Below are 576,716 nucleotides of genomic sequence, written 5' to 3' on the forward strand. Positions count from 1 at the left end.
TATCACTCAGACAGAAAATGAATTCCTAACATCTAGTGGACAATGAAAATATTTGGGATGACTGCAGTCTACAATAAACCTTCCCAAATGGCTGTGTATATTGCTGGCTACTGAAGTAGCTTCGACTTATTTCTGTTTGGAGGTAAAGATTTTCAGTCTGAGTTTATAAATGGCTCAACATGTCACTAGACAAACAGAAATGAAAGAATTGTCTATGGGTTTTTCTTTTTTCCTCAGTTTTACTGAGTGTACTGAAACAGGAAAGCTACCCCAATGCTAAGGAGCTTTTTCGTCAGGCTTTTTTTCAGCAGGCTTTTTTCCTGTGCTCGCTCTCTTTCCAAAGGACCTTCTGCAGTTGAGTTACTGTCTTCCCTTTCCCTTTTCCTGCATAGCTATTCCCCCTGCCATACGCAAACAACTCATTGGGGGCATACTGAGGTGCCAGAGAATTCTGGCATGTGTTTATCTGGAAGTATGAGACTTTAAGGTTAGCAGAAGTACTCAGGTGTTTAAAGTCATGTCTGAGCTGAAGGACCTTGCTGCACTGGCTCTCTGCCCAAAAGCACCCTCATGATAACCCGCTCCCTTCCCCCACCCAGAGCCCTGGGACCTCTGGATGCAAGTTTTCTCACAAGTGACCTAGATGGGCATCTCACAGGTACGAGCCCCGTGGCCAGCCACCCCTGCCACAGGCTCCCACGCTCCTTCCCTGGGCATGAGCCACTGCAAGCGCAGGGACGTCTGAGCGTGTTTCTTGCCCTTCTTGCCTTGCCTGTGCCGCAGCTTTATCAACAGCCACTCCACAGCTTTATAAATGGCTTAAAAAGTATATGAGAATGGAAAATGGAAAATCTGACTTTTGCAGCAGATAATGTTTCTACGGAGTATTCAACATTTTATACTGCAGAATAAAACAGGAGAATCAATCTTATATGGCAAATAGGTTTAGCCTGCAGTCTGGGCAGTTATATTTTTAACTCCATTTAATGAGGTTAATGGCTTTTGCTCAGTTTAAAGACAGAGGTTCTATAATCTTTGTTCCGGATCCTACAAATCCATGAGTTTATGGTACTCTATATTGCTTCTGTTGTTTTCTTCAGTGCTAAAAAAGCAATCTATCCCTATATATCAACACTTCCTTATTTTTTTTGTTTACTCTATATGATCTTCAACAAAAAAAATGTAAGATTGCAAAAGAAAAGGGATCTAGTTTTTTTCAGTACACTATAAACCCGAAGAGCCAGTTTGGAGATGGGTGGTGAGGCCACTATCTTGGATCAAACTCAATAGGTAATATTCTCATTGTAAGACAAGTCTTTGATACAGCTATCCCACTTTTTTATTCTTTTTAAGTAATCCTTGCTGTTTGCTTATATCATACATTTACTTATTCTCTTAAACTGTGGCTCTGATTTCCAGTTAGCAGAAATGATACTGACCACAGCAGCCCATCAGTCTGTGTTGCTACAGATCACCCTGAACTCCGCCTTGGCCTCTCATTTTCATCACTGAATATTTTGTGCACATACTTAGACAAACACATCATCCCAAATTGGGTTTTTCTACAGATAAGCAGCTGGTCACATTGTTCACTACTCACTGGTGGAAAGCAATGTTTAGTTTGATGTAATTACTTCAACCATTGACCATACTGCCTGATGAGAACCCTTGTGTTTTGTGCCATCCCAGAAGGCATATTCCTCCTTCGCTGCGCAAGCATTTTAAGAACCTCTGGGAGCTGTGCTGTCAGTCTGCCTGCTGATCTATGCCTAGGAAGTGTTGCTTGAGCAGATTTTGTCAGCACTGATTTACTTGCTTTGTTTGTTTGTATTGGGTTTTAATAATAGTATTAAAAGTCTTTGCTCCTGATGTATTTGACATTGTGCCATTGGTCCATTAGGATCTGGCTGAGTGTTGTGCATTATTTTTAATTTGCATTCACAGTATGCTCTGTAATAACTCTTTCTGAATTCTAGCAATGGATGCTGTGAATTTGTATTAGCAACAACGCTGATTTCCACAATGTGTAGCAAAATTCTTTTTGAAAGAATACTTACCACTTCATGTCCTTTAGCACAGGAGACCAGACTTTCCAAACAACAATAGGAATTTTTCTTAGAAAATTGTTCCTGGGATAATTGTAATAGGAAGGATTTCAAATTGAATGGAAATCATTGACACAAGCTGCTGCAGATGCCAAAAGTTTACATTGGTTCAAAAAGCAATTAGATAAAATTATGGAAGGAAAATCTAGCAAACACACAGATTATCTCTGGTTCAAAGAGTTCCTGAGCCACTGACTGCTGGAAGCTGAGAAAGGATCCTGGGGAAGGATCACTGCATGCTTCTTCCCTAGGGATCTGCCATGAGGTACTGCCTGAGGAGCATATTCTTCCAGTCTGACCCAATACAGCCTTTCCTACGGTGTCATGTTAAGAAGTCACACTGAGAGCATTTAGGAAGAAGAGAGCATGGAGAAAAATCTCTGCCTCTAGGTTAATAGTTTGTAAGTCATGGGGGTTCCTGCGTTAAAATCCTCCTTTACACCTTATTAGAATTAAGATTTTGTTCTCCCCATTGCTTGCTCAGGAAGAGCAGACATTAGATTGCAGTACAATCATGAGCATTTCAAGGCCTGTAGAGCCCTTAATTGGATGAAATTCTTGTGCAGAGGCTGGCAAGAAAAGCACTGAGTTTCAGTAAAATTACTGGTCTCACACTGGTTTATGTTAAAAAGTATATTTTAGACAGTGAATGTTTATTTGCCATGGGGCAGGATCAAGATTGCTAAAGGGGAGAAGATGGTTACCCAGTTAAACTAAATAGAGGAATTTGGTGAGGCAGATGCAATACATCACTCTGGCACATAAATACCACAGCCACAACAGTGCAAATCATACTCATTTTGTGCACAAGAGGCAAGTCCTACAGTAAATGTGACATCTTATAAGATGCTGAACATCTTCAGGATCTGTCCATGTGTCCCAATTCTTCTCATCTTGACTTTCTGTAAAGAGTGACCTGTGCCTTACAGACTGAGCCATCTCTGGTGGTTCATGTCTCAAAAGTGCGGTTGTGAAACAATGAAATAATTACTTTTTCTCGGTTTGAAATACAGGTTTTTCTTTTTTTGTTTCGCTTTGTTTTGTTTTGTTTTGATAAAACCATTCACTTACATTGATGATTACGCTGGGAATACCCAAATACTAGTCTGACAGCTACACCTCACTGTGGGGACTCTTACACTTTCCTGGTATGTGGGAATCCAGCTTCACAGAATATCTTTGGTACCTTTGCCACCTTCCTAATTGTACCAGTCATCTCCCCTCCTATTTGCAATAGCTAATATTCTTGTGACAGTCATCACTTAGATGAGAATGCAGGATTAGTAGAGTATTTAATGAACTTTAATTGCTTCTTAATATGATTTAGCTGCTGGAAATAAGGCAGCTAAACTAGCATCATATGACTAGGCAGCCCTACAGGCACCACTACGAGACCTCTTTTGAGATGCAATCCCATCAGCCTGGGGGTAGCCGCCATTCCAGGATGGTAGCCAAGGTGGTACTTTACTTTTCCAAATTAGCGACTAAGTAGAGATGCAGGAACTGAGTGGCAAAGGCATCGTGACACCACTTGGCTGATTAGTGACATCTTCCTTCTGTGCAAGGCAGATTATCAGTTCCCGCTGACTCAGGGAACTAACGGGAATCAGAAGCCAGAAGATGCTGCCCCTCATGGATCCTGCTGCCAAGACCCAGCAGCTTCCAGCTGTCCGGGTGGGTGGAAGTCCCGGTGTATGCTATCCGGTCTCCTCCTGTGTGGCATCTTTGGCACCTGTACCCTCATTACGGATCTTAGGTTACCTGACACCATCTCTGCAGATGTGGCAACACAATGCAAGAGACAAAGTTGGGCTTGAAATGCAGGATTCCTAAATTGTAATTCTGATTTACCATTGATTCCTATCTTGCCTTTTAGTTAGGTCACTTAACCTCTGTAGTAAGCTGCTGTGTCAGTAAATTAAGGCTGATAACACCTAGAGGTATTGTGACAATCAATCAATAAATGTTCGTAAAGTTGTTTGTAAACATCGAGCACTAAGTGCCAAGTCTCATTTATACAGACACCATTTATAATCTTCCCTTTTTCTTTGCAGGAACTTTAACGTGACACAAAGATTAACCTTTTGATCTAGGGGGAAAAAAATCCAGTGATATTGTAGACTGATATTGGCAGCAGAAGTCATGCTTGAAATACAATGTCCTCACTGACATCACTAAATTTCTCATGGATTAGCTGACAGCGATACTGTGGAACTCATGGGAAAATTGAATAGCGGAGGGAAATAATAGAGCGAAAACAGAAATATTTCTGGACCGTAATTCTTAGTCTTCTTTCATTTACAGCTACAGAACACTTTCAGGCTTTCTAAAATGATTGATTTATTCTGTGTTTTATAGTCTTTTATGGATATTGTGAAACAGTTTGATAATAACCACTAACATAAATAAGAATTTGCTTTTTTTCATGAGGTTTTTCTGAAGTCTTCCTGAGGATTGGATAGAAATTTCTAGCATCTGCTAAGAAGTGAACACATACTTAATGTCAATCATGTTTATGGGATAGGCCTGAAGCTGCAGTAAAATTTTTGCAAAATATAATTTGTTGAAGAAGTTCTTAACTTACGACAATCTCAAAACAGCAAGCCTCTTCAGGACTTGAGAAGCCTTAACACTGGTTTTTGTTCCTCTGTTCTGACCAGCACCTCAAAGCCAGGAGCACTGAGCCGTGCTCGCCGAGGGGCTGCGCACTGAGGCTGCACCACGCCGCAGCACACCACCGCCTCCGCCGCGGCCGCCCACCCCGGCGGCCCTCCGCAGCGCCCGCGCCAGCACCGAGGTAGCGAGCCATGGCGCCTTTCACCAGCACCCTGACAAATGCCCCGAAAGATAATTTGGTATTTCCTGGCACACCGCGTGTTCCCTTTGCAGCATCACAGCTGGGGTTGCACGGTTCCTCTGACAGACCAGAGGCATCCTGCCTCTTACTGTAGTATCTAATCACTTATCAGTCGCATAGCCAAGTCCCTCATTATTTCATTTTTATAGCAACTATAAATGTTCTTGAGGCTTTGAGTTCTTTGTTCTTGAGTTCTTGTTTTTGAGGCTTTCAAACCACTGTTTCAGCAACACAGTGAAAGCGGCAATGCAGATGCTCAGGGGGATGCTTATAGATAGCAGAAAAGGGAAGGATATGAAAGAACTTGAAAGAAACAGGAAGATGTCAGTCTGCTCACGACTGAAGACTGCTTGAACTCGCACCATCTCTCTTACCCCTTCACTTCGCGAAGGGTCAGACGACGGAGACTTGCCATCCATAAGGCTTCTCGCAGCAATGGCTGGCCTTGGCCTTGTGGAAACACCACGATCGCAAAGAACGCGCTTAAGCAAAATATGCACATTTGTTACACAAACCTTTATTTACCAAAAACATATCTAGCACATTTAAGAAAGCAGGTTGCATCTTGTTTTAAAATAAGATGAAAAGATACCAAAGCAGCAGCAACCTCAATTTATCAGTCACTGGGGTGAGGGCAGAGCAGGTGGGCATCTCCACCCCGGCTCCTTGCTGTGCAACTTCTCTACGTTTACACCGCCCGGCCCCTGCGTTGTACCTTGCCACACTCCCTGCTACCCGAGCTTGCTGCCCCATGATCTCCCAACGCACGTCCCTCTCTTTGCCCCTCTCAGTCAAAGTTTCGTCTGTATTTTAACCCCTCCCCTCACACAGGAGCCTTCCAGTCGGACTTGCTACTGGGAAACAGTCCGTCAGCAGAGGCTGCCCAGGGCCCGGTCCTCACGCCGCGGCCAGCTCGCCGGGCTGCCCCGGCCCCGCGGCCCGGCTCCCCTCCCCTCACCGCACGGCGCCGCCATGCCGCGCGCCGCCGCCCCCGAGCGGGAGCGGGAAAAACACGGCGGAGCCCCCCCACCCCCCGCGACATGGCCGCCAGCGCCCGGGCACCTGCCGCGCCGCCCGCCTGAGGGGAAAGTTTGGCGGGAGCCCTGGCAGCCCTTCGCCCGGCCCGACCCGGCCCGAGTAACTCAGCCCCCGGCGGGCGGGGGGGGGCCGATGGCGGCGGGGGGAGCCGATGGAGGCGGCGCAGGGCCGCGGCCGCCGGAGCGGGTGAGGGGCGGGGCCGGGCGGAGAGACCCTGTGGCTGCCATGGCCACCGCCCCCCTCCCTCCCCGCAGCCTCCCTTAAATACTATGGGGCGGCCGTAGCTGCGGCGGGCGCCGCTGCCGAGCGCACGATGCGGGCTGTCGTCGGCTTGGCCGCGGCGCTGGGCAGCCTGCTGCTGGGCGGCTGCCTCCTGCGGCCGGGCGGCGAGCAGTCCCTCCGCGCCAGGTACAGCCTAGAGCGGCGGCGGCGGGGCCGGAGCGGGACGTGGTGGCACCCGGCAGCCGCCGCCCCTTCGCCGGCGGCACCGCGGCGCAGCCCGGCCGGCCTGATTTGATTTTATCTTATTTTATTTTTTCCGTCTCGGTGTTTGCCCGGGGGCCGCGCAGGGGATGAATGATTCATGGGGAAGGAACCGGGGCTGCTCGCGTGCGGTGATGTTTAATCACTGGTTCTGACAACTTTGTTTTCCCGTCTCGTCTGCTAGGAGCTGGGAGAAGGATGCCGAAGTAGCTACCGTCACCCCGAGAGCGGTGCGAGCGCTCGGGGCGGCCCTGGCGCCTCTGCCCCTGCCCGAGAACAGGTACAGGCAGTCCGTGTTTTACGTAGTACTAGCCTTGTTTCTATTACAAAAGGTCTACAAAAGCAAAAAATGCCTTAGTCTCATTTTTTTTCCTGATAATCGGAGACAAAGTGAAAATTCACTTTTCACTAGTTGAGAAAATGAAAATTCACCTTTCAATACTTGTAAAAAAATATTTGCTTGTAGGCCTCTGTAATGACAGCTGTCACTCTGGTTGGTTTTGTGCCCAGCAAAATGTTGCATATGGTAGTTTTGTTAATATATGTTGCAAAAAGTGCTGAATAATGTTTTTCAGGTATCTTTTATCTTCTTTTCCAGGAAGGTGGATCTGGGGCTGGGTAATACTACCCTTTTTATAATGTGTATTTACTTCAAAATACAGATTTTGCCTTTAATATACATAGGCTTAAGGCAAGAGATTTGAAGCCTTTTATATATTACTTAACATCTTATTCCTTGAGAGCTCTTTTGTCTGACCCCTTGCCTTGCCCTTTTACATTGTAGATCTTTGCCTAAAAGCTTATTTTATACTGTGATGTTTAAAATAGAAATTGTTGGTAAAATTAATTGTGAAACAAGTTGCCTTATGTGTAGGTTTTTATATTAACAATTCTGATGCTCTTGAGTCTCCTCACACGGTAGGAGAACTAATAGTGCAGGAGAGGGTATTATCTACACACAAGGTACTAGCATATGAATACTTTTGCTGTTCTTTTTGACTTTATATGGTCTCATTAACATTGTGGCTCCAATGATTAGTGTGTGTTAGTAAATATTATGGTTAAAAAGTATATAAAAAAACAGAATTTCTTTAACTGGCCATCTTGAAGTCAATGGTGACAATGCTAGCTGACCTTACTGAGGGCAACATTTCACCTAATCTGCCTGAAATTTGAGGTAGAAACGACATAGTCTTTTCCTGAGTGAATACAAGTGACAATAGTACTAATAACCATTGTAAAGTGTCCTTACAGTAGGTTTTTTATGCTTTTCCATGGGAGACTTTTGTGTTCCCTGCCTCAAAATTTAGTACTTACATTTTTCATAGGTTTATAACATCTTTCAAAATTAGATGGAAACAAAATAAGCAGTAGCATTTGCAGGCTTTCTTCTAACTCCTGTTATGTTCTTCTAACTTGCTTCACTCTCCTGTGGATTTTTTTTGTTTTACCTTTCTGCTTTTTTCCTTTTCCCACTTCCTACAGTTTAGTAGTTTTGCAGTAGGTACTCTGTTCTGCTTTGTTTTTTGTAGCTGTCACGCTGTTCTCCTTCTGACTCTGTTTTGTGTTATGTCTGTGGTTCTCCCCACCCCCCCTCCTGGCCCCTCTTCTCGTACTCTTCCTTTTTCCTGCCGGTTTCTGGGCTGCAGTCTCCTGCCACTCAGCAGTGTGTGCTAAACCGTGGAGTCAAATTGACTAGAAATGCTGGCAGAGAGCACTTCAGAGAACAGGAGTCTAGTCACTTCCCATCTGCTATTAGCACAGTTACAACTGGAGCAAAGAAAGAGGAAACAAGACAAACTGAAGAGGGTTGAAAATCCATGGCATGTATGGGTCAGTCTTTAAGCTCTCTAAGGCAAGTGAATATGAAATTTCAGAGATGTGTTTTTGGTTAAACTACTTAAAGGATTTTGGCACCAATTTGGAAATATTTTTCATCAATCTGAAACTGTCAATGGCTAAGTCACTGCAGAACTGTAACAAGTACATTGTTCATCAAAAAAGATTTAATTTCACTCCAGCTCCTATAACCTAAACTTTGGAGAGGTGATTTGTTGGCTGAGTCCAAGAGGAGATGTAATCTTTCTCACCTGAGTGACTGTGCTCAATAAGCTGGCCTGATGGGAATTTATGGTGCATGTTTGGCATATGAGGAAGGAAAGGGAGAGCTGCTGGACTGACCAGGAGCTTCAACTCAATCCAGAGAGCAGCTGGATTGGGCAGCGAGCCATGCTGGAGGGATTTGATCCAGACAGCAGCTGGACTGGGCCTGGCTGAGGGCCATGCTGGAGAGATTTGATCCAGAGAGCATCTGGATGAATTCAAGAGGTACAGACCAACCCCTCAGTGATGGAGACAGATGATCTGGGCAATAGGAAGTAGATTCCAGTTTTCATTGGGGTTTTGCTGCTTTATCCATAAGTGCAGCAAAAGGACAGAAGAGCCCTTAGTTGGAATGGGTCCTTAGTTGGGATAGGTTGTATAGGGATTAATGAATTTATGAATCAGATCCAGTTTTGTTAGTATGTTGATGAATAAAAACAGAAACAGTCAGATGGTGCAGACTTCCTGATGTGTCGTTCTCCTGATGTATTGTAAGTGTTTGACCAGCACGGCAGTGTTGCTGACAGCAGTGTCCATTCCTGTATAAGGGCAAGAATGTGTGCATGGGTGTTAAGTTAGATTCTGAGGTCTCTTCATCAGTTTGACACATTTCTTTGGCAAGCCAAGATTTTCCTGCTGACTTGGAGGAAGGATTCAGGAAAGGGAGAAAAAAATCAAAAAACCTGCAGTTTCTTGCCATATGTGCTTCTCTTTCTGAATGCCAGTCAGAATTAGTAGCCTAAACAATCTTCAGAATCATGAGCTAATCTTTCCCCTTACTGTGCTTTCCTGGGCTGTGGGATGCTTATCTGTAAAGCGTCTCTTGAAGAAACCCTAAGGTCCTGTTATTCTGTTGCCTCTCAGTATTAAAGGCTAATCTCTTCTTTTACTTTGAATAATTCTTTTAAAAGGGTAAAATTTACGTAGGTAGGAGATTGGTTCAGACTGTCATAGATATTTATGCAGTGATTATGCACAACTATAATTAGATGGTGATTAGGCATCTAAAGTTCTTTGAAGACCTGCATCTTAGTCAATAACCTTGAAGATGCCATTTGTTCATTACAGGACATTTCTTGGTGCTTTTCCATGTTAAATTTTAGAAATCTCAAACAATATGGCTGCCTCTTTAGACTTACATTTTTTTTGTCTTGGGTTTATTGGGTTTATTGGGCTTATTTCACAGTTTAATATGTCCATTAATAAAGTTTCTTGCTATCAAAAAGACTGTTGTTAGTAAGATTTCTCTAATATTCACTTAATATATTAATCTGACCAGCATCGTTTACTCTGCGATACCATTGCTCTCTGTCAAATCCTCATCTCCATTTGTTGTATAGTACTCTTGTTTTTTAAGCTATAGCTCCAAGTAGAGTTTAAACTGGCATAAGCCAACAATGAAACTGAAGGAGTAATCCTGTCCTTGCCCCACCTTGAGACGTTTGGTCCTCCCTCCCCACCTGTGTTTGTGCAGCATATGTGTTTGTGTAATCACAGCATTAATAGCAGAATAGAGCTCAATACTGCTAGTGCTCATTAGAGGATGGTGGTAATAAGCAGAGTGTTTAGGTAGTCTTTCTTCTATCATGTGGCCCAGAGTGTGCTATGTAAAACCTGGGCAGAAATTTTAGCTCCTTTTGTACTGCCCAGGAAAGCATGGCGGATGAATAAAATGAACGCCAGCCAGGAAGCTGAAAATAGTTTTCTCAAGCACAATTTATATACACTGTAAATGCAGAGTTACACCAGTGAAAACAAGGCAGCAATCCCCCGAGGAACTGACCACCACTATTCTGTTATTCTGTTTGTGCCATCAATTTAAGACCTCCTCTTACTGATTTCTTAACTTACTCTCTGTCTTCGCTGGTTCAAGACAAACACAGCATAGAAATTGTTGGAGTAATTGAACAGTGAGAGGAAGTGATTGAGGAGCTATGAGTAAACAAGTTAAATTAATACAATGTTTCACAGTTTTGGTTTCTCTGATTTCTCTCTCAGCAGCAGATCTTTATGTAGGCTTAGGGAATAAACAACTATACTTAATTAACTATGCTACAGAGACCTGTACATTCTGCCTGCTGTCAAAATATTGCATTCTGGCAGGCAGAAAGGGCAGAAGAGATAGGCTATTACCAAGATTATGAACAGTAGCTTAGTATATTGCACAAATAATTGCTACAGTTTAGATTAGTCAGCACTGGTGGCCACTTCACTAATTTTACTGCTGTCTTAGTATCTTTTCCCTTCATTCCCCAGTGATGCGTGCAGACACATTCTAGGAGTGCGTTTCTAACACATGCCTCATGTATTAGTTATGTCTAAATGAATAGGTGTTCAGCTGAAAGCTGCTGCCAGGACACATTTATGTTCTGACGGTAGTGAAATGTTTCCCAACCTCTTTCTGTTTACTTGGTCCATGTGAAACTGCTCTGTCATTCTGCCTATCAGGTTCTACTGTAACATCATTTCAGTGCAAGTAAGTACCTTATTATATTCTTTTCACTTTACCCACCATAAGATTTGGAATATTGCTTGCCACATTATATGTCACCTGCTTTATGGATTTTATAATAAAGTATCTGATGTTATGTATAACTCTGGTGAATATACCAGAAGGACTACAAAACAATTTTTAAATAAGCTGCATTTGGAACACCAAATTTAGCATTCCTTAGATAAACAAAACTTCCATGGGAACTTGAAAAAGGATAGTAGGATTTGTCTCTTTCACAGTTCTATGATTAATGTTACAAGAAAAGTTCCCACACCTATTGTTTGATAAAACCATTTTAAAGCTCATTTCACAAAGCATTTAGCTTGTATACTGCCTTATTAGTCAAAGCATTGGGAACCTTGAAAACATCAATATATTCTTATAATCTGATTCATTTAAATTGATGTCAAAGGTAGCAGTTAAGACTACTCTTCCTAGGGAAGTATGGATTACAGTTTTTTAATAACTCTAGTATTCAACTAATACAGTATGAGATTCCCATACAAATGAGTGTCTCCAACAGAAAAGTTAAGACAGAAGGTATTCACAACCTGAATGGTATTGTTCAGTACCAAATCTGGTAGAAAGATATAAGTTCAAATGAAGTTTAGCATGCAGAAGTCATCCTGTCTAACTGGAGATGCTTAGCTGGAACAGCATTCAGAGGTTTTATGCTGCTTCAAGGGAAAAAAAATAAGAAGATGTAGGAAAAAAATGGAACAACTAGTTCTGTCAGGCAGAGAATGGATAAGGCGAGGAGTATGATTTTCCTATAATGTTAAGTATAGGCTTAATTCCATTTGAAATTAGGGGTAAAATTCTTGTTGCTTTCAGAACTGCTAAACAGCAGTCCAGTTCTGATCTCTTTTGAAAATCTTGCCGCACATTCTTTCAGTTGTTTCCAGCTCTTTTTGTGGGAGTCCTCCTGGAGGGAAGCCTTTCAGGCCATTAAGGGCCTTGGCCTTTCAGTGCTGGACGTATTTTGTTGCAGTGTAATTCACTGTACTGTATTTCCTTCCCCCCCCCTTTTTTTTAACTACCAACCATCACTTTTTCAACCCTTTTACATTTGTCCTTTTTTCTGCTCTGATCACTTCTTTATTTTGGGCTTGTTGTTATTTTTAAAGAGCTTCCTTTTGCTGTCCCCATTCCACTGCTCCTCCATGCTTCCTTGTTAGCTGTTAAATATCTATTCAGCCTTGGTGATTCCCCTCTATAGCCTCAGGTTTGAATGCTGCAGGTGCAGAAAAGGAAAATTTGGGCAATGAACTTTACATGTAGTTTCTGCATCCTGGAAAATTTGGGCAATGGCATTCACATGTAGTTTCTGCATCCTGGAACAACCTGCCTCTCCAGCCCAGTCACTAGAGCATGATTACAAATAGGGTGAGGGTTTCTCCCTATTTCTGCTTTTCTTTCATTCATTCTAACCATCCTCCTGAGGGAAGACAGATATTTCTTGAATTGGAAGTACAGCCTCGTTCTTATAGGATAGATTTGCTGTGGTCAATTCTTTTCAAGTTTATTATATTGTGGCCATAGATTCCTTCAGGACTTAGGCCCTGTCCATAGTCTATAAAACTGAACAGAAGTGTGTGCAATCCATATCTTAAAGATTTTATTATTTAAGGAGCAGTTGTTATCTGTATTCTGTGGGCAAGACATAGACTAACAAAATGCTGATAAGCAGGATACGTCATCTTTATCTAATATGGATTTGTCGGTTAAAGTACAGATGTTGCTAGTTCCTGAAATTATCATAGTTAGGAAGTGGTCCTCAAGCTGTTTGTACATGAAAAACTTTTTTTAGATTTTGGCCAGTAAAGATGTCTTTGAGAACATCTGCAACTCCAAAGGGATCATAATGTCCATGTTTCATCAAATCTGAGTTCAAACCAAAAAGATATGACATGATTTTTCATTTCAAGTTAGCATCTAGCTTAAAAATTTGCAAGATTAGGTGGATGTAGCCTGATATATGCATAGTTAGACATGTTATCTGGTTTCATTGGAAACATTTGTTTAGTGCAATTCTAAATATTGAGCAAAGACTGTCATCCACTAGGGCAGATAAATTCATTTAGTGGTAAATGTTGCCTACCATGACTGTTCTAAGTGATCAAGAATCTATTGGAGTTGGATGTGTGCACAACTCTGCTATGAATAATGGAGCAGAAGTCTGAAACGCCCATTGCACACCCTTTTTTTATCTGAATGCAGGAATCTTCCACTCATATGAAGCAGAGGCTGCTTTGACAGGGCCAAAGGGAACTGAGAAATTTAACTTTTATTAAAATAAGTCATTGTTTTGCATGTCTTAGAAGTAAATTGTTTTATCTGTATCTTTTCGTACCACATAAAGAGCTTTGAGTAAATTTTATTTGAAAAAAAACACAGAAGAAATGTTTTGGTGATCAACTGTGAGTTTACATTACATGGAAAAAGTATTTGGATTAAGAATCATGTCTGGTTTTCCCCTTATATGTGTTATTTCAAACAACCTATATGAATCATGGAAAGAGAAAAAAAGACTCATTCCTTTCTTTCCCCCCTTTTGATGGCTATAAAAGTGATAGGCAGGATGATGACAAAACTGAACTGTTTATTCTGATTTATTTTTCTCACTCTTTGTTTTTTTTTTATCCTACGTCTTCCTTTTTGGATTTTTCGAGTCTTGAAATGGAATTATGTGGATAAAAAATTATTTATTAAAAACAAAGTAATTTCCTTCTGTTAGTTTCAGTTCTGTGAACTTAAAAGGCTAAAGATCTTTTGAATAAAGCTTATATTTGGTTGAGAGAATTTTATTCACTGCCTCCACTGATGTCAGGACATAAATTAATAGGAAACTGTGCAAGCCTTATGGTGTTTCTCTGCATAGAGCTGAGTCTTCCTTGCGAAAACATGCTAGTTCTCAGATGATGCCTGCAAATGCACCTAGCAGAGATCTACTCAAGCCTGAAAGCTGACTTCCGACTTGGTCTTCCTGGCAGGCTGCTTGTGTTGCAGAAATTCTCCTCTGGCCAGCTGGGGTTCAGAAGTGGTCAGGCCACTTTGAGTAGACCTCAGACAGGCATCCAGTGTCTTGAGTTTAGTTGTAGTGAAACACCATTTGCAGCAGTAACATGCACTTGGCTTATGATATTGATAGTTCTCTTTTTTTAAGGTAATGTTTATAGCCTAAGCTTAGCCTATAGCCATTTCTCCTGCTTCAGGGTGCAGCTGCAGAAGAAGGATCATTTTCAACTTACTGAGTTAGAGAAGAAGAGAAGGGAAACATGAGTCAGTGCTAACTAGATTTGTCGGGGAGCAGATACTGGCTCCTTTTATGAAAAGAAGGGTCCCAGCTGGTACTTTGGTGTGTGTGGAACCTTTCAGACCAAGCTACAGTAAACCTGTGTATGTAAACTTTGTAGGCAGAATATTTACTGCCCCTTAAAATGTAAGATCCACTGAGTTATGCGTTTGATGCTCTGAACTGTGTGCTTGGAGAACTTTCTGTCACTCTGGAAAAGAATTAGGTAAGAAGCTGTATCCAAAATCAGCAGTGGTGCTCTTGGCACATGCTAACAGCTGTTACTATCTGTTAAAGTCACTATGAACTGAAAGAACTGAGGTTTATGCTGTGTCATCTTAGCATTGCCCTCAGCAAGGGGTCTGCAGATGGCAGCATGCATATGCTGGTGTAGGGGCATTCAGTGTATGCAGGGGAGAACTTTCTGATGGTGGAAAGAGAGGGAGAGCTGATCCCTCCTTCACAGCCCACTGCCTGGGTGAATTGCTCCTATGGAGGTCCTGTTTCTGCAGGAAATTTGTGGGAGATAGAAAGAGAGGGAAAGGCCCTTTATTCTTCTCGTATCACAGCTAAAAAAAAGCCAGTCAGTTTAGTACCAAAATAAACTAACATTTATATTGCTCTTTCTTCTTTAATCAGGCTTCTTTGCATTTGAATTATTTGTGACTGAAACTGGCATCTTGCCCAAATAAGAGCTGCAGAATCAGCTTGTTGGAAATCTTCTTGAAAAGTGGTCTCAGTGTTTTGAGATGTGAAGCCAATGTGATTTTTTGGTCCTTGTTAGTAAAAGGAATGGTAACACTGATGCAGGAGCAAAGTAGGTACTTTTCCATCATATTCAAAGCACTAAGACCCTTAGCCTTTAGAGTAGGAGTACCTCTGCAGAGAGCTGGGTTAGCTTTTGTGTCCTTCTGCGAACAGCACGGGGCTGTTCACTGCTGCAGCTCACACCCAGGAGTGAATGTCTGTGTCTTTTATATTGCTAATTATGGTTTGAGTAGCTAGGCTTCAAGGTCCATAAGAAGCAAATGGAATAAAACCCTGCTATCTCAGTTATTTACTAATTTACAGCTCAATCTTTTCCAGGGCTGCTAGAGCAAGAGCACCGCACGGGAGTCTGGTGAAAATAAGATGGCAGGAATTAAAGATCATTGTCTGGCACATGCCTTGGTTCCCTTTACAAATATTTATTCTCACTGTGTAAGTAAAGAATAAACAAGGGAAGGAGTATTAAGCTCAAGTCACTAATCTAGTGACTTGAGTTTAATACTCCATCCCATGTTTTTTCTTAAACTAAGGTTCAAGAATGAAGTTCCACTTCACCTGCTGTGACTCATGTTTCCTTACGTTTTAGATTGGCTCTGAATATTGCATTTCATCAAAAACTTTAGAAAAAAATATCTACTGAAATACTCAAATGACAAATATTTTAAATATCCTCAAAATGTAATGTTCAGGAGGCTTTTCATTTTATTTTTTTGAATTACATTTCTGCTTTACATAGTAGTCAACATAATATAATTCACAGTGTGAAATGGGATTGTTTTAAAGGGTCAAATATGTTACATTCACTAGCAGCAAACTCCCCTTTTCACAAGAGCTTCAAAATAGAAGTGATTAAGATTTCCTTGGTAATGTTTTCAGCTAAAACCAACAGCTATTAATCTCGTTGTCATAGAAAATTAAATGTGGTAGTGTTGTCAGAATGTGTTTTAAAGTTTATTGTCTTCCCCCCTGCCCTTTTTTTTAATCAGAACAACTGCTAATAAAAATGGAATTTGCCAGGTTGAACAGGCTTCAAAATGCAAGGCAATTCAGGACAATATTTTGTCGTCATCTATCAAGAAAAAAAGGTAGGTGTTTGCTTTGCTTTCTCCTCTGTATATTTTAAATTGAACACTGAAAGGTTGTCCTTCTTTTACACATAATTCTCACTGATATTAATGTGGAACTCTACAACAGGAAACTGAAATTGGTTGAACAATGTTTCCTTTTTTCACATGTTAGGTTTGTTCTAGGTTCTTTTTTTTCCTCACAATGTAAGTCAACAAGTTTTCTCAATCCCAGTTAACAGTCTTTCATTACAAGATCTTTAAAAAGAAGTAAAACAGAATATGTGAGGTATAATTTCATTCTTGAGAGTCTTGTTTTCTGATCAGTGAACACTCTTGCTGTAAGCAACCATAGTTAATGGGCTCATTTCAGCATTTATACTAGAATAAGTATGTAAATGTACTAGTGTCAAAATTTGCTGATTAACTGCACTCCTTATAAGAATAACTAGTCTATGGGAAACTAATTATTCAGTTGTTGATACATCTTAGAAACATCCAAAATCCATTTCATCTTTCAACTTACCTTTCCTATCATGGAAAAAAATCTCAGATATCAATCCTGCTCGAATTCCTAGCTGTTTTCAGATGTGGAATTCCAGACAAGCAGTCCCTTGCTTTTTAAGTATAAAATCTCCTGGTGCATATGGATGCACCAATAGAGGAAACATTGTTATTAGTCCTAGTGGGAAGCCTGTCTTATTTACAATGTCTTTAAAATTGGGTTATATACACTTAAATATATATGTATTTTATTTATAAAGAGAAAAGAAATGGAATGAGAAACAAAACCTCCACTAAAAGTAGCTATGTGGAGGTTTCTTTGTTTTCCTCCTCTCCTCCCCCAAGTCAAAGGACTGGAGAAGTAACTCAAAGCCAGCATTAAGTCATGATTTTAAAACTTTATCTGTCTTTTCTTCTCTCTCCCCACCTTCATATTGCAATTTAAGATCTTTCACATATTTAAGTCACTGTATTCCCAACAGTCTTTAATCTTTTGATTCTTTAAAATACAAAAATGTTTTCCTTCTTTTCCCACATTACACTTTTTAACTTTTCTTAAGGAGCATTTTTTCCCAGCTCCCTCTCCAGTTCTTTTAATATCAGATTTCTTTCTTTTTCCCCTTCTGTCCTTCATTCTCACTAACTTCACTCTACTTTACTTCTTATTAGCTGTATTATTGCCTTCTTTTCTGTTTCTCTTTTAGAATTTCTTTACTAATACACTATTTTAAAAGTTTTTATGCTTTTGAAGCGTGGAAGACCTCTATGCTACTGTAGTACTAGAGAGAGCTGAAGTAGAGATTGGCAAACAGAGGTTAAAGAATACAGTTAACTGAAATATTGAATGATTAATACTGAGAGAGGGACAACTGACCAATGTATTCCCTCTAAAACCTGGTTATGGCAATACCAACATTACCTGTGTTTTACAAAGTAGTATAGGCTGCAGGAATACAAACTTACTTTTCACATCTAGAATATTTTGGGGCTGAGAATGTAGGAGAATTTTGAGAAAGTGTCGGACTTCTACCTTGTGGCGCAAAAAAAAGGGGGGGGGGGGAGTGGGGTGGGGAGAGAGAGAGAGTTGGTGTTCCAATAAATGAAACAGAGGTGAACTGGGCAGGTAGGAAGAGAAACTGCCATTTGGGGTGTAGAGAAGGGTGGGGTATTGCTTTGTTCCAGGAATATTGCAACTCTCTGCCCTCACTGAGACGAACCACTGGAAAGGGATCTTTTTTGCATTTTGAACGTGTTGCCGACAGGCATGGTATATAAATGCTTTATGTTGCAGTTGTAGAAGACTTTGGGGGATATTCTAGACTTTCTGGCCTCCTAAGGTGGTGAAGATCAAAAAAAATTAACTAGTTTAAAGCTTGTCAGATGACTTAATAGAAAAAATGCTATGCAAGTGTGAAGTATTATTATATCAGGTATGTGCTGGTGGTGATTAAGTGCTGGAAATGCTGAGCTGTGCTGGCAGATTTCCATTCGGGAGTGAGCCTTCCACACACTCTCCTTAGGGCTTTAAAAACTAAAAGTTGTTTTGACAGTACTGAAGTGTCCGAAGGCATTCTCTTGCATGCCCTTCTCTTGTATTTCCTGCTTTTGCTTTTTTTTTTTTTTTTTTGGGGGGGGGGCATTTGTTTGTTTCTTAAAGATTTCCTGCCAAGATCTTCCTTTCTTACTCCTGCTTCTCAGTTTTCCTCCTAATTCAAACAGCTCTGTTATTTAATTTTTTTTTCAATTAGATGTTTAAGTTCAGAAATTAACCGGTGAAGTGGCATCCGTCTCTGTTCTGATGTTTCACCTATTGTCTCTCTACTATCTCAACACCTCTGTCCTTGCTGTTGTCCTTTGGATGCCTGCTAAAACCTAAAGATGCTTGTACTTTGTCAGTGCCTCAACCATGCATGATAATTTCACCTTAGCCATTCCAGTTAGTGTAGAAGGTTATTGTGTACCTGACAAAAATCATTGGCAAAAAGCCTTCAAGGCATTATTTGCCATCTAGGCTCATACAATATAAGTGAGTTTCCTAGGACAGCAAGTCATTAGAATAGTTTGTATGCAGTTGACAGACAAAAACAGGACAGAACATGTTTTATTCGTTGTTCTCAGCACTGTAATTATTGTCTTGTCCACAAATTGTTATAGTTCAATTTACCTGAGCCTTTTTCTCTTAATAATAAAATCCTTTTACCAGCAGTAACTATAAACTCCTCGATTTCCATAGAAATAATACATATTGTCCCAGCTCTCTAAAATGAAACAAAGGAGAAAAGGACTGTCTAGGTTACAGCAGAGCCTTGAAATGAGATCCTGATGGCCATCCTGAACTGATTGCATTGGAGGAATGAGTCTCTGAGGGTCCTTTAAAGCAGGAAATGCCAAAATAAGCTTTCGGAGCAAAAAACAAAGCTTTCTGGGCTGTAAGCCCAGCTGCAGCAAATCCCAGAGCTTCATTTTTAGTCTTAAAAGAATTAATTTATGGGAATATTATCTATGTTCAAAGAGAGTTCACTTCATGGTACTGAATTCAATGGAAGCCTTAAAACCCACATGGGCAGATGTGGTGACTGCCTTGCAGTGCTGTGGGAGCTGCAGGAGCTACAGCAGTCAGGAGCCCCTGTCCCGCAGGAAACCCTGCTGGGACAGCTTTGCCACATCAGGCACTGTGCCAGTGGCTGGCAAAGATGAGTTATGTCGATCCATGCAGCTTTGTAAGTCACATGATGAACAAAACTGTGTGTAAAAGACAAGCATAGCTGTTGCTCTGTATTGTAATGACTTCTAAGTGATGTTTTATTTGGGGAGAACTGGTGGGCACTTAGAAACCTCCAAGCCAGTCTTTCAGTAGCCTGAGGTAGAAAGGCAGCAATATTGTTGCATTGTAGTAAGTATTTTTACTCCAGGTACAAATATACCACTTCTATTTGTTAAGAAGCTTCTGTTGCAGTTTAGACAGTGAGTGCCTGTGGTTTCTCATGGGGCCTTAGTTCTAGCATTATAAATGACGCTTTGATTTTTCTCAGTACCAAACGTACGCAAAGTTAGAAGGAACCTTTGGGTTGTTGAGTGCTTTGCTGTTACAAGCTACTGAAAACTTGTTATATTCCTTTTTATCAATTCTCATGCTCCATTTAAAAACAATTGAAGATTCTTGCCTTCCCATCTCTTGTTGGAAGGCTGTTCAAAAACACACTTCTAAGTTCCAGCTTAAATAAACACATGGTCATTTGTCTTTGGGCCAACAATAAACCCTTTTGCTACTATAACACAAGGTAGGTATTTTTGAAGATACTAATGCCACATAATTTGTAATCATGATATCCATATCATATTGTCTTCCCTTCCCCCCAATCCTCCTTGTAAGTTAGAGTCAGTGCTTTTAAAATAAATAAAAGCATAAATAGGAGAGGTATTAGCATAGAACCTATAAAGGAAGAAATGTCACCAATCCTTTGGCTTACAGGTTCTTCAATATTTCACATGTGGATGAATTTAAACCTTTTGAAAGGGTTTAAAAGGAGCAAAACGCTCTTTGATTACATGTACTCCAGTGGTACTTAGGCCTGTTCGATATAGAACAGATTGATTGTTTTATTTAATAGAAAATTTGCAGAAAAACATAGGTCTGTAAATATTGATCGATGTCTTAGATGGTTGAACTGAGCTTTGAGGAGTTTATAAAGTAGATAAAAGAAAAGGCAGAAAAAGTATAATATTTCATTTTGGCTTGCAAGAGCCATATCTCAAAACACTATTGAAGTTTAAAATGCCAAGTGTATTTTGTATTATTTTGGACTTCCGCACTGGAAATAATTTCTGAAGGGTCCAACAATTTCAGGATAGATATAGTCTAATATCTAAGTTTGAAAATAGCGTACTTTTTGGAAGTTTCTAAAAAGAAGAGTTCATTTGGACATCACTATGAAAAAAGCATGTTTAATAGGTCAAGCTAATTAAATGAGGATAGTACTGTTACAAATTATAGAAATAAAATGGGTCATGGAGTTCTAAAAGCAATCTATTATATATGCACTATGCACATTATTATTAATATATGCATCATTTGAACGTTTTTAAAGACTATTTCTGAATAGCTATGTGCATACTGTAGCATTTGATGTTGTTGCCTTTTTTTAGATATTCAGAAGATTATTTTCTTCATATAGTCACAAAACTACAAAACTGCACCTGGATGAAGAGACCAGAAGAGTGTAAAAAATTCAGGTAATTTTAATTGTCTCATCTAGAAAAGTTTTTTAGCCCAGGTTTGTCTAACAAGCAATAAATTGAGATCATACCTATTGAAAAGATACTTTTGTATTTCTTTCAGACTACATATATAGTTATGCATTTCTCTTATTCTTTTGATGTTGGGGTTCTTTTTGTTTATTTGTAATGAACTGTGTAAACTACATGCTGCTCACGTGATTTCCACTGGGAGCAGCGGAAATCTATGTATTACTACACAAATGAAGTAATTTCATCTATCTCCACTGTAATGAATAGTTAACTAACTTGCTAGAATGGATTAAAAATATTCAAAACAAAACATACAGTATTAAAGCCATCTAGTTGTGTGCTTTTATTTATCTGAATTTGCACCCTGATAACAGACTTTGTATCTGTAACAGAAATGCTATATTTCATACCCCAAGACTATTGTTTCTGTTACATAAATGCCTAAGGCACTCATTAGGCTCGGTTATGCATGTCATGACCCCTGCTCAGATAAGCACATGATTACACCGGTCCCTGTCAAGATCGCACATATGTTCAAGATTGTACATAAACAGACGCTCAGTAGGGTCTGTGATCCCTGTAAAGCTTCCACTCTCATTTGGAAATGCATCATGTTGGATTTAGAGAACAGCTTCGTGGTGCCAAACCTAGTTTCTCCAGAGGGGAAACACTCTCTTGAATTACATTGTTACATGGAACAGAATTAAAGATTCTGTCAAGATCATTAAAAATAAATAAAATGACCTACCTTCCAGCTCTTTGGAATTAACTAGCTTTGAAAGCTTAATATCCACATGCTTAGTGTGATAGTAATAGAAGGCATAATGGGGTGAAGTGAATTCTTACTGACCAGTGGTGTTTCCCAAAGCTGAGGCAGTATAATGCATAAAGTCCGAGAAACTTTCAATAAACTCTGACTGGCTTTAGCTGTGCACAGGATTATCAGAATATGATAAGGAGCTGCAGAAGCAGACCATTCTGTTTCAGAATAGATATTTGTGGGGGGGTCTTTTGTGCTGTATGTTGTTTTTTTTTTTTTTTTTTTTTTTTTTTTTTTGCTTTTTTTGTGCAGAGCTGATAGGCAGTAAAGCTGCTCTCATCTGCTGTTTGCCCAAATACAATTAAGATTTTTGTTTTCCAATCTTTTTTTAACCCCTCTTCTTCTGAATGGGCCAGCCACCACTTACCAGCAATTTGGCACTTCTGCTGTGCTAGATGTATGAGGTAGTATCAGAGTCACTTCTTCCTATTCCAGCTTGGCTTCTTCCTCATTTATTACTTTCACAGTTTCCCTTCCTCTGTGCCATTGTCCAGGCCTTTGGGAATCCAACATTGTATCTTCCATCTAAATCTTCATATGAGACTCTCAGTCTTTAAGTACAACATGCTCAGTATTCCTCTTGCTGCCTTTTTGCCTTCTGGCAAGGGAGGTATGGGTGATAAGTGCTCAAGGTGGGTTATACCACCAACAACCAGACTGGAAATATTCAACAGTGTAAAATGTGGGGTGCACTAAGCCTTCTAGAAAATGTGGGCTATACATCCACTATAAGGAGAAAGTGAGCTTGCTAGCTTTAAGTTAGGTCAGCTACTAGACATAACAAACCTTTTGTAACCCATGATTCAGCTCTGGACAAGCTTGGTTAATTCTTCAATATTCAAGGGCTCTGCTGTTATGGTCTCAATGCTTTTGGCATCAAAACTAGCTAGAGTACAACTGTACAACTAATTCATATATGTACCAACCCATGCTGCAATTGCAGTTCTGAGGGCAGTGCTGTGTATTTGTCTGTTCCTATGAAAGTTGACCTGCTTGGATATTGTCCAAAAGTTCTGTTGATGTGATTGAGGACCTGTACTTTGGTTTAAGGCCTTACAGATGATTATCGCACAAAAGATGTATATATTTGCATAAGTCTTTTCTTTGTTTTTTCCTTCCTCTCAAACTGCTCTTCTCTCTGTTATTTTCCAGAAACAAGATGTTAAAATTTTACAGATATCCCTGCACCTAGACCACACTGGAGACTTTCAAGGTTTCCAGTCTCTTAGCAGTTGGTCAATAGAGGCTTTTTAAAAAGGAAAAAAAAGAAAAGAGAGAAAAAGATATTCCGTATAAAATTTACGAACTAAACCTTTATATACTCCATGCTTACTGCACTTTCAGTTTTTTTTTTTTTTATCAGACTTCAAGCACGAGCCTGGAACTAGCTCTGCAAGGACACTGCAGCTTAGGAATGATGCATTGACAGAGCTTTGTGTGGAACAGAGATTCTAGAAATGTGATCAAGAGAGGTAACCCTTTATTTTCCTCATCTGCTTAGACATCTGCTTAGAAATTTCCACTCCCCATGCACAGTTACTTCTTGTCTCCCTGTCTCTGGTACTGCCCCATCTTTCATTCCCTCCTTTTCCCTTTCCTTCAACCAATTAATAAACTTCAGGCAGTACATTTCTCCTTTTGTTTTTTCTAATTTTGTCTAGTATCAGTAACGCATAATAATGGTGTAATAGAAATATTATTCAGTTCTAAAAATTTCATTAAGTAGGTAGATAAACATACCCATTTTGCAGAGGAGGAAATTAACCTCAGAGAGGCTGTGCAGCAGAATTAAGTAATACAGCTAGCCGTTATCAGGAGAGCTAGAATCTGCCTATGTCACATTATCACCTGCCAGTGTCACCAGAAGTCTGCCTGATGACTAGAGTGCAGAGAAGCTGCTTGTCTTCTTTCCTTGTTTGCCCATCTCTTGAATGGAGTGAACACTTAAGTGCTTCTCAGATGTGGTGTCAACTGTATGACATCTCTGTATTAACCTGAAGTTCTGAAGAGCAGTGAGACATACATATTTATAAGGAATTTAATGTCTTATGTCTCAGGGCATAAACTGACCTCTAATTAATAAGGTTCAAAAGAAGATTCCCCAGAGATAGCAAATTTCTCAAATAAGCTTTCTTGTCATTTCCTTTGCAGCTTTGTTGTTTGCTATTATCATACTGGTAGTGGACTAAATGAATCTGTACTCTGTAACTCCTATGTTCCTAGAAGACAGAACTGTGTACCAGTGAGTACACATCTTTTCTTCCTCTAAGTCTAACTCCTAGCAGATCCAGGCCAAATAAAAGGATATGGATTATAAGTGCAATGCCGAAAATGCTTGTCTTCGTATTTGGCAAAAGGGTTACGGCTGACAACACTGGTTGGCACAAGCCATAGTGGTCCCACTGCGCAAAAAGCAGAATGTGGGATTCCAGGGTGACCCTCCACCACCTGGCTCAGCTTTACCATGCAGCCATGCAAACTGTGTCCATCTGCTGTCAGAGAGTTCCCCTTTTCCCTTTCCAAGTTCCTTTATCTAAAACTGCTGTGCTGTGCCTGCTCACATGTACTAGGCTACACTGTTATCTGGCAGTGGTCAGTGCTTCTTGACAGCAACACTGTGTTCACCCATGCATTTCTCAAAATCAGGAACAATCAAGTACAAGCCATGATACTCTTTAATACCTCCTATATCCATAGACACTTTTTTGTGATGGATTTTTGTCCTGCTTTGCCAGGGAAACAGTCACCTGTACCATCACTTTATTTAGTGTCCTTAATGTTGGCATTAGTGCTGCTGGATTTGGATTGCCCTCGGAGGAGCACGTGCAAGCAGTTGGTTCATTGCTCTTGAAGTCTAGTGAAGATTCAGAATGCTTTGCATAAATGTTTGCCAGCCATTCCTTAGGGATTATCTGATTTCACAGCAGACACTAGCAGGGTGGTATAAGTATACCAGAAGCTCTAGCAGTGCTGAAAATTCACTGGAAGAAATGCAATCCTAGAAAGAATGAATTAGGGAAAGTCTTTTCTAACATTTAGTGCTATCAACTCATACAGAATATGATTTAAGTATGTTCTATTCAGATATTTTCTTTTGCAAAAATCAGCTTTCTTTCTTTCATTCTTTTTTTCTTTTCATGTTCTTTACAAGCTTATGCCAGCCTAGAATTGCCACATGACCCCTTGGTTTTAAAGCTCACCTGAATTCTTCCCTTTATGGATTTACATCAGCTCCAATTTGTTTTGGACAAAGCAAGTCCTCAGATTTCTTGGATATAAGAGAGGATTGGTGCAAACTTGGAAAGAGGTGCAATAATGCTGCACTACCTTGAAGTATCATTCTTAAAGCTCTAGAAGAAACTGTAGGATAGCTTTCTCTGCAAAGGCTCTTTTAGCTACAGTTGGTAGTCTCAGGTTCCCTAGGTTACGTGAATATTAATTATTATATTAGCATTCATCAAAGCCTTTCAACTTAAAAGAGATGTTTCATTAATGCAACAAATTAGAGCCCAACTGGATACAAGCTGTAGTTGTTTTCTGTACTTCCACCTCTCTGCTTTATAGACTTCTAAGTTTGATTTAGTCTCATTTGTGCTATAGACCTGCAGTGGCAAATAATCTGAAGTTTTTCCAAATAGCTGTAACTCTTGTTTCTGCTGGAAGCTAGCAAATAGTTAAAACAGCCCTCAAAATGGCTGGAGAAGGGCTATGGCGAATGGTGGTTTAGAGGAGGCTCTGGACATTGTTTTCCTGGGCTATCTTGCTGAGCTTGGAGGCTGGTGTTGAGATACAGCAGTTCTGCAGGAGTGGTATTGTGCTGTGATAACCCTGTATGAACTGTGGATACTGGGCTCCCTCCTTAAGGAAATACCATTCCTGACAAACCTTATCTGCATCTGGTGGTGAGGGGAAAGGAAATACCTAGCTGTAAAATACACTTTTAAAAATGCTAATGTTACACTTTTCTTATTTTTGGGGAGGGTGGTGGTAAATGTTAATACTTAAAAAAACAAATTGAGGTCTGGGAAAGAATAGTTAAGAGATCAACCTGTTTTCATAGTCCTATAATTTCGCCTCCTGCTTTTTATTCCCCGACCTCTGTTACCTTCTCCCACTTTAATACCTCTTCTGAAAAATATGTGCTAAACATTCTTACAGATTATAAAATCCTATTCCTCCTTGAAGGGATTAATTTGAAGTATATTATATACCACAGCATATATAACAGTATTGCTTAACACATCTGTGTATTTCAATAAAACACAACTGAAACACAAATAAAATATCTTGCAAGGTCAGTTTATGCTTACATAAGCTCACACTAGCACATAATCAATAGCTTTCCTAACACTAAACAGATCAATAATTCCACTGTACTCTGAAATCTTCCATTTCAGCATACAAAGAAATACACAAAACTGAGATTACATTATGGTTTCAGAGTACATTTGCTGCGTGTTTAATAAACCATATGTAAAATCTGAAATACAGATTCAGAGACATACTTCCATTTCAGAAGAGAAAAGGGCTGAGTGGAGAGAGTGAGTGACTGGTGTTAGTTAGAAGAAACAGATGAATCTTTTAATTGCTTGCAGACTTTATATTTTCCTAAAAGTTGGAAAATTCTTATAATGGGAAATTAAATAGGATCAGATTGAGCTAGTTATGTTTTCGTGGTAGACTTTAAGTGCTTTGAAAATTTTATTATACTTCTTACATATTTAGCCTTATTTCAGATCCAACCTTGTTGATTTTCATTGTCTTAGATATTTATGATGTTACTTCATTTTTGTTCAAGGACTGTCTGCATAGCAGAGATTCTTCAACAGATGCTGTTTCAGATGTGAGATTTAAGCACTCTTTTCTCAAAGTTTGGAATATGTCGCAATATTGCACTGTTAGAAAGCATTGATTTCCCAGTATTGACTGGGCTTGACAAAAAGCCTGGAGAAATGAATAACATTGTCTAGAGCCCTAGTGCAGTACAATAAGATAATTTCTTGCTCACTGAAAAATGTTACAGGACACACAGGAGTGGACATAAATTAAGAGTAGTCTTACTATTTGTAGTTGCACCCTTTAAATTTTGGTATTATATAGTGGACTTTTTTGTATGTCGTTCTCTGAACTGTCATGATAGTTTATGATAATATGCAGCTTCAAAATCTTTGTATTCACATGTACAGTACAATAGCTCACATGATCTGAAAACTTACCCAAGCTAGGTGAACTACTAAAACAAATTATTATACAAACATAGACTTTCTCTGGTCATTAGTAAGCCAGATATTAGTCACTTGGAATACTTTGCCTTTTATTCAAATGATACTACGAACCATATTTTCAGACACACTAAGCATATGGCTGTCACTTAAACTGCTTACAATAGCTAGTTTTGAATATTTACTATTTTTACTTTGTGTTTGGTTATATATGGTGTTTCAATTCACTGTTTGATAACTAAAGATCAACAAAGGGATCTGACTGTGCAAGCACTACTGGTGTGGATAACGTGCAAATATTTTGTAATAGGAATATTATGCTATGTTTCTGCAAACAAACATTCATTTGTTTGTTGCTTACTACAGACCTTTATAAAAGGTGAACTGAACAGAATTGATACTTTGTAAAAATACAGAGATAGAAGGGATCTCAAGACTATCTAGTCTCTGGACTCCCTGTGAAATCCATCTTTCTCAGACAGACTCAAATCTGTCTAGGCCATTCCTGAAAGATATTTGGCTAAATGTCTAATAAAAATCTCTAGTGAATGAAATTCTGCAACTTCCCTAGGCAATCTATTTCAGTGTGCTTCTTAATATTAGATCTAAACTTTCTTTAGTGCAAATTAAAATGATTTCTTCTTGCCTTCCCCCCAGTGGCCTTAGAGGACAATTGAACATCTATTCTTTAGAAAAATTTTGCATATTATAGTACTTGCACTTCTGCATTGTCTGTCACTATCCACTTTTCCCCTCCTACCTCAATTTAGTGCAAAGTATATTCATAGGAAATATTTCACACTTCTGTTCCTAGCAATGAAAAATGCCCTCTGGCTCCAGCTCTACAGAAATTTGTGTCACACGCTGAAGAGTAGTCCACACAAAAGCAGCCCTATTAAATTCACAGAGTTGAACTTGATAGGTCAGATTCTGCTGGCTCTGGTCCCCTACCTGGTTTTGTATTATCTTTATGATTTTTTGAAAAGCATCTTGTCTGTTAAAAGCAGCCTTTTAAAAATAAACAAGGTAGCAGATCTTTCATTTTAAAATATGAGATTTTTAGAAAATAAATAAATGCAGAAAATACAGCTGCTTGAAGACCAGGTTAACTGTGTTGGCCCAGTGATCCAGTTCTAGATTGGAACAGACAAAGTTCCAGTGGTAAATTGCTGTCTGTCACAAAGTATGAGGCTGTGTAAAATTTTTGTGCAGAAGAAGGGGCCTTTTCACACCAAGTATTTAACTCAATAAAATACTAAAAAGTTGTAGAACAAAACAAGTTTAGCTAAGCATCTTCTTTAATGAAAGAAGGTAATCTGAATGAAAACTATCCTACTTGCTGCAGAAGGATAAAGCAAAGGTCCTTTTGCTGCCTGTAGCTGTAATGTGGAGGAGTCAGGAATCTTTAAACTCTGCAGCAGCTCTTTCCATAAACACAAATTTCACTCTTACTAAATATTATAGATTATTCAAATCCCACTTGAGATAAGAACTGTGCTGGCTTTTGGATCAGCCAAGGAGCTCTGTTAGCCCTTGGCTAACCACTGACTGCTTTAACCGTTACAGCTGATTCCCATTCAGTTGTTGGAAGGAAGATGCTAAGAAGTCTGCGCTCTCCTCAGGATGTGTGTACGCTGTGTATGGTCAGCAGGCATGAGCAGCCTGTGCCCAAGCTCTGAACCAACTGAAAGGCCTGTGTCTATACTGGTGCAGAACCTGGATGAGCTAATTAACTTTACTGCTAGGAAGGATATAATAGTTCAGGCTGAGCTTCATGGCTACACAGCTACTATGGAAACTCCGAAGAAACTACCCCAGCATGTTTAGATCCTGCAGATACTTACACATCTGGCTACTGCTAAATTAAAGAGTGTAGATTTTTCATGTAAAGGTGTTACATCATGCAAAGGGTTTTGAAAACAGGTATAGTCAAGGCAACAGTTCTGTATTATTACCCAAGGGTCAATCTATACAATTAGTCCAATATTTGAAAACATCATTATTCCTTTTGGTTGTCTCAGTGTTTGGATAACCTGCTTGAGAAAAAAGGATTTTCTTAAGTTCTCAGCACCTGCAAACCTGAAGAAATTATTTGGATACCGTGTGGGCTCTGAGTTCCATCCTAGTTGGTCTCAGTAGAGAGCTGGGGCCATGGTAGTTGTTCCAAGAAGGAAGAAATTCAGCAAAAGCATCTGCTGGTCAACAAAGTACTTTCCCCGGTCAACAATGACTATTTGTTGTCTTCAATATGAATAAAGATTCTTAGGCAAATGCAACATACTACTACAGTTAGTTTATTGATTAGAGTTATCATGACTGTACTCATTCAGTGTTATGAAGTTTATATTACCAGTCCTAATGGAATAGCCTTATTATACTGATATATACTGATTTTATTCCTTCTTTTTTTATAAGTCAAACTTCCAGATAATGCAATTGGCTCCCTTTTGCTTGTCTTGGTACAAGAAATATCTGTGTTTGATGTTATTCCTGGAGTTCAAAAAGAGCTCTGAAATCTCAGTCCACTTCCAGCTCTTTGCAGGAGAAATGCTGCAGGAAGGCGTGCCTCCCCAGATAAGAAATTCGTAGTGCCAACCTGCAGCCTAAAGGAGGTACCTGCCAAACTGTGGGTCCTCCAAATATTTGGTCCTTTGATTCCACATTCATACCGGACTTTTAATGGTGTAGCTGGATCTTAAAAATGCTTTGTTCTAGATTAACCCCGATGCCTAGCAGCTCTGTTAATAATTGGAACTGAAACCTTCTCTACATAAAGTATTTAAATGTTCTTACACATATCTGAGCTGGATGATCAGCCTGTGTAGCAACACTGCATCTTCCAAGAGCTGCCCCATATCTCAACATTTTGTCCTGGTCAGAACTTCACAGACAGCATGGATCACTTTCCATCCCTTCAAGGGAGATTCAGAGTTTGACTTTAAGGTACTGACATTTGGTGCTGTTATGATTCTGACCCTTATCTCTTATTTCACCATCTAGTTAGGAAATGTTTTATGTTGGAGCTTTTACCAGTTTCTCTCTTCCCAAATGGCATAATACACAAATTAAAATACTGGCTTGGCTTTGCAACACTTTACATATCATACTTGTTAAAAGAATCGGTTTTTACAATACATATCTCAGGCTTATGAAGCATATACTCTTTTAGGTGTCATTGCCTAATGATAGAGACCATATATGTGATGGTTGTGGAAGTAATTACTTGAACCACCCAGTCTCTACCCATTTCTCATCACTTGCTGTCAGTTGTAGAGGTACCTTGTGTCACAGCTTGTATGAACAAGTTGCTGAACGTTTTTCTAGTGGGTTTTGCAGCTTGCAGGTTATACATATTATAGCTCAAGCTTTGTACATTGATGCTTGGGCACCAAGGAGTTCTGTGTCATGATTTGATGCAAATGAGAGATTGCTACTGGTATGCGTTAGCCTTTAGCATATATGTTATTAAATAACATAAGAATATACATCATTAATCAATATGTATTTCCTTATTCCCACTGCATTTTTGAGTTAACGTGTCTTTGTTTTACTGCCTCAGCAGATCCATAATATTAATTAAAATTATTACTTATGAGTTCTATCTGTTTTTCTTCAGACCATTTCTGCTTTTATTGAAGCACTCATTCCTGTGGAAAGAGTAATAAAAAGAAAGAATGCATCGTCTGTATTAATTAATGTTACCTATTATCAGTTTCCTTTTTCAGATTCTGATAGCCATCAGACACTTCTGTTTGTTTTGTGAAAACTGGGCAAGAATATTGTGGAGTTATTCCTTTCTACTCTGCATGTCCTGAAACCCCAAGGATTTCAGAATTACAATTTTTATGATTCCTAATCTGCATGTGATTGTCAGGGGGCAGGAATGGCCGGCTGCTCCCTAAGGTGCAGGGAACTGGGATCCCCGTGCAGTGACCTGGCTGGCAGCCACTGCCCCATTGCCCACCAGGGTGCCAGGGCAGCCCCAAGTCTGGACATCGGGCATGGGGCACCGCCAGGGACAGGGATGGGCTAGGGCCAGGCTGGGTGGTTGGGGCCATGGTTGGGGCAGGGGCTGTGGCCAGGCAGGGGCAGAGTTGTGGTAGGGTTGGAGCACTGCTGCTGCATCCCGGAGCAGTGACTGAGGGCCCTGTGCTGGGCTGAAATGGGGGCTGCAGCCAGGTAGGGTGCGAGAGGCTCCAGGGAGGTGGGCAGGGACAGACAGACAGATGGATGGCTGTTAACGCCCTCAGGGCAGAGTCCTAATAGAGATCTCTGAATTCACTTACTTCTGTTGCTACAGTACATGATTAAGGTTAAAAAAATGGTTAAAGCAAAAAGTTACCAAGAAGAAGAGTAAATACACTCTAGTCAGGAGTGGTTCAAGAACATCCAGTGTCCTCCCAGACTTACTCATTTGAGTTTCCTGCCTCATTACTTGATTTGTATTTTTCTGTATATTTAAAATAGGATACCATATGCATAGAGCAATTGTTTTCATCATTTATGTACCTGTTGAGCCATGTGAGTGTACTCTCAGGTCCATCCCCACCTGTGTACGTAGTGTCTCCTATGGTCCAGGCACCCGTTATGGCTGAGCGCAAGGCAATGGGAATCGTGTACAGGGATCAGAGTGGAATATGGCTTGGGCAAATAGAGCCATGCTGTTTACTCTTTCATGAGTAATATTTTCTGTTATCATTTCCTGATAACTTGCCTAGTAAGATTATTTAAAATCTATTCCACCCCAGAATTCACTCATTCCCAGTATTCCTCATGCATCTGGAAACTTTACCTGGGAGTCCGTGAGGAGTTCCTGAGCTCAGTATTCAAAACAGGTTAACGTGTACCAGTAAGCCATTTGACAATTCAAATGGTACTCTTTCTTTTGGTCTTTTGTGTATGAATCAAGCCAACTGCCTAACAAACTTCCCCCCTCCCCCCGCCCCACTTTGACTGTTATTTGTACATATAGTATGATGTGCAAAAGAAAAGTTAGGCTTGGAATCATCACAGATCTATTAGTTATCTTCCCTGTCTTCCAGAAAACATAATCCTTTGGATCCTTCCGTGTGCCAGAACAGGCATCATCTCCACCAGAAACAAAACATTCCTTTAGTAGAATATTAGCTAAGTGTAAATCGTTGATAAAGTTGAAAGGAACAGCTTATCTTTCCTGTGTTTTACTCTGTTAAAGTCAGCTTACTTTCAGGCAGAATTTAGCTTGTATTGTTTAACTTGTTCCAGTGGCTTGTTTTATCTTACTTACTGAAAAAGTCTGAAATAAAGCTTTCCTTTTCCTCTGGCTGCTTCTATAAACATATTTTTTTTCTTCACAATTAATCCTTCTGAGTTAGGAAAGGAACAATCATCTATTCTCTGCTGTGTTATCTTTTCAAAATTCCAAGCAACTCTGTAATTGGTGAATTTTCTTCTCTAAACAGTTAATATTTCTTTTAATGTCTCACCTAATGAGACAGGTATGTCCTGTCAAATGATAAATAATGACTGGCCATGAATGTTTTAGCCTCAGGTCTGAAAACTGGATCCAGTAGTAGCAGAGAGAGCATTGTTCCTTAAAGCAAAATGCATTGTAGGGCTTCAGGTTTGATTTCAAAGGGCTCATGGAGCTTTTCATTGCATTTCAGTGTTTCTTAATAATATAGGCTATTTACATACATAATATTTACATAAAGTTTGGTGGTAACATGACTTTACTCCTACATAATGTTTAAATGAGGGAACCTCTTGCCCTCCATCTATTTAAGGACTTCAGCTGGGTATTTTGGGTAGCTGCTAGGCTATCTATCTGCTACAGAGAGGGTATCTGTCTTCTTTACTTGCAAATTGTCATATAATTTACTTAACATCTGTGATATTGTGTACAACAAAACTGTACTGGACAGTTGCAGAAACAAATTTTAATTAATTGACTTGCAACCATCTAGCTGTTCAGTAGGCTAAACTCTATACCCTGTATTTCTCATCCTCCATTCCTTTTGTCTTCTTAGTTCTTTTTTTCTTCAGCCGTTTGGTTTCTTACGGTCACTTGTTCTGTGTTAAATGAAATCCTTTTGTTAATTCTTTGGGGACTGAATCGTGTTTTCTGTGTAAAGTCTAACACTGGTTTTAGTTGAAGACTCTCAGCGTTTTCTATGATAATCTTCATCTTAACAATTGATAATAACGTTAAGATTGATTCTGACTTTATCTGGATGGAAAAGGGAGAATGAGAGAGAAAAATAGGATAAGAGAAGTGGTTCTTGGACTGATTATTTTCTCAACCATTTTTGTTAAGTTGGACTTGCTCTATAAAGCAAGTCAAGGGAAACACAATTATGGAGGGTTCATATAGCCTTTTGGTACTTAGTTAATTAGAACTGGTTTTCATTCTCTTAGTTCTCTAACATCTCTTTTCTACTCATTTCCCTGTCCTTGAGCAAGTTTTGTTTGTTTGTTTGTTTTGCAGGTCAGAATTAGCTTCCTGCTGTGATGCAGTTCACAATTTTATTGCTTCTCAAAACAATACCCCCCTGGGAAGTAACATGAGCTATGAGGTGGACAATAAAAAGACCATCCTTATCACGGAGGACATTTTTAGGATGCTGCCTGTGGTAGGAACTATATCTTTACCTTTAGTTATACTTGCAGTATCATAAATATTTTGGGATAGAAATAGAGCTGCTTTGTTTGATTGCCACTGGAAGGACCTCTTCACTCCCTATATATGCTGCATTTACCTAGCAGAACTTTTTTTTAGCTTTCCTCTGCAGCAGGGGAGGAATGGACATGGCATAGTAGTTCAGAATATATAGGTGACATTGCTACAGAACACAATTTGCAGCCTCTCTTGGTAGCCAACCATGTTTCTTAAGGGTTTTTTTTAGTCTAAGACATGAAGCCTATGGACTGAATCCTCTGAGAACATTTGCCTTGCTTTTCTCATTCCTGTTTTCAAAGATATTTCAGTCTTTAAGGAATATTTCATATTCCACTTATTCTCATGCCATTTCCAATGCAGGCTTGGGCATACTACTTGTGAAAACTATTTTGAGGATAGACCTGCTACTGATGTGGAACACCTTTGCGTCCAGAAAAACAGGCTGAATGAAGGGATCAGATTTTGAAGCTAGGGACTTTAACAAATGTGACAAGGCAATGTGTATCTTGCAAGGGATCTCTGTTACCCTCTCTGGTATTCTTGATCTGTGAGATCCCAAATACTGTAAGTCTAATCCTTTCTTACACTGCTGTAAATCACAGAGAACCTCCATTGCAGTACAGGAGGTTACAGTGCTTTCATACCAACACTGAACGAAAGATAAAAGTATTTTTTACCCACGCGGAATTAAAGATAAAACTTGTACTTTTTGGGTGCATATATACTTGTTAAGCTAGGCAGAGTTTTCTGGGTCATGTGTTCTCCTATAATAATGAAACAAACTGTCTTTCTAGAATTGAACAAAATATTTTATCGTATTGTCTTGAGATGTATTGCTGGACATGATATTTGCCACTTCCCCACTTGCTTTTTTCCTTGTCCATGACAATAGTGCCTTTCCTGTTTCTCTTTGGGCAGCTGATGGGAAAAGAAGGAAAGATACAGCTCTATTTAAGAAAGTTTTGATTCAGTTTTACAAATGGGTTTAATTTCTGCACTTGACGTAGCGTAACTTTGCCCTCACTGTTGAAGGTCAGTGCTCCTACAGCAGGAGAGACTGAATGAGAAGTATATCTGTTCCTGAGACCCTTGGATAACAGCCAGCTATATTAATGTCAACTGAAATAGCCAGCAATTTACATTAATATGCCAAGCTGTGATCTCTGCTGATTCACAAGTGGATACACTTAGCTCTTACTCAGCTCCCCTGCGGCAGGACAGTAACCTCTAACAAGAGTAGTAGTGGAGAAGGCAAGCAGCCAGAAATAGTAACTGCTTCAGCTATCAGTCAAATTCACTTACGAATTTAAGTTAGAACACATAACTATCCATTGCAGCATCTTTCAGGTTTCCCTAAATTCATTACTTTACCTAAAATATAATTGAATGATTGCAAATTAGTAAGCATTTACAAAGTTAGCATCCATCAGCTGACACAGTCAACAGGGCAACTCCCAGTCTGTTACAATGCAGAATTAAAGTATCCAGGAAGAGCTAGTCCGTGAATACTGTGAGGAATCAATCCAATACAAGATCATTTTCATGTTAAGCAAGTTTAAAATGTATTCATCCAGTTTAACAGTCCAATGTTATTCCTTCAAAGTAGTGAAGACAGGGATAGCCATTCTTAGTCTGTTGACGACTATTTTTGGCTCTTGGCTACGCAGGCCTGGCAACCCTGGCTGCTAAATGGTGGGTGCTTTCACTAGGATGTACTGGATTAAACCTGCAAGCACAAATGGATTGCACAAATCATCAAATCATGCTTTGGATTCCTTGCCACTAGAAGTTAAAAACAAACAAACAATCATCAGAAGAATTATAAAACTTTGGCTGTATCATTTTTATTTGTTTGCAGTCCTCTCCTCTTTCAGTCTATCGCTTCAAGAACTGTGCAGTGGTTGGAAATGGAGGCATTCTCAAAAATTCCAGTTGTGGAGCTGAAATCGATCGTTCTGACTTTGTGTTTAGGTAAGAGCTGCTTGATCTTACTGGAGAATGTTGAACGTTTCTAAAAGCTTGGAAGGATTGGAAGCATGCCAGTGCTGGTTTGTACCAATGAGCGAAAAAGATCTTGACATAGTTCCTCCTTTCAAAGGGAGAAAGCCTTTCTGCTTTATAGATTTTCAAAACTAGATTTGTGAAAACATGTGAAATATCACATGTTTACATTTACGCTTGGGTTACCAAAGGGTTTACTTAGCCTTAGGTTGGCTCATTAATGTAGTTACTATTAGCACCTTCTGTTCACCATCTAAAAATCAGGCTTCTAGTTTAAGTAATTGTTTCAGCTCCCCCTATAGACTGTTGAGAAAATAGAGAGTGATTCAGCCCACCTCTCTCAGTACATGATTCTCAGAATCTAGATTCTACAGAACAAACTGAGTAACCAAGTGAAGGTTCTTTTCTCAGTGATGTCCAACCATACAGTCTTCTGAATTTTGTATCCTTTCCTTTTTTTTTTTTTTTTTTTTTGACTAATATTTGGGCTTTCCAAATTAAAAAGTCTTTCCAATTAGATAATTGACCTTAATAAAAATGAGGAATCTACATACTAGATCTAAGTGACTCACTTTAAAAAGAAATACCTTCTTTACCGTATAACAAGCTATTGTTTCCCCTAATTGGGCAAGTTATGTTAACCTCATGAAACAGCCATCAACATTGCTCTGCCAGCTGAGGGACTGGTATCAATCACACTGCTTTTAAATAGCAAATAGTAGAAGACTTTCTGGAAAATGCATTGTTTAGGCAAGAAGGGCAATATTTTCTAGAAGATAACAGAGAATTCACAGATGGACTCCTTATGGGATTTCAACTTGCATCTGATTTGTGAGAGCTCATTTATGAAACTGAGCTCTCTGTGCTATATTTTAACCATCTGCACAGCAGATTAAATATTTTTACCAGAAATGTTGTAAGCCTTATTTAATATTTGTAAAGTGCTTGGAGATCTCTGGAGCTGACGTGAAAATGTCATTCCGCAAAAGAAGAATTTGCAAGTAATAACTGCGAGGCATTTCTGATGGACTTCTATTAAAATAAGTGTTTCTCAATTTCAGGTGTAACCTCCCTCCAACCACAGGAAGCATTAGCAAAGATGTTGGCAATAAAACAAACCTTGTGACTGTTAATCCAAGTATCATAGCTCAGAAGTAAGTAGTCCTGCAATTCTGTTTCTGTGCAATATTATATAATTGTTTGACATGATTTAGATTTTTTTAAAAATCCTTTGGGATATTAGCACAGAGAGTGGTGCAGAGAGATTACTTCATTAGTAAGGCTTAGTTCCCACATAAAAGATGTACAAGTCTAAAAGGAAATCTATTACACACAGCCTTTTTATAACAAAAAGGAGGCAACAATATCCAGATTAGCAGGTGCCTCTGCTGGTACCAGTTCACACCTTATGAAAGAGTAAAATCGATCACTGCAAGTCCAGCCCTCTTCCCCCTACAAAATCCCTACGACCCCCAACAACAACAACAACAACAAAAGGACTTATAATCATAAATCAGGAAAACTTGGAAAAGTGTGTCCAATTCAACCAGTGGGACTATAAACACATGTTCTTAGTATTCTGGAAAAGGGTAAGTCCTGAATGGAGGCCCAATTTCTGTAATTCATTTTATCAGTCTGAACCAAAGCTGCTCACCCACTTTTTTTCTCAGCAAAGTTTTCTTTTCACCTTCTTGATGAAAAGAAAATCTACTAAAGCTAGGCTGACTAATCTGGCATCTTCAGCAGTCTGGAGCTGCAGCTTATCTATGAAAAGGACTGCTATGGGATATTATTTACTGCTTATTGATCTAACTGCATATTGTTGTTTGACATATCTGTATTTGTCAAATAGACAACACCGGGCAAAGTTCTTATAGCTCAAAAGCAAGAAGAAACAGTGCAGTAAGCACAGAAATGACTAACAGGTGTTTGTTATTGATTCAAGGAGACAGCTTGAATTTTTGCAGTGAGTACTGACTGCTTTGATGCTTACCCAGCCCTTTTTGACTTAAATGGAGATGAATTGTTGCTTCTCCTCAAAATAGAATTAGCTCATTGACGTTAATGGGGCTGTACAAGAATATGAGAAAGGAAAACTTGGTCCAGTGACTCAGCTTCATTGGTGACTATTGAACTGATGCATGATTTCTCTGGGTTTGATCATGGTGTCCTGTCACACCTACACTTACTTTTAAGTCAAATTATACTATACTGGCATTAATAGGTGTTATAGTGAAGAAAGTAGGAGCTAAGCCTGTGTGAGGATGAAATGAGATTGTGTGAGGACTTTGGAATTTGAGCATTTTAATTATTTAAATATTCAGAGGAAACTGTAAACGCTCTGAAGGAGAGGGACGTGATTTGGCACCATTTAACAGAGCTGAGTTTGTTTTCTCAAAAGACCTTTTTCTGATTTTAATCAGTTTAATTTCTAATTCTGCATTTAGGCTTAGTCTGATAGTACGATTGTTAAGGTTATGTTAGCTTTTGAAACATACCTGACAAGGCATACAATGCAGAGGAAAGAAGCATGGTTCTTACGTGTCCTAATGGAGCTGGACTACTCTGCACCTATAAGTAATGAAGCTCTAAGGGAAAGCAAGATGAAGCTGAGTCATTAAAGCTTCTAGCTAAGAAAGGAGAGCAGAGGTCTGAAATTTGCTCTGAAGGCTCTTTGTGCATTTTACACTGAGCAGAAATAGAGATAATTCTGGGAGGCCAGAAGTTCACCATTCAGTCACCCTCCCCAGCTATAGCCTCAGGCCTTGTGTGCTTGCTTTGTCTGTTGACTGGCATGCTCGGAGCAGGGGCCCAGGCGCACCAGGAGGGGCTGAAAGGCTCTCATTTAGTCTGTGTCAGAGTCTAGTGGCAATGGCACTTCTCTGGGAAGCAGAAGCTGTAAGTTTAAACCCTTCAGACTGAGAAGGGAGGTGGACCCATGTTTTTCACTCCTTGCCTAAGTTGTGCAAGAGGCAGCTGGTAACTCCTCCATTAGTGAGGATTTAGAATGGCAATAGCAGTGGTTGCTGTCCACTTTCTCGAACTGAATGTTGCATGAGAAGAGGATTTGAATCTGCTCAGTTTGCAAGAAGAGATGAAACCACATCTTCCAGTTTCTGCTGCAACTGTTGGGCTACTTTGTGAAAAGTAGGATCTGATAGCCCTTTAAAAAAAGGCAAATATATCCTGCTCAGACAGACAACTACCAACAAAAAGGGACTAAGTGCTTTGAATCCCAAAGTGGATGTAAGCACCGTATGTTCAGATGATTCAGACACCTAGGGTCTGTATAGGAAATGTGCTGAGTGACACTGTTGTGTCTTATATTGCTTCTTGAATAACGCTTGGAAATTCACTAGTTAGTATTGAGAATCACTGAATTATACAACAGAGAGAAATGAGCCTTTTTGTTGACTGCTGGGAAACTGAAGTATCTCAGAATAAGAAATATTTTCTTTGTGAAGTCGGGCCTCTAAGTCTTGAGGGAACATCCACATGTTCCCTTTGAAGGCAAGGGAAATAAATAGGTGTGTCAGGATTTTAAGCTATTTAACAAGTCTATCAAAACCAGCTAAGCTTTTGCAAAACTTGGACACATGCTGACTTTTTGCTCTCCAAGACTGCTCGCGTGCAGGAGCAAGTACTCCTATTTCCACACAAGGCAGACATCCAGGATTTGAAGATGTGTTATCATATACGTATTCATGTAAGAAATAGTTTTCAAAAACACACACAATACATACCATAGTGCATGTATTTTTATATTGAGAAAGTATGAATACGATTTTTTTGCATTCTCCTTTGAAGCTTAAGTTGTTCGTCTCTGAAAACAGGTCCTGCTCTCATTAACAGTGGATTTGATCTCCTCTAATACCTCCTATGTTACCAACTCAATTCTATAATGTGTATTGTTATTATACAGTAAAGTCAGATTTTCATATCAGCACATGGAAATATGAAAACATATAACAGGTTGATATACAGTTGCAATATAGACAGGCTGAACTGGTGCGATTGAGCTGAATTCACAAATCACGTGGATGTAAAGTCATGCTGTTTGGTCTGTAGTATACTTATGTCAATAGTACATTTCATTCACTCTTTTCCTAAAATATTGTATTTGCCAGATACAACAAACTCAATGAAAAGAAGACAGAATTTTTGGAGAACGTTGCGGTCTATGGAGATGCTTTCCTTTTATTGCCAGCATTTTCTTTCAGAAGCAACACCGCTACTTCTTTTAAAGTATATCAAACACTTAAAGAATTCAAAGCAACACAGAGGGCAATATTTTTTCACCCTACTTACCTGAAAAGTCTTGCCCAGTTCTGGAGAACTAAGGGTGTGAAAGCCTATCGATTGTCATCTGGTTTTATGATCACTAGTGCTGCTCTTGAGCTGTGTGAAAATGTGAAGCTATATGGCTTCTGGCCTTTCTCAAAATCCACAGAGAAGATGCCAATTAGCCACCACTATTATGACAACCAACTGCCTAAACCAGGTTTCCATGCAATGCCCAAAGAATACAACCAGATCCTTCAGCTTCATGGCAAAGGCATTTTGAAGTTGCAGTTTGGTAAATGTAGATCAAAATAAAAAGGTAGGTCACATTCTTCCCACATAAAATGTCTTCAAGTAATGTGTTAAGACAAAACTTCTTTTTTTGCAAACACTCTGGGTCTATTCTTCCTTACAGAGATATTTCTTCCCTAGAATCACTGAAAGTTGTGTCCATAAGTAAGTGAAAGATGGAGTTTATTGAAGAAATGTGAAGTATCACAGAGCTGAGAAATGTTCTCTAATTGTTAACTTTAGACAGAGGGCATAGCTAAACACATGTTATTGCCATAGTTCATTATCAGTTAACAGTGTCTCCTCATCTCAGGCATATTTCTCTCCCAATCTGTGTTTGGTTTGGTATCAGTTCCCATGAAACAGCTTCTTCTGTGAACTGTTTTATTTAAGCTGATCACAGATTGTGATCTACAAAAGTGCCTAATCCTGGCACAGCTGTAGCTTTTCCAGGTGTATATAGAGGCCAAAGTAAGGATTCAGATTGCCCTGTGAAGGAGTAACTTGTATATGCAGCCTTGTTCCCTCTCGTTAGCAAAGGATAAGGTTAGAACAGCTCACTCTTGCAGCTTGGGAATTCACAACGGCTTGCAGACAGCAATGAGGAAGCTGCTGTAGACTGCAGCAGATTTTGCTGTGGACTTTACCCTGAGGCATCCTTGAATCTGGTCAAATACAGAATGAAGTGTCATTCCCTCTCCCTCGTCCTTTCACACTCTCCCATCTCCCTTGTAGCTCTACCTTCTGTGTATTGCCTCAGTGTAGTGCAGTCTGGCTCCTGACCTTGAGCCAACTCACTCGGTACAGATCCCAGATGACTTTGAAAGGATTGGTTTGCATATTTTCCAGCCTGACTTGCCTTGTTGGCAAAATAAGACCTGTTTGTATAGGTAGTTATTCATCGTCTAAGGTAACTCAGAAATTCCCAGTTCAGAATACTGTCTTCAGATTTGCCTTCCAGAACTCTGTGTTTCCAGGGGGTGCAAATTAATGTAACAAGAAGTGAATTGTATCATACTACTACTCTTGTATAATGCTTGAATTGGACTGATGTAATTCTGTATTTCTCAAGTTAAATATATAAAAATAGCATCAGCTTGCTCAAGCCCAAAATTTTGAGTTCAAAAGCTAAGAAGGATTTTTCTTCTAGTTAGGTTATGAAGTGAATTTGAAAATAGCCTTTGATGGTATTAGAAAACATGCTGTCAAAGATACATTTCATAGTTGATTCATAATCAGAAACTGCAAATTTATAAACTATAAGATTGCTAATGGCAAGAAGGTACAATTTATTCCGTTTCAGGTTTTTTTTAAGAAATAGAAAAGGAAACTCCTTGCAAGTATTATTAGAGTAATAGAAGGCAAGACTGGAAGAGACTTAGAGGCCGTTTAGTGAATCCATTCCCCTAGTCTATGGCAGGAAATGACATAGAAGAAGGTGTATGTGTATATCGTTTCATGTGGCTGACTTAGGCTTTTTTTTGCCTGTAAAAGATTGTAGCACATTGGAAAGGTTAAGAAATACATAATGCATTTCTTACTAGTAACTTAGATGCTAAGCTGTTTGCATCCTGCAGTTTCCCTTGTATTTATTCTTCCTGTAATATTAATCCCTGGAGCTGTACTGTGTAATTTTTATTTTAGTAACTACACTAGCTAAGAAAGTGAAAGACAATCATTTATGAATTTTTTTATCCAGAAAGAAGCAGATAGAAGCCAAAAAAATGTTTAAGCATCTGTATGGGTTAATTAAATGCTGTCCATGCTTGGCGGACTGAAAATCACTTCTGCGGCCAAATTTGCAAAATAAGCTGTAAAGAAAAAACAAGTAGAAAGAGAACTTGTGCTGCCCTAACACTTTTTTTCCTCACCATGTTAATCACTTATTTTTAAGAAATTAGCACTTTAAAAACAAAGAAATGAAATGCTTTCAATGTGAGCTACCATTCTACTACTATTATTAACTATTAAAGATAATTGGAATTCTATCATAGATATATTTCAGTGAAGATGACCTTTTCTAAAAATTTAATAATCTCATTTTTCTTTTTAGTTTCTCATTTCTAGTTTTCTCTCTGCTCCCTCTCTCCTGTTATGTGGGTAGTTGAGAAAAATTCCTTATACCACTGGGTGCCCACAAAAGTCTCAGGCAAATCTTTCTTCACGCATCACTGGCACATCTAAATAAGATGTGAATGAAGCTGATCTGCTGCAAGCACCTATCTGCTGCAGGCAGGTAACAGGCACTGGACCACCACAGGGAGAACATCCCTGCCTCCCAATGAATCATTTTGGCAGTGTTGCTGATAAACTCCATCCATGCTGTTGAAGAGGTGACCTTTGCTCAGAAGTGGGCAAGGTCAGAAGTGGGAGTCCCACAGAACTGGTTCTGCACAGTGTAAGAAACCTATCTATCTGCCTTAATATCCACTCATGCACTGTTATGGTTGTGCTCAACAGAGACACACATCTCTCAAAGTAGATGTTTACCTGTCACAAAGTGTGAGAAAATGAGACATCAGCAAAATCTTGAAATGTAGTAAATATAGTAATGATCTATAGTAATTTTTTTTTGTATTAAATTGTAGAATCATTTCTGCGATGGTCCTGCAGCTGAAGGAAGTCTTGTTTGCTCATTGGTTTAACCTGATAAGCCTGAAAGTCATGTCATTAGCTTCAAGTAAACATAGGCTCAAGGAGGAGAAGTGGCCTGATTCTTATTTAAAAATAGATGGAAAAAAATAATTAGAAAAATTGTCAGATGATAAATTAATCAGACTGGCAAAAATCTGGTTGCCCTGAAGACTGGTTGAAATGCAAATATTGTCTGCCAAGAAAGTAGCAGGTTTTATGCCTGCTAGAAGGAGACAGCAGGGAAGATGAGGATGCATTGCTTTGGCATCCAGCACAGCAGCCCAAAGCAGCTGCTCGGAGAAGGGAGCAGACAGAAACAAAACTGAGATTGTCTAAGGTGGAGGCAGAGAGTATTGCTCAGTCATCAGAGTGCAAAGCACTGAAGGAGGAGAGGTTGAGAAGAGAGATGCTGGTAGTTAGTGAGTAGGAATTGCTGAACCTTAGCCTGAGTGCAAGTGTATGTTACCTGGAGAGTGAAAATTGGATCTGAGCTTTTAAACTCCAACCATGTGGACGAAAGGCATCTATGTCTGACAGAAGAGAAGCAGTGCAGCCCTCCAGCCAAGGTGGAGCTAGCTGGGAGGCACTGTGTGGAACAGGTGGCTGGCTATTTACTTGCTCAGGAATTACTGTCAGAGAGAATCGTGTTGTTGCAAACTCTGTTAGTGTATGCACATTTTTTTTTTATGTTGAAAATTGCTGGTAAAGCAAGTAAGTTATTTATAGCAATAGGGTACTTACATGAGCTTAAATTCTCCTAGAATTCTCTTATACTTGTGGCATCCAACAGCCAAGTTTCAGTCTGTTCTTGGCTTGGACCAATATATTATCCAGCCTGAAATTATTAGATGTATCCAAAGCTGAAAAATAGGTCTTCTGCTTACACATGCAGTATAGCTCTTAAGTAAACACTTCTCTTTGCTCATGTGTTCAGCCACAGAACTATGTTTTGGTGTTCAGAATAGTGTTAAAGACAAAACAAGTGGACATAAGTTGCACAGAAAAATGGATATTAAATTTTAGATCAAATGAAAAATATTTACAGTTTTAGGGGGCTGTTTCTTAATTTTTTTTCCCAAGAAAGAATTAGGCAGCTGAAGAAATAGAAGCATTTCACTCCCTAAATCTTTTAAAACATGATTATTATAATCTAATATAATAGATCAGATTAGATTATATAGTCTACTATATAGAACTGTATAGTATATTATACTATAATATATAGTATAATATATTTATATTCAGATTCGCAGTGGATGTGTTCATCTAGATGCTGGTTAGACCCAGCCTTGTTTAGCTTAGGAAAACTGAAGAGGATGGTGCAGGTGGGGTAAGTATGAGCATTTGTGGGGTATTCAAATGAAGGAGTCTTCCCTTACAAAGAACGGATACTCGAGCTAGATCAGTCACCAACAATCCTGCCCACCCTGGAGAATTTTGTGTGGCTATAATACTGTGTAAGAAATGTCACAGACAGACTGCAATCTGAAATAAGGCTAAAAAAAGCAGATGCAGATGCTGAGATGCATACACAGAGGACTCAGCTACTGTTTTATTTCAAATATAACAAGCAGTTTTCCTAGTATGCAAGAAATATCAGTAACATGTTTTATTGTTTTAATTACAGGGTGATGATCCTAAGGACAGAATTTGTGTACATCTCAGCAGTTTGGTGTTGGATTTGATCTGATGTGATTTTGTGAGCATTAAACTGCATTATTACAATAGAGGAATATTTTACATTTGGGAAGAAAATGAAATGATTTTTGACATAGTGATTGCTACATTTCTGAATTTTGACATCGATTTTTTAATGCAAAATAACATATATTTGGGAAATTTTGAAACTCCTGACTATTGGTTTAATCATAGCAAAGCACAATCTCAGGATGGTGGCAATATGTGACATTAATCATGTTTTGTGTCTTAAATTATAATCATTACAATATTTTGACATAAGATCTCTATTTTTGTTAATACCTGTAATACAGGCAATAGTCACTTATGTGGTAGCTGTGTAAACTGGCAGTGAACATTTTCAATTAAGAACTTGATTGTATAAACATTAAGGTTTGCCTACATGAGAAAGGTGATGAAAAGAGCTATAGAGGAGTAATTAATTCAAAGCTAAATCATTTTTAATTTGTCTTAGGGTGCATAGATGAACAAATTCCCCAGGTTAGTGATAGTGAAATAGTTTATGTGCTTTAAGTTTATGGCCAATAGATAATGGGTCATATGGGATTTAATGGGATCACTCATGTGAATGATGTTAATTTTGTGAACGAGTGCTTGAAGGACCAAGGTTTATTTTTAAACCCCTCTTACTGCTTGTATTCCTATCTAAGGTCCGGCTGAGCTCCAGATGAGAACAATAAGCTAGTGCTTATTGTGCTGCAGTTCCCAGAGTCCCAGTAGGGCATGACTTTGCACACATCCCTCCCATCCCAGATCCGTATCTCAACCTGGACCAGGTATAAGCTGGACCAGGCACTAGATAAATGAACTGTCATCCCTATAATTTTTTCTGCTTCTCATCTGACAAAACACCTATCAATATGTGACTACAGATAAGGAAACCGCATTAAGCATTATTAGAAGAGAGTTCCTTTTATAATCAGCTCAACTCCTCTCCTGTATGAGGACATATGACAAAAGAACCTATGATCACTGAAATTCCGTGCAATTCTAGTGTTTAAAGTTTCCATATTGTCCTAGAATACCTGTGGAGCAACATACTGGAACAAAAGACAATGAAATATCAGCCTCAGTGGAAATAATCACATTAACATTTATGGCAGATAGGACAAGCAGTTTTTCCTCTAACTATGGCTGCATGTATATTATTGCACATATGTTTTACTGCAGAACACCCTTCAAAATTATAATAAGCAGTTTCTGTTATAAAAAGAATTTCAGTGGTTTTTTTTGAGGGTGTTGAATGATCAGTTCAAAAATAGACTGTCCTTTTTATCCTTCTTGTATAGTCAGATAAAATATAAGGTATTTTGCTTACCAAAAAGTCATTTTACCACTGTAGCACTAAATTTCCATTCAACTGAAATTTAAAGAGCATTCAATATTCCTGTCATTGAGGATAGCTTGTTGAAAAAAAAATCCTAATTAAATGAATTGGACTTTATAAAATAGATTTTTAAACTGATACTTTATAAGAGCATTTCTATATTTGAAATATTTGTAATATTTGAAAGTTTATCCTATAGCAGTTTTATAGTCATATAAATAATCCTAAAAATTCTACAGTCAGTCATTATGGTTCTGGGTCTGTTACTTGAGACACATTCAGCATTTTGATCCATTTCCAAGATAATATCAGAATCCAATACTACTACTACTAATACCCAAGAAAAACAGTCCATAAATCCCGCAATTATGCATTAGCAATAAAGTCAATTTGTTGCAAAATAAGATTTAAAAAAAATATTTGATGTTTTGGATGATTGGACGCTATCACTAAGAGAACATGGGCCTCTCAGCATCGATAGAGCTTTTAATAGAAACAAAGACCTCATTGTTGAGTCCAGAGGTACATCTGCCTTATCAACTGGTAACTGAGAGAGGTGAGCTCAAGGATTTGGTTTGCCATGATCTGTTATGCTTCCAGCACCACATGCCCATGTTTGTCTTCACCAGCAGCGAAGCTTGTGCCAGTTCCTGGCCCAGGCAAGGGGTGGTGCTTATGTGCAGGGCTGGCTGCTGGAAGACCTTGCACCCATGCTGCCAGGGGAGTGGTGAGGAGGATGGCCTGCAGCATGATGTCATGTCAGCCCTGGTTCCACCAGGAGGGAGAGGATGTTGTACATGTGAGTGCCTACTGCCACATGCCAATTATAAATCAAAGACAAATTGCACCAGGAAGAGCCCCTGCTGCACAATAAGTCACTTATGTAGACTGTCTCTGAGTGTTTGTAGGTGGAAGGTGCGTGAAGTGATGTATTTGTCCCTCGGGTGATGCAAACTTAGAATCCTGGGTTGAGGAGAAGCACCTCATGCTTCATCCAGACTAAGACACAACTGTGTTCAGATAGGACTATAACTCATTCCATCTTTAGACTAATATAGTGCAATGAGATAGTTGTGACTGTGTAGGATTTCTTCCTTCTCATTGTTTTCTTAAGCGATTGGCACATCATTACCTCAGTAGGCTTATGACATAAAGATCTCTGTAAATATTTTCCATTCCTTCCCCCAGCCATTTATTTTCTTCTGTCTTGGCTAGCTCCACCTTCTCAAGCTCAGGTACATGATTTTCATTTTTAATGCCACACAATTTTCACTTCATTTATATGTGAACAGTTTGGGAAGTAAAGGCTGATGATTTGCCCACTACAAGGTAAATTAATCTGTCCAGGAAGTTTCCAGTTGCCTTCCTGACTCAGTCAAACTGGAATTGTTTTCATGTTGTCCCTTGAAGGTAAGTCCCAGAGACCTGAACTGTCTCTATAATACTCGTTTAAGTGGTGCTCGACAGTGCTCCTAGGCACTGGCGTGTGCTTGTCTATGTTGTTAAACTATTAGGAGGCTTCTGGCAGGCATTGCACCCATGTCCTCCCCCCCCCCCCCCGAGAGAGTTTGGGATTAACCTCTCCAGGCACCATTCCCATTAAGCAGTTTTGAAGTCAAAACTACCATTCTGTTTTGGAGGCAAGGAGAGGTTTGCTAACATAGATGAATTAGCTGGCCTGAGTCCCTGAGAATATTTTTTTCACATTTAATTTATTAGTGTAGACTTTGTGTTAGTTAAGAGGTCCATTTTACTTGAGATTTTCTGATTGATACTTGTCACAGAACAGCATACAGTATTCCTATATGGTGTAAGAAGCACCAGTCACAGTTTTATTTTGGGTTAGTAGTACAGATACTGTAATTGCAACTGGACTGTTTTAAATTAGACCCTAGACCATTCTTTTTAGAGCCTCAGACTCTTCCTGTGCTTTGCATAGCAGTAGAAACAGTGCCCAACATGTCAAGACCACTCAGCCATGTAGCCAGAATACCACATGCTGCACAAACACATACCATGCAGACTATTGCCTTTGGACTAGATACATGGTTTGCCTCCGGTTAATTTGCCTCTCCAATTATCTGTCTCCAATAAATTCATAGATATTTTAGAGACTGAGAAGATCTTGCATTGTGTTTAGAACAATCACAAGTGTTTTGCACATACTTGGAGGTCATGCAAAGGGTATTGTTCATTGCTCAGATTAGATTTGATGAACTATTCAGCATTTGTACAGTGATAGAACTTGGTCTTGTGTAAGTAGCAGATGCAGAAAGGAGCAAATGAAATTCACTTGCAGTAGATAACAACTTTTTGCAAAGGGGATTGATAGTTAGCACCTTATTGCATTATCTCAGTGAGTAAACATGTAGTGTGCACCATGTCACACCATGAAGAGCTGAAGTTACTGCATGTCTGGACTGTTTCTGTGCAGTTATGTTGTTTATAACAAACATATATTAGTATCAAGAAAGTTTATTGGAATATGTTTTAGAGAGATTTGGCTGAAAAGAAGAAACCTCTTCTAGTTTCCTAGATAATAAGGGGCCTTAACTAAAAGAGTTTGATATGTCAGTCACAAATGAGAGCAAATGGAAAGCTCTGTGACATGAACAGACACTCTGACTTTTTAAGGCTGTGATAAAGCTCTCCATGGTTAATGTGGAGCACAGGACAGACAAGAAAGGCAGGGATAAATTGTTAACCTTTCCTACCCTTTCCTACGAATACTTTTAATTCCTCATAGTATAAAAATATACTCTCTTAGACTTTATGTTAAAAACCTGTTTTTAATGTAGCTTTCTCAGTTCGTGCTCCAGCCGTGGAGTTATGTGATGTCAGTTGTATCCACTTCACTTTGCAGGAGTGCAGATCTTGTACTTGGTTTTATTATAATTACTGATGCTGTGTGCTTGGTGACTTGTTCTTGTTAATTTGTGCTGGGCTGGGCATGATAATAGCATTTCTATGTGACAGGGTACAGTGCTGAATTACAGTCACTGTGGAGAAGTGTATTTTCTTGGATAGCTGAATAAATTATTTCTGGTTTATTTTACATCTCTGCCAGGTTAATGACGAATAAATGAATTTTGTACCAGGGCCTTGAAATGTTTGTAATGCTTTTGCAAGACCAAGCCAAGTGCTTTTTTGATTAAGTATTCTTGACCAAAGGTTGGGAAGAGCTTTTTAGTTCCCCTTACTTAATGTGAAGAATAATCATTTTTAGGGTTTGTAGGCCTCCAGTGCTGTCATGCAGGATGGAGTGGATGCTGAGATTAAACAGTTTTCTAAAGATAGAAGCACTGACAATGTGCTAGTAGTTCCACTGTACCTTTGCAGAGGCTGACAGTGTCCTTGCAGATGACTGGTTCACCGCACAGTTAGATTAAAGCCTTCTTGTCTGCTTTTATTCCTTTTTCTCCTCTGAATCTTTAATGTTGCATTTTCCTTTAGGATCCACTGCTGTCCAGAGTTGGCTACTTCTGCTCCTAGTGTGGGGCATTATGTAGTTCTGTTTAGTGTCTGTTAGTGATTTTGTGTGACTATGAATCAAACACTGCCATGCTTGCGGTGTAGCAAAGCACACTGAAAATTGATGGCAGCATGGTGGGATGCTCACATTATCTGAGATGCTTAACTTGGGATGCAGCTTCACAGTGAGTTAAGCTGTAAGGGCTGGTCACACAGTATAGTACCGTTCTTGCCCTCCACCCTTTCTTCTGTGCCTTCTGTGGCCCTTGTCCGATCGCACCCTGATCCATTTGGGCGCACGGGGACACACAGCAGCAAACTAATATGGCGGCAAAATGAGGGAGTTGGCCTGTGCCAACAGAGCCTGGGGAATTTCAAAGTCACAGCAGAGGAGAGGCTGAGACCATGGCAGTGTAGGGACACAGCAGGAACCCTTTGCTGTCAGGTGGCTGTTGAGCAGGCTCAGCCGTCCCCTGAAGCCTCACTCATGCCAGGAAGGTAACATTACTGGGGCCTCCATGGGCAATGAGGTGACAGGTTCTCAGGAGCATGGTTCTCAGCATGGGAGCTGTTTTTGCGCTGATGTGCAGGAGCCCATCTCTCCAAAGTAGTGACAGAAGGTGCTTAAGCACACTAGGTTCCGGCACTACTTGATTGTTGATCCCCTTTCTCTCTTTTCCCTTAAAGTCATTTGAACAAGATGTCCACCATCATCAGATTCAGAAATGACAACCATAAATAAAGACTTCGACTGGAAATACTCATTCACTGATAGTAAACTTGCATAAACTTGCAAGTTATTCAGCATGCCTATGCTTTCAGTCTCTGCTAATCCCAGAATCCTAAACAAAATCTGCAGAGAACAGAGCTGCACAAGCTCTGGCGGTTTTGAGAGCAGTTAATCTCATTTTGATTCTCTGTCCATCATACACTAGTGATATGATCTAGGTGGCCTAGCACCTTCTTTGGGCTTCCCAAACTAATAGAAAAAAATAACTGTTGTTACATGTTATTTGATTTTATTGATGCAGATAATTGGATCTGTTGATTGGTCTGAGTTAATTAATCACTTAAACCTTGACTCTTCAAGAACTCTTGGTGGAACTATGGCAATCTAGGTTTAAAAAACATATTTGACTTGGAGATCTTTCTCTGTTCTATCACTTATTCTGATGTGAAAAGTATGTGGAGTAAGAACCTCGATGCCTGTTCAGTAGTGCTTCCAGGGACTTCTCAGGTCTGTAAGGTGTGTCCACTTGTGTTCACAAGTGTGTGTAAGAATAAGCCTAGGGAATATTCTGTAGGGTGCTTTATTCAGAAACAGTTTTATTTTCAAACATTTGATACCCACTTGTTGAGTACTGTAATATTCTGAAGCAGTAGATTTCTTACGTGTGAGTTTGTTAGTTAAATATATTAGCTTGAAACATCCAGGTGATCCTTCATCTTCCAGTACTTCAGCTTCAGCTGGTCTCTTTTGTCTACAGAGCTTCTAGCCAAGAGTGTCAACAAAGGGATGTATATTTATCATATAAAACCTGGCTCTCTTGATTTCAAATATTTAATTTTAGGTAGGACAGTCATCCTTCCCTCAACTTCTCGACAGCTGAGTTTCAAAGGCTACTGATCTCTCAGGATATTATGGAGAAATCCTGTGAGTCTTTCAGCTACAGAGCAGAATAAGTCAGGAAATTTATATTTATTAAACTTTGTTTAAGATTTAGTGAGGTACATATTAAGTATTTCTTAATTGGCTGTAAATTATAATGATGCTCGAGTATGAAAAGATCTGCAGCATGCCCTAATACAAAGGAACTATTACTGTATTTAGTGGTCTCCTTTCATGAAGTAACATTTCAAAATTCCTTCCTATTCTGTGAATTCAGACACAGTTGAAATTAGTATGGGTTACTAGGTTACCATACATCAGCTGAGTTAGGGTACCAATCTGTCAGTATGTTCTTAATGTGTAGCAGATTCAGGGAATATGGCAAGAGTTCAAGCGAACAGATTGCATCAGCTTGAATTTGTTATAGACCAGGGTCAGTTAATGTGTTCATACATTAACTAAACTTATTACTGTGATGCATGATCATTTACGAAGCTGATATCACTCTGTGTGTGAGCAGAAGCTGCCTTTCAGTGGCAAGTGATGGCAAATTCTGGCTTTAAGGATGAACATAGTCCAGCTGTGCTTCTTTATTGCAAGTACCAGAACTACAAGAACTACTTTTTAATCCTGAGGTTAAATACCAGAAGGAATAATATCCTCCCACTGCTATCAAATAAACAGTCAAATCTGTCGTTTGTATTAAGTACTGATGTAGCTTTGGAAATACATGTATGCCACGTAAGTGTTTGTTGCCACACAATAGTATCATTTTGTCTTTTCTTTTTTCATCCATTTTTTCTCCAGTTAGGGAGAAAGCTCAGAAAACTGAATAATGGAAGTATTTAATGATTTAATACCATTAATTCATGGTATCCTGGCAAGAGGATAATCAGAATGAATAATGCTAATGACTGTGACAGGATATTCTCTTCTAAGACAAGATTACTAGTTTTAAATTCTTAATTATTCACTTTAGTCTCTGATAAGAAGAGATTCTTCACAGCAAGTCTATAGTTCAACAGCCTGCTAGACTTCTCAACTCTTGGCTAAGCTGTCTGTTGATTCCCTAAAAAATGCCTCTTTCTACTTCTTATTATTATAATTTCTGTTAATTCTTATGTTACAGAAACATTTTAAAAATCTTATGAAATTGGAGTACAAAAGCAGAAATTTATGCACAATTTATATGCACATTTTATATAGTAGCTTCTTATGTAGCTTTTATATTAAGATTCTTACTGTTCCTTTCATCGAGTATCTAATTAAAATTATTTAAAAATATTAATTGTATTTTATTCTATCAGGGTAAGCTGAGAGGAAAGTTACATAATGTCACCTTAAAAAAAAAACAAGTGATACAACCCGAAGTCTAATTTTAAGGATATCTTAATGACTTCTAGAAGGAAATTTTCACTAGGCATTTGAACGCTTCCTTCTTAGATTTACCTCTCTAAGGCAGTTCTAAGCAGCCACCTCTGTTTCTGTTTTAGCTCATGAAACACAAGTAAGGAGATAGATAGGTAAATAGAGAGGTTCCTGACACGGCATATCCGAAGTGCATGTTTTTTTCATTTCAGAGATTGTTCCATGTGTCAGAATGTGATTTCAAAAAGTTTCCACAATAGCTTTTGTCCAGAGGGTTCATTGTCTCTTAAAATCTGTGTTATTTGCATTCATTTCTGTTCTGTCCTTTTTGATATAAATGTCCAAGCAGAGCTTAATCATCCTTGGAACTGGTAGAGTTGTATTCCACCCGCACCAACCTCTGTCTGAAGCTGCTAGCATAGGCTCTGCAACTGTTACTTACAAAAAGGTTCTCTTAAATTCTGTCAGCACTGAACCTGTTTATGTTTTCAGATATAGACTTGATATTCTCTGTTTTCACATGATTAGGATGTGTGCAGTGTATCATAGAAGTGTCTTTTTGCAGGAATTAGGAGGAGGCATGGGGTGCCCCTCAACAGTGTGTGTGCTTTTATTATAGAAAATGAATATAACATTGTGTCAGTGAGTCATCTGTTAGCTGATTTAATTTATACTTTGTTTTCATGTTTTTAAGTGCCTAATGATTTTTTGTCAAGGAGGCAATGGTTTCACAGTTATAAGGCATACTTAGAATTCTGCACTTGCTACCTGTTCTGTAATAGAATATTTTTGCAATTTCTGTTTGGAAATAAAGACTTATTAGACATAGTTGTGAACTTTTTTCTTTTTGAATTTCTGAAATATAACAATTAAAAATATACCTTTTGAGGTATAGCAATGCAAAATATGCATTAAATTGAATCATCTACAGCAGTGTTATCAACTATTGGTATATATATGGACACTTCATTAAAAATGTATGAGGAAAAAACAAGTTGGGTATTTTTTATGGTGGTGTATTTATAAATATGTATTCCTTAAATAAGGCCTTCATATCATTTACCATCTTTTCCATTTGTGTGTGGCAACACAGCTAACTGTCTTTTTTGTTATTTCTAATGACTTGGAATAATTTTGTTTCTTATTTCAGCATACAGATTAAAGAAAAGCAAGCAAGAAAAGGAACAAAACAATCATCAAACAAAAATTGTTATAGTTTTTCTTTAAATACAGCTATGAAGTTTGAAAAAAGTCTCTGACAGTAACTAACATTTTGAAAACAGTGAGTAACTGAAAATGTGAAAAACATTGGGTATGAAAGTTTTTCACACATGATACTGACCATGACTACATGTAGTAGACATATCTAGTAGACCTTTAGGCATGTTTTAGTGGCTTGCTTGCTTGTTTTTTCTTACTGTAGATTTTGGTTGTATTATACACATACACACAGATACCTGACATAGATTGATTTTGAATAGACAAGTTTCAGAGAAAACATTTTGGCTCGGTGGATTTACCTTTTACTTTTGGGCAAGAGAAGACCATATAGTTTCCGTGCTATTTACCATGTCTTCTCCAAAGAGAAGCTGATTGTCTCATCAAACCAAGTCAAATATGTACATGCAGTTGTTTGTTAGTTCTGTGTGGACTATTATCCTTTAGGGCCCTCTAGGGCCTGAACTCAATTGCCAAATTTTATTGCAGTCAAAACAGAGGACTAGGAGGGAAAGGTTTTACTTGATCTCATAGACCACCAAATGCCTTCTACCCAAAGACGAAGGTAGGGGTGACTGTGACTACTTTCCTTCCCATAATGTGTCAGTGTTTCATAGATGATCAAAACCAAAGGGTTTATTTTGCTATGCAAACATATGGAATTGCATATGTGAGTAATACAGACACAAATATGTCCTCATGACCTGTGTTGTTTCTAAAGCAGAAATGCATTTGTGCCGTGAAAGGAGTGTACTTTAGGATAAGCTTTGCTAGCTCAAATATTTAGCTGATGAGACATCTTTTAACATGAGATATTTGACACAAAATTATGAGGTGTCAGACACTAGTTTGGCAATAGAGAACCATGAGGGGCATGCTATTAGCTGCACTGGTGTCAGATCAGTGCCAAATATTTGGAAATAAGAATGGCAACTGCTCAGCTATGTAGACTTGTCTTTGAAAACAGTCAGTTACTGTGAATGAAAACTGATGGACTGTTAACTTGGGCTGTGGAGGACAAGAGATATCTTAGTCTCCTCAGAAACAATTTAAATTCTCTGAGCAAGTTTCCCTACAGACTTTTCTATATCCTTGGAATCTATAAAACTACTTTTCTGACTTAAAGAGGTTTCTGCCCTTGCTCCTTGTTCAAATTCACCTTCAGCTAAACAGCATCCTTCTGTTTGCTATTGCTTGGACTTCAGTTGGAAAGAAGACCCCTGCCTGGTGATTAAGAGAGTGCAAGTGATAGGGTTGCTTGGTCTGCCTGCAAACTAAGTGAGAGCTGTCCCAGACAAAACATTGCCTCTTTCTCATCCCCTGCTGAGCAGGGGAGCAGTCTGAAACAAGTTGGCAGGGCAAGAGGAGAAAGGGAGGGAAATGGCTATACCTCTGCTTTCATCTCTCAGTCACAGTGCCTCCAGATCACAGCAAGCAGCCACTGGACACTCTGACCGTGAGACATCTGCCAGGGAGAAGGCACTTCTGTTAGCAAAGCACTTGCTCACTGGGCTTAGGAGAATTTATGAAGAATTTTTGCTGGGAGTTGCAAGATTGGCCAAGACTAGCTTAGGTTTTTCTCCTTCCCCAAAATATTGTTAGGCAGGAAGTGACATATGAAGTTGTTGCAGTAAAAGAGCGCTTAGCAGTCCATTAGGTTAGGCATAGGGCAAGAATGGACGAAGTCTAGTTCTCAAGCTGAAAGCTACGGCAATGGGCTGGTGGAATTTAGGTCATGGCTACCTCACAGCCAGCAACTGGGAAAATGTGCATATAGGCTGAAGAGGACACCGAGCATTTCAAAAAGAGAGCTGAGATGGTTGTGTTTTTCTCAAGGATCCCAGTATGCCTATGCTCTAGTATCCAAGTAGGTCTGTTTCTTGAGATGCGTGTGAATCTGTATTTTTTTGAGGTGTAAACTATGGCTTGCCTCTTCCATCCTGTATCAAATGTCTGTGTCATCCTTAATCTGTGGCCAGAGTTAATTAATAGTGAAGAAGAGTGTTAAGGTCTCACTCAGAGCCTGCACAGACTGATAGATGGAACTTTCTGGTTAATGGAGATACCATAATGAAAGCATTAGCTCATAAGTATATAAATGTGGCTGAAACTCTTTTATCATGTGAGTGAAAGTAGAGAGAGCCCAGCAAGGACTGAATTTAAGCAGCTGTCTGTTTTCTGCAGCACAGGGAAGCAAAGATGGATTAGTCCAGAAGCTTACATCCTGCCACTGTCACTGGAGGAAGAAATGCTGGATGAGCTGGGAAAAAGATAGAAGCATTAAAAGTGGAATAACTTTCATCATCTAAATTACTTTATCAGGTATTCTGAGAAACTTTAAGGGCAAAGATAATCTGACTGAATTCTAAAAGCTGCTTGCAAGGGCATTAGCTGTTTTCATTTAGCTTTTAATCTCCTTTATAAAAAATATAGTTGCTCTTGTACTATGTGTTGAGTTTCATCTGAGTAAAAAGCTCAGTACTGGTTCCTCTGTTTGAACTCCATCTCTAAAACTGATATTTCACCCTGAACAATATACATTACAGAAACACTGCTGTGAGCCTAGACATGAACATGTGAGTGGACTGCAGTCCAGTGCTGTCTCTCCAGTCAAACAGAGCCTTGTCACAGCTTCAGCAGCAGGGCTGTTACAGACTTCTAAGACCGTTTTCAGAGAGGTAAAATTATCTGAGATCAGAATCATCAGTAGTGGAGGAAGGAACTGAACTGGGTGATATGCTGCCTTGGTGAGTGACCTAAAACTGCAGTATGCTATGAAAGAGGACCATACAACTCTTACTCTAGCTGGATTTTAAATGAGTCAATTCCAGTTTTCCAAAATACAGATTTGTTAGATTCTCAGTAAAAGGTTCAAAGCTGATTCCGGAGAATTTAAAAATGTTCCCTAAGGCACTGGATTAGGAGTATAAGAGACAAGATTTAAGATAGTCTGAGTATACTTTTTATGATACATAGTGGAGAAATATTACAAAGGAACCTCAATGGAGGGGTGGGATTATTCATACGAAGTGGTACAGGAAGAGATCTGAAATGGAAGATTAAGGTAATCTGGCATTGAACACACTGTAATGTGCTAAATTGTTCTTCATCAAATACTGGTGTAAAATAACTTCCTTTAGAAAAGCTAGAAAATCTGAATTACTGGATGGGCTAGAATGGGAGGCCCATCAAGCAGCTCTGACACTACTGGCTGGACTTGGGCACATCACTTTTTGCTGTAAAGCTGAGTTAGGCAGTGGAAGGAAAAGCCTGGGGAAGTCTCAGTGGAAGTCTCTGGGGTGATGATTTGTAAGCTAAACTCCATGTTCCATAGTGACAGGCTGCTACTTCATGGTCAGAGTAAGTACTTCATATTATGAATGTCTACATCATAAACACCTACACTTATTAGATAAGTTTCATCATTCCTATCCTACACAGAATGTTTTTTGATGGTGCCTTAATCATAGAACTCTGAACTCTGTTGGCCATATTCACTATGCTATAATATGGATAATAATTTCCAGGATGAAATCTCTTTTTCTGAATATATTTAACATCTTTCATAAGAGTCTAAAATAGAAACTCTAAGAACATTAACTTAGAGCACTTTTCAAGTTCATCTTACTTGCAGTCCATTAGAGTGAAGTGACAACTGAGTTGTGACATGAAGTAATTACACTGATTGTGTTGTATATGCTCTGCATGAGCTAAATGATTTGCTGAGGATATTAATTTCAAAAGCCAGACAGCGAGAGATCAGCTGAGATGAAAGATCACAGCAAGGTGACTTCAGGCCAGGGAAAAAAAGAGAACAGGGGGATGTGTCCCAGAGCAGGAGTTCAGTGCTGTGCAGTCTAGCATTGAGCTGCAGTCGAACCATTTTGACCCTAAAGGTGGTCTTGATATGACTACATACAAATGTTGAAATCAAACTCATCACCATAGGTTCCCTTTATAGTCTATGGAAAGAAATGGAGCATAATTCATGTGACCTATTTTAAGCATCTACTGTAGGATGAGATGAATCATACCCTAGACTCCAGTCTTTATAAAAAGAGAGCTTACGGTGAATGGCTTGGCTATAACCTCTATGGTCACATGTTCCGTCCTGAGATCCAAAGTGTTAGTGAAGTGCAGATACTGATACAAGTCCAGACTGAGCTGTAATTACCCTATTTATAGGAAGTAGTAATGATTCTATGCTAACAAGAACTTCCATGCTCAAGCTGTTCCACACAGCTTAATTTCATTGTCATTTGCCAGAGGAAGTGACAAACCACTTTGCATTGACTAAGGTGCTGGTTTGTTCAGGAAACAGTGTTTTGCCATGTCCAAAACAAAACAACATCAGAAAGCCTGTAATCACCATGGCCATCATTGAGAGTGATTCAAACTCTACAAGGCAAAACACAAGGCAGTTCCTGAGCTGAAGCCCATGGAGCCCATGGAGCCTGAGCTGAAGCCCTCCCTGGAGCCCATGACCCAACTATCTCTGGCTCCCTTGTGTTTTTGGCCACTGGGGCTCAACTTGTCCCAACATGGGAGACTGGCCAAGGGCATCTGCTCTCTGAAATGCCAACTGAGTTAGGTTAACTGAGCCTTCTTCAGCAGTCAGAGGACAGAAACAGGCCCTTCATCCATCAGGTTGCTAACATGTCTGTGCTGACAGCAAAGAGCAAACTTGAAAAGGAGCTGAAATAGCAGAAAGGATTGCCTTTCTCACTGATTAACGTGATGTTCTTGCACAGCACCACTACCTGTATTGATAGTCCAGCCTCTCGGCAGCATGGGCTCCTCAAACCTCTGCCATTCCTTCACTGCACTGAGAAACACTGCTGACCAATTTCTGGCCCTGAGAAGTCTTTTCTCTCTTTCCTTTCCAAATGAGGCAGGCCTTTGCAGTCCAAAGGAACTGATATTTTTGCAGGAATCTTTTGTTTTTAATATCAATGCAGTAAAAGCAATGAGCAGTCTCTTGAACTGTCTCTGGCCATGCACTTAGTCCTCTGTTATTCCCTCTTCAAAATGGGAAAGACAGCACTTGATCCTCTCCCAATGGTGTTATGAGAGTAAACACACTACAACCTGAAATCTGTTTATGTTCTCTGTGATGGAGACTGTGGAGGAACTGCTGCAGATGAACAGCTTTTCCTCTCTAAAAATCCCAGTTTGTCTCTTACTGCTGTGGTCATTTCACACTTGATCTGTGTTTTGGTTGGACTGTGACATAAACCATCCATACACAGTTTACATGTATAGTACCATTATTATGAAACTTGAACTGAAAAAAAGGGAAAATAAATCAAAAGAACAAGGAGAAAAATTAATATTTTTGATCAGCCTTTCTCCTGTACTTCTTTACTATTTAATTTAAACCAGAGTTGGTCTTTTTTCCTCCTGCAGTAATCATCCAACTCCAAGAAGTGAAAATATACTTGCAAAACTAATAAATGAGAATCTGTTTTCAAAGATATTTATTTATGCACTGGCACTTCAGGGCGTTTAGAGGGTAATCTCAAACTGTGAGCACTGCACAGTGTAAATTTAGAAGCAATTTTTCTAAATGTCAAGCATTTATTACATGAAAAAAACATTTGGAGTGTGGAGCAGGTCCCCAGTGATATATGATGCATTTGGGGAAGGACTTCTTGGATGAACAGAAATAATATTTGAGAGATGAAAAGCAAATCCTCAATTTGAAATTGATTTGTGTACATGGAAAGGAAAGGAAATTAAACAAAGGTAGAAGGCCAACCAAGTGCTTTGCTTTGTCTCAGTTATAAACCTAATATAAGATAGCAGTTTTCTGAGCTTTTTATATCCAAGCTTATACTAGTCTTTTCTAGGATGTATGGCACATCTACCTCCTCTGCTCAGACTACTAGTATTTCTTTCTCACCCCCTTAATGGCTCTAGTGGACTCAGGTCAGACTGCAAGCTAATAAATCCTGAAGAATTTATTCATGGAGGCTTTTATCCACATAATATCTTACCTTAGTGTTAACATATCTCAAAGTACAAAGTAGCAAAGTGCAACTCTCTTAATTGGAGGCTGATAATATGGAAAATAAAGGATAGCTCTGTTGTGAGAAACCTGTGATGCCTGTTGTTTTGCTTAGAAGTACCAGCCACCTTGGAAGCTGGGACTGCAGCAATGTGACAGCCATCATGAGCAAAGAATGGACAGAAAAAATCTAGGATATCTTAAATCATGAAACTGTTGATGAGATGCCTGCCCACTGGGTGCTGTAGGATATTGAATTTACCTGGAGCTGCTGCCTCACCATGATGCACAGGACTCTGGGGTGTGTTGTAGAGGTCCTGTCTCAGGAGAAGAATACTTCTGGGAGGCATTCCTTGCCTCTCCCTATGCCATAGCTGGCTGCCGTGTTATCCACCATGTGTCCTCTAAGTACAGCCCATATGACCAGTCTCTATTGTCTCTTACACTTTTGGAGAGAGTCTTGTGCCAAGCCTTGATACCTCTAGAGCTTCTTCCAAAAGTGATGCAAAAGATTTGGATGGTGTTATGGCCTACAGAGAGAGTCCTGCATCCCCAGCTAAACAAGTTGAGGAAAGGATGCTGGGTGTAAATCCTGTCCTCAACCACAGAGTGGACCATGAAAAACACTATCATGAGTTCTCCTAAATATTTCTTGCTAGCTGGGCATACCATGGGCAGTAACACGGTGCTGCTGTCAAGAACCAGCTGTACATGTAGCTGTCAGGCTCATTAATTTGAGGTGGCACTACTCAGTGATTCATGTGAAGCCTGGCCAGAGTAAGCTCAATTTCCATCTCTTCCCTTTGTTGCTGGAAACTTTCCAGTCACTGGAGGTTAGAATGTGAGATGCAGCTGTGAAATGCAGATGTTCAGTTAGACCTTAGTTTTCCAAGGATGCACATGCCAACCTGATACAATGTAGAGGCAGCCCTACTTCAAGTGGGGGCAGGAGCAGAAGGTCTCCTGAGGCCAGTTTCAACCTCAGTTATTCCAGGATTTATATGTAAAGGTTATTATGTGGCCCTGCAAATACAGATTTTTGTACTTACATTTAGTGTTGGGAATATGGACATTTAAGCATGTGTGAGAGCATCTAGAGAGGGGCTTGAAACCCATGAAACTTACTGGGCATAGGCTGTGCCTATATAATCTATACAGTAGCAAGACTGATGTGTTCTGTCCCCTACTTTTCCTGAGAGGGAACAATTTAGTTCAGCAAAAAACAAAGCCTGAATTCTCTGTGTCCAGGAAAAATTGTATGGTGTAGAGAAAAGAACAGGACAGAGTGCACAGAGTTCAATTTGAAAAAAAAAAATGCATATAAACAAAATACATAAACATTTTTGTATGAAAACCTGAAAACTAAGGAGGCTGCACTAGAAAACTTTTCCTTAAATGAGGCTTATGACACAGAAGGCATCTGAAAGGAGGAAGAGAATCATTTCCCCCTGAAACACCAGGATACAAATCACAAGGGGTGGACAGAGTAAGTCATGCCAGTGCAGGACACTAAAAATATGCTAATAGTGGGAGACTTAAATTACTGCCACAGAGACCAGTTAAATGGTGGAGACACTAAGCTTTCCGTCACAGTCCATCAGTCTTAAGTCTGTCTTGAAGCAAGCAGCAGTAGAGCCCACTCCTCTGGAGTTAATCCTTAGCAGCAATAGGCTTTGTCCAAGGTACAAATGATGGAAAAGTCACTACCAGCTACTGCCTGCCCTGCCTACCTCCCTGGAGCCTCCCTCCCTGCCTGCCCCAGCTTGGGGCCATCAGTCACTGCCCTGCCACAGCCTCAGCCCCTAGACCCACACCCTGACCGTGCCTCCAGCCCATGGGCACCCGCCTGGTCTGCCCTCGGCCTGTTCCTGTCCCCGATGCTGGGGCTTCCCCAGTGCCTCACTTCTTGGGGTGAGGGGATGGACCCTGGCTGCGAGGCCTGGCCCTGCCGCTCGCCCTGGGGAGCTCCCGCTGCTGCCAGCCCCAGCTGCCACCTGCCTGCATGGCGTCCTGACGGCTGTTGGGTGACAGCAGGCGACAAGGTTGTGGATGGAGGTTATACGTTTTATTAGTCTGGCTAATATGGTTGGGAAAATAAATGGACAAGCTTTTGCCTGAAAGTTCTTTTTCATATCTGGAATTGATTGTATGAAGTTCAAAACAGTTGCCCCAAATTCAGCTAGATACATAGGAATCATGTTATCTAAAGGAAAATGTGGTTAAGTACTTATGGATTAAAGGAGAAAAGTTATAAGAACATATCCTATAAAGGAAGGAGATGAGTAATTTATCACATGTGCGTAAAGTGGAGATGTTAGCAGTGAGGAGGAGGGAACAGTTGCATGTACTGAAATTCAATATCCTACCAGGAAGGAGAAGTGTCCTGGAAATACACTTGATCAAGAAGGGAGCTTTTTTCAAATGTGGACAGCAGTTCAAAAAAAATGAACAGTTGAAGCTAAAAGAAAATAATAAGCAACAAGCAGACCTTTTAAGGTACCATTTTAAACACTGAGAAGAAATGCCTATTATCTTGCAGAAAATCCTCTTAAAAAGCAAAAATAAGTAAATAAATAAATAAAAAAGAATAAAAATGGAAGGAAAAGAGCAATATGTTGATAGAAAATGTTACACCCAAATGAGAAAAACAGAAAAGGACATAATTCTGACAAATGAAAGTAAAGCTCCACTAAGATGAGTCACATACTGGTTTGAGAAGGAATCTGCTAATAAAAAACACTTTTTCAAACACATCCAAAGTAGGAAGCCATCCAGAAATCCAGTGCAGCTTCAGAGTAGACAACCAAGAGGCAGGAGGGTTACTCAGCACAGATAAAACCAAAGGAAAACAGTTACATGCATATGGCTCATTAAGAATAAGGTCAGGGAGCCCCATGTGACAGATGAGGAATAATCTCAAACTGAAGAGGTTTTAGAACAAATCAATACATCGACTAGTAAGAAAAGGATGTAATGGCAACCATGAAATGCTTCTAAAGTAACTCAGCACAAAATTGCTAATTTGCTAGTTGCAATTCATTTGGTGTCAGAGGAATACTCAACGGCAAATATGACTTCAGACTCTAAAGAAAGCTCCAGGGGTGATGCTGAAATCTATAGGCCAAGAAATCTAATATTTTTACCTGCCAATACCAGAAGAAACAGTAAGGATAGATATACTGGGTATGATGCCACAAGCACTGTTTCCTAGGGAATTCGAGCCTCATGAATCTGTCAGAATTGTCCATTGACTTCAATAAGCTTTGAGGGTAACGGTGGTGCAAACAGAAGGTTTTGTCAGATGCTTTGAAAAACCATCATTGCAGAGTCCTAAGGAATGCAAAGGGAAGGTGTGCCCTATGGAGGTTAGGAAGCAGGAAACAGAAGACAGAAATAATGAACAGCCTTCACTGTGGAAGGACGTTGTCACTGGGCTCTCACAAGTGTTTGTACACAGCAGGGTGCTATTCAGTATATTCTTCAGTGGCATAGAAGAGAATGAATAGGAAGCTGACAAAGTTTTCTGTTGATATGGAGTTATTCAAGATAGTCTGTATGAACACTGAATTCGAAGTTGCAGGAGGGTATTGCAATCCTGAATGACTGCGCAGTCAAAGAGTAGATGAAAATATAATGTCAAGGACTGCAAAATGTGGGGAAAAAATAACAGCAGGTGTGTAGCTGAAGCTTTGAATTAGCTATTAGCACTTAGGAAATAGGTCTTTGAGTCACTGTGGATAACTTTCTGAAAACATCAGCCCATTACTGACTGGTGATCAAAGAAGGTAGCTGGGATGTTGTTACTTTGAAAGTAACTGAGAACAAAACAGGAGTTCTCATTATGTCACTTGCTGATGCACACATATCTTAAAGGCTACATGATCTCTCAGTCACCATGTTTTAAATAGATTAGAGTAGAACTAAAAAAGGTACAGAGAAGACTGATGAGAATTGTTAGGATTATAGAATGGCTTCTGGATGAGAAGAGACCAAAAAAGTTGGGAACATGCAGAGATGCTTCGGGGGAGATAGTATAGAATCTGTCAAATGAGGGATGACATGGAAAGGATGAATGCAGAATAATTTGTTTCATAACACAAAAACTACTGGAAAATCAATAAAATGATCAGACAATGAGGATAAAGTAACCAAAAGAAAGTGTTTTCTCTGAAAACACTATGAAATTTTGAAACACAGGATATTAGCCAAAAATACAAAAGTGTTCAAAAATAAATCAGACAATCATGAATCATCTGAATGGATCTACTGGCTCACAAAGTCCCTGAATTTTTGTTTGCTGGAAACTGCAAGGATATTCCAGGGATTGGAGCCTTATTTCTTACACCCTTTCCCTCAACAAGCACTAGAGGAGACTAGATTGGTCGGATCCATTATGGCCATTCTAAAGTTGTTTTAGAGCTCTGGCCTTTACCTGCCCTCCCATTTGCCATGTCCTCACTTTCTCTGGATCCTTTTCATGACCCAGTAGTGTAATTCAATAATGAAACTAAGCTTTTCGACAGAGGTGATCCTTCCCTTCTACTCAGCTCTGGTGAGACCACATCTGGAGTGCTGCTGTGTCCTGTGCTGGAGCCCCCAGGATGAGAGAGACATAAACGTACTGGAGTGAGTCCAGCCAAAGGGCCATGAAGATGATTAAGGGATAGAAGCATCTGTCCTATGAGGACAGATTGAGAGAGTCAGGACTGTTCAGCCTGGAGAAGAGAAGGCTCAGGAGGATGTTATTAATGCGTATATACCTGATGGGAGGAGTAAAGAAGATGGAGTCATTGGTGCCTAGTGGCAGGAGAAAAGGCAACAGGCACAAACTGAAACTTGGGAGATTCTGTTTAAGCATAAGGCAAAACTGAAGGTGGTCAGACACTGAAACAGGCTGCCCATAGAGGATCTGGACTCTTCACTTGGAAATATTCAAAACCTGACTGGACATGGTCATGAGCAACTTGGGCAACCTGCTCTAGTTAACTCTGCTTGAGCGGTGGGGTGGGGGGGGGGTTGGACTGTAGAGGTCCCTTCCAACCTCAGCAAGTCTGTGATTTGATGAAAAATGCTACAGTCAATATCAATAGTGAACATATGCAAACTGGTTTAGACTAATCCACTTTCATGCCAAAAGCTGCTCATGCTACTGTCTATAATACTGGAAGAGTAATATCTCGTGGTCTGCTTGACTAATTACAGACCTGGATACTAAGAAAATTCCTAGCTCTTCCACTGAAACAAACAGCCATGGAAGATGTTGATCATCTTTTCCTCTTGTCTGTAGAACAATATGTACTGGAGTTTTATCCTTATCCCCTCCAGCACATTGTAGATGTCACAGCAACCTAGTTCTGGTATTTGCCAAAGACTGAACAGAGGTGAAATGCCGGGAGTCGACTGCAAGCTAGAGGTTCCACATACCAATGAATCAGCAAGAAAATATTAGGTATTTTTATTTAAGGGAACACTACAGCTATGACTCACCACTAGAGGGGTGTCTGGGATTCTTTTGGATTCCAGGATTAGTTGCACTGAACTTGAGAGATAATCATTTGTCAAGTGGGAAAATTTATTAGAGCTAAGCCATTCTAACAAAGCTAAAAGTATAGCAAAGCTAGAAATGCAACAGAACTGAATATATATATATACATATATATGTATCAGAGCTCTACAGTTCAATCACAGGTGCATGGTAAGCAACCACTCTTGCCCCTTGCAGGCCATCCCTCTGGTATAGTTTTCTCTGGTTTCTCCTCACCAGCCATTGACATCAGGGAAATCGCTGCTGACAAGTGGGTCCTCAGGTCTGCAGGCCAGCTGACTGTGGGTCCAAGTCCACACGCAGGTATGTGACTTACTCCCTTTTATAGCCAGTCAGAACAGTGCCAGCCCACAGTTACACAAAAGCCGCAGGGCTCTAGTCAGTGGCAGTGAGCACATCAGCAGGTGACCTGGTGCTCTGGATGTGCAGTACTTCAGCCAGTGAAATCATTCCATATCATTCACTTTACCACATATAATAAAGCTTGTTGTACAAAAGAACAGCACTTTCATAGGCTGTACACTTCTTGAACTTGCATAAAGTCTACAGAATGTCTTATGTTGGAACATCCAAACTTAAAACCCTGCTCCAAATTAGGCAGAAGATGGACTTTGAATTTGGATTCTTCTCAACTCTCACACACAGCTTCCATCCAACTGCAGAGACACAGTCAACCATCTGAATCTCTGCTAAGTGCAGAAATTTATCCTCTACTTCATCCTGACTGTGCTTTTATTTAATGTTTACCAAACCTGAAACATCTTCTTGGACTTCAGAATTGCAGCTAGTAGCAAAGAATAACTGCTGAGCTTTCTTCCAGTTGTGGCTATGCCATCCTGTACCATGCACTGCAGAAAAGGACCATCAGACAGGACCAATGCTCTTTATAGACACTCTTCCCCTTGCAGTTCATGCTATCCACCACAGGGAGACAGCTGTAATACATGTCTGAAGAAGTGGTGGACGGAAAATGTCAGGCTGGTGAATTTTTATGAAAACCGCTACATAGCGCTGTGCAGAGATTCAGTGCTGGTGGATTTCCCCTTCTTGCAGCAATAAGCCTGGTTGTTGTGGTCTGAAGACCTGGAGCAGATTTCCCTTCTGCTCATTTTGTGAGGGCTTGACTTGAGATCCAAGGATTTTGAAAGTACCTGAAATCAGTAGGTGCTTTAAAAGTACACAGTGCTAAGTGACCTGACACTGGACCTCTGACACAAGTTTATGCTTTTGAGCTTAATTGCTCATGGTGTTTCATGGCCCCATGTGTGAAACGGGGCTGATAATATCCCACATCTCACAGGGCTGTTTTGAAGAGTGATAAAAAGCAGCAATGAATACACTAGAGGCAATTAAAAATTCAGAACTTTTAAAGCAGATAAATAAGCCCGAGGAACATACATGGCAGAGGTCTGAAAATACTCAAGTAGTGAATGGCAGTTCCTGAACTGCTCTCTGGCATGGGCCATGAATTTGCACTGAAAATCTGTAGCCTTATGCACAAGCACAAAAGGATCAAATGAAGCCTGAAGATGTATTTTTATTTCTGGCACTTCCTAACTCAGCATGTGTGACTGCACTCAAGCAAATGTCTAGTTCACTGATATCCTTACTTCTCTTCCCCTCCCCTGTGGAAGGATTTAGAAATAAAATCTCTGAAGCACTTAGCTGCCTTTAGGGCACGAGCCATTCAGTTGCCCGTGCCCCCTCCATGTGTGGGAATTCGTATCCGCTGGGCATCTCCCATTCCATCAGTTGACATATGTGAATCCAGCTGTGGTCTCCACGAAGCGTGTGTCCCTGGGGACTGCCTGTGACAAGGACATCAACCACAATTTTTCCCATGCTCGGTGGATGACCAGAATGACTTAGAGTTGCTGTCTCTGGTCTAGGGGGGATTTTTAAATTCTCTAGTGGGAGAATGTACCAATCCCACACTGGCTGACTCCTGCTGTGTGTGGGATCTTGCTGCTGCAAATAGGACTTTGAGCCTGAGCCCTTTATATGCTCTAATTACAAACAGAAATGGGCAACTATGTCCCTCCCCGTGGTGTGGGGCGCTTTGGTCAGATCCCATTTTGGAGCTTTCACATCCAGCTAGTTTGAGCAGTTTCCTACAAATGGGTTTCTGAATATCTCCTCTTTGGGTGCATTTGTGGCTTTGCACGAGGATTCCCAATGCCTGACGGCGGCTTGGTGCCGAAGGGTACAGCATTGCAACAGGAAGCACAGCAATGCTACACACTGCCAACAACTCAGGCTTACAGCTTTCTACCCAGCAGCCCGTCAGGTCTCATCCATGGTGTCCCAAGTTCTTTTTCACAGCTAAAGCAAACTTTCGGGACCTCAGAGCAATCTTGTGGCTGTTTGTTTTAGCTTCTTCTTCAATGCTTTTTGAAAACTTATGGATATTGCCACCAAATACAGTATTCCAGCAGTGAAAGCACCAGTCATCTGTAGAGGTAATAGCCCTGTAGAGGCATAGAGTTAATTGCTATTACATAGGGAGGAAGAAAGAAATCAAGAGCCTTTGGTTAGGCCAGAGCTACAACTGTTGTTTGTGAGCCAAAAATACATTTGATTTCAAAATACCTTTCTTTTTCTCCCTCCCTTCCATCCCCCCCAAAAAAAGGAATCTCATAAGATCAGGGTAGAGCAATTTGCTGTGATCAAATGATCTTTAGATCTTTAATATTACTGTTCTGCATTGTATATCACTTATATTAGCACCCTTCACAGAATGAGCTCAGAATACTTTGCATCTGTTAAGTCTTCCAACATCTCTCTCAGGGCTGTGTAGTGCAGCTTTCCAGATGGAGAAACAGAGGCAGAACAGCCCTGTGTGAGACTGGCTAGTGGAACTCAGGCTTTCTGTGAAGCTGAAGGTAATGCTTCTTTCCTGGTAATAGTAAAATAGTCTACATAAATTTAACAACACTTCAATAAGTACGTTTGCTATATGATAGTGGAACTGAAGGATGGAAGAACTGGGCAGCACAAGAAAAGCACTAGTTACATATCTCCCCGGGGGCTGGAATGTGGAGGCCCTGCTAATGGTATCCATATTATGCAAATTATTTAAAAGAAAGAAAAGGAACGCAAAGCAAGCTTCTGGTTATATGAAGTTAAAAAAAAAAAAAAAAAAAAGAGGAGCCTTCAGATTAGATTATTTGAGGATTACTACTACTAACTGTGAGTACAGCTCATGCATTTTGGAGATAGTCACTGTGTAAGACATTCCATGGTGTGACAGAAGTAACTCAGGAGAAATTCTCTATCAGTTTTGCCTCATTAACTGAAAAGTATGTGATGTCAAAAGCTCTTATTAGAAATCAACATCTACAGAGAAAAGCAGCGTTGCCTTAGCGGCGACGTCCATTACTTCCCCTGCAGGGACCTGGTGATTTTTGTTTGCGACAGCCACGCAGTGAGGGAGGAAAGCAAAGCTTTCAGAGCGGCTGCGTAGCCAACACCAGCGGCTTCACAGTGCTGGTTAGAGGGGAGAACAAGCACACAGCCTCCGCTGGTGGCTGCTGTAGTTTTAGGATGTGAAATACAGTTTGGAAGTTAGTTGCTGGCTCAGCACTAAGCAGCTTACAGCAGTTATATATGAGCATAAGCCTGGTGCGCCTAGATCAAACAGTGAGAAGTTTACACAGCCCTCATCCGCTCGCCTTCCTGCCGTGAGAATAGCCAGCCAGCACAGGCTTTGCAATGGTTTCCTGCAATCTTCCTATCCCCTTGGCAACTGGGTTTTATTCTTATGCATTTATTTATTCTCAGGATTGAAAGCTCAACCACATACTTTTCTATGCTGTGAGTAACCCTGAACACAAAAGAGCCAGGAATAACTCCTTTGCTTTCCTGACAGTGGCTGGTACAGTCACTTGTTTTCACCTTGCTGCTGAAGGAATCAACAACAGAGAAAAGCAATGAGACAGGTACCTGGAGGCGGAGGGAGAAGCAGCGTCTGAAGCAGAATATCACAATTCAGGTGACTTCCAGCAACGGACCCATGTTTCAGAATGCGCTCTGTGCCGCAGCATGGAGCCACTGATGGTCTCCGCTGTCCCCAGGCAAAGCTGGCTCTCCTCACCCCTGTACTGCTGGGTGCCAGTGTCTAACTCTCCTACAGTGCTTCAGTTGCAAGACAAGACATTAAATGTTGGCTTAATCCTTTCAGTACCCAGAGCCACAAAAGGACTTCAGAGTCTAAAGGTGCAATGGGCATGATGTAAACCTTATCCCTGCTCCTGAAAGGCTGCAGTTACCCATGTCTCATAACAGTGTTCAAAATTAGATATTGCACCCACCTAGAGCTCTCGCCATCATAGCAAGTATCTCCCGTGCTGCTCATTTGCGCCTTTCCAGCTATTGAGCAGGTAGTAGAAAACCCAGTTTCAGTAGCTTTCACAGCATGAGAGAGTCCAAGTTCACTCTCCCATTTTTTTCAATTAGTGCATCCTATTTGCTATCACCGGGGGACCAAGTTGACTCTACACCACCACTTTGCAGCAAACAGTGACTGAGGCATGTGTCCAGGCATGCTTGAGTCACTGTGGATCTTTTGCATGAAAGTCACCAGAATAAATACCACCAGCTGTAGGACTTTTCTCTCAGCTGTGCACCCTCAGCACCAAAAGGGACATCCACAGGTCCCAGCCTATCAAATTTTGTATCCTTCCCTGAACATCTCCCCAAGCACAATAGAATGGGGAAGAGAATAGCCCCATCTGGCCTGTCAGAGTCTTCTGAGAGACAGAAGCAAGAGTTTGAAGTCCTCTGTAAAAACTTACTAGAAAGATTAGAGTAGGGACAGGAACACCCCATGTGTTTTGAAAGTTAGCCATTTCTGCTCCTAAGTACAGCATCAGCATTCCTCTCTAGGAGAGTTCAAAGTCGTAAACTCCAGTTACACCTGGGCACCTATCTCAAGGATTTTGGACATCTGTATCTCAAAGTTTCAGCACATCCTATATGCTCTGACAAACTAAAGTGCTCCTCTTCAACACCATGGCTACTGCACAAATTATAACTGGGTGCTGTAAATTACAGCTTGGAAAAAAAAAGTAGAATCCTACTGCCCCCTTTACACCAGTCTCTGCACTGCATCTGTGTAATCATGCACTGAAGCAAATGGAAGAACTGAAACAAAAAAAGCCCTATATTTTGCTAGGTGATTTTTCCATACAGATCAATTCAACTCCTTGTGAAAATGTCTGAATAACACTAAACTACTACCCTTACCTTGAATAACCAATGAATGCAAGTCATACTTACTGAACGACTCCAATCCCCATTTAATCATCCCCTCAAAACCACATCTGACAAAAGGCTTATGGGAAGTAGACTTTATGGAAGTGACACAGAAGAATAACCACTTCTGCACCATAAGAGCTGAACTGAGGTTTCAACCATATTGGAGTTTAAGTATTTTGCTCTGTGAAAGAAGAGTCAGACACAAAGCATTACAGCTTTCTTGTTTTAAAGATGCTTAATAGTGGAAGCAAGTCATGCTTTCCCCCTCCAGGGCAAATTCTTCTCCACATACTTTCTCTTTAAATTTTATTTCTCCTAACCCCAACTCCACCCAAAGCTTTTATTTTAGTTTTAGTAATGCAGACAAGTCCTTGGGAACTAGTCTTTCCTGGAAACTGAACTCCACGCATAAGGTCTGCTGTCTACATCACAAATATGCTGTCTCAGATAAGCATGTCTCTTGCATGAAACCTATTCAGATATTTAACCACTATGTTTTACACAGCCAAGTTAAGATATTTTGACCATGTTTAGCTCTTAACCTAGTTTCAATATGCTAATCAGTTAATCTTTTTTTTAACTATTTTATTTTCTTCAACTAATAAGACATTATGCCTCTGCTAGTTACAATCCATTTTAATTGGCTCTAAAACCTAAGTAGTAAATGGGTAAACAACATCTGGTCTGTCTAGTTATACTCAAAAACCCAAGAACATCCCATGTACCTGTACTGAAGTTGTCAGCTATATAGTAGTTTAAAATTATGGCTTTGCAGAAAGCCAAATAAATTAAAACACATTAAGAGCCATTTTCCAAAGATTTATTTGAAGTAGCGAGAGGTTGCTCATACTGTGCTGGAAAAAGCAGTTTTATTGGATTCAGATACTTAAAAACAGTATTGCAGCACAAGATATTGCTATTTGTAAACTAGACTCCATTGTAAACTCTAATCCTTCAGGGAGAGTCAGTTTGCAAGATCTAAGACCTATTTCCTAGCATAATAATCTTGCGCTCATGGAAAAACTGCAGAAAGGCACTTGAAAGCTGTTTCTTCCTTAAAGACATGGACTTTTTAAATCTTGCTGGTAAGAAGTTCTCTGGCATTATTCATTCATCATCACTTCATTTTTACTCCAAGTCATCATGATGCTGGGAAGTTTCATTAATAACCTGTTGAAAGAGGCATTTGCATTAAGTTTAAATAACAAAGTTGCTATCTGGAATTAGAATAATTAGTAACTCAGAAGTGTGAACAAATGGGTATCAACTGTTATTTATGAGTGAGAAGTTCTAATTGGTTAGTGGTGTGCAGAAACAGTTCTTAAACTAAGTCAATAAAGCTTAATGGATATCTTGCCCCAAATAAATACCTCCTCTATTTATTGCCTCATTTTTCCTCTGATGTTTTGAGAAATAATCTTTAAACTCAGATGACGTAGAAAATTTTCAATACTGTTTAAAAGGTAACCAGACACTATTTTTAACTGTCATATAATTTTTGTGATCATTTTCATAGATGTCTAACAGCTATGGCTGGCATTTCAGCCACACAGCTCCAACTGCTGGATGCTGCTCTGCTCAACACCTACTGGCATACAGGCTGCACAGTCTGGTATACAAAGTTACAGTATAAGGTAACCGGTTGTGCCAGAAATAAGACTCAAGTTACCAACCTGTCCATCTCTAGTTTCGACGGTCTTAATTAGAAGTGTCCTCTTTGAGTGAGTGTCAACCATTGGCTGAGACTCAATGTTGGTTTCTGTAGAAGAAAGTCTATTGTTACTAAGAGTCTAGATGAAGAGCCTCCTCAGAAAAAAAAAAAGTGATGATTAACAGCTTTTAGCATCCACTTTCCAAATCCCAATTTAGTATATCAGGAAGTTTCCTGCTCTTTAAAGATTCAACTAGTCTTCCCTATTTTCTCCCTAGACCCCCTTCAAGATGCTTGAAGAGACATATAAGAAAAACACACTTGCTTTGTACTACTATTTACAAATATTTGTGCCCAGGAAACAAAGTATCTCCTCCCATCCAAGGTTAAATAATTTGAAATACTGTAGTTATAGTTAATAACATTCACACACAACTGCATTTATAGAAGTTCAAATACCAGAGTGAAAGAGAACTACCAGAATCCTTTTGCTAATGTCAGAACAGCTGCCTGAACTGAAGTAACTAGAATTGCTTACCTCTCAGGTTCAGAGAAGCAAAGGTTGGAATAGGCATATTAATCCTGAAGGAAAAAGGAATGGATGAAGTCAGCCATGGCTATAGTTCTTTAAGGAATTGCCATTTGGAAAAGTGAATCTACATGCAATTTTTACCTGCTCTCTTCTCCCTCCAGCAGTTTTCTGTAGGTGGCAATCTCAATATCAAGAGCCATCTTTACATTCAGCAGGTCCTGGTATTCACGAAGATGGCGAGCCATTTCTTCCTTCATGTTTTGAATCTCATCCTGCAGACGGCCAATAGTGTCTTGGTAGTTAGCAGCTTCAACAGCAAAATTCTCCTCCATTTCACGCATTTGGCGCTCCAGAGATTCATTCTGGAAGAGAGCAACCAAGTGAAGTGCCACTGCAATTCAGACACCTTCTCCCCCGTCCAAGGCCCTTGAATATTTACGCAGCTTCCATTTTTTATGAAGTGTTAGTGTTCTTTTTGAAAGCACCCAGAAATTACTCAAATTCATCACCTCCCTAAGACTTTCCTTGCAAAGTCAAGGTGCTTTGTTTTGCTGTCTGATCAGAAGCGTGCTGCCTATTCATTCTATCAGGTGGTGAGACAATTCAAGACATGCAGTCCTCACATGCACTATACATAAGCATGCAGACAATCCTCAGTGATTGGATTTGTAGGTGTACTATACACTGTTAAATCTATTTCAGGTCAGCCTTTAAAGGCAGCCAGACTCTAGGAACAGCAAGATCTACATCTCCTTTCTGCTTCCTCCCCACCACCAGTGTGTAATACTTCAACTGTATCTGACAGACAAGCCATAAACACCTCCAGAAAGTGTTACATAAACTGATTAGCAGAGAATGAACCCATTACTTATTGTTTGTACCTTATCTAGGACTTATCCCAGCACAGTAGTACACAGACTAATGGACCCTGTAACATCCTTTTCAAGCAGGATCGATATGTTGCTGGTCTTGCATGGCAGATCAGCTCCTCTCATCTATGTCAGCACTTGAACTACTCAAGTGCTTTAAGCTGCAAAGAGAGATGGCTCTAACAACCGCTGCCTTTTACTTACACTTCCTTTAAGAGCATCAACTTCGCAGGTGAGAGATTGAATCTGTCTGCGGTATTCATTAGCTTCTTGTTTGGCCTGGCGCAGGGCATCGTTGTTCCTATTAGCAGCTTCAGAGAGATCTGCAAACTGCAGAAATCCCCAGTTTGGTTAGCATAATACTTCAATAAACAGCATAACAAACTTTTGAGACAGTGCAAACCATTACAAGGAAGTACTAACATCTGAAACAATTAAACATTAATATTACACTTAAAATAACTTTTTATTCCTGTGTCATTGTTAAAGTAGAATTCATAGTTTAACCTTTAATATTGTTTTCCCACCCTGAATGTTTCCTGTACTTTCATCATGTTTTCACTTATTTGTTCATTCCTTTCTCTAACACCTCATCCCAACAGATGCTTTTAGCTACAACATGAAAGATTTCAAGTAAGAGCCCATTACTTTAAAGCTGTGCCATAGTAACACTAGTTACTATGTGCATACACTAATGTTTACAGCTGTGATCCTCCCAGACTAAGTTTAACTTTGTTCCATGGCTACATTAGTGCCAGGTACAGAGACAGAGTGAACACTGGCTATCACAGCAAAACTACTGTCTACAGTTTGAATGTCTACTGAATCTGAGCAATCCTACAACAGATCTTACTTACTTTGGACTTGTACCATTCTTCAGCTTCCTGAAGATTCTTAGCAGCAACGCTTTCATACTGTTGGCGAACGTCACGCAGGGCAGCAGTAAGATCAGGCTTAGAAACATCCATATCAATTTGAATGTGCTGTTCCTGAAGTTGGGCCTGCAGTTCTCGGATTTCCTTACAGAAAAGTGGACGATCAGCATTATCATTACAATATACAGGATGCAGATAGATCAGCACCCTGGGTGATGATTCTTAAAGAGCTCACTTCCTTACTGGACAGTCAGTACCTGATCACAAATCTCCATATTCAGCTTACCTCATCATGAAGCTTCTTCAAGAACACAATCTCCTCTTGCAGGGACTCAACTTTGCGCTCAAGATCAAGACGGGCCAAGGAGGCATTGTCAACATCCTAATCAGAAATAAAAAAATTGATTAGCAATATTACAAAATTGATAGAGAAATCTGTTACATCAATTTCAGTAGTGTACAAACTGATGCTACTGCTAAGCTTCACAGCAAGCTGATTTGAAGTCAATTACCTGTGAAAAATATTTACCTTTGCCACCTTTTCCTTTCTACCCCAACCTCAGAGACCAGTATATGCACCTATGCTGTGGTTTTAGGGAATATATGCCATGATATAGATTATTTCAATGTCACTAAGGTATTGCAGGACATGACCAACAGTATACAGATCATGGTGGGTATAAATCCTGCCCAAAGGTAAAGTACATACTTTGGTCACAAGCTACTGCTGAGCTCTTAGCTTGACTATACAGAAAGTATCAAGTTACAACTTGGAATTTTTCCATTTGCAGACTTCAATTTTTTCTAGTAGGATTAGAAGCACCACCCATGTGCCCACATGCCTAACAGTGGGCTTAAGTTCTTGTTCATCTTTTATCAATTCCTCAGCAATCATCCACATAGCCCCTTGGGTCCACAGACCACAGCTTGAAATACCGTTAAAGCTAACAAGGTGTGTGTTTACACACACACACACGTATATATGAACTGCAGAATTTACTACTCCAGGTAGTTTGACAGATCTCTTACGGAAAAGTATGAGCATAAGACTAAATTTAGTCAGTCACCACTGCCTACACCCTCACATTAACTGGCAAAGACTCCACCATTTGCTGGACTGAGATAGTCTTAATCAACAACAAAAATTCATTTAAGGCACAAGAGAAGATAGGCCATGAATGCTGCACAACAGCAGCTTGAATTAGTTCAAAACATAACCTAAGACTGAACATTGATTGGTAATTTGTTGTACTTTAAACTTGCAGGCAAAAACAATCTGCAAAGAGGATGAATACACCTCCCCTCTGGTTACACATGCAGCTGCATTATGTTTACATTGTATTAAGTTAAGTATCCAGTTTCCACAGCTTGCTTTTAAGCCATTTAGGATTTGCCCAAAGCACAGGTGTTCTTAATCATCAGTTCTCCCTACAGCACCTTTGAAATAGAAACTTTAGACTTAGAACAGCATTCTAGGTGTTCTTCTCCCAGATTACTCCTACTCTGAGCCAAAGGTCTTGTTCCAGACAAGTTCTCCAGTGCTCTTTCTCTAGAAGAACATCCTTCTGATGTGCTATTTTATATCCTTCCTATCAAGGATAGTTGTACACATAGTTCTCATCTTGGTTCTGTTTCTCAATTCAGAGAATTCCCTAATTTGTTGTTCCAAGAAAACCTGATGATCATTCTGGAAGAAAGTTACACAACTACAATCTAACATGCTTATGTGATTAGATATCCAAAGAATTTACAATGCGTATTACAGAAATCTGAATATTGAGGACTGATTTTTCAGAACTCCTCAGCAGCTACACAATTTTTCGCAGCTTGGGATAGCATCAGTGGAAAGCATCTTAAATTGAGGAACTGAATATATAGTGTATTTATTACACACATTATCATCAAGTTAGCAATACAGTGATTCTTCCCTCCCTATTTCCTAGATGTATGGAGAACCATGCAAATGAATGAGCTACATATATCCTGAGTGAACAAGGTTCAAGTCATGTAGACACATGCAAACAGACATTGATTTTATTTTTTCTACAAAGTTTGTTTACAAGATTGAACATGCTTATTTCAGACAAACCTCATGTTAGTCAGAAATAAGCCTGTAAATCTTGTCATAGGCTCAGGATCTATTCCTTACTGCCAGAGTAGCTGGCAAAGCTGCAGTAAATAACTTTCCTCATTCAGATGCCTCTTCTGTCCCAAAGAAAAAAAAATCATTGAACCTTAGGTTTATTTTATCTTGTCTTATCCCTCAGGATGTGAGCAGGACTACACAAGTCTCTTGTTCAAGAAGAGATTTAAGTCAAATTAAAATTCAATACATCTGAGTTAAACAGTATCTCTAAAGCAGGCCCCTTTTGGAAATAAAATTTCCAGTTCAAATACTTGTTTACTTCATTTTAAAGTACTAAACTGTAGCTGCTCCGCCAAGTCAGTTACTTTACTGTTCTGATGTAGCATCAAGCTACCTTCTGAAACATTCTGAATACATGTGTACATAACTATTGCAAGAATATAATGTTTTTAATAAAAGCAGTTCCCCTTTTTACAGTGGCAAGAAAAAGAGGATGTTCAACTTTGCATGAATAACTTCACTTACCAAAAGGACAACACTTGTATTAAATATATTTAGTTTTCAAAACCTGCATGCTTAATCTACTCTATAAGATGGGTATTACTATTGTTCAAATTAAACATATTAGAACACACTAGTTGCTCATACATGAATTTAGTGTAATATTTCCACAAAGACTTGCAATTTTTACCCATATGCTATACCTTAGAGGTTAAACTGACATAGTTCAAACTGAACTGCACATACAGATCTGCTAGAGGCTGAGGTTCTGAATAACTCATCTTAAAGCATAGGTATTAACTGGATAATAAGTTTTGCGGAATATGTACAAAACCAAGTTCCTTTAAAAGCCTCGAGTCTAAGTTGAGTTTAATCAGTTTGAAATAGAGGAAGTTATACCTTGAAATAGAGCAATTAAGTATACAAGATCTTTCAAGCCAGTTTTAAGCCAAAGGATCCTTCAGCTGAATTCAGCTAGAAAACAGCTAGATTAGACTCTCTAAAGCAAAGGTCAAACATTTCTGCAGAGAACTTTTGAGTTTAGCATTCAAAAAAAAAAAAAAAAATCAGAAGCTTAAATAGTTTGAATTCTTTCTTCAAGCTTCTGTTCCCAAAATACTAAGGGAGACTAAATTCCCAGACTCTAAATGAAGAGTTGGTGTCTTAGTTTTCACATGTTATCTCCTTAAGATACCTGCTCTCATTTAGAGAATATAAACATACTGCAGTTGAATCCCTTGTTCAAAAAAAAAAAAAAAAAAAAAAATTGACAATCAAGTGATGACTTCCTGAATGGTGACATCTACTAATGTCTGTGAGCCGCTTTATGACCAAGTCAGATCTGAGCCCAGCTGCCTAGAGATAAGAGGCAGACACTTTCAGCTGGGAAGAATTCTAGCAATGCTGTTTCGCACCAGCAGGTTAGGGAAGAGATCTTGTTTTGAGAAGGCACATTCCTAAATATCTCCTAGTCCAAACATGGCTTAAGCCAAGCCAAAAGCTGTTTTTGCACAAATAAAAAACTGAGTTTAGGACTTTTTCAACACTGTTTGAAGAGTTGGTTCTGGTTATCATGTAGCTTTTACCTGATCTGGACAACATCAAAACTTCCTAGAGACTAAACTCTAAAGCAACTGTTTTCCGGTGTTAACATTTGTTTACATATGATAAAATTTTACATTCTTAACTGACACCAAGAAGAGAAAAACTTGACTGCTGTGACCTCACCAAGGGAGGAATGGTCTGCTTCTCATCAATAGATAACACCAATACAAAAGAGTTGTACTTTGAAACTTTTCTAGTAGCATATTGAAGTGATTCATTAATAAAAAGTTCTGTTTTGTGTAAGGCTGGAACCATACACAACCGACTTTCTGCTAGTAATATGCTTACAACATTACACATTTAGTAAGAATGCAGCCCACTGCACCCTCCCCTTGGACACAAAGAGTCCTATTATTTCAATCTGCTGCCACCACGCTTGCCATAATGCCTGTATCTGCATTCCACGGTGAATCCCATAGAAACCATTAATACCCTTCAGCCAAGCGAACAGATGGCTCCCTTTCACTTTTATTGGATCAGAAAGTGATTCCACATCGGAGCCCTTTTGTAAAACAGGCTAGACTTGGATAAAGCAAGACAATAGTTTTTGCCCTCCCCCTTAGACAGCGACGTGGGCCTAAAGAAAACAGGGAGAGCGCGCATGAGAGCCGGCGGAATTCCTTTGTGCAGGGGAAGCAGAACTCCGAGTCCCGCTCGCCCACCCGGCCGCCGCCTCAGCACTTTGTCTCGCGCCGCGTTCCAGGACTTGCGCGGCTGCAAACGCGCGCCGAAGCCTGCTGCGCTCGGGGCGCGCGCACCGCGGGCTCCCCGGGGCTCGCCGGCGGCGGCCGCGGCGCGGCCCCCGCCCCCGGGGCGCCCGGCGCTGCCGCTAGGCGGCCCCCGCGCGGGCGCTGACCAACCTGTCGGAAGGACTGCAGGGTGTTCTCGGCCTCCTCCCGCTGCAGCATCTCCTCCTGCAACCTGCGAGCGGAGAGAGCCCCGTGAGGAGGGCGCAGCGCGGCCGCCCCCACCTCCCCCCCCACCCCGCCGGGGAGCCCCCCGGCCCGCTCCGCCGCCTCGGCCCGAGGGGAGGCGGCCGCCCCCTTCCCCCCGCCCCACACTCACTTCTCCCGCAGCCGCATGATGTCGTCGGCGAGGTTGTCCCGCTCCACCTCCACCCGGGCCTTGTCGTTGGTGAGCTGGTCGACCTGCCGGCGCAGCTCCCGCATCTCCTCCTCGTAGAGGTCGCCCAGGCGGGACGTGCCCTTGCCCTTGAGCTGCTCCAGCTCGGCCAGCAGGATCTTGTTCTGCTGCTCCAGGAAGCGCACCTTGTCAATGTAGTTGGCGAAGCGGTCGTTGAGCTCCTGCAGCTCCACCTTCTCGTTGGTGCGGTTCGCCTTGAACTCCGTGTTGATTGCGTCCGCCAGCGAGAAGTCCACCGCGTCGTGGAGCCGCATGGGCGGCATGCTGCTCCGCAGCCGCACCGACGTCGCCTTCGTGGCATACATGCCGCCGGGCGAGGCGGACACGTAGCGGGCGCTGCTGGGGCGCAGGGCGCTGCCCAGCGAGTAGCGGGTGCTGGAGGTGATGTAGCGGGTGCCGGTGCTGGGGCGGCTGCCCCCGCCGAACATCCGGCGGTACGAGGAGTTCTTGGTGGTGATGCTCATGGCGACGGCGGCGCGGGCTTTGTAATCCGGGAGCGGAGCAGGGCTACGCGGCTGCAGGCGGCGAGCGAAGAAGAGCGGCCGCTGCCGCCCCGGGCCCTACTTATGGGGCGCCGCGCCCCCTGCCGGGCCCGCCCCGCCCCGCCCGCCGCCAATGGCCGCGCTGCCCGCCGCCGCCGCCTCGCTTCGCCTCGCCCCGCGGGGCGGGGGCGGCAGGGGGAGCGGGAGCGGGAGCGGGAGCGGGAGCGAGGGCGGGGGGTTTCCAGCCGGCCCGGCCCGGCCCGGCCCGTCGCGGACACAAAGGCGGCCGCGAGGCGTGACTCAGGGCCCCGCGGGAAGGGGCGGCCGCGATGCGGCGGCAGCCGAGGGCCGCCGGGGAGGGGAAAAAGAGAAAGAGGGGCCGGGCGCGGGGGAGGGCGGCCGGGTGCCTCCCCGCAGGCAGCCCGGGACATCCCTGCCCCGCTCGCGGCGGGGCCCCGCGGGCCGCCAGGCCTCCCCGCGCCGCCGGTGGCTGCGGGGCGGCGGCCGTTGAGGCGGGAGCGGCCGTTGAGGCGGTGGAGGGGGAGAGGGGCGGTGGCCGTTGCGGCGGGAGCGGCCGTTGAGGCCGGGGGGCGGGGCGGGGGGGGAGGCCGGTGCGGCCCCGCCGGGGCTCCCCCGCCTCGGCCCCGCTGCCCGCGAGGGAAGAGGCGGCGGCCCCGGCACGGCGCTGCGCGCCCGCCGAGGTCCCTCGGTTGGGGAGCAGGGGCGTTGGGCTCACCCTTGAGACCTGTACGCGCCTGCACAGGCAGCGCAGTGGCTTGAAAGCGGGGGTGCCCGCTTTAATGATGCACCACAGACAGAATGCTTCAAATAACGCAGGGTGGCTATTTTTAAAAACTACAAGTACCAACTCTCTATCTGTTGAGGAACTTCTTTGTTTTCTTTCTTGCTTAGCCCTCTGAAAGGGAATGTGATCAAACGGCTGCCAAATGTCCAAAATAAACAGGCAGGGAAATAAAATGCCTGTATTTTCTCATTAACTGCCTTCTATCGCAGCAATTGCAGGTTTCCGCCAGTGTTGGCTCTACATCTGTGTTGAAAACACATTTTCAGGCTACATGTTTTTTCCCTTTATCTTACTGTACATAGGTAAGTAAAGAGGCAGACTTAATTCTGTTGTTATTTTAACAATGGACTCGGGCAGTAAGTAATTTTTTAGTGTAGGTAGTACATTACTGGAGCAGCTGCAATCAAGATCTTGCTCCTGCTTTTGGGTGCAGTCCTTCTCATAGCTAGGATAGTGGCAGGTTTGAATTTAACCAAGGTTTGATTCTGCAAGTGTTGTACCCAATAGATGTTGGTATTGATTTCAGAAGGCAGAAGATCAGAATCTTCGGAAAGCACCCAGTAAAATGACTGTTCATTAGTCATGATCTGGAAGGATCTTCTGTCTGTGGCTTCGAATGCCAGACAAAAATCTAAGGGTTTCAAGAGCGATTTCACTATCAAAATGTGGCTACTAGAGGTAGAGAATAATGATGTAGGAAGTATAGGGCAATAGCAATGGCATGAAATTTGGCAGAGAATAACTTCTTACTGCTCCACAGCAGTAAAAAAAAAAAAAAAAAAAAAAAAAAAAAACTCCATGAGATTGATCTCTGTATGAATGTATCAGTCTAAGGGCAATGACAGAATCCCTGTCATTTAGAGACTTTGAAACTTGCCTGGCCAAAGCACAAAAGCATATATTCTAGGGAACTATCCTGCATTGACATGTTGGCTAAGTGAGGTCTTACTCTTCTTTGCTGAGGAAAGTGATCAATACTGTATAGAGATATCTATAATGTGTTACTTCAGCATCTTTGGGATGCAAAACTACCATTAATTTTTAATTCTTTTTAACTTGTGATCCTGCAGAAGCAAATATGCTCATTGGAAATTCTAATAAACCTGAAAATGATCATTGGACACAGAGGAAGGTAATTTTTACATCCCAGTAGGTAATCCCACATCCAGGTAAAGTCAGCCTGCATATGTCAGATATTGTACCTTATGTGGGAGAATCAGAGTCCAAATGTTTGGTTAAGGATTTTTTTTTCTTTCTGGGCAAAGCAGATTGTGCTTTAGTTTGATTCTGAATGGCAACCAGAAGTACAGGAATGTAGTTTGTATCTAAATGTAGGTCCTTAAGGTTTTAATTTGCTTTGTTCACTGAAGCTTAATCAAGCAAACAAAGCTGACAAGGTTGAGCTACTGAAGTGCTTGCAGCATGAGTCCTGGACTACAGCTCATTTCATTCACTCCTTGAATAGGAGGCCGAGGTCACACAGCATTCCTGGGGCTGACTGTACCGCCATCCCAGCCTGGCCTCTGCTGGGCTCTCCAGTCCTCTGAGAGCTCTTTATTTAAGCCATCAAGTTTGAGCTATAAGCCTTTGTGAATCCTGGCACAAAAGTACATGCTCCTTGTATGAGCAGGCAAAAAAAGTAAAGCAGCACATACCAAACAGCCTCCTAGATTAAAGATGCTTTACTTAGGAGTGCTGGCAGTTTTAACAGATTGTTATTTTTTTAAAGGTGCAGTCTGCCCAAACGACCCTCTGTTTTTCCTAACAGAAGACAACTTATTTGTACTCCTTAACATCTCTTTATGGCACATTCATGCAAGAGTCATCCTTCAATTAGAAACTGCTTTGCCCCTAAAATTCAGGGAGGTGTTTGTTTCAGCAAATAAATTTAACTCCCCTTCCCCATGTTTCAAATGCAATTTCCGTATGTTTATGTCACTTCTACCATACGTACTCTTGGCCATTTGCTTCATTGCTGTTTCTCACTATGAAATTTTCCTAGAAATGTTATGATACTGTCAATTACCAGGATTACAATAAACCTGTAAGTGCCTTTTGCTGGCTGGCACTTACACAGATACACAAGTGGAGGAAGTTCCAAATTTCTTGCAAGACTGTAATAAATGTAACCCATATTTGCATCCCAAACCCCAAAGAGGAACAAGAACTACTGTTGTCTTGAAATGCAGAAAGATATCCACAGTACAGGTCAGGAAATACTGTATGTAAGTGTAACCATACAAATCTTGCAGAGTGTAGTTGTTTTAATTGAAACCACAATAATCTGCCTGATTTTAAGCAAAGTACTATGGGATTTTCAAAGAGCATGACTAGTCAAGATCCTGACTACTTCTGTGTAAAGGATACACAGCTAATAGCACATAACTAAACACTGTGCTGAGGATTATTTATGAACTAGTAAAGGATCATCTGCACTGTTTCCTGCGATGCTTTCATTTGTAATTTCAGTGCTCTGACAGGCCAGCTGCTTGTTCAACTTGCTGTGTCACTCTCACCTGCATCTCTGTAGAGGCAGATCAGAGCTAAGCCACTGGCACACTTAAAAGAAAGAGGTATTTTTAATGTAAACCTTTCAGTTCACACTGCTAATTTATTTTGGTATTTTTTGCCTTTTCACTGGGGAATTGATGCATTGGTTCACAGCCAAGAATAAAATAAGGAATAAGACTGATTAAGTGTAACAAAAAATATTGGATTGCTGTGTAATTCCCATTAACAGTGAATAATGAGTGTGAATAGGGGGAAGACACAGACACCTAAACTGCTTTGGTATCTGTTGTACTAAAATTGGGAAAGTCTTCATGCAACTCAGAATTTTTCTGACTTTCTTGCACACTTATATGTAGATCTGAATACATCTCCAAAGATAATGGTATTCATATTTTTTGGTCTGCTATTTTATTTAAGCAGTAGGAAATTAGAGTAAGTTAGCCCAGATACTGAATGTGCTTTCCCATTATTACAGATTTCTGCCAAACAGATTTGAATACTTTCATTAATCAAATTTGCACTCTTTAATAAAGTTTCTTCTTTAAAATATGAAATGCTCCTTTTTTCATGACATACAAGATGACCCACAAATATTAAGCATCCAGGAAAAATATCCTGCTATGCAAATACAATCACTTTTGTTGTCAGTACCATAAAGCAATCTTAAATCCTTTTCAGAAAACGTACTGGAATGCATTGGGCTGTGGAGGCATTTCTTCACATTTCCTGTGGCCGCATGAATATTGAGTAAACTCCAAGCAAAATGGACCAATTTGCACATGAGGATATGAAAGACTCTTAGATTGCTACCCTGAATGTCCTACAGCAAGCTGAATAGGGGATCACCATAATACGCAGGCACACCAAGTGCTGGAACCTATTATTTGTATGAATTCTTTAAATCAGCAGTGGCAGGTACCCCATTATAATTGGGAGCTAAGTGTGACTAGGAGTCCCCAAGATGGGATATGTTCACTGTAGCCTCAAGTTAGCATTTTGTACAAGTTAGCTGAGGTTAACTTCCTCAGAGTCCGGGGAAGAACTGTTTTTTCTGGACCCAGGAGGTAGTTCTCCCTGCAATTGCCTGAGAGCACCGCTTTGGGTGTCTGAACAGCACAAGGCTGCAGAACATGTAAATGCTCGGACACTTAAGCCTTGAGTGAATAATCCCCTTGACTAACTAAGAACTTAAGAAAGAAACTGACAAATTCTTTTGTGAAATTTATTTTTTAAATTATATTGCCTGGAGTAGTTGCCATTGTTACAAAACCTACTTAAGTGGTGTGACTAGCTACTGATTTTTTCAAGGAAATGACTAGGTTATATACTCAAAACTAACCAAATCTCTCTGCAATATTATATTTTAATGTAATTATAAGTATATGAAACTGCTGGGGCTTTCATCACTAGGGAAGTGTTTTTGAATGTGACTCATGCCACCCGGTTGCATGACTTACATTTGCAAAAGTACTATTGTTGTGCATAAAGTTCCCCTCTACTATGGTTTCTAGTTGCCAGAACATTTTCAGTATCCACCCACTCCTCTTTTACCAAACTGGATAATCATTTTCCAAGCTAGTAGAACATATTGCTGGGCCTTATAGTTGTCTCAAACAGTATGCACCATTTTAGCAAAACAAAGGTGAGAAATAGAAGTTTTCCAGCTCTGTCATAGTTACAGCATTAATTTAATCCAGTCATTGGAAAAAAGAAAAAAAAAAGAAAAAGGAAGACAACCTGTGTACTCTCACCCGGCACACTTCATAGCAGGACCCTTTAATGTCAACAATATGTTTAGCAATGACTGGAACAGATTTTCCAAACTGACGAGAGGTTTGGCATGTTTTGAGCCTAGATGATCAACCTGGAACTCTTTAAGCAGAACTAATTATTAGAAAGTGCCAAAGTACCTCAGTCATGAATTGAGAGTCCAAAAATAGAATAATTTGACATTTCAGCTGTTGTCCTTCCTAGCTGCATGAAGGTTGCATTCTGACAAAGATGAATCAAGTAAAACTCTCAGTTGAAGAGCAAAAAAACAAGAGAAAGGCACAAAGATTTTAAATGCACCTGAGAGTGGTGATGCTGTTAATTTGATCTGAGTAACTTCTATAGGTCTGAAAGTCATTTTTGCTTTGAATAACTGGATTTTTAGAAGAGATTTATTGGGTAGGATTAAGAAGTTGGCCATGTAGAGGCATGTATAGAAGAAAATACAGCACAAACTTGCAAAATTATGGCAGTGAAAAGGGTGATAGAAGTGATAGAATGAGGAAGATATCAGAATAAATTACCATGGCATAAATGGGGCCGTGTTATACAACTTGTTAAGAGGGAAGAAAAGGTACTAAAAATTAAGTCAGTAGTGGGAAGATTTAAATACTGGAATCACATGGACTGTACGGAAAAATAAGGAATGTGACTGTGAAAGCTGCATTTTGTTTGAGCAACAGAGTATTGATATGAGAGTATTGAAATGGAGGCAAGAGATACAAGACATGAAGTGTTTTTAGGTGAAAGGGATTTTTCCTAAATCCTAGAGTAAATGGCAAAATTAGGATTCAATAACTGCTTGGACATATTTTGAAAATGTATATAAGTAATGTACCAGAGCACAGAAGAGAAAGGTTTGAGGAAAAAAGTTGAGTTTCATTTTATGCATCTACAAGTTGAAGAAAAAGCCAAGACATCCAGGAGAAAATACGTGGAAAAGATTATTGACACTGTTACTTGTGGTTCACTCTCAAATAGTGATGTAAAGCTGAATAAGCTACAGACTGCTAAGAAGAAAAATGTTTTGCGAATAGTCCATTCTGTCAGCACACCCTCAGTGCTTACTAGCAGGTCTTCTCACTTGAAATTCACTGATTTGGTAGAATTAACATCTACTAACTATTTTGCTATGGTGCAAGGCTTGCCTAGCTCGTCACAAGTGAATCAAGGAAGGAATAAGCAGAAATTCTTTCAGCACTGTTGACATTTCATCCCTGATACTTACTCTTGGAATTTGTCCATGTATCATAGAATCATAAAATCAGTAAGTTTGGAAGGGACCTCTGGAGATCATCTAGTCCAACCCCCCTGCTCAGCACGGTCACCTAGAGCATGGTAGACAGGGTTGCATCCAGGCGGGCCTTGAAGATCTCCAGAGAAGGAGACTCCACAACCTCTCTGGGCAACCTGTCCCAGTGCTCCGTCACTCTCACAGGGAAGAAATTCCCCCTCACGGTCAGGCAGAACTTCCTGTGCTTCAATTTCTGCCCATTGCCTCTTGTCCTGTCACATGGGACAACTGAAAAGAGTTTTGTCCCCGTCCCCCTGGCACCCTCCCTTCAGGTACTTGTACACATTGATAAGTCCCCCTGAGTCTTCTCTTCCCCAGGCTGAAGAGGCCCAGCTCTCACAGCCGTTCCTCACAGGGCAGGTGCTCTCTAGCCCTCTGATCATCTTCGTAGCCCTACGCTGGACTCTCTCCAGTAGCTCCACGTCTCTCTTGTACTGGGGAGCCCAGAACTGGACACAGAACTCGAGATGAGGCCTCCCAAGGGCTGAGTAGAGGGGCAGGATCACCTCCCTCGATCTGCTGGCAGCACTCTTCCTAATGCACCCCAGGATACCATTGGCTTTCTTGGCCACAAGGGTACATTGCTGGCTCATGGTCAACTTGTCATCCACCAGCACTCCCAGGTCCTTCTCTGCAGAGCTGCTCTCCAGAAGGTCAGCCTCCTGCCTGTACTGGTGCATAGAGTTATTCCCTGCTAAGTGCAGGACTCTGCCCTTGCCCTTGTTGAACCTCATGAGGTTCCTCTCTGCCCAGCTCTCCAGGCTGTCCAGGTCTCTCTGAATTGGCAGCACAGCCCTCAGCTGTATCAGCCACTCCTCCCAGCTTGGTATCATCAGCCAACTTGCTGAGGAGGCACTCCGTCCCCTCATCCAGGTCACTGATGAAGAAGTTGAACAGTACTTAGCCCTGGGGGACTTCACTAGCCACAGGCCTCCAACTAGACAATATGTGGGTCTTCTCTCTATCCTCTACTGCACTGCTGACCTTGCCATCTTCTGTATATCAAGAACATTGCATAGTTCCTATCCCTGCAGTAAGCTCTTTGTATAGGTAGAAGTCAATAGCTTAGATGAACAAACATTTGTCACTTTATAAGGGGAAGCTGTCAGTATCAATCTGCCTGTGCTTGCTGTTTTAAATTTGATACTGCAAACTTTTTCAAAGATACTGAGTCACCCATACATCCATCCTGTCTATTGGAATAAAGCTACAAGAAATGATTCCAGTATGCCATTAGTGAACTCTGTCAGTAGACATTTACTGCTTCTTTTTGGACAATATTTTTCATAAGCAAACTGCTTAAAGGGCTCCTCTAGCCAAAAACAATTAAATTTGGGGAGTGATTTCATTCTCTCTACCCTAATTCCATCATTTACACAAACCATAAATAGTATACTGTTTTCTTTCCATGATATACCAGGAAATGATGATGTTCTTTCTGAGGAAGAGGTAGGACACAGTAGTGGAATTATAAATTACGTGCCACAATTGTTCAGTTCTTCCTTTGAGATGCCCAGGACAAGAAGAACAGTACTAGCTGAGGGCCAAGTTTTCTACAGGTTCCTCAGTCCAAGTTTATGTGCCAAATCCTTGGTTCTGATGAACCTCATAAACTGAGTGTATATTGTGTTAGGCACTCTGGGACTATTTGGCAACTTACAGAAAGGAAGAGGAGGTGGCTCGCACACCCCCTAGAAGACTGAGCTGCTAAGATGCAGAGCTGCTTATACAGGCCTGCTTTATGCCTAATTTTCAAGCATGAATATACTGTGTCCAGCTCTTTATCACAGGTGGAATTGAGAAGGGAAGATGTTCCAGATTCAAATTGATAGTATGATAAAAATATTATGGGGTAAAGGGTCTGGAGGGGAAAATTTATTAAATCCATGTAGAGCAGAGGATGCATATGGCTGGAGAAGGAAAACAGCCAATATCTGGAAAAGCCAGCTAGTCCATATTTTTTCAGGTGAAAAGGTATCCTTCTTACAAACACAACCTCACTATCTAGCTGCCATTTTCTCTGAGGATTTGGCTCTTGTATACAGTAACTGGAGAGAGTTTATGATGGTATAGGATGAGAAGAGGAAGGACCTGGCTCCTATTCAGGAAATTTGTAACTGCTCTATAGTTACGTTGGTTCTTAGGCTTTTGCCAATGTTTGTGGCTGCTTCTTCAACATGGAGTGGGCATTTCCTATTGCCTCCCCAGCATGCAAGTTACCACGTCTGAAGCACATCAGGGTGAAAAAACTTCCTGGCTAATGAAGCGACCTCCTAGATAACAAAGCACATACAGGTCAGATGACAGGATCTTTCAAAGCTGGGGGAACAGATTACTCTGAATATGGTAATAATACCTTTGGTCTGCATTTGTATTCCTAATATATCAATTTCTGTGGTATCAAGAGGAGCTTTGAGATAGAACTGCAAATCTCAAGGACATAATACCGTAATACTATTGTACTGTAATATGTATGATGCTTAGATGGTACTGGCAATGGGATTTATGCACATTGCAGATTAATTAATTACTTGAGTTTAATTCTGTTTGTTTTCTGATTTTTTAACAATTGTGTCTTATACCATGTGAGATGAGTGGTACATCTGACTTGGCTCTGTTACTGTGATGAAGTCATCCTCAGCTGCCATGCAGGGTTCCTGATAAACAATTTCAATATTTTCCTGTGGTATTTCTCTTATGAGTTATGTAAAATATGTTATTTGCTGGAGTCTTAAATCTGCCCAACTCCCAACAGCTGGATATTGGCATGGCCAACACTATTGGCACATGTCGTGTGCAAAAATTTTCTCCTTTAGAAAGAACTATTTTATACTTTCTTGATCCATTTAAGTTAAATCTACTGGGGATATTCTCTCCTGACTGTCTCAGCAAAAATAACATTTTAAATTCACAGCCCTTTTTCTAAAAAGGTTTGTTCTAACTTTAGGAAAACCCAAAGCTTTTTGTTCTCAATTGATGCAGTACTTAATACTGGGAGGAGGAAGTGGAGAGCCAAACAGACAGAGCAGCCAAAAATTACACTTTTTTTTAGTTTGGATCTTTTGTAGAATAACTTTTCAATTTATCCCTCGCTTCAGCTTATCCTTACACAATCCTACAACGTCTTTAAATCACTGTTTTCTAGAAGATTTTCTAGAGGACTTTATGGTAGGAAAAGGTTATTTCCCAGCCCAGGCTTTGATATATTGATATGCTTGAGAGATATTTGTAGACACATTCGAAATGAGAAAGCACATTTATATGGCGGTCATTCCTATAAATGTAGTTCATAAGTGATACCAAATAGCTTTAAACTAGCTTAAAAGTAACCAGTTTGCAAAGTGCCAGCAATATAATCAGAGTAGAAGGCACCTCAATATTGTACGGGCACCAAGTGCTCAGCTTCTTGGGCAGATTTTATAGTCCTTAATGTGTGCAATTGTGGTTAATCTAATTTCAAGATCGCTCAGTAAGTCCACAGTTGCACCTCTGCTGTGGCTGCATTAAAGACTTTCTTTCTGTTTGGAGGAAACACCCTAGCACTGAAAGCCTACTGCCATGGTGACCAGCACGAGATATCTCATTTCCTGTGCCAGCCACAGTCTTAGTCAAAGATTAAATTCATCACATGGACTGAATAGGAAAATGAATTTTGGACTAAACTCCTTAAAAGATAAGTCCATGCTAAACATAGGCTTTCAGTGATACTAGATGGGCTTGTGAGCAAAAGGCATGACTACTGCCAACATATAGTTACAAGCCTTTTTCAGTTTGTCGCTATCTATGCTATATACTGTAAATATAATGTGGGGAGGCTGGAGATTAAAACCTCTGCCATAAGCAAAAAGTTATGAGATACATCCAGGCTTGCTGTCTGCGCTGTCCTTTTCCCTTTCATCTCCTGTCCTCCTGAGAGATCAGCAAACACCATGCCATTTCCTCTTGCCCCCGCAAGGGAGCTGGGATCTCCCACACATTACCTCATCCTGCTGGAGTGACTTGCACTGATCCCCCACCCTTTTACGAACTTTCTACGTGCCTGCTGTCACTAGTTTCCTGTGACCCTTGAAGCAACGGATTCAAAACACATTCATTGCAATGGAAGGGAGTCTTTCAGCTGGCTTCAGTGGGCTAAGGCCTTATAGAGCTCAGAATTGGTTTTGTTCAGTCCAGTGGAGGATTTATATTTATGTTATTGCTTACCATCTTTTTTTATCCTTTATTTTTGGTCAAACACTGGAATGTGTAAGCACAACAAGAAAGTCTGTAACATTATGTAAATGTGTGCTCCTCATCCAGCCAGCATTACCATTGCAGGCCAAACATAACAAACAGCCTAGATTTACTGAAAGCATACCATAAAAGAGAAGATTTAATTAGAGAAACAATGTCTTTTTATTCCTAATTGCCTACAGAGTATACACATAGCTCTAGAACCTGAAAATAAAATCCTGAAATGGAAAGCTCAATGTATTTTGAAAAGAGAAAAGTTAAAAATGTTTGTTTTGACGACAAATAATTTCAGTTACAAAAACTTCCCCTGTACAGAGTTCTTAGAAACGGGTAGGGAGAGGCTAGCAAATCCAGTCTGTTGTGGGTTTCATTTCTAGTCTTACAGATGCATGGGATTATAAGTAAAAACTGTAAGCTTTGTTAGCTTCACTGGCATGGCCCAGAAGGTTCCCAGAAATGCCACTTCAGTGGTGGAGAACTAACTTTGCTTTGCATCACTTCAGCAGAAACTTAGTTTGACAAATTTCCCCCTGAAACATTAAATCCAATACTGCTCAATTTTGAAAACTGCAAGCAGCTTTCAGTTTTAAGTAATAACATACTGGGGCAGTGGTTATGGAAACAATAATTTATGCTAGACATGCACAGTGTGAAATATTTTCAATTCACTGATCACATAGCAAGGGTATGACATGCAGATAGCTCACATTCTTTCCTAGCCATAGTGATTTCTGACCCAGAGCATGAGCTTCTTTTCTGGACAGTAGAGAAGTCTGTATACTGATCTACATTAAGGTATTCAGTAGGTTATACTGGACATTTGTACAGAACAAGTTTCATTTGCTTTCAGTTATCAACGTCAGTATTTGCTTATATTAAAATTTTGGGTGCTCACTTTAAATGCACTTTTATACATTCGCTATATTGGCAGAATTTTGGCAGAAGGTTTTTTCTTCTTTTAGTTTTTGAATATAGAGGCAATGCTCACAAACATTTCATAGTAACAGCTTCCACTACGAGCTTCCACTACATAGCTTTACTTTGAGGAGTTACGTTCAAAGGAAGCTTGAAGCAATTTACTGCTACAGTATTGCATCACCAATAAAATCCTGTGACAAACACTGCTGAATGGCAATGTTCTGCTCGTGGACAGATGCAGACAGGCCTTGCTGGCCTGTTAGTCCCTGTTTTGATGCAGATAGGACAGGAGAGAAGGATTTGGGGGAGAAGATCTAAGTGTAACTGCAGAAGGGCTGAGATGCCTATAAAATGCTTTGTGTGAATTGTATGCATTTGGTGCTAGTGTGACTTAGACACAAGAGTGACAATCTTTTCTTCTCACTTTGAGGACAACAGTGTACACAGTGTAGTCACAGTCTGTAAAAATTACAGACTTTACCTTTCCCTTGCAAAATCTTCAGGCAATAGTTTTTGCATGTTTATCTGATGTTATTTTGCAGCATTGATTTTTGTAGCATTTTTAACAATTCTGAAGCATTTTAAGAGAGAACACTGCAGTGGTTTCTTTTGTGTGTTCCTCTTACCACATTCATCTATTTCACTGAATGTGTTCCTTGGTTACCAGGGCAACAGTTTTCAGATCTAACATGATTATCTGTATCATACCAATCATCAGAGCTGTGGGCAAACTTTGGAAACTTCTAAATTGAGGAAATGTTGCCAGTTGCTAAGAAGCAGGAGTTTTCAAAAACTGTCTGAATGAAAATGCTGACATTGTATGCTTCTGCCTATGACTTTAGAAATGTCATTTAAATGATGAAGTTGCTTAAAATCTATTTTACTATAAATACATATAAAAGTCAAGAAAATAGCTATTTTATGAATACATGATTATAATTCTGTAAATGTGCCCATTTAGAATAAACTAAGCTTTTATAAAAGCATATCAATTTTTATTTAAAGTAATTAAATTTATTTAAATTCAAATATTTTTTATTTAAGTTATATTATTGGGGCACAGCTGGTATGTGAAACAGTTCACAACTGTGTTCTAAAAAATATTAAGTTGTTCAGAGCTATAGAATCTGAAGGACAGAAGGCCAGATCAGAATGGTCTTAGAAGAAAATTCTTCCCTTGAAATCTGAAGTAATTTTACATATATGTTTACTAAGAGTAGAAGGAGACCAAAAAATGGACATTGGACTTGGACGCTGTTATGAGTCTCATCTGTGAATCAAGTGAAATGCTAACTGAGATTTATAAGAATTCTACCCATCCTATATGCACAGGGTGGAGAAAGGAGGAGCTGTAATAATATCCAAATTTCAATATGTCAGGGGGATCCAGTTGGGAAATGTCGCAGGCATGTGGCTGCTCCCCTGTCAAAAAATCAAGGGTGAGCAACTGTTCAGGCTGTCCCGTGGCAGCGGTAACGCTTTCTTCTGTAACTATGAGTTATCAAGTTTTTCTAAGTATAGATAGCCACTTTCACAGGGCACACTCTCTCTGTTGAATCGTGCATCTTTTCTGCAGGAAAAGTATGAGTGATCACTGATCTCAGCACTTTTTAGCTATTGTCCGAATCTCTGAAATAAGCAGCACACCTAAAATATAATAATGTAAGGCTTGGTCCAAAGTGTATGGCTATTATTGCGCTGACTTTACATTTATAAAGGGAAGCTCTAAGAGTAATTGTTTCCAGATTCCCTGTTTTCATTCTGAACCTTTTCAGTGTTATCAATTTATAATGAAAACCACATTAGGGTAGCTGCAGTGATACAGAATTATAAAACTGACCACTGAGAAGTTATTAAAAATGAGCACTAGGGAAATGTTGGTGTTTCCCATTCTCTGCAGAAAGAAATCAATAAAATCCCAAACTAGCTTATGAACTTTCTGTTTCTAGAGCAGAGGCGTGTTGATCAGACTCCCCAGCTCACTAGGCTGTTGGAGAAGGTAGGTGGACAATTTCCCCTGAGCAGGAGAATTTCCCTCCAATGTCATCAACAAGGCAAAGAGGTCTCCGCTGCTTCCTCCACCAGTCTCTGACTTTCCCAAGGAGCATGGCAAGAATACTTTGGAGGCAGAGAAGGAAAGACAGGGATTGGCTATGCCTCCCTTTCTGATATAAGGAAACATTTTTCCCCTGCAGCTTTAATTGTTCCAGGTTCTGGGTAGCTCCGCATACGTGAACTGCTACTGGCTATCTACAGCTACCACTCATCACAGTATCTAGCTTTGTTGTGATGTGACACTGTAATACAAGGAGCTCAAATTTATTCATCAGTTTTACTACCTTCAGTAGATACGCATTTAGCTGCCTTTTTCTTTGCTTTCACCTTGTATCTGTATGTTGAAGAGCTCCCACTTCAGTGTATCTTAGCTAGCAACAACCTTGTCCATCATAGCCATCTTCATCATCTTGAACCATCTTCTTCCAGTCTTCCTCACTGTTCTTGTACCATTCTCCAACCAGCATATCCTCTCTGTTCTGTTCTTTCACGTGATTCAGCCCCCTTTGCCAGTTGTCCCTCAGCAATCCGTGCGGAAGACTACCTGTTTCACCGCTTGCCATTGTGTGCACTGCTCTCCTCTCTGGCACCGCTCTGCACTTCCTTTCACAAATTCTAGAAGTAGATTAGGACGACTTTTTTTAGTCACATGCTTATTATCGTGGCTATCAGATAAAGCAACAACCCAAGACTCTGTGGAGGAAAATCCGTAAGTATGATAGAACTATTATAAAAAGACCTGTCAAGGTCCAATATTTTTAACTTGAATTTTCTTTCTACTATTACTGTTTTCCGTAGCCTGTGAATCCATATTCTGGTGAACTTTGTTGACAGCAGAAATCTATCTTTTTTTACTCTCCACTTTTAATTACAAATTTTTCCTTCACCAAAAGGTAGGTAGCAGGTATGAGGATCTCCACCAAAAGAAGTACAAGTTGCTGTCAAAGGTTGTATGAGCTGGGTTCTAAGGAAAAATAAACATTCCTCAAATCCACCTGACTGATTTCTAGGCAGCTCCCCCAAAACACAATTAATTTAGGAAATTATTAGAGAAACAGGTTCAGATTTTTTTCTTAACGGTTTTATCTTCATACTTTAGGATCTAAATCTGCACACAGAGGCACAGGGGAGTATCTTTACTCTTGAGAGCTAGATAAACCAGGTAGCAGTGTGCAGGACATTTAGTCTTTGGATTCTATGTATCTATGTAAATATATGCCTCTGACATTTGTTATAAATTAACTGCTTTTCAGTGGAACAAGGTCTTTGAGTCATCTCTTCCTTTTTTATTTTGCAAAAGCAATTTTGTAGTGTTAAGACAATTTAGAACAGTTTCATCAGTTACTTCCTTCCTTCCTGTTCTACCAGTGCTGCGGGCTTTGAAATGGCTTTTCAGAAATATCTTTGCACACTAAAATCACCACAGCAAAACCAGAAGTGCTCGGGCCTGTAACGCTGTCGGGCGCCACCAGCACGGCCGTCGGGGCCCGCCCGGGCGCTTCGCCTTCGCCTGGGCCCTCTGAGGAGCAGCGAGGCCAGGGCAGCGGCAGTGGTGCCAGCGCTGAGGCGGGCGGCGGCCGCCACGAGCCCCGCGGCCTCTCGGGGGCGGCGGGACCAGCCAGCACGGCGGGGTCCCGCCCCGGGGGGGCTAAGCCCCGTAGGCCACTCGCAGGGAGCTCGGGAGGGGGAGGAGGAGGAGGAAGGAGAGGAGGAAGAGGGCCGGCAGGTGGGAACGAAAGAGCGGCGGAACGGGCGGCGCGGCACGCGGGGAGGCACCGGGAGGGGCGGGCCGAGGCGCCGGCGGCCGCAGCATGGCGCCGCTCCGGGTGCTCGAGCTCTACAGCGGCATCGGGGGGATGCACCAAGCCCTGAAAGGTACCGGCCAGCGCCTCCCTCAGCGCTCGCTGCCGCCGCAGCAGCCCGGCCTCAGCCCTCGGGAGTCGGAACACCCTGCGGCGCCCTGACCCGGCGGGCCGGAGGCGCCATCTTCTCGGCAGGACCCCGGCTCCGGGGCGTTGCGGAAGGCGCCATCTTCTCGCTGGGCGGGCTAAGATGGGCCCTCGCCCGCGGCCCGCCCGCGCGTGCCGCCCCTTCCCCGTCTTGCACAAGCACCGTGTGGGAAGAAGCTTGGGGTTGGTAGGGGAAACTCGTTACCCTTTCCCCAGGCACGGAGGGGCACGAAGGTGGTGGTACCGCGGTGGAGTTGGTGTTGAAGGCAGTGTCGCAGGCCTGGTCTGGGGTCGGGGGCACCCCAGAAACGGCGGGTCGCGGGCCATGCCAAAGGGTGATTGGCAGCTGGCTTATGGCTAGCGATGTGTTTGGGTTAGCAGTCTGCAGCTGTAAAGTACGTGCATCCCCAAAGGACATGCGGCCTGCTGGGCAGCAGCAATGGAGCATCATTGCACCAGAATTAGGGATCCGCAGGCCTGCCTCGAGCCGTGGGGCTGGTCCCTGCAAGGCCGGGGTTGTGCTGCTGGATGCCCCCGGGTACAGATGGGGCGGAGGCCCTGCAGGCGCACGGCGTGATGGTTGGCCAGATTGGCCCGTTTCCCCAAGGCGTTCGTGCAAACTTGGTGGCACAATGTTAGGCGAACAGTTCATACGTGATGTAACGGAAGCTTGGAAGCATACGCTTAGTTTATATCATTTCCTGAAAATTAAAACTGAATATGGAATTTGAACAGATTAAGTGAATTCGTGCTAGATTTTTTTTTTTTTGATCTGGTGCTGGGAACCCTAGAGCTGAATTTGCTGAGTTGTTAAACTGTGGACTGGGTTATCTACATGGTTTTCCAAAACTACAGTATTTCCAAATACTTCAGCCTTTTTTAGCTTTGGCAGTCCTTATATTGCATGACAGAGAACATTTTCTTGAAACATCAAGTCAAAACTCTTGTTATTTTTCAAGCGAACTGTGTATTATTGAGAGATTATGCGTATAGAGTAGAATCCGTTTGTTGTCGTTCATTTAAAGCATGCTCTCTATTTGCAGTGTGGCATTCTTTCTGCTATATATTTTAATATGTGTAATATACATAATGTGAACATATATATGATGTATAGTAACACACTATATATACACAGATATATATGTATATGTAACAATATACAACATACCAAAATAGATACCTAAATGATAATTGAAAATAATCCTAACCACCTGTTTTAGGAAAGCATTTTCCTTATTTCTAGAGCTATTAGAATATTAAGAGCAAAATATATCTTTGTACAGAATTGTAGATTTGGAGTCTTTATGGAATGAGAAGAGAATGTTATACATTGTGTATAGTGTATATAACTGTGAATTTTGTTTTCTAGCAGTCTTGCTGCTAATGTAATGAGCTATTTTATATATGATTTCCAGAGAAAGTGAACTGATGCCTCCACCATAGTTCTGCATGCAGCTGTTTGTCATGCGTTAGTGTTTGTATGTATGGAACAGAACATTGCCAAATATTATCTGGCTCTGTTCTTAAGATAGTAATAGACATCTTTTGAGTGTTTTGCAGTAATTAAGAAATTCTGATGTCTCATGTGATACCCTGTGGCTATCAATCTCTAGCTAAAAGAAATCATACTGACTATACTGTTTACGATAGAGGAGAACAAAATAGTTAAAAGGTTGAAGCATAATTTGAATGTGGCCAGAGGAGATTATCAGAATATTGAAAACTTGTATCAGAAAGATGCACTGTTTGAATGATGCCACAATGAATAGCTGCTGTGCATGAGAAGGCTTGTGTGCACCTTTTATATCTTGTATAGTATGAAGGGTGAAGGAGCATCTAAAACACTCATATTGCTTCCCAGAAAGATTTATTTCCAAAACTTTCTGTTCTGAAGTTGTCAAACAGTTGTATAACTGTCACTGCATGTTGTAATTTACCTTTCTGTTCTTCTGGGCTTATATTTGAATGAAGAGATTGCAGTAAATATTAATAGTAAGGATGAGATTCTTTTGTATTACTGTACCAGACAAGTCAGGTGTAGGGACTGTTTATAGGAGACTTATATTCTTATTTGCATAAATAACCCTGGATAGTACTAAAATGTTAAATATCAATTAAAACTTGTGTATCAAATTGGTACAACACTGTATCACAGTTGACTAAACGTTTTTTGAATTCAGCTGTTTATTCTTCTGGGAACTGTGTGATAAGAAGCACAATAGGTATTGTGTTGCCTTATTTCCATGACACTAAAAAGTGCAAAATTTTCAACCTCTAAATGAGAATATTATTTTGAATGTTGTAAAAACTAATAACTAGGCAATTGGAACAAAAAGAGTTCTATGTTACTTGCACTGAATTAAATATTTAATGGCACGTCATTGTATAACACTGTTTTTGAGATAAATTGTGTTCAGGAATACTGATACAGCCAGGAGTTTTGATCCCTCCTTTTTTTTTTTTTTTTAAAGTCTTTTAGTCATCTGGATTCAGTTTTCATAGCAAGTTTATAAAGAAGCAAAGTGAAGACAAGGGGAATTTAAATGTTTATTTTCATGTGGTAATCAAATGGGAAAAATAAGTGTTTCTTTGTAAGTACTTTTTGTATGTAATAGGGTTTCTTACATGTTTTAGGCCTGTATATATCATGATACCATGGTGTTTGAAAATGTGTGTGATGCAGTTTTTTGGATGTCATTTAGGAAATGGCAGATTGTTTGGCACCTTCCATTTAAATTAAATATAGAAACATTGTAGAGATTTGAGAGAGTTTTCAAGAGAATTTCCAATTTCATCAGTGCTTTCGTAAGCCAGTTGCATGAGAGATGAAAGTTATATGTTGTACTTCATTCTGTTAATGTGATTTCTAATAAATGTATACGTCCAAGAAAAGATAATACAAAAATTTAGAAGAGAGAGTATAGACTCCTTCCGTGGCAGCCTTCCAGAAAATGTATTTATTCTATGAAAGGGATTCTACAGTTCTGGCAAGCTAAGTGTCAGGGTTTGTTCCTGTCCCCATTAACACCCAAGTTATGTTTAGCAGAGCTCATCCAACTTTGTATTTTTCTTTGAAATTGTCAGTGTTTACAGTTGACTGTAGGTATTTTCCAGGAATTCTGATGCTGTCTTTTCTGACTTGGTATCCTTTTTGGCTGTGAGCTTTCATAAAATTAATTTCAGGATTGCATGTATTTGAATTTGCAGGATGAGGAAGTTTCTGGTTTTGGCAGTTATCATTAAAGTAGAATGGTTTGTCATCAAGGAGTATATAATTGTTTTTGAGATTGTAATCTTACAAGACTAAGGTTTATATTTAAGTCTCCACTAAGAGATGACTGAATTACAGAAAATTCACAGAGGTTTATATCCCAGCCTTATCTGTTAATGGTCTGGGGAGGGTGTTCATGCATTGTTGAATCAAGTTCTTTCTGACTATGAAAAGAGAGTTTTTTCTAAAAGTAGATATTAATTCAAAACTCAAAAAGAAAAAAAAAACTAAGGGATTGTATAGCTGGATGCTGATTACCTGTAGACAGTTAAGCATGTGCAGATCTTCTAGTTTTAGAATTTGAGTCCTTTTTAATGATAAATATTAACAAAAAAGACATGTAACAAAATTTAATTTAGAAAGTTGAGTTTGATTAACTTCAGAAGAGGAATCCTGACAAACCTCCAATTAAGATGCAGAAGTTTCAACTTTTAGATTTGTAGTTTGTTCTTTTACTCTGTATTCCATGTTCAGGGATGACTTTGTTTATGTGTATGCATATTTGTAAAAATAAGCAGGTGAATATTTCTGTTAGGTCAGAAAGTCTGTTCACATTCATGTACTTGAAGGATTGAGGCAGGTAAGAGGTGAGAGTGTCTTTTCCCTTCTTCCCACACTACACTCCAAATATTGGAAGATACATAAAGATAGATCTTTCGATCATATGTGTCTAAACCTACAAGATTACATAGAGTTTGCCTGTGTAAAGTACAGAGCATCTACACTGAAAACTGCCTTTTTTTTTTTTTTTTAAGAAAATTATGACTACAAATTCATTTCCATAGCAACTTTCTAGCAAATAAACAGTCTGCTCTTCCTCATCCCAAACCAAAACAAACTTAACGTGGCCTATTAATTTAGGCAGTTTTCCCATGAAAAAATATATTCCAGGTCTCTGCCGTAAGCATTTATAGTCTGCCAGGTCGCAAAACCAAAACATTTCCTGCATCTTCTCTCCTCCCCCCACCGCAGAAGAAACACTCAACCTCCTTTGTGCATAAAATATGAATGGACGGCTTTTTTAAAAGTGTTGTGATTTAGCAGTGATAAAGTTAATGATAGTTTTCCTGCTTAATTGTTATATTTAAATTGTAAAGAGTGAGAGTTTGAGTCTTTTGTAGCCTGTCTTCTCTATTTGCTACTCATTTTATTTGGTCATCTCATTGAATTGTGCGTCATAGTAAACGGATGTGTGTACTAACAATGAGCACAGCTTTATTCAGTCGGAGGGAGAACTGGCAAGCAGCTATTAAAGTTCAGCACAATGCAGAATGGAAGTATTGCTTATTTGAGTAATTTTTTAAAGCTAAATTCATTATTATATAATACTTTTAAAATTTAAATTTACATAGTTTATACTACTGAACATGCACAAATCATGTACGAAGACAGCAGGGAAAAAAGTTGCTAAGTATCCTGCAGGAAGCAGGTATCGAGTTTACTGATAATAATGTTGACTGTAGTCATGGACAGCCTAATTCCTGCAGCCAAGAGCTGACAACTCAAATGAAATCTTTGCTGCCTTTTTTAAAAGGAAACAGAACTGGCACAATATGTGACTAACCTTCCCTTTTCTACCTGTTTCTATATACCTGTTAGAACAGATAATTGTTTTGGCTGTGATTTCCCAATGCACTGAGATCTGCCAAGCTGTGCCCTTGTTGAAATGCATTGCACTACATGTGCTGTGCTGACATTGATGATTCTAGTACAAAAGTACAGTGGTGAATATAAACAGATCTATGTTAATTTTAAGGTCTGGTAGAAGCACATGACGAGGGAATCAATGCTTTTGAAGTGGAAAAGGACAAATATACTAGTATCAGAAATTTTATTTTCAAGGTTTCAAGATGATGCTCTTTTGGTTTGCTTTTTTTAAAACTGGAAGCAAGCACGTGCATCCCGTCTTTTTGTTGCAGATGTTGCACCTTCAGACCATTACAGTAGTGTCCCTTTCACTCAAGTAAGTACTGCATGGCTAAAATGGCTTGCAAGCGTCCTATGTACAACAGAGTAGAGAATTGGGGGCCAAGGTTTGATTGCTGCCTGTTTATGCAATTTAAACAAGTTACAGTTTCTGCTGTGTGGCTCCTAGAGTTTTTAAGACTCAAGTGCAAAATCATTACCTTTCTAGTAGAATGATACACGTTTGAATTCACCTGATACCGACCAAGAGAGCATTATGATTTAATCTACCTAAAAATAGGCTGTCAGACCTCCCTCAGTAATTTCCTTGTCATGTTTATAACTTCCTTTTGAGCACTAGTATGTCTTTTAGAAATATGTTGTCTTGGTTCAGAAACTTTTGTGATGCGAAATATTTCAAATCAAGTATCTCAGCAACTAATTAATTTCAATTGAAAACTATATGTTTTCTTTAGTCTGCCTAAAATAAAATTGTTTCATACATTGGTGTAGTTCTCTTAGTGTCATGTTTTGAAAATTGGACTTACTCATTTTCCAAATGTCTACAGAGCTGTGTTTGTTTTTTGCATTAAAGTTGTAATAAGTTGTTTGGGGGAGTACCTTTAGCAACTTGCTAAGTCAGAAGTTTGGGGGCATTTACATATTTCTGAGTTGTTTTTATGCTAATTTGGGGGGAAAGTTAAAGATAGACAATTCTGTTTTTGTAGATTCTGCTTTTACTCTTGCTTATGGTCTATTCTTACAGTTATTTTTAAATGATGAAGAAATGTAATTGCTATTGCAAGATTGAGTATCACAGGTAACATCAAAACTATATGAGATGTGCTCTTTACATACCTTTCTGTTTCAGAGTGTGTGAAATTTGCCCAAGCTTTTCTCTGTTAGGTTTTGTGGGCCAGATTTGCTTGTCTGCTCCAGCTCCCTCAGGCTCTTCTAGGGTATTCCAAAAATATGCTTGGTCAGCTTTTAGGGGGAGTCTGTTTTGTAACAGGAGCTCCCAAGGGACTCACAGCTGTTATCTCAAAAGGAGGAGAAGCATAGAAAAAATACCAGGTCTGTGAATTAGGAGGAGAGGATGTTGGATGGAAGAGTTCAGAAAAAGTTATTGTCTCTTTGCCATGCGTGTTAACAGTATAGGTTTAGTGGTTTAGGTTGAAAATTGTGTTGCAAGTGGTTTCAATAATTTATTAGTTATCTATTTCAGTATTTCCAGGCATCTGGGCCTATGAAAGTCCTTGGATGTAAAACTGATCTTTCTTTTTTTCTTGTGTTTATGGAGGGAGAGATTGGAGTGATGGTAGTGAAATGGATGGACATCAGAATCAAGAACTGTGAGGGAAAGCGCAGTGTCTGCCTTTCCAATTATAATTTTTAAACTATATGTTACTTTAGATACTTGTTTGAAATTCTTGATTTTTTAATTCTTTTTCTAGAGTGCCTGGAACACATATATGGTAGGGATCTGCCTGTCAGAGCTGTATGTCTTAAAAACTTAAAGAATAAATTAAAATGACAGTCTCTTAAGCAGTACCTAAAATTTGTTATTTAAGTGTTACAGGTTTGTTTTAGAAAGAAGAAAGGAAAGTAGAGATTCTTGAATATGCTTGTGAATGTAGATAGTTGACCTGCTAAAGTGACATTCTTTTCACACTAGATGTCAGTGTTAACATACCTGTCCTGTAATCTCAGGTGTAGACACCTGTGTTCAATAACTTCAGTTATTCGGTTAGAACTTATGGTCAAAATGTCAAGACAGTAACTTGTGTGTTTATGACATTTATGTAGACCTTTAATTGGTGGTCATCTGTAAAGTTTTTTCGTGTTGAACTTGTATTCTTTTTGCCCTTTATTGCACCAAGTAAACACAGGAGAACTTAAGTTTATCTTTGCTAAAATACCTTTCAGATACTCAAATTTCTCTTTCATCTTTGAAGAAAGATTTGTAAGATGTCTAATAAGGTCCTTTGATAGTGTGTCACTTGTACCTGTTACGAGACTACTCAAAGGCAGATGGCTATTTGTCTTGGTTTTTTTTTGACTTACAAAAATTGCTTGTATTTAAACTGAGATTTTTTTTAATGGTGATGCTAATGTAGACATCCTATTACAGAAGCTGGCTTTGTCTAGCATAGGAAGTATATTCACTGTTTTCTGCCTGTGGTTATAACAGTGACCACGGTCTGTCTTTCTGAAAAAAGCCTCAGTGAAGGTACTATGGTTAGTAATAATAAAGTGTGGTGCCATGAGCAATAAATTAAATGACATTATTTTTATGTTTTATGGTTCTATAGTATCTATTTTTATGTTACAGTATAAACTAATCATTGCTTACATTCTTTTTAGCATTTTTTTTCTGTTAGGATTTTAGCTGTTAGTAGATTTGTTACTCTTTTTCATTAATGCACCCAAGAAATCCAAGAAATCAGAAATGCTTTCTTTGAGGTCAAAAGATAGGAGCTGCCAGATGTTGTCCTTGAGAGTACTTAGTAATTTTGGGAACCTGAACCCCAAGCAAGCAGTGTTTAGGTCCAGGGCCCAAGTTCTACTGGAATGTAAGCACAAACTTTTTTCAGGTCATTTCTGAAAGTTTTAGTGCAACAGCATGTGTACTCAGAACTCAAATTTATTAGTGCTGTTTTCTTACAGTGAGAAGTAGTATGCTTCTAAAATAACATGTTTGGTTTCTATGGAATAAGTTTTCATTAGTGGTTTGAGAATCTCAGTCAGTTGCTGTTGGGCTGAGCAGGTTGGCTCAGGCCACATTTCTGTAGCTAGGAAAAACTGTTGTCACAGAGACCAAGTATGTGCAGGTGGGAATAGACCCTGTTTAGAGTTTGTGTGTGACAGTAACTACAAATTGAGACATGCACAGTTAGCTTCCCTTTTTGGATTTATAAGGAAGAGAAGTATTGACCGTACAATTAGTAAGGTGTTACGTATTTCATTCAAAGTTTTAAAGGCAGCACAGCAGGGTTTGATCATGTTATTTCCATTTTATTTTTTGAGTATAGCTGTAATAGAACTAATTTTTCTAGAGTGGTATAGCAAAGCTACAGTTTTCAAATTCCTCTTTTAATTTTAGATAGCTGCATGTCTGCAGAAGTTGTTGCTGCTGTTGATGTGAACACTCTTGCCAATGAGGTTTATAAACACAATTTTCCCGGCACACCACTATGGGCAAAAACAATTGAGGTGAGAAATGAATGTTTTTTCTCCTCTAGTCTGGCATCTCTAGAAGTAAATTGTCTCTTCAGCTACTTACCACATTGGTAACAAGGAGAAACAAATTTCTGTGTTAGAAAGATCAAAAGCCTTGCAGTAACTTTGATATCTTGCGCTATGGCTGCTTGTTGAAGTAGAGGCATACTCACACTGGGATCTTCTCCTTAAAATCCTGAATACTGTATCAGGAAAGGTTATGTGAATGTCAAGAATGCTTACCAGCTCTAAAGGAATGACAAAAATCATATTTTTAGTTAAAAAAATATTTTCATGTATTTTAAAAGAATTTAATTAAATCAGTAGGAGGCATACCTTCCATCTCCAGTTATAGTTGAGCTCTGTAAAACACAAGAAAATACACTGGATAGGGCAGTCTTGCATTTTTTGTGGACTTGAAAGATCAAATGTTTTAGTAATTCTGTCCCTTTTCTGAGTTATTTGAAAAAGAACTTGGTAAAATTGGCCCTTATTTTAATAACTAATTAGAGTGGCAATCTAGACATGGTTTTCCTTGGTGTAGTTAGAAGTTACTGCACGCTTTATAATCTCCTTCTAGTTTTACAACATGACAGTAAAAGATACTGAATTTGTTTTAAGACATCAGCTTAAGTAAGAATTAAGTAGGTGGCTAAAGGTTAACTGCTTATTCAGCACTCAGTAATAACAGACTAACTAAGGATAGCTTACAGCTTTATATGGGAAAAGAAGACCTGTATGTCATTATAGTAGATAAGAACAGATTGTAGTCCGTAAGACCTTTAAATGTATTGGAAAAAAAAAAGCAGCTTTTGTCTTGTTTCTGCAGATAGTTATGTTACATTTTGCTATATAGATATAGCTAAAATACCTAAATATATAAAGCAGTGATTTCTTTGTCTAGCTCATAGTTACTTGATCATTAGCTTTCTCCTCTCCTGTTAGCCCATTAATATGTTGACCTTCTGGTGTTGCTTAAACCTCAATATAGAGGAACTTTTATCTCTATAATTAGTTTGTATGACAGACCTTATTCTTTCATTTTTTAATAGAAATCTTTTGCATTGCCTTATGGGATTTTTACTCTAATGACTACATAAAGTATTCATGGAACATTAGTAGTGAACTCCTAAGAGTTAAAATCCATCTAAGGTTAACTGATACATATGCCATAACGTACACCATATACATAATTTTCTGTGTGTTCTGTACTATATTCATTGTGAATTACAAGTCATGGATTATTATATAAATGTTTCTGATATCTCAAAACTCCTACTAAGCAAACAGTTTTAATCCATTCCTTTAAAATACAGGTAGGTGTATATGTGTGTTGAGTTTTTTTCCTTTTTCCAGTGAGAAATAAGCTTTACTGTAAACTTAGGAAAAATACCCTGAGTTTATTTCTTATGCGATGCATTTTTCTGAAATTCATCTGCAACCTCAATAGACTGCTGTGATAAAAGTCCTATTCCTTTTTACCAAAGCTCATAGTTAAATTACCACTACTCTGCCTCACAAATCAGTTCACATAAAACCTGCACCCAAAGACTGCAAAACAAAAACTGTATCTTCATCCATATTGAAAGAGAATTCATTTGAAGGACTGTTTTTTAAGGTTTTCTGAAATAAATTTTATATTTTCACTTATGTAGATTGGAAGTACTTTTCAGGTGTGTAAATGCTTAATCTCTCAATTGCTTTGCTGTAGGTGGGGTAGAAATAGGATACGATGTTGAGCATAACTGCTTGGTTGTTGGATTCATAGAGGGACAAATTGGACCAAAAACACTGGTTGAAAGTGTGCGCCATGGCATTATTTGGTACAGTAGCCTAGGAGCTGTGATGCTATTTCAAGGCTTACTTGAATTTACATGGTCAGGGTGGGAAAGTCTCCTTAGCTTTCATGAGGATCTCCTCAGCAAAGCCCTTTTATTGAGTCTTTGATCAAAGACACACAATTCGTATCCGTATAAAAATTTATTATGCTTTTTTCAGGTCACGTTACCACTTTTTCTGTTCAGATATTTTGTCATTTGATAAAATCTAATATTTTTTTCACCTGTTTTTGATATTTTAATTTTTGAGGTATAAAGACTTAATGCCTGAATAATGACACTTTATTTGGCAGAAGAATGGGGAGATATAACTAGTCAACATTTTGATGTGATCTATTAAAAGAACCACAAACTAATGTCTCTCTTCTGAAAGAGTGTTTAGGTTAAAAAACAAAACAAAACAAAACTCAAGATGATGTATGTATACTGAAATGACCAGTGGTTTTGATCGTTGTGAAAGCAGTTAATGCATATTTGCATTCTGTGGTTTGCCAAGCATCAGGGAAGAATGAAGTTATTAGGTCAAATGAAAGATTAGGAAGCTTTTTACTAGATGGGTCATGTAATGGAAGTAATGGGATAGTTTGATCAGAAGGAAGAATTAGTATAATATAATTTACAACCCCCACATTTCTTTTTTCCTCTCCCTTATTCAGGGCATAACATTGAAAGAATTTGACAGATTATCTTTTGATATGGTTTTGATGAGTCCTCCCTGTCAGCCATTTACAAGGTAAGTTTTATATATATATTTATATATATATACATACACACACACACACACACACACACACACACATATATATGTCTGTAAAACCATGCAGCGTATTTGGAAAAAAGTGCTGTTACAAAACATGTACTGTTAGAGTGGAAATATTTTCAAGAGTGAAACTATGTGGTTCATTTCTGTATCTTTGTCTTTTCAGGTAACAGTGTTGTGGCCCTACTGACATAAGGTTTAGTGAAGTGGAAGAAATGCAACAATTTGAATTTTAATTACTAATTGTTCTTTTTTAATGCATATTTTAAGTCAATTAAAATGAAATAAGCTTATTACAGCTTCTAATTTGTATTTAGTGTTGTTTCTCTACCAGTGAAATTCAGAGATTTTGCCCTTTATGTGTGTTTTCTTTCCCTTTAATTATCAGTCTGATCTTTCACTGAGGTAACCCCAGAGGGAAAATTGGAATTCCTCAGTTTTATGTGTGACTAAAAATAGAGTGTGTTCTTATTTGTACACTGAAATTGCACGTGTGTACAAATAGGTAATTCTGAAGAATATTCCTGTTTTAGCCTAGATTAAGAGGATCAGAGTCTGGATATACACATAGGTTGCTTTCTAAATTTTCTATGTATTGTGAATTTGAAATAATTTTGGGGATGATAGAGATGTCTTTGCTCATTAAGAACTGAACTTACTGGGTTCTTATTTCCCAGATATAGTTTCAGGGTCATATGTTTTGGCAGCAGTGATTCCTAATAGATCAGTGGAGGAAGGATTCTATTAACCATGTTCATGCAGAGTAGCAGCGTTTCATGAAAAGTTCTGTAGATGCTGATGGAACTGCTTGTGTAAAAAAGTGTAAATCAAAGGAATACTGTAAGATCTTAAATCCCTCTGAAGTGATACTGATCTTTAAAAATGTGTTTGTGTGAACGTATGATGTATATAGGAGTCCTCCTTTCAAATTTTTTTTTCTTGAGGAGAAAACTGAGAAGAAAACGGTGCTCAAGTAATCAATTTAGAGAGATGTCAACATTCTTCTATTAAGACTTTATTCTTTTTAATTGCTGATAAAAAATTAAGTTAGAGGAACACAGGCCTGAAGTAACTAAGCCACGTGAGCTGCCCAGCTTAGTATTATGAATTTGGTCACATAAGCAAAGTTATTCACAAAGGGATATATCCTGAAAGATATCAGGGGCAAATCCTGAGAAATCATCGAATATAATCAATGTAAAATAGCTGGGTATTCCCAGGGTATTGAGTGAGTTTTCGTGCACATTCAGACCATCAAGAGTTTTGCTAGATAAGATTAGAATAATAAACAGTTTGCAGACTGAGGAGTGAGTTTCATTACTGAATGCTGTCAATTCTAACCTTGTTTTGAGCTGATGAATTTTAGGGCAGACTTTAATTCCTTAGAGTGCTTCTTAGGACGCTGCTGCTATGAGCAGGTCTTTGTGTCTGGACATGATGCCTGTGCAGAAGGGCTTTCAAAACTTTACTTCAAAGTGAAAAGCATCAGCATTCTGTAGAAAAATGAAAGGCAGATGACAGTCTACTCCAAATAATACACAGGAATTTCTTCATTTTTTCTCAGAATTGGTCTGCAGGGTGATGTTTCTGATCCACGAACAAAGAGTTTTCTCTATATCCTTGATATTCTCCCAAGGTAAAAATTAACTTCTCTGCTAGTAATATGGTGTTAATCATTTATTTGCACATGATCATATGTAACTTATAAATAGTTATCTTTTACTAACACCATTATCATGTAATTATTGTATTAGTCTTCCTTGTGTGGTTTTCTTTTTTATTGTATATCTATTTAAACTGTGACTAAATGAAAAAAGATTGGAAATTTTTTATTTTTGATTATATTCACTTCAACATAAAACATCCACTGACTTTATTTAGAATCAGGAGTTTCTGCTAATGAGCATCATGGAAACATGAAAATAGCTAGAAATATTAGGTAATTTTTTTTATTCAATATTTAGTCATTTTTTGAATAGGTAACATTTGAAAGGATTTGATTAAATCTCTTGTTGGCTCCAAAATGCAATACATCTTCCTTCCCTTCTTTCTGAGTCTCTAGTCTGTCTCTTTTTGGAACTGCTTCTAGGTATCTTGGGGCAGACTGTGTGTTTGCTGTTTGTAGTACAATCTCATGAGTAGTAATACTACAAATTTCAAATAGGACTGGACTGTCTAAACAGTGCTCTTCTCTTTGTATTCATCTAGCATTTTTCTCTGCTGGAAGTCCCAGTTCATAAAATACCCATTATTAGTGGTATTCATGCAGTCCCTTTTGAAACAGTAAATCCAAACAAAGTGTTCATTGCTGACCTAAATTGTTCTTATTGAGAGTGTTAAAAATCAGCTGGAAGTAATGTTTGCGGTCTCTTTGGGAAGGGATACAAAACACTGTGAGCACCCTTTCTTGGGGATTGAAGCAAGCAATTGCTCGTTGAGATTGTCTTGCTGAAATCTCTGTTTCTGGATTGAGGTGTCCGTTGGGCACCAGTTGGCGTCAGTCTGGGAATTTGCGTCATTTACAGTCCACGAGACATTTCCATTCTAGCAGTCCCACTCATGCTGGAGACTGAAATGGCTGCTATCAATATATTCCTTTGTCAGTTAATCTTACTCTCGAAGTTGGAGGAGGAGGAAGAAGAGAGGTCTTGCTGCCTCCTGTGTGTGGGTTTTTTTTCCCCCCTACAAGTTCTTGCACAGAAAGAAACCAGTACCATCAACAGACTTCCTCTCAAACTGCTGTTACTACTAAGAGAAGAGGGTCTTCACCCTCCTTCCAGAAACAGCTTTGCTGCAGCCAGCAGCATTAGTTGTTCACCCTCCTTTCCCTTGTCATTAAGAGATGGAGAAAATAGACGCATGTGAGTGATTTGGCTGAGATCACCCAAGAAATCTGTAGCAGAGAACACAAGAATTTGTGTTGACTAGATTCTGTAGCCAAATGAATTAGACAAATTATAGATAAAAAGAAAGATTATTATTACTTTCTCTTTTTTGTTAGAGACAGAAAGATAGGGAGATAGGTAGCTTTCCAAAAATTGCAAAGGATATTTTTGTTTGAACAAGGAATATAACCTTCTGACCGACCTTTCAGAATGTTAAAAAAAACCCAGCACATCGTCTGTAAGTTAATCATTTGTCAGAATATTAGCATCTTCCTTATCCTTAAGGGAATCCTGACCTCAATATTCCTCTCCATTAAGCTGAGTCATGGTTAAGAGAATGGCTGTTTGGGGGACACTGTTGTGTTTCCACTAATGTGGAAATGGTGCTTCCTGGTTACTGCAGGCTTGGCTGGATAAAGGGCCGAAGCTTTCCGTTCTCAAAACCAAAGCTTTAGACAGTGTGGGGCACATGTTCTTCATCATGACGATGCAAAGGAGCTGGGCTCGTCTGTGACACTATCTCAGCACGCCATGAGGCACTCCTGACGTGCCTTATCTCCCTTGGGCAGGTTGTTTCTGTGAAGAAGCAGGTTCTGTAAGCAGTCTGTAATAAGTTCAAGATGGTGGTTTCTGCAGTTTCCCAGTTCAATGGATTTATGTTTTACTAAGATAGTGTTTGTGTATGTTTTGGAAATGACATCCTTGTCAGACATTGACTATGGAGTATTTCAGACCAAAAAAGGGAAATTCTGAATATAGAAGCTAACAGTTCATGTTCTAAATTGGAACAGTCTGCATACAATTTGTGGAAACTATAAAATAATTTCCCATCCCTTGGTTGTTCCTCCTAAGTTCAGCCTTTCATAAGGAAAGGTAGCTTAAATGAGGCTCAAAGATAGCCTAAGAAGGCTAACATTAAAGGCAAGGCAAGGACAAGTTCAGGGCCTGCAAATGCTTGGGAAGTCCTTTGATGCCTCCAAGCAGGGAATATAAAGTCTGGTGCCCAAGTCATAACCCAGTGAAATCTAATGCTAAAACATCGAAGTCTGCCAATTTTACAGACATAATATTAAAACCTGCCAAGTACTTAACACACTTCTTTGTGCAGTAATTATTTGCCTTGTTACCTGTTGATTCTATACCGGTTCTTACATTTCAACTTATGTTCTTGATTTGTTGCTTTAGAAATAAGCTTCATGGCAGGGGAAGGTAATATTGTTTGGGGGTAACCATATAACAGATATATTCCCCTTTCTTCTACGGGGAATCTGACTGCTTCTTCCTTTCCCGGTTCACTATTATTTTTAATATTTTTACATTTTATTTAATATCTTGTACGTTTCCCAATTTCTTGTGAAACACTTTAGTTCTTTAATTCTTCTTGTGATTTTTTTAATTGATGGAAATAAGAACATAATGCAAATCACAACAGAATTTATTTTATCATTACAAGTTTGAAGTCACTTACTGACTTAAATACTGACTTAAAGTCAAGTAATGCTTCTTTTTGGTAACATTAGTGTTCTGCTTCCATACACTGTTTTTAGACCCCATATGTGGCGCACAGACTGTGTCTATGTTAGACTTACTAGACTATTCATTTGCAGTTTGAGCTCTGAAAATGTAGTATTTCTTAAAACAATTAAATGAATACTGGTTCTAATATTACATTACTAAGGTTGATGTCATGTTTTGACATTGATTTCAGATTTATGTGCAGAAAAAAAACCAAAAAGTTTTCTGTTCCATGGATGAATGATGATATTTTCCTCCTGACAGTTTTCTTGCCTATTACAAACTCAGTCTTTTGAATGATAATATGCTTTAGGAAATGAACAGTGGTAAACATTTTCAAAAATACATGCATGTGGTAGCGATGGGGTATTAATTACTCTATCTGAACAAAAACAGTTTGATTTTTTTGTTTTTTGTTTCCTTGAATTACCAACAGTCTACATTTCTAATTCAGTTGGGTGTTACTTGATCTTGACAGCCTTTAAAGTTGAGGTATGTTTGTTAAGAATGCCATTTGCAACTAACATGGCATGGAAATATTTTGATCTTTTTTTTACCACTAAACAAATATGTCTGGCAACATACAATGTAGTTTACACCTAGCTCCACTGGTCTATTTTTATTCTTGTAGACTCCAGAAGCTTCCAAAATACATACTCTTAGAAAATGTTAAAGGATTTGAATCTTCTTCTGCAAGGTAAAGTCTAACTTATGCATGTTTTAGTTTTTAATAAAGGACATTTTCTAAAAGATAAAAGCAAGATTTTTATTTTCTAGAACTTAATTTAAGAAGGTATAGGGTGAGATGGGAACAAATAGCAGCTGTGGTTAAGTCCCTTAGATTCTCTTGAGATTTGCTTTGCTGGCCAATGTTTGAAACAATCTGTAGCTCACAAAACACACTAGACAGAATTTTTGCTTTCCCTTATGACACTTTTTAAAGCCAGGTACAGGTCACAGCTCTTAATTTTTATAAAGTTGTTGTTTGCTAGAGTCTGCATAGACTAGTAAAGACAAGTCTCACTAGGCAGGCTTTCATTTCAGTGGATTTTCCCATGTTTATAGAGTACAGTCCTTTCACTTTTATTATCAAAGCTACCAATTTTTGTCATCCTTTGATTTATCACTCTTAAGAGGCTTGGCTGATGCCAAATACATGAACAGAGAGAAGTAGTGAACCACCTGTAGCAGTTTTAATCTTACTTTATAGTTCACGGTGTAGAGAGTATCTTGCTCTCTGGTTATTTTCCTTGCTCACATGCTGTAAGTACTGTTCTAGAGAGGGGTTATTTTTTGAAGGAATGTTTCCTCCAAAGTAGTTACGGGATACCTGTGAATGTGTGTTAGTTGTCCTTGGCTACAGTAAAACCATATGAACGTAGAAAGCTATCTCCTCAAATGCAGAAATGGATGACTTCATATGTGTAATTCTCTGGTTCTTTCAGTGAATCTGATGAACATCTTAGTGCTTACGGTATTGCATTTCATGTATTTTTATATAGGATGAAAAAGGGCCTAAAGGGTGTATAAGTGTTTATCAGAGGAGTAATTGCTTTTTGATTCTTCTCACTGCCAGAAATGAACTTTTGCAAACACTAGAAACATGCGGATTTAAATATCAAGAATTTCTCTTGTCTCCAACCTGTGTGAGTACTAATAACATTTTAACTTTTCAAACTGTACTGAGCCTACGGACATTTGGAAATGATTTACTGTATTGGAAAACAGAACGATGTCCAGTACTCATTCTTCTGAATAAGAGCCATCTGGCACGACTTCTGATATTGCCATTATCATGCTGCTGTTACTATTGAGGTCCCAATCCTGTATTGCTTTGCAACTATTGTTGTTTTTTAAGTAGGCATGAATTTATACTATGACCAGGACAGAAGTTTTCCCATCAGGAGCCTCATGACTTCAGAATTGCTGATGCGCATGATTTTTCTAATACAGAAGACTTGACTGTGTTATCTGTGGGAGGAGGGGTTCTGTTTGCATTCTTCCCAGGCAACTGCAAAAAGAATTAAGGCAGAGTTCAGATTGTGTAAGACTAAATGGAATTGATGGAGTGCTGTATCTGTTTGAGAGAACCTTACAAAGAGTAGATTGAAAATCAGTTGTGGTACACTAGTTTCAGTGTTAGATATCTTGTATAGTTCCATATTTAATATGGCAATGAAGCACCTTCTTGCTTTTTTGTTGAAAGTGGTTAGTGTCTGTCCGAAGAATTTGTGATAATTATGTCATTTTTCTTCTTACCTCACATAAAAAGTTTGTTTCTATTCTGTTCGTTTACGGAGAAAGTCAAAACTACGAAGAAGAAAATATTTGCCTGTTTGTTTGCTTGAGGAATCTTAGTCACAGAAGTTATGTTCATGAGTTCACTAAAAGTGGTTAGATATTGTCAATTAATTTTGATAGCTTCAAAATGGAAATATATATTAGTGTGACAGTTTTATTACTGTAAATAATAGTATATAACTTTTATGATGATATATGTTACTTCTTTTTATCACATGGACTAAAGGCTTGTGGATTTTGCTTACAGCTTGGCATTCCTAACTCTAGACTGCGATATTTTCTAATTGCAAAGTTTCACCCAACGCTGTTTTCCTTTCAAGTTCATGGTGAGGTGAGTCTAATTTCTATTAATTGATTTTGCTTTGTTTTATGAAGATTGAGGGTTAAATTTTCGGTCTAGTGGGGTGGGGAAGAATGGCCAGAGGGATAAAGGGTATTAACAGAAAAGTTATAAACTTCCCCCCCGCTTTTTTTTGTCCTGGATGCTGAGTTTTCTAAGGACTGAAATGCCTGCCAGTGGCTTAGATGGCTTAAAGCAATTTGGAGAAGTTTTTGGAGGCTGTTAGCAGGCTAGAAAACAATGCATTTTGCTACCTTTTCCACAACCTTGGAAATGTCTTTTTGTAAGAATGGTTATTTACAGTCATTGAAATCATCAGCAAATCTTGATTACAAATTCTTTTGAAATCTTCAAAAAAGTAATAGAGTTGCTTATTTTATTCTGAGCATCTCTGAAAGAATTCTTATTGCAGATTCTGCAGTTGAATTTTTTTATTGCAATATCAAATGCAGTTCTTAAATTTTTCTCACAATTTGTTACTGCTTAGATATTGACAAGGTTCCCAGATCAAGATCTAAAAGACTTAATAAAGGATAAAGTTGCTGACAAACTAGATGAAGCTAATTATTCCGTGCTTTCTAAAGAGAAGAATTTGGATCGAAGCACTGGTCCTGATTGCAGCAGCAAGAAGAACTTACCAAAAGGGGCCTTTCTTTTTAAACTTGAAACAACAGAAGAAATGGAAAGGAAGCATAGTCAGGACAATGATTCCTCTATTCAGATGCTAAAAGATTTCCTGGAAGAGGATAACGAAGAAATGAATCAGTATTTCTTACCACCAAAGTCCTTATTACGTTATGCTTTTTTGTTAGACATTGTTAAACCTACCTGCCGGAGGTCCACATGCTTCACAAAAGGGTAAGTTACAGAGAAAATCTATTGCTGAATCCTATTCTGAAACTTGTGTTTTTACTTGCATACTTTAAAAACAAGGCCATCATCAAAAAGACAGACCTCTCTGGAGAAAAAAAAAATGCTCTAATGTAGCGTGCTTCCTCATGCAGTAGAATGCCAGCATGAGAATCTGTCTGGCAGAACATCATATGCCCACTCCAAAAAAGCATTCACAAAAGACAGTGCCATTTGTTGTTGACCTTCACAGAAGCTTAATTACCCCTGCGGAAATATGGTTCCAGTAGACTGGTATAGTACTGATTCATTAATGAATTTCTTTATATTGGTCACTGAAATTATAAAGTGTTACGTATGACAGATCCATTCCTCATTAAAATTGTCTTCACTGTGCATTTTATTGATTTCTTGGATTTTTCAGCTTTGTAGGTCAGAAGAGCTGTTGATAGGCCATCTTTCATAAAACCAGTTAGATGTCTGCATTGCAAATCATATATTTGTTGGAGCAAAACATCCAGTGCTTTTATGTCTCATAGTTTTCTCATTTGTACATTGGAATTATAAGGCTGACTATTTGAGATTGTTGAATGTCCTGAAATCCCACTGATCAAGGGTCAGGAACTGTTCAGCTAAATGCATTTGTATTGCAAAATGCCAGTTGGAGCGCAGAAGTTTGTGGGAAATTTTAATACTAATGAACTTTTCAAATAGACAGGTTTTTGGAATTCTCAAGAAGTTTCGACAAAATAGCTTTTAGTTGATGACTTAAAGTTAATTTCAACAGGTTGTTTTCTTTTATTAGTAGAAATTAAAATGGCAGATGGCATAGACAATTCCTGTAGACTTTGTGATTTCAACTTTTTGATGATATAAAGCCTGAGAAAAAAACAAAATCTCAATATTTCTGGAGCGGGAAAGCCCTTCCCCCAGCTCTGATTAGTATAAACCTTTTCTACCTTTGCTGTTTTGAGTGGTGGTGGAGTCAGCATCATGTAGGATCTGTTTCTTAAGTAGAATAGTCAAATAAAACATTAGGCCAGAATGATTCCTTATGTATCTCATGTATTTTTCATACATGTTATCAAAAATAAATTGTCCACTTGTGTTTCCAGTAGAATACATCATGGTATTTTGTGGTCATGTTTATTGAATTCACACTGAAGGAGACTCCTGAGTTGGATATATAAAGTCTTTGTATATAGTGGTGGGAAATCTGGTCTTGAACATGACTGTTACCCGTATGCTGATTTAAAAGGAATCAGGCCAGATACTTGAGGTAATTCTTGTTGGCTCAGAATGTAAGAATTTGAGTTATTGTCTTTGTTCCCTTTTTTATGAGCCTTTTGGAAGGAAGATTGCTGGTCAGAGGGCTGGAGCACCTGCCCTACGAGGAACGGCTGTGAGAGCTGGGCCTCTTCAGCCTGGGGGAGAGAGGCCTGAGGGGGGGGATCTTATCAATGTGTACAAGTACCTGAAGGGAGGGTGCCAGGGGGACAGGGACAAAACTCTTTTCAGTTGTCCCATGTGACAGGACAAGAGGCAGTGGGCAGAAATTGAAGCACAGGAAGTTCTGCCTGAGCGTGAGGGGGAATTTCTTCCCTGTGAGAGTGACGGAGCACTGGACCAGGTTGCCTAGAGAGGTTGTGGAGTCTCCTTCTCTGGAGATCTTCAAGGCCCGCCTGGATGCAACCCTGTTTACCATGCTCTAGGTGACCCTGCTGAGCGGGGAGGTTGGACTAAATGATCTCCAGAGGTCCCTTCCAATGTTACTGATTCTATGATTGCCAAAATGGTCCTCAAAGTGGTCATATCATTAACAGCTCTGCATTATAGACTGATTACAATTACATTTCAGGCTTCATCCAAGTCAGCAACCAAGAATAAGTTGCTGCTGGATCTATACTAGGAATTGTTTTTATCTGTCTGAGGCAAATTTAGGAGACAGGACCCTGAATGGAGCAGAGCAGTATTCAGAGTAGTACAGAGAATCCCTTTGCTGAGATGCCTGTATAGTGCCTTGCTTAGGAGTCATGCTGACCACCAGCACTGAAAATGAGGAAAAGTGTTTTAATATTATGAACCGGTAAGGTTCATGTGCTAGGGTTAATCTGGGTATGTTGCATCCATTGCTATTGCTATGTCAGGAACCTCAAGCACTTACAGTATATGACCCTTCTGCTTTCCCCCTGTACCGTGCCAGTATGTCTTCTGAAGATTGAAATGCTTTGGTGCAGCATAGGGCAAAATGCGGTGGCCTGTGATTTGTGGACGATCAAGCAGGTGATCTTGTGATCCCTTCTGATCTTAGATGCAAAGACAATTTGAACACAGTTGCTGAGTTACTTGAGAGTAAAAATGCCACAGTTCCTCTTAGGAGCATCATTTGTGGTGGCTGAAGTTGTGAGAAAGGCAACTGGCCATTTTAACAAACAGAGCAAATAACAAGTGTTTCTTTAAATATGATTATACTGAATCTGCTTGTAAATTCTTGAGTTGCTGTTGACCAGAGAAACAGTATCTTCTAAAACAGTGTAAAATCAATTACAGAAACTATAGGGTTGTGGAAATCATCTTTTTATTAGCCATAATACAGGACACAGTGTACCTAGAAATAACATATTATGTATGTGAAACAAATAATTTTTTAAAAACCCTGCAGAAACAAACAAACAAAAAAATCTTGAGTGAGGTAAAAATTTAAAAGATTATAATTTCTTTCTTTATTATAACTGGTAATTAAACATCCAAAAATCAATAGATCATTTCTCACTTTGACAAAATTTCCCATATTTCATTATGTTCTGAATCTGTTAGGAATGTTAATTTTTTCTGAAGTCAGCAGTTGCAATAATAATTAATTAAAATCCGTCTAACACTGGATACCTACCCATATTTATGTTAGAGAAAAAACAAAAAAGCAACCCACCCCCACTATTTATAAATAATGATCTTCATTTTTAACTGTTACATTATCTTTCTACACCAACTGGAATTTTTTGTGGGCAGTTCCATATTCTAGTGCCAGTTATTTAGAGTGGAACATTTTATATAACATGGAGCCCATGGAAAAGATCTTTTTTTATCCAGTAAAGAGAACAAAATAGTAGTTTGAAATTTATCCTCATTTACTTATTTTGTCTCAGATACAGTAGCTGATCTTATATTTCAGATTAATGTAAGAAGAATATTAAAATTCCTCACTGCCATATGTGCTACATTGTAAAACCAGGTACTAGGGAATTTTCAGAATACATCTAACCAATTAAATATTATGCATTTACAACACAGTTCAATTTCATGTGTTTTTTAATCTGTATTAGTGTATAAGCCCTTTTGTTTTGATGCTAAATAAGATTTGCATATGCTTTGTTTTAAAAATGTGAGTTGGTCTCACTGATATTGAAAGAAATACTCATCAGCTTTTCTCACTGGAGAAGAAATTCTCAAGCTTGCGTCCTGGTGGGTCATTGCATCGATGGTAAAGGAAGAATATTCATTTCTTCATTGTGGGGTTAGAAATGCTTGAAAGAAAAACTGTTCTAAATGTGTTGGTGTAGAATGAGCCCTAAATGAAGTAAAAGACCTTTAACAGTTGTCTACAGATACGAAGAGATACATATACAGGGAATAGTATCTGTTAATGGTAGTTGCAAACCACTGCCATTTCATGCAGATGATGTTCTGAAGTTCTTCCACTGTGCAAAAACTATCCATTTCCCTGTCTCAGTCTCTTTCAGTTGAGGACATTCATACACTATTGTTGTTTAAATCAGCAGAACATGTTTCTGAAAGCCCAGCAAGGACATAATTATATTTAAATGGTAGCCTTGCAGAGACTGTAGAGTAAACATGTAGTTATGTAATCAACCACACGGGATTTAAAAAAGCTATCATATGGTTTTATAATGTCAATTTACTTACTATTTAGTCAAATTTTTTTTCTTGCTAGCTGCTCTGCACAGAAGCCTGACCATCTCCCCTCTCTTCCTTTTTTGGAAAATTCACAAACAACCAAAAGTTAGATCTGACTGAATTGCTTTGTTCCTAATGGAATGATATAAAACTTCTAGGCTCGTGCTGTATGGTCCTGTCCTCCTTTTAAGTATGGAGAGTCAGTTTGAACACCTAAAACCATTTTGCCTTTAGCAGTATAAAATTGATGAGTATAATGTAGACGGCCCTTTCGATGATGCTTTGCTTGATTTCCTTGGCCAGTTGCCTTGTATAAGGCATTAGCATGGATAAACCCTTGTGCGCTGATTGCAGCCTCATCCCCAGGGATTATGTTCAAAGACAGAATTGCACTCCAGGGTTAGCGTTGTTAATAACAAGGACTTTTGTTTCATCCATGCAGGAAACTATTTGTTAATCACAGCAAATGAATGTCATTAAGCTCCCTGCATCTTTGCAGTTGTCAGAATTTTGAAGTCCAATGAAAATTTTCACTTAAGATTTTTATTGTTGTTATTAAGGTATGGACACTATGTAGAAGGCACAGGCTCAGTTCTTCAGACAGCGCTAGATGTACAGGTAAGAATGTCTAGACTAACACGTGAGAATGATTTGTTTCATCTGTGCTCTGCTTTGCTATTCTGAATTTATTACAACAAAAATGCTTTTAAAGCTACATTTTATGGCAGCTGAGTTCCCCAAAAACAGTTTATTTAAATCAAGGTTATACATGTCTATCTAGGGAGAATACATGTCTATCTAGGGAGAGTACAAGTTGCGATTATTTTATTAGCCATAGGCTCACGCAGAGATTTCACAGGGGTACGTGAAAATGTTAAAATGGACTAATCCTATGGATAACTTACATTACCGTGTTGCAATTCTCTGATTTTTTTTTGTACACAGATGATTTAGCAAGCATGTCAAATGTTTGATAGAAAATACCTTTTATATTCAAACATTTTAAAAGTGGTCTTTGGGCATTGGGAAACGTAGAAATAAATAAATATATGACTAAATCATTATTTAAAGATACTTTCCACAAAGTATATTTTGTACACAAGCATATCCTCATGCACTTGTGTCATTCACTAGTATTACACATTTTCTATACATTTTTAACCATATGAGGAATGCAACATTGGAATTCAGAATAATCTCAAGGCGAATATATTAAAACAGCTGCATCCATACAGTCTAATTTTTTTAGGTGGTCAGGCTATTCAGTCATTTTTCTTATTCTGTCATTAACAAATGTTTATAGCCCTTTGATTGCCTCATTGAGTATTGTTATGGCTTGTAACTGAAGGAAGAAATGATGGACTCCCACATGGCAGCATTGGTTTCTTTCTTGAAAATGTATGTGTTAAGATGTTGGCTGAAGAAAATTTAACACCAATCGTAATGTCAAACAAAACATGCTATTGTCTTTGGCACTGTGATAATCAAAGAGATAAGCTGTTGTGATGTGAGTGTTACACCATAATTTTTCATGTTCTGCTTGCATTAGTGTTATCTGTATGCTATTTTGGATATTCTTCATAGCTTGAATCAGTGTTTAAATGCATTGAGATGATACCAGAAGAAGAGAAGCTTATGAAACTGTCTACATTAAAACTGAGGTACTTTACCCCAAGAGAAATAGCAAATCTTCATGGATTCCCTCCAGAATTTGGTATGTGCTTGCAAAATGTCTATTTCTATTTCATTTTTATGAAATGCTGAGTTATTTTTTCGATCAGGAGTAGCCCATGCTATTTGTTCTGTATTTTTTTTCATACCACTTTATTTTAACGATCAGTTCTTATTAATTGGCTAACATTTCTCTGAATTTCCATTAGTTTTCTCACAGTTTATAAAACTAATCTCTATAGCTATGTTTATTTTTGTAAATTGGAAAAAAGAGTTTTGGAACGAGAAATGCTGTCTTAGTGAATGGCAGTGAAGGAAAGCCTTTGTTTTAAAATTAAACCTATTTACGCGTCAGACAGGAGTACTAACAACTGTAATAAGTCAACATATCTTACCAATTTTGGAGGTCTGTTATTGGTTTTCAGTGTCTGAATTGCCTACTTTTTCTCTTCTACACATTTGCAGCTGCTGTCAGAGAGGGAATTTTACAAGATACAGATACTTCTTTGTTCAGGAGTAGCCAAACTCTTCAGTTAATGATCTGTTAAGGCCTCTCTGTTTTTTTTAGGAAAGGCAATACTGGCTGTTGGTTTAATAAGGTGAGGTACCTCATTTTCTAACTATTTTTGTGAAGAACAGAGTCAAGGAGCAAGACTGTGCAATACCATTACATTGCATACAGGTCTAGTGAATTCATTTCGGACTGAATTCTAGTTGAATTCCTCTTGCCCTTCTATAAATAAAGGCAGATGAGAAAACGTAGCTGTTGTTACCTGCTAAGGAACCTGGCCTGCTGCCATCCCATCAGCTCAATTGATTGTCTCTCAGCAGTAGCAGCCTCCATAGAATCAGATGTCAGTGACCTTGAGTAATATGTTACTTTGTCCTTTGAATTACTCTATGACTTAGAGTTTTAAAGAGGGCTAATAGTTTGTATTTATTTTCCTTTTGCAATTTTGTTTTCTAATTTACATTCAAAATTATTACGTTTAAAGAACAGTATCAAGATTGCTAAGTGAAACACTGAGAGTGACGAAAACTAAACTTGCTTGTATAACAGTATTTGTAGTGTGTGCTATGCTGACTTACATCCCTATATGCAGTTATTTTTATAGCCTGCCTTCTTTAATAGACTGATTTTTGCAGACAGCCTTTGTCTCAGCACAGCTGTCTTCCATATTGACTTAGGCTAACGAAAAGAAGCCTAACAACCTAAACAGGGCTGCATATTGAATTACTCTTAAGTGTGTGGTTCAATATGCACCTTCTGTGTTACAAAAACAGGTTTATCATGCTGTTAAGCTGCCTTTTGAACATAGAATTGTCTTTTTTTTTTTTAATATGGTGTTCTAATAGCTGGTGTTTCCCAAACATTAAATCTGTCTTTACAGTACCATTGAGGAATGTAGTAAGGCTAATGCTGTTTATATTTTACAGAGGGAGAACTGAGACAAGGAGAGATTTTTGTTTGGAAGATACCATTAATTTAGGGCGACCAGCTTGTAAAGCCTGACCGTTACTATTTTATAGTGTTTGGAATAATAGAACGCTTCCTCTGCTCAGAGCTCATCTTCAGAGACATCTGTGAGCTTCAATACTTATTTGAAAAAGTCTCACAATAAGTCAAGCTTCTAAATATGAGGAGCTTCCAGATAGTTATCATCTATGAAACGCTCATTTAACAAAGTTGTATTTTATCACCTAGGAGCTGTGGAGTAGTAGGACAGATTCCAGCTCTGAAAGGGCAGTGCCCTTCTGCCTTCGTAGTGAGTCCTTCTTCACAATTCTTGCAGTTCCCTTCTTTGCTATACCACACTTCCCAGCTTCCTTAGCAAATGAAACAAGCCTTTCTCATCCAGCAGTTTTCTCTGTCGTATACTCCTGATTCATATGCAGAATAAGTGTTTCCCAGTACAGAGTCACAAGTCTGACATTTTTCCTCTGTGTTTCAATCAAGAAGTTTCCCAGTGTGTACTTGCAAAGAATATTACTCGCCTCTAGGTGATAAGAATCTCTTGGGAATGTAGTTACTGTAATCTAAGTTTTTCCTGAGTATTTGCAAGATGTTTTTTTTTTTTCCAAAGGCTTCTAATTTGATACATTTACAGCTACAGCAAAGAGTGTATTCCTGACAGCATTTCTCCTGTGTTAAATTTCAAGTCATTGTTGTGAAATGTGGAGTTTTCAAAGGAAAATGTGCTATAATTTCTCTACTCTTATATTCTGTACTGACAGCACTATTTGAGTTGAAATTTTTAATAAATCCTTAAGATGTACCCAATGTGAATGTTGGCCCCCAAAAAATAAAGAATGAGAAAACTGTAAGCTAAAAATAAGCCTTAAGTGAAGAGAATGTCAGGAAGCTTTGATAGCAGGTGTTGTTCCTAGCTGTAGCGACAATTAACAAAAGAAATGCAGTTGTGTTTAAATGGATCTATATTATAACCCCTTTCTACACAAGAGATCCAGTTAGTCATTGTTCTTTCTTAGCATTAACAGATTTGCTTCTGCTTTTAACATCTGAGTGTAGAAATAGTAATGGCACTTTAGGTCAATGAAATACTGCAGTCATTTGCCTTAGTCATTATCATGGGTCCCACAGCAATATTTTTAAAGGTGATCACATGATTCTTGCAGCTATGACTTGTTTTCATGAGAGTGACATCAGGAAGCTGTTCCTTTTCCATTTTTTCTATTAGCAGTGTGTATGCATGTTACTGAGAAACAAACAGCAGCCTAGTGGAAAGCCAGCACTTTTTGGTAGAGGATATTGCTAAGATTGCAACTCTAAGTTGCATGTATGACCTAAATGATATGGATAGAGTGTAGAACTGTGCAGCAACTACCCGCGTACTATGAGTTGTTAAATCAGTCCTCCTGATGTAGCCTACTCTTGAGCCAAGAAGAGAGGAGGTGCAAGATAATGTTAACAGACAAATGGAGGGGGCTTGGCATAAAGGAAGCAGTGAGTCCTGAAAATAAATCCAGGCTTACAGCTGCCAAGAGGCAGTAGGAGCAACTCGAATTTTCACTGTTTAGGTATGCTTATTGGGCTATAAGTGTGTATGTGTTTGTGTATAAATGTACATTCATTTTTATATATTCTTTTAAGATTTCTAAATTCAGAGCCTTATGCAGTGACTTAAGTGAAAATTGAGGTAGTTTGGAACAATTACTTAAATTCCCACACAAAGAGAGAAGAATGGGAGTCCAAATTTGAGTGCCAGGAAGCTGAGCAGAATGGTTGGATCTGGCAGAAGATGTGTTTACCAAAGTAGTCCATATTCAAGGCATTAATAACTGGCAGAGAAGGGTGGAACAACTCCTCCCAGACACCTCCTCTTCAGCTTCCCACCCTTGGCTCAGCTGCTCAGAGCCATGTTCTCTACTGAGCCCTCTTTGGAAGAGGGTTTCACTGGAGTATTCAAGGCCTGCCTGGATGCAGCCTTGTCTAACATGCTGTAGGTGACCCTGCTGAGTGGAGAGGTTGGGCTAGATGATCTCCAGAGGTCCCTTCCAACCTTACTGATTCGATGATGGTGCTGTGAAAACTTCAGAACATGTATATCACTTTTGCACACACATCATGTGTCTGCATCAAAGATGATCTGGGTGCTGATGACCTCAAAGTTAGGTGTTTCTTAGACTATGATCGAATCATTGAATTTGATCAAGTTTCAGCAGCTTAACAAATGACATGGAGGGTTGAATCACTGCTGCTGTTCATCTTTCACTCAAGTTAAAGCAAATGCACTTTAGCACACAGCTAGAGTGAGCTAAGAGTACGAGCCAGGACAGTTATAGTTGACCATATGGTTGTTGGTAATTTAGTTCTCAGCACCTCTCTCACCTTTGATTGTGCACTCAATACACAGTGCACAACCTCTACAACACCTGAACCAGTTTAATTTTTTCTGAGCCTCCTTTCTTTCTGCCAATCCTTGCTCTACTAATGTGAAGGATGTTTTTTATGCTATCTGTATTTCTGAGTGCATTCCGCAGGGTCAACGTTGAGTTACATGGAAAGTTGTTCAGCTGCTTGATCACTTACTGCAGTAAGCCTTGTTCACAGCCCAGTTTGTACTGGTGGTGTATTGTGCTGTCAGACTGGCTTGATTTACCTTAACTGCTGAAAGAAGCTCAAATCAGAAGTAAAATACAAATGTTAATGAGAGAAGCAGTTTAGTACATTTGGAGAATCTGTGTGTTTTATTTCTGCCATGGCCACCTTCCTCTTGGATGTTCTGCTGATGGTCTGTAGAGCAGCGATTGTTTCCCTTCCTGAGATGATTGCCATTTACCAGGAGGGTTGGACTTTTTGAGCTATATGAAGAGAAGCTAGATTAGCATTAGTTACAGAGTAAGGCAATGTTTTAAAGCTACTTGTTGAATCTTAGAAATGGCTGTATTGTTAATGGAAGAATGAGCCCAAATCCAGGGAATTGGTTGGGAATTATTTTTGTGACTTTGAGAATTTTAGGTGAGTGTCCATAAACTGCAGTCTGTGATAACTATTTTAAGAATTGTTCATTAAAAATAGCAGTAGACCAAAAGCTAGGAACAAGCCCAGACTAACGGCATTGAACTGTGTTTTTCTTTTAGGCTTCCCTGACAAAGTAACAATAAAGCAACGCTACCGTCTTCTGGGAAACAGCCTCAATGTACACGTGGTAGCAAAATTGATCTCCTTTCTACTTGGATAATTTATAATCTGAAGAGTGTGACTGATGACAGAAAATACTTCTGTCTTTATGAGAAAGCTGATAGTGGCTGAACAAAAATCATAGCTTACAAAAATATCTGTCAAGTATTTTACTGAACAGTTCTCATGTATTTTTAATATTGTGTTTATGGTGGATTTGCACTGTACGTATGTTTTACTTAAATGGATGTTTACAGGAATTAATTGCTTTTTTAAGTCTTTTTATTTTGAAAAATGAAAAATAAGGACATTTACACATCTCTCAATGAAAATGGGTAAATCTTTTGTATTTTATCTTAAACTGTTTTCTCAGTGCACTATTAAAAAGCCTGTAAATGTCAAAGATGTTTTAATTAAGTGCAGAGACCAAGTTCTAAATGTAAAATGTCATCTTCATCTGTAAATGTAAGTGATCCATTAAAAGATTTACTGTATTCAAATTCATATTTTTATTTTGTATATGATTTTTAAGGAGACACAATATTGTTTTTTGTTTGTCTGATTCTCTCTAGATACTTGTAGGTTTCTGGAACCCAACTGTGTCTGGAGGAATTCATTTCGGGGCAACTGAATAAAAATATTTGAAGGTTATCACAATTCTGGCAATAACTTGGCTGTTTCTGTTCTCACTTAAATTATGCAGGATGTGATCATTGGTCCTTACCAAAGGCCTACACAATACAAGACATAAAAAAGGATTTTAAAACTCCGTGTCTGGCCAAGGAAGGGTTTCTGTGCCATAAGAACTGGAAAAAAATATATGGTTATTTTCTAAGACTTCTTCACAGAACTTGATACTACTGCTAGGGTAAGGAGTGAATGCTGGGATGAGGCCACTACCTGTGGCCACCCAGAGTGCTACATGTGTACACTATCTCATAGAATTGGACTAAAAAATCTGTTTATCATCAGGTCTTGTAAATAGCAGCAGAAAAAAATTACGGAAAAATGAAATGCCTTTGGAAGAAGAATGTGTTTAGTTTGTTGCTTTTGATACAGATAACGCCATACTGGTATCTAGAGAAAAGCCAGGTTGAGAGGAGAAGACGAGATTCTTAGTAAACAAGCAATAGAGAACAGTTATGTCACATGACTGAAGGATTTCTTAGATTGATCATAGTTCTTGTGCACCAGAACAGCAAGTTGTCAAAGTCACCAACCTGGAACAAGATTGATTTTTCTGTGGGGAAGACATAGTCACAGTTACGGTGTATTGTGTCCAGGCTTGATAGTGCAGTAGATACTGAAGACTAGTATCTGCTGAGCCTCGTACTGTCTACTGAGAAACAGAGGTGCTGTAGAGATACTGCAGCTATTCTTCTCTGCTATAGTCCTCCTGAAAGAGGAAATGAATGTGGTAGGTACCACCTTGTGCAGTGCTTTATCTTATACTGACTTCTTCTTTATTTCTTCTTCAGTTTAATGTGCATGCTGCTTCTGGACTATTAAACAAGGAAAAGCTTGGGCCTGAGCTACTTCAGCCTGTTCTTCAGGAGCATTTTGGCCACTAGATATGTTCCATTTACAAAAGAGAAATGGAAATAGATTCTCCTGAAGAGAGACTAGGCTTTTTTTTATCTTGAAGAAAGATGAGTTTGAGTTCTGAACCTCTTCTTTACACATTTTTTGTAGCAGTTTAATAGCAGAAAGGAGTAACAATTTTAGCTTATGCCTACTATTAAACTTTGCAAAGAGCAAGTGCGTTTTACACTACGTTATGACTGTAGTTTGTTCTCTGTTTACCTGATGGTTAATTTAAGTTTGTCAGCAGATCAATAACCGGTGACTGCATAGTCTTGTTCTTGGAGATACATGCTAATGCAAGGATCTCTTCCTCCCATTAGTGATCTAAACAGTCAAACTCCAACAAAGGAAAACATAGTTTAATGTACAAAATTCTTTAGTGTTTAAATGATATTTTAGTGGTGTGTATGCTATTCTTAAGCAATCTGTATTAGAGTATAATTTGAAAATTACCTACCTCCATGTAAAACTATGATATAGCAATGCAATCTGTTACATGTTTGCAGTGTTTTTTTTAATGTAATACGTGCTGCATCCAGTTCTGGGCTCCCCAGTGCAAGAGAGACATGGGGCTACTGGAGAGAGTCCAGTGTAGGGCTACGAAGATGATCAGAGGGCTGGAGCATCTGCCTATGAGGAACGGCTGCGAGAGCTGGGCCTCTTCAGCCTGGGGAGGAGAAGGCTGAGGGGGCATCTTATCAGTGTGTACAAGTACCTGAAGGGAGGGTGCCAGGGGGACGGGGACAAACTCTTTTCCGTTGTCCCATGTGACAGGACAAGAGGCAATGGGCAGAAAGTGAAGCACAGGAAGTTCTGCCTGAGCGTGAGGGGGAATTTCTTCCCTGTGAGAGTGACGGAGCACTGGACCAGGTTGCCCAAAGAGATTGTGGAGTCTCCTTCTCTGGAGATCTTCAAGGCCTGCCTGGATGCAACCCTGTTTACCATGCTCTAGGTGACCGTGCTCAGCAGGGGGGTTGGACTAGATGATCTCCAGAGGTCCCTTCCAACCTTACTGATTCTGTGATTCTATTACTGTGAACACTGACATTTGTTTACTCATCAGTTTCCAAAGCAGATAATATTTTGAAAGATTCAGATTTGTAAATACATCTTTGTGTATTTTACTCCTACTAGTCCTGAAAAAACAGTGCAGCTAAATTGAGTGAACTGCTTCTTATCCCATCTATTTGTCATTAACAGACTTGTTTACTGAGCTCTGTTGAATTGCACCTGCTTGACCTTGCTTGATGATCATGTTGCTTCTCTTTTTTTATACAGTCTCCTAATAATAAGTGCTCTGCAGCCTACATCTGTATAGTACTTTGAAACTTCAACTAAGCATTTTAATAGCAGTGAAATGTGATTACAAGAGCAGCTGAAAGGTAAATGAGTGAAATCTGGCAGACAGCTCTGGAATTGGGAAGATATATCTAGAATCTGATTTTTGCTTTCACAACTCTGTTATTCTGCATGTGAAATATATTTTCTTGTCTGAGTGAGGTGATATGACTGAATTCCCTCAAGCTTAACAATCCCCACTGAGGAAAGAGATGGCATATTTAGGGGTGTCATATTTATGCAGTTACTTGTAGAGAGTGGCAATTGCCTTAGAGAATGTTTTACCTACATAAGCTTGTTTTTATCTGAGTTAATCCATGATTTCCCTATACTCATGAAGAAATGTATGTAACAATGAAGTTATTGAAATAGCTTTTGTTTGAAGCTGTGATTTTGAATCTTCTTTGGTAGATGAACTTAATATTTTCCAGTAGAGGTACATCCTTCTATGTAGTGAACGTAAGGATCCTACTAGTAAGCTTTTTTGTCTCACTTTTTGTTCAGTCCGTAGAAGGAGTGTAAAGATTTCCATGAATATGTTTAGTACAAGCTGAGAAACATTGTTTTGTAGTAATGCTGTCATATGTCTAAATTTTAGTCATGGATATGTCCATTGTGTTCTCTGAAGAGAAATCTCCATAGTAACAGTTGAATTGAAATCTAAACAGGTCCGATATTTTGATGACTGTATTCTGTTTTAGCAGTTGTAGCAAATTTCTAAAACAAATAGAAAATTCAACAAATACTTGTTACATCTCAGTGATGAACTATTACTTCTCAGCTTACCCTGTGTTTTTCTTTCTTTTTACTTGCTGCTCACACTGAAGTTTAATGTTCCGTTGGCTTTCTGTGTAAATACTGAATTATATTTATTTTGTGAATTTTTATAAATTGAATCCATTAGAAACTTAGTATATTTTGCCTCTTAGATACTTAAAATCACGTAAGTGCTCTTTGGGTTTTTTTGTGTGGTGTTTAAATAATATATTAATAAACATATATAAGTAGTGTATAAAGTAGAAGTGGTCAAGGAAATATCCTAGGAAAAATATTGTTGGATTGTAAGAGACTGGACATATAGCCAAAAATGAATTCCAGTGAGTGTCCTAATTTCTGCCTGTGCAGACATGGATGTTCTGGTGTTACAAATGTCATTAAAGAAAACATGCTCATTTAGTAGCAGCTTGTTTGAATAAATATCCAAGCAATATCCAAAAGAGCATGGAAAACTAAACAATTAATAGCAATAGCTTGTCAATTTAAGTGTTATTGTGAAAACCATGAAGAGATTTGTGTTATTTTTGTGTTTATTTGATTGCTTGAGTTGAGAAAAAGAAATATAGAACATTAGATCATCAGACAACCATGATCTTTTTGACAGTGGGAGGAAGTACATGTCCTAGTATATGGACAAAAGATCTTTTCACAGAGCTCTGATGAAGCAAGCAGCAGAGTTGGAGGGGCTAAATTTACTGAAATACAACACTTCTAGTGAGACAGGGCTGTTGGAAGGTATTTCAGGGATTCTCTGAGTGACTGCTTGGACTGGGTACCCTTCACAGAGGGTGTTACTAAAACTCAGAAAACTGCCACAAAGAAGTCTCTTGAGAGCTCCTCCACTTGGGAGCTGCTCTCTGTCTAAACATAGTCCTAGGTCTTGAAATCCCATCGTGATTGAAAGCATGATTGTTTTGTGCCTTGGTCCATGCACTGGGCTGATGGAGCTCTACCACAATTTTAAATTAAGGTACAACCTGACGTTTGGAAGCAAAACACATTGATGTTCAAACATATGTTCTCAACTGAAGAGTAATAAATGGGTTTGATTAATTTGTATGTTTGCCCTGCATATGCTTTAAAAATACTTAATCCTATTTTGTTTCTAAATGTTATGCTTAATAAAAACGGGATTCTACTCATAATTAGTCTTTCTGCATTGCATCCCAACTGTCTGTCTAACTTATGATATAGCGTTATTCATTATGTATACGTTGTAAAGTGAGGCATGGGGAAGAGTTTAGAAGAAGACTGGATGAGTTCATAATACTCATATTATGAAGGAATAAAAAAGGAATAAAAATCCTTTGAGGAGTACTGAATAGGTAGAGTTCTGGCTGAAGAAGTCCACAAGCTGCAGGTAGATGGAGGCCAAGGAAATGCTTAGGAGAGATAATGTATGTGCTTGCCTTTTGTGTACCCTTCCTTTCCTAATCATCTGTTTTGGCTGCTGTTCCAGACAGGGTATTGACCTAGACAGATCTTCTAACCCAGTATGACTGCTCTTACTTTCTTACATTTATATTGTGACAGAACGCCGATATTTGTGATCACAGTATCGATACGTAGCAAATGATCCATGCACTTGCAGTGTACAACTTGGATACAAGCTTTTCAATAAAGTGCATAGAACAAATTTGAGAGAGGTTGTGCAGCCAGGTCCATTCATAGCTTTAGGGTTATTAGTGGAGAAGGGCGACTATGCGGATGGCAATCTCTAAAAATAACTCCAGCAAACATTAAAACAATTTGAAAATGCTGAAAGGACTGGAATAATCAATAGGAAAGAATGAAGCCAATGTAGCTGACTGGAAACTTTATCATGAACCTAATTTCAAAAAAGAATGAAACAGAATAGAAAATAGGCATCAAACTGATGGTTTGTAAAAGCAGCACACATAGGAAGTAAAATCAGAAAGAGCAACCAAAATGAAAGACTTTAGCTAAAGAAAAAGAGCTTATAAATGCCTCTACTCTGGCAAAGAAATCAAGAGTGAACTAGGATGATAGATAAATTCCGACTAACTAAACCAAAAGCCGTCTCTTTATTATTTACAATTAAAAAATGAAAACCAAGATTTTCTGGCCAATTAGTTTAACTTCATCATCAGATAAATTATTAACTTCATTGCCTAGTAGCTGTGTTGAAGGAGCAAAATCTTAAGCAGGTACAAGAAGGCAGAATTCTGAGAAGTAAAAGAAATCCATAAAGAGAGACATGGGAAATAGAGCTTTGCTGGTGGTACAGCTTCTGAGGAAGGTACTGCTGCCGTAAAACATTTCTAGGCACAGAAGGAGAAACTGGTGACAAATGATTAGAGGTGAAGGACGGAAAAAGGAACAAGCTGGAGGGAGATGTTAGAAAAAGCTGCCTGTTCCACACCATATTTCATTTTGAAATTGTTAAACATTCAAGAAGGGACTTTAATACTCCCATTTGATGTTAAGTGGAATTACTTAAGTGCCTGAACCTGACAAAAACATCTAAAGCTACTTCCGACCTTTGATGTCTTTTGGCACCTATCTCTTCACCAGACAGCTAACCATTCCAATGTTATGTTTTTCAGAGAATCACCCTTATTTCAGCTGAGGTAAACTGTGTAGTGTGATTCTCCATATATAACCTAATTTCAGCTTAGTGTTCAGTCCTCTCAGAACTGTAGGGAACACACTGAAAGTAGTGAATTCAATATTAAGAATTGTTATACCAGCAATTTGCACGTTTCGACCACATAGGTAACCATACTTCTTTATGTGACTGTGGTGTGTCACTTTTGAACACTGGAATATTATTCAAAAGAGTGAAGATGGAAATACTGGGAGGTGCAACCTCAACCAGGGGGAAATTCAGGTAAATATGCGCTACTTGGGAATAAGCTAGCAACATGACTGAGTCTTTAATTATTTGCATGTATTTGAATCATAACATTGAATAGCAGAGATCTTTTTTACATATATAAGACAAAGTAAAGGGTTGTGTGTTAGTTTTACCCTTAAAAATTAGCCAGATTTGGAATCCACACCAACAGCTGCAGTTCTCCCATTAAAAAAGAAAGCAATGTCATAGGCTTGTGTTTTGCAATGTCATAGACTTGTGTTTTGTCTGTGCCCGAGTTGACTTTCTAGGTGCAATCAATGCATATTGAATTCTGGTCATATCTGAGTTCAACTATAGGTCTACCACAACGATGTCTGGCACTGTATTGCTAGAGATGTAGAGACCACCATTTTATTTCACATGGCCCCATACAGAATCATAAGATAGTGGTAAATTGCAGTCACTGCGGGTGCTGGATGAACTTCAACCAGAATTGGATGGAGACAAATGCTCCGTTACTTCCTGCCAAATCTGTGTACAAGCTATTCTCTTCAGGGGTGTTTCCTCAGCTATAATGTTGGTGAGGTGATGGAATGATCTGTCTCAGAAGGAAGTGTTCGTGCCAGCTCTCCTTGTTAGAACGAACAACTGCTATTCTTATGCCAAATATTTATAGGGTTTCCATTCTGTTCCTCCAAAAATGATGTCTTAATCCGATGTATTTCAGTAAAATTAAAAGGTGTGCACTACTTTTCTCCCAAAATGGCTTATAGATTTCACAGCTTGTCTATCCTGAGGTGCATTCACTAGGAATACAGTGGTAAGTTAAGTAAAATCTAAAAGGTCTAATAAAATAGAAAATACTGTTCCGTACAAGATTTAGTTAGATACCTAGAGCTCTCTTCCATCCTATAACCACTGCAAAGTCAAATTCACTTGGCCTTCAGGTCAATTGTTTTCTAAGCTTTAAAACTTGCATGGAGAGAAGGATGAAAGACTTCTTTCTTCTTCCTCCTTTGTTTAGCATCATTCTCCTCAATCTCTGTTGCTGGAGTGAGTTAGCTGGGAAGAAGTGCTACATTCAAAGACTTAAAGACAGCAGAGAGGGTCAACACATACTCAGTATGAAGAAGAAATGAATATAAAAAAAAAGAAGGATTTTTGGGGGATGTCGCAACCAAAGTCTGGGCTGAAAATTGCCAAAGTGAGGGACTTTGTGAAACTCAATCTTTAAAGTATACATATGTTCAACTAGTTTGCTGGGAGCTGCAGGTATAGTTAGCTCATAGTTTCTTCAAGTTGACAGCAGCACAGTTATAAAAACTGAATAGACTGACAAAAAGTAAAACTAACCTAGACAGGTATCAATACAGACATGAAGAATACTAATGGACATGGACCATCAAGTATGTGCAGATGCAGAAGGTGTCCCATTTACCAGAGACATCAGTAATTCATCTGTGCTCTCCTGCTCTGGAACAGAGATTTCGGAACAGAAAGGAGAATGTGATAAATTAAAAAAAAAAAAAAAAAAAAAAAAGTGTAGGCACAGATCATTCGTGTGAAATACCAAAGCTTATTTGGATTGAATGGAATGAAAGTTTTCACCAATTGAGTGTCCAACTCTATTTTCTTGTAAAAAACATCTGCTACAATGGTGAAGGACAGCAGATGGGGTTTCCTGCTCATACTCCTCTCCAGTCCGTCAGCATTACTTGGTGGACTCAGTCTCCTGGAGGGCACAGTGTGCTGCAGAGGTGGTGAAAATTGCTGTCAGAGAACTTTGCTTGCTGCTACAGCAACAGTGGATGGAGGCAAGTGGGAAGGAGTACCCTGTGGCTTCTGAGGAACCTTCACCCCTGCCCTTCCAGATCTCTGGACAGCAGCACTAACTGTTGAGTTATCTGCATCACAGTCTGCCTGAGCACAAGGAGCACTGTCAGCAGACTGTCACTGTACTGAATTATGAGATAGGTTTTAAAAACATAGATAATAAAGTAATAGAAGCTAGTTCCTCATGCAAGCAAGAGAAAACAGTGGTGGTGGTGGCATGCCATTGTGCATCCGATCAGTTCTTAGGTTGCAGGAAGGTTTTGACTTCATGGATAGCATTTCTGTCTGTGAAAGCTGTAGAGTTAGTTCAACCTCCCACCTTCAAGGCATGTCCCAGATATCTGCGGGTAAAACTTCCTTGCCAGATGAAAAGTGGAAAACCACAAGTGCAAACTGGAGCAGAAAGGAAGACTGGGTAAGGATAGCAAATGCAGAAGGCTCAGCTACCTCTGCAATAGGCTGTGTATTACAAGATCAGTGAATGGTGTTACCTTCCAGCAATAGCAGCTACAACTGTTTCTGCTCTGCTCCTCTCAGTAGAGTTCTGAAATGTGAGCAACCAGAATGAGTTACCTACTAAATAGAAAGTAAAGAAACAAATGGTGGTGGGAGCGGATGTTCATGTAGCTCCTAGCATGAAAGAGGACAAGAAGATACACAAAGCACCTGTAAGGGAGGAAAGGAAAGCACAGCGAGACCTTTTGTCCGGGGAACATGAGAACTCTGGCAAAAGCAAAAGATGGGGTAGCAAGAATTGTCACGTAAAGCTGACTTTCTTGGTAGAGGGTGAGAGTGCAGAGACCCTAACACATAGCAGTGGGCTCAAGAGAGTGAACATGGAGTCTGTGGTCCAGTGGAAAAATTAGGAACTGTGGTGAGTGTGGAAGAAAGAGAAGGTCAAGGATAATGGGTGAGTGGAGAATTCCTGATGAAGGATGGGGCATAGATCTTCCCACGGCTGCCTGCAGCAAAAGACAGCCCTAGGCACAAGTAGCCCAGGGGCTGGTGGACCCTTATGAGTGGGGCTGCTAGCAGCCTGCCGTCTCTTCAACACCAGTGTAAGTTGTTTCTGGGGGAGGCCACAGCCTGGAGCCCTGCTCCCTTACTTCACACAGAGGCTGCATAGGAAGCGCTCTGCCAGGCACGGCACCGCGGGGCAGCACGTGAAGGAGCAGTGGCCATGACGGGAAATTGGAAGTGTCCTGATACGGGCTCTTCCTTTGGGAAGGTGGAGGGGTGCTGCTGATGGGTAGAGGAAAACGGGATCGAGACCCAAATGTTGGTTCTCAGAACACATGAATTTGCATTTTTCAATTGACTTGGAGCCTTAGGCTAATTCTCGGTTGGTCTTCTTCGTTGTCTGTGGTTAGCCCTGAGTTTGGGAGCCCTAGTGCGTGCAGTGAATACGGCCTACCCCTGCCAAACAGTACGCAGCCCCCTTGGTGGGTGATCGTCTCCTCAGCATCTGGCGACTGAGTCATTCTCAAGCCAGAGCAACCATATTTGGTTAAAATTGTATTTGGCTGTTGCAGCTCATGGGATGCTGTGTGGTAATGCTAACTTGTTTGTGTCATCTGCCCAATGAATTACTGGCTGGAAGCTTCTCCTTCAATGCAAATATTCCTTGCCAACCACTGCAGTTTTTACACATAGTATTTTTCAGTAATAATCTAAGTCTTTTATTGCTGCCAAGTAACTGTTCCCTTCCGCCGCGTGGCGTGGGGCCGCAGGCGTAGCGAGCCATCCCCGCAGTGGCCAGCTGCAGATTACCAGGTGCCATGCGACAGGGGAGTGCTCTGCTCTACAAATGATTAAATACAAGTAGATTTTGATTAATTATCTTTCAAAGCTCTTGAAACAATGAGGGGGAAAGAACAATCAGTTTAATGTCTATTTGCATACTCCAAGTCTTTAAGATACCTGAGATAAAGTTCACCCATACAAGGCGAGCCAGCGGAATGGGCACCCTGGGAGCAGAGAGCTGCGCGAGAGCAAAGGGCACCCGGGCTCTCAAAAGCACTGCTCAGCCCCGGAGGTTTTACTTCAAACTCGGGGCCGTGGGTGGAGAGCAATGCTTTGGCCTGCTTCTGTTCCAGGGCTTTTAATTGCATTAATATTACTGTCTGGATTGAGCTGTGAATCGAACCACTACAAAAAAGAGAGGCAGAAAAGAGATACCTATGATGAACAGTAAGTACTGTTGCTAGCCTCAATTGCAAACAGATTTGCTCTATGGTGGGTTTTAAGTGCTACTAATGGGAACAGAATGGTTTAAATGCATATTTTTTTCCCGTACTCCTTGACAGATACATATAGCAAAATGATCTCCTTTTTTTTTTTTCTTTTTTTTTTTCTTCCCCCCCCCCGCCCCCAATATTTACAACAGGCCTCGTTTGTCCTCTGAGAAGGGAAACTTAGTGTTCCTTACTGGCTCCAGCAAAAATATTGAATTTAGAACTGGACCACTGGGGAAAATAAAAATTAACGAAGAAGACCTTGCAGAGTTTTTTAGTCAGGTTAGTTATTTTCGCTTAATTTGTTTTCATTTTCAGTCTTGTATGTAACAGTTTAATTTTCTTTAAAAATTGTCTTAGCAGCTTGGCAAATTTGATGTGACTTTTATGATAGTTACTTTATGTTATCTGTTAGCACTCTAATATGAACGTAAGCTAGTAAAGACTCATAAAGTGATCGTATTACATAAAGTAATTAAAAGATTAAACTGTGTATGCAGCAGAACTCTGTGTTTAAGTGGACTTTATAATAGTAAAGTTCATCAAGAATCAAACTTTTTTAATCTTTTCAGAAAACAAAGCTTATTTTATGCCATCTCACTCTATTCTTTTAAATTCAGGTGAGAGAAAATATTGTTGATATTCGAGAACTTAAAAAAGGCATCGGTGCCTCCCAGAACGTGTCCCGTCAGGTTGCTTTGCTGGCTTCCGAGGTGAGTCTCGTGTTGCGCTCCCCGAGGTCTGATCTTTCCATTCCTCCAGTTAACGTATTGACCTGATTCATTTCCATACCTCCGGACTCCGGTTCGGGGAACTGGAGCCCAGTCTCTGTCTGCTCACGTGCGTGGCCTGATTCAGTGTCTCTGGAGACAAAGGAAATATTCCTGTAATCTGCTTCGTTCCCACATACCCAGATCGTTCTGTTGTTCGCTGTCCGCATCTCTATGGACTATATGCTCAAATATTTATGGAAGTGAAATCCCACTAAGTTCAGGAAATGGACTACGTATATTCTTGTGTGTGTTACGTAGATATTCCCTTCCATAGGTGAAATGGGCTAGAGAAATTAGCAGTGTAAAGGAAGGACCTGTGTGGCAGTTCAGTCTGCTCTCTGCTGCTGAAGATATTTGTGCAGCAGAGGCCTCTGAAAGCCTCTGCCTGACGTGGTCGCCCTGCTACGGTGCTGCCACAGTTTCCTTGCAGCCGAACAGACCTCCCTTTAGGGAAGTTGTCCTAAGAGGTATCCATCACTTTTACTGATTTGGTTTCAGCTTGCTATTTGTACTTACGACCCACCGAGATACAGTGAATATTTTTTTCTTGGCTTTCCGTGTGCTTGTCTTGAACAGCAGGCTTTGTGTGCCCAAGCGCACCTGAGCAATCCTGTTGGAATATTCACATTAAAGTTAAGCACTTGGATACATCTTCACAAGACTGTCTTTGTTTTTGTAGACAAATTCAGACATATTTAAGCTGTGATTTTCCAAAGACCCTAACATATTGAAATCCCAGTCAATGGGGACTGATTTGAACCCAGTTGGCGCCTGGTTTGACATACCAGGAATTATATTTTCTGGAAAGAAAATACTTTGTCAGCCTACTGGCAACCAGCATCCCAGCACCCAGGCAGGCCAGCACATATCTCTATGGTCACTATAATGCCAAACACAATGTAATTTGCCTTTCTGTTGCAGGTTGTGAATCTTGACATCAAACTTCAAAGCTTAGAGCAGGTGAGTAACTGGGAAACAAACTAAAGCTCAAAAAATAAAAACCCAACCCCAAGTAAATAAAGTAAGGTTACAATGATTAAATAGGTAAATGATTTCTTCCCCTCTCATGCATTACTCGGAAAACTTTTTTTTAGTACTAGGAGGTAAAAAAAGGCCAAGATTTGTAGAGGAGGTGAAATGCCTTCCTACAAAATATAAACTGTGTAGGAGCCTGCATTCCTTAAAGGAAAAACACTTGCAGACTCAAGAACAGACAGATACTACGGAAAAACAAACTCTGCCTTCACTGATCTGTCAAGATGAAGACTTGAGAATTAAAACTAGATTTTTTTATTGTACTAGAAATAGCTCATTTTCAGCTGTCAGCTGCTTCTCCACTGAGCTCGTGACAAAGGCACAGCTACAGCTGCCAGTACAGGAAATCAAGAAGACAGGATAATCCTGCAGCTAGAACCACAAATGCTCTGCCATTGAGGAACTGTCTCTATTAATGGTTACTCCTTACAGAGCTTTCCTCTTTACGGTGTTTGCCGTTGGCCATCCTGTGTAGACCAAATCGTATTAGTTCATAATAGTCATTATTTTGTGCAGATATGAGCAAAACAGGTCAAAACAGGCAAACTAACCTGGCTAAAAAGAAAATGAAGCAGAAAAAAACAGCAAAAAAAGAAAAATTAAAAAAAAGAAAAAAAAGAAAAAAGGTTTGTCTTGGAAATCAATGCTAGTGAAACCCCATATAACCTCAGAGAACCTCATTTACTATTCTTTGCCTGGGTTTCAGACTATCCAAAGGAAAGCGTGCAGCAGCAACCCCTGTCAGAACTCAGGGACCTGCATAAACTTGCTAGATGGTTTCTTTTGCCTCTGTCCCACTAACTGGCAGGTGAGTCTTTAGCTTCCTTTAATATACAATATGTGTTTTGACTGTAAGCTTAATCCTGGTTTGGTGCAATTGTGGCAAAGTGTATAAGATTGCTCAGGACCAAGCTAGCCATATTGAACAGCAAAGCAGCAGTATCAGATTCATCATTTGGTTTAAGTGCAGAACATCTGCTTCCCAAAAATATCAATATATCCAAAAACCCAAGCTCAAATCAATGGCCAGATCCTGCACTGTTAAACGTGGGTATTCCATGAAGTCAGTGACACTGTAGCAGTTTCCACAACAGAAAATTTGTCTTTCCTTTTTGGTGAGCAGAGTGAACTGAACTGCATACCTTGCTGTTGATCTTATGTGAAGATATAGAGAGAATGGGTGAAAGGCAGGCTATTTATTCAAGAAATAAAACAAATGTGGGTGTAAGTAATCAACCCCATTCTGAGTTTTTGAAATTCAAAGACTCCATGTCTGGAGCATGCATTTGGAGACTAAAAACTTTCTCTCAAATGCTCTCAACTTGAATTTTTTCCCAGCAAAATTTGAGTCAAAATTGCTGTGCTTTCAGTTTTAATAAAACAGCATCTTCTATTAAAAAAAGTTTGCCAGAAAGTTTTATGAGCCCTAGGAGTTGGAAAGTAAAGGGGATGATATTCTATGATATCCATATGCTTTCTACAAACATCTGAAATATTTTATCCCTCATTTGACTGATACCTCGGGTCAAAACCACAGCTGAACAATAGAGTTTTGTTTTAATGTTTTGTAAGGGAAACTGTGTTGATATCAGCCCATGGTTTATATATCTTTGGAAATGATATTAAACATTAGCTTCATGGTTTGCTTCATTTCTCAGTTATTTGGAAAATAAACTGGTTTTCCATTTCATCTTAGGGCCTGCTCTGTTCAGTGGACGTTAATGAATGCCAGATTTATGCTGGAACAGCATTAGGCTGCCAGAATGGAGCTACATGTGTGAACACACCAGGCAGCTATAGGTAACTTTTCAAAACTATACTCAAAAATCCTGTCTAAAATACTCTGCTGTATTTGTACCAACTATTGCATCTGCAGTACAAGTTTTAGGCAATATGTTTATCTAATATTTAGGCACTGTGATCCCTTTTAGTGTGAAAGAATACAAAATTTTTAATACCTTGTACACCCAACCCCACTGCAGAACAGAATGCTCTCTGAAACATTTGCCTCTGAGAGGCAACACAAAAAAGAGCAGAAAGAACTAGATTTATTAGATATCCATGCTGAGAAAGGAGGCTGCAAATTGAAGCCTGGCCCAGCTGACCTGGATCTCCGCCGCAGTGGAAAGCTACCGTGCCGGCGTTGTAGACAAGGAGGTAGGATGCAGCGTGCTGGCCTCTAACCAGCGCACCCTGCTCTGCTGCCCGAAGCAGCAGGGTTCCTCTCTCCGTTACCACCTACCCCTTGAGACAGACAGACAGGAGCGAGGAGGCGGTGGACATGAGCAGGAGCGGAGCTTTGTCCCTGGCAAAGGCTTTCAGCTGCTGGAAGCCTACTGCAGAAATGGGCACCCTTGCTCCGTGGCATTCCCAGCGCACCATGCCATGGAGAAGGTATTCCCACAGGCTGCGAATGCCTTCACTCCCTCCCAAAATGCAGGTGCTGCTGAGACTGTGGCAGAGCAAACAATACCCCATGCTGTCCGGGAGAAAGGCGAAACGCTGCCTGCAGCTGGCTGGCGATGGGGGGTGCTTGGGGTGCCTGTGCGCGGGCCCCCATGGACACGCGGTCCCTGGCTAAGCCCGTCCTGAGTGCAGTCCCTGTTCAGCTCCTTGGGGGACACATTCTTGTTTATAGGGCATGCTGGCCTGAACGTTCGGCATCTTATTTTCCATAGTGGCAAATAATCTGGTAAATAAATAACTTTCTGATATAGCACAAAGCTTCCCCTGTGCAGTGGGAACAAGCAGGCTGGGTAGCATGCCACAGCTTTCTGCAAAGCGTTTTGTCCTCAGCTTCAGCATGAAAATCTTAGCCCCCACAAATATTTGCTTGGCATAACACTCGCTTATAAAGCTTTGTCAGTTCTTGTAAGAGCCTTGCAAGAGGGAAATTCTCATACAGTGTTCCTCACATTTCAGCATTAACACAGAGCTTACTGAGATGTTTCTTAGTGCATGATGCTTCTTGTCAGCTTTTCTTTGATTTTAAAGGAGGTTTCTAGCATGATTGCAGCTGTAGCCAACAGAGACATTTGTCAAGGAAACTACGGACAAAGCAACCTATCTTGTTGTTTCTTACTGTGTTCCGTAATGTGGCATATAGGTACGTGACTAAGTTAAGGTCTGAGAAAGCAAAACTTTCACACAAGTATTGCCAGCATGTTAGTATAGTCGTGATTCCTCAGAATCTGTTCCTAAATGTAATTCTTCCTCTCCTCAGCACTTGCTGAATCAGTACCCACTGAAAAGTAAGTCCTCTTTACAATTCATCCAAATCTCAGTATTCTTGCTTTCGCATTATGCCTTTGGGATTATTGTTCAATCCTTTCCCCAACTGCCCTTGTGCCTTCAGGGTATATTTGCTTATTTCTCAGTGCTCCCTAGATGCTAAATCCTTGCCCAGTACAGTGTAACATGGCTTTTTCCAGTGCTCATGAGAACGTTGCTGCTGATCCTTCCAGGGCTATGGACTCCAAGCCACCCCACTCCTGCTCTTGGTATAGTTACATATATTAGTGCGGACTGCACGTGAGGAAAATGGTGCTTTTTAACTTCCTAGGCATAACTGAAGGTCAGAGGCAGCAGTGAATCATGTAGACAGTCAAACGGATGATATTGCAGTCTTCGCTCCGTGTATGCCTTAAGCTCTAACTCAGGAAAGCAGTGAGGTATAAGGAAAAAGAGTAGGTATTTAAATGCTTTCCAGAATCAGGAGCTTAACAGGACATTGCATCATTTGGACGAAAGCTTGCGAAAGTCCCTGTGGTCATCAGACTTCTGTGTCATACTCAGAATAACGGGGCCCTCACCGTGACACAACATCAGCAGTGGAAGAGAACCTGGGCAGTGCTAAGCCGCAGCTGCAATTTGGCCAGAGCTCCTTGGGGCACAGCTTGCCTTATGAAGCTGCTGTCTAAGCAATTTCAAGTGGGTTAGATTAATCTTTGCCAGACTAGGTGGGAAAGAGTGGCATTTTCCTCCTCCTTAGGAACCATTTGGTTGCCTTGGTCTGTCCTCGGGAGTTGAATGTGAAGCTTTGAAGTGTACTTTGAACATACAAAGGTGATCTGGTTCCCTGACCTGTTGTCACTGCGCTCATCCAGGTTGAACTGCTGCATCTGGGAGACAGTTTCAGTACATCTGCAGACTCTCATAATAATGAACACGCTATTTCCCAGTTCTGCAGTCCACAGTTAAGCATTAAACTATTGCAGTTTTTTTCAAGCCCAAGTTCATGAGGTTTGCTTGCCATGTGAGCAGTGTTTAGTAGACTGCAATTGGCTTATTGAACTGACTTTTCAACTGTACATGTGACAGCTAGCTGGAATACCAATGGCTTATTAATAAACTGCTCCAAGGTCTAGATCAGCTACACTGGAATACTCTGGTTCAAATTCTACAGATAAATACTTTTACAGAGTAATTTTGTTCAGTCAGCTTAACAGCAGTTCAGTAGGGGTGTGTAATTACCGCATGTCTCTGTAAAGAGCAAATACTTCAGCACATGCTTGCTTCCAGGTAAATATCTCACTTTCACTTTAATGCCAAGCTAGCTAACTGATAGGAGGCTTCCATAGGGTTTTCAATACGCTGGTATGTTTGAGAGAGCCTTAGATTCAGTCTATGTACAAATAAAAGGCCAGAGAAAAGGGAAATGTTGCTTGATGGCTCAGAGGCTTCCCATTTCAATCCCACCGTGTATGTACAGCGCTGTGAAGAAGATGTGCTCCAAAGATAACAACACATCTCAGCTGGCAGCCTGCAGCCAGGTCCCTCCTGCAGGATGCATCCCTTCAGCCCACGAGTTTGTTCTCCCTACCTCCCCAGCCCCAAACGCCTCCTCTCCCCTGCCAGGCTCATCCACTTGCAGAGGCGGGAGTGCGAGGGCGCCCCGGTCCCACGGCAGGCAGCAGAGCCTGCCCAGCTGCACGTGCGGAGGAGGAAGGGACCCCGGTGTGCCACGTCCCAGGTGAACACCCTGCCGCAGCAAAGCTGCTGGAGGAGGGAAGGACAACGCCACTGTCTCCTTTGGTGGCTACTGTAGTCTGCACAGGGCCCTGCTTTGGCAGGGTGTACTGGGAAGAGCAACTGGCTTGAGTCACTCTATAGGGATGGGTGGGGATGTTCCTAGGTTATGGATGTTGAATAATCTCAGATATGAGTTCAGCACCAGTCCTACTGATGCCAAGGTGTTTCTGTGTGTCGCTAGAGGCAGCTTGTGTCATATGAGGCTCATAAACTAAAATACAGAGTACTCAACGCTGCGCACGAGTCCCGTGTGATTCCTCAGTCTCTGCTGAACAGAGCCTTGCCCCTGTGCGTCATTATCAACGGCGATGTCAGTACTGCTAATCACACAGGGATTTTACGAAGATCAGCACATAAATAAAGAGCAGACAGTACTATGTCAGAATGGGACCTGTGCTATGCATGTAGACAACATTTCGATTTTCCTGTCTGCTTTCACCACTAGCTGCTCCTGTACTCCAGAGACCTATGGGCCGCACTGTGCCTCGAAATTTGATGACTGCCAGGGAGGATCTGAGACACTCTGTGAGCATGGCATCTGCTTAGATGCAGAGAGGGATCAGCCTAACAAGGTAAGGAATGATGTATATGGCTCATCATACAGCACAGCGAGGAGACACAATGAATAATGGTGAGCACCACAAAGCTGTATAGCGCACATGTTGCTGGAAGACAGCAAGAAGTGCCACCCTATAAAATAATCTAATCTCTCTGTTGTCCAAAGGACAGCAGAACGAACTGAAAATGCCTTATGTCTTGTTAGAGGTATTGTCACAGCATCAGATGTACAGTTACACCCGCAGGGGGCTTTGCAATGTTCTTCCGTTATTCAGAGTCTTATTAGAAACATAATATTCTTTGCGTTCATTATTTGAGGATTTCGGTACTAAGTTGCTACAATGTTTTTATTACCCTAAATGATTTAAAAGGACAAACGTCATGGACTAAGGAACATTATTACTAGTGGCCTGGGAGCCACCAACACTGCACAGCTGCTGTGAGGCTGCTGCTTGCGTTTGGTGCTTTGCACTCTGACTCAGTTCAGGCCTGGGCGTCCCAGGTATCTGCACTGGGTGGATGCTAGTGCGCTCTTGAAAGGCCCTCTGGAGCAAGCTAGCCAACTCTTCTGGGGAGAAAATCTGGGTAGAGGGTATTTACTCCAAGGAGACGTGTGAAGATGCCAGGTTTGGCTCTTTCCACTCCCAAACTACCCTGGCAGCCCCTGTGCTCCTCAATGCCTCTACATGCCCATGCCCCAGCCCAGGCACGCCACACAGGCTCTTGGTGCTATGATATAAAGCCATTCCTTTGATCAATTTGTTAAAGTTGTCACAATTCATCCCTTCCTGTTTTCTTCCCATTTTTGTGGGGAAAGCTCTTCAAAAAGGTTCAGTGTTGATTCTGCTCCTGTGACAGTTGATAACAAAACTCCCATTGGCTTTAATTAGAGCAAAGTTAGATAAATGCTGAAATCTGGCCATTAGTGAAGTTCATGAGAGATAAAATTGTTGTTCTCAAAGAAAATGTAGATTTGTAATTTATCAGCTCTGCACATTACACAGATTACTGAACAATTTGCTTAAAAGAAAACAGTCAGATTGATTTCTGGTTGTTTACATTGATCTCTTTACCCTGTATACAAAGCAAGTTGATAATTTTAAAATTATTTTTAGGTATAGTTTATAAGTGCTTCATTTTTCTCTGGAAGATTTGGGGTAAATTACAGATTTCTTTTATGAATGTAATGAATCAGCCTATTGTTCCCACCAGAATCTAAATAGTTTAACTCAGAGGAAGAAATACACAGAGAAAAATGCCTGAGAAAACAACTTAAAAACAGAATGTGCAAATCATGTAGTGCTCTGAAAGTTTTCCTGCAATTAGCTATCATTCAGAAGACATTAAAAAAAAAAGCTTTCTCTGGCTTTTTTCTTGGTCGTTCTTCTGACCACCTTAAACACGTAATGTGATGTTTGCCACGGCAGCCCAAGTACCGCTGTGTCTGCGACGCGGGCTGGATGTCGCCTCCAGGCAGCCCTGCCTGCAGCGCCGATGTGGACGAATGCAGCCTCCCGAAGCGCCCGTGCTCGCAGAACCCGCCCGTGCCGTGCCACAACACAGCCGGCTCCTACACGTGTGGGCCCTGCCCCGCAGGTAGCGCGTCCTTCCACGTCCTCGCTCGGCGCGGGTGGCAGCAGGCAGTCCTGCCTGCGTTTCCTAAGCACAGACTCCAGATTCGTGTGGAGCAGCTGAATAAGATGCTTTGGTCTGTACTAGAGAATAAATATCTACAGGCTGCGTCTTACCTAATGTGGGCAGTGGGGTCTAGCACGTGACTTATCCCATCCCAAGGTGAGCATCTCAACAAGCCCAGTGAATTGCATTCTTACAATTGCAAATTGCAAATTGCAATTGCAAAACATTGCCTTTTTTCTTTCCACTGACTTTAATGGCATCTTAGGATGACTAGATTGGAGTAGGTAGGATGAATCCTGCCCACTATGTTTAGGGCTGCCTCCATGCCTGTATGCACCCTGCCCTAAGGCATAACTAACACTTTCATAGACCCTTCAAGCCTTAAAATCTATGACTAATCTTTCTGAGTCAGGTAGGTAGTGTGTATAAAAGGTGATATGAAGATGTGAAGTATTTAGCCAGGGTTAGAATGAGCCTTTGCTGGAAACTGTACATGCATGTGCTAAATCAGCCTAATCTTTACGTGTAGATGTGTTTGGTCCTGGAATATCCAGATTACAGTTAAAATAAGGGGTTCTCACACATACCTCCTCCCTATTGTGTTTGTAACCTGTTTTGTAGGCCAGCTTTAATTTGCATCAGTTAGGAGAGGAACAGTTCTTACACACTTGTGTTATTAAAAAGTAGTATCTTTCTTATGCTAAGAAAGATATGGTCAATGAAGAAAAGGAAAGGACAGGCATTTTCCATGTTAATGTCTCTCTTGTGCTTCTTTTTAGGCTGGCAAGGAAATGGCTACAGTTGCCAAGACATTGATGAATGTGAAAGTAATAATGGAGGCTGCTCAACAGCACCGATGGTTCAGTGTATCAACACAATGGGATCCTTCCACTGCGGTCTCTGTCCACCAGGTAAAATCATGGGGATATGTTGGTAAAATCATGGACTGGCTTAAAAGATGTAGATTCAGCACATTTGAGCCTTTTCATGGTATAGTTAAGAAGATGTAGTTTGGTTTTACATAAAAAAATCTCATAGGCTCAAAGCAATACTGTAATACAGCACTCAGAGTCACTCTCCGAATGCTGCTAAGGAAGCAGCACTTCCACTGCAGTGCAGATAGAACAGTGGAAGTAGCAATTTATGTCTACATAATTTGTGGTTTATTGATTAAAATGCTTTACGAGATGCATGCAATCAATGGTAAAAGTGCTAGCAAGAAAAAGTGTTTCTAGTTGACCTCCTCTACTTCAACGGCAATTGACCGCAGCTCGTGACAGTGCTGAGCACCGAAGGGCTGTCACGGTGCCAGACATGTGGCCCCAGCGGAGCTGCGGGGAGGACGTGGGCCAGGCCCTGAGGAGCGGTGCCACAGCGGCAGGGTGCTGGCGAACCCCGCGGCAGGGGCTCGAGAGCTGCCGGCAGCCCCGGCCACTGCGGCCGCCCTGCCGAGCCCATGCGGGTGGTCGCCGGAGCCCAGGGCAGGCAGCACGCTGCAGCTGACACCTGGGCTCCTGCGGTCTCACCCTGACCTTGCCTGCGTTTGGTAGTATCAACGTATTTTATATGCACACACACACAGAAGCGCATAGACTACATATATATATATATTATATATATATATATATATATATATAAAATATACTGCTTTTCTAAAATGGAGTAAAGATTCAATCAAGACCAGAATCTACTGCAGTGTAGGAACCACAATAAATATGCCGTGTTTTACTCCAGTGGTTATCCTGACTTTTTAACTGTAGAAGACTCGGAGTGTTTTGCTGTTGATCTGGGAGAACGTGGTTTGTTACAGACTAACTAAGATTTTACTCTGAGCAGGTTATGAGGGAGATGGACAAACATGTACCCAAGTTGACATCTGCTCAATAAATAACGGAGGGTGCCATCCTTTGGCAGCTTGTACCCCTGGTCCAGGTATGGTGCCTTTTGAAGGACTGTGAGTAATACCAGTGTGAATTTTGAAGAGGGTTTGATTAGGCTGTACCCACTTTGTAGCACCATATTTATATTGCAGCCCCTTCTCCACAGTCAGTTTTGCCTTATCCAAGGAAAGGTGCAGGCAGGTCAGCTAAAACCAGCACTGGCAGCAACATATTTACCATCTGCAGTTCCACCATCAGGGAACTGCAGATTTCCTATTATGGATGTGGAGATTTTCACCATTTCCCTTCTATGCAGTTTTCCAGTTTCAGCTGAATTTACCATTTTTCTCTGTTCCACAAATATCTTCTGCTTCCATTGTGAAGCTTGTGATGGACTTCCAAGTGATGGACTGCTTCCATCACTTCCTGCCAAGCTGACCTTGGGCTCTCTGTTACCCAAAGCAATTCTAGTGATCTTTTCATGATCAAACTGGACACTGACTGGGGAAAGTACCAAAAGAAAAAATAACTTAAAATTATATAAAGGCTCTGCTTGAAAATGTGAAGGACTTCTTCTGACAAGGTTGGCACTGTTATTATAACAAGGACTGAAATAGTTACTGTATCCTTTTTGTCTCATCTCGCAAGGGGCAATGCCATTTTGTTCCTGCACGCCTGGGTACACTGGGAGTGGATATGGACCAAATGGGTGCTCCCCTCTCAGTGACATCTGTCAGCTGCAAAACCCTTGTGCCAATGGGCAGTGTTTGGTAAGTGCTGGACCCTTCATAGTTGGAGACAACATGATGTGGATATAGCCACTAACACCAAGGAGCCTGGTGGGACTGAAATCTGAGCGCAGACACATCAGAGATAATGAGGCAAGGTCAGTGGGGAGCGAGAAATCAACCGACACACCTGGGGAAATTAGAGGAGTTTCTGGGCACACAAGGCATTTCTTCGTGCCTGGAGTAGAGGCAGCAACCTTAGGCACTAATGAGCAGTCTGCCACTACTGAGCTGGCTACCGCCAGGCTCCCAGGGCAGTGGCAGGATGCTGGCAGGGAGGGCTGATGAATGGCCATCCTTGGTGGGACAGGGAAGAAATTCACCAGCTGGGATCATGGAGGAGTTACCCATAGTAATAAAACCAACATGTCTGATGACCCCTCGATCTAGTACAATTACATATTTCTGTTCTTGTTTTAATCTTTCTGTTCCTCTGTTCATCTTCTGAGAATCCCCCTTGAATCTCAGGCTGTGTGCACGGACACAGAGGGGTGGCTTCATGTGAACCGGTGGTATTCCACTGGTGGCTGAGCATTTCCATCCTTCACTGAATGGGAATGTGAATTCATTCTCATTCATAGTGACCATTTAGTTTGTCCACGTAGACTCTACGAAGGCTTTGTCTCCCTGAACTGGTGTGCTGTGTCCAGGGAAGTCCACACTGCTGACCTGGGAATTTTGATAATTCTGTTGTGGAGGATGTTTATTAGGATGGCTTTGGAGATACATTAGCAAATGTTGAACTTGTTGTTCCAGTAGAGTCTGATCCTGTTTGTCCACATTTGCTTGCATGTATCCTCCTTTTGATGATGCTGGAAGGCAGGGGGAAAATGCATTTATGATACATTATCTCCCTCTTCTCCCACTTTCTGTGTTGATGGAGATGATCTCCTCATCCCCACTCCACCCCTCACCACCACCCCTCATCGTCTTCTCCATAAGTACCTACTGTCTTTTCTCTCAAATACTGAAGAAGCCTTCTATGTGCAGATCTCATCCACTTTTTCTAACTCTATCAGTTGGTCTAATAAAAGATTTGCTTCCCGTAAATGTTTCCCTACACACAACCTTAGACCATCATGACTACAACACTACTCCTTAAAGATAATGAGGTACATACTCCAATAATGGGACTACAGAAGTATATAATTAAATAGAGGAACACAAAAACTATATTTGTCCAGTATAATGACAGATGAAATGTAATGTTAATTAAATATCAAGCAACCCAGATCAGAAGGAACCTTTTTATCTTCTAAAGAACCATTCTATCCATAAACTAAATATACAGAAAAAAGACTTTTCTATTACTGTAAAAATGTCTGTTCAAGACACAGAGGCTATGAACACAGAATGGGAAAGGAAATAGTAGGGAATATAGTACATTGATTTTACAGCATCGAAGGTGGGATTGGTAGCACATATCTTGGAATACCATATTCTGTGTTTCCTGTAAAAAATAAGAAATATAAGGAAACTGGACATTAGACATTAAAATAATTAGAGATACAGAAAGACTTGCTTATAAGGAGAAGTAGTGAAGGTTGAGACAAAAGAAAATGTAAGGAAGGAAAAAGAGAAATACAGAATAAGTAATAACAAGAGAAGGCAATGAAAATGTTCCTGTTTAATATCTCTCAAGGTGAAAAGACAAGTACCAGCCAATGTAACTGAAATGTAGACTTCCCAGAGAACAGGCTTCGAATGATTTATAAACCACTGTTGTCTTGGCTTGTTATTTATAAGGTTTAGATAATCAGATTGATTTGTTTCTAGGGTGATAATTTCAAAGCCAAGCAAACAGTTTTAGGAATGGCTAAATAAATACAGATTCTGACTTTTTAAAAAGTCATTTGAAGTGGCTCTGCAGAGAAATAATAGGAGAAGCAAAACGCTACATTATCTGGTTAAGTTTGGGGTTTATTACCAATTACCATCAAGACCATTAAATGCCAAATGATTTATTTCTTTGCTCTGAAATCTCCACATAAAGCAAGCGTAAACATCACTCTTTCTGATTCCTTTTGACAACCCACGTTCGCTGAGTTTATTGCATTTGTTTATACCTGCAGGCAACGATCTCCGGCTATTTCTGCGTGTGCAACGGGGGCTGGACGGGCCCCAACTGCACGGAGAATATCGACGAGTGCGCCAGCAACCCCTGCCAGAACGGGGGGAGCTGCACCGACGGGGTCGGCGGGTACTCGTGCGAGTGCACCGGCGCCTGGACGGGGCCGCAGTGCCAGCACGCCCAGCACGGTACGGCGGGGAGCCCTCTGCGCGGGGACGGGCGCCCGGCTCCCGCGAGCCCGTGCTCCGCGTGGGTCCGCCCCGGGTCCGCCCCGAGGACGGGGGGTAGCGGAGCGCAGGGCCCGACCCGAAGCCCCCCGAGGCAGAGCTCGGCCGAAGCGCCCTTGCCGAGCGGTGCAGCACGACCCCGAGGCCGGCTGCAGGCCTCCTGGCCTTGGCTGGACCCCAGACATCCTACGATCAGACTTCCGCTCTCAAGAACCCTGACAAATACCAAACCCTGAACGTGTCAACACTAAGCCAAATGGGAGCGATGATTTGATAAGACAGCAGATTTACAGGAGAATATAATATTGTTTCTGTTTCGTGCAAACTGTTCCTCTTGTTCATTGCAAAGCTAAGAGGTCCTGACATCTTCAGTCGACGTGAAAAGCCAGAAAAGGTTGCAAACAGAAATGTTATGAAAGAAATGTTACCTGTGAAGCTGGAGGACTTGGAGTCTTATAAAGTGACTGCAGGGTCCTGCCTTTAGCATTGTTTCTCAACATCTTTCTTTATTTACCTTCTTTTTTTTTCCCCCATAAATTTTAATTAAACAAGGTCAAGATAGCATTCCAGCGGGTGTCCCTGTGGCATCCATCTGTCAGATGGCTCTTATTTACTGCAGCTTGCTGTGAAGAAAGCAGATTATTAATTTGGCACAGAACAGAGAATGTAAACCTTTCATTGAGCCACTATGAAATCTGTCCTGCTTTATAGCTGTTGCAGGTTCCTTCCTATTTCTTTTGATTTTTAATCAATAATTTCTATTATTAAGCATATATATGTGGAAAAAGCAATTTTTTAGCTATTCATAAGAGAAAGGATAGAAAGCCGGTTTCTGTCCAGTGAGAAATTTTAATGTATCAATCTTTGTTTTAGTTCCTAATTGAGAGGGAAAAATAAATTTTATGACATGATAGTTCTGAATCTGATTCAGAGATGGTGAGGTATTTCAGGTGGACATTTCAAACAAAATTTTATTTTTTACCACTCCCCGAGCCAATATATTTCATTTCAGATTGCTGAGGAGAACCGAGTATTTCATTAGCATCAGTTGAGCGTTAAACTGCAGCAGCTTGTTTTATGTCTGTGCTCTTCATTGTATTTTGGGCGCTTTACAGCCATATTTTTCCCTAGCAGTTTAGGATTCCCACTCCACAGCTCCCATTCATCAAATGGCTCAGTGAGAGAAGAGACCAGGGTATAGCAGAAGCAATGTTATCAGGCCCATAAATCTGATCCTAAAGGATAAATAGGACTATGAAACATCTGAAGAATAACTGCTATGAGCTACTTTTCTCTGAAAGAGTAATTTTATTCTTTTTTCCTTTGGTGTCACTCCACTTTAGAGGAAACCGTAAAAAGAGTCCTTTACAGAAGTATCTTTCACCCTTATTTAAAATGTTCAGCAAGCCAAAGCTATGTTAGAAAGTTTGGTTTTATTTCAGTCTATATAGTGATAGCCCAAATTAATTAATTTAATTTAATCTCTCTTCCTGCAGTTTGTGGAGGATACCTTTCGGGCTCCAGAGGGACCTTCAGTTACCCTAACAACCCAAGCAGCCAGCGGTACGATAATAGCGTCAGCTGTGCTTGGGTTATTCAAACTAATCCCAACAAGGTAAAATAGAGCTCAGGTTAAAGAAAACCTCACTCTGCGGGACCCCTCAGCTCAGCTCATTGGAGCAAACACAGCCGTCCTCATGCCACATACTCCAATATCACGATCCAAGCCCCTTGGAATAAACAGCTGTGCAAAAAGAGTCAGTTTTAGGTTCTTATGAGCCTTCAGATTCCCAAGCCTAAGACTTTGCCTGGGTCCTGTCTTCAAGGGTTTTTTTTGCTTGTTTGCTTGTTTTTGGCAGAACGTTAGAATTTATTTATTCCTACAATCACTGCCTCCGAAAATAAGACCTTAAGAAAACATCCCAAGTGACTGGAGGTTTCTAATATATTTATGAGAGTTGACATCACCTACTGCAATCTATAGATTGCTTTACACAGCTCTTACACAGCTTTAAACTGTGAAGGGCTGCATGAGAAATGCTCTGCAGTTGGTTCATGGGCTAAGTGACCCCTAGAACAATTTTCCGTTTCTGATTGCTGAGTCCCTGAATTTGGAATGATGAATTCATACAGTCAATGGCTCTGTGCAATCAAAAGCACTTGAGTTTTTTTAAGGATTAATTTTTAAATGTTATACTCAAATGTATATTCTGATGCTGATTTGCAATTAACATTTCTACTTGGGTTATAACTAACAACTGTAAAACATGTTATTCACCCTCTAGCATGGGACTTCTTGCTTGGGATCTAATTGTTTGATCTATTTTTGACTCTGCAAGGGAATGAATTAAGTAGTTCTATAAACCTCTAGTGGTTTATACTGCTTAATATACTGAATATGTACTGTATAAACTGCTGGTGGTTTACACAGCATTATATGCATGTGACAGATCCTCTGCTTTAAGTCTGAGAGCCATCAGGGTCTTCAGCAGAGCTGCATTTAAACACATCAGTGGGGGATCTGAACTCATGTAAAGCTGTGTATGCCACTATTTGTCTAGAGAATTCTGTTCACAGAATTGATATGCACAAAAACATTTCATTTTTAATTCCCACAACAATATTTCAACCACAGAAATGGTGAGAAATTTTAACTATCTCATGTGAGAAAACACCATGGGAAACCAAGAATAAAATATTTTATTCTCCGTTTCAAGCCTTTCACACTGTAGTATATAGCACACACAGGCAAATGGTAATAATTATTAGTTTATAGGAAGAATGTTCTTCCTAGACAAGTCCCCTGTCGAAATTCTTTCCTACTTGCTTGTGTTTTGACCTTTGAAATTCTGTAATATCTTCTTCTATCCTGGATCTTTTCAAGCAATGGCTCCAAAGTTTGTGGATGCCCTCAACTATATGAACAAGTATACCTGCTTCATGCAAAATTACTGCGTAACGGGTATCTCAGCAGATGGAAAAGACTGGTTTCATATTTTGCCACTTCCTTTTAGATTCTGCATATTAGTTTCCCATTCTTCCAACTGGAGGCAAGTAATGATTGCAACTCCGACTTCCTTCAAATCCATGATGGGGCATCAGCATCAGCACACATGCTGGGGAAATACTGCGGTTCCTCGCCTCCCGCAGAGCTTTCCAGTTCCCACCACTCCCTCTATTTTTGGTTCTATTCAGACCACACCATTACAGCTGGAGGTTTCACTGTTCACTGGGAATCTCGGGATCCTGGTAAGTTTGATGTACTCTCAGGTTATTTAGCACATTCACTCTTACGGAACAAAATGAATGATTTATTTTTCTCATTGGGAAAAATCAGTAGCCGTAGGGCAGTATTTTACTAATGAGTAAGGTTGAAATGTTATGTTATTTTTAAGATGTTAAAAATCCAGCTTTAGGCCTCTGCATGAATACTTTTCTGCTGATATCTTACCTTAGCTTTTAAGGCTGCTTTATGCTTCCCGTGAGGAATCCCCAAAAGTGCATGCATTCCTGGAGATACTGTTCTTTTAATTAATCCTTTTTCCTCCCAGAAGTATCTAGTATTTTGAGCAGGCAAGTTACCTTCTTTTTTTTGCCTTTTACAGTTTACAAGAGGCTCAAGAGGGTACACTATGCTTTCAAACATGATAGTATCAGATTACTTTAAATGATCTGTGAGATTTTTAGTACGATTTACTGTAGTTCAATGCCATAATTCTTGACAGCATCACATATGTGTTTCTCCCAGAAGGCTTGACAGAACATTTCTTGAGACAAACCCCAAATCATCTTGTGCACTATGAAATTCACTTCACGGCACAGTGTTTCTCTAGAAACAAAAATGTGCATGATCTGAGCTCCACCTTGAAGGAACCATAGTGAAAGAAGTACAGAAAACTCAGAGGTGGAACAGTTTCTTAATTTCCACACACTTGGAAGTGCTCTTTTAAAGTTTTTCTTTTTTTCTCTCTTTCAATTGACATTATAAGATGGGTGATTACAGGTTGATGAATGACGATACTGAAAATTGAAAGCAGATCTTCTGAAAGACAAAAAACAGAGAAGGAAAGGTATAGATGTGACTAAACAAGCTATGCCTTAGATATAATACACAAGTCACCCTTAATATTACCCAACTGTTCATGGAGAGAGATTTTCTCTTACTCTAAGTACATAAAATAGCCTTTCCTGCAATTAAAAGTGTGTGTGTATATATATACACATATTTTAAATGAGAAAGGTCTTATGCTAGGGCAAAACATGGAGACTATGTTTATAAAGTATAGAAATTCTGATTAATTTTGTAGATCTAATCCAAAACACCAGGCATTCCATTTCTAAATTAAATGGTGTTGATCATTCTCCTAATGATATTTCCATTATAACTGTGAAGGAATATTTCTTTTGCTGTGCAGATTATGAAATATTTGGGGATCTACTTTTATTACCTGAGTTGTAGAATTAATTACAAAATTTAAATAAAGAAGTAACTTGTTTGTTTGATTGTGTTTTCTGAATTTACTCTAGTTCCTGAAGTGGTACCTAATTTTGACACTATAGGACAGTTCAACTTTTGACTTGACATGCAACATTAAAAACTGTTGTGTGGTATTTCTTTTCTTTTAGAATGTGGTGGTGAACTGACAGGTACTTATGGCTCGATAAGCTCTCCAGGATACCCAGGTAACTATCCTACTAATAGAGACTGTTTCTGGACCATCTCAACCAGTCCCGGCCTCCTCATCACATTTGCCTTTGGCACGCTAAGCCTAGAACACCATGAAAACTGCAGCTATGACCATCTAGAGGTAAAGCTTCCTTGTGAATTATGACAACACTTTATGGCAATCTTACTGCAGAACAAGATATTTCAAAACTTTTCTCTATGTACAGAAGAGGAATGTTTGAAAATTAAATCCTGGGTCAAATGTTCATTTTTACTTACTTAGCCTAGTCAAGGAGATACTGACGGAGTCACTGATTTATCATTCCATTTAGATTCGAGATGGGCTCCTTCCACAAGACCCAGTCCTCGGTAAATACTGTAGCACGGGGTCTCCCCCCCCACTCCAAACCACTGGCCCGTACGCATGGATTCACTTTCACTCTGATGACTCAGTTACCGATAAAGGCTTCCACATCGTCTATACAACATCACCTGGTAAGTTAAATTCAGCATTAAGCTTTGGACTGTGACATTCCCACGATATAGCCAACAGGACATGAATGGATGTGATAAGCACCCACAATTTAGTAATACAGGAACCTCTTTGATTTGCAGCCCTTGTACAGAAGCAGCCTAAGCTGAAAGCCTTATGATACTTGTGAATATCTCAACTAATTTTCTTTTTTTCTTAATATAGCAGATACAAATTGTGGAGGAAATTACACAGATAGTGAAGGAGTTATCATGTCCCCGTTCTGGCCTAACCCTTACATTAACAACCGACAGTGTATCTACATTATCAGACAACCAGAGGATGAAAAAGTATACCTCAACTTCACCCATATGGAGCTGGAGAGTCACACTGGTTGTTCATCGAATTATATTGAGGTGACTTTTCATAAGCAACTGAGATGAAAGGTTGATTACATATGTGTACAAAACTATGCTGCATAATTTCTGTCTTGCTGCAAGAATAGACATTAATCAAGGAAGTAAATATACCAGTTCAGTAGGGTCCAAAAGGCACAGGGTCTGAAAGAGCAGAACATCAGAAAATCAGTCTAGCATTACACCAATCCTCAGTCAGCTGTACATGATACTAAACCTTTGGTGAATGCATACCCAATGCAAGCAAAATATAACTAATTCCTCAGCCACTATGTAGCATTTTCTGGAGTCATGCTGTTATGCTCAAGATCTTGTTAATGGGCAAAAAGGAAGCACAACTTATATACGTGCACATATACATACACACACACACAAGAATTTATTGTTAGAATAATTGAAAAGAGTCTAGGAATCATTATTATCTAGGTCCAATTAATACAGAAAAAGAAAAAAAAATAGTAGTGCAGTCAGAATACTTCTATACAGAAAAAGTAATAGTAAAAATACGGTTAGAATCGTAACGCACCTCTTAGCCTCTCTCTTTCCTGGAGCTGTGCTCGCCCTTCTGCTGCGGCTCTGGCCCCCGCCGTCAGTCCCTGGGGCTCCTGCAGAGCCCAGCACCAGGAGGCCTCAGCCCCGGCGTCCTTCCCGGGGAGGAATACGGTGTTGATGTTGTCTAGCATCCACCTGAGGGCTTTGTTACGTGTTTGCTAACACACTTTTTACCCCTCGCTCTTTCTTCACTGGTCTTCAGCTCCGTTTTGCACTTGGATTTAGCGAATACGGTGCCTTTCAGGCGTGCTGGATGCCACTTCGTTGTTCTCTTTGCTCCCCCTAAAACCAGCCCCGTGCAGCTCCCGCTCTGCACTTCCTCACCTGGCGCCGGGCGAGCTACGTGGGGCTCCCGGCCGGGGGGGACGACGACACGGGTGGCTGTGGGTCTCAGTGCAGAGCCCGTGCCCCTCCGCTACAGCCCCACGGCCGTTCTGCCCCGCACGCGCCCCGGGCCCCTCTGGCCGCGCCGCTTCGTGCCGCGTTCTGCACAGAGTAGCCGCCGGCTGCAGAACTGTGGTTGCCCCACGCGCAGATAAGCAGGAGTCAAACAGGAGCCTTAGACACCTGGGCAATTAGAGGAATTGCTACCACAGCTAAAGCAAGTAAAGAAGAGCTGTGGCAGGTCAAGAAAAGTTCAAACAGAGCATGTGTGACCAGCCTCGGTCCCGAGGCCTTGCAAATTCGGTGCAGAGTTTAGGCTTATGGCCTGTTAGTAGCAAGGGCAATACTGCATTGCAGGGCTACGCAGCTACAGTGGTAATGCGGGTTTTGCTTTGCTTTGTTTTTAATCTTTTTTGACCAAACTCGGAATAGGTTCCTGTGAGCTCAGCTTAGTTAATCTGTTTTTAACAGATTTGTTATTGTGTTAACATCGTTCCCTTCCCTCGTCCTCTAATTCAGAGACTTTGGTTGGAATGAAGTGTAATTAATTTCTGCCGTGAGAGGGGAAGTGTGTTTAATGAAAACAGACAGCTTTTGTTTGTCTGGCCTGGTACTCCTCTTGCCTAATTGCTGGCAGAAAAGCAGCTAAATTCACAGCAGCCAGAGAAACAAAACCATTTCTGTTGAATGCAACCAGTGGGTATTAATTCAGCCAGGCGTTTACCTTGCTGTTTGCCGAGCGGCGGGCTCCCCCGCGTTTCTCTCCGCCTGTCTCCCATCCTCCTCCTCCTCCTCTTCCTGCCGGCTCCGTCCAGCGCTGAGCAATCGGGCCGGCGCTTTCGGCCCCGGGAACACGCGGCCCGACCAAAGCCCGGCGCCCTGCCCCAGGACGTGCTGTGACACACGCGCTGCTCCTGCGCTCTGAAGCGTCCACTCCCTGGGCTTTGCAGCAAAGCCCAACTCGGGAGATAGCCTTTGGCTGCTCGGGTTACTTTAAAAATCACTCCCAGACAGTTGTTTTGTCACTTCGAGAAGATGCCACCAAGACCAAGGAGAGCTGAGCAGGGCAGAGGATGTGGCGATGGGGAAACCCTGGCTATTCCTGGCCTTGCGGTGACTTCACTGGAACGGCTGTTTGGGGTTGATTGCATGTATGTGCAACTAAGAGCAGCTCCAGCTGTTGCCAGTTCTACAGCAGAAAAAAGAAAGAGCCATTTTCTTTTCAGGAGAAACTTTGGGAGCATTTGGCTTCCCTGCTGGCATGAGATGGGCACCTCGGAGGGTCTTCAGAGCTCCTCACCCCGCAGTGCCTCGGCCCAGCAGGGCTCTGCCTTGCTTTCGCGGTGCGCCTACTCTTACCCCCTGGCTGGGGGTTCAGGGCCAGATGTTAGGCAGTGCAGCTCTCTCTGCCTCCTAGTCCCCTAGATCTTTAGCTCCTGGTAAAATTCTCAACACACATTTCTCCTTTGATTAGCGAGTTGGTTACTGTCAGGTGAGTCCAGAGGCAGTGCAGAAGTTACTTTCTGCTGGAAGTGATTCCCTCCTGTAGATTCACTGTCATTATTGGTTTCAGATAAAATAAGGAAAAGGTTTCAGTATAGCTGTGTTTTTACTGCCTTGGGGCCTCAGAGTCACACCTCCTGTTAGTGAGCTGCGGTATGCGTGTGATGCTCCTTCTGGGGAAATGCCAGTGAAAGATTAGTGGGGACTTCAAGGCCAAAGCAAGGAAATCATACAATCCTGGCAAAAATTTCATAGCTTTTCACCATCCGTGCACCTTACCTGTCCCTTTGAAACCAAAGAAAACACTTTGGAAGCACATGCCCCAAACTGTGCTAAAGCTGTGATTCAGAGAGTTAATGTTCTGTTGCACCCTAATATCTGAGGACAGTGGGGAGAGGGTCTGGTATCACCCAGGCCTTTCTCTGAGGTCTCATAAATGAAGTGTCTGTGCCAATTACTGTAACGACCCTTTGGCCCTCTACTAAATAAGTAGTTATTTTTTGTTGTTTAGCAGTTCTTCTGAGATATAGTTTCATCCAAATATCACGTCTCGCTACTTTGAAGATCTAAGATATTTCTTTGTTTTTGTTTTTAATGAAGAAGGCTGAACAATCTTTTCTTTTTTTAGGTTCGAGATGGTGACAGTGAGATGTCTCCTCTTATTAATAAATTCTGTCATAGTACATTTTTATCTCCAATCACTTCTAACAGCAACAGTCTCTGGATCAAGTTCAAGTCTGATGCTTCTGTGCAAAGGGCTAGTTTCAGGGCTGTTTACCAAGTTGGTAAGAGAAACTGTTGACTTGCCCAGTAAACGATCTGTAACTTGGACACTTTTAGTCATTTCTATGCTATGATATACATACAGTGGATTTACGACAAACTTCAAAAGCAAAAAAGTCAATTTGTTTATTTATTGCCATTTTTAGAAATGCTAAGATTGTCTGCTGTAGGCATTTCTACTATATTTGAAAATATATTCACTATTGCTTTCAACAGTAAATCACTTATCACTAACATACCACAGATGATATAACACTGTAACCATAACTCTGTTATAAATCTGTCTACATCTGTTTACATTCATTATTCCTTTCTTTTAGTTCTTATTCACCAACAAACATACTTAGTTCTCTGAAACAAGTGAGTCAAATGCATAAGTTTCCATGGACAGAATTGCCTTGGTCTTCCATCCTCAGATATACATATTTGAGCAACTGTATCAGCAATAAGTTCTTTTAAATCCATTCTTAATCCTACCTGGATGACCCATAGTAGATGCTGTGAGACTGTAGGCTTGTGGGAGTGGTTTTCTTCTAACTTTAAAGAGATATTTGATAGACATCACAGTAGTAATCTCTTGAAACCATTCATCACAACTATTGTCTCTTGATGTCTGTTTGCAGCCTGTGGAGGCTCCCTGTCTGGAGCAGGTACCATCCGTTCACCTTATTACCCCAGAAGGTCCTCTTACCTGAAGATCTGTGAGTGGATCATCTCCCAGCCAGATGGCAAAATGGTGATTCTTAACTTCATCGACTTTGACATTCGAAATACAACCACTTGTGATTCGGACTACGTTGAGGTAAAAAAACAATACACATATACTATGATTTACTCAGATCGATTCATATCTATACTCTCCTTCTCATGCTCATCTCAACCAAATCAGAATTGAAAATTCATGCAGAGTTTGACAGATAAGCATCTGCTTTACAGCAGTTATAACACCTTTCCCAGCTTCACCAGAGGAGCTCACACCTTTTTTTTGTTCTCCAAAGATAGTATCATCATTTTGATAAATAGAGAAGTCAGTGTTGAGTATCAGATGTCTTTGAACAGACAGGCCTGGTTTTGGAGATCTGTGTGCCGCTACTGTTGAAGGTGTAGGATCTCAGCTTTTCTCCATCTGAATGCCCTTCGGCTGGGACAGCCCTTCTCTGGCAGTCGTGAGGCTGCATTGTATGTGCCTGTGGTACAAACCATGCTGAACTGAGCGTAGGGTTTGACTTGCTAAGGCCCTCTTTTATATCGCTCTTGTGACTTCATTTATGCTTACTACTTTAATACAATAGATGGGATATTTTGAATATACTGTTCTTTAGGTCAGAGATGGCAACAGTGCAGACTCTCCTCTTCTGGGGAAATACTGTGGTACAGCCATACCATCTCGAGTACAGTCTACACGGAACTATCTCTATGTCAGATTCAGAGCTTCCTCTCTTACCAACCTTGGCTTCAGAGCTGAGTACTGGCCATTAGATATAGGTAAGGATTTTGTGTGCATGTGTGACTTTCCAAGTTTTTTTTATTTGCTGAAATCACTGGCCGATCAAGTTTTACAAAGGTATAATGGAAGATAAATTCTGAAAGAGTTACTGTGTAGGAACTCTTCATCAAAGGAAAAAAAACCTACAAAATTTCAGAAAGAAACGTAACTGATTTTATAAGTGTCTTATTTCTGAATAAATATTTCATTTAACCTGATGTTTTAAATCTCTGCAGCATGTGGCGAGGCTCTCACTGGACCAGAAGGAACTATTACAAGCCCTGGTCATCCAGATGTCTACCCACACGGTATTAACTGTACCTGGACTATCAACATTCAGCCGGGCTACCTTATCCGCCTGACGTTCACTTCATTTAACTTGGCATTCGATTATAATTGCAGCAAGGATTATCTTGAAATATATGACAACACCACTGTGCAAAAATTGGGAAGGTGAATATGTCCACTAGCCTACATAGCTGATTGATTGTAAAGTGTGCACTGTTCTGTAGATCTCTCCATCCAATTTGCTTTGTTAATTTTTGTATATAAATTAATTTCTTTGTGTTACTGAAATAATAGCAGCAATGCTATTGTTTAGCCTTATAAAGGAAACTTCTTTCTTTGACCATGGATTGAGAACCACATTTAGTAAATATTATATCGGCAGAAAATAACTTTTGTCAAAAGGACAGCTTTTTTTAAGGACAGGTTTCAATAGCTGCCATTGTCCAATGCCTTTTGCATTTTCATTTTTTAAATAAGTTAAAAACATTTATAGGTCTGCGCCTAGGAAAAGACATGATTTGAAACACTTGTGGAAGTGAAGGAAAGATCACTGGGAAGATTATAGACTTGAATTTCAGTAAAAACTAAATTGAAGTCTTTGTCTTAAAAGGCTGTTTTTCATTTTCTCCTGATACGTGATTTTATATTAGGGAAGAAAAGGCTGAACAATCTTTTCTTTCTTTCCTCCCTCACCAAATAGGGTATCCACAGGGGTTTCTCATCATCCTAGAACTCAAGAACATTTAAACTACTTGGGCTCACAGTGTCTAGCTGGAGCTGCAGCTGCAGACTGTAAAGCATTTGGCTAACAAGCCAGTATTTTGGAAAATAAGAAGCAAATGGCTGTCATGCTATAATGGAGAGTATTTTGCAATTTTAGTCTTTTGCCAGCCACTCTGACTCCTGCTTAAAAGCGGAATACATTGTAGATACAGCATGGAATATTTGCGTTAGAAAATTTCAATAGGAATTTGACTACTCAATGCACAGCTTCTCCTCTGACTTTGGCATGCAAGATACATGTATATCCTTGTATACGCAGTGTAGTATTTAGTCCCATGATACAGGGTCTATGGCTGGGGTCTGTACCACCTAAAGAAGGCATTTGTGTACGTGCAGCTCTTCAAACCTCTCAGGAAAGCTGAATCTTCTTCCAATAAAACAGATGCTTCATGAAGCATTGCCTAAGTTTGGGGCATTTTTTTGCTGCAGGTACTGTGGAAGATCAATTCCACCATCACTCACTAGTGGTGGCAACATGATGACGCTGTACTTTGTGGCTGATCACAGCATTGCCTCTGAGGGCTTCTCAGCTAATTATATCTCTCTGAATGCATCAAAAGGTAATATGTCAGTATGTTCATTATGCAAATTGAATGTTTGGCTGTCACTGTGAATAAGCATTATAAGAAAAAGAAACAATATTTTCTGTGTTAGCAGGAGACTGCTTAGTGCCTCTTCTACCCCTTCTTAATTATATCTACTTGATTCACAAGCCTTTTTCTGCCTGGGAAATCTGACCAAAGCAGAAAACAATTTCTGTAAGCAACGCTACTGCTTTCTTTCAAAAGCTAGAAGAGTTGAATGGCAGAACTGCATGAAGTATTTAGGAAAGGTGTTTCCTGAATTTGCTTTGCCCGTTCTGAGCTGAGTATGTGTGATCTAGGAAGTGAAACAATCCTGAACAACTTACTGTAAACATGAGTTTAGTTGCAGTATTGGTGATGGTCAAAAAAAGTTCACATAGGGTGAAATTTAAAAAAGCAGTAGAATAACCTGAAACCACCAACCATTTTTTTAAAATTAAGACTGCATGAAACTTTTCTGACTCCAGCAGAGTTCAAGCTTCCTGTTATGCCTGTTATGTTTGTTCCTTAAGAATCTCCTTTCAAGAGGTGATTGAATGTGTCAGTAGGAGAACAACTGCTGAGGGGAAGAATGACCGTTCATTCCCTCAGATCTCTTAACCAGAGAAAAACTGAGCAATTACTCAGAGTTCTGATTAATTTGAAGGTTCTCCAGGGCAGGCCCATCTGTCTTTTCAGACTCTGCTGAACTCATCAAACCTTTCCCAGTGTTTGCACATCTCTCCACCATTGAGACATCTGTTAGCACTGGCTGAGCTGCATTTGAACCAGCAGCATTTTGGTGAAAGTCTATACTTTCACCATAGACCCAACAGACATGGGTCTGCTATGATCTCTTCACTGCTAAACCATCCGCAGTAGAAGAGGCCTCCCATGGACAGAGGACAGATTCCACCTAGCAAAATTCAACCACAGAAGAGAGGGTATTGGACAATGAAAAAAAGTACAAATGAGAATACATCTGTACCTGGATTATTGTTTATCCACGACTAAGCAATTTCTAGCTGGTTTGTTTTGTGTGTGTATTGGCAGGCTACAATGACTTTATTAGGTGAATAACAGAAATTCATGGTATTTCTCTATATAGTTATAGATTGCCACTGGCTACTCATTTTTTTGCTCTTAGTATCTTCAGGTATTTTATTTTTCCTACTTTCTAAATTTCTCCAGCTTATCTAAAAACAGCAAAATTTTTACTTTCTATTTTGTGAAAAATAACTACTTTCCTAGTGTCAGCCTGGACAGTTTGGCTGTTATTTCATCTCTCAGGCATGTGTGTAGGCGAGACCAGTACAGATTTTGCCACTGTGTTTTTATTCACCACCAGATAACTTATAAATGCAAATAATCCTTTTTTTCTCAGCTGTCTTCATTCACACTTGTGTTATCTGGCATGAAACCAGAAAGTCAGTAAATGCAATTAAGATTTATTGAAACATAGTCCAAGGAGGAACCTTCTCTTTGTTAGAAAATAAGAGCCCAAAAATAAATTCTACTCTTAAAAATCTTTCCAAGAAAGGCTGTAGTTTGAAAACTCTGAGTTCTTGCTAATAAGAAATTGTGAAATTATCACCCTTGAAAAGAAGATATTGTGTTAATCTGTTTTTGCAGGTGCCAGCCACAACTTCTGTAAAGGTGATTTTGCTGCCTGTTAATGTGATATTTTGTCCTTTGCCTTACCTTACACTAATATTTCTTGGGTAAAGGTCATTCCTTCCTAGCAATTCCCGTAGCAGCTCTTCTCACAGTTTAGCTAAAGACCAACAAGTTCTATGCTCAGCATTAACCTGTATTCTGTCTCTGTGCAACTCGGTCAGCTTCTCTGGTTTTGTTAGTTATCTCACAATATTTTCTGCTCAGCTTCATTACTCTGCCTCCTCCTCCTTCGCTACTGCCAGAGACTGGCTTTTCTCATCTTCCGTCCAAAGCACTGCCATAGGCATCATGCAAGGTTTTAACTATATCAAAGGCATCCCTGAAGTGATTTCAAAGTATGCTTTAAAAATACAAGGCTGTCTTCTCTTCAATATTTTTAATAGCTACATATAAACTACGTAAAGTGTTTATATAAAACAACAACTACATAACTTCTACCTCCAAACTTTAAACAACAGATACAATTTTGGAGCTAATATGTCTCTTTCCCCATAAGCAATATACATATCTTTACTATTCTTCAGCTAAGCTGGAACTATACATAAAAATATTACAAAAGAGCTAACTCTCAATTTATTCTCACTCAGACTCAGAACTATGGTATCTAGAATAAATGTGTGGTTTTTTCACATCAACCACTACGGTATGGTAAAGTAGCAGTAATTACTGAAACTGAAAATAATAACCTTACAGAACAGTTGAAACTAAAATCCTTTTTCTTTACAGAGATTTGTTTCTTTTTGTCCCAGCATCATAGTACTACAAAATTGTCATAAATACTGGTTTGCTAACATTCGGTTTGGATTAAGAATAAAGTGTTTCAAAGCTGCGATGGCCTGAGAGAAGAAGAACATTTGTATGTGGACTTTGCTGTAAGAAGCAACTTCCCACTCCTCTGAAATCATATCAAATTTGGTCTTCCCACTGTGAAATTTCTAAGCTTGATATTCATTTTATATATATACAGTTACACTAAGGTGGCAAATTGCTGAACATAATCATATCTGAGAGATTTAGCGAAGCTATGGCTTTTTTTCTTTACATCTGCAGCCTATTTTCATTTTCTGCTAAGAAAAATACGATTCTAATAATGTTTCTTGTGCAGTAAGAATCCTTCATATTTTGAGCTATGTTTTCTTAGCCAGCTACAGTGTAACCAGTATCAGAACTGCACAAAGCTGTTCTGGTTCTTATTAGATGTTTCAATAGGCCTTTGCCTGGAGTTATTTTACAGAGAATGAGCTATTGAGAAGATGGACGGTATTATCACAAAAAAGAGAGTAAGCAGGAGTAAAAAAGAAATGCCTTCATGTAAAATTAAGCCACTTTTCTTAATACATACATTTTAGCAAACAATTTTTGTGTTAGTACTGTTTATCTCTGATATATTTATAAGTTGAAGAGTGGCCTGAAAATAATAGCAAGGCTATAGTCCTTGGTCAAAAAAAGTAAATTGAAAGCCGGGGGATACAGCCATGGCAATGGTCCACAAGGCACAAAATTATTTTAGCAGTCTGCCAGCTAGTAGCTGTGAATAGCTCAAATGGCAGGAATATGAATGGAAATCATCCAAATACATCCACATGATACTCAGTTGTTTAAAATGTATATTGCTCACTTAAGCTGTGTATACTTGGGATGCAAACCAACCGTATTTCCTGGCGGTCTTTCTATCTTTTGAGGAGAAAGTCACCTGGAAACCAAGCTGTTGTTTGCATTTAATTCCTAGGGTTCAGGGCTAGACCAATGCCAGATTGCTGAATGACACACCAGCTATATAAGTACTGTGATAGGTTTGGGGGCTTTCTTTTGCCCATCTTGGCTGACTGAAGCACAAAGATCCCGTGTGAAATCATTGGCAAACCTTTGACAGGGCTCAGTCTTGACTGGAAGTGCTGCTCACCATCTTGAAAGATTGAGGCCACACTTCTTCAACAGGAATAGGGCTACAGTCAGCATATGTATTTTGTTGTCCTTCATTACTTTACAAATATTTGGGAATTTATTTTTTGCTTAAAAAAATTTCATTACAAAGGCTACATTTTATCCCTTCTGCTAAGGATAGTCATCCTTAATGAGGCTTTTAGCAGACTGTATTCCTGATGAAATTTTTATTCCTAGTCTTTCTCTAGCTTTGATGAAATTCAACATTTATCATTTTTATCATCTTAAATTGTGAATAACATGATTAATAAAGAGGGGTAACTTGGTTATAGGTAGCTCAGTTTTGTGATGTATTTTAACTGACAATGACTGACTGGAGAAGTCAGAATTTGAGAAAGATAAAGGAAAAAAAAAAAGAAAAAAAAAAAGCACGTGTGAATCCACGGACTTAAAGAACGGTCCCTGAAAGTAGCTGAAGACAATATTTAGTTGTGCACATCTTCCTTTTCGATAGCTAAGTACAAGCTGTAGCTAGTATTTCTAAGTAGTCTGAGTCTGAAACGCTCTACAAAGGACCTTTGTGCGCCTTGGTAAAATTTAAGCCTGTCAGTGTCCACCAGCAGTAGCAACAGAAGGCCCTGAAGTGCAGATGTGCTTTTCCATTGCCTGTGGAGAGGGTCATGCTTCATGTGATAGTTTCTTCTTTTTTTTCTAAACAGGCCTAATGTTACATAAAGAGCCAATTGTTATGGATCTGAGTTTTCCTTTGGCAAAGTAAGGTCGAAAGAAAACTGCCATTTTACATATGACACTATAGTTTTCTCTTATTTTTGATTATTTAGAATTGTGGCAACCAATGAATATCTCTTTATGGGGATAAAGTATTGAAGGAATTTTCTGCGCTATGCATGACTGCATGAGTGAGTGGTACAAAAGCTGGCATTTTTCTCCACTGTTGGCTGTATTACAGTAGGTTACTACCTTTTATGGCCTTTCTTTTTTCAGAAGAGAAAACACATTCAGTACCATAATCAGAAAGCGGAGTGAACAGCTAAAAAGCCTCACACACAGGCAAAGCATGATGTGTGAATGTTCCAGACAATTTCTACCTTCTTTTCATGAAGTGTCTTCAAAATAAACTGAATTAGTTTTTTTCCAGGCATACAACAATCATTTTATGGAGTTAGACTGTATTTTGAGCTTTGGCAAAGGATCCAGAGTTCTTTTTCTTTGTAGCAGCTTTGCTAATACTTCGCTCTGAAGGAACTATCCTTGCACAAGCACATCCCCAGTATAGCCAAGCCTCATATGCAGTGTTAGTGAGCTAGTGCAAAAAAAGAATGCCAGCTCTTCTGCTAAATGTAGAATATCATGAATTAATCCAATTGCCGGAACTGAGCAGCCTTGGATGTGTTTATGCTTTTCCTAATCATTTTGGCAGGGTATGCTCAGTCTACAACTGGATTTATTTCACTGTAGCCAGAGGTCTGACATTGCTGACAGTCATTTTTCCACCTGCTGTATTTCTCCTCTTAGTTCGTGAAGATGATTATTATGCAAAGTGTGGAGCAGTACACAGCATCCAGTTTAAACAGCACACTTTGGATTTGAGTTTTTGTATGGATTACTGCCAAGAAAGCAAACTTTGGTGAGGGAGACAACCTGGACAGTTCTGTGGAAATTGTTCTTAAAAGAACTGATAAAAATAAATTGGCCTTCATGTTGCTATTTGTACCCTAAGGGCCCTTATCTAGTTCATCAATTTTAATATTCTCCAGGCTTAAGGCTAATCTTAATGTTCTCAGCCTCTGTGTGAATAAGAAAGCAGTATTACTACCCTTCCTTGTATTAAATGCTCATGAGTCAGGCACCCACCCTTCAAAAGTCAGGAGGTAATCATAAGTTAAAATTAGTAAACTAATAAACATATATACACATTTTCATTTTAATTTTTAATTGCTTTCTGTGTGATGAGCCTTTAGGATAAGTTTGGGTCACATTTCTAAGTCATATTTCTAATCCTATATGCAGGGTTCTCAAGCAATCATATCACTTCAGGATCTGAATTTTGATGATAAACTCTACATATAATGAAACAGGATGGGAGTTGGTAGCACAGCAAGGGCATAGTAAGGATTTCTAATGCAGTGAAAGGTTTTTAAGGTGCCCATGAATGGTATGATTGTTATATGCATACATTTGAGCATATTTATCAGATAGCATTCCAATGACTGAAATAATAGACAAAGAAATTAATGGATCATGATTTTAGGTAAAGTTATTCCTGAAAACTTTTGATTTGTTAATTAACAAAGTACTGTCCATAGCAGAAGACTGTTGTCCTGTTTCTGTGTCATGTTTCTGTGTCCTCCTTGTGATGAATTAGGATCATGAGTCTGGTATGTAGCTTGAGGGGGCATATCTCACAGAAAAATTTTCTGACAAAAGACAAGATCTTTCAGGTGACAAAGAATGACAAAAAAAAAAAAAAAGATTCTTTTCTTCAGAAATCACCCCTTTTTACCCTTTATCTTTGACACTAGTTAAACTCTTAATGTTAGTAGTTAAACTCAGAATACATAGGGAACAGTCATGCAAATGACCAGCCTTATATTTGGAGGGACTAAGCTGTGATTTCATCGTTTCCCTCTAAATTATTATGCATATTAAAGTATTATGCATGAATATTATTACACTGCAGCTGTGCGATGTTAGAGAATAGGTTTCAGAGATCTGCATGAGCCAGTTTAATTAAGTCTGAAGTTAAGCATAGTATTCTGCTCACTCTCTCAATCATACTTTCTAAGTAGTGCAACTCTGCTTATTTGTTAGAAAGTCTTTAAGAAATCTACATTCATTTCTTATTTTTGCAACCCGCCAGATCTGATATAAGGGAACTGAGGACCAGAATGAACCGCCAGAGTCATCAAGTCCAGCCCACATCTTTATCCCTTTTTGTTTTTCTTTTTTTTTATTTTGTTTCTTTTTGCAAAGACCTTTATCTTTTTTTTAATCAAATTAATTAAACAATATCTTAAAAATAGGTGTTTCTTTTCCCCTTTTTGCTTCTATTAGGTAGGCTGGAAGATTGCTCTAGAATTTTACTTCCTAAAACTTTCTCCTAATGTCATTATATCTGTATTCATGGACAGTTTCTAAGTTTTGGAGCTTGTACTGTAACTAGAGAGTGCTCTAGTTTTATTGTCCTTCATGCTTCATGGTGTTTATCTCTGTCTCCTCTTCCTTCCTTCCTGCTTCCTGTGTAAGGGTAGCTCTATTCCCTCCTGTCCTTCATTTGCTAAATTAAACAAGCCAGCCTCTTTTAATCTCTCTTGCATGGTGATCTCCTAATTCCCCACCGTTTCTACAGCCTCTCTCAGTACTTGTGCTAATTTGATTTCCAGAATATCAGTAACCAGTGTTATGCACATTTTCCAGGTGATATACCACCATTACTTTGTACAGTGACATCAAAATTCTCTGTTTCTAATGGAAACATCTCACACGGCTCATATTTCACCTTGCCCTTTTTGCAGCCAGATTACAAAGGATCATTTGGCCTGTGATCAGCTGACACATGAAGATAGTTCTCTCCAAAATAAATCTTGCGTTCAAGTAGCATTTTATAGCAGATATTTTTATTCTGAGTCTGCATGCCTGTGCTTCCAAAAGAGCTTCTTTTTAATTTTTTCTCAGTTTCTGGCTTACTCTACTCTATTTTCTTCTTTCCAGCTCATAATGTCAAAATGCTTTTTTTGGTGGTCACAGGAGAACTGATGTAACTGATTTTAATATAAGACTTGAAGTAGAACAGGGATTATACTGTTTTCCAGCTGATATTGTCCTTTTTATCCCAGAAATCAAGAAAAGAAACCTAGATATAAAATCCTCATCTCCTGGGTTTGATTGTGGGAGATGCCTCAGAAAAACATAGTGTCTCCTTATAGCTAAAGACTGCATTCAGTTTCCACCACTGCTGCTTTGAAGAAATCGGGACTCCTGCCTTTTGTGTTGATCAAGACATCTTTTTCAGTTTCCTTTTTCTGCTTACCTGAGTTTTAGGTCACAGTCAACTCAGGTAGCTGCAACTACGCTTACATTGCATATTTATTATAGGCATAGAGTTCTGGTAAAAGCTAGACAAATTGACTCAGAAATAAGAAACTGCAAAATCTGGATTCTGTTTTTGGTATATGGTGATGATACTCAGCTGTAGATGTTCAAGTTGAGTTACAAATCACAGGAGTGCAGGATGTTTGGTCTTCTGTCTGTTGGAAAAATAGGTTTCCTGCCAGTTTCGTATGCATATTAAACTCACTCACCACCAGCGAACCTCTCTTTATTTACAACGAATATGCTGAATCTTCAAGTCACCATGTACATGTTTCTTTTCTTTTTAAAGTGTGCTCACACCAGTACAGTAGTGAAACTGGCGTGTTAACATCTCCAAACTATCCCAATAACTACCCTGTCCGGACAGAGTGCACATATGGCATCACCGTGGGAATAAACAAACAAATTGTGCTGCACTTCACTGACTTCACCTTGGAGGGGAATAAACGCTGTACAGAAGATTATGTAGAGATCAGGCAAGCCTAATTATTTCTTTTGTCCTTATTACTGATAATCACAGAAGTTGGCCAAATCCACTTAGGCATGTGCAGAAGCTGTAGTTTTAACTATACCCCTGTGCTGGCAATGTGGGCAAAGGGCTTATTAGAGAACATTTTTAAATGCCATCTTTTCCTCTTGCCATTCTGTTTCTTTGTCCCCTTTCCTACCTGGGAAATTGCAGTGCTCAGAGTGAGCACATTTTCTGTAGACAAAATGCCTTCCTACACCCTGGCTCTGACTGTGTTCCTTAGCACAGGCACAAAGAGTTTGATTGCTCACTTTGTGACATCTTCTGTGTATTTTATGTCAATAGGCTTTAAACAGCAGCTCTTCTGTGATGCAGCACTAGGAACACATGCATAATCTGTGATATTTGGCTGTGCTGGCATCATCATTAAATTTAGGAAATTGGCATAGTGATTTGTAGTAAATTTTACCGGACAAAGACAAATACAAGGGGTAGAAAGCAGTATTTGCGGGAAGATGCTTACAATATACCTGTGCCAACTACATCTCCTTTCTGTGGCATGTTGTTGTATGGGATTTGCACTTTGGAGTGCCATGCACCTGTTTTTCCTCCTCGTGAGCTAGCTCTCCAGGTGAACCACATCTCCAGAACTACTGTGTGGTTTCTCTCTGTGAGTGTATCATGAGTTTCCATGACCTCTCCAAGTATGATGATAAAACATGGTATGACGTTATCCTGAGCATTGTACCAGATACTCTGTATGGCTTATTCCTCTTTAAGGTCCCCCTTAGAACAAAACAAAAAATTTTTACTGATGTTGCAGTACTGGTTGGACTGCGATACTGAATTCCTGCTGAATTAGCTGGTTCTTTTCAGCTGTACATACAAACTGGAAGAAGTTATGTATACTTCAATATTTTCTAAATGTTTCATCTTTTTTTATTAAAAAACCATGGGGTTATATTTAATCTAACTTTATTTTAACAGATAAAACATTAATTCAGGGTTGACCTGAATTGTAACTGTTTTCTTTTTCACTCAGAAACTGAAAACATTCAGTTATTGCACAGCTCTAACCCTGGTGTCCTTGTGAAGCGCTCAGTGGCATTGATTAGGTTTTTGGACATGGGGTCAGATGCTTACTAAATGTAACTCAGCACAGTTCTGCTGGCGTGACTGGATTTCTGTGGGTTGTTTCATCAAATCTGATAGCCTTAAATGGGGTAGGCAGATAAGCCTTAGATGAGGTGCCACTTTGGTTTCTTGTCCTGAGGTATCCTGTTGCATTCAATCAACTAAGAAAACTGTTGATCTGACCACAGCTGCAGAGGCCAGGATGCAAGCTAGAGGGTTTCTGGCACAGTTCCTCAACTGCTAGTAACCTGAGACAGTAAGTCTCAGCGAGCAGTTTAAGCTGTGAGGATAGCAAGAAAAGGGCCTTCAAAAGTGGTATGGCGTATCTAGAAATTTCTCTCAAAAGGAGGTAAAAGCCTATGAAAATACAGCTGAAAGTCTTATTGTCCACTTAACAAACATCATATTAAGATGACACCTACATATAAATAAAAATATATTTATTATTTTCCTGATAAACTGTAGGATATTTATAATATGAAAGTGCATGTCCTAAGATTATAGAGCAGTTGATAACCAGGTTGGCACCATCTTTTTTTTCTTCTGTGAGATGTGCGTTGGTAGCACAACAAAACATTGGATGTGTGTCCTGCCTACAGAATTAGGAAATATTACTGCTCCTTAATTGAAAGACTGGAAATAATTGGTTGTAGAGACATTTGCAAAGGCCAAGAAGATCATTCAAGATGTGCTTCATACCAATTTTGAGATGTGGGTTGCTATTAGTGTGGTAGCAAATATTTTTTAAGCAAAAGGAAAAGGTCAACCCATCTGTTTTGGGGCTTGGCTAAACAATGAGAAGTGGACAAACTCTTTTTCTCTTCAGATTAGGAGCTTGCCTTTGGCTCCAGCCATGATTGCTACCTTGCAGAACACAGAGAAGGAGGTGCTGTAAGGTACCGCCTCTGCAGCATCTCGTGTCCTTGAGATGTGTCTCGCATTTCTCCAGTGCATTGACAGGCTTGGGACTGGCTGATGAGAGGAAGCGACTGGACATTACCAGCACGCAGTTACCGGCAGTAGGGCCTCTTACTGCGAGCAGCAGGACCCCTCTAGTACATAGTAGCTGTATTTCTGTGGAAGATGAAGAGCCAGGATTAGCTCTCCCTAGGCCTGGAGGAACCCCCAAAATTATGCTTTATTGCTCTCCCTCTTTGTCTCAAGGTTTTTCCTCTCTTTCATTCTAGAGATGGAGGTTATGAAACTTCTCCCCTCCTTGGAAAATACTGTGGGGTAGATCTGCCTCCTGTTATATTCTCTCATGGTAACAAGCTGTGGATAAAGTTTGTAAGTGATGTGTTTGGCACAAGAAAGGGATTTTCAGCACACTGGGATGGTACATCAGCAGGTAAAATGAGCACATCAAATATAAAACCATTTTAAACATCTCATTTTTGATTTGTTTCTATTTAATTTCTCTTCCTTTTTTTAGCACATCTGTTCTGCCTCCCATCTCCTAAAATCTCTCTGCTAATTATATAGCATCAAGTATTCAGGTTTCTTGATCCATGGGCTTTCTTTTCTCCATGGGGAAGATATATCATTTCCTAGGTATATGGTAACATGAATTTTCTCTTGTGTTTAGGAATTTAGTGGTAGCCATGGATACTGGTGGTAAACAAAAAGTTTAGTAAGGTTTCTCTTTGAAGAATAACTGCATTACAGGAACAGTCTTCAAATTAGATTAATATTTCTAGCTAGAGGTCCTGTTGCAGGACAAAGTATTTCTATCTATTCCTTGTGTTACTTTTTGGCATGTCTGGGTGTTAAATGCTGGTATGGTTTCTTTGCCCCTTTCAGGTTGTGGTGGGACTTTGACAACAACATCTGGCATCTTTATGTCTCCCAACTACCCCATGCCATATTACCACAACTCAGAGTGCTACTGGTTGCTGAGGGGGAACCAAGGGACCCCATTCGAAATCCAGTTTGAACAGTTCCATCTGGAGTATCACTCAAAGTGCAACTTCGATTACCTTGCAGTATGTACACTATGACTCTTTGCTCCATAGCTGGCCGCTAAGTAGAGTATAATGAATGTAAAAATTGAGAAAAAAGCATGTGGTCCTGGTCTTCCGATGTTCACACGTGGGCAGACCCAGAATAGGAAAGCTCCACACTGAATTGCAACTTTCGTATCAGAGAGCAGTGAAGGGAAGGGAGCAGTGTCTGTGTGGGTGCACACAGGTAAGAAAAGCACTGACGGCTACATCCAAAGGCCACTGAAGCCAGAATCTGTCTCTTAACTTTGCTTTGCTTTGGATCAAGGCTTTATAGCATGCTATTTTGGAAAACTACAAGAAAAAGGGCACGATAGGGACCACAAAGCTATTGTTAATCCCAAGTTCCATATTCGAATTGTTGCATAAATGGTATGAATATTTGTATCAGTTGAAATGGAGTGCAGTTTTTCCCCTTTTGGTGAGTAAGACCCTCAAAATCCACCAGTATTTGATTACTGGCTTCCTGTTGTTCCACTAATTTGCTTTTTTCTGAAATGCCTGTCAGGCTTCCTCTGAACAGAAACACTATTTAACCTCTTGTGCTCCTAGTGGGAAAAAATCTCTAAGCAGACATTTTTGCAGGGAGATTTGCAGGATGCAAATCCTTGTATTTGTACTGCCACCATCTTCATGAAATTCAGCAGTTATTCAGGATTGTGCTGTCAAAGTTGAAATAGTTATAGTTTCTCAAAATCTGTAACAAGCAGAATCACCAAGATTGTATTTTATGCGTGAACTGACACATTTGTCTTCCTATGAAATTCTCCACTCTTTTCTCTCTCTTTTTTTTAATCTGAAGGTATTTGATGGTAACAGCAGCAATGCCAAGCAGCTAGGTAAATTCTGTGGGAATCAGATACCACAACTCATCCGCTCCAGTGGAGAGAGCATGTATGTGAAACTAAGGACAGATAGCAGTTTGCGAGGTGGAGGGTTTTTTGCTAAATACAAACAGGGTAAGTAAGTAAAAGAAGACGAGAAGAATATGTTTCCACAATACAGCTTGCTCCTGAAACTACTTCTTGCAGCTCATGATCTTATTTATTCACATCCAGAGGACAATGTGAATACATATTATTGAGCCAGATACTTTAATATGCTACAGTCACAGAGCACATAGACCTAAAAATTATCAAATTATAGAGACTGCTGTAGGTCTGTAGGGGACCATGAGTTCCCATTAGGTTTGAACAACAGTAAATGGATAATGAAAAAAGTGTTCATGTACACATTGCACATACAGTATTTACAAGGGTGAAGGGGCATTAAGCTTTGGCTCCCTCATTACTTGAAGAAATCACAGATTCATCTACCATGTACGTTTTATACTGCAAAGTCAAGACAATATATTAGAAGATTTTTTTTCATTTATTAAATAGACAAAAAGAGCATTTACAAACCACTCAGATATAGAGCCTGAACTACCAGAAAATGTGTGATCCACACTTTACATTCATACTTAATTCCTGAAGATGCATATGCCCTAGAGGAAATTTCTAGTGGCTTGCCCAAAGGCTAAAAATATGTAGGTGTATGTTGGTGTAAAATAAAGATGTTTAGATGTCAGATGCATTTATGTGTATATGAAGAAAAGGTGACGATGATTTGGAAAACATTGCAAAGGAAAACATTGATGTTTAAAGGCACCTTTATGCCTGGTATGTTTCTAATAAAATCCTGATAGCGGGGGTAGCAGCTTTTGCCCATCTTGCATTCTTCAAAATCCATTTCGTGCTCTTCATCCTGTCCTTTCTAACAGTTGTATGCTTCAGTGCAGCTCTGCGGATAAGCCCCGCTTCACCTGACCCTGACCCTCAGATGTATTTTGGGCATTTTGAACTCCTCAAAACACAGACCTTGCTGCTCTGTAAACCATTTGGCAAGAATCCAAAAAAAGTGCAGGGGGTAGGTGTAATGTCCCTAGTGAAGGGTTTTGCAAGTGGATCTCAGCTATTTCTGCTGTTCAAACACTGCAGATTTACTGTACAAGACAGCGTCCTGGCCTGCTCGCTGCCTCCTGCCCACTCCTCAGTGCGTTAGTCTGGGCTGCTCCCTGGTACGGCCTGTGTGCTGTCTCCAGATGAGGAATTACCTGTATTAGCATTTTCTGCCTTTAATGAAATCAGACTCAGGAAAATGAGAGTCACTGACCTAGTGTCATAGTTGTTGATTCACCCTTTATCTAGTGTAGTTTCTTTTTGATTTTTCTCTGCAGTTTAAGGAAAGCTCTCATTATCCCAGGTGTATGTCCAGTTCTTCTGCTAGGACGATACTGGATGACTCACAAGGAAAACTATGGCTTCTCTTTAAAGGATTTCATGCTCACTTCCAATTCCTGGAGCTAGAACATCCAATATAAGCAGTATACTTTCCATTTGTTGTTTTAGCTGGGGATTATTTATTTTTTTCTTATCCAGTAGGCAATCTTTGGTAAGCCCTCCCCACCTTGGAAATTGTTTAAAAATTATTTAAAAATGATGGAGGAAGGCAGATCATACACCACATTTCTGTTATTAATTAAAAAAAAAAAAAAAACATGTTTCTAGAATAACCATGTATTTAAAATCAAAGAAATCAGGAAAAAAAGAGTATATACTACAATAAAATAACTGTCTGATGAGTCTGTCAGGGTAGGAGAAGAAGGATATACTAGAATGGAAAGATCAAGTTACAGAAAGTCTGGGTTTTGCTTACAATGTGTCCTATGTATCCTTCGATACGTTGCAATTCTCTTTCTGCCTGATTTCTATAATATATGAATATAAATATTTCTTTTCTTGTAATGGTATCAGTAGCTTTAATTAGTAATTTTTTGAGATCTTAATGTAAGATGCACTGCACAAATATAATTTACTATCATCTTTTTTTTCAGTTTGCCATGAAGTACTGACTGTTAATCGTAGCCATGGCATCTTGGAAAGTTTAAATTATCCAAATAATTACCCATTAAATGAACACTGCAACTGGACCATCCAAACTACAAAGGGGAACACACTCAACTATATCTTCACAGCCTTTGATGTAGAAAGTGGATCTGACTGTGGCCTTGACTACCTAAAGGTATGTACCCAGATTCTAGACACAAGAAGAATCACTTCTTTCTGAGGAAAGGAAAACAATGAGAAAGCACAAAGAGGAATTCACCTTACCTAAACATTAAAAGTCAGGCGTTTAGTCCAAATGATTTGTCCCTCTTTCTTTGCAGTCAGTAGGGATGCAAGCATTGCCAGTGAGTAATTCATCCTACCTGAAGGCAGATGCCTACAATAAGGAGGATGAATCATTTTGCAGGTGCCTGTATTTGCTACAGAGAGCCTAAATACCACCTTAGATCAGATGTACTAGCTTTTATGGTTGAAGTTAGATGACATGACTTCAACTTCATGTAAAGAAGCCTTAGTTAGATAGAAGCAGAATAAATCCTGAGATTACTAAGTGGGAGATGTTCAGTTTCAAAGTCACCAAGGCAATGAGGCCAGATGTTTAGTTCTTGATTTTTATCTGAAAAGAAGCAGGGAATGTTTAGAAACTTTAAAATGTTTCATTTCTACTATTTTTAATGAAGCATCGCTGTGTCTCCTGTTGATATTTTCCTTTTCATAATTAATCTGCTTCTCTGAAAGGATTTAAGGGACACTGAACTTACCACAAACAAAATGAGACACTTCTAGCCAAATAAAATAATCCAGTCAACCTAAAGCCAAATATCTATTATTTTTGTTTCCTCAAAAATTTTAATTCTAGGACAACTGAAAAAATACTTTCAGTTTTCCAGTTTTCAAAGTGGGAAGTACAGTGCAGTCCTGATCACTGCAGCGCTGTGGGTTATATGCTTCTGCCTACCATTTTGCTGTTTTGCTGAATTAATCCAGCCTTCAAACCTCACCCTTGTACAGGATGCCTGCACACAGCCCCTGTGCTCTACTTAGCTTTTGCACAAGAGGAACTGAAATTTAGGGCAGTATCACAGCTACTTACAGCCAAGGAGAGGGCTGTGGAATAGTGCCCATGTTTCTGGATGTTCACACTCTGGGCCAGTCTTGCAGAAAGTGGAGCAGTAGGCCTGGTGTTGGGCTATATGTTCCCTCCTGATGTCCTCCTTTGCTCCCTCTACCTCCTTACCATGCCAGCTTTCACAGCTCAAAGATGGGTAATAAACTGGTAAAAGTGGTGTCCTTCCAGCTTTCTTCTGCTGGGGCCAGGAATAGAAAGAAAGAATAGACATGCAAAGAAATTAACAAGAGAGCACTGTACTGAGAACTAACAGAAGGTGCTTAAACCCTGGATTGTTTTTGTGAGGAGGCTGAAAAGGAAACATTGGAGCCAAATGGAGAGGCCAGTGCTAGTCCTAAGACGTGTAAGATGCCTTGATCCGTAAAGGGCAGGGGCCTTGCACACAGTAGCCAGCCAGTAAGGAGCAAGGGACTTGCCAGAAGACTCTATTCTAGGTGAAAGTCAAGGATGAAGGAATAATGCCAGAGGCAAGGACCTAGTCCAAAGCACTTAGAAGAACAGAAATAAAACATATCACAGGGAGGGAGGGAGAAGGGGAGTAGCAAAGTACTTGCACTCTTTGTTTTAACAATTTCTCCTTGCTTGCAGTCAAAGAAAATAAAGATTGAAAGAGGTACAAAGAGGAAAATGCAAGGGAAAAAGAGAGTCATGGAAGTGTGTTAAGGAGACTTTAATTTGCAATTCATGTCACATTACTTGAAAGTCTTTCTCCAAATGCCATTAAGAAATACCACTTGGAAAAGATGTTCTCATTTTGTTGTTACACGCTGCACAAATATGTGCCATAGTGTAAAAAAAGAGAACAAGGTTGAACGGGCCAAGGAACGGAACAGTGTCTGCTCCCACCCTGCGTCTTGCGAAAGGAGAACATCTTGGCAAGGGTGTGGAGTGCCCAGTGGTGTAGGGGAGAGGGGGAATCATCTGGAACAAGTCTGCAGTTCACTGTCTAAGCAAAGTGCAGATATCTGGGACTTTTCTGTCCATGTGGAATCTGACTCCACTGCAAAATGGGAAAAAGGTTGATGATAAAAAAAAAAAGGCACAGCCGTTCAGCTGAGATAAAATTACTTTTTGTCATTTTGAGATTCTTTTATGGTAAAGAGACTTAAAAAGGGAAAGTTGTGATGCTCTGGCTGAGTATAATACTGAGAAAACAGAGGTATAGTCATGTTCAGTGCAGTCCAAGTGGGTGGTGCACGGGCCACATGCCAGAGCCCTTCACCATTTTCTTGGAGGAAATGCGAAGTTGCTGCTCAGGCCGTTTCCACATGGCTCCATGTGCTGCTGTCACAGGCAGGGTGGAGCAGGCACTCTTGTCCACAGGGGCTTTCAGGTCTCGCTCTTCTCATCCCCTTGGGCTTTGGCGCTCTCCTGTCCCTGCCCCTCTTGCTCTCTCCCTGCCCTGGCGCTCTGGGGCGACCAGAACAGGTTTGGTGGCAGTATTTGCTGCTACTTGCTGGGAGGCTGGGGATGGGAAGGAAAAGGGCTAGTGGTTAGGTGGGATTAGTTTATGATCACAGTGGAGGTAACAGAGGGAGTAAGGGAAAGAGATGTGCGTTAAAGACAAGGTGTCATCTGAAATGTTACAGCAGAGATGTGACCTAGCTGAGCCAAGAGTACAACCAAGAAATGCCGTAGTTGCAGAACAAAATGAAGAACAGAGCTGCTTTTAAAAGTCAGTGGAGAGAGAGATTTGATGCACGTGAAAATATTTTTACAACATTATAAATGCCTCAAACTAGAGCTCTGATTTTTTGGAAACCTTTCTGAATTCTGAAGGGAAAAGCGTGGTGTCTGTGGTAGGGTGGGGAGAACTAAAGTGGGCAAGCTGCATTCATATGTACTGCTGGGCCTGGCCCAGGCACTGCGGGTTTGGGCCCAATCTCTGCACTGGAAAAGGGCCTGTTCTTGACTTTTGTGTTTAATTATGACTTCTGCTTCCAACCCAAACCCACATGCAGTATATGAGAAGTGTATTCTGCCTTATGACTAATTCAGTCTGATACACACACAAAATATTCAGCTTTGCTATTTGCTCCCTGGCTTAGTTCACATGTGAGTCAGAATTTAAAGATGTAGAATAATGACAAAACCAGAAATTCCTACACACAGGTATTCCTAGTGGTTGCCAGTGATACTGTTGTCACTTACAGCAAATAGTCTGTTTCAAATACAGGATATTGAACAAGATACTCAGATGCCCAATGTATGGTTGTCCCAGATCAAAATGCAATCACAACTGTATAATGAGAAGTCAGCCACACATTGCATTACCTATTTCTTTTTCTTCTTTGCTGACAGGATGCTTCTTATGAACCAGTCTGCCCTTTGCAGCGGCAGGCTGGTGTTACCTGGGGTGTGCAGCATTTTCCCCTAGCAGGGAGGCCTGAGTAACTTCTGGGCAGGCCCTGCTTCTCCATCATTTTGCAGCACATGCATCTATTCATACCTATGCCAAGTAGGAAGGAAGGAAGCCCTACGCTTCTGACTCAGTGGCAATTTTATGCCATTGCATATAGGTTCCAGTAACGAAGTGGGGCAGTGTGGGAGGGAGGCAAAACTGCAGATTTTTGTCAAGGCAGTCTAGCATGAATCTTATGTGAGCACTTTCTCAACAAATGAGCAGTGTGTAGTGTTTCATGGTCTGTCAGAGGATGTTGGCTCATTGCTAGCAAGACTCACAGGATGCCTGGTATTTTGCAGAGAGTTTCAGCAAAGTTTCAAGAACATGAGATCGGCTGCTTGTGATAAGGACATGTGCAGAAGTTGTAATGATATGATACGAGGCATATCGAATAGCAGACTGTTTCCAAGCGATACTGCACTAACTATAATTAGACTGGATGGTCTTTAGATTATATTGTGTGTTGTGGCTTGGCTTAGTAACGTACCATTAGTCTTTCTAGAGGAGCCATCAAACTGTAGTTAGTGAGACACTGCAGTCAGAGACATAGAAATGTTATTCTTTCCTCTGAACTAACCAGGTTGATAGCTGAATAAGCATATATTTAACCTCCCATCTTTTGTGATGAATTGTCTTCTTACTTACCGTGACAAAGCATAGTATCCACAGAGGCAAAGCTATTTTATAAGTAAAGAGAACATTATGTTATTGCCCTTATGATTAGAATCTTGCAGTAGAATTGAAATTTACCCCTTTCTTATCCAAGAAAAATATTATTTGAAATCAACTAATCTTTCTGTCCTTCAGCAAAAAGCTCCCTCTGTGTTTTTATACTCACAAAGCATAACCTTTCCTTGAAGTCCAGTATGTTTAGTGTCCGCTTTTAACATGCACAGGGAAGACCTTGCCTAATCCTTTGCAAGAAGCCACTGGCCTGATAAGCAGACAGTAAGATGTTGCTGTGCAGCAAGACAAGCTTCAGAACTCCCTGTCTGAGTCTCACACCCTTTGGCCAGGGAAGTATGTATGACTAATGTCTAGTGGCAAGGATGGAAATACAGTTGTAAGAAATGACATTCTAATACATGTGGATAGTGCAGAAGTACATTTTTATTGAGACAACTGATGGCCTGATCTGCAGTCAGCAACCACAGTGGTCTTCCTTCTGCTCCAGTGCAGGGCAGAATTACTCTTTGGAATAAATCACTTGCTTGCTTACTACCAATATACTTAAGTAGTCCAGAGTCTTTCAGCAATTAGGTTCAAGATGGTTAAAATATCATTGCACTCGTATATAGATGTTATCAAATGAGTACAATAATTCATATGGCATCTGCTCTTAAGTACTGTTTCATTTCCTTCTGGTGGTAACAGGATATGTGCTTTTTTTCACTCTCTTTTTTTTTTTTTTAACCACAGTAGCATTCCAGGGATGTGCCATAATATCCTTTTTCTCCATCAGGGAATAGTGCATTAGAAAATTGTTGCTTGCCCTTGGCTGGTGATCCTCCTTTTAGCTTATCATAGTAGAAAAAGCTTTCCTTGTTTCTAGTTTTGCTCTCTTCTGTGCTTGTAACTAGTAAATGTGATTAAACTATATTAGGAGATTAACATTGTAACATTTTACATGTCTGTGCTTTTTTAAAGTGCTGCAGGAATTCTCCAAACACAGAGAATGGCTTTGCTTATGGCCATACATTGATTTGCCAAATGTCACTGCTAGTACTTCACCCTGGGGAAGCAGATGATATATTAAATATACCCATCCAGGTTCTGCACACAGACATCAAATTACAGCCTGTTGGCCAGACTGCCGTGGTATCCATTAACGCATTAGCATACAAACTGGCAGCAGGCCAGCCCGTCCTTGAATTTCTTCAAGGGTTTACAAGTCTCCACAAGAAGTTCTTTAGAGTAGGACTATAAGGATAAAAGTGATAATTCTCCTTGGGTTTCTGTGGCAGGCCTCACAGCGAAATCATAGCTCTTGCACAGATTTTCATTGAGTGAAATGGATGCGCTGGAAAAGGAGAGTGTCAGACCAAAGACACTTCCACCGTAGGGAAGACTGGCTAAGGGCTCAGAAAGATTTTCTGTTTTCCCATTTGCCTGCATTGCCAGAATTGAAGTGCACTTTGGTTTTGCTATCTGCAAGGTTCTTACAAGCAGATTTTGAACTGCCCATGAAAAAAACCCTCAAGATGGCATAAAATTTGTTGGTTGTGAAAGGGTTGCATGATCCCTGCAGAAACCTCAGATGACAAGTAGCATGAGTGACTCAGGCAAGGAGCAGAGGCTCCACTGTCAGACACACAGATGAGTCAGAGTGCCAGGCAGTCCGTGTTTCCCTCAGCCTGCCAGCTCAGAGCAATGTGATTTTGCCTGTACCTTCAGGAAAAATCTCTGTACAATGATGTGACTGTGAAACATGAGTGTATGAAGTGGATGGCAGTGTGCATGCCCCTCGCTAGGGAAAGGGAGTTTGGGAGTCATCTGGTTCCAGTTGGGGTTCTTTTCTCCTCTGTTCAGCCTCTGTCTTGCAAAACTGTGCTGGACAGCTTGGCAGGCCTATGTGGAGCTATCTGTGCAATGAAGAGACTTATCCCACTCAGCACAAGCACCACAATGGAGAGGAGGAGAAATCCCAGCTGAACCAGGCAAAGCTTCTCCTCCTCAAAGGGAGGCCTTCAAAAGAGCTGGAGGCTACCACAGCAGACTCTGAAAGAGGTCTTATCCACCCTCTTTCTGCTGTGCCCATGGGCAGGCAGTTTTGTTTTCTTGACAGCCTAATAGGCAGGAATATTTCTTTTTTTTCCTCATCTTCATTTGCCAAGATGAAGCTGCACTCCTCTTCAGAGACCATAGCTCTCTAGGACGCAGACTTGTTTGAGTAGGGGCATCCCCAGAGCAGATCTTGCCCTTGGTGGCCTCTGACAGTGCCAGTTGCTGGTGGCCCAGTGGGTCCTGGCTGGTGAAGCCATGAGTTGGGACACACAGCTCGCCTGGCTTTTCCAGCGCTACGTGCCCCCTCCACACCTCCACCAGCATGCCTGATATAGGCCTGAGGATTTAAAATACCATGCTGAACAAATGCAGTTGTGATTGCAGGGTTTGGACTTGCTTGCTAAGGTCTCCTGGGCACTCTGTTCCTAAACGGCAGTTGTTTCCTATGGCTGCATCTTAAACAGTTCTACAGCTTTATTCAAAGATACAACTGTATTTCTTAGACGTATGGTAAATTCATAGCCTTGCTAAAGAATATTTTCATGTATGACAGAAATGTATCCTTCCTAGAAAGATAAGGATGAGCAGATTTGCTAGAAATGTTAGAAAATCTTACTGTTTTCTTTGAGAAGGTAATAAACTAAGTAATGTAAGAGAGAAACACTTCTTTCAAACATATGTCACTGCGGCCCAATGTGCAATTTAATTTCGCTTGACACTTTCAAAGGGCTCTGAGTATTTCAGGGTCAGGTTACGAGACAAAACATAGACTCAGATACAATTCTTCTTATTAAAAACTAGACATGTATACATTTCCATATGTTAGTTAAATCCCAGAGAGATTATCCGGTATGATATATGTCCAGTGAGGCACAATTTCAACTTCTGCTGTATTGCAGAAGAAAATGGTTAAATTAGCGAAGGAGAGGCGGCATTGCGTGGAGTCGAGGAGGCGGCCCGCAGCTCCGGCCCGCGATCGCCCAGCGGCGGTGAACTCAGCCGCCCGGGGCCCCTCCGGCGCCCTGCTCTGCTGTGTCCGTAACTCCCCGCCGGCTGAGGTGCTGCCTGCAGCAGGTGCCCGGGTGGCCCACGGGCAGGCGTGGGCGCCCGCCCGCCCACCGGGCTCTGGGCGCAGAGGGCCGCTGCAAGGGGGGACGTTGCACCTCGGAGCAACGGGGTGGGGGGGGGGGGACGTCTGGCTCCGTTAAAGAAAAGGGAAGAGAGGGAAGGAGAGGCAAACGGGAGGGGAGACCAAACCACTGAGGGATGTCACCTCGGTGCCCGCGGTGCAGAGGGGGACGTTTGGGAGGGCGGCTGCGAGGCCTTGGCGACGGTAAGGAACGTCGATCCGTGCTCAAGCCACGGCACCTCAGCCCCGTCCCCAGGCACCTCTGGATTAGCTCCTGAACTGAGCTCCTGAAGTCTACCTTGTTTCACTGGAAAAGCTGGTGGTGGTCAGAGCAAAGGGTCTTCTCTGCGACGGGGGTCTGCCTGTGACGGGTTTCCCGCTGCTGTTACACGGCAGAGTACCCGCTGGAGGAAGCCCCTAGAGCCCTGCAGCGCCGGGGGGACGCCTGCAGGCACCTGCCCTGCGCCAGGCAGCGGCTCCTTCCCGGCACGCTGCTAACGCAGACGGGGCTCTCGCTGCAGGGCTCTGTAAGAAGGCTTTTCAGACTACAACCGATTTCTATCAAAATTCAAATTGAGATAACAATTGGTGTAATTATTGATAATGAAATAATGATAACCGACAATAGAGTTAATGTTTATAAAATGGGAATTGTCAGTATCCACCGTAGGGAAGGGGCTTACTCTCGTACGAAGCTGTTTCAGCTAAAGGGTGGAGTTTTTTTTGCCATGCTAAGGATCTTAAAACGTGCTGCAGCTGTTAGCATTTTTTGCCTGTAGCGTTACCTGCCAAAATCATTATGAAGTCCTCAGAATTTCTGATGGATGCTAAAAGTTCTGAACAAATGAATAAATTATGAAATGAGTATCTATCCAGAAAGGGAGCATGCACATTCTTCCCAACGAATACCTGGAAAAGGGTCCTAGAAAGAACAGAACAGAGATAAAAAAAATTCCCAGTTCCTAGAGTCAGTATGGCCCTGAATGAAGGAAAAATTTTTCCTCAATTTTCAGCAGTTTGGAATAGCCCCACTGACAAAGCAGGCCCTTAAATGAGAAATGTATCCTAGAAACAGAAGAGAAACTGTGGCTCATTAGATCTGCATTCAGTTTCACTTGCCCATATTTATATGAGAGCAAAACACGTTTTTAGAAGTTCAAAATGCTCCGTGAAAACACACAGCTGTTCCCTTCATTTCTAAGTGAAAGACAGCTTGAAAAAAACCACTGTAATTCTAGCTGCTGTAGGCCAGCCTCTCTCAATGAGTTACAGCTGGCCAAGCACTTGAATTTCCTGTGAACCGCCAGTCTGAACCCAGAACTACAGGGCAATACTGCATGAAGTGATTGCTATAGTAACCGTTATTTGTATCTTGAAAAACTGACGGACTGCTTTCAGGGGAAATTACATAGAAATGTGACGTTTGCTGTCTTAGATAAAAATAACACTCTGTTGATGAATCAAAATTACAGAAGATTCATGAAGATTATTTTTTATTTTGATTTTGAAGTTGCTGGGTATGATTTATTCTGAGGTTCCTCAGTTTTTTTTTTGATCTGCAGTCACTAAACCTAACAGTTAATTGTTGAATACGTGTCTTAACACAGAATTTGCACCTCATGCAGAGCACAGATTCATGGTCTCCACATTGATTCACTCTTCCTCATTCATATTTTTCTGGTGTAAGATTTCTATGGCTTGAAGCCACAGAAATATGAGTAGTGTATACCACAAAGCTGTTGTAGGAAGTAGTACTATTAACAAATCTAATTGGAGCTGACTTTATTTCATTCTGCTGAGCCTAAGCCATGAGCCAATGCGTAAAGCTCTCAGCCTGGCCAGGAAGGTCACAGCTGTGCTGCTGGGAAGAGGACACCTCATCTGCCCATGGGGCAATACTTCAAGCTTTACATTTGGAAAGATTACAGAGGGATGTCAACCTTCTTAACACCTAACCTTTACCATAATTTCATATTTATTATCACACCCCTCAAGTCAAGGCTTTTCTAGAACCACCAGGGATGGGTATGAAGTTGGAAACTTTCAAGATTTTCTGATTTCACCTAGTGAAATTATACGAAGGGAGCAATCGTTCTCTTCTTCCAATACATTTCTTATGCTCTGGGCATTTCATGTAGTTAGAACTTCAGAGTCAGAAGATATACAAGCTTGACTGACTACTTGAGAATTTTCAACCACCTGAGTAGCTTTCTTGCCCCCAACTACATCTTAAATGAACAACAGGTTTTCTGTAAGTTCTGCAGGACCAATAGCTTGAACAGAAAAGCTGAGGGTTTAATTACTCATTCATTACCATATATGAGTTTGCTAGAAAACACGCAAAAATTTATAGCTAGCATGGTTAATCAATGTTTTCTGTAATGTAGTACTTCCATACTATGAATGTTCATTGTAGGCGAATTCTTAGTGGAATCAGAGGTATTTGGAAAAGAGCTTTGAATGGAGAGCAAAGATAAACAAACCTTGGCTGTTTTCTAGAGATCATAGATTTGATACTTTGCATGGAGAGAATTTTATGGTGATGGCTTCAGAACAGAGAAAAGTTTCTGTTGAAACTCTGAAATTGAACATGCAAAAAATTCAGTGTTCAGACAGGGTTTCTGTGCCAGAAGTTTGCTGGATTGTTTTAGAAAGATATGTTTTGTGAGAGAAATCAGATGACCTGGGGCAAAGTGATAAAAAAGCATGAGAGTTGTTGTTTTTCTAAACTTTGAGAATCATAGTAACAAAAGCAGAAATAATAAAGCAAACTGGACAATAACTGGCAATCTAAGATCTTAAGGCAAATGCAGTTTAGCTAAAATGTCTGATTTTTACCAGATATGCAAAATGATACATTCCTCTCCTTCCCCTTCCCCCCAATGATACTGAGTATTGGGATATTTTATGAAGAACATAGACAAAGAACATATTCAGTATGATTTACTGCATTTGAAACAAGTCACAAAACTAGATTTTGAAACACCCTTTAAGCATGTTCGGAGACAACTGATGTAAAGAGATTCAAAAGCTCTGGGCATCCACTATTAACCAGTCAAAACACATATATAGTATTTTCATTTAAATATGAGTACATGATCAACTTCAGAATTAAAGATTTATAATACAGTAATATTTCCTTACCATTTTATTTGTTCCTTTTTTTTAGATCAGCTTTAAGAGTGTGATGGTAGCTTTCTCATCCATGTTAGGGAATAAAAAGATTTTCAGGCTGGCTACATCTGTCAACACCCTGACTGTCAAAATACTGTCACATAGAATATGAGATCAAATCTAAGTACAAAAATTCAGAAATCATGATAGAGGCCACTCCTCCAAATCAGAACACTGTCATAAGATAGCACAATAAATAAATGCACGAGAAGTTTGCCTTGCAGTTTTTGAGGGTTCACTTTGCTTTGTTCTCAGTTTGTCCTCACAACTCTGGGAGCCTCTTGTGACACTTGACTCCTCTTTCCTCTAACACTACTTCGGCGTGTTCAAAATCTCCTGAGTGTGGCCCTAAAGAAATGAAGGTGCAATGTGAGTTAGCACCAAGCGGTTTGGAGGCAGTTAGCACGTGTTAGATGCGTGGTCAGATTGGACCCATGACATCCTCTTTTTCTTTCCATTTCAGTTCATTGCTGTTTGCCTTTTATCTTCTTCCCCAGCAACCCCCAACAGACACCAAAACAGAATCAGTAAAACCTTCCTACTGTGCACAGCGTGCAGCCAGGTTTAAAGACATTTTGCAGTTACATTTGGTTATCGTTTCATCCAAATCTCACCATGGTTCCCGTAGCTCATTTTGCTGTGGAAAGGTGGCCAGTGTGAGAAGCCTTACAGCTTTTTCTTTGACATCGTTTACAAAACCTTCAGAATTGTGGAGCTGCTTTTTATTCACTGGGATATTTTTTATTTCTTTTCAGCTCTATGATGGGCCTGATGCACACTCCAACCTGATAGGCACTTTTTGTGGACAGTCTCTTCCTCCGGCAGGGAACACCACAGGAACCAGCCTCCATGTGGTGTTTTACTCGGATGGACTGAACGCTAGAAGTGGGTTCCAGATGCTGTGGCATGTTAATGGTAAGCTAACCAGATTTTCTCTGGGAAATTGTGTTTCCTTTTTCTCTGAACTTGTAGTGGAGCCCCAGCTTATGTCACAGCTATGGCTAAATAGAAGTAACTCATTATACCTCTGAATACATCACATTTCTGCATAATTCCTCAAAGACTTTTCCAGGGGATATGTCTGCACACACACACACCTAAGAAGTTCTCAGGCTGGCTGAGCACTGTTTCACCTGCTGCAGTAGTTTCCTTCAGTGCAGTGATGAGGGGTGTCTGCAGAATTTCTGCACTGAAAAGGAGGTGTACTCAGTTACAGGGGAACCCTTGGGTGCCTTGGGACTTCTAAAGGGAGACACTCAACCCTCATTTTGCCCACAGTTCCTGTAGGCCTGTGTTCTCTGTGCAAGCTTCTCTCTAGTTGTTTTTGCGGTCCTTGCGTTCTTGGGCAGTGCATTCACTTCCAAACCCCCTCCTCTCTCCCTCCGTTCTCTGCATGAAATAACACTGGCGAAGACGTGCTGCATGGTGTTTTTTTTCTCTTGTGCTTGTGTGTCACGAAGACAGTCACAGGCCTCATTAAATAGGCAAGCATGCATGCCAGCTATAAACAAATCTGTTAATGACTGTACAACTGCAAACTATACCTGCAGCTCCTTCTGAAGTAAGGCTACAAATGCAACTTTTTCACTCCAATTATTTAATGGCAATATTGCACTGTAACAAGATCAAATTGTATGCTATTTACATGCCATCAAAGAAGATCCGACCTTGAAAATAATTAAATAGCCACAGTTGCCATCTCTGTCTAATCAGTGCACACCATTCAGCTTTGACAGCATTGTAAAGCAGCTGAAATCGGCTGCAGAGGCCCCAGGGTGGGTTGCTGAGGTGTACGGCTTGCTACACGCTGTTTGCATAGGAGCTCCTTTGCACCGCCACAGACTGCCGGCATTCACGGGTTCCCAAAGGGCTCTCTCCGGCTAGACAGTGTTGTTTTGCATTCAGCAGAGGTCAGGGAGCATTTCTGGGCAAAAGAGGGGCATATGCGGGAAGAGGGAGCTGTGTGGCAGGAGCCAGCAGGGGAAGTGCTGCAGCACAAAGGTACGTCCTTGTGCTTCGAGGTGATGTCATCCCGGGGCTGCACAAAAGAAGAAAAAGTGGAGGCTTTTATGCACGGAGCCAGATGACGTCAGCTCTATACACTAGCCATGGTTCTGGGTTAACTTGCTTTTCTAAAGCTCTGAAAGCTTTCTGAAATCTGCCTGCTTGGTAAGCACTCTTGCACTTTCCCTCCACTCTCCCCCCACCACGTTTCCTGGACTCTCTGACTCTCCCCCACCCCTGCACTCCTTTCTGGCACTGACGCACGCTGCTCCTCTGTCAGCCAGCACTGCCCTCTGTTAGCTCCTGGGCTGCAGACTTCGGCCTCACACCCCCTGTGTCAGGCTGTGTCTGAGCAGCACAGCAGGGTCTGGGGGTGCAAATAAGGCTGGCTCCCGGGGAATGTCGCTGTGGGCTCTGCACATCGCAGCTGCAGCTCGTGCCTGTCTGTAACGCGAGTGCAAATTCCTTCCGAGCTGACCACAGACATCTTCCTTCCGTATTTTGCAAGCACTTCCTTTTTTCTCTCGATTTGTCATGCACAAATATGGGGGTCCGTCCTACTTGTAGTGGTTACAGTTTGTGGGTATATACCATTATATACCATATAGGCTGGATAAAATTAGACCTGTTGCTGTGGTCGGTGTGCCGTATTAGCTTCTCCCTTCTGAAAGTCTTTTAAATGCATGAAAAGAGCTCAGATGAGGAATTCCCCTAGCACAGGGGAACTCAGCAGGAGATGCAGGCTTTGAGCTGGGTGTTTCTGAGTGAAGCATTCAGGTCTTGTCTCTATGGGAATTCAAGCTTGGGTCTGTTAACATCTCACCTGACGTGAAAATAACAAGCTGTATATATTGTGGAGGGAAGAGACTTCTGCTCAGCTAACAAATGTGTGCACTCCAGAGTTCAAGCTTCTGTGAACTATTTCTCAGGCTATTCTTCACCTTAACTGGCAGCTGTGGAGCTGTCTTGGAGATATGTATACATCCACTTGCTGTGGTGATAAAAGAGAGCTGTGTTTAGATTTGCCACCATGTATCTGATACAACTCAGTTCAGACACTCTGTCTGGCAGCTTTGCTGGAAGCTCTGAGATGATCAGAAGCAGCCAGAAGCTCACCTCACTGCTCACCGACACATAGAGCCCCAGCTGCTGCACAGGGCACAAATCTGAAGTGTTTTGAATTTGCATCTGATCCACTGTTGCTGAGCAGTGTATAAATTTCCCAACGAAACCCAGTGTTCAGGCTTTCCCAGAAAGATGCTAACTCATCTTGGGAGAATGCTTTTATTTCTGCTTGGCAGTGTCTTATATCATTTTAACTTGGATACAAAGCAATAGTGCAAAGAATACAATTTAAAAGTGGGTTTGGTTCTGAAATAACAGTGTCCACCTAAGGGGCTTTCTTGACTAGTCTAGATTTAAATTTGATTTGGTTATATCACTAAGGTTTTCTTCTTCAGCCAAAGCCTCAGCAGTCTTATTTACCAGAGGGAAGCTTGAACCTGCAAGGTGCTCATTCCACTTCTATTGTTTATTAGAAACTTGGCTACAAAGATATTTTTGATAATATTGTGGCCCTTTAAGAAAGAACAACTCTTGGTAACAGCCTGGATTTTGCAAAGATGGCATGCCAATTGAATTGCTTCCTTAAAAAAAAGAAAAAAAAACAGGAGACCAAAAGGCCAAAGGTCTCTCAGTGCAAAATTACACCAGTGACAACTGTCACTATCTGAGAAGACACATATTTCCTAGACCCGTCACTTACCTTATTAAGCAATGTGCATGTGGGAGCTGGCAGCTTTAAATATACATCTCTGCATTTCTTTGAAAGCTTAATCATTAGGCTGCATGATTGGGAATACAGCTTACAAATTAAATTTGCTCCTCTCAGCATAATCAGAACTGTGTCTGGTATTCTGTGACACATACTAATTTCCCCCTTGAAAAAGAAGCAAAGCACATTGCTGAGAAAAGAATAATGTAGCCCCAAAGCATTGCTGTTCTCCTTCACCATCATCTTCTTTTTGTGGATTTCCCTGGGGAGCTGTGATTGATGGGCAGGGAGTGGAGAAAGCACACCATACAATAACCAAAGACTAGGCTTTTTAAGCATGTATGACAGAAAGACAGTGAAAAAAGTTTCTTAGTCCTTCAGAGGTACATAACGGAAGTGGTTATTCCATTAAGATGGAGAAATCATTCATTGCTGATAAATGCCAGGCATGCATTAGGATTACAGAATCACAGAATGGCTGAGGTTGCAAGGGACCTCTGGAGATGCAGCCCCCTGCTCAAGCAGATTATAGCATTGCAGTCATTCAGGGAGCTGAGACAAAGGATTTCCTAAGCCTGAAGCCTAGCTCGGCTGCTGATTCCTTGTGCAGCCTTGGACAAACCATCATGAATTCTGTTTTCAAACACGACCATTCATTTTCACTGTCTTTTTGTCACATTACGTCTGAAGTGCACAGGGCCGGATCTTTTGAAGTCCCGAGCAGCTGTTAGGAGTTGTGGGTGTAGCGTGTCTTCAGAGCTGGCTTTTTGTATTGCAGTCTGGCTATTAAAAACATGGACGTTTTCTCTACAAGAGGTGAAGGTGAACTCATTTCTGTTTCTTTAGTAAGCTGAGAAAACCTATAAACTAATACTTAGGAATAAAGGCCAAAATTTTCTTAAAGTGCTTGTGGCTGAACAGTTTGATCAATGTCTGAGAGCTAAAGCATATCCTAATCTTTTTGTTTTAAATCACTGAACACCTGCAGCTGAAAAGGGACATGTGACCAGTTAAGATCTCAGAGGATTCAACTCCTGCATTTGGGTTTAAGTGTCTGGGTCCCAGTAGTGTGGTTTTTTTCATTTAATATCCATCTTAGTGGTATCAGACTGGAATCTGCTGAGGAAAATGACCAGAATTCAAAAGGCTGATAAAATAATAATTATCAAAGCTACAGAAGTGGTTAAAAAAGTCGTAAGGAGGAAAAACATTTCACACTTTAATTTTTACTCTTCTATGTAACCCGCTCATCACAAAAATTACCCACTACTTCAGGGGATCTTATTCCCCGCAGTAAATCCATACAAGAGAACAAAAAAAATTCAGAATCACATCCAAGTTATGGTTCATGCACTGTTAGTGGTGTAAAGGCAAATGTTCTTGCAACATGCCCCTTACAGCTACAGTCGGGTAATGTTGACCGAAATGTTTCAGTACAAGCACAACAAATGGAACAACTGTGAATCCTTTCATTTCCCTATCTCTGGTTTTACATGAGCAGTGCCAATTCACTTTATGCTGTGTGGAAGGGATCTTCTAGTGTGTGCATGAAACATATCCCTGAATAAATCTGAAAACGTTGCAAAAACCCTGAGGTTTCCACAGATTACTGCTTCAGCTGTAATTATTTATGAGAGTAGAGATTCTTCTTCAGTTAACGAACACCATCTGCTAGCCAGCCAGGCAGTAATATGGAAAGACGTCTATAAATCATCCCGTGTACAATCCTCAGTGACTACTAAGATTTTAACCAGAGGAAAGCAAAGCCACCAAATACATGTTTCCTGAGCTTTCTATTTGTTGCCTGATTTCCTAGCAACTAACACGACATTAGGTAGTTGTTTTAAGCACTTTTCAAGGAAACTCCAAGGCCTTCACACTGCTAAAACAGTATCTCTCTCCCCGCCCCTTTTCCCTCAGTTTAGCTGTAAATTTGAAGTTTCCAAAATGACTCCGAACCGAGCCTACGCCATACGCAGTTCAGCCACAGGAAACATTTCCACAGTGCAGCTGTCCGTGAAGCTGCCCCGATGCAGCAAGACCACGTACTTCTGCCCTGTGGAAAACTTCTAAAAGTGTTTCGCTAGGTACAGAGCCATTTCAGACTCACTGTAGTTTCAGTGGGACCTGATGTCATGCAGCAATTTGTATAATCTGCCACCTCATTTTCAGCTGTCCCTAAAGCCCAATTATTTTTTCCTTCGTTGCAATAAACAGGATAAAAAATATTTGAATAGAACAAAATCTAATCTGATGTTTGCAGACAATTGTAAACATTGTGAGAAGTTTTGGATAAAGCCAGAGATCAAGACGTTAAATTAGCTGAGCTGACTACTTCATCGTTTAAACTTTTGCGATTTCGGTATTTTAATAAATTAGGCAAACTACTGCTATATGGAAATTACATTCTAGGTCAAACAGAAATATATTTCTTAGCTTGTTCAGAAAATAGGAAAAGAACAGGATGCATACAAACGTGTGCTGCAAAAGACAGGACCAGCACTACTTCTGAAGTGTTCCTCTTAAATGTCCATACATATAAACATGCATATATACATGCATGTATGTGTGTAAAAGTATAAATATATATACATATTGGCCAGAAAATAATTCAAATGAATGTCATTTCTTCCTGATGATTTGAGCTATCTGCCAAGGCATGCATTTCAAATCATAATTTAAACATCTATGTGTAACATATAATATTAAAACCAGTTATAATTTAGTTTCCCTTCATTACTTATGTTTGTGATCTGATCAAAGAAAGGGATAATGTTATAAGAATTTTGTGGCTAATGAACATGGGGAAGACATTGAAAATCAGGAATTCAATTCTAAATTCACTTTTTAAAAATATTCAGGAAAATAGTTGGCAAGTAATAAGAACTCATAATGTTCTAGGCACTGAAATACAGACTACAAAGCGGCTGAATGAAAATTTGCTTCTGAATTTGAAATAACATTCCAGGACAATTTTTTTTTTTTTTTTTTTAGTTCTAAGGCTGGGCAAATATTTCATAGAAATAGTTTGTAAACATTTCCAAAAAAATTTGCTATCATTGAGTTTTTGTCACTTGAATTTTCCATAAACTCATAGCAAATGAGTTTAAAGGCAGGAACATTTGTTAAAATAGCTAAGTGTTTCTGTAAAGATTTTGTTAAAATTATAAGGCATCTATATTTTCAGAAAAGCATACCAGAACAGAGTCTTATCTCATCTATATGAGAGCAGAAGCACGATGCATGAACTCCCAGGGAGTTTGCTCTGATGTGGAGGTTTCTGCTCTCATATGGAGGTCAGTTCAGATGGTACAGGTGTGAAGTTCACATATATGCAAAGATTAGCTTGTTCTTTTTTTTCAGCTATTTTTCAGAGAGTACTTAGAAATAAGCAGAAGCAATTGCTGTTTTGTTTGCAAACAATTAACAAAAGATTGACAACATGAATTCAGTACATTCATTATAAGAAAAGAATCATGCAGATCTAAACGTTACCTCCATTTTACTGGAGCACTTGAATTGCTTCTTTTAAAAATACTGCTTCTGGGAACGTTTTGCAATTGGAAGGAAATAAATGGCACATTAACAATAGTTTGATATTCATGTGCTTCACATACCTCATCCAGGGAATATCAATAGAGCTCAGAGAAAATCTAAACCACTCTTGAGAGAGAGCGTGAGTAGTGTGAACGCTACCTGCCAGGGCTGCAGGGAGGGAAAGATCTGTGCCTCGAAGAGCCGCACACAGCTTCCCACTCATCTGAGCCATTTTGGGTTTAAATAAAAAACATGTCTTTGTGGCTATCAGGAAACTCTTAGTAGGAGAAGCTGAGTCATAACTGCCTGTTTGGTTTTAAAATGTTCCCAGCTTTCTTCAGGCCGAGACAAATAGCAGTTGGCTTTGTTCTCGCCTGCTGAAACTCCCCTGCTTCCCCATTCCCACCCCCTCGGAGCCGGGCCGCCTAAGTCTGTCTGTTGAGAAATCTTTCCCGTCCCGAAGTCTGCCCTCAGTGGCCATGTCATTCCTGCTGCTGGGGAGAAAGAAGTGGAGTAACTGACACTGCAGATCCAGCCGTAGGTCTCTCCCTCCCACGCACGCCTTTTTTCTCCAACTGAATAAACCGAACAACCTGGTTTCTTTTAAGGAAAATTTGACAATCTTCTAGTGGAAGCACAGGGAAAAAAATGTGGCAGAGAGTTACATTGAAACCTTCTTTTTCTCTGTGCCTCTGCTGAAAGGTTCCTGGATAACAAACGTTACGGGGTTTAACGGGTTTCCACCGGAGCCGGCAGGCGCTGGGGAAGCAAGTGCAGCACCTTTTTCCATTGTGTTTATCTCTCTAGAGGGCCTGAAGGCAGGATTGGTTTTGAATACACTTAAAAGCTGCTTTTTCTCCTGACTGAGACATCTGTAACTTGATAACAAACCCTTGTGTCTGCCAGGCAAACCTTATGGTTATGGAGCATCACGCTCTGCAAGGTGGATGCAGTCTCTGGGGAGAGGGAAGAACAGGACTGAGTCTGCAGCGATTCACCTGCGAGGTCAAGCTCAGCCATGGAAAGGGTGGCTGGGATTGTAGCTAACTGTCATCCAGCTGTAGCAATTCTCATGTTTTTTCAGCAGTTTTTCCATGAGTACAGGGTGATGGAGTCAGAGATGCATGTCACACAACTGGCCTGGCTGGAGACATCTTCCTCACATCTGCTTTAGGTGACTCTTTTCTAGTTCAGAACAGCTTCTTATTGCCTTGCTTCCTTTCAGACCTGCTGCTATTTCCTTTCACAGATTTGTATTTCACAGCCCTGGAAGGCATCAGAGCCAATGGTGGGAGAGCCCAGCTCAAGTTTTCAATGAGGAGCTGAAAGGCCTCATGGTAGAGATGACAGAAAAGGCTGTTGGGGTTTAGCAGCTGCCTTTTAGCCACCATGATTTTATCAGAGAAGGCATTGAGGAAAGAATTTGCATTTAATTGAAGATCTTAATTTACAAACTGATGAAGAAAGAAATGTATTAAGGAGAGCAGTGGCATAAGATACCTGATTCAGATTGCAAATTATGCATAGATCTAGTACAGATTAGGAGGGTCTCACACATCTGTGTGCATTAGTTGAGCAGGTCAAAGGGGTAGATTTTTTTTTTAATGTTGTAAAATATAACTATAACTGACAGCTCTAGTAGAGATGCTATCACTTTTCGAACATACTGCAATATTTGCTTCTGGAAATACACAGCTTGTTGGTTGTTAGGTGGCTTTATTATTACAACTATTTTGCGGCTTCTTTGTGATGTGGTAAATTTTTCCGTTTGGAGATGAATCCAAAGAGCTTGATTAGGTGGCTTAATTAATATTTTGAGGCTTTTTTTTGCTATGTGCCAAATCTTCCCTTTGGAAATTAATGCAAAGACCCTGATGGAGTGTTGGCTTTCATTATAAGGGTGACTTGAGTGACCCCACAAGAGCTATGTTAGCAAAAGATTAGCTAGAGCCTGAAGCACTTGAAGACTTGTAATGCTCAGAGAGACAAAATGCCTCTGCTGCAAAACAGGCCCACACACGCATAAAAGCCGATCGAACACACAATTCCCTTGCCTTCCGCACATGAAAGGTGAACAGCCACTCCACTTGCTTCATGTGGTTCATCTCGTAAATAACGAGATGAACGTAGCCGGCTGGAGGAGCACCCTCCCTGGTGTGCCGTTCCCGCTGACACCAGCACCCAGAGGCTGGGCCAAGGGGAGGATCTCACTGGGAACCTGACCGAAGGAAGTGAGGGCATCAGTTGCCACTTACACCTGCATAAAGCAATGGTGAAACTGCAGCCTCAGCCCATCTTTTCTCTGCTTCTAGCTATGGCTGTGTAGCACTTACAAGCAAGATGGTACACTTTTGGAAGAGAGAGCCACAGCCGAAGCTGATGAATTAAATGGTGCAGAGGTGAGGGGTAGAACAGATTTAAAGCTCCAGAGACTTATAGTCCCCAAAGCCACAGCTGAAACGGAGCTGTCGTGTAATAGTATAAACATCCACTTTGTTTTAGGCACAGTCACGTGCTACGGCATCTGAGTTATTTTTTGTTTTATTAGTTGCATGTGGGGAGTGGAACTGAGCACCCGTCTTTTTACTTGAAATTTTCAAAATCTATGTTTCTGTCTGGGCTGCTATATATATCCTTCTGGGTACTGGCTGATTATTTTCATGTGTGAACTGTTCAGGTAAAATATGTTTAATGCAGAGGAGTGGCAAATGCTACCCTTGCAATTCATAGGCAATCTGATAAAGAAGGTGAAGAAGTCTTCTGCCTCGTACCCAAGGCTTTGGTGGCAGCCACCTCAGCCAGTCCAGGGGTGAAGGCTGTTGTGGCCATGTCTTCCTTCTTCCAGATGTCTTTCTCCCTCCTAAGAGCTTGACACTGAATATAGAAAGTGATCAGAGCTCCAGTGATGCCTCAGCCACAGTGGAAGATGTCTAAGGGGTTTGATATCTGAAGTGTTCAGCTGCTTTGTGCTGTCAAATCAGGGCCTGCATTTGGTCCATTGTTTCTATCTTTTTTTTTTAATCTAGCTCATGATGTGTAAGAATTTAATCACCTAAGGGGCTGAAGACTGGGGCTGAAACAATAATATCTGAAAACACAAAACTTTTCAAACATGGCATGTCTTACAATTGCATAGTTACAATTGAATATATATTAAAATATTAAACCTGTGAAATGTCAGAAAGCCAGTTCATCCACTGTGACTTGATGGCTTGTAGTCATGCTCAGTGGGTTGAGGGAAATTGTATTGTCTTTTTAATTTTATGATTTCTAAAGCAATGGGAAATGGCATTTTTACAACAATAGGAAAGCCTCTCCATCACAGCTTAGTCTGGTATTAGATGAGGTCAGGAACAGCTGAGGATGGATCTGACTGAGTTTTCTAGAGCCAGCCAAGCCAAGTTAGAGGCAAATGTAAAAATGGCAGCTCTGGGCCTCATTTTCTTCTGCTGTCAAAGTAGATTTTGAGGTTCAGTGAGAAGTGTGACATAACGGTACTTATTGCATGGCCAGAACCAGCATCTCCAGCCTGCAGTTTCTGGGTCTCTCCTCCCTGCTAGACCTCGGTTCCTTCTGACAGAGAGGACCCTCAAAAAACAGCATAATTGGTTACCTGTCTGTGTTCCAGGGCTATCGGGGAGGTTTTCCCGAGTCGCTCACTGACAGGCTGCTTTGCTGTGTTGTCAGGTTGTGGAGGAGAACTCTCTGGCCCTTCAGGATCGTTTCACAGCCCTGGCTTCCCCAACCATTACCCAAGCAATAGGGAATGCATCTGGTACATTGGCACAGCACCCGGTAGCAGCATTCAACTCACCATCCAAGAATTTGACATTGAGTATCACCCAGACTGCAACTACGATGTTTTGGAGGTAAGATGTAGGCCTTTGGAGATAGATTTAGCCCTCAGAAATATATGAGTTATCTGCATTTCTGTCTGAAGCAGATTATCCCAAGAACTGCAGGAGCAGAACAAAAACTGGTCTACTACAATTTCCCATTTCTGCTATGGTTAAAGTTACATTTCACAGATGTTGTTGCAGAAACTACAGTACTTGTTAATTTTTGATTTCATGACTCTGGTATTTGTACACCTTAATCAATAATGAAGCTAGGCACTACACACTTCATAACATGAGACAAAGCTATTCCAAAGAACTTGAAGTCTTAAAATGTCCACGCTTTCCAAAGAACTGGGTATACGGTACTGTATCATGGGGATAAAATTTCCTGAACCTAAAGGAAGGTAATGTATCACTGGATGGATGGCAAAGGTGGGACCTTGTGTAGGATCTTCCAAGGAAGTAGGGAACTTATAACCCTGGATCCTAAAAACTGAAGAACCTTTGTTCTTGGAAAAAAAGATAAAAGAAGAGGCAATGTTGCAGTGTCCTAAGCAGATTAGAGTGGTTGGACAAGGAGAAAAGGAACATCTCTAAGGGTTTATTGACCTTTAAGAGACCTAGAAGAGTGCCTGGTCCTGTTATATAAACCATCTTGGTGCTCATGATGGGAAGCAGCCATATGACCATTTCCCAGCTAACATTTGAATAGACTTCCAGTCCAGGCAAAAGCACTAGGAAGTAGTTTCAGAAATAAATTATTTGGAAGGATAGGTTTTCTAGATGGCTCTCACTAGAGAGATACAAGATCACTAATGGAGCTAGAGCTGTTGGATCTTTTGTTGTTATTACCTGTGGGAATTTTTAATGTTCTCATAATGGACTAAAAATAAAAGATTCATTAAGAGAGATTGTACCACTCTGCTGGGGACTTCTGTTCTCCCAAGAAATGAGAAGTATGACTGGCATACAACCAGATAGCTATCCATCCAGCACGTGCCCATACTTTTTTCTCCCTTTCTTAACTTTGTGGCCTTGATTTCTGCAGCCTAGGGTTCTTAGTGCACACTCAACAGCAATGTTCCTGATGGGAAACTTATCCCACATCCCAAAGCAACTCTTAAATATCCAGTGGCTAGACTCATGGTTGTTAAGCATTTGTACAAGTAGAAGAGATGCATGGCTTAACTCTAGCCTTTTGGCTTTTTTTTTTTTTCCTAGCTGAGCAATGAAACTGAAGTCTTGATCATGTGGACACTAGTATCCTACTAGCTTTGAGCCTTGTGTGGGATCTGGGTGTAAGGAAGTTGCTCCATAAACTCTCCTTCAGTAGCAGTGGCAAGTGTGCCCATGTGTCACACTGCTGACACCTATGTCTGCGTGTAGGTGACCTGTGTTGGCTGCTCTGGATATTGATGTTGTCAGCTGTGCTGCAGCCTCGTTGTTGTTTAGGCCTAAATGGTTGCATTGAAGCTCATCTGCCTGTAAGCTTCAGTCATGCCTCTGCTGTTCAAAGGAATCAACTAAACAGCTACAAAGTCCAATTCAGCTATGGTTGAACAATGCAAGGATGATGCCTACACCTAGAGCTGGTCACTCAGACGCTATCAGGATCCAGTAGGAATACAGATGGCTGGCAAACATTTGCTTAACAACTTTTTGACTTGTAGGGGGGGCAGCCTAAAAGCCTAATGAGTGGGGCAGCCTAAAAGCCTAATGAGTGGCTGCATGACACAAATTGGTTAAAGAAGTTGCTTAAGAGGATCCTACAGCTTGTGTCAATGAGTAAGGTATTTGCCTTAATTTTTCAGTTTTCTTTCTTTACCATTTCTAACTAGTTGCTGTGCTTTCTTTCTTTCCATATTTCTTTCTGTGCTGATGCTTGTTCATCAGCACAGATGCCCACTCTGCAATTTGAACTTCCCTGCCTTCCTGCCCTCAGTGTGGCTATTGACCACTGTCCTTCCTTGCCCTCAGGATTGGTATGCCTCTTGGTTACTCACCACCTGACCTTGGCTCACCCAGCTTATAGCACCTGTCTCTGATCTGTTGGTAGATAAACTAATATAAATTGAACTATTGAGAAAGATCAGTTCATGTCTTACTGCAAGATCAAAGGTTCTGTCTGGTAGCGTACCACTCTCCCTGCCAAACCACAAGAATTTCGTAGAACTTTTTGTAATTTGCCGTATATATATTTCTTTGTTTTCGTTAGAAATTGCACATTCACAGCATCATTGATACAGTCTACACAGAACAAAAGATGATTCAGATTTAGGAGAAAGAAAGAATGTGGTTAGCTATTTTCAGGAGCTGCTGTACCTTGTGATCTTATTTGCTGTACTTGCCTACGTAGGTCCAACCTGAAAACCAAACACACACACACACATACACACACACACGTTGGATAAATTGCTAGGAAAAGTTGTTGTTCCTGGTGTGCCTTTGACACAGACAATTTTGATGATTGCTGGATTTCCCAAACACCTTTCACCCTCATGTTGCCTCCTCATAAGTATCATGTCTATCATTTCCTTGGGTTATTGAAGTAATCTTTTTCTCATAGTTATTCCTTTGATTTCACTTTTTCCTTATCTTAGAATAGTGAGTTCTACCACTTCCTGTTTTCTTTCAAGCCAAATAACTTTCTAGTTTTAATAGGAAGTCAAAACCAGAACTAAAGTAGCTCTGCACCCTGCTGTTCCTCCAGACTGATGAGACTGAGTCTGATGATCTCTGAGTCTCTCTCCACTCTCTGAAACAAGAAACCTTTTTCAGAACATTGCTATGAATTTCTGTGTCTTTCCTATTGTTCTTCCAAAATATATTATCTTATAATAAAAATTTCTTAGCAATCACCAGGTTTGCTCACCTAGTTGCTTTTACCTGTTGCTTAGAAACACCCCCTCCTTCGATCTGGCAGAGAGTTTTAGGAAATTTCTAACAGATCTTTCCCATCACACCAATTTTGCTGCTGGCTTCCTTTTTACCTTTACCATTTTCTTGAATATTTCTCTCTTGCACATCTTTCTCAAACATATTCATTCTTATAAAATGCCGCAAGCACCTCCCTTCCCTTTCCTTTGACAATGCCTCTCAAGCAAACTATCAATCATCTTTATGTCAATGTCCTGGACTTGTCATATGTTTCAGTAAGACTTTCCAAGAGTCTTAAGTAAAAATTTTATGTACAGAATCTTCAAGTTTTCTCCATGGCTTCTGCATCCCTAAGGGTTCGCTAGGTTCCCCTTTTATCCTCCCTGTTATGCCTATTGAGATGCTGTTGCAGTCTTTCTCTCTTCCCCCATCAGATTCCACACCTTTTACAAACATCCAGAAGCAATTTTTTAAAATTATTTTTAGGAGTGTTTTCTATAAATGTTTTATGGAAATAGAGGCCATCAGTTTGGACATAATGAAAGAGTTAAATATATATTTTTAAGTGGCTTCTATGAAAATATATGCATAGAGAAAAATGACCATACCAGCTTTGTTAAGTTATGATTTATCTTCTTTAACAGTGACCAGATTTTAGTAAACTGCAGATATGTGTTGCCACAGCAAGATGTAGCTGTAAGCTGAAAAGGAAAAAAACCTTGTCCATCTGTTGCCCTTCCAAATCTTTATCAGATGCTTTGGTCTTCTTGTTTAAATATAAAGAGACATCAAATACTACGTTAATTCTTGTTTCTCTGTCAAAGTTGGGCTCTCTCTTTGCTGGCAGTTATATCTGAACAGAGATCAGTTTTATTCCCAGAAATCTGTGTCATGAGGGTGGACCAACCACATGAAAACAACTTTCTGTTGCTCATAACTCTGGAATGCTGACTGGTAACAATAAATGGAGCTAACGGAGCAGAAGCAAATGGTAAGAACAGATTAAAACCATGGGCTTTATGTCAGTGTCCTGCATCCCCACTATTCCATCCAGCATTATTTAATCTCTGAATCGGGTGCTTAGATCAGACTAAATGTTTTTGTTTGTATTTTTATCTCTCTGCAGCTCGGACATCCTGTGACTCTTTGTGAACCACTCCCTGGAATTCATTCTTTCCATCCATTCTCCTTTCCCTCTCCTTTTTTTCATGTGGTAACTATTGGTTTTCCTCTTTGGAGCCAAAAGTAACATTTTATTGTTTTTTGTCATGGAAACACTCTGACCTATTTTGTTCCAGCCTTTGTGAAAGCATCTGATTAGTTGAACTGGCCTAAAGAAAAAAAGAAAATACACTTCTAACTGCAAAGAGTGTGGCTTTGACTAGAGCTTTGGTTTTGAAACTGTGCAGAAGGCCATTGCTGAGCAGCTAGCAGTGTAAAGGAAACCCACAAAACTCAGCTTCCTACCAATATTTCTTCCCCATTTGTAACTTTCTTTTGACAGTCCAGTTCTAACTGCAAGTTAGAGCTTGGAGCAAATTTTTATTCCTGTGGTAATAGTACAGAAATCAGCAGGGCTTGTGTTAGAGCTGGGCTGGCTCCCCAGCCCATGGTGTGCAGATAGCCCCGGGCAGCACGGGGGACGATGCGAGAGGCCGGTCCGTGATGCATATCAGAGCTGAATACTCCCGCTGTTTCCGTTGCCACATAGCTTTGTTGGGCAGGTTTAGATGATTAAGAGCATGTGTTCCCACTGGGTCCCATGCTGCGGTCTAACTCAGGGAGATATACCACAAACACATTTTAAAATTCACATTTTGAACAGACTTCTGACAAATGCAGCTGTTGTTGGGCCTCGCAACCAGCCAAGCATTTGCTGAAGACGCTGAGCTTCCAGCGGACAAACATGCTTCTCCCCAGCACTGTGGTTGCTTTATTACAGTCAGAATTTGAGCTGCAATTTCATCTCTTCTGACTTCTCCTGAATGCCTTGAGATGATCGATTTGGCAGAGGAACCATTATGCATTCCAGTCATGCAGTCTCCCTGCAGAAAGAGTAATAGTGCTGGTCTCGGTCAAAATTAAAGAAATAATTAAGCATGCAAAATCAGCCACTAAAACAAAAGGGAATCCTCTGAACATCTTACTGAGCATCTTGCTTGTAGAACAATTAATTTCTTATTGCTTCTGGGGACAGGAGCTTCAGCTTCTGAGGTGCCACATTACTCTGGAACCGCTGAATATTTTTTTCCATTTTTTTTAAAAAAAGCTCTTTTTGCCTGTACCTCTAATGACAAAGCAGGGTCAGGCACTGTGAGCATTAAGTGAGTGCACAGTCAATCAGATTATGTAGCAATGCACTTAGCAATGCACTACACTTATCTCTGGAGGTGGTGGAACGAGTTCAGCTCTTTATAAGACTTGCTCAGATATTTAGCTTGGACTGAACTCAAACTTCTGTGTTTAGCAAGTGTCAGGCAGAGCCTATTAAAATATTTTGTTTGCTCTCATCTCACATAGATCGGAGGTAAAAGGGCCATAGAGCAGACTGGCTGTTATGGTACTGCTACTTTCTGAGGAGGATGTGTAGTTTGCTTTTTTTTTTTTTTTTTAAACCTTTTGATGTTTACCAGATTCGTAAAATACAGGAACAAATCTGGGATGCTATTAGTGGAAAATCTTGATGAGAATTGTTGCCCCATTTTTCTAGTCCCTGGTTTTGTTGTTATAACTTGTCATCCTCTAGTTTAGCTTCAGAATGTATATACAGTGTATACTGATACAAGTGAGAATAGCTGATACTGATAGAGCTACTGCTTCAGTTGCTGAAGGCCAACACCACACTTCATTCAGTGCCCCCAGCAACAGTATTCCCATTTGAGGTTACCGTCAAGCTGACTTTTGGAGCTACTGTCTAACCAGGGAGATCCCGACGGGAGGCAGGAGACCAAAACATCAGGCAGCATTTCATTAACACACAAGAAGCCAAGAAAATTTGATCTTTGAGGAACCAGGCACCAAAATCATGCCTGGTTTCGGAAATTGTCCTAAGCGTGTGCATCTCCTTTGGCTGTAAGAGGCCATACTAATGAAGATGAGCCAGGTTTACCAGTTTAAAAAGGGTGCAAACTATTATCCCACATCCCTTTTGGAAAACAAGAAACAGAATTATAAGTCTCCAGCCAAACAATCTAATTCATTTGAATAGGTTTAATATTTCAAAATATTCAACATTGTCGACAATGCTTAAGAGATTGGTGTTTTTCTGTCTTGTAGCTATCTGAGGAACACTCTTCTGAAAAGAAATACTAACTCTGAAAAGCCAAAACTTATTTTCTGTGGCAAATAATATCTTATATACCCTTGTTTCTGTAGGATGTTACTAGAATATCATTTAGTTCCTTGGCCAAAATTTGGATCCTGATTCTGCCATTGAAGTCACAAGAATTGCAAAATGTTTTATTTTATCAGAGAGAATGGTCAAATCTGGCTCCAATTAAAAAGAAAAATCAATCTTAACTGTGCTTTTAAGCAAAATACAAAATAACAACACAAGTTGATGTGCAGAGATACTGTTTGTTTGCACAAGCACACATTTTATATCCTCATGTAAACAAGGTGCTAACCCTGGAGGGATCGAGGAAGAAGAACATGGCAAAGTCTCCAAAGCAGAAAATTCTTGTTTAGTGCAAGGCTGTTTTGAAATCATCTAGAATTGCATACTTGTTCCAGGTGCTTTAGACAGCAAGCAAACCTGCAGAGAAGATAACTTTACTAGCTACCTTACCTTTAAAAAATGTGCAAACACTTTCAATATTTACATGAGACATTTTTCTCCTGTCTAAACAGCTCTGATGTATTCTACTATGGCAGATGGTGTCTTTGAAAACCTCTGACTGACAATGTTCTTCTTTTTGTAGGTCTATGGCGGACCTGATTTTCTCTCTCCTAGGCTAGCCCAGCTGTGTGTTTCAAGATCAGTGCAGAACCCACTGCGAGTCTCCACCACGGGCAATACGGTTGTTGTCCGTTTCAAGACAGATGCAGCAGTGACTGGGAGGGGTTTCAATGCCTCCTGGCAAGAAAACCCGGGTGGTGAGTGTGCCAATTAATGCCATGATAAATCCAGGAAGTCTGAGAAGAACTGAGGATCGGCCATGCAAACATGTTAAGTAGTCAAGTGGTATAAGATAGAAAGCTAAGGAGAATTAGGAATGTTACTGGATTTGGTTCCACTAAGAGAAATGCTGAAAAATGCACAGAGGAAAACAGTGAGAAAGAAATCATTTCACTGGCTTATATTTAAGCCTGTTTATATGTATTGTTACAGTCTACGTGTTTCTTCTATACATAATGAATCAAGACATTCCTGTAATCAGAAAAGAACTTTTGTATGCCAGTGATTTCCCCCATGCACACATATATACAGCCTTTTATTAACTAAATGATACTTCTGGTTTTAAATTATAAAGTGAAAAATATCTGAGAACATGGCTTAGCTTGGAGAACTCAGTGAACTCCAAAAATATTTGGAGTGATTAGTAAATCCTTGAACTTCACAAGGTTCACCCATCCCCATGTGATTATTTGTTCAAAGCCTTACTGGTAATCAGTGAAAGAAGAGAAATGTTTAAAGGACCCAACCACATGTTTCTACATGGGAGTTCTTATGAAAAGGCTAATTACCAGTAATGAAAAATGAGAAGAGGCAGATTTTAATTCTTGCAGTTTCACTTGATTAAGTACACTGATTCTTTGGTCTGTCAGGGTTCAAGCTTCTCCATTCTCACAAGTTTTATGAGAAAGGCACAAGATTTCTTTGAATAAAAAGACAGTTTACAATAGTCCTTTGAATTAATCCCCTTCTGAGATTTGGTGGCTTATTTTTTCCAAACTACTTAGACCCCCTGAAGTTTTCTCATCCCTTTATAGCATCTTGCCTGTTGTACTTCAATTCCCTCTCTCGCCTCTAAAATACCCTCTCACCAGAGCCCAATAGCAGTGTATTTTTATCCTTCCAGCAGACTACCTCCATCTCCAGCAGTTCCTGTGTCTTTCTCTCACCCCACTTCATCCCTTTGCATCACATAAAAGTCTGTTTGTTTGTGTTAGTCTTTTTGAAAGCCCTGGCGCTACCCTCCCTGGATCCATCATTCTGGGCTATTCAGATGTTCATGAGCACTGGAGCTGTTCTGGTCAGAAATAGCCATGAGTGAACTGGAGTCCTCAGGAAGCCCTCAAGTATAGTAAAATCTTGAGGCTTGTAATTGCTGTATTGCTCATGAGCAAATGGAGCTCCCAGCTGTCTTCATATTTTCCAAAATCTTTTTCCTCACTCCTATGCTCAGCTGGGTCTAATTGCTTTCTCAGTACGGTAAGTTTGCCAGTCACCTAGTTGTAAAGGGTCTGGGGCATTCATATGAAATATACTTTTAATTGTTTTTATAATATGTTGGATAGAGAAATACTAGTGCTAATACTTCAGCCTGTAGTCATTTACTACAAACCTGGGACTAGAAAGAAATTCGTAAGCCTTGTTGTTGCATATTCACCAATTATGATAATATTATACTTTCCTGCTAGTCATTTGACATTGATTTTGGTTATGAACAGGACACTTAAACAAATGGAGCACTTGTTTTACACAGGTTTAATGTAGACAATACAAAGATGGAAGTGATGTTCCTTCAGTTTAAAAATAAAGGTAAAATCTTATTAAGGATAAATGAGCTATTATGGTTAAAACTGATCATATCCTTTTCAGGCTGTGGTGGTATTTTCCAAGCTACCAGTGGTGAAATCCATTCTCCAAACTATCCTGAGCCTTATAATAACAATACAGACTGTTCTTGGGTAATCCAAGTTGACTACAGCCACAGAGTCCTACTGAACTTCACGGATTTTGACATTGAAGATCACAACTCGTGTAACTATGACAGTGTTGCAGTAAGTAACAATGGAAATTTCAAAAGTTTCCTTAGTGAATCTGGCAAAATGCTTGCGAAAGAGGAAGTTCCCTGTGCAACCTAGGCTGCAGTTGGTTTCAGGCTGTTCGTTACATGGTCATATTCTGTATTTATTCATTGACAAGCTAAGGCTTAAATTTAAAACTAAATAATTATGATATAGCTCCCTTTACTCCACCACTGCAGAAGGCTTCACAACTGCATTTATTCATTCTGCCATGTTCCCACTTATATGTGAAAGATCTTTTGTTGAGAGTGGTGCATGCAGCATCCTGTCAGTGTATTTTTCTTTTTGGTGATGTGACTTCTTGGTAGCACTGAAGGAACAGCCCTGTATGTAGATGGCTGTTACTATGACACTCTTTTCCATCTGAACTACAGAGTAGGTTACCACAGCTTGTTCCAGCTCATGAGATGGACTGCCTATGTCTGTAATAGATTGCCCATACTCAGTTATAAAACTCAGCAGAGAGGAAGGTCTGTGCCCAGGAATTCGGATTTGCTGGCTGTCATTCTGTGTGCGCTCAGGTGCTCCTCCCCTAGCTGTTTAATTACTTCATTAAAGAGTCTGCCCTCTTAAAAGCTTCCATTGCTATCAGTTTGTGAGCTTTTGTTGATCTCATGGAAATTCAGATTGTCGCTCAATCAGCGTACGACCATGAAGAGCTTTCCATGTCCCACATTGGCCCTGCAGGAGCAGGAACGTGAAATCCTGACCTTTTATGTCAGATTGCACTTCATTCAGTACAAAGGCATGTGTGATTGGTACAAGGCGGATAAAGCACAGTGGCTCTAGCCCAAAATCTAGCCCTCCTCTCCTTGATAAACTGTCATTCACAGAGAACGCAAATTGGCAGGAACAGAGACTCTTTTGAAAACAGAATCATTTTTAATAGCACTGCTTTGTACAGTTTTTTTTGTACTGAATCAGTTAAAAGGAAACACGTCCTCATTTTGTTGAGCATAACTGAAGATATCATTCGGCTACAAAGCATCTTTGTCCAGTAGATGTTCTTTTTTTTCTGGTTCTGAAGTATAGGAAAATATGTCTTTTTGTTTAAATTTTTTAAATCCACTTTGGGGGGTTATTGAAATGGAAAATCTATTGTAAAATAAGAGAGTCTTGTGCGATATCACACAGGAGTAGGAAGTCAGATTGCCTGGCAGAAGCATGGGCCATACAAAACAGCAGTACTAGGCAAAAAAGTCCCCACATTAAGGACTAAATTCTGAAAAGATCTGAAATTCAAGCTTTGATTTCAAACCTAATGCCAGTGAAACTTCTCTAAATGCTTTGTGGAGTATTCAGCTCCATAAGCTACCTGCAGTTATAGGCACAGCTCCCATTACTTTTATAGTCTGGATATGGACACTAGGTTTTTATTCATTAAAGGGGATCAGTGCTTCACCTGGCAGAGGAGACGGCAGAGCTCTCTGCATAAGGTGCAGTTAGCAGACCATCAGAGCACAGTGACACCTCTTTTCCTCTATTCCTCTATTTTTCCTCTATTCCTATACAAGTATCTGTTGTTTGCTTCTGCTTTTTTTGGTTTTTTTGGGGTGCAATGGAGGAAGAGGTTGCCAGTTAGCCCGAGTTATGCAAACACGACTGAAGCAGCAAAGTGAACCGGGAGGGAGATTTAAGTTTAATGAGGGCATTAGTCATACCCTGCCAAGTTCAAAGTGACTTAAAAACAGATGAGGGAGAGTGCTACTTTGAAGCCAAGAGATAATGAAGGTCTCTGAGTGGTATGTGAGATAGGGGATTGCTCTTCAGTGCTAATATGGGGCAGCCAACAAAACAAAAAGATTGGATGGTGTTTCCTTTTCTTCCTAGTATGTTAATAAGCTGAAAACTGCTTGGTTCCAGCACCTGGATGTGATTTGTGTTCATCTCATTCTGTGGCTCGCCTTGCACAGTGACACAAGAACAGAGTGAGGCGACAGAAAGTGCCTAAGGATATATAAGGACATATATGAGTGAGAATGGCTTAGGAATTGCAGTCCAGAGGAGCATAAATGGAAAATACGGGTAGATAAGGAAGCTAGTGGACTGTTATTTTCTAATGTAGGAACAACTACTATGTATGAGTAATACAATAGTTCCACCCTTTTTTGTTTCTGTATTTGTTACTTATCTCTATGGTTTTATTTGCTTTGTGAATTCTCTTGAGGCTCCCCTCCACCCTTGAGGTGTACCAAAGGCCTTTTCCTTCATCCTTCCCCTTCTAGACCAACTCATTTTTCCCTGTGATATGACTTGAGATGGCACAGGTAGCTGTAGTATCACTTGCCAGTTCTTTGTTGAGCTTCTTCCTCCGGTTTCTGCTTTATTTTGGTTTTTGCTTTTGTTTAATATTTCTGCTGCAAATTCTTTTCCATTGGGAACACATGAAAATGTACTTTTTTCCTGCAATGTCTTCCATTCCACAGTTGTGAACAAAATGGAGGAAGGGAAAACACTCAGGTCTGGTACTTCTTGGCCATACTGCTCCTCCGAAAAGCCCAGTGCCTTTTTCAGTTCTGCTCAGTGATTTCCTATGTGAACCTGAGCACAGATCTAGGTTCAGTCGAATTAACTTTAAGCATGTAACTGTAATCCACAGTGTAGCTGCTCTAAGCTCCCTCTACAGTCAATGGACACAGCACAGGCAAAAGAGGCCTCCAAAGAGCAGTCCAGGCCACCAGAAAGCACATTCTCCACTGATGATGGATGTCCCCGGTGGGTGCTTAAATTTAGGTAGTGCCTCAGTTCTTCATCTGCTAAATGAGAATTTACAGCCTTTACTTTCTCTAGTCTACAGAAAGCATAAGGTCTTGAGAAGAAAAGCCTTCTTAGTGTCACTGTTACCAGTGTCTTAGTGTCACTGTCACCATACATAAACAGTAAATGCTTTATTTCTTTTTTTGTACCAGACTATTTCTATCTGGAGAGTGCATATGATAACAAACAAATTGTTTCTTTGAAGGAAAATGGAGGAAAAGAAATGGGAATTGCACTAATTCCTGTATTTTTTGCCCATGTGTTTAACCAGTGAACTGTATCTGAAATTACACAACGAGTGAAGGTCAGCATGAGTTTCAAGTATTTGGAGAGCCTATGAAGCATGACTCAGAGAGCAGCGTTTGCAGAACAAGGCACTGAAAAGGAGAGAGAGAAATAGTTCATTCTCTTCAGTGGCTTTGATTAAGTAAATGTTATTTTTCTTTCCTGTTGCATTATAACAAGCAGTACACAGGAATGTAGAAAATATAAACTTCTGGGAGCTAGAGTGGAGATATGACTTGCATTATTCCAGGTGCTAGCAGAGAGAATCTTCTCAGAGAGGACAGCTAGGATGTGGGATTTTTATGGTTCAGGAAGCAAAAATTACCTTCTTTTTGTCATGTGCTTTTGCAGATTGAGGTACTCCTGTCATTTCAGCAAGGAGATGAATCACTCAGTTATGTTCATTGTGCAAAGAGAATAGAAGAGCAAATTGCTGATGTGTGCAAAGAAAAAGAAAATTTGGCTTTTTTAAAAAAATCTTGTGAGCAGATGCATCATCTTTCTTTACTTATACAGCCTCAGGAATGCATTTCTCAGATGTTTTCAAATTCACTTTAAGGCACTATGGAGAGATTCAATTATTCTCTGAACTAGTGAGTGAATATTTTGGTTTCTTATCTGGATTCAAGACTAATATCCTCCCTATAGTTTAAGTTAATAAATAGCAGGTGAATAACAACGATGTAGCAGAAAATAGCTATGTGCTACTGTGCCTTGGAGCTGCGATAACTCCTAAAATGCCACATCTCAGTAACACTTATGCTGAGCTGACTCTTGAATCAGATCTTTAGCAAGTTTAAAGGCTAAGAGTTATTCCTAACTTTCTGATAGAGGAGTCACACTACTTTTCTTCAAACAAGCCTCCTCAAAGCAGTAAATATATTTGACTTAGAAAACATTTTTCTGACTCTGCTCTTCTCCCAGCATTAACACAGAAGGACTTCCGTATTCCAAAAAAGCTCTTGGGATGAAATGTCTACTTAGTCTCTCATGCTGGTCATCCTTAATGATTTCCCTAGTGAGACAGCTCAGTTACTACAGCTCATAACAATCCACGTGTCAGCAGGCAGCTGTGCTGAGCAGCACCAATCCATCAAAACCAGCAGTTTACATTATCTGCTGTCAAGCTCTCTCCACTGTCTCTCAGTGCAACGCTTATTCTCTGTTCTAGCATGCAGATAAAATCCTCTCACTACTGTCTATGGCCTATCAGTTGTTTAATTCCTAAGGGTTATTTTGGTAGTCATTTTTTTTTTCACACTCCACAGTTTGGGGTTTTTTAAATCTAGGCAGCTTGATTAACATACAGAGTATTGTGCAGGGTAAAAATTAACATTGTATTAAAGTGCTGACTGCGGTGGGTTGCCAAGACAGGAGAAAAGGTTGAATGGGTGGGTATCATGGTTCTCTTGTCTGGACGTTGCAGTACACCTAATACTCCATCACAATGTCCCACACAGCTAGCCAGTGCTATATGCCCAAGGGCAAATGTTTAATTTATGAAAGCAGCATTGGCTAAGCAGAGTGTGTCAGTGGATTAAACAGGAGTTTTGTCCTTTATTGCTCAGCTTGGAGGTTTATTTGAGACAGCTCACCCTTTTTCAGATACTGTTATATTTTTCTCACTAATGCACTCAAAAGCCTTTGAGTACCAGAGGCAGAAACATTGCGTTGTGTTACACAGATAGTTAAAATTTTTTAATTGATCACTACTTCATTGCACAGGCTTGCTAGAATTTGAGGCATTTAAAGCAGAAGAAGAAGATACCAACTAGTAGATCTCCTTTAACCCAATGGCATTATTTTGCTCTAAGTGTGGTTTTGCTTAGGTTTTTACCTCCTAGCACCTGAATATCTTCCAGTCCTCTTACTATCCCTTATTTTTTCCATTTTACAGTACGAAGCTGAGTCACAGGTTATATTAAATGACATGACTATGGTCATGTAGGATGCTGATGCTGAGACAGGAATTGAATTCAGATCTTCCACAAGGCTGCCCGGTAGTCCAAGGTTCTTGCTCCCTGGGTCATGCGACTGTTGCCGATGGCTCCAGTGCAAATCACTGAAACCAGGCACAAGGCTCGTGAGAGTGGTCCATGGCTCCAAGCACGGCGGCAGTGAATCATGTCTGCTTGAGTGCTAGGAAAGTTTGGTGGGATGCTCTGAGACCATGCCATAAGGTTCACTAACCTTATCTTCCTGATTATGAGACTAAAAGAAAGGAAACAAAATTATCAATGGTGAAGGAAAAAGGGAAGAAAAGCATCTGTGGTAAAATTAAGGTGAAGTTCTATAAAACCATCTTTTTACTGTGCACAATGACATTAGGATAATGTTAAATGCTATTAAATTGTTTCTTAAGCAGTCCTTTTGGGTTGCTTAGCTAAATGTATTATGTGTGTATATTTATGCAGACTTAATTACATAATTTTGTGTGCCTGGGTATATATCTAAAAATAGATACACATACACACACTTATTTGCATTCAGCAACATGTATTCAGCTACAGTTAGCAATATATAGGCATTGATACATCACTGTATCTTGTTGCAGGCTCCACACACTTGGTGTTGATATACTGAACATTACTTTTCCCTCTTCCTTACCCTCTGCTTAAGTGACACTTCAGATATGTCTAATTCAGCTCCCTAAAGCTATTATAAATAGATACCTGGACCTTGATGCTTAATAGTGGGTAGATGCATGTAAAAACACTGAATCAAATGTCTTTGTTTCGTGTTAATGGCTAATATGAGTTCCTGTGTAATTTTTATTCAGTTAAATTCTTAATCTTGCCTCAGTAAAGACTATGACAGTGTATAAAAAATCACAGAATGTGTGAGGATATCTGAGTTGTTAAAGCAGAGTTGCTTCCACCCCAGGTATGTACAGAGTAAAAGGGCTACCTTATGCTTTTTTACTAATAAAGATCATGGTAGCTTCAGGCCCAAATGGCTGCATTCTTTGGAAATAGCCACAGGATTAAAGTAGGCAATGCATAATTTGTTTGAGCTGGTAATGCCAGCATTGTACCAGGGTCAAAGCACATGAAACATGAGAGAGGGAGTGAAATAAAAGTCTTCTCAATACTCCTATTGAAATCCAGGAGTTCATTCCACTTGTTCATGGCAGGTATACGATGGCCCCAGCAGTGAAGCACCACTTCTTGGAAAACATTGCGGGACATGGCGTCCTCCTCCGATCACAACCTCCAGGAACGTGATGTATGTCCGAATGCACTCTGATACAACCATCCAGCACAGAGGTTTCAGCGCTCGCTTTACTGAAGGTAGTTTCTTCATTCACACAAACACGTTTATCTAATCACCAGTCAGTCGATATCAGGTACAATTTTTTAGCACAGCTTATAATGAAAAGTGTTGTTTCTATATACACAGAATACCAGTGTATATCTTTAGCTGGACTGAATTTTGTAAAATTATAGATTAAAGAATTTAAAAACAAAGGATCATCTTAGATTTTTAAATCGGAAAAAGAATAACCTCTGTGGCAAGCCATCTAGCAGACATCTCAGCTGCCTCTTATTCCTCCTCCCTTGGAGGTCAGCTACTCATATATGACCTGAGAAAAACATGCAACTAGCAGTTTCCACAGAGAAAGTGGCGAACTAGCATTTTATATTTTTATCCATGTTCATGAATCTGCAAAGGCATGAAAGAATTCTGTACTGTGCTCTTCATGAAGTACATGGATTCAGTCTTGCCAATCCTGCCAAACATGAATAACCTAGTTTGTGGATTGATATTTCCCATGGTTTCTTTTTTAATGAAAAAATGCTTCTAGCTGGGCAGAATTTTTCAAGAAAGTTCATATTATTGTTGATTTTCTTTCTTTTCTTCACAATAACTTTAAAAGCACTTCCCCCCCCCCCCCCCAATATATAACTATTTAGTTTTTGTGGAGAAAATCTCTTTCTTTCATTGTTTTATTAGGATTCTTTTCACTATATGTTAGCACTTTTCCCAGCAAAAGCTTTTTTTCTTTGATTTTTTTTGTGAAAAAATTTAAAGAAAAGAAGGAATTTTCATTAGTAAATTTTCCAAAGTACCCCAAATCTTGACAACCCCAATTATTGGGATCCTAGCTGGATACTTAGTTAGGCATCTCTGAGTACCAGCCACAACAGCCTGACCTGCTAAATATTCTCAGAGCACATCTACCAGATCAGGCCCTGCCCCAAAAGCCACCGGTGAGCCGGGTTGAAGGCAGCTCGGATTCTGTCTTTCCAAGAAGGCCTTATAATTCCAGTTTCCTGCTGGATGGCATCACAGCCTCATGCATAGATCCCAGATTTTGGTACCTAATTCCCCACTCTTACATATAAAGCAGCTGGGTGTTAAACTCCACATTGGGGGTTTTATGAAAAGTCAGCATGCTTAGAAATCAAGCACTGCAGCACCCAGCACAGTTAGCCACAGTTCCACCGTGGACTGAGCTTTTGCGTATGTGCGACATTTCACACAGTTGTGGTTTTGCTGATCCAGCTCACAAGAGGATCGTGCTAATGCCACGAGCCACAGTCATTGGGCACAGACAGGTTCTGAAGGGTTTCTCACTTTTCTCACTTTCGCCCTTCCTAAGTGCCAATGTAGGCAAAAGATCAGAGAAACAGATGTATGATTGGGCTACCCTGAACTCAAATTATTTTGGCCCTAAGATTGCTCTCTTGAGCTAGGTATGAGGGAAGGTCTGTTCCCAAGTCTGTCTGACTTCCCTCAAATTCTTCTCTTGTATTTTACCCTTATTTTACATTGCTGCAGCATGTTACGTTTTACATGTTCCTTTTCACTACAGAATCTAAGATGTGTGTTATATATATATAAATATATATATGTATGTGTATATATGTGTTTCATTCTAAAGCCTGCGGAAGTTTCATCGAGTCAGATTCAGTTGGGGCAGCAATTTCCTCTCCTCTGTATCCTGCCAAATACCCAAACAATCAGAACTGCAGCTGGATTATTCAGGCTCAGGAACCATGTAAGTAAAAACATCTTTTATAGTTAGCTGGATGACTAATATCCTCATCCTTTTTTTCTGTAATAACAATACAAAATTCGTCCTTTATTTCTCTAGGAAGTTCTGCATCCTGGTAGCTGGAGACAGAGTGGATCTCCTAATCTGTCCTAAGTCAGATTTGACTGTAGAAAGATTTAGAACATAGTGAGGAGAGCAAAGTTTACAACTTTGTCATCTTAGCTGATTTACTGGGACCTGACTGGTGGAATTATAAACTAGGTTTTGAATAGTATGTGAAGTTGGAATCATCTGTCAGAAAATCTTACAGATACATAAGGCATAATGTATAATACATAATATATAATATTATATATGCATTTACATATATATGCACACATATATATACACATCTGACCTGTATTATTTTGGCCTGGATTTTTCAGGCTACAGTTGTGGTGTATCAGATGTATGCTGTTAACATAAATAAATAAAATTATAGTTAAGTAATGCAAAAAGATAGGGAGGTATTTTGATTTAAAATAGAATTTTAAAAGAACATAAATACACTAGTCTCTTGTACATAGCTATACCCTCAACTGTTTCTCTTTAATTTTAAACAGTTTCATGACTGATGTTAAAACACCAACATTTTCCATTGAATACCCAGTATTACTTTTACAATACATAAGAGTTCCTAAAACATATGTACTACCAAGGAGAGTTACAGTATCCTGGCAACGTCATTTAAAGTAAATGCTTATTTTTACCTGTGACTAATGAACAATTGTTGTTCGCTTGATATCTATCCTTTGCAGCCAAAATAATGGAATGTTCCAACCACATTTAGAAGTTTATTTTGCTAAGTTATAAAATGAAAATCAATATGCCAAGGAAAACACTAAAACAAAAATTAGGAGATAAGCAGTTTTTAAGTATAGATTCTTACACAAATACATGAAAAATACTGAGCTGTTCCTGACCTATACAACAATTGTATATGGGTCAGCTGTTCCTGACCTATACAACAACGTTTTAGAGGACATTCTCTTCCTGGATCTAGGCTGAAAGCTCATACATAGCTCTTGTCTCCTGATTTATATCAGTGTGAGAGAACAGAAAAATCCTAAATAAGAAGTAGTCTATGTATATGGAGGCTTCTTCCATATATCACAAGGATCACTACATAATACACATATTACAGGTACACCTAGCTTTTTTGTGTCAACCACACAGCAAAACAGGACATAGCCATATAAAGTAGGTGCAGCCATTGCAAACCACGGCAGAGAGTTCTTGTTCAGCTTTTACCGAGATGGCCAGCAAGTCTCCTGCTCTCACCACCCACTGTGTTTTTACTTCTCATTTCATGTCTTGAGGACCTGTACTGATAGCTGTAAGTGATTGACTGGCTGGTGCACAGAAGAGGGCTGAACCCGCAGGCCTTGGGGTTGAACAGCACCCAGTGGCACCCTGCTGAACACAGCGCCTGGCCTGTGTCCGTGATTTCAGCTTGTTCTAGCTAATTAATCGTGGGCAAGGGAGAAACAAAATGTTTGTGTCAAATTCAGACCTGATCAGTGTGGGAGAAAACTTAATGGTGCCGGGTAGGTACAGTAAGGCTGAGACTAACCATTGCCATGGGCTGGTGTTAGGAAAAGCCTCTGTTCCTCCATTCATGAACTCAGCGGTGTTCGTATTGGACAAGCTAAACCAACACGGGAATCAAAAATACCCTGAGTCAGAAATCCTCTTTTTCGGCTTGTAGCCTACAGTCTGAGCGCGTGGAAAATCCAATTCCATACGAACATAGCTGAGGGTAGTTAATGATCCTTTAACCAGACTAATTGATGTATGTGGGACATTACCAAGCAATGAAAGATCCAGCTCTTTCTGAGCCTGGAGCAGGGCAGCGTCAGTTCATATTTTGTCCAGATCTGCGATATAGATCACAAAGGGACAGGAGGTCATGGATGTAGAAGTAAGATTTGTTTTTCAATTATAATGTGTGTAAATTTTCCATGCTGTATTTGGTGACTCTATATAATGAAGCTGTTCAGATGTTGGAAAATTTAGGGTCATGTGTTTGCATTAAATTCTACGCTTCTAAACTAGAAAGTACTGAAATATGAAGATATTTACCAGGACTTTTACAGTAAAGATTAATGGACTTCCACCAAATTCCCTTTACATATCAAAAATTAAATTATTTCAGATTTTATGCTTTATGATCCACTAACAGCCACTAATATATTTAACTGATTGAGTTCAGGGGAGAGAAGAAAAAATAGTACTTCTGCTATCCTAGAATAAATATGGAAAATTGAAATCCAGTGTGTATTTACATGTCATTATGTACGTGTGAAATGCCATCCCTCCCCTCAAAAGCGCTTTCGGTCTTTTCTCTTACCAGTTAACCACGTTACGCTCTCATTCACTGACTTTGATATTGAAAACAGCAGGCAAAACTGTACGACGGATTTTGTAGAGGTTTTGGATGGGAACAACTACGAGGCTCCTCTTCGAGGTATTGCGCCTTCTCATCTTTATTTCACGCACAGGGCTACACACAGCAGGAGCGCCACCTTTTCCGTGAGCCGCCTCCTGCTCGGTGGGCTTCCCCTGGCACGGGGAGTGCCCGTGGCGGCGCTGGCCCGGGGAGACCCGGGCTGGAGGAAAACCCTTGGTGTAAGCAGAGTCAGCGCCATACGCAGGTGGTAAAAGCTGCAGGCTTTTGGGAGCAGAAAATGAACCTTCCTCAAACCCCTGAAAGCTTGATTTTCTGATTTTTCTATGGCTTTCTGCTCAGTTCTCTGTTTTGCAGCAAAATTTAGCATTGTTTAAATTGCCAGGAAGCTGTGAGGCCACCCTGGCCACAGGGTGATCCTGACTCCCCTCGCACCCCCAGCATTGCCTCGAATTCACTCTCAGGAAATTGAAAACATCTGTGCCTGGTTCTGCTCTCCCTTACACTGGATTTGTATATACTCCCTTGACAGTAGTGGCGTTACGCTCTGTTTAAGTGGGTTGTAACTGAGAGCAGACTGCAGTTCTTCATCTCCTGCTCTGGGATGTTGCTGTTTCTCACTCCAGGCAAGAAGACCAGCGTACTAGCATCTATCTTTCTCTATGCCGTTGGGTGCCTTGCTGCTGGAGTATCTTTAACATGCTGAACCCCATGTTATAGTCCATTGCAGGAGAACTGATGTTATTTGTCACTTTTTTTTCCCCCCATCGGAAACCAATGGAGTGAAACAGAAACTATTGGCAGACGTATTTGTTGGTATTTTTTTTTCTAATTAGGCTGAATTATCTGGACAGAGTGAAAACAGAAGATGTCACCATCATCAGAACAGCCAGCAGTTAGGGTGCCTGGAGTGCAGGAGGTCCAGATTCAAATCCTTCCTCTGATTAAAATATATATTGCCACAAACTGGGTTCTCTAATAAAATGGCTATTCCATATTTATGTGTATTTAATTTGCAATTGCAATTATAAGCAACAAATGTTATTCCTGGCTGCTGCCAGGAGTTAATCCCAAATGTTAGGTGAGCAATAGTAATTATAAGCTGAATGCTTCATTTTTCTCTTTGTCTTGTTCTCTTTCAGGCCGTTACTGTGGCACTACTATGCCACATCCTATCACTTCTTTTGGTAATGCCTTGGTGGTGAACTTCTTCTCCAACAACAACATTACCACCAAGGGCTTCCATGCCACCTACGCTGCATCGTCATCATGTAAGTCCGTACAGTAGGTGTTGCTAGCCTATGCCTCTGATTTTTAAGAAAAGGAGCAGACGTTGTATCTCTTTGGCTCTCTGACATTGCCACATTTAAACTCCCCAATTTCCTTACCTCTCCTTTTGGCCAAGATCTCAACAAGGAGGTCACCAAGTTAAAGAACAAGGAGAAGTGCTTCCCTAATTAGCAAATTCTCTGGCCCTCTCAAGGTATTTTTTTTTCCTGTGTTATCTTTCTCTAGCCTCTGCTGTCTCCTTCTCGTTGCAGCCTGCGGGGGTACTTTCCACATGGAGAGAGGAGCTTTCAGCAGCCCTGGCTATCCCGAGCCGTACCCTCTCGATACCGAGTGCGTCTGGAAGATTCTCAGCTCCCCTGGCAACCGGCTCCAGCTGTCCTTCATGTAATGCATTGCCAGGGGTTGTTATTCAGCCCTTTAACGGAGCTGAAGGAAGGATGCGCTGTGTTTATTAGGAAATGCAATTACCAGACGATAAAGCTGAAATGTGCTCTTAGAGTAACTTGGATGGAGAACACAGCAGTGGCTGGTGGCAGCTTGCAATCAGTGTTCTCCTCTCTTAGTCATTGCTTATATTAAGGCACATACAGCATTATATAAATAGGTGGTTTATTGTTTGAGCAACATGATATGCTGAAGAAGCCAGATCTCACACACTTACAAACAAGAAGAAGCATTACTTCCCTTTTTCTTTTTTTTTTTTTCTTTTTTTTTTAACAAATGGAATTCCTGTTTCCCTACTGCCAGGTTCATCATACTGTTGTAATACAGCTGTATAATAATATAGCTGAGTAATATAAAGGGCCCAGATACTTCATATACTGTAGCGATAGAATTGATATCAAATTCTTCAGAGTTACTCCAACAACAAGTATAGTAGTGGAGGTACAACGGGGACTAAGGGAATATGTCAAGAAATTTTGTTTTCCCTACAGCAAATAAAATTTCCTTTGAAAACTTCGGACAGGAAAGTCATGCGTGACCTGCAGAACAATGCAGAGTCCTTCGGCAGGGTAGTTAGGTGGTTGTTTAACCATGATGTGGATTTCTGAGCTTCCCTGTTTCCCAGTGTCAAGCAGCAGCCGGTGCCAAGGAAGAGAACACTGTCCCCTTGCAAAGCTGATCAGAGGTTAGCAGGAAAACAAAGTAATTCTGAAACTTGCTTTTACAGTTAATCGGAACAAAAGGAAAAGTTGTTCAATAATATGCTAACTATAAAAAGTGCAATTTTTTAGCGCATACTGACTCATTAACACAACAAAAAGGACATTATAGCCCTCCTTTACTCACTGAAGTGGAGTATAAATACTACAGCCTGAAAATATTTTCCAAAATATTTGCTACAAAAAATGAATAACAACACTAGATTTAGAATGAAACAGAAGCTATCAGCAGAACATATATTTGGATACATAAAGTGATACTGGGTTGATGTAGGCTCTTTTCCTTTAGTTACATATACCTGAAAGATAAGCTGAAAACACTGGAAAACCTGGAGTTATTGTGTTAGAAAAAGGTATCTATTTTACTTAGTTTAACATAGGGGTTTTATGAAGTTTTGTTGGCATGAGATATTCATTTTCTTCAGCTCAGTCTGAACAAAAATGTCGGTCTTGCATGTTGAGGTTTAGCTTTAAATTAGTCTAAAGTATATCCAGATGAGTGGCTGGAACCATTTCAAAGACAGTCTGTACGCTGGAGACATATGGCTGTGTTCAGGACTGAAGAAAGGGGAGGAGCTGTTACCAGAAAATCAGAAAGCACAAATATTTGAGGCGTTATTTATAAGAATCACTTTCTGGAATCTTTGCTATATATTCATGGCCAACTTCTGAAAAGTATATTGGATTGAATCAAAACACTTCACATAGCATAACTTTACTTAGAAATTGTAAGATAATGATTTTTGTAATCTATTTAGCATTCAGGTCAGTGCAGTAATTGAAAACTTATTATCTGATTGCCAAATCCCATTCCTTTTCTAAGGTAAATACTGTTTTAGAAAAATTTATAGCAATTCTTATTATTTTTCAGAATCAATTACATGAAATAGAAAGAGGCCAGAGAAGCAGTAATATTTCATAACTCTCTAGAAATTGCTTAGGGACTTTTGAGCTCTGAGGTGTTAACTACAAATGAATCTCAGCCCCTGGAAATGTTTTCTGATCAGAAAGCCCCTCCCCCTTTGTAGGGGGCTGCAAATGGATTTGCAAGGCTAAAAGTTTTCTCTGCACCAAGTAGATGCTAAAGTCTAACCTGGTCTTATATTAAAAATCTGTTTCATATGTCAGAAGCTTTCTAAGTTTCAGTGATGTTGCTGGAGAACCAACATATCTTTAAAAGGGCTTAAGAACTCTTCAGAAATCATAACTTTTCAAACTGAAGCTCTATCATGAGGTAAGGGGCCAGAAAGGAATGAGCTGGGTATCGGTGGCACGCCAGCAAAGGAGCGGGGATTTCTGGGCTCTGGGGCGCTTCGTTGCTGCCGTCTTCCTAACACCAGCCCCGGGGCGGGAGGGGGTTGTGGCATGGTAGGGCAAACTGAAGGCCCACATCTGCTGATGCTCTCCTACTGCTTTTGAACAGAGCATTTCAGGTGGAACAGAGTAATGGCTGCAGCAAGGACTACCTGGAGATTCGGGAAGGGAATGAAACGGGCGTGCTGGCAGGACGATTCTGTGGTGACTCTTTGCCTATAAATTATACATCTACTGTTGGACATGTCCTGTGGGTGAAATTCGTCTCAGACAGCTCAGGCACTGCTGGTGGTTTTAGGGTCGCATTCTCGCACTGTAAGTAAATGTTATTTAGTTGGAAACTATTGTTCTTCCATAACATTTACAAAAGGACTCAAAAAAGTGAACATCTGGCCTTGTAAAGTGTATTAGAAAATTCTTGTGGAGATCTGGAAGGCTATTATTTCACTTAAAAATATTTTCTAACACGTCTGCCTAAGCTTTAGAAGGATACTCTTTCTAAAGCATATTAGGACAGAACTCATGTGCATGTAAATCTATTAAGTGTAATACAATCAGAAAAATTAGACACAAACTTTTTTTCTTTTTTTAATTATTATAACAGACGATATATTCAAATTGAATCGCATTATCCTTCTAGAAGCAAACAAATACCATGGATTAGGCAAAATATAATGTGTTCTCTATTTCACTGGCTGTTTTCTAAATACATTTCTCAGTTGATCACCTAGTTTTCAGATTCATCCTTTAGCAGTGTTGGGCTGAGAAGACATGAATAAGAGCTACATGCTAACAACTTCTACAGTAACCCGAGGTTACCAGTAGCCTTAAAGTTAGAAATATCTGACCATATGCAAGAGCTACTTGCAAGTATGCAGTCAAATTCAATGTTTATGTTGCCATTTATTAGGCAATTGACAAATTAAGAATAAATAATTTATTTTTCAGATTTCCATTTTCTTACTCAATGCTTCCCAGGAGCAAGTGGGTAGGAAGCAGGAGGAGGGAGGGGGAGTGGAACCATGCAATCTCCACATCTCTCCTACAAGCAGAGCTGCATGGCTGGAAGGGGTAATTTCCTTCAGATAAGGGTGCAGTCATTCCCCATCACAAGGAAATAGTTAGATGTGCATCCTATTTGAGACATAGGTCTATGCCTGGAAGTGCCCTGAGTAAACTAAATCATAGGGGCTGAAATAAGAGCTATGTTCCAGGCCTGGGCCATGATACTTCATTTAGATTAGAGGCATGAGTTGTCTCTTTCTTGTTTTTCAGTGTATGGAAATGACATTGTGGGAAATAGAGGACAAATAGCTTCACCACAGTGGCCCAGAAGTTACCCTCACAATTCCAACTACCAGTGGCGGATAAGTGTAAATGCTTCACAAGTTATCCATGGTCGTATCCTGCAGATGGATATCGAAAATCATTACAGATGCCATTATGACAATTTAAAGGTGATTTAATTGTGAGAAGTTCTTTTATTTTAATTAAATTTGATGAAAATAATGGAGCAACCTAAAAGAGAAGCACAAAGAATTTCCACAGACCAGGCTGGGGCTCATTGGTTTTACTTTGTTACCTTTTCATTAGTTATTAGGAAGAGTCACATGCGCTTTGGTTCCCTAACAGATATTTCCAAGCTGGAAGTTTGAAACTTACTGAAAATAAATCCGCAATGGTACAATCACGATTTTTTTAAATTCAAGAATTTCAAGTCAGATACCAGGCTAAAAGATTGAACTTTGCTTGGCGCTGGTTCAGCTGAGGACAATAGTGATAATACCAGCCCAGTGCCTCTAGAAATAAGGCCATTTTAAAAACCTACATGTTCTTCAAAACTCCCACTGCGCACTGATCCCCCCTGTAATTCAGTCTAGCCTTTTTCAGGCTAAAAATACCGTAACCGCAGTGCTAAGCAAAGTGGAACAATACAGATAAGTCTTATATAAATAGCTACTTAGGTAAATAATGTAAATCTCTTCTCCTTTGTTTTCTATCAGCTGATCCGATAATTATCTTTTTATTTCGTCTTGTTTGGTAACAAGAAAGGTAATACTAGATCAATATATTTGAATATAATTCATTATCAATTCACTAATAATCAAATATTACTTCAAAAAGGAAATGTAACTTCTTGCATCTCATGTCAGATTTAACAGCATCTTCTTTCTTCCAGCTCGATCTGGCTTTCTTTGTCCAGCCCTCAGAGAGGAAGATCAGTTTTTTAAATCAGCTAGATACTCAGTGGGTATAAATCAGCCTGGGTCCTTTAACCTGACTCAGAGGTCAGACCTTCAATGTAATGTTATTTTTCTTTTTTCCTAGCTTTCTCTACTGGACATGTTTTTCTTGGGTGAAAGAGAACAAGAACGTAAATAGGTTTGAAAGGCAGCAAAAGAGAAGCACCTTTTAACCAACCAAGAATTTAGCTTGTAAATAAATAAAATGAAAATATTTTATTACATATTTATTTAATAGATTAATATATTTAGATATATTAGATAGTATATATTTAATATATATAATATCAGGGGAAAAAAGGAAAAGAAAAAATCCAAGAAAATTAATCCCTTTTTCCTGCAGATTTTATTGTTTTCTCCTTAGCGAAGCACAAGGTTGTATTAATGGATTTTTTTCACACGAGAAGCCAGCCAGTGTCCCCAAAGACGCCTTCTCTGTGACAGAGGAGCTGAGTTTGATGGCTTCTGTCCAGGTCCTTCTGTGAGAGCTTCACAATTAACAGCATTCAATGGGAATTTTACCCCATTTCCTTTGTAGAGGCAATGGGTCCCCCGATGGCTCTCACGGCGGTCCGGGGTTTGCTGGAAGAGCCGTGTCCTTCTCACTCACTTGAACGAGGTCGCTGTTCTGCTCGAAACGTTGCTGGGTATGGGGAGGCCAGACAGGTGCCTCCACGAGGAATGGCAGCTTCGCTCCCTCCTCCTCCTCCGTGCAGGTTTACGACGGCCCCAGCGTTCATTCTCGTCCTATTGCGACCTACTGTGGCACGGCCCCGGCTTCCTTTGCGACCTCTGGCAGCTCTCTGACGGTCCAGTTCCAGTCAGATTACTCCGTGAGCGGAAAGGGCTTTCTTCTGGAGTGGCATGCGGAGGACGGTTCTCCCGCTGCACGCACCATTGCTAGAGGTCGGTCTCTAGTGGGGTGCACGGCTAAAAGTGATATATATATATATATATATACCCAGGGATGTTCTGAGCTTTGCCTAAGGGAACTGCAAACCAGTCCTCCCCCCAGAAGAACTCCTAGTTAATTAATTGAGACGTTGATATTTTAATTAAACATTTTAAACACTGTTTTAAAAATGAGACTTTATGTCTCAATAGTATGATGGAAGGGTATTTTTCTTTATACTGGTGCTCCATGAAAGCTAAACCTTTTATATACTTTAATGAAAAAAGGGTCTTTCTTGAAATACCATCACTGGCCCTTCTGATTTGAAACATTCAGAACATGAAACTGCACCATAAATAGAGAGAATACGTTCAGTATGACCATATATCTCTGAGAAGTAGCTCCTGGAAGGAGAGGGAATGTGCTTATTATATCATTGATTTTGTTTGAGCAAGTAAAGCAAGAGAAAGTTAAGACTAACTAGGATGTAGCGAAATATCTTGTTTCTAAATCTGAAGACAGATTTTTGGGGACAGAGGGACTAAGGATCTCTGGGGCTCTCCAGAATAGCAGCAGTATTTTATGGGTTTATGTGCTGGGAGAGCACTGAGCCACTAGATCATCAAGGACTCCATCTGCCTAATAACATAGCTGCAACATTAGGGATGGAGAAGGAAAAGCACTTCAGTTTGAACAGAGTCAAGACTGTTTAACTCAGCTAATTAGCTTACCAGTACCCGATTTGTATGGTAATATATGCAGCTTTCCTTTCTGACGCCTTTGTTAAATGGTGCTGGATCTTGTTAGGGCCTGTCCTAGATACTCCTCATAGTAAAATAGATCACATCGTTACTACACCAGGCAGCAAAGGACTATAGTCCTTGTAGGTCTAGTGTCTCAGACTTTGTACTCAGTCCAAATACAAGCAATGCCTGAAGAAATACATTCCTGTGACTACATATATCATTGTGTCCTCATTGTGCTTAGTGGTAGGTCTCCTAGCTTACCTTAAGTATGGGTCAATGTTCAGTTTAAAAAGTGGATGCTTTCATTTTGTCTCCCTGTACATGGCAGGTGCTTGCGGAGGGACTGTAACAGCTGAAGAAACACCTTCTTTCCTTTTCTCCCCGGGCTGGCCCATGAATTACAGAAATTTTGCTGACTGTGTATGGCTTATCAGAGCTCCTGGATCCACTGTAGAGTTCAATATCTTCTCCTTAGACATTGAATCTCACAGTTCATGCAGCTATGACCAACTTATTATTCGAGACGGTGAGAAGTCAATTTTGCTCTGCCCTGACAGCATGAAATAGATGCCCGAGGTCTCAGTATCTAAAATTCTCTCATCCATTGAGCTGAAGTAATCTAAAAAGCAATAGGAGCATGCTCTAAAGAAATTTTGAATATTTTTGCTGGTTCACTTAAAGTTTAGCAAAATATTTGATGGTCTATGAAAATGTTTCTTGGTCTGGGAGGGTTTAAAGATCTTGAAAAGCACTTGCCTGAAAGTGTGAGACCCACAGCAACTGACAGGGAGGTTTGAATGTATTTGCTTTAAACACTAACATATATTGTTGACCCTAGGAGACACTAGTCTTTCTCCAGTATTGGCTACTCTGTGTGGACGAGAACCTCCTGGGCCAATAAGATCAACTGGAGAGACGATGTTCATCCACTTCATGTCAGATGCAAGTGTCATTGGAGCTGGATTTAATGCCTCCTATTACAAAAGTAAGATTTGTTTCCCTTCTCCCTGCAGTAAATATCTGTCTTGCTGCTTACTGCTGGGAAGAGAAAGAACTGACTCTTGATGGCATTTTTAACAGATGTCTGCACTCTATCCAATTAACCACACAGATGAATTATTCACATCGCACAAATGCACATTCATAAATCTCTGACTCTGTGAAGGTAAAATTTGCCATTTTCACAGAGATATAATGCAATGAAGCATGATTCAACTAGGCCAGTCACTTTCCAGAAATAAGAATAGTGTGTACTAAAGGAGGTTATAACAGCTCTGCTGAGGGATGGAAGAGCAAGAATGCCCAACTAAGAGAAGGAAATGAACAACTCGAGGCAGAGACACAAACCAGGCACAGAGAGATGCTGAGAGCTGCGTTAAGTTCCAGCTGGGATGTTAGCAGTTTGCAGTAGTGCACCTCCCACATGCATCAGGGAAGGCAACATATTCCTGAACAAGCTAGAGGCACCAAAAAAGATGTAATGAAAACGGTGGGCAGCCAGGGGAGATTGTTCTGACTTGCAGCTTGTGGTGGTGATAGTGGTTTGGTCCATAGCTAGAAGCAAGGAACGCAGATACTGTAAAGATATGCTTGTGTCATGGAGATCCTTGGCATAGCTACCTGCTTACTTTTGTTTCTTAAAAAGTTTGAGAACCAGGTCTCAGTGTGAAGATACTTGATGCGTGTCATTTTGCAACCTACTGCCTTGTATGTGGCAGATCATTCATTGTGTGCACCGCTGCATGTCCCTCACTCTTCAAACACTTGCTTCAATGTTTCCTTTTATGTGTCACGTCTTTCTTTTAGGAGACAGGAGGTTTTTTGAGTATGTATGAGTATTTGAATGAATATTTGAGTAGTTAACGCTAATGTTTTCTTCTTGGCTTCAACTTCTTTTTCTCAGGCTGTGGAGGCTATTTGCATACAGGCAGGGGTGAGATCACATCCCCCAACTACCCTCAAGACTATGCTCCTAATCTGAATTGTTCCTGGCACATACTGGTAACCTCTGGATTTATCATCGGTGTCCATTTTGAACAGCCTTTTCAGGTGAAGGCAGAGGATGCTTCCTGCAACCATGGGGATTATGTAGAGGTGAGGTTATTGGATAGGGCCCCAAATCCTCAAAGCTATTAAAGCTACTTGATCTTACAGATTTCAGTGTAAGACAACCCAGCTTCTCAGGAGGTGGAAATACCAAAGAGAAACACCAAAGAGATTCGTTCTCTGCCTCTCTCTTATTTATTTCTGTGTGTTAATTAATCACTAGGTTATTGTTTTCCCCCAGGGCTGGAAGCACTCAAGGTGTGCACTCCAGGGCTGTGCGCTTGACTGACCTTAGCAAGTTTTCTTCTTTCAGCTAAAGAATGGATTAGATGCCGCTGCCCCACGTTTAGGGAACGGACGGTTTTGTGGCAGCAGCCCCATCTCTACCATGTACACCTCAGACAATCAGCTGCTTGTCCGATTCATTACTGACAGCAGTGATGAGGGTCAAGGATTCAAACTGAAGTATGAGGCTAAGAGTCTCGGTAAGTCTCGGTAATAAACACAAGTTGTGCAACTCAATAGAAATAACTTTGAATTTGTTCTCTTAAATGAGTGGTTTGTTTCTTGTTATAAATCCTAACTCAGAAAGACTATAACTTGGTAAAAGCAAATGTCTGGAAAAATGTCCTATTTTCTATTTCAGCAGGTTACTTCTGATCCTACTTTCCATTTTTATTCTCTTTAAAAAGAGACAGTTCCAGCTCATGGAAACTGGAGGCATTAAAGTAAAAAAAAAAAAAAAAAAAAAAAAAAAAAAAATCTGATTGTCAACCCTTTATGAGGGAAGTAGGATCTGACATTAGAAAGAGATATTCATAATTCATACAGGAAAGGAAGAGAAGCTGGAAACAAGAACATGATTTTCAGTATGCAATACACAGTGCAAATGCTAAGTTATGTCAGGAATGATTCAGTCTAGTGTATCTAGAAAAGTGATAACATTTCTCACAAGTTGTGCTCTCAACTGAGAAAATAACATCTCTTGTCAGAGATAACATTTTCAAAAGGCGGAGACTCAGGTTGCAGGATAAATCAGGGACTTGGCACTTGCAGTTGTTCTGCTGTATTTATGAAACATGCAACTTGGGACACAGGGAGTTCTCCTTCAAACAGTGACTAAACCATGACCATGCGCCAGCAATGTGCCCTTGTGGCCAGGAAGGCCAATGGTCTGCTGGGGTGCACTAGGAAGACTGTTGCCAGCAGGTCAAGGGAGGTGGCCCTGCCCTTCTACTCAGCCCTGGGGAGGCCTCATCTCAAGTTCTGTGTCCAGTTCTGGGCTCCCCAGGACAAGAGAGACATGGAGCTACTGGAGAGCGTCCAGCGTAGGGCTACGAAGATGATCAGAGGGCTGCAGCATCTGCCCTGTGAGGAACGGCTGCGAGAGCTGGGCCTCTTCAGCCTGGGGAAGAGAAGACTGAGGGGGGATCTTATCAATGTGTACAAGTACCTGAAGGGAGGGTGTCAAAGGGACAGGGACAAACTTTTTTCAGTTGTCCCATGTGACAGGACAAGAGGCAATGGGCAGAAATTGAAGCACAGGAAGTTCTACCTGACCGTGAGGGGGAATTTCTTCCCTGTGAGAGTGACGGAGCACTGGACCAGGTTGCCCAGAGAAGTTGTGGAGTCTCCTTCTCTGGAGATATTCAAGGCCAGCCCGGATGCACCCGTGTCTACCATGCTCTAGGTGACCCTGCTGAGCAGGGGGGTTGGACTAGATGATCTCCAGAGGTCCCTTCCAACCTTAGTGATTCTATGATTCTGTGATTCTATGATAAACATGAACTAAACATGGCTAGGGCAACCTGTCAGTCCAGCTGAGTTTGTAAGTGCTTGTTTTCTGCCTACTTTTTCCTGTTGCTACAAAGAATCCTTGTTAGCATTACTCTAGTGGATGCCTGAAGGGAATGGGTCATGCTGTACAGTAATATTTTAACCATTTCAGCTTAGAAAGCCTGCCTGACTAAAACCCTTTATTTACCAGCATTATTAGAAGGGTTTTTTTTTTCTTTCTGAAAGCTTTAAGCCAAAAGTAAAGATAATTTTGTAGGATAAAGGACCTGAACAAATCCTTGTGTTTGCTCTGACTGGCATTTCTCACAGATTCATTATTGTCTCAAAAAGACATTTCAGCATTTGGAAAGTAGAGGTGGGGAATGATTCACAGAGGAACTAATGGATCTGACCTGTTGGCTTTCTAGCTCTTGGGAACTAGGGTAGGAGTAAGGCAAGAAGCATGTTTCCTGCTGGGCTTAAAAGCAGTCCAAGGACAAACTAATAGCAGTTTAATTGAGGGATATGAACATGTGGAAATGAAGGAGAACTGGGTAGGCAGAAGCACAGAAGCTCAGCTTTCTATACTGCATTAAAATGTTTTCCCATATTAAGATTACAAAAAGCATTTGTTTTTGACATGACTATATGACACCAAAAGGAAACTGTGTTAGAATATAGTGATGACTCATATTTTTGACACCTCACCCATTTCCTTAACATGTTGTTTTTTATTGGTAATCTTCTCTTTCCCAGCTTGTGGAGGGAATATTTATATCAATGATTTCAACCTCGGTGGATATATATCTTCTCCCAACTATCCAAGCAATTATCCCCCACATGTTGACTGTGTCTGGACCATAACTGCTCCTAATGGACATGCGGTAGAGCTGCAATTTGAAGATCAGTTTTACATTGAACCTTCACCAAAGTATATATCTACATTGTTTTGCCTGTGTTTCCTGAGAGATTCCATTCTGATTCTTCTTTCCCTGTTACTTTCTCTAATTCCTCCCAGAGTGCTCTTCCAGATTTACAGCCAAGAACGACTAAGAAATTTTTGAGAGAGGTTACTGATTCTATCAAGTCATTTGTATGTATTCACAGGACTTCTCATTGCATGACAGAGATCAATAAAACAGGCAGAGAAAGAGAAGCCGTGGTAGGAAAGATATTTTCTGTAAAATGTGTGCCATATAGTCCTTTCACATTTCAGTTTCCAGCCACTGTGGCTCTGAATTGGTTTTAGTCCAGTGGGTCACATCCACAAAATATTTGTCTCCGTCTTCTATTACCTGCCTGCTGGTTTGCCATGGATCTACCTGTTTTGCAAATCCTGTCTGAAGCATAAATACAAGGCCTGGTTTCCAGCTGAGGTAATTTCATTGATTTGGGGCTGTACCAGTACATGCCGAAGGCAGCTCTCACCTGCGAGGCTATATACAGAAAAATCACTGCAGGATGGAGGATCCTGAAGGTGTATTTCCTCTCTGGCTTCCTAGAAGGTCTTCTGGGGCTGCTCATCATTCAATAGGCAAAGCTGTCAGTTAAGATGTTTTGGGCCTTTCTGTACCTACCAAAGTAGGCTGTCAATTCTGAATATTGATTCTCTTCAGGTGTCTTATAGCTGTTCCTTAATTCAGCAGTCAACAAAGAGGCTTAATAGGGAATATCTGCTGAATCTGAACACTGACAGAGATGTGCATGTTAGACTGTTATAACTATTTTATTAGCATTGTTCGTACCCCCAGAGATCTGGTTGCAGGTCTGATCAGATCATAGACTGGGTTTGGGATGAGTCTTTCTCCATGCTTCTAGCACCTCTTTTGAGTCAAAACTTACATATCTATCACAAATTATAACTGATTATGAACTTCTTGATTCTGTCCTCAACACATTGTATGGGAACTGATCTAATTCACTGTATCTTCATGAGTTTGTGTAACTGCTGAGACGTTTTAAAGCCATTACTGCTGTACACTGAATAGAAAACTCTTCTCTTCTAGCTGTACGTTTAGTTACTTAGAGCTACGCAATGGTGCCGACTCCAGCGCCCCTGTCCTTGCCAAGCTCTGTGGAGGTTCGATGCCAGGCTCACAGAGATCCTCAGCAGCTGTCATGTACATGAGGTTCAGGTCGGACAGCAGTGCCACACATGTGGGATTCAATGCAAAATACTCCATCGGTAACATTTGCATTTATCAATTTCTCTAATTTTAGAAAAGATTTAGGTCTCAAGTCCCAGACTTTTGTAAGGGGGCTTAAATCATTCATAAGAGGTGGTCTGACAGATACTTGCCTCTTACAATTATTGAAATTATTCAATTATTGAGCTAAGTCATTAGAATCATTGCAGGGGTTAACATCAGCATGTACTCCATGTAGCAAGAGGTGCAAATTATAGCAGAACAGGAAAATATTGACAGATCTGCAGTAGTGGAAACAAAGACTGGGTAAGCCCCTGTCAAAGACAAGGGAAAAAGGCACACTAGCAAAAAGGTTGAGGCAGATAAAGTCAAGCAATATGATTTGGTTTTAAATATGCAAAATTAAGTTCACTTTTATGAGCAGCAAGCTGAAGGAGAATGCAAAGATCAGCTGAAAATTCGCAGAAAAGAATAAATTAAGAGTTTCTCTATGTAAATGTAAATCAATGCGTATTAACAATGCTGCTAGACAAACAGAAGCAGCGCAACAATGGTGCAAAAATGGAGTGAGGGGTGAGATTCGTTATCTGTCAAGTGGGAAAAGAAATACTTTAAAATTATTTGCTTTCAAGCTGAAAACAATGAAAAAGATTGGCAAAAATTTAAACTTAATTTAAAAATAGCCTTTGATCAGATTCAAAATTATGATACTCTTTTTATGTAATGTTCATAATTTTAAAAGGACAGCATCTATTATGTTAGTGTCACACATATAAGACAGTCTAGGACTGTTAATTTTTCAAAGGCAAAGAACTAGACTATATTGTTTTGCACTGGATTTTGTTGATCATGTTAGACCTCAAATACATAAACAAATATATTGTGTGGTTATATGTCTGAAAGGGAAAACTGAAGCCACCTGCAAGAAAATATTGTTGGTATGCTGAGCCACAATTTACATTTATCTGTAAAAGATTTTCACCATCTCAACTACGTCCGTCAACTGGAATAAAGGACTAGTCACTTAGCATAGTATGAACACAACTGTACAAGGCAAGCATGTACCTATCATCATTGCCATGAAAAGATTATAACTAGCAGACACACAGAATATGCTGTGAAATCCCATGTATTACCCAGGGAATATTATTTGCTCTAAGCCTTAGTATTATGAGCTTATGTTTGATAGGTACCACAAAGAAATGAATTTTCAGAGGGCAAGAAATAAAAATAAATGAACTGTGATATAGTCCTTTATTGAGACATCATGAGGAGTGATAAGGAAGTAGGAAGGGAATCCAGGAAAGAGAAGAGGAATCTGAACCATTGATATAAGCCCAAACCAGCAATCAAATTTGGTCAGTCATAAAAATTTAGATCAGTATTTAGCAGACTATATTTCTTTGTAATTGTCCAGTAGGGATTTCCATATGCTGATTGTGGTGTGTTTGATGTCTTTTTAAGAAGAGCTGGATTTTCCAGTAAATATGGATGTTGTCAGAAATCAGACATAGGCCTTAAAATCTGTAAGTTTATTCAAATTAGTGACAGACAGGTCAGCGAGGAAGGGATGCTTACAGTGGAAGGGTATATGTGTAAAAAAAAAATAGTACTTGTTGAATTAGGAGGAGAATGTGGAATCTGAAGGCAGTTCCCACTGTATTACCTCAAAATGAGTCAGTTGTCCCACAACTTTAAGTCCTATTTAGGAGGAAGTTCATCTCTTTGAGGTCCTTCCTTAGAGTAAGAAATGTCCTTGCCTTTGCAGCTCCCTGCGGTGGGACAGTGATGGGACAAACTGGCACCATTGAAAGTGTGGGGTATCCTGACCTTCATTATGAAGATAACCTGCTGTGTGAATGGTTTCTGCAGGGACCCAGGGGCCACTATCTTACCATCAGCGTAGAAGACCTAGATATTCAAAACTCCTCTGAATGTGCAAGAGATTTTGTGGAGATCCGAGAATACAACACCTCTGGTCAGAGAACTGTTCCAAAGTTTGTCTTCCCTTCCTTAATACTGCTAAAGAAACCTCTGAAGAGGTTTCAGAAATAATTCCCCACTGCATATAAAAAGAGCCCTTTGAATGAACAGTGCTCCTGTCTGCCTTGCTTGCTAAAGCAAAGCAAACAAAGCCCTTCCATTTCCCAGCGATGACTTAATTTTACTTGTTTACTCCTGTCTACCTAGTTAAATTGAAAAGTGATCCATCAATATAAATGCAAATAATGTCTTTGATATAAAATTGTCTTTCTGTTTTTGACTTGTGCAGGAAATTTATTGGGCAGGTACTGTGGTAATACTCTCCCTGATGCTGTGGACACCTCTGACAGTTTTGCTTATGTCAAGTTTGTCACTGATGGATCAGTCAATGCCCGAGGATTCAGACTGCGCTTTGATTCCAGTGCTGAAGGTTGGCTTTATAAGGTTATAAGTTTCTATCAGGGAGGCAACACATACTACACACCATAATTATTATAGTACAGCACACATTCTAGATCACTTATTCTTGGAGTAGTGTATATTTGCTCTTCACATCTATGTCTGGGTTAAACATGAATAGAGCTCTCTGATCACTAGTTGCCTTGAGAGGCAAGCAGACTTCTGCTGTAATGGATATTGCCCTCAACAGTAGATCTCAGACAGTGAAGCCACTCTTCCACACCTTTTCTTTCCAGCCATCCGTCCAGTGATGCCCTGCAATATTCCTCCCCTATCCTCTTGTCAAGGAGAAAGGTTTAGAGGAATGCTGTGATTTTTCATTATGTTATTCTGTTCCTCTGTGGTGGATGGTATTCTTAAATCTCTAGCACCTAAAACCCATATTTTGGAGTGAATTCTTCTCCTCTGCAGCCCCTGCTCAAAAAGAATTATTTGTGGAAAAGTGGGGGAAAGGGAGCTGATGATGAAAAAACTCATACGTTTACTCACCTCCTTTGGGCAATTCCCTTAAATAAAAAGGAATTTCCACCACAAACTCCAGACTTTATTTTGCTTCAGAGATTTTACCTTTCGAAGTAAAAGGTCTTTCTAGACTTACCATTAGTGATGAAGACAGGACATATGCAATGAGTTTAAGAGCTCTGCGCTGATCAGGACTAAGGACATAGGTCTGGTCCTGCTTCTTACTTCTCTCTTACATTTCTAAGTATCCATGCAATGTGTGTCCCACCAAGATCTGGCTACTTTTTAAGAAAGAAATTCTTCTCAGTAGTGGTTTCAAAGACTCTCTTACCAACCCTGTGGAACTCCTTCCATCTCATTTAAAATCTCAGCTGAAAGCTTCCTTATCCTTCATCAGTGCTTCAATAAAATAACTGAGGAGGAGGAGGAAACAAACTCCAAAAGCACTCCCAAGACACTCTTATGCAAGTGTAGAAACGAAGTTTTATCAGTAAAAATTTAACACCAGTTGATGCACAGATTAGACCATTCTTCAGGTGTCTATGAAGGTGAGGAAAAGGACCAACTCTCCCTCTGCACTCCATTAAATTCTTTGACTGTATTTTAAGAGGAAACCAAGTATAAGACATAAGTCTGACAGGAGCCCTTCAGAAAAGAGAATATTAAGAAATGGACAAAAAGGAGTTTCTATGGTCAGTGGACATTCAAATTTAACACCTACTTCTATAGTTGAGTGATCAAGACTGGTGAGAACTCAGCTGTTTAGACAAACATGGACAAGACAGGCATATCACATCAAGTACTTGGGCTCTCTTTTTTCTTGCATAGTTAATGTATTCTTGCTGTAACTCTATAAGCAATGCTATACTCAAAAAGATGTTGCAATATTTGGGTATTTCAGAGTGTGGTGGCGATTTTACTGCCCCTGTTGGAACATTTACTTCTCCCAACTACCCCAACCTATACCCACACAATCGAGTATGTGAATGGAGGATCACAGTGGAACAAGGCCGACGTGTCAGCCTAACCATTAATGATATGAAAACTGAGGAGCACTGGAGGTGCTCATCGGATTATGTGGCTGTGAGTATGAGCTGTGAAGGCAGAAAATGCTGTTTCTGATCCTTTTATGTGACACTGATAGAAATAACACAGCTGACGTCATTTATATGTCTATATCTGGTTTTAAGACAAATCATAATTTCACTCGAATAAAATGGATATAACGAGAGAAAGTTAGCTCTCTAGGTTGCCTAAATTCATGTATTTTTTTAGAGTATGGACATTCTGGAATTCACAGGCCAGGCACAGGGTAGGATTTGAAGAGCAGACTTCAGCTTCATAATTTTAACAGTGGGCAGGGGCACCTCCAGCTCCCCGAGTCTCCCTTGGGCCTCCAGGTATTTCTGGCACAGGAGCCGCAGGGTTCTCACAATACAGCTCTAACGTTGTTAGGTCCTTCTCTGTCAGCCATTCACCTCCAGGGCTGCTAGATCCTTTTTGTCCTTCTATTCCCATAGAGTGTGTCAAGGAAAGTACCTTATCCTTTATTTTCCTGTGTATGTGTCTTATATAAGTTATTAGAATTGGCTCTTTATCAATTGTGGGGAAAAAAAGCTTTGTTGTCTTTGATGGCTTTAGATACCCATTTTTTGTGGTCACAAAGTCCATCAGTCAAATTTCAAGTCTCTCTTGATTTTGGGGGTTGTTACTTTTATTAAATTAAAAAAAAAAAAAAAAGACGACTATCACAAGTTGCAACAAATGGCTAGTACTGGCTTGTACCTCACAGATTCTGCAGGGAAAACAGGGAAAAAACAGAAATTTTTCTCTCTTCATCATCTTCACCACTAAACAGGTTGTTAATTTGGCCCCAGTGGAGAACAAAAAAAAAAAAAAAAAAAAAAACCCAAAACAAAAAACAAAACACAGCAGGATGTACATCAGATGTGTAAAAGCTTCAGAAAGGTCAGTTGGAAAGAGGGTTCCTTTATGAAAGCAGCAGAAATGGGAGATGGTGCTGTGAAGTGTGATGCTCTGAAGACTAAAGCAAAGGCTGAAATAAGGGGGAGCAAGGGATCCATCTCCTCCGTCTTTTCAAGTGAGGCAGAGTTCCCTACATTGTCTGTACCCTGGGTCCTACCAGCAGATCTAGTTTAGTTTTTCATTTGTTGAGATTAATGGTGCAAACACATGAATTTGCTTTAGCGTAATCAGAATTTAGCTCATGCACACATGTGAAAGTGAGAGAAGTCACTCTCCCTTGTGATACTTAGCTAATGATCTTCACCTCTCTATTTTCCTTCACAGATGCTTTAGATAGACCATAAGAGCTGACTTTCTATCAATTAGTGAAGTAATGATTCCTGAAATAAAGAGCTATCCTGCTAGCTTTTGTGTCATCAGCACTCTTACTTATTCCAAATCTCAGTGCAAAATGTCTTTACTGCTTTGCCTGTGCTGCTAAGATAGTAGTAGAAGGAAGGAAATTAACTCCTAGGCTAATGCTGTATGAAAGAAGCTGTTCAAAATCCACTTGGATTATCAAAAAGTGAAATGTTTCAATTAATCAAAAAATGCCTACTGGCACTGAATATTTTACAATAGATTTTTTTGTTAAAGCTGATATTTGCCTTAACAAGTATATGAAGATGATCATCTGAAAAGGAATGAAAATGATTGGTACCTGGCATTAGTAAGTCATTCAAGCTCTACGTATTGGGATAAAATACTGTATAATTTCTCAACAGAATGTTTCAATTTTTCTTTAAAAAAGAGGGACTATGTTTGTGTTTTGCCAAAATGCACAATGTGTTTTTAATGTTTTACCTCAGAGCCTCATCCATTCAAGTCAATGGAAGTTTTTCCCAAGGTTTTGAATAGATTTGGGAACTAACCTTCTGTAAGGGACAGCAATGAACTGCATATTAAAGATGTGAAGCATTTGGCAGCAATGCAGGAGATGCTTGTAATACTGTATTTTGGTCTCCTAAGGGTGTGTTTTGACCCAACAGGTTTATAATGGCCTCAGACAGAATTCCCCTCGACTGGCCAAGCTGTGTGGCGAGAGAAGTCCAGGCACTCAGGTGAAATCATCTGGAAACACAATGAAAGTTGTTTTGGTGACAGATATGTCTGGTTCAGCCAGAGGCTTCAGTGCCTCATACACGTCTAGTGAAGATGCAGGTACCATTTGTTTTTGAATTAACCTCAGATGATTGATCTTTGGTGAATCGTTTCATAACTAAAAATATGGATGCATGTCAAAAAATGACCTAGACAAATAACAAATCTCTGATGCCTTTTTTCTGTTACACGTGTCTGAATGGGACCAGATGATATATCTTTAATTAGCTGGAAGGACTTGAAAAAATGTGGAGTGTCTGGGAGTTACGGACTCATGTGCCTACTATGTCAAACTTCAAATGGAAGGAAAACCACCTTCTGTTATGGATCATACTCCTTACTCCCACTGCTGATTTATTGTCTTCACTTAAATAGTATTGAGTAAAAGAAGTACTGAAATGGTTTTATTTCATGAAGAGATCCAAAAGACATAGTGACATAGACCATTTGAATAATTCAGGTGCTTCCTTATTACTTACCAAGGGGATAAGTAATTTACTGAAGCTTGCTGAAGTGCGGCTAACCTATTTTGCAAGCCTAGCCTCCAAAGAGGAGACAGCTGGCAGAGCCTTATTATTAGAGCCTTGTGTCTTTCAAACTTGATTCTTCCCCCATGTATTCATCCTCTGAAGCATTAGTGTATTGCTGTTGAGAGTATTTTGCCAGAGAAATCATCCTCCCTTGAGTTTAGGATTAGGTAGTGGGTAGGGCTAAGCAATGCTGAATAAGATGTGCAGTGTGATCTTATCAGAAAGCTAAATAATGCTAGTTGTATTAATGGTGCTGCTGAAATATTTTATTTGATCATGAGAATAATTGTTGTTCTTCCTTTTTACACGTGTTTTTAAATACCTCCCAATAATTTTCAAGACACTAATAAAAAATTAACTTGTACACAGCAGCAGACTATAAAAAAGGAAGAATAGGAATAAATTTTGATCTAATACCTACATATGCTTGCTGACAGGAGCATATGAGAATAAACAGAGGCTGGATTTTTGTTCATACAAAAATTACTCCTATTTTAAAATAAATTATTTTGTTTCTGCAGTTTGTGGTGGAGCCCTTATTGGATATGCAGGTGGGAATTTCTCTTCTCCTGGTTATGATGGTGTTAAGAATTACACAAGTAACCTGAACTGTGAATGGACTATTGAAAACCCTTTCCACTACAATTCATCCATATATATCTCCTTTGAGGATTTCCACGTGGAACATCACCAGAACTGTCATTATGACTACCTAGAGTTGCGAATAGGTTTGTATGCTCAGCAGGGGTATGGAATAAGCCTCTCAATATTCTGATTATTTGACTGTGTTAGTGCCCAATCTTATTCCTGTATATGAAACATTGGCTGTAGGACACGTGCATTTGAAAGAGCATTCACCTTCCATGATGCCTGCTAGACCAGGAGGGAGATTTCACTGCCATAGCAATGGATTCATGGATCTAGTCACCTTTTCTTTTGAGAGGGATGGGGCTGGGGGAGAAGGGGAGGAAGCAAGGGTGGACAGGCAGCTGTGATGGTTTTGTGTTTTGTTGGTTGCAACACACATCTGACTCTTTCTTTACAATGGACATGAATTTTCACCTCCTGTCCCTTGAAAGATGATAGGGAGCAGCTGGAGCCATCAGAACAATTCATTTGGTCCACAGCCCATTCTCTCCCTACTCCTGAGATGCCTCCAGGGACAGCAGGAGTGAAATAAAGAATGCTTTAATTATTCACAGGCTCTGGGCTTTATACCACCCCTTTTGTATAGCATAAGGTGATTCTCCAAAAACAAATCCGTATTTCCCATGATACTGCATCACAAAGTATAGAATAAAGCACTGAAGAGGAAAACAGAGCACTAATGCACCAGTAATATCTTTGTATATTTGAAAATCTGTAGCTCTTTGCAAGAACAAGGAATGAGAAATATCATATGAAAATAACTCAACTAATACCAAGTGTAGTATGAAAGCTCCAGCTGTTGTCTTCAAGGAGAGGCCATATCTGTGAGTCCCAGAGAGAGTAGATTCTAATTTACTAGGAAATTGTTTCTGAAAGGTGGGGGGTCTGAGGGTAGGAATCTCTTACATCCTTATTTGCATCCATTTGACTGAGAGCTCTTAGTCGCATAGCATTAGTTTGTTCTGTCCAGAGCAAAAGCCTGTGTTGCTGTGTAGCCTAAGAATTGCCTCCCATGTATGCACTGAAGCTGGGAAATAATAGAAAGAGACTAGAGGAAAAGAAATAATAAAATATATCTGGTCAGTTACCCATCAATTCCCATTATGCTCACTTCACTGTAAACCTCAGGTCAATACAATCAAAAGAAAGGGGAAAAAACACGGTCTTGTTTTGCTCTACATAGCTTAGCTGTCTAAATAATAATGTTGATTTTGGCCTTACTAATGGATCTTTAGTTTCACAAGAAGAGACTCATGTCAAATGCAGAATGCCCTAATTCTACTGTATATGCTCACAAGTAGAGTTTAGTGAGCTGAGGGGCAAAGGGTGCAGAAGGTCACTAAACTCCAGTAGATGCTGCTTGAGACTCTCAACGCAGCAGATATGAATTTCTGGAAAGGTCCAATTTGGTAGTAGTGACCTAGGAGATCCTGAATGAAGATGAGATAGATAAAATTCTTTTGAGTCGCCCATACAACGTACAAGTATTAAATTAAACAAAAAGGCAGAAAAGACTCTGTGTTCTCTAAGGAACACCACAGAGACAAAACAAATACTTAAAATTTCATAGGATAAAGCTTAACATTAAATTATTATGTTATCAGCCACGTATATGTAGTTTCTACATGCTAATACAGCTGTATGTGTTACTACAGTTAAATATGCACTTTACTCTTGGGTTCAGGAGACCATCCTTTGGCTTTTGTGAATGTGTTATTTTTTTTCAGACCATTCCCTTCAATTTGAACCAAATCTCACAGAAGAATTGGCCCTTTATTGTAAGAACACTTTTGCATATTGATCATCTACAACTATGGCCACCTGGACATCCACAAAGGCAGTGATAGGTGTCCAGACCCTTTTCACACTGCTGGGAGAAAGAGACTGTGTAACCTTGGTCACTCCTGTCATATAGTCAGACACTCCATAGGAAGTGTAAAATAGGAATAGTATACTTCACACTTTATTAATCAAAGTAATTACTACTATTTCTTCGTAAACTGTAATTTATCATGAATGTCTTCTGCTAGTACAGATTGGTATCTTCTTTAGTGCTTGTTAACATGTAGCAGTAAGACAGGTTGCATCATTTTTTTGTGTAATTTACATTAACAGAATTTGATTTCCCTCTACTTCAAAGCATTTTAAAAAGTGTCTGTGTCACTGTATATGACAGAAAGATGAAGCTACTCAGCCATGTGACTTGGAATAACCTGTGACAGGGCTTCGACAAGAGCCCCAAACTTCTCCTTACTGCTTTACTGCCATCTTTGTGGGAACGGCCTGCCCCTCTGCTTGAAACTAGGAGTTGCTTTCGGAAGGAGATGTAAATTTAAGACCATCATTCTAATGTTATTAGAGAAGCAGATTTAGGAATTGATGTTGCCTGGATGTTTTGAGGAACACATTTGAGGAACATTTACTTTCCTTCTCCTCCTGAGTAGACAAAACTGAAAATGATTACTTTTACCAACATGACTAGGTAAAAGCTTGTGCTGACATGAGCAAACGTTCAAAGTCACAGGCATGTGACTGCCTGTGTCATGCTCTCCTAGGTTTCAAGGATTCAAGCACATGTTGACATTTTTTAGCCATACACAACTGCACATTCAGCTCACTGGAAGAGAGATGCCCACTATTAATACAGCAGTCACTAAGCTTGTTCATGGATGAAGTACATTCCTACATGTTAGAAAACACAGAATCCTTGTTGACCTTAATGAAGATGCCATGAACAGAAGGCTCAATAGACTTCCATGTGATCCAGTCCTTGGGTCACCCCTTCTTAATGTCCTTCTCCCAAATTTCTGTAACTAAATCTCTGCATTTTCATGTCTGATGAGTCATACCAAACAAAGGCATGTGGGATTGCAGAAAGAGCCCAAGATATTAAAAGAATCATTAATTCAACTTTTTTGAGAAGTCCTTGATTCTAGAGACTTAGATTCCACCAATGAACCGCAGAGTTCTACGTATATAAAACAAATAATCAGCTATTAAGTACTATGTATAGTTTCCTGTTTTGTAATCAAAAAATTAAATGGATAGTTCCTCGTTTATTTTGCATATAACCATGTGAATGTATGTATTCCTTTCAGTTACTGCAGTTATTTTAGGATTCAAAAACTATACTTTTTTTTTTCTTTTTTTACTCAGGGGATGCTGATGGAGAACTAATAGCCAGACTCTGTGGCCAGGCCGCGCCATCTGTGCCACTAGTAATAGCTGCCCCCTGGATCTGGGTACACTTTGTAAGTGATGAAAACACAGAAGATAAAGGATTCTCAGCCCATTACACATATGAAGGTAAATGACATGATTGACTCGATGGTTGAGGCAGTTTGGGGGAATGTTGCATTCTCTTGGTGATACTGGGAATTCACACTATGGGATCAGCTCTCAAAGAGGTCCTCAAAGAGGTGGGCCTACACAGGGCCCACCACTATTTATATCCATTTCAGGCAAACATATGCTAGCAATTGAAATTTCAGATTTATTTTCTGCTTCACTATTCCCATTCTCTGAACCGCATTTGAGTTTTTGCAATGCAGTGCAACACTCACAACAGATGGTTGCTCTTGGGAATAGGAACAAAACAGGTAACGCTAGCCAAGTTTGAGTTACTTCAAATAGGCCTCCAGAAAGCTAGCACGGCTGAGACGTATTCTGCTGCTTGAACCTTTGCACTCATTTTGAAATGTGCTCAGAGCCGTATCAGTGCAAATTACACCACTTTGCCATTTACAGGCCAGCACAACTGTTTTTTCTGTCACAGCTGAATTTAGTCTTGGTGCTTATCTAGACACATCAGCCACTTTTTGACTTGATTGTGCTGGCCTAGGAATGGCTCCAGTTTGGTTAGGAGTCTGAGATAAGTAAATGGAAGATAAGGTAGGTAGAAGAGGCAGCTCTAAGTGTCAACTGGCAAAGGTTTTGCAAAGCTATATTAAGTGTCAGAATAAATACAGACTTCAAGGTCAGTTAATCTCTTTACTTACCATTCAAGGAAAAATATTTTAAATTTTGGATTTTCCCAGGTAAATTGATCATCCTTACCTGTATCAGTCCTACTTAAATATGTTTTAGCTATTTCAAGCTCAATAAACATTCCAGTCAACTGCTTACAGTGTTCAGTTTTAAAATAAGTAACTGTTACCTTTTTTTCTTCAGCCTGTGGTGGTATACAGTCAGGTGAAAGTGGAGTTATCTCAAGTCCTAACTACCCAGAGCCTTATAGCAACCTGAATCACTGCTCCTGGCTGTTGGAAGCCCCTGAAGGTGAAACCATCACTGTGAGTAACACAGTGCTGTAGAGTTCTGTGAATACAGCTGGCTGTGAATAACATCCCCTAAGTCAGGAGGGGAAGGTTTTAAATAATTTGGAAAATAGGAAATGAAGAAATGAAAAATCTCACCATCAGGCTTATGTAAGGAATGGGGGGAAACAGAAATTACAACTAGCCTAGACTGTGCTTTTTCAAAAGACAGAAAGATTCTAATGAAACTTGACCCTAGGACATACTTTTTCCCTAAGAGCCTAAGCCTGATTTTTCCTTTAACACAGAACTCTCTATGTGTAGAGAATTAAAATAACTCACGTTGTTAAATGTTCCTGCCTGGAGAAGTATTCACTCATGAGACTACACCAGCACTGGAAGTGTTTGCACCTCTGCAGAAAAGAAAAGTTACAAGCCATTTTAAATTTACCTTCGTGTCTTAAAGGTTAATCTGGAATTGAATATGGTTCCCTGTACAAATTACATCAATAAGAAGGTACTCTCATTTTCCAGGGACAACTAATGGGCTGCCTGAGGTACCAGCCCAATCCATCTGTGCCATTCCTTTAGCCAAAATGCCAAGGGGGCAAATTAAGCACCTTTATAACCAAATAGTGCTAAACTTCACTCATTGAATTTTCTGATCCTTTGGAGAACAGGCCCAGTCAGTGACATTTTAGGTCTAGATCAGTAAAAACAACTGAAAAAACACCTGAAGAGCAATTTTGTAAAACACACTGCAGAGTTTCATATTTAGTGTTTTTCATTAATTTCCATATCATATTTTTCTCATGTACAACTACAGAGACACTTTTTATAAATGCAGATTCACAGTCCTAACTATTCTGCAGCATGTTATTTTGATCACTATCTAGGTAATTGCTCATTTTCAGGGAATACAGGAAGATCTCAGTACAACATAAAATCTCTATTTATTCCACAGATTTATTTATACCAGAACTAATCTTAATCATGTGTAAGTAAAGTGGTTTTTTTCCTAAGAAGACTGAGCAGTAGCACCCTCAGTGAAGGCAAACTAACCTTTTCCATTACAAGCTGCCAGTTTCAGTTGCTGGTTAAGTTCCAACCTTGAACCATTTGAGCTAAATTTGTCTGTATTTGCTCTTTGCCTCAGGCAGAGCTCTTGCGGAGATGAACACTGTGAAAGTTATAGGGAGAAGTACCATGTATTTGCTAAGCTTTTCCACAAAGATCCCAGTTCTGGAAACTAGCAATAATACCTTATTGAAAGAGGGCCAGGCTGTCATTAGTGTACATCAATACTGCTACATCAACAAATCCTGGAGTTTACTTGATCAGCAGATCTAAATCTTTGAACTGGAAAACCCACCAGTGTGCATCAGTCCAAGCACAAACAGGTTCAGTGTGGGAGGGAGAGCGTGGCAATAGCTGCCTGCCCAGCCTAGTCTATTTATGTGATGTATCCACGGCTGCAGGAACCAGCCATGCAACCGTTTCTCTCAGGTTGACTGGAAACCAGCATTATTTTCAGTGGTCATTAAGTGGTCTGATTCAAGATGGTAGAAGAAAAAAATCCCAGGCTTTCTGCTTAAATAGCTGTTCATATTTGAATATGTAACTTAAGATTTCAAGACCAGACGCCTTAAGATCAGGAAAGTGGTTCAACACCAGCATACATCCAAGACATTTCTGAAACACATACTTAACTTTAAACATATTGTTAATTCTCATTAATACCAGTTTTGAACCTGTGTGTTCATCTTTCATTTCTCTCTTCATGCTGAGTAGCTGCTATTACTTAGAGAGATTTCAAGCGGCATTTGCAGGAAAGTAAGAAGGTGAAGTGAAGGTCAGACAGTTGAGCACATTCAGAAAATCATTGTAGTGGATGGAATTGATCTAACCTCTCTGCCAGTGGTGTTAAGTCCTGAATGTTGCTTTTGTGTGTTACAGCTTACTTTTACAGCCTTCCACCTTGAAAGTCACTCACTCTGTAAGTGGGACTCTGTTACTATCCTGAATGGTGGCTCTCCTGGGTCTCCTGTCATAGGACAGTATTGTGGAAATACATCGCCTGGGACCATTCGGTCCGGTTCTAGCAAGCTAGTTGTGATCTTTAACTCTGACCATTCAGTGCAGGGAGGTGGCTTTTATGCAACGTGGGCAGCGGAATCTCTAGGTAAGAGAAAAATAATTGTTTTGTCTTTGGTCTAACGTAGCAGAACATCATGCCTATTTAGCACTTTTCAGGTACAATGTGAAACAGGGCTCTCTCTCTTTAAGTGTTTGCCTTACAGAACAAAAGAAATACCTGTTGACATCTTCAGCATTCCTCAGAGAAGCCAAGGCTAAAATAGTCAAGTATTAAACCAGTCTCCTCTGATCTCATACAATGTAATCAAATTTGGACTGATATTGACTACTCAAGCCTACTGGCAGATTCTCAGTGTCTGTAAAATGATACCATGCTCATTATGTTCCCAGCAGTGGTAATCTGGTGTCAGAGGCTGTGAGACATTTCATTTTTCAAAAAATGTTTTTTTCATGATTTGATTTGTTTAAACATTTAAAACTAGAAAGAAGTCAGGTTCAAACAGAGGGGCTGGTAGAACTTTTCAGAGAACATGATTGACTCAATAGCCTTAAAACTCTTCCACTTCAATGGAGATGTTACACTTTTGAAAGTGGTACACTTACATGACAGAATTGGTGAATTTTAAGAGGAGCTACCTCCCCTCTGTTGAAATTATCATCTCTTTGGATGAAAAATAAGGTAACTGACCACTGCAATCCTTCTGGTTGATGCAGATTGTCCATTAGTCAACTACCTAGTAGTCTTCTCATTGTCAGTCGTGCCTCAGTTGAAGGGTGGTAACTTCCCTCTCAGAGTGTCCTGATAAAATAGTATATCAATAGTTTGGGCTTGTGTGAATATATACTGGAATATCTACATCATATAAGCAGGTTTTGACACTTTTTCCTGTTGTCACTGGGATTTCATGCATAAAAACCTTTTCTGGTGTAGCAGGCATTAGCATACACATGAAATGCAAGTCAATGCAAGTCAATAGTGTTTTTGTGAAAGGACATTTTTCTTTTTAAACACTTAGTTTCCTTTCCCTTGCTTTCTTACATCAGCATTTGTCCACTGACAGATGTCACAAAAGCCAGAGCTTTACACTCTGTATGTGCACACAGAACTTGGCCTCGTATCTTTCTAAACAGAATTGTTATTATCTTAAATGGAAGAATGAAAAAAATAAAATCTTCCTTTTAAAGCTGATACCAATATTTTTCATTGAAGAGGAAAAAAGTAGAATGTTACATAGCTTTTTTTCTTCTTCACTCATCCTATTACTACATAATCTCTGAAGTAATATCAGATTGTTAGTGCTGAATGCACAGCCCTAGTAAATTATTCTTGGCAATTTATCTGTAAGTATGTTTCAACTTATCTAAACTATGTATAGGAACATGAGCTACCACAGAGCCATGACTGGCTATGCTCTTTTATAAATTAATCTGCTAACAAATTTTTAAAGGCGTGTATTCAGCTGTCTCCATACTGCAATTCACAGGGCTGCCTCTGGCTGGAGGGGAAGCCATCATTTTGCCCTGGGTCAACAGATGTAGCTTGAGTAGATTCACATGTTGAACTGCTTGTTGTAAAGTGAGAAAAACTGGGATATAGCAATAGAATGGGTTTTGTCCCCAGGGCATTTCTCTGAATAGCTGTCAGCCACAGTGTGCCTGCCCTGGGGTGTGGGAAGGACCTTACACAGTCTCGAGAGGAGCTCCTCAGCAGTGTGTTTCTGACCTTCATTCTGTGTGTGAGCAGTAGTCACTCCTAATTGTCAGGAGCGTGCAGATGGACCAGAGCAAAACTGGCAGGCAGAAGGAGCTCGTGAGGAAGAGAGCAAAGTACAAAGAGAGCCCTCCTCTGGAGTGTAACTACCTCTTTGCTGCAGGGGTAGGAGAATGGAAAAATAAGCAATAGAGGGGTAAATGAAAGCTGAACAGGTGCTAGGGCGCTTGCAGCCATTCAAAGCTGAGTACTGTGGGAGCAGCAGCAGGAAATATTTTGAGCATCTCTCTCCTGTTGCTACTCTCTCTAGGATGTGGTGGAATCATTCACTCAGATAATGGTGTGATCAAGTCTCCTCATTGGCCTCAAAAGTTTCCCATGAACACCAGATGCACATGGACCATCATTGCACATGAAAGCAAACACTTGGAGATGAACTTTCACAGCAACTTCCAGATCCCAGATAGCAGTGGAAGCTGCCAGAGCAGTTATGTGAAGGTAAAATAAATGTTCGTGTGAGATCAGCAGAGCTTAAAGTAGTCATGATTTCAGAGTCCTGTTTTGCAATTATAGCATCGTTAGGACTGTTAAGACACAAAATCCAGGAAATATAAACTAATTCTTGTACACTATAGTCCATTTCTTATATGCCTCAAGAATTGGTTTGTATATATTTTTATTTTTTGCCAGCAATTGAGGCTCCACCTGTTCAGTAGGGTCCCCTCACCCTATATGATCTCTTAAAAATGGACAATATGAAAAAAGTATGTATAGCTTTATAATCAGAAAACAATGAGAAAATATACTGTAATGAAAAGGCCTTTTCAATTATTCCAATAAATAAAAACCAATGAATGTTACACTATAATTCTACAAAACTTCTTTATAAATTTGTGTAAGCTGTCCAAATTTTACTAATCCTCCTTTTTTATCTCAAGGAACAAATATAGCATTCTTATCCTTCACAGATTGTTAAGAGCCACTTGTTTTCAAGGCAATAGAACAGAGTAGACATGCTTTGAATTTTTCAGTGTAATTATTTTCTCTGGCATTTGGCATATGTTCAGTGGTTTTGTGTTCCTTTTCTCCATAGCAGTACAACTCCCACTTGCAATAAAGGGCAAACATAATTGACAATATTTAGTAAGACTTGTGCAGCTATACATCTAATCTATACCTAGTAGCTTACAAACCTCAAGAGCACTTGTGTTTGAAGCCTGTGAGAAAAATAATTATCAAATTTGTATTTTCAAAGGCTGCTCTTCTGATTAGTGAAACTTTATTGCAACCTATTACTGCAATTAATATGTTACAAGTTTTACTGCTATCATTAAAGGTGCTTTAAATTCAACTTTCTAAACTGTCCTTAATGTTGTGTGCACAGCTGGTTTTAAATGGGGAAAACTGTGTCAATTGGAAATTCAACCCTTAGAGAAAAATCTGAAATTATTGCTGATGTGTGTCTCCATTTTTGAGTGTCCAGTTTGAAATGTGTGAAGGTCTCTGGATATGAGAAACTGCTGAGCAGGTGTAAGTTTCTACCATGTATTCCAAGCTGAGCTGCCAAAAATAGAGAAGTCCAAAACCAATAGTGACTTTGCAAAATCTTGGCCAGGCCATGGATTACTTATATTAATCCTTTGAGCATCTGCCCCAAACACCTGGCCAAATGAATGAGTATATTCATATGCCTATACTTACAGACTAACCTTTGGTTAATCTTTGTTTAGGATGGTTGCTTAGAGCAATCACAGATTTCTATCATTCTAGTTCCACTTAGATTTCTTTTTAAAGATATTTTAAAAATCAAATATTGTTTCTTTTGTATTTTTGATACAAGAGACTAGTAAAAAAAATCTGTTTAAACATACTGATGCAAAATAAATGTATTATTATAGTAAGTCCTTTTTTACTTTTTCCTAAAGTAGAAGTTTTAAGTCCTTGGCAATAGGCATCCTGATTCTGGAAATGATTTATGCTCAGCAGGAACATCCAGCACTCAGGCATATGTTTCATTTTATGTGTGCTGAAATTCAGTGCTTAAAGTGTGAGCCTGAAGTACATGCTCAAGTAATTACTTGAATGAGTTTTCACTTAAATACCTACTTAAAGTTAAATCTGAATGTGCTTCATGAATACGTGATTTGCTTGACTGTAAATTGGCTAATGGTACACTTGAAGTAAAATAAAAAATACTATTTTTTTCCTATTATAATTTTGTGGAAAAAATAATTTTTTAAACTCCCTATATCATTTGATACTTGTTGTTAAACAAGTGAATGCAACACAGTAACTGGAATAATTTTTGATTAGCAAGACTAGATATCAAGGATCCAGACCTTCCAGTCTGGAGCTCTATATTACACTAGCATGATAGCTTGAATTTTTATGGACTTACGAATAGCATAATGATTGCATTTAATATTTTACTGTATATATAGGTATTCATGTGGACAGAGGCATGGAGAAGCATGAGATAGAGGCATTTAGCTAGAGCATAGAGAGCAGCAGAGACAAAAGTGAGGTGGACAGTGATATACATGAAGTGTTTTTCTCCAGTTCCCTGGACCTGATCTACATTGGCCGTGATTGCAGCAGCTTTGGACAAGATGACCTCCAGATGCCCTTCAAGAGGCCCCTGACCACATGTTATTCTGTGACTCACTCCTTGGAGAAGTCTTTTTGTCTCCACTTTAAAGTGAACAAAGATTGATTAGCTCCAATGTAGATGTATAAGTTTCAGTGCAAGATGAATCCCACCCTAAGTCTACAGAGAGAACAATTAATTGCATGTGTAATTCCTGGTAATGTGTTCCCACAAACTGTGTAGGCTTTGAAAGCACTAAACCATTTCCAATCTGGGCTTGTCAGGTGTGGAGAGGAAATGGTGATGAAGAAGCAGCTTTGTTAACCAGAGGATGTGGAAGTTCAGCTCCTGACCCTGTTGTTGCTCCAAACAATGTGATAACTACAGTATTTCAGTCTCAGGATGCTCCTGGGCAAGGTTTCTCTGCATCTTTCATAAGCAGTAAGTGACGATAAAGCCAGTTGGCTGCTCTAGGAGTCCATTTTAGATAAGCTTTATTTGTCTGTGTAGCAATTCATACCTCAGTCCAGTGAGACACTGAAGCCTCTGCCCGGCTTTCAGACACAAGAGTTCCCTTACTAAACACAATGGAGCTGCTGTGTACCCCCGCATTAGGACTTGCCAAAACCTCCTTGCAACTATAACTTTGTAGCTATTATTAGCCACCTCTGCCTTTTTAGTGTGCTGAAAAGAAATGAACAGGCTTTAAATTTTAAGAGTTTGTTTCTCTTCAGTTAAGCTGTTTGGAAACTAAAGCTATAATCTTCTTGAAAAAGGAAAAAGGATCTGTTCCTCATTTGGTAATTTTTAACTCTATTATTTTTTCAGAGTACATGCTGAAACTGTGGTCATTGCTCCTGTGTATAGGATAGCCTGTGTGCTTCACATAAACTGTTCTCAGAAGGAGAAATGACTCCTCAACATCTGGTCTGGGCTGGTTGTTGTATTTGCATTTTATGCGTCTCAAGTGGCATTTCTTGGGATGGCCTGTCCGTTTCCTTCATGATGGCATGTGCTTTGTGAGGGTCAAACCCACTGGAAGTGTAGGAGACAGTGCTCAGTTTCAATCATTTTGGGGGGTCTTTTTGTAGGATGCTGCCAAAGCAAACCACTATCCTTTCACTGGATTCACATTAAAACAGCAGGAAATTAAGTGCTTAAAATAGGACACTACTGAAGTACAACGAATTTTGAACTGAAACTACTTTTGATTTTATGAAGCCTGCACAGTTGTCAGTACCAGCTAACAGTGAAATGCAAACCTCTTAGTGGGGGCAATCACAAGCTATATATACCTCGTTCCTAATCATATGCTAGCACCTTGCTATGCACAGCTCTCTTTATTTTAAGCCTACAGTTTAAAATAAAAAGAAACCCCCAGGGACATGCCAGTTGTTTGGATCAGAATGAGCTCTGTGGAAAGGAACAATTCTGTGTGCTTTAGAAATGCGGGGTGGCTCCTCTCCTGCCCATCCGCACATGGCAACGCAGCAGGGAGGCGATGTGGCCGCAGGCTGTTTCCCTCTGCCTATTAGGCAGGAAGCTTGAAGGCCACCACTCGGGCGAACACGGGGATTTTCAAATGAGCTACATTTTTATGTCTTAAGTGACTTTGAAATGTGCAAGCTCCAGAACCGTAAGAACGGTAGTACTGCATCCTTCTGGTCAGTGGGGCTGGGGGCTACGGTCTGGCGTTAGCCACAACCAGTGGAGATACTGTGCGAGACTGAAGGCAGGAAGGCTCTGTGTTCCCCCAAAACACTCCTGTGTGCTTGTGTCAGACCACTTTTGTTTTCAGGCTATGTATTATTTGCCTTGGCTGTTTGACTAACCTCCTAGGGAGGGGTGAGGTGCTTGTGTACATCAGTGGCTTTGTCACTGCAAAACCAGGATGATGTTGCCACCTGGGACTCTAACCATGTCTCATTTATTTCCATTGACAGGATGTGGAGTAAACTTCACTGACCCTGCAGGTCTCATTGTATCTCCTAACTACCCTAGTCAGTATGACAACAACTTGAACTGCAGTTACATCATCGATCAGGGACCACAGTCACTGGTGATCCTAGAGTTTGAGACTTTCCACTTGGAAGGTAAATGCTTCTTCGTAATTCCAGTATGTGCTACAAGGTGTAACTTTTTACATGGAAACACAGAAGTCTCATAGCATGGAAAATGATTGATACTTTAATTTGCTGGTCCATTCTGAGAGACAGTTACAGCATTAATTTGCAGGAGTTCAGTTTTGTGTCAGTGAAGCGTTCCAGAAGAGCGGAAGATAAAGCTCATCTGCTGATGAATATCTTGCAACGATTAAGTGGGGAGTCTGATGGGTGGTGAGAGCGTAAGATTGACCACAACCAGTTTGGGTGTTTGTTCCTGCCTTTTTTGTTGTTGGCCTTTTTTTTTTCTTTTTTTTTTTTTTTTGGCCACTGGCTCACTTTGTGATCTCAGGCCAGCTGTTTTGCTTTTCAGTGCTTCTGTTTCCCTAACTGATAAAATAAGTATAAATATACTTAGGTGTTATATAAGGACATAAGAACATCTAAATAATATTTGTGAAATTGTTTTGTGAAAATAGGTGAAAGACTACAGTAGTTGAAAAACTACAAAAGTTGCTATCCTGTCCTTACCCACAAACAAAAAAGCCCCTCTTGAGATTTTCAAGGTTGCTAATATTTAGCCAAGAAAGACTAGATATAATATCCTGTCTCATTGGTATGAATGGTCAGAATTTCCTGCCTTTGATAGGATCAAATTTTTATAGTTGGAAATGTAATGATAACACAGAGGAATCGGTATGTATAAACTATTTGGGTGGCACCACATATTTTGAGGTTGTTTAAATTTGTTCCTTTAAAGTCACCTGGATAAAGAGATATTTGAGTAATTTGTTACTGAGGCTTGATGGGTAATCTGATTTTTTTTTTTTTTTCTGACTAAACCACAAAGTCAGTAGTCAGGCTTCTTGACTTTTTAAGTTTTCAAACTGTTTTGGTTTCAAAAATATTCTGGTCCAAACTTAATTTAGGTCTGAGACAAAGATTTGATTGGATTATGACTTCATCTGAAACTTCTTGTTCACTCCCCAGTACAAACTACTATTTTGAGAATAAAAAAAAAAGAAATATAAACCACAGAAATTACATGATTTCTTCACGTAGAAGACACTATTATTCTGCAGCATCAGTAGATGCACCAAAACATTATGCTGAATCATATTAGGCCTATTTTGACATCCGTGTGTATACACACATCACTGTTCAGTATTCTGTTTACGCATCAGTTACTTTATGAATGGATTCAAATTCTTATTATTGAAAAGATTAAAGCAAAGAGGTAAGTGATACAGATATAATAAACATAGAATGCCTTTAATATTTATGTAGATACATTTCCTGCAGGACTATTTGCTCCTTTATTGTTATAGGCTTCCTTAGGCTCCTGAAACCAAAATCCTTAGTCACATGAAAGAAAAGAAATTAGGATGTGAGCTAAAGGACATCTGGTTATAAAAGAGGAAGTATGACAGTCTCCCATAGCTGATTATTAATGTATTCTTCACAGCATCTTAAAATACAACCCAAGAGCAAAAAGAAATTACCTGTGGGTAAAAAAATAGGAAAGAAGATTGAAATCACCGTCTTGCAATCTATCATGCAGATGTGAAAATATGCTCAGCAGTCCCACTGAATCAGTTTAACACATGTGCCTACGGGTTTTCAGCATGAAGGCCCATAGCTCTTTTGCAAAGGCAGGCCAGTGTTTGGCAGCATCTGTTAGAGCCATTTCCAGCTATTCCACATGCAAGTAAGCATTGCACCTGTTTAGGTTATTGCTGAGTGTGGCATTTTAAATTCTTAAACATACCAGTACAGATGTTCTGAATTGGGTATTTATAGTTTAGATGCATGTCCAATTAGCATAATTTACTACCTGTTTGACCTCGTAGAAGAAATCCATTTTTGTTCATGGTTGTTTGGTAACAAAATGAAGTATCTAAAATAATGCCTGTAAGGCATACATATCTCACTGACTTTTAACTGGTTGAGATATATTCTCCAGGAAATTAGAAGACAGAAGGCAATTGGTTATAGTGCAGTGACACATTGCTACAAAATAAAATGACTTGATTGGTTAGTCACAGATTTCTGCCACAGAGTAGTATGTTTTCAACTATGATGAGACAGTTGCTCTGATTATAAAGGATGCCTGCAAAGGCTGCAGTTCACTCATAGCAATGAAATAATGCCAGTATCTGGAATCAAATGAATATGACATGCATGTAGTAAATATTAAATATATATTAAGCATTAAATATAGCAAGTAACAATACAGAGCAAGAAAGAGCTGGAGAAAAATGCATTTGCTGATTTTAAGATCAAAATTTAGTCTAAATCGACTGCTTCCTGGTAGGTAGGAATGAAACATTTGACTGACTTTTACCATCTGAAAATAGACATCTAGTTCATTTTTTTCATCCAGATTTATCTTCTCCTATACTAAAGTGAAAAAGATAGTTTGTGAAACTACATAGGTTGCAGTTTGCTTCTCTAACTCCTATATTGTGTTCAGTTATTTTATAAAGGACTGAACAAATGGGGTGAACTTTTTTCTTAGTCTTTTTGTGACAGTGATAAACATAGTCCTACATCTCTCCTTACTCCTGGGATCAAAGGTCTAGGCAAAGCCAAAATATTAGTATTAGTCCAAAAACCTTATCTATGTTTAGGAGACTTAGTATCTAGGAAGTAGGTAATCACATCTGTTTTTTGTTCACAGTCTTTATTCAGATGAACTTCCCTACAGGTGCACCTGTAGGACAGCTATGGTAGCATATCATTGCATGGCCGTAATATTCTCCAAATAGGAGTGTAACATCCAATAAACTCTGAGTTCCAAATCATGGAAAATAAGAGGAAATGGGTGGGGGCCTCCGGCAATATCTACTTTCATATTTCTGTAATATTTATACTCTTTCCATACAAAACAACCATGTTGTGTTGATACCATGTCAACCTTGGTTTAATAGCTTGTTTATTTCTCCTTTTTTTTTAAAAAACATGCAACTGCAATTTTGCAATACGAGATAGAGGCACAGCCTCATTTTTGAGTCTCCTGTATCTGCTTTCTGAGTGGTTACTAGGCAATCTAGAAAACAGACACATTTTGCAATAGACTATTTTGAAAGAGGATAAATAGAAAAGACTTGTAATTCCTTACTTTCAAAATAGAACCCTCTGCTATGGAATTTGTTAATGTATAGTATGGGAGTATATTAACTGCATAACACTTCTCCTACATTAATATTTACTATTTGTATTACCATAAAGGTCAGAAGCTGCAGTTGTGAATAAAAACTCATTCTTTTAAATTCTATAAACATAGAATTAAAAGGCAGGTTCTACTCCCTAAAAAAAAGCTGTGGCTATAAGGCAGAAAGATGGGAAGACCAGACAGTTATGTTACTAGTGATCAGACAATTGGGGATCTAAATACGGTCAAGGTTTTGTGCAGGCACCACATAAAGGAAATGATTTTATGGATAATAAGGGAATTGGTTTTAAGTTGTTACTGAGAAACTCCTGCTCAGTGGAAAGGAGAGAACAAAAAGGGCATATTTCAAAAACATAACATAAGGACAACCGAAGCTCTTATCATGTGACCTTTGGAAACAGGAGTCAATGTATCAATGCTGAGAGGTACCAAGAGATGATAAACGGAGCGCAGCTAGATAAAAGAAGGCCTTGAAAGCAAAGGCAAGCAGCAGTTCCAAGCAGGGTGACACATTCAGAATGTCGGGCCAAGAAAACGTTCTCTGCAACACTATTTGGAATTTAACATTGTCAAGGCAAGAAGTATGAATGGTACAACACCTCTGCTGGAAAATTAGTATTTCTTGAGTGAGAGTCATAGCTATATGGAAGAATGGGAAAGACTGTATCTTAAAGATAATAATTAGAAATAGTTCACAATATTTACATTTACTTGGATATGAAGTCCTAGAGAGATCTAACTCATAGACATGGACCTAGTCAGGGGAGGCAAAATCATGAGCTTGTCAAGAAAGGAGATGCAAGTGAAGACTTGGTGACAGGGGAGGGGAGAAGCTCACTTATTGAATGATTTTGTTGGGAGACAGAAATAAGATTTTAGTTTGAAGAGAAAGAGGCAAGGGAGGGAAATAGATCTGTGGACCGTCAGCATAGAAATGGCAGCTGAGTCTGTGTTTGCAAATGAGATTATACAGCGCAAGTGGGGAGATAAAAAGAGAGAGACAAGAGAGGAGATGTCTCACTGAATCTTCTCAGAGGTATTGAAGGAGAGAATACATTAATACCAAAAGCAAGCTCTCAGTAGACAAGATTTTATGGAGAACAGAGCTGGCTTTGTGGAAAGTGCCTGGCAGCTCAAAGAGGATGTGGGTCTGACATCTGGCTAAGAAAAGATCTCTGCAGACTCATGAGAGCTGTTTCATTGTAGTGCAAGGGGCAGAAATGGAGCTAGAAAAGATCTAAGATAGAATTAGAAGAAATGAACCACTGAGAAGAATTGCTGATGAGGTGCTGAGTATGTTTAGAGGCTGAAAGTATGACACAAGGAGATGGGGTAGCGGAACCTGAGGTTGGGAATTATTTAGGGGAGAGTGGCATTTCAGTAAGGCAAGAAATTAAAGAAAAGTGTAGGTGAAAGAATGAGTTAATAGCATAGAGATCAAACAATGATCAGCCCTACCAGGATCCATAGGGATCATAAGTGATATTGGTCCAAACTATGGCACATTCAGAGGCAGAGATGAAGCCTTTGCTCACAGTCCTAGATCAACCATTTTATTCATTCCACTACTGCAAAGCAAAACAACAATTTGTGATGGGTGTTTTGGACCTTTGCTTTGCCGAGAAATCCATTTCATGCCTTTCTCCAAAATGTTTTCAGAATAAGATCTAAGTTGCTTTCTCAAATATTTCCCATTTTTAAGCTGTACTTGTCTCCATTTCATTTTTTCAGTTCTATATATTTTAACGCTGATCACGTTTTTTTAATTTTATCACATTATCAAGTATACTCAAACTAGAGTAGGATGTGGAGAATATTTTTAATTAACTATTTTATAATTAACAATTTAATCAGTTATTTGATGAGGCTGGTTGCATTCATCTTAGTAACTCAAATCAGAGTCACACTGGCACCCTATTCCACTATTAGCATATTTGTAAAGCAAGTTAGAGTACATTGTCTTCATTGAGAGCAGAGAGAATTTTTCAACTGAAACTCCATAAACGAGCAAAATTATATCTGGCTGCTGGGGTCACTCTGTCCTTCCTACGAAACAGAATTATCCCTCCATTCCTATTTGCCATCCTGTTCGATATGAGTTATCCTGTTTTCTACGACACTAGGAAATAGCTTGTTTTGATGGGACAATCTGCAGGAGTCACTCCTCTGGAAAATTAGGCCCAGCATCTCCTGCTAAACTTAAATAATTCCTGATTAATCCTTTGCAGTTTAACTAACTACTCCATTGCTGCTAATAGATTGCTAACAAGACAGCTTAACCTCGTGAACATGCAGCACTTCCTTTATGCTTGTAAATGATGAAAAAATACCCCCAAACCTCTACCACGTTGTTCTACAAACAATACAACTAATGAAGCTTGTTTTTCCATCGATGTGTGTGCTGTGTTCCTCACCTACAACCCCGACCCAGCTTCCTTGCGTGACCCACGTGGCCTCCCCTGCGCCCCACGTAATGCCCAAGCTCCTGCCACACATCCCTCAGACCAGCCTGTGTCCTGCCAACGCTGCCCAGGGACCCGGCTGTGCCGGACGGCAGCGCCGTGCTCCCCAGTCCATGGCTTGGCAAGTCCGTGGGCTGGCCGCCTGTCTGCCCAAACGTCAAGCCCTTGTACTGAAAATACTGCATGGCCTTCAAGGAGGACGTTCCTCTGAGACGCCAGCTCAGCCACGGACTCTCATGAAACTTATAGGGGCTGAATACATTTGAACCCTCCCCTCTCAGTCAAATCAAAAGGAGGATGGCTCACTCCTCCAGAAAATTAACTGCATGTGAGAAACTAATGGGGGAAAGAAAAGCAGTAGGATGCTACTTTCCCCATTTTCAGCTTTCTTAGGGTTTCTGAATAGGCAGCTTTTCACTCACACTTCGATCTGTACTGATTTGTTCCCTAAAGTAGATTGCTTGAGATTCAGTTTCTTTTCCTATTGCTCTGTCATCTCCCATAGATTTCCCCTGACTGCCACAGTGTCAGTATTTCCCTGGCAAACTGCCAGATTAAATTCACAATTTTTGTCTTGTGTGTCAAGCTGAGGAATCTGGGTTTGAATGCTCGAAAATTGAGGGAGTTTAGAGAGAAAGAAGAGAGCTCCAGAACCTATTAGTAATATTGGCTATTTTTTCACTTTCCCAGATTCTCACTCTTAAATCTCATGAAATCCACTACACTGAGTACTGACTTCTACATCACGGGAAAGCAAAGCACCCATGACATTGGTTGCCTGTACAAAAAGTGCAGCTCTTTTGATCTACAGTGGAAATCCATAATTTTGGGAGGTCTGCACATCTTGTAGATGATTTTCACTCATCTATAAATGCCAGAGAACCCTGGGGGCCTGGAGCCTTTTCCAGCTCACAGGATGTGTTGAATGAGACCAATTCGATGCCTTACACAGTGTCTCTTTGTCTTTTCCTATCTCAGTTCTTCTACAAGTTGAAAACTACATTTACCTCCTTAACATATGTGAAAGGTTAAAAAAAAGACCAGCCCTGAGATCCTGAGATGGAAAGTAATACGAAATTTAATTCTTATTTTGTATGAGGTCTACGTAAGCTTGAAGTTCAATAAATCACACTGAAAATATGCTGCTAATGTTTCTGCATTGTGTGTCCACACAGCCCCGGCACTCTTGAGCAGAGTTTGTCTTTATGATGGAGTAAGCATTTTCAGTGGGACCAGAGTTACCCCGCATCCTCTCATCACACTTTGTGGCAATGAGCTCCCTGCCCCAGTCAGCCTCTTTGGGCCGATGCTGCTCTACTTCTACACCGACTCCCACATTGCAGGCTTTGGATTCCAGGCCAGATACAGAGCAATTGGTGAGTACCCAGATCCTGAGCTTTAGGCGGTGGAGAATACTCAGACTAGAGCTTAGTGTAGGAAATGTTGGACCTTACTTTGGGAATCCCTTAGATAGATATAAATGGTTCATATTCCCTCTGCACTTGCCAAAAAGAGCACTCAGGACCAGGACATGGGACTGTTTGGTGTGTGCAGTCACTGGCTGATGTGTTGTGTCACAGTCCTCATGTCAAGACATACATGGAACCAACTCAAATTCTGAAACATTTTCCATCTCTTTGTTGGACCAAAGGAATGCAACCTCTTTTGGTAATTTTTTTTAATCTCTTTTTTTGGAGCAACATCTCCAGTTTATTTAACTGAGTTCATTTGAAAGATTTTATCATATGCAGAAGGCTGGCCTAGTTCTCAGCTATACTAAAGCTACATTACACAACACTGGAACCAGACATGAACCTTTAAATGGCCTCAGCTATATACCTTCATATGATGATCTCTTTGCAATGCCAAATATTAATGCACTAGGTTCTAGATTCTCAAATAAATAAAGAGTGGGATCTAGATATATTTTTCATTTTGAAGAAAAATTTTCACCAAAAACTTTGTCATTCACATGAGATTTCCTTTTTTTTTTTTTTTTTTTTTTTTTTGACGAGAAAATGTATATTAGAAAAGGAAGTTTCCAACTGAGTCTAAGATTTACATCTGCACGGATAAAAAAAATCACAAGAGATGAAATAGTAGTATTTTCTAGATTTAATTTTTAGGGGCAATATTTTGATTTTTGAATGCTATTTCATTTTTCTAATGCCAGAGTTCTTAACTTCACGCTTTCTTTTAATGCATTCCTCATGCTCAAAGCCACAGCAAAAAAGCATAAGGTTAAATACTTTGTGTAAAATGAATGACCTGATACAGATAAGACAGGGAATGCCTCTGAAAGATGACAATGTACAGTTACTCATGAAAAAGACCTTCATAACTCACTCAAGTTGGTTGCTGCTATCAGACTTGTGACTTCTGACATTTGAGAAGTATGACTGCAGCTTTCTTAGTCTGTTGCTGTATACAAAGCAGAGTCTAGCAATTAACATTCCTCTTCCCTCTATTTGTATTGTTTGCCCCCCCAAAAAGGAAAAAGCCTTCCCCCTTCTAGTATAGAATAATACTGCTTCTTTATCCTCCTGGCTCCTGTCCTTTCTGTTCCAGTGATCCAAGCTGCCAGACTGAGCTGTGGCCGAGGAGCCAGGGGCTCTGCACCCAGGAGCACCCCGTATGGTGGTGGCCTGGGCAATGGCATGTCCTTTAAAATATGAAAAGCTGTGTGTGGCTTTCAGCTGTTTATCAACAGGATGCAGGGAGACGTTTTTGCCAAGTTAAGATTATAAAAGAAAGGCTCAAGTTAACAATGGAGATTAGAGTTGGTTTTATAATAGTTTTTGTTCCCTCAAGCACTGGAGCTGGGAACAAACGTTAGCCCACATCCTGGCCTCATCAGCAGCCATGGTGAGCAACCCAGAGAAACCAAAGCAGTGCCCTTAGCTCCCAGCTGCAGAGTTTAAATTGCTCCTCATCCAGCAAGCAAGTATGCTGTCCTCCATCTCAGCAATCTCTGCTCTGGCAAGGCACAGCACAAGGTGAGGGGAGAATGGTCCCTGGAGTGAATGACACCCAGGGACTCCTCTCTTCCCTGCTGCACAGAACGGGAGGTTACTACACCAACAGCAGTGCCCCAGCTCTGCCAGGACATAGAGGGATGATAAGGCTCTGTGTAGAGGTTTTTCAGAAAAGTCAGGGGTGGGACCATGGGTGCCAGTGTGGCTGCTTTCATGTCAGTGACATTGTGGAGCAAGGATTTGAGTGAGGGGATTTCTTTGACCATTTGTCAGCTATGTTTCTCTCTGTGAGCTAGGGTGGGCACAGAGCTTCTCTGGATACCCGCCTCACCCTGCTGCATGGGGCACCCTCTTCACCCCACTATTGCAGCTGGTTACAAATCAGGCTCTTACACTGCACAGTCAGTGCTGTTTGGCATGGACCAGGTGACCTGTCATTTCAGTGCTGACATCCAGTCTTCCCTTGCACAGCACCGCTTCATAGAGATCTCTGCAATTAATTTTTCTAGGCATGGCTGTGATGATTGTTCCTAATTTATCAAAAATCTCCTGCAAGAAATATGAGCATTAGGACAAAGTTAGCATTCAGACCCTAGTAACTCTTCCTTCTGCTTCCCTTGCAGCATGTGGTGGCACTTTCAATGGCTCTGTTGGCATTATCAGCAGTCCGGCCCATTCAGTTCTAGATTATCACAACAACATGAACTGCTCATACCACCTCACCGTTGGAAATGGCAAAGTCGTGGCCCTCAAGTATGTAATCTAAGTTCAGCTTGTCACCAAGGGAGGTATCTGATTCCCTTGTCACCAAGGGAGGTATCTGATACCAGTTACAAATAACGACAATTAGTAATTTTCTCCCTGTATTTCCCTTTTCCAAAGGGAAGGATGAATTAAAATGGGAAATTGCCACTGAAGTCATTCATATCAACCTGAGGCTCCTTTATGTCTTACTCTCAGTTACTTGTTATGTGCAAAACATCACCATAATCATATCTTCCCACTTTAATTAGAAGGCAGACTAAGAAATTGTAAAAATGCAGCTTACGCCCTTTGTTAAATTCTTTCAGTCTTTGAAGAGTTATGAGGCTTTTGTGAATTGATATAAGAAAAACTGAAATTCTGTTAGAAAGCTGGTACTCACCTTACAGCCCAAGTAATAATATCCACCCAGAAGATGTATACTTCTGTGTGTGTGTGCTGTCCTACCTAAAAAAGAGATCTGGCTGCCACAAAATGTTGCTACTGAGAAATTAAAATTATATATATTCTTCTGTCAGATATATGCTGACTCTGAACAAAGGCAGTATTCCCCAACTAAATGGAAGACAGTTGGTCTGCAGTGTGAGCTTGAATTTCATATGCCTCTCATGTGCCCAAGGAAATTGCAGGGTTAGCAGTCTGCAAAAGTGAGGGAGGGTATGTTTGGACAGGGGAGGTCTGCTTCTTCACAGAAAGCTGAGGTGGGCTGACAGCTTGTCTTGTGAGAGGCCCATTTCTTTGAGGTTGGTTGGTTGTATTGTTCTGCCATGCAATTTATAGCTTTTCTTGAGCTTGTCTTCTTAACAGAGATTTCTGTGGTATCTGCTTATGTGTGGTTTTGGTCACTGCTATTACTTGTACCTTTCCTCAAGCATTAAAGACATACGTAATTTTGGAATAAATGTGGAAATGCTGTACTCTAATGCTCCAAGTATATTCTACAGATTCAACAGCTTCCAGCTTGAAATGTCTCCCTCCTGCTACAAAGATTATGTGGCTGTATACGATGGTTCGGGCACCCACGCTCCTCTCCTTGGGAAATTCTGTGGGTCAGAACTGCCCCCGAATGTCAAGAGCTCCAGCAATAACTTGTTCCTGGTGTTTAAGACTGACTTCTCTGGAGCAGCCAGGGGATGGAAAGCATCTTTCAGGGAGACCTTAGGTAAGACTATTATGAGACTGGTAACCCCAAGTGTCTGCTGAGAAGTAATTTCCTTTGGTGAGTAGCTGTTACAGCCTCATTCACCAGGGGTGTTGGAAACAAAAGGTTTCTTAGTTTTTTGAACTGGCTAGGTAAAAGACTAGGATTATGGGATCCCTGGCTTCCAGCCCTGGCCTTCTTATTTTTTGCTTAACCTTTTCCTGTGTCTCCAAAGGCACAGATGTTTCTTGGGTGACTGAGGGCTTAGTAGCACCCAAAGTCTTCTCTTTTAGAGGAAATCTGGCAAAACCTGAGAACATCCTTCTGTAGTGACAGGTTGGTGATGCCCTGAAGATGCCTCCCTTCCATCCATCCTCCATTTCCATTTCCTTGCAGTCCACTCCCATCTTTTTAAAACTAAAATGTTAAAATCAGTTAAGATTGGGGTGCTGATCTCCGCTGGGAGCAGAGATCTGGGAAATTTCTGGGATCAGTCTGGATAGTTGACCCACTCATAAATCAGATCACACTGAGAAGACATTCATCATAAAATCTGTTTTGATGAACACAAAAGTCAGAGGAAAAGCTTCATTATTGCCTTAAAGAAGTTTAAACCAATGGTCTATTTTTAAGATCTATGTTGAAAGGGAATTTTTAAACTTCTTATAACATCTGAATTATTATGGAACGATAAGCAACAAATTATAATTATATGTACATTAATTTCATGCCATCACTACTAGTTTGTTGTGTAATTAACTCAATGTTTTTGTGATCTAGAAAGAAGTAATTGTCCGGTTTACAAAGCTGGTGCTCAGTTCAGAATGAAGGGCCTTTGTGGCAGGACAAACATAGTCTACTGCTGAGTCACTGAATCCCCTCCCCACCTCTAGCCAGTGACTTTCTCATTTGATACAGTCTGAGAAAGTATTTACAGATAAGGAAAATAACTGGTTCTGCAGTCTTTGCCAAGAAAAATATTCCCACAGAACCTCATGGTCGTTACTATTATTAACTCTTTTTTTACTTCATTCTAAGTAATTGCTGCAACAATCTTTAAGTTCACTCTTGTGAACTGTTCTTTCAAGTAATGTAATGTTGCTTCGTATGTCACTGTTTTTGAACCGTTAGGCATCAGTTGTCAGAGATCCCCAAAAGCCATGGGTCCGTGTTTCCAGGGTGAGATCATCAAGAACTCCTCAAGCTCTTGCTCTTCCTGTTGGCATATAGTCAACTCTTTTTGCCACTGACTTCATTTTTATTTATACAGCTGGCCAGAAAGCCTGCTTAAACATACAACAGAAAACAAGCCAAGCTTTCCGAGTCAGTACCAGGCCTGATTATTTTCCAGAGTGAAGATAAGCTTTTTATGAATAATTTTTAATATCTTTTAGGCTGACTTTTGAAAGTACATTTCCACAGGCTCTTAAGGAGAGGGAGAGTTGTGATGTTGCAGGACTTATTTAGAGGCAATGGTGTTGCCCTGAAAGATGGCCCTGCTGGAGGTGTGGGGTGTGACAAAGAGCCCGCAGTGGTGAGACACTTAATGCTAGGTTGTTCTTCTCCTCTGTGGGAAGCAAGCCACAGGGACTAAACCACACAGCCTTGAGGCAACCTGACAGCCTCAAGCTACTGCAGAATGGACGAAAAGTAGAAAAGTATATTATAAAAAGAGAAGATGAGTCACAGTCCTGCTGTTTGACTTCTCTGAGCAATAGAGCCAGGAAAATTTGTGACACATCTTTGTAATACAAGTTCTGAGATTCTTCTTCAAGTGAAAGAGAATAAAACCATGAAGATCGAAAAGCTCGTTGTTCTAAATGGTGCTTTACAGTAACTGCCTCATCGCTGCCGAAAGATAAAACCTATGTGGTTTTGTAAGAGTAGAAGTACAATCAGATGACAATTAATAATGATAAATCTCCTGGATAAGGAATATGAATCTGTAGAGCAACAACAAGCCTCATTCTCTGTTGGAAGACAAAGAGTACATTATTCTCTAGTTACCCTAGGGAAGCACAACTGGATAACGTAATTATTGCACTCTGTTTAATGTTGTGAGTGACCCTGATTATGTGTGGAAAGAAGCAAGCAGAAACAGTAAACCCTTTTGTAGCAAGCTAAACTAAACTATTTCCTTTCTTTACAAGCTCTTCCAATTTCTTTCCTGATTAGGCTTCTCTCAGGGATACTGCCAAAAGCCAGGGTTATCTATTGTTCATCTCTTGTTAATATTATTAATAGGGACTCAATGGACTCAGTCTGATAACCAGTATGGTGAGAGAGAAGAGAGTAGATGAAGTAGGAAACCTACAGAAGCCTAGTAAGATCTACAGTAACCAGGCAGTCTAAGAGTTAAACCCTGAAATATGTGTAGAGAAACATGCTCTGTTTTAATTAAAGCAATTTCTTTGCAGCATTCATCCTGCATTAGAATATTGAATTCCCCCCAGTAGGCAGAAGCAGCAAACTAACAGAAAGTACAAAATAACATTAATTTGATCCTTGTTCATGTAGTTCTGAGGGCTTATAAGTTCACTGACCACCTCTGCTTCCAACAGAGTAGTAACCCTGTTGCTATGTTTGGAGACTTATTGGTCTCATATTTGGAATCACTGGACAGGCTCTCAAGCTAAGCTGATGAATTGAGCTGACTAGGGGATCCCAGCTTGCTGCAAGCATTGGATTTATGGAAAGAAAGACTCCTCCTCTTGCCTTAGTTACCACTGACCTTTTTTTTGCCTCTGCTTTCAGTCTGTAAAATGAGAGTTATACCTCCTTACCACAGTGAGCGTGTGCTCCTCTAAGCAATCAATAAAAGAATGATGAAAAGAGATAAATCAATACAAGCTTAAGAGATTTCATTACATCAGATGTCTCTGTAAAGGAAAAAGAGCTAAGTTCTCTCCCTGAAGAGTGAAGTCTGGAGGTCTGAGCTTGTAACTTGGCCAAAGCTCTCCTGATCCCCAGCAACAAGAGGAGACCTGAGATTTTCAGGTGACCCTGGCTGGCAGGAACAAAAACTCATTTAGCTCTGCTGTCCTTGCTGTGATAACAGCGAATTTGTGCTTTAGTGATAAACAGAGCTTTTGCCTGTTCCCATCTACCCTCTCACCTCAATTTGTGATTCCTCTGAGGATCATGATACCAAGGCTGAGAAGATGTGTAAAAGGTCTTTTTTTTTTTCCTTGTTTTTAAAGAGTCAGCAACCCCTGTTAGGAGATGTAGCTGCGACCTTACTAACAGCACATCATTTCTGTCTGCTTGGCAGGTCTCTGCTCATGTACATAGCCCCATTGTCTCAGTTATGAAAAATATATCCCATTCTAAATGATCAGAGAAAGGGTCTAAGGGTTTTATGAAAGGCAGGTCTGCTCATTGGGGCTGTTTTAGGAAGCCACATGAATTTGCAAGAAGCAGAAAGGTCAGGAAGTAGGAAAGATCAAGAAAATTGCTTTTTTTCTGCAGTCCTAAGTCCTGTTTGACTTCAAGCTGCAGTCTGCTCTTTCCCATCTCCTTTCTTGCACTATCTCCTGGTGAGTGTGCAGAAGTTCACATTGATCCTTTGTGAAAGAGCAATACAGTGCACTATATTAATACCAATAACATCACTTTTTTTTCATTTCTGTGGGGTCCAGGAGCTCACGGGCCATGATTCCACTGTGCTAGGCACAACACAGATACAAAGTGAAGCAACAATCTGCTGTAAAAAAGAACTTACAATTTAAACACAAGACAGGGGAAACCAGATGGATAGAGACATGCAAGAAGAACAGGGTGGCAACAGTGAGAAAAAATAGTGTTGTAGGCTCCAAGGCAGAAGAAATGCCTCCAAAACCCTTGGCAACCGCTAGGCTGTTGGAATGCAAACAGCCCATCCTCTGCGAGAGAGACGGGGAGCCTCCGCTCAGTCTCATTGTTCTCATGTTGCCAAGTTTTTCCCTCTAGGATCTCTCAGTCCTTTTTATTCAAATGAGCGTTTCTGAAGATTAATTGTTTTGCATAGGAAACAAATCTCAAGTGGATAGATTTGAGAGGAAAAATATTTGGAAAAAGGAGTCTTCCTATGTGATATACTAAAAATGCATTAATAGGTAATTCATATAAATAATCCTGTATACATATTGTAGAAAAAGATGACAATCTATATGCTTTCCTTCCTAACAAAATGATCTGTAACCTACCGGAGGCATCTGTCTTCTTTTATTCTATTAAATATGTATTAAATTACTTGTTTCCTGTTTGGAATACAATACACTAAGTGTCTGTCGTTAATAGGTTTACTGTTATGCTCTCCTCTAATGAAATTAAAATGTACTCTTAAAAAATAGATCCAGTAGAATTTTGACAGCACTTTTATGCTATTTTATTTTGTCAAGACAAAACTTTGGCTAATATAGTTGTAAGTCCAGTTCTGCACTGTGAACCAAAAGCCTGGCTCACTGTATTTGATGTCAAGACACAGATTTTCAGCAGTGATCGGTATGCGCAGTTCCTGCTGATTCTGTTTGGATTGTTCAGAATCACTGAAAACACATTCAAATGGGCAGTATAAGATGTAAAATACCAGTTTGATCATTCTACTGTATAGACAGAGGTAGGGTCTCTTTTTGTGAGTAATTACTAAATTCTCACACCACCAGCAGTATTTCATTGCAGTGATTAATGTAAATAATTTTAGTAATTTTAGTGCCTGCTGTCAGTGGCACCGGTGACCTGTACTGACAACAGCAATTATGTTCTGTCAGTTGGGAAAGGACACAGAGACTCTAGGTCAGCTCATTCAGATTTATTGGAAATTTTTCTTCTCCAACAAGAAAATCTTAGAAGCATGGGTCCTTGACTGTACCATGTGAGCGCTTTTGCTGAATTCAGTGCATCTTTTCATGCCTTCAGAAAACCAGCAGTGCCTGGCATGATTTGGCAGCCCAGTAGGATCAGGTTCCAGAGATTAGATCCAGATATCCAACCTGGGCTTAGAACGTGGTTCTGCAGAGGGTCAAGCTGGGAAGCAAACGTCTTGAAACTCAAATATGTTCTTGCAAAGCTTTCTTTAGACTTTTAATCCACGTAATTTTCTACCAAATATATTACACATTTCAGATTCATTACATTGTTGTGGCTTAACCATGAATAGCTTAATCTAATAGAACAATGAATCAATCATGGCTAATAATATCTTTTCCTGATCTTATTATAGTCTATAAAAATATCAACATCCTTAACAAACTCATAATATCTGTTCATAAAATATCACAGTTTCCAGACTGTTTGTAAATGTCTTGTGACTTCAATAGGTTAAAAAATATACACCAGTATACATCAGCTTGATGTCTGATTAAATTTAGAAGGCATTTGTAGTGTTAAAATACCTCTCTCCAATATTTCTGAAGAAACACATCTGTTAAACTAAGGGACAGTGCATATATGCCTCTCAGAAATGTCAGTTATTTAATGTCTGTGACATTTATTTTCCCAAAGTAAAATAAATAGATGTTCAGCATACTCAAATTGGACAGACAAGAAAAGAGGTAGACATTTTAAATATGAAATTTCTGACTGATCTGGAAAAAATGAGGAGTTGAAAAATTATTTTTAGACACAGTGATTAACCATAATTTTGTAGTGATAAAATGGTTAAAAGATGATGAGATATTCAGAATAAAGGCACTTCACACAACTGTGGGTAAAAATCTCTGCTAGTATAAATTGTCTTAGTTTCACTAAAGTCAATAACTTCCTCCATTGAAAATCTGTACTGCAATGCAGACATTTCTGATTCACATTGGAAAAAAGATCTGCTAAGGGCTAGGTAGTTACAATGCCAACGGATATGTTAATGCAGTTAACAATTTTTCTGAGGAAAGTATTAGAATGAGGCCAGACTGCATGTCTGCCTCTTCTCTCCGAGACAAGTATCAAGGAGATAAATAGAATGAGACATCTATTACAGTTTAGCAGAAGTAGGACAAGCTTGGCAGAGAGCTTGGCTGTGCGACAGGCTTGGCTGTTGTATTTGAAATGAGCCAATAGCCAGAAAACCTATGTATATGAACCTCCTCTGGCTGCATTTGCGATGTCCTTCTGACACAGGAGATTTGCACTTTGCAGTCTTGAACGTCCCTGCAAGCACCATCAGGTAAAATAGCTTCCTGCTTAAAGGCCAGGCTGAAGATTGAAAGGACCCCTGTGCTTTTTGAAGTCTCTCCCTGAAATGTTGCAGGTGCTTTGGGGCCTGCCTGTGCAGAGTGACGATGTCTATACAGTGGCTACCACACATTGGAATTTGACCTCGAAATCTCAGCTTGTGAGGGTTAACCAACTTTCAGGATCAGCCGTAAGACACATTATGACGGTATAATTTCTGAGTTGTACATGGTTCTGAGTTGTACCACAGTACGTGGTGGTATGTGCCATGATCCAAGGAGCTATGACGTAATTATTACAGCATGGTACAGCCTCTTTTCTGCACTGGAAATTCTAAAGACCTTTAAGGCAGGAGGCATTGATCTTGGCAGAGTTAATCCTGGCTTCCCCTGATTTTTAATTCAGATCAGACATAAGCCTAGAGTTCCCAGGGATGCTTTTAGGTGAGATCAAATGTGATTCAGAAACCTGGAGAGGATTTTTGGCTCTATTTAAGCAGAGCTAGAACTTTTAACTGTGCTGTATTTTGGTAGACAATTATAGGGCTTGCTGTTCTTAGTGATTAGAGAAGAACAGCAAAATTCGTTTGCTGTGTTTTGAAATGCCATCAGTTTAGCAGTTTCCAATTGATTTAGAACTATTTGGTAGGCTCGCTTTCATTGCATCTATACCTGTATAAATGATCCTTACCCCTGGCTGTGCTTCAAAGGCAGCAGCTTCAAAGATTCATCTTCATCTTGGTTTCACATCTAGAGGATATAACTCTAGCAGAGAAACATGTGCTTGCTCTCTGCTGTAATTATTTTTATTTGCCATAGGGAACCTTCAATTCCTTCCTTTCTAAATGGTCCTTCAGCCGTTTAGTTTCACTAATGCTTTTCACCAAAAGCAATTAATGATGACAGTGTCTGTCCTAGTTCTTCTGATAATTTGTGCTCTCTGGCAAGCTGTTTATCAGGAGGACACGATTACAATCTGATTTATGATGACCTTACGATTTGTATTTCAAATAAGAAACCAGAGAGAGAAGCAACACAGCCATGTAATCCATCCACCTGCTCACACAAACATTGTTCTATAAAGTACATTTCTCATTATTTTTATCAAGCTTGTCTTTTATTATCTAAGATGATGATCTTTTTCAAGAAGTTCTTCTATAAACTAACAGAATTCTCAGTCCCAGATTCTGCCTAAATTTTAGCTATGATCTTTTTGGTTGTGTTATCCAACAACAAATATCAATGATGGCAGCTACTATATGGCCTTCTATTCATGAATGGTGATGATTTTTAAAACAACGAACTGCACCCTGGCTAAAATGCAGTGCAGTAACATTCCTCTGTTACAGGGAGTTCTCCTCTGTTAAGTAGTTGGTTTTTCCTTCACTTGTGGGAGTTCCCACAGACCTACATGGGTTTGCTGTTCTGTGACTTTTAGTGGTTGCAATCAGATGTAATGGTGATTAATACTGAAAAATACAAAGGTAGAAGAATAAATTTTTCAGCAGGGTCTTCTCTTTATTTGGCTTGATGCAAGGCTACTTGATATCTTGGTTGGCTTCCTGTCTAGCTGTTTTTTATTATATACTGTCTTGTAACCATTTGATTCAACTCTGGCTGAGCAGGCTAAACATTGTGAAAGCTAATGATGAAACCACATATCTATTAACTGTAAATTATACCTTTATTTATTTACCTCCCCTTAGATGCTATTATTGGTTATACTAGCCAGAAATATTTTTCATATAATGAGGGTTTGGCCTGTTTCTCTCTCTGTCAGATCCATTTTATGTGCTATACACACATGGCTTGCCCATATCTGTATTTTTTTGTCAACTGAGCTGCCTTCATAGCTGCACAGCTAGCAATAAAATGCATTATTGTAAAGGCCCAGACATTTGATATCCAAAAAAAGGACAAGCCAACCAGCATTGAAACCTCTCCTGTTGCATTACTTGCGGCAATGCTCCAATTACTGTTGCAATGTTCTGACTGGCATGTTTGCAAGTCTAACTATGAAAGAGGAAGGGGAGCTTTGTAAGATGTGCTGACCTGTATATCGCTAGAGATTCAATATTGCAGGACTGGAGAATTAGACTATGATCTATGCTTAGTGATTCTATACTTACTGTATGTTGTGTGGATGAGGTCCAAAATGCTGAGCAGGAAATAGCTCCAAGAAACTTACTTTAAGAGGTTAGAATAAATCATACAGAAGGGTCAACCCAGAGAAAAATAAAACAAAAATGCCCTCTTAGTGCAATTGGCACATTCTTGTCTGACATTTTCCTCCTTCCTAGCATATTTGTAAGATCATGATTTATTGGTTACATTTCCCTCACGGTTGTTTTCAGCTTCTGCAGTGGCACTGGAATTATATTAACACTTCTCCAAGTTTCTGATTTCATTATTAGAACAGCCCACAAAACTGGACTACAATCCTGACTTTTTCATGTTGCTCCTGTAATAAGTTTCTTCTGCTCATTTCTAGCTATAGCAAAGGCTTAAATCCCATGTTATTAAGCTTTTGGTTTTAAATTAACTTCTTTCTAGGGTGGAGTTTTTTCCAGCTTTGGTTAGTAGAGCAGGATGATATTTATTCTTAGTCACTGATTTAACCATTACAGTTTGGCAGGACTGGGCTGTCTCCAATCCATAGTTACTGATGCAATCTTGATACTTGGATGCTGATTTTACTCCAGAGTGATCTTTTGTAATACTGTAGCTCACGCAGTGTCCAGTTTTCTATGACTAGAAATACACCAGTGTGTCAAGGTGAAGTCATTGTATGTGGGCCAGAAAGGCAAGTCTTACACATGCAAACGAACTTACGAAACTATGTTCCTGTTGCTTATCCACAGCTGAAGCATCTTTTGCTTATCCAGCTCTTCTAAAAGCACTCACTGTGAGAGACAACAGCCTGCATGCAGTTACTGCTTCATTCTGTACAGTTCACAAGCACTCTTTATCAGATTCAGCCAAAAGCAAGAGTATGAAACGCACTTTATTTGAATCCCTGAGCTGGTCAAGAAACCCCATAGAGACTGGGAAAGCCTAAAGTTAAAAAAGTGGTCAGCTTTACTAAGTCAGCCCAACTTCTAGAAATCAAAATAGGGAGGAAAAAAGAAGTAAAAATGTATCCCTTCAGGTAGTTCTATTTTTTGCTTGTTTGTAATTAGATGTAATAAGAGGGTTCTGATTTTCTGAGTAATTGGTTTTGTCCAAAAGGCATTGATTTCAGTGTAACTGAAAACATTATAGTGTTCAGATTTTCACAGTGAGTAACTACAGTTATGGACTAAGCTCTGTATGTGAAATCCAAATGAAAAGTAGCCTGCTTTTCGGACAGATTGTTCATCTGTAAGTTCCCACAAAATTCAGCACTGCCAGAAAGAGTGAATATGAGTCTCGGTCCCAGATATAGGCTGCCAAATTCAGTGCCACTGGAACAAGGTTGTATTGGCAAAATAAGCCACTCAATTTTTAACCAGATTTTGAAAGTTAACAACTCAGTGCCCCCTGTTGTCCAAGTATTGTTAGTGGTAGGTAAGAATTAAAATGCTTTATAACCATTATTCCGCAACTTAATTTTCTGTCTTCTCTCTGCTTACTTTCTTAAAAAAAAAAAAAAAAAAAAATCAACAGCTGTATTTTCAAAGTAGAAACAGATTTCACATTCAACAAAAAATATGAGCCTGGTGGCTAGAATTTGCTGCTCATCCAGTCTCCACTAATCCAGTTTCTTTAAGGAATCTCTACCTAAGCAATCAAAAACGCACCCTTAACCCATCACAATTCTTTGTTTCTCAGCATTCATTTCAGTCATAAGAGTTTTAGCTTCAAAATTCATAATAAAATAGGCCAGAGATTTGTGGAGTAAAGCATTCATGCTGTATGTTTTGGCTCTTGCCTTTTTTAATTCTATCAGATCTATTTGTAATCCGTATCTACCTAAAGCTGTTTGTGCTGTAAGCATTTTAATCATTCAAATAGTCTTTGTGGGATGGGGTAGTAATATTCTATAATGTAGAGAAAGCTGCTATCTTGACAATAATGATTTGAAGATTACATAAATGCCAGGAATTGCTTTTAAAAAGTTTCTTCTTTAACAGGACCTCAGCATGGCTGTGGTGGTTACTTGACAAATTCAGCTTATAGCTTTGGCTCTCCAGTCTCCAACACGAATGGAAGATATGAGAAAAATCTGGAATGTGTATGGATCATAACTGCACCTGAAAACAAACTGATCAACCTCACCTTCATTTCATTTGCCCTTGAAGCACAGTCTGCTCGAACTTGCCGATATGATTATGTCAAAGTAAGATAGCTATGTATTTTAACAAGAATATGTCCATGAGGACATAACCTTAAGGTTAAAACTTAATTAAGAGCAAATGTCTTTATGAAGAAATTCAATTACTAATATAATTTTTCAGTGGGTTAGATTGCTACTGCAGATGAAATCCTGCCTTTTTGGAAGCCAATGAGAATTTTGACATTGACTGTTATGGGGATAAGCTTTTGTCCTCAGACTGCCTATAAAAATGAGTATATATTTCCACAAACCAAAAGTCAAGCACTCAGGAAGTAAAGATGAAGATTTCATTATTATACCAAATCACTTGAAAAGACTTTGATTTTTTAAATTTTGAATAAATAAATCTTGATGCTGAATGTTCACCTCTGAAAGCTATTCTGTTGGCAATGAGCACATAAAACATAAGATACATAGTACAGTGCTCCTGAACAAGATCCACAAAGATCTTAACATCCAGAAGGTGGCTATAGAACCAGCTGAGCATTAGAAATGCTCAATGTAAAGAGCAATGAATTCTACATTTTGATGAACACAACCTTTCTCACTGAAAAGAGTTTGAGTTTCCATATAAAAAATAAAAGCAGAACCACTAAATTAAAATAGAATAAATTTTTGATTGACTTGCTGAAATGAGACCAGAATGTTCCATAATGAGATTTATACCATCCACCGGAATTAGTTAATTTGATGGTGAAGAATTATAGTCATCAACAACATCCTGTTAAAGCACAAAAGCACCTTCTGTGCTTTCAAGTAAGAAAAATTGTAATGTCGAGGGGGTCAGAGAACTTGATTTCTATTTATTTGTTTGTTGTGCCAAAAATATTAGTGGGTTATATGCTTTTCTCTCTTCAGCTATATGATGGAGATAATGAAAATGCCAATTTAGCTGGCACGTACTGTGGATCTGTGGTGCCAGCTCCTTTTCTATCTACCAGTAATTTCTTGACTGTGAAATTTGTCACAGATAATTCTGTGGAAAGGGAGGGTTTCAATGCTACCTACACCTCAGTGGATCGTAAGTACATATAGATTTATGTTTATGTATTATGTGTATATGTACGTAATATATACTGTTGTGACTCTTATGGAGAAATACACACCTAAATAGTAAATCATCAAAACTCGTTATAGATACAGGGTTCAGGGAAGGGAGAAGAAAGTCCTCAGCATAGCTCTACAGAGCGCTTCAATATAAGCAAGCTTAAAGCCGCGCTGCTGGACTCCAGCGGGATTCTCTTTGGTCTCCTCTGGCTGCAGGGGTATTGTCAGACCAGAGTGCAAAACAGGAACATGCTATCCTAAACTGCTAACAGGTATCCTGGTGTTACAGTGACCAAGCATTTATCTGCATTTCATGACATACATAGACATCGCATTAGAATGTTTTCTACCTTATTTTTTCTCTAGAGAATCACAGGTAAATAAAAAAGTATACTGTCCAGTATAAGTTTGTTTAATAGGTAATCTCTTTTTCCCAGTTGGAAAGGTTTTCCTTCTGTGATGTTCTTACTGCTATTTTAAACAGGATTATGTGGAGGAACATATAATGCAACTTCCACTTCCCTGACTGCAATGTCACCTAACTTCCCGAATGAATATCCTCCATTTACCCGCTGTATGTGGATCATTGATGCCCCTCCACAGCAGCAAGTCAGGCTGGTGGTAGAGGCCTTCCACCTCCACTCCAACCAAGACTGCTCTCAGAACTACCTAGAGCTCCAAGACTCACCAATGGTAGGAAAGTTACAGTTGACACCATGCTTTATTCACAGCTACTCACATTCAGCTCTCCTCATGCTTTGCAAAGAGAGGAGAAGGCCACTGATTAGCAATAGATTCATTGATTATTCTGGATGAGGGTGTAAATCCAAAACATTATGAACTCTGTCTCACTTAAGGCATGCAACTAGTACACTGATTTCATGGAAGCAAATTATACACATTGAATTTGACCTGCTGAGTATTACACAAATTTTCACTGTTGCACCAAGTAATAGAGCTGCCAAACTTAACAGTCATAAAATGCTGGCCAACAGCAGGTTCTCATAAACTGATTGTACTTGCTTCTATCCAAAAACCATGACAAAAATGGATATTCATGCCAAGAAGAGTTTTTGAGGAAGGCATCAGAAAAGAAACAATGTGTCCATTGTATTACATTATTCTAAACCATCTTTCATTGTTTCTTATTTTGGCATGAAAATACTGTTACATTTTACTTGCTTCTCATCACATTGAGTGTAAGAAAGTGGTTGAGACATTAGTAAGTGATTTCCTTGAGAACTTTAACATGAGACAGCTTAACTGGTATAGAAAGTACTGAAAGATCTACTACTCACTTCAAGCTGGTAAGTAGAAAACTGTGTTAAATCACTAAATGAAAGTAACTTGTGATATGTATTGAATTCCAGCACAGCCAAGGATCAGTCCATAGATTCTGTGGCACCGAAACTTTTTCTGTCCCCGACTTCTATTCTTATGACCGCACTGCCATTGTGACTTTCAAATCAGATGAATATATGGCTAACAATGGAGTTAGATTTACCTATCAAGCTATAGGTAAGCTTGAGCAAATGTCTAGAACATCTGCCAACCATTTGTTTTACTGACTCCATATAGTAAAAAGCAATGCAGAGATCTGAAATGCTTATGTGTTTTTATTTTTTCTCAAGGTTGCAGCAGAGAGTATAACCAGTCATTTGGTTATCTGAAGAGCCCTGGCTGGCCTGATCATCACCCCAATAATATAGATTGTTCTATTGTTCTACGAGCTCCACTGAATCACACAATTTCTCTCTTTTTCCATGCTTTCAGTCTGCAGGACAGCATCCAATGTTCGCGTGATTTCTTAGAGGTATCAAGCAAGTATATATACTTTCTGGGCCTGACTCAAAGTCTGATGAAGTCAAAGGACAGTAATAGGATTGGATCAAGGTTAAGTTGAATTGACATTAGGAACTAATTTATTGCTATGGTTTTATGGTAAAAGTGCTCAGATGCTATAGTAAGAAGTTAAAGATTATGCAAGTCTAAACCAAATGAATACATAGTTTTATTATCAGTTAACTCATCTTCACTTAGCTCTTGCTGATATCATGCAGTTACAGAACAAGTTAGGATACTTTTAATTTGATGTTAACATCTGTGGATGAACAGTAAGCCATAAATTTCATTACTTTCATTGCAGCAATAGAGTCTATCTACTTGATTTTTTTCTCTTAAAAAAAGAGCAGGCAAATAAGCTACAGTAACAAGTGCATGATACCTGCAAAGGCATTTGGTGTCAAGGAAAGTGTACACTCCTGTGTAACTTCTACTGCTTCTTTGAAAGGTTGTTGAATATTTCCCTATTTATTGATCAGGTGACAAAAATCAGATGTCTGTGGCAGAATAATTACTTTGTTCTCCTTTCTTAGCCTTCTTACTGTCTCAGGAAATGGCTCTGTACATCATCATTATTATAGCTCAGAAAAAAATCAGATTAAATGTGAGTTATGTAATATGATCTGTCTCTTATGTGACCAGGGAAAGGAGCAGTCTGTAGGGCAAAGTATTAATTTTCTCATCTAGAATATTACGATTTCTTATGAGAAGTAAAACATGGACTTACATTTGAAAGCACATCTTAGCCACTAAGTAACTAAGTAATTTTTCTCAGTCAGGAGATGCACCACACCATAAAATTTAGCTACCATGATGATGCTTGTTCTGTGTAACTGCTTGCAAAGCTCAGACTAGTTAAGTCACTTTTCCCTTCTACATGACAGTATCTAGTAGGAAAAGTAAAAGTGTTAGCATGACAGTTATGGTATGTGTGCAAGTCCATACACACTTTTTGCTGTGCTTCTATCACTGCATAATTGTACTCGTGTATAATTTGCACAGATATTTAATGTTGACAGGGTTTCTTGTGTCCCTTGAAGGTCAGAAATGGGAGTGATGAGCAATCACCACTACTTGGCAGATTCTGTGGAAACACTGTGCCCAGTCCCATCTTCCCTAAAAATCATATTGTCTACCTTCGTTTCAAGAGTGATACTTCAGTGGCTCATGATGGATATGAAATTACCTGGACTTCGTCATCAAGTGGTAAGGTTATAATAACAAAGTAATTCCACTCAGCAATTGTATACAGAGGAAATTGTATACATAGCAATTGTATACATAGAAAAGTGGAAGTCAGACTACTCAGTTTGAGCTCTGCCTCATCAACACTCAGAACCTTCTCAAGCACCCTAGTCCACCATATTCAGTTGCCAGAGAGAGGCAGTTGTCCCTGAAGACCAGTGGGATGAGCTCTAATTTACCTGATGTAAGCAACTCTTTATGCCTCCAGTGCTGGGCTTAGACATCATTGGGAGATTCAGACCACTTAAGTTGGGGATCTACCACTTCTGAGACTACAGAAAACATTTGGCACATCTGTCTTGTGTTCCCACCTGCTTATTATGCTTCTTCAGACGGAATGGTTGTGATGGTAATGACTCAGTCTACTTCCTTAGTAGTCCAGTAGTCCAGATAGGTCCTGGGATCTAGGCACTGCTAAGCCTAAGACTGAAATTTGCCTCAAGAGAATAACCTAACTATAATACTATGTGGTAGACATATTTATAAATGGCCAATGAAATGACAGTGAATAGCTGGGTAACACAGTTTGCTGGTGACAATAGGTTATTAAAGACAGAAAATCAAATGGTCATCTGAAAAGCAATGCAAAAAAAAACTAGCAGTATTGAGTTGCTTTGTGATAAAATGCCAATAAAGTTTAATGTAGGAAAGTGTTAATGAAGAATGTAGAGAGGGAAAAAAGACAATCCTGACTCTACCTAAAGAAATATGGGCTCTGAGTTGATTACTAGCCCTCAGGAACAAGCTCTTGGGGACAAAAAAGACAGTTCTATGAGAAAATTAGGTCAGTTCTCGGTAACAGTCAAAAAGGCAAATACAATGCTAGGAATTATTAGGAAAGCAAAAGAGAGCAAAATAGATAGCCATTGTATAAATCTATGATTCATCCACACATTGAATATTGTGCACAGTTCTGGTCTGCTATTGTTACAAAGAATTCAGTAAAACTGGAAAACATTCAGGTGAAAGTGATGGCTTTTGTATAAGGGTCTTTGTAGGCTGAGACATTTTAATCTGAGTTCTGTAAAATTATGAGTATTATTTGGATGGTGAATAGTGATCAACTGTTCATTGACTTTTTCCATAGAAGAACGAGACGTCCTCAGATAAAGCTAGGGGATGGCAAGTTCAAAACAAATAGGGCTGTTAAGAAACAGTTCTTAAAACAATATGCAGTTAAACTGTGGAACTCCTGTCCATAGGATGGTACAAATTTACATAGACTCGTAGATAACTGAACAAATTCATGGAAGGTAAAGCTGATAAAAACTGTTAAATACAAAGATGCCATCTCTTGAAGCTGGAAAATGCTGGAGACTGAGAGCAATCTGGCAATGATCTCCACATGCTTACTCTTACCCTACATACTTACCTTTCTGTCAGGGCATCTACTTCTGCCCACTGTTAGAGACTTAACTCTGGTATAGATGGCCTGTGTTTTGACTTAGTATGGTTATTATGTCTGAGCTGTTCTCTGCTCTTTTCTATTAGATGATGATTCTTCACTACTCTTCATTCCGAAGAACAGCCAAAGAGAATTTGTCTCTAGTTGAGTAGCTGGGCACTCATCTGAGCAAAGGCAAACTTAAAAACTTTGGTTCCTGCACCAAGGAGTTTCAGGATTTTGGTTTTTTAATAGTCACTGATGGTCTAATGTATATTTTATATTCCTCTTAGAATGTTAAAACTGGAGCCTCAGTTTTGTATCTTTTTGGAGTAAGGCTTGCGTATCTATCTTCATTGTTCCAGCTCACAGTGTCACTCCGTGTTTTTCAGGGCTGATAATTTATACCGTACTGATACACTACGTTGTGTAGTACCTTGTGAACCTTTTGAGCTTTTCAGCTAATTAACACTGTCCATTTCCAGGATGTGGAGGAACACTGTATGGCAGTACTGGCTCATTTGCAAGTCCTAGCTACCCTGCAACGTACCAGAACAACACTGATTGTGCGTGGACCATTACTGTACCAAAGGGACGAATTGTCACAGTGAACTTTGATTTCATCAGCATCGATGACCCAGGGGATTGCAATAGCAACTATCTGATCCTTTACAATGGGCCAGATGCCAGCTATCCACCCACCGGCCCATTCTGTGGGATGGTATGTTTTCCCTACTGTATGTGTCTCTGTAGTTGATTAAGATGAACCTTCATTTATGAATATTTAAGATTGTTTCCCCAATTCTCATGCAAATTCCATAAGGATAAGTAAAGATGAAGGCATAAGGCTTCTGTAGCACCTCCAGAGCCTTTTAATGTAGACCTTACAATGACATCTAGTGGGTGGCATCAGCAAACTATTTTGTCTGAATTTAGTTGCTTCATTTGTGATTCAAATATTTGTAACACCTTTTAGGAGAAAGGCAACAGTAGTATCTAGCACAGACCTGAGGTCCTCAACCTTTGATCCTACCTGTGCCTTAGATTTTGTGCTACAGTTGGGTTTTCCAAATGATCTTGGTATTCTAAAAAATTTTACACATTTTTCTTGTCTTTAATTTTAGGATACAAACATTGCACCTTTTACTGCTACATCACATCAAGTCTATATAAAATTCCATGCTGAGTATGTGACTTTACCATCAGGATTCCAATTAAGCTGGACAAGCTAGAATACCATTTATGAGAAATATATTCCTATTCCTTGCTGCACTGAAGAGACTTTAGATCATTACATAACACTTTGAAAACTGATTATGATCATACAACTAAAGTAAGGCCTTTAAAAAATTACTGAGTACAGTTTTTATGAATTTAGAATTCTGGCAAACAAATGTGATTTCCTGTTGTACTGAAAATAAACTATTATCTACTGCAAAACTGTGTTTCATAGTACAGTGAAACTGTGCTTTTGTTAATATTTAAAACATGCTTTTCTTATATTCTTCTATACAAATTCAAATGCTGTGATAGTATTTATTGAATTTCAATATCTTCATGATTCAAAATCTATTTTAGAATTAAATTTATGTGAAAATTAATTATACTTTTAGTAAATATTTTGCATTTCTAGACAACTTATAGTCAACTTCCTAGACATTTGTAAAACAGATATAACTTCTGTATAGGACAGATATAAAAATATTAATTGATTTTTGTTTAGGATTGGTTTGTTCCTTCCCTAAGCTTCAGTGTCTCTATGACTACAGTGGTTTTTCTTATCATATGTCAAAAATGTTGTTCATGGGATGTAGGGAGGATATTGATTCATAGCATGAAACAATTTTTGTTACAGCCCAGAAAAAAATGACAGATTCATTTCCTAAGTATTTCCTGGAATAGAGAGGCAAGCAGAATTTACATCACAGCAGAGAAACACTGGCAGATTTGGAAGAGGAAAATGTATTTTTCAGCTATTACTATTTTACCTGAGCCTCCTCAGAATTCTGGCTTTGTAAGTATTATGGAAAAGTCACTCAAAACAAAGCTAATTACTTCAGGTTACTATTGCAGCAATTGATTATAAATGACAAATTAAAGTGTTAATGGCAGTTTTAACAAAATCTAGGAATTGACTGGAGAGCCCCCAGTGGCTGCTGTATATGCCATCATTCCACAAACTTAAAAAAAGTTTATAGTGTTTGAGAAGCCACCCTGGTTAAAAGAAAATGTAGAAAACAAACAAAATAGGAATGGTTGAGGTTGGAAGGGACCTCTGGAGGTTCACCTAGAGCACGTTGCACAGGATCATGTCTAGGTAGGTTTTGAGTATCTCCAGAAAAGGAGACTCCTTTTCTAGCAACCTGTTCCAGTGCTCTGACACCCTCACAGTAATGAGGTTTTTTCTCATATTCAGATGGAACTTCTTGTGTTTCAGTTTGCATCCATTGCCTCTTGTCCTGTCACTTGGCACCACCGAAAAGAGTCCAGCCCCATCCCCTTGACACCATCCCTTAAGATATTTGTAGACATTGATAAAATCTCCTCTCAGTCTTCTCTTCCCCAGGCTCAACAGGCCCCGCTCTCACAGCCTTTCCTCATAGAAGAGATGCTCCAGTCCCCTAATCATCTTTATAGTCCTATGCTGGACTCTCTCCAGTAGCTCCATGTCTCTCTTGTACTGAGGAGCCCAGAATTTGACACAAGAAAGAAAAGTGCAACCTGGAAAAAGGAGAAATATCTGTATTTAGAGCAAACTGGGTGACATTTATGCCCTACCAAGCTGCTGGCAGAAAACTACTATTATTTCTGATAAGGGAAGATATAAAAGAGCATATAGTCAAACATTTTCAGATCAGTGGACTGAGAAAACTTTTGCTCAAGAGCCCAAGCCAAACTGCTTTCATATTAACAGTTAAGGAATGATACAATCCTTGTTCATAAAGTTTATTCAAAACCCCATAGGAGAGCGCAAACAGTCTGGAAAACCAAGTGATCTGAGCTGCCTGGAGGTATAGCTACAAAATATACTATATAGCAAAATGTAAGACAATGCAAAGCATATTTCCCACTGCACTGCTCAATACAGTAGAGCTCACCTGTTTGGCTGGATCCCTGTAAGACACTTGTCCTAATCACTTCAACTATGTCTGCTACATAAAAGCAAGCTACAGAGAAGACCAGGGTCCAAGGTCAAGCGCACAAACTGATTCACATCCACATTGCTTAGGGCTTGCTTTACCTAAGATTTGTCTTGGAATGAGCTGGTTGGAGCTGCTACTAGCAGATCCCACTTCTATTTACCTGCACAGACACACCCTTTAATCCTATATTCTCAAATTGGCCTATGAAGTCTTTTTAGAGGCACATTGGTCATTTGTGGATAGTCAAGGAATTTCATTTAAGATTTAGGTGCATGTTCAAGAATTCCAGAGCTGCAATGTTAAAGATGAAGATTGTCACATTCATGCAGTTGGAGAGTCCTATGTGTTAGATCACCCAGAATCAGTTTTATCAGTAAAAAAAAAAAATTAAATACAAAATAACGTGAATTTAAAATAGATGACCAGTAATAGAATAAAGCCAAGAACAAATGCACCAATGGAGATTCTTGTTGGCTGCTTCAGCTTCTTAACTAGCTTGCTACTTCCTTCTTCTTAGTTTAACCTGAAATCTCATTATATTAGCTTAATATGAAGTTCCTGTTGCTTCCAAGAAGGAATAGCATGGCTCTTGCCTCCTATTTTTATTTCTCTTGTTGATGGTGGGAGGGAAGGGGACAGAACAAAAGCTACTACTTTTTGCCTATATGATTCTAAGTCAGATGGTTGTAAATTTGCTAACCTTCTGTTTTCCTACGGATAGGCAACAGAATGTTACAAAAAATGTCAGGGGATACGATCACACTGTAAGGTCTTTTTGATTAACTTTTCTGCCTTGCATCTTAGGACACTCCTGGTTTTAGACTGATTTCCTCTTTTGTAGCTTTCTTGAAGTTCAAGAATTATAGGGGAAATCCTATAATTTGTCAGATTTTAAAAAATAATAAAAGTATAGTTATTTTACTGATTTCATAACAAGGTTTATTATAACACCCAAACATAACAGTACAAATGGTGAAACTGAGACTGGTCTACTTAATTTAAACATTTAACATTTCCAATTAATTTACTTAATTTAATATTCTACTTAATTTAACATTTTCTAAGAACCTGGACATTCCCTTAGTTAGAAAGGATAATTCTTCTAACTTATTGATGGATACTAAGGAAATACCATCTCCTGTCCGCTGAAAATTAGTAAACATTACACTGTCTTAGTAACATCACTATGGGGAGTCTTTAAAATACAAAGGTAAAATATTTATACTCTTATAACACTTCTACATTTTTAGATTGAACACATCCAGCCGCAGCTTGCTAAGGATTTTCGTAACAGCAGAACATTACCACACACCGCCACATTTCTGCCTTGCACAGTAGTCTACGCACCTTGCTTAAGCCCAGTTGGCGTCCTGTGGTAGAATGTTTCTAACAGGGGAGTGTCTTTAGCTGGCCCTTAGCTCAGTCCACTTCCTGCGTTTTCCGTCTTGAGATTTTGTCTTTTTGTTGGCTGTCTCACTTTACTGCTCTCTGGCTTCTTATCAGGGACCCTACTGTGGCACAGACCAGGTACAAAGCTATAACAGAGCTGTATCTGTTAGACTGACTCACATATTATCTGACTGACTGTAAAAGCAAAATGCTTTCTCTGGGAGCAGTCAGGTAGTCCTCCTGAGAGCAATCTAGCTGAGTGTAATTAGTAACAGTGATTTGGGCACGTACTGCATGTGATTCTTCTCTATCTACAAAACTCTTGTTTCATTTACCTGAAACAAACAGAATAATTGAAATACACACCTAAAATAATGGTCTACAATGTCTATCCCTCCACCTTACAACAAAAAGAGCAATCATACGTTAAAAAGTAAATCATACTGAACACTGATCACACCTTTTGAGGGAGGAATTATGCCTTGTTAGAACTGTGTCACGTCCTTAGGGATAACGAGTCCTCTAGGTCAGGTTAAACCTTAGTCTTGCCAGGAATAAAATTAACACATATATTTAATAAAAATGTGTATGTGGTTTTAATGAATGAAGTTCATTAGTGGCTTTTGGATTGAGACTGATAACAGTGACACAGCTTACTGACACAAAGTTTAGTTTCCTGAAGACGGATATGTTGGCCTACTCTAGGTTGGCCGATCTGCTGACTTTGTAAATACCATTTAGGTATGAGCTGGTGATCTGTGATGTACAGGTGGCAAGTTTCAGTGATTTGACCTTTAGCCTTTAAGTTCTATAGGGAATCTGCTGTTAAACTCACTCGTTTGTTTAAATCTGTATTTCAAAAAGTTTGGTATCACTGAGAGAAAAATCATGTTTCACACTGCAACAGATTAAATGTTTTCTGGTAGTTTTCTGATACAGACAAACTCCTGGGCTGTATTTCAGGACAATGTACTTGGTCTTAGTATGGCTTTCTGTGATAATATCAAACAAATTTTACAGAATCATCGAACTTTTACAGTAAAAGACTAAGAAACACTATGAGTAAGATGAATGGAAATGTATAATAATATATTTTTTTAAAAAAACATCCAGCACTAACTAGTGGTTGGTGTACAAATACTCCAGTAAATGGTACAAACACAATACAATACAAATTTTAAGTGTGTAAAATGCATGAGTTTCTTTAGAAAAAATGAAAGCCCAGGAGAGAATTTATGCTCATAAAAACTGTTGAATGAAGCTGCTGGTACAAGGTTCAATTGATCGAATACAACTGCCCAAAATAGTCAAAGTCTAAAATTAGAGTAAATTATCAATCCCATTCTTTAAAAAACAGGAACAAAGTAACCCACTGCTGTCCTCTAACATTTTATGTGAGGAACCACAACAGAAATACCACTGCAGAATTATTAAAAGGGACATCCTTAAAGGAGGGAGCTGTTACTGAGCCATGTTTCTATCTTGGAAGGTAAGGTGTGATTTAAAACACCTTTTAACTTGCTTTAAAATGACTATGCAGAAAAATCAAATAGGAACAATTAAACAAATAGGTAATTAAAATTATTTCAAGAAACTGCTATGTATTATTTGTAGCATTCAATACAATTAAGACGACAAAATCTGTTTAGTAAGATTTATGATTTTATTTTGCAATACCACCTTGAATACTTCTGTTTTTTTGCCTGTGCACAATCCTGCGTTATAGATAACGTGGTAGTTCTGAATACTGCACATCTGCCTTATATTATCTGCATGACTACAAACATCCCCACTGTATATGACAAAGCACAAATAATGAATACACATTTTTTCACTTTCCAGGGCCTTCAGCTTTTTAACCTATGTGCAAATCTTTTTCTGTATGTTCCTACATGGATTTATTCTTTATTTATATTCTTTTTTATTCTTTATATCTACTTTAGGAGACAGTTACATACAAATGGTAAATATCACAAAGACTAGGATTTGAAAAACAAGCACTAAAAGGCCTACATTCTTTTTGGAAAGCCCTTCCCATGTAATAGGACTATACTTTGTAAGTATAGTAAATAAGAAGTAATACAAGAATGGGATTGTTGTGCTTATAGTTACTCGAACTAAAGGAAGGAGAAGATATATAGTTAATTTGCTAAAAAAATGTGCTGCTGGTCAATCCAAAACATTAGCCAATGTTAGTTAAATTTACAAAGCAATTTTGGCTGAAAAAGTGATCACCAGGTTCATTAAAAAAAAAAAAAAAAAAAAAGAGGGAGTGTCTGAGCTTCCCACAATTGCTTAAGATATGTGTCCTAGGCACCAGAATTAAAAGTATTTAATGTAATTATTTGTCAGCTGCTAATATAACACCACAGAATTCTGTAGTCCTGATTAAAATGAAGTTTAAAGAAAATGAATAGCACTGACTACTCTTCATAGCAACAACAAAACTGAAAGATTACTAACAAATAAATGTTTAAAATATTTGGTAGCTGATGATAAAGTAGAGGCCATATTCTAGTAGAAGTCTGTTTCTATAAGGCAAAGATCAGTGAAATAAATAATTGTGTGACAGTTATCACGATTAACTGCTGTAACTACGATGGGTAAATTTTTACCAACAGTTCCAAGATGTACCCCTGGCTTTGTAGGTACATTGCATCATTTTGATTATATGTTAATCATTCATTTAAATTGTTATGACAGCTTTTCTTGGAGGGAAAAAAGGTAAAAAATAGAGTAATTATTTAAAACTGTATTTCCCTGTTTAGAAAAACTACATAGCACAGCCACAGCAAGGGTAGCGTGCAAGACTCTCCCTTGCTGTTCGCCAGTGCTGTGACCATCAGTGACCAGAGGAGAACTAGGTGGAAAGAAAGAGCAGCAAAAGGCAAATCCCCAGTCCTAGCTGCCTCAGCCACAGCAGAAACTGGAGCAGGATGTGAGGAGTGCTGAGAGTCACTTTTCTCTCCTCTTAACACCATGTTGGCAGTGGCAGGTCTATTACACTATCCTGAGCATACATCAGTCTCGCACATTCATTGAGTTCATGGAAAAATCTCATTTTTGAGGGAGGGAGAAAGATAAGGTTTCAATTAGAGCAGTAAGTCAGGCAGCAAAACGGCATTATGTTGGAAACAGAAATGTTTGATCTGCTAAAAGGCACCTCCATCTAGAGCTGTGGCCTCACTAGTGGATGGAAGTGCAAAGCAGGTGGAGGGCAGCTAGGGGTCAAAGACCCATGCACTGTCACCATGCACATGTCACTAAACACAAAGAGGAGCTAAAAAGTGTGAGCGAAGCAGACAGCAAAATGTTAGAGTTGCTCTGGTGTAGTGACACAGCAGTGATAAGCTAGGTCTCTGCAAACTTGCATTCAGTTCCCTCTGTAATGTCCAACTATATTAACCTGTATTCCTAAGGGCAGAAGGCATATGTCTGTCTATGTGCATCTTTCTCTGCAAAGACTTCAGACATTTGCTGTAGTAACATTTAAACCGAGTATCAAATTTGGAACAAATCTGGCAGTCTTCAAAGACATTTTCTAGTGGTTTCATAAACAAAAAAAATAGTAACTTGATAGTAAAGAGAGACCTAAATAAGTGGCATTCTAGAAAAGGGAACTGACAGTATTTGGACTTAACGAGGTTAAGAGAGAACTGGGGAAGAGAGGTAGGGGATAAATGAGGGAAGACAGTGTTAGTGCAATGTCATACACCTTCTGTAGGAAATTAGTCTTCACAAGTACAAATGCTAATGGAACAACTGAAAACTAAGTTTTCAAGATCAGTGAATGACCTGACAGTTGGATAGTGAGTCATACATACTTACTTTCCAGCTTGTTCTCATCCAATTGATACTTAGTGCTTCATGAGGAGCTGAACAGCTTTAATAGGAAGGACTGACAAGACTCTCTCTTTGCCAAATCCAATATAGGCCTCACTAGTATATTGATTAGTGTGTTTACTCATACGAAAGGTTTGCTAAAGCATTAACCAAAGTACAAGGTGTGATGGATAGATGAACTGTTTACACAAGAATATGATAGTAAGATTAGGTACATGGTAAAAAAAATGCAGTCCTGTCAAAAGCAAGTAATGGGAGTATGTTCATTAAACAGGGAGTGATTAAGTGCTGATGACAGAGGTAGGCTGTGGACATGAAAAATTGTGTACAATCTAATATACACTTGTTTTGATCACAGCATAAACAGGGCAATAAGAAGCTATGCAAGCTTTTATCAGCCCTGGAGACATGTTTTTGTAGCAGTGTGTTTTCACAGGCATGTGTGTTTTATCTGCTTGTTGGAATAATTACAGACAATAACTGTGGCTAAGCCCTTGCTACCAAATGAGGCCTGTGAGCATTCTTTATGAAACAAAGACTAGCAGACAATGTGGCAGTGAGGTGTTTGGGATTACAACTCAGACAATAACCAAGCACTCGGGGCAGACGACAATTGGCTGGCGGCAATCAGGGCACTTTTAAGACAGGAATGTGATGCAGATTCACATCCATGCAGATGAAAAGGAAGTGTATATTACTGCCTTATACATCTGGGTGAATGTTTGTACTGCTGGGCAATCAGGATAAATTGAAGTTATTCTAGTTATGTTTTGTAAGAAAGCTGAAAGTGGTCCCTAACTTTAGGAAAGGACTCAAGGTAGAGTGCCATTCACAGATAAACATGCTATTGCAGCCCAGATTTAAATCCTCACATTCCCCCCAAAATGCAAAAGCTAAAATTACACTCCCAGTAGTATTTCTCACTTGTTAGTTTTGGCATCTTCCCATTCAGCACGTTGGTTTCTGTGGATATTATTTTAGGCTTATAATTAACACCATGCAATGCATACGAAGCATAAATGCAAAACTCAAGGTTGTAATTCTCAGTGTGTAGCCAGGCCTTAGGTCATTTGATTGGCTCTGCCATTAATTGCCCTAAGCTTCCACATGTGTGGACTGACCGTAAGGAGAAGTTTCTTAACTCCTAGCCTATGTTGTATAGGTAAACACATTCTAAGCAGCAAGGTTATGACTTCTAGAGCATGATGACTTGTTCAGTTAAAAGTGCTCAGAATCTGGGCCCAATCTTGTAACTAATTTTGCTGCTAAAACTGATTAGAAAATTCAGAAAAAGCCTGTGAAAGATATAAACTACTGATTTATTGAATCAGAGATGCTTTGCAACAGTATCTTTTAAGGAGCATTTGTCAAACTTCAGAGTGCTCCGAAACCCTCTTTGGTCATCTTGGGAGGCCAAGCTTTCAGGCTCTATGGCACTGCAGCTCCTCCATGCTGCAAGCTGTTGCTGACTGGGAGGAGACAGAGCTACCAGGCCTTGGGGTACAGAGTTGACCAACTGCCCTGAGCATAGCACCTCCCAGTTTCTGGACTCCTCCCAGGGAGTTAGAAACTACTGCTCCTGCTAAGAATATGCTATAGAGAAGTGTGCCCCAATACATTTTTCCTCTTTGTAAAATGGTGACACATCCACCACAATCTAACTTTCTGGATTTATATTTGTAAAGTGCCTTTCAAGTGACAAAGGAATGAAAACTAGTATTATCACTGTACTTTGGAAAGACCAGATGTCTCAACATATGATAGTTATCACAGGCATCACACTACCATGCGTACACTAATAGGAAAGTCTCAACAGGCCAGACATCAAGTTAACTAGAGGTTCTCCACTCATCTAGATGTAAAATTATCCTACTAATGGGCTTAGTGAGTCAGCTTAGAAACATGCCACCATCTGAGCAGTAGCACTCACAAAGCGAAGTCTCTAAGGTGTGAGCTCCAACCAAAGTAGACCCATCACTTCTCTAGTGTCTACTACATCAGAAATCACACTGCAAGACCTCCCTCAGGGACAGTGCTCCTTCACCTGTCACACTACTTCTGTGATACTGGTGGGAGTGCGTTTGAAATGGCTACGCAGTGCCACAGGCCTTGGGAGCTGGCCCAGGAGAGGGAAGGCTCCCTCAAGCACAGCAAGCTGGGGCAGCCAAGAGTCCTCTGAGGGAGCTGGGCTCATGTCTCCAAGCTCAGGTACCCCAGGATTTCACTCAAACAACTCTTGCCAAGAGAGGCTTGTAAAAGTCTCTTCTCCTTTTTCCTGCAATTCTACTCTTTCCCCGCGCTGCCCCTCGCCCCTCCCGCGCCTCCCTACGCCCGCGCCGCCGGAAACACGACGGCCGTCAGCCGCCGCTCCTGCGCATGCGCCCGAGCTGCTCTCCGCGCAGGCGGGACCCCTGCTACTAGCCGCCCAAAACCCCCGCTGTCAGCTACGGGGCGCGCTTATTGGCCAGCGAACGTCTTCCTCCCGCTCCCCCAGCCAATAGCCAACGGTCAGGGGGTCGTGACTGCGCGCTGATTGGCCTTCCGGAGCGGCACCTTTCTAGCTGTGGGTGGAAGTGTTCCCGCGAGGCGCTCGCCTTAGAAGGCGCGGGGAGCGCCGCTGCGTCCCTTGCTCCCCGGGGGAGGGCGGCAGTGCGCCTGCGCGCGGGCCGGGCCGGGCGCGGCGGCGGCGCGGCAGGGCGGGGCGGGGCGCGCGCCGGAGCGGGGAGCGGGGCGTCCGCCGCCAGCAGCCGTTGCGCCGTGTCCCGCCCGAGTCCCGCCGCCGGCCGCGGCACCGCGCGGTGAGTCGCCCTGGGGGCCGCCAGCGTGCCCCTCCGCCTGGAGCGGGGGGGGGGGGGGGGGGCGGCATCCCGGCCGGGGCCCCGCCGGGGGTGGGGGAGGTGGGCGGCGGAACGGGCGCCGCCGGCGGCGCGGGGCCCCGCTCCCGTCGCGCAGCCGGTTGCCCGCGCTGCGCCGGGCCGGCTGCCGCTCCCGCCTCACGGTGGCCGTTTATCCCCTGCCGCAGAGCATGTCCAAGTCGCTGAAGAAGATCGTGGAGGAGAGCAGGGAGAAGAACCAGCCCGAGGTGGACATGTGCGACCGCGGCATCTCCAACATGCTGGACGTGCCCGGCCTGTGTAGGTACCGGCGGCGGGCTGGGCCGCGGCGGCGGGCGCCGAAACTTCCTTATTTGTCCCGGGCCGGGCCGCGGCCCGCGGGGCGCTGCGGCGAGCAGGGGCGGGGCGGTGGGGGAGGCCGCGGTGGCCCCGCTCCCCGGGCCCCTTGGCGGTGCCCTGAGCTCACCGGGGTGGTGAGGGCGTCAGAGGCTTCGGGAGCGGGAGGAGCCCGCGCTTCCCAGCGCCCCGCAGCGCGAGTAAATGCTCTGTGCGCCTCTTCGGGGGAGGCTTTCCGCTGCTCTGCCCTAGGCACCGGCACCGTGGTGCCACGACCCCGCCTGCCCTCCCCGCCACCCGCTCCCGTCCGCATCCCCACGTGCCCCCTGGGCCGGCCCTCTGGCACTTGAGGGGTGAGGAGAGTGTGCCTGCTGCCCACTCTGCCCTCGCCTGGCAGGTCAAGCAGAGAAACCAGGCAGGTAGCATCTCTCCTGGTCTGGTATAGGGTGAGAGTAGCCTGAAGATAGGCATAGCTCATCTTGAAGGTAGTGCTCTATTACAGATAGAGCTATGTAATAGTTTGGGTATTGCTTCATTCCATGTACTTCCAGAATTATGACAGTACGGTGGTACTGGTTTATTGCAGCACCTGTAGACTGAGAACACATACATGAAGAGCAAGGCAGGTAACTTAGCCTTGTTTTTGCTTTGGCTAAGAGTGCATATGGTACCATGGCACAGCTTATATGCAATAACTTATTAAAGTTGTGATTGGCTGTAGTATGTCAAAGTCTGAAGTTTTCCTCAGTGTATGATCTGAATGAACAAACAAAAAGACACTGAACTACTTAAAACTCTTAACTACATCTGGTTTTAGATGTTCGCAATGTTTGTTAAATTTAATAGCAGTCATGGGCAAAGTAACTTGTGATAGAAATGGGTTGAGAGAAATACATAGATTGCCTCTGCAGAGTTAAGAGCAGACCAAGTGTTTTCCCTTTAAAACAGCATGTAAGTGTGTTTTTGTAATCCTTAATCAATTCTTCATGGCATAGATTTGCAGTTAAGTTTTGCTGAATTTCCTTTCTTCTGAATTACTTGCCGCTGTTAGTCTTAACTATGTAAACAGCCCATTGTCCACAACTTCTCATCAATGTTCTGTAATGTATAGGTCTCTTCAATTGTCCTGTTGGATTAAAAGGACACGTCTAGCTTTCCAGTGTGGGTTAGTCTACCAAGAAGTAACTTGTGAGACTGAACACTCCAAGTATCAGTAATGCTAAAGTAAAAAAGTTTTTCCTGTACAAAGACTGCCTTGTCCTTGCTGTATTTGCAGGATTTTCCCATGGCATTACATTGTGGATATGGTCCTTGATACTGAGGTGCTAATTAAGCATCTGGAACTTGTGTGGTGGGGAGTTTACTGCACAAGGTGTAACTTGTGGTACATTAGTTAAAATACATCAAACAAGTCTATGCAAGAGTTACAGGTACATGTTGTGTGGCTTGCTTTAGCATGGGCATTGTGTGGCTTGCCTTAGCATGAGCATTTAGGACATTGTGCAGTTTAAAAAGGAAGCTAAGTGGAGGGGGAAATGCCAACTCTGAATTTAGTCCAGTTAATCCAGGCTTCCCTGCTTTTTCAGTTTCTCTGCATATTGGCAAAGAAGGCATAATAAGGTTTTTCCATCTTCAAGCTTTTTGACAGTGTCCATCTGGAGAAGAAGTAATTTCCTGTAAGTGTGCCTCTAAGAAGTAATGAACAGGTAGTACCTTTGGCAAATTTTGGTAGCATTTGGGAAGATATTGTTCTAGCCTGTTTTCTAATCCTGTCATCTGACTCTTAATAGGTGATCTTTTCTAAAGCAAACTGAGGTTTTAGGGCTTCTCTAGCTTTCAGAATTGTCAGGGAAGCTAAGTGAGCTCAGTGCCTTGCCTTCCAGGTGAGTTGAGTATCTTTCCATTGCAGTGTTAAAGCATGTGTTTTCAGGAACTCTGTTTGTTTGTTTGTGGTGGTGTTTTTACCATAAACCAAATATTTTTACCAAGTTAAACAACCATCCTGATTCATACCCAGTAGCTGGTCTTTCTTATAATCTTATCTTTAATGAGGACCTGTAGTTGATGTTTGATGAGCATAAGAGTGGATGTGATTGGAAAGAACCTTTAAGTGGTGTTTTCCCCATTTTTGGCAGTTCGAAGTTTAAGGACTTAGACGCTAAGAAAATAGATTAGAGGATACCTCTAAGCTGTGTTTAATAGACATTGATAGGAGTTTTGGCCCATGAAGTTATTTAATAGTTTCAAATTCCACCTACACACTGGCTAGTAACTCTTAAAACAAGCTACTCCCTGTAGTCTTGATTATTTTTCAGGAAATAGACCAGGCCTTGTCATACTGCAGGGTGAGTAACCACTGCAAAGTGGCCAGTAAATTCATATTTAAGCTTTTTTAGCTTGGTTCACATAAAATAAATGTAAACACACTTTGAATTGGTGATAGTGCAGCACCATGTAGCATGTGTTAATCCTCATCGTTAAGGTACAGGCCCATTCTTGCCATGTGTGATTGGTGGTATGTGTGTGTTTGTTTTGGTTTGTGTGTTTTTTTTTTTTTTTTTTCCTTACAAGATCATAGGAAACCATGTAGGGAGAGGAAGATAAGAGGTGAAGGAGTATATCCTGTGGCTTGGATAGTATTTAGGACCTGGCATCTCTTTCCTGTCTAGTGAATAACTTCCTACAATATAGGACAGCCACTGTATTTTCTTTTGCCTTGGCTTCCACCCTCTGTGGAGGTTGTAGGAGAGGAATAAAACAGACCAAACTGCACACTATTAAGGAATTAATGTTGATTTCTGAATCAAGAGAAAATACCTGTCATATCTGTATTGTATATTAACTCTCAGTATCTGAAATTATCTTAAATGAGCTTAGATCTAGAAGCTTGGCAACCTCTACATCTCTGTTCACGCTTTACATTTAGTAAAGGGAAAGTTGTGTGGCCATATTATTTCTAACGTGGTATTGAGATTCACAGTGAAAAGCTGAGTAGTTCCTAAACTGCTGCTCACTCATTCATTAATGTCATTCTGTTTTTTGTAAAAACAAACACAGTGCTCGGATTTTAGGTAGAATATTCAAAATACTCAGTTATTTGGTAGAAAGGATAGTAGATGTATAGTAGAGTAAACAATTAGATTCACTGAATAGATGATGTGCCTTTCCCTTAGCCTAATGGTTAGGCATATATTAGTAGGACTTTAAGGAGTCATCTCTGAATTGTAGAATTGTTCTTGGAGAAGGGACCAGCCTCGTCTGATTTATTTATCTCAAGATGATAGATATGGGAATGCTATGAATCTAGGAAATATTTTGCCACAATAATTTGAGGCATCTGCTGCTCCGTAGCCCTGTTGTCAGGAAAGGAATATTGGATAAAATACTATTTATTCTGTAAGTGTTAATTTGCTCTCATTATCATTCCATCTATAAGTTATCAATATTTTAAATAAGCATGTAATGGTGTGGTAGGAATTGATCTGTCTATAATTTTTTTTCTACCAAAAGTTAGTGTTAATATAATTGTCCCATCTTAAAATAACCAGAACGTAGAAGATGAAGTGGCAGGCTACTCAAGTGTTGCAGAGGTGTTTTGTACAATGATGTAATGCTCATTCTCCCTTAAATTCCTCCAGTGGGAGAGGCAATGTCTTGGTCCAACACAGGTCTTTGAGGTCTTCCTGTTTTTCTTCTCTCTCTCTCTCTCTCTCTCTCTCTCTCTCTCTCTAAGAGAATTAAGTCAAGACTTGTCATGTAAACATTTTATGGTAAGCTAAATTGCAGTGGGGATGGAGGCAGTGTACGAAAAGGTTTTGGTACTGAGTCAAAAAGAGAAGAACTTGAATATTCTTCGTTGACCTATTCCATTTTGAAGCATCAGTGGACTGGGACTGTGAAAATTTAATTACTGTAAAAGTAAGTTGCCCTGGCAAATGTTAGTTAGCATCCTAACCCTCAAACCTCAATGTGAATTTGAGTGGTGCTAGAGTAAGCTTGAGGTGTAGGCACTTGATGCATTCTTGAAATCTAACCCACTTAGAACTTCAGTGTTAATTACTGTGGTGTTAATAAGGCTTCTGAAGTCTTCATTCCTCAACATCTTGTTTCTTAGTGTCTAGCCAGCTCATCCAGTGGCTTCATATAGAAATTATAGTAATTCTCCTGTGGAAGTTGAGGTGCTCTTCAAATCTTGCTTGACTGGACCTGAGGGGTAAATTACCTGATCTGCTGAGTACTTCTGGCCATACTTACATGATCTGTCTACATCCAAAGCCAAATGGCCCCAACCATGCCCCTTTCAGCCTTCCAGATACTGCTCTGGGATATTCATTAGTTGCTTAAGATAGCTATGTCTTTTAATACAGAGTTGGTGGTTCAGTTGTTATGCAGAATTGACTTTATATATAGAACAAGGAAGTCTACAATCAGATATTCCTGCACCACAGTCCGTTGAGTACGGGTAGGCTTGTGGCAGCATACTGACAGACTTTGTATGTCCTGAGGCATTGTTTCATGAAGTTCACAATTTAATTAATGGGAACAAATTCCCCCTGTATAATGAGTAACCAAATACCATTTTATATCTAGTTTCCATTTCTTATTGTGCTTGCAAATCTGTCTGTTGACCGGTAGTAGCTTTGAGCCTCTCAAAATTGAAGTTCCTGGTGTCTAGATATGGTTATATATGGACTTCTGGAAGCAATCCAGGGCACAGTTCCCTAAAGCTTGTCTCTTCGAGATAACATAGAAATGTTTCCACCATAGTAGTTAGTAATACTGAACCTTTGTAGTGTTTTCTGAGTCTTCAGTGATTTCTTTCTCCACCTCCTTTCTCTCCAGGGGATGTAAGCATGTTTTGCAAGTGGAAGATGCAGTGAGGTTCTTTGCCAGGCATCAGCACTGCCTTAGGTACTGGAGTTTCAGGCAAGGTGCTTAGGCTTGAGTCTAATGTTCAGAGTAGAATGCGTTTGGTTTTTGGATTTCAGTTTTTTAGCTTTGGGACTTCTGTTGTGTTCTAAGTAGACATGTGGGAAGCAACCTTACTAAAAATCTACTGATTCAAGGTGGCAAATGGATATATCACAAATATGGAGAGAATATAATGCGAATATATAATGCTTCTAAGCTTGTAGTGTTAAAAGGCCAGCAAAACAGCTTGATGATGTACCCATTAGATTTACCTTTTAAAACATAAATACTGACAGAACTCTTTAACATATCAAACTCCTGCTGATCTCAAATATGAGTGGAAGACCTGAGTCCATACCCCAAAAGCTTAATTGCTTGTGTGTAGCTGTTTTCACTTCCTATGTGCAAAAAGTCTGTAATCATGACAGCTGAGGTTTAGCGTCTAAATATGTGCTGAACTCTTGTACCCGTCTCAGTTCCCTATTTGTAAAACATTTCTTTCCCCATCTTTTTGTTTCTTAATTTAGTTAGTAAGCAGCTCAGAGCAGGTATGGTGCTTGTGTATCTGCTGTCTAGCACTTAGTGGAATTAAGAGGACTTTATACTGCTAGGGTGGGAGTCAGTTACATGCAAGTAATTCCTACTCTTGAGCTGGCTTCTTGCAGAAATTTAAAATAACTATTTGGTATGCTTTTTGTTTATTTGCTTGTTTTTAATGCTGAATTACTTCTTGAGCAAACAAAAGAAATCCCAGACACTAATTTTGTCCCATTTATTATTCTGACTCATGCTTTAAGTGACTACTTCAGTTGTGAGGGGAAGACTGTTTCTTTACTGATGCCTTAAAGAGTTTGTTTTATTTGGATAGCCTTGGACATACCTAGTCTAGTATCAGCAAGTAATCATGCACTGAAGTCGGCTCTCTTAGCAGAAGAGGTAGCTTGTGGTCAGAAAAGAGCTGGGAAAGGCCTGTCACACTGGTAGAGGAATGAACTAACTTGAGCTCTTCCTCATGTGTTTTCCAGAGTCAGTCTAGGCTGCTTATTAAAAGACTTGTCATGAGATTGGTGATTTAGTATGTCGGTTTGTAAGGTAAAGAACAGGTTATCTGAATTTGAATTTCTATCATAAAGCTGGCAAAGCATATGCAAAAATAGCATGTACTTCTCAAGGCTAAGTTAAGTGTAGTACATGCTTCAGTCTTTGTTCTACTCTAATATGCCAAAGAAAACATTAACTTTAAAGGAAAAAAAGTGCAAAAGTACTTGCAAAATTAACTCTGTGCCTGATGGCCTGGTTTGGCTCTGCATTCTGCATAGGCATGACTTGGTGTGCATGTTTCAGAACTTTGTCTAACAGCAGAGATGCAGATGTCCTCCCTCTTAGGAGTTCAGTTGTCTTTCATGATCTTGATTAGGTGCTGGATTTTAGTATGGTGGTGAGATTGTGGTAATTGGACTTGATATACATTTTTGAATGAAACTTCCCAGTTTTAAAAACAAATTTTAAGGTGAAGTGGGAGCAACATCGTGAACAGTATTGAAAAGCAAAATTTTGTTTCTTCTGAAAAGCACATTAAATCTTTACTTCCTAAGGTTTCTGCTTAAGGGTCCCCGAGCCTTCTCCCTAAGGGCAGGGGGAGAAGAGAAATTTCTAAAAGTTCCTGCATCCCAGATCTTCAAAAATGAAGCTAGAATGCCATCTTGTGGTTCTAGTGCCAGTCTAAGCATTAGACCCTGTGGAGGCTAATGCTCCACAGAGCTGAGCCTTAAAGGCACTGCCTCACAGTATCCTTAAAATTAAGAGCTGCCTGAAATACATATGTGGGATTTGTAAAGGCATGATGATGTAGCTTGAACGCATTGTTGCCAGCATAGAATTTGCTGAGAGTACAAAGCCAAGCAAAGTCTTTGGTTTGTGCTGTGTGTTTTTGTTGCTTCTTTGATCATCTAGGACTTACTGAAACATTTGTGGCTTGGCAAAATATTACCTGACTGACCATACTCTTGATTGTACTCTTTCTACATTGGTAGGAGCCTCTTGGGTATATAGATATGCAGAGAAGCCATTTAATTTATAATGAAGAAGATAATACCTATTCACCTGTATGTGTTTGAAGCAGGTCAGGCCAGGGTAGGTAACTCTATCTTCTAGTAGGAAAATATTTGGCTCCTTATTTACAGTCAGGCAAGGCTGATTTCTTGTTGATGCTAGTGAATCTAGATGAAGCCTTTGGAATTGGTTGTTTGAATTAAATACAGAAATAGACAATGTCAGAGTTTTTTTTTTTTTTTTTTTTTTTTTTAAAAAAAAGTTCAGAGAAAGCTTGCTCTGTGTAAGTGGCTCAGAAGTGGAAACTGAGAATTTCAAACCTATATCTGAAAGTTTAATAGCTAATAGCATGCTCTAACAGAATAGCTGCTGGGACAAGCAGAAATTGAGAGAAGTGAAATCATTCTGAAAGCTGCTGTCAAGATTTAATGTTGCATGTAAATGAGAACACCTTTCCCCTGCATTTTAACTTAAAGCTCTTTTGTCAGTTTGTACTGTTCATCTGCTTTGATGTATGGAGTCAAAACTAGAGGGTACAAATGAACTCAGTGTGGTTATGTAAAGGTGCACTTGTTTCCCCATCTGGTTCTGATGAGGAGACGTTGTCTTGGACCCGGAGGTGTCCGGCTAGGGTACTTTGCATCTCTGGATGCAAATAGGCTGATTGCTCGAGGAATGGTTTTGTTGCTGTTGGTTGGGCCTGGATATCAGGGATCTCTGGAAAAAAATGTGACTTTCACTGATTATTTCAACCATTTAAAATCATAAAGCAAGAGAAGTAAATGCTGCTTAAGGAATACTTAAACATACGTTCACAAACAGCTGTCTTCCATCATCTAGCTTTAATTCTTTTTTTGTAAGTTGTATTCATATGTTTAGGTATATATCTACAATAGTTTAAACGTTTGTGGTTGCTTATGGTTTAGATGCTGATGGTAAAAGTGCTCTTATGTTTTAAAGCTCAGAGCTGTGTGTGGCTGCTGTACTTGACTTGCTCTTGGTGCCAACATTTATAGTAACATTCTTACAGCTTTTCTGTGGGCCTCTTTTTCTTTGCCCTCCTGCTCTACCTAGGGAGTTGCTGCAGGCAAACTTAAGAGCACTTGTGTTTTGAGGGAAATGAGGGTGGGTATGCTGTTTCTTCCTTTCTCCTCCCTGCCCTTCCTTCCTCCACAGCCTGCAGTCACGTAGGGAACTGTGGCAATGCGTTTTTACACCGAACTGTCTGTTCAGTGTCTGCCTTTCTGAGTTTCTGATTTCATTCTGTTACCAGATTATATTCACCTGTGGTAAATTATAGGCATTCTTTAGGATTAGTTTAAATTGTTTACAGGCAGCTTGCTGTATCAATAAGGAAAACCTCCCTAATCTGCTTTCTCCAACTTCTGTTTTAGCATTGATCCACATGTCACAAGTCCTTGCCAGGATCTTATAGTTTCCTAAGGCAACAGTATCTCTGGAACTGGACTAACTGTAGCAATGTCTGTTGCTTGGAGAAAACTGAGTGACAAGACAGACATGAGACAGACACTACAGCTGCCCTTGAGGAAGGAGAAGTTCCAAGTTGCCTAGGAAGGGCAGTCAAGTAGTTTCTGGAGGTGTATTGAAGACCTTTACCTGGAAGTAAGGAAGAAGGTGTAGGGGAGGAGAATCTTTTCCTTTTTCTAGTTCAGTGAAGTACATCAAACTTTTTACAGGGAGGGGGAAGATTTGAGGGGCAATCTCTTCAAGGTGTGGATTTCTCCTCTGGCTGTTTGGCATATTTTTCTTTTTAGATGGTGCTTTATGTTGTAGGCTGTGAAGATTCTAGGGAAAGCAGCAGTGTTGTGGAGGGTGAAAGTAGGCAGGAACGAATGTGAAAAATGACGAAGTTTGGGGTTTACTGCAAAGCTCTGTAGCTGCCCCTTGCCCTGCCCACATGTGTTCAGTGAGTTCGAATATGAGGGACTTTTGTCAGTTTAGTCAAATTATATGAATGATCCAATGTTACATGTTATTGCCGGGTTGATTTGCTATTATGCTTCGTAAGTGAAAGGTTGTAAGTAAAACTATAGGTACTTATGACAGAAATTTAACAGTGACTTGAAGATAATGAGCTGGGAATATGCAGAAACTTAAGATCATTTGTGTGATATTAGTGTTCTTGTTTGGATATAGATATTAGGGCATGTATCAATTTTTCTTTGAAGGTTTCTAAAAGTAGAAATGAAAAAGATGTTTCTGTATGTGTTATGTAGAAGTATGCTGTATGAATAAAACCAGATTGCTGAGAGTGAAGAGTACTTACTCTTTAAATTGTACTTGGTATAGTAGCAGAAACAAAGCAAAGGCACAGAGAAATGGCCGTATGTCCTTCAGACTTGAGCTTGTTTTTGTGATATGAATCTGGAGTAACTTTAGTGTAGAAAATAACTTATCTTTTTTAGCTGAAATAGATATGAGCTCCAAGTTGCTATGTCTGCTCATAAACTAACTTTTGTTTTTTCTCTTTACAGTTACCTTGTCTCATATCACACAGCTGGTTCTCAGTCACAACAAGCTTACAAGTAAGTATACTCCTATGTTTTGACTTCATTGCAGGCAGTTGAGCAGTACCTAAAAGCTGCTGCTGCTAGTTTTTCTGTAAGGCAGAACGTCACTTATCCTAAGAGCATGAGAGGGTTGTTGGTGAAATGCTTCATAAAAAATAGATGGAGGATGTGACTTAGATGTTACTTAGCAGTTGTGTTCAACATGCATCTCCAGCTTCAGTACAAGTCTGTGACATAGCAGAGTAAGATCTGTAATTCTTTATCTTGTTAAATAAAAAATTGTTTTTCCTACTACAGTTCTATAAAGTCCTCATCTTCAGGTATTCAGTAAAGGATGTGGCTTGCTTTTTAGTAGTTGGATAATTCATTTAATTGAAACAAGTGAAAAGAAACTACAACTTGGCTGTGACTGTATTGTATTTATAACCCAACTTAATTGACTGAGGCCAACTGGATGTGGTCTTCAGGCTTGAAAGAAGCCAAACAGTCTATTTCAACCAAGAAAAATTCTTGAGTGCAAATATTCTTTTGCTTGTACTGTACTCGGCACCCTCAGCTATTACTATCTTGTTGTTACTGTTCCATATTAAAGAAGTTCTCAAGTGAGATGTTGCTGAATCTCCTGTCAGGCAAGCAGGATAAACATGCTGAGATATCAAAGTGACTTTTGGGAGGCAAAAGAAATGATTTTGTTATAGGAGAAAACTTCAGCATTACTTGGCCATACTTTATGCTAACATTCCTTGCATGTTGAAATACAAGCAACAAGTTTTATCTGATTCCTTTTGCAGTGCTTCTTGTATATAGAAGAAAAGTATTGTTTGTGGGGACTTTCTGCTCATTTGTGTCTGCTCTCCGCTTATGTGAGTGGATTTCTGTCTCAACCTTTCCTTTCTGATTGGAACTCCTAAGAGTAGGAGGAATGGAGCTACCAAAGAGGGTGTGTACCTTGGAGGAGATGACTTGGCAGATGCTGTAGTATATATCAGGCTATTTCTAAGAGATGCTCTGCAAGTTGAGGTTGAGGGGGAGAAAAAAACTATTCAACTCTTTAAACTGTATTCTGGATGTGTTATAAAATAGCATCTGTTATTTAAAATGTGAAAAGCTCTTAGTGCTTAAGGCTTTGGGCATTTGAGTAGGGTTTAGGTTGGGGGGGAAATGAACATTAGATTCTGCAAAATGAGTACTTCCTCATCTCTGGAAGTGATTTGTTGAGTATTAGTGTCTGGCTTAAAGGATTTGAAGTGGTAGTATGAAATAGATAAAAGCATGGGCAGCGTGGGAGAGACTTACGAGAAATGTGAAGTAGCTATTCTAGGTCATGCATTTGTATAGTGTCTAGATTGGCATCTTGCTATTTGTTTTTGCCCCTATAACTGTTTCCAAATAACTCTCAATTTAATGATAAGTTTGGCCAGCAGTTTCCAGCTAAGTAACATGTAAATAACTATTGTGCAAATTCATGGTAAAATCAGGAAAGGAAAATTGTGTGTTAAATGCGTAGATCTACCTCTGATTTACGAGGTCAGAGTTGGAAGGAGTTCCAGATAGCTGGAAGCTGAGAGTGTGTTTTGGGAGAGTATTATTGTATACTTGTTTTGGTTGTATTGCTGCGTGGCATCTGTTACCAGCCACTGATGCAGTTGGAATGTTGGGCTGGAGGGGTTTTTGGTCTGACCCAGTCTGGCAGCTCCCTGTTTTCCCTTAGGTCACTGTTCTTCCAGAGGAGGTACATCTGCTGAGTGGAGATACCTGTCTCTGTCTAAAAGCTAGGCAATTCATTATATCTAGCCAGAAATTCTAGCTTTTTCTGCAGCTGTTAGAAAGTTGTGGGCACTTGAAGCAATTCACTTTGCTCATCTCTAATGCCTGTGCAACAAAGTCAGAGTACTCATCCAAAGTTGAGTTAAATACATTCCACCTGATGCTGCCAGGCAGACCTTCTGTCAGGTGCTAGTTACCTGCTCTACTTTATAGCAGTCTAAATGACTGTTAATCCTTGCATCACAGGTTAAGTGAGTTGTAAGCATTACTCTTGTTAAGCTTGACTATTCTCTTCTCTGGAGTGTGTGTTTAAAAAAAACAAGCAAAAAAACCCCATTCAATTCTTGAAAGCTAACAGACTTCCAAGGGTTATATCACCTCTTGCAGGTGATGCATTACAAAAATTAAATGAAGTCAAAGTAAATTTAGCTGAGCAGACACTGGCCGGGGCACAGAGCAGATCTTTACTGTAGTCTGAGGAGAAGGCAGGAGAAACTCCTGCAAGGAGTCTTCAGTCAAAGAAGACTTGGCTGTCTGAATTGAGGCTGGAGAGCATGCCATACTTCAGTGTGAATGCCGAAATTGAAAACTAAACGAATAATCTAGGTCATAGTTGGAAGCCTTCAGCTGAGGGCCCAATTGGAAGGTAAAATACTGTGGTTATGTGGGGTGCTCAAGAAGGGTGTTCAGGTTAATTCCAACTATTCAAGAAAAATCCAGATAGCTCCCGTTTTGTAAAGCAGTATTAATTTTCAAAACACCGTTTTTTGGACTACCACTACTTTAAAACTGTGATTCATAAAACTTTTTAAAAATAGTTCTAATCTGCTACTTTAGAAGAAAGTAGCACTTAGATCAGTAGGGTATATCAATATGGAAGCAAGTATCTGTTCCCTCAAAAAAGAATACTGTCAACCTACTTAAATATGATGTTTGAGGTTCTTTATAGAAAGGTAAAGAATAACGCTACTTTTCCTGAAAAGTAAACTCATCAAGGTTTGTGAGAATTTACTGTTCTTTCAGAAACTGTGATATAAACATTTAAACAGACAGCACACATTTTTTAAAGGCTAAATTTCAAGTTCATATTCTTGTATTTGACGTGCTTGACCTAATCATTTATGCTATGTAATTAATTGTCTTAGCAGATTGCTCTTAAAATGACTGGGAAGCTGGTGGCAGTGACACTTAACATGCTGCACGAAGGTCATATTAGCATCTCCTACAGTTTTTTGCCATTTAAATGAATGTTCTGCTTGCTATTTTTCCTGCTGTTTAGAGTAAATATGTCTATCTGGAAGAATAAATATATGTAAAGTGGCTATGCATATTTTTCTTACCGTATCTCTCACTTTTGCTAGCCAAATCTATTTAGAGTAAGCAAAGTTTCATTAACAAATGAGGATGGCACTTAAATCCATCATACTTCTTAGAATATTTCTGTGGCATGCTTTTGTTAATAATTGGTATGCCATTCACACTGCTAGTGCTTTTGCATTTACCTGTCTGTAAATCATTCCCTATGAGAAGTACTCAAATCAATTTTTTTGTTTGTTTGTTTTGAATACATTGGACTGTATTTTTCAGCCATCTAGTGCTATGCTAATGAAGGACTCATTGCTGCTTCTGTTCCAGGTTACTTCTGAAACACTTCGGTTCTTTCTTCTGCTGTTTCATTGGGATTTTTTTTCTTTCGAACAGCTTAAAAATTGGAAGCAAAACCTCTAGGGAACTTGAATATCTCTGACTCTGCAGTCTTGTTGAGCCAATTGCTGCATAAGTGCTTAGAAGCCTGGTACAATCCTATTTTAGGTTCTCGAGTGACAAATTGGTTAAAAGTAGAGGGAAAAAGTGAGTACTTGTCTTTGTTTTCAACTTATTTTAGGCACGCGGGCCAATCATCTCTATATATTGTAGGGTTTTTTTTTTTTTTTTGTTCTATCACTTAGTGATTTAGAGCCAAACTTTGAGAAAAAAAAATAAAGACAATTGGGCTTATGCACTTAGCCTGCATAAGTTGTCTCCTCTGACTCAGCTTCTTTTGAATGCATTGACTAACATCAAATTGAAAACGGAACAGAAGTCTGTGATAAATGTTCCTCAAATCTGTGGAAATTGGTGGCTGAGTAGGAATCTGCCCTTCAGTGTCATGGGTTAATTTGGATGGATGTAACACAGTTGTCTGATCTGGAAGGAGCTGGGTGGTGTATAGGTAGCATTCATCTGCTCACTGAGTAATAGTAGGGAATTAGGAATGTTATGCTGGAGAGGGAAGGAGGGAGTTAGAGCCACAGGGCATGCTCCTGTAGAAACCAGGTTTGATCAGTTTGGCTAATGGCAGATACTGTTTTCATACTTTCTGTGCAACACTAGTATCTTTATGGATCTCCATTCCACTAAGTCTTTTGCACTCCTACTTGGGACTGCTTCACTCTTAAATTTTTAAGTGGGATCTTTGCTACAGACTTAAAAGGAAACTGCCTTGGCTACTTGTTTTCTCTGGCAATCCTATGTGGAGTGGCAAATGAAGTGTCAAGGTAGACTTGCATGTTTTGCAAGGCCGCCCAATATTCTTATTCTTAGGGTGCTGCTGCCTGTACAAGACATGGTTGTTGGGGTGGCTGTGCCAGTAGCATGTTCTGTTGATTCCAACAGCAATTTGTTTTCAAGAGTTCTTGGAACAATTGGAACTCCAGTTGTTTCTAACAAATTTGAGATATGAGACTTTTGAAGTTTTGCTTGTAGAAGTTCTTGAAATAAAACATTCTACTCTTTTTCAAACCTCTTCAGCTAAAGCTCATGGTTTCATGCCAGTTCTGAGGGAGAGATGTTAAGGATATTAGGAACTAAAGAATGGGATGTGCACGGGAGCTCAGAGTAGGACAAGGAAATTGCAAAGGACTTGGTTGTCTCTTCCACCCTGGGACTTGCACCATGGGATTTCAAGCAGCATGTTTTTGTGCTCTGGGAAGACTATAATGGATGAGGGGATGTGGGTCTTCCTAGCTATGATTAAAGTTAGGTATAGCTTCTATTGGAGTAGACAAATCTTCATTCATGTTGCTTTCATTTTGAGAGCTTATCTTCTTAAACAATTAGGTGCACTAGAAAACAAAGTCGTTGCTTCTGACTGAAAAGAAGATGCCTTTATAGGCTAAAACAGAAGTCAGCAGGACAGATTAGACTGCTTTTTGATGTCTTTATGCTATTAGATTTATAATGTTTTGCCACAAGTGTGAAGTAGTACTGAAGCTTTAGGCTTCAGACCATTAAGCAAACTCAAAAGTATTCTTCAATTACTTACAGTGTATGAAAATATTGTCACATCCAATATAGTCATTGTTTGGTATGCTGATGAAGTTAAACAATTAAAAGCCCTGTATTACAATGTGAACTGAAAGTGTGCTTGAAGTGTGCTTTCAGATTAACTGCAGTTCAGTCCTGTACTGCATGAAGAGGAAAATGTAACTGAAAAGCAGGCTGCAGTGTTAAGGGTTATTTTTGTACTGACAACAGTTAAAATTTAAAACTGAGTGTTGGTCATCAATACATACACAACTATTATGCTAAATTCATGTTTTATTTTCACTTACTGTAGGGATATGCTGTAAGTTTTGGTCGATAGTTTGTAACTATTATAATAGAATTATTTGAATTATCTACCTGTTATAATAACCATCATTCTAATAACTCAAAGAATCTATTTGGAGATTCTGGCTTTTGCACCAATACGTGATCATAGTTGGAATCCCTGAGTATTTCTGCTATCACCAGAAATACTGGTATTATGTGATTTGTCCATTAGAGGTCACTATTTAAATATCTTTAGCTATTTCTCTCATTTGTAGTAGCAATTCAGTTTGCCTTGTAGGTGGTGATGAACAGTATCTTAGTTTTACTGTCGTCTTCAGTCACCTTACCCTTAGATGATCTTGTACTTGCTAGTTGCACTATACTCTTGTGCTGTCTTTAAACAGGACTTTGACCTGTGAGGTCTAACCTCTATCTGCTTGAGACCTGCCATCTGGACTGGAGTAAAGAGAGTAAGGACAGAGGGGAAAGTGAGGATGCTGAACTTCAGCTAGTTTGATTTAATTAAGGCCTGATGATAGCAGTTGTGTGAAACTGAAAAGAACATGCTTAAACAACTCTCCACCTGAAAGACTCACTGATACTTAGTGAAGCTATTTGTATTTGGTGGAAGCTTAATAAATCTCAATTTAACACTACTAGTTAAAGTTCTTTAGTCCTGCAGAAGTATTTTTGTCAGCTTCATTCTGTACCACCAGCTGCCATTCCCTGCTGTTGAAATATCAATGACACATAGATGATGTGACCTGTAACAAGGAAATCTAGCGTGTAGTCTTCAGCTTTTTTGCGTGGTACATCACAATTTTTCTTCTAGCATAAAAAAAACAGTAAATCGTCTTGGCTGAACTGTGCACTCTTCACAAAACAGCTAAAACTGAAAATGTTCTGGTCCACTAAAAGTACTTACATGCCAAATTCATTTGAAAAGCTTGGCTAATATTCTGGTTTCTTCAGGATTATGTATAGGAATGAGTGGACAAGTTTATATCTGTATCTTCCTACCTACCCACCCTCAAGTAGTACTGTCCTGTGCTGCTGTGAAATCAGCTAGCAAAAGTCAGATTTTTGTAAGCTATTTGGTGTGATAGCAGTTCCTTCCTGTTAGATGGTATCTTTTCATCCCTTTCTAATCTCTGTCCCTGGTTCCTATTTTTTTTCTCCAAACGTCTTAAGCTTTCTTCTCAGAGACAAGTATGTATTTTTGTCCTTTCTGTTGCTCTTCACTAGATGCCGCTTCATTCCCAATCTGTTACTTGCTTTCTGTATGCTCACAGCATTTCTTCTTAGACTCTGGCTTCTAAATTAAAACTGTTTATTGATTAAGTTGCTTTGTTAGCACAGTAGCAGATCGGTGAGCTATAGTATAATCTGGAAGAACATGTTCATAAGAGCATACTGGTAACCACAGTGCTTCTGTGGATAATTGTAAATAATAATAATAAAAATTTCTGGAAAGAGCTGAAGATTGAGGAGACAAGTTTGTTTTTAATGTTTTCAATGTGAAGGAGGTTAGATCCATCTTTGGAAGACTGGGAAGGGAGGGCAAAAGGGGAAATTTAAACTACATAATGTGTAAATTAAGTACTGTATGATTCACTTGAGAACAGGATTCTCTTAACTGCCAAGTATATCAGCACAGCTATGAATATTTAAAACAAAAACTGTGTATTCTCCTTCTGCTAATTCCTCTTTTGTTTTACTGAAGTTGATTGCTTCTCTCTTAGTTGGAGAATCCTTGTCGAATAAATCTAAACATGACTCCAGTTCTATGAATAGCTACACTGGGTGCACAAAATGCCTTAAATATTTAGTATTTTAAATTCTTCCTCCCCTGTGAAATGCAAGTAAAACTTCAAGTCTTTGTGACCTTTACTATAAGGGATCCTTACTCCTGAAAAGTTCCTCTTGAAGGTAGCTGGTTTAACAACAGCTTACAGAATTGGGCATATTTATATTGTAACTGATAAACTAAATTTGGATTTACATTGAACTACCAGAACTAACAACAGTTTCATAAATTCTGTGTTAAGTTCTGTTTACTGTGTATTACTCCTGACCAGCTTGTAAGTGGAATAGCTTAATGAGAAACTGGCATAGTCATATAAATCCCTTTTCTGACAAGTAGTACTATTTTTAATAGCTCTTCTGGATAAATATTCCCCTAGAACCTTTAAAGATTTGGAATACTACTGAACGTCATGTTCTTACATAATTAGTTCATCAGCTAAAGAAACGTTTTAAAAACCTTGGACTCTGCAGCTTATAATATTTCTAAAAATTTTATGCCAGAGAAAAACTAAACTTATTTTACATAACTAAAATCCTTAATTCACTTGATGTCTGATTCAAAACCCACTAAATTCAATGGGAGGTTTTCTGAAGCCGTTGGATTACATTTATTGAGAAAGAAGTAAGTTTACATGTACATGGTCTTATGAATAGGCAAATGTTAGAGATAACTGTTTTCCAGACTGCAGTATGATAATGTTTATTTTGAAATAGCCAGGTTAAAATATAAATGAATTAGAATGTTTACCTCAGTTTACGTGCCATTTTTCTTTCTTATTGAGACTTGTATTTTTACTAAATTTATTTCAGTTCACTTGAGTGACTGTTTACTCCTTTGTCACTTTTTCAATCTAGGCTTCGTAATCTAAACTTTTGTAGAACTTTATATTACCAAATACAGGAATTTGAGATAGGTATTGTAAATCAATTACTACTAAATAAAAAAAAATGGCAAGACTCTACCTTTTAAATGAAAAGTTCTTCATCTAAATGAAGAGTTAAGCCTACAAACACTTGAGTGTGTTTACTTTTTAAAGTTGTGAGGATTCTTCTTGTTTCTTAATGCTTCACAGAAGCTTTAGGTGGAAAAAATCCTGGAGTTCATTTGCAGAAATAGAGAACTTATCAGAAAGCCTGTACATTTTCAGCTATATGAAGTGCTCTGCCACCACAGGAGGAATTGTACTGAAACCTCTATCAATGAGAGAGCAGTGGCAGAGTGAAATTGAAAAGGGGACCAAAAAAAAATCTCAGATACCAATATATTTGCTTTTGTCCTCTTCAATTTTTTTTCTATGATCTTCCTCCTTTCACAGATGCTGGATGTACAAGAGGAGCTGGGTGTAAATGTCAATCAGTGCCAAAATACTATTAGAACTATCTGGCTCCCTACTTTCTCGGAAGGGGTTACCTCTGAACCACTTGTCATTCCATACCTGCTTTAAATGTTGTTAGTGTGTTACTCTGCATGATAGCTGCCTTGGATAAAAGGTCTGTCTAACCCAGTGCCTCTTCCCCACAAGAGGGCAATGTTAGACTTCTAGGAAAGGGTAAGCAAGATAGATGTCTAATGATAGGTTCAAATTCTGGATGTGGAAAGAGAACTAAGGTTCAGATCCAAGATACCTGGATATGGAGCTATAAAGGCTCTGAATAGTAGCATTTAATCCTTCCTGTGTATATTTCAGAACTCTTCAACATCTTATGTAGGAATAAAATTTGGAAACCTGCCTTAAAAAAGACTAGTCTGATGAGAATATGATATTTTGCGACAGGACAAGAGGCAACGGGCACAAACTGAAACACAAGAAGTTCCATCTGAGTATAAGGAAAAACTTCATTTTCTTCCAGTGACGGAGCACTGGAACAGGTTGCTTGGAGAGTTTCTCTGGAGTCTCCTTCTGTGGAGATATTCAAAAACTGCCTGGATGCAATCCTGTCTAATGTGCTGTAGGTGACCCTGCTTGTGCAGGTGGTTTGGACTAGATGATTTTCAGAGGTCCCTTCCAACCTCAACCACTCTATGATTCTGATTTTAGTTTCTAAAAAATCACCACTAACTTCAGAGAGGAAGAAAGAGTCTACTTGTTTTTAAATCCTTTGAAGCGTATCAGGTTGCAAGTTCTCATTTTGACTTTGCAGAAAGTCCTTTTATTCCTTGTTGTTCAACTTGTAGGTTCATTTTTTCTTAGCCAAGCTATTGAATTCAAGGTGAAGTCTATGGCTGTTGCAGTGAATCAATGGATGCAATCTCCAGTATTGAACAGGAGGAAGGAAGCTGTTCTGGCTTTCTGAAGTGTGGCTTGATATGAATGGGGCTTCATGATATGACTGAAGCTTCACAGGAGAATGCAAAGGCATTGGACTGCCAAATTTTACTAGCATTTGCTGAGGAGGAGTTTAGTTGTTAATGACACTGGGCAGCAGATGGTCTTAGAAGAGTTGTTAAGACACTGTGGATCTTACTGTAAATATGTGGGTTGAATGGAACCAAGATGCTGACAGTTCATTCTCACAGCTCATGATAAGAAGGTGACTTGAGTGGAATTCAGTATTCCAAAGACATGAATTTCTTGGGATTTAGCAGAGTCTGCTATATATTTGGGAAGAATATAGTGACTTAACAGTAGAATGGTAGTGGGGCACACTTGAAGTCATGTAAAGTTAGAACAAAGAACCATGTTATATACCTAATCAGCTTTTCTTGACTACTGTATCAGATCTTTCAGATCTTTAGACCTGATGATACTGAACCTGTGCAGTTTAGCTTTTTTTAAAAAAACAGTCTAGGAATTAATTTTAGTTGTCTTACATTTGAATCCAAGAGAGCATACTTTTTATATTGCAGATGAATCTGATCTGTTGAACCAGAAAATAAACTGCTGTAGGGAAAAAATGCTCTTTCCTACTGCAGGCATAGTCTCTAGCTACTCTTCAATGTTTTTCTCCCCCACCAAGTATCTTCAGCCTCTCCATTCAGATCAGGAAATACCATAGTAGAGTAGGACTTTCTATTTTGTTTCAACATCCAGACATAAAGTGCGTCTTCCAAATTCTTTACTAGTGACTTTTCCCTTCTCTCGATCTATTTACCCATTCAGCTCTCAGGCTTAGAGAAAATAGTGGTAGAAAAAAAAATATACTGCTATCCTAAGTATGATTCACAATATGAAATCCAATACACAGTTATATCAAAAGCTTAACATAGCAGCTGTGGCCTTACATACTGTCTGTTGTTCACAAGGGACACCTACTCACACCGCTGCCCTGACGAAAGAAGACGAAATGAAAAGCCTCTGATTAAAAAAAAAAAACAGTGAAGTTTTCTCCCATGTTTGCGAGTGGGATGACCAAGTGGAATTTGAGACTTTTTCTGCAGTAACCTGTTAAAGCTATGGATCACTTTGATGCTGTAATCTTTAGTGCTTCATGAGCAAATCTCTTTCTTCCTATCTTGAACTCCAGTTGTCACCTTTTTCTTTAGATGGTTCAATTTCTTTTTCTTTAGATGGTTCAATCTCTTTCTTTTCTCTAGATAGAGACACAGTTTTAAAAAGTTCATATTTTTCCTTGAAAAAATTCTTCCTCTCTTCACCACTTCCTAACTTAAGTCATAAGTGACACTATACAAACATAGGAATTCATTTATTCTTAGTGGAAAACAATCTGTTAGATCATTTAGACTAATGTTTGAAATGGCTGGTCCATGAAGACAGTGTCAGTGGTACAAATCAGCTCAGTAATGCAGTCCAGCTTTTTATCACTTATGCTCTGAACTCTATCAGAGCACGTGGAGGATATTTGCTACTCTCCCCTCTCCTCTCCCTTGTGGTTTGTTCACAGATGCAGAACAATTTTGCATATGCATAACAGTGATCGCCATAATGCAAAGGCCTTTAGGTGACTAAATCCACTGTGAATGGGATTGATTGAATAGAAGATGCCCCTTAACTGATTCAACTGGATAAGTGCATGTCATGTGCTGCTGGCTTTCTTTGTATTGGGATAGCAGTAAAGGAGTTGTTTCCATAGTCTGTTTCTTCAATCTTGCCTCACAGGAAGATTAGAGAAATTTCATAGACTTTCTGTCTTTGTTATGGTAGTATTGTCCTTGGTATAAGATGTACTTTTTATAGTTGGCTTTGAGAACTTTTAATGTCTTGGATTATAGCTTCTTAATTTCTTGATCATCTTGTTGTGATGCTGTTCAGGCTAGGTAATTGAAATAGAGCTGACAGACAACCTAGCTGACTGTAGGTTTGGTAAGTTTGCCCTACTGAATGTGGGGCTCTTGTTTCCATGTTCCTGCAACCCAGCTCTGCATAACAGTTATCATACCTTGTGGCATTAAGTTGAACTGATTTTTCTAGGAGAGTAAAATCTCTCATCCTGTTAAAAGGCCAGTACCTTCAGACCAGGATTTAATTGCATCAGCAGTACAAGTTCAAGAGAATTGCATTTAGCTCTGAATTGTTTAGGCTTTGGGACCAAATTAAAGCCTTTATTTGCTAGTACTCTGAATTTTTATTCATACATAAACACAATATCTCTGTGAGAAGAGAAGAAACATGGATTGCCTGTTCATTTCATCTCAGCAAAGTCAGATTATAAAGTCTAATTTCTGAAAGGAAAACATTTTAATAACGGTAATTACTGTTCTGGTGAAATATTGAGGCTGGAAACAGCTGAATTATGTCAATTAAAGTCCTCTGTTAACTTCAGTTAGGGAATAATTTAAAACAGCAGACGTAGTACATTACCCTTTACTTTCTAAAGGCACGTAATTCTTAACATCATTGAGTGACAGACAGGCATGGACCAGTTAGAACCTACCACAAGGTAAGGGCTTTTGAATATTCATACTTACCTTTAAAAAGTATGTTAAACATCTCCTGCAATGAATATAACCCTCAATAGTGAGCAATATTTATGCAGTGCAATATTTATGCAGTGCAATTAGAATGTTTGTTAGGGATCCCATTATTGTAAACAATGTGTGTAATTATGCTTATCTAGTAAATGTGACATACTATGATGTTCTACTTTGTAAACATTATTGACTCCTTTCTAAGATGGAGGTTGCCTCGTACCAACAAATAAAAGAAAATCATCACCTCATAAAAACTTGCAATTATTTAGATGTATGGTCTCTGGGTTTTGACTTAAATAATGGAATCATCCAAATATCTTAGGCTCTGCTCTTTTGAGCATCATATTTATACTTGGTGCTATACAGATGCAGAAATACCTCTTCCTTTTTTTAGTCTGTGAAACTATTGGTACTTGTCCATCACTGCAGTGGCTTTTCTATTAGTCAAAATATCTTACACTAACAGTCGTTTTCTGAAGAACACGAAACAATTGCTGTCAGCAGTGAAAACAGATTCCAGATATAAGGCTTTTTGAACATAAACTACTTTTATTCCACTACTGTATTCTGGGACCCTTTTACTACTGTCAGCCATTATACAAACAGAATAAAAGACAGGTGCTACTAGGTACTACAGTCTAGATTGCTTGCTGTAATTACAGTCTTTCACTGCAAAAACTCTTTCACAGCTGTGCCAGCAAACATCGCAGACCTGAGAAACATAGAAGTGCTCAACTTCTTCAACAACCAGATTGAGGAGCTGCCTACGCAGATTAGCAGCCTTCAGAAGCTCAAACACCTAAATCTTGGGTGCGTATCTTAATGCAAAAATTTGCTGTACTAGAAATTCTGTGAAACTAGCTGCTGCAACTGAATCTAAAACTTGTTTCTTTTTCTTTGCCATTAAATTGTCTTTGAAAGTGTTTATCGTAACTGCAGTTGTGGCTTCAGAGTCTCTCCATAGTGTCCTGTGTAATCAGATACGTAAGTGATGAAGCACTTCTTGCTTTGTTATACTAACAAGACTTGGAGTAGCGGCAACTCCCATTCATCTAATTCTGAAGCCAAATTTAACAAGCGTTGAATTTTATTTTCCTTATCTCTTAACTTATCTCAATTCTGTGGTCACTGCATAAGAGCTAGGCCCTGTTTCGTGTTCTGCTTTTTTTTTTTTTTTAAAAAAAAAAAAACATTTGTTACAGCTTTTTTATGTTAATTTGGGACTTCAATCCCAAAATTCCAAATTTGAGATTAAAGCAACTTCAATTTCTATTGAATCTGAAAAAGAAATAGCAAATCTTTAAACGCAGTGTTGATATGAATTCCAAAAGGGAATACTAGCAGAATGAGTTGGAAACACTCCTGTTAACTGTGCTTAAGCATCTTATTCCAGTAGAGTTGGTCGTACTTTACTATAAATGCAATTGTTGTAAAAGACTTTAGAAAAATAAAAAATAAAAATAAAAATGAAAAACTAAAACAAACCTTTCCAGAACTAATTGGACGTACTAAAATGCAGCTACCTAGGAAAGCATTGGTAGAGGGAAGCTTTGGCTTCATAGGCTTCTCATAGACATAAATATTTGCGTTTTAATCGAGACACCTCAGTTAGATGAAGGATTTCTAATTCTTTTAAATCGTAGAATCATAGAATCTGAAATGAATTTGACTAGACCCTATGTTTCCTGCTTCAAATAACTTTGTAAAGTGTTGATAAATGAATTGCATCCTGAACTGCTGAAATGCAAATAAATGTTTTCATGATGGTCTCTCTTCTGCAAATGTCTCTGGTCTTTGTTTGGTCTCTTTAGATCTCTAGCACATCCTAATATCCATTTCAACTTGGAGTTGATCATGAACTAATGTTTGCTTGGAAAAGCAGCGCTTATCTTGGGGGTTAGGTCCACAATGAAAAAACACTGCTATATGTGGAGGAGGTGGTTAAACTCTTTCCATAAATAAAACCAATGATAAGTGGATGTGCAGTTCAAATACTCATCTTTGCAATGTTTCTTGTTTTTCTTTTTTTTTTTTTTTTTTTTCCTTTTCTGTAGTGTGGAAGTCCACTGGACATCCTGGAACATTTTGTTACATACCTAGGGCTTGGGTCTGGAAACACTGTTGCTACCTTCATGTGTCATATGGTTTAAGATTTTGTAGATTAAATGCTCTGCCTTCTTGCCCCTCCTCACCCCAGGTGTCTCAGACACTGGATTTACAACCCAGGTGTAGTGCTGTAAAATGGGTCTCCTTCAGAAATTCTTGTGGTGTCTTGCTTGCTTGTGGAGTCAACTAAGGGGAAGCTGCTCTGCCTTAATAGCTTAAAAAAAACATTTTTTTGCATTGTGTGTGGTGGGTGCACGTACCCACAAGGCATCAAAATTGTACTCTACTTTGGAGGAGAGAAAAAACTTGAATAGGAACATAGAATACTTTTTGGGAGGACTTGGGGGCAGTAGAGTCTAGTGGTGAGGCAGGAAAAGGAAAAATGTACTAGTGCACTGAAATTAAAATCTGGAAAGCATCTATGATGCTGTTTCTCTGGCACAGGTTCAAATACTGAACTTCTACATAATGCTGGCCAGGGACTTTAGCGTGAAAAGAGCACCAGATGGAAGAATAGATACCATTCTGCCTATTACGGGTAGGAGTGCACTTTCTTTTCCATTCACTGCTTACAGAAGGGAAGGCCAAGATTCAGTGCCATTAACTTCACTCCTGTTACTAGCAAAAAAAGGAGCTGCATTTGTTAGTTCTGTTTGATGCAAAGGACAGCTTTAAAGCAGTGATAAGTCTGCATAAGCAATGGTAGACATGCTCTAGGTTGTCTTTTCCCTAATTTAATAGCTACTAGTATAACTAATACTGAATGGATGTCCTGTTAGGACAGATGTCCTTACCTTTCCACCTATTGACCCACTGTGCAGCAAGACAAGTCCTACTTGCGTGAATATATAGTTAATATGAGCAAGGCTCTTTACAGAAGAATTGTGACAGTGAGACTAAGACTTGAATTCTGTGGACTTCCACTGGGATTTGGTACTTTACAAATGTTTAACTAATGACTCTTATTACCTGATCTGTCTTAATTGCATGAATAAGTTTGTAAAAGTAGGGTCTAGCTGGTTTGCTAATGGTAAAGCCAGTCTACACATACAAATACAGCCTTGTTACAGTATTGCTCTACAAACTATGTTAAATCTGGATTCATAAACAGTATGTGGAGATTACGTTGGTATTTGTTAATCTTTGTTTTGTGATCTTAAATACTGCTGCTCTCAGAAACAGTGTACATGCACAAACATAGGAATGAGGTAACTAACTTACAGTTTCAAAACAAAGGTACGGTTATATGTTGAATTGTATTTAGACCATTTAAACAGGGACTTGGAGCAATGCAGAACAACCTACTGATGATATATGCCTAAAAAGAGTAAATCACTTAAGTATTTTTATTTTAAGGTTAAAAACTTCCCTAGATGCCTAAGCAGAGGCTTTTAAAAGCTTAGTGTTGCAGTTCCCAAGTTACTGTGTTTATTACTATGACTATAAAAGTTACACTCATCTGATGCTGCTCCTGACATTGCCACCATCCTGAATGTATGGACTCAGGCCTCCAGCTGTGCTCTGAAACCTTCATTTTTCAGTTCCCCATTCCTAAGTAAGGATGAGGCAGGCAGCGTGAAGTTTAAGTCTCTCTGTGGTGGGTTTCACTGGGGGAAAGGAAAGCTGTATTGTGGGAGGAGGACAGTAGTGATAACGGGTTGTTGACTAGCTTTCCAGCTAGTGTGCATGTGCTTCCTGGGAAACTGGACTGCTGCAGCCAGGAGCCAGGACCCACCTGAGATAGCATCTACAGAACCCCTTTCTTTCACTATTTAGAGCATATGCCCAAGATATGGGATGTTTTAGCTCCTCTTTATTTTGGCGAGATTTGAACCTACAGCTCCCTAGTATCCTAGGGATTCACTCTCCTTTTACAGCATATTCTGTGTGACAAAGCTTTGTGCCTCCTTCTGAAGTTAGGCTTCTGGTGGGAAGAACATGTAAGTCATAGATCCAAAAGGTGATGGATTCTCCCTGAATCTATGCCTCACTCATCAGGAGTTGAGGACAAAGAAGATCTTATCCAGAACTTAACTTCAGAGAACTGATCACTGCAGTTTCCTGTCCCAGCAGAGCTGGCTGATTTGGAAAAAAAAAAAAAAAAAAAAAAAAAAAATGGGAGAGGTGAGATAAGGTTAGTAGCAAAGAGTCAGGATAAGAAAAGATGCGTATACTTCTGCCTTAGCTCCTATGGATGTGTAGTCACCATGCTTTGTATAGAGATTGCTTTTGATTCACAATATCCAAAAGACTTTTAAGAGGATGGGGTTATTCATTTTCCTATGGATGTCCTTCATAGTATTTATCACATAGTATAACCAAATGTTTGACAAGCACTACTTGTGGGATGGAAGGCCATAGAGATTAAAGCAAAATGTCTTTGCTAATTTTGCGTATCCAGCTTTGACAAATTTTCAGTTTAGTGTTAAACTGTATTTTCTATGTTCACATTACATCTCCTGTAGACTTCAGTTGTGGCTGTTGCTATTTAGCATTTTTGTGCACTTTCAGACACAGGTGACAAGCAGGAATCATGCAAGCAAGCTGCATATTTGGCATATATGTACTGGAGATAACAGAATTTTGAGCTGTTGGTGCTCTATCATTCCTATTATGAGCATCCAGAGCTCTATTTGTATGTTGAAAGTAAGGTGATACGAATATTGTTTCCATCTCCTTGGCTGCCTTTTTCTTTGCAACAGCTCTAGGGTCTGTCTGGACCTTCTCCTTCAAGTCTTTCGAGTTCAGATAAAAGTTACTGTCTTTTCTTTAGCTGTCTTCTCGAAGTTATCAGAAAACCCTTTTCCTTCTGTTCTTTTAGTTTCCTCTGGCTGTTGCTGTTGAGAACTGCTGTCCTAAGCCATCTAAGATTGCTTCAAGGTGTAGCTATATTTAGACTAAGCCTCATCAGCCAGAGAACTGGCATTTATTTCTTGCTCTGTGGGCACCTAATGATACCTAATGATAAAAATTTTCCTGATGATAAGAATTTACTGATCTTGGGAAGGGATTTGAGAAATGTTTAAACAATGAACACAAGGAACATACAGTTGGAAGTAATCGTCTTTGTATTTTGGTACTATGGTGAAGAACTATATGGTATGGGGAAACTGGCAGATGGTCAAGATGTTGAGATGCAAAAAGGTAATATATAGTGTAGCAAGAGGATATAGGCAACCTATCAAGGACCAGCTTGCTCAGTGCCTGCTGTTTAGCTTGAACGTAGCACTGTGGCTTCTCTCCATGTTTGCTTTGTGTTTCAGGTACAGTGGTTTGATAGACCAAACAAACTAGATCCCTTCTGAGTGCATAAGGTTTGGGTATAATTATAGGAACAAGAGATTAGAAAGGTCTGCATTGCAAAAAGCTTTCTCAGTCTCTTATAGCATCAAGCACTTTTCAAAAAGAAATGAAAAAGCAAAGTTTGGTGTAGATTACATTTTTTGGAAGACTCTCATTGCCTGTATTATTCCTACCTAATGAAATGAATTCTGATGTCATACTCTGTTCTTCCTTCACTTACAGCATGAACAGATTAAATACCTTACCTAGAGGATTTGGCTCTTTACCTGCTCTGGAGGTTCTTGACTTGACTTATAACAACTTAAATGAAAATTCTCTACCTGGAAACTTCTTCTATCTGAGTAAGAAACCTTTTTCTTTTTTTTTTTTTTTTAATCTGTAAATCTTCTGCATATGATCTTTAGCTTTCTGCAGGCAAAATTTATTCGATAGAGCCAAACTCCAACAGAATTTTTCAGATATTTATGTTTCTCTTCTTGGATCCTCTTGAATATTTCTATGTAGCTCAGCAATATGTATCATTGATATACAGTCACCTGACACTACTGGACATGAGAAGATTTGGTTAGTAATGGTATATTAGTTTTCTTTTGAGTAATATTTCTTTGTGTCTCATACTTAGTTAAAACTTTATGGAAGCTGAAAAGCCTTAGGGGGCAGTAAATAGTGTAACTGTTGTGTGTTGATTCTGAAAATAATTGGGTTCTTGATAGTTTGTTATCTTAACAAATTTAAAAACTTGTAGTGTTTCAAGTGTCCAATGTGTTAAAAATATGCTAAGGTTACAGAGCTTGGCACTGGAATGGTGGAACTGAACTGACCTGTGTGTATTAAAGAGCATGCTCATGTAGTTAAAAAAAAAAAAAAAAAAAAAGTGCATTGTAACACATATGTGCAGGAGGACTGATAGAGGGTTGCCTAAGCAACTTAAATTCTGACTTTTTTTAAGCTTTCAGTGATTTTTCTACCTTTCAGATTTTTTCAGTGTACTATGCTGAAGTGACTTCAGGGCAGGTGAGGGGAGGGGAAGGAATGCTGCAGTCTGTGAAAGACTTCATGACTAACTAGACAGTGAGAAATCTTAAAATGATCATTAGTAAATATGCTCTCATGTAATTATATGAAAAGAAGAGGCAGAAACTGCGTAAGAGAAATGGGATTTTTCTCTAGAGGAGAGAAGGTTTTCTCACCTGGCTGCCCTCCTTCCCTCTGCCTGCCTTTATATGTCTTCATTTAAATTTTCTTGCAAACTGTCTGTACACTCATTCAATAAAATCAAGCTACATGATTGTGCTAGGTCATCCTTTTTCTCTCTGAATTTCACAGACGAAGTGTGAAAATTACAAATGATACAATTTGAGTCTGCTGTACTGAGTACTTACTCTCTTTTAAGGTCTCTCCCCAGTGTTAGAATGTGCTTTCTGTAGTGTTAAATGTAGGTATTCATTAGTCTAAAAAAACTCATCTGTTTTTTGCTTATTCAGGATGCAAATTGGGGTAATAAATAAGAATCGGGGGTAATAAAGAGTAATCACTCTATCCTGATAGCTGAGCATTGAAACTATGTGCCAGAACCTGCCAGAGTCTACTATTGTAGAAATTGTTAATTGTGTCAGTTCTTTTGAATATAGATGTTTTCCTGAACTCACCAACAATACAATAAGCCAGTAAATCTAAGTTTGACCTGCTTGTTATTATTGTGTGCCCTGAGTGTGTCAAAGGCCTTTCACCAAGTCAGGGTTATTAATCAAACCTGACTCCTTTTTATTGATCAGACCTCAAATGTTTGGGTTATATGTCACCCTGTTTATATATTGCTATTTAATTTGCAGCCACCCTGCGTGCACTCTATCTAAGTGACAACGATTTTGAAATCCTGCCGCCAGATATTGGGAAGCTCACAAAGTTGCAGATAGTAAGTAATTTATCTAAATTCTTGGAAAATCAATTCACTTTCACAACGCTTGTAGGAATAGAATCTAGTCAATTTGAGAAGTCGTAAGGTATGTTTGCAGGAATAGACCACTACACCTGGTACTGTTTCTTATTTATCAGGAGACACTTGTAAATAATTTGGAAGAATTGAGCATTTGAGGGAAGGATGGGGTAGACAGAGCAGGGTTCTGTTTTAGGCTGCTCTGTGATAACCAAAAATTGTTCTGACTACTTTATATTCTCTCTTAGCTGAGTCTTCGAGACAATGACCTGATTTCACTGCCTAAAGAAATTGGTGAGCTCACTCAGCTTAAGGAACTTCATATCCAGGGAAATCGTCTTACTGTGCTACCCCCGGAACTAGGTAAGTTTGTAGACAATAGTTTATTTATTTGAATAGTTATGATTATGATGCACTGTTCCCTCTAAAACAAAACCAGTTGTTAAGTTTTAAAAAATGCTTATGTTGAGGTCATCATTGCTGCTAACATTTACATTCGTCCCCAAAACAATCACTCTGTTTCACTCTTACTGATATGTGGGAGGGACCAGAAGATGTTGCATATTTGGCTTTGTTAGATTTTTACATGTTGTGTATTCCTTGTGTATTTGTCCACCTGACTGCCAATTTGTACAGCATATCCTGTTTTGTATAGCATATATTGAGTATTGGCTCTGCAACATTATCCTTGTCTCTGACTGAGTGTCAGAAAACACTCAAGAGTGCTGAAAACACTATTTGGATCAGCAAAAATTACATTAAGCAGAAATGACAGCAGTAGGTGTGGCTCTCTGTGACTCTGTGTGTAAAAATGGAAGTTCGGTCAACTGGAGTAAAATATGGCTTAATCAGAGGAATTTTTTGTTTTTCTGTTTCAGTAGCCTATCATTTTTACTGAGTTGACAGCTCTTTCATTTAAAACAGTGAAACTGGTTGATGTACTCTGAATCTGTGATATCTGACATTTGTATAAGATTAAAAGTAGCTTTTTTCAACCTAGCAGGTGAGAGTTTTGCTTTGAAACTTAAATATTTCAGTTTTGATGAATTTGTGTTTCAGTACTTCATTTTCTGTGAGGAGCATTAACTTCACCAGAAGTTGTGCCAGTTTGTACCAAGCCTGAACTTGGTTTAAAGGTCTTTGTCATGACATCCTTTAAAATACTTTCATTGGGAATAATAACAGCAGCATCACTTACCTGTTGTTGAAACATCTGTTACGTAGGTATTTTACCTTGTTTCCTGTTGTTGTGGGCTGTTAGGTCAGAATGCTTCCTTGTTTGTAATAGTTCCTTCCAAACCGTATTTCTTAAAACCAAGTACAATAGTGCCTGAGCTGACATGTGATACAGCAAAATTATTTGTTGTCAAAAAGCTTGCTTCAGACCACTAGAGGATTCAGTATTGGTATCCCTGTGCATAAATGTGATAGTCTACGATATATACTTTGTATTATATGTGATGTTGCTAAGCATTTTGTTCTAAACAGCACAGGAAAAGCATCTGCTTTTTTCTACAGGGTGAAGAAAGAAATATGTTTGCTTTGGCTCTGTTTGTTCACCTACTGTGAGTTTTTTTTTCTTTTTTTCACTTTTATCAATGTAGCAGACTACAGGATGTTGATGATTCTTCTCATCACTGGTGAATGAAAGTTGCTCTCATCTCCTTCGTTTCAGATGTTCGTGTTTTAAACTCTATGATGTACGCTTTTTTTAGCTTTTTGTCACAGGTCATGTTTAGTCGTCTTAAACTGCAGTAATGTTTCAGAAGTGTGCAATATCTGTGAATCTTCTTTTCTGTAGATTGCTAAATTATAACTTCGGATTTTTCCTGGAAGTGCAAATTAAATGTTGCACTGAGTCTGAGCACCTTTTGTGTCTATATAGATGTTCTAAACATACTGCTGTCTTAGTCATGACAGCAAATTCGCTTCAGATGGTTTTACAATCATTGCCCTCAGTGCTCTTTGTGTTTATCTTGCACTGACCTACCAAATTCAGAATAGGCATTTCTTGTTTTTAGCTATCATTTGTTTGCACTACAGAACAGTACCACGATCTGGCAGAAAAGGGGTTTGTAATTTTGACCTACCTGATCAGGATGAGGTACACTGACACAATGAAATGCTTGTCACTTATGTTCTTTGCTACTCAGCTGCACTTCTATAAATTATACTTCTGTATTCATGGATTGATTACCTGATGTTTCACTTTATAATCATATTCAGGAAGTTCATTAACTGATTCAGTAATGATCTGTTGTTTCTGTTAATTTCTTTGTAGTCTATGCCATGCACAGTGCCATAAGTACATCAAATACTTAAAATATCTCAGATTTGGGGCTTTTTTTTCCAGAGAATGTTACACTACTGCAACTTGCAAGCATATTTGTGTAAAAAATGTTCTGCTTATTTGTTAAACATCTAGCAAACATCTAACAGAGTATTGGACTAGGCTTTAGAAGACTTCCTTGAGACCACATAGGACAAGACCACAGGCAAGCATGAGTTTACTGAATGATTAGAAAAAGTCACTTAATCTCTGCAGCTCGGTTTTCCTTTCTGCAAACTAGGGACAATTTAGAGAAATACTCCTTTGCAGACAGCTTTGACAACCACAAATAAAAGGTGGTGTGCAAGTGTTGTACTCTGATGAATCAAGTACTAATTTGATAGTCACATTTCATAGAAAAAAAACAATTTTATTTGCTGCCCAAGGTCTTCCTCCTAAATTTTTAGAATGGAATTAAAAGGTAAGGAGAACTATGCAAATACTTTGGGCTGTGCATATTCACTAAATAACTTTTCAATGAGCAGGTGCTTATTTGCATTAATTGGAGGAATTGGTGTTTAAAGTAAACAAACTTCCCCCTCTCATTTCATTCTCTTATTTAAAGATGCTGAAGGCTTTTGACTGGCTTATGAACGTTAGTAGCTTGAGCACTAGTGGACAAAGGTGAAATCATTACGTGTTCATTTACCAGGGAGATGGGCACAATATAAACACCAGGGTAAAAGAGTATATTTGAAGGAGGTGAGGGGGTGGGGGCCTGGTAATCCAAATTAAAAAGTAATTGAGCTTATGGAAGCAAGTGCAGAAGAAATTATGGAAAGTAAGATACGAGAAAAGGCCATGGACAGTATAGGGATCAAAATATAGCAATAAACAAAATTGTTTAGTCTTCTGTAAACTTCACCTGATGTGGTTCAGTATGGCATGAGTCTATGTGAGGGCTAGTGGAGATCAGTATTACCACATTTAGCAGAGAATACTTATTTTAATTTAAGAAAATAAATACTCTTGCCCAAGAGGAAATGAGGAGACTAGAACAGTGTATTGGTTCTCTTGATGAGGATGCTTGTCTGTAAATACAGTATGTGTGGATGATGAATGCAGGAAATGGTCGGGAGTAGGTGGGTGGAATTCACAGCTTGTTTTTTATCATTTGTCTCTCAAAACCCTGTTCATGAGGAATGTGGTGGGCAGTCATATATAAACTTTAAAGAGGCGCTGGCATTTTTTTCCCTAGCATTTAAAAGGTTATGTGCTGCATTGTGAGACAAATAAATCATGATTCATTGCAACAACAGAGTTGCAGTCAGTTATATAAATTACCAAGGAAGCACTAAATCTGTCACTTTGTGTATTCTGACCATTTAACAATTGGAATGGTGTTTGGAAAGAAAGCTGAGCAGAACAAGGAACCATGTGAAGTGGCAAATGCAATTAGTAAGATCAACGATGAGGTTTTAAGTTCATTGCATGGTCATCTAGGTGGATCATATAAAAGATTCTGTTAGTGGAGTCAGCAGAGTAAGAGTACTGTATGGTGCAGAATTATTCACAAAGTTCTAGTCGCATGTAAATAGCTGCACAGAAACTGTAATTTACCTTTAGGTTTGGGTTTTTTTTCATATAAAAGAAAATGGCACTATTTTAAAACCCCCATTCTAATGTTGACTTTTTTAATTACTTTGCCCCAACACACACGTGTATACACGCATAGTGTTCACTCTTACTTAGGCATATAGGAAGATGAGTGATTTCTAGGGATGCTTTTTTAATTATCCTATTTTTCCAAAACTGAATGTTCGAATCATATGGCATTGAAGTATATGATTCAATACTGTTCTAGTTCTAACATTCTAATTAGGAAGTAAGATGCATACTTGAAAAATGGAAAATTCAAGCTTTTAAAAATATATCTTCATGGGATAAGTAGCTGTGTTTCCTTTTAAGGAGGGTGAAACATTTTTGTTCCTCAGAATGGCTAAGTAATTCTTTTCATCGTTTTTTTTTTTTAAACAGTGAAATTGCTAGTGAAATACTAGGAATAAAGTATTGGCTTTAAATAGAAAAGTTCAAGAACGTTTTGGGGAGAAATACTGCCAAAAGTCTAAGTATTTTCATCACAGAAAGACATTTCAGATAATGCTTTAGAAATGGATCTAGAATTTGTGAATGAATATAGTATTACTCAAAGCAGTTACTGCAGTTATTTATTCAAGTTAATATTAACAAAAATAGCAGTTTACTTAGCTGATCATATCAGGCATGTGAAAACATAGAAATCACTTATTTCACAAAAGGTACTTTTTTTTTTTTAAGTGTATTGCAAGTGAATGCTAAACTTTTCTTCTTGCTGTGTAAATTATTGCTATGCTCTTCCTGTGTCATAAGACAACAATGTCAAACGCTGTTCATGTCTGCAAGTTTGGCCCTCTGGTGCTTGCTGGAGGCCTGAACATCTTGGGACTATCCGGACACCAGCTTCTTAGCACTGGAACAACTAATCAGTACCTTGCAGTTTTAAAAACTACCTCTTTCTTGTTTTGAAACTAAGGAAAACCTGGTGTTAGAGAATAAGGAGCTGTATTAAAATTCTCGATGAGCAGACAAAAGATCATGTTTTCCAGGACTGCTGATATGGTTGTTACTGGTTGAGGAATAATAAAAAGAAATGCACTTGACAAGGTAGATCACAGTCAGCTTATTTATATAAGGAAAAGTATTTTTGAAAATTTGTGAATATTCTAATTGTGTTACTTAATGACAAATATCAGTCTATTTATTATTTCAGGCTTAGTTTAAGATAAAACAAAGTTTTTATCTTTAGCAACCTGACTACTTCCATGGATTAGTTTATGAGAGTTAAGTGTATGGGATGAGATAAGAACTGCAAAATTTCCTTATACCCAGACCAATATTTTCTATAGCCAGTCATTTAGATTTACATCACAGGAATTAATTTACTTATATTAATGTAGTTCTTGACAAATGTCCCAAGATTCTAATTTCATCTTATTTTACAACATGCATTCTTTTATTTTTAAAACATGCTAATGCTATTATTGCTTCTCATATGACTACAGTGTATGTGTAGCCTGTCCTCATGTTGACTGGGTTCTGATCCTAAATACTATTAGCATAATAATGATGTTTCTGTTAGCAAGTATTTTGTCTATTCTGTTAGAGGTGTAAGGTAAGGTGTAGGTAAGAGTACTATAATCAGAAGCAATCAGGGAAAATGCATTATTTATTGTTTTTTGCTCTTTTTATGTGTTTCATGATACTTAAAATTGGTTTTACTGTTTCTAGTATGTATTCAGCTACAAAGCATGGCAGTTTCAAAGGTACAAAGGGGATCTTTTCTCAACACCTAAGTTAACTAGATTTCGGTCTGATAGGGACCCTTCAAAGAGACAATGCTTTGTTGAATTCTTGTGTAATTGAGAATCCCACGGGAGGGGTTGAGGTTGGTAAAACGTGTAATATATTTCAAGATAAATTGGACTTCTGATCCTCTAAGCCCATAATACTGCCTGTTCTGTTAAAACTTCTTTGATATTAAACTACTTTACATCACATTAATTCTTTTTGTTCCAAAAAGGATACTTTCCAAAGGTCTGTTGCACAGTATGTTTCTTGGATTCTCAGCTGATACACTGGGAACACTTCGCAGGGACCATCATCTGACTCCTAGGGATCCCAGTAAAACCCCTATATTTGCTACACAGAGCAATGGAGTAAATGTTATTTTCAGCACAACATTTCGCCTTTCAGAAAAACATGTGAAACTTTAGAAGTCTTGTAAGTCTTCTTTTAGTAAATAGTCTCTTTCATGTTTAGTAGGAATGTTAGAGAGCTGAATCTAATGTAGTCTTCTGTCATTTGAAATAACTTTAAAAAGAATACAGAAAGCATTTTGAAATAACTTCTCGGATTTTTGTCAAAATGCTGTTTCCCTTCCAGTTCCCCTTAACTACCCACACAGTGGCATCAGCCTGGTTGCCTTGGTACCTGCTCTTGAAGGCTGTGTGCTGTGGAGTTTGGCTGTTGAAATAGCATGATTTGTCATGCAAAAATGCAAGTCATTAGCACAGTGTTGTTTGACTGGAAGGGCCTTGTGTACTACATTGAACAAGTTCCTGTTTTGTGGCTTTCAACTGTGAATGTTAATACTGTTTACTGTTTCTGCTAGTTATCCTGCTAATGTCACATTTATTGTATGGAGCTGGGGATAGGAATTGCCAGGGCTCATTCTTTGCTCCAAGAGAGTTAACCAGTCTTCCTATTAACAGGAATCTGGAACAGTGAACTTGTCTAGCCACTTTAGGTCTATATTCCTACTGTACTTAAAGTCTGAAATATTGTTCACAAAAGAAGTTCCACATTTTATGCATTCTGTTGTTTTTCCCAGGCTTCATCTTCGATCCCAACACATTCTAGAGTGAAAGTCCCCTAGTGCCAGACTCTGTTACACTTTGGTATAATGATTCTGGCTGACCTTTGCTATGATGTTGGAATTTCATATGAATATCTCAGAAGAGAGTTTAAAATAAAGTGAATTTAGTCCTATGAAAGGTGCTTGCGAGACAGTGCTAGAGAGTAAAATCTTCCCATGGAATTGTAATAGCAGTAACTGAAGCAATACTGCTTTGCCCTGTATCACTTTACCTTGACTTCAAGGTTAAAGAATTCAAGATTTAGTTGTTCTGCTTCACTTTTCCACTGTGATCTTTTTGCTGAGAGTCCCAGCAAATGGAATTGCTATTCTGGAATTACATAGAATAATTAGAGTCATTATTTAACCTATCAAAGGGAAGAGTAAGAGGAGGATGCAGATCATGACTATCTCCCTGCGAGGAAAGTACAGATCATCCTTCTGTATTGGAGAAGGGCAGAACAAGAAGCAGCGGTTAAGAACTAAGGCAGTTTTATTCAAAATAGAAAGGAAGAATGCATTTTAAAAAGATGAGGGACTATTTAAACAAAACACCAGTGGTAGTGTTTCCATCTCCTGATATTTTTCAGACCAAATGGTTTTCTGGTTAAAATGTCTTTGTTAAACACTTTAATTATTGAGCTTACACAGGCATAGCTGGACAGAGCTCTGCTATTATCTGTGTTTGAGAGAACATGAGAGTCTAATTGCTGAACTCATTATTGGAAACTCTTATTTAAATCTAAGAAATTGTTAGAGTGTATGTGCAGTTTTATAATATCTGTGCTTGCATTTCTGTCCCTGAAAATAATTGTGTAATTGACGATGGGCTTAGGCTTCAGTGTCTGGCTTTCAGATTGATCATTGAGCCTTCTCTTGTCATGGGCCTCCAGCCCTGTGCTCCCAGGCAAGTCTTCAGGGATGCCTGTCTCGAGCGCAGGAAAACAGGCAGAGGAGGAATTCCAGCCTGCTGGTGGCTGATGCATGCTGTGGAGTATTGGTTTGATTTGTTAATACATACTTGGTATGACTTTTCTTGTCTGAGGCTTGAACCTTTTTACTTGTTAAGTCAAAGGTAGACAACTTTAGGCCAGACCAAATAGAAATGCTGCTTCAGCATTCTTTGAAATGTTGAGGACTCCAAATGATACTGATAGAGCTTCTGTAGTAAGAGATGTTAGGGGTGAGAGGGCAAAAGCAAAGCAAGTAAAGGTACTATTGCTGAGACTGATCTTCTGGAGGCGCTTCAGTCTAGGTTTAGGTTTACTAGTTGTTTTCTTTTAGTGCATAGAATCTCAATAATAAGCAAATACGTATTTTCAACGTATGTTGTAGAGCTGTAGGTTTGTTTATCATGCTGCATATTTCTGTGATTGTCTTAGCTGATGCCAAAAAAGATTTGAGTCACACTTAGCTTATGTACAAGGAGTTTTTCCTCTGCACTGTGTTGTCTTACTGTTCCTTTGTAGCTACCCTTTCAATCTACTCTCTTCAGTTACTAAACCTTCAAAGCTGATAGAGGGCTTCAAAGCAGAAACGATCTTACATTTTTATCAGGAATTATATGAGTTACTGATCCACAGCTTACATGCATTAAGACTTGTTTAAAAATCATTTGCTTTTGATAACACTTTATAGCATAAAAATCGGTGTATATTTTTTAACAAAGAATTTAACATAGATATTATTCACAATTAATTGCTTTGATTCATTTTATGACATTTATAAGTGACCCTCACCCTTATACCAATCTCTCTCTCTGTGTGGAGACAAAGCAGCTGGCACAGAAGTAATAAAAATCGTGAGTCCTAGAGTGTAAAGCCAGGGCAGACATATTTTTACGTATAACCTAAGTTTAAATTTAGTGTAGTGGATTCATCCCTTACTTAACCATTAATAAAACAGGATTCAAGGGTATTTATATCTAAATAAAGAAATAAAATTAATTTCATTCCCCTTGTCTTTTTGTACAACAGAGAGAGAATAAGACTTTTCTGTTGTAAAGGGAAAGAACATTTAAATTGCAGTCTTAAGAGGAATCAGTAAGAAAAATGGATGTGTTACTGTCTGAGGACTCTCCTTGAGGTCAGTATAGTAGTGTGTAGGCTAGAAGATGGGACAGGAAATAGATGTGAAATTTAGCGATATATGGGCCAAAAATTATTTCAGCTGGAATTCCATTGATTTTAGTGATGCTTCACTAGGGATGAATTTAAACCATTACAAAGAAGCGTTGATCTGGCATTTCACAGCCAGGATCATTTTTCTTGTGCTGAATGCCAATGCTCACGTCTCAAATGTCAGAATTGGTTAATTACTTTATTTCACCTTTTAATTTTTGAAAGTTTTTAAAGTGTTGCCAGGGGGTGTTGGAGTGGAAAGAACAAGCCAGTTTTGTGTTTATTCTGTTAACTTCTATTTGTATTGCCTATATAATGCATGTATATACTGGTCATATCAGTCATGCATTATTGTATGTTAGGTATACATACATTAGGTACGTATTATACATAAGATATACCATATGTATGAGGATGAGAGGCTTACTGTTGCATACAAGAGATGCTTGAAGTCTAGATCTATTAGACAGGAAGAGCCTAGGCAATCCATAGGTACACTTGGTCAGAGTGATAAGTAGCATTATCACTGGTTATGATACTTACTTTCTGCAAACAAGACTGTTTTGACTATGCGTAGCAGCATTTTACCTGCTTCTTGGAGCTCTTTTGATCTTTGCAAGCAGTTGAGCAAAATACGAATATTCATACAAACCAATTCTGTTTCAACAGCACTGAAGGAAAATAACAAGAAATATTATCTAACATTTTAGAATGAATTTGCGATAGGTTTATTGAGGGAGATGCAGAAATGACTGTAGCTCCCTTCCCTCTTTAACATCACCCAGGGTGATGTGTGCTCACTGTCATATGAGGCAATGTTCCTTCTGTTTACCCATGGCTATGGGCTCCCTGAATACAAGCAGTGATAAATGGTATTTTTAATCAGTGTGGAAAAAAGCCTGAATAGACCAAAATTAAAAATATGTTTGCTTTGATTTTTGTTCTTGAAAATTCAAGTGCTTTTTTTGTTTAGGTGTACTCACTATATCTTTCAGGTGGTAGTTAACAATAGATTTAGGCAGCAGACCTAAATTTAGGCAGTCTCCCAAGTCTGCATTGCTTACTAGTTGGGAGTAATTTATTGTTCAAGTAAACACAAAAGTTTAGTCACACTGATCCAGTCAAATTTAATGGTTCAGGATCTTTTTCAGATACTGTAAGTGTTGAGACAGAATTCTAACATACATCTAACTTCTTTTAGTAAGGAGCATTTTTTTTTTTTTTTTTTTTTTTTTTTTGGCCAATCTATGCAGGTCATCCATAGCAATCAGCTATTAGACATTTCTGTATCTCTACTGTTTCTTTTCCAGACACTGTCTTTTAAACTTAAAATGCTGCTGTCCGGTCTCATAATGGCCTATATCCATTTTGCATTCATTTTAGTTGTAAGTCTACGTCTCTTCAAGATGCAAAGCAGTAAAGAATTATCTTTTAGGCTCTTAGAAGTTAGTTCTTTAAGCACTTTAGGACTGGCTTCTTGGATATATAATTTTGCTTGTTTATTTTTAGGAGGAATTTTAGAAGCTGTCAAAAGTTAATTGAAAAGTGACACTGAAAAATATTTTAGAGAACCAGGAAAGGGGCTACGCTGATTAGACTTAAACATAGCCTTCTCTTCCTCTCTTACCAGAGGCATGTATGTGACTGGAGTGGATTTCAGTGGAGTTGGTCTGTTTTTTTTTTTTTTTTTTTTTTTTGCCAAAGTAGGAAGAATCTTAAGCCCATCATAAAGAAATAAAATCGTAGTCTGCCAGATACAAATTTTATTGATGATAAATAGGTATTCTTTAATAAGGTGATATGCATGGAAAGAACAAACCAGCAATGATCAATGCAGTCTCCAACCCTGGTATCTTCTGTGATTGAATCTTCAGTCCTGGATTTTTACTAGAGTCAAGTTTGTATTTTGCTAGCTAGAAATACCAGAGGGATTTGATGTGATCTGTGTAGCAGAACAGTATATAAATTTCCTAAAGGCCTGGGGATAGTGCTCTGCTGATACTGCTGTTAGACAGAAGGCATAAAGGTGCATCTGCCATGGCTCTTCCCCTGGGCCATGGCTCTAGTGCTACAGGGGCAGAATTAAAGTATTTCTTAGCACAGCGCTACTGTGAAAAACCTCCTGGGCAAGGAGACTGTTCAGAGGGAAGCATCTGTAAGTGTCCAGTTAGAGTGCCCTCCCCGAGCAAGCCACTAACAGAGCCGTAGTTGCAGGCTAGCCTGAACGTCTGTTCCCCCTGTGTGGGGTCCGTGTCCGTGCGCTGGGGCAGAAGAGCTCACGCGGCTCCCCACGAGTTTGGTTACCCAGCACGGACTGTCTCTTGGGGGTCACTGCGAACCTGGCCGTGCGCTTGGGACTCCTGGACATCCTGTGATCCGAACAGAATTAGGTAAGCCCTCAATTCACAGATGTTTTAACGGTGAACGTAGAAAGGACCCCAGGATGTGAAGCAACATACTGTGATACATGTGAGTGACAGATTTTCATCCTGTATCGGTATTTAATTATAAGGCTTCTTTGTTCACAACTTGCTTGTCTGGTGACAGGAGTGTGAGACTGTATTTTTCCCCTGGCACTGATAAGGTGGGGCAGGCTCTCTGCCACTTCTCACCGTGCTTTATCTTCTGCCTGTTTCTTTCCTCTGTGGCCTACTGAGATTTCCCACTAGAAATCTCAGTATTTTATGGGGAAGGCAGTGCCCTGTCCTTTCTGCTTTCATGGAGGCCTCTCTGATTCCTTCTGTTGAAAAACACCTGTTCTCTGGTTACTGCTTGCCATGAAGACAGAAGGGTTGCTATTTTTCACACTACAACACTTTATGAAATTCTTCAATAAAAAACCCAATCTGTGAGGGGGCAGCTGACCTCTCACTCCAGCTGCCAGCTGTAGGCAGCTTTGAAAAGTGCTCCCAGACCAGCTGCTGCCAGGGGGCTTGCAAAGGTGATTCCTGAGTAGAGACGAGTTGGAGTTAAGCTTGGATTTTGGATTTTTGAGCACCCCAATTTCCCTCCCTAATGACATTAATTTTACACTTATGGCTTCTTATTGCCCCTTTCCTTGGCAGGTTAAAAAAAAAAAAAATCTCTCTACCTGCCCCCAACTTTTGAGTGGAAAAACACAAGTTAAAGGAAAATGAAGTGATTACTTTGCCATGGAGTTCATTTTGCTCCTCTTTCTACTGCAAGATTTATTTGGCTTTGGTAGAATAGTATTTCTTTCAATTAATTAAATTTAAATAGACCGTGTGATATTTAGAATTGCAAGTGGGCACACTGTGTAGTGGAGATGTGAAACATAAGGCAGCGTTCCCTGGACTGTAGATTTCTGAACCAACTCAGGATTGGAGAATTCAGCCAAGAACCTTTCTATTGAGACTTTGGGAACATAACTTATTTCTGTAGGTGACACTGAATTTGACCCTGGGGGGGGGCAAGTAGGTCTGCCTGAATTTAACTATTTTTATTAGTTGTACACCGATTGATTGTTGTATCTTGACGCTGTGCTTGCAGAGCTGTAATTGTAAAAGAATGCATACAGTGTTGGTAGCTTTGGTTCTTTTGCAGATAATAAAATGGAAAATCCAATTTACAATTGCAAAATAAGCCTCTGAGTGATACATGATCTTCATAGCAGCATCGGTCAGAGGGTTACTGCTAATCACACAGCTAGCTTGCTTCCCTAGCGGCCTGCGCCTGAAAACTGAATAGCGAACAGTGTGAGTCTGTGTCTTGAGCCAGCTAGCGCAGCTTTAGACACACCAGTTTCTAGCTTATTAGGTCCTTTTTGTCACAGTGCTTAATCCTGCTTCCTGATCCTTGTTAGAACACCAGGGCCGCGAGTCCTTAATGGAGGAGCTGGGGGCGAGGCTCCGAACCGGGCGCGCTGGAGCGTGAGGCAGGGAGGGCGATTGCCGCCTGACTGGCAGAGGGCTGAAGTGCTTCCTGCGTGTTATTACTGAAAAAGAGCAGGCCTCAGACAGCTGACAAGTGAGCTGGCTGAGGTAACGCTAACTTGTTGGTAGGCCGCTACGAGATGCGTGACATCTTTCCACACGATATAATGGTCTTGCTTTACTCTTAATTGCATTAACCCTTTTAACGGAGAGAAACACGTTAAGGATTAACTGTAATGCAGAGCTTGGGGAAATGTAACTGAAATGGCCAGAAAGCAAATGGCTTGCAGAAGCTTTTGTAGCATACATGTGTGTTTGTGCTGCTACACAAATGCCTTTAATTTGAAAAACAAGCATGTTAAATTGATTGAAGACTTCTATACCAGCTTGATTGGGTCAGGCTTCAAAACCTTCTATTTTTTTGTTTTGTTTCCCATGTTTATCTATGAGGTTTTTTTAGTATTTGTTGCTTGTTGTGTGGGAAGTCTCGGGTTTCCTGCATCTTAAAATTCACAAAAATAAATATAAAATGGTAGCATATGTGTCTTATTTTGAATTAGACAAGTTGAGTAATTATTTAAAAATCTAGGATGTCTGAATAGCTAGATCTTCCTGGAATTTCGCTTGTTGTATCTGTAGATGGAATGAATTTCAGCAGAACTTGTACTGTTTGTTTTTGGGTGGTAAGCTTAAAAAAAAAAAAAAAAAAAAAAAAAAAAAGAGAGAGAGAGAGAAAGAAAGAAAGAAAGATAAAGCTCTTAATATGTCTCTTAAGTCTTCCTGTCACCAGAACAGATAAAACTGGCACGTTGCAAGAATAATCAAGAAGCTTTGAGTTTTAGTTCAGTTGTTCTGTCGGTGCTGAGTGAATTTACTCCCATGCAGATGGACAGCCCAACACCTATGGACTACTAAGCCCTGTTTAGAACTAATTGGATGAATAAATACTATATGCAGCAGGCTGAATTCAATCCTGCTGTGCGGTATGTGGTGCCACTGAAATGAATAGGGTGGAACTTGGCTCCATATCCATCACGATGGGAACTACTGTGTCTTCTTTTTCCTCTCTGTTAAGCCTAAAATACTTGCTTTGATTATGGTTGTACTCTTTCGAAGGAATTAAAGGTTTGTTATTCACTGCAAGATATTTCCTTAAGATAAGACACTTTTTCATATGTCTTTTTATTTAATCCCTTTCAGGTAATTTGGATTTGACTGGTCAAAAGCAAGTCTTCAAAGCAGAAAACAATCCTTGGGTTACACCTATTGCTGACCAGTTCCAGCTGGGAGTATCTCATGTTTTTGAATATATTCGTTCAGAAACATATAAATAGTAAGTATTTCACGTCACTCTTGTATCCTGTAAGGTTTGGGGTTTTTTTTCCTTTTTTTTCTCTTGTGCTGTGATTGAAAGTGTTATCAATTACACCCTTTTCGGTAATATATGCAGTAGCTTGGTAATCAGGGCAAACATTCGAACCTATAAATTTATATTCAGGAATTTTGCTAACAGGTAAATAAGTATGATTTAGACATATTAGGAAAGCACGAAGACTCTGTGACATTGCACTGCATTTGTTGTGCATTTTCTAAGGGTTGTTAAGTAATTTGAGAGGTGTAAAAGAGCAATAATTGATAAGCCTCTGAGAAGTACTAACTTTAAGTATGTGCAGTAAGGTTTTATAAATTGAAATAGGCATTTGTTAAGATAGTTTTTGCTTTGGTGTTACATTTTGAAAGATGATGTCTCCAATTGATTTGGGCTGGTTTATGGAAGTTTATCACCCTGGTAATTCAGATGAAAGTAGACCTTGTGCTGGGGTTTCTCCATTTTCATTCGAAATACTGTGTATAAATGCTAGGCATTTGTTCAGGAAAGAATGTCTTTAATGGTTCACTGAATTGAAATATTTCTTCTTACTAAAAATTTCCATGTTGCTAGTTCATGGTAAAACTATACATGGGAAGTTATTTTTCTGTTTCTGACAACTAACATTACTATCTTTTTAGAAGCAATAAATAGCTTGGAGTGTTAGTTTTTGCATTTCCTCTTAATTTAAAAAGCTATGTCAATAATTTTGAAGTGTCTCTGACAATTTTTAATACAATAGCTGTCTGAGCTTAATTAACAAGAGAGAATATTCTTAGATGTAGATTTGAGCTTCCAATTATGTATCTGACATGTACAGTTCTGTATAAAACCGTAAATCATCCAGCAATGGCTTTTGTAGGCTGCTCCTCATTTACAGAATTTAAGCTGGAAAGGATCACAGGTGCAAGTGCAATTACAAAAAAATTGTGTCTTGGAAGTAGCCTGATCTTTGTGCAGTAATACACTGTTCTCAAGTTAGATTTATTCATGGATTTAAGTAGGCTGTAACACCCTTCTTCCATTAGTGTTCTGTGTTGCAGACATGCTTTAGGGAAATAGCTCTCTTTCTCCTTTGACCATCCCTCCCTCACAGTCTGTTTTGCAGCTGCATCTAGCCTTCTCATTAATGTGGTAGTTTCTTGTCAGCGGTTTGTATTTCTGTGTGCTGAGCAATGTTGCTTGGGGACACTCCTGCAGCTCCAACAGGGACAACTTTGGGCTTTCTGAGGGTAGCAGTGAAGTTTCAAAGACTGAAGTAATGTTTTACTTAGTTCCTGTATATAGAAAAACTAAATGGTTGAGAATTTCTGCAGACCTATATTCATTTTTTTGAGGGCTACTGTTATGTATCTATAATAAAAAAAAAAAAAAAAAAAAAAAAAAAAAACAATTTTATAACTGCAGAGCATTAAACTGCTCTGGAAGCCTCTTTTGTGCATCCAAAATTAAGATAAAAGGTTTTGTAATTCATCACCTTGCCTTAACTATTGTTCTTAGTTTTAAATTAGCTGTATTATGTTTACTGTCTTGTTCTTTGCTGAAGCGTGACACAGTGTGTGGCTGACTAATGGGCTGGTTTTGATCTTGTCCACAGTAAATATTTAAAGCCATGTAGCTAACAGTGTAAGCAAAATCAGATTTTAAGCATTAATTGGAAAAATAAATGTAGTCAAAGAAGTATTTATAATTTTATGTTTGGTCTTAGAAGGTTATTCAGTTAAAATATCATTAGTTTCAAAGACTAGTCATGAAGCTAATTGCGTGCAGATGTAAATAACAAAAGATGATTTTTGTGTGTTGTTTTCAGTATATAACCATAGTATATTTAGACCATAAATTAAAAATACTTACTATTGTTAGAATCTCAGTAGCAATTGCTTTTGATTCTCTTAATTGTACTGCTTTCACATACGCTATAAAAAGAGTTTGTGGATTTTCCAATTGGAAGATATTGTTCTTTTTTTGTTTCCATTTCCAGTTTCGTTTAAATATGTGATCTGAGAATTACTTGGATGTTACGCGCCTCAAACATTTTTCTGTTTGCATTTGATGTTAGATGTTATAAGAAATGGCATAATCTGGTTAACAGGTCAAGTAGCATTATTGTGCACTAAGCAAACAAGCTGTGAACACAAAAAAAATGAAAATACTTTTTTGTGATGAAATTTTGATCTTTTCCCTCTAGCAACCTCACTATTTACTTTTTCAGCTGTTTTTTTCTTTCAGAGACTATCTCCACATACTGTATCTTGTTTTTCATTAACCAAATCACCAAGCTGAAATGTGAGTGTAGTAATTTTCTCTGTAGATGTTTCAATCTCTATGTAAAATTGAGTTCTTGGATTTCTCTGGATCATTCAACTAAAAGGAAAATGTAAAAATTAACTTACAGTATTTGATAGATACAGACTTAACTTTTACTCTGAGACACGATAGTATAGTTGAATGACTAGATGGAAGGTCAGGTTATCTGTTTAGATAACCTCCTTTCCAGTACTGATGGAAGAGAGGAACTCACATAACATTAGCAGCTTACAATAGATATTTTCATCTTTCTTTTCAGGTACTGGAAGATATGGAAGTCCATAAACTAGGAACTGTATATATATATGTGTATACATACATACATATATATATGGTAGATAGATTTTGAGCTCTAAAAATAGTAATTGCCTGTCTGCCCATTGCTTTTGCTGGCTGATTGGAAATACTGATTTTACTGTGTTTACAGCTCTAACATTGTCTATACTAGCTGAGAGAGCTAGGATATGCTCACACAATGACAAGTGCCAAGTTTCAGGGGCTTTGCAAGTTATGTTTCACTGAGTGGTTTATGCTGATGTATTTTGTTTTGTGTTTGCAATGATGAGGACATGGTATTTACTTAGTGACTGTTATCTCAGCCAGACACTAGTAACTCCTAAGTCCCAGCAATTCACCCACTTGCAGTCGTGTTAATAAACCTTGAGGTTGCCACTGATGGCTGGTGCAACCCATAACCATGTGCAACAGTCATGATCAGAGGTTTCCAGTCAGCTTCTGTGACGTTGCACTTGTGACACAGCTATGAGGTAGATCAAAACCACCTTCTTCCCATCTCAAGCATATTCACCAAATATTTTCACTCCATTTTTAGCCTTCTCTTAGCATATTCATGCTTCAGTGATTAATTTGTTTGTAGGCGTGACACCATTAGGAATGACTGTGTCTTAAGATATGGCGTCTGTCTTCTGTACTTCTACGTTTTCACACTTCTGTTTTACATGGTGCTTAAACCCCAAGAATAAAATAGAAAGTGCAGCGTACTGCAGAAGCCTGTTAGCTAGTCAGCCTCAGATCAGCTGTTCTTAGTAAGTTATTTCATTTCCTTCTGTTTCCTTACTTTTCATGAGAAATGATGCCAGGTGATTTTTCAAACCTCATTTTTCAAGGAATACTTGTGTTGACAAAAAGATGATCATATATCGTGTCAGAAAATGTATGTGGAGGGGCTCTTAATCCTTAACAGGAAATTCAGCAGCTTGTGGCGCTTTTCTAGCTTTTGTTGGCTAAAATATGCCCACTGCACATATCATCCTGTGACAGCATCATTTGGAAATAGGTCAGCTTGCCAAGTACGTAATGGTCCTTAATCACAGCGCTCTCAGAGTTAAAGGAAGCTGAATTTTAGCCTTGATTCTATATATGCTGTGAAGATGCAATTAAACTCCCTATGTGGTGTCATTGTAGTGCTGAAAAGCAGTTGAAAAACTTCTTCAGTAAAGGGTAGTAGCAACCTCATCTCCTCAAAGGGCTTAACTAAATGTTTTATTTTTTTATTCATGTCTTTAGTCAACTTTCAAAGTGACCTTTATGTTGTAAGCATATTCTCAGAGGATCTTCTCTGTCTAGAGCAGTGACAAAGAGATGATGGATTGTGTGATTTAGTGGCTATAATATACTTAGACAAGTGCAGACAGACATAAAGGTTTGAAAGAAAACAGTGAATTAAACTCCTGTGAAGAACTGAAATCCTGTGATGCTCGTCAGGATCGGTGCAAGATAATTAGTGACTTGATTAAGATGAGGTAACCCTCTGATTTGCAGTTGGTAGCTGTGGGTGGGTTTGGTTACTAACATTCTCTACATATTAGATCCAGAAAGCTGCACTTTGTGTTTTTGGCATTAACTGTGTGCTCTTTGTCTGTCTTCGTGCTGCTCTTCCTCTCTTCTTGTAGCAGAAAGGATAGTGACTTTGCTTTTGTCACAGCAGAGTCTGTTCTAGTCATCATCACCTGATGGCATAATCTCCACTAAAACCAGGAAATTTGCTAGGTTCTGACTGCTTGGAATAGCATTCAGACTTGTAGCATTTTTTAAGCTGCTGTTGGACCAAGCGATCACCTTATAACACTTTATTAAATGATTGTTTTCTCTCTCTTTGACCTCCCTATTTCAATGAGACAGAATTATGATAAAATAGTCACCATTTGTTGTTAAGCCTCTAGAAAGCAGATTTTCCCCATGAGACAGTGAGCTTGGAGTCAAGAACCTTGACAAGATGTTTTGTGAAAGGAAGTAACCTGAACTTTTAACATTTCCATCAGAAAAGGTGGTAGAAGAGCAAGCCATTTAAAGACTGACACATAACTCTTAGAAGAGGAAGTGGTTTGACAAAGGCTACATTGGACATATATCACTTGGTGACAGTGTCACATAAGTTTCCCTCATTTCTGTACAGACAGCTTCTTGCATTGTAATCAAAAACCTCATTTTATCAGTAGTTTGGGAAAAACTACAGCTGATTCAGTCCTGTATCTAGAGGCATTTTTCTTCCAGCTTTCTCCAGAGTGAACTGTTCCACTAGATCCCTGCTATTCTGTGGTAGCAAATTCTCACTGCTTCCAGATTTGCAGACATAGGTCATGAAATACAGGATTCTTTTTATGGGTATATTAATGAAGAGTATTTCAGCATTTGTTTTTAACAGCTAGAGGTGGCTGGCAAGATACTCTAAGTAGTTTGTAAGAAAGCAACTTTTTCTTATTCCACAGTTTCTAAGCATATTGAATTTCAACTGTGTGATTGGTGCTATTCAAGATGTGAAGTAGTGGATAAGTAACTACTTAAAAAATAAGAAAACATTTAAATATTTCCACTTCACAGAGTGGAAAAAGAGTCTAAGCAGGAAAAAAAAAAAAAAAAAGAAAAAGAAAAACACAACTCCAAAAGCCACTTGTTTTGGAGGTCAGGATCCACTGTAAGAAAATGGGAATTACCAGGAAATGAGGAGACATCAGGAAGTTGAAATAGGAGGAGGAGTGACTGTCCTGGAAGGGGTTTAGTTGTGTAGTATGGTCCTGGACCTGTAAGATTTTCATTTGCAGGAGTATTTAAGTGACATTGTCTGATGACAGAAGGCTTACAGGCTTTCTCTGTATGGAAGAGCATGACAAAGGAGAAGGAAGACCTGGCTGTATTAGTTACAGGGTATCTGTGAGCCTCCAGTGTGGTATGCTGAGGTGGAGGAGAGGAGAAAGAGAAACAGCCTCCGAAGCTGTATTAAGACAGAGGGAGTTTAAAGCAAGAAATATTATACGGTTCTGGTCAGCATGTTCACTAAAGATGAATTCAGTCAGGAATAGGCAAAACGAGAAAGGATAATGGTGATAAAGGAATGAAGAGACAAGAGATTTTAAAAGTGTTTTCATGTAGCAAAGCGAAGTCTGATAATAGAGGTGATTGCTGTCATTGGGTGGGAAAGGGAGGAAGGGAATTCATTTAAGGCAGGAAAGGGGTAGACATGAGAACAAATACAAATATCTGGTAGGGAATATATTTGAAAGAAGGTTTCTGATTATTAGGGGAGTGAGGTAATAACCTGATAGAAATAATTTTCTCATTGAAGAAATGAGAGCAAAATTCTTATTTATTTCAAAGTGAACACTAACCAATTTATGAACAAGAATATATGATGTGATTGCTTGTGGCAGAGAACAGCATGTCCGTGATACAGGCAAATCTTTGTACTCCTATATTCCTGTGTGCTAATATTTGAGTAAAAAATGGGGATGCAAAAAGCCTGGCATATTAAGCAATTTAATGGCAATTGCACCATGTAATTAAGGGAGAAAAACTCTTTGTTTAAAAAAAAAAAAAAGATATTTTGCATAGTCTGCAAAATATTAAATGCAAAAATATTTGCATTTAATAGATTCATTACAGTAAACTGCAGTATAGCGGTTTTGTGTAATAGTTTACTATGCCTAAAGAAGTTTTCAAGTAACCTAATAACAAATAGTTATTAGGTATATATTTCTTAGAAAAATAATTCCTTCAGGTTTATAAATACACATCTTTATAATATTCTTTACTCCACTTATATTGAAAAAATATATAGAGTTGCCAATTTAGAAATATTTGGCAGTCTATAAGTAAAACTAAATATCTTTTTATTATCTAATCATTATCTAATCATGTAACAATAGCAAAAGAGCTGTGCTGTGAGCATAGTATGATCTCAGGTGTAATTTCTAATTGTCAGAGCAGAACATGGGTATTCTGGACTCTTGAGGGGAATTAAAGACCATAGAGAGGAATGCAAATTAACTGCTTTAAATATCTAGCACAAGTGTTGATTTAAGGGGCTATGGTTAGATGCCTCAACTGTTTGTATGATCAATAGAGGTCAGTGAAGATTCAAAACAGTTAAACTAAATGTTGTAAATATACCCCACCTTGCTAAGAAAAATAGGCCATAATAAACTATGTTTTCTTCTATATTTCTCTTACTTACTGTCACTAACATTCTGCGGCAGTTTGTGGAATAGAAGGCTTCCTGTATTAGTTTTTTCTTAGGCTCAGCTCTGCAAGTACTTACAATTTTAGAATAAGTATTCTGACTGTTCCTATAGAGATTGATCACATGCATGTGCTGCTAGGATGAACCCTTTATATGTACTTCATCTTTTCCTTTCTCATTTACACAGTATGGTTGTGAGCTCTCTACAAGAAATAAGATGGTGTTTTGTGGTCAGCTCTCCATTACTGGACCTCCCTTCCACATATCAGTGGCTTTTTAGCTTGACATCTTGAGCATTTGGTCCCTCATGTAGAGGCACTATCTTTGCCAGTGGTAGCTATGATGTTGTGTATTTTAGGATAATTTCAAAGATAGGATAATGATAGTGAACCGAGCTAACTTCAGTAATTTACTTTAGGTGAGATTCTCGTGAGATGCCTCATCTCCTATGAAGATGAAATCATTGCAAATCCTTAGCAAGTTCCGTGGTAGCTAACAAATAAGCAAGATTTAACAATCCTAATTCATACATTTCAATTACATGGCAGTAAGAATTTTCAGTTAACCAAAAAAAATTTCTTATCAGCTTGATGTGGAAAAATGTAAAAATACCATTTGCATTTGGTACTGTATGGTACTGTATATTTTATGTGAAAATACTGATTTGTGTTCCAGCTAAATGTTGTATTTATTGGCTGTATTTTAAAAATTGATAAATATATTAGTACATTATTTCCAACAGAGACAATAGATGACTCAAAGTCCTGACATCTTTAGACAACATTTATATGCAAATCTGTAACTCTTTCCCAACACAAATTGGAACCCACTTTGAAAGATAAACAAGAAAAACAGTTTCTATATATATTTATGTCTATATATTACTAAGATGGATATGTAATAAAAATGAAGCTATCACTGATGTATCTGACAGATACAGATACTGCACATATAAATACTGGTCTTACTACTGATATTACCATTCTCTTTATATGAAAGTTCAGATCAAAGTTAAGAATATTATGCAGTAATCCATTTACCATGTCAGGGATGATAACCCAGGATTTAGGCCCTGGGGCTGATGTCTGTGACTGTGTTCAGAGCAGAACTGAAATGAAGAATTGAGATAAGTGCAAAAGCTAAGGATTTAATGAAACCAAAAAGTGAGAGAAAATGCCAGTAGAATTCAGGATATGAGCAGACAAGCAAGAGAGTTGTATCTGATCTCGCAGCATGACGAAATCGGAAGCTGCACTGAAAATCAAGGAATGGTAAAATCCACAGTGAGGAGCAGGTAGGGATGTGTCAAAAAACTGGTCAAGGACAGAATCCATGGCCTGACCTAGAGGTCAGGGTAGAGTCTAAGGAAGCAAAGACTGAGATGTGCAGATGCAGCCTAATAGCCCCCTGAGTGGGAAGGAGTGGTAGGTGGGATTGAATGAAGTGTATGCCAGTGAGAAAAGGGGCCAGTCCAGAGTAGATTCTGGCTTGTGAGGCTCTTAGCCACCAGAGAGACTGGTTATAGCTGTCTGATTGTGTTATCACTTATAGTGATAAATCCTAGAAATGAGATGAGTCCTTTTCTGATTGATGATATTCAAATTATTAATAATGATGGAGAAAAACTCATATTCTGTTATGCTTCTGTTCTGTGTCCAGGACAAGCAGGATGGTATTTATGTATCTTCTAGGGAGGATGAATTATTTTCCAGTCCACTAAGCAGAAGCCTGAGGAACATTTTGTTGCAAGATGTGCTTTTAACCCTCCAGGCCTGCGTACGTGCATCCAGCAGCTCTAGAAGAGGTGACTGAAAGAATCTGGACTCACTGCAGTTCGTTCTTAATTAAACTGTGAGTGTCAGGGAAATGCCAAAAAGTGACAAAGGTGCTAATATCATTCCAATATTAAGGAAGGCAAACAGAGCACACTGTGTTACTATAAGCTCATTTAGTTTGACATCAGTTTTGGGTTAAATAGTGAAAAAGAGGCATGGGATTCCACTAGTGAGGATTTAAAGAATAGGAGTATAATTAATATAATTGATGTATGAATATGATTTTACGAGAACTAGGTCCTAAAGAGAGATTATAAATGTGATTGGTCAAGGCAACTCTTCAGCTACAATAGAATTTTGTGAAGCTTGTAAAGTTGCACAACGTTCTCATTAAAAAAAAAAAAAGCACTGTACAATTTCAACAAAACACACTGAAAAGAGTTAGCAACTGTCTGATAGGTCTTGAGAGGTAATTGTCAGCAAGGGCATTTCTAGTGAGCTCTACAGAGATTTGAACTAAAACTGTTCAGTATTTTCCGTAGTTATTTGGAAGCAAGTATACAGGCATTGCTGACTGAAAACTGTGGACGACCCAGAAGTTGATATGAAGACAAAGAAGATATGGGCTGTCCTGGATCACTTAATCTGCGCCTGTGGATTTTAAAGCAGCTGAAAGCAGAGTTGCGCGTCTGTGAAAAAGGCATGCAGGATATACCACATATTGAGGTTATGGGTATGAGAGGAGATAAAAGGAGTGAATATTGTTGATATAAGGCAATCTGTTCTGAAAAAGGTAGAACAGACAATAAATAATGTAACTAAATTGCACTGTCAGCATGTATTTCAATGCTATATCCAAAAGGCCAAAGGAAGTCTTGAATTAGTAAATACAGGACTAGGAACTTATTTCTTTAAGCGTTGGTTGAGGCTGATACTGAATTTAGTTCTAGTGTCAATAATTTTAAAGGGTGTTAAAAATGTATTAAGATACAAAAAGCTCAGAATGATTTGAGAGAGAAGCCAGATTGAGAAAACAAGATACAGTGTTATAAATGGATGTCTACTAAGAGAAATTGCCAAGGCAAAAGTAACAGAACAATTTTCTGTTCTTATTCTCTGATCAAGCCTGGATATTTGGGGGGGGGGGGGGAATGTGCTTTAGATCAACACTCAGTATGAGATTTACTAAATGAAATAAATGGTTTTTAACAGTGCTCCGTCCAATACATAGACATGAGAGTGTATTTCCTGATTTTAGACTGTATTGGAACTGCCATAATTTTAAGGCCTCATATCTAACATAGTATACCCCACTGCTCTCGCTGTCATGGACATAGTGAGTGTTCAGCTCCTCTCTAATGGAGTCAAGGAGTCTTATCAACCATCCTGACTGCGTTTTTAAGGAAATGGTGTAGAGAATCAAAGGTAGCATATTCAAAATGTACACGATTAATGAGCTTTCCTGATGTTTTGTGATGGTGCGTTACATAGTCGTCTTCTGTGTGAGGATATTGGTGAGAATAGAATTTGGACTGCGTAGCAGGTAGCAAAAAGTGTGTGGCATTTTAAAGAAAATCCTCAAGACTATGATGAGGAGAAGAAATAGGAAGTGGCAGACAAAACAAGCCAAGAGAGAACTATTGTGGAAAACTTGCTGGCAGTGGTAAAGGATTTTTGGTAAGCTTCCATATCTAACAGTGTGTATTGGAAAGATTGTTAACCCTTTGTAATCTTTAAAATCCAGTTGATTTGTTTTCTTGGTTTCTTCTTCGATTGGTTCTTTACAACCAAGCAAGAAGAGTTACTGCACACATTTGCTGTTTTTATTTGGGAGATAAATTAAAAAGTGGCGCTTTTATAATCAAGCAGAACTGTCTGCAATTTCTATTCTCTACACAGTCATATCTGTTTTATTGCATGCTGGCTTTTATTGAACTCCAGTTTCTTATTTCACTCTTGCATTGTTTGAGGGGTTTGTGTGATCTTCAGCAATTTTTTTTTTTTTTTTTAACTCTCCTGTTGAGGGCTACCAGTGAGATAGGGAAGTGTCCCTAATTTTATGGTTGCCTTTATCAACCGGTTATCCAGTGGAAGGCTTAAGTGGAAATGATTTTGGTGTAATTTGCTGGTACCACTTGTAGTGATATCTCATACAAATTTTTAAAAGCCATGATTTTATTTTGCTAGGTAGTACTGTCATCAGATTTATATGTACTTTCACAAGCCTTTGTAATAACACTTAAGGCATAGTTTTAAAAATGGTTATGATCAGATTTCGTTTGAAATTCTTTCTACTAAAATTAACTTTTTCTTGAAAAGTGTAACCTGAAAGTCAGGAGATTTTACTGTATGAAACAGAATTTCTCAATCCTGAACTTCAACATTTTCCTCCATCCATACAAGAAATATCCTGCTGTTAGGACTGGAGATGGTCAGATTTAGTTCCTGTTTAGACTAGTCCTTTTGAATACAGCTATGCAATGTCTTTTTTATATCCTATACCAAGCTGCATGAATCTTTTTTAACCCTACAAACCTGGTATACTGAAAATCAGTTAGAATCAGTTAGAATGAAATGTACCAGGAGAAAATATCCTGTAGTTTTTCTTCCTTATTACTCTAGGTAGGGGAATTGTGAAAAGGAATTACAGTCCAAAGTAAGACATACAGGATCATGGACAGAATTGCTTAGAGTACTGACCATTTCAAGTACTTCAGCTTCACCAAAGCGGTAATAATAAATGCAAGAATATTAACCCTCTTCATAGTTTTGCCAGATGTTTTAAGATTCTAGTTCCAGTGCTAGATGTAAACAGCAGCATTCTTTATACTGAATGGGGATCAGTGATACCCTGAATCCTTTGTATTATCCATATAATCCACTTAGGAATTCATAATCAGATAGATTTTCAATCCTACAGTTGTATATCTTGCAACAAACTGCAAACCAAATACGATGGTAGATATATACAGAAGTAAAGGCAGCAAACTGAAAACCCAATGCTATTAGTATGGTTCCCATTGACAGGAAAAGGAGAATATTTAGTGTCCATTCATATAAAAACAGATCCCTCAGCCTGGCCTGTGTATTCTGTGTATAGGGATTTTCTACCTGTTAAACGTATTCAGGAGTTATCTAGAGAAGGAGAATAGGACCACGGAGTCCAGGACTTTTCAGATATGTTAATTCAGATGCATTGCAAGAGCCTGCCACATGCAAAGGCTTCAATAAGTGCTGGAAGGAGATACCATGATTTTTGAAGAGGATTTAGACATGGCACTGTGTGGCAGTTTTGTCTCTTAAAATACAAGTGAATTTTAAATACAAAAGCTGAAACTCTAACAAGACAGTTTTTAGTCACCTGTCAACTGAATATAATTTCCAAACAAAATTCTGAGTATTAGTTTTGATTATTTTATGTTCTCGCTCATTTCCTGGCTGTCCCAAATTTAGATTTACTCTACTGTTGACTTTAAAAAAAGGAAAGGTATGCAAGGTTTGACAGTGATGATCCTGAATATAAATTATATCAAGCAAATTGATGCGAGGTAAAATTACCAAATCAACCTTTTTTATTCTATATTTTATGGAATATCTAATGTATGTTTGGCAGTAATTTACTCCTGCACATGAATTTCTGACAGTTTCGATTCTTTGGGCCTATTAATCAATGTAGTCAGCATCAGAGCAATTTTTATGAGACTCACTAGTCATCAAAAATTTATTATCAGATAAATCAAAGAAACAACTAGCATCTTAATAGGGTGAACAAAGTGGCATGTGAAAGATCATTCAAGACTACGTGTTTTTTGACACTTGTATATTGTATTTACTACTAGAGTCAAAGGTTTTGTTTGTAATTCCATTAAAATAATCATCACGATAAAATTGCTTTTTGCCTTTTAGACATTCTTTCTTCATTTAAGTTTTCATATATATATGTGTGTGTATTTCATGTTTAGCTGTAGTCTGGTAAAGCGTGAAAATTCTTTGTAAAATCTGATACAGAACTTGGTTTAAAATCTAAACCTTTTAAAATTAACTACAATAGATAGTCTCCACTTGAGGAATAAGGTAGATGGAAGTGTATTGAGGGTGGTACCAGCATGTTCTGAATATATTTCAGTCACAGATCTAGTTGCCTAAGAAGTTCTGATATTCATTCCAGTTCAGCCTGATGTGTCTTATTTGATCCAGTAATATTTTTACTTTCTAAAAAGACTACATGTTTCCTTGGTCAATATTGTAAGTAGTATTAATTTCCCAGGCATGCTTGTTGTGGCACTTGCTGGCAACCGAGTAAAGCCAAAGCTGAATACTTCAAAAATCCACGTTTCTATTTAAACAATGTTCATCTTAACAAAATACTCTTGTATTTAAAAATTTTATTGATTGACTCTCCTCCCCAGCTGTTAGACTACAGGACTGTTAGTATGCATCCACATTGGGATGCATACTGGTGACACATTTGGAAATGTAGTTGTCTGACTTTGCATTCTCTTTGCAATGTCCATTGGCTCCATGGTAGAAATAGGTTGGTGGAAAAATCCATGTGAAAGGTAGCAGTCCTGTCTTCAGAGGACAGCGAGTATAATGTAGAAGGATGAAAACAGAAAATTGAATTGCTTAATGGGGCTTGGCTTCATCTATGTTCTCATACGTGGGCACTTAGGCAATCTTGAGAAGGATAAAATAATCGCCTTAGGTTGTCCCTATAGTGAAGGGGCACCTTTGGGGTCAAGACAGTTAACTAAAAATCTGAATCATGCTCTGGAGGTCTCTTTTGGCCTCCCCTTGCCTCGGCCCCCACTGCGTGGGAGATACGCTGCTGACGTGGTGTGGTGATGCCATCCCCATGTTTCTAGCCCTAGAAGCACTGGCATTCATGCAGTCATGTAGCAAGGGGGTCCAGGGAGCCTATATGGCTGGAAACTTAGCGCTTTTCTTGGCAGGATTAGTTTTAAGCTGAATCATCTTGAACTAGATAGTGTTTGGCTTCCCATGAGGACAGGATTGCACTGCCGTGTATAAGGTAGTTGCAGCTGTCTCTGAGGTGGGTTTATGTTGCATGGGTTTGTCACGTTGCCTCCTCAGATAGGCATCTAAAAGCAAGAGGAGGACAACCCAGATCCTTGTATGTATTTTTCACCTTATGCACCAGCTAAAGCAAACCTCCTATGAAGAGAATACAGATATTTTTAAGAACTTAGAAGTAATAACTCACCAAGTGTGGTAAACCAATGGAAAGTCTGGATTTGTCAATGTGCTAAGAAATGCTGGGGGAGGGGAAGCCACGACCATCTGTATATTGCACTTGAATCTAGTAATGGTGAAAGTATGCAAGTCTCCTTAGTGATGTTCTGAAAGCTAGCTTTCCTATGCTTCACCTAATAAAGGAATAGCTGAAGTGCATTTGAATTTTAGGAGCCTCTGTTGATAAACAGAAAAAGGTGTTCCTGGTGGCTACCCAAGCAATTCAGACCTATGAATGATACACAAAAGAAACCTTGTTGTTCTTTCTTCTATCCAATACCTTATTGTTCCCTCTTCTGTCCAATGTGTATTTTTACAGGAGAAACATTTGACTTCAGAGTTGTCCAATGCTGTGTTACAAATTGCATTCTTAGGTATAACTGGAAAAAAGGGTTGTCTAAAGGCATGAAGATCTTACAGAAGCACTCTTATAACTCTTAAAAGTTTATCTCCCTAATTTGATTCCAATTCAAGTTGGTTATGGCAGAAAATAGTTACTGTGGATTGGTTATTCTAGTGGTTTATGCAGAGTCACAGAGAACTAAATATGGGCACTGAATATGGGTAAGAGACAATTACCAGCTTGTTAAACTCCTGCACAAATAAATTCAAAGGAATTGAGCAAGTTGGTATATTGTCATGCTATGAAGATGTCGTAAGAAACTAATGATAACGTCCATTTATTAATGATAACATCTGACTGCGGGTGCACATTTTCTTTAACTCTCTCAACCAACCTTCCTGCAGTTTGATCTGTTTAAATCTTACTTCAAGTGTAGATTTTTGTTGTCTTTTTATTTTTGAGACTCTCTAATGAGACTTGGAAGTTCGAAAGTACAGCTGAAGTATCTATCATTTATGAGTAAAAGCAATCTGTCTCTCTGACTGTCACCTCCCTAGCATCAGCAATTGGAATATAAAGGCCTGATCTTTTCTGGTCTTGTTTTTTAAGGTATACTATGGTTTTGGACTCATTCAGGTTAGGACAGTTTTGTGGTAGAAATATAAAAAAATCTACAGTGAATAGATGTGTTAAACATTGGGAATTAAGGCCTGTGATTTGGATAGTGTCTCAGGAGGAAATTATCTGTGTATTTGAGAGTACTCTGAAGTAAGTTTAGAAGCATCCATTGAATCAGCAGCGGGAATCTGAGATCCAAGTCATTCTATAAATTGGAGAGGGATCAGGAAGATGAAATGGGGTAAGCTAGCATACCAGTCCTGCATCTGTCACATTCATCTTATGGCTTTAATAGTATTTTCTGTACAGGGATTTCTTCTCAAGGATCTCCAAACACAAAATAACTCTAGCTTAAGAGTCACAGGCTGCTGAGTGTATATACAGTATACAAAAATGTATGCATTTTAAAATGGAGAATCTCCTAGTTAGATGTCTAGTAACGAATCAGCCGGTTAAATGCAAACTGACTTTAGAAGTTACAATTTCTACTTTGCTTAATTCTTTATGAAGATTCTCTTGCCAGCCACTTTACTGATGATTTGTTTACTCATTCACAATATAAAATCTACTTGACCAACCCTTGATTTTCCATGAAAGACTAGAAATTTCTCCATGTCATAGATGCAACAAAAGTGTAGATTTTTACTGTTTCTTCAGTGCAGAGAACATTCCCTTTCAGCTCTACTGGAGACATGGAGCTACTGGAGAGAGTCCAGCGCAGGGCTACAAAGATGATCAGAGGGCTGCAGCATCTGCCCTGTGAGGAATGGCTGCGAGAGCTGGGCCTCTTCAGCCTGGGGAAGAGAAGACTGAGGGGGGATCTTATCAATGGGTACAAGTATCTGAAGGGAGGGTGCCAGGGGGACGGGGACAAACTCTTTTCGGTTGTCCTGTCACACAGGACAAGAGGCAATGGGCAGAAACTGAACCACAGGAAGTTCTGCCTGACCATGAGGGGGAATTTCTTCCCTGTGAGAGTGACGGAGCACTGGACCAGGTTGCCCAGAGAAGTTGTGGAGTCTCCTTCTCTGGAGATCTTCAAGGCCCGCCTGGACGCAACCCTGTCTAACATGCTCTAGGTGACCCTGCTTGAGGAGGGAGGTTGGAGTAGGTGATCTCCAGAGATCCCTTCCAACCTTACTGATTCTATGATTCTATGAGTGAGATCCAGGATTATGCAGTCCCTTCCATAGGACCTGGCACTACTGGAAAGGTTTGAGAGTTGCTCTAATAAGAAGTATAGTTTGCAGAACTTTAGTGGAGGATGAGGTTGATTTTTATATGCTGCATTTTTAGTTGAGACTACTGAGGATGAATTCTGTTTGGCTTATTTAGATACATGCTGTATCTGACCTAATGCATCTGAAGTGCTCCCTAGGGTGATGCTTTTGGTATAAATGGGAAAGATAGCTCAAAAACCCTTTTATAGAGGGGTACACTGAATCATACTGTATTATCTACAAATTTCACTTTTTTTTTACTACTTTTTCTCTGTTTGCTTTGTGGCTTCAATTTGTAAGTTTGCTCTGGGAATTGAAACATGAAATAATTTTCTTTCTCAAGTCAGGTGATATTCTTGGAAGCGCAATTACCATATCCGACATTTCACAATTTAGATTTTGATTAATTTGTTTAATTTTACTTCTGTTTGGAGATTGTTCTATAGACAAAAAATAGATTTTATGCAAAAAATAGATTTTAATACCCTCTGGGAAAGTTGGTTCACTGTGATTTCCTCAAAAATCTAGTTTTGCTTATGTCATGGCATACTGCGAACTAGCCTGTTCTAGAGATTCAACTATCTGTGATCAAAATCTGGCTAGTAGCTTATCAGTTCCAAATAATTCACTGCATAGATTCTTAGTTTTAGAGGTGGCAATAAGTGTCTGAGAATTGCAATAAAATGCATGTCCCATACTGTCTTTTGGAGAGGAGTTTGCAGGTAAGGGTTCTTGGTGTGGACCAACTTGCATTCCACAGCCGCATTTTTATTAGACCAATTGAGAGTGAGTACCCTGAGCTTTCAGAAATGCTTGTGGCACATCCATTTTCAAAAATGAGTATCTTCCTTTAAGATATTAGTGTCCTGTATGGATTCTTCTTGGATTATGTCAACAGTGGTGGTTGCTCTTTATTCTGAAGAGTTAGTTTTCTAAGTATTGCTTTGCTTAATTCTTTTTCACTAGTACTTACCCATGGATGTGTCTTCTGTTAACATATTTTAAATGCCTGGCATTGTATTGCTTATGAATGGTAATTGAAGCTTCATATTCCCTCTGCCTGGCAGCTGATATATCCAATTTGGGGTAGTTTTAATCTAGATAATTTTTCATGAACTTTATTTCACTGTTTAATTATATTTGATTTTTAATTGTATTCCTCTAAAACTTGATTTGCTAGAGTCAGGTTTACCTGTTTTCACACAGTAACTAGTGTAAGTTGCTTTCACTACTTCATCACTGGAAAAGATATTAATAAATATATGTAAGAAAACAAGACCTTCATAACAAGACAGAAGATTAGTCATTTCTCTTTCCCTATAAAGGATTAATTTGTGATATTAGACAATGTTAGGATATATTTCACAGGAAATCTTCCATTCCACAAACCTCCTTTCATCTCATAGACAATAAAGTTTGGAATCAGAAAGGCAACTTTCTCTCAAATTAGTACATTGTCAAGATGTTTGTGTGGAGAAATGGGTGTAAACACTGGATATATATACTGGAGAAATGAAGAAGTCTGGGATAAGATAAGCTGCCTTATATTTCTGATACAGAGAGAGAGGTGGACTTCTAACAAGTAGTGAGTTTATGTGCTGGTGGTTTATGTGTCTATGCACACACAAGTATTCATAAGCATTCTTCCATATTCATGTATATATTTAATTTAGGGCTGATATAATGTAGCCATTGTTCAATGGATGCATCCATTAACTCAGTTCCATTTTTATTCTCTAGTAGGAAGAAGGATAGATTTAGAAAAAACAAGCGTTGCAGTGTAGACACGTAGAATTCTGTTGGTATGAAATAAATATACAAATGTTAAAAATAAAAATTCATAAAATACTGAGATGATCAGAAAGAATCATGGGAAGAACTGATGCAAAATGCAGATATTGCTGAATCCAAATTATTATATTCATGGGGATCGTAATTAATTATTTAATTCTAGATATACACATATTATAGCCTGAAAATGTATTGCAGGTTTACAGCTGACTAGCTATTTTATGTGGCAGAATGTAGTCTTTGCATATTTATTGAAATTATTCATAACTGGTAGCTGCCTAGATGAACTGCTCTATTCTTATATCTTGCTTCAATACATTATCTTAACCATTTTATCATGGCATTATAATGGAAATTTGTCTAAATTTTAGAATGATCCATGGGACATTTTCCAAAACCCCTATCAGCATTGCTTAAAAACATGTATTTGCAGTTTCCATTTAAGAATAGTTTCAAAGAATTTAGTAGTAATACACATTTCTACATACAATTGTTTGCTGCTTTTTAAAAAAAAGGTTTTATTTAAATGAAAAGGGCATTCACACATTAAAAAGTTAGAATATGTATTTAATTAAATTTTTATGCCTTCGTCCATTCTCAGACTTACGACTATAAATTGCTTCTTTTGAAGCTAACATGGGACGGCAAAACATGTTCCTAATGCAGCTGCATAAACTTGCACACAAATGTCCCAGCAAAGTTATGAAAATCAATGATTTAAGTAGGGTGGACTAGTGCATCACAACTATTTCTCCTGAATGTGTCGGGGAAACAGGACTCTTACTGAAAAAAGTGTGAGACAGCGAGGCTTTGCACCAACCAGATAAGCAGTTACAGTGATTATAAGATAGTCAAAGTTACCTGTTTGCTTGCTATTCTACAAAATTCGTTGGCTAATTTGTGTACACTGGTAAGTCATCTTCATTTGCTGTGGAGTGCCAGAAAAAGAAAAAAGGTCTGTGCATCTTTTTTTGTCAGGTCTGTGTATTTTTAAGTAGTATAACTTGGAGGAGCAGCAGAAGAAAAAGCTTAGTTTTCAAAAAGAAAAAGTTAAACAATTTCAGATTAGGAATAAAAGTTATACATTGAATGGGTCTTGTGTAAATCCGAAGAGTCTAATGTTGTAGTCAGAATGTTTGATTTTATGGTGAATACCTTAGAAAAAGGTTACTGTAGCATTATGTATGGTAATGTGGCATTATTTCAGGAAGTTGTCAAAGGCAATTAGAGGCTAATGAAATTTTATGCAAACCTTCAGATGGATGCCTTCTATTTGATTAAATGCATCTTAATGGAGAATAAAGGGAATAGTTCCCTTTTATTCACTATAAATAGGAATTTAGATCTCCAGCAAGACACAGAATAATACTGTAACAGAAAACAATTTTAAGAGAAAGCTACTTACTAGTTCAAAAATTAACTGTGGCAAATCTGCAGAAAGAAACTCATTTTGTGACTGCAGTTGCTATGATCATAATTTGCCAATAGAATGCCTGAGGTGCAGTAATCGCTTTACTTTTAAGCAGAAAAAGATGTCATAGCTATGTATTCCTCACTCCCGAAGTAGTGTAATGTCTCACTGTTTTTCCAAGGATTTTGCAGTGCAAAAATTGTTTGGATTGCAAGGGGTACAGAAAATCCCATTGCAAGACTGAAGTCTTTCATATAGACATAACACTGCAAATAAAATGGGAAGAACAAGAAATAAGAAAAGCTGGATGAAAGAACATGCAACTGCATGCATTATGCCTGGGAATATTTCTAGCTGGATTTGCTGACCTGGATGAAACAAAGGTCAGGAGAGGGAAACCAGTGAAAGAAAGAGATGGAAGTGAAGACAGCCACAAGGAGAAATCCAAGTGTCTCTCTTTTCCTCTTTTTTTTAATCCTTTCTCCATCTGAGCTTTCCCTTCCATAAACTGAGTAAAAATACTTTCCTGTAGTGGTATTTATTCATCTAACTACTGTATTCAGATACTTAGGACTCTTACACTGAGTTATAGGGCCTGACTTGCCTGTATTTGCTTTTCAGTATAATAAAATAAATAAACTGGAAGACCTGGTGGTTACTACAAGTTTTTCTGTAGCAGGTGGACTAAATAAATATCTGAAGTGACTGAATCCTAAAATCTTAAGCCCTGTAGCAGAACATGTCAAACTGGGTGCTGATTTGGAAAGGGATGATGCAACAAGGTAACTGGGTAGTGCATAAAGAAATGTCCTGTGTGAAAATAAATTTGCATTACAGTAAGCAAAGATAGGTATTTTCTTTATGTAGCCCAATGTTTTACACATCTGATTGGGTGGCAATTAAAAGAGGTGCCTCGGTGTCTGAACAGCCTCACTCATCTCTTCTGCCAGCACAAGCAGCACAGATGAAAGACAAATTATGGACTTTCTGGGAGTTTTGTAATTGGAAGAAGGTTCTTTTAGGGTATCTCACAAAAAAGAGGCAGGTTGGCTGGAAGATACTGAGAGATCAGTATGTGTTTGTGCTCATAGGTTAATAATGATCCAGTGGCATTATGTTTGCAAAGTCTCTGGGAGCAGTGACATTACTGACTGTCTGTGGGTTTCAGGGCTGTGGCAAGATCAAGGTTTACTGTCAGTACAATTGTTTTGGCGATGAAAGATGGGTCATTTGGAAAACTTAACCTTTCTTTTCTCCTTTAGAGAACAGACAGCCCTTTTCCCTCCCAGAACAACATGACATTGATTTTACCAGGGGAGCCTGAAAAACTTTCAGCCTCTACCTTGTTTTTACCAACATAATAAGCAATTTGGGCCAGTAACTAGCCCTGGTCAGTCCTTCTGTAAACAGCAGCCAGTGAGATACTATAATCAATTTTATTATGCTCTTTGCTTTCCTGTGAACCTACTCCATTGAGGGGGAAAATGCTTAATGCTATTGCTATTACAATTCCAGAAACTTTTCAAGTCAGTAAAGAATAACACTAGTTCAAACTCTGGGCCTTCTTCCTGAAGTCTAATTTAATGGAATTGTTATTTATGGCATTACAGGCTGGTAAACAGCTTCTTGTGCCTGCTGGGGGTTTTGTTGCTGTTGGTTTGTTGGGTTTTTTTCCCCCCACGTAATGATGCCAGCAAAAGTGACCTGGCGTTTTTCCTTTAATTAAAATGAGCCTTTGTGAATTACTGTGTGAAAATCATGGGATACAGCACTAATTGGAATTCAGGCAACTGCTTCCCTCACCTCTCACAGTGGAACTTCTAAACAAAATGTTTCAGTTTTCAATTTGTGGCTTGAAAGATTTTCATAGTTAGATATAAAATAATGATTCTTGACCTTTAGGGACAAATATATTGATTTTTGTTTCTGAACAAAACCTTCACAGCATCATTCATTTGTGGCTGGTCTTACCTGTGGTTTGGCTGCTTCAGCTCCCAGCTTCTGCAACAGACGTCCTGAGGACGTAAGGAGAGACTTTCTGTGTCAGGCTAGTGGCCCATTGAGGCACATTGTCTCTCCAATGGAGGCGGTAGGAGATGTTGTTTAGGAAGGATATACAAGACAGACTGCTTCCAGCAGTCCGTTCCCCCTGTGTTCTCCCAACACTCACAGTTGTAGTAGGGAGGATAGGGAGTTCATCCCTGATTCCTCTTTATCTTCTATTATGGACCCGTTGTCCATGAATTTGTCGTTCTTCTGGACACTCCTGATGCTGTATGCCATACCAATCTCCTGGACCAGCAAGTTCCAGAAGTTCACTACCTGCTGTGTAAGGAAGTACTTTATTTTTTTGGTTTGAATGGATCTTCGAGTTTCACTGAGGGCCAAACTATGGGATTGATAGTATCTAACGTAGAATTTTTCTGCTAACAGCCAAACAGAGATCTTGAGCACTGTCATTGTGACTGTGGCTGAGCCAGCCATAGCTTTTCAAGTGAGGCAGCATAATGAACGGTGATGAGAGCTGAGAGCCGCTATTAAATAGAGAAGTAAGCCACTGTTTACCAGGTAATCCACTGTATCTTAGTCCGGTACATGTTTAACAGCACCTTCAGGTGAGATGGTGTGTGAATTGGACAGGGATTGGGGGTGGCAAGTATGCAGGAAAGAGAATGACGAATTATGTGAAGTGAGTTTAGATTCTTGTAGAGTGTCCCCTTCCATGCACTCTGTGCCCCTTGGCATCAGAGTGAGCATGGGATAGTAATGTCAAGCTGGGCTGGGGGCAGTGTGAAGAGTAATAGTATTGCAATCAGGCAAGTCTGAATGACAAATAATAGTGCACAAAAGAGAAAATTACCTTAAGCATGACAAATACTTGCTTCTGAAAAAATCCAAACCAGGAGTTGCATCACTGATCACATTTGCTGTTTTCTTATATCTATAGGCTATGATTATGTATATTCTGGGAGTTTACAAGTCAGCTGTTTGTCAAGGATGTAAGGTGATATCTGAGAATTTTGGCATCATTAATGGGTTTAAGTACAAAATTCTAGGTGTCCTAATTGAACTAGGAAAAGTGCTAAAGGTTACTATTTCAGAGAAGAGCACTCCACCATAGATTTTGAACAACAATTATCAATCCACACTGCAGTAGACTAGATCAAAATCAATATTTCTGCCTGGAATTCACACAGCTTCTTTGAGAGAAGAGATTAATATGGTTACTGTTGGACTCTGTGTTCTCAATCAGCTAAGTATGTGCACTTGTCATTCACATTTTGTTTTTAGCTTGTTATTCTGACAGAAAAGCCTCAGAGGAATGAAAGGAGAGCCAGTTTGAAGAGTAAAGTGATGTAACATTTACATATTTTCACACTGTTAGGGAAGCAGACTGTTAGACTTTGAACATTATTTATTCATTTGATGCTGCTATTTGTTACAGACCTATGAAATACGTTCCTGACAGTAACTAAACCATCCATCTCACTTTAAGATTTCTACTGATTGCTAATTTTGTTGACTAAGTGGTGCAAGAAGTTCAAAAGGTGTTACAACTAAAAAATACAGTGTTTTATTAGGATTTTTTTTCTAATACCCTGATTACTCAGTGAGTTGCCAAAGAGGTTTATTTTTAATGTTGGCACGTGCACTGAAAAAACATGATGTAGGCTTTGCAAATTATGCAGATCACTTCAGTTTGTGCTGGTGTGTTCTAAAATCATATAAATGAGCTTTCTATCATGGTTGTTTGCCCAGTGGGTGGAAATATAACCATCATATTAAAAGGGGTTGAACCAACCGACTCTAAAAACAATTAATGGCTACATTGATTTTTCCATTAATTGTCTGAACCCTTTGCAACATGAAATCCCTAAGGACAGCATCTGAAATTTGTTATTGCTTTTATTGCTGTTAATTACTGTTTACTTGTATTTTGGATGCTTCCAAAATATCCCAGATGATGCTCAAAATATAAAACAGTTCCTGCTCTTAAGAACTCAAGAGTCTGAAAGACAAAAAGATGGCAAAGGGAATAAACATTTTTCCAATAGCTTTATAATTTCATGATTTTTTTGGTATAACTACTTAGGTATTTCACAATATAAATGGGACCAAGAAAATATCGATGTATAAGAGGGTAATTGCATGCCATAGTATGTCAGAAGAGGCATGTCTATATGTGGGTCAGCAGAAGAACAGCAACAGTTTGCTACATGGGAAATGGATAAGGGCAACAGTAAAGCTAACATCATTGATAGGGATTAAATGGGACTGACAGGAAAAGATAGTCTCTTTGTCTCAAGGTAGAGTTGGGCAGAACTGCTAAAGAGACAAAAAGAAACCCAAGCACAATGCAGTGAAGAAAGGAGAAATTATCTTTTGGTAGCTTCTGTCATGGACTGGAGAAGAGTGATGTATTCAAGGGAAGAGGATGCTCTCTGCTGCCTGGACAGAGGGGAACAAGCAGATCTTGAGATTGTTTTGGAGTAAACAGCATCAAGATTCAAATTCTGTTTGCTCTGCAATTTAAGTTTGATTTGTGATGAAAGAATGTATTATTTTCAGGCTTTGCACCAAAATGTAATTCACCCAGGAATTAACCTCTGGAGTTCTGACTCTGTTTGTCATTATTTTGCTTATTGCGCTGGGCACCTGACTCGGTTACTGGATAATTCAGTTAATAGTAGTATATCCCCTTATAGATACCTATGCCTGTAGGACATGAATTTTAGCATTTTACTACGTTAGAGTATAGGTATCTCTATTTGGAAAATGACTCATCAGTATTAGCATGAATGCTTGATAATATTTTCAGGACTTCAGCCTCTTTCTGGATCAGAGTCTAAGTGAAGAAAACTTACGGGAAGACAATGGCTGTTTTTCCTAAAATAGCTAGTGTTTCTGTAGGAGATGCCAAAAGTTTCAGCAGAAGACCTCAGAAGTGGAGTTCTTCCTCAACCCCATTTCAATAGTGCAATTCAGATCTTCTTTCCTCCACTGCTGCTTGTTTGTCAGAGGTTCCCTGTCCACTGCACGAAGGGTTAAAGCACATCTACTACTACTTGGTCTAGAGTTTGCAATATAAGCAGTTTCTAGCTAAGAATAAAGGAAAAGTAGGAACAATGAAGAACAGGTACAAGCATATCAGTATTTAAGACATAATCGTCGTTTTTGCATCTTCGACTTACTCTACTCCTTGCCTACTGACTGCTTAGTCATATAGTTTATTAGTGTGAGAAAGCATTCAGCTGAAAAAAATTAAAATTTGTGTATTTCAGAACAGTAGACAAGTATCTCTTCTGTGGACATGACAGCATGATAAAATGATTGACAGTGAGACTTGAAGAGAAGATAGAGTACAGTAGGCAGTTACAGTAAAAAGTGTCCACTGTTGCTAATTTGAGGAAATAAAGTAGCATTTGAAATACAAATACTACTGCCACTACTGTGTTGAGGAAAAAATGGGCAACAGTTCAGCAAAGCTGAGTGTGAAGTACCAACCACATGAATGTGTGATTGGGAATTACTACTGGTCACCAGGTCTGCAGAAGGAGCTCTGGATTAGAGAGGGTTAGAAAATAAAAGTGAACAAGTGACACTATATCACTGGGGAAATGTCATATGTGATATTTGGAAACTAATGCACCTACTGTACCTCTGATGAGCCCTCTTTTAAGATAGTATCGACCTGCAAGGAAGAAGTAAGTGACTTAGAGATAGTCCAGAAGAGAGCTACAAAAAATCAAAATGACATTTTTTTATTATTTTACTTTGATGAAGAAAGTTTTGAAAAGTTTTCAAATATGTGAAAGTGTTTGAAGAAGACAATGGGGGAAAATTGTGTTTCTCAAGTGAGAATATTACAAGAAATACTGAACTCAACTGACTTCTGTTATTACTGGAGATCTTTATGCAGATCTCAAGACAAACTGGAGTTAATCCTGTCATGAGGCAGGTTTGAACCAGACAACCTCTCAAAGACCCATCAACCTTATTTTTCTGACTATTTCTTACTCTGTTTTCATTCTCCCAAAAAGCTAGTGGAGTGATAGAAAAATAAAAACTTAAGATCTTCTTTGTTGCTAAGTAGTGTTAGATGATCCTTGATTCTGTCCATGGTGCTCTAGGTATAGTATTTATGTAATATATACGTGTATATAACATGAATATTATGCAAATGTGTAGTGTATAACTGAGTAAAGTTTAAAATAGTGATCCAACAGGGGAAAATGACAAGGAATTGTATGTATTTTTAGTCAGGAAACAAAAAAAATCTTATCAGTGACCAGTGTTCTGATAAGCAATGGTTTCTAAAGGCTTCATGAAATCTGAATTAGAGGTTAATTTTACTTCCACTTTCTCAATGGGCCGAGTTTATTGCAAGATAATACCTCTATCATCTTATATCGGTCATGATGCTTCATAGTTCTTTTTTTCATTGCCATCATGGTGTGTTACGGCCTATGTTTTGGTAGAGGGGGATGTGAAGTATCCAAACTGTATGTTGCTTAAAGCATTGCAGTAAATTTTCTGAAATAGTTTATGAATAATTTTCTATCCCAAGCCTGGAGACTCTTAGATGACAGCAGTAGGGAAGTTTATTTACTTTATAAACTAAGTGTTAAGTGATTTTACAAAATATTCATGTGTGTGAAAACAAATTAGAAAAGAATGTAGAGAGAAGTTTTCAACCATTTGTAATCATGGTTTCTTAGTAAGCAAAAATAAGTATTTAAAGTAGAGAAAGGAGTCACTGTGCACCTGCACTCTTATGTTTTCTGCTCTTATTGAAGGTGACTTTGAAAAAGGCTTTTTTTTTTTTTTTTTAAGCAGCAAGACCTGAAAAGACTGTCTTTTGTAGGTCAGTTTTAGGAATTTAAGTGCAAAGGTCGAAATAAATGGAATTTCACTGTTTTGTTAGTCAACATTAATCAGAAGAAAGTAAGAAATAAAATAGATGCACTATGCATATAACTTTAAGATTGTTATCTTTAACTTTCTTATTTATTTAGAATTTGCAGTAAGGTGTGTAATAAGTATTCCTTTTTGTTCCTTCCATAGTATATGGATAGTGTTTAACCAGTTCTGTTATTGAAACATGCTGCAATTTGTATTTGTCAAAATCCATACCCGTATTTAAATTGTTCTCCTCAGTGAGACAACAACTAGTGTTTTTCTTTTTCTTTCTTTTTTTTTTTTTTTTTTTTTTTTTGGAAACAGTTGCTTCAATCTTCAAAGCAGTTTCTGTGAGTAATATACCTAAAATTAAAAATACTTTCCTACAGGCTTGAGCTTCTGAAAATGAGTCTTACTAGGAATTTTTATTTTTTGGAGGGCAAAGCAGTGTGTGGTCTATTTTGTTAGTGCTGGGAGTTTTCAACAGTGCAGTAAACGAAAAAATTACACAAAACTGTTTTGTGTCAATTGTGCAAAATGCAGATTTATTAACATAGAGTTTCCAAACACATTGAAGCCTTCTTCCAGTGAGAGTTGAATATGTGAAAATAGATAAATCAATAAAGAAATTCGTGATGGGAAAAGGAAGAAGAAGAAATACAGGGAATTCTCTTAAAAGTTAAATGCACAGACTTAGCTGATTGTGCTTGCTTGCCAGGTTTTTATAGGGTCCTAGAACTTTGCAGTCTCGTGGTTGATTTCGTACTCTTTGCTAGAGTACGAGTGCCCTGGGACACTCGTGGGACCAGCTCAGACATGTTCTGGCTGCCTTGGCATAAGTGTATACGCAGTGAGCAGCAAAATATCCGAAGTACAAAGAGTTGAAGCTCTCCTGGACGTAGCAGAGTCTTGCGAGTCTTTACTGTGAGGTGGTGGCGTGTGTGCTTTCCTTCCTTTTCCTTCATACTCTATGATATTGTTAACTTACACTATATACAGCTGACAGCTGGCAATTCAGTGTTTAAAACCAGGAATGTATTATGCATCTAACCAGCCATCTCTCAGCAGAGAGCGTGCCATGCTTTCAGGGATCGTCATCGTCACCACATGCATCCCGCTCACTTTTGCAGAAACAGATCTTCATATCCTCGTCTGACATATCAGAGTTTGCCTGATTCAGATTACTATATTTTGAAATAAAGTAATTGGTATGATTATTGAAAGAAAAATTTAAACCTTTTGGGTGTTGAATAACTTCAGTAGTAATTGCTAGGCAAATTTTGTGTTGGGAGAGAGGGGAGTGAGGAAGGGGAAATAAACGTTTTAGTGACTAAAGCTATAGAAAATTTGGAAACATTCATCAAACGTAAGCACCACCTGTGAGTACCGCAGTGCTGTTCTGTGTCAAGGCCCAGAAGTTAGAGAAGGTGTATTTAAATACACTATATTCTTTATCTTTAGTATGCATGTTCTTTATCCTTTTTGGTCTTTTTGTTCACTTAGGTGTATAATACTATATATATATATTTTTTTTGTATAAGCCAAATATAAAGGGCTATTACAAGACATGTAAACGTTGTTGTTGGATTCACACAATGAAAGCAAACGTGTTACTCTCTATCAACATTACTTAGTAGAATTATTTAAAGAACTATCTAAGTGTTTTGCTGCCGCCTTCCCTCTATTTACACCTCTTAGATTTTGGTTTATGAGCAGCAAAAGCAAACTGTCACTATTTGCTGTAAATTGAAGCTTTTAATAACTATGTCTGTTCTACAACATTTGTCAGCTTTGAATACTCTGTCAGTAGAAAATAAAAATAGCAGGAAAACTCAGCAACAGTGACACTGAAAATTTATCTGCTTATGTTCAAAGAAGGTGTAAAATACAGGCTTCAAGAATAAGCATTTGTAGTTTTACTTTCAAAAAAAAATTTGCATTTGCTGTGGCTAACAGTAAACTCCAGATACATCACTGCCAAAATAAATGACAAAGAATTCATTTGTAATGTACTTATGTAAACAAAATTCTATTAAACTCCCTAAACAGTAAGAGATGGTGAAATAGGTGGTGTTTGTCCAGCTGCTGCAGTGGGCGCATTGTTGAGCAGGAAGATGAAGTTCTAGAAATGCTCTGAGTAGTTCTGTCCCATAATAGAGAATTTTTATCATCTTGTAAAACTGTGACTATCATCCCAGGTTGTTTTAAATCAAAAAAAAAAAAAAAAAAAAAAAAAAAAAAAAAAAGACATTTGAAATGTAAAATGTTTCAAATAGCAGTATTTTATTAAACCTAGAAATGTGCTTGTTAAAATTAGTATACATAAAAAATGAAATAAAAGATCTAAATATCCTGTCTATAGGAAAACGTGTATTTTGTTGCTTTTCTCTTTCAGTGCAGCTGAGGGAGATATTCTTTTGGTAACTGTCTTGCTTTGTTTATTTCAACTTTTTGATATTGTACGATAGTGATTTTCTTTCCTTAAGTAGTAAATTTGCTAAGTATTTATCACATTTATTTCTTTACTTTTGTGTCTATATCTGTTAGTGAAGCATATTCAGAGTAACAGTGCAAACTCTGAAGTTTGAAGTATTCTATATTGCAGTGGACATCTGTTACTAGAAAGGAGTATTTGGGACATCACTAGCAGGATTTCTGCCTGTCGTTACCTGAGGGGTTTTGCTTGCAGTGGGACTCGTTCATAGAATCATAGAATTGGTAAGGTTGGAAGGGACCCCTGGAGATCATCTAGTCCAGCCCTCAAACAAGTGGCCCATACGGGGATCGAACCCACAACCTTGGCATTGTTAGCACCATGCTCTAACCAGCTGAGCTAAACCTAACCCCCAACATTTCTAGAATTTGAGCAACACAGACCAACATCTACATACCCTTGAGACCAGACTCATATTGTATCCAGCCTAAAACATAGGTCTCCACCTAGTGCAATTCCCTTTGAAACTCACTTTTTTTTCTGATTTTTTTTTTTTCAAAACCTCTAACTCGATAGAGTTACAGTTATGTTCTTAGCAAGTTTTCAGGAAAATAACTATTTCCTGTAGTCTTTCTATTCAGTAGGGGATGACTAATATTTTAATTGTGTTTCTTCTTTGTGACAGTCAGAAAACAAGGAGATGCCATTTTCCATTCAGTTAAATCAGCACATTCACAACCCTCCTTTGAAATTGGAGGCTTATTTTGCTGAAAGATGAAACACATTAGAGAGAAAAAAGCACTTTCCATTTTAGGAGAGAGGATACAAAAATTGTATCCAGTCAAAAAAAAAAGTGTTACAAGTGTTACAAGATTAAATTCCTGTGCTCTACAGATGGAATTTTCAGGTGACAGAGCCTTCAGTCTGCTGTCAGTGTCTTTCAAGAGTAATAGGCATATTTAAGGGGGGAAGCTTAGTGATAAAATTATTCTTCTAGGAAATACTTTCTGTTTATTTAAAAACAAAGATTTAAATCTGTTTCTGCATGAAGGGACAGCATGGCTTAGAGCATCCCAGCAGGAATATTATGACACATAAGGATTTGTTTAATTTAGAAAAAGGAAAAAAAATTGTAATTCTTCATTTATTCTGTTAGATTTCATTAGATAGAGATAGTATTCTAGATCAGCAGTCATAGTAAAAATAGTATTTTTGTCTATAGAGATGATTTGTTAATTGAAGACATTGAAGACCTTAAGACAATTTCTCTTGCTCTGTAACTTTCAAAATACTAGTTTAAGGTAGTCCATTATGTGCATCTAAGTGATTTGTGTAGTACACATCTATAGTACTATAACAAAATTTTTTCAGCCTTGAATCACATGGAAAGACAGTTAAAAATAAGTCCAGTGCGTGAAAAAAAAATACATAGTTTTGAATCAGATTTATAGCAGAAATAGTTGAACTTTTATTGCAGATCCAGGTCTTGCAGACTTTGAGTGACTTAGTTAGGAAGGAAAGGCTTTTAAATTAACTAAGATACGAATGTAGATGGAAAACTACATGGTCAGTGAAGAAATATAAGGAAAGAAATGCAACTGTGTAAAAGCAGATGAGAACTCTTCATCCCGGAAGGGAAATGGCAAAAGAGGATTTGTTGGACGTCTATAAAATAAGTGGAATGAAGTAGATGAGTAGTCACTATTTCTCTTAATCCAAGAATTAGTAATAACTGGGGGCAAATTAAAACAAAGAAAGAGAAAGTGAGTTTGCTTTTGTTTATACATTGTGAGGTTGTATAGATTGATACTGTAAATGGTTGCAGAAGCAGTAGGACAGACTGTGGAAGAAAGGTCCATAAAGTACTGATAGATGTGACCTCAATTTAGGAATTGTCTAAGTGATTTCAGGAAGAGAAGAGGATGTGCCCCAGGAAAGTGCTGTCTGTGCCTGTTTCTGAATGGTTGTACTGGGTTATAAGAAGACCCATCCAGTCCTGCAGTCCATAGTTCACAATGCTTCTAAAAGGTACAACAAAAGAGCATATACAAAAAGATTTTTCCTGTGACATCCTGTTCCTCTTACTTCTAGGGTCATTAAGAAGTGGTTTAATGTGATGCTAGTTGAACACTTAGCTTTTGAAGGGTCTCTGGTCTACTGCCTGACTCCTAGAACAGCAATGTGAACAAATGAAGAGCAGCGTGTCAGAGAAGGTGATAGATGTTGTATCTGAAGCTTCAGGGTGTGGAGGTGTCCAGATGCATGCTCTAGCCTCAATATTCATGCTGTCTTAAGGCAAGGCCGTTCTTTTTCATATCCCCTCACACTGTTATTCCCGTGGAAAAGGAATTAGAGTGCATGGGCCAGACAGGAAAAGGCAAGTTGATTTAAACACTGGTGGGATGTTGTAGCACACATCTACAGAGCAGTTAGTGCACAGCCTCTAATACAACACAGAAATCTGCTATGTATATAGGAAAGGTGACCAGTAACACAATACACCATCACCTGTCCCAGCTACTCTGTTAACCCTCAGCCATAATTTTGCTTTCAGGAAGATGCCATGTTTCAGTCTCCTGGAGATTCTTTATGTAAAGCTGGAGTTCTCTTCTTCTGGGTAAATGAATCATACTCAGGTTAATGGAGCTGGATCCAGCTCAGTATCTGTTAAGGCTCTGTAGACAGGAAAACTGTTGTGCTTCAGTGCTATAGAGAAGATGTGAGCACTCCTAGGTGACAGACGTAAGAGGTGATGGATTAAGATCTGGGACTGAGAATACTCCATAGTATGGATTTTTATTTCTCTCACTTGTTCACCTGAGCTACGTCAGTCATCTATTTGGAAATGGCCTGCATAAGAGTAGAGTGCAGAGAGTGTGCCCCGTGTTTCAAGGGGCGTTTAGCAAGAAGGGGGCTGGTGGCTCATCTGCTCTAGGATCCTGAGAGGAGCCTAGGAGAGGTCGTGTTTCTGGCACTTGCTGCCCACCAAGTTCTAGTCTCAGAAGAGCTACTTTCTCAGCAGAGGATAGATGCTGCTGGTACCAGGAAAACCCTGTTTCTCTAAGACACAGTGTCCTCTGGTACCAGCTGGGTTTCTGCTGGTAAGCTTAACTCTTTGATTTGAAATGTATACATGCAGTCCAACATGCCCTTTGGGTAAGATGCTGGCCCTGTAGCCTGTATAAAGTAGCTCTGTAACCAGTATATTGCCCAAGAGGATATGATTAATTCAAGGCCAGTTCAGCTTTTGGGGCTGGAAGCTATTTTTAGACCCCAGCTAATACATGTTTGCTTTGATGACCTTATTGCAGGACTGAGGCTCTGTCCTCGAGGCATAGCAGCTGCTCTATGAGACCCGCTGCGACTTGTGCTAGGGGCAGGTGGGCTTTCCCCCACCACTGAGAGCCTCCTTCCTCCTCCTCCACGGCTGGAGCAGGCACATGGCAGCTCCTGAGGCAGTAACTAACAAGAGCTAAATTCACAGTGTAATTTACCTGTAGTGACTTGATCGTGAAACCATACGCTTCCTGGAACTACGTTTGGCACATTAGGTGAGGTAGGGGTCCTTCGCCTCTCTGTCCATGTTCACATGTATTCAGTGTGCTTATGCTTTGTTAGGTGAGTTTGAAGCACCTAGAACTTAAGGAATATTTTTCTTGTATCCATAAAATCTCTCTCCTTCATTTTGACAGAGTTATAGAAGCTTCAAAGCAACCATATAAAGATATAAAGAGTTTACTTTTAACAGCACATAGCGGCCCCGGTTCTTATTTATGTTTCCTAGATTTGTAACTCCAGCACAGTATTTTAAAAGTCAGATAAAATGCTTTTATCGGTTATATTTTTTGATGCTTTGGGAGATATGTTTAGTTTTTATGTTAGAAACTGCCATGCTATTTTAGAACCTGCTGAAAAAGATTGTCTAAGAAGAGGAGCAATCATAATGCAAGGCTTTGGGAAATCAGCAGAGCTTCTAGTAAATGTGTTTTATCTGTAGTTAGATTTCAAGACAACATTATAAGAAGGAGGTGTTATTACAGAAATAGGATTTGTTATTAAGTCTTTTCTCCAAAGACTTAAACACACTTAGTTCAGTGCATTGTAAGGATTTCTCAGCATGTGAATAACAATACACGTAAATGTTACTACAGTTAGGGCTTAGCGTACAAAAAATGCTTCGTTGGGGTTTGTGTGCTTGTGCTTCCAGAGAGATCTCACTTGTGCTTGATAAAACAGCCTTTGCTGATAGTTACTGTATTTTTAAAGAAAACATTCTTCGCTTTCTTCTGTCCCTATGTCTTACATGCTTTAAACTTTGAGCAAGTATTTCTTTCAGTTCAGTTGCAATATAGCTGCTGCCGATTTAAACAATTTTCCTGTGGAAATTGGTCCAGTAATTCTAGTGAATTGGGTCAGTGACAAATACCTTTCAAAGTTGTCTCTCAGATCTGCAGAATAATGTTCTAATGGGACAGGTAGTTCTTGTGCCTTTAAACAGGAACCCTCAGTATAATTACATTTTACATACATTACAATACATAGTGGGCTTTTTTTTTTTTTTTTTTTTTTTGCTTTCTTGGTTCTGTGTATGTAAAAGAACAGGTATGTGTGAATAATTTAATGAATGGGCCTGTTGTCCTTTTCACTTCACTGCTCTGTTCTGACCCTAGAAGAAGCCACACACACACCCCGCCACTTTTTAGAAACAGTTTTGATTAATGATTAATGCGTTGCTTCAAAATTCCAGGGTCAGGTAATAGAAGAAATATATTTTAGATAACTGGATTTTTCTGAAAGATCTTCTTTCAAAAGATGACACATTAAAATGTTTTTATATCTTTGCCTGGGTTAAGCGGTACAGCAACTGCTTTTGATATAATATTTTTGTTTCGTCTGAAGGCTATAAATATTTTCTTCAGATCTACCCCATATATTCATATGTCTAGCAGAAATTCTCACTTTAACTGAAGCGTATCCGTCATTCTTTAGGGTATCCATCATTGCACTTCCTGATTCAATGAGAGATGATACCTTATTATCCTTTCAGTGACTCACCATATTTATGTGTATAACTGACATTGTCCAGATGTATCTTCTTTGAGTGAGTGTGTTGGGTATTGTGGGACTTACTCCCAGGGCTCTGCATACCTTAGGTTGCAGTTGTGTGATGCTGCACCATACAAGAGACCATTTTTATCTGTGAGTGGTATCAACAGATAACAGTTGAGTTTTTGTCAGTGCAGAGTTTATATATTCAGTTTTGTTAAAATGACAAAGGCTTTGGTTTTGCTTATAATACTAAAAGGTCTAATCTGAATTGCTAGTTAGTGTTTTTCAGATAATTTCTCTCTCACACACAGGCATCATGGAGTATTGCACATATATATTTACCCTTATCTGATTATTCTGTGTTATGCTAACTCTGAATAAGTGTTCAGGAAATACAGATGGATATTTCAACTCTCTTGAAAACTGAGAAGCGTTAGGCATGTTCAGATTGAAACTTCTGCTAGGGAAGTCTTGGTTATGATGGAATATGTGACAATTAAGTTTTCAAATACAGAAATACTCTTTTGAAAAGATGATGCTTCACATTGCTTTGGATGTAGTTCAGACCTATCCATTTATAACTGACTGTGAGTGATTAGTTGAAAGTTATTTTTAGTTGTTGTGATTGCAGTTAGATACCTTGTAATTTTGTTACAATCCCCCTAAAAGACTAGAGAGAACACAGAATCGGATGTTTGCTGATAATGAGAAATACCGTACACATTTTACAAGGTCAGAGCTCAGCAAAGACATCTTCTCTTATTTGTGCATTTTCATGAAGTAATTACAGGAAGTAATTAAGGAGACAGGTTCGCAAATAAAACATGAGAAAACATAAGGAACTATGCTACTGTGGCAGTAGTAGTTGCTGATAATGCAGTAGGGGGAGAAAGTTATTAATTACAGGTTCATAACGCTCTACAAATGTTTAAAAGATGAACATGATAGAGTAATTTGTTAGCTTATTACAGTTAGTTTTTGGGTGGGAGAAAGACAGTTTTAGCCTGAATGTCAGGGAAGGCCTCCTCAGAGCAGTATGTAAGGCAGCAGACCAACTCTTTAGAAGATACTGTCCACTGAAATATTTAAAACACATTGTTTGCAGTATTTAACAATCTTTCATTGGTTAGGACATGAGGTGGATTCTGTTTTAGTAGTTATGGTGCTTGAAGTGTTTTTTTGGGGACCATCCAATTACAGCAATCTGTTAACCTCTTTGGAGGAGAAAACTGAAACTCGTGTCCAGAGAGATGAATGAGATGGACCTGAGGGCAGACAGCTCACAGAATAGGATTTTGATTAAAAAATTACTTCATTCTTAAGTACTGATTGGAGAATTTGGAGAAACAGATAAGATTTTGATTTAGAAAGATTCTTGCATTTCCTACAGGGGAAGAATTTTCATGCAGGTTAGAAGTGTCATAAATAGTTAGCTTTTCAAAAATCCTCTTTGCAGAGAAGTGAGGTAATTCAGTTGCATTTCTGAGGAGCAGCGGCTGGTTTCCCCAGTGTCTTCATAATAGTTACCACATGCTAGTAGCAGTCAAAGAAAAGAAAAAAAGTAATTCTCAGGGAGGAAAAGATGCTCACCCTGGAGACTTATCCAGATAATTTAGAAGCTGAATTTTTAAACTTTTGAAGTCCCTTTTCATAATGGTATACACTTGTCAAATTGAAGGAGGTGAGAACTTCAGAAGTGATGAAAAGCATCGAAGATAAATTCCCCGAGAAAATTCCAAAGAGCCTGATCGGAACAGATAGGGAGAAACATGCTTACGTTGAGTTATGAGGTTGTTTTGGAGGATGGGGTGGCTAAGTAGAAAGCAGAGAGGCGTTGTTTTAAAGCTGAGCAGCGCTGCAAGCAGATGCAATGTGGAGGAGGACCTCTCTTCGCATTCTTTGGTGCTCACAGGCCACTCAACTCTAATAGATATATTGGTGCTCCAGCATACTTCTCTATACTAGATGGATCTGATCTCAAAGGATCTTTCCAGTGATGAATCACCTGGCCGAGTCTGGCCTTCTGTATGCCATGTTCTGGCGTCTTATGTTTGATAAGTGAGTTCTGGTCTTATGGGGATGTATGTTTAATTAAAAAGAAAAAAAAAAGTTGCCTGGTTGCATCAAGATATTAATGATAGCTGTGATACTCAAGGTCAGCCCAGCCCAGTTTCTGAAATCAGAGATCATTTTACTGTTCTTGTCTTGTTAGACAAAGTTGCTAGTTTTTCCTGAGTAGAGATTGGTAAAGATAAGTTTGTTCTGCATTCATTCTTTATTCTATTATCCAAACTTCCTCTAACTTTCCTTTCTAGGAAGTTGTAATTGATTTTAAGCTTTGCAAAGCAAATTTCTCACTATAATTGTGGGATTTATCCAGATTCCATCAAGTTAAAATTTTGTCATTCTTTCTTCCGAGAGAGAGAGCAGGTATATGGAAAGAGGTCCTACCTGCATATTATTTTCCTTGCAGATCCCCAGTGGTGAGCATGGCCTTTTAGCTGTTCATGTTCACCATGTTGTTTTGCATGACTTGTCTGTTATGTCACTTTTCTATATCTGAAATTTTGTCTCTGTCTAGCTTGACAAATTTCTTTGTACTATGTTTGTATCATCTTAGTTTTGTAGTGCTAGATGAAATTTCTTGCAAACAGAGTGACTCTTTTTGTTGTTTGTCTCTTTAGTGGCAAACAGGTGTGAGATTGTGGGGTTCATTTTCAAGATTTTTATAGGAGTTTTCAAATCACCAAGTTTTGCAGTCGACAAGTTCTTTGGTTCTTATATGTGTTTGAGCCTTCCTAAGAGGCAGCTTAAAGTTGGTACCTTGTGCAGCTGAAGAGTATTCTTGTCAGTCAGAGAAGTATCACTGTCACAATAGAAAAAAAATGTTCCCTCAGGAGGGAAGTAAAAGGAATTTAGAAATCATTATTAATAATACTTGTAAAATACTCATGGCTTTTTTTAATACAATTCTTTCTGCAGTAAAGGGTGCTTCGGTGTTTTGTTCCATCTTGTCTATTTTTGTTCATGTGTGTCTGTCTGAACTTTGCGCCCTGTTAAATAGATTTCAATCTCACTGCAGGTGTTTCAGTGGATTTTAATCTAATCTGGTGATATCTTTACATGTGATGTGTGATAACCAGTGTGACTTGATTCTGTGGATAATTTTTCTGAATCATCTATGGGCTTGCCTGCTGATTTCTGTAGCCATTCTAGCAATCAGACTCTTGAATATAATCTAGGTGGTTGTTGTCGAAAGCTAGATCTTTGACCCTAGAATGTAAAAAATTATATGTTCAGTGCTTTCTAACCTCTCAAAGATGTAAGGAGATTGGTCCACTGGTGTAAGAGGTCAAGGCATCATCACACTGTTCTGGCTTATACCTAGCAAGGGTGACCCCCATGACATGTGGATAGAACACAGTTAAGACATCAGTTGTGTCTGTACTTCAGAAAAACTGTGATCCTCACTCTGGCAAGACATATTTGAGCTACCTTTAATGAGTAAGAATAGAATAAAAAATTCAACAACATAACGTTAAGCAGTCTTGTGCAGCTGGAACTCATAGGTCTGCTTCTTCACTGCTTGTTACCTGTGCTACCTTGACTGGGAATCACAATCTTCCCTTTCAGTATAGACCCGTGTTTAAAAATCGCTCTTCCCTTTTGTGCACTGACATTAACTTTGATAGAATTATTCCTCTTCTGTGTGGAAGCAAATGAGAGGAGACTCAAGCCTGTAATCCTGAAAAGAAGAATTGCTTAAATTTGATCTCATGAATAAGTACTGAGTTCTAATTTCATACTCCTTCTGGTGTTCAGATGGAGACGGCAATATATTGAGGATTAAATAATAGTTTGCTAGGAAGATTGAAAATACAGCATTTGCATCTCCTGTGCTCCATTATAACTTTAGCTGTGTAAATGCCCCCAACTGTGGTACGTTGGTGGTTGAGACTACTCTAATTATTTTTGTTCATTTCTTTCTGATTTTAGCTGTTTTCATCCAGCACTCTGGGCTTGATTTTTTTTAAACAGATCTGAAAGACTGCTTTTCAATGCACACAATCTCTTCATAATAATTAATGTGCATTCCTGTTGAGATACTGTAAAGCTGCCAGATTTTATGTGTAAACTACTGCACTTGAGGTGAAACTAGTGACCTAGTGCATTGGTGCCCTAAAACTTGTTACTCTCTTAAGTTAAAATTTGTTATTCTTAAGAAAAATCTCTTAAGTCCATACTAGCAATATTCCCACATTTCTTTCTGAAGCTGAGGTTCAGCTTTCTGAGGTGGGACAGTGTTAGCACAGTTCTGTAAGATTTTGTGTCTTACCTCTTCAAGAAGGCAGCTTGGAAGGAGACAGCATCATTTCAGTGAAATTGTATTTGGGATTCCAACATGTGCAGTGTTAGTGTCTTATGTTTGACATTTGGAAAGAATGAAGATCATTGAAAAACAACTTCCAAATTGTGTGCTAGAATTTTCATTCAATCAATAAACAAATTTTCATTGTCCAAAAAATAATAATTTCAAAATAAGAAATGATTTATTTATATGATCTCCATCTGTAATTAAGGTAACTGTAAGTAATTACCTTCTGAATACCCTTACACTAATAGTAATGCTATTCCTAGCTATTATTATTGACTAAAGCAGGAGGACTGAAAATTCATGGCTTAGACATAAAATAAAAAGACAACCTAAGTTATTACTGAAATTCAGTTTCAGCACCTTTGATTGTAATAGTCAAGTGTTTAAAAAGAAAAATAGCAAAACCCTTCTGCTCTGTCCCCTTCACCAAAATACTTTGTTGTTTTGGCGCTAGTGTGTCTCAAAAAAAGAAGTTACTGTAGGGCTCTACAAGACATGACTTGTTACCTAATGGTAATTGCCAGGTTATAATTTCTCAAGTGTTTTGTTTTGTTTCCTTTTTTAACAGGTCTTCACAGTCAAGTTACATGTAGCTATAGCTATGTTTATGGCAGAGTAAAAAACAACATGCCTTTAGGTTGTTAATGAGATGTTGCATGCTTTCTTTCCATTTGCAGTTTTTTGCTCCAATGCGGTTGCATTGCCAAAGTATATTCAGAACAGTACCTTAACTGCCTCCCACTGTGTCCTGTCTGCGAGTGGCCAAGACCAGATGGGGTAGAGACATTTGCCAAAAATTACAGCCCAGTGACAGAATGGACTAGCAACAAATCTGGATCAGTCAGTCAAATCCTCAATTACTATACATAACACAAAGAAATATTGTGCTTTAGCATGATCTGTGAAGGGTTGAGGATGCATTCTTTTAGTACTCTGAATCAAAGAATTTGCAAACAGCCCTGTTGTCACTTACTAGTGTAATTCCATGGAGAGATGTTGGTTTTGGATACTTTGTTTTGCAAAGTTACTTTCCTCTGATCAGCATTCCAATAAATGGGTCCTGAGGAGAGTCATGTATTGGTCTGATAGAAAAGTTGAAAGATCATTACTGCTGAGCAAGCTGAGGTGTTGCAAACTTGTCACATTAGCACAGTAGTGCCTATAACAGTGGTAAGCCATATTTGTACATTCTAGTAGGAAAGGAAAAATAATTCCTCTTCCAGCTATGAGACAAGGTGTCTACTGAGCTTGCCCTTGTGCTGTCTTCTGTAGGGTAAGAATTACCACATTGCTGTCTGGATTTATTTGCAAGCCTTTTGAACTTCCTGGTGTGGTAACCAACCAGAGATCAACAAGCCAAAGGTCATAAAGCAGAGATCCAGGAAAAGTTAAAAAATGACCTGCTAGGAAAAAAACAGCAGTATTAGACTGAGAATTCCTAACCCAGACCAATGCTCACAGCGCTGCACGGCTGAGTCCCCTTTCAGTGGCAGGTTCATAGGGCTGTATTTTCATCACCCTGGTAAACAGATCAAGCACGGAAAGGTAGTCTTGGAAGGTGCGCAGCATGCCTATTTTAAGTAGTGGCTATTTTACACTGTTATGTGTATTTTCTTAATTCATCCCTTTTTGGAAAAAAGCAAAAGAAATAGTAAGTACAAAGAGCTACAGTTTGAAAATGTTGTGCCAAATCTGTCACCCTTTTTCCCTGACAAAGTTTATCTAGAAACAAAAGAAGTGATTCGTCTGAGGTAAGACTTGACCTGAAGGATTTCGCTTAAGAGGAGGTAGCACTGTGAAATAGCTATGTCATGTGTTAATTCTTTCAAAAGAGCTAGCTATTAAAACATACTTGTAGCTAATAGAAAAGGTAATGAAGTTGGTGGTGACTTGCTCAGAGCATATTTCAGCATCTTACTTTTACTTAGTATACCTGTGACTTGTGGGGTTTTTAAAAGCATAATTCTTTGTGTATTTTGCAAGGACAACATGAGGAAGATTGGCAGCAGCAGGGGTTTGAGTGGATCCTGAGGTGATACGAATGGTGGAAATGGATGCTCGGTGCTAGATGAAAGCCTTTTGATTTGCAAGCTGACTGGCAGCTGATATTAAACACTTGATCTCCTGTCCTTTAAATTGGCTAGTGGAACAATGCCATTGGCAGACTGCCCAGGTAAAATGGCATCACAGTACCAAGGGAAACTTCTCTGCAAAAAATTACTATCATTCAGCTTAATTCCATTTTCAGATTCTGAATTATAAATTGAGTTTAGAGGATTTAACCTGAAAATCCAGAGGAGCAATTCTTACCCCACTAAATGCAAGACCTTTGAGGTTTATCATTATCTTAAGTGAAGCTGGGAGTTTATCCATGTTCTTACACTGTGTTGAAAGTATGCTTGTATCTGCAAAGGAGTAGTAGCATTTCTCTTCACTGCCCCTGCTCTATCATATGCCAGATAGTCTTAACTATCTTACTTGACTATTTGTTTTCTTCCGCTTGTATGTACATACAGTTTTACACATAAATCCCAATTTGGGCTACATATTTCTGTATTTTCGGATTTAGCCCATTGTGGACATTGTAGCTGAACTATTGAGAATGTTGAACACCTATTGCTCACCTGAGAAAATTTCATAGTGGAATTGCAGGTCATTCTTGCTGCGGCTGCAGTAAAAAATTGTGAAACCTGGGAATTTCATTCAACAGAGAAAATAATTAAAAGTTTCAAGACAGTCAACAGGACTCAAATACTGTAGCAATTTCAGGAGCAACAAGAGGATAGTGGTTTGGATGTGTTCGCTCATTGTGTCCCAGTGGAAGCCCAACATCTTGCTTTATCCAATGGTATAAAAGTTAGCAGCATTTTGTTAGATCCAGTCCTCCAGTTTCCAAAAAAAGTACTAAAACACGATTGAGCTTTTGAAAACAAGTTATAATTTGTAGCCCTACAGATGCTCAATATACCATCAGTTGCTATTATGAGAGCATAGGGGTTTGGTATTAAACTCTGCCAAAATATTTTGGATCATTCCTATATATATTAAAAAATAGAGACTGTGAGTATTTATTTTTCACATATTATTGCAATGAAACATGAACTGTTCCACTCGTTCCCAGGTCTTAGGCTGGACATCTGCATGAATTGTAGATTATTGTAAATATTTCTCAATGCAGACAGGTAGATGCCATTGGAAAAAACAGAACAAATTCTTAAGTTGCCAATATTGTCACAAAGTCTCCCTGCAGAATGAAGTTGTTTGACAAAGTGTTTCCCTGGTGATTTGGCTGCAGATGAAAATGTCTTCAGCAATAAAATTCTGTGCTTGGGTCTCAGCTCTCTGCGCTCATCAATCAACAAATGACATATCAAGGATTTTTTTGCTGGATTAGTTAATATGGTGGAGGAAATATGTGAAACATTGTTATTCCTTCGAATGCCTATATATAGGGGTGTTTTCCACTCTTAAATGCACATTCCATTTTACAAAATATGTTTTGTTGGCTACAGCTTCCTGTAATCTTCCTGTAGCATCAATAGTGCTGCAATAGGACTAATATGAAACTATCTTTTATGTACACAGATTTTCATGCCTGGAAGTAATACCTACTCTCAGAAAGTCACTGTCAGTCACAGGGAAGGGAGAGCTGTGGGAACCATGGGGGGAAAAAAGTACCTTTGGTGACAGTCTTACTACCCTCAGTGCATTGAGGGTGCATATCCTTTGTGGCTTAAAATATTAATGTTTTGCCAGCAAATGGCATTTTGTACAATTTTAGTTATTAGGTTTTTGTTGTAAACACATTTTTATTTGGAATAATCATATTCCATATCTGCTGCTACTTTTATAAAATATCATTAATGGCTTTACTGTTTAATTACTTCAGATACAATGATAGCAAATACCTTCTGGAAAGCTGTGTTACTAAATGACTGCCAGTGATGAAGCTGCTTTCGTTAAAGGATGCGCTGTTAAGGAGATCATTTCACAGTGTTTTATGCTACATCTGTTGCTGCCACTACTAAATTTTATAAAGGAATTTAAAATAGGACAGATGTCAGTAATAACTGTTATTTCATGCCTACTTTTTAAGGAAAAAATGCAACTTACTGCAATCATAAAGATTTATATGAAATATTTCATATGAAATCCATATATACTTTTAAAATATTTTATTTTGAGTTATGATGTTAGATCCAGGGAAATATCTTAAAAAACATTATAGCAGATCCCTTCTGTATAGTGTGTCCATCTGCTGAAGAAAATAACAAGAAAATAGTCGTTCATTTTCCTACTAAATGTCTCAGAGTCGCTCCTGTCAGGTCCAACCACCCGAGAGGCAAAAAGGGAGCCCAGATGGAAAGGTGAGTATTCTTCCAACCCACCCACACACAAAAAGTGATACAATAATGAGAAACAAGGAAAGGAAAGAAGAAACATAAAAGTAGGGGACGAGACCAATAAGAAAGAGAAGGCTGACGAGCTGGAAAGGCAAGAGAGATGGGAAGAGCCAAGATTCTTGACAGGGAAGATAAATGAGGAGAATCAGCTGATTAGGCAAAGGAAAGGTATAGGAAAGAAGTGCAGCAATAGCAGAAAAATGGAGAATTTAGTAAAAGCAGATATCAAGGACACCAAATAATCAAAGAATAGAAGATAAAAGGATATGGAATGCCTTCTCCCCCCCCCCCCCCCCCCCCCCCCAAAAAAAATCAGCAACCAGTAATTGGGAGAGAGGAAGATAAAATGATGGAGACAGAACTCAAAGGCACAACAAAATTGTATTTTCTAGTTTGTTTCTCCTCTCAGGATGCTGGGTTTCCTTTGTGTTATTTTGCATCCACCATAGTTACTTTAGGTAAACTGCACTTAAATACTACTGTATTGCCAATCGCTGATGAATGCTTTGAATTATTTGAAACAAATTGGGATCTTAGCATGAACTAATGGGCTTTAAAATGATTCTGAGCAATTTGGAACTGTCCCTTTTCCTCATGCTTCCAGTAAAGTGCAAATACCAGCACATGTTATGCCCCTCTGCTCTTTTAATACACTAACCAGCAAACACTTAAACTTGATCACTCATCCATGTAAGGAGCGTGGAGCCTCCAAAATATGGTGGGTCCTCAGAAAAACTGTCACGACCGCTGGAGGATTCTGTGGCTCCGGGAGAAGTGCACTGTCTCCAGGAGACCTCGACTTTGCCCTGGACACATGAGGGCACGCAGAGGTAGTAAACCGTCGCCGGTGCTGTGGCCTGTCCTGGTGCTGGCTGGTAGCCAAGGCCAGCAGCACGGGCGGCTAAGCGAGTCAGCCTTTCCGAGTGCTATAAGCCCCTCGTAGTTCTGCTCTGCCGAAGGCAGTGGATCAGGGAACGCGCCCTGCCTTTTGCTTTGGACAGTTTCTTTACAATAGCATTCCCCGCGGGGCTAAGGCTTTACAGGATAACGGGTAGGCTGTTAACTAATGGCTGTTTTCAGCCTCTAACTTGTAGGCTGTAGTAATAAGAATACATTTGATTTCAAAGGGTTTTTTAAAAGGAAAAATTTGTTGGGTGTTTTTTTTCTTCTCTAAATTTGGGAGGTGGGAGTCAGGCAGCACTTAATGTATTGAATGCAGTAAGAGAAAATGTGAGCATAAGGTACAGAGACATGTAGGTTGGGTTTGGATGAACACATTTGTATGTGGAAAATTATATACTGCCTCAACCAAAATGACTTTTTCCTTCTCAGAGAAAATGTGGTTTTCTCCTTTGTACTGGGAGATGTTACAGATCTCCTGTTGTAGCATGTTTAGTTTTTATCCATATATACTTAAACAGCAATACTGTTAAAGTAATTTTTGCAAAAATTACAGAGGACAGCTTCAAGAAAGTGTCTTTCTTTCTTTGGTCTTGTATGTTTTTATTTTATCTGTTCCTTGGTTTATCCTAAAGCTTTGAACCCCTGGCCTTTCATCACAGTTGTAGCAGACTTAAAAAATATACTTACAGTTGTGCCTACTCCCCTTACTAAAAATAATTACTTGGTAAAAATCATTCAGAAGGACTGTGAGAATATCTGATGTAAAATTGTCTGTTTCTGCATTGAAATAATACTTTAAGTGTATAGTAAAACTTAAGTAAAAACAGAATCAAGTTAAATGAAACCTTATGGTCTTTCCCAGGCCAGGATTAATGTAAATACAGAATGGGTGTAACATGAGGAATCATAACATATAACAATGGTCCAGTTTAAAAAAATAGCAAGGGAGATACTTGCAGGAAAACATCTAGATCAAAGTAAAGCCCTCGTATTTTGTCCTTGCTGTGTTGTCTTTACTTTGGCTGTCTACAGTTGATCTTCAAAACCTTTAAAAAGTGAAAACTGCTCTTGAGAACCAGGATTTGCAGGAGATGGTCCTCAGTCTGTGTCCAGTAAAGCATGGTGACATAATACTCAAAAAACGCTCTGCATTTGTTTTTAATTTTACTTGTTTTATACTTGAGTTGGGCTGCATTTGGGGCAGCCATGGGTTTGAGACATGAGACAGTGGAGTTGTGTCAAAGGTTGGTGAGATCTACAAGGAATAAACCTCAGGTTTTCTGAAACACTTCATAGGGAAAAGAGGCAATTGTTAAAATGATTTAGATTAATAAGTCAAGAAGGAGCCCAGAGTTGAATGGTGCTGTTTACAGGATGATAGTTGTTGCCATAGTGACCAAGAAAGTTGGGAACTGAAGACTTTTGAAGAGGATATTAGCTCAGGCTTCAGTAATGCTAAGTTAGCATTTGATGTGTGAGCGAGAGTCTCGTTGGGCAGGTGGGGGGAGGATGCAGTATGAATGCAGGAGAGCGCTGAGACTGGCACACTGTGTTCTAGTGCAGTCAGTGCTCAGACAGGAGGAGAGGTGGTGATGCCCTCAGTCTGAAACTGAACTTTGTATTCCCAGTTGCAAGTCATTCCCAAATTATCTTCCAAGTTCCTGACAGGGTAATTGCTTCTGCTTTCTCTCTTATTCCCGGAAGCGCTGGGTTTAATTCTGGCAGTTCCTGCTGTGAAGAGAATTTCAAGGTCCGTAGTGCTGTGTGAAGGCACCAACCTAGTATCCCAGAAGTTGCATGCACTCTCCTATGCTAGCTGCTTACTTCTGTTGGCCACTCAGGAACAGTGCGAGGAGTAACCATGATCTGCCTTCCTGCTTTTGCTTAGGTGAAAGTTTTAGGCTCTCTGTAGTTTTTTCTCTTGCCTGGGGATAATACAGAGTTGTTAGCTGTCATGGGTTTGTGTGAGGGAAGTATGTGTCATTAATAGTGTAAGTTACCTGTGCAAGCGTCTTCATTGCTTTCCTATGTCTGCATCACTGGGACATAACATGGGTCTTCAAAGCCAAACGTTGGGCGATACTTGTCAGCAGCTCACTGCACTGAATGCTTATCCCCAGAGCTCAGGAATCCACCTACTCGCAACATGCAGTTGCATATTTCTCACAAAACATGAGGCCAACTGTCATGTTTGGAGCCAGGTAACTTAGCTCCTGAAGGCAGCAAATTGCCAAGAAATTGGTCAGCAAACAGCTTGAGTTGTAGTATGAGTCTGTACTTCACAGTAAGTCACTAAGTAGGATTTGCACTAAAAAACTCATTTTTGCTTTAGTAAGAATTATTGTCTTTTACTAAATACGTGAGGCCCATCAAGTGGGTGCAGTACTGAAAATGTCAGGTGAATGAATCATGGACAGGAAGAGTCAGGACAGACTTTGCCTCTGTAACATGGAATCAGAATCTGGACATGTCTAAGAACTGCTCAAGATCAAGATATATGACTGCCCTGATGCAAAGTAAATAGGATTTTTAGAATTAATGTCCTTGACATTGGCTGTGTTAATACTTCCCTTTTGCAACATTTATTTTTTCATTAACAGTGCTAATGTAGCTGAAAGATGGATGTGAAGAAGTGACAAGCAACATGTATGTTTAAATGAGGAAGGGTCTGCTGAAGTCTGAGCTCATGCTGAAAGTGTTTGGTCTTGAAGTCCTGGCAGTGAAAAACGTAAACTAGGGTGGAGCTGCATAGCAGCTGGAGAATATGATCCTTGCGTCAGTCAGGGGTCCCCATGTTCTTCTGCCCATGAGGACTCCCTAAATTCAAATGGTCTGTACACTCATTCATTTCTTCTTTCATCCATAGTTCTTCTTTCGACTCAGTAAGAGTTCCCTGTGTATTCCTGTTAATATACCAGTGTCGCACACTTTCTCCCATGCTGAGGTTGGATGCTTTTCCATAGGTGAAGCTTTGCATGTCTCTTCATGCCTCTCTTGTTCTCACAGCTCTTCCTTCCTCTCTTCCATTCTTTCTCTATCTCTTACCTTTTCTTCTCCCTGAGCTGTTCTGCTCTGAGTGTCAGCATTTCTAAACTGTGCTGGGGGCAAGTGCTGTGAGGATACAGGGAGAAGGGGAGGATACACTAGCAGAGGGCTGCCATCCATTGGCTCTTTGATCTGTAGGCCATTACCTGCAGACTTGGATAGCTGGCACAGCTGAATGCACTAACTAAATGTAAGAGGTCACAAAGCCAGGGGCTCTGTGTGTATATATGCCTTTCTCCTTCCATTTTCTTGTTTTCACCAAAATCAATATGACATTGCCCATTGCCTAGAACATTTCCTGAAATGCTGGAATTCATCAAATAATCCAGTGTTCTGAAATTAGCTTATTACGGACAAATGCACTGAGAAATGCCACTCAGCCAACAGTCGTAAGATCCAAGGATGAAAACTACCCTGCTGTACTCGTAGGCCATCAGTCCCTCAGAGCAACTGTGTTTTCCAGGCTAAGCTGAATATCTAACAGTTTTCTTATAAAACTGTTCTACAGACTGATCTAATACCTCTTTGACAAGTGATTCTGGCTGACCATTCTTCTGAGCCTCCTCTCTGTTGTTCAGATTCCACAGCAGTCTTTGTGCAAGACTTGTGTATGTTTGTGGGCTTTGAATAATCAAGTTTTCTCCACAACATACGTGCTTTCCCTTCTGTGTAGTTTCACCTTCTGTTTCATAACATCTAATTTTATTTTTGTTTCTATTTTTTTACAAAAGTGGTTTGATCCACTTTGATTCCTTTACCTTCCTCCTCCAGCTAGGGCTTCACATGCCTCTGTCTCAGTAGATTTAGTGACCATGCAGCTGCAAGATTAGTTTTACTAACTGCCTAATCTGTCAGAAAGCCTACACACAATAAAACAGTAAAAAACAGGTACAACTTCCTGAACAGAAAGGTAAAGGCAAAGCACTCTTGGAGTAGTTTGAGATTTTGATTCTTTTGGTTTTCAGTGTAAATTATCTCAAAAAGATTTTAGTTGGGAAGTTGATGTAGATCATAAAAAAATTACTTGATTGTAGTAGTGTTTAACTTTTCAATTAAATATCTTTCATTAAATAAAAAAACTATTGTGATATATAGTTCAGTTTGATGTTCAATCTTGATCCAGTTTACTTGCTGTGATAAAACCTGCAGTACACTGAAGCCCCAAAGAGATTCGTAGAGAGCAGTTGTTAGCCATAACATCATTTCTCAAAGATAAATTATGTAGCAGTAAAGACAAGTTCATAAACTTTATTGCAGTGCTTTAGATACTACCAGGAAGGCAAGTTCAACACCAAGGCATTCCCTGAAGTTTATTAAACTGTTTTAGAAACTGCCCATGTTGAATCTTTTCCCTTTTAGGATATTTTTCTAAGCACAGTGAGAGGGGTGAGGAGAGTGGTCTTTTTTTTTCTTGATCTTTGGATAGTCTTTTTACTTCCTAATTATCCTAGCATGCAAAAAGAATTATAAAGAAAAAATTACACTCTTTATACTTGATTGACTCAAACACATGTTGTTTTTTATAGTTTTGCCATTTTTCTTCAATAGCATGCATCTTTGTCATAGTTTTTAAAATATCTAGAAATAGTACAGTTACAGTTCTTAAAATTATGTGCAGCTATGAGCAATATGTACTATCCACATTTTCCATATGTTGAGATAATGTCCTAGTTCTATGTATGTAGTAGAAAAATTATCAGTGATAAACAATTGATAAGTGAAATTGTACCTTAATAACTGAATACTGAAAAAATGAGGGTCAAAGTACTTTGCATTTGTATTGAAACAAATTTCAGAACCCAATGTTCTTTGGGTCCTTACGTGGCATCCCTGAGATATTAGGTCTTTCTGTCCTTTGCAAACTGTATTAGTATGCAGTATTAGCATCAAAGGTTTTATAGTGTTTGCCTTTAATTGATATATTTCTCTTGAGGATTTCAGAAGACTTGTAAGCAAGTACGGTTTTCACTATTCATCCTTGGGTTTATTTTTAGAAAAAAATGTAGGAATGTTGAACTATTCCGGTTCTAGATAATGTTGCAGTCTCTTCAGAGACATACTTCAAACTTCAAGTTACAAGAATTGAAAGAGTTAAAGAAAGATAAACAGTTCATGTCTTCACTGCCCATGCAGAGGTATCTTTTACAAAGTGATAGATACTTTACTGTAAAATCCAAGGCACAGATATTTTTTACTACAGTCTCTCTAGTTGAAGTCAGTCCTAGGGAACTGCCTAGATACTTCATGGTAAATACATTTTGTCTTTATGAAGATGTTAGAGAGAGGGAGCAAACAGAAGCTACTTTTCTTGAGGTAAAATTACATTGGCATTATATTTTGAATGTAAAGCCATAGCCAGGGAGAGAGCTAATATCCATTGAGTCATATTTTAACGCTTTCAGTCTTCAAGCTAAGGCCAAACATGTAAGCATCAAGAATTCAAGCGCAATCTCGAGAATCTAGCTACAGTCTTTGCGAAATCACCCGTTTTGGAGCAGCTATGTGGCTCTAGAACCTGGTGAAGCCCCTTTCTTCTCAGTCATAGTATCCTAGTGCACTCACTAGTCAAGTGGATAAAGTGCATGGGAACACCATTAGAAACCAACCTGTCTGTGTTGCAGTTGCTTGGCTAGGGTTACATCTGTTCTGTATCTGAACATGCACTCTGAACGCATCCATGGCTCAGGTTGAAGTACTGTTCATAAATGCTGCTTTTGAGCCATGAGCTGACAGTAGCTAGGCTGCTTTAGCAGTGGGTGCTAGAAGTTCAAGAACCTGAGATGCAACTGAGGGACGTGAGCCATCTTTTCACTATGTCCCTCACTTTGGCACCAAGCAGCTTTCCAACTTTCAGAGAGAGAATCAAGTGATAAATCTACATGAACTCCTCTCTACTGATGCTGCTGATTTCGTTTGTCGGTGAATATGAGACGGCCACAGTGAACGAAGTGCCAAATCTCCAGTGCGAGAGTATCTGCGTAGAGCTATCACATCTAAGCAAAGTCAGTATTTATAAGGGCTCTGGGTGGTGAAGAAATTAGGCAACCGGTTTAAGGGAGAAGATGTTTTAAGCCTTAAAGAGGGATTGATTTGTGGTTATTATTGCTGCCTCTGATCTGCCAACAGGGGTCTGAAACTAATCCACCAGAGCAGCACAAGTCAGATATATTGTGCCAGATGGAGGTGCCAGAATAGGTTACTCCTGCTGTCTTTGATGCTGCCTTATCATGAAGCGATAAAACAGGTAGACAGAGCAAAGCAACCAAGGGTTCGGAGAGTGCACACTGGAGGAATGCTGCTGGCAGTGTAAGGTGACTGCCAGTCGTTGAAATCACTGCAGGGTCAATTAGCCATCCCCAGCAGGATCCTAACCTCATGAAAGATCGGGGAGCTGACCACAGAGGGTAGTTGTTTGACATGTTGAACGGTTAAACACTAATATCGCCGAGTACTTCCATACTAAACAGAGGCTAGAAAGTGCAGACTGCCTGTAGCTCAGAAGTAATCCTATAAAGCACAAATTGTCCTTGAAGCAGAAAACAGTGTTTTGTATAAGGATTTTTATTCACTATGAGTTCATACCCCAGCTATGAAGTGTTTCAGAAATGAGTCTCACTTTAAAACATAGTGCTGTAGTCTATAGATATGGTATGATACAGCAGCTAAGATGTTGGTGTGATTTTACCACTTGTGGTTTCATTTTGTTTAGAAATGAGAGCAACCTGCAGCTTAGTAAGGCTATTAATTCTCTGTAGATCTCATGATCATGTGAGTCAGCATGCTTATTGCATAAAAAGAGCTTTATATAGATGTTGAATCAATTGTCAGTGAGTTGTCAATAAATGTATCTACCAGACACTGCACAATTGACAGGCTAATGAAGTGCTTTCTCAGTGACAGAGAGCTGTTGACAAATCTTTTTCTAGTTTCCCTCTTCCCTCTCCTGCACTAGGATTTCTCATAAATCTCTGTGCCACAAGCATCAGGACAGTTTCGCAAGTAAGAAGGTAGCTGTTTGCTACCATGCGTGCCTAGGGTGGGATCTGGCTAACATGTTAGTAGCCTGTGTGTCAGAGAACCAGAAAGTGAGGTTGATAGTCAGTCAAAGGATCCTGCTTTCCCTCTGTGCAGTGTATTTGCCAATGTGTTTTTGAGAAGGCATAAAACAGGCATCATGTGGTTTATCACCCAAAATTGCAGCTTGGGGGCTGACTCCCTGTTGTCACACTCTTTCTGCCTTCATTGGTACTGTGGCACTTGCACTGATTCAGTGTGAGTCGTTTCCAAGCCGTGTTCCTTTTCTGCTTGCCTAGAAGCAGAAGAAAACATTTATTTATCACTCTTTAAGGCTCCCATAGGTGCCTTTTGCAAATGTCTGATGACTGAGTAGACTAGTTCCTATCTTTGTAAGTAAAAGTTTCCGCATTTGTTCCTGTGGAACTCAAGCACCAACAATAGGCACCAAAAATTTAGGATGCGAATACTGCCTGCCTCCGCCAAAAAGATGTTCAGCAAAAACAGTTCATATTGGTTGGCATGGCTCAGCTTGTAAGAGAAACTATTTGGGTTAATGCATGCATAAAGAAATTCACAGGGTGAATCATTAGCCCTAGTTCTTTAAAAAATAAAAGATTGATGAGAAGGCATCATTTTCACTTCGTTGTTCATAGCCAGGCTAGATGATGTTGATGTGTTGTTACACAGTTTGGGGTTTATGCCTCAGAACTGCACTGGCAGTGCAGTTTGTGTGTTTGCTTGCATGGAAAAGCTTCATGAAAATGACCATGCCTAGATGATTTAAATACTGAAAAACATACTGCTTGATTGCCATCATAAAAAGAGGTATTTGTTTTTGCACAGTTTCCAAGAAATGCCTCAGTTGCTAACACTAATGAAAAGGTTATTACAAAGACTCCATTGCAATATTCTTAGCCACGAGTAATCTAGAGATTTTTGTACTTTCTGAGTCACTCTGTAGAGAGCTAAAAATAAGAAATTCAGGTGATTTCCAAGAAAACTGTGATGAGACCATCTCAGAGGTTTACATTGCAGTGTACATTGTTCAATTTTCAGTTGTCAAGCATAGACTGCTTGATAATTAAAACCAAACTTTGCATCCACTGAAATTAGAAGGAAAACTTTTAAAAACACTTGCATTCATTTTACTGAACTAGAATCAGGCTGAGCATATATTGCCATTCCATCTTAATGGACATTGTGGGAGAAGGAAACATTTTTTTCCCAAAAGTTTCTACATTCTGAGTGCTGTGGGCCTTGAAGCAGATTAGATTATATGAGAGCTTATTCCTTTATATCCATTGCTGTCATTTCCAAAGAAGGTTTTTTTTAAATGAGCAGAAAGGTGAATTTGCTGCTTTCCAAATGCTGCACCATTTTGCGTTGAAAGGGGGAAGGAAGGCAATGTAAAGCTCTGCAATGGAGTTGTCTTATCCTCTTAGGATGAGAAGGATTCACCTAGCAAGTGAGACTTCGTGTCTCGCCCAACTCATCTAGCAAAATGGAACACAAATCTAGGGAAAAATACTGCAAAAATGAGTACATTAGGGTTTGTTTTGGGAGACAAAAGGAAGTCCAGTCCTTCTCTCAAGATGTTAATTGAATGAAAAGATACTATGTGATTTTCCTGTTGTTTCAGAACCATCTCCAACTGTAGACAAATTTGTTTTCAGAATAGAGCTTTAAGGAGGACAAGCTAAAAAAATGGTAAATATTCAAACAAATGTTAGTGTCTTCTGTTACCTCGGGGCTGGTTCAGTCTGCTGATTGCTCAGTTTCAGTATGGTCTGAGTAATGAAGAGCTGACTAGTGAGCCTAGTTTGGTGTAATTCCCTGAGTAGTCTTGAAACATAACAAACCCAGAAAGAGTATAATGAAAAATAATGGAAAGGTAGCTGGGGGCTTAACTTATGATCTCTGCTCATTACAGTAAGCGACATTTTCATTGCAGTGTTACCATAAAGATTATTGGCTGCCACATAACATAGGTCCCTCCTGAAAAGATTCTAAACAGCTTTGTCTGCATTGTAACAGCCATGGAAAAACACCAAAGGTTTGCTTAACACAGTATTTGTTTGCCAAATATTAATGGTATGACGCGTTATTCAAAATTGTCTGGAAAATGCAGTCAGTACCCTGTTCCATTTCATTGAATGATACCTTTGCGACCATCTATGGTGTGCCACAGTAAATGTATATAAGTGGAAAACCTGTGTCTGTCTCAACCTAATTTGTCTCTCTATAATGATCTGTATCTTTTAAAATTTCAACATTTAATATGAACTGTGAAAATGCCTTTGAAATTGACTTTGGATCTCCTTGCTCCTTCATATATACGTGCGCCTATCTGAGGACAGCTCATCAGAGCATCTGGAATATCAACATCTCCTTGAACCAATAGTCAGGGAGTAGTGGAAAGGGTTGTATCTGGGAACTGGAAGGAGATTTCACAAGGAAAATGGCAAAATTCAATCTTTGCATTAACCTATTTTGCAAGTTTAAGATTTTAATCCAAGAATGTTCCGCTGGAACAACCTTCTGGAAGGTGAATCAAACATGAGTCGGACACAGCTAATTTGGGTAACTGAGAGAAATGTGATAGTCTGTGATGTACAGGGTTTCAGACGTGATAATACAATGATCTTGTATAGTTCCACACTTTACATTGTTAACCTTTTATAACTGTGTCAAGAAGGTGAAGTGAGTTTTTTTTTAATTTCATCTCTTCAGTATTTAAGGGGGAGGCCAGTCCTGCGGAGTGAAGGATCCGGATCCTTCCTCCTGAGCTGGTGGCAGTGAGCAGCTGCTCCTTAGCCCTGTTCCGCTGTCTAGCCAGTAGCAAGGTTAAGCACAGATTCCAGACACGTATGTACACAAATACTATACAAACACCACCAGCCACCAACAGATTAGTGTGGCAGGAGGGCAGGCACTTGCATAAACACAGAGAGCAAAAGCAGCCTGACCCCATTTCTGCAGATCAGTGCTCAAGGAAAACACCTTTTCAGTGATCCCTCTAGTATCTGGCTCCCAAAACATGGGTCTCCAGTATCCAGTACTCTGCTCCTATTAACTGTCTTGCAGGTCACTGGTGGATCACATAAACATGCTCTCAGAGTAGAGAGCACACTCGCACAGAAGATAGCTAGTAATAGAGTTTGGTAAGAAGGTAGGACAGACTGGAGGTGATCGGGCTTGGCCAACCAAGCATACTGACCAGTCTCCTGCTTGCATGCAACTGGCCTGATTTATCCCTCCCCCTTTGTCCATTTTCCTGCACTTTTTCTCCCCCATCTCCCTCAATTTCTGCCTTTCTCCTCTTGTCTCTACTCCTAAACTTCCTGTAAGAAGTCCAGTATAATCCTCTAATAATTTTGCTCAATCTCCAAGCTCGCCATAGGCATCCTGTAGGAAGTGGCCTCTCAGCTTTACAGAGTGCTTCAGAAGGAGTTTCTTCTGTTAAATCACCTTGGTGGGTTGTGCAGCAGGGACAAGGGCTTCAAACATTTGCCTTTCGTTGTCTCAGGAGGGACTCACTCAGGGATTAGGTTGGTTGGGTCCCTACCCTCTAACTGTGTCCCTCAGCACTGTTCAGCCTTCATGTTTGGTTTGAATAGTCATCAGGCAGACAGCCTTAAAACTTGTAGGAATGACAAAAGCAGAACCCCAAGAAAGTCAGGTGAGCCAATCCAATGGAGCAGGGCAGCGCTGCAAACCCTGCATGTGGAGAATTGCAGCCCCCGAATGTTGCCCTACCACTGTCAGTGAAATCAGCCATCCTCTGCGTGCATCAGAGCGGGCTCAGATTAACTCTGATGCTTCAGGATTTGTTAAAAAAAAAAAAAAAAAAAAAAAAAAAAAGGCAAAGCTGCAAAGCCGTGTATCAGTATTTCCCCAGAGTCCTTGTTCTGTACATTTTATTGGTACACTTTGCCTAGTTACTGGGAAAGAAATACATACCTGCCAACCATAGAATAACTAGATCCCTCAAGTTCCTTGGCTTGCATTTAGCTATTTTTGCCCTCTGTTTTCCTTTTCTTTTTAGTGTTAGATGCACAGTAAAATGCTTTTAGTAATCAATAATAAAGATTATATAAGGGAATTTAACTAAGCACTGAATCCCTTTAGTGTGGCATTGAGAAGGAGAAGTGAGCACTGTTTTACTTAAGTCCAGAAGACTCTGTGGACAACAACATTAAAAGAACCTAACAATGAAGAGGACTCAAGGAATCTTCAAGTGACAAGTTGCCCAAGAAAGATAAGACTATGCTGCATGGCAGTATGTTTTCTGTACCATGTTCACTGCCTCTCCAGGGTTGGTATGAGAGCAAGCAGGTGTATCTGTTTGCAGGTCAGTGGCCCTGAATACAGTCCCGCCAACATAATTCACTAAAATGGTATGAAGTGCAGATTTATTACTACATACTCATGGAATTAGAAATGCATGAAGACAAGGGTTGTGATGATACAGATGACTTCAGGTAAACAGAACACATTTTCCTACTTAACTGTTTTTTTCTTCTCACTTTTTTCTTCTCAATCATATGTTTTGCTCTACAACCACGTGGGCTAGGTTTTGCTAAAGATGCTGGCCTGTTCATGCAGATTTTGCAGCTCCTAATTCCTATTTATTCGTTTGTTCATTTATTGGAGGATGTCATTTGTTCTAATGGATACCTTTGCTGTCAGGTTTGCAGATGATTCTCATTTCTTTCACTACATTGTTTTTTTATGATCATACATAAGTGGGAATGTACTCTATGATGTGTGAAAAGTATACAAGGGCAAAAATACCTTAGTTTTCATTGAAGTCAGTGAGATTATTCTGCAGTAAGGACTTCAGGTTTTGACCTAAGAGGTTGCTCCATAACTGGAGTGATACAAAGACTGCATATGTAGACTGAACTACTAACTGATCTGTTTTGAGTGGTGTGTGAGCAGGGAGATCACCTCTCCTGGATGCACTTAAAAGATGCAAGTCTCAAATGAGACATATGTAATAACTGAAGTAATTTGACAGGACTCTATCCAGGTGCAGAAACAAATCGTGTTCTTGGTTCTGTCAGGCTGCCTTCGCATTATTCTGGGGCTAGTGGGGATTATTTTATCAACATAATAGATTCCTTAAATGAAATCATAATTTGGATTTCTCTCTGTTTTTAAAGATACACATGTATCCTCTTCTTTCCATCTTTCGATAGTTCCATGTACATCCCCTTTGTATGTTTCTATGGCTTTGTATTAGAGCTGAGATTTTCAGTGCCCAACTCCCTATGTGTTAAATAGGTCTGATTTTCAGAAGACAGGTGCTAGTGTAACATGTTTTCAAAGACCTATCTGCCAAAAGCCACATTTCTTATAAGCTCTTTCAAATTGAATGTGCAAAGTCATTAACCAGTTTTGCAGATTTTGGCCTGTACTTTTTCTCTTAAAAGACTTTTTTTTCCTAGATTTTTATGAGCTTCCAGCTGTGCTCCCCTAACAAGCCTCTCATTTAAAGTACCTGTTTCAAAAGGCTGCTGGCCTCTGAGAATATCAGGAGATGGCTTTCTTTTATTACTGTATATTAATTAAAGAGCTGCCTAGCACCTACTTGGAATTCCTTTTTGGAAAAAAATAATGTAGTTCTCCTTAACATACAGGATAGTGAGTTTAAAGAAGTGGGAATTAAATTAACCATTTTGAGAGCAAACACGTCTGGCAGAAATAAAATCATCTAGCAATTACCAGCTCTGTAGGAAAGCAGATGTTTGTAAATCATAATTGCCTTAGCTCACATATCCCCAACAAACACGCATTTATCCCCTGAGAGAGGGGCCCCAGGGTCCAGCTGGACCATATTTACTTCATCACCACTGTTCGGGCTGCTGAACCATTCTGTCAGGACTCATAATGCTATGGTGAGAAGCACCACAGGGAGCACCTGAGCTCAGGCGAGAGGTCCATCTGGTCAGGGTCTGTCTCTGACAGTAACCTTTAAAGAAAGAACATAATAAATAAGGCAAAGCACAACTGATTCTTCCTCTTCTTCAGGCAATCAGTAGTATATGGCACAGCAAATGTAAAGGGAAGAGTCTGGGGTTGGGGATATGGTAGAAGGGAACTGTGTGGAGTTGAACAGTGAAGTGAAAACACTAACAGCTCTCAGCAACCGAGAGACATGAAGGGTGAATGGGCTTGTTTGGAGGAGCCTGTTCTACATGGTAATTGAGATGGTGAACCCTAGGATGGACAATATGGGCAGAATACTATTTTTGCTTATTGATATTGGAGTGTTTTTAAAAAGAAATTCACAAGAATTCAGTGTTGGACTATATGACTCAGATGCATCTATAATGTAATGTAACTAACAGCTTGCAAGTGTGTGCAAAAGAGGGAACAGAAGAGGAGTGGTTTCTCTGAGTGGACTTCATCTAGCATTTAAAAACATCTAAATTAAGTGTTTACAGGTGAGCTAGCTGTGTGATTTCCATTGTCATCAGTGGAAATCTAGAACAGAGTCTAGAAAGTAGCTAAGCATCTCACAGCAGATACTTATATTTGGTAAGCCAAAAAGCACTCTCTACTCCACGGACTGTTAATCAGATCTCCACTGACTGTAACTACCTGGGCTTGGACATCTAGCTCATCACCCATACTGAATCTCATCCCTCTTCTGTGACTCAGGCTCCAAAATGTGAAATTACAAATGAGAGTTAAACCGGACTATTTCAAGGTGCCCAATTTAGCCCGTGCCTTAATGCCATGATTCTTACATGGGAAGGATGTGCTTCTTTTCAGATTTATAAGATGTGAGGGATTTGGGAGAGGACCCCAGAAGATCAGCATACCTTTCTCTCTCTGTCTCCCACTTTCCTCTATTTTCCAGTTCTTGAAGCTCTTGCTCTGGCAGCCATATTAAGCTTGTCTTATCTATTAACATGGACAAGCATGGTAACGACCAACTAGTGCAGCACAGGCTGTTTCCTCCTCATTCTTGTCCAAGCCAGGCTGGGCAGTGAGGTGATCACAGCAGCATCCCGAGCAGCATCTTGTTCCTCCTGGAGAGATGGGCTTCCCCAGCTAGGGTCAAACAACCTGTGCTGGGAAGAGATGACAAATTACCCATTGGGCTATCTCTGTGGTTGAAGGTAATATGAAGATGACCCTGGAAGCTCTGGGATTTCCAGTGCTTGGCCAAGGGATGTAGTGAGTTCCTCTGAACAGATCTACAGGATTTGGGATAGTGGGACCCAGGCAGACTCTGCAGAAACCCTGGGTTATGAAGATTATTGGGGCAGGTGGAAGGAAGGGAAAAATACCACAGATTGTTATACTCAGGAGTGTCTTGAGGGCTAGGATTTTGGGTGTAGAGGCTTTCTAAAGCATTAGGGGTGTCTGAATGTGAGTGAGGGAATGTGAGTGAGTGAGTGAGTGAGTGTGAGGAAAAGACAAAACACTGTAAACAAAACATTACAAATCTAAGAATATTGGATCAGTTTTACAACATGTGAGAACTGTAGCTTGAGTAGCTCAGATACTGTCACGATGTAGCAGACAAGCAGAAACCCTAGCACCTGAGCTGTTTAACCAGTCAGCACTGCCTGAATTTCCAAGTGTGAAAAATGAGCTGGTACACAAACAGATTACAGGCCAAAGTTGATTTTTTGGAAGAAATTGGCTGAGAGTTTCAGATGATGAACATCTCTGACACTACTGCCATCTGCTCTCAGAGCACTCGCAAACAAGGGGCAAAAAATTAGCTGAATAAAACGAGTCACTCCTATCTGTTCATCCTTATTAAGAATCCAAAAACCACAGCTTGCCATCCAAGCTTGCAAGGAAACCACATATTTTGTATTACCTACGTAACATTTCCATTAATTCAATTCATCCAACTTATATCGAAGAAAAGAAAAATATATTATTGATAAATATCAAAATAATAATGCCACTTGCAAAATAATTGTAACCCCTCTTTTTTCTCTTGACTGATGCACTACCAGTAGATTGAATCCCAGTATCTGCCTCCTTCCTAGGAGGACATAGTTGGAGGAACTAACAAACTAGCTGCTCCCACAGAGGAAAAGCCGAGTCTCAGTTGCTTAAAGGAGATACTGAAACAGCAGTAATCTATGCAAAAACTGGCTAGGTGAAAGAATCTTACAATAAGTACTTGCAGATTTTGACTAATACAGACTAACCAGCATTATTTATTTAGCCTTTCTCCTACCCTGATTCAGCAGGCGAGCCTGGGAACCATCTTATTAAGGGCATTGTAGATACTCATGTTTCAAGTTGGATGGCAGCTTTAATTACCTCACTAAGTCCAGGTTTTAGATTTTGAAAAGTCAGTCAGCGCTGGAATCTTTTGCATTTGTCTTTCATATTATGGTACATACCTAAATACAGTATCTCATCAGGGTCATGTTGAACTGTGCATATCCTTTCTATTCTGCATTCTCACCCTATACTTCTGTCACAGAAATAAAGTGAAAGGGCAATACATTCCTATGGCTGATTTTTGAAATCCTATTTCAAAATACTTAAACTCAAGAAAACTAGTGTGCATCGAACAGGGATCTACAAAACACTGTTCTGAAAGGTCCAAGCAGTCTGGTGAAGGATCAAAAGTGGCTAAAACTACTGGTTTATTTATTCAGCAATATTTTTTAAATGTTTATGCTAGTTCATTCTTTATTTCTGAAAGTATCTAGCCTTTAGCTACAATTTACAATTGTATTCAATTTATGTTATACAGTTGTATATAATTTATGTTATACAAGGGAGACAATTTTGGAGAAAATTGTACTGAAAGTGATTTTTTAAAATGTCTTTTTGAACTTTAGAATTTTAACTATGGTTCTTTTTTAAATTCAGAGATTTGAAGAGCAAGACTGTATACTTTCAAATTACAAGGCTCCATGCCTGAGTTTATACTGTAAATTGCAACATTTAGCAATTCATAGTTTAATTTAGAAGGATCACCTACTTCTTAAATGCTTAAGTAACGTAGCAGGCTGAGGTTATTGATTCTCTCTGAATTTATTACAAGAAAGCTGTATTCACTGTTTCCTCTCGGGAATGCCCCTCCTGAACTGCATGCTTGCTAGTGACAGCTTAGACCCTTGATACATAACCAAAGACCTTGCCTAATATCCTTGCAACTGCTCAGGGAATTTTTATTAAGTAAAAGCGTCATTAAAGTAGACAGAATGATGAAGTTTAATGAGCATCTTTCTCACTTGATATTGTTAGTTTTGCTGCAGCAGCCATAGCGCTCTCATTTGTTACCTCCAGTGGGGCAGATAGAGAATACATGAGATTTTGTTTATGTTTATGTTTTTATTTGCATACAAAGAAACATTTGTGTTCTCAAGAGATTTTTGTTAAATATTTACTTTGAAAAATATATATGAGAAATAAAAGCAACTGGAAATATCTATCTGAGGATTTTTTGCACTTTCAGTCTGGCATTTAATTTCCCCTTTAACTTGACATAATGAGAAGGCTGCGTACAACATACTAGCTCCTGAGTTTACAAGGACTCAGCAATTTGTTAACTGTGGTTATAATGACTAGTTTCTGACTGTTGCTGCAAACAGCAAATACATTAAATATTTATTTGCATCCCAGATGTTGCTTTTCAGGCTAGGCTTTTGACTGAGAGTTATGTGCAGCAATCTCTGCAGAGTTATAACAGCCCCATGAAGAGGTGATGTTCCAAAATACCAAGTGTAAAGGTGCTGGCCGTGTACATATTATCAGCATTCATCTCCCAAATCTGATCTAAAAAGAGCAGGCACAGTCAGCATCGGTGTTTCTGTCTCTGTTTGTCAAGAGAGTTTGCCTTTGCTGAGGGTCTAGTCATGCAAGCAGATGTATCAAGGTGCCATCCCATAGTAAATTACCATCCATCAGCTGGGGTGCAAATCTTTGTCCCTGTTCTAAGCTGACCTCCACCGCTGAGGAAGGCCTGTTGGTGCCTCAGGCAAATACGCTTTACCTCTCTGTGGCGGCAGACCAACAGCATGTACACAGGTAGTTAATACAGCTGGGCAGATGGGCAGTGACTTGCAAGCAAGAGTTTCTGTGGCCATGTCCTTCCAACAGGGATCAAAATCATTAAGGTATATAAACTGGGTATATAAACTCCGTTTCAAAGAGATTTAGGTCCTTCTGTAATTCAGCGAGTTAACTTCTTCATGAGGATCAGTTCAATTACTTTTTTTTCTTCTGTTTTTCTGTTCTTTTGTTCCCTTGGGAGCTATAAAAGTGGTGTCTGCTGTTGTACTACAAGTTCACTGAAAATCGTAGTTTCTCTTTTCCCTAGAGTAACAGAAGGCAAATTCTGTCCCAGAGGCATTTTCACAGTCATTATTGTATTTAAATGTTGTTGTGACACCATATGTCTTCTGATATTTGATGTGTGCAAACACAAGAGCGAGAGTCCCTGTCTGTGAAGGCTTATATAATCTAAATACGTCTGATCCTTGCTCTTTGTGTAGCAGACTACTACTGTGATAGATTGTAAAGCATTTATCTTCAGCTGAGATAGCAATGTACAGCTGAAACTTGCTTGGAACCCTGCCAGAGAAACCGAAGTAGATACATTTGATTTATTTATTTCAAACCCCATAATTACTTTCCTGGATGAAATTTTGGATGCATATGCCAATAGAAGTGGTCGTGCATGAGAACAGGTGAAAAAGAATGTAAAAGTGCTGCAGGTATCTACAGCACTTTTATGCAGACCTACTACTGATATTAACAAAATATTTGCATGTGTGGGGAAAATTGCTGGAGCACTGACATCAGTGAACATTGTTAAGTAGCAAATATCAAAGAAAAACAATTCCCCAAAATACTTAAAGGTCAGTTGGAATTTTTACTGCTTTAGCACATGCAGTGGTTGCTGAATATTATTTCATAGTCAAAAGCCCAAATAGATTTTGATAGAATTTAGAAGTTTATTTAGAAGTGTCAATATTCAGTTTCTACACTTCAAAAGCATCCATGTAATCAGTAGAATTCCCATCACACCCTTCTACCTCAGAAGAAGATCACTAATGTGAACTCTGCCAGTCCACAAACTTGAAAATTTACACTGAGAAGCAGAAAATAAGAGACAGAATTAATGCCAGCAGTGTCATCTGAGCAGAAAATTCATACAAAGTTCCCAAAACAAAAAAAATGTAGCCTGAACCAACCTGAGCAAAAACTCATATGTAACACCTGAAAAATGCTAAGGCCATTCCAGTCCTTTCTGTGTCAGCACTAATGGGGAGAGAAGGAGCTGTGGGACAGCAGCAGGGTGAAGACACAGCACAGCGACAGGGAACTTCCGCTCCCATCCTCTCCGTTCTTTAGTGCTTGGGTATGTGAATTCACTGTTAATTCACTAATTGAAGTCCCAAATGGGGAGTTTCTTGTTATACGAAAAACCTCACATTCTACTGCAAGGTAACGCTATTTCTCTAGAACCAAAAAGCAACTTGAATTTCTACTTCTCAGTTGCTAACTTCTCAGCATTATAAAATTATTGCAGACAGTGATTCAAATGCTCAGTTGCAGATAGTTGAGAACAAGATACTTTGTTCTGACTTTTTCTATCTTAAATTGGTTTCTGGTGAGACAGTCTTCTTGATGACAGCTGAAATATTCTGTGTTCTTCAACAATGGTATGATTTCCTGATTCCAAAACATCATCTTCCCTAACTTCCCTTCCTCAGCTCACTTAACCCCTTCCAGGAGGATGAATATTCTATTAGTACACTTACCGTGTACTTGGATAAAATATAGCCTTGTGCTGTTGGGGCTATGCCTCTTATGAAGAGAAAAATATATGTGTGTTCCAGCTGATAGTCAGCAGGCAGTTATCATAAAGGTTCAGGGCTGTCTGCCTGATTAGGAAATGGTATCTGATTCCTTGTTGACAACAGGTGATGGCATACATAAAATTTCAGCAAGGTGAAGTAATGTCTTGGTTTACAGTTGTATTTTCCTTGAGCAAGGCTGTTTTGGGAACAATGCACCTTGACAGCGACCTGTTTAGCAGCATGATGTAAAACTATAACTGCTGAGGGAGTGAAAAATGAATGCTTCCATTCCACCCCACTCTGCGAGAAGCTCTAATTCCTCACTGGCATCCAGGAAGTTGAGGGATGAAGTATTTCCAGATGCAACACAGTAAAGCTCAGAGCAGTTGTTGGTAGGTTTCAGCCTCCTGACTTCAGTATGTCTTAGCTAAAATCTCTCCTTGTCTGAAATAGCTTCTCCACAGCCATGCTGCATAGCACGAGTATTCAAGAGCATCTGTGTCTATTTGGATCCTTGTTCAGTATCTCTTGCATACAGTTGGTGGTGGCCTGGTGTCTGAATAGTATACCAGGCCCCATATAAGAATCAGGGACAATCCTCTGCTGGTGAAATCAGTTTCAGCTTGCAAAATAAAAGGGACTGACACCATCCCTGCATTTTTGGTCATGTGTTGATCACACCAAGTTTCTTCAAGCTTTAGCTCTTCTGTGGCAGACTGTCACCTCCAGTGTAGGAAACCATCTTCCAGGTCCTCAGAGCAGAGAATTAATGTGTCCATGCTCAGTGAGGCACAGAACTCCAACAACACATGGGGCCTGGGAGCACCTTTTGTCCTTCTACATTACCAGAGCAAACTCACATCTTTACTGGAACAAATTATCCTTCCTGCTTCCACATTAGAAGCCTCCTTGTAGCAGAAGCAAGAAGAGATGAGGTGGCATTTGTCAAGTTATGTAGGGCTTCATGCAGCCTCTGTGCCTCCTAGGGACTTGTGGATTTGAGGGCAAGGCTTCAGAATCTCCTCACTGGCTGAGATTACAAGCAACTGGCAGGCCAGAAGTGTTCTCATCAGCATCCCTAAGTCAACTCTGCCTTTTCTTAGGACTAAAATTACTACTGTTTGTAACCTAAGGCATCTACCCTGTGTGCTTGAGTTGTGCACTGGGAGCAAGGCTTTGGACTGAAGGCATTGCTTGGATGGATTAATGAAACATCTAGCTGTACCTAAAAGTCATTTTTTTTTCCTGCAGAGAGATGGACTTTCTTCACTCAGGTTGATATCCACTGCAAAATAGTGTATTGTGTCAGGCTTTCTGGATAAAAAACAACACATAATGAGTAACAAATTCTGTCTGGGCAGGACTAAGCAAAAGTAGGAAAATGATCTGTATCTGGTCCTTCTTCACAGCGAGGGGTGGACAGACATGCTATGTACATGAATTTCATAGGGAGACAGTGTACATGCGAGTGTGTGTAATGGACCATTACAGCTCTTTTGTGATGAGTAGGACCCTCTATATGCTACAAATACATAAAAATGCAGGATATAGGTTCTGGGCAGCAGTGCTGAAAGCTACCAATCCAAGTTTCGACATGCCAGAAGGCAATTCTAGGAGTCTAAGAGCTTCTCGACCCCAAGCCCCTAGACCTGTCCTGTTTCCTGACAAATCTCATCATTGAAAGGTGGAGTGTCTGTTGTAGAAGACTCTTGTGGGAAATGGCACTGTTAGCTTTTTCAGTAGCAAAATTCCTTTCGGTTTTTAAAAGTTAGTATCCATCTTTGTTGGCAACACCCTAGCATGGGATTGGAGTGGACACCCAGCAGAAGGCAGTGAGGTATGAGAAGGGGGACACCTTTCAGAGGGATGTCAGTAGTTGCGGCAGCATTCCTAGTGTGTGTACAGCTGAGTGAGCAGAAGCAACACTCGGCTCTGTTCCCTTGTAGCTACAAAGACACCCCCGCAATGTATGTCTTCAAAGAACACTTTGTGTCAATACGGGAAGTTAAGTTTGAGCTGTATTTATTTTGGGTAGGTTTTTAATTTAGTTTAATCAGGATTACTCATAAATTATCTATTAATTACAGTGTGATATTTAGCTAGATCCTCTCAGCCATGTAGTCTGTTTAGCTTTGCTGTGAATGCTAGCCATCTTAATTGTAGGATACTTTGTCAACATTTAATCAGTGGTACTTACTAATGTGGCATTGATGTGTTGGTAGCTGTCCCAGTGCTATCAATCATGTGTGAGCAGCAGAGAAGGCTGTGACACCATTGCTCTCTGTCACATTATCGAGCCCTTGGGTTTTCTGGTTAGAGATGATGCTCACTTTGCTGTAAGTGGGCACTCTATCTCTCCAGTTCAACCCAATTTTTGTCATTGTCAACTTGAATACACGTACTTGCAGCCTTCTAAGCCTTAGTTCTGTAACCATGGAATAAAGGTTGCTGGTTTCTGAAGGCGAAACTGATTGCTCCTTTGCTGCTCCAAAGACCTCTTCTTCTCAGTGCTACTCTCTTGATAAGTCACGGAAAATTAATATTATGAACTGCAGCATGAGGTCTAATAGTAAATTCAGTGCATTGAGACACAATCAGCATAGTGAGCCTCCATTTGTTTTGATTTTTACTAACCGGATGCATTGTTTATGTATGCACTAGATTAAAAGCCTGTGGATAATGGTTGTATCACAAATGTTCTTTGTCTCACTTCCTTGCAGTCTGTATGGCAGACACATGCAGGCAAACCCGGAACCTCCAAAGAAGAACAACGACAAGTCAAAGAAGATCAGTCGTAAACCTCTGGCTGCCAAGAACAAATAAGTTACTGGCTTGAGCTTCTGTTTTTATGTCTTTTAAATTTTTTTGCATGTGCCCACAATATTCCTACGTATCTTGTGTTACTCATATTATAAGAAAGCACAGTCTATAGGTAAAAGCAATTTACCATGTGTACTGCTTTATAAGATACTGCTTAAGGAATACAAAATTACATATTCCCCTAATTATGATCACATATATATAGCCATTTAATATATCACTGTCAAACACATTTTAGCTTTTCTATTTATATGTACATTAATGCCCTCTGTTCACATGTATCACATGTTCTGTTAATATCAGATTTTTTGCACCTATATTATACTATATTAAATTTCATATAATGTGGCAAATGATTTTAATAAAGGTCTTTATTTGTATCATGTTTTACTTTCTTCAGTAGGACTTCTGAAAAGTGATTTTCCTGAATATATGTGTCTGGTTTCCTGCCATATGTTAAATTCTTCTGTAGAAATCTGATAGAATTGTCTCTGATACAAGTTAGTTAAAATGTGAAATATTATGTTCAAGGAGTGAAAAATTTTAATCAGTTTCCATTTCTTTTTCACATTGCTGTTTCTTGCTTTTTTGCCCTGAAGGTTTTTTTTAAAATTGGGGAGTAAAGAAAGGGAGAGAGGAAGGGAAAAATTTCTATCTGTGTAAAATGCTGCCAACTGCCAGCCTCAATTTGGGGAAAGAGAACTTTCTCATTTGAAAAAAATGTTATTTCTGCCAGTTTTTAAAGTGATTTTTTTTAAGCAGAAAACCCAAATAATATATTTAATCTCTCTCATGAAAATGCTTGAATTGAAGAACTGTTCCAAATGGCTTTTGAAAATGCCACAGGTTCTATATTTATCTGTACAAAGCCTGCACCACAACCAAGCTCAGAAGCTGCAGTTGTGAAGTGATTAAACAACCAATTGCTTAACATCTGAAATAGCTTCAGGTCTCATCAGTGGGAAAAAACAAAACTACACACTGTGATTTCTAAATAGATTTAGTCTTAGCAGAGCAAAAGTTATCCAGGAAACTCATGGAGAAAGAACAGGTATTCATAACCAGATGGTTCGTGTCAGGACCTTCCTGCCCCCGATTACTGCTTTCATGAATTTCGTACCTGAGCAACCTATTGCTGACTTTCTGATATCACCCAGACAGCAAGCCAGGAAACATGCCCAGACTGCTGAAGCAGGTGTGCTGTGTTAAATAGAAAGGTTTAAATATCTCATGCCAGAAGTGCTACATTCTGTAAAAGCCATTTTGTGTTTAAAGACTCTCTTATTACCCCCAGCCTCTCCACTGGATTAGGGTTACACCAATATTTAAGTCATAAATGATTGCCTTAGTCTGGGAATAAATGTATTGGCATGTGTCTTGTAACAGATTTTTTGAATTGGCAGACAGGGAAAGGAAGTCGGCTTCAAGCTTTAGACACAATTTTTAAGTGGTCTTTAGTATTTCTGAAGAATGAAGCAGTCTTGATCTGCAGATGGAAAACAGTAAAAACAGGAGACTTGTCAGCAAGAGTCAATTCTAGGCATTACAAGCTCTAGACAAGATTTTCCAAACCTCTTAAGTGATCCAGAGGAACAGGTCCAGTTGAAACAGGCCCGCTGAGGCACCAGGCTGGCTGCTGAGTAAGAACTCAGAAGTGGCCACCAGACAGAAAAAAAAACACGGTTAAATCTAGAGGTAGGCATTAAAATGTTAGGGTATCTAATGACAATCATCATATTCACGCTACAGAAAGCCCTGAAGAAATGTCAGCAGATTCCCAAACTAGTGTTGCAATTTCCTTTTGGAACGAAGTAAATAGCAAGGGCCCGTCTGTTGGGAAGGGATGGGGAGGCTCCAGCTGCTTCCTCCGTGCGTGGCCCCAGCCACGGGGTGGTGACGACCCCGGGCCGCACGCCCCGAGCCACGCGGCACGTCTGCCTCGGCTGAAGCTGCCGCTGCTCTGAAACCACCACGGGGCCGGCTGCGTGGGGCCGGCTGCGCGCTCGGCAGCCACGTGGCTCTCCTCGGGTTCGAATGCAGGCCCAGCTGGAGCTGAACGCGGCCAGCTCGGCACCTGCGGCGCCTCAGTCGCCGACCGCAGCCTTGGGGCTCGGTTGGAGAGGTGCAGAGGCCGAGGGGCTGCAAGGGCTTCAAAGCTCAGAGTCTCTAATGGCTAAAGAAAGGCTGGTTTTGGAAGGTCTGTGGATGTTACAGATGGAAAACTACACCAAGATTTTAAAAGAAGCCGCCGATTTTGAAAGGGGTCAGACTTCGATTAGCTGCCATTGAAGATTTTGAAAATGTTGAGAGAATTGTGTTCTCCTCAGCAACATTTCTGAGGTACTGATAGGAGCTTTCCTGGGTTTCTGTAGCAAAAATAACCACCCAGCCTTTCTGCTTCTTCCCCCATGAAGGATGAAGAAACACAGAGTTTTGACAAGCAAATGCACGAATGAAGGGTCTAGGGAAGAATAACTGAAAGGCATAAAGATGAGAAGGATAAAAGAAATCCTGAAGGGAGAAGTATTATACTAAAGATGGTGGCAGATGGGGAAAAGAACAGTCTCTTGAAAAGAAAGATGAAAAAAATAAGATAATGATCTGAGAAGAAGATGTAAAATTGAAATGTATAAAGCTCCACAAACAGAAAACAAAATGGAGGGAAAGGAGTGATCTTCAGATGTTCAGAGCGTGAGAAAAGAAGTGGGGAAGAAAAGAAAATCACTGGGGATGCAACATGCTAATGTTTTAGTATTTTTAAAAGGTGCCAGCTTAGAGCAAACTACACAACAGTTCTAATGTGAGATTGATGGTGTTATGTATCTGTTCTCTGGAGTCACTGCTTTTTTTCGTATGTAAGAACAGCTACTTTCATTTTACTGGGTCACATTTGTTCCCCCACAATACTGCAAGGAAAGGAAATGCCATGTCCTACTGTGGGGAACTAGTCAATGAGCGTCACAGCTCTGGGGCGGTCACCGTGGCCACTTCTCCATAGGAGCCATCAACCTGAGGCCCCTTCCAGCGAGCCCTGGTGCTGCTCGAGGTGCGAAGCAGTGACATGTCATCTGGAGCCCAGGGCTCTACAGGGGCCGTCCTTTGCTCCTCCGGTCAATCTTATCTCACCGTCTTAATTTGACAGCGAGATCTCTGAAAATAACAATGAAAATAACAATGCAGGTAATTCTCTGTTTTGATTTTGCATATAGCACACTGGACACAGTTGGGGGATTTTTTTTGTATACAGGGCACCCTAACCAAGAAAACTTTTTTAAAATTACCAGAAGACTTGGGAAATTCCTGAAGAGACTGATCTGCTGTGGACATACAAAGAGTGGCCCAAGGGAATGAACGATCCTTGCTAACGATAGAGGCAACTGAAGCCAGAAAGCCAGAGTGTGCAGGCATCATGCACGTTGTTGTTGTGCTTAGGATGCCTGTTAACCCTGAGGACCTGCATCGCCTCATACAGTCTTACTCATGCAAAGATATAATTCAAAACAAAATAGAACAGCTCTGCTCTGAAAATTAGGCACTGCTATTTTGTCTTTTATATATATATAAATGAAGGTGACAAGCAGCAGTATTTTGTGATCCTGAAAAGTTTCACCTTTTTATGAATGTTAGTCTGAAAATATGTTTCCCATAGAGTCACTGGAAGACAAGCATCTTTATTTTGTTTTTAGCCAGGTCTTTCCTATGAAGGATATGACGCTTTAGCATCTGTTCATCAGTTAGCTGCCAACCTTACAGCTGGCAAGTGATACCAGCACCATGAGCATTTCCCTGAAACAGCACCTTATTGAGAGATCCAGCCTGGCCCTGGCCTTTCTGCAGCACCCCGTGTCCCGGGGGAGGGGGGATGCTCTCCTCCTTGAGCCACCTGGACTCATCCCCCTGGGGCCGCAGCCCGTGGGCCAGGTGCTGGGGCCCCTGCATTTCGACTACTCCCACTTTCTCACTGTCTCCATCACAAAGCGACCGTGAAGAAGCATATCCAGTGCCGGCAGCCCTTGAGTACCTGCAGGAGCTCATGCCTCTGTGCTGGTGTTGGTGACCGGTGTATCTGAAGGCAGGAGGACAAGTCTGTGCCTTTCCCACTTGTGCCAAGCAGCAGGCCCTTTGGAGAGGGGTAATGACACTACCAAGTTTGGAGCGGGTGGTAACTGGTATTATTCTCATGACAACCAGGAGGAATGAGATTGTCATCAGTTATATCGGTTGATAATTTTGTAAATATTAACAATTTCTAGGATTATGGCACCGGATGTGAGCTGTCAACTTGCTTTATTTTCCTCCTACTCCTTGCAAGTGACACATCCTTTATTTGCTAGGAGCGGTGCCATGTGTTTGCTGCCTTGCACTGACATGGGGCTGGCAGATGTTCTGGGAGGAAACTATTATAATACCCCAAAAGTTAGATGTTTTTTCCCCTACTGGATACTTTGTTTCCTCTGATCTAAGGTGAATTGCCTATAAAGCAAAGCGATTTATAAATGTCTCTGGTTTCTGTCCAAGGCTGCCTGTGAAACCATTGCCTTTTGCACAGCTGAACACCTGCTTCTCCTTGCAGCTCACCTGTCTGTGCAGCACGCAGGCGATACTGCTACCAGTTCCCCTGGAAAGAGGGACTAAATTACAACTAGCCAGGAACAATTTCCCTATTGTGAAAAATCTAAAAGTCCTTAAAATTGACATTTTTATGCTGTCTCTCAAGAGCCAAATTTTAACCATATTTTTTTGATCCAAGAATACTGTAATCACAAGACTGCGTGCATGCACCCAGCCGTGGTAGTCACCCCTGCAGCTTCATCAGCATGTTCAGAGCCAGCTTTAGCACCAGTGCCAAAACGAGGACCGCTCAGAAGGAAAAGTGCAGAGGAAGACTGCTTCCCAGCCCAGTTAAAAGCAGGAGCAGGCTCCTCACCCTGGTTTGTTATTGCTCTGAAAGCCTCTCTGCCCTTCGACTGTTTGCAGGCACTTGGGCTCTCCCCCACATCAGTGGCAGCTTGAGGCATTCATGCCTGCAGATAATGACACGTATGCGCTGGACCACATCCCCCACACACCTGATTTTAATACCATGACATAGCAAGGCCCTTCTGCAAGGGCTGGAGTCATATGAGCCTTCCTGAGCAAAGGCTCACGAGTTCTGCTTCAGCCTGGCAGACCCAGATGGATGGCTTGCTTTTCAGGGTTTTGTTAATCTTTACTTCATCAGTCTGGAAATCACAGGCTGGTTACGCTGGGTTTCCCTGAAAACCAGAGCTATTGCCAGGATAACACTAACATTAGAGGCTGAAGAGTGGAGATCTCCTGCCCTGGCAGCTGCCCCAATTATCTTCACACATCCACAGGCTCGGACACCAAGGCCCTTGTGGCCATCCCCAAGCACAGGTAGCAACACTCTCAAGGACCAGAAAGCTGGGATAGAGGTTGCTCTTGAAAAAAATTGGTTGTGTATAAATGAATATGAGGTCACAGCAGGAAAAAAGGACTGGGTAACCTCTCAGAGACCTAGGGAGGAGCTTGAGGGAAGGGAAGAGGAGAATATATGACCCCTCAGGAGACCAACTGCATGGACTGATGGAGGCTGAGGATATCTGGGCAACAGCGATGAGGTTTTGTTCAGGCCCCTCTGAAGACAGTGAAGAGGTTTCTCAGGAGCTTCCTGCCACTTTTTCTAGCCATAAACCCCTTCGAGGCAGCCTGCTCTGGCACCAGCGGGCACCTCGCTTTGAACAGCCAAGAGGAGCAAAGGGCTCATCCACAAGGATCAAGCCGGTGCCCCAGAGTACCGCTGGGGTAAGGCAATGCCACCACAGATGGGACCTGTGCTGGAATGCGGGTGGTTCGTGCTCGCTGAGGGCTTTAGCTAGACAATGAGAGTTTTAGCCATGCTTCTTAAAATTTTGCATTGCAGCAGTAGTGTGGGGAGCTAGCGAGCTTGTGAACCGACACCACTCCCAGCATCTGCTGGAGAGACTTAACAGACTTGTTCTTGTCACACACATATGTAAGGCAACATAGATATTCTCTAGTGTAATTAAAGAAAAAACAAATACGTGACAATACGGTTTAGCACTTACCCCAACCACACATCTCCAAGTGTTTTGCAGAGCGTTAGCTCCATGTGAGATAGGGAAGCTGCCCCCTCAGAGGGATTGCTTTCCTCTAACAGGGACTGTGATTCCTATTCAGAAACCTTACCAACGGTGGCCCGGTTTTCAGCAGGTTTGAACACCCTCCGCCACCCCTTGCGCTCATATATTGATCTGGATATTTTTATTTTAGATGTCTTTACTTGAACATGCCTGGCTTAGATGATTTCCCAAGATCACACAGAATTCAGCTTACACGTTGAAGCAGAAGTGAACACTGATTCAGACGAATAAGATGCATGAATACCTACTAGGATATGATTTTAGCAGTTACCATCTGGACCACACAAAGTGGCTTTCCTATCTCACTTTCAGGTCAACTAAAGCTACCCAAAGATTTCTGCTCCATTGTCCATTGTCATTAAATACCCAGGAGATCAGGAATTCAATACTAATCCATTCTGAGGACAAACATAAAAATCAAAACTTTGGTTTAAATTCAGGAACCTTGCAGACAGTTATAGGTTTAGAGCTTAATTTCCAGAGAGTCTAAGCACTATGTGCAAATAGGAAGAATGTCCAGCAGCATCTCTAGATGCAGTTTTCAGCCTTTGCCAGCAGTGGGTGCAATAATACAATTAGATCAGCAAAGAAGAAAAACACCAGACCTGAAAAAAAAATCAGACACTGAATGCCTTTTAATTCCTCGTGTTGCTGGTACAAATGTGCTAAGACAGTTCACACTGAGCACGAATGTCACCCCACAGGCTTGGCAGGGTGTCCCCAGGGAGGCTGCTGGTATTTCCCTTCCCCTCACTTTGCTTTTACATCAACTCCTCCAATTAAGACTCGGTATAATTCAGAGGCAGCCGTGCAGTGCCAATTGCTGTGGGAAGTGCTAAAAATAGCCTGGAAGCCTTTGGAAAGGAGCTCGCAGCCTCCACGGTGAGCAGAGCCCCCACGCGCGGTGGGGACCCGTGCCGGGAGGAAGCGGCGGTGAGGCCTGCCGGCTGGCGGCGACACGGGGGGGCCCGCCGGGAGCGCGCGCCGCCCTCCGCGGTGCTGCCCGCTGACAGGAGGGGCAGCGCTCCCCGGAGGGGCGAGGGGGCCGCGGGGAGGGTCACACGCTGCACGCGGCTCTCGCGCAGGTGCGAAGCGGCTGCGGTCATCGGACGAGTCGAAGTGCTCTCCCGCGGGACTGCTGCTTCGTTTTTCTAACAAAGGCGACTCCTGGGATGCCAGGAATAACGGGAGTTAATTAAAATCCAATTTAAGTGCACTTTGTAAGGCTTCACATTGTGCCCTTTTGTTATCGTGCAGGGTGAATTTTAGGTGCATTTTGTCAGCCAGCTCCTATTTGAAAACTGGCGCGATTTGCATTTGGTGCACTCTTCCTTCCCAGCCGGGAGGTGCCGCAAGCATTGCTTTGCCCCCAGCTCCTCGCAGTGTGCAACCACGACGGGGCCAGCCTGCTGCGGGCAGAGGCAAGCGCTCGAGCTGTGGGGTGAGCAGCCGCAGCCCTGCTCCCAGCCGGCGCCGGCGGAGCACCCGGTCTCTGAGGGGGCGGCGGGGGCTCGCAGGCGTTCACCAGCGTGCTGGAGAGCCGCACGGCCGGCGAGGCGTGGGGGAACCACGCGGCCTGGGCAGCGCCGGACGGTGGCACAGCGCTCACGCCACGCGACTCCAGCTGCCGTCCTCTTGGCTTGCTAAATCCCCATAGCCGCATCTGCAGAGCTCTTGGCTCCGGTGCCTTGCCTGGTGGGATCCGGCGTTCAGGTCCGAAGCTCCTCCAGTGCCTTCTTCCCTGCTCTCAATTTCCCGAGGAGAGCACACGAGGCACAGCACGTGGCCATGGCACAGCACGTGCACCAGCCTCTCAAGACAGCCTGGAGTAGGCTTTTGGAGAGCCTGAGTACCTCGACACAAGCGCTAACCCAGGCTTTGGCCCACACGCTGTGCAAGGTTGTTGGGTCCCAGGCTGCTGGCCTTGCCTAGCGGCACCATGCACCTATGGGACCATGCCCAGGTGGCCACTGGGACTGGGAGCCGAGGCCCTGGCATGGCTCAAGGACAGGCGGCAGGAGGCCATCGCTGTGCGGTGCCACGGGACGACTCTGCAGCCAGCGGCTTCTCTCCCTGCTCTCAGCTGAGGCTCAAATGGGGAAGGTGGCCAGGTGCTGGCTTATGATCTTCCTCTGCAGAGCCATGAAATGCAAAAATAAATGAACTTGCAGCCTCTCCTCTTCTTAAATGAGGTTGGTGGGGTGAGAAGGCCCCTGTGGCCCCACCAGGCCTGGGGACAGGGACCCATGCGTAACCTGCAGGTTGCTGTGAGCAGGCAGGAGAGGCAGCAGTGAGCAGCTGTGCAAAGTGCAGCACCTCCAATAGCATCTTGGAGAACGGAGCTGGCTCCTCCAAACCTTTTCTCTTTGAGCACTGCTCTGGCCATACCAACATTACACTTTAGTTAGCGACAGAGGAACACAGAATAAAACTTAGCAATCATTCTTTTTTTTTGAATTGAGCTTTCAGCAGAACCCTTCCCCACCAAGAAATAAACAAAAATAATGCTCTCAGAAGACCCTGGAATGGAAAGGCACAAAAATGGGGTGTTGGATGAATATGATACACCTTTTATGTAAACAAAAAAAGAGGATAGGAAGGCCAGGCTGTCTAGAAGAGTCTCGCAGTTGGAATTACACTCATGCAAGGTACAGACAGCTCCAAAATGATAATAAAAAGCATCCAGTTCTGCATAGAAGTTTTCTGTTCTTGCAAACCAAATGAAATTAATCATTACATTTATCTACAGGCTGTTCTATAAAATCAATAAGCTCTAGCGTTGCATAGCAATCAAAATATGACAAGGCACTTAAACTTTGCCAACTCAATCCAATTAATGATATCTTCGTTAGAAAACAGTCATTTTTATAGAGTCAGTTGACTCTTTAAGGACTATAATATAAGCTTGATAGAAGCTCATTGATTTTTACTTTATGATTTCCGGAAAAAAGTAAACAGAGATCACTGGCTTTATAAAACAGGGAAAATATGTATGTATTTAACATATCAATATTATTTATAAGCAGGAGCTAATATTTAAGTGCCTCTTGTACGCCTTGATAGAAGTGGTTCATGAATTCAGCCCTCTCAGATGTTCGGAAGATGTTCTTTTATATTATCACTACCGTCATTTGTCTTGTATCTCTGACATGTGCAGTTTTTTATGTAGGAAAAACTCTGTAGAAGAGAGTTGTCAGAGACGAGCAGGGCAGCCTGAATGCCTTTGAGATGTCACTGGAAACCAAGCTCCTCATCCATGTTGTCACCTCTGAAAATCCCAACTGGGCTCTCCTGTGTTTTCAGGCAACAGTCAGGGCGCATTCAGCAATGCCAGTGCAAGGCAGAACGGTCACTAGGAGACATTTGACCTTAAGCAAAGAAAGATGGGGATAATACTCCAGGAAAAGAAAGATGTGGGGAGACCAAAGGTAGGTGACCAAAGGTAGGCGAAACCTTACAAGGTCATGAGGACACTTTGGAGCAGGAGTCCTCGGAACTGCCCTCTGCCTTCAGCTGACCTTCATCTCTCTGTGGGGAGGGATGTCAGGTCAAATGGTAGCACAGTGTGGGCTACAGTTGGCTTGTGTGCTGCAAACTGAACCAGAAGATTTTCTTCTATCTTGTATGCCTAGACCTCAAAAAATAGGCTCTGGCATTCGAATATAGGAATGGGAATCTGTCAGCAGTGGCAGGAACTTCTAGGTAAACTTTAGTGCCACATTTGTCTTAGTAACAACCTTTTATCAAGGAAGCAATGTTAGTAAGTGCAAAAAAGAAAAACAGTAATGACATCTACTTGGATTTAGGTTGTTCAGTATCATTAATAGGAGGATCTTGTTAAACATTTGAATCTAGCTGGGCAGAATGAACTTCAGTTCTGTCCCCTCGATATCCAGATCTTCCCCAAACCTCGTGAAGGCTTCCAGTAAAAACAGAGAGATGAGCATCTGAGGTTTCAAAGCAAAAGAGAGAAAAATGAAGAAAGGAGACAATTTTGTTTCCTATTCAAAAGTGTGAGTCTGTCTTCACCCATAAGAAAGCAGAAGCAAATGAGACCCAAAAAATCACATTTGCATAGTAATTATTTTCAGCTATATGACGCATTGTTCTTAGTTTCCAAAATGCTTCACAACACCGACCAGCCCCCTCTTTCCAGCCGAGCAACGCAGGCGCAGGGCCGTCACGGACGCTTGGCCGAGGTGCCGGCGTTAAGGACTACAAGGACGTAACGGACTCCCGCGCAGGTGCCGCAGCGGGGAGGCTCCTAAAGGCTGACGGGCTGTCTGGACCGCCGCGTTAGCCTGACCTTTATCGGGCAGGTAGGAGAACGTGCAACGGAGACGTTTTGCAGCAGGAGCCACTTGGAGCGTGCTGCGAGGTGCCGAGGGCTGCGTGCCCCCGGGAGCTCGCACCTTCCGCGGCGCACGCGACAAAGACCGCACAGCAAAGAGCATCTCCGTCCTCGGGCTGCTCCGTCCCCCTTTTGCACAGCTTTAGGATGCTGGAAGAGATATATCAGGGTGAATAATTGGACGAGTCTCCAGACAATTTTTTGACAGTCTTGAAATCGCTCAGGTTAATAAGAAGTCCTCGAATGGGTAACAGAGGGAAGGGGGAAGAAGCAGCGACAAGAAAAGGAGATTAACAGACCGCACCAGAGGGAGCTCAGCCTGAGCGGAGGGGAGCGGATCCAGAAGCTTGTGCATCTGCAGCCTCCCCACCACCCGACCGGGCCCTTCGGCGCGGAGGGAAGGGGAGCCGGGGGCCCGCGCCGCTGGGGAAGCGCGGCCGCGCTGCAGGGGCCGGCGCGGTCACGGCGCCGCGGCCGCAGCCCGAACGCCCCCCGCTCCCCACGGAGAGCCCCCGCCTCGCATCTGCCGCGGAAACGCCGTGGCAAGACGCCCCGTGCGGGAGTGAGTGACAGTAATTGGAAGTCATTTCAGCAACGCAGACACAAGAGTCTTTTTAGTAATTCGCTGCTTCCTGTAATGTAATATAAATAATCCCCTCTAAAACGATGGCTATGCCTGCAGCCCAGTAATTTGGGGGGTTTTGCCTTAAAGCAGTTGTAAACTGAGATAATCAGTTTCTATGGGATTATTAAGGAAATCGCACATCTATTACACTTTTCAGACCAGCCGTTTTTCAGCCTTGTCTTTACATAATGTCTTTGCCTTTCGTTCCCCTTTAAAAAGAAGAAGTGAAAACAAATCTCGTTTGTTACTCAGGCCTGCTTTCCTGGTTATAAGGCCCCAGTGGACGTTTCCTATGAAGAGAGCAAACAACTGCTTGTGTATTTTGTGTTTCAGCCTTACCAGGCGGCGGCGGAGGCTTGGCTGACTGCTGTGCCGCGTCTGCACATACCTTGGCTTCGGTGGAAGCCTCTGCGAAGGGCATTTCCGAAAGCCCGTGGAGCCAAGGCTGGTCTTGCGAGCCTCGGCTTCTCGGAGTCCAACAGCAGCGCTCCGCGAGCGGGAAAGAAAGGATATAGGAAAACAGGGCCAAACTTCTCAACTGAGTGGGGTCGGGAAGAAACCTGGGAGGGAAAGGCAAAAAGTTACAGGAAAGAATAAACCTTTAGAACAAAAAAGAAAGTGCAGAGCCCAACCCGGTGCAGAGGTGAATGTGCAGCGCGCGTTGGTGGGTGCTCAGTCTCCTCTTGCACCTTGTGCTGCTCCCTCTCATTCCCCCTGCTAAAACAATAGCAGGTCAAGGGTGCTCCTTAAAATAAGTCTCCTTGGTATCCAAGATCTGTGGCAAAAAAAGTGTATTTCTGAAAGCCAAGCTCCTTATTTAGGTGTCTGAAAATGGCACCAAAGTGGGAATTCTCTGCCCTTATTTCGCAGAGTATCTCCCTCACAATTTTGAATAAAATAGGTTCATCAAAAAGCTGATAGATTTCCTGTGAACTTTTCCTCTGAATAAAGAATACTAAATTGCTTCTAAATAATAGTTTACTAAAACGAAATTATTTCATCTGACATTTTTATTCATCTTGTATTCTTGTTTCCATCACTCACAGGTCTTCTTTCAGGCAGCCTATGGAGTTACTTCCTCTTCTGCACATGCAGGTAGGTTACATAAAATGCAAAAAGGTTGTAAGGAAACTCAGATATCACCCACTGTAACATTTAAGCGACACCACTCTGGTGTGCATAGTAAATGAGATGGGCTGCGGTGCAGCTTAGAAAAATATGAATAATTCTGTAGAAAGGAGTTGGTGCAGAGATTAGCACACAAACCAAGGAGCAGAGGTCAAGCAACAAGACTAAAGCATCTGAGATAAGGAAAGTTCGGATCTGGCTTTCTTTAAAACCCATTTGCAACAATTGTTTTGCTTAACCTTTTATTCTATAAAATTTGGAAAAAGAATGGATAAACACATAATGAATTTTGAGTTCTCAAACCTGGGACATCTTTGTGCTCTCATGCCTATTGAAGACTGAAGTGTCGGCATTCATTTCCAGAAGAAAGTCATGATAACTTCTTAATACTGGTAATGAGCAGGCTTTTCTTTTGCAGTAGCATCCTAGCAGAGAGAGCCTCCTGCAGGGCAGTTCTGGGTGTCTCCTGCTCCTCCTTTTCCCTTTGGAGCCAGCCACAAGCCACAGATGAAAGAGCAGAGTGGTGCCCTCTTTCAGGAGCTGCTGCCCTAAACAGAAAGTCTAGGTTCACCCTGAACTTGCAGGTCAAATCAGCCTCTTTGCAGAATCTGATAAAAACACCAAACTTGACTCTAAACGGAAACTTAGGTGCCATCGCTAGAAATAATCCAGCCTCTCCACAGTGCCAGGGCAAAGACTTACCAATATGGAATTAAAAAAAAAAAAAACTGCCTGCCTTGCACGCTCAAATAACTTTCGTATCCATCATGCTGGAAATACCTGCCAGACAGCAAAGCTCACGCATCATACATACTCTTTCTGTACCGATACCAAATCTTTCTAATTACCCGCTGAAGAACAACCTGTCTGTCATCACACAAAGCCACTCAGCTGAGCCACTGTAGATATAAAAGCACTCTCTTGGGGACTTCGCAGAAATCCCACCAGTGCTCATCTGGGTTTCTGTGTTTACAGGATCTTTTGAGCACAGACCAATGCTTCTTGTTGGTATAGGTGAGAGCTGGAGCTGGGACACCCTGAATCGTTCCTAAAATGTGGTTTACTCATGCAGTTGTCCCACCACTTGCATGGCATTGATCTCTACACAGTAATTAAAATAAAGCTGCTAATTTCTGGGGAGAAAATTATAAATCACATTTCCCTAGCAGGCTATCGAAAGGAACTTCTTTGAATACTACGTAAGGCAAGCAAGTGAATCAACTCAGTTTCTCTGCAGCGTTTTTGGTATTCGGTTGGTGTTTCTAAGATTTCTCATTTCTCAACACACTGAGACATCCATCTTCAGTTACAGTGAAAACCCACAGGTTTGTAGAAAAATCAAAATTTTGTCCTCATCTGCTGCCTGTGATCCAGTCAAATGTTGCAATCCAGCAACTCCAGAATATCTCATTGCTTTTGCAGTGTTTGCTCAAATGGGTCCACTTGTCCCTGTTTTTTTGCTCCTCTCATGGTGTTTCCCAGGTAATGGCTGCGTCTGAAGAGGGCTTCACTGTGCACTTGCAGCCATACAAACATGAAGAGCGTTTGAGGTGCTCTGTGAAGAGGCTTTTAAACAACAGTGCAGCTGTAAGGAAAAAAAAGAAAAAAAAAGAAAAAAAAAGAAAAAAAGAAAAGTGGTTGCAAAAGTAAAGCAGAAACATGAGGACTATGGAAATATCAAATTAAACAAGTAACTACAGGGCAGTGCCAGTGGGAAAAACACTAAAAATAATACATTTCTCAAAGGAAAAAGAAAAAAAAAGGGAGACGTTGTAATTCTGTGCAAAAATCTGAAATAGAATATACCTTCTAGCTGTTGATTGTTTTTTCCTGAGCTGCTGAAGAGAATAATTCTTACGGAAAAACACAGCAAAAATATGAGGAAAACATATTAGTAAATCAGAATACATTTGTTTTAATGTAAATCACAGAGCTTCAGAAAAGCAGCAGCAGAGTCCCGTCCCTCTCCCCTGCCCCGAGACGGACGGGCTGGGCCCGGCTCCGCGCCGACGTCGTGGGGAGCGCGGGGGCTGCCGGGGCGCCGTGGGGAGCGGGACGGTGCGGGAACCCGGGGGGGTCGCGGGAGCTCTCGGCCCCGGGCACTGCAGCGCGGCCCGGCCGGGCGGCAGCACGTCGCCTCCCTGGAGCCAAGCGTCGCCCCGGACTGCCGGGCCCCTGCTGAAGTTCGGATTTGGGAAGGGAGAACCAAACCCCTCATCCAGCGGGGACAAGTACGCCTCCTGGACGTCAGCCCTCTGCCTCCCTGGAGCAGCGGCGTTGGTGACTGCGCGCGCGCTGGTGTGACTCTGATCTGGACTGACGCGCGTGTTTTCCAGCTGTAAAAGAGAATATATTTCACTCGTTTCAAAATTTTGTGGTGTTGTGACTACGAGGGACAGGGTGCATTATTTGGGATAGAAATCCAAAATCCACACATTGCTGCCTCTATGAAATCCTGCGCGTAATTAAATTTAATTTTAGAGCTGGCTGAAAAACAGATGCCCTTCATTAACCACGTCAATTAGAAATGAATTTCATGTCATTGGCACATCCCCCTTGTGTGGACACGCTGCCAGCATACTGAGTGCTGTATTTTGATTTAGCTGTAGTTAGGAAGAAACCTAAACCAGATTAGTTAGACTGTGTGATGTCTGGTGTAAATGAGGTATTGGTGCTGTTAAATGTTGCGCTTGACACTTCTGCTGCAGGAATTCTCTTTAGTATGAGGAATTTTTTTGTGTGTATCATCAAACTGAAGCGTGTTTAATTCCTGACTGGAGCTTGCTCTAAGAAGCTGTAGTGAGTGCACAGCATATTTCACCAGCTACAGCATCCTTTAGTATTGCTTGGGCTTGCCCTCCCGACCCTTCTTTTCCTATGGCAGAATGGTTGTACCTGGCACATGTGTAGTGGGCAAAGGAGTTATAGGTCCATTTCTCCAATAGCAGCTATGAAATTAAGTGTATCTATCTGCTGTAAAAAAAATTTTTTTTTTTTGATGAAATATGCCCTTTTTTTAGAGAAAGGCTCTTGATTATTTTTTAAGACCTTGGATCTGATGACCTTTGGTCTCTCCCTATGAAGAATGTACGTTCAAAAATATGTTGTTTGTTTATTCCCCCCGCCCTCCCTTCTTGTGGCACCTGAGTGCTTCAGCAGCTTCAGTGCATCTACCCTTGCAGGCACCGGGGATGGTAGGAGGGAACTGCAGGGCAAGCCAGCAGTTTCTTATCTTTCTGGAGGTGATACCCACTCTGCATAAGTACCGAGAACGCTGCAAGATCCAGCCAGACAACGTTGGCTCTTGCCAGACAGCACTGCTTTAGTATCCTCAAGCAACTTGATATATCAGCTGCTACGCACACATCCTATTTTTTCAGTGGGTCCCACGTACAGTCAAGCACTCTGCTTTCCTGGCACAAGTGGGCAGCCTCATCCTTCACAATTTTCTAAGCTCTAAGAGCCTCAAAACAGCATTCTCTTTAAAGGGGAGCAGTCAAGGAAAGCTAGGCTAATTATCCTGAGTAGTGGATCCTTTAGGTCTTTGCCAGTTTTTATCAAAGCATTAAAAGCAATTATTAAAATTAATGCAATTTGCCATGTGTTCTACTTCTAGCAAAGCTATTTTTGGCGAGGGTTGCCATCTGTCCCATTCAGCGAGATCAGCCACAGACTTTTACTCCCCGTTCCGCTTCCCACAGCTCTCATCTCTCATGTGGCAGTAGGGAAACGCGTGCCTTCTTGCAGACTCAAATGCCTTAACCGCAGGGTCTAACTTACCTGAAAATTGCCATCAGCTGGTGGCGAGTCTCCTCTGCATGCCAAATGCGTTTCCCCTCTGCCGGCAGTACAGGCACCCTGATGCAGGGCTGAGGAGGCAAGTGCTGCGGTGCAATGGGGCAGGCGGTGGCCCTGTCCATGAAGTGGGGGTGGGCCTGGGACAGCCACTCAGCACCGAGGCCTGGTGACCAATGTCCATGCTGTTGAACGCTCCCTCCCTCCAGAACCGGGCCATGCAAACCGCCTGCGGGGACTGGTCCCTGCCCTGGGCTAACTCCCGAGCTGTGCACGTGGGAACACTAATTGCCATCGGACTGAGGCCGTCCCAGGACCAGCCTGACAGTGCAACAGGATAAATGATGGAGGCCTGCCCAGGAGCAGTCCTGCCACTATTTAATTTACTAGTACAGACACAGCACTTCAACCCAGCAGCATGGCTCAGACCTGCCCCTCCCGCTCCTGGCTTTACCCATTTCTTCTTCCTCATTTCAGGATTGGGGAGTGTGTTTTATAAAAGCAGTGCTTCTACTATGTTCCTCAGCTCAGTGTTGGAAAGTCTGTTCCTAGCCTTTTATAACCCTTTCTGGTCCTTAAACCCTTGCTTTCTTGGTAAAAGAAAGAGCCAAGCAATAGATCACTTTATCGCCAGGTGTCTGAAAGATATGTAGCCAGAGCCTCAAACTGAACCTAAACATTTTCATTAATGTCTGAAGATCAACTTTCACATGTATTTCTCAGTCCTTCCCAGCCTATCTGACCTGAAGCAAGTGGAAATTAGTTTATTCGCATTTTTATGTAATTGAAGATAAGCCAGTGCCAGTAGAATAAATATTACTGAAATGTGTACTAAATATTACTGAAATGTGTACAGAATAAAGACTTGAATCTGGGACAGTGTTGTGGGCCCACGAACATTCAAAGTGTTCCTGTGAGGAGACTCTGGAAACCTGGTACAAACATCTACATAAATGGCAACACAAACAGTGTGATCATTGATAGTGGAAGCAAATGAACGTTGTCCTCAGAGTGGCTGGCATGTTGCTGAGGGTTTCGTTCTTGCCATCTCCTCGCACTCCTCTGTCAGCATCATCCTCTGCGTTGAATTCTCTCCTTTGTGCAAACTGGAAGAGAACCCTGCCATGCACATAAAAAGGGCATCTGAGTTTATTCTTTGTGTAACTCCTTTGAAGTTGAGTGTATCTACAAGACTACTCCACAGTAACACACCAAAGTCATAGCTGTGAGCCAATGAAAATCTCATTTGAAAATAAAGAATCTGTAATTTGTACTGTCTGCTGAGGCACAGTAAGAAGAAGGAAAGCTTAAATGAGATGCTATCACTGAGATGCCTACTTACTGGCTTCATATATGCTACTTATTAGTACTTTAAATGTAGAAAGGTGTAATAAACGCACTGAGAAGGTAAAATAATGATGATTAAGAATGGAAGCCTATTACAAGATATATGTTAAATGCAGAAGAGATGTCTAATCATCAAGAAAAACTCCGTGGTATAATGCATAAGGAAATGATTGAATGTGTATGGAGGGAACTATGACTCCAAGCCCATGCTTTACAGTGTATTGCTTTCCACTTGCCATACTCCCCAAATAAAGGCATCTGGGTGACAAATCTGACAGCAAATAAATTTGTGTTTAAAGCAATTAGTATCCCTAACTGATGGGAGACAAATGTCAGAGGAGCAGTTACCAGACAGGTCATCTGGAGGAAGAATTTTGTCAAAGCTGCTTTGAAATCTCCTGCCATTCACCTCTCCTGCAGTGCTGCTCCATGCATTAAAACACAAAGATTACTCCTGAAGACAGACTCTCTGCATTGTGTCATTCCTCACTTACAATTAATTTAGTGATATTTTCAAAAAAAAAAAAAAAATACATGAATATATTCCTCTGAACACATTATCACTTCAACATCATTGCTGGAAATGCTGCTCTCAGGCAAAGACATACCCTTCGTAAATGAAGTTCCACACCAGTCTCCCAGTCAGATGTCTTGCTCCGCTCAGAGGCAATGCCCCCTCCTTGGATATCCCGTTTCTGATTCCTCCCAAGGCCGCTGAGTGCGACGGCACTTGTCAGAACACTCAGTGCAAACTCTTCCCATTTCATCCTCCCTCACCAGGGAGAATTAAACTTGATAAAAAGATTCTTGCCTGCTTTAGATATTTAAAGACTGGCATTAGTGATGCAAAGTTAATTAAACAGAAAAGCCCAGGCTAAATTCAGCTCTCATGAATACCAGCGAAACTCTAATAAATTTAGTGAGCTTCACTGTATAATAATACAAGAGTGAGTGTTTCTTTTAGGCTAATGGAGTCGCTCATGTGTTAAGTGCAAACAGCATTTGGCACTCTATCAATTAGTTCAGTAGAGTAACTCCATGTGTACATCGATGATTGAGAATATCTTCACAGACTATTCAGTGTATTTTCCTGCTATTTTTGTTTGTATTTTAAACAATAAAACACAAAATGGCAGGTTGCTGAAATATAATTCACAAGTCTCAGTGTTCTGTTCTAATTCCAGCAAAAACATACTCATCTTTATTTTAGAGTTGTATGTATACATGTGCATGTGTGCATGTGTATTATAAACACACATCTAACACCTCATTACATAAGAGGAAAATTCTAACTGAGATTTTATCTTCCTAGAAAGTAGAAAATCCCCGTCCCCAGATGGCACACATGCTCTTCAACCAGACAGATACCTCTTCTCACCTGATGCCTTTTGGGTTTGTACAGTGCTTGAGCATACTGGGTTTTCATTGCTGTGTAGAAAGATTACCAGCTGTCTAGCTAAGAATGGATGTATAGCGTAAGAACACAAACCCCTCTCTGAAGGTGATGAAGACTTGGGTTTTCCTCCTCAGTCTGCACCGCTTTCTTTTGTCATTGCTAAATGCACAATGTGAGTTTAATTTATAAATACCAAAACCAAAGCTACATCCAGTGTAACGTAGGCTCTTAAGAACGGTGTCAGCAGTACGTTACAACGAGACGTGCACACAGCGCTCCTCGGCACGGCTCGTACGCTCCGCCGCCGCGCAGGAACGGCCCGGGCCCTTTCTCATCCTGAAACCATACTCAGCCCCGTTTTGGGAAGAGTCTATTCAGTGCATTTCTCCACGCTTCATAACTCTCTCAGTCTGGCGCAAACAGGGGACCTAATTCTGATCTCGCAAGCACTAGTTAACTTGAATGGAACTTACTTCAGTGGAGCTGTTCCTAAATTTGTGATGGGTCAGGCCTAGAGCTCAATACTGCAACATGCTTTTTCTAACAGCGCAAGGCCTGATTTCGCAAAGTTCAGAGTACAGCTGTCTACCACAACAACCAAAGGTTCGGCACATTGCAGGATCATGCCAGATATCACCATATGTCATTTTGTTGTAAAGAAGATTATTTACAATCAAATAGTCTCCTGCTTTAATTAATGAAGCATATAGGAAGAAAAATGAATAATGAGAAATAATTGCAATTCACAAAGTAAATTGCACCATTAACTATTCCAGAAATCAATAATCAGGCACAAAAAGAAAATTATGTTGAAGAGATGACAGAAGAAAAAATAAATCTGTTGGGCAACTTGCCATTCTTGGGATTTTAATTTTGAGTTTTCCCCTCCCAGCTATCCATTCTTACTGCCCATCCATCAACCTCCTGATGAATATAAAGGACTCTGGTTGGTAACACCACAAGACTGCTAGGTGTAGGTCGGTGTAACAGTAGAGAGTGAGTCTTGGAGGTATAGAGAGGCAGGGTAAATCGCAGATGACAATTTTGAAATGTGTGTCTCTGCTCTTGCTTTTCCCCCCAACATCTCTCTTTAGTAGCACTGGCAGTCCAACAACCATTCCAAAGGTATCCAAAATCATGCTCGGGCAAATCACCTGCAAATCTCCTCCTGATTGACTCGAACAACTGACGTAATTTTTAGAAGTACAACATGATTTATGCCTTCTCTTATTGGTGTAGTTTTAAGCAGGGACAAAGTGATTGCTTAATCTTGCTCCTCTGTTAAAGGCATTTATCTTCCACTTCTTTGTATTTACTATTTACATCCTCATAAGCATGCTGACATTGTAGCTTTCACTATTAGCAATACATTACTCCTTGATTTAATAGCACTTATGAAGAACCAGAAAACCTCAATATATTTGGGTTTATTAATGAACACTGTTAGTCCTTCTGCATGCCTGTTTATGACAGGTTATCTGCTATGGATTTTGATCTAAAGGGTGTTAAAAGAGGGTCAACGGGAAGCCTACATGGGAAGCATCTCAACTGACATAAAAATATTTGTTAAACAAGCACTTGTGTGCCCTTCTGCCACTGATGTGATACCTAAGTTGCACCAGGTTGCACAAGCCAAGAACCTCTAAACAAAAGAGGGTGATGAGTTAAAACAGCATTCCTGCAGAAGGGAAGCCAGGGAGGACAGAAAAGGGTATTTTCAGCTGCTAGAGCTAGCCTGGACCATGTATGAGCTGGACTCTGCCACAAGCAGGCACTATCATGGTCCCTCAGAGAATGGGATACTCAAACTACCAGGAAGAGAGCTGAGGAAAATGCTGCTGTATTTCATTGTTTTAGACACATTTCTTGAAATGCAGTACACTGATTAGCAAACTGTGTTTATCTGCAAGGCAGTTTATCTGTTAGTGGAAGCTATTGCCCTGCAGCAGTTCCCAAGTGCCGTGGCTCTCAGTACAAGTTTGGGCCACATGCAAGCAGAGAGGGCATCCCAGTGCCTCACTGGAGACTGCCCGAATCACAGCTCCCCTCCCCCTGCAAAGGCAATGGTCTGGCACTTGGAAGGGGTGATAGATCACAGAAAGGGTCTCAGCAGATACAGCTTTACCCAAAGACCGTGACGCTGGCCACAGGTAATAAGCACAGTGCCTGCGGTTGTATATTGTCATCAATGCAAGAGCAATCAACTGATCAGTTTCTACTGGGATTGCAGAAGAAGTATTGATATCATGATTAAAAAACACCACTGAGGTTCACTGCACATTTTATGTGCATCACTACAGCTTGAGACCTTAGAGAATTAGGAGGGAAAGGAGGAGACAGAAGACAAAGACAGAAACAGTTTGCAACACACATTTGAAAGGAGAGGAGAAACCTGCAAGAATATTTTTTTCTTTATGTTTGCAACTAGTGGTTTAACGTTTGGAATAAACAAGGGCATTTGTAATTATGAATATTGTTTATGGTTACTTACTGCTATTTATGTTAATAATTATCAAGTTCATATGTGATTATTTCATAACCTTACACTTGGTCAATTAAATGTGTAATCTTTAGCTTTCTATTTACTTAAGATGTATTTTGCATACACAGTAATGTTTTTGCAGTAATTCTCCAGTCAAAACATGATATACATGACTTGGGTACAGATTTTTCAGTTTTAATTTTTTCCCCCTGTAATGAGTCATGTTTGAGTGATCTTTTCAGATTAAAAACTAAAAAGAGAGAGGTATGTGGAATTTATTTGCAAATTACCCTTGCCAAGCCCTGTCACTTTAGTGACAGCCCTCCCTGAATTCCCCTCATTTTGATTTGAAAAGTGATTGCCACCCTTTCAAGAGTGAACACATTTTCTTCAGATCATTTTCTTGTGCGTTTTCTGGTTAAGAGGCCATTTTTCCTGAGGATATCAAAGGTAATTATTAATTGTGATAGAATTTTATCTGGAGTATTTCCAATTACCACAAAATGGCTTAAATCACTAAATAGTAGACTATAGCCTGCAGAAGGACCAGCTATGTTCCAAGTGTAAAGCAAAAGCTGCAAAAAAGTCAGCAAAACCATTTTTTTCTTTTGTATACAGAAGATGAGCAGCCCTCCAAGGTATGATAATTTTATGAAAGAACTCAGTAGGAAACTTGTATTACTATAAATACAGACATTCTTCACTCATACTGACTGAAGTGAGTTTCTGGGAGAGCTTAGCTAATGCTTTTTGCACTAATTTCTACTGAAAAGTGGTACAGAAGTCTGAAACTTTCCAGGAGCTGCCATATGACATGTGCCAATCCTGAGATCTGTCATGGGTGCAATGCCACAAGATCTCAGCAAATTGGGTGAACATAACTAAAATAGAGCACCAGGAAAGGTCTGGAAGAGCAGTAACGGTATTTTGAGTGCTCACAGTGGTACTTTTGAGCCATCAATACAGATGTGAATATTTTGCCCCCATGAATAATATTAACTTTATTTTGTAGTGTGGAATCCAATTGTCTGCTGAAGTGACTGCAAGTCATTTTTTGACCATATTACAGCTTAAATTTGGCCACTGATGTCCAGGTTGAAATGCTAACCTTAACATATGCAGTTAAAACAGTATTTCTAATGATACAGTACAATACAGCTTTATTTTTTGAGTTGACTGAAATTCAGAATGCTTCTCTAAAATTAAAAAAAGAAAAAAGGTAATATATAAGCAATAGCAAAACAGATGCAGATAGACAGGAGTGAATAGAAGCAGTATGGAACTTGGCACAACATTAAAAGAGTCCTTTGCTTGGCAGATGCCTTTTTTTCAAGTTATTCCTGCTAACTGCAGTTAGTAAAGAGTTGCCCTTTCTCCCCAGAATGTTTTTTTTTCGGGGCTAACCCTTTGCATTTCACACTGCAGGCATAAGGAGCCATTTTGTGACTGGCAACTGCAGAATATATTTCTCTGTTCCAGTTGGTAAGTTCGTATTCATTTTTTTTTCCAGTTTTTCCCTTTCTTAGTGCAGAGGCAATGGCACACTCTCACTCTCACACACACAAATTAACATCAATGTTATGCTATGTATCTTTAAGGCTCTCTATGAACGTTAACTAATTAGTCAGTAAGGAAAAGAGCTATGGGCAGGCTGTTTCAAATGGCAGAAGCTGCAGGGCAAACAGCTGAAGTGCCAATGGTGGGTCTGAATGTGTAAAGGCCCAAGGAGAACGGGGAGGTAAGTAAACAAACTTGAAGCCTAGAACAAGCCTGCAACAGACTTCCTAAACTACGGACAGACATTTACCGCTGATCACTGCGTTAAGATTGGCAGCATCTAGCATACGTACAATGAGTATCTTAAGAATGGACTGCAGATCTCAATTTCTAGCCTTTTGCATGGAATTGAAATGCTACTCAGGCCTTAATTACAGTGAATCAGGGGTTTGACACGCTACCTTGGTGAAAGAAAAATTCCACTGTGAAAAGAGATATCTACATTGTCTTTAACCACAGTTTCAGGCTCCTGAGACTTCCGATGCATAACTTTTAAGCCTTTTGCTTTTCCGCTTTTTGTTTCCTTGGGAAATCATATTTTTTCCTTGAGATCAAGGATGATCTAGTAACTAAAGTAGTGGCCTAGCATTCAAAGATCCTAGGTTATGTTCCCACCTATACACAGTTCTCATGCAAGTACTTGCCTTATTCCTTCTAGTCTGCGTATTTAGACTTTGATTTTTGCAGCTGGCTTATGGATCTTTTGGGGAGAAAACCTACAAAAATCTAGAGTGAATGAGCACCAGAGATTCCTGGCAATCATGCAAGAATATAAAACAGTTTATTGAATTGTGTCATCCAAAGATCAGGGAGAAAACAAGATAGGTACAATAGGTCCTTGCTATCTAAACCGGGCTCACCTTATCTGGAGTAGGTAGTAAGGCAGTATGTTTGGCAAGTTACTGCTAATATGCCACGCTGGGTCACTGAGCATTGCATGACAGGCCATAATAGGTTTGTGTCTATTTGAAGGCAAGAGATTTGCTCTTTTTCCCTATTTGTGGCTTGGCCATTGCAGTGGAGGTTCACGTGCATCCTGATGTCACCAAAGCCTCTTGGGTTGGGGAGGACTAAATATGATACCTCAAGGGTCCAGCTACAGTTAGAGACAGACCTGTCACTCTTGGTACAGCTTTTCTTTTTGCCTTCTAAAGAAAGAGCAGTGTTGAAAGCCCTATGGCGTAAAGAGAGCAGTGAGATATTAAACATGATTCTCCAAATGCGTTCAACTGCCTTCTCAGGTCTTGCGTGGAAGCCCTTAGCTAGGGGAACTGGCTAGCTTGTGTCTGTACCAGATAAAGATTTTTTTTTTTAAGACAGAGCATTAAAGAAAAAACAAAGGAAAAAAAAAGTGGCAGGGGGGTTTTTACAAGTGCGGGAAGTGGAAGCTTATCAGGACCTTTTTGTCAAGATAAGGAGAGCTGGGCTGACCCAGCTCTACGTTGCGTGGACACACTCACTGCCTTTGAGTCTCTCAGGAAAGAGCAAAAGGAGCTGCTGACATTTCTGCTTAAAAGGAAGAATCAATGAATCTTTGTTTCCCATTGCCTGCTTGTTTGACCTTATTGTGTTCCAGAGTAGAAAAGGAAGAAAAGAGAACGGCTGCAGGGAGAGGGTATTCGTGCTAATAAAATCCAAGACAAGATCACAGCCCTCTGATCATCACTGGAGATGCTATTATTTGGTTGTTGTCCTATTTGCCGCTGTTGCTCATTTCGGATTCTTGCCCTGCTGTAATAAGTCACACTCTTTCCAACCATCATCCCTTTATTGACAGGCAAATGTCACCCACATTTGATTGACGTCCATTGCTCCTGAATACAGAAGTATGATTTAGGAATCAATTCTGTTTGTTTATTTAAACAGCTCTTTGTGTACCTTGTATATTTGTTAGCAGGACAAGATGCTTAATATTTTCTCAGGGGAAATGCCACGAATATTACACATTCACCTTCCTGAAAAACCACAGAGGTGCCCACCAGCCCATGGGGGAGGAGAAACATTCCACAAAAAAAAAGAAAAAAAAACCAGATTCAACAAAACACTTTGCTGCCCCCAAGTTAAGTCAGAGAGACCCTTTTCTCTGGTTCTGGCATCTGTTGATCCCTTGGCTTCTAAATAAAAGGGAACTCTTTTCCTTGCTGCTACATGGATTAGTAAGTGGTGGCTGGCTTTAACACTAGGGAACACTGCAACCAGTTACAACTTTGTCACTTAATTTCAATTCTCAGAAGGAAATTTGTTTTGTTTTGTTTGCATTTACGGTTGTAAAGTGGGAGGAAGGGGTCAGAAGTTGCAAGAGATGCTAATCTCCATTGTTGCAAGAGGTGGGAGGTATATTTTCAAGTAAATTCCACTTGAACAACCGAGCAACTGTAAAGCTTCCCTACATTTAAAGTGATATTTCCCAGAAAATACTAATATGGCAGAGTGGCCTCAGGGAAACATTAAGCAGGAGGTGGATTGACCTTTTTATTCTCGATCGGTGACCTGAAGGGTACCCAGAGGCTGCTAAGCAGATTCTTCCTTTCGCTCTGCTCCAGAAAGAGCTGTCATCACAAGATTCAGCTAGTGAGTGAGCCTCACGATTTCACTGTTCATCCATTTGCAGGGAGGGGGAAGGAGGAGGGGGGAGAAGGAAAAAAAATATATATTTCCCACACTGCCAGAGTAATGCCAAACTCTGTGAGTGGGAAGAGCAGAGCAGATGCTGGAATGAGATGCCAAAGCAGCTCCCCTTTCCCCTGCGCTTTTGGGTGCCTATAAATTGCTCCAGCGCGCTCGTCAGCCTCCTCCTCTGCTGGCAGGTGGCACCCGGGCAGGCTCCTGCTCTCCCTGCGGCTCCGGCTCCGGCTCGGGCTCTCGGTGGCGGCGGGCAGCGGGGCGGCGGCGCGGAGCGCTCTCGCCTCTGCGAGAAAACAACAGCAGCAACAAAAAGAGAAAGAGAGAGAGAGAGAGAGAGAGAAGGGCAGCGGGCGATCGCGAGAGAAAAGGCAAGTTCCAGGGAAAGTTGACTCGGACTGGCACAGTGTGCAAAAAAAAAAAAGTCGATCGCCGGCGGAGCATAAAAGTGCGGGCGGCCGGGGCGCGGCGGCAGCGCTCCCCCCGCTCGGCGGCTGCTGCGCTCCGCGGCGCTGCGCGGCGCTCCGCGGCGCGGGACCCGCCGGCGGCGGCGGCGGCAGGGCGGCGAAGCCCCCGGGGAGCCGGGCTCGGCGCGGGCTCGGCGGTGATTTCGGCTCTGAGGAGGTCCCCGCACAACCATCAAGATTTTGTCCAAAAGCAGGCAGGAGGATCGCCCTGCGCTGAGCCGGCTGGTGGGCAGCAGGCGGCGGCTCATCGCGGCCGGCGCCCTGGGGGTGGTCATGGTGCTGCTGCTGGTGATCCTCATCCCGGTGCTGGTGAGCTCGGCCGGCACCTCGGCGCACTACGAGATGCTGGGCACCTGCCGCATGGTCTGCGACCCCTACGGCGGCACCAAGGCGCCCAGCACGGCCGCCACGCCCGACCGCGGCCTCATGCAGTCGCTGCCCACCTTCATCCAGGGGCCCAAGGGGGAGGCCGGCCGGCCGGGCAAAGCGGGGCCCCGCGGGCCCCCCGGGGAGCCGGGGCCGCCCGGCCCGGTGGGGCCGCCGGGTGAGAAGGGAGAGCCGGGGCGGCAGGGCCTGCCGGGCCCCCCCGGGGCGCCGGGGCTGAACGCGGCGGGCGCCATCAGCGCCGCCACCTACAGCACCGTGCCCAAGATCGCCTTCTACGCCGGCCTCAAGCGGCAGCACGAGGGCTACGAGGTGCTCAAGTTCGACGACGTGGTCACCAACCTGGGCAACCACTACGACCCCACCACCGGCAAGTTCACCTGCTCCATCCCGGGCATCTACTTCTTCACCTACCATGTGCTCATGCGGGGCGGCGACGGCACCAGCATGTGGGCCGACCTCTGCAAGAACAACCAGGTGGGCGCCGCGCCGCCGCGGGGCCGCGGGCCGGGCGGGCGCCGCGGGGGAGCCGGGCGGGCAGCGGGACTCCCTGAGCCGCCGCCGGGGCGGCGGGCGGGGCGGGGCGGCGCGGGAAGCGCGGGAAGCGCGCGGCGGGCGGGGGGGCGGCGGCCGTTGGAGGCGGCGCGGGGAGCGCGAGGCGGGCGGGGGGGGCGGCGCGGCCGTTGGAGGCTGCGCGGGCGCGGGGAGCGCGCGGCGGCCCGGGGGGGGGGGGGGCGACGCGGCCGTTGGAGGCTGCGCGGGCGCGGGGAGCGCGCGGCGGGAGGGAGGGGGGCCGCGCAGCCGGCGAGCGCGGGGGCCGCCGCGGGCAGGGCGCTGAGGGGGGCAGCGCCTGCGGGGGCGCCGCCCGGCTCCGGCTCGCGTGCCCGGGGAGCCCGCGGGCTCCGCGCCCAGCCGAAGCGGCCCCGCGCCGTGGCGGCGCCGGGTGAATGCGGGTTCAGGGCGCTCTTGTGCCCCCGGGGCCGCCGGCTCGGCCCGGCTCGGCGGGAGGAGGCGAGGGGAGCGGAGCGGAGCCGCCGCCCCCGACGGGGCACCCGCGGAGCGGGGAGCAGGGCAACGGGCTGCGCCCCCCGCGGAGCGCCGCTTCCCTCTGCCGGGGAAACGCGGTCGCGTTGCGAGCTCGGCGCCTGCACGTCCTGCTGCTTAGCGGGCGGCCGGCCGCGGGCTCCCGCTCGGGTGTGCCGTGGGGGCACAGCGAGCGCCCGGACAGCACAAGCGTCGCCTGCGGCTCGCCTTCGTTCCCCGCCGGCGGACTGAAATACTTAAAATAATTAAACTCATTGCGATGCTACAGTATGAAAAGCAGAGGAATAATCCATTTTAATTAGGATAAATGCTGCCACCGCGCTTGCAGAGGCTGTGGCTGCAACATTGCCCCCGGGGAGCCCTTCTTTGCAATTTTGCGCCTCTTTCCTACACATTTAACAGATACAAATGCGCGTGTTCTAATTATCATAGCGTTTAGCTGTGCTGCGTGGGTATTAGTCACCCCGCTTTCTCGGAATGCGCGGCGGGGGAAAAGGGAAAAACAGAAGCAGCGAGGTGTGCCCAGAGGCGGGCGGGCGCCGGGCGCGGTGCCGGCCGCTGCCCCGCCGGGAGCTCCGCGGGTCGCGGAGCCTCGCCGAGTCGTCCGGGCTCCGGGGGGCTGCTGCGGGCTTTGCTGCGCTCCCCGCCTGCCGGGCGGGTTGAGGCGGCGGCTGCTCTGCCCCGGACCGAGACCCGGAGCGCGTGTCGCCGCGGGGCTTTTCGGGTGGAAGCGGCGTTAGTTCGCCTGCTCCTCTCCTCCCGCGCACCCGGAGCCGCTTCACGGCGCCGCGGAGCCGAGCGCAGGGCCGCCGACGGGAGCCCCGGCGGCCAGTAAATTAATCTGATGTGCCACTTAACCTTTTGTTTATAGTTCCTCAGAAGTACTGTGAAAACAGAATAATGAGGACATCGGCAGCAAGTAATTAAATTAGCAAATGTCTACCATAAATACTATCTCCCACATAAACCAGGACCTGTAAAACAAAGTAAATTGTAATACATTTGCTTTGATATCTTCCTATAAAGACAATACTGTCCATAGTGAGAATACTATTTTATTTGCAATTAAGATACTAATCTATTTTTGGTCACTGCAATTTATGAAGTGTTTATTTTCCCAGAAGCAGGAAAATAATGAAATACCAGTAACAAGTAATACCTAAAAAAAAGTAACAAATTATAAATATTAAATTGAGCCTGAAGTCTAACTGCTCCCAACTATAACTGCTTCCAGTATCAGACGTGAGACAAATACCACTTGAAGTGATTCGCAGAAAGAAAGGTTTGTATATTTTTAAGACATGCAGAATTTGTATATGTTTATGCAAAGATAAATGATTTAGGTAAAAATTGCATACAAATTAATTTAAATTGACACATAGTTTAAATTCAGTAGTGCTTCCTTTTGATTCAGATTTACACTTGAAACACTAAATGCTGATGTGATCTGACAGGCGTTAACTTTGTGTATTATCTGTAAGAAAGCTCAGAAATATTAAAGTTAAGTAGAATCTGACCAAGATAATTGAGAAATGCATGATTAATAGAAAAAAAAAAAAAAAAAAAAACATTCCTAAGCAATGCGTATTAGCAATCTCAAGTCTCCAGTACAGCACACTGCTTTCTTTGCTACTTACAGAACTTAAACAGAGAAGTGCTGAGACCACACAGCCTAGCTAGTATGCGTATTTGCAGTCTGACTGTCCCAACATACCCCTACGAAATCAGGAGGTGAGCAATCATGCAACTTACAAAAACGTTACACTTCATTAATGCTTTAATTCTGAGATATATCGCTCTTGCAGCAGTACACTGAGCTCAATTGAAACTGTACTCACAGGCTTTAGAAAGAAATTAGCCAAACAAAAGAGGTAAAAACCTTAAGGATAAAGCACCGGTGTTTATGGGACATTTGTCACTATATACAGGACAGTAATATCTACACTTTGGTTTCTAGGCTTTCAGTATTCCAGTCATTCTTTTATTTTTCTGTCAGTAAGCCCTATCTAGAAGCTTAAAAATGAAATGTCCATTGTTATGTTCAGTGACATATGCTGACCTCCCTATGATACAGATTATAGTCACTAATATAATTTGAATTCTATTTTACTGTTCACAGGAATATAAAATTTTAGATAAATCCACTTAGTAGCATTTAATTAGGACATAGATGGGAATTTGGAAAGCAGTTTAAACCATTTGGTTTGCCAGTACGCAAGATATTACCTACAGGGAAGTTTTTCTACCTCATCTATAGCCTTTTTTACTCTTTCCTATTCATGTGACAAACAACAGTCTCAGCCCACGTCATTTTCTTGAGAGGGTATTTCTAGCATTCATGTTCCAAGGCCTTCAACCCCGCCCCTGATAGTCATTAATCCAGAGGAAATATCCTGTGTTTTGAATAATTATTGTTTAAAGAGTAGCAAAACAGATCACATCTGTAAACAATACCAAGCAGCAGGATCAAGAAGTCCTGAAATAGCTGTGCTGTTTTATCATGCAATGCATCAATTTAAATTTGCACACTGTCAAACCATTGCAGATCTTTTAAGCTCTTCTTACTCTTCTTACGGGATATACAAAGAATTTCCACCCACTGTGATTTTTAAGCTACATAATACTATAAAATGTTGCATGATAAAGAACCCTCTCCTTTTTTAACATTTCAATATTAATGTGAGATCATATCACATGAAAATTTAATTTGGAAATTTATCATTTAAACTTTGAAAGGAATCCATGGAAATTTGTGACTTATAGCCCATTTTTTTCAATTCTGAACAGATAAAATCCAACATACAGTATGCCAAGTCATGCATTATTACTTAGTTCAGGTTTGCAAAAACACTAAATCACTTACTGCTCTGTATAACTATGCTAGAACAAAGACAAGCAACAAGCTGATGATGTGTTATACCTAAATAAATCACATACAAATAAATTTAAATATTTGACCAAATGGGTGAAATTATATATAAATGGAGACTTACAATGCCACAGACTCTTCACTGCTGGAAACCAACATGAAGGTTGAAATTACAGATTTCTCTCAGTTTGCTAGTCATGTCAAACTGAATCAGTACTGAAATGGCAATGGAGAAAGGAAAAAAAAACTGTTTAAATGGAAGTTGTGAATACAATAAAAAGCTCTCAATTATTTGTAAATTCTGTAATCTCTTGAGGTAAATGGAGATGTACCTGTGATTTTTAAAATGTGCATCTTTTACAATACACAGAAATTAAATGTTTACTTAATGAAAAGTGGCAATAACAATCATTCTAAGCCTGGATTAGATTCCATATGTGCGTGCATTGTGTGTGTGTATGTATATAAGTTCTTTTTTTTTTTAATTCTTTTTGCAGCATGATCTTAGTAGTAATATGACAATATATCACTTCTGGAAAAACTCCCGACTGGTATCAGTGGGTCCTCACTGTGGCTCCTCACCAACGTCAGTCAGTTGTTCCAATGACATAAGTTATACCAATGTAAAACTTGCGCAAAGCAGAATCAGTCTGCAGAACTCTAGCTATTGCTACACGTATATTAAAGAAAATAAAAAGCTCAAAACATTTACAGGACTGCAAGCAGTGTTGTATTAATCAGATAACTGAGAAACGGGCAGATTATTGCTTCAAATTCAAATGTTGTATTATAGGAGAAAATAAGCAATATCCATATTAAAAAAACACCCCACAATATATGTTGTTAAACGTTTAAAGTGGCAACAAATTAATGCTGAATAGAATGTTGAGGATATGCTTTAATTTCACCATGCAGGAAAAATATCTGAGTTTTCTTAACTATTCATTATGTATTTTATGTAGGTTCGAGCTAGTGCAATTGCTCAGGATGCTGATCAGAACTACGACTATGCCAGTAACAGTGTGGTTCTTCATTTGGAGCCAGGAGACGAAGTTTACATTAAATTAGATGGAGGAAAAGCACATGGAGGAAACAACAATAAATACAGCACATTTTCTGGATTTATTATTTATGCTGACTGATAATGAGTAAAAAGACCCACCAAACCAACCCAAAAATGAAGCTTGCTCTTCTAGGAAATGGATTTGCGTGGCAAAAGTCAATGAATCAAGCACCCCAGCGGAGATCAACCACAGAACACCTCAGTAGCGGGGAAAAAAAATCAAATGCTACCTGATTCACATCTGTACAACACAGAGAAACCTTATGTTAAAAAATTACAAAGCAAGTTAAAGAGATGCGAGCCACTACCGCCAAAGCAAATACTTCTTTATTGTTAGTGTCCATGTGAATGAAGTCCTACATAGATCAAATTTTTATAGAAAAAAAAAAAACTAAAGACACTGAGTTATTTCTTCAGTGTATACGATACTTTGATGTGTTATGATCTTGCTGCTTTATCCATACATCAGCTTTGGTTCTTGTGACTTACTTGCTAACAATGATGCTTGGAGTCCACTCAGTGTGGTGAGGAATGATTTTACAATAAAAGGAAGAGGTAATCAAAATATACTTTCTCTCTCCAAAGGAATTGTTTGCCTTGTACTTTTCTTATCCTTCCACTTAAAACTAGAAACTGATCAGCTTCAAGCCTTAACTCAGTGTTCCTGCTTTGTAGGTTTACATTAGATTTTTAACATAAAATGAAACTGAAGTTGTTCAGCTTGTTTTCCCCTTAGCTGTGTTCTGAAAGAAAAAGAAGGGTAGAAGAAACACTTTTTTTTCCTGAAAAATATAACAGTTGACAAACTATTATATTGGACCAAATCCCTGATTCCACTGAAGCCAATGGCAAATATCCCACTGATTTTAGTGAAAACAGGATTTGGCTCCTCTTAATATGTAAACATGTGTAAATATATATTTAGACAATTTTACAGGCCCATTCTTGGTGGTTTGTTGTGTAAATATTTAGCAAGCCTAACATCCGTATCCTCAGACCAAGTTAGAATGTTTTCTTTGCGGCAATCAGTCTTCAGTTAGTCTTTCAGCACTTAATCTGTCCTCGGATACTGTTTTTAATAAAACAGTTATGACTTAACATACTGCAGATGTTCAACTAGAATTTCATATTAATGTAATGGGTCAAAACCTTATTCACACTCAGTGTCTTGTCTCACTGAAGTTAGTGGGATTATTCCCACAAAGGAAGAATGGGAGACTTGACACGAGAGAAAATAGTGTCACACAGACCTCTTCTATAGTAGCTTATTATCAGTTGTAGTAAGGTGTTCCTATGAAATGGACATTAGGTAAGCATATTACCAAAAATGATAACACATATGCAAAGAAAGATTCAGATATTTAAATGCAAAAAAGTGTGTATTAAAACCTATTTTTCTCATTCATATATATACATATTATATATATATATATATATATAAAGTCTCAAGGAAGTTTAATCTATACAAAGGATTGATGACTTGGAGAATTAAACTAAAAACAGGTAATATGAGTTACATAGTTATAAAAATGCTTTAAAATCAGTCATAGAAGTAATTCACAGAATATTTATATTCTGAAAAAAAGAATAATTATTTGTTTTGTTTTGAGGAGGGCAGGCTATTTCTCTAAGGTTGAAATTTGCAGATTTCAATCCAAAACAAAATATTAGCACGATAATTAACTCGCTTCTTAGCATAGTTGGTTATGTTATTTGTTTTTAACATTTTGGCAAAATCAAGTTAGTATTGGTATATTCTGTTAAAGAGTAATAGATGCTACCTCTAGCATTTCTATTTCATGTAATTTGCCAGAAGCAACTTTTCTTATCTACCAAGTAAAGGGTACAAACTCAGATTTATCTGCATTAAAATGTCAAGAGTGTCTGCCATTATGACAAAAAAAGTTCTCCTGTGCTGATTGCTCAGTAGAAGTTTGGTGAAGATCTTAAGAATCTCTCTAAAAAATCTTGTTTAAATGAGTGAAGCTTGTCTTAACACGTTACTCTGTTTCCATTTTGGATAGTTGTCCAATTCAAAATCCGTGCCTAGCTAGTCTATGTTCACTAAGAGGATAACTAGTCTAGCTCATCTCAGTTTTATAAAGGGACATTGTGCTTTCAATTGCTTGTGTACTATGTCATCGGACTGGTTACGCTTTTACTCTATGTCGAAGTGCCAACCTATACCCATACACTGTAGTGGCTACTCCTGTTTTTTTCTATTACGTAATGTATTTTAAGAACAGATGTGTAACGGACTTCATGTCTATGCACTCCATAATTGCTTTTACTGGTTAGCACACTCACAGCAGTGTAGCTAGAGATCATCTGTGTAGTATCAAACAGTAATGCTTCACGCTAGAGATCATTTACAACTAGCAATGCATATTTACTAAGGTATTTATTGGAAAAGCTCATTATTACAAGACATGTAAGGTCAAATTTGAAGAAGCTTTTGAAATCAGACTACCATTGCTAGTGCGTAAGACCTTTTATTTGGATAAATCACTTGCCCTGGTTGATGTTAGACAAGAGGAAAGAACGAACTTTATGTGAAAAACACATATAAGGCAAACATTTCTTCCTTTTTATCATATCTTGATACTCTGATTTGTACAGACTTATATCACAACCTTTGTTATAACTATAGCAACTCATTAAACTGTATTATGTAATATATTTTGACTTTTGGTGTTGCATCCTTATAAAAACCAGCTATCCTTCATGAAATTTCACATCACTATTGCAAACTTCCAAGAGTTCAATATAAAAAATTTGATGTGATTAACAAAAGCCATCTATAACAATACTGCACACAGTTTAAGAGGTCTACAAATTGCTTTATTCAAAAATATATTTTCCATGTATTTTTTTACATTTTTGTTCAAAAATAAGTAAATTATTAGATTAAAAAGAAACTGTATTTTTAGAATTGTTTGAAATTTCTTTTGTCTTTAGAAGATATTTAAAAGTGCCGTTCCTTTTATCAAGCATTACTAAAAAGGATATGAACATAATTAACAGATTCGTGGTATTACAAGGATTAAAATCTTCCCCAGAAGAGGGAGAATTTAATTGAAAACACTAAATTTCCTCCAAAGAAGCACATATGATACATCTTCAAAAATATTTTTGGATAATACATAGCAACAGAATTAGATTACTCTCTGTAAACATTTTAATAATTCAATTGAAAAGACTTTGCAGGTGGGCTCATATCCAGTAAATCATTCATGAACAGATTTTTAAAAGGGAGAAAATGTAGACAGAATACATAATTTTGTTGTGCTAATTAAAAAGAGAAATCATGATCAGTTTGTTGGTATCTTATTAATACCTTACAGTTTATTTCAAAAGAACCAAATTTTAAAATGACTGTTCTTCTAAACAAATCTGAATTCTGTAAAACTTCACTAAAAATAGGAATATTTATTCATTATCCCTACTTAAAAGTCAACCACCGCTTTGGATTTTCTAGAAGTATTTTATCAATTTTACTTTGGGATATGCCTCTAATTAGCATTTTAGGAACTATATTTTTAAGGATATGTGAATATCCATGACCACCATATTTCATCAACCTATTCTTAGTGTGCACATCATGAGCAATCACAATTCTGTCTTCATAGCCTTCATCGATCAGCAGCCGAATCCTGCAAATGTGAAAAGTATACCTGTCAGTGAAAGGTTCTCACTCTGCAACAACACCAAAACAATCCATATTTAACCTTTTTACATTACTGTACTGCTAGACTGTATTATAAGTAAAACTAATTATTTTCAGTTAACACGGAAGACTTCTTATATTGAATCAAAATTAAAGCACTTATTTTATAGAGTGAAAAAACCACCCCTGAAAGAAGTGTACCACCACACACTTCAAAGCAGGCAAGGAAAACTCTCCCTCCACTTGGCACACTGTGTTCCCAATCCCATTAACTCCATGGAGAAATTCAGGAACTTCACATCAGCAAGCATGAGGCGCAGCCTGTTAATACAGGAGTATGCAACAATTTCCTACATAAGCTCCTTTTCAGCACGCTTGATTCCTGGGGTTAGTCCTTGCTGCTGTTACCATGCTAGCCCCATTACAACTGTTAAGGATCAGCCTCTGTTACAGCGGCTTTGGGAAGTCTGGCTCAGTTATGCAAATGCTTTCACATCTTTAGTTAACTCCCACTTAGAATAACCAGGTTAATATAGTTTTTATGTTGTCAGGATCATGTTCCATACAGACAGTAACATCCAAATGTGTTTCAAAGATAATCATTGAAGAAGATGAGCAAGATAGCCTTTGTACAGGGCTAGCATATGCCAGCAAATAAGAGGAATTAATAGAGCAGCCCAGCAGAACAGATTTGGCAAAATGACAGCAAGTGAGCGCAGAGAAAACTGGAATCCTCCGGGTCATTCCCTTTTCCTGTGATAACCAAGCCTGCTACAAAGGCTTGTGCCAGTCCTTCTGTTCCACATTTCACTCTGGTAAGCTTAACCCTTGCTGAGCTTGTTTTTGAGAATTTACTCTGTAGGCATATAAACTTCTGTATTGTAAAACGGCTAAGTATTCCACTGAGTTTCAGGTTTTTTAATTGCATTGGCAGTAGGTTGCAAGCATTACATACCAGAGACGAATATGACAAACCTGGAGTGTTCTTCCTCACTAAGCCACCCAATTCCATTACTTTCCAGCACTCTCAAATTCGAATTTTTACTTTCTTGACTGTGCTTTTATCAGCAACAAAGCAAATATTAGTCTTGTAAGTAATCACATTCTATCTGAAAGCTCTTACTGTCTGTTCTGATTATAATTAGTTATGAAGAGATACACGTAGTAGGGTCAAATCAATATGGTCAGAAGGAAGATGGCAAGTAAGACAGAACTTGGCAAAAAATGAGTACCTTTCATAAAAATACTACAAATAGTGTCGTATGGTGCAACATACTATATATACTGTAGAATTACAACATCACAAGTGTCGTCTTCTACAGCCTTGGATACAGACAGACCACACGTAAAACAGAGAATAAGAACACAGTGCTGTCTTAGAATAGTCTCCTTTGGGTTTGTACTCATTTTGTGGTTTTGGAAGGCATACATTACGTATTTCTTTCTTGTTCTTGTTCATGTCTCTAGTTTTAGTTAGTACCTGTTTCTGATTCCAAGAAAAGCTTTCCTAGCAAAATTCACTACACAAATCCATAAATACACAGACAGTTGAACTGCATTTGAATAGATGTGTATGACTATAGAAATTTATTTAAGTTTTGAATACTTTAGACAAGACTGAGCATGTTTTCCTCATTTAGCATTTTCATAGACAAATTCAAAGGGTCGATTTGATTTCTACCACTCTGGTGCCGTTTGATCAGGAAGTCCCAAGGAGATTGACATTGTCATCATATATCCAATGTGGATACATCAAAATCCATTTAAAGGTATTTCTAAACCAAAGGCACATATTCACATCAAACAGAGAGGACAAACTTTTAGTATTTTCTTCCTATAAACAGGTTGCTGCAATACGCACCCTGGTACCAGACAGCTTAAGGAGAGACATCTGCAGCTGGGGGGATATTATGGATGGAACAAAACTCTGCCATGGTTGAACAAGCACTTGTTAACCAAGGCTCAGTCTATTCTTCCACGTATTTTCCTCCCAGTGCTTCTGCACACGCTGCACACTACCGTGGAACAGCAGAGGGGTGGTGAACTATTCCAAAAAGCAATGTTAGCAATTTAAAATGTGAAAGCTGCAGATTCATTACAACAGTTTGAAATACTGAGTGCAAGACTGAGAGCTCAGTTAAGAGTGAGAAAAGATTTCTAGTGTGAAAGCAGCATCCAAACTTGGCAGTAAGCACAACAGTACCCACAACACCTTCTTAAGAAGAGAACAGCCTGAAAACAAAATTTTGAAGCTAACCTGGCAGAGAGGGACAGAAAAACAGTGTTTGAAATACAAGTGAAAACTAGAAAGTAACTTCATTAGCAATCAGGGATCACAAAAGCCATCTCATCAAAGAGAAGGGAAGAACTGTCTCTGACTCTGGTCGGTGGGATGACATCCCACCCCTCAGAAAGCTGCCACCTGACTGCATGAATACTGGGGACAAACAGCAAAGGAGGATCACAGCTCAGGGCAGAGAGGAAGGAGGGAGAAGTCCATTCCCTACTGACCATACCTGTTTCAGACAGTGTCTGCAGGGAATGCATCTCTCTGGCAATACGTTGTATTAGTACGGCAAAACAGATTTGTCATGCAACTGAGCTGAGACTGCATGGACTGATGAGAAACAGGGAAGAGAGATCCTGACAGTAGGGCCAGTATTTTCACGTTGTGAATGTGAGAAGCATGAGAGCTCTGAAGAGACCAGAATCTCATCCTTCACAAGCAAGAAAGGGCAAAAGGAGAGCTGGGGAGAAATGATAAAGTGCTTGGAAGAACAGAAGACTGTTTTGTAGGATAGAAACACAGGACCAAATCCACACAAGCCAACCAATGAGTTCAGCTCATTCAGCACATGCATGAGAAGATAAAATAGGCTTAGATGATGCGTACTAGCAGCACCAGATTTCAACAACTGTTTCAAACAAAATAACATACAAAATAAAATAACCTTTTGTTGCATGATAGTCTATAAATGCAGTAAATGATAAAATTCAACCAAATCAGCATGCAATTGGGGCAGAGAATTAAGTTAAAATAGCTTTTGATCTTTTTCTCAAATTATATTCTACAATTCTACATCTTCTTTGCAGATAGTAGAAATCATACATGCTATTCTAAGCAAGAGACAACAGCAGAAAAAAAACCCCATGATTTTAGTATGATGATGTGAATAGCCTGCAGAATCACTGTGAGGCACTTCAGTGGAAATGTTATTAATTAAACTACATTGAAGTAGATACCTTGCAATTCTTTCACTGTCACTTGGCATATCGATATCAGGGTGGAATTGGTAATGAAGAAATTCTGTACCAAATAGGTCGTACTCTAAATAGCATCCAAGTTCAGCAAATTCCAGAAGTTTCTTTGTATCAAATATAGTCCTGCAGAATATACATAATACCAAGTCATAATTTTAAAAGGAAAAAAAACTCATAGCATGAGGACAGGTATTTGGGGACTTCCTACTTCCAAGGAATTGAAATAATTATCCAAGAGTAAATTCACCCTTTTGAAAAACGGAACTCGTTTGGCACATTAAACTGATACACAGCGTTCTCTTCCTCACATTCATCTGGCATTTCATGCATCAAAAAACAAAACAAAACCAACCTGTCTCCTGTGATATAATGAGTGCACTTATAATCATCTTTAAATGGAAAGAGAGAAGTTACTTACTTCTGATTTCACTTAACCTCTCAACAGACAACCTAACAAGGAAGGGCATTTAAGGAGGAGGTTAATTCAGAAAGACCTTTATTTAAAAACAGTGGATTACTTACACAAGACAGATTTACTTTCCCAAAAGTGATACAGGAGATAGCTACATCCAGGGCTTGTTTCATCCATCAAACACTTAATAAACAATTTTGTCTTTATTTTCTATTATATACAGCGATACTTCCAGATTGTCATTAGAACTGCAATATATCATTGTTGGCACTGGAATCCAGCCAGAACACCTTCAGGAAACATTCCTACCAAAATGCGTAACAGCACTGTGAATACTTGGGACATGAGTTTTGCATCAGATTTGAAAAGTGACATGCTGGAAGGAATAAAGCTCCTAAAACCCAGCAGTCATTCAGAAAAAAATGACAACTGAACTAACAGCTCTCTGAAATAATTTGCTTTTTTCCTTTGAAACATTTTTACCCAGAGTATAAGCTAACCGAATGAAAAAAAGAAACTCAAATAATACACTGCAAATTCATCTTCGTAACCATAATGCAATCTTTCTCATATAGGGAAAGATCAAGTTTACATGAGGACAGCACGTTTAACCAAAACAGAAGCAATTTTATGTTATTCTTATTGTGGATACTGATGTCACAAGTGATGCTGCCTTATTCCATTACATCACAGCCTGTTGCCATGGAAATGGCTGATGTCGCAACTTCAATATTATGATGTGACAGCAGGATCAACCGGGTTGAGAGCGAGCCCCGGTTCAGGCAACCTTGCCCTTATCAAGAGGCTGCAATTAATAAAAAAATGTTACTTGAAAATAACCGTCACAGTTTACAGACAACGAGCATTTGAAAACCAAATGGGTTGGCAGTGCAGAACAAGAGAAGGGGTAATTTTAGATCCAGCCCTGCTCAGTTCACAGAGACAGTAACCAACAACACTAATACCTGGGAGAAGGTAGCAATATGAGTTTTTTTTTTTTTTTTTTAATATATTTCAAAATCACAGCCAGATTATTTTATTTTTGGTAAACAACTGTTAGTCTTGCACTTTTCGGTACTCTATCCTAGCAAAGAGCAGGAGAGCTTAATTTCATCAGCCACTGAGTAGTCCCCTTGTAAGCCACACTGATGTGGCAAGGGCAGCAGTCCTCAGCTCTGAATGCTCACCTGTGTGCTTATTGACTTGTTTGGGCAACAAGTGTCCCTGGAAAGGAGATGGGATACAGAGAAGCATCCTGTGGTTTGGGTCTGATCCATGACTCACCACAGGGATGCCACCAAACCATTATCAAACAGCCCTTCATAACAGTCGTATAAAAATAGCTACTGAAATGAATGAATGCTGATCTCTATGAACATACCTTTGTATCCTTAATGCCTTTTAAATGACCAAACTCAAGATTCATTAGCTTTTGCTTCCTGGCCTTCAAGTACACCACACAATTGCTATAGAAACTTGCTATCTTTTGTTCTAAGATGCTAAACTGCAAAACACAGTAGCTGACATTTTAGTTTTATCATTTGACTATAACTCCACCTGAAAACTGTCATTGCGTCTATGTCCAAGGCAGGCAGGAAACATGGAGCTATGTACAAATTATCTCACATTTAAGGGACTGGGGTGCTCCCACATAGATTCTTCCTACTGGAAGAGACTTAAAACCTTAAATGCACATTGCAAAGCCAAACTTCACAACAGTTGGAGTTGTGTTATAGCAAGTGCCAGCTGGAATGTGTGAAAGTCATGAGAGAAGTGGTACCAGGAAATACCATATTGTCTGTCAGCAGCTGTTCACTGAAACTGCACCTCTGCCTTGACTATTTTCCTGCTTACACTGTTTATTTTTCCATCAATAAAGCAGTGAATTCAATGATTCCCAACAGTGTACACAGGCAAAACACATACTGGACATTTATGTTGTATCAAAATGGCTATGTAAGTGCTGACACCTGCGATTTGCTTAGTCCTCTTCTACACAAAGATGCAGGTCATCAGTTTTTCTCAAAAAATGAGAGAAAAATATAGTTCCATACAACATGAAATACAGGTAAATACATAAAGAAAGCACATGTCATTTATCAAATATAAATAAAATTTCATGGCTCTAAATTTTGTGCTTATAAAATGCCCAAGTAAAACCTTAAGCTCTATAAGAATCCAAAACACTTGTGGCTTGATTTGTAAGCTCATAGAATGTATAATCATCAGAAATTTGGAGCACAGTGCTCATACCTATATTACACACACAATGGCACAAACAATCCAACTGCTGTGTGCCATATGACCACAGCTACTCTCCATTATTCAGCAGCCAGCTGAACTAATCAATGTTTGGACATTTTCCAACTCATCATCAACTACATAAGGTCACAGAAAACTCATTTGGTAAAGAGGTTGTGTTTCTAAATTGGAAAGACAGAAGAGCACCAATTCCTTTCCATGGCTGATGTGGGGCTTCTGGTTCTTGCTCTCGAGGAAACTAAAAGTTCGCCCTTTGGGCTAGGACAAGAACTACAAGAACTACTCAAAATCCAACTATTTTTTTTTTAAGTAATATTTCTTCCATCAATAGAACTGTAAAGATCTGTTTTCTGCTCTGATCCAGAATCCAGCAAAATCAATGAGTTCTCCATTAGCATCCATGAGATTTCAGGCCCTTAAGGGTGCCCTGGTTTTCTGCTGCTCGGCAGCTTCCCATCCAGTCTGGTACAAGCTGCACAGTGTCCAACACATTTTGCATGCAGTGATTTTTGAAGGCATTTAAATCAGCATGGAATCCCCATTTCTCAAAATGTGGTTACAGTTACTCTAAATCTCACACCCAGACCTCAAAGAGAACATTTAAACTTCTTAAAACTCATTATAAATATGGACCTAAAAGCTGAGCCAGGCTGACTTTGTTGGCAGCTGATCAAGCCCTGTACAAGCAGTTTTGTATTTTCCAAATCAGTAAACTTGAAGACAATTCTTCACATAATGATCCCAGAGCACTACACAAACCCACCTGTTTGCGGAGCAATTCCCTGAAATTTTACTGAGTTGTGACAGCACTGACAGACAAGTGCAGAATAGTCTGCTTACCTGTCAAGGTGAGACATGACTGTTTTTGAAGTATCAGCCCCAGCTTCCTGCAGAATGCGGATAATCTGGAAAGGTGCATCACTATTCCTGCCAGGATGGATTATAATGGGGCACCCAAGTTGTGACTGAGCATGCGCGGTCGCCTGAAGCACTCTGTGTTCGCTTGGAGTCAAGGGCCAGGAGCAGCCAATTTCTCCCACCACACCACATTTGATGTTAGTCCCATCCGCTCCACTGAGTATCTCATCAACAATAACGCCTGTAAGCTAATGAGCAGGAAAATAAGATTTTTGGGTATTAATACTATCTGTGTTAAATAGCAACAGATCCAGTCTACGGAAGCTGCACTAGTTATACTCCTGAGTTCCTTCTGAAGTCATGCAATTAACAGTTGTGTATATGAAACCACTACAGCTTAAATCTGTTTTCCAACAACTAATGCCATGCTAGCTATTAACTAAGACCAAAATAACTACAAATGCAAATCAGTTAACAGTATCCACTCACACAATTGCCCAGGTTTGCGAGAAAAGCTGGTCTATATATCACTTGAATACTGATTTAAGTTGAGGCTAAATTTTCTTTAAGAAAAGAACCAAACAGAAAAGGTTAGCTCAGCATAAAACCTGTGCCTCCAGCCCCGGAACTGGTTCCCAGAACACTTCAAGGTAGTTTCTTGTTAAACAAGAATAAGGAATCCTTGTCATTCAGATAGGAAAGCATCAAAATTGGTGAAGATTACATATGACAAATCCTGAAGAGACAAGTTTGAGGCAAATCCTGCTCTTGGGAATGCCAGCATAGAACTACAAGGGCTCCAATTACTTCAGAACTATAGAAACAGAGTATAACTGACAAACTTACAGGGTCAAAGTCAGCTTATTTTTAAAACATTCATAGACAAACAACACATCAGAATCTCCTAATTAAATGAGTTTATTATAAAATATGTAGTTTTTCTTTACCAGAGTAGTCCCCAAGTCTTAACAAATGCATTCAGAATTGAAAACATAAAATGCTCTTGCTGATAGTCTAAGTATTTCGCCCCAAATGTTAAAGAAATCATAATTTTAAGGAAGAATAAAGTGAACACAGCAGGCAGAAAGATTTGCAAGCAAATCCAGCAAACCAAAAAAATAATCCATAACAATTTGAAATAAATCTGTGATGTATCCTTCTTCTACCTTGTGTCCCCAATAGGTTCATACAATGTACTGGTAAGTATTTAATTTACATGCTGAAGTCAGTCAATGCTACTACATATTACAGTAGGTGAGGTTCTTACCAGTACTTTACGCTGTGATAAGGCATCTTTTGCTTCATGTATAACCAGTCTACCAAGCATCCCTAAAGACACCAGACACAGAATTCACTTCTCTCCTAATAGCAACCTACAGACCATCTCTCCTGCAGCAACATCTTGTGTCACTAAACAGCTCAGCATCCTGACCCAGGCTTAACACCCACAGAGTGGGTCTAAACAGCTAAATACTTTCCTTGTGTAGCTAAGGCCAGCAACAACATATTCAAATTATCTTTGCCTAATCAGAAAATAGATCATGCTGTCAAATTCAATGGCAAATGAAGAACCACCTACTACCATAGATCAGTCATGGCAGAACCCTTTGGAGGCAACAACTGTCTTGTGAGTATTGACTACCTGATGACTACTGGACAGTCTGTGGGTCTTGAGCAGTCCATCAAATACAGTAGGGAAATGTTTGCCCTAAGAAATCTGTTTGTATCAAATTCCAAGTGATACATGAATATATAGGAAAAGTAGAACTGTTACATACAGATTGGATCCAGGGAGGCTGATAGAACTGTATCATTTTATGTCTGCTGACATTCTGACCATTTATTTTTACAACGAATTTGACTCCTTTGTTATCTATGACAGATCCTTTTTTTATTTTTTCTCAGCTCCGTTCACTCACACTCACAGGCTCCTGCCTTGGAGAGTTCCATTCCCTCTTCTCCTATCATCACCTTCTCTTAATGAAAGGTGAATGAATATTTATTATTATAGAAGTATCTGGAGACCATAGTCACTATCAACACATTGTCTTAGGCACTGTACAAACAACAGGATGTAGCCTCTGCTCTGAAAAGCCTGGAAGAATGGTAGAGAAGAGAGGTGTAACAGGCAGCTTGAGAAGAAAGATGATTTACAACTGTTCTGTAAATATCACAATTATTTATGCTTTTTACAAGAATTTGGGGTGATCTTATTGGGAAGCAATTAGCCAGAAAAAGAGACAAAAGAGGCAGAAGGGATATACAAACTGTAAAAAGAACAGGGTAATTGGTGTTGTACCAGATGCCTACACATGAAGAATTTTATTTTATTTTTACTGTTGCTTTATAACAAATCCCTGAGAGAAAACAGAGCTTAAGAAACGGAAATGCTGACATACAATCCCAGTACACAAAAATAGTGCTGGTCCAGCTATAACACACAAGCAGTAATGCTACTGTTCTCTGTTTTTCAAGTTCAGAACTTTTAGATATAATTTATTTTCTTTGGACTTCTCGCCAACCTTGAATGATTCAGGGATAAATCACAGAAGAGAGATTTTTAAATATAGTCAAGACCTACCTGCTCCACTGTCATGGCCTGTGTATGAGAAGAATGAGTGGAATCCACATAAAACCCAGCCCCAGCAATAATATGGACTCCAGTTTCTTCAGCAAGTTTCTTCAAAGTATTCACATCCCGACTAATTCCTGTGGTTGTATTTTCCACTATAGTCCCACCACCCGCTGCTTTAAAAAGCAACAGCTCCTCCCTTACAGCATCGGTTTCCTGATACAAAAGAAGGTTTTCTTTATGGCTATAGGGATTCTGCTTAATCCAAAACAAGTTCTTCATCTCAAGAGGCCCCTCAGACAGAAGCTCTTGGCCTGGTGCAGGGGGAAAGTAGCAGCAGCTGTAGTTCATAGTCAAGTGTTCATGAGTCAACGTGTAGCCAAGCTGATCTGGTTCCACAAGGCCCAAAACAGTCTGCACTTTTCCTCCCAAGGAAGGCATTTTTCTTCAGCAATCTTAAAAGAAAAAAAAAATCAGATTCTAAAAGAGTCTGGTAAGGAAGAAAAAAGGAAATAAAAATAAAAATATTTGAGAAAAGCTGTAAATTCTCACACAATTTCTATGAATTTCCTTCTCTCTCTCCTACATACACATACAAACAGACACTACGTTTTCAGATGCTATTTCAAGCGCAGCAGTTAATATGAAAAACGAAGCACTTATTTAACCCAAGTAAGCTTTTATCAGTACTTTATCAATTTAAAAATGTCCCATTCCAGTAAAGGGAAATCATCATCATTTACTGTGCTAGAGTCAATATCACATTAAGATAAATGTTTTCTATTTAACAACAACCACTGTATGTTCATTTAGGATTCCTTGCTCTTCAGCAGCTGTCAAATTTTGTCAGCTTGAGCCACCAGATGAACATATTTGGCACCAAGACTGAATATTCCTTACTGATACTTTCATTTTATTTATCTGTGTCCTCCAAGACTCCCTATTCCTTTTTGATGCCAAGGAACTTGTCTATGTTTGGGCACTTTGTCTGCCCCTCTGCATGAGGAATGCAGGGACGAAACGATCACCCTCTGAAGTTTGTAACAGGGCTCCAGTTCTCCTGCCAGCCACATTTGGTAAACCAGCAACAACCCAATGAAACTCTTCAAAGACAGACAACAGTAATTGAAAAGAGAGTTTGGGCCCCAAATAGCAGAGCAGAAATTCCAATCTAGTTCCAAAGTGTTACTTCTGTCAGCTTGGCCAAACATTTTATCAGTTAGGAACACACCTTAGCCTAACATTTCATTTATATGGCTCAGCCTACAGATTCTTTTTCTTCCACTTTAACCTGAATTAAACTATGTTATTTTTCTAAACTTCAAACAAGTGGTGACAAAGATATACCTTGAGGCTACTGCCTAGAATTGGTTCATGTCAAAAGCATCTGGTTTGTACAAGTATAGCATGAATCTCTACAGGTTAGAATTAGTTGCAGCTCTCCCCATTAGGATTTTCAGGGATTCTCTTGGGGAGGAGGGGTCTTTTTATTTTTTTGTGTTATACTAACATTAAACATAGCTGACTACCCAGTTCATGTTAGATCTTCCTGATGCTAGTTGCAAAGGCTTGAGGATATGTAGTTATAATCTCAAGTCAATGAAAATCATCAGTTATGAAACAAAATACATGTTTAATCATGTCCAGAGGACAGGACTAACTAGAGCATGCATTATTGATTAAAGAGAGAGGCCTTTCCCATTTCTGTCTCTCTTTCAGTGAATAATATCATAAACACAGGCTTGTTACTGGTGAAGCCCTCAGAGGACATTTTTCTTTTAACTGTTAGTGTTAGTCTACTAGGATGACAGAAAAACCGAGATCTGAAGGGCACTGAACTCTACATATCAAAGGGCACAAGTCCATCTCGATCTCTTTGGAGACATCTCCATTCACAAGCCAGAGTCACTCTCTGAGTACCAAGGTAGGAATAGCAACCCAGCACCTGCAAAAGGGAGATACTGACTGCCTAGTAAAGAGTTTGCAGTGCTTGCAGTTATTTTAATATGAAAACTTGGCCATCCTTAGGAAAGAGATAGGACTGACTGACTACGCTTGCTTGCCTTGTGTATAAGCAGACACGTATGAAAAACCCACTGAGAAATGACTGTTCTTTTATGATTTTCATTTGTAGACTAGTGTGTCGACTTGTTTGAGAAGGCTGAAGAATAATTACTTTGGGAGGACAGACTCCTGGCTGTTTAATATAATGATTTATTTTTTGCCAAATAAATCAAGAAGTGCATGATTTCAGAAAATATTATTCTTGAGCAAATAATTAAAAGCAAAATACCTGTCTTAGTCAGAAACTGCTGCTGGCTGCAATTCAATTTAATTATCCAACCTAGTCATTAATTCAGTGAATAAAGCTGGCACTCTATAGAGCAACCCACAATTCTGGAGAAAGTTGAATGATCTGAGTCATTCTCACATTCATAGCAAAGAGATAAGATAATTGCATTACCTTTATATTTTTGCAATAAATATCTATGCTCTGGTATTCAGTAAAACCCTGACAGCATAAAGAATGATATTTACATTCTGCACTGGGGAGACACTTTTCTTCCTTCATGTTCATTGACCGTTTCAAGTCCATTTTGGCATATAATTAAATATACAAGTGTTTAAACATAAGTATATATATAAGTATATATTTCTTATATTAAAATGAAATACTAAGTGATTATTGATTAGACTTAACAAGTTGCCACTTTATTTTTTTAGTTGTATAGTGCTCTTATTCAACAAAAGCCATTTTAACTGCATCAGAATTTCTGCTCACTTTCAGATCATGATTTTAATAAAATGTTGATTTTTCACACTTGTTGCTGCTAATTCCTTTCTGACCTAGTTAAGTTAGAATAGCTTCAATCTTGTCTGAACCCTATGAAAATCCATGGCTGTGAGGAGGAAGGGATCTACTTATAGCCCGAAGATGCTGTCTTCTGATTTATAATAGGGGGGAGAAAGGTCTAAAGTCTGTCGAATTTTAGACTATATACCATAGCATAGTTACAGAACTAATACATACTTGTAAACCTTTTGATTTAGACCAAGTACTTTTACAAATATAAGAAGTACCACAAAGATGAAAACTGAAACAAATAACATTTAGAGTAGGCCTAATTTAATCTTCCTGAAAAATAAGATTACTATTAATGTCACTACTTGTTTACTAACAGTTTTGGAATGCCACTAATTTTAATTAAAAATATGAAAAAGACAGCCAGTAACTTCTGATTAGAATTATTTTTAAAATCACTTTCCTGATATCACCTCTGTTGTCATTTACAGAGATAGCATGCCATGATCATGCTACAATGATATACTATCTTTAATAACATTCAGCTGATGATACCATAATTTAATTAGTATCCTTAAACTAGAGTTTAGTTGCAAAGAGCTTTTAAATTGAGTAAAAAGTGCTGCTTAATTTAGGCACATAAATGTTACTACAGAAATCAACATTCATGTGCTTTACTAACTACTTGCATTCCACACCTTACACCAAACTTTCTTCTGAGCTCAAGTTTCTTCTTTCATGTACAGGAGACCTAATTCATACCACTTCATTTTAGCTTTTTAAAACGGTGGATGTCATGTCCTGGATAATCATACAGACTTTTTTTCAGAGAGAGGGAGAGAGAGAGAAAACAGAAGAAAACATCTCTACAGGAAATTCATACAGTCTATTTTTCATGGAATAGGACAGGACAAGTTACATGCTAGAAATACCTGCCTCTTTCCATGGATTACAAGTAGAGTCAAGAAACAGTCTTGAACAAGACACTCGTATTTTAGATGGCCCTCCACAAAACATGTGAAATGTATTTCCTGAATCCTAACCCAATTCAGGAGGGGAGGAGAGGTATATTCCTATCATAAGGATAAACAGGCCTGCTGTTATCTGCCAAATGTAAGTATTTTGCTTTTGGAAATCATTAACTTATACCGCAGCAGCAAAAAGGTAGGTGATCCACCCCAGACCAAAACCTCCCTGTCCTAGGGGCTGCATAAATAACTAAGTGAGAGTCCCTGAAAATTACATATTCAAACACAAGCAAATGAAAATTCCTTTAATATATAACCAAAATCAGTATTTTTCAAAAATACTTTAGCCTTGAAACAACATCCTAACATTTCTGTAATAAACTCTGGTCAAATCTTTACAACAACTGATTATATGGCACACAAAATATGACTCACTGTTAGTCTATTGTTAAATACTGGTAAAGTAAATGTTTTTACTATAGGTACTATTAAGAGGAAAGAGACTTGCTGTCAAAAGGGTCATGGAGCTGCATTCCCCACACTAGTAAAAACTCCAGTGAGTTTGCCTGAATACTGATGACAGGATTTGTGTCTCCACTTTTCCCATCTGAAACTTGCACTTCAGTCATTGTATCATTTTAATGGTCTTGTAATGGAAAGTCTCTCTAGATTTGGATTAGCTGCTTACTACAGTAATCTCATATTGCTAAAACATAATAATTGCGTAAATACAGTTTCCACATGTTAATGCATTTGCTTTGATTTGGTAAACACATTTTAATGGTACTAGCACAGATTCTCTTTAGACTTGCAGGGGAATCATTTTATTGTGATTACATTACAATGGGGGATTACAGCAACACTACATTCAGACTGCTGTGACAGAAAATTTACAACAAAGCAATAAGAATGGCTCAATAGCTATTTATTGTATCTAGAAAAAAATTAAATTCAGCTGCCATTTAGCAATAAGGGTTGCTCTGCCTGCATGACAAGCATTACAAAAGGGTCTTTCCTTGCATAATCATACAAACCCAAGAAATGTGACATGGCACAGGTCTGCTATATATTTACAACTAGAGGTGAATGCTTTCAGGGTTCAATTCTACCACTACAGAGCATGGAAAAGCCCCAAATTAGAAATATATGACACATCTGTAGTAAATTACTATTATCTAGTCTATGCTATGTCACCATCGCCTGCATTTGAACACTTTATGATGATAGAAAGAGGTCAGTAAGACAACAAAAGAGGAGAGACAGAGGGTAAGTACAGAATATTTCAAGAAGAATTTAAAAAATGTGTCTCAAATTGGCTTCAAGTAAAATGCCAAAATCAAGCCAATGCAAAAGGATCACATCTTTGTGATACTGAAACTAATTTTCACTGTATTTAAGTGCTTTAAAAAATCATTGTTGAGTATTAAAGAAAAAAAGAGAAACAGTGGAGGATGCTCTTGCTATAAGAAAAAAATCACGAACTATAGAAAAAGCTGGAAGTGTGGTATTACTTGTATTCTTTTGGGTTGGAGCGCATAGCTTAAGTATCTGATTTTTTCCTCTAAGATTTTAATAACTTCTTTTTCTCACTCCAAATGCTTCTGTTGAATCTGTAGAGGTTTATGGGAAGGAAGGAGCTTTCTTCTTGCCACCTGACAAGCAAGTTTTCTAACTTCTCTGACAGATCAGCCAGTTTCCAGGTCTACTTAATCTTCTTCAAAAGCTTGTTCACAAGCTCTGATTACAGCCCAAACATGCCTAGAAGCCAGCCTCATACATGGGTTTCAATTAGCGTGGCCTTTTGGTCCATGCACCGTATCAGGTAACAGCAACTATGAGGGCACTGGAGCAGAGCCCACAGCTGACTGGCTGAGAGCACAAGCAGGAGTGAACCAGTATCTGCTCCAGAGGGACAGATTTAGGCTCATTTAAGTCATTTAGCCTAGCAATTCCCTCTGTGTCAAAGGCTGCAAAGATGTCCAACAGTCTGTGTGACACCACACTCCTAAACTGGTACTCTCTCAGCACCACGAGAGCTGTCTCTGTGTTATGCAAGATGCCTGATAAAAGCATATCGCATTTGGGGTTATTTTGCCCAAGAAACAGAACTTGGAAATGGGTTAGAAAGACTGGAAGAAATTCTGGTTTCTGGGCAAATTACTCTCTCTTCTACACAGTTGGCACATGAACTTTTCTGAAGGTGAAGCAGACTACTCCCATTAAAGTCATAATTATTCTCCCCAGACTAAACAACCAGAAGTGACACTGGTCTTTTTCCTCTCCTAAAGCAGAACTCTGAAATTATCATGATTTCTTGAACTTCAAATTAACTCAGAAAAAAGTACTGAGCTAAATAATCTGGCCTAATCAGAAGTGGAGTATTCTTTCTTCACTAGCTTCACAGTCTTAATTTTAAGAAACAAGTACTGTGACACCTTTTCATAGCATGGCCCCCTGGCTTAGGGAAGAAGCGTACTAAGGGACCAAGGACACTTGATGTATAGTGCTGGCTAATTTCACCTAGCTCCTGGTTAAATTGCATCAGGGTAGCATAATAATACTTCCTTGAGTACCAACACCAAACAAGGCTTTGTGTCCTAAGGATCTAGGTCACGCAGGAGGTATTTCATAATTTGACTAAGGCCCTTCTCAGAGAGAAGTATTTTCTTCATCAACATCTCCTTTGTAAGAACTTCGGGGGATTTTACGTTTTGGGCAGCTTCCAAAATTACTCCTGATAAAAGGTCAGATAAAAAATCTCCTCTAGGCTCCAACATTACATTAATTATATTTTACATGGTCACATAGTGTTTTTAGGCCACATTATGCTTTAAAATAATATATGCAAATATGGTCTGAGTGCTGCATGCTGCTACATGCATTTGTGTTCTTAGCCCTTAATAGAATCATATTTGTTTCTAATGGGTACAAGACTACAAGCACACAATATCCTTTCTTGCTAGGACAACCTGATATGGGAAAACCTTCTGTGCTTTTCAGGAACAAGTATCCAGTCTTCACTCCTTCTAAATTTCAAATTTGAAACTTAAGCGTGAATCTAATTCTACTCTTATTCTCATTGACTTTAATTGATTTTCTTTCTACTTAAGGTCACATATGCTTAAATATTTTCACATAAGCTTAAATAATTTACTAAGCATGCTGAATGGAACATTATCACTCATTTGTGCAGCAACTTCACCAAGAATCACAGTAAATCAGTCTATGAATCTTTACATGCAGAAGATAGAAAGGATGAAGATCTAAGATGGCAGACGAGACATCATCCTGGTCACCACACAAATCTATGCAATGCAAGAGTGATGTTCATTACTACCTCCTGGTCAAGACTGGAAACAACTAACTAAAAAATTCATGTGAATGAACTCTGAGGTCAGGTTTGTGGGGAACATAACAGTGACTGATCCTCTGAGGACTGGTCAGCAAAGACTGGTTCTTGGGATAAGCAGGGACTTTCACAGAACCACAATAACATTGAATGTTGGAGTTTGATGGACATTAACTAAATTCAGTTTCCCAATATTGCAAGCAACAGTATTCCAAAGTTTCTAACCTACCTGGAGAGCCACTGAAAAAAAAAATACCTTGAGAAAAGCCTGGCAGGCACTGGCAGGCTGTGGAAGCCAGGTGCTTTTCTCAAGGTCCACTTCTGTTCTAACAAAAAACTAGTATACATAAGGAAAGTTAATGTGAGTCCAGCGAAATCTTAAAGTTAATGGGCATAACTTAGGAGAGTATCTTTTAACTCAGAGACCATCTTTATAGAATCCACATGCTTTGTCAGTGGTCACAGTCAATGACCTCTTGCTTGTACAACTCCTTTGCACTAAGTTCTCAGCCTTGCATGGGTGCAATAATGAAACAGCAGAAGCAAGTAACACACTAAAAAGATGATAAGATGGTCAGGTTTCCTGCATATCCTTCTGCTTTCTTACCAAGTATTTCACAGAAACTGCAACTGTTCTGTATTTTTATATCACAGCATGACTAAGTATTTTTGCAAGAAAAAACAAACTCAGTACTTTGTTCTGGAAACTATTAACTTTCTGTGATGTAAAAAAGTCTTTGCTACTCAGTCTTAATTCAACAGCAAAGAATCAAGTTCTGCAATAAAGTTTTTACAGTCCTCAAGAGTTCTAGCAATAAGACCAGTAGGACATTTTCAGGTTCCCATGTATCAGAAGGCACATAAAACTTGGCAAAGAAAGTGTTAACTTCCTAGTCCTCACTACAAACATTCTAGACAGGGCAAAGGCAGCTGTGGGTTGAAACAACTCTTTCATTCTTCTAATAGGAGAGGAGACCCTAAAACAAAAGAAGAAAAGAGAGAATGCCTCAGCAGGTAAGACGTCACCTTTTCTTTGGTCCTTGCTCCTCCACAAAAGTTACCTTAGAAAAGATCCTTGTGACTGTGACTCTCCTGTAGGACTAAAGTTTGAGAACAGCTTTGAGAAGAATTATTCTACACATGCTTCTGAGATTTTCCCCAAAAATCATTATTTGCTTATAACTATCATATACGAGATGATGTGGTGGTGGCCTTTCCTCCTTATAAACAGTTAAATAAATGCACTTCTGACACACATCTCAGCTAGAATAGATGCCTTTCTTGGATTAGTACCTATATACAGATTGATACCAGAGCAATGACATGGCTACTATTTGGAAAATTCTGAAGAAGCTTTTTAATGTGTGACTAGAAAATAATGATCTGCTAAAGTAGGATCCTACACGAAAACCTACCCTATCAGTTTTAAGAAAAGGATGAAGGGAGGGGACACTCTCTTCCTCTTTCCAACACAGCCAATAAAACAAACTTGGATATTCTTTAGAAACACAGAAGACCTAAATTCGAGTCTCTGCTCTGAATCAAACTGGGGACTTCAACCTTAGTTTCCCACTTCCTAGATGGATTTTTAGCTATCTAGATCTTCTAGCTATCAGACAGGTGGTTAGTTCAAGGCGTAGAAAAATCTGTCTTCCTCTGTTTTCATGAAATCAGAGAAACTTTTCATTTCAGCCTATTACAAAAATTAACCTTGTTCTTTTTTTTAACCTTTGTAAGATGGAAAAAACATTTTAGAGCTATACAAAATGAAATAAGAAGTAAAATGCATGGAATGTTCAGAGAAACAATCCTTTAATAAATCTAGAACTCTTTGGTGCCATATGGTTTAATATATACTGATTTTGATATGTGAGGAGCAAGCTGATGGCCTGCTAGCCACAGAGGGAAGCAGTAACACTTGTTCCTGCTCTACCATACACTAATTTAATAAGTTAACACTGGTCATCTATATGAAATGTAATTAAGCATCTGAATGCCATTGTTGCCACCTTTGATTATAACCACAAAAATGAACATGATGATAGTGACATGATGGAGAATATTATGTCCATTAAATTCCCAAACATGAGAGGCATTCATAATAATAAATGACACTTACATAGTCTTTCATATAACAATCTCAAAGTACCTGACAAAACGATACAAAACTACCTATTATAAGGATCACTTCACCCATCACTGAAACACAGCCCCCAGCAGAAAGAAGGCAACAACCTTTAAACACTACAGAACCTATTACAACGGCGAGTGTGGAATAACATACCCAGTATAAAACACAGGGCAATTCTAGACAGGTAAAGCATTATTTTCCCAAAGAAAGTGATCTCTGGCTGAAAATTTGTTTCATTCAAGAGTTATCATAAGCCTCTAGCATACAGAAGACAACATCCTCAACAATACACATCCTTTAAAAAAATTACGCACGCAATTTTCTTAGAGATCACTAAGTTCATGTACGCCAGGCCAAAACAGGCTCATCTGAGTTCCTCCCTGATGTCTGCTCGTCATCTCAGGACCACGCTCACCGCAAGACCCGCTGCCAAGAGGCTGCGGGCACCGGCGCGCTGCCGGGCGGCGCTCGGCCACGGCACCAGGCAAAGCGGGCGCCTCAGGCCCAGGGCGGGCGCTCGCCCGCGGCCCGCTGCGCTAGCGCCAGGGAAGGCGAAAGCGGGCCCGCCGCCGCCGCCGCCGCCGCGCTTCGTGAAGCGGCCGCCCGCGGCGCGTCCGGCCCGGTGTCTGGGCGCTGACACCGCTGCAAGCGCGGCGCCCGCTCCCAGCAGGGCTGCGGCTGCGCTGCGGCACCCTGCCGAGCTGCAGCCCCCTCCGGCCGCCAACGGCCCCCCCACCCCGGCCCCGCTCCTCGCCGGCTCCCGCCCGCCCTCCGCCTCGGGCCGGCGGCGGAGGGCCGCGAGCAGCTGCGCCTCTCAACTCCGGCGAGAGTCTCCCGGCCCGGGCGCTCCCCGCAGCGGCGGCCCAGGGCGGCAGGGGCCGCCGCCGGCGGCGGCGCAGCTCCCGGGCCGCCCCGCTCCGGGCCGCGGGAGGCCTGGCAGCCCGAGCAGGCGCCGCCGCCGCCGCCGCGCCTCGCGGGGCTCCGAGGGAACCTCGGGGCCTCGGCCGCGCTCCCGCCGCCGCCCGCTCGCTCACCCCGCGGCAGGACCCTCTGCCGGCCGCCCGCGGCTCCCCCCGGCTCGGGGTGGGCCTCGCCCGCCGCCGCGGCGCCCAGCCCCGGGGGCGGGAGCGGGCGGGTGCCAGTGCGGCGCCGCCATCGGAGCCCAGGGCGCCCCCGCGGCCTCCTGGCGCCCTGCGGGCCGAGCGTGCGCTGGGCCCGGCCCGGCCCCGGCCCCGGCCCGCCGCCTGCGCCCGCTCTGCGGTGTCTCCACTGCGGGCCGTCCCGGCCTGCGGCCTTGCACCGCGGCCCGGCGCTCAGCGCCCCGCTGCCGGCTGCTGGTACCACGAGCCCTCTGCGGGGGCCCTCACCCCCTGGAACGAAACCACAGCCACGCTGGGCGCTGTGGCGGTTTGGGCTCCAGCAAATGTCGGAGGATGCGAGCATCCTGCTTGTCCTTGCTGGTAACCCCTGTTTACACGAGGAAGATGCTCAGATCCACTGAGTCATTTTGGGGGGTTGGGAGATGGCTTGCAAAAGGCAATATTTTATAATTTGTCCTTGCAATGCAAACAGCAGGAAGGTTGAAGAGAAGCTTCCCAGTATTCATAAGCAGGGTGACATTGACAGTGATTCTGGTTAAAAATGCAGATGCAAAGTAGGAAATGAAAGCAGACCTGACACCTAAGTTCTTACACTTTCCACCTAAGCTCTCAAAAGTCTCTTATTTCCCTAAGGCTCCCGACACGTGCTGTGGTACTCTTGCGTTCACAGAAAGGCAAATGATGCTGGCGACACGACTGCCAAAGGCATGGAGGACAGTGAACACCTCGGTCAGCGCTGCAGCAAAGCCTCCTTGTGCGCTGTGCAAGCATTTTGCTCCAACCAGGGCAGGGGAGCTCACGCCTGCCGGGGCTGTGGCTCTCATCGCTCTTCTCAGTTCCACCCTGGCTCCTTCCCAAACCCCCACATCCCGCCGGGCAGAACGCAGTCTGCACGCAGCACTGCAGCGCGGGGCCCGTGAACGTGGTGTCCTCTGCTTCCTGCTCACGTGGCTGCTCATTTCCCATGCAAGTTGGATCCTAGCTTTTATCCAGATCCCAGAGTATCTTCCAATGTGCTCGGTATCATACAAAAAGCAAGTGGGCAAAACTGGGAATGAATGCCATCACATTCTGATGTTCAAGCCTGTTATCATCTGTCTTACAATGAAGGACGAAAGTTGAGGTAATGGATGAAAAATGAGGAGGTTTCATGAGTAAACAACTTTAGAAAGGTAGGTGGTAAGGCAAAGAATTGTGCTTTTATAGAAGTGATGAAGAAATGGAATTCTGACTGAAAAAAAAAGAAGAAAGCGTTGTGGGGGATGCAAAACATGAGGGTATAATCCCCAGTGACTGGTGATACTGGTGTGGGAAGGGCTGCACCTTTACAATCTCAGCCAAAAGGGAAATTATTGACCAGTGAAGGGAGATGGTGAAGAAGGCAAAGCAGGTGAAATAAGTTTGGGATCTTTCCCCTACCGGCCAGTTACCATGTATATACAGCTGTGATTAATGCAGAGAGATGGCCAGAGCTGAGCTGCTGGCATGGTTCCAGTTGTCAGCGTCACTTGTTTTTGTTTGCTTCTGGTATGAAGTCAAGTGAGTATAGGTCCTGCGAAGATTAAGTGAAGATATGAAAGCCTGTCATTTATAATGCCTTGTATTTCAACACATTCATATTGCTGGGCAATCAATGCAGGAGAAATTATGTATGAGAACTATGTTAAAAATAGTCATGCAGTACTTTATGGGACATCATTTGTCACTGGCCATATCAAATCTGTTTTGAAGATTTATGATAAATTTTACATAAGGCCTGCACTTCTACATCTCTTTTGTGTTTTAAAATATAAAAGCAGTATTAAAACTTGGGTAGGTACAAAGTAAAACCACTTTCAATCTGCATTTTTACCCATACAAAATGAGCTACTCTTTAAAGCAATCTTCAGTATGTCCAAATCAAAGTAAGGTACTGTATTTTGGGGTTTTGTGTCCTTACTTCAACCTGCTACAAAACAGTGGCTTGTAAACATAAAGTAATGAGACTGTCTTGTTCAGACTAAATGTGTAGTGAACAGTGAAAACAAGTCAGCAGCTGGCAGAGTCTATACATATGACACTGCATTCACCATTTAGGTGATATACAACCTTATGTAATGTATTTGGCATTTGTGTCCCCTTTCCTAAGCCTGACAACCAGGCTGTGGGCTTCCTAGAAATATTGAACTGGTTACCACACTAAATGGCTCGTGAAATTGGGGGAAACAAACAAACAGGAAAATCGCAGCTCCGATGCCATACGAACAGCAGTGGCAACCCTCGGTAACACCACAACCGCCAGTACCCATACCGTGTGACTCAGGAACAGGGAGCGGTGGGTTACTATTAAAAAAAAAAAAAAACAAACTTTCATTTTGTCAGGTAAAAAAACTCGATGTTAGTAAGTTTTTATAAAAGTTATGGTCTGATAATCTGATAATGGCTAAATGACGCCTGCGTGGCTGCCCACCTCCTTCACCACTCAGTTCCCTGGGTTGGGCGCTGAAGGCGATGAACGATGCTCGTCCTACCTGAGGCACTGTTGTCAACGGGCACTTGGGATAACGACACACCCAAAACGAGGACCAAGTGCTCGCCCTGCCGTGGCACCGGGGAGGCTTCCTCGGCCGAGCGAGCGATCGGCAGCAGCGGCCAGTCGCTGTGGCAACAGCGCGTGGCCCCTGGGGACCGCGCTCTCTCCTCCCGCCGGCGCAGGAGTCTGCGGCGCCGTGCTTCGGTTGCATAGGCAGCTATGGGTAACGTTGATGCTAGCTTAAGCAAAATGACTTTTTTCTTTGGAACAAGCCCTTTTGCAACAATGCGGTAACAGTGGAGCTTGCAGCTTTCATTAGGCCTATGGATGTAACAGGAAAAGTGGACAAACTTTCAGGAACAAGCCCTTCCTCAGTATGCTGGATATATATTTTCTAATATGACTGAAGCCATAAGTCTACAGCAAGCTGTTAATTACAGTAGAATTCCAGTTTGCTTTAACAGAAAATAGTAATTGAGACCGCAGGTTAGTATCCTCCCTTCTTCAGAATAGTAATCAGCAAGGAAAGGAAAAGCGGCAAAATGTAATTACAAGCAACATTTGTGCAAGTGCGATTACAAACATAAGCGCTTGCACATGCCCTTGGGCTATGTGAAGTGAGAGTGTCACTTGCACACATGGACAATATAATCCCGAGCTGGCAAGCGGATAGTGGGAATAGATAGAAACACCTCATACACAAAAAACAGCTACCAGAAAATTTAGCCAGCAGAGTTTTAAAATGAAAATTTTAATACTTCAGGAAAACCTTTATTGATCATGATAAAATAGCTTTCCCCCTCACCCTTTCCAAGTGATTCCATGAATGGAGAGAGTTAGAGTAATTTGCTTGGCAGTGTGGTATATACCTGCTGCTCTTAAATCACCAAACAGCAGGCATGGGTCCCTCAGTTCCTGCAGCAGATGACTTGGATGGTAGGTAGGGTTTTCAAACTAACACACGACTGTTTGGAGGGGGCTTGGAAGGGGGCCTTTTTTGTTTAGGAAGGGTACCATGTAGTAATGTGATTCAGAGAATGGCAATGCCTGTTCTTGAAAAACTCAGATGTGCTATAGACACAGGGTACCAGTCTGAGCATCAAATTGCAGGTGCTGCAATGACTAAGTAAGAGTTGTCAGAGACATAGAAAATGCTTGCTATTTAATTGAAAATATCACAAAGCTATTCATTAACTGCAAAAGTAAACAAATGTCTCTGAAGAATACTAAGTTACAGTTTTCTAGAGGCAAAAGCAGAACGTTGTAGACTTTAGACTAAAGAATTACTTGAGCATGCCTTCTTATTTGCTATTGGAGATGGCAGAGAATATTTAGAAATAGTCACGCTAGTGTGGTCATCAAGAAAATGTGGAGAATTCAGCTTCATTACAATTTCAGAATGCCATTTATCTCCTTATATTTAAAATTAATTTCTGCTTTAAATATATGGAAAATAGGGCAGAGGAAGATAAATTGCTCTGTTATTTCTGAGGGAAATTGGAGGACCAAGCATTTCTAGAAGAAGCCATAGCTTTCCAGGTGTTGCATGCAATTCTTTCAGCATCTTCATCTGCTTTTGCTTCATGTGACGGGGCTAGAAGCTCTACACCAGTTATATGATGGTACTCTCCTGCTGTCTTGCCAGTGTTGATTTATGTTTTAGTAGAGTAGGTATTTTGGTCTGACAGTGTCTTTCTTTCCCCCGGAGAGGAGCATGTAGGGAAGTAGTCCCGAGAGGCTGTAAGGTTCTGAAGTATTTGCGGCAGTAAGTGCGTATTCGCTGTCTGAGTTAGGAGGACTCTTTCAAAGGCATGCATGTAAATCTGTTCAATCCAGATGACTAGTCACTACACAACCTTTTTTAGAAAACGACATAAGTCTACTAGCCACATATGATCTTGAACTGCAGGTGTCTTACCATGGCTGATTGCACAGCAGAGGGGCAGAAGAGGGAGAGGAATGAAGCTCCTGATTGCACGGCAGGAGTGGAAAACAGAATGGCAGGACAGTTGGCATCATTTATAACAGGCCTCTAGTTGAGAGCAAAAGGTTCCCAAATAAAAATTTCAGTCTCTTCAAGAATGAAGGTTTTCTTTTGCCTATACAACAAAAATTATTAGACTGACTTACTGCTTCCCTCTTTTATTGATTTTGACATCAATTCATAGTACTATGTGGGTGAACTTTGGAACCTTCTGCTGTTCTGTCTTCCTCAGCGCTGGGGGGACTTCATTCAGTAATACAAAATTGAAGCTTATTTCTGCCAGTGATCAGAGAAAACACATGTTAATAAACAAAGAGCAGTCACTTCAGCCTGCCATTTCAACTTCATTCTTTTGATAAATCCCAAGAGCTGCAGATAAGTGACTTTGATACCATCTGTACTTGCAATTAGTACCAAAGTTATGAATGTCTTCATGTGGATGTAATTGAGGGCAAAACTTGAGGCTGTTAGATTTCAATTCACTGTTCAAATACAATTTCTGCTACTTAGTTGCCACCTTTTAGACTTTATATCTTTAATGAGAGAAACTGAGAATGAGAAAACTTAATGAGAGGAATTGAAATGGAGAAGGCTCTACAAGCTCAAAATTAAACCATAAAGGAAGGCTAGACTGTTCCCCCACACACACACACTAACTCACTGGATCAAACACTATCTCCTTAAATCGGTTCCCGAACTCCCATTACTTTATTGCAAACAAGATTTGCCCTTTATATCCTCAAATTACCATTGCTTAGGAAAAGGCCTTTGAAGGTTACGGGACTGCATATATTTAAGAAAAGATAAAATTTTGCTCACAAGTCTCTGGTTTGTTTGCTTTAGCACATTTGTCTCTTATTTAAATACGTTTCTCTGCTAATTTGGGTACAAGAAGATATAAGTAGTGTTCTTTAAAACTAGAAGTGAATTTAGGGGCATGGAGTAAGATTTTCTTTGCCCTATCCTTTAAATAATCCTGTTGAAATTAGTGAGGAGAACATAGATAGCCATTGTTCTGTTCAGATAGTTGTTGAATTATGAACATTATTTAGTGGAGGATACAACTGATGGTAACTTAGAAGCATATGAATTTAATATGAAATAGCCAGGCTGCTATCCAAACTGCGTCAGATGGATCTAAAATTGGTTAATGCTAGATCAAGTAATGCTCAAGTATTTGTACTTATTAATACTGTCTAGGTTACCTGTAGCGATCACAGTGCACTCACGCATGGCATAGCTTTCTGTACTTTGCACTAAGCTAGCCTGATCCAAAGAACTACCTAGACAACAGAGGAGCTGTTATCACCTGAGACCTTTAATCATTTCCCTTTTGAGCAAAGGTTTGCTAGTTCTGTCTCCAGCCATCCACATCCTAGGATTTTTATTTGTGATGGCTTCTTTTTTTGAACTTATATTGTTGGTCTATATTTTTTCATGAGTAGAGTTTCTTTATTTTCCATTCTTGCAGTATGACCATCTGCTACCACTTCAGCTTTAACAGCATCTTCTTGATCTTTTATTCTCACTTGTTCACTTACCGTTGTTTTCACCTGTCTCTCTAAGTAACACTAAGCATACATCTTTCCATGCTTCAGTGTCCAGCTTTTTGCTCTGCTCCATCTTCTCAGTTCTCGCTCTCTGTCATGCCTCATGAAACACAGGTTTCAAAACTTTCTTTTAGAGAAATGAAAGATACTACATTTTCTCCAGACTTCTTCCAAGTCTTCATTTTAACCTTGAGCCTTTCTTTGAGTTTTTTTCCATTTTGGTACAACACTACACCCAGTAGATGCTTCTCCCTATAATGTAATATATTATTATTTTCTCTATTATTTGAAAAATAAAAGTAGTTACTCACAGCACAAGCTTAATTCAGCTTTAGGCTTTACATTTGTAGAATTGTGTGTGGGAGATTATGGAACAGTTGTTCTGATCTATGAATTCAACTAGCAAACACTGATCTTGACCAGATTTAGCACACTAAAAGGGAATTGAATTAAAAATTTATATGCCTGAGAGTTTTATTTTTGATTTGTAAAGCTGAAGCTCACTCTTACCATACAGCAACTCTGACTATCTTCTATTCTCCCAACACCTAACATGCATAGAGAACAGTAATTTTCATAATTAATTTTCTATTTAATACATCTCTTTTTGGGCAACACTGCATATTTGGAGGGACGGTCTCTTCTGTTCCTGCCCTCCTGTCACATCTTCAGTCAGGAAAGCTGCCACGGCAGTAGGTCTGTAAGTGACCTGGAAGCTCCCTGGGGACCAGATTGCTGTTTAAGAATTGAGCCCTGTCAGTTTGCCTGCTCTGCAAGGAACTTGCTTTTATCTATGGTAATTGCTTTTAGAGCTGGACTGCAAAGAGACTCTTCCCTGAGATTCCCATGCTTCATCCTTGCTTGTGGCAGACTAGTTTCACAGCTGCTCCAGCCCATTTAGGAGTCATTTTTCTTTCACCTAGTAGACATAAATCTGCTGCTTTCCGCCTACAATTGACTATCCCTCTGCTTCACTTTAGGACTTGTCCATTCAGCACTGCTTAATGATCCTGATCCTGCAGTCCCTTGGCATTGACCAGAAGTTGGGTGGGAGAGGGGTCAAGTTTGAGGCTGATTGATAGAAACAGAAATTACTGCCCCTTTCAAGTCAAACTAGGGTGAGCAAATTCTGCTGGCTTGCTCAATCCAGAATGCAGCTACAGTCCATGCCATTTAAAAGCAAATATTTACAGGAGAGAAGCAGTTTTCACAAGGCAAACAATTTTCTCGGGTTCTAACAGGATTTTCTAGTTATTGATCAGCACAGCTGCTTTTCTAAAAGGAGAAGAAAGAGATACTGCAGGGGGAGCAGCAAAGCAGCAGAATTTACACTGTATTAATTTGTATGATACTAGATGGTATTGCTTCTAGCCATATTACAGAGCCATAGAAATTTCAAGGCTGGCTACTCTCTCTTCCAGGGCCATCACAGCAGCTGGGGATTGCTGGAGTGAGGGTGACCTGGATTTGCCTTTTCCTGAATAATTCCTCAGCTGTAGAATTTCTTAATAGGGACAAGAATCCAGTTCTGAAGATAAAAACACTTCCCTTCTGCCTTACACACACCGTGCAGGGAGTGATATAGCCCTGGGGAAAAGGGGGAAAACTGACAGCTCTTCAAGAATAACCAACTGGAGATCAGGTAAACAAATAAAAGGGATTTTCTCATATTGAGTGTTCACAGGGCGGAAGGACAGGACAAAAAAAAATATTTTCCGTTTTGCTGTTACAAGGAACTCCTTGAGTTTGTTAGGTTACGTTTTTTCTGTTCTCTAGTCAAGTGCCTGCTTTAGACAACATTTTGCATCATTAATTAGCCCCTGATCCTGCAGGCTGCTGTATGTGGGAAGCCATGTGCTCCCGTGTGGAGCCTCGCCGTTCTTAATGGTGTGCTATGTGGGAAAGGCATCTCTCACCAGAGAGAAGCGTTCAGCATGAGGTGCGTTAGTCAGTCTTCCCTTGTTTGTTTGAGTTGATCTTCCAGGCAAAAAAGGGGAAGATAAAAGGTACCAAAGAACTGAAAACCACGCATGCATCCTCATACACAGGCACGCAGTGCCTGCACATGCACAAAGATAGGAGTAGGCATCAGAAATAAGCTGTTCTGCTTAATTTGTGTGTCGTCTAAATTATGAGTTGACAATATTCCCTTGTGCCCTAAGACATGCATTCATCAACTGCAAATTCTCACAGGAAGAGACTTCTCATTTTTCCTCTTTCGGAGTCTTTAATCTGAGAATATAGCTACAGTTATTTTACATTTTATGTGTTTATTTTTATTCGTATTTACTCTTGAATCTTAATTTTACATCCAGATGAGGAAAGTCAAGGACAGTTCTCTTTCAGTTGAAAACATTCCCCCTTGGCTGCTGTGTTCTTTGATTTATGGCCTTGCTTGTGTTGGACAACACACCAAGCCTTATGTCACTTTAGTCCTATTATGAATAGTTGTGTTTTTTTCTCCTCTCTCAGTGATAAATAAATCACAAGAACTTGCATTTTAGGTGTCAAAAGTACAGTTTACTGTTCTAAAAATATTAATTATCTCAGACACTGCACTTGGGACAGTGTACATGCCTATTTAATTGCCTTTCAGAAACTGTAAGCCTGAGTTCCTATTGTCATGCAGATTGTATAATCAATTACTCCATGCCACAGAGATGTGAAAATTGTACTTGCTGAAATTTCTCCTCCTGTTTACACCAGTGACAACAATCATACATGGAAGCCCATGTTTTCAGAGATCATTTTCTGAGCAAAACAGATGGGATAAATTCATCAGAATAACAGGCACATTTTACAAATTTTGGTTTTATTTTTGTTTCCTGTTTGAAAAGCTATCAATTCAGAAATGTTAACTTGGGATGAATATTTAATGTAATTGTCTGCTGCATGGGTGCCAATTTGCTAGAAATACTCAGAGCCAGATCCAGCTACTTGTGTTCTTATCAAATTGTGGCTTCCTCTGTTAAATTAGGGGAAATACTCACAGTTAAGATCCAGTGCCACATGTCAGAGTTTTAGGTCTAGCTGTACTCTGTGCTTAATGTGTAGAGGACTCCTGGCCAGTGGTCCTCAAAGCACTGGCCAGAGGGTGAGGAGGATCCTGACCATGGCTCCATTGCAGTCCTGTCACCTACATCAGGGACCCTGAGAGGTAGATGCCTCCTTTAAAAAGGATACACTTGAACCGATAGTAAAACGTCTCTCCTGTTACTGGAAGTGTGGTGTTCTGTGAAACTACAGGACATTGGTAATTTACCTAAGTTGCATTAAATAGACTGTTTTAATTGACTCTGACCCTGATGAATATTAAAAAATATCTGCTAACACTTAATAAATTGAAAGCTGGGAGAATATATTCAAAAGAGACTGACCAGATGTTCTGAGCAAACTAAATATCTCTACAACCAATATTAATGAAAGTAGCCAATGTTATGAAGCACTAAAGAAAGATGTGAAAATATGTGTAGGACTGTTTATACTTGCAGCCATACTCCCACAGAAAGACCTTATTAAGTCAAGGTAAATTGTACCAACTGCCTTAAAGTGGTGCCTGTCTGTTCTAATTTTTTTGATATAGCAAGCTGAGGCTTAGTGTAATAGTGATTGTACTGACTTATTACGGCTAAAACTGATAGGAAAATGCAATTGTCACCTACAGCTTTGTTATGCTGACGCAACAAAAATATTACTTCTTGCACTATTCTTACTTGAAAAGGAGACAGCAGTCCATTTCTGCTGTTTTCCAATTAAATAACACTTGTGAGTTTTGCTATAAGAATACATTTGAAATGGGGTTCTTATTTTCAAATGCATTTGGCAGCCTGAAGACACTACCAGAATAAATTAGTTATGCTTAGTGCAGCATTCTAATAATACCCTTTCAACTGCTTTGAAAATAGAGTCACTTCCACGCCGTTATTGGTTTATTGCAGTTCGGTACGACTTGTGTCATTCTGCTAAACTAGGTAGGTGACTTTTTCCCTCTTAAATTTTTGTGTGTGAATTTAGTGCTCGTGAAAGATGCCAGATTAACAGCCCAAGAGACTTCCCTCTATTTATCCATAGGACATCCACAGTATCAGCAGTGACAGTTCAGTTTTTGCTACACTGCCCTAGCAATGAGACATTCATTTGCCTCCTGCCCCAAAGGAGCAGGTAGTTCAGATTCCCGCAGGCTGGGACTTAGCTTGTCCTACTGACACTGCCAGAAAGGAGGCATTGCAGTGCTGTCTAGCATTCAGAGTGAAAACCAGGGATTTGCTTCCTGCTCGCCACTGCTTTCCTTCATGACTGCAGACAGGTCACTGGCTTTTCCTGTCCCAGTTTCTCCAGCTCTATTGCTTGTTAAGGGAAAGTGTTCTGCAAGGTTTTGGTAAAAAGTGCTGTACACTAGTGTATATGTTTGCGTAAGTTCAGAAAAGCCCTCAAATATGGTCCTACAGAAGATAATGGGCAACCTATCTGTCTTAATGTAAGCACATGCTCAAATTTGATCTCATTTAATTTAACTCAGCAATCTCATTCTCTAAGTCTCTTATATTTATTTTGCTGAAAACTCTCTGTGGATAATCACTTTTGGTTACTATTGACCTTTGTTCAGTGTGAAGTAGTGATTTAAACGTGAAACACTGAAAGTTTTCTCCATGATGAGAAGTCATCAAATTCTCTTGAAGCACACTGTAAAGTCATGTACAGCTTTTATTAAGTGTACCAAAACATCCAGAGATCTGAGGGTAGAAAATGGTTTCTGCAGAGGATATTTCCCATGCGTGTGAGTGACTTAGGAGCTAGCTTTCTGACTGGTATGCAAATGTTGTTCTAGTGCAGAGGGGACTTCAGATTCAAAAAATATATTTTTAAACCTATGATATATAGTGGGTGTCAAGCTCTGCTTGCTTCTTGCACTTAGAATTCAATTGTGTAAACTTTGCACCTGAGTACTTGGACCATGAACAATTTATCTGAAGGTGCCAGTCAAACGGTCAGCAGCACAAATACTCCCAAACATACCTGCATTTCTTTTTTGCAGGTACAGAAGGAAAACTCATTTTCAATGCAGTTGAAAGCCCAAGAACTGTGTTTCTTAGTTGAAAGATTTTTTTTTTTTTTTTTTTTTTTTTTAATGTACACAGTGAGGGCCTGGGGTTAGGACAGGAGAATTTATCTGCCTTTACTTTAAAAAGTAACTGAAGCACTTTTAAAACAAGAATTTCAGTGAAACGCCCAGGAAGGAATTACGACATTATAATATTACCAGTAGAATTGTGATAGGTTTTTCCCAGGATTTGAGAGTTAGATTCCAGTCTAGAAATACAATTTCCTCCTAAGCCTGACGAGACTTACCCAGATTTCCAGGGACAGCCGTGACGGCGAAGGCAGCGCTCCCTCCTCCACTGGCCGCCCGGTGAATGAACGAGCGCAGGGCCGGGGCCAGGGCCAGGGAGGAGGCAGGGCTCAGCAGTGTCCGGCTTTTCGGTGTGTAAGCGTTGGGTCAGGAGGGAACGTCTTCTTCCTCAGGCCATCGCTTGGATAGCGCTGTGCCTCCGTGCGCTGCAGCGTTAGGGATTGTGGCTTCCCGCACTAAGAAGCTGGACCGATGCAAACCCAGAGAGCACTCCAGCTGCACGTTACAACAGCGTGTGCAATTGGTGCAATTTAGTATGTTCACGGGGGCTGGCTTTGGTGCAGATAACGTGAAGGTAAGGTCCCAGGGATAGGCTGTTTGTAGTCATACAGATTTTGAGGTTGCAAGCACGTTACAGAACATGGGAAGGGTTGTCCCCAGATTCCTCTGAAAATGGATTTGGACATCCTTGTTTTTAAGCCTTGGGGTATGGCCTAGTATTGAAATGCACTGTTAAACAACACTTGGATTTCAGATCAAATTTGTCTTTATTTTGCCATTAGCCAAATGACGCAAAAACATGTAAATCAACGTGGAGGTGCTGTTTGAAAGGTACTTCATTCAGGTTAAACCTGCGCCTCCGGCTCTTTCCGTGGCAGACTGTTACCATAGAGGTGCTTTCTATAACTGGGGGAGCAAACGCAAGCAGATACTCTCACTTGTGACAAAAAAATTCACATGCAATTGACTAATAGTAGCTAAGATATGAAATATCTGAAGACTCTAAGTTCCTCTCCTGAAAACAAATTGGCATTTTGGGTATGATCCAGCTCATTCTCCTGTGGTTTTTCATGACAAGTCTGTTTCTTCATCCCTTCAGAATATGATCTTTTAAAATCTCTTTGCAGGAAAGGTGTACCTTTCAGATGTCTGAGAAGCAGTGGATGCTGACAAAAGATCTCCTATGTACCTTAGACCAAAATTTAGTTTCTGCCCTCATAATAGACTGAACACAAATACTGTTTACCTATTCTAAATCTCTTGTCCTTGAATATGTTTGTTTTTCTTTCACATAATCTTGCCTCTTAAAAGTACTTAAGCAGAAAAAAGAAAGAAAATAAAATACCTTTTATTAGATAAGAATATTTGATGTCGCTTAAGAAAATAATCATCTATGCAGTGTGCATTAAACACAATTAATTTGTATTTCTGAAACCTTAGTCATCATGCTCCCAAGTGCAGGCTCTAATGAGTATGTATTAAATAATTAGTGGCAATTGTATGCTGAAGTAGTGCTACATATACATTAACATGAGTCTGTTTAGACAGTAGACACACAGACTTTATAAATGCTATCTGAACAAAGTTATGGTCAAAGTTATGGATGATAGTGGCTTGCAGATATTGATTCAGAGATTCTTCAGTAGCTATAGTCCTCAAATAGGCTGAATATTCTATATTTACAATAAAAAGATGCCCTTAATTTGCTGGATTCATCCCAGAAAATACCTTCTAGAGGTTCTTGAGTTTTTCAGAATAATGTTTTCTCTTCAGAAAGCTTTGACCTTTTGTTCACAAAAAGGAAAATTGTTTATTTTTCACACAAGGGATAAAAAAAAATCAACATTTACAATTGACCATTTCCAATAACAACTTCTAGAAATGCAATTTGATAAATAAACTACTGAATGTGGGATCAACATTACCCATATTGCCTGGATCTTGGCTAATTAATAAGTCTCATAGAATAACTGTAAATGAGAAAATAATTATCTAGCAGGGACAAGACATCTGTTCTTGGCTCATTGCTGTTCAATTGTCTTACTAATTATTTTTGAATCATCAAGCTAAAATTTACAGATAGATATGAAAATCATAACGGGATAAATTATGCTTACCTGAACAATGTATTTTTTTAATATAGTCCCATATACAGACTTGCACTTAGGCTCAGAGGATGTCTTGATAAGCTGTGGATGTGAATTCAGTAGCTCTGAAGTTGTTATAGGAATCATGGTAGATAATCAAAGGAAATTGAGTTACTGTCTGATACTGCAGCTAAGAAAACAATGCAATTCTTACATGCTTACATCTTGGAATAGGAAATAGAAGTAAGGAGATGGAATTACATCAAATCCATATTGAATATTGAATCTTATTTCAATATTCTCTCATTCTTATGTTTTCAAAAAGGATACTGAAAAACAGAAAAGAAGCTGAGGGAAGAGCTACAATGAAGAGTCAAAGTTTGGAAAACAAAACAAGAAGGAGTTCCCAAAAGCTTAATCCATTAGTTTTCAAAGATAGTTTATCAAAGGTAAGGTTGAAAAATATGATCATTATACATCAAGAAGAAACAGCTGGTTGCATATAGCTCTTCATCTGAAAATGTAAAAACAATAGATTTTGAAGCTAGGCAAATTCTGATTAGAAAAAAAACCCTGATTTTTAGCAAATGAAAGTAGTTAATCACTGGAATGTTTTATCTGGGAAGGGAGCAAGTATCCATATCTTGATTTTAAAGCAATGGAGCCTTTCTACACTAGGCACAGTCATTCCAACGCAACTTGTGGTTGAGGCAAAATTTTGTAGATTGTGCTTCGTAATGTTTGTGCTCTTGAAGCCCATTAATCATCTCTTCTTCACTCTGCTTCAGTGATAACAATACTGCAAGCAGTTATGTAGTACTTTCTACTAGAGGGTATTAGAAATATCAGTGAGAAGTAGATCTCTACAAGAAAGCAAGGCATCTAGTACTGGGTATTAAATCAGGACTCTGGAAACGTGTGGTCCATGTGTCCAGTGAGCTAGCTGTTTCATCCTTTTGTTCCTTTGCTTCTCTTTCCACCTCTTGTGCAACCTGTTCAGTTAGATTATTAGCTTTCATGACAGGTATAACAATTAAAAGTTTCTAACCCTAGTGTTAGATTTTCATGTTTAGACACTAAACATTGACCTGGAGATGTTCAGGTTTTTGATAATCAAACCCAAGAGATTTACATTTCCAGACATCTTTACGAGAGTTCCAAGTCTCCAGTGATTTTGCAGGCCAAAACATTGAGCTTCACCAGCCGTGTTATTTATTTTTATTTAAGTATGTGCATGTATGTACACACATCCTTCTCCTTTCCTCTTTTTGTTCTGTCCTCTTGAATATCCCCCCAATTTCTCTTCTTGTTGGCTTTCTCTGTTAGCCCAGTCCTTTGACAGTAGCTTGATGAACAGTTACAAATCAACTTAGTACTTCTGGACGATGAATATTTTCTTAATCTCTTCTGCATTCTCTAAAAATGTGATACTTTGGTGCAAGGCCTTAAAAGGCATAATTTTAAAATGAGGAAATTTTATAAGAATTTGTGGAGTTTTTGTACCTCTTCTGCTAGCCGTGTTTATACAATGATATATATCACAGTCCATTTTTCTGGGTAATGAACCGTGACTATTGCACAAAACCACAATTTACTGGCCCTGAATTTCTGCAGCTAAGTCAGCCAACTTGTACCCATATCTCTAACATCTAAAAATCTATTTTCAGTATCATTTGTAATTGTATTAAAGGGCTTCAGACATCTTTGTTAGTTTACAATTACATTTATGATGGTTCTCTCAGTAATACTTGTTCACATTGTTGAGGTCTGTGAAGACCATATGACTGCTGGTATTACAACGGTGGCGAGTTCCTATTGTAACAGAGAATTAAATTTCATTGGTGACTTGAAAAAAATGCATAAAATAACTTAAAATTGCAGAATATTATAAAAAGTTACACAATATTCCTTTACCTTTATCTTGTGTCAAAATGCCCAGTTTTCCCTATGTGCCTGCATTAGTGTGCCAGAAGGCAGGCAGTTAGAAATCAAGCTGTTGGTTATTAAAGATGGATCCCTATAGTTTGAAATTCAGCAGTGTTTGATAGAACTCAGTTTGAAACACTCAGCTACAGTTTTTTGGTGTCTTTAATTGCTAGGGTAGTTATCTGGCTGTCAAGCTTTTTTCACGTAGCAAAAAGATAATGCTGTAAAAAGGCATTTTTTTTTCAATACCGGACCCTGACAATGCTCTTCAATCACTAGTAATATTAAATAGATCAAAATGGGAAACATTTTTTGATGTTCTTGCAAAAGTTTTCTTGATTTCCTATCCATGGGGATGAATCCAGGTATGTTCACCTATTTTCCAGCTGGAAAAATGACACCATCAGATAGATTAGTTCTCATTCAGGACAGGCTTAAATGTTATACAAACGGAGGCATGAAAGGGGAAACCGCTTCCCTTTCTCAGGTTTAACAGCACCAGTCACACCATCTGAAATAAGGGGGACACAGCTTAACCACCCCTTGCAAACCAGGCTCTGATCTTGCTCACCTTGGAATGACTAAAAACATAGGATTTGGGCCACTCACCTGAGACAAGGAAGGCTAAAATGTAAACACAAGTTGTGAATTTATTTTATTTTTATCAGTGTAGTCATCTTTATTGAAGCACCTCTATTTTTTTTTTTTTTGCAGAAATTTTTGCTTTTGAAGAATTGACGTGTTTCTGCTGGAAAGCAATTTTACCAGGAAAATTCCTACTAAGTCTAATATTGATCTTTTGGGGAGGTTGTAGCAGGACTCCCGTTCTGTCAGGAATTATGTCAGGAAATTGAAAAGCAGAGAGCTTAAGGCATATATTTTCAAATGTTATCTCTAATTTGAGAGGGAGAATTAATTCTATTCATCTTCTATTGCATTTTACCTTGCTTTTGCAAATAAGCTAGCTTTCTTCTTACTCAAAAATGTCATTACCCTTGTTCCTTAAAAGAGAACTTCAAGCATTCAAACCTTCAGCTGATCCAAACCAGCAGAGCTAAACATTTCTATGTTTTTGTAAAGAATATATGAACTTTGCTATTTGAATATTTCTTCCGGGTTCTAAATAATCTTTATACATCATTAGGTATCAAAACTATTCTTTTGTTGCATTAAGATAAAACATTGACTTTTATATCTAAAAGGACAGATGGCTACTGTTTAACCTTCCCCAAATGTAAATGTAATCCATGCTAGCTAAGGTACAAATATTAATGTGACAGAGAAAAGCATTACCAGAGTATCATATTCTACGTATTGGAGGGCTGACTGACTAGGTAACACAGAAGTAGAGAATTACCCTCAGACCACGTAAAACATAGGCACAGATATCCAACCATTCATCACAGCATGTCTTTAGCTGTACGCTTACCTTCTGAAATGAGAATAAAATTTGTCATATAAATAGATTTATTATATCTCAGAAACATTTATTTTTAACTCATGATTTCTTAGCACCCATTGCTTCATGCAGCTATAGTCATACAGTTTATAAAGCTTCTGCTCTGCTCAGAAACATAGCTTTAAAAAGAAAATTAACTGCCTTTCCCAACCATCAAGATAAGTTTTCCCAGTAAAATAACTATTTTCTTTCCCTTTTCTCAGTCTCTATTTACCTTTTCTTTGGTGCCAGTTATCAGACCATCCTTTTTTTAGCAATAAATATTGAGTAAATCTTTCAGTGCTATGGATTGGCTTAGTATTACTTGACAGCAAATTTTTGATGTCTAATATTAAAAAATGTGACCCTGTTCAATTAAGGGAGTTACAGCTGAAGTGGTCTATGTAACGAGTGGAAAATTGGAAGAAAAGTTTAGTTATGAGAGGAGAGAAAGGAATGATAAGATTTTAAACTCACTTTCATCTGCAGCTAAGTTGTATGATATCTATGTGTGTGTACTTGCAAAAAAAAAGACCATGTATTGCCCAGTATGGCTGTAACTGTGCTGCGTACTAAATCTGCCAATTTTTGGCACTGTATTTCTGATTCTATAAAGAGATTGTAAGCATTAACAGAGTTTTCCAAAGAGGAAAGTGGAGAAATTTGCACGACACCTCTGTGTTAAGAGGTTAGAGTGCTGTGATAAGTCTTTGCAGTGATATATCTTAAAAACAAAAGCATCATGATCGAAAAATGTGCTCTAAGTATTCTCTAGAGGTTCTGAGTCCAGGCCTGGGAGAATCACTAATAGTTTTCTCTGGTCTCAGAAGAGAGCACCATGTGGTGGCCTCTTGGGGAAGGCTCTGAGATGCCATTTTCCATGACTGCATATGTGTGATTTGCCTGATGATTTGCTGTCTGTCTATCTAGGGCTGGTTGCTTTCAAAAATATATTGCAAAATATAGTATTAAAAAAGAAAATGTTGGGAATTATTTTTTAAAAAACAAAGATGGATTTTTTTGTTAATCATTTAAATAATTTTGTTTTGAAAATTTTTCAGGGTTCAGATTTTCAACAATTTTTTTAGGGAAAAATAGGGATTATTTCTCAAAAAAATCTTATGAAAAATAATTGGCATTTTCAACCAGCTCCCACATATACATCTATGGATTAAATAGTATTCCTAGAAGGATTCACTATGTTTTTTTACTCCAGTCTTGCATATCTACCTATTCAGGATATTTTAGAAATGATGCTGTACGCTCAGTGAACCCATCATGATTTCAATGAATACCAAAGCAATTAATAATGATTAAACACTTATGTTAAATGTCATTCTCTATAGTTCAGTTAGAAAAGAATTTCTGGCATCTATTTTCATTTGAGGAGAGTCACATTGCCCACAGAAAATTTCAAGTGAATACTCAAAGTTTAGCAATTAGCATAGATCAGAAGGGCAGGAACAGAACAGACAGCAGTAGTGGTTTAGAGTTTTGGTTATTTCACGGGAAGCATGTGCCTTCTCAAGCTGTTTCTTTCCTGGAATCAAGATGAGAATCAACATACAAAAAATAGTTTCCAGCTCTTTGAATAAGAAAAGTGATGGGAGAGATCTCCTTGTTGCTGTTGTCACATTTGGTTAAGAAAAGCTGAAACGGAAGTTTAGAAATGCATCCCTCTTTCCCCTGATCTTTTGGCAGGTCTGTGATATTAGAAAAGCTTTTTTCTTTTTTTCTTTTTAGGTTGTCACACAGGGCCTTTCAGCTGTCACTTCTGAAAGTGACTGCAGAGCTAATGGAGGTCCCACTGCCTGGCTTCCTTTGTGACCACACATATTTTTATACACGTGAACACTAACAGTGGGGAGGTAAACTGGAGACAAATCAGAGCAGTTTCATATATCTCTGATCGTATAAAATACAATAAGCCTTGCAGCAGGGTTGAAAAGAAGGTGAGATTATAAACACTCCCCAGGGACAGTTTGTCACTGATTTATGATTAAATCTTCTCCAAAAATCAAATTGAAATGGTTTCCATTTTGCATTCTGCCGGCCCCACCATAACAGCAGCCTCGCAGCCTCGCCACCTTTCAAAGGGCGAAAGGTAACCGAATGGTAAGTTCACCACTTGTACCACACACCTGTATAGCTGGCCATAAGACTGTTGAAATTGTTCTCCTTTTCTGGCATGAATATGGACATGCAATTGCTGAACTTGTAATAAGACTCAGCAGCTCTGATAAACTGTCTATCACTCACTGCCCACTTTATAGCTTGACAGTGTTTAGAATTGTATGGCCCAGAATCACAAGGCTGCTTTCAGTGCACTTGGCGGTATGGAGTCTGCCTCGCTAAAGAGGCAAAGGAACAAAATACAGCATCTGACGGGCAAACTGATAGGGCTATTTAATCTTGGTCACTTCCTGCAGAGTGGCCTTTATGAAGAAAGAATTTTTTTTTTCTTTTTAAGGTTATAAGCAAAGTGACATTAATCTGCCATGACTGGGGTATCAGGTTGATTTGCAGGCATTAAGCAATTTTAAGCAAAAGAGCAGAGCGACTTGAGAAATGTTGGTTCTTAGTCTTCAGTAACAACTTGATCTGGAAGCCCCAGAGTGGTTCAAATCACAATCTGCCAGTTAAGCGGTCTTTGGGAAGGCTGGTTTGCATCTAATCCCATGGAGAGAAATGGGAACACTAGTAGGCTGGAGATCAATGTAGGTGCCTTGCTTAGGGTATTAACTAACCCTCCTTCACTTTTGACTCTTGCCGCATGACAGCTCAGTCCCCAGAGGTGCCCTGTATTCTGCTGGGGTCTGTAGCAAACTCTTCTGCAAGTAGGAAAATTGACATTTTGCTGATTATCTCGACTGCTTTGATATCTCCCAAGCAGTACAAATGATCGCTTATGTAAAGGTTATTTGGGTAAAGGTAACATCCCTTGGTGTGCCTTAGCAGTGAAAGAGTTCCCATTCCCCTTAGGTGTCCCTCTGAGATTTCTGGTTTCTTAAAATGTGAATGTATTTCTAATTTGCCTGTAGGCTAAGAAAAAGAATCTAAAGTCTATGGAGCTTGTCTGAACTTGCAGAAAACACTGATACTGAGTCTTATTCAAAGGGCTTTTACTGGGCTACAAACAGGAGATTTGACATGATAAAAATTTTGAGAAGTTTTTGCCTCAGAGTTCCTCCTAGTAGCAGCATCAAAGCTGGGGAGCTGGAGGGGTATTCCTGCCCACAGAGTCACATGGGAAGCGAAGGGGTTGCTCTGCACAGACAGGGCCTTCTGGCACGGTCTGGAGGCCACCTGCTGCCCCATGGGCTTTCACAGCAGCTCTCCTTTAGGGCAAAAACATTCAGTTCACTGCACCTCACTCACCTGCAACAGGACCTACCCAAAGAGCTCTGACACATCCTCTTGCTAGCTCCTTGCTTACTGCTGGTGTTTCCTGGCAGCGTGAGTGAAAGGTCTACATACGCTAGTCTCCCTTGTAGCAAATGATTTTTAAACTAACTGTGCCCTGTGCTCTCAGAACTCTTCTGGAGCCTTGTATAATTAGATCCAGAATCTGCAGGCCCAGAGAAGCTTTTTCTTCATTAACTGTATAGTTAACTATCTAATTAGTGTGCATACACGTATCTGAAACTTCCGTACGTACAGAAATCTGTTGTGGAAAATTGCAAGTGTAATTTTAGATATTGCTTTTCTTCATGTTTGAAAAATGCTTGCATACTTCACTGCACTGATAAATACTACTAAATCATAAGCCATAATGAAGTTACCCTAGGTTAGTGAAAATGGCATGGGTATGTAGGTGAATAAGAAGTTCAGTCTGTCTGAGTACTTTTCACAAGCTCTGAATTAACTCAATGCAAAATCATTATGAAAAGCTCAAACTTGGGGTTAATCCTGAAACATTGAGCTCTAACATTGGAACTGTGCTCAGAAACACCTGAAATTTCCCCTTGTCTCTGAAACGTCCTTAGTTAGCCTCCTGTGATAAACTGGTGTGGAGAGAAGGAGGCCCCATGGTCCTGCTGTCGTTGACCCCTTTATTTGCAAAATGGCACGGACAACCTTTGGGCTTTTTCTCTGGTCCTGCCTCCAGGCTAGAGAGGTGTCATTTGTGCATGGGGCAGACATAGGTTCACGTATTCCTTTGCAAAATGGCCTGTGAAGTGGTGTCATATCAACATCATATCAGGGTCATATAGTAGTTATGTGAACAGACTTCTTATTGCTCCTTTCAAAAGAGTTTCTATTTTGATGCCAAGGTATCGGTTTTATATTTTCTGTGGGAAATATAATATATATGTATACACACACACTCTTACACTCACACTCACACTCACACTAACACTCACACGCACATGTATTTCCTATAGATATTTCCTATTCATTTTGGTTGTAAAGTTTTCCTGGAGCCCTTTTTTTTGAAATGGAAATGATGTACCATAAGTACATCAAGAACATTAGCTGATGCCAAACTATAGGAGACATCTGGAATTGCCTGTTGGATTCATAATCACAGTAAATTAATGTATGATGATTTTTATAAACAAATTATGAAATGCCAAGTTAATTATTAATTATTGGACACTTGTTATACAGTATTGCCTGTCAATGAATGATTCCATCTGGCCTGAAATTATAGCAAATACTCTGAAGCAAGATTGTTTAAAAGAATTGGAAGGGCTTCATAATATTCTGATTTTGTTCTAATCTAATACAGGACAGTGTTGAGCTGAGTACCTATTTCCTCAGTTTTGGCTGTTTGAACTTGTACTTTTGGCAGAGTCATTATATGAGATAGCCATGGCATTCAGATTTGTTTCTATGTGTCCCCAAAATCTCTGTACTTCATCAACCCTCACCTTGCTTGTTACTGCTTTCTTACTTTTTGTCATATCTGACCACTTGCTCTCCAACCAGAGCAGGTTTTTTCCTTTGTTGACTGTTTGCTGGCCTCCCACGTCATCTTCATTTCATCATAGCAAGGCATTTTCTAGCAAGGTATTTTAAATTTAAAGTTCCAATTTAATTGCTGAGTGAGAATTGAGCGTTCTTAGTGATAGCTGTGTAATATCAGGAACAAGGGACTATTTGTCACTTACTGTAATCCCCCCCTTTTAGGTGGGATGTAATTTGTTGTCCCCACTGCACGGAAAGATTGCTCAAACCCAATGCCACAATGCTTCCTCGGTTCTGGTCCCTATTTTTCTTTCCAATTTGAAAAAAGAATTTGGTGTATAGGTCTCTCGGATCTCTCAAGCATCACTGAATCAATGTGGATGATTCCTCTGTCTTCTGGATTTGTTTTGTAGTGATTTGTTTTTGATGATACACTCAGAGCTTCCTTTTGGAAAGATTTTACTTCAGTTACACATCTCTATCGACAGCCAGCTAATCACAACCACTCGAAATCTTTGGGCTAGAAACTCTACTTATGTCATCTCAGTTGACATATACTGATTTATTGAAGGCAGCTGAGGATGTGGCAAGATATATGGACCTGTCCTGCAACCTTGCAGAATTGTTCAGGTTGTAAGGGACCTCTGGAGATCATCTAGTCCAATCTCCCCTGCTCAAGCAGGGTCACCAGGAGCACATTAGGATCGCGTCCAGGTGGGCTTTGAATATCTCCAGAGAAGGAGACACTACAACCTCTCTGGGCAACCTGTTCCAGTGCTCTGTCACCCTCACTGTAAAGAAGTTCTTCCTCACATTCAGGTGGAACTTCCTGTGGTTCAGTTTTTGCCCGTTGCCTCTTGTCCTGGAGCATGGGACAACTGAAAAGAGTTCAGCCCCATCCCCTTGACACCCTCCCTTCAGGTACTTGTACACATTGATAAGATCTCCCCTCAGTCTTCTCTTCCCCAGGCTGAAGAGGCCCAGCTCTTGCAGCTGTTCCTCATAGGTCAGGTGCTCCAGCCCTCTGATCATCTTCGCAGCCCTATGCTGGACTCTCTCCAGTAGCTCCAGGTCTCTCTTGTACTGGGGAACACAGAACTGGACACAGAACTCGAGATGAGGCCTCCCAAGGGCTGAGTAGAGGGGCAGGATTACCTCCCTCCACCTGCTGGCAACACTCTTCCTAATGCAGCCCAGGAGACCATTGGCCTTCCTGGCCACAGGGGCACATTGCTGGCTCATGGTCAACTTGTCATCCACCAGCACTCCCAGGTCCTTCTCTGCAGAGCTGCTCTCCAGTAGGTCAGCCCCCAGCTTGTACTGGTGCCTAGGGTTATTTTTCCCTAGGTGCGGGACCCTGCGCTTGCCCTTGTTGAACCTCATGAGGTTCCTCTCCGCCCAGTTCTCCAGCCTGTCCAGGTCTCTCTGAATGGCAGCACAGCCCTCAGCTATATCAGCCACTCCTCCCAGCTTGGTATCATCAGCAAACTTGCTGAGGAGGCACTCTGTGCCTTCGTCCAGGTCACTGATGAGTAAGTTGAACAAGACTGGGCAAGATCTCTTTACCTGCTGACTGTTTGAGTGATCAGTCTCTACTAAGTGGCTAGTTACTTTCTTCTCTTGGACCACAGTAAATTTTTCAGTCCTTTTCCCCGTTGTTCATTTTTCCCTCTTCTTTTTCAAGCACCAGTGGCTCTGGGTTTATTTTTCCCCACTTCTGTGTGATCTGTTTTCTCAAGCTTCCTCTTAATTCTCTTTTTGACTCATTTCTTATTTACTTCCTGCAAAAAGAATTTTGTTTGTATTGTTAGGCAGCATCTGATTATCTTTTCTGTACTTCTGGGTTGTCACTGTGCTCCCTACCAAGGTCAGCACAGTAAGTCACAAAGAAAACCAAACCTCTCACTTGCCAGTGAATTTTCCACTTTCCTTTCAGGTGTCCACAGTGTGAGGGTTAATTCTCATTCAAACTTCAGTCCTGGAATACCTTAAAGAGTAGTTTTCTCACTAGCCACAGTATCCTTACTCTGTTAAAACTCTTCTTAATATAAAACAATGTGGTCCTGACCTTGCCCAGGTGAATACTCTCAAAAGAATTTTCTGGATCACACACCAGAATTGCTTTTATTTTCCATTGAATGAAACAAATTACTTCCATGTTGACTTCTCCAGCTGCATTAGAACCAAATCACAGCAATTAACAAGTAAGACTGATATTCTGTGACTTGGTTGCCACTTGACTGCAGGATGTCTTTTCACTGAGCTGCTGCTTTAGCTTCCTTTAGGTAGTGCTTCTCACGGTAATCACCTCATCTATCAATTACAGTGAGCCTCGTCTCAACCTGCGCTGAGATTTGGCAGACTCCTATCACTGTGAATAGTTGCACTCATACCAAGGACAGATATTTCTGGTATTTTGTGAGAGTAATAGGTACAGAAATCTGGTATCAAGTATTTCCACTAGCAAAGGAACTACAGACAGAGCAAGAACTGAGCGAGGAGATGTGCACAGTGTTCAGGGAAACAGCACATTTCCCAAGTGTTGTTTGAGGCTACTTTGAAGAAGCCAGGCACCTCTATAGGACAAGATGTCCACTGGGAGTTTTCAGCACAATTTTCATGTCAGGAAGCTGGAGGGGACCAGGCATAGAGCATTTGGATATGTACAGCTGATTTAAATAAATCCTATGAAACAGATTTCCCATGCATCACAAGCACAAATTCTTCTATTGCTGGTGGTTTTTCCTGTGTGTTGGTATCTCATGGCCATCTTAGTTGTCCTAAACAACTGTGATCATCTTACAACAGGTACATGAGCTTTCTGTCCCTAAGAAGCACCTCAGCTCTGCTGGAGATAAAATGGCAGATTCTAGGGAAAGGATCTTTCAGCAGATGCAGCTCCTGAGTAATATCTATTCTAGAGTCTATCAGGCACGAATCCTGGCTTTCTGCTAGAACTGTCTGGTTTTGTGTATATGTTTTTTTTATTTGAATACTTGGCACTCGGTGACTGACTGGGATTCTGTCATATTCCAGAGAGCTAGCTGCAAAGGCAGAATGGAGCAGTTTTGTCTCATCTAACAAGCTAAGCTTTTGGTGATTTATTGTTTATTTTACATCTGCATTAAATGTGTAGCTTAAGAACTGTATTTTAACTGTAAATGAAAGAAACATTGTCTTATCAATTCTGTGGGAGGAATGCCTGTCTTCCAAACTTAGCTGTGAGACTGACTGAGAGGAGAAGTCCCTTTTGCTTTTATCCACAGAAACCCTTGGGAAGGCCAGGAGGGCAATGGGTCACCACTGGGCATGGGCGCTGGGTGAACGCGTCCTTACAGGGGGCACCGGAGCGTGGTGACTCACGTGGTGGGGGAGGCACAGTTGCTGCATGGGGAGCAAGCAGGCAGGAAGAGCGCCTTGCACAATGTGGGATCCTGCAGAAGTTCCTCTGAGCTAGAGGGTGAGGAGGAAGCATTATAGAGGGGCTCAGGACTGCTATCCTGAGTGCATGATTTCTTGATAACCCATTTTCCCTTCCAGATACTCAAGGTCTCTAAACTTTGTGTGTTTGTTGCCATAACGAGAGGACCCAGCTCTCAGACAGCAAACGCTTGCTTTTATTTGACAGAGGTCCAAATAAAAATACGGGAAAGCTGTCCTGCACAGTGCTACAGAGAATCCTTCTCTGACTTCAGTGTTTGTCTCTCCTCCAGTGGAAATTCATGCTCTTGGAAAGACAGGTGCTTAGGACTGGATCCTACAACCTACCTTGTGGAGCTGCATTTGGGACAGGAGCCATCAGAACAGGCCAAAGTTACAGGGAATGCAAAAAGAAGATGCACACATGCAGAATGAGAGTAGGAAATGAGATCTGACTTGTTTCCTGGTTGAGAATGGTGTGGGAAAGAAGGGAAGAGGAGCACATTCGTATTAACCAAAGCGGTGTGGCACAGAACTCTCCAAGCCAGTGGAAAGCAAACCCATTACCAGGAAGGAAGGATAAGCAGTTCCCAGGCTTGGGCCAGCAGTGCCATGTACATCCATCTTTGGAGAGCTCTAGCATAGAGTTGCTCTGCGGTTGCATGTGTACCCAGGTGTATAAGAAAATGCTTTTCTTTAGTGAATGTCCCCTGCAAGTCACGAACTAGGCTTCCCTTCCTACCAAGATTCTTACGCTAGTTTTTAATCTAAGCAGTGCTTGGACTGCAAGCTATGACCTGTCTGGCTATCTCTTGCTCTAGACTTACCACCTGGAAAGAACCAGAGGCAGAGTTTGTTCATCTCTGTTAAATGACCATCTTCATTTGTGACAATGTACTGAATTGAAGACCTTCAAGTAGGCAGAGCAAGTGTGCTAGTAAGAAGAAACTCAGTCAAATGTCTTCTAAAGAGAAAGATGCATATATAGGTATAGGAGCCATTGATCATCCTGTCCATGTGCTCAATGGGAGTTTTGCCAATGACTCCAATGGGAATGAGCTGGCAGGAAAGAGAGTGGAAAATATTTGTAAAGAAGCGCATCAGCTTTTCATTAGTAGAAGAAAAAGCAGATACATTAGCAACTGTCCCATTAGAAGGTACTCAGGGAAATCAAGATTCATTACTTCCATCTTCTAGACATTAATTGTACATTTTTACTCTAATTTGTAATTAGAATATTTAATTGGACTAAACTGCATTTTTCCTCCTGTAGGCAATATAATATGCTCAAGCAAGACACTAAGTTTAAACAAAATGAGAGGAATCAATGATACACTAGGGTGCACAAGGATGAACATCAGTTCTTTCTTCAGAGACTGATGGAGATGCCAGCAGTCCTTCCCTCTGGGAGTGCTGACCCATGCCATAGGCACCCTACAAACTAGCACTGTTGTCCAGTGTCTCCACTTAGAGAGACCTCAGAGAGGTCACATTTAAAGTATGACATTCACTACTGTATGTACATAATTAGCAGAATGGTATCGACCCTGTCATCACAACCAAAAACAAAGGGTAGGGCATCAAACACACTTGGCAGATTTAGAGGCCCCTTCTGAAAATGTGGTCACTCATGGTAAAAATTTGTGTTGAAAAGATATGGTAATGTGATCAGGAATGGTCTGTGATTTCGTGGGTTGCCAAAGGAGCAGTGAGCACTGCAGAAGTTTACCCAAGTGAGTACTGATTCACTGTGTAACCTAGAACTGGTCATTCAGAAGAGTTTGGCTTAGCTATCACAGCTGAAAGCATGACTTATCAGAACAGCAGATAATGTGTCAGATTTGAGCTTTCAACATATCCCGCATAAATGACAGACAGTTTTATTGACAAAATAGAAGCATACCTTGTGATTTTATGGACATATCTCACCAGCTAAGATTCCATATGTGATGTGATTCTCCTCATTAGCTGGATTTATTCCTTCATTCTCAAGAATTCTCTAAAATACCAGCTTTTAAGACTTTGCTAGACTACTAATTCTTACTTTTCAACAGTCTCTTATGAAAAAAATGCATTTTTGAAAATATTGCCTTTCTGTAAGCATTCATAGCCTTTTGGACTAAACATATCCCAAAATAATTCTAGAGACAGATGTTTACTCTTTATTACAGAAACAAAGGGTCTTTTTAGAAGGAACAGCTACTTATATGGCATACTTCTTTATCAGTGACATGAAAAAATAAAGCAATACTAAAATATGGTTGCAGCAAGGATGAGTTTTCCAATATGTCATTTTTTCCCTCTTTCCTCTAAAAATTGTATTTGATTGTTATATAAAATATATTGTGAAAATGGAAAACGGAATCCCTCGGTGGAATTTGATTTCTCTACTGACAAATGACTTAATGCTGATAAAGGGAAATATTCCTAGCTTGTATTTTTCCTCATTATGAATTACATCATCCTAGGAAGTCAGACTGTTGCTGTACCAGCAAATAGTGTAGAGTGATGAATTCGAATATCATAAAGAACAAACTTGGTGATCAGGGGACTAGCATTGGTGACTATTAGAGAACTAGATAAAATATAATAGCATTTGTTACTTGGAGTAACAAGATCTTTTAAAGTAAAATGGGAATTCATTAGTTTGAAATAAGAAACATGAAGAAAAACCTTGGGTGTATTAGTCAGTGACAGAATGGTTGAAAGCAGTAATTATGATGCAATTGTGAAAAAGTCAAATTTGATACCAATGTAGCATAGGAAGTATTCTCAGTAAAGAGGGGAAATTATAAATGTCATTATACAATGCAGATTATTGGATATGGCTCTAAATATCTGTGTGCTAGAAAGATGTATTCAAATTAGAATTGATGCAGGGAATTGATGCAAGGAATGAGGATGACTATGGAATGAAAATTGAAACATTTAGCTGGTGCAGCCTAACAGACTGGCTGGGTGAAAACTGGGAGGGCATGTGACTGTACACTATAAATGCATCAAAGACATATGTAGTTAGATGGGAGAAGAGCAGTATAAGCTGAAGAACAAAATAAGCACAGAACAAATAAATACAAAAGTTAGAGTGAAGGAGCCAAAAAAAAAAAAAGGATTTCTAACTACTGAAGCCGTGGATACCACTCTGAAGTGGTAGGGTGGCTGAAAAACTAATCTTTCTGAAGGCAGAATTTGATGAGCTGATGAAAAGCAGTGTATAACATGACTATCCAAAGTTGCAAAACAAAGGACTCCAAAATTTCCTTTCTGTTCCACTTCTTATACCTTGTTTCCACATTTTCCTAGATGAACAAGTTCAAATGAGACAACGATGGCTGCCCAGCAGACAGGAACCTCGAACAGGTGGTAAAATTCTTCTCAACAGCCATCCATGTTTCAGCATTGTATCATAGTCGGAGAGATCTTGAGGTAATCTTGCTCTTGAACATGAAACCTGAGGTAGATAAGATGAACGGCCGTGGCCACGCGGCCATATTCATGGCCATTGTAAATACTTCCCTTCAGAGAGTGTTTAAGGAGTCACTTTCTGACACCAGGGAGTAAACTGTGTGAATCACCATCTTCCGGTTAAAAGTCACAACTACTGCAATATTCAGATAGCAGTCTATCTATTCAGCATCTATTCAGATAGGTGTTAATAGTAGGTATGGTAGGTATCTGGTTGTGGCCCAGCAGCAGAAGCCCATGCAGCAAAAACAGACACAGGATCCTCCCTCTGTTATACACACCAAAATGCCACAGATGCAACATTCAGTTGAAAAGGTGACGAACGACAAATCTGAACTGTGTGTAACTGCTTCTAGCCTCTCCCAGAAAGCTTCTCGAGAAGGCAGCAACAATCTCTGTCTCAAAAGAGTCTAGGCAATAGCAGCTCTTGGATAGAAATAACAACAGTAGAAAATTAATGTTTCCTAGTAGAACACTCCAAATATTTGTGTTGTTGACCTTCCTGCCATTTCTTTGTACAATCATGCCCTGCCTTGGAACAGGTAATTGGTTTCTTCATTGTGTCACATGAAAGGTAATCTTTCTCATCTTGCATCACAGATTTTCAATTCAGATTAAGCTCCAACCACCACTTTGTGTCAGGAACGGTGCTTTCTCAGAGCAAAGCATTTTTTACTGTACACTGTAACTGTATTTTCCGTGACAGATTAGTATGATGCTGCAGTTCATTCTCATTATTCAGTTATACGTAACATGCAGGGGAAAGTCATTGAATTAAAATGACAGAATAGCCCTCAGACTCTGACCTCATGTTTATACACCAAATATAATACTAAGCATGCTTTGGCATTTTATGTTTAGATTGAGCTATTTTATGGTCATTTCCTCTTGATGCAATTTAGTTAATAGCTGAATTCAGTCACAAATCCACTTGTAAATAAATACCTTGTTACAGATTATAGCATTCTCAATCCGCATGGCTGTTTGGCTCAGTTTATCAACCAATAAAATCTGCCAATATTGTATATTAACTTCTGTCATGTTCAAGTGTTTTTATACATAAATGGAGCAGCTTGTAATTTCATCATATAGGCTACTTACTCCTGGATATACAGCACACATCAGATAAATAAGCTGTCCAAAAAAGACATTTGTATTGGATGTTCACTGTTGGTTTCTTCCCATACTGCCCTCAGATGCAGAAGCTGCCCTGGGAGATGAATGTGCCAGGATAAGTTATCTGGGGCTCATAAAATCTTTTTTAGAAGATTGAAATAAAGTCAGTGCTTGCAGAAGACAAATCAATTGTGACATTTCTGAATAGAGTGCGATGCATTTAATTAGCACAAGACATACTGGCAAATGCTGAATTACCCAATAAATCACTGAATGCTGGAACCCATACAGAGCCAGGAATCAGCTGTCTTTTGAGATGTACAGAAAGTGATAATAGGAAGATCTGGCCATTTCTCCCCCATTTTCTGCTAAATTTCTTCCATTTTGACATTTGCATGCCAGACCATTTTAATTCTTTCAAAGTATCAAAGAACTTCTCCAATCTAATCTGAGAAATCTACATTTGCTGAAGACTTAAGCTTTTATTTCTTGATAGGTCACACTTTTAATTTTCAGTTTAGGCTATAGGTATAAAAGAATTCTTAAATAGAAGCAAAATGTACAACGCTGCTCTCAAGAGCAAGGGTTGTAGGACCAGACCTTGTAACGACTGCTGATGTTGGCCTTGATCTCTCTTGTCGCCATGTGTGATGAAGGGAGGGGCTTGTTGCAGCCAGGTAGCAAGGTGAGTAGATGAGAAGCTGAGCTCTGGGATATAAACGTGATCCCATGTTCAAGGTCCCTGGCTGCAGCTCTCGTGTTGTGAAGAGTTCAGGACTGAAAGCAGGTTTCAGTTGTGCCTGAGCACGCGCAGGCGGAGGTGCCAGCCCTGGCGTGCAATCCAGACACATGAGCTCCACACTGCCACTACCCCTGCGGTAGGGGCAGGTGTAACTGGGTAGTGGTTCAGCAAAAATTTATTAAATTGGGACAAATCTGCCCAAGTGTTTCCACTGCTGTCATCAACTCGGTATCCAAACACCTGCCTTTCATCAGACCTCCCTGCACGTCACCAGGCAAGATCAGGGCTATTTTCATCAAAACTTAGTTCGCTTGAGGGAGTCATTCTGGGTATTTTTTTGACTCAGAGGCATGGAGTTACTTTTCTGGGGTAAATCCTTCTGACTTTCAGAAGGATTTTGGATAACATTTCTGAACACAACAAAGTGAGTTTGGTTGCCTTGTGTAATTTTCTAAACACAATTGGCACTCGACTTACTTAAGAAACAAAACAAAACCATAAGAAATTTTTCAGACCCTAAGGCATATATGAACTTTTTAAATATTTTGCACTTAGTGTTTGTATTTACAGCGAACTCTTGTTTGCTTATTCCTGTACAACTTAATCACAGTTTTAAAATATATTTGTTTAATGGGGAGTGATTTTACTGTTTCAAAAAACTTAACTTTAAGCTGGATTGAGCTATCTTTAGGAATAAGATGCAAAAGATGTATATGGCTGTATATTTTGTGCCTACAGTGATGAGAAACAGCATATGCAACTACAGCTGGGCAGTAGCGCTCATTAGAAGGCCAATGTTCTTTAGAGCTGGCCTTTAATGAGATTCCCTCATTCACAGGGTGGGCTGCAGTCTCTGCCCAGCATCCTTTACTAGGATCTTAAACAACCAGAACATGGGCTAGTCTCAAGAAGAAATCAAATTGCTTTGGGTGTTGCCAGCATTTGATATTTATTTCAATCTGTATCACCAGTGTATAAAATAAATATAAATTTAGCTTCGGTGCATGGGTCTGATTTCTTTGTTTCTTATGACTGAATATGTTCAGTGCAAAATTGATATAAAATATTTAGTAACCCATTCTTACTCTGAAGCTGGTTTTGGTTTTACACAGTCCCGTGTCTGTTTTCCGCCTAGTGATTATCACCATCCCAAGAGAGATGTCTGAAGCTGCTCTATCACTCTTACAAAAGACAGGTACAACTCAGATGATGCTTTTGTCTTCTGCTTGTTACTGATAATCCCCTGTCCTCAGGGAGTCAGCAAGGTGTCCATTGGTGTTGACTGAGCTTGCACGCACACAGAGACAAAACTGGAAAAAGAGTAGTCGAAGAAGCTTCTACTCTGTATTTCTATGCTGTTCATGTAAGATTAGCAGCCTTCAGCTCTGGAAACTGAATTTAATTGTGGATGCATAAGAGTAATTAGTCTTCAAAATAATTGTTACAGACATGGATAATTAGCAAATATATACTAGCATTTATATTTGCAGAAAGTTGCGGCACAAGAAATTAGAAGCCTTTACAAATCATATCCTAGTAACCTAGAAACAAGAAAACTAAGACTTTAGCAGCACTCTGATGGATAAGTAAATGATGAGAGAGGGGCAAAATCATCCTATAACTTCTTTACTCTCTTGTGCCTAATCCTACAGAAGGCTGAGTGCCCTTAACCTTCAGGTACTGCAAGGCTTCCACTTGCCATAAATTTCGCTAATTCTCCTAAGTGGATTTTTGTCTTTTGAGGCAATGATGCACCCTGATTACTCAGTTAGACCTTAGGCTATACACTGCCCTCCCTTCTGTGTAATGAGTGGGTGACATCTGCTTTGCCTATTTATGAAGTGCAGTAAGGCCACAGAATTGGAAGCAGATGTAATTTGCATTTCTCTTATTCTCTGTGTGTTTTTCTGAGTTGGGAACAGAAGGAAAATAATGAAATCCGTTCTTTTTACTATCCAGAAAGAAGATATGAACATGAATTCTATAGTGGTAGTACCATCTCTGCCTTTTACTTTGCCTACATCCATGGTATATAGGAAAGAGATTTTGTAAGCAAATCTCTTTATCACTTTGTACTGTTTTTACCACAACACAGTATACCAAAGGCCAGAGAGCCTGAAAACTCTTTACTATGCTCTTGCAGTTAGTTTGCTTACAAAATATTGTTTTATACAAACAAATAAATGGTTAGGAAATCTTAAACTTTTAATATAAAAGGATGTGAATTAATGTAAGTACACTTAGTTGATGTAAATGAAAAATTAGCAGAAGGAAAACCTCAGGCTGGAATTGCCCAAATACAAGATGCTACTTTTTAAGCACATCTCCCTGTCTTGCAAGCATCTACTCTTACTCACCTTCTGTGGGCCTCTGTGCTGTGTTGACAAAATACAGCTGCATAGACTCTAATTCCTCTGTCATCAGCATGAGCAAAATTAGGATTTATATCACAAAAACTGCAACCTACTTTCAGTTTAAAGCTACCTGATTTCATTGGTAGACATCACTACAACTATTTTTTGAAACAAGCAAGGTTGCAAACAAGCATATGTCTAAAATCCTTTGTGAGTTTGCATGTCCAAAAGCACCCATGCAGAATTACACAGACTAATGTCAAAACAAGTGTGATCTCCAGTTAAACGTGAAGAACAAGGCAATGTCTCTCTTCATCCCCTTCAGTCCCTGTTGTTCTGCACATGGCTGAGGCTGTGCAGCGAGTCCTGTTTGGGCTGAACACTTAAAGCATCCTAAGGAGCAGGAATTTCACATTAGCGCTGCCCTACTGCCCGAAAAGCTTCCAGGGTTCCCAAGCCTTATCCCCAAAGGTTTCGTGTTCCTTTCACTGATTGAACCCATGGCATTAATGGAGAGAGGAGAACTGTTGCCAAAAGACAGAAAGAGAAAAGTCTGCCAAGAAGAAATATCACAGGACATTGGAGATGATTGTTAGAAGCATCAGCTTCGATTCCCCCCTGGAAGTGATTGGAAGTGAGTAGCCTATGCAGACCTGTGCCACCCCAACAGTACCTGCCATCCCACTCCCAGGTTCACTGGGACTCCTGAGGACTAACCTTAAAAAACAAAGACATGATCTCCAACCAAGAATGATTAAAATGAGTCTTAGAACAAGAGAAATCTCTGTTGAGCAATTTTTCTCACTTTGATTTAAATTTAATTGTGCTGAGATAAACTGTGGATGATGATTACAAAAACTTCTGCTGGGAATAGGATGCTACAGAATTAAGACTATTGGCTTGGAGTAGCCAAGAAAAGGTTTTTGCCCCTTTTACTAAATCTTGATAAGCCTTTTATGTCATTCGTGTTGCTATCGTGTTCCTCTCCTCCAGATTTTTAGTTCCTTCTTTTTTACTGATGTGCTCTTTTGAATCTCCATCATGATGCTGATGGCTCCCAATGCAGTGTCTGAAGCATCCAGCTGAATTTTTTACATCCTTATTTTTATGCTAGTTTCATTAGTAAAAATTTTAAGCATGATTCATCCTGAGACTTATGTTTTGGGAGTTCTAGTAATATTCCTATTTCTTTTTGGTTCTTGTACTAATGAAAGTCTCCAGCTTGACTGTTTATCATGTGACATCAATTCTAGATTATCTTAAGTCCAGGTAAATGAATCTAGGGCATTTCCTTTGTCTTGAAAATAATCAATTATCATACAAGCCCCCAAATATCAAGACAGTTTGGTATAATCTATTCTGGAAAAGAAATGTGTTTCTATTTTATTTTCTATATATTTCTGTATCTTTCATCTTTGTTTCCTTGGGAATTTGTTCTCAAGTCTTGAATGCTGTTGATGGGCCTGGATTATTTTGTCCCTTCTTCGTAGTTACGGCTATCCAGTTAATCGATGTTTGATGTGTAGGGCATTCCTGACCTGACTGTTTCACTGTAAACCCTTCACATGAAACTTCCAGACCTTGCCTTGGAATACTGGGAACTACAGGAATTTGACTTCTACCTTGAATACATTCATTTCTATCTCCCCTCCTTTGCTGCTGTCGTCAAGATCGGGATCCGGTCTTCGCTGGAAGTGGCGAGTGGCAGAGGGTGCGCAAAGCTGGGAAGGCAGCATTGCAGATGGAGCTGCAGAGGCTGTTTCTGGTAACTTGTCCTTACACTTTTGTCCTAGTACATGCAAGGCATAACAGTAAGTGAAAGAAGGGAAAATTAATTGCATTGCTAATGGACAATTTGTCTGCTGGATGCTCCCCAATGACAAGGGCTCAACATAGGCTGTTGTCTCTGTAAAATTCAAGTGCTGATGTGATACTATATGTATTTCACTCTAAAATACGTAGTTTGTCTGCTGCATTTGACTTTTAGAGCAGCTAATTAAGAGCTTCATTGAGTATTTTCTGGACCATATACATCATCATAGCCAACAGAATTCATTAGTAGTTTTCTTACCTGCAATGCCTCTGAATTAGCGAAGAAAAGTGAAGCCTTAACTGATTATTAACCTTTTTATTTTATATCTTATATTTACTGCAGTTATCATATCTTCAAAACACCTTTTTCTTACTGCTCCAAATATCAGTTGGCATTTGACAGTATATATATACATATATATATATATAGGCAGACTTGAGAATAAGTTAACAGGCTGATGGCATTTTAATTATTTCACTGAGATGGCATTGGCTCAGAATGCTTGTTGGAATTTACAAATGTGCGTTGATTTATATTTTATTTTGTAAACCAGGCCCAAGAGGCTGACTAATTAGAAACATGACTCAAAGCTATAAGGGGTACTTATTGATTCAGATCATGGAAGGACCGGAATGATCAAAAGCAAACATCTATCTCCCTCTTCATCCAGAGTTCAGGAGGTTAAGTGCTATTTGTCTCAAAACCCTGGCATTAGCTCTGTCTTTGTAATGAAGAAGACAATTAACATCTATATCTATTCAGTTTTATTATGTACTATATTATTTAGAAGAATGTGCTTTTCATAATTTAATTAAACAAGGCACAGCAAACTATTATCACATCTTGTTTCACTAGGTGGTATTTTCCTTTTCTCCCCTTAACTCATACCTTTCTTTCTGTTTATTTAAACTTTAAAATGTACGGCTTCATTTGGGAAGAAATGAAAGACTGGCTAAATATACAGGTTTTGTGCTGCTAATCTAGTTCGCATACCATGGCAACATACAATAATTTCATTAGCTACTTGGGACTAATTCTAAGTGGCATCAACACAACCATGTTGCCATAATGCAGCAAAACTGCTAAAATGTTAATGCATTCATAGGATAGTCACAAAAAAAGACAAGGCAGAAGTGTTTTATACTCTCCGCGCTGCTCCAGGTCTCTACTGGAGACTGACTTCAAGAATGAAATGGAAGAAAATGAGTGTGTTGAAAACAGATGGAGAATTCAAACCCCTCCTAAATGCAGACAAGGAAGGTTTTGTTTTGGGGAAGAGCGCAGGCAGCATCACTACCTGCCTCTCTCTGCCCCAAATCCAGCCAGGTTTGAACTAATCTGTGCACATTCTTCCATGCCACCAAAATACTGCAGAGTGATGTTGTGTTTTCATAGGCATCTCACATTTTTAGGCAACGTCTTTTTTCCAGCTGGTAAGGGAATGAACTGAAGAGCCTAATGTAAAGAATACGGTTAATTTTTACAGTGTAACCAAGCACAGATAAATGTCAGGCTCTTCTGAGTACCGTTCTGTCACTTTGCCTGTAAAGTCTCACTGTGGCATGCATATGAAGCAAAACTAATTGCATTAGCACTGGGGTGCAGCGAAAAGCATGCTGGAGTTAGGGTTTGAAAGCGGTACTCACAGTCCTATGCCTGCTGCAACTATCCGTGCCAAAACATTCATTACTATGAGCTGGAAATATTCACACCCTCCCACACACAGGGACTGGATTGAAAAAATTTCATATTGCACAGTTACTGAAACTATTAAATAGAAAAACAAAGAATGTCTCATACAGGAGACTGGCTGATCCAGGGCTTGGTAGTGTTAATGGGAGGCAAGACTTTCCACTCCAGATCAATGTGCTTCATAAATGACCGCCACCAAATCATTGCAATCCCGTAGCTGTTCAGTGCAAAGGTAGCTGGGTGCTCCCAGTGCCATCCCTGCAGGAGCAAGGGAAACCAGCCTCTCTAGCAAAGCTTGCATGGCCAGCCTTGAGTGTGAGATCAAGCGTTGAGCACCCTCAGCTCTTACCAGCTGTGTGGGGCCTAGGAGTGCTCAACACCTCGTGCAGTGGCACTCCCTCTACTGAATTTCCCTCCTATTCTTAAAAGTGAGAGTGTCAGGTCAGGACTTCAGGCAAGTCACAGGTTATCAGGCAAAACTCTGCTGAATCTCTGCCCATGTCTTTCCTGTCTGGTGACTAACCATATTAAACAGGAGCTGGAGCAAGAGATGCGAAGAACGAGGCACTATGGAGTGGTCCACAGATTACAGATGCGCTTGAAAGGCTTCCCCTTCTTCTGTTTCCCCATCCCAACTTGCAGCCTGCCATGCAAAAGGTCGAGTTAGCTCGACTCCAACTTGTGCTGACCGAGCCTTTTGCATGGTGGGGCTGTAAACTGCTCCTGCACCAGAATCTATTTACAACATAAAGAAGAATAGGTTTGGAGAGGGCTTTTAAAAAACAGGCTTCTGCAACCAAACATGACTTACAGCACAGCCTACGAGACTGCTGATTCAGTAGAGCTAAGCTAGCAATTATCTCCAGGAAAAAGTGTTTGTGAATGAGGGGTTTAAAAAAAGCCCCCCCCTGTGGAAAAGAAATGAGGAACCACTGCCTGAAGCTTTGACAAGCAGACATTTAATTTGAAAGCGCCTAAAAGAGATATTTCCGTGTGGCTAGAATAGTAGGTTGCTACCATCTAAGTATAGATAACCACACCTGAGTTGATCAGTTTGGCTATGTTATAATTAATGAAGAGCCAGTCAATACAGTAAGTAAGCAAGCAAGCAATGATTACTTACTTAGTAATGAGTACTTACAGTAAGTATGTAAGCAATGATTCCTCTCTTCCGAAATAGATGAATCTCAGCACTAAGAATTCCTATTTCTCATCAGAAAGGAAGATCCCAGTGACTAGCTCAGGCATGGATGCATTACAGGTGTGTAAAGTTAAGTGCATGAATCCTATCCGATGTGACAAGTATTCTTTCTTTTTCAAGCATTCTTACCGTTGCTTTTGTTCCATGCAGTATTTGAACTGCAATGACCTTGCATCCTTACTCTTGCTGTTTTGTTCTGAATCCTATTCATCACTTCAGGCTGCAAACGCTGTCGAAAGGACGTTGTGCTTTGCCTGGCATACCTACTTATTGCAAAGCACTGTGTACACTGCTGTATAAATAACATCTCAGAAAAAAATGAATAATTGAAAAGGATGGAAAACTTTGTTGAGTTGACTGAAATAATCTGTTAGAAACTATATGAGAACAGAGTATTTCTCGTGTACTGGGACAAAATTTCTTAAGTGTATCTGTTAAGAATTAATTTTAACAGCTGTTGAGAGTTTTGTACAGATATAAACAAGCCAGCATATAACTTTAGAGAAGACAAGTGGTCAACAACAACCCACTGCTGCCTGTTTCTAAAAGTCTTCCACAGCCATAATTCTTCCTCAATAAAAGAACTGATTTTTAGTCTGGTGTGGGGAAGAAGCCTCTGTTTCCTGATGGACCAGAGGGTTTTCTTTTCCGTGTGTGTTGTGAAGTGTTTGACACTGCCATTCTACACTGGATTGTTTTCATTTTTCTTGAGTGCTGGTGGTGCACCATTTCTGTGAGGTGGCATTTACCCCCTCATCTGCTGGACACAAAGATTGGACCACAAGAATTTTCCAGGATGGTACTTCCAGGCTGAGTGAAAGGCTAGTCATGTTCAATTTTTGTGGATTAGATGAGAGGTCTATGGTGCAACCAATGAGCTTCAGGGAGATGGGGCTGGGTGGATCTTGAATATTTCAATAGCTTTCTTCTCTGGTCATGGGCAAAATCAAATTTTACTTTTCCTCTATTTCTTGATAAATAATTTGGGGCAATAATGACACTTCCTTTGATTTTTGTCTGTTTATTCAGATGAAAACTCTTGGTGCACCTTTTTTTAATGCACATTTAGATTGCCTAATGCACTGTGGCTTTTCTGGACACTCTAAATCTTGCTATAAATCAGGCAAGTAGTTTAATAGTAAAAGGTAGTCTACCTTCCCTTGGTATATCTTTCTGAAAGTCATTTTCTTCTCAATGGGTCTAATATTTATCAGAGAAAACAACTTAATAATTGCTAAAAGAAATTGTAAAAAACATCTTCAAAGACTTCAGAAAAAAACTTTGTCTCCTTTAAGTAATTTGGGGGGAAAAATCGATGGTGAAAATGCATGACATAACTTTTACTTAGTGTAGATGAGAGACACACATAGGCGAAAGCTGAAACATGAAGTTCTTCAGGAAGGTTTGACTGTGTTTATTGTTAGGCACAAAAGTCTTACAGAAGTGCTTCAGTGTTATATAAAGACATTTTCATTTTCTGTAAAGTGACTGTGCTGAGCTGGATACACTCTTATCAAAAAGTCATACTTGCTATTTACTTTTGTAGCACTTCCAATACTGAGCAATCACAGGGCTACAGGACCTGCATTGCTCTGCTACCAAAGACTGGTCTGTGCCAAAGGGCGAGTGGAGCTTTTGCATTAATGGATACTAGAAGATGGGAAAGGGAAACATAATTATTAACTATGCAAGCAAATGCCTGTATTTGGTACTGACCGTCCCCATAACCTTTTCTCTCTGAAAATTCTCACGTTTGATGCTAGCAGCATTAGGAAACCCATATTGCACATGTACCATCTTGGAAAAAAAGACTGTTGAAGACACGTTCAAGCTAGCTTTAAATCAGCCTTTCGGGTAACCATAGTACCAGAGCCACTGTGGTAAAAACTTCAATGGGAGCTGGCCACCCGAGTAAGTATATAGAGTCCTTGCAGACTGATGCAGCCTGTGTGGAAGCTCAGGCTGCCACAGCCTTTGCATTAGATAGCTCAAAGCTGACGCAAATATTTTTTCACTTGCAGTAATCGTGCTGTGACTCAGCGCACCCAAGGGTAAGTAACAACTCCAAGCTCAGTGCTTCCGTCTATGCTAGTAGTCTGCATCAGCTATAGCTTATCTCCCTGGCTTATTGTAATTAAGTTTTGGGCAACGGACCTGAAGCCGGGTGAAGGTTTAGATGTGCTTTGTTGCCACCTAGATGGTTTTTGGTATGAGGCATAGCTTTCTGTGGATATAGACTGTAGTTTGTGCCCAGAGACCAGGAAAATAAATTTCGTTGCTCCTGCGACACAGAATGGGCAAAACTATTTCTGGAGAGCTTGCCTGAAAGCTTGGTGAAAGTTCACCACCCAAAGGTGCAGGCGAGGTGCTTCATGGGCAATGATAAATTGCATGGGAAGGAAACATGATAAAAGGTTGGACTGGGAAGAGGACGTCATATGTCAAAGCCTGCAGCAAGCCCCAAAATTAGCAAAGAGAAAAGAAAATAAGACTGAAAAAAGAAAGAGATGCTTATTCAGATTCTTTATTTTCCCTGTCTAAGGAAGAGCAGGGAAAGACACTATCATTCAGGATGAGACCTTAAAGAAGCAGCAGCTCTGAGAGTTTTGCAGAGAGATGAATATTACCTATTATTCAATGGAAAGTTCATGGACCAATGGAGAGAAGAGTCAGTTCAACACAGCTGTTGGGAACAGTGAGGTGGTGGGAGAGAGGTCATGCCAGGAGGAACAGGGGACACTGCAGCTGCTGGATGCAGCCTGGCACGTGCCCTGTGGAGAGGAGCAGCCCTGTGACTTGTGGTGCGGACGCCAAGGAGTGAAGACTGCCCATTTCAGAGAGACCATGTAGGAGCATGCTGGGTAACTGGCAAATGCAGACTTTCAGCCTCCCCCTCTTGTGAATGTGTTTACCCCTGTGGATAACCCCATTTTATCATCTTCATATGTTTGTGTAATTTTTATCTCATAGATAGACAGGGTGTTAGCCAGGCAAACGTTTCCCTGAAAAGTAGCATCTTCTGTATGCCCATACTAGTACTGTCTTTTTTTGTCTAGAGCTGAGCATTTTATCTTATGTTTAATCACTTTTTTTCCATCTTTTTCAGTTTTGAGTTGAATATAGTGTTTGTGGGGGTGGGACTAAAAAAGAATTTCTTTTGTTCTAATGACTAGTATTTTCTGTAACTATTTTCTGCCTGTGGCTGTCTTTTTGATGACAGTCAGACTCTGGCCTTCTGTATTTACTGTCAACTGGGCTATGAGATCACATCTGCAGATAAAGCCCTTAAACCTTTACAAACAAAGCTGGTTGCTACTCTGCATTAGACCTTAAACAAAAGCTTCACATTGCATATCCTTAAGAAATATATATATATATATGTATGTATATATATTTAACCTGCATCTGGTATATACTTTTGAGACATTTCTAAGGAACTAAAAGTGCCAGAATATCTTTATAGATTGATTGTCTATTAATATAAGCATCATATAGGATGGCACTCCCTGCATCATAACAACAAAAGAATTCCCTCTCCAATAAAAAAAAAATACATACAAAAGGTAGCAAGTAATAAAAGACCTTAGGAAAAAAAGTCTGCCCATGATCAGACTACCTTCAGCCCCTTGCTCTCCCCTGCTTCAGTTTCCCCCAAGATATTAGTTAGAAGTACAGATGTGGGGAGGGCAGCCGGTCCCTTAGCTGGACGGCTCCGCTTTGCAGTGGAGTTCTTGGAGCGATGCATCGAGCCCTGGGCTGGCCCTGTGGAGGAGAAAGGGCAGGACCTGGCTTTGGTGGCTGCCTGCACCAGCCACCAGGCGACAGGGAGGCAGCTCAGAGTGGAGAGGCAGGACAGCCTGGGGCCTTGTCTCTGAGCAAGGCAGCTTCTGCTCACTTCCAGCCCTTCCAGGTGACGCATAGCTCACTATTAGGCACTCAATCCTTTACTCTCCCTTTAAGCTGAAAATGCATTTGTTTGGGTAGGTATCAAAATTAAACATGCAAGAAAGAAAGGTCAGCAGTACGATGTTGTAATAACAATAATAGTAAAATATCAGTAAAATATGAAATCAAGTATTTTTTAAAAGCTTACTCACTGATATCCATTTTAACTCATAATTCTAGGTCTGTAGTGTGCTAAAGTTACACTAGCGGTCTTACAAGAAAATAATAATAAACTCAAAATCTTGCAGCTATAAAAAGCTAGGTGCTTATTGGCAGTATTACTACTGCTACATTTTATAGAGCTGCTTCATCACGTTGGTTATATTGCTGAGTGATCCCCAAAAGACTTCTCTTATGCCAAGGCACCTTGAGTGTGTTGGAGGTCAGTCAGTCCTTGCTGAATTGCCTGCTAACACTTTTTTCCTGCTAAGATCAAGGTAATCAGCTTTTGAAGATGCTTCTCTTGCTCTCTCTTGATTGCAGAGAAACACTAGAGTGACCAGACTTGCAAACAGCTCTCTACCACTAAGTGCTTAAATTTAGGTGCTCATCATCATTATTGCAACAAGATAGTGTGCTAACTATATAACTTGTTGTTAAAAGTGAGAAATAAGATAAATCATCCTGATGGAGCACTAAATTAGTATAGCAATAGTTGACCTGATTTAGGTACCTTTGTATGGCACTGTAGTGTATTTTATATAGACACACATCTACTAAACAGTGCTTATGTATCACAGAATGACCATGGTAAGACTATAGTGTTTTCATCCTGACTCTGTGCATAGGTCTGACGGCTTCAGCAGTAGGTTTAGTGCATACAGATGGCTTTGAGTAGCTCCTTTTTTAAATAACTTACAGCTTCTAAATCATAGGCTGGACAAAAGTGGTATTACAGATCAAGATCAAGATTCACAGAGAGTGTGTCCCAGTGAAATCTGGACTTCTGTAGGCTATAAATGATTCTGGGTAATGCTTTCTTCAAAAGCCAGACATTATCCATCTACGTAATAAGAAGTTAAAAAATTGTTCAACAGATGAATTGAGAAAGCTAAATAATGACAAATTGAAAGTTAAGTGATAGTGGGAACAGGGGAGGATGTTACTAACTAGCTTAAATGGCAAAAGTTTTCATATATGATATGATGCCAAGTGAGTGGGTGACAACGGAGATCCAAATGCTTGCAGGAATTATTAATGTTAATATTGCCTTAAAAAGTACTTACCAAACATTTAAAATCATGTTTTCACATTCCTCACTTAACAATAATCCTTCCTAGTTCATTTTCATTCCAAGTAAGCTGGCAATAAAATGGAGAGGTTTTGGCAGTATTGGCCATATGTATGTGTTATTTGCAGGCGTTTTTCTTTCCTGACTGTCTTATGGCCTCCATAGCTATGGAGTAAGTATCCTTCAAACACAGTTAATTTATCTCAGTAAAAGTATTCCTACTTTTCAGTTGGGAAAGATGACAGAGGGATCCTAGGCTAGACTGAATGTCCTGCTCTCGGCATGATGCAATTGCTCATGCAACACAAATGTTTCTGTTGTCTCCTGGGTCACTGGGAGTCAGCGATGCCTGTGCTGCTCCAGAGCTGTTGGTCACATGGGACGTTTGGGGCATGTTCAAGCATAGCAGCTGGTGCTTTGCACCCATCGACCTATTGCACACCTACACTACCTTCCAACAGCATCCCTTTGAAATACCTATTTCCTCTGTCATAGAGAACTGCAGAAGGGTTTTGGTTGGAAGAGACTCAGGAGCTCATATGGCCCAACACCTGCCTCAAAACTGTATGAACTTCAAAACTAAATCATGTTGCTTAACTGTCCAGTTGAGTTTTAAGTATCTCCAAGAATGGAGATAACTTCACCTCTCTGGGCAAACTGCTCCAGAATTTGATTGCCCTCACTGTGAAGTTATTTTTCCTTACATCACATCAGTTTCCCTTGCTGCAACTTGTGTCCATTGCCTTTTGTCATTTCACTGTACAGTTATGAGATAAGTCTGTCTCCATCTTCTGTATACTCTCCCATTTGTTAGTTAAAGATGATAACAAGACCTTCCCCTATCCTTCTCTTCTTCAGACTGAATGAATCCTGTTCTCCAGTTTCTTCACATATTTACACTTCTCATTTGTGCTCCCACCTCTAAGCATCCTGAGGGCCCTCCATTAGACTCACTTCAGTTTATTAATGTCTTTATTGTACCCGTGAGCCCCAAACTGGACACAGTACTCTGGATGGGGTCTCACAAGTGCTAGACAGAGAAGAATAAATGCTTCCCTTGATATACTGGCTACACTTTTTTTAATGCAGCCCAGCACATGGCTGTCCTCTGCTGCCACAAGAATACACTACTGGCTCAGGTTCATTCTGTTTCCATCATGACCCATAGTTGGCCCCAGTCTATGCTGTTGCATGGGGTTATTTTATCCCATGTGATTTGTGAGCTAGCTCTGGTGTTAGAAATGAGATAGCCTACCTTTTGAGTAAAATTTGTTGTATTTGTTCACATAAATGGCATGCTAAGGTGGCTATATTACCTCTGCTACTTTACATCATGAGCTATACAATGTAGTTCATAAGTTTCTACTTAAAAACTTAGGATGAAATGAAGCCCTCCTTTACAGAGAAAAATGATGGCTAACAATAACAAGGTATTAGAGGGTGGGGTTTTCTTTTTTTTTTTTTTTTTTTTTTTCCCCAGAGCGACTTTCAGAGTCTTCTAGTGAAATGAACACACGGGGAAAAAAGCAAAAAAAAAGGAAGGATTGCATGGACTGTAAGCCCACTTCGTTTCTGATTTTCATAGGACTGCCCAGATGGGAGGTAACATTACCTCAGTTTGGTCTTCTTCATGGAGCAGGAGTGGATAGAGGGGCAGCAGCAACCTTCATAGGCCCTGAGGGCCACCCGTGCCACGTGGAAGAGCTCCTGCTCAAATGGTACCTGTAGTCAATGAGGCAGTGGGAGGACAACCCATGGCTCTCTACCTCCTCCCACCACAGTGAAGAGCTCAGATGCAACTACACATTATAAGGAAGCAGATATCTATTCTTGAGAAGTTACAGTAAGAAGAAAACTTTTGGTCTGAATGGTACAGAGAGAAGCCCTGGTCCAGGATCTTGGTAGGCAATGTTTTTAGAATGAGTTGAAATCAGAATCATATATTAGACCAGCCTATAATTTCTCTGCCAATTGCCAATTGCAGTGAGTTTACAGTCTTTTACATCCAAGTTGGGTTATTTGATTTTTTTTTTTTTTTAGTTTTTGTTTGTGAATCTGTGTGTGTTGCTGTAATCGAAGTGAATGGCAGATGACTGGCTAAATTCCTTTAAGAGAGTGCTCCCAGAGACACAGTGTCAATAAACTGAAACATGCAGGATTATAATTATCTGCAATCTGTCTAATATAATAATAATTTAATATGGTAGGTACAGAGGGTCAGCTCTTTAGTTCAAATTAACATGTCTCCATTGAATTAAATGGAACTCTGCCAGTCTTCAGCTGCTGAATAGCTAGCTCAGTAATTTCAAGCAAATTGTGATTTCAAGTTGACAGTTCACCTTAAAACAGGTGTTCTCCAGTGGTACACACACAGTTCGTTATAGAAAAAGAAACGCCACTCTCTAAAGACAGTGATTTGGTACTTCTTGCCATACAGCAGTCTAGAAGCATGTGTAAACTCTATGGTGTTGAAAGAGATTCATCAGTGCCACAAAGCTGCATGTTGATCTTTACCATCAACATGATAATAAGTAAAGTAAAATTTAGTAGAAAAAAATAGTTAAACAGGTCAAAATGCTTTCTGTTGTAGGAATGCAGAAGTGTTTTCTGATTCCCTGAACACAACCTGTGTTGATCGGATGACATGACATTAAAACTGCTGACACACTCAGAGATAGGCTGCTTGTTTGCAATGAATTGAAATTCAAATCCATATTGTCTGAGTAAGGCTGGCTGCAGACATTTCCCTATTGTTTTCCTTTCCCTGCACCATTTCTCCAACAGTTTTTTCCCCAAGTAGACTCCTGCTAACCACACAAAATATATCGGTGCAACAAATTCAGAAGCAGGTGCTAGCTCAGAGACTTTATGATCTTTATAAAGCATTAAAAGTTTCATGTTTTTATGTTTTGTATTTTCAGAAGAGAAGACTTCAAAAAGACTGATCCTCTGAAGAAGCTGGTGCCTATCGATCAGTTATGCTGGGCCGTACTGAGGACTCACGACTCCACCTCCTGGTTAGTAAAGGCTGATCCACCTCGGTGATGAGGGAGCAAAGATTTGTGGTTGAAAGCATAGCAACTGATTATGAGGAAGACTCCTAAGCTAAGACATTCATTGTTTTACTAATTTATTTTCAAGATATTTTTGATTATCATACATCACAGGCCTATGTTACTCAGTCTTGAAAAGAGAGCAGTCAGTTTTGGACCAAGATTATTGAGCACACTTAGAAACTTCATAACTGTCCATTGCCTGTAAATTATGGAAAAGTAAGCTAATGCTGAATGAGTATGAATGGGAGATTTATATGATTTAAGGCTTTTGCATATTGAGACTTCCATTACTACTAGCTACTATACTTGCTGCTGTGTAAAATATGGTAGTTATTTCACTGTACAAACAAATATAGCTTGCAAGCACAGCCTTAGTAAAGCTTTTATACCACTGGCTTAGCATGAAAAGCATCTTGGGCAACTCCTTATTGTGATAATATATACCAGTCAGCGGAGGCCGTACACTTTTTGGAGCTTGTATATATACAAGTACACACACACAAACACACACACATATTCTCTTATATATGAGTGACTTTATGAAGAAATTCTTTGATGACTAACCTGTTTGCGTATGGCTCCAGAAGAGCAAAGTTTGGAAGAAGAACAATGTTGCATTATTCAAGATATGATGGTTTGGAAGAAAAGTTTTCTCTTGGAGTGACACAGGAGAACTGTTGAACTGCTTTATGGGCCAGTGCACATTTTATGGTGATATCTGAAGACACTTACGATGTCTTTCTACTTTGTGAGAAAGCCAAAGCTTACATCACTATCTGCTTGCAAGCTAAGCTTGTTTCACAAAAGATCTATATGCTTTCAGAAACTGATGTTTTGGCACATAGGAGATCTACAAAATGAGGAGTGGCTCAGAAAGAATGAATAGGGAATGATGGCTCTGACACTTCCAGCACAAGACCTGAGACATAAAATCACACCAGCAGGCAGAAAGTTCAAAGCAAACAAAAGAGGTGTTTTTAACATACTGTGTAGTAATCTGTATAATCCCTTGAGTGAGGACGCTGTGAATGCGAAGAATTCACATGGGTTCAAAGAAAGCAGCTGGACAAATTCAAGGAAAAAACTCCACTAAAGGAAACATCCACTAAATGCCAAGACAACAGCTCTTGTTCAGAAAGTCTCTGAGACAGAAATTGTTGGACACCTGGAGAGAATTCAGGGGAAATATAACGACCTGCTTCTCTTGTTTTGTACTATTTCTTATTTATCCACTGTTGACCATTTGCGGAAACAGGATACAGGCCTGTGGTCTGACTCACTAAAACTTTTCTTATAATCTTATGTTATTTTTCATTATTAGATAAGATCTCAAAATTATTTGTCTGGACCTGAATGTATTTGTTCAACCTTTGCTGAAATCTTAAGGATTTTTCAAAGGCTTGGCAATAGTTGAATAGGAATCTCAATATTTCCTCGTAATTGTTCCAGAAAAGAAGAAGAAGAAAAAAAAAAAGTAGCATATGCAGAAGTGTTGAAATGAAGGATCTATCTTTGATTCTTTTTCCCTAGACTCCAAGCCAACAAGATAGAGTCACACTATAAATGTCAGATCAAGCTAAAACAATTTGCATTATCTGAGGTTTGCATATATCTAATTTTATAAAATAAAAACCACAACAAGCTTGGCAGAACAAAGGACAGAGTGAGCTCCTTATGCTGTTTGCAGTGGGAGCAGCTAAAACCTCGTCCCTGCTATCAAAGGCAGTATGTTAAAGAGGCTGGGAAAGATGCCCATGTTCTAGCAATTTTTTACTTGCCTATGTTGAAAAGAAAACAGGTTACTGCCACAGTAAGAAACCAGTTTTCAAAAATGTAGAAGCATGCATCTTGGATCTGTTTTATATTTATATATTTATTATTAGCCTCTACAGAAGTCGAAGAAAGCATAGTATGATTACCCACAGTGAGGAGCTGCTGGAAAGCTAATAGCTCTCTGTCTTCTTGAGCTTGCAGGGCTCTCTACTACAGTCTGCAGGCTCTCCTCACTGTATGCTCTTTACCTTCCTAGATTCAAACTTACTGCCTCAAAGAGAAGTTCCATTGCAAAGCACAACAATGTATTTTAATAAAATAGTTCAGACTAAATTGCTGACTGCAGGACAAATCCGCAGGCTCACAATAGGAATTGTAGGGTTCCTGCTGCCTTCTTAACCAAATGATAAATTGCAAACCTCTTGCTTCCGTGACACAGGCTCAGAGCGTTGTGTGATCACCATTGTTCTTCTGATTTATCTTTCATGCTTACTGGTGCCCATATAAAATCTCTCTATATTTATGCTCAGGCTTCCTCAGTTTTATTCATGGATTATATAGTGCAACAATCAGATTGGCAATTAATGTAAACATATATCATGGATGTGATGTGAATTACATTTTAATTCTCTGTGTCCATCTCATCTGTCATCTGAATTCGTGCATTTGTCATAGCCATGCCCTCCATCAGCAGGGCTCCAGAGAGCAGTTTACACAAGGTCTATACAGTTTATTACATAGATAAATGCTAATATCTTCTATTTTCACCCCAAGTTTTTGAAGCCTTGTGCTATTCAGGGAAACACTTGCATACTTGTTCTACACCTTTATTTTGGATGGAGATTACTTATAGATACTAGTAATACACAGGGGGCTGTTTTCATCCAAATCCCTGTGCCTTGTGTTTCTCGTTAGCTTTTTGAATAGGTCTTCAGTGGCACCAGGGAGCCTAGCTTTCACCACTGAATAGGCACAAGGAATTGGTGGAATTCTAATTTGAATATCAAACTGTGGAGCTTAGCCAAAGTCTACTGAACTTAAACTGAGAGCCTGATATGGGCTGAAGTAAAATTTGACTCCAGCTCAAGAGTGATGACCTCTGCCCTGAACACTGAAATCTGAATTGATCAGAATCAAAAATGCCAGAGTAAGAAAAACAGAGAGTAGGATTTGAGTATGTGGCTACAAACACAGTGGCTTACATGAGGTTCTCTCTGTGCTAGTGAGAAACTGAGCTAGACAGTCTTCTCTTAAGCCATATTCTTGCTGGGCAGCAGGAGTAATTTATGGCTTCTGTTCCTTAATAAAGAGACTGAACACCTCTGATTTCTTTCTGAGATCCATCAGTTAACCAGTTTTTAATCCATATAATATGTGCTTCAGTGGTTCAGCTAAATGTTTTTAATCTGAATGTCATCTTGTATCAAGTAAAAGAATCTGCAAAAATCTAAGTGTATTATGTCAGCTGTCACTTTTTGTTAACCAAGCTTGTAAAAAATGATAGCAATATATCACTGTTAAATGCTAAAATTTAAAAATTTACATTTAACAATGGTGTTACTATTTTAATTAAATCATGTTGTTTGTGCTCATTATACACTGTACTTGCTTCACTTCTTTAACAATAATATGTATGCCATGTTCAAGCTTTCCCATGATTTTGCTTTGGATCAATGACAAGCTAACAAGCCTGAAGGTCAGCCACGTAATACCTTTTACTCTTTGGAGTGTTCGCCCACCATTAACACTTTATCTGTTCATATGCATCACCAGTCATTGTGCAGCATCAAACACAGAGTACTACTGTGAAAAGTATGTGGTGATGAAGATTACCTGCTTCTGCATCCAAAACCCTGCTGTACCAGAAGCACCTGCAAGTGCTGCTGAAGATATAATAAAGGCAAACACAGCATAGCCTCTAAATTTTGAGGAAGCCTCTGGCTCTGAAATCCTGCAGTTACCCTGAGCATTCTTCAGTAAAGTTTGGTTAATATTTACAGAGTGTTTTGAATATACAAACTATTGAGGTCCTTAACAGTATTCAGCCTTACATAATGTTGATGATTTAGTACAGACACTCAGAACTATAGGCCACCTGAGGCAATATAAAACCTCAGTGAGTGAGAGTGTAACTCTAGTTCAAAGCTGATGTTCTAGTGTGACAGACAGGGTCCTGGTTCATTGAAAACAAAAAACAGAAATGACTTGTAATTAGCCAGCCATTTATGAAACACTGTAATGCCTAAGTTGTGGCATGGTTACAAGAAAAGGACATGCAATGACACGGAGCAATAGAATCAAATATGCTATAAAATAACAGTCCAAAAATAGTAAACGTTATAATGAATTATTAAAGTTGCTTATTTTAACATTTTATTTACTGAATTTTGCATTATTAAAATTACAAATCATCAGCTCACATTGTGCTGTCATTGAATCTAGCCTCCTTGAGATTTTCTTTGTTCCCATTTACTCTACCCAGTTGGTTAACATGATCTTATCTGCTGACCTTTTTCTCATTACACCATTATGATTCATGTTACTGACTCCCTTTTGCCCATGTCTTCTCATTTGAAATTTCTTGGCTGTGCTGGCAAAGCTTTGCAAACCTCCATCACACTATGAATCTCTGATCAAAATGTCTTCCCACATGCAACACCTCTTGTCCCAGAGTGCTGCCACATTACTGCCTTCTTTCATTTAATTTTATCCCTGGCACTCATCTTTCCTGCAATGCTCAAATGATTAAAAAAATTAAAACTGCTTGGTAAAATAAAATCCCTCATGAGATGCCCAGCATATACTATCTTTCCTGTGACTCTTTTCATGTTGTATACATTTTTGTATATTTTTTGCTATAATACCTAGCAAAATTTCACATACAGGTCAATCAGTGAATTCTTTAGCCTGGTACAGAATAGAGACTACTCCTGCAACATGCCCCAAATGGGCCAAAGCTTTGACACATTCCTTAAAGTGAGTATACCAAAAGGGAAGAATCTGTAATGCCAAAAACTGAACATTTTAAACAGAAAATATTTTAGATCAGATGAAAGTACAAAAATATAGAACAAGTGTACCTACCCTCTTCCTAGGAAAAGCCTGGGTCATTCCATCCCATCCAAGCTGGCCCAGCTGCCGGATGGCCCCTTGGTCTGCTCCTGTGCGCTGTCTCTCTCTCCCTCACCCTACTCTCTCTGATGCCCACCTTCATGTGAAGTATAACAAAATAAACACGCAGAAAGAGGCATCTGTTGTAATTTCAGAGAGAGGCTAAGAGGGCAGGTCCCACTGATGGTCCCAAATCATCTTTAACACGATCTATGGGGAAAAAGAAATGTGATAAGGCTAATTCCTTCTGGGACAGTGCCACAGTACGTATCATCCAGGCAGCAACAGTGTAAGCAGGGTCTGCCTTCTTTTGTGGCTTGCATACTTTACATTCAAAGCTGCCTATTTATAACATTTCTCATGTGAATGCTTAAATAGCATCTGCCATTTTTAAAATATCATCACTTATCTGTTGTGGTGAAATTTTTTTATTTTTAAAACTACCTATCCTGCAAATACAGTCACAGTGCTGGCACTGACTGCTGCAATTTGACTCAAGTCACATCAGCAACAGTGTTTTGCCGTTATACCTCAATTGCCTTTTTCTCTCTGAAACCTCTCCCAGCAGGTAAATTCTTGGATATTTTCAGAATGTCAGTTCAGTGGCTTGTTAATTTTGAGAAAATCAGTAATACCTGCCTAAGGTCTGAGCATGGATCCCAAGTCTCCGGTACCTAAGCACCTTGCTAGCCTTGCGTATCCCTGGCGCACAGCTGCAGAGGAGGACAGCACACATAGGAAGCTGAGGGTGGAGAGGCTCCAGCTTTGATTGTGCAGAGTTAGGCACTTGTTCAGCTTTAGATATAGGTCTATAGATAGAGCTTTAGACACAGGTCTATAACTGACTAATATGTAATAGTTAATAACTAACTAATAGTTAAAATAGTGCTGTTAAACTTACTATCTGTCACTGTCTGTACTGGAGCAACTCACCCTGCTGAGGGGTGACCTGGCAGCATGGGTGAGCTTCACCCAGTGTGAGCACAGGTGTCCAAGGCCTGGGTTTATTCAGCTAGAGAATATGAAGGGGGCACATGACAGCTGTCTTCAGTGACCTGACAGAGTGGAGGGAAGGTGGTCAGACTCCTCCTGGAGGTGGACAGGACAGGACAAGAGGAGACTCCACATCCTGCAGCAAGGAAAAATCCGGTAGATGTAAAGACAAGATTTTCACCAAGAGTGTGGTTAAGCACTGGGAAAGGCTGCCCATAGGGTTTAACTGGACAAAGCCCTGAGCAGCCCAGTCTGACTTGGGAGTTGGTGCTCCTTTGAGCAAGGGGCGGGACCAGGCAAGCGCTGAAAGTACCATCCAACTTAAATAAGGCCATTGCTCAAAGAGGTGCAATAAGTCATGTCCTGCAAGTGCTTCAGAAGCTACGTTCTTCTCTCCAGTGACCATGAAGGGGAGCTAGGGTTCACCTGTTCAGCTGTACGTGGTTGCTCTGTAATCATCTGAAGTTTGGTGAGGCGGACTTCCCTCCACACTGCAGAAGTTTGGTGGCTACTATGCTTGGACTTACCAAGCTACTTGCCCTTGTGCCTTCCAGGCATTTTAAGAATGAATATTACCTTACTTAATATTTACAGAACTCTTTTTAAAGACATATAAAGTGGCATGCATTCATTTCTGGGTTATTTTTATAAATGGGGATGTGTTTGATGCACAGCAAATCTTTTTATATATATATGTATATACATACGTATATATATATATATATATACACATACACAGACACACAGATATATATATATAAATGATTCTTATCATTTAAGACATATACATAAAAATGACTCTTTTTCTGGTGGGCTTGAATTCTCTTTGTCATTAAAAGCAAATCCATGGGATCAGGTAATCATTCCCAGGTTGTTTCCATTTCACGCTAGAGATCAGGGAGAGTAACTGCTAAGATAGAGTACAACTGAATACTGTTGCCAGCTTCTTCAGGTTTCCCCTATAGGCTTGTCTATAGTCTAAATGTTCTCTTGCGAAAGCTTCCCTGAAAGGTTAATCAAAATAATGACAGTGCGTATTTTCTTTTTTTGGTCCAGCTTTCTGTGCCAAAGCATTAAATGTTATTTGGAAAAGCTGAGATACATTTCCAAATGTATTACCTAGCACCAAGGCTTTCTGTATCAGTTGCATCTGACAGTAATAGGAAGATGACTTGCAGATGCTGGCCTCTGTGATGTGCTGTTAACTTGGCACAATCTTACTCTGGTAGGATTCCACTCTTGGTGGAAAGCTTGCAAAATCTGTCAGCCTAGATGGATGCTCAGTGCTGAATAAGCTTTGTTTACTATTTGTCTGTATGCTAGAAGCAAATTGAATGTCTCTGTGATCACCTTCTGGCCAAAAGGCAGTGGTACAGAGAAGCTTTTCTGTGCAAAGATCATCTGGAATCTTATTTAATACATTCTGAATCATGCAGAAGCAAAAATAAAGGTTGTAGACTCACAGATATTTAAGAGCATGTGAAATCTGGCTGAGTATCCCAAAGACTTCTAACTGAACTGGACCAATGCCTTCTGCTCCTTCTGTTTCCAATACTATTTTTTTGCACAGCCTTAACCAGCCCTCTTGACAAAGTGTAAAGTCAAGAAAGTTTTCTTTTAATATTTGGAATTAAGCACTGCTAAGATATTTTCTTAACATCTGTCTGCTTCAGTTTAGGGAACAGAAATTGATTCATACAAGGAAGTGGCTGGCATCTGACATATAGGAAAGTTGAATTGCAGCCAGCATCAGAATCATAAAAATGCACTATTTTGTTCAGAGGAAAGAATTTTGTGATTGCTCATGCCAAAAACTGCCTTTGTTGACAGAAATGGATGAGAGCACATTATCTGAACATCCAGTTTACCAGGTCACACACTGGCAGAGTGTCCTGATCGCATGCCTAATGCTGCAGAGATGACAAAGCTGAGCTTCTTCCAAATCAGGAGAAGCTTCTCTGCTTGCGCATCTTTGAAAATGGGATATGTGGTATCCTCGCACATTGCAATGGGTAGCAAACGTAGGGAACTTGCCCTACGATACCACTTTGTCCTTCCATTCATCCCACCTTTGAAGGACTCCGACTTCAAAGAAACGACTGCCTAGGAACACCAGCTACCTCTGCTGCACTGGCTCTCACTAGACCTGCCCTAGACCCCTCAGTGAAGTCATCCCTGGATAGAAGAGATGCTGTTGCTTAAAGATCATCATGTGATAATTGTACGTAAGAGAGGCCAGAATTGCCCAGGCTCTGTGTTGTTGAGGAGGGCAATGTTTTAGGGCTTTTTCTTTTGATGAACAAGGCAGAGGGAAAGCATTGATCTCCTCTCTAGTAGAATAGTCATAAGAGAAATCTCTGGAGGCAATGCTACCTGAGTTTTTGTAAAATACTAATTTCTCCTAAACATTTCTGGATTATTTTAAGAAGTTTTTTTCCTGATTCGTTGGTGCTGAGGCTTTACTAAGTAACACCACAAATAATGAAATAAGAAAGAGAAGGAAGAGTCATTTCTCTCCTAACTTTTTGAGCTTTATCATCTCAGAAGGTGCATCAAGTGCCTTTTTATCTCTGCAAGTTGTTTATATCTCCTGGGCAAAAAAATCTTAACAGAAGAAGAACAATTAGATGGCTGTAGCAAAGCCATCATGAAAACTACTGCCTTCTCCTGACTCTGTGAGAGCAAATGTGCAGTGAAGCCTGCTAATGTGGACGGATGCTTGAACAGCATCTTTAGCACATGTGATAAAAAATTAAAGACTGTGTTGATTCAATAGCTCAAACTTCTGTTCAGACAAAAACATTTATTAATTGTCATACCACAATTAAAAGATATTTGGAAGTGTTAATAGCTTCATTCTAGAAATAATAAACCTACACATACAAGTACTTTAGGCCATGTTGATCTCAGAGAAGTTACTATCTTTGGTCCTGGTACTACCTGGCTTGCACACACTCTTATATCCAAAAACTTGTACGAATGTCAGAGATCTTTCCAAATCTCTTCAGGAAGCTTGAAGGCATCAGGGATTTTGAGAAATTACTACTATTAGAAATGTTTCACTGTGTGGTAAAGATGTGTTTGCAATGGTTCATTATGTGTTTACATTAGCAACAAAGGTTCAGGCAAAAGGATTAGAGATCTTTGCTCATACATTTAATGGTTCATTAAACTGTAAAACACAGGGATCATAAGCTATTTGCATATTCATTTTTCAGATGTTCTCTAGTAAATTGTTTAAAGATTTGAGGAAAGACTACAGCAATTCACTGAGTGGTTTCAGATAGTTTGGACTTTTCTTTTTTTTAAAACAGACAGCACCTAAGTGGCTGGGCTTTTTTCACTGCTGTTAGGCATATCAGCGAAGTTCAGTCTTGCAATCAATGGCTATGTACTTTTGGAAACACTTTGGAGACATCCAAAGATGGAGACATCTTAGGTCCCTAGACCTTTTTAATGACCTTCTGCATTAGCTGAATTTCTTACATACACATTAGACTGCTGTTATTACATTTCCACTTTAAGTTGACATAATACTAGATATGCAATTGCCCAAACCAAAGACCTTCCACCTTGATATTATGTTTGGTGTTATAATATACAGAAGATATTATAGTGGGCTAAAATAAATCTTACTCTTTGTAAAATAATATAACTGCTTCCATGCAGTTTGGATGTTCAGGTGTGATGAGGCCAGAAAATGTCTGTAGTAACACTTTATTTATCCACATCCCTTATAAGCCCTCTAAAAAAACAAACAAAAGAAAACAAACAAAAAAACCCCCAAATCTGTGCTGCTATTTCCCCAGACATTTCAGGGAAGTTATGTATAACACATTTGGATGTGCTAAGTTTGCAGCATCGCCAAATACGCTACCATATATGTGCCACCATACACTAGGAAAAGGGTGCAGCACATTCTTAAGTTATTGAACCCGAATCGCTGAGCCCGAGCTGGGGTAAGGCGATGCAGTTGTGCAGGGTGCTGGGTGCCTCCTTGAATGGCAATGCACAGCGGGAAGTGCCGCTGGAGACCATGAGCCCAGCACAGGTTACGCTTAGCATTTTGCAGGATGAATTCTCTTTGAAATGAACTAACCTTCTTAGATGGTGCACTATTCTTGCCTTTTACATGCAGTTATTTTATTACAAGCTTCCCAAATAAACCATGTCCCTTAGGAACCTCATGTTATTAAAAATTTGAGAACTGGTAAGTTTCTACTCTAATTAAGAAAAAGTGAATAAACAGAAGGGACACAGTGTAAAATGAAAGGTCAAATATATGCTGTTTAAAAGTCTCTTATCTGAAAGCAGACCCAGATTCACAGCTGCTGTAAATCATTCACTTCACTTCCCTGCTAATGATCTGAAACTAGTTTGTTGCAAAGTGCCCTGTGACATACTTGTAATGGATGCTGCCTGACAGTATTCTTTTATTGTGTGGTAAGTGAAGGTTTTATTGTAATAAGGAATAAATCCATAAGGTGGTGTTCCTGCAAAAGTGTAACCTTTGAATGATAGCTTCATATACAAACCATTATGACCATGAGTAAGAAGATTTGGGAAATCAGATATAGAGGAACTGTAATTTGCAGGCAATAGAATTTTGCTGACCCAAATTCCAGTCTGGCAGAAATGGATGCAGCTATCTTGAAGACACCGTGGTCACCAGTGACCTTATAAAAAACTCAAAGTAGGGACACACAGATTGGGTCTCTTTAATCCAAAACTGAATTTTGTCCTCTGTCTTCCACAGTTTTGCATCAGGATCATTTCAGAAAATAGTAACCTATAGGTGGCATTCAAGGATAGCAAATTACTCTGATTTTGCACACATAAAGTGCTGCCACGGGTGGTCACATAGGAATGCTATGGATTTGCTCAGTTTAACAAACTATGAGGATTAAAGACTTGTCCTCACCAGGACAGATTTTGCGGGAAGCTGGACACTCTTGGGACGTGAGCTCGGGGGCCACCACCATGGCGCGGCTCCCAACGCGCTGCGTGGAGCGTGGCGCATGGCATCGGCTGCGCTTTCGCCGAATCCAAGTTGCCCCACGGCAACCACTGTCTGGCTTGTCCACGGGCCGGCTGGCGTGGTGTAACACGGGCAGCCATGCAGGTGGGGCCCGGCGTGAGCCGTTTCGCTGGTGCAGGCGTATCCGCTGGGAGCGGCTCCTCGTTTACATCCCGCTCGTGGAGGCTTTGCCGCCGGAGAGAGGGACCGCTCTCTGAGAAGCACAACGGAAATAAAAGTTTGTGATTACCGTAAGGAAGATGATAACGATATCACCGCTCTGTTACAAGAATTAGTGCAGCAAGGCTTGAGGATACACGTGAACGAGGAGGAAACAGGAGCCTCTGGAGGGACAGAGGAGCAGCCCGGGCTGCAGTGGGGCCGCAGGAGCAGGGTCGCAGTGACGGGGCCCGAAGGGCTGGTCCCTCTCCAAGCCTGGCGAGCGGCCGCCAGCGTGCCTGGGTGGTTGCTCAGGCGCCGGGGTTTCCCTCAGCCGTAGCGGTGGCGCTGGGACGCCCTCGGGCCTTGCCCACCCTCAGAAGGAAGAGCTTCGCTTTCCTTCGCCCCAGGCTGAGAAGTTTCTCTCAGTGAGCCGGGCTCCTGGATGCTGCCTAGGTGCGATCGCCGCGGTCGCACCCGCTTCGCCCGAGCGGCGAGAGTCCCCCTTGTAGACGCGACCTGCCCGGGGCGAGAGCCCGCCGGCGCAGCGCCTCCCCGCCGCAGACGCCGCGCGCCCCGCGGGCGATTGCAGCAGTCTGTTCCTACAGCACGTTCTGTCTGCTTCTGCTTCGCGTTATTAGATGTGATGACACATTTGCCTGTGTGGCTTCCCACAGATGGCACCGAAATTTTGTGATCAAATGGTAAGAGTAAACCAACTGTCATCTCTGATCACAGCTTCCCGTACTGCTCCGCTAGTGTAGGAATACTGTTCTAATAGAGGGCTTTTTCTTTTTAAAGTGATACGGTTTGCGGCAAGGAAGAATTTGAGAGTAAGAAAGATGTCCAGTTCAATATTAGCCAATTCAGAACTACTAAGTTTTATGATCAAAGTATAGATTTTATTTGTGGACACTTTATAAAAAGTGAATACAATAAGAATTTTCATTCTGTCTCTTTCAGTTCAGAAGTATCTTTTCAAAATTTAAAAAATCTAAAATACACAGAAAAACTCACTGGAACATTTCTTTATAGAATCTAGAAATAAACCTTTTAAAAGATTTTAAGATTTAATTATATTTTTATTGCTTTTGTGATATATATCATTGAACCATGCTTAATAAAGCTATTATATTTGTACAATAGTAGGATATTAATACTATTATGGAGAATGTTTAAATCCACAAGTAATTCTCATGACAAGTTAAATAAGATACAAAATAATTCAAGTGGTAAATAATTCAAATGCTTTGAAAATTCTGGCTTCACAGTAGTCTAACATAATGTAATACAAAAAAATAAAAAGAAAGAAAATTTAAATCTGTTGTCTGGTTTAGTTTGATTTAGTTTAGTTTAGTTTAGTTTGAACCAGAAAACTGGTTTACAGAGAACGTATTACTTTGAAGGCACCCAGTGTAGTGCTAAAATAAGGCATATTCATGTCTGCACTGACCACCTCACTGCAACTCCTCTGAACACATCAGACTTGTCTTGGGGGCAAGTAAATTTTGATCTGGCATTTAGGAATCTAAGTAGGATTTCTGCTTGATAATTCAAGTACTGACAGAACAACATAGTTTATGCAGATCAAATATTTATTTGCATTTTTAGCCTTTTCTGCTATTCACAGATTATCTATGAACAGAACTGCTTTTGACAGATTTGTTCAATATTCTCAATGGTTAGAACATATTTCAGGCTATGTCTTATTTGCAAATTATTTGTTTTCAGCACGCATTTGTATTCAACTGTTTGCCGATTATCGTTCTCTGCTGCTGATTGGAGGAGCAGAAGATCTTACACCCAAGGAAGGAGAAATCAAACTTCCTGATGCTAATAAGCGTCTGTATGCATAATGAGCAGACTCAACACGCGGAAGTAAGTCTGTGATTTTCTCGCAGGACCCTGTGGGGCCCAAGGGGTTTCTTGCATCCCCGCCGAGAGAGGCGCAAGGCAGCCCAGCACCGCGGTCCGCCCCGCAGTGAGGCAGAGCGGGCGCACGGTGCCCATGGCACGAGAGCACGGGCAGAGCAGCGTCGTCAGGCACCGGTCTCCGTCATCCCCAGCCACCTGCTTACAGGCTCTCGGCCCCTTGTATTTATTTTACCCCTCTGTTTTCCCACACTTGTTCTCCCCGCATTTGCCCGCGTCCCTCCCCTTCCCCACCTTCGGGGCACACCGGGCAGCTCCCTGCCTCGGCGTGTCCCGGCGGTTTCGCCCCAGCGACGGCACGCACTGCTCGTCCTCCCTGGGCCATTGTCAGAGAAGCTCTACTCCATTTTCCCTGTCTTTGCCAGGTCTTTGTATTTAATTTGCTTGGCTCTTAGCCGGGTAAGCTAATGGGAACGTTTGGGAATACCTTGGGAACATTCATCTTTCCATAGGCATCTCATCGGGAGGGTAAGCATGCATCGCTAGAGCAAGTAGTGAAAAACAGACCCTGGTCTCGATTTGGCAGTGGAGAGGGGAAATCCGTCAATATGAAATTTTTGCCCTATCTATAATCCCAGGCTGACACTGTGCGGTAATCGGATGTAATCGGATATCCTTCTGTCTTCCTGGCACACTCAAGAGACTGATTAAAGGGAGAGATCAATGTATGGTTTTGCAGTATTTCCTTTTTGTTTATTTGTGTTACATGTATATTAAATTGCAGTAGGGTTCCTTTAATCTCTTGTTATAATCAGAATATTTCTGACATATTTCTGTGTTAGTAAGGTACTTTATTTCTTGGTGTGGTTTGTTGGGGCATAACAAACTCCAGGATGGACAGGTTTGCTGAAGCATATTGTCCTTTTTAGCGCAGATACAGATGGTTTCTCAATACTACATGAAAAATCAATTTGACAAAGATATGGTATTCAGTATTAGAATTTCTCATGCACATATTAAACAGTATTTTTAAAGGTCATAGTAATTTATATTGTGATCTGATGAACCTTGCAGTTTAGTGCATTATGCATTAGATACAAGTATTTTTAGATTTTTAAGTCAAAGACATTAAAAGCCATTATTTTAGAATTTTCTTCTGGAATGGTTGCTTTCAGTAATGAAGGCCTTTAGTACTTTCATCTTGGGCAAAAGCAGGGTGGTTTCATTTTACCACATTCGCTGCAGTATCCCCATGGGCTTCCACAGCTTGCAAGGAGAAGCATTCCCAGCGGCCACCACCGCTGCAAACAGAGCGGAGGAGAAACAGAGGCGCCAGGTGTGGGACGGGATCCTGTGGGCAGAGCAGGAGCTCCCGGTTCCCGGGTGCTGCACATTGCAAAGGTATCGCGTGGGCTCCGATTAGCCCAGATGCAGGAGGGAGCTGGCCTTTTTCAGAAGAATTTTTTTTTAAAAGAAACCGGTCCTGAAAATATGACATGACAGTCTTGTTTCAATGACAGCAGAGAGAAAGCGCCTGGTTTTTGAAAAATCAGAAAAACATCCTCAGGGTTTTGTTAAATTTCAGAATGCAAATTGCAATTGGAATTGACTATTAAAGATCTTGGAAGAGTAGGTTAAACATCTGCTGGATTTATTACAATTTTATTTGTACTTCGTTTGTAGCTGGTACAATTAAGCCAATCGGAGCAAGCAAATCAAATCTAATTTACTCTCTAATGGACCAAAAAGGAACAAATAAACACAGCACTACCAGATTCAAATGATTAAACATGTCTCTGAGGAATTTTTTTCTATTTCAGTCTAGAAAAATCATGGTGTTTATGGTATAATTAACCACTAAGGAGTGATGTAAACCATTTTGAGCATTTATTCATTTTTCATTTGTTTTCATAAAAATGCTAAACAAAACATGTGAATGTAATGAAATAAATTCAATCAGAATTGGGTACATTTACTCATATAACCATTTACCTTATGTTTAAGATCATAATAGGACTGATAAAACAGAGAGACACATTTATCAAATCGGATGAAAATGTGTTGTGTGTATTGTTTCATATTACCAGGCAATTTGAAGACAAAATTCAGCAGAGGTATAAGTCACTGTTTAAGATACACACATCACATTCAGGTTTATTAGGTGACAATTAGGTGATTCTTTTAAAAAAGTTAAAATAACATAACCAGGATTAATTTGATATTGCCATAAATGCGCAAAATGGAGCTGAGGACCTTCTTTACCAGGGGGTAGAGAGGAGCAACACACTGTCCTCAGTTACCTCTGCAGGAATTCCTTCTCCTCACAGCCCAGCAGAAAACCTTAGCTTACTGCTCACCCTACCAGCTGAAAAGAGGATTTAGCCTAAAATAAACAAGTTAAATAACAAACCTTTTAAAAACATTAATAAGCAGAACACACAACATGATTTAATTATGTCATATGGTAATACTCCTTTATTTTCGAAAGGCCAGCTTTTTTCGTGCCAGTGTGATGCCACCAATTGTCATATACTAGGAGGGCCCGTTCCTGACGCTATTGCTTATGGAGCCTCCAGGGAGATTTCACTACAGCTTGAGGCAGTTGCAGAGCTGTTTTCACCCCCTTGTTCCTCATTGCATCTTTTCTGTCTTCCTTCATCTACATCCTCTGAAGTTACGGTTTCGCTCTTCCACTTTTGGAAAGAAGGCATGTTGTCATATACGAATAGGCTTGAAATAACAAATGCATTTTAAATCTGAACAACATGTGACTCCACAGTGAGACATGTCAGTCCTGTGAAAGGACTGGTAATTTCTACAGCCTCCCAAACTTTTCTGCATCAGGGCTCTGTTAGGGCACTGGCCTCTGTACAGAAGAAAAGCACCTCTAGGGAAGAGACATATATTTAAAGTCTAATCAAAATTTAAAATCTTTTATGAGAAAACATGTTTCTCTGAAATTTCTGAGCTACATAGAAATGTAGCAAATGAGTTCAAATATTAATATCAGCATTAACACTCCAAAAGAGGTACTTTTCCACATCTGAGGCTGCTGTCGTTCACCAGATCACTTAACAAATTCCTAGTGACTGTTCTCAGCCTGGGCTTGCACAATAACTGGGCTGGAGGAGTCCTGGCCCGCGGCTGAGGCTCCAGAATAACGCAGCCATCAGACCTACTTCGGGAGGTGGCCCCCAGCGTGTTCCCAACGTGGCAGGGAGCAGTGCACCCGTGGGGCGGCGCGGTGCTCGCGGTGGGGCTGGGCAGGCCGCCGGAGGAAGTGCACCGATCGGTGCCGCGGGGCGATTTTGGCAGCTGCTCTGTGCCCCAGGAGCCGGACGCCGGGCGGGCTGCAGGCTTTCGTGCCCACCAGCCAAGGACAACCCGTCTGCACGGCGTGCACAGCCCGTCAGCTTGGCTCGGCTGAGCCGCAGCAGCTTCTTAAAGCACCTCACGGTTACTCCTAACTGGGTGCGTTTTCCTTTTGGAGCACAGTCGGCTTTAAACCATGACTAACCTGCCTGCCTTTACCTGAAAGGGCACAGCACGGGGTGAGCGAGAGCCAAGGAGTGGCTGGAAACAGAAATCTGCTGTAACTCCCTGAAAAGATGCAGCCAGTGCTAAATGTGAAAAATGGATGAAAGTTCTATTTTCAGTTAGCATAAAGCGAATGAGCTCAGCATTAGCGCGCAGCTGCGAAGCCACGTAAACACGCGATTCCCTGACTGTCCTTCTGTTTGCTCAGGCTGCTGCTGCCTTGTGACACAATCCCGATGGCGTGGTCGAGGCTCCCGGCGTAGCTGTACCGCGCATATATCGTTGCAGGAGTGAGGTGCGTGCCGGATAACCTGCAGATCTTTCGAGACTGTCTTTGCTTCGCAATGTTTTATTTAAGGAACTGAGTCAATAAACCTATTCCTGCACCACTGTCCAACCACCTGTTGCCTTCAACGAGTGACTTTTGGGATCAATGATCTCTAGAGTCAGTTCAAAGGACTTGCACACTCTGCCTTGCTGCTGGAGATAATTGCTGATGCAGGGCCATTGGCTGGGGACTGAGGCAGCTCAAGAAAAGTGAATTCTACACACAACTATTTCAGATTCCAGTACTAGAATAGATGTTAAAATGCAGCATTTGCCTGCAGTTTCTTTATTTTTTACTCAGACTTGCAGCTGGGTGTTAAGTAGCACACTTAAAAACACATGTGAAGGGCAAGACAAGATGTTCATTTTGAAAGTAGCAAACTGATTCAAAATTACAATGAATAATTCAGCTAACATGATTAATAATTACTTTCTCTTAAAAATATAATGAGTATGCTTTTGATGGGTGGATTTACTGCACACACCTTGCAAACATTGCTTTTGTAAAGCACTTAAAAATACCTTGACTAATCACATGGCAAGATAACTGTGTACCGAATGAAAGGGACAGGAGCCACCAGGGACCGTGGATCTGCGACTTCAGTGAGCTGGCTGTAATTAGCAGCAAGCCAGTGAGAAAATACATTTCCAGAGTCATGACTCCAAGGTTAAAATCCAAAGCGCCTATCACAGAGAATTTGAAGGTGCAGATATGCAGGATATGCAGCACCTAAAAATGGTAAAAGGACTCAGGCTGCGAGACAGACAAAGCCTCGAGCTGCAGCTGGAGCTGGGCTGGAAGGGGGCTGCCCAAGGGGAGGCTACAAAGAGGCTCTGGTGCTGTGAGACGTGGTCAGAGGCAGAAGACAGAAATAGCTCTTAGCTTAGGAGAAGAGGCTTCAGTGAAGGGGGACTTCTGCTCAAATGGGGATGTAGAGTGCTAGATATTTATAGCATTTGCTTTTCAGGCAAATTCCTGGGTTTTACTTCCTAATTGCGTTGTCATTTCATTCTTTTATGTAGTGACTTTTTAATGCAGTAGTTTTTACTCATGCATTTTACTGCTAGGCCCTCACAGATGAGTACCTGCTTTACAGCTTTATGGCATCATGATCTCTCCTATGACCTCTCCTTCTGATCTGAAAAATCTTAACATGATTTTTGCAGAGTAAAGTATACGTAAGAGGAAGGAGGCTTGTCTTCCTATGGCTTACCAATTGGTATTTATACTGTTCTGCTGGGAGATGAGCTTGATCTGCCTCATGCTGAAAACAACTCAGATCGGAATGCTGGACTCGCATATAAAATGACGTTGCTACTGACTATGTTTTTTAAAGAAACAGAGAGAGCTAGTTTTCTATTCCCAGAGGAATGGTCTATGTGAGAGAGTGTTGGTCTGTGAATCTCACCGAAATTTCCAATCTAGAGCAAAAGAGGGGAATAGATATGTATACCTGGAAGAAACACATTTCTGTTTTTAGTACTTTCTATTGACTATGGTAAGGTGTCCCCTCATTCAGTGGTGAATCCCTTTCCTCAATATCCAGTTCTCCTTGTGTCTCCAGATACCTAACCTGGCATTGGGAGTTTTATTATACTCCTAATAAAGTTATGGCTGGTGAACCTCTCTGTACGTAGGGTCTGCGAACCCACAAACATAGCAAGCATGGGACTGGAGCTGCTGTCAGGTTCAATTTCAGTCTTTTCATTTCAGCTCCTTGTAAGTGTGGCTAAGGAAGTGAGGTTGGTATGGAAACTGCCACTCACAAAGGAAAAGTACTTTGTACAGCAAGTTCCAGCAAGAAGAAAATGTGTTAGGAGAGTGAAAAAGAGGGAAATCTGTCCATGTTTTTTGTTTTGTTTTATTTTGTTTTGTTTTCTGTTTGTGGGTGTGTCCTCTTCAGAATCACACATGATCTCTAGGTAGATGTTTCTATAAAACCTGTCTTTTGTATAGAATCAAGGGTTGTTTAAGCACTCTAAACTAAGGAAAGACTAAAGGAAAAAGATGTGCCAATTTGGTATGATACATGTGTTTCAGCCCCATTAAAGTTTTGAATTTTTGAATCTGTTGTTCTTTTCAAGCATCTGCATGTGTTACTAGCTCTTCTGGCAGGATATAATGGCACAAATAGTGCAATTAGGAATGTATCAGGCAGATGGAAAAGGAGCAATGGGGCCCCAGAGCGCAGAAAGGTGATAACTGAGTGAACATTGGCAATATTAAAACTGACTCTCTCCGATCATTAGAGGGATCAGGGTGCAATTATCTGCTATTACTGAAGTAACAAGACTTTCAAAACTGAGAAGGGGATATTGTTCTTTAGGTTATGTGGCATTTGCTATTATCTTGAAGTTGCCCTAACTTCAACCATGCAGCTCATCCTTTGCCAGTCCACAGCACCTAAAATACTCTGTGGTAACTCATTCCAAATCACTTTGAGTTGAGCCATATGACACCATCTTTGCCATACAACTTGTGGGTTGGCTTCAACATAACTGGTGGGATAGCAATATATCACAAGCTGTTCAGCTCCACTTGAAAACAAAAAGTGTGAAAGTGGAACCATACTCTTGACCCCAGTTTCACCTTTCATTATTATCTCCTGCCAAGTTCTGCTAGACCTTTGCATCTACACAAATAGTTTAGGTTTCACACAGTACAAATACAGATGGTTGTCCTACCACGGATGCTATCACAGAAGAGGAAGCCCACTTGCTTTTCCTTGGAGCCTTGGTCTGTAGATACACAGTTCCCTACATGCCTCCGTGAGCAGAAGGGTTGGCAAGATGCAGAAGAGGTGGGGGATGCTGGAGCAACTGATCTCACACTGAGAGGTGGTAAAGAGGTTGGCTACGTTTTAAAATATTGGACTGAAATGGTCAGTCAGCAGAGATCTGGGCAAGGAGCAAATGGAGAGCGAGAGGAGCCAGGTGCTGCAAGGCCAGGAGCTGCTCTGGGTTGTTCTCTTCTGCCTCAGGCATCAGTGCTCATCCCAGCTGAGCTGCTCTCTTTGGCTCAGTCTTTTGGTAAAAGAAATCCAACTCCTGCAAATGTGCTGAGTGTGGTGAAACTGCTTCCCAGTTCCCAACAACCCAGGATGTTGCAACTGTTTCTTCTACAGTGACCAGGGAGGGAGGGAAACCCTGGGGGAACCAAAGAGGAGCATCTTCCCTGATTTATCTCACATTGCACCACAAATTCATTTCCGAGTTCCCCAGGTGAACACCTTTTCTTCCTCTCACCCTTCTGTCTGTATGACTCCAGTATTTCAGCTCTCAGTCAACATCCTTTGCAGTGTCACTGCAATTGCTTGCTGCCACCCTAGGCCCCCCTTTGGCTTCAGACCATTGCAGGCCGTCTGCCCCCTTCTCACCCTCCCATGCAGAGATGCTACCAACCCCAAATCATCCCAGCTATTCTGTGGCCCATGTGTGAACTGTCCTCTCTTGTGACACCTTGTCTCTGGCTTGGATGACATCTGCAAATATTCAAAGAGAGCTTGAGGAAGGCTGAAAATGGGATAATTATGAAAAAGAAGTAGTTCCAGGAGTTGCAGAGTTTAGAGATGCTTTCAAAAGACAGGAACATTAATTGACCTCAGCATGCAATCAGGCTGGTTAGCACATCACTTATCATACCTAGGTTAGCGCATCACTTATCATAGCAATCTCCTGGCTAAGTTCCTCTGTCTTTTTCTATACATCTAAGATTCAAGCTACCTCTTAATGTAATATTTGAAAGGATTGACTATACATACCATACTGACTAATTGTAGACTGAATATTAATCTTATAGACTGCAGGATTTAAAATACCCATTTTGATTACATGATGTAGATAAATTTGGATTACATATGGCTCCTTATGTAAAAGAGACCTTCTTCTTTTAGTAACACATTGTCTGCTGCATTTGCCTAGCACCCCCTACCATATGCTCTTTAAAACAAGCTGTTGCATTTCAAGAACTATCCCTAGTAATTAGCAGGAAAAATATTGGGTTTTTTTTTCTGAATAAACTAGAAGACCTGGCATCAATAAGACTGGTTTTTACCTCTGGCTAGTTGTTTCTGTAAGCCATTAAATCTCTTCCTTCAGTTCAGTTCTTCCCCTCCTGCTTCTCATTTCAACTTTAAGACCAGCATTCCCAATATTTACAAAGTATTTTTTCCCAACCATTTTTTCATCCTTTCTCACTTTATCTCTAAGCTTCTTGAAATTCTTGGAATTAATTTGGTCTGAGATCTCATCTCTGTGTTGCTCCCTCCAGTCTGCATGAGTCTTCCCTATCTTGCTTCCAAAACCCTATGTTCAAAATAGTCTCAAAGCTGCTGTTTGCATCCCCTTGGATTTCTTTCTTTTTTTCTGTACTGAAAAGTTGCTTTCTCCTTTAACTCCAGAAAACATTTGCCTCTGTGGCTTTCTAGTCCTCTGACTCATCCTCTTCATACTCTATGAATACTCTGTGCTGCATGGGTTCCTCTTTCCTCTCCCTTATGCTGTAGTATATTAGACCTTCAAATCCTTTTACTGTCCCACCTGCACCTCAATTAATTTGCTTAATAGGTTCAGTTGTTAATATCTAGATACATCTAGGTAAATATCTGTATCTATAACGGTGTGAATCTCACAGCCATTCCCTCAACTCTTCCTTCCTTCCTTTCAGTTCCTTTCCTTTATGGTCTGTCAAATGAGTGGCCAGGAGCTGCGCGGCGGCTCCGGCGCGGGCGGCGGCCCCGTCCGTGGGGCGGCTCTGCGGGCCGGCAGCCAGCCGGGCCCTGCTCCAGGGGCCCTTCCGGGGGTGCGGGGCTGGCCACCGAGGCCCGGCGCACGTTGCCGACGGGGCTGCTGGGTTCTTTGCAGAGCTGCTTTGCTTGCGGCGAACGAGGAGCCGCAATTAACTGCGGCGAACGAGGAGCCGCAGCTTCCACCTCCCCTGCGCCTCTGGGAATGGCTGCGTAACCCAGTTTTTCAGGGCATTCAGGTAAGGTCTGCGGCCCTCACGACGGAGCCTCCCGGCCTTCTGGCCCCTGCAAGCAGCTGCCAGAGCCAGAGCCGGGGCACCGAGGGCTCCTTTGGGCCCCCTTTGCCCTCCTCTCTAGACCACGGCAGGCCTCAGAGCTTCCTGACCTTGTCCCTCCCTTCCATGTTCACCCCAGGTCCTTCTGCTCAGAGCACCGCCCGGAGCAGGCGGTGGCAGCACGTCCGGATGCAGACACCAACTGCATCATCTGCATGGAGCAGCTGGACCAAACCCTCTCCTTTGGCACCATGGTGTGCCCAGCTTGCCGGGTGGCCTGGTTTCACCGGGGATGCATCCAGGTAGGAGGGCTTCCATTGCCCCGCGGGCACGGCCAGAGTCCACTAGCAGCACTACTTTTCTCTCTCCCACAGGGACAGGCCATCAGCGCCGGCCGGGAATGCTTCCGGTGCCCCCAGTGCAAGAACAAAAGGAGATTTTTACCTGAAATGTTAAAAATGGGGATTCTAGTCCCATTCAGGTGGGTTTCCTGGTACCCTCCTGCCGGGCTCCCAAGACACAAGGGCACAAGGACTGTGCTGGCCCACAGGGCTCCTGCTAGTCTGAGCTCCTGCTTCTCCACGGAGTTGGAAGCGGGGCAGGGGCCAGGACAGCAGGGACGTCCTGCAGGTGCCTGACACGCAGCACACGGGAGGCTCATGCTTTTCCCTGCCTTCTCCTGCAGAACGCCCGCCTGGGAGGAGGAAGGGCGTTATGAAGAGCTCTATGAGAGGCACAACCAGTGCGACGCTGGCCGGTGCCTGTACCGGCAAGGCAGGGAGCGGGCGGAGGAAAGCGGGTAGGTCTCCAAAGCTGCAACTGGGCAGCTGCCGGGGTGGCAGCAGATGCCATCCCCCTGGGAGCAGGTGCTCGGCACAAGAGCTTTGCCGGGAACTGCCTTGCTCCGGACCCGTGGTCTCGGGTGCCTTCCTGGCATCTCTGCCAACCCTGGTTGCCACAAGCACCAATTCTTTTCCTTCCCCAGGCCATGGGAGCTGCTCTTATGCTCCTCATGCGCGTCCAAAGGGACGCACCGACGCTGCTCTGCTCTACCACCGGCCACGGAATCCTGGGAGTGCGACGGGTGTGCTGGCGTGGGCCCTGGTAAGAGGCAAAGCACCCGGGTGCCCCTGGGCTCGGGCCAGGGCCAGGCAAGGGCTCAGGCTCGGGGCTGTGCTGCTGACTTTCCCACCTCTCCTTCAGCCCCCAGCGCGCAGCCAGAGCCATCCGGCTCCAACACTAGCAGCGAGCCGGGAGCGGGGGCGTCCTCCAGCCCTGTACCAGTCTCCACCGGCTCGGAGCCGGACCTGGCAAGCTCGAGCACCAGCAGCCAGGATGGGCCGACATCATCCTCTGGCTCTGCAACATCGTCCAGCTCAGAGTCAGACCTGGCAAGCACCAGCACCAGCAGCCAGGATGAAGCGGAGGCATCTTCCGGCTCCGCGGCTCCTGAGAGCAGCCCCCAGGCAGGAGAGCCAGGGCCAGAGCGACGGCCAGGACGCTCCCGTTTATACCGCCGGTCACAACATCCCTACAGCCGGCGCTAAACACCGCGGGACGAGCCGTGCGCCAGCTCCAAGCCCTGGCACCAAAACCCTGCACCTACAGAATAAAATACCCATCTCAGCTGTGCTGGTCAAATATCTCCTAGAAATTCAGATATTTCTTAAAGCTATTCTTAAAAAATGGTGGCAGCTGAAGGAGTTGCCTATCCCTGACTAGTTGTCTCCTTTCTTGACAGTTTCAAGTTTGGTTGATGTCTATCCATCCAAAATTCACAAAACAAGATAACTATCCAAAGACAAAATTGAACGGTTTTCATCTCCTGGTGCCTAGACTGCCTTTCTTCAAAGTTCGACACCAACTTTGTATTCTATTGCTTTTCACAAAAATTCCCAGCAAAGTTTCTGATAATCTTAGACTCTTCTGCAAAGAAAATTTTGCTTGGGATTTGTTTAATTTGTGGGTTTTGGAATGGGACTTGAAAATAAAAGAGTAGGTCATAGGCCGATATTTTGCTGATATCATAGGGTGGCCCATAAAGTCTTTGAAAATTAGCCTTAAAAAGGCTTTGGAAGCCAGTGAGGTTACGAACTTTGGCCCTGTGTGTTGAGGCAAAGAGAGGTCCTTTTTGTTTGTGAGAAGTGAGACTGTATCCCATCTCTATGTTCAGCTTTAGGTACTGTAATTCTGTGTAAAGGTTTATCAGCTACTTTGGCCAGGTCATCAAGTTGGAGAGGGGACAAGTTTTCTTGGAAAGTGGCATATTGAAAAAAAGACATTCTGAAAATCTATTCCTGGTTACCTTCCTGCCTGGGCTTCACAGAGTCTAACTGCTGAAGACTGAATGCTGTGGAAGACCAAAATAGTATCTGTGAAACGCTTGGAATAGATGGCTCTTTTTGGACCAGCATGAGCTTGGTCTCACCTCATGGTTTAAGCAAAACCAAGCCAGAGGAGAGCTTTTGTACTCCTCTTTTGGGAAAGCTTTCCTACAGTCTTGGCGACCAGTTTGCACACCCTACATATCCAGATCATCATAGGGTATCTCCTCGGGAGAGATTTCTCTTTTCCATAATGTCTCCTTCAAGAAAGTTGGGAAATCCCTATCTATATTAACGTGAATCAACATTTAATTTTGGCATGTGGGGACTCTGTCCAATTTATAAAAACAGTCAGGTGTCTGGAAAAAATATAGATGCAGTTATAGTCCGCTTCCCAGGGAAAAGCTAAGCCAACACTTTGACATATCAAGTGATGATTTGACTCCTCTTGGGAGTCCTAAGTGATGGATTTGCTTCTTCTAAAGCAGCAGCAGTTTTAGATATACGTTACCAATTAGAAAATCATCTTCCCATACACTGAGTATGTAGAACTTACAGTGTATTGAGGTCCCCATAATCACATTCGTAGAATCATAGAATCAGTAAGGTTGGAAAGGACTTCTGGAGATCATCTAGTCCAACCTCCCTGCTCAGCAGGGTCACCTAGAGCATGGTAGACAGGGTTGCATCCAGGCGGGCACTGAATATCTCTGGAGAAGGAGACTCCACAACCTCTCTGGGCAACCTGGTCCAGTGCTCTGTCACTCTCACAGGGAAGAAATTCCCCCTCATGTTCAGGCGGAACTTCCTGTGGCTCAATTTCTGCCCATTGCCTCTTGTCCTGTCACATGGGACAACTGAAAAGAGTTTAGCCCCATCCCCAGCCTGCCTCTGAAGAGCCCAAAGTCTGCTCTCCTGAAGTCCAGGGGTGCAATCCTGCTTATTGCCTTACTTCTTTCCTGCTGGATCCTGAACTCCACCATCTTATTCTAATTGCTGTTTGTGGAAATTATCGTCGTGATAGTGCTAAAGGGAGAAAAACTGTTCTGTTTGATGTAGAATGTTGACGGCTCCAGGGCAACCATTCCTCAAGCTGAGAACAAAAAGCCTTTTATTTCGGACACAGGCCCAACGAGGTCCCAGAGTATGCGAGCAGCATGGAGCATGATGCAGACCCCACTTCAGTCAGGGGCATCTAGTTAGGCTTTGCATCAAGAATACGGCTGGCTACAGGTTTTGCAGTTGTGCTTGTTTACTCTCCAGCCAATCCATTCGGCTCCTCTAAAGGCAGGCCCCACAGCCGCTCTGGCAGCGTTGACTCCTGCCAGGCTCTGGAGCACCAGCTACGCTGGACAGCGCATGCAGGGACGCACACCTGCTTCCATCTGGTAACAGGCACGTGGCCAGAGAGCCATCCTAGCACTGGGAGGCCGCAGCTGACCAAGCCTCTCCAGGTCTGGCTTTCCTTGGGAGGGGACACACAGCGGCAGCGGCCGGTGTACTCAGCCCTAGACCTGTCAGGCGCTCAGCAGCGCTTCGTGTGAAAGCCTGCAAGTTATACTCCTGGCTGGCTTTTGCACTGCAGAATAGAAATGATAATTTGTTTCCAGCTCTTGTAAGAGTCCCACCAACACGAAGGAGCGCTCTCACTTCATCTCCACTGCCCATCGTGCCAACAGCCCGAGTAGGGGAAGGGGAGAGATCTGGAAGGGGGGGAGGGAAATGGGACCAGCTGACCCAAAGAGAAGATGGGAGAATGATTAGGGGGGAAAGGCAAACAGTGTAGAGCTGAGAATGAGCAGGGAGGAAACTGTCTCAAAAATCTAATGAACTTGGTTTTGAGGATTGGGTGTAGACTGAAACGGAGATTAACTGTTCAAGTGTGTGGTACTGGAACTGGCTGGGCATGCAGCTTTCGACTACTCATCCCATTTCCAATGTTACTACGGGAGAGGCAAAAAAGGAAGGGAGTAGAAGGATCAGCACTAGAAAACGCATTTTGGAGTCAAGATTACAGTTCAAGATTTCTAAATATCAATCTTCACCTTCTGCCATCAAAGATCTGTGTTGCCACATGGCTGAAATGGAAATGCAAAGGTGGAAAAAGCGGACTTTAGGCAGTGCAGTGGTCAAAAAGGTCGGTGATACGCAGCTGCCTCGTACGAAACTTCTGAAGGAGTACCGGGCCTTCGAGCGCACCGGCGCCAGCGGCTGCCGCTGTGACAGGGCGCCCGCGCACTGTGACACCGCCGGTGCGGCACCCAGGTCACAGCGGCGGCTGTGACACCGCACGTGTGACACCCAGGTCACAGCGGCGGCTGTGACACCGCCGCGCCGGGCGCCTATAAACAGCCGCGCGGGGCAGCAGAGCCCAGGTCCAGAGCAGCGCCTCTGGACGAACGCCTCGGGGAGGTGAGGGCAGCTGGGTGCCGGCGCCGGGCGGCTCTGGTCTCCCACGCCGCCGCCTCACCCGGGAGCCGCTTCTCCGACAGGGCTATCAGAGCAGCGTCTGGAAGAGAAACCCCAGCGCCACTGCGGCCAGGGATCTCTGGAGTGCTCCTCTCACCACCCGAGCGTTCAACATGAAGAGAAAGGCGCCCGACGCCAGCGAGAAGGGTAAGGGTGCCGTGTCCGTCCCCACCGCCCGGCGCGTGCGCCCGGCAAGGCCGGAGCCGAGCGCCTTCGCCTTCTCCCCTGCAGCGTGCATGCTCTGCCGCCGGGCTGACGTCGGAGTGGATGTCTGCGGGCCCACGCACCGCGAGCAAGGGCTGTGCGTTCATGAGTACTGCCTGGTGAGCTGCCCTCGGGGCTCCCTCCCGCCCTGCCCAGCACCGCTCGTTCCGAGCTCCCGCCTGAGCTTCTGCGTTTTCCCACTTTGCAGTACCTTGCCAGCGGGCTGGAGCAGCGCGGCACAGAACAGGAAGGGATCTGCGGATTCTTTCCTGCTGACATAAAGCAAAAAATAAAGAGTGCAGCCCAGAGGGTGAGCGCCTGGCAGGGACGGGCAGGGTTGCGCGCGGAGGGTCTCGGGAGAGCTGTGCCTGTGGCACGGGGACACAGGTGCCCGCGTTTCCAAACCATTCCGGGCAATGCTCCTGTGGCCAGGAGCTGCGCGGCGGCTCCGGCGCGGGCGGCGGCCCCGTCCGTGGGGCGGCTCTGCGGGCCGGCAGCCAGCCGGGCCCTGCTCCAGGGGCCCTTCCGGGGGTGCGGGGCTGGCCACCGAGGCCCGGCGCACGTTGCCGACGGGGCTGCTGGGTTCTTTGCAGAGCTGCTTTGCTTGCGGCGAACGAGGAGCCGCAATTAACTGCCAGGGGAAGGGCTGCAACCGCAGCTTCCACCTCCCCTGCGCCTCTGGGAATGGCTGCGTAACCCAGTTTTTCAGGGCATTCAGGTAAGGTCTGCGGCCCTCACGACGGAGCCTCCCGGCCTTCTGGCCCCTGCAAGCAGCTGCCAGAGCCAGAGCCGGGGCACCGAGGGCTCCTTTGGGCCCCCTTTGCCCTCCTCTCTAGACCACGGCAGGCCTCAGAGCTTCCTGACCTTGTCCCTCCCTTCCATGTTCACCCCAGGTCCTTCTGCTCAGAGCACCACCCGGAGCAGGCGGTGGCAGCACGTCCGGATGCAGACACCAACTGCATCATCTGCATGGAGCAGCTGGACCAAACCCTCTCCTTTGGCACCATGGTGTGCCCAGCTTGCCGGGTGGCCTGGTTTCACCGGGGATGCATCCAGGTAGGAGGGCTTCCATTGCCCCGCGGGCACGGCCAGAGTCCACTAGCAGCACTACTTTTCTCTCTCCCACAGGGACAGGCCATCAGCGCCGGCCGGGAATGCTTCCGGTGCCCCCAGTGCAAGAACAAAAGGAGATTTTTACCTGAAATGTTAAAAATGGGGATTCTAGTCCCATTCAGGTGGGTTTCCTGGTACCCTCCTGCCGGGCTCCCAAGACACAAGGGCACAAGGACCGTGCTGGCCCACAGGGCTCCCGAGGCAGTCCTGGCCCACAGGGTTCCTGCTAGTCTGAGCTCCTGCTTCTCTGCGGAGTTGGAAGCGGGGCAGGGGCCAGGACAGCAGGGACGTCCTGCAGGTGCCTGACACGCAGCACACGGGAGGCTCATGCTTTTCCCTGCCTTCTCCTGCAGAACGCCCGCCTGGGAGGAGGAAGGGCGTTATGAAGAGCTCTATGAGAGGCACAACCAGTGCGACGCTGGCCGGTGCCTGTACCGGCAAGGGAGGGAGCGGGCGGAGGAAAGCGGGTAGGTCTCCAAAGCTGCAACTGGGCAGCTGCCGGGGTGGCAGCAGATGCCATCCCCCTGGGAGCAGGTGCTCGGCACAAGAGCTTTGCCGGGAACTGCCTTGCTCCGGACCCGTGGTCTCGGGTGCCTTCCTGGCATCTCTGCCAACCCTGGTTGCCACAAGCACCAATTCTTTTCCTTCCCCGGGCCATGGGAGCTGCTCTTATGCTCCTCATGCACGTCCAAAGGGACGCACCGACGCTGCTCTGCTCTACCACCAGCCACGGAATCCTGGGAGTGCGACGTGTGTGCTGGCGTGGGCCCTGGTAAGAGGCAAAGCACCCGGGTGCCCCTGGGCTCGGGCCAGGGCCAGGCAAGGGCTCAGGCTCGGGGCCGTGCTGCTGACTTTCCCACCTCTCCTTCAGCCCCCAGCGCGCAGCCAGAGCCATCCGGCTCCAACACTAGCAGCGAGCCGGGAGCGGGGGCGTCCTCCAGCCCTGTACCAGTCTCCACCGGCTCGGAGCCGGACCTGGCAAGCTCGAGCACCAGCAGCCAGGATGGGCCGACATCATCCTCTGGCTCTGCAACATCGTCCAGCTCAGAGTCAGACCTGGCAAGCACCAGCACCAGCAGCCAGGATGAAGCGGAGGCATCTTCCGGCTCCGCGGCTCCTGAGAGCAGCCCCCAGGTAGGAGAGCCAGGGCCAGAGTGACGGCCAGGACGCTCCGGTTTATACCGCCGGTCACAACATCCCTACAGCCGGCGCTAAACACCGCGGGACGAGCCGTGCGCCAGCTCCAAGCCCTGGCACCAAAACCCTGCACCTACAGAATAAAATACCCATCTCAGCTGTGCTGGTCAAATATCTCCTAGAAATTCAGATATTTCTTAAAGCTATTCTTAAAAAATGGTGGCAGCTGAAGGAGTTGCCTATCCCTGACTAGTTGTCTCCTTTCTTGACAGTTTCAAGTTTGGTTGATGTCTATCCATCCAAAATTCACAAAACAAGATAACTATCCAAAGACAAAATTGAACGGTTTTCATCTCCTGGTGCCTAGACTGCCTTTCTTCAAAGTTCGACACCAACTTTGTATTCTATTGCTTTTCACAAAAATTCCCAGCAAAGTTTCTGATAATCTTAGACTCTTCTGCAAAGAAAATTTTGCTTGGGATTTGTTTAATTTGTGGGTTTTGGAATGGGACTTGAAAATAAAAGAGTAGGTCATAGGCCGATATTTTGCTGATATCATAGGGTGGCCCATAAAGTCTTTGAAAATTAGCCTTAAAAAAGCTTTGGAAGCCAGTGAGGTTACGAACTTTGGCCCTGTGTGTTGAGGCAAAGAGAGGTCCTTTTTGTTTGTGAGAAGTGAGACTGTATCCTATCTCTATGTTCAGCTTTAGGTACTGTAATTCTGTGTAAAGGTTTATCAGCTACTTTGGCCAGGTCATCAAGTTGGAGAGGGGACAAGTTTTCTTGGAAAGTGGCATATTGAAAAAAAGACATTCTGAAAATCTATTCCTGGTTACCTTCCTGCCTGGGCTTCACAGAGTCTAACTGCTGAAGACTGAATGCTGTGGAAGACCAAAATAGTATCTGTGAAACGCTTGGAATAGATGGCTCTTTTTGGACCAGCATGAGCTTGGTCTCACCTCATGGTTTAAGCAAAACCAAGCCAGAGGAGAGCTTTTGTACTCCTCTTTTGGGAAAGCTTTCCTACAGTCTTGGCGACCAGTTTGCACACCCTACATATCCAGATCATCATAGGGTATCTCCTCGGGAGAGATTTCTCTTTTCCATAATGTCTCCTTCAAGAAAGTTGGGAAATCCCTATCTATATTAACGTGAATCAACATTTAATTTTGGCATGTGGGGACTCTGTCCAATTTATAAAAACAGTCAGGTGTCTGGAAAAAATATAGATGCAGTTATAGTCCGCTTCCCAGGGAAAAGCTAAGCCAACACTTTGACATATCAAGTGATGATTTGACTCCTCTTGGGAGTCCTAAGTGATGGATTTGCTTCTTCTAAAGCAGCAGCAGTTTTGGATATACGTTACCAATTAGAAAATCATCTTCCCATACACTGAGTATGTAGAACTTACAGTGTATTGAGGTCCCCATAATCACATTCGTAGAATCATAGAATCAGTAAGGTTGGAAAGGACTTCTGGAGATCATCTAGTCCAACCTCCCTGCTCAGCAGGGTCACCTAGAGCATGGTAGACAGGGTTGCATCCAGGCGGGCACTGAATATCTCTGGAGAAGGAGACTCCACAACCTCTCTGGGCAACCTGGTCCAGTGCTCTGTCACTCTCACAGGGAAGAAATTCCCCCTCATGTTCAGGCGGAACTTCCTGTGGCTCAATTTCTGCCCATTGCCTCTTGTCCTGTCACATGGGACAACTGAAAAGAGTTTAGCCCCATCCCCAGCCTGCCTCTGAAGAGCCCAAAGTCTGCTCTCCTGAAGTCCAGGGGTGCAATCCTGCTTATTGCCTTACTTCTTTCCTGCTGGATCCTGAACTCCACCATCTTATTCTAATTGCTGTTTGTGGAAATTATCGTCGTGATAGTGCTAAAGGGAGAAAAACTGTTCTGTTTGATGTAGAATGTTGACGGCTCCAGGGCAACCATTCCTCAAGCTGAGAACAAAAAGCCTTTTATTTCGGACACAGGCCCAACGAGGTCCCAGAGTATGCGAGCAGCATGGAGCATGATGCAGACCCCACTTCAGTCAGGGGCATCTAGTTAGGCTTTGCATCAAGAATACGGCTGGCTACAGGTTTTGCAGTTGTGCTTGTTTACTCTCCAGCCAATCCATTCGGCTCCTCTAAAGGCAGGCCCCACAGCCGCTCTGGCAGCGTTGACTCCTGCCAGGCTCTGGAGCACCAGCTACGCTGGACAGCGCATGCAGGGACGCACACCTGCTTCCATCTGGTAACAGGCACGTGGCCAGAGAGCCATCCTAGCACTGGGAGGCCCCAGCTGACCAAGCCTCTCCAGGTCTGGCTTTCCTTGGGAGGGGACACACAGCGGCAGCGGCCGGTGTACTCAGCCCTAGACCTGTCAGGCGCTCAGCAGCGCTTCGTGTGAAAGCCTGCAAGTTATACTCCTGGCTGGCTTTTGCACTGCAGAATAGAAATGATAATTTGTTTCCAGCTCTTGTAAGAGTCCCACCAACACGAAGGAGCGCTCTCACTTCATCTCCACTGCCCATCGTGCCAACAGCCCGAGTAGGGGAAGGGGAGAGATCTGGAAGGGGGGGAGGGAAATGGGACCAGCTGACCCAAAGAGAAGATGGGAGAATGATTAGGGGGGAAAGGCAAACAGTGTAGAGCTGAGAATGAGCAGGGAGGAAACTGTCTCAAAAATCTAATGAACTTGGTTTTGAGGATTGGGTGTAGACTGAAACGGAGATTAACTGTTCAAGTGTGTGGTACTGGAACTGGCTGGGCATGCAGCTTTCGACTACTCATCCCATTTCCAATGTTACTACGGGAGAGGCAAAAAAGGAAGGGAGTAGAAGGATCAGCACTAGAAAACGCATTTTGGAGTCAAGATTACAGTTCAAGATTTCTAAATATCAATCTTCACCTTCTGCCATCAAAGATCTGTGTTGCCACATGGCTGAAATGGAAATGCAAAGGTGGAAAAAGCGGACTTTAGGCAGTGCAGTGGTCAAAAAGGTCGGTGATACGCAGCTGCCTCGTACGAAACTTCTGAAGGAGTACCGGGCCTTCGAGCGCACCGGCGCCAGCGGCTGCCGCTGTGACAGGGTGCCCGCGCACTGTGACACCGCCGGTGCGGCACCCAGGTCACAGCGGCGGCTGTGACACCGCACGTGTGACACCCAGGTCACAGCGGCGGCTGTGACACCGCCGCGCCGGGCGCCTATAAACAGCCGCGCGGGGCAGCAGAGCCCAGGTCCAGAGCAGCGCCTCTGGACGAACGCCTCGGGGAGGTGAGGGCAGCTGGGTGCCGGCGCCGGGCGGCTCTGGTCTCCCACGCCGCCGCCTCACCCGGGAGCCGCTTCTCCGACAGGGCTATCAGAGCAGCGTCTGGAAGAGAAACCCCAGCGCCACTGCGGCCAGGGATCTCTGGAGTGCTCCTCTCACCACCCGAGCATTCAACATGAAGAGAAAGGCGCCCGACGCCAGCGAGAAGGGTAAGGGTGCCGTGTCCGTCCCCACCGCCCGGCGCGTGCGCCCGGCAAGGCCGGAGCCGAGCGCCTTCGCCTTCTCCCCTGCAGCGTGCATGCTCTGCCGCCGGGCTGACGTCGGAGTGGATGTCTGCGGGCCCACGCACCGCGAGCAAGGGCTGTGCGTTCATGAGTACTGCCTGGTGAGCTGCCCTCGGGGCTCCCTCCCGCCCTGCCCAGCACCGCTCGTTCCGAGCTCCCGCCTGAGCTTCTGCGTTTTCCCACTTTGCAGTACCTTGCCAGCGGGCTGGAGCAGCGCGGCACAGAACAGGAAGGGATCTGCGGATTCTTTCCTGCTGACATAAAGCAAAAAATAAAGAGTGCAGCCCAGAGGGTGAGCGCCTGGCAGGGACGGGCAGGGTTGCGCGCGGAGGGTCTCGGGAGAGCTGTGCCTGTGGCACGGGGACACAGGTGCCCGCGTTTCCAAACCATTCCGGGCAATGCTCCTGTGGCCAGGAGCTGCGCGGCGGCTCCGGCGCGGGCGGCGGCCCCGTCCGTGGGGCGGCTCTGCGGGCCGGCAGCCAGCCGGGCCCTGCTCCAGGGGCCCTTCCGGGGGTGCGGGGCTGGCCACCGAGGCCCGGCGCACGTTGCCGACGGGGCTGCTGGGTTCTTTGCAGAGCTGCTTTGCTTGCGGCGAACGAGGAGCCGCAATTAACTGCCAGGGGAAGGGCTGCAACCGCAGCTTCCACCTCCCCTGCGCCTCTGGGAATGGCTGCGTAACCCAGTTTTTCAGGGCATTCAGGTAAGGTCTGCGGCCCTCACGACGGAGCCTCCCGGCCTTCTGGCCCCTGCAAGCAGCTGCCAGAGCCAGAGCCGGGGCACCGAGGGCTCCTTTGGGCCCCCTTTGCCCTCCTCTCTAGACCACGGCAGGCCTCAGAGCTTCCTGACCTTGTCCCTCCCTTCCATGTTCACCCCAGGTCCTTCTGCTCAGAGCACCGCCCGGAGCAGGCGGTGGCAGCACGTCCGGATGCAGACACCAACTGCATCATCTGCATGGAGCAGCTGGACCAAACCCTCTCCTTTGGCACCATGGTGTGCCCAGCTTGCCGGGCGGCCTGGTTTCACCGGGGATGCATCCAGGTAGGAGGGCTTCCATTGCCCCGCGGGCACGGCCAGAGTCCACTAGCAGCACTACTTTTCTCTCTCCCACAGGGACAGGCCATCAGCGCCGGCCGGGAATGCTTCCGGTGCCCCCAGTGCAAGAACAAAAGGAGATTTTTACCTGAAATGTTAAAAATGGGGATTCTAGTCCCATTCAGGTGGGTTTCCTGGTACCCTCCTGCCGGGCTCCCAAGACACAAGGGCACAAGGACCGTGCTGGCCCACAGGGCTCCCGAGGCAGTCCTGGCCCACAGGGTTCCTGCTAGTCTGAGCTCCTGCTTCTCTGCGGAGTTGGAAGCGGGGCAGGGGCCAGGACAGCAGGGACGTCCTGCAGGTGCCTGACACGCAGCACACGGGAGGCTCATGCTTTTCCCTGCCTTCTCCTGCAGAACGCCCGCCTGGGAGGAGGAAGGGCGTTATGAAGAGCTCTATGAGAGGCACAACCAGTGCGACGCTGGCCGGTGCCTGTACCGGCAAGGCAGGGAGCGGGCGGAGGAAAGCGGGTAGGTCTCCAAAGCTGCAACTGGGCAGCTGCCGGGGTGGCAGCAGATGCCATCCCCCTGGGAGCAGGTGCTCGGCACAAGAGCTTTGCCGGGAACTGCCTTGCTCCGGACCCGTGGTCTCGGGTGCCTTCCTGGCATCTCTGCCAACCCTGGTTGCCACAAGCACCAATTCTTTTCCTTCCCCGGGCCATGGGAGCTGCTCTTATGCTCCTCATGCACGTCCAAAGGGACGCACCGACGCTGCTCTGCTCTACCACCAGCCACGGAATCCTGGGAGTGCGACGTGTGTGCTGGCGTGGGCCCTGGTAAGAGGCAAAGCACCCGGGTGCCCCTGGGCTCGGGCCAGGGCCAGGCAAGGGCTCAGGCTCGGGGCCGTGCTGCTGACTTTCCCACCTCTCCTTCAGCCCCCAGCGCGCAGCCAGAGCCATCCGGCTCCAACACTAGCAGCGAGCCGGGAGCGGGGGCGTCCTCCAGCCCTGTACCAGTCTCCACCGGCTCGGAGCCGGACCTGGCAAGCTCGAGCACCAGCAGCCAGGATGGGCCGACATCATCCTCTGGCTCTGCAACATCGTCCAGCTCAGAGTCAGACCTGGCAAGCACCAGCACCAGCAGCCAGGATGAAGCGGAGGCATCTTCCGGCTCCGTGGCTCCTGAGAGCAGCCCCCAGGTAGGAGAGCCAGGGCCAGAGTGACGGCCAGGACGCTCCGGTTTATACCGCCGGTCACAACATCCCTACAGTCGGCGCTAAACACCGCGGGACGAGCCGTGCGCCAGCTCCAAGCCCTGGCACCAAAACCCTGCACCTACAGAATAAAATACCCATCTCAGCTGTGCTGGTCAAATATCTCCTAGAAATTCAGATATTTCTTAAAGCTATTCTTAAAAAATGGTGGCAGCTGAAGGAGTTGCCTATCCCTGACTAGTTGTCTCCTTTCTTGACAGTTTCAAGTTTGGTTGATGTCTATCCATCCAAAATTCACAAAACAAGATAACTATCCAAAGACAAAATTGAACGGTTTTCATCTCCTGGTGCCTAGACTGCCTTTCTTCAAAGCTCGACACCAACTTTGTATTCTATTGCTTTTCACAAAAATTCCCAGCAAAGTTTCTGATAATCTTAGACTCTTCTGCAAAGAAAATTTTGCTTGGGATTTGTTTAATTTGTGGGTTTTGGAATGGGACTTGAAAATAAAAGAGTAGGTCATAGGCCGATATTTTGCTGATATCATAGGGTGGCCCATAAAGTCTTTGAAAATTAGCCTTAAAAAGGCTTTGGAAGCCAGTGAGGTTACGAACTTTGGCCCTGTGTGTTGAGGCAAAGAGAGGTCCTTTTTGTTTGTGAGAAGTGAGACTGTATCCCATCTCTATGTTCAGCTTTAGGTACTGTAATTCTGTGTAAAGGTTTATCAGCTACTTTGGCCAGGTCATCAAGTTGGAGAGGGGACAAGTTTTCTTGGAAAGTGGCATATTGAAAAAAAGACATTCTGAAAATCTATTCCTGGTTACCTTCCTGCCTGGGCTTCACAGAGTCTAACTGCTGAAGACTGAATGCTGTGGAAGACCAAAATAGTATCTGTGAAACGCTTGGAATAGATGGCTCTTTTTGGACCAGCATGAGCTTGGTCTCACCTCATGGTTTAAGCAAAACCAAGCCAGAGGAGAGCTTTTGTACTCCTCTTTTGGGAAAGCTTTCCTACAGTCTTGGCGACCAGTTTGCACACCCTACATATCCAGATCATCATAGGGTATCTCCTCGGGAGAGATTTCTCTTTTCCATAATGTCTCCTTCAAGAAAGTTGGGAAATCCCTATCTATATTAACGTGAATCAACATTTAATTTTGGCATGTGGGGACTCTGTCCAATTTATAAAAACAGTCAGGTGTCTGGAAAAAATATAGATGCAGTTATAGTCCGCTTCCCAGGGAAAAGCTAAGCCAACACTTTGACATATCAAGTGATGATTTGACTCCTCTTGGGAGTCCTAAGTGATGGATTTGCTTCTTCTAAAGCAGCAGCAGTTTTGGATATACGTTACCAATTAGAAAATCATCTTCCCATACACTGAGTATGTAGAACTTACAGTGTATTGAGGTCCCCATAATCACATTCGTAGAATCATAGAATCAGTAAGGTTGGAAAGGACTTCTGGAGATCATCTAGTCCAACCTCCCTGCTCAGCAGGGTCACCTAGAGCATGGTAGACAGGGTTGCATCCAGGCGGGCACTGAATATCTCTGGAGAAGGAGACTCCACAACCTCTCTGGGCAACCTGGTCCAGTGCTCTGTCACTCTCACAGGGAAGAAATTCCCCCTCATGTTCAGGCGGAACTTCCTGTGGCTCAATTTCTGCCCATTGCCTCTTGTCCTGTCACATGGGACAACTGAAAAGAGTTTAGCCCCATCCCCAGCCTGCCTCTGAAGAGCCCAAAGTCTGCTCTCCTGAAGTCCAGGGGTGCAATCCTGCTTATTGCCTTACTTCTTTCCTGCTGGATCCTGAACTCCACCATCTTATTCTAATTGCTGTTTGTGGAAATTATCGTCGTGATAGTGCTAAAGGGAGAAAAACTGTTCTGTTTGATGTAGAATGTTGACGGCTCCAGGGCAACCATTCCTCAAGCTGAGAACAAAAAGCCTTTTATTTCGGACACAGGCCCAACGAGGTCCCAGAGTATGCGAGCAGCATGGAGCATGATGCAGACCCCACTTCAGTCAGGGGCATCTAGTTAGGCTTTGCATCAAGAATACGGCTGGCTACAGGTTTTGCAGTTGTGCTTGTTTACTCTCCAGCCAATCCATTCGGCTCCTCTAAAGGCAGGCCCCACAGCCGCTCTGGCAGCGTTGACTCCTGCCAGGCTCTGGAGCACCAGCTACGCTGGACAGCGCATGCAGGGACGCACACCTGCTTCCATCTGGTAACAGGCACGTGGCCAGAGAGCCATCCTAGCACTGGGAGGCCCCAGCTGACCAAGCCTCTCCAGGTCTGGCTTTCCTTGGGAGGGGACACACAGCGGCAGCGGCCGGTGTACTCAGCCCTAGACCTGTCAGGCGCTCAGCAGCGCTTCGTGTGAAAGCCTGCAAGTTATACTCCTGGCTGGCTTTTGCACTGCAGAATAGAAATGATAATTTGTTTCCAGCTCTTGTAAGAGTCCCACCAACACGAAGGAGCGCTCTCACTTCATCTCCACTGCCCATCGTGCCAACAGCCCGAGTAGGGGAAGGGGAGAGATCTGGAAGGGGGGGAGGGAAATGGGACCAGCTGACCCAAAGAGAAGATGGGAGAATGATTAGGGGGGAAAGGCAAACAGTGTAGAGCTGAGAATGAGCAGGGAGGAAACTGTCTCAAAAATCTAATGAACTTGGTTTTGAGGATTGGGTGTAGACTGAAACGGAGATTAACTGTTCAAGTGTGTGGTACTGGAACTGGCTGGGCATGCAGCTTTCGACTACTCATCCCATTTCCAATGTTACTACGGGAGAGGCAAAAAAGGAAGGGAGTAGAAGGATCAGCACTAGAAAACGCATTTTGGAGTCAAGATTACAGTTCAAGATTTCTAAATATCAATCTTCACCTTCTGCCATCAAAGATCTGTGTTGCCACATGGCTGAAATGGAAATGCAAAGGTGGAAAAAGCGGACTTTAGGCAGTGCAGTGGTCAAAAAGGTCGGTGATACGCAGCTGCCTTGTACGAAACTTCTGAAGGAGTACCGGGCCTTCGAGCGCACCGGCGCCAGCGGCTGCCGCTGTGACAGGGCGCCCGCGCACTGTGACACCGCCGGTGCGGCACCCAGGTCACAGCGGCGGCTGTGACACCGCACGTGTGACACCCAGGTCACAGCGGCGGCTGTGACACCACCGCGCCGGGCGCCTATAAACAGCCGCGCGGGGCAGCAGAGCCCAGGTCCAGAGCAGCGCCTCTGGACGAACGCCTCGGGGAGGTGAGGGCAGCTGGGTGCCGGCGCCGGGCGGCTCTGGTCTCCCACGCCGCCGCCTCACCCGGGAGCCGCTTCTCCGACAGGGCTATCAGAGCAGCGTCTGGAAGAGAAACCCCAGCGCCACTGCGGCCAGGGATCTCTGGAGTGCTCCTCTCACCACCCGAGCGTTCAACATGAAGAGAAAGGCGCCCGACGCCAGCGAGAAGGGTAAGGGTGCCGTGTCCGTCCCCACCGCCCGGCGCGTGCGCCCGGCAAGGCCGGAGCCGAGCGCCTTCGCTTTCTCCCCTGCAGCGTGCATGCTCTGCCGCCGGGCTGACGTCGGAGTGGATGTCTGCGGGCCCACGCACCGTGAGCAAGGGCTGTGCGTTCATGAGTACTGCCTGGTGAGCTGCCCTCGGGGCTCCCTCCCGCCCTGCCCAGCACCGCTCGTTCCGAGCTCCCGCCTGAGCTTCTGCGTTTTCCCACTTTGCAGTACCTTGCCAGCGGGCTGGAGCAGCGCGGCACAGAACAGGAAGGGATCTGCGGATTCTTTCCTGCTGACATAAAGCAAAAAATAAAGAGTGCAGCCCAGAGGGTGAGCGCCTGGCAGGGACGGGCAGGGTTGCGCGCGGAGGGTCTCGGGAGAGCTGTGCCTGTGGCACGGGGACACAGGTGCCCGCGTTTCCAAACCATTCCGGGCAATGCTCCTGTGGCCAGGAGCTGCGCGGCGGCTCCGGCGCGGGCGGCGGCCCCGTCCGTGGGGCGGCTCTGCGGGCCGGCAGCCAGCCGGGCCCTGCTCCAGGGGCCCTTCCGGGGGTGCGGGGCTGGCCACCGAGGCCCGGCGCACGTTGCCGACGGGGCTGCTGGGTTCTTTGCAGAGCTGCTTTGCTTGCGGCGAACGAGGAGCCGCAATTAACTGCCAGGGGAAGGGCTGCAACCGCAGCTTCCACCTCCCCTGCGCCTCTGGGAATGGCTGCGTAACCCAGTTTTTCAGGGCATTCAGGTAAGGTCTGCGGCCCTCACGACGGAGCCTCCCGGCCTTCTGGCCCCTGCAAGCAGCTGCCAGAGCCAGAGCCGGGGCACCGAGGGCTCCTTTGGGCCCCCTTTGCCCTCCTCTCTAGACCACGGCAGGCCTCAGAGCTTCCTGACCTTGTCCCTCCCTTCCATGTTCACCCCAGGTCCTTCTGCTCAGAGCACCGCCCGGAGCAGGCGGTGGCAGCACGTCCGGATGCAGACACCAACTGCATCATCTGCATGGAGCAGCTGGACCAAACCCTCTCCTTTGGCACCATGGTGTGCCCAGCTTGCCGGGCGGCCTGGTTTCACCGGGGATGCATCCAGGTAGGAGGGCTTCCATTGCCCCGCGGGCACGGCCAGAGTCCACTAGCAGCACTACTTTTCTCTCTCCCACAGGGACAGGCCATCAGCGCCGGCCGGGAATGCTTCCGGTGCCCCCAGTGCAAGAACAAAAGGAGATTTTTACCTGAAATGTTAAAAATGGGGATTCTAGTCCCATTCAGGTGGGTTTCCTGGTACCCTCCTGCCGGGCTCCCAAGACACAAGGGCACAAGGACTGTGCTGGCCCACAGGGCTCCTGCTAGTCTGAGCTCCTGCTTCTCCGCGGAGTTGGAAGCGGGGCAGGGGCCAGGACAGCAGGGACGTCCTGCAGGTGCCTGACACGCAGCACACGGGAGGCTCATGCTTTTCCCTGCCTTCTCCTGCAGAACGCCCGCCTGGGAGGAGGAAGGGCGTTATGAAGAGCTCTATGAGAGGCACAACCAGTGCGACGCTGGCCGGTGCCTGTACCGGCAAGGCAGGGAGCGGGCGGAGGAAAGCGGGTAGGTCTCCAAAGCTGCAACTGGGCAGCTGCCAGGGTGGCAGCAGATGCCATCCCCCTGGGAGCAGGTGCTCGGCACAAGAGCTTTGCCGGGAACTGCCTTGCTCCGGACCCGTGGTCTCGGGTGCCTTCCTGGCATCTCTGCCAACCCTGGTTGCCACAAGCACCAATTCTTTTCCTTCCCCAGGCCATGGGAGCTGCTCTTATGCTCCTCATGCGCGTCCAAAGGGATGCACCGACGCTGCTCTGCTCTACCACCGGCCACGGAATCCTGGGAGTGCGACGGGTGTGCTGGCGTGGGCCCTGGTAAGAGGCAAAGCACCCGGGTGCCCCTGGCCTCGGGCCAGGGCCAGGCAAGGGCTCAGGCTCGGGGCTGTGCTGCTGACTTTCCCACCTCTCCTTCAGCCCCCAGCGCGCAGCCAGAGCCATCCGGCTCCAACACTAGCAGCGAGCCGGGAGCGGGGGCGTCCTCCAGCCCTGTACCAGTCTCCACCGGCTCGGAGCCGGACCTGGCAAGCTCGAGCACCAGCAGCCAGGATGGGCCGACATCATCCTCTGGCTCTGCAACATCGTCCAGCTCAGAGTCAGACCTGGCAAGCACCAGCACCAGCAGCCAGGATGAAGCGGAGGCATCTTCCGGCTCCGCGGCTCCTGAGAGCAGCCCCCAGGCAGGAGAGCCAGGGCCAGAGCGACGGCCAGGACGCTCCCGTTTATACCGCCGGTCACAACATCCCTACAGCCGGCGCTAAACACCGCGGGACGAGCCGTGCGCCAGCTCCAAGCCCTGGCACCAAAACCCTGCACCTACAGAATAAAATACCCATCTCAGCTGTGCTGGTCAAATATCTCCTAGAAATTCAGATATTTCTTAAAGCTATTCTTAAAAAATGGTGGCAGCTGAAGGAGTTGCCTATCCCTGACTAGTTGTCTCCTTTCTTGACAGTTTCAAGTTTGGTTGATGTCTATCCATCCAAAATTCACAAAACAAGATAACTATCCAAAGACAAAATTGAACGGTTTTCATCTCCTGGTGCCTAGACTGCCTTTCTTCAAAGCTCGACACCAACTTTGTATTCTATTGCTTTTCACAAAAATTCCCAGCAAAGTTTCTGATAATCTTAGACTCTTCTGCAAAGAAAATTTTGCTTGGGATTTGTTTAATTTGTGGGTTTTGGAATGGGACTTGAAAATAAAAGAGTAGGTCATAGGCCGATATTTTGCTGATATCATAGGGTGGCCCATAAAGTCTTTGAAAATTAGCCTTAAAAAGGCTTTGGAAGCCAGTGAGGTTACGAACTTTGGCCCTGTGTGTTGAGGCAAAGAGAGGTCCTTTTTGTTTGTGAGAAGTGAGACTGTATCCCATCTCTATGTTCAGCTTTAGGTACTGTAATTCTGTGTAAAGGTTTATCAGCTACTTTGGCCAGGTCATCAAGTTGGAGAGGGGACAAGTTTTCTTGGAAAGTGGCATATTGAAAAAAAGACATTCTGAAAATCTATTCCTGGTTACCTTCCTGCCTGGGCTTCACAGAGTCTAACTGCTGAAGACTGAATGCTGTGGAAGACCAAAATAGTATCTGTGAAACGCTTGGAATAGATGGCTCTTTTTGGACCAGCATGAGCTTGGTCTCACCTCATGGTTTAAGCAAAACCAAGCCAGAGGAGAGCTTTTGTACTCCTCTTTTGGGAAAGCTTTCCTACAGTCTTGGCGACCAGTTTGCACACCCTACATATCCAGATCATCATAGGGTATCTCCTCGGGAGAGATTTCTCTTTTCCATAATGTCTCCTTCAAGAAAGTTGGGAAATCCCTATCTATATTAACGTGAATCAACATTTAATTTTGGCATGTGGGGACTCTGTCCAATTTATAAAAACAGTCAGGTGTCTGGAAAAAATATAGATGCAGTTATAGTCCGCTTCCCAGGGAAAAGCTAAGCCAACACTTTGACATATCAAGTGATGATTTGACTCCTCTTGGGAGTCCTAAGTGATGGATTTGCTTCTTCTAAAGCAGCAGCAGTTTTGGATATACGTTACCAATTAGAAAATCATCTTCCCATACACTGAGTATGTAGAACTTACAGTGTATTGAGGTCCCCATAATCACATTCGTAGAATCATAGAATCAGTAAGGTTGGAAAGGACTTCTGGAGATCATCTAGTCCAACCTCCCTGCTCAGCAGGGTCACCTAGAGCATGGTAGACAGGGTTGCATCCAGGCGGGCACTGAATATCTCTGGAGAAGGAGACTCCACAACCTCTCTGGGCAACCTGGTCCAGTGCTCTGTCACTCTCACAGGGAAGAAATTCCCCCTCATGTTCAGGCGGAACTTCCTGTGGCTCAATTTCTGCCCATTGCCTCTTGTCCTGTCACATGGGACAACTGAAAAGAGTTTAGCCCCATCCCCAGCCTGCCTCTGAAGAGCCCAAAGTCTGCTCTCCTGAAGTCCAGGGGTGCAATCCTGCTTATTGCCTTACTTCTTTCCTGCTGGATCCTGAACTCCACCATCTTATTCTAATTGCTGTTTGTGGAAATTATCGTCGTGATAGTGCTAAAGGGAGAAAAACTGTTCTGTTTGATGTAGAATGTTGACGGCTCCAGGGCAACCATTCCTCAAGCTGAGAACAAAAAGCCTTTTATTTCGGACACAGGCCCAACGAGGTCCCAGAGTATGCGAGCAGCATGGAGCATGATGCAGACCCCACTTCAGTCAGGGGCATCTAGTTAGGCTTTGCATCAAGAATACGGCTGGCTACAGGTTTTGCAGTTGTGCTTGTTTACTCTCCAGCCAATCCATTCGGCTCCTCTAAAGGCAGGCCCCACAGCCGCTCTGGCAGCGTTGACTCCTGCCAGGCTCTGGAGCACCAGCTACGCTGGACAGCGCATGCAGGGACGCACACCTGCTTCCATCTGGTAACAGGCACGTGGCCAGAGAGCCATCCTAGCACTGGGAGGCCCCAGCTGACCAAGCCTCTCCAGGTCTGGCTTTCCTTGGGAGGGGACACACAGCGGCAGCGGCCGGTGTACTCAGCCCTAGACCTGTCAGGCGCTCAGCAGCGCTTCGTGTGAAAGCCTGCAAGTTATACTCCTGGCTGGCTTTTGCACTGCAGAATAGAAATGATAATTTGTTTCCAGCTCTTGTAAGAGTCCCACCAACACGAAGGAGCGCTCTCACTTCATCTCCACTGCCCATCGTGCCAACAGCCCGAGTAGGGGAAGGGGAGAGATCTGGAAGGGGGGGAGGGAAATGGGACCAGCTGACCCAAAGAGAAGATGGGAGAATGATTAGGGGGGAAAGGCAAACAGTGTAGAGCTGAGAATGAGCAGGGAGGAAACTGTCTCAAAAATCTAATGAACTTGGTTTTGAGGATTGGGTGTAGACTGAAACGGAGATTAACTGTTCAAGTGTGTGGTACTGGAACTGGCTGGGCATGCAGCTTTCGACTACTCATCCCATTTCCAATGTTACTACGGGAGAGGCAAAAAAGGAAGGGAGTAGAAGGATCAGCACTAGAAAACACATTTTGGAGTCAAGATTACAGTTCAAGATTTCTAAATATCAATCTTCACCTTCTGCCATCAAAGATCTGTGTTGCCACATGGCTGAAATGGAAATGCAAAGGTGGAAAAAGCGGACTTTAGGCAGTGCAGTGGTCAAAAAGGTCGGTGATACGCAGCTGCCTTGTACGAAACTTCTGAAGGAGTACCGGGCCTTCGAGCGCACCGGCGCCAGCGGCTGCCGCTGTGACAGGGCGCCCGCGCACTGTGACACCGCCGGTGCGGCACCCAGGTCACAGCGGCGGCTGTGACACCGCACGTGTGACACCCAGGTCACAGCGGCGGCTGTGACACCGCCGCGCCGGGCGCCTATAAACAGCCGCGCGGGGCAGCAGAGCCCAGGTCCAGAGCAGCGCCTCTGGACGAACGCCTCGGGGAGGTGAGGGCAGCTGGGTGCCGGCGCCGGGCAGCTCTGGTCTCCCACGCCGCCGCCTCACCCGGGAGCCGCTTCTCCGACAGGGCTATCAGAGCAGCGTCTGGAAGAGAAACCCCAGCGCCACTGCGGCCAGGGATCTCTGGAGTGCTCCTCTCACCACCCGAGCGTTCAACATGAAGAGAAAGGCGCCCGACGCCAGCGAGAAGGGTAAGGGTGCCGTGTCCGTCCCCACCGCCCGGCGCGTGCGCCCGGCAAGGCCGGAGCCGAGCGCCTTCGCCTTCTCCCCTGCAGCGTGCATGCTCTGCCGCCGGGCTGACGTCGGAGTGGATGTCTGCGGGCCCACGCACCGCGAGCAAGGGCTGTGCGTTCATGAGTACTGCCTGGTGAGCTGCCCTCGGGGCTCCCTCCCGCCCTGCCCAGCACCGCTCGTTCCGAGCTCCCGCCTGAGCTTCTGCGTTTTCCCACTTTGCAGTACCTTGCCAGCGGGCTGGAGCAGCGCGGCACAGAACAGGAAGGGATCTGCGGATTCTTTCCTGCTGACATAAAGCAAAAAATAAAGAGTGCAGCCCAGAGGGTGAGCGCCTGGCAGGGACGGGCAGGGTTGCGCGCGGAGGGTCTCGGGAGAGCTGTGCCTGTGGCACGGGGACACAGGTGCCCGCGTTTCCAAACCATTCCGGGCAATGCTCCTGTGGCCAGGAGCTGCGCGGCAGCTCCGGCGCGGGCGGCGGCCCCGTCCGTGGGGCGGCTCTGCGGGCCGGCAGCCAGCCGGGCCCTGCTCCAGGGGCCCTTCCGGGGGTGCGGGGCTGGCCACCGAGGCCCGGCGCACGTTGCCGACGGGGCTGCTGGGTTCTTTGCAGAGCTGCTTTGCTTGCGGCGAACGAGGAGCCGCAATTAACTGCCAGGGGAAGGGCTGCAACCGCAGCTTCCACCTCCCCTGCGCCTCTGGGAATGGCTGCGTAACCCAGTTTTTCAGGGCATTCAGGTAAGGTCTGCGGCCCTCACGACGGAGCCTCCCGGCCTTCTGGCCCCTGCAAGCAGCTGCCAGAGCCAGAGCCGGGGCACCGAGGGCTCCTTTGGGCCCCCTTTGCCCTCCTCTCTAGACCACGGCAGGCCTCAGAGCTTCCTGACCTTGTCCCTCCCTTCCATGTTCACCCCAGGTCCTTCTGCTCAGAGCACCGCCCGGAGCAGGCGGTGGCAGCACGTCCGGATGCAGACACCAACTGCATCATCTGCATGGAGCAGCTGGACCAAACCCTCTCCTTTGGCACCATGGTGTGCCCAGCTTGCCGGGCGGCCTGGTTTCACCGGGGATGCATCCAGGTAGGAGGGCTTCCATTGCCCCGCGGGCACGGCCAGAGTCCACTAGCAGCACTACTTTTCTCTCTCCCACAGGGACAGGCCATCAGCGCCGGCCGGGAATGCTTCCGGTGCCCCCAGTGCAAGAACAAAAGGAGATTTTTACCTGAAATGTTAAAAATGGGGATTCTAGTCCCATTCAGGTGGGTTTCCTGGTACCCTCCTGCCGGGCTCCCAAGACACAAGGGCACAAGGACTGTGCTGGCCCACAGGGCTCCTGCTAGTCTGAGCTCCTGCTTCTCCGCGGAGTTGGAAGCGGGGCAGGGGCCAGGACAGCAGGGACGTCCTGCAGGTGCCTGACACGCAGCACACGGGAGGCTCATGCTTTTCCCTGCCTTCTCCTGCAGAACGCCCGCCTGGGAGGAGGAAGGGCGTTATGAAGAGCTCTATGAGAGGCACAACCAGTGCGACGCTGGCCGGTGCCTGTACCGGCAAGGCAGGGAGCGGGCGGAGGAAAGCGGGTAGGTCTCCAAAGCTGCAACTGGGCAGCTGCCAGGGTGGCAGCAGATGCCATCCCCCTGGGAGCAGGTGCTCGGCACAAGAGCTTTGCCGGGAACTGCCTTGCTCCGGACCCGTGGTCTCGGGTGCCTTCCTGGCATCTCTGCCAACCCTGGTTGCCACAAGCACCAATTCTTTTCCTTCCCCAGGCCATGGGAGCTGCTCTTATGCTCCTCATGCGCGTCCAAAGGGACGCACCGACGCTGCTCTGCTCTACCACCGGCCACGGAATCCTGGGAGTGCGACGGGTGTGCTGGCGTGGGCCCTGGTAAGAGGCAAAGCACCCGGGTGCCCCTGGCCTCGGGCCAGGGCCAGGCAAGGGCTCAGGCTCGGGGCTGTGCTGCTGACTTTCCCACCTCTCCTTCAGCCCCCAGCGCGCAGCCAGAGCCATCCGGCTCCAACACTAGCAGCGAGCCGGGAGCGGGGGCGTCCTCCAGCCCTGTACCAGTCTCCACCGGCTCGGAGCCGGACCTGGCAAGCTCGAGCACCAGCAGCCAGGATGGGCCGACATCATCCTCTGGCTCTGCAACATCGTCCAGCTCAGAGTCAGACCTGGCAAGCACCAGCACCAGCAGCCAGGATGAAGCGGAGGCATCTTCCGGCTCCGCGGCTCCTGAGAGCAGCCCCCAGGCAGGAGAGCCAGGGCCAGAGCGACGGCCAGGACGCTCCCGTTTATACCGCCGGTCACAACATCCCTACAGCCGGCGCTAAACACCGCGGGACGAGCCGTGCGCCAGCTCCAAGCCCTGGCACCAAAACCCTGCACCTACAGAATAAAATACCCATCTCAGCTGTGCTGGTCAAATATCTCCTAGAAATTCAGATATTTCTTAAAGCTATTCTTAAAAAATGGTGGCAGCTGAAGGAGTTGCCTATCCCTGACTAGTTGTCTCCTTTCTTGACAGTTTCAAGTTTGGTTGATGTCTATCCATCCAAAATTCACAAAACAAGATAACTATCCAAAGACAAAATTGAACGGTTTTCATCTCCTGGTGCCTAGACTGCCTTTCTTCAAAGCTCGACACCAACTTTGTATTCTATTGCTTTTCACAAAAATTCCCAGCAAAGTTTCTGATAATCTTAGACTCTTCTGCAAAGAAAATTTTGCTTGGGATTTGTTTAATTTGTGGGTTTTGGAATGGGACTTGAAAATAAAAGAGTAGGTCATAGGCCGATATTTTGCTGATATCATAGGGTGGCCCATAAAGTCTTTGAAAATTAGCCTTAAAAAGGCTTTGGAAGCCAGTGAGGTTACGAACTTTGGCCCTGTGTGTTGAGGCAAAGAGAGGTCCTTTTTGTTTGTGAGAAGTGAGACTGTATCCCATCTCTATGTTCAGCTTTAGGTACTGTAATTCTGTGTAAAGGTTTATCAGCTACTTTGGCCAGGTCATCAAGTTGGAGAGGGGACAAGTTTTCTTGGAAAGTGGCATATTGAAAAAAAGACATTCTGAAAATCTATTCCTGGTTACCTTCCTGCCTGGGCTTCACAGAGTCTAACTGCTGAAGACTGAATGCTGTGGAAGACCAAAATAGTATCTGTGAAACGCTTGGAATAGATGGCTCTTTTTGGACCAGCATGAGCTTGGTCTCACCTCATGGTTTAAGCAAAACCAAGCCAGAGGAGAGCTTTTGTACTCCTCTTTTGGGAAAGCTTTCCTACAGTCTTGGCGACCAGTTTGCACACCCTACATATCCAGATCATCATAGGGTATCTCCTCGGGAGAGATTTCTCTTTTCCATAATGTCTCCTTCAAGAAAGTTGGGAAATCCCTATCTATATTAACGTGAATCAACATTTAATTTTGGCATGTGGGGACTCTGTCCAATTTATAAAAACAGTCAGGTGTCTGGAAAAAATATAGATGCAGTTATAGTCCGCTTCCCAGGGAAAAGCTAAGCCAACACTTTGACATATCAAGTGATGATTTGACTCCTCTTGGGAGTCCTAAGTGATGGATTTGCTTCTTCTAAAGCAGCAGCAGTTTTGGATATACGTTACCAATTAGAAAATCATCTTCCCATACACTGAGTATGTAGAACTTACAGTGTATTGAGGTCCCCATAATCACATTCGTAGAATCATAGAATCAGTAAGGTTGGAAAGGACTTCTGGAGATCATCTAGTCCAACCTCCCTGCTCAGCAGGGTCACCTAGAGCATGGTAGACAGGGTTGCATCCAGGCGGGCACTGAATATCTCTGGAGAAGGAGACTCCACAACCTCTCTGGGCAACCTGGTCCAGTGCTCTGTCACTCTCACAGGGAAGAAATTCCCCCTCATGTTCAGGCGGAACTTCCTGTGGCTCAATTTCTGCCCATTGCCTCTTGTCCTGTCACATGGGACAACTGAAAAGAGTTTAGCCCCATCCCCAGCCTGCCTCTGAAGAGCCCAAAGTCTGCTCTCCTGAAGTCCAGGGGTGCAATCCTGCTTATTGCCTTACTTCTTTCCTGCTGGATCCTGAACTCCACCATCTTATTCTAATTGCTGTTTGTGGAAATTATCGTCGTGATAGTGCTAAAGGGAGAAAAACTGTTCTGTTTGATGTAGAATGTTGACGGCTCCAGGGCAACCATTCCTCAAGCTGAGAACAAAAAGCCTTTTATTTCGGACACAGGCCCAACGAGGTCCCAGAGTATGCGAGCAGCATGGAGCATGATGCAGACCCCACTTCAGTCAGGGGCATCTAGTTAGGCTTTGCATCAAGAATACGGCTGGCTACAGGTTTTGCAGTTGTGCTTGTTTACTCTCCAGCCAATCCATTCGGCTCCTCTAAAGGCAGGCCCCACAGCCGCTCTGGCAGCGTTGACTCCTGCCAGGCTCTGGAGCACCAGCTACGCTGGACAGCGCATGCAGGGACGCACACCTGCTTCCATCTGGTAACAGGCACGTGGCCAGAGAGCCATCCTAGCACTGGGAGGCCCCAGCTGACCAAGCCTCTCCAGGTCTGGCTTTCCTTGGGAGGGGACACACAGCGGCAGCGGCCGGTGTACTCAGCCCTAGACCTGTCAGGCGCTCAGCAGCGCTTCGTGTGAAAGCCTGCAAGTTATACTCCTGGCTGGCTTTTGCACTGCAGAATAGAAATGATAATTTGTTTCCAGCTCTTGTAAGAGTCCCACCAACACGAAGGAGCGCTCTCACTTCATCTCCACTGCCCATCGTGCCAACAGCCCGAGTAGGGGAAGGGGAGAGATCTGGAAGGGGGGGAGGGAAATGGGACCAGCTGACCCAAAGAGAAGATGGGAGAATGATTAGGGGGGAAAGGCAAACAGTGTAGAGCTGAGAATGAGCAGGGAGGAAACTGTCTCAAAAATCTAATGAACTTGGTTTTGAGGATTGGGTGTAGACTGAAACGGAGATTAACTGTTCAAGTGTGTGGTACTGGAACTGGCTGGGCATGCAGCTTTCGACTACTCATCCCATTTCCAATGTTACTACGGGAGAGGCAAAAAAGGAAGGGAGTAGAAGGATCAGCACTAGAAAACGCATTTTGGAGTCAAGATTACAGTTCAAGATTTCTAAATATCAATCTTCACCTTCTGCCATCAAAGATCTGTGTTGCCACATGGCTGAAATGGAAATGCAAAGGTGGAAAAAGCGGACTTTAGGCAGTGCAGTGGTCAAAAAGGTCGGTGATACGCAGCTGCCTCGTACGAAACTTCTGAAGGAGTACCGGGCCTTCGAGCGCACCGGCGCCAGCGGCTGCCGCTGTGACAGGGCGCCCGCGCACTGTGACACCGCCGGTGCGGCACCCAGGTCACAGCGGCGGCTGTGACACCGCACGTGTGACACCCAGGTCACAGCGGCGGCTGTGACACCGCCGCGCCGGGCGCCTATAAACAGCCGCGCGGGGCAGCAGAGCCCAGGTCCAGAGCAGCGCCTCTGGACGAACGCCTCGGGGAGGTGAGGGCAGCTGGGTGCCGGCGCCGGGCGGCTCTGGTCTCCCACGCCGCCGCCTCACCCGGGAGCCGCTTCTCCGACAGGGCTATCAGAGCAGCGTCTGGAAGAGAAACCCCAGCGCCACTGCGGCCAGGGATCTCTGGAGTGCTCCTCTCACCACCCGAGCGTTCAACATGAAGAGAAAGGCGCCCGACGCCAGCGAGAAGGGTAAGGGTGCCGTGTCCGTCCCCACCGCCCGGCGCGTGCGCCCGGCAAGGCCGGAGCCGAGCGCCTTCGCCTTCTCCCCTGCAGCGTGCATGCTCTGCCGCCGGGCTGACGTCGGAGTGGATGTCTGCGGGCCCACGCACCGCGAGCAAGGGCTGTGCGTTCATGAGTACTGCCTGGTGAGCTGCCCTCGGGGCTCCCTCCCGCCCTGCCCAGCACCGCTCGTTCCGAGCTCCCGCCTGAGCTTCTGCGTTTTCCCACTTTGCAGTACCTTGCCAGCGGGCTGGAGCAGCGCGGCACAGAACAGGAAGGGATCTGCGGATTCTTTCCTGCTGACATAAAGCAAAAAATAAAGAGTGCAGCCCAGAGGGTGAGCGCCTGGCAGGGACGGGCAGGGTTGCGCGCGGAGGGTCTCGGGAGAGCTGTGCCTGTGGCACGGGGACACAGGTGCCCGCGTTTCCAAACCATTCCGGGCAATGCTCCTGTGGCCAGGAGCTGCGCGGCGGCTCCGGCGCGGGCGGCGGCCCCGTCCGTGGGGCGGCTCTGCGGGCCGGCAGCCAGCCGGGCCCTGCTCCAGGGGCCCTTCCGGGGGTGCGGGGCTGGCCACCGAGGCCCGGCGCACGTTGCCGACGGGGCTGCTGGGTTCTTTGCAGAGCTGCTTTGCTTGCGGCGAACGAGGAGCCGCAATTAACTGCCAGGGGAAGGGCTGCAACCGCAGCTTCCACCTCCCCTGCGCCTCTGGGAATGGCTGCGTAACCCAGTTTTTCAGGGCATTCAGGTAAGGTCTGCGGCCCTCACGACGGAGCCTCCCGGCCTTCTGGCCCCTGCAAGCAGCTGCCAGAGCCAGAGCCGGGGCACCGAGGGCTCCTTTGGGCCCCCTTTGCCCTCCTCTCTAGACCACGGCAGGCCTCAGAGCTTCCTGACCTTGTCCCTCCCTTCCATGTTCACCCCAGGTCCTTCTGCTCAGAGCACCGCCCGGAGCAGGCGGTGGCAGCACGTCCGGATGCAGACACCAACTGCATCATCTGCATGGAGCAGCTGGACCAAACCCTCTCCTTTGGCACCATGGTGTGCCCAGCTTGCCGGGCGGCCTGGTTTCACCGGGGATGCATCCAGGTAGGAGGGCTTCCATTGCCCCGCGGGCACGGCCAGAGTCCACTAGCAGCACTACTTTTCTCTCTCCCACAGGGACAGGCCATCAGCGCCGGCCGGGAATGCTTCCGGTGCCCCCAGTGCAAGAACAAAAGGAGATTTTTACCTGAAATGTTAAAAATGGGGATTCTAGTCCCATTCAGGTGGGTTTCCTGGTACCCTCCTGCCGGGCTCCCAAGACACAAGGGCACAAGGACTGTGCTGGCCCACAGGGCTCCTGCTAGTCTGAGCTCCTGCTTCTCCGCGGAGTTGGAAGCGGGGCAGGGGCCAGGACAGCAGGGACGTCCTGCAGGTGCCTGACACGCAGCACACGGGAGGCTCATGCTTTTCCCTGCCTTCTCCTGCAGAACGCCCGCCTGGGAGGAGGAAGGGCGTTATGAAGAGCTCTATGAGAGGCACAACCAGTGCGACGCTGGCCGGTGCCTGTACCGGCAAGGCAGGGAGCGGGCGGAGGAAAGCGGGTAGGTCTCCAAAGCTGCAACTGGGCAGCTGCCAGGGTGGCAGCAGATGCCATCCCCCTGGGAGCAGGTGCTCGGCACAAGAGCTTTGCCGGGAACTGCCTTGCTCCGGACCCGTGGTCTCGGGTGCCTTCCTGGCATCTCTGCCAACCCTGGTTGCCACAAGCACCAATTCTTTTCCTTCCCCAGGCCATGGGAGCTGCTCTTATGCTCCTCATGCGCGTCCAAAGGGATGCACCGACGCTGCTCTGCTCTACCACCGGCCACGGAATCCTGGGAGTGCGACGGGTGTGCTGGCGTGGGCCCTGGTAAGAGGCAAAGCACCCGGGTGCCCCTGGCCTCGGGCCAGGGCCAGGCAAGGGCTCAGGCTCGGGGCTGTGCTGCTGACTTTCCCACCTCTCCTTCAGCCCCCAGCGCGCAGCCAGAGCCATCCGGCTCCAACACTAGCAGCGAGCCGGGAGCGGGGGCGTCCTCCAGCCCTGTACCAGTCTCCACCGGCTCGGAGCCGGACCTGGCAAGCTCGAGCACCAGCAGCCAGGATGGGCCGACATCATCCTCTGGCTCTGCAACATCGTCCAGCTCAGAGTCAGACCTGGCAAGCACCAGCACCAGCAGCCAGGATGAAGCGGAGGCATCTTCCGGCTCCGCGGCTCCTGAGAGCAGCCCCCAGGCAGGAGAGCCAGGGCCAGAGCGACGGCCAGGACGCTCCCGTTTATACCGCCGGTCACAACATCCCTACAGCCGGCGCTAAACACCGCGGGACGAGCCGTGCGCCAGCTCCAAGCCCTGGCACCAAAACCCTGCACCTACAGAATAAAATACCCATCTCAGCTGTGCTGGTCAAATATCTCCTAGAAATTCAGATATTTCTTAAAGCTATTCTTAAAAAATGGTGGCAGCTGAAGGAGTTGCCTATCCCTGACTAGTTGTCTCCTTTCTTGACAGTTTCAAGTTTGGTTGATGTCTATCCATCCAAAATTCACAAAACAAGATAACTATCCAAAGACAAAATTGAACGGTTTTCATCTCCTGGTGCCTAGACTGCCTTTCTTCAAAGCTCGACACCAACTTTGTATTCTATTGCTTTTCACAAAAATTCCCAGCAAAGTTTCTGATAATCTTAGACTCTTCTGCAAAGAAAATTTTGCTTGGGATTTGTTTAATTTGTGGGTTTTGGAATGGGACTTGAAAATAAAAGAGTAGGTCATAGGCCGATATTTTGCTGATATCATAGGGTGGCCCATAAAGTCTTTGAAAATTAGCCTTAAAAAGGCTTTGGAAGCCAGTGAGGTTACGAACTTTGGCCCTGTGTGTTGAGGCAAAGAGAGGTCCTTTTTGTTTGTGAGAAGTGAGACTGTATCCCATCTCTATGTTCAGCTTTAGGTACTGTAATTCTGTGTAAAGGTTTATCAGCTACTTTGGCCAGGTCATCAAGTTGGAGAGGGGACAAGTTTTCTTGGAAAGTGGCATATTGAAAAAAAGACATTCTGAAAATCTATTCCTGGTTACCTTCCTGCCTGGGCTTCACAGAGTCTAACTGCTGAAGACTGAATGCTGTGGAAGACCAAAATAGTATCTGTGAAACGCTTGGAATAGATGGCTCTTTTTGGACCAGCATGAGCTTGGTCTCACCTCATGGTTTAAGCAAAACCAAGCCAGAGGAGAGCTTTTGTACTCCTCTTTTGGGAAAGCTTTCCTACAGTCTTGGCGACCAGTTTGCACACCCTACATATCCAGATCATCATAGGGTATCTCCTCGGGAGAGATTTCTCTTTTCCATAATGTCTCCTTCAAGAAAGTTGGGAAATCCCTATCTATATTAACGTGAATCAACATTTAATTTTGGCATGTGGGGACTCTGTCCAATTTATAAAAACAGTCAGGTGTCTGGAAAAAATATAGATGCAGTTATAGTCCGCTTCCCAGGGAAAAGCTAAGCCAACACTTTGACATATCAAGTGATGATTTGACTCCTCTTGGGAGTCCTAAGTGATGGATTTGCTTCTTCTAAAGCAGCAGCAGTTTTGGATATACGTTACCAATTAGAAAATCATCTTCCCATACACTGAGTATGTAGAACTTACAGTGTATTGAGGTCCCCATAATCACATTCGTAGAATCATAGAATCAGTAAGGTTGGAAAGGACTTCTGGAGATCATCTAGTCCAACCTCCCTGCTCAGCAGGGTCACCTAGAGCATGGTAGACAGGGTTGCATCCAGGCGGGCACTGAATATCTCTGGAGAAGGAGACTCCACAACCTCTCTGGGCAACCTGGTCCAGTGCTCTGTCACTCTCACAGGGAAGAAATTCCCCCTCATGTTCAGGCGGAACTTCCTGTGGCTCAATTTCTGCCCATTGCCTCTTGTCCTGTCACATGGGACAACTGAAAAGAGTTTAGCCCCATCCCCAGCCTGCCTCTGAAGAGCCCAAAGTCTGCTCTCCTGAAGTCCAGGGGTGCAATCCTGCTTATTGCCTTACTTCTTTCCTGCTGGATCCTGAACTCCACCATCTTATTCTAATTGCTGTTTGTGGAAATTATCGTCGTGATAGTGCTAAAGGGAGAAAAACTGTTCTGTTTGATGTAGAATGTTGACGGCTCCAGGGCAACCATTCCTCAAGCTGAGAACAAAAAGCCTTTTATTTCGGACACAGGCCCAACGAGGTCCCAGAGTATGCGAGCAGCATGGAGCATGATGCAGACCCCACTTCAGTCAGGGGCATCTAGTTAGGCTTTGCATCAAGAATACGGCTGGCTACAGGTTTTGCAGTTGTGCTTGTTTACTCTCCAGCCAATCCATTCGGCTCCTCTAAAGGCAGGCCCCACAGCTGCTCTGGCAGCGTTGACTCCTGCCAGGCTCTGGAGCACCAGCTACGCTGGACAGCGCATGCAGGGACGCACACCTGCTTCCATCTGGTAACAGGCACGTGGCCAGAGAGCCATCCTAGCACTGGGAGGCCCCAGCTGACCAAGCCTCTCCAGGTCTGGCTTTCCTTGGGAGGGGACACACAGCGGCAGCGGCCGGTGTACTCAGCCCTAGACCTGTCAGGCGCTCAGCAGCGCTTCGTGTGAAAGCCTGCAAGTTATACTCCTGGCTGGCTTTTGCACTGCAGAATAGAAATGATAATTTGTTTCCAGCTCTTGTAAGAGTCCCACCAACACGAAGGAGCGCTCTCACTTCATCTCCACTGCCCATCGTGCCAACAGCCCGAGTAGGGGAAGGGGAGAGATCTGGAAGGGGGGGAGGGAAATGGGACCAGCTGACCCAAAGAGAAGATGGGAGAATGATTAGGGGGGAAAGGCAAACAGTGTAGAGCTGAGAATGAGCAGGGAGGAAACTGTCTCAAAAATCTAATGAACTTGGTTTTGAGGATTGGGTGTAGACTGAAACGGAGATTAACTGTTCAAGTGTGTGGTACTGGAACTGGCTGGGCATGCAGCTTTCGACTACTCATCCCATTTCCAATGTTACTACGGGAGAGGCAAAAAAGGAAGGGAGTAGAAGGATCAGCACTAGAAAACGCATTTTGGAGTCAAGATTACAGTTCAAGATTTCTAAATATCAATCTTCACCTTCTGCCATCAAAGATCTGTGTTGCCACATGGCTGAAATGGAAATGCAAAGGTGGAAAAAGCGGACTTTAGGCAGTGCAGTGGTCAAAAAGGTCGGTGATACGCAGCTGCCTCGTACGAAACTTCTGAAGGAGTACCGGGCCTTCGAGCGCACCGGCGCCAGCGGCTGCCGCTGTGACAGGGCGCCCGCGCACTGTGACACCGCCGGTGCGGCACCCAGGTCACAGCGGCGGCTGTGACACCGCACGTGTGACACCCAGGTCACAGCGGCGGCTGTGACACCGCCGCGCCGGGCGCCTATAAACAGCCGCGCGGGGCAGCAGAGCCCAGGTCCAGAGCAGCGCCTCTGGACGAACGCCTCGGGGAGGTGAGGGCAGCTGGGTGCCGGCGCCGGGCGGCTCTGGTCTCCCACGCCGCCGCCTCACCCGGGAGCCGCTTCTCCGACAGGGCTATCAGAGCAGCGTCTGGAAGAGAAACCCCAGCGCCACTGCGGCCAGGGATCTCTGGAGTGCTCCTCTCACCACCCGAGCGTTCAACATGAAGAGAAAGGCGCCCGACGCCAGCGAGAAGGGTAAGGGTGCCGTGTCCGTCCCCACCGCCCGGCGCGTGCGCCCGGCAAGGCCGGAGCCGAGCGCCTTCGCCTTCTCCCCTGCAGCGTGCATGCTCTGCCGCCGGGCTGACGTCGGAGTGGATGTCTGCGGGCCCACGCACCGCGAGCAAGGGCTGTGCGTTCATGAGTACTGCCTGGTGAGCTGCCCTCGGGGCTCCCTCCCGCCCTGCCCAGCACCGCTCGTTCCGAGCTCCCGCCTGAGCTTCTGCGTTTTCCCACTTTGCAGTACCTTGCCAGCGGGCTGGAGCAGCGCGGCACAGAACAGGAAGGGATCTGCGGATTCTTTCCTGCTGACATAAAGCAAAAAATAAAGAGTGCAGCCCAGAGGGTGAGCGCCTGGCAGGGACGGGCAGGGTTGCGCGCGGAGGGTCTCGGGAGAGCTGTGCCTGTGGCACGGGGACACAGGTGCCCGCGTTTCCAAACCATTCCGGGCAATGCTCCTGTGGCCAGGAGCTGCGCGGCGGCTCCGGCGCGGGCGGCGGCCCCGTCCGTGGGGCGGCTCTGCGGGCCGGCAGCCAGCCGGGCCCTGCTCCAGGGGCCCTTCCGGGGGTGCGGGGCTGGCCACCGAGGCCCGGCGCACGTTGCCGACGGGGCTGCTGGGTTCTTTGCAGAGCTGCTTTGCTTGCGGCGAACGAGGAGCCGCAATTAACTGCCAGGGGAAGGGCTGCAACCGCAGCTTCCACCTCCCCTGCGCCTCTGGGAATGGCTGCGTAACCCAGTTTTTCAGGGCATTCAGGTAAGGTCTGCGGCCCTCACGACGGAGCCTCCCGGCCTTCTGGCCCCTGCAAGCAGCTGCCAGAGCCAGAGCCGGGGCACCGAGGGCTCCTTTGGGCCCCCTTTGCCCTCCTCTCTAGACCACGGCAGGCCTCAGAGCTTCCTGACCTTGTCCCTCCCTTCCATGTTCACCCCAGGTCCTTCTGCTCAGAGCACCGCCCGGAGCAGGCGGTGGCAGCACGTCCGGATGCAGACACCAACTGCATCATCTGCATGGAGCAGCTGGACCAAACCCTCTCCTTTGGCACCATGGTGTGCCCAGCTTGCCGGGCGGCCTGGTTTCACCGGGGATGCATCCAGGTAGGAGGGCTTCCATTGCCCCGCGGGCACGGCCAGAGTCCACTAGCAGCACTACTTTTCTCTCTCCCACAGGGACAGGCCATCAGCGCCGGCCGGGAATGCTTCCGGTGCCCCCAGTGCAAGAACAAAAGGAGATTTTTACCTGAAATGTTAAAAATGGGGATTCTAGTCCCATTCAGGTGGGTTTCCTGGTACCCTCCTGCCGGGCTCCCAAGACACAAGGGCACAAGGACTGTGCTGGCCCACAGGGCTCCTGCTAGTCTGAGCTCCTGCTTCTCCGCGGAGTTGGAAGCGGGGCAGGGGCCAGGACAGCAGGGACGTCCTGCAGGTGCCTGACACGCAGCACACGGGAGGCTCATGCTTTTCCCTGCCTTCTCCTGCAGAACGCCCGCCTGGGAGGAGGAAGGGCGTTATGAAGAGCTCTATGAGAGGCACAACCAGTGCGACGCTGGCCGGTGCCTGTACCGGCAAGGCAGGGAGCGGGCGGAGGAAAGCGGGTAGGTCTCCAAAGCTGCAACTGGGCAGCTGCCAGGGTGGCAGCAGATGCCATCCCCCTGGGAGCAGGTGCTCGGCACAAGAGCTTTGCCGGGAACTGCCTTGCTCCGGACCCGTGGTCTCGGGTGCCTTCCTGGCATCTCTGCCAACCCTGGTTGCCACAAGCACCAATTCTTTTCCTTCCCCAGGCCATGGGAGCTGCTCTTATGCTCCTCATGCGCGTCCAAAGGGACGCACCGACGCTGCTCTGCTCTACCACCGGCCACGGAATCCTGGGAGTGCGACGGGTGTGCTGGCGTGGGCCCTGGTAAGAGGCAAAGCACCCGGGTGCCCCTGGCCTCGGGCCAGGGCCAGGCAAGGGCTCAGGCTCGGGGCTGTGCTGCTGACTTTCCCACCTCTCCTTCAGCCCCCAGCGCGCAGCCAGAGCCATCCGGCTCCAACACTAGCAGCGAGCCGGGAGCGGGGGCGTCCTCCAGCCCTGTACCAGTCTCCACCGGCTCGGAGCCGGACCTGGCAAGCTCGAGCACCAGCAGCCAGGATGGGCCGACATCATCCTCTGGCTCTGCAACATCGTCCAGCTCAGAGTCAGACCTGGCAAGCACCAGCACCAGCAGCCAGGATGAAGCGGAGGCATCTTCCGGCTCCGCGGCTCCTGAGAGCAGCCCCCAGGCAGGAGAGCCAGGGCCAGAGCGACGGCCAGGACGCTCCGGTTTATACCGCCGGTCACAACATCCCTACAGCCGGCGCTAAACACCGCGGGACGAGCCGTGCGCCAGCTCCAAGCCCTGGCACCAAAACCCTGCACCTACAGAATAAAATACCCATCTCAGCTGTGCTGGTCAAATATCTCCTAGAAATTCAGATATTTCTTAAAGCTATTCTTAAAAAATGGTGGCAGCTGAAGGAGTTGCCTATCCCTGACTAGTTGTCTCCTTTCTTGACAGTTTCAAGTTTGGTTGATGTCTATCCATCCAAAATTCACAAAACAAGATAACTATCCAAAGACAAAATTGAACGGTTTTCATCTCCTGGTGCCTAGACTGCCTTTCTTCAAAGTTCGACACCAACTTTGTATTCTATTGCTTTTCACAAAAATTCCCAGCAAAGTTTCTGATAATCTTAGACTCTTCTGCAAAGAAAATTTTGCTTGGGATTTGTTTAATTTGTGGGTTTTGGAATGGGACTTGAAAATAAAAGAGTAGGTCATAGGCCGATATTTTGCTGATATCATAGGGTGGCCCATAAAGTCTTTGAAAATTAGCCTTAAAAAGGCTTTGGAAGCCAGTGAGGTTACGAACTTTGGCCCTGTGTGTTGAGGCAAAGAGAGGTCCTTTTTGTTTGTGAGAAGTGAGACTGTATCCCATCTCTATGTTCAGCTTTAGGTACTGTAATTCTGTGTAAAGGTTTATCAGCTACTTTGGCCAGGTCATCAAGTTGGAGAGGGGACAAGTTTTCTTGGAAAGTGGCATATTGAAAAAAAGACATTCTGAAAATCTATTCCTGGTTACCTTCCTGCCTGGGCTTCACAGAGTCTAACTGCTGAAGACTGAATGCTGTGGAAGACCAAAATAGTATCTGTGAAACGCTTGGAATAGATGGCTCTTTTTGGACCAGCATGAGCTTGGTCTCACCTCATGGTTTAAGCAAAACCAAGCCAGAGGAGAGCTTTTGTACTCCTCTTTTGGGAAAGCTTTCCTACAGTCTTGGCGACCAGTTTGCACACCCTACATATCCAGATCATCATAGGGTATCTCCTCGGGAGAGATTTCTCTTTTCCATAATGTCTCCTTCAAGAAAGTTGGGAAATCCCTATCTATATTAACGTGAATCAACATTTAATTTTGGCATGTGGGGACTCTGTCCAATTTATAAAAACAGTCAGGTGTCTGGAAAAAATATAGATGCAGTTATAGTCCGCTTCCCAGGGAAAAGCTAAGCCAACACTTTGACATATCAAGTGATGATTTGACTCCTCTTGGGAGTCCTAAGTGATGGATTTGCTTCTTCTAAAGCAGCAGCAGTTTTGGATATACGTTACCAATTAGAAAATCATCTTCCCATACACTGAGTATGTAGAACTTACAGTGTATTGAGGTCCCCATAATCACATTCGTAGAATCATAGAATCAGTAAGGTTGGAAAGGACTTCTGGAGATCATCTAGTCCAACCTCCCTGCTCAGCAGGGTCACCTAGAGCATGGTAGACAGGGTTGCATCCAGGCGGGCACTGAATATCTCTGGAGAAGGAGACTCCACAACCTCTCTGGGCAACCTGGTCCAGTGCTCTGTCACTCTCACAGGGAAGAAATTCCCCCTCATGTTCAGGCGGAACTTCCTGTGGCTCAATTTCTGCCCATTGCCTCTTGTCCTGTCACATGGGACAACTGAAAAGAGTTTAGCCCCATCCCCAGCCTGCCTCTGAAGAGCCCAAAGTCTGCTCTCCTGAAGTCCAGGGGTGCAATCCTGCTTATTGCCTTACTTCTTTCCTGCTGGATCCTGAACTCCACCATCTTATTCTAATTGCTGTTTGTGGAAATTATCGTCGTGATAGTGCTAAAGGGAGAAAAACTGTTCTGTTTGATGTAGAATGTTGATGGCTCCAGGGCAACCATTCCTCAAGCTGAGAACAAAAAGCCTTTTATTTCGGACACAGGCCCAACGAGGTCCCAGAGTATGCGAGCAGCATGGAGCATGATGCAGACCCCACTTCAGTCAGGGGCATCTAGTTAGGCTTTGCATCAAGAATACGGCTGGCTACAGGTTTTGCAGTTGTGCTTGTTTACTCTCCAGCCAATCCATTCGGCTCCTCTAAAGGCAGGCCCCACAGCCGCTCTGGCAGCGTTGACTCCTGCCAGGCTCTGGAGCACCAGCTACGCTGGACAGCGCATGCAGGGACGCACACCTGCTTCCATCTGGTAACAGGCACGTGGCCAGAGAGCCATCCTAGCACTGGGAGGCCCCAGCTGACCAAGCCTCTCCAGGTCTGGCTTTCCTTGGGAGGGGACACACAGCGGCAGCGGCCGGTGTACTCAGCCCTAGACCTGTCAGGCGCTCAGCAGCGCTTCGTGTGAAAGCCTGCAAGTTATACTCCTGGCTGGCTTTTGCACTGCAGAATAGAAATGATAATTTGTTTCCAGCTCTTGTAAGAGTCCCACCAACACGAAGGAGCGCTCTCACTTCATCTCCACTGCCCATCGTGCCAACAGCCCGAGTAGGGGAAGGGGAGAGATCTGGAAGGGGGGGAGGGAAATGGGACCAGCTGACCCAAAGAGAAGATGGGAGAATGATTAGGGGGGAAAGGCAAACAGTGTAGAGCTGAGAATGAGCAGGGAGGAAACTGTCTCAAAAATCTAATGAACTTGGTTTTGAGGATTGGGTGTAGACTGAAACGGAGATTAACTGTTCAAGTGTGTGGTACTGGAACTGGCTGGGCATGCAGCTTTCGACTACTCATCCCATTTCCAATGTTACTACGGGAGAGGCAAAAAAGGAAGGGAGTAGAAGGATCAGCACTAGAAAACGCATTTTGGAGTCAAGATTACAGTTCAAGATTTCTAAATATCAATCTTCACCTTCTGCCATCAAAGATCTGTGTTGCCACATGGCTGAAATGGAAATGCAAAGGTGGAAAAAGCGGACTTTAGGCAGTGCAGTGGTCAAAAAGGTCGGTGATACGCAGCTGCCTCGTACGAAACTTCTGAAGGAGTACCGGGCCTTCGAGCGCACCGGCGCCAGCGGCTGCCGCTGTGACAGGGCGCCCGCGCACTGTGACACCGCCGGTGCGGCACCCAGGTCACAGCGGCGGCTGTGACACCGCACGTGTGACACCCAGGTCACAGCGGCGGCTGTGACACCGCCGCGCCGGGCGCCTATAAACAGCCGCGCGGGGCAGCAGAGCCCAGGTCCAGAGCAGCGCCTCTGGACGAACGCCTCGGGGAGGTGAGGGCAGCTGGGTGCCGGCGCCGGGCGGCTCTGGTCTCCCACGCCGCCGCCTCACCCGGGAGCCGCTTCTCCGACAGGGCTATCAGAGCAGCGTCTGGAAGAGAAACCCCAGCGCCACTGCGGCCAGGGATCTCTGGAGTGCTCCTCTCACCACCCGAGCGTTCAACATGAAGAGAAAGGCGCCCGACGCCAGCGAGAAGGGTAAGGGTGCCGTGTCCGTCCCCACCGCCCGGCGCGTGCGCCCGGCAAGGCCGGAGCCGAGCGCCTTCGCCTTCTCCCCTGCAGCGTGCATGCTCTGCCGCCGGGCTGACGTCGGAGTGGATGTCTGCGGGCCCACGCACCGCGAGCAAGGGCTGTGCGTTCATGAGTACTGCCTGGTGAGCTGCCCTCGGGGCTCCCTCCCGCCCTGCCCAGCACCGCTCGTTCCGAGCTCCCGCCTGCCGCAGCCCATCCTTGGCAAGCACGGGAAGGAACACACACACATCAATGTGATGCAAGTTCAATCCAACTTTATTCCTTTGTCTACCTAATTTATATATCTTTTCTAACAAGCTCATGTATCAACGCGCCTCGCAAAGCATTTCTATTGGTTGTCTAATATTGTCCAAGCGCATCTGCTCAGTTTCTAATTGGCTGTTGTGTTGACTCCCCTTGTGAGTGATCACAGGCGCTTGCTTATCTGTTGTGTTAACTCCCTTTCTGGATGCATATCCTGTCAGTGATTACAGACATCTGCTTATCTTTTCTTCTTTAGCCTTTTGTCTTCAAAAGAATTCCTTCTTTGAGTAGTTTGTTGCTTACTTCAGCTCTTTATAATCCTGCAAGATAGCCAGGGCCCAGACACAGGGCCCCAACACCTCCCCCTCTTTTTTCAAAAACAGAGTCAGCTATCCTCTGCATGGACTGCTGCAGACATTGCAATATACAAGGTAGACATACAAGTAACATCAGAACAATCAATCCCATAAGCATAAATTGATGAACGAGAGAAGCAAACCAAGAGCTTAAACCTAGCGATTTTAACCAACTTTCCAAGCCCCAACTCTCCTCTCTCAGTTTACTCATCCCATCTTTTAGGTCCTTTATTCTCTTATGGATCGATTCCGAATGATCAGACAAATTCATACAACACATTCCCTCAAACTCCTCACACCCATGCCCATGCGCTAATAATAAAAAATCTATAGCTGCTCTATTTTGCAATACTGCATGATTTACGCTGGCTACGTCTTGAGATAATTGATCTAGAATGTCAGAAGTCACGTTAAGTTCATTTTTTGTCCAACAAGCTAACTGCTTCAACGTTGTCATTGCACGCGCTGCTGTAGCCCCGGGAAAAACCATGCTCATTAAAAAGGTTCTCAGATTACTCCAAAATTTAGGGTCTCCCACTTCGCTACAGTCTAATTGATGCAATTCTCTTTTCTTCTGACGGCTCCTTTGACTATCTGCCCACTGTATCACTGTCGACACATTTGGGTGAAATAACGTTAGTTTCCCCAAATAGCATGGTCCCCCTTTCGGTCCTGCTGGTACTCCGTTCCATGCCCTATCTCCACAGATCAAAAAGATTCCGGGCGGCAATCGCCGCGCTGGCTTATCAGTTAGATTGCATTTGGAGTATGTTTGTCCCATTACTTTGTCTGCTTTCAATCCCGACTCGACAGACGCCCATGTTTTACTGGGCATGTCAAGCTCTGTACTTAGGGGCTCAAATTGCACCCATCCTCCGTTTCTTGTGCCATTTGTGGCATTTACGCATCCTAATAAATCTAATTCTTCTGGGGGTGACCGCAATGTGTAGTTTAGTTGTTTTATAATCTCACACTGCCACCCACCATCTCTTTGTGCATCAGTCAAACCCGGAGTTTTCAGCGTCTGGTTGACCGTAGTAAAGTTTAGACATGTTACATTTCCAATAAATCCTTGAAATTCTCCCGGTTGCCACACCGGCACTCCCACTAAACAAGTTCGAAATGGATCTCCTGGTCTCTGCAGGCTCAAGCAAAATGATTTCTGACCTGTTGTATTAGCTACGGTTACCCATATGTTTTCTCTCTTATTAATATTTGTTAATGACCACACATGAATCACGCCAGTTAATCCCAACCACCAAACCCACTGTGCCTTCATGTTTCTTTAGGCAACACTTCTGGGTTTGCTTCAGCACCCTGTAATGCATTTGTTTCGGCTTTCTCCTTTGTCAGCCACGGCCGCACCCGCTTGGCTGGTATCCACGTAGTTCTATCTCTGGCAAATTTTCTTGGTACCGATAAGCCTCAGTGCCGGCTATCTTTTCCTCTATCCCTTTTATTTATTTTTATATTTATTTATATATTATTATTATAAATTATAAATATATTTATAATCACAATTATAATATTATAATTATAAATATATTTTTATATATAATTATAGTTATTATTATTATTATTATCGTTATTTATCTATTGGTTCCCATGTTGGTCCGTCCACTCTTTATATAACTGGCATGGCCGTAGGAGTGAACAGAAACTCTCCCTCCAACTTAGCATTCTCTATAAGGCCCTTGTAACGCGTAGCAGGGTTAAAATTCGGGTCATGAGGTGGCACTACCTCATCTTTGCCTCCTTTCCCCGCAGAGCCGAACAGTTCCCTCTCCTTGCCATGCACCACCGATTGCAACCATGACAACACCCTGTCCGGATTTATCCCTTTTGTCCCATGACCCGCCCCACAACTGACCGCCAAACCCGACTCAAATTTGTCGATCTGTCTCTCAATGTTCTCAGCCCCTTCTACAATTGAGTTATGGGCAGCCTTATATGCTGCCTTTATGTCCCTTCGTCCCGATCCCTGATCGAGGTGTTTCATCTGGTCCAATAAGGCAGTCATCTTGTCGGCTTGGCCGCGGAGTTCTTGACAAATCTCTCTCAGCTGCTCTTGGTCCGCTGGCTCATCATCCGGCAGCGGGACCTTTACTGGATCAATGTCCATGTTCGCCGGGGGAGCGGTACACGCCGGACGGTCCTCCCCTTCCCAGGGTGGTAAATCATCGTCTACTCCCCCCCAAGCCTCCTTCTCGGCTACGGAAACAGGACAGGCATGCAGGGGACACTTGAGGTTATAATTGTCAGGCGCCCTCTCATACCGAGGTCCCGAGCCACTCACAGCTGTCCATTCTGAGTCTCCCGAGCCCTCCTGCTCCTCGTCAGTACTTTGTACGGCGCTGCGAATGGCAGCAGCAACAGCCGCTTCTCCGTGCAACTGTTCCAGCATCAGTCGGACCGGTCGGTAAATCTTTGCTAACGACCGTGCCTCCTTAGATCCCACTTGCACGCTCTCCCACAGTTCTTTTCCGACTCGTTCCCATACTTCCAGCTTGTATACTTGCGGAGCTTCTGCTATAAGCCCCTTTCTTCGGCACCACAGTAACAAATCAGTTAAGTCTGATTTCGTTATCTGTGTGTCCGTTTTCTGAGCCAATTTCAACAGGCTCTCTAGTGTTGCTTGTTCTATCGCTGATGCAGCGAATCCCATCCTGCTTCCCTGACTCACCGGTCAGTCGTGGCCACAATCCGCCTTTCTTCGGGCACCCAGCTACTGTCGCTGGCTATGCAGGATCCTTGCCCGCTTACGGCTCCACTACTACCCCAGTTGGTCTCTGAGGATCACGTCGGGGTCACCAGATGCCGCAGCCCATCCTTGGCAAGCACGGGAAGGAACACACACACATCAATGTGATGCAAGTTCAATCCAACTTTATTCCTTTGTCTACCTAATTTATATATCTTTTCTAACAAGCTCATGTATCAACGCGCCTCGCAAAGCATTTCTATTGGTTGTCTAATATTGTCCAAGCGCATCTGCTCAGTTTCTAATTGGCTGTTGTGTTGACTCCCCTTGTGAGTGATCACAGGCGCTTGCTTATCTGTTGTGTTAACTCCCTTTCTGGATGCATATCCTGTCAGTGATTACAGACATCTGCTTATCTTTTCTTCTTTAGCCTTTTGTCTTCAAAAGAATTCCTTCTTTGAGTAGTTTGTTGCTTACTTCAGCTCTTTATAATCCTGCAAGATAGCCAGGGCCCAGACACAGGGCCCCAACACCCGCCTGAGCTTCTGCGTTTTCCCACTTTGCAGTACCTTGCCAGCGGGCTGGAGCAGCGCGGCACAGAACAGGAAGGGATCTGCGGATTCTTTCCTGCTGACATAAAGCAAAAAATAAAGAGTGCAGCCCAGAGGGTGAGCGCCTGGCAGGGACGGGCAGGGTTGCGCGCGGAGGGTCTCGGGAGAGCTGTGCCTGTGGCACGGGGACACAGGTGCCCGCGTTTCCAAACCATTCCGGGCAATGCTCCTGTGGCCAGGAGCTGCGCGGCGGCTCCGGCGCGGGCGGCGGTCCCGTCCGTGGGGCGGCTCTGCGGGCCGGCAGCCAGCCGGGCCCTGCTCCAGGGGCCCTTCCGGGGGTGCGGGGCTGGCCACCGAGGCCCGGCGCACGTTGCCGACGGGGCTGCTGGGTTCTTTGCAGAGCTGCTTTGCTTGCGGCGAACGAGGAGCCGCAATTAACTGCCAGGGGAAGGGCTGCAACCGCAGCTTCCACCTCCCCTGCGCCTCTGGGAATGGCTGCGTAACCCAGTTTTTCAGGGCATTCAGGTAAGGTCTGCGGCCCTCACGACGGAGCCTCCCGGCCTTCTGGCCCCTGCAAGCAGCTGCCAGAGCCAGAGCCGGGGCACCGAGGGCTCCTTTGGGCCCCCTTTGCCCTCCTCTCTAGACCACGGCAGGCCTCAGAGCTTCCTGACCTTGTCCCTCCCTTCCATGTTCACCCCAGGTCCTTCTGCTCAGAGCACCGCCCGGAGCAGGCGGTGGCAGCACGTCCGGATGCAGACACCAACTGCATCATCTGCATGGAGCAGCTGGACCAAACCCTCTCCTTTGGCACCATGGTGTGCCCAGCTTGCCGGGCGGCCTGGTTTCACCGGGGATGCATCCAGGTAGGAGGGCTTCCATTGCCCCGCGGGCACGGCCAGAGTCCACTAGCAGCACTACTTTTCTCTCTCCCACAGGGACAGGCCATCAGCGCCGGCCGGGAATGCTTCCGGTGCCCCCAGTGCAAGAACAAAAGGAGATTTTTACCTGAAATGTTAAAAATGGGGATTCTAGTCCCATTCAGGTGGGTTTCCTGGTACCCTCCTGCCGGGCTCCCAAGACACAAGGGCACAAGGACTGTGCTGGCCCACAGGGCTCCTGCTAGTCTGAGCTCCTGCTTCTCCGCGGAGTTGGAAGCGGGGCAGGGGCCAGGACAGCAGGGACGTCCTGCAGGTGCCTGACACGCAGCACACGGGAGGCTCATGCTTTTCCCTGCCTTCTCCTGCAGAACGCCCGCCTGGGAGGAGGAAGGGCGTTATGAAGAGCTCTATGAGAGGCACAACCAGTGCGACGCTGGCCGGTGCCTGTACCGGCAAGGCAGGGAGCGGGCGGAGGAAAGCGGGTAGGTCTCCAAAGCTGCAACTGGGCAGCTGCCAGGGTGGCAGCAGATGCCATCCCCCTGGGAGCAGGTGCTCGGCACAAGAGCTTTGCCGGGAACTGCCTTGCTCCGGACCCGTGGTCTCGGGTGCCTTCCTGGCATCTCTGCCAACCCTGGTTGCCACAAGCACCAATTCTTTTCCTTCCCCAGGCCATGGGAGCTGCTCTTATGCTCCTCATGCGCGTCCAAAGGGACGCACCGACGCTGCTCTGCTCTACCACCGGCCACGGAATCCTGGGAGTGCGACGGGTGTGCTGGCGTGGGCCCTGGTAAGAGGCAAAGCACCCGGGTGCCCCTGGCCTCGGGCCAGGGCCAGGCAAGGGCTCAGGCTCGGGGCTGTGCTGCTGACTTTCCCACCTCTCCTTCAGCCCCCAGCGCGCAGCCAGAGCCATCCGGCTCCAACACTAGCAGCGAGCCGGGAGCGGGGGCGTCCTCCAGCCCTGTACCAGTCTCCACCGGCTCGGAGCCGGACCTGGCAAGCTCGAGCACCAGCAGCCAGGATGGGCCGACATCATCCTCTGGCTCTGCAACATCGTCCAGCTCAGAGTCAGACCTGGCAAGCACCAGCACCAGCAGCCAGGATGAAGCGGAGGCATCTTCCGGCTCCGCGGCTCCTGAGAGCAGCCCCCAGGCAGGAGAGCCAGGGCCAGAGCGACGGCCAGGACGCTCCCGTTTATACCGCCGGTCACAACATCCCTACAGCCGGCGCTAAACACCGCGGGACGAGCCGTGCGCCAGCTCCAAGCCCTGGCACCAAAACCCTGCACCTACAGAATAAAATACCCATCTCAGCTGTGCTGGTCAAATATCTCCTAGAAATTCAGATATTTCTTAAAGCTATTCTTAAAAAATGGTGGCAGCTGAAGGAGTTGCCTATCCCTGACTAGTTGTCTCCTTTCTTGACAGTTTCAAGTTTGGTTGATGTCTATCCATCCAAAATTCACAAAACAAGATAACTATCCAAAGACAAAATTGAACGGTTTTCATCTCCTGGTGCCTAGACTGCCTTTCTTCAAAGTTCGACACCAACTTTGTATTCTATTGCTTTTCACAAAAATTCCCAGCAAAGTTTCTGATAATCTTAGACTCTTCTGCAAAGAAAATTTTGCTTGGGATTTGTTTAATTTGTGGGTTTTGGAATGGGACTTGAAAATAAAAGAGTAGGTCATAGGCCGATATTTTGCTGATATCATAGGGTGGCCCATAAAGTCTTTGAAAATTAGCCTTAAAAAGGCTTTGGAAGCCAGTGAGGTTACGAACTTTGGCCCTGTGTGTTGAGGCAAAGAGAGGTCCTTTTTGTTTGTGAGAAGTGAGACTGTATCCCATCTCTATGTTCAGCTTTAGGTACTGTAATTCTGTGTAAAGGTTTATCAGCTACTTTGGCCAGGTCATCAAGTTGGAGAGGGGACAAGTTTTCTTGGAAAGTGGCATATTGAAAAAAAAGACATTCTGAAAATCTATTCCTGGTTACCTTCCTGCCTGGGCTTCACAGAGTCTAACTGCTGAAGACTGAATGCTGTGGAAGACCAAAATAGTATCTGTGAAACGCTTGGAATAGATGGCTCTTTTTGGACCAGCATGAGCTTGGTCTCACCTCATGGTTTAAGCAAAACCAAGCCAGAGGAGAGCTTTTGTACTCCTCTTTTGGGAAAGCTTTCCTACAGTCTTGGCGACCAGTTTGCACACCCTACATATCCAGATCATCATAGGGTATCTCCTCGGGAGAGATTTCTCTTTTCCATAATGTCTCCTTCAAGAAAGTTGGGAAATCCCTATCTATATTAACGTGAATCAACATTTAATTTTGGCATGTGGGGACTCTGTCCAATTTATAAAAACAGTCAGGTGTCTGGAAAAAATATAGATGCAGTTATAGTCCGCTTCCCAGGGAAAAGCTAAGCCAACACTTTGACATATCAAGTGATGATTTGACTCCTCTTGGGAGTCCTAAGTGATGGATTTGCTTCTTCTAAAGCAGCAGCAGTTTTGGATATACGTTACCAATTAGAAAATCATCTTCCCATACACTGAGTATGTAGAACTTACAGTGTATTGAGGTCCCCATAATCACATTCGTAGAATCATAGAATCAGTAAGGTTGGAAAGGACTTCTGGAGATCATCTAGTCCAACCTCCCTGCTCAGCAGGGTCACCTAGAGCATGGTAGACAGGGTTGCATCCAGGCGGGCACTGAATATCTCTGGAGAAGGAGACTCCACAACCTCTCTGGGCAACCTGGTCCAGTGCTCTGTCACTCTCACAGGGAAGAAATTCCCCCTCATGTTCAGGCGGAACTTCCTGTGGCTCAATTTCTGCCCATTGCCTCTTGTCCTGTCACATGGGACAACTGAAAAGAGTTTAGCCCCATCCCCAGCCTGCCTCTGAAGAGCCCAAAGTCTGCTCTCCTGAAGTCCAGGGGTGCAATCCTGCTTATTGCCTTACTTCTTTCCTGCTGGATCCTGAACTCCACCATCTTATTCTAATTGCTGTTTGTGGAAATTATCGTCGTGATAGTGCTAAAGGGAGAAAAACTGTTCTGTTTGATGTAGAATGTTGACGGCTCCAGGGCAACCATTCCTCAAGCTGAGAACAAAAAGCCTTTTATTTCGGACACAGGCCCAACGAGGTCCCAGAGTATGCGAGCAGCATGGAGCATGATGCAGACCCCACTTCAGTCAGGGGCATCTAGTTAGGCTTTGCATCAAGAATACGGCTGGCTACAGGTTTTGCAGTTGTGCTTGTTTACTCTCCAGCCAATCCATTCGGCTCCTCTAAAGGCAGGCCCCACAGCCGCTCTGGCAGCGTTGACTCCTGCCAGGCTCTGGAGCACCAGCTACGCTGGACAGCGCATGCAGGGACGCACACCTGCTTCCATCTGGTAACAGGCACGTGGCCAGAGAGCCATCCTAGCACTGGGAGGCCCCAGCTGACCAAGCCTCTCCAGGTCTGGCTTTCCTTGGGAGGGGACACACAGCGGCAGCGGCCGGTGTACTCAGCCCTAGACCTGTCAGGCGCTCAGCAGCGCTTCGTGTGAAAGCCTGCAAGTTATACTCCTGGCTGGCTTTTGCACTGCAGAATAGAAATGATAATTTGTTTCCAGCTCTTGTAAGAGTCCCACCAACACGAAGGAGCGCTCTCACTTCATCTCCACTGCCCATCGTGCCAACAGCCCGAGTAGGGGAAGGGGAGAGATCTGGAAGGGGGGGAGGGAAATGGGACCAGCTGACCCAAAGAGAAGATGGGAGAATGATTAGGGGGGAAAGGCAAACAGTGTAGAGCTGAGAATGAGCAGGGAGGAAACTGTCTCAAAAATCTAATGAACTTGGTTTTGAGGATTGGGTGTAGACTGAAACGGAGATTAACTGTTCAAGTGTGTGGTACTGGAACTGGCTGGGCATGCAGCTTTCGACTACTCATCCCATTTCCAATGTTACTACGGGAGAGGCAAAAAAGGAAGGGAGTAGAAGGATCAGCACTAGAAAACGCATTTTGGAGTCAAGATTACAGTTCAAGATTTCTAAATATCAATCTTCACCTTCTGCCATCAAAGATCTGTGTTGCCACATGGCTGAAATGGAAATGCAAAGGTGGAAAAAGCGGACTTTAGGCAGTGCAGTGGTCAAAAAGGTCGGTGATACGCAGCTGCCTCGTACGAAACTTCTGAAGGAGTACCGGGCCTTCGAGCGCACCGGCGCCAGCGGCTGCCGCTGTGACAGGGCGCCCGCGCACTGTGACACCGCCGGTGCGGCACCCAGGTCACAGCGGCGGCTGTGACACCGCACGTGTGACACCCAGGTCACAGCGGCGGCTGTGACACCGCCGCGCCGGGCGCCTATAAACAGCCGCGCGGGGCAGCAGAGCCCAGGTCCAGAGCAGCGCCTCTGGACGAACGCCTCGGGGAGGTGAGGGCAGCTGGGTGCCGGCGCCGGGCGGCTCTGGTCTCCCACGCCGCCGCCTCACCCGGGAGCCGCTTCTCCGACAGGGCTATCAGAGCAGCGTCTGGAAGAGAAACCCCAGCGCCACTGCGGCCAGGGATCTCTGGAGTGCTCCTCTCACCACCCGAGCGTTCAACATGAAGAGAAAGGCGCCCGACGCCAGCGAGAAGGGTAAGGGTGCCGTGTCCGTCCCCACCGCCCGGCGCGTGCGCCCGGCAAGGCCGGAGCCGAGCGCCTTCGCCTTCTCCCCTGCAGCGTGCATGCTCTGCCGCCGGGCTGACGTCGGAGTGGATGTCTGCGGGCCCACGCACCGCGAGCAAGGGCTGTGCGTTCATGAGTACTGCCTGGTGAGCTGCCCTCGGGGCTCCCTCCCGCCCTGCCCAGCACCGCTCGTTCCGAGCTCCCGCCTGAGCTTCTGCGTTTTCCCACTTTGCAGTACCTTGCCAGCGGGCTGGAGCAGCGCGGCACAGAACAGGAAGGGATCTGCGGATTCTTTCCTGCTGACATAAAGCAAAAAATAAAGAGTGCAGCCCAGAGGGTGAGCGCCTGGCAGGGACGGGCAGGGTTGCGCGCGGAGGGTCTCGGGAGAGCTGTGCCTGTGGCACGGGGACACAGGTGCCCGCGTTTCCAAACCATTCCGGGCAATGCTCCTGTGGCCAGGAGCTGCGCAGCGGCTCCGGCGCGGGCGGCGGCCCCGTCCGTGGGGCGGCTCTGCGGGCCGGCAGCCAGCCGGGCCCTGCTCCAGGGGCCCTTCCGGGGGTGCGGGGCTGGCCACCGAGGCCCGGCGCACGTTGCCGACGGGGCTGCTGGGTTCTTTGCAGAGCTGCTTTGCTTGCGGCGAACGAGGAGCCGCAATTAACTGCCAGGGGAAGGGCTGCAACCGCAGCTTCCACCTCCCCTGCGCCTCTGGGAATGGCTGCGTAACCCAGTTTTTCAGGGCATTCAGGTAAGGTCTGCGGCCCTCACGACGGAGCCTCCCGGCCTTCTGGCCTCTGCAAGCAGCTGCCAGAGCCAGAGCCGGGGCACCGAGGGCTCCTTTGGGCCCCCTTTGCCCTCCTCTCTAGACCACGGCAGGCCTCAGAGCTTCCTGACCTTGTCCCTCCCTTCCATGTTCACCCCAGGTCCTTCTGCTCAGAGCACCGCCCGGAGCAGGCGGTGGCAGCACGTCCGGATGCAGACACCAACTGCATCATCTGCATGGAGCAGCTGGACCAAACCCTCTCCTTTGGCACCATGGTGTGCCCAGCTTGCCGGGCGGCCTGGTTTCACCGGGGATGCATCCAGGTAGGAGGGCTTCCATTGCCCCGCGGGCACGGCCAGAGTCCACTAGCAGCACTACTTTTCTCTCTCCCACAGGGACAGGCCATCAGCGCCGGCCGGGAATGCTTCCGGTGCCCCCAGTGCAAGAACAAAAGGAGATTTTTACCTGAAATGTTAAAAATGGGGATTCTAGTCCCATTCAGGTGGGTTTCCTGGTACCCTCCTGCCGGGCTCCCAAGACACAAGGGCACAAGGACTGTGCTGGCCCACAGGGCTCCTGCTAGTCTGAGCTCCTGCTTCTCCGCGGAGTTGGAAGCGGGGCAGGGGCCAGGACAGCAGGGACGTCCTGCAGGTGCCTGACACGCAGCACACGGGAGGCTCATGCTTTTCCCTGCCTTCTCCTGCAGAACGCCCGCCTGGGAGGAGGAAGGGCGTTATGAAGAGCTCTATGAGAGGCACAACCAGTGCGACGCTGGCCGGTGCCTGTACCGGCAAGGCAGGGAGCGGGCGGAGGAAAGCGGGTAGGTCTCCAAAGCTGCAACTGGGCAGCTGCCAGGGTGGCAGCAGATGCCATCCCCCTGGGAGCAGGTGCTCGGCACAAGAGCTTTGCCGGGAACTGCCTTGCTCCGGACCCGTGGTCTCGGGTGCCTTCCTGGCATCTCTGCCAACCCTGGTTGCCACAAGCACCAATTCTTTTCCTTCCCCAGGCCATGGGAGCTGCTCTTATGCTCCTCATGCGCGTCCAAAGGGACGCACCGACGCTGCTCTGCTCTACCACCGGCCACGGAATCCTGGGAGTGCGACGGGTGTGCTGGCGTGGGCCCTGGTAAGAGGCAAAGCACCCGGGTGCCCCTGGCCTCGGGCCAGGGCCAGGCAAGGGCTCAGGCTCGGGGCTGTGCTGCTGACTTTCCCACCTCTCCTTCAGCCCCCAGCGCGCAGCCAGAGCCATCCGGCTCCAACACTAGCAGCGAGCCGGGAGCGGGGGCGTCCTCCAGCCCTGTACCAGTCTCCACCGGCTCGGAGCCGGACCTGGCAAGCTCGAGCACCAGCAGCCAGGATGGGCCGACATCATCCTCTGGCTCTGCAACATCGTCCAGCTCAGAGTCAGACCTGGCAAGCACCAGCACCAGCAGCCAGGATGAAGCGGAGGCATCTTCCGGCTCCGCGGCTCCTGAGAGCAGCCCCCAGGCAGGAGAGCCAGGGCCAGAGCGACGGCCAGGACGCTCCGGTTTATACCGCCGGTCACAACATCCCTACAGCCGGCGCTAAACACCGCGGGACGAGCCGTGCGCCAGCTCCAAGCCCTGGCACCAAAACCCTGCACCTACAGAATAAAATACCCATCTCAGCTGTGCTGGTCAAATATCTCCTAGAAATTCAGATATTTCTTAAAGCTATTCTTAAAAAATGGTGGCAGCTGAAGGAGTTGCCTATCCCTGACTAGTTGTCTCCTTTCTTGACAGTTTCAAGTTTGGTTGATGTCTATCCATCCAAAATTCACAAAACAAGATAACTATCCAAAGACAAAATTGAACGGTTTTCATCTCCTGGTGCCTAGACTGCCTTTCTTCAAAGTTCGACACCAACTTTGTATTCTATTGCTTTTCACAAAAATTCCCAGCAAAGTTTCTGATAATCTTAGACTCTTCTGCAAAGAAAATTTTGCTTGGGATTTGTTTAATTTGTGGGTTTTGGAATGGGACTTGAAAATAAAAGAGTAGGTCATAGGCCGATATTTTGCTGATATCATAGGGTGGCCCATAAAGTCTTTGAAAATTAGCCTTAAAAAAGCTTTGGAAGCCAGTGAGGTTACGAACTTTGGCCCTGTGTGTTGAGGCAAAGAGAGGTCCTTTTTGTTTGTGAGAAGTGAGACTGTATCCCATCTCTATGTTCAGCTTTAGGTACTGTAATTCTGTGTAAAGGTTTATCAGCTACTTTGGCCAGGTCATCAAGTTGGAGAGGGGACAAGTTTTCTTGGAAAGTGGCATATTGAAAAAAAAGACATTCTGAAAATCTATTCCTGGTTACCTTCCTGCCTGGGCTTCACAGAGTCTAACTGCTGAAGACTGAATGCTGTGGAAGACCAAAATAGTATCTGTGAAACGCTTGGAATAGATGGCTCTTTTTGGACCAGCATGAGCTTGGTCTCACCTCATGGTTTAAGCAAAACCAAGCCAGAGGAGAGCTTTTGTACTCCTCTTTTGGGAAAGCTTTCCTACAGTCTTGGCGACCAGTTTGCACACCCTACATATCCAGATCATCATAGGGTATCTCCTCGGGAGAGATTTCTCTTTTCCATAATGTCTCCTTCAAGAAAGTTGGGAAATCCCTATCTATATTAACGTGAATCAACATTTAATTTTGGCATGTGGGGACTCTGTCCAATTTATAAAAACAGTCAGGTGTCTGGAAAAAATATAGATGCAGTTATAGTCCGCTTCCCAGGGAAAAGCTAAGCCAACACTTTGACATATCAAGTGATGATTTGACTCCTCTTGGGAGTCCTAAGTGATGGATTTGCTTCTTCTAAAGCAGCAGCAGTTTTGGATATACGTTACCAATTAGAAAATCATCTTCCCATACACTGAGTATGTAGAACTTACAGTGTATTGAGGTCCCCATAATCACATTCGTAGAATCATAGAATCAGTAAGGTTGGAAAGGACTTCTGGAGATCATCTAGTCCAACCTCCCTGCTCAGCAGGGTCACCTAGAGCATGGTAGACAGGGTTGCATCCAGGCGGGCACTGAATATCTCTGGAGAAGGAGACTCCACAACCTCTCTGGGCAACCTGGTCCAGTGCTCTGTCACTCTCACAGGGAAGAAATTCCCCCTCATGTTCAGGCGGAACTTCCTGTGGCTCAATTTCTGCCCATTGCCTCTTGTCCTGTCACATGGGACAACTGAAAAGAGTTTAGCCCCATCCCCAGCCTGCCTCTGAAGAGCCCAAAGTCTGCTCTCCTGAAGTCCAGGGGTGCAATCCTGCTTATTGCCTTACTTCTTTCCTGCTGGATCCTGAACTCCACCATCTTATTCTAATTGCTGTTTGTGGAAATTATCGTCGTGATAGTGCTAAAGGGAGAAAAACTGTTCTGTTTGATGTAGAATGTTGACGGCTCCAGGGCAACCATTCCTCAAGCTGAGAACAAAAAGCCTTTTATTTCGGACACAGGCCCAACGAGGTCCCAGAGTATGCGAGCAGCATGGAGCATGATGCAGACCCCACTTCAGTCAGGGGCATCTAGTTAGGCTTTGCATCAAGAATACGGCTGGCTACAGGTTTTGCAGTTGTGCTTGTTTACTCTCCAGCCAATCCATTCGGCTCCTCTAAAGGCAGGCCCCACAGCCGCTCTGGCAGCGTTGACTCCTGCCAGGCTCTGGAGCACCAGCTACGCTGGACAGCGCATGCAGGGACGCACACCTGCTTCCATCTGGTAACAGGCACGTGGCCAGAGAGCCATCCTAGCACTGGGAGGCCCCAGCTGACCAAGCCTCTCCAGGTCTGGCTTTCCTTGGGAGGGGACACACAGCGGCAGCGGCCGGTGTACTCAGCCCTAGACCTGTCAGGCGCTCAGCAGCGCTTCGTGTGAAAGCCTGCAAGTTATACTCCTGGCTGGCTTTTGCACTGCAGAATAGAAATGATAATTTGTTTCCAGCTCTTGTAAGAGTCCCACCAACACGAAGGAGCGCTCTCACTTCATCTCCACTGCCCATCGTGCCAACAGCCCGAGTAGGGGAAGGGGAGAGATCTGGAAGGGGGGGAGGGAAATGGGACCAGCTGACCCAAAGAGAAGATGGGAGAATGATTAGGGGGGAAAGGCAAACAGTGTAGAGCTGAGAATGAGCAGGGAGGAAACTGTCTCAAAAATCTAATGAACTTGGTTTTGAGGATTGGGTGTAGACTGAAACGGAGATTAACTGTTCAAGTGTGTGGTACTGGAACTGGCTGGGCATGCAGCTTTCGACTACTCATCCCATTTCCAATGTTACTACGGGAGAGGCAAAAAAGGAAGGGAGTAGAAGGATCAGCACTAGAAAACGCATTTTGGAGTCAAGATTACAGTTCAAGATTTCTAAATATCAATCTTCACCTTCTGCCATCAAAGATCTGTGTTGCCACATGGCTGAAATGGAAATGCAAAGGTGGAAAAAGCGGACTTTAGGCAGTGCAGTGGTCAAAAAGGTCGGTGATACGCAGCTGCCTCGTACGAAACTTCTGAAGGAGTACCGGGCCTTCGAGCGCACCGGCGCCAGCGGCTGCCGCTGTGACAGGGCGCCCGCGCACTGTGACACCGCCGGTGCGGCACCCAGGTCACAGCGGCGGCTGTGACACCGCACGTGTGACACCCAGGTCACAGCGGCGGCTGTGACACCGCCGCGCCGGGCGCCTATAAACAGCCGCGCGGGGCAGCAGAGCCCAGGTCCAGAGCAGCGCCTCTGGACGAACGCCTCGGGGAGGTGAGGGCAGCTGGGTGCCGGCGCCGGGCGGCTCTGGTCTCCCACGCCGCCGCCTCACCCGGGAGCCGCTTCTCCGACAGGGCTATCAGAGCAGCGTCTGGAAGAGAAACCCCAGCGCCACTGCGGCCAGGGATCTCTGGAGTGCTCCTCTCACCACCCGAGCGTTCAACATGAAGAGAAAGGCGCCCGACGCCAGCGAGAAGGGTAAGGGTGCCGTGTCCGTCCCCACCGCCCGGCGCGTGCGCCCGGCAAGGCCGGAGCCGAGCGCCTTCGCCTTCTCCCCTGCAGCGTGCATGCTCTGCCGCCGGGCTGACGTCGGAGTGGATGTCTGCGGGCCCACGCACCGCGAGCAAGGGCTGTGCGTTCATGAGTACTGCCTGGTGAGCTGCCCTCGGGGCTCCCTCCCGCCCTGCCCAGCACCGCTCGTTCCGAGCTCCCGCCTGAGCTTCTGCGTTTTCCCACTTTGCAGTACCTTGCCAGCGGGCTGGAGCAGCGCGGCACAGAACAGGAAGGGATCTGCGGATTCTTTCCTGCTGACATAAAGCAAAAAATAAAGAGTGCAGCCCAGAGGGTGAGCGCCTGGCAGGGACGGGCAGGGTTGCGCGCGGAGGGTCTCGGGAGAGCTGTGCCTGTGGCACGGGGACACAGGTGCCCGCGTTTCCAAACCATTCCGGGCAATGCTCCTGTGGCCAGGAGCTGCGCGGCGGCTCCGGCGCGGGCGGCGGCCCCGTCCGTGGGGCGGCTCTGCGGGCCGGCAGCCAGCCGGGCCCTGCTCCAGGGGCCCTTCCGGGGGTGCGGGGCTGGCCACCGAGGCCCGGCGCACGTTGCCGACGGGGCTGCTGGGTTCTTTGCAGAGCTGCTTTGCTTGCGGCGAACGAGGAGCCGCAATTAACTGCCAGGGGAAGGGCTGCAACCGCAGCTTCCACCTCCCCTGCGCCTCTGGGAATGGCTGCGTAACCCAGTTTTTCAGGGCATTCAGGTAAGGTCTGCGGCCCTCACGACGGAGCCTCCCGGCCTTCTGGCCCCTGCAAGCAGCTGCCAGAGCCAGAGCCGGGGCACCGAGGGCTCCTTTGGGCCCCCTTTGCCCTCCTCTCTAGACCACGGCAGGCCTCAGAGCTTCCTGACCTTGTCCCTCCCTTCCATGTTCACCCCAGGTCCTTCTGCTCAGAGCACCGCCCGGAGCAGGCGGTGGCAGCACGTCCGGATGCAGACACCAACTGCATCATCTGCATGGAGCAGCTGGACCAAACCCTCTCCTTTGGCACCATGGTGTGCCCAGCTTGCCGGGCGGCCTGGTTTCACCGGGGATGCATCCAGGTAGGAGGGCTTCCATTGCCCCGCGGGCACGGCCAGAGTCCACTAGCAGCACTACTTTTCTCTCTCCCACAGGGACAGGCCATCAGCGCCGGCCGGGAATGCTTCCGGTGCCCCCAGTGCAAGAACAAAAGGAGATTTTTACCTGAAATGTTAAAAATGGGGATTCTAGTCCCATTCAGGTGGGTTTCCTGGTACCCTCCTGCCGGGCTCCCAAGACACAAGGGCACAAGGACTGTGCTGGCCCACAGGGCTCCTGCTAGTCTGAGCTCCTGCTTCTCCGCGGAGTTGGAAGCGGGGCAGGGGCCAGGACAGCAGGGACGTCCTGCAGGTGCCTGACACGCAGCACACGGGAGGCTCATGCTTTTCCCTGCCTTCTCCTGCAGAACGCCCGCCTGGGAGGAGGAAGGGCGTTATGAAGAGCTCTATGAGAGGCACAACCAGTGCGACGCTGGCCGGTGCCTGTACCGGCAAGGCAGGGAGCGGGCGGAGGAAAGCGGGTAGGTCTCCAAAGCTGCAACTGGGCAGCTGCCAGGGTGGCAGCAGATGCCATCCCCCTGGGAGCAGGTGCTCGGCACAAGAGCTTTGCCGGGAACTGCCTTGCTCCGGACCCGTGGTCTCGGGTGCCTTCCTGGCATCTCTGCCAACCCTGGTTGCCACAAGCACCAATTCTTTTCCTTCCCCAGGCCATGGGAGCTGCTCTTATGCTCCTCATGCGCGTCCAAAGGGACGCACCGACGCTGCTCTGCTCTACCACCGGCCACGGAATCCTGGGAGTGCGACGGGTGTGCTGGCGTGGGCCCTGGTAAGAGGCAAAGCACCCGGGTGCCCCTGGCCTCGGGCCAGGGCCAGGCAAGGGCTCAGGCTCGGGGCTGTGCTGCTGACTTTCCCACCTCTCCTTCAGCCCCCAGCGCGCAGCCAGAGCCATCCGGCTCCAACACTAGCAGCGAGCCGGGAGCGGGGGCGTCCTCCAGCCCTGTACCAGTCTCCACCGGCTCGGAGCCGGACCTGGCAAGCTCGAGCACCAGCAGCCAGGATGGGCCGACATCATCCTCTGGCTCTGCAACATCGTCCAGCTCAGAGTCAGACCTGGCAAGCACCAGCACCAGCAGCCAGGATGAAGCGGAGGCATCTTCCGGCTCCGCGGCTCCTGAGAGCAGCCCCCAGGCAGGAGAGCCAGGGCCAGAGCGACGGCCAGGACGCTCCGGTTTATACCGCCGGTCACAACATCCCTACAGCCGGCGCTAAACACCGCGGGACGAGCCGTGCGCCAGCTCCAAGCCCTGGCACCAAAACCCTGCACCTACAGAATAAAATACCCATCTCAGCTGTGCTGGTCAAATATCTCCTAGAAATTCAGATATTTCTTAAAGCTATTCTTAAAAAATGGTGGCAGCTGAAGGAGTTGCCTATCCCTGACTAGTTGTCTCCTTTCTTGACAGTTTCAAGTTTGGTTGATGTCTATCCATCCAAAATTCACAAAACAAGATAACTATCCAAAGACAAAATTGAACGGTTTTCATCTCCTGGTGCCTAGACTGCCTTTCTTCAAAGTTCGACACCAACTTTGTATTCTATTGCTTTTCACAAAAATTCCCAGCAAAGTTTCTGATAATCTTAGACTCTTCTGCAAAGAAAATTTTGCTTGGGATTTGTTTAATTTGTGGGTTTTGGAATGGGACTTGAAAATAAAAGAGTAGGTCATAGGCCGATATTTTGCTGATATCATAGGGTGGCCCATAAAGTCTTTGAAAATTAGCCTTAAAAAGGCTTTGGAAGCCAGTGAGGTTACGAACTTTGGCCCTGTGTGTTGAGGCAAAGAGAGGTCCTTTTTGTTTGTGAGAAGTGAGACTGTATCCCATCTCTATGTTCAGCTTTAGGTACTGTAATTCTGTGTAAAGGTTTATCAGCTACTTTGGCCAGGTCATCAAGTTGGAGAGGGGACAAGTTTTCTTGGAAAGTGGCATATTGAAAAAAAAGACATTCTGAAAATCTATTCCTGGTTACCTTCCTGCCTGGGCTTCACAGAGTCTAACTGCTGAAGACTGAATGCTGTGGAAGACCAAAATAGTATCTGTGAAACGCTTGGAATAGATGGCTCTTTTTGGACCAGCATGAGCTTGGTCTCACCTCATGGTTTAAGCAAAACCAAGCCAGAGGAGAGCTTTTGTACTCCTCTTTTGGGAAAGCTTTCCTACAGTCTTGGCGACCAGTTTGCACACCCTACATATCCAGATCATCATAGGGTATCTCCTCGGGAGAGATTTCTCTTTTCCATAATGTCTCCTTCAAGAAAGTTGGGAAATCCCTATCTATATTAACGTGAATCAACATTTAATTTTGGCATGTGGGGACTCTGTCCAATTTATAAAAACAGTCAGGTGTCTGGAAAAAATATAGATGCAGTTATAGTCCGCTTCCCAGGGAAAAGCTAAGCCAACACTTTGACATATCAAGTGATGATTTGACTCCTCTTGGGAGTCCTAAGTGATGGATTTGCTTCTTCTAAAGCAGCAGCAGTTTTGGATATACGTTACCAATTAGAAAATCATCTTCCCATACACTGAGTATGTAGAACTTACAGTGTATTGAGGTCCCCATAATCACATTCGTAGAATCATAGAATCAGTAAGGTTGGAAAGGACTTCTGGAGATCATCTAGTCCAACCTCCCTGCTCAGCAGGGTCACCTAGAGCATGGTAGACAGGGTTGCATCCAGGCGGGCACTGAATATCTCTGGAGAAGGAGACTCCACAACCTCTCTGGGCAACCTGGTCCAGTGCTCTGTCACTCTCACAGGGAAGAAATTCCCCCTCATGTTCAGGCGGAACTTCCTGTGGCTCAATTTCTGCCCATTGCCTCTTGTCCTGTCACATGGGACAACTGAAAAGAGTTTAGCCCCATCCCCAGCCTGCCTCTGAAGAGCCCAAAGTCTGCTCTCCTGAAGTCCAGGGGTGCAATCCTGCTTATTGCCTTACTTCTTTCCTGCTGGATCCTGAACTCCACCATCTTATTCTAATTGCTGTTTGTGGAAATTATCGTCGTGATAGTGCTAAAGGGAGAAAAACTGTTCTGTTTGATGTAGAATGTTGACGGCTCCAGGGCAACCATTCCTCAAGCTGAGAACAAAAAGCCTTTTATTTCGGACACAGGCCCAACGAGGTCCCAGAGTATGCGAGCAGCATGGAGCATGATGCAGACCCCACTTCAGTCAGGGGCATCTAGTTAGGCTTTGCATCAAGAATACGGCTGGCTACAGGTTTTGCAGTTGTGCTTGTTTACTCTCCAGCCAATCCATTCGGCTCCTCTAAAGGCAGGCCCCACAGCCGCTCTGGCAGCGTTGACTCCTGCCAGGCTCTGGAGCACCAGCTACGCTGGACAGCGCATGCAGGGACGCACACCTGCTTCCATCTGGTAACAG

The 576,716-nt window shown here is 41.6% G+C and overlaps 8 protein-coding genes across 13 annotated transcripts; 6 read left to right on the forward strand and 2 right to left on the reverse strand.

Annotated features, from left to right (window-relative positions):
• Positions 1–6,305: 6,305 nt before the first annotated feature.
• ST8SIA6 (ST8 alpha-N-acetyl-neuraminide alpha-2,8-sialyltransferase 6) lies at positions 6,306–44,520 on the forward strand. The gene is made up of 9 exons (XM_062567721.1): positions 6,306–6,408; positions 6,668–6,763; positions 16,130–16,228; positions 20,858–20,944; positions 33,468–33,612; positions 35,518–35,630; positions 36,722–36,814; positions 39,788–40,260; positions 44,494–44,520. Exons 1-8 carry the CDS (start codon positions 6,314–6,316, stop codon positions 40,254–40,256), a joined length of 1,197 nt encoding a protein of 398 aa, XP_062423705.1. The 5' UTR covers positions 6,306–6,313; the 3' UTR covers positions 40,257–40,260; positions 44,494–44,520.
• Positions 44,521–71,169: 26,649 nt separating this feature from the next.
• On the reverse strand, positions 71,170–79,669 carry VIM (vimentin). The gene is made up of 9 exons (XM_062569059.1): positions 79,049–79,669; positions 78,844–78,904; positions 74,579–74,674; positions 74,275–74,436; positions 73,622–73,747; positions 72,690–72,910; positions 72,555–72,598; positions 72,039–72,124; positions 71,170–71,535 (listed from the first exon to the last, which is right to left on the reverse strand). Exons 1-9 carry the CDS (start codon positions 79,588–79,590, stop codon positions 71,494–71,496), a joined length of 1,380 nt encoding a protein of 459 aa, XP_062425043.1. The 5' UTR covers positions 79,591–79,669; the 3' UTR covers positions 71,170–71,493.
• Positions 79,670–94,980: 15,311 nt separating this feature from the next.
• On the forward strand, positions 94,981–124,911 carry TRDMT1 (tRNA aspartic acid methyltransferase 1). Of its 5 annotated transcripts, XM_062569061.1 has the most exons (12): positions 95,010–95,069; positions 100,334–100,377; positions 103,423–103,532; positions 106,033–106,109; positions 107,701–107,772; positions 111,168–111,233; positions 112,113–112,182; positions 113,085–113,168; positions 113,665–114,035; positions 118,502–118,559; positions 119,526–119,655; positions 124,215–124,911. In XM_062569061.1, the coding sequence occupies exons 3-12, from the start codon at positions 103,431–103,433 to the stop codon at positions 124,313–124,315; spliced, it is 1,131 nt and encodes a 376-aa protein (XP_062425045.1). In that variant the 5' UTR covers positions 95,010–95,069; positions 100,334–100,377; positions 103,423–103,430; the 3' UTR covers positions 124,316–124,911. The 5 variants fall into 5 exon arrangements, with proteins under 5 accessions (XP_062425048.1, XP_062425044.1, XP_062425046.1 ...); XM_062569060.1 differs by lacking the exon at positions 100,334–100,377 and having other exon boundaries at positions 94,983–95,069; XM_062569065.1 differs by lacking the exons at positions 95,010–95,069; positions 100,334–100,377 and adding an exon at positions 95,131–95,326.
• A 9,764-nt stretch (positions 124,912–134,675) lies between these two features.
• On the forward strand, positions 134,676–277,463 carry CUBN (cubilin). Its single transcript, XM_062569066.1, has 67 exons — positions 134,676–134,794; positions 134,991–135,120; positions 135,459–135,551; positions 136,533–136,571; positions 137,353–137,454; positions 138,343–138,446; positions 142,123–142,249; positions 143,663–143,831; positions 144,653–144,784; positions 145,710–145,805; positions 146,402–146,523; positions 148,614–148,800; positions 150,336–150,454; positions 151,854–152,088; positions 153,466–153,647; positions 153,838–154,000; positions 154,203–154,393; positions 157,461–157,617; positions 158,239–158,417; positions 158,938–159,100; positions 159,338–159,554; positions 160,602–160,732; positions 168,699–168,885; positions 171,200–171,360; positions 171,813–171,994; positions 172,815–172,971; positions 174,888–175,075; positions 186,216–186,375; positions 196,463–196,644; positions 203,412–203,586; positions 205,256–205,437; positions 211,640–211,796; positions 213,392–213,508; positions 215,898–216,011; positions 217,094–217,222; positions 217,493–217,625; positions 219,828–220,033; positions 220,994–221,175; positions 222,678–222,867; positions 223,928–224,125; positions 224,438–224,584; positions 225,503–225,693; positions 225,959–226,130; positions 228,178–228,352; positions 229,428–229,606; positions 231,337–231,546; positions 231,841–231,981; positions 233,374–233,555; positions 235,487–235,658; positions 236,650–236,856; positions 239,933–240,082; positions 240,947–241,068; positions 242,989–243,214; positions 245,151–245,338; positions 247,712–247,868; positions 249,371–249,520; positions 256,342–256,542; positions 258,765–258,894; positions 259,848–260,065; positions 270,303–270,508; positions 271,364–271,526; positions 272,037–272,245; positions 272,923–273,070; positions 273,184–273,365; positions 274,435–274,600; positions 276,509–276,744; positions 277,148–277,463. The coding sequence occupies exons 1-67, from the start codon at positions 134,676–134,678 to the stop codon at positions 277,253–277,255; spliced, it is 10,893 nt and encodes a 3,630-aa protein (XP_062425050.1). The 3' UTR covers positions 277,256–277,463.
• A 9,639-nt stretch (positions 277,464–287,102) lies between these two features.
• RSU1 (Ras suppressor protein 1) lies at positions 287,103–396,034 on the forward strand. Its single transcript, XM_062567722.1, has 9 exons — positions 287,103–287,196; positions 287,421–287,532; positions 297,027–297,077; positions 309,768–309,888; positions 314,710–314,828; positions 316,320–316,402; positions 316,672–316,786; positions 330,359–330,491; positions 395,367–396,034. The coding sequence occupies exons 2-9, from the start codon at positions 287,424–287,426 to the stop codon at positions 395,467–395,469; spliced, it is 834 nt and encodes a 277-aa protein (XP_062423706.1). The 5' UTR covers positions 287,103–287,196; positions 287,421–287,423; the 3' UTR covers positions 395,470–396,034.
• A 25,639-nt stretch (positions 396,035–421,673) lies between these two features.
• C1QL3 (complement C1q like 3) lies at positions 421,674–426,839 on the forward strand. The gene is made up of 2 exons (XM_062567723.1): positions 421,674–422,261; positions 426,660–426,839. The coding sequence occupies exons 1-2, from the start codon at positions 421,674–421,676 to the stop codon at positions 426,837–426,839; spliced, it is 768 nt and encodes a 255-aa protein (XP_062423707.1).
• A 2,868-nt stretch (positions 426,840–429,707) lies between these two features.
• Positions 429,708–450,160, reverse strand: PTER (phosphotriesterase related). Of its 2 annotated transcripts, XM_062567724.1 has the most exons (5): positions 450,078–450,160; positions 439,802–440,247; positions 437,203–437,468; positions 433,671–433,811; positions 429,708–430,413 (listed from the first exon to the last, which is right to left on the reverse strand). In XM_062567724.1, exons 2-5 carry the CDS (start codon positions 440,231–440,233, stop codon positions 430,203–430,205), a joined length of 1,050 nt encoding a protein of 349 aa, XP_062423708.1. In that variant the 5' UTR covers positions 440,234–440,247; positions 450,078–450,160; the 3' UTR covers positions 429,708–430,202. The 2 variants fall into 2 exon arrangements, with proteins under 2 accessions (XP_062423708.1, XP_062423709.1); XM_062567725.1 differs by lacking the exon at positions 433,671–433,811.
• Positions 450,161–561,154: 110,994 nt separating this feature from the next.
• LOC134135919 (PHD finger protein 7-like) lies at positions 561,155–563,039 on the forward strand. The gene is made up of 6 exons (XM_062567606.1): positions 561,155–561,456; positions 561,632–561,794; positions 561,867–561,973; positions 562,178–562,291; positions 562,478–562,596; positions 562,696–563,039. Exons 1-6 carry the CDS (start codon positions 561,155–561,157, stop codon positions 563,037–563,039), a joined length of 1,149 nt encoding a protein of 382 aa, XP_062423590.1.
• Positions 563,040–576,716: the final 13,677 nt, after the last annotated feature.

The sequence above is a fragment of the Rhea pennata genome, chromosome 2, assembly GCF_028389875.1.
Source record: "Rhea pennata isolate bPtePen1 chromosome 2, bPtePen1.pri, whole genome shotgun sequence".
Lineage (NCBI taxonomy): Eukaryota > Metazoa > Chordata > Aves > Rheiformes > Rheidae > Rhea > Rhea pennata.

Excerpts from the sequence above, each read along its gene's own strand:
- ST8SIA6 (XM_062567721.1), top strand. The coding sequence starts at position 6,314 with ATGCGGGCTGTCGTCGGCTTGGCCGCGGCGCTGGGCAGCCTGCTGCTG. Across the intron at positions 6,764-16,129 it reads CTGCCCCTGCCCGAGAACAG|AACAACTGCTAATAAAAATG; the intron begins GTACAGGCAGTC and ends TTTTTTAATCAG. Across the intron at positions 35,631-36,721 it reads CGTTCTGACTTTGTGTTTAG|GTGTAACCTCCCTCCAACCA; the intron begins GTAAGAGCTGCT and ends TCTCAATTTCAG.
- VIM (XM_062569059.1), bottom strand. The coding sequence starts at position 79,590 with ATGAGCATCACCACCAAGAACTCCTCGTACCGCCGGATGTTCGGCGGG. Across the intron at positions 78,905-79,048 it reads ATCATGCGGCTGCGGGAGAA|GTTGCAGGAGGAGATGCTGC; the intron begins GTGAGTGTGGGG and ends CTCCGCTCGCAG. Across the intron at positions 72,599-72,689 it reads CTGGAGGGAGAAGAGAGCAG|GATTAATATGCCTATTCCAA; the intron begins GTAAAAATTGCA and ends TTTTTCCTTCAG.
- TRDMT1 (XM_062569060.1), top strand. The coding sequence starts at position 95,006 with ATGGCGCCGCTCCGGGTGCTCGAGCTCTACAGCGGCATCGGGGGGATG. Across the intron at positions 106,110-107,700 it reads CCCTGTCAGCCATTTACAAG|AATTGGTCTGCAGGGTGATG; the intron begins GTAAGTTTTATA and ends ATTTTTTCTCAG. Across the intron at positions 111,234-112,112 it reads TTTGAATCTTCTTCTGCAAG|AAATGAACTTTTGCAAACAC; the intron begins GTAAAGTCTAAC and ends TCTCACTGCCAG.
- CUBN (XM_062569066.1), top strand. The coding sequence starts at position 134,676 with ATGCTTTGGCCTGCTTCTGTTCCAGGGCTTTTAATTGCATTAATATTA. Across the intron at positions 168,886-171,199 it reads GAAGATTATGTAGAGATCAG|AGATGGAGGTTATGAAACTT; the intron begins GCAAGCCTAATT and ends CTTTCATTCTAG. Across the intron at positions 171,995-172,814 it reads GCAACTTCGATTACCTTGCA|GTATTTGATGGTAACAGCAG; the intron begins GTATGTACACTA and ends TTTAATCTGAAG.
- RSU1 (XM_062567722.1), top strand. The coding sequence starts at position 287,424 with ATGTCCAAGTCGCTGAAGAAGATCGTGGAGGAGAGCAGGGAGAAGAAC. Across the intron at positions 316,787-330,358 it reads TGTGCTACCCCCGGAACTAG|GTAATTTGGATTTGACTGGT; the intron begins GTAAGTTTGTAG and ends AATCCCTTTCAG. Across the intron at positions 330,492-395,366 it reads CGTTCAGAAACATATAAATA|TCTGTATGGCAGACACATGC; the intron begins GTAAGTATTTCA and ends ACTTCCTTGCAG.
- C1QL3 (XM_062567723.1), top strand. The coding sequence starts at position 421,674 with ATGGTGCTGCTGCTGGTGATCCTCATCCCGGTGCTGGTGAGCTCGGCC. Across the intron at positions 422,262-426,659 it reads ACCTCTGCAAGAACAACCAG|GTTCGAGCTAGTGCAATTGC; the intron begins GTGGGCGCCGCG and ends TATTTTATGTAG.
- PTER (XM_062567724.1), bottom strand. The coding sequence starts at position 440,233 with ATGCCTTCCTTGGGAGGAAAAGTGCAGACTGTTTTGGGCCTTGTGGAA. Across the intron at positions 433,812-437,202 it reads GTCATGTCTCACCTTGACAG|GACTATATTTGATACAAAGA; the intron begins GTAAGCAGACTA and ends TATATTCTGCAG. Across the intron at positions 430,414-433,670 it reads GACAGTGAAAGAATTGCAAG|GATTCGGCTGCTGATCGATG; the intron begins GTATCTACTTCA and ends TCACATTTGCAG.
- LOC134135919 (XM_062567606.1), top strand. The coding sequence starts at position 561,155 with ATGCTCCTGTGGCCAGGAGCTGCGCGGCGGCTCCGGCGCGGGCGGCGG. Across the intron at positions 561,457-561,631 it reads CAGTTTTTCAGGGCATTCAG|GTCCTTCTGCTCAGAGCACC; the intron begins GTAAGGTCTGCG and ends TGTTCACCCCAG. Across the intron at positions 561,795-561,866 it reads TTCACCGGGGATGCATCCAG|GGACAGGCCATCAGCGCCGG; the intron begins GTAGGAGGGCTT and ends TCTCTCCCACAG.